This window comes from Phaethon aethereus (genome assembly GCF_964289735.1).
Source record: "Phaethon aethereus genome assembly, chromosome: Z".
Taxonomy (NCBI): Eukaryota; Metazoa; Chordata; class Aves; order Phaethontiformes; family Phaethontidae; genus Phaethon; species Phaethon aethereus.
In genome coordinates, this window is record NC_138577.1 from 25,891,642 (window position 1) to 26,468,357 (window position 576,716).

The window sequence follows — 576,716 nt, forward strand, 5'->3', positions numbered from 1 at the left end:
GGCACCTGGGGAGGTGAGGTGGGGAAGGAGGGGGTTTGCCTGCCACCCTGAGCATGGACGTGCCTCCATTCACTCCCTTCCTTTAAGGTACTGCCTTCAGCCTGGCAGGGGGTGGATACAGGACCCCATTGATCTTGTTTGTTTTGTGGCGGCTGTTCCTGCTTCTGTCTCAGGGAGGGCAGAGCACGGTTCCACGAATCCACCTCTTTCTCAGATTCTGATGCTCCCCCACATCCTTGTACCTCCTCTCGTAGCCCTGCCAGCTGGCTGAACCGACCGTCCACCCAGCCACACCTCACACAGCGGCTCTCGCTGCTGCCATCGGTTACCAGTGAGAGGCTCTGGCGCTGTCCGCGGCCTGACACCCGGATGGCCGCGTGTGTCTGTGGGAGCTCTGTCTGGGTTGCCACATCCATTCCAGTGGACATGGCTTTCCACCACGTGGCTACCAAGCCTAAGCTCCCGCTGAGAGCGTGATGACCACCAGCCACACTCACCTCTGGAGCTGCACACCCTTCAGCGCAAACTGCCGCCCCGCGCCCTGGCTGACGCGCCACGCCCTGTTTCCCCGCTCTGTTCCAGCGCTCCTGCCACTTGCACTCCCCAGGCGGCTTTTTATAGGCCTGGGGGCGGGCCGCCATCTCTCTGGCAAGGCCCAGGCCTCGTCAGCGTCTCCTGCGAGAGCTGCCAGCTCCTGGTGGGTCTCTCCGCTGCCCTGGTGTCTCCCTGCCTCAGGGAACACCTCTGTGCCGAGAGCTGCCACGCCACTGCAGGTCAAACCGGCTCCCGAGCGGCTCCCCTTGGCGACTAACATCCCCAAGACAGCTCTAAATTAGTGAGCTTGGGAAGTGCTAGCGATATTGCTAATCATCCAAGTACTTCTCTGATTTCAGAGGTGGGTTTTATATCCTTTGCTGAGCTCTCTGCTACAAGAACCCGAATTATCTGCTATAAAACTGATTTAGATGTGACTACACTATGTGGTAGTTACTGTGGGGCAGCCGTCCTCAAAACATCACTGCTTAGAGAAGCTTTTTAAACTGACGAACCTGAGAAATTGTTCCTCCTCTCAGGCTGTGTTTGCACAGTGAGGAAGCATCAATTCATTTATCTGCTCTAAGACCAACACTTCAGCTACCTTGAATTAATGCGTAGTTCATATTACTTTGTTATGCCAGTTTATGGTTAATAATGACATTTGTATAGGTTTGCCCTTGTTTGAAAGAACTATTCAGCAGTCCAACCACATATCCCAGCACACAGCCAGCAGGGACTGGCAGGACAGGGTATGTTTGTGGGAGTGTGATAACCAGCAATGGCAGCTGAGTTGTGGGAAGACGGAAGCAATTTTTCTAAAAATCTTCACAGAGTTGCAGCGATGGTCACTTGTATGAGAGCTCCTCTTCTCCAGCTGCAGCCACTACCTGGAAACATGCAGCTACCAGGAGCAGTCAGGTAATACTCAACAGTTTCTGTCTCACAGATCAGCTCCTGGGGTTATTCTGCTGTTAAAGGTGTGTTGCATCTCCACACATTCCCTTCCTACCTTTCAAGCATGCCATTCCCTCCTCCTTTTTAAGCCTACTCTTCCCCTTGAGTCACCCTTAGCACAGGTGTCCTGTAGCAAAGGCGGTATGTTTGAAGATGAAATTGCATTTTCTTTTTAGTGTGGGGTGGCCTAATGTGATTGTGTTTTGCACAAGCATTTTATACAACTCAGTGTTTAGATCCAGACTGGACTAGGGTTAGATATAGCAACTGCTGTCAAGGCAACAGAATTAAGATGATGAAACACTAAAGACAGATGAGACTGTGATCAGAGTCTACTTCAAAAGTCAGGATATTAGAAAATGCCATTACGAAATCAAGTTCAGGACAGAGAATGAGACAAAATGGGAATAAATCCTACCTGGAGTGCTTGGAAGTATTTAGGAGGAAGGAGCAAGAATCTGGAGCAACAATGAGTGGTGAACAGCACAGGAGCAGCTTCTAGTTGTTGGAGGCTCCTTCAAATACCCAACACCACAGTCAAATGCCCATCAGGTTCAGTAGTCAGCCCTTGGCTCTCCCCAGCTTGGTCAGATGAGGAAACCACTGCTCCTGCAGGGCTGGCTGGCAGAGCACAGAGGGGGCAAGGGCAGTGCCCATACAGCTGGACAGGCTGTAAATGGCCACAGAGCTTCAGAAGTGACCTGTTCAAAAAGACAGGGGTGAACTGGGGAGATGTGCAGTGCTACCATTCAGGGTCTTCCTACACGGCGTAGGAAGAGAAGGAAATAGCAGCCACTCTGGCAGTCTCAAGTACATTGCTTTGCTATATAAGTTCAGGCTAGAATTAAAAGCCTCTTTTTGCTCCAACTTCTTTCATATAATACTTACAAATCAGCATAAAGATAGCTGCAAAATTAGTTGCATTCTGTAGCAATTGTTAGAGGCGAGTACGCAATCATGCCTTAAAAGAGCCATGATTTCTGACACATCTCCATAGCCTGATTTAAGCCACTTATTTCTTGAAATCTCAACTTCAGGGAAGGTTGAGTGCACTCTCAAAGCTGTAAGTTAGGGTATCCTTTCTATCAGCCTTCTTTTAAAGCTTTCTGTACATGAAGGCAAAATGCACAATATGTATCTCTGTGCAGAGGTATAAAGATCTGATTGCATTTTATTTTTTAACACACTTGGTGCCAGCATTTTATAGTTGTATAGAGCCTGCTGAAGTGAGAAAGGACAGCAAGCTAAGAGTAACCCAGGAAGGAGCTAGTTGACAAGAGCAGGCAATGCCTGTGGGACTTCATAACACAGAGAAATTCAGTCAAGAAATTCCTATACCAGGTTTGTTGTGTGAAGGGACGTCAGTGACTTTCAAGCAGAGAGAAACTCTCAGCTCTGCCATACTTAGATTAGGACAACCCAGCCGATGCCCTTCCTTCCCTCCTTGTTTTGTAATATGATGTGTGACACTATCCTCCACAGCAGAGCTGGTGTGGTTGTTTTTATAGGGTTTTAGAACAGGATCCAGATCTCTGGAGCGTAAATTTTTTGATTCTTCAAAATGAGTCCCCTCCTGGTGAAATCCCATGAAACATTTGAAGCGAAAATTTGAGTTCGTGGGGGAAAAGGATTGAGTGTGATAAATTTTCCCATGTCTCTTCTCCTACCAATGCTGAATATGAAGTGCACAACAAAAGCCAGTCCTCTGTCAAGGAATATGGGGAGTCAAAATGGTCATACTGAAAGGGGCACTTCTAGCTGGCCACCATAATTAGATGGCTGACATCTAGTCAGAATAGCTCCACAACCTAGAATCAACCACATTAGAAATAACGTGAATGTAGACAAAGGACACTTTTCAAGTAAATTAACTACTACTGTAGCCTGGTGCCGTACCATGCAGACTGGCTTTGGTGATCTCACTGGCCCTGCCTAGCAAACAGAAGGAGAACTGTCCTTCTGTGTCTTAAAATTGTCTTTTCAAAATCATTGGTCCTAAGTGTTTTGTTGCAACAATCCTGTGTTGTTTTTCCTAAACAGTGGTTCTCCAGTCCCACATCCAGTGAGATTTTTTTTATATTTATTGCTACGTACGGAAGCTGTTAAGCAGTCTTTCCAAGATGTTACATCACCTGATCTCCAAATACTGCTCAGGTTAGGATGACATCGTAGTTATATCCTAGACCAACAGTTTGCGTCAGATAATCTAGTTCCATTTAATATGACTGCTTTTATTCCAGCAGCCCCTGCACTAAAAGGAAGCATCTCTCCAGCCCTGACATGGGATGTAGTATTTTCATCTGGATGAAAATGTACCTGTAAAATGCTAGCTAAAGCAAGTATCTAACTCATGCAGGTTTAAATGAAGAAATACCCTGTAGGGTGCCATGCTGCCTTTTTTCTTCAGTTCATGAGGTCTCTGCTCTCATTGATCTCAGGAAAAGGAAGGAAACTACACTGCATATAAGAACATTGATTGGTCTGATGATTTTTTTTATATTAAGAGCTGCTGATGTGCAAAAACTTTTTACTAGGTGTGTAAAAGATCAGGAAATAAATTGTCCCTGACCTCCAACATGGTCCAACAATTACCTCCAATAGCAAAAGCTGTAGGTTAATCACAGTATTTGCAAACTCAATCTCAATTGTTCGTATGCTGAATCTTTTACAGTAGAGTGTTATACATTGAAATTGGGAGTTTACAGGAAGTTCATTTGAGGCGGGCATTTCTTACTGGTAAGAATACTCTAATTATTATTTTCTAATTAAATTAGGCTTTTTAAAAAGGTTAACCATGGCATTTTAACAGCTTCAGCTCATATTGATATTCCAAGGACACACTTCAGCTCAGCCACTTGTGACTGAAAAGGATGTTTTTACAATTAAGAAATCTCTTTTTAAGGGCTTCTCCTAAATGACGCCTATTTTAAAGAGGGATGTGGACTAGAATATAATTTGTTTCCCTGGCTGCACAATCTCATAGTTCAGCAGGTAGCCCTTTCAAATAATTTTATTACAAAATTTTAACCTTAATGCCACAACAAGTTTATAGTGTCCCACACATAAAAATGAAGAATGCAAAAAATTATTATTAACTGTAAATTGTTGTCAATCCATGCAAATTTCTTTCTCATGCATCAGGGCAAATCTGAAGAAATAGAGAGAAAATTTATAGATATACTGGATTCATGAAGCAGTGTAGCTGATACTTCAAAATATTCCATGCAGTAAGTGTGGTGCTGCTGGACTACAGTTAGAGTTTTCTTTCATTCTCTCTTTACTCTACAAATTATACATGTAGATCCCTACATGGATTTGGACTTAATTTTGTTAAGTATTGCCTAGATAAAAAGAAAAAAACCAGGAGCCATCACAGGTAGCCTACAAATAAATACACATCAAAACTGTGTATGAATACAGACAGATGCGGGGGTAAAAAAACAGTAATGAAAAGATATTTGTGAGATTGATAGCCAATGATATCAACACAAAAAAAAGTCAAATAGTTCTTTCAATCTTTGAAAGTTTTCCAACAAGTTTGAAAAAGGAATCTGAACGAGAATGATTTGTTACTTCTGCTAAAGTGTCCAGTGAATTCCTATCAAGTACAAAAAACATAGAAGGAAGAAAACATTTAAAGGCTGGGAAGACAATGTGGGCCATTTGACGATGGGAACCACAATTCCTCAACACAGAATAGTGATAAAGTTGTGATTGTCCATGAGGGGCCTTAAAGATGAGGACAAATAGTTTATCTTTGCTGGAAAAGAGAAAATGTCTTGGAGAAATGCAGAGCAAGGAGCAATGTCAACAAGTATCAGACCAAAAAAAAAAAGATCTTGTTGCTGTATTTCTTTCTTCACTTGGTGATTAGTGTCAATTATCAGGCTAAAATTAAATTGAATAATATTGATTCCAAGCAAATTTTGAAAGGTCAAATTCAGAAAGAAGAATTTTAATTGCACTGAATGTTTCTGTCTAAAGCTCCATTTTGTTAGTTTAATATTGCAATACACGATGAAGATAGTTGCCATTACTGAAACTTGGTGGGACAAATCCCACAACTGGAGTGCAGCTATCAATGGCTACAGGCTGTTCAGAGGGACAGGTGAGGAAGGAGGGGCAGAGGCATTGCCCTCTATGTCAAGAAATGGATAGAGTGTGAAGAGCTGTCTCTGAAGAATAGCCATGAGGAGGTGGAAAGATTATGGATAAGAATCAGGGGACAAGACAACAAAGGGAACCTTGTGGTTGGTGCCTAGTACAGGCCTATTGATGAAGCCTTCTCATTCCAGCTACATGAGGCATCGTGCTCACAGGGTCTCGTCGTGCTGGGAGACTTCAACCACCTTGATGTCTGCTGGAAAAGTAGCAGGGCAAGATGCAGGCAATCCGTGAGACTCCTGGAGTGCATGCAGGATAACTTCCTGTGACAGGTATTAGACAGTGCTACCAGAGGGGATGCCACACTGGACCTGTTGGTCACCAACGCATGTGAGCTAATTGGTGGCGTCAAGATTGGAAGCAGCCTGGGCTGCACTGATCATGCACTGGTGGAATTCATAGCCCTGAGGGATATGGGGCAGGTGAAGAGTAAAGTCAGGACTCTGAAGTTTAGGAAAACAAACTCCAGCTCTTTAGGGAGTTGGTCAATAGGTCCCTGTGGGAAACTGCCCTCAGGGACAAGGGAGCAGAACAGAGCTGGCAGATCTTTAAGGACGCTTTCCAGAGAGCACAACAGCTCTTGATCCCCAGGTATAAGAAATCATGAAAGGAAGGCAAGAGGGCAGCATGGCTGAGTGGAGACCTGCTGGTCAAACTAAAGGGCAAGAAGGAAATACACTGCAGTGGAAGCAGGGACAGGCATCCTTGGGAAGAGTACAGGGATGTTGCCCAGTTGTGTGGGGATGGGGTCAGGAAGGCCAAGATTTGGCTGGAGTTGAACTTGCAAGGGATGCAAAGAATACTAAGAAGGGCTTCTACAGGTATGTCAGCCAGAAAAGGAAGGTGAAAGAATGCATAAGGCCACCAGGTTAGAGGCCTTATGGGCAAGACTGGCAGATGGTAACAACAGATGAAGACTGAGGTACTCAACAATTTCTTTGCCTCAGTCTTCACTGGCAATCTCTCTTCACACATGTCTTGAGTTGATGGAGAACAAGAAGGTAACTGGAGGAGCAAAGTCCCTCCCACTGGAAGAGAAGATCAGGTTTGAGACCACTTGAGGAAACTGAACATATCCAAGTCTATGGGACCCAATGAGATGCCTCCCAGACTCCTGAGAGAATTGGCTGATGTAGTCACCAAGCCACTCTCCATGATATCTGAAAAGTCATGGCAGTCAGGTAAGTCCCTGCAGACTGGAAAAAGGGAAACATTGCACCCTTTTTTAAAAAGGGTAACAAGAAGGACCCTGGGAACTACTGACCTGTCAGCATCCCCTCTCTGTGCCTGGGAAGATCATGGAACAGATTGTCCTAGAAGCTATGCTAAGGCACGTGGAGGGCAAGGAGGTGATTTGAGACAGACATCATGGCTTCACCAAGGGCAAGTCCTGCCTGACCAACCTGGTGGCCTTCTATGATGAAGTGAGCACATCAGTGGACAAGGGAATTCCATAAGGCCTTTGACACGGTCCGTTTTTTCCAAATTGGAGAGAGATGGATTTGATGGGTGAACTGTTGGGTGCATGAGGAACTGGTTGGATGGTCACGAGAGGGTAGTGGTCAATGCCTCAATGTCCAGATGGAGATTGTTGATGAGCGGTGTCCCTCAGGGCTCTGTATTGGGACCAATACTCTTTGATATCTTCATCAATGACAATAGTGGGCTCAAGTACACCCTCAGCAAGTTTGCAAATGAGACCAATCTGAGTGGTGTGGTTGACACACCTGAGGGATGGCACGTCATCCAGAGGGACCTGGACAAGCTTGAGGAATGAGCCTGTGTGAATCTCATGAGATTCAACATGGCTAAGTGCAGGGTCCTGCACCTGGGTTGAGGCTACTCCTGCTATCAGTATAGGTTGGAGGATGAAGGGATTGAGAGCAGCCCTGCTGAGAAGGACTTGGGGGTACTGGTGGATGAAAAGCTGGACAGGAGCCAGCAATGTGCACTCACAGCCCAGAAGGCCAACTGTATCCTGGGCTGCATCCAAAGCAGTGTGGCCAGCAGGCTGAGGGAAGTGATTCTGCCCCTCTGCTTTCAGGCGACCCCACCCAGAGTCCAGTGTCCAGCTCTGGAGCCCTCAACACAGGAAAGACCTGTTGGAGTAGGTCCAGAGGAGGTCCACCAAAATGATCAGAGCGATGAAACACCTCTCCTGTGAGGACAGGCTGAGAGAGTTGGGGTTGTTCACCCTGGAGAAGAGAAGGCTCCGGGGAAACCTTGCAGCCTTACAGTTCTTAAAGGGGGTTTCTGAAAAAGATGGGAACAGACTGTTTATCAGGGCCTCTTGTGATAGGACAAGGGGTAATAGTTTTAAACTAAAAGAGGGTAGATTCAGACTAGATATAAAGAAGAACCTTTTCACCATGAGGGAGGTGAACCACTTGCACGTCACCCAGAGAGGTGGTAGATGCCCCATCCCTTGACACATTCAAGTTCAGGTTACATGGGGCTCTGAGCAACCTGACCTAGTTGAAGATGTACCTGTTCATTACAGGGTGTAGTACTACATGATTTTTAATGGTCCCTTCCGATCCAAACTATCCTATGATACTATGATTTTTGTTTTACTAAACTAACTACAGTTACTGTTTGTTGTACTAACTACAGTGTAGTTCAGAGCAGCAAAAATGAATGTCAGCTTATGACTTAAGTTCCCTGTACAACATAAACAGCAGCCAGGTGAAAGCATCATCCTTACACTTACACAAGAAAACTCTGTTGTGGTTTAGCCCCAGCCAGCAAATAAGTCCCACGCAGCTGCCTGCTCACTCCCCCATGGTGGCACGGGGGAGAGAACTGGAAGAGTAAGAGTGAGAAAACTCGTGGGTTGAGATAAAGACAGTTTAGCAGGTAAGGCAAAAGCCGTGCACGCAAGCAGAGCAAAACAAGGAATTCATTCACCACTTCCCATGGGCAGGCAGGTGTTCAACCATCTCCAGGGAAGCAGGGCTCCATCATGCGTAATGCTTTCTTGGAAAGACAGATACCAGAACTCCCAACGTCCCTCCACACCCTCCTTCTTCTTCATCCCATCTTTATACGCTGAGCATGACATCATATGGTATGGAATACCCCTTTGGTCAGCCTGGGTCACCTGTCCCAGCTGTGCCCCCTCCCAGCTTCCCAGGCACCCTCAGCCTTCTTGCTGGCAGGCAAGCTGGACTGTCCATGACTACTTAGCAACAGCTCAAAACATCAGCATGTTATCAACATTTTCTCATCCAAAACATAGCCTCACGCTAGCTTCTGTGAAGAAAACCAACTCTATCCTGGCTGAAACCAGACAAACTCAAAGGACAGTGTCTTATCCTAGGACTAGGCAAAGGGCTTCCCTGTCTAAAATGGTACTCCAGAACAGACCTATAACGCACTACTAGAGAGTATGGAAAGCTTGGAGTGTGACTACCAAGGTTGTATACCTGTTGCTTGGGAAATTTTCATGAATGCTGCCTTTGGTAGGAAAAAACAAAGGGAGTAGGAAAGATAGGAAAGGTAGGAAAAACCAAAAAAACACTACACTTATATGAAGTACCCTAACTTAAGTATAAATGACAATGTAACTCTTAAGAACCATTTGTTTGTTTAACCAAGCTTAAAGAGAATGGATATTGGATGTGCAAACATGAGTTTTTCTTACATTTTAGAAGGTTTTGTATAACAAATTGTTCCATATTGAAATATTCTATGACACTAATGTACTTTGGAAGGAAATGTTTTGAGAGACATTAACTAGTACCAGGAACAACAAACCAGCTGAGGATTTTATTTCATTATATCTGTGTGTGATTTAACCAAATCACTGCTCAAACTGTGTTTGAGTAGAAAGGGAAGAGGAAGGAAAAACTCTTCGACAGGACAAAGGAGAAAGAAGTGCTGTCCAAAAATCTCCGTTAACCTAAAAAACATAAAGAGATCAGAATCATGAGATATGTGTTAGCTGACTTTAGAATCAGCAGTGGCTGGAGCTGATTATTTCTGGCTCTGTCAGAAGGTTTAGCTGTAGTGAACTGAATTACGGTAGATGGTTTCAAGGGATAAGGAAAGATAAATGAGCCAAACAAAAAAGGCCAGTAGAAAATTAAATGAAAACACAGACTATGTGTTCTAACACAAGATCACTGCTAAAACTGACTGCAAAGGAAATAATGAGTTTATTAGAACAAACACAGGGGCGTTAAATGTTATTGCATCCAAATAATGTTTGCATAATTTTCTTCTATAGAATAAAAAGAGGTGGTGACACCATACATACAAACTATGTTCCTGTTTCAACTTTGAAGGGTATTTAATCTTTTGTTCTGCTAATCAGACAAGATTCAAGCAATTGCACATTGTACTGCAAAGACAGTCATGCAATGATCTCTGAATTACGTAGTTGTTTATTACTTTATTTTCTGTAACAAGGGATGTTGATTTGCTTTCCTAAGTTGTGCTAACTAACAGAAAATCTCTAAGTACATATTCCTCTAAAGGATGGAAGTAATTTTGCTGAAAATACTGGTAATAAATGGCAGAAATTGCAAATCCAAGGCAATATATAAATGAAAAAATACTAGGAATAAAAGATTCACAAGCTCAAAATAAACTATTAAAATGGTAAAGAACACGTGAGCTAGAGAATGCAAAGCACATTATCTGGTATAAAATCCATATAAAAGGCTTGGAGGTCAAAATACTTGATGTAACTAAGCCTTCTGTAACTTCGTGGTATGAGATGAACAGTGAGAAGAGAGCCTGGTGACACCATGGTCTCTTAAATTAAAGTAATGTTTTTCTCATTTATTTTCAGTTGTGACACATGCAGTACATTATAATCTCCTTTTGTAGCTCACTATTTAGTCTAGCAGGCAGTTAGGCACCCCAAACTTTATAATGTATTCATTAACTTGCTTACCAATGGGTCAAGCTTTTATTGGCAATAAAAACATATATAAACATATTTATGAATTTTGCACTCTTTTTACTCAGTCCTCCTGCAGGGAGTTTGCCCCAGGGACTGAAGGGAAGGGGATGATTTTACAGGTAGCAGCAAGGTGATAGGAATAATCTATGGAGCTGAGCCCCTTTCCACCTCCCAGCTGGCTGATGCCCAGCTGTCTGCACTGTACAGAGGACACAGGGCAAAGATGATTTTAAGTTACATGAGACAGGAGGGATGAATAAGTGTATCTCCTTTTTCATAATTTTAAGTAATATGTAACAAAGAGATCTGTTGCCCCAAGAATGCTTTTTTTTCCTCTCTCCTGTTTCGTTGGCTTAAAGCAGCAAAAAACATGGGAATCCAACCCAGGACTTTGGACAAGATGACCCCAGAGGTGCCCTCCAACCCCTGCTGTTCTGGGAATCTGTGACTTTCTCTAGCAGGGAGGAACTGCAGCTTTGTGTTACGGTTCCAGGCAGAGGGATAGAAGAAAGGGAAAATGGCATGAGTGGGTGTCATGTCTGGTGAACTCTGATTCACTTCAGGTGCTGGTGGTACAGAAGTGTCTCAGGCCTGGGAGCTGTATAGCACTCATCTGCACCTACTCTACATCTCTTGCCAGCTTGATATAGCTGAACTAGATTGAGCAGTTAATCTCACGTAATAAATATATAATGAGAAATATATCCAGCATCAGAAAAGGTTTTGGAATTCGGGAGATGTGGGTGAAGAGAAGGAAAAGACAAATACAGAGAACAGATAAACTATTTTTCTCTCATAGTTTCTGCACCTACAAGAGTGCCTTTTCATTTCTTTTCAGAAACTGTGCCTTTATATTGCTGTGATTTAAAAGGCAAAATGGGCATAATTCTATTTGCTTATTGTTGTGGTATAACTCCAGCCAGCAACTAAATGCCACACAGCTGCTCATTGGACACTTATGCTAAGCCTAAGGAAAAGTAAAATTAATTGTCCAAACTGGCCACAGGCATCCTGTCTTCTACCAGGCATAAAGCAGTATCCTGCATTCAGCACGTTAACATACCGCTCTTTGTTTCTGTGAGCAAGTGAGGGAAGGAGGGATTAGGATCTCTTGGTGAAATTATGATGATGATAAATGATGATCACTTATTATGATGGGGTTTTCTGTGACCAGATCTATTAATGCTAATATGACTTCCCTCCATTTCCAGCAAAGGAAATCTATCTCTTTCTATCAAAAAGTCATCTGCTAATTTCCTGTATCAGGAGCCTAACAAGAGCCTCCTGTTTCTTTCCTTAGCGTATGTATAAGGGAGTTATTCTGACCCTTAATATTGCTCAGTTGATTAACTGGAAAATGAAAGAAGGGGGTAGACTCCTAAATGTCTAATTAGTTTATCCTCTTCAGCAATTTTGAACAAGTCTATTTGCAGCACATTTAGCTTACAGCAGATGTTGTTCAAGGATGTTTATTTGAATGTGTCAAACAAGTCATTCACTTGTTTTGTGATGTCATTTTTCTTGTGTTACCAGGATCTTTCAGCATTTGCATGATTCCCATTGTGGTGTTGGGGGTTATAGAAATCTCTCAGATAAAGACTTTTTATTTTTTTGTGAGCTGATTCTCCTGTATTATTTTCCTTTTTACCAAACCGATGTTTAAACTGAAGTAGATGAAGTAGCTGGAGGTGTGGGGAACAGCTGTAAGTTTGCTATTTGGAAATAAAGTTGTCTGTTCCTTTTTTCCAAATAAACAACAACTAAAGACACAAACACCTAAATAAAATAGACACCTTTCAGTGAATTAAATTCCATCTGAGATCATGTTTCTCCAGATTTAGGAATCATATCAGTTGAAGAAAAATTATTGGGGATTTGATTTTTGGAAAAGCTGAGCATTTCCAGGTCCAGAAGGAGACGGAATGGGATTTAGCAATACTGAGGTTGTCTGTAGCACTGAGCAGTTACATTAACTGGCTGCTGACTAGCTAAAAATCTGGCATTTCTGTGCAGAGTGACGATCTTAAGACAAGATGTTGTTGAAACTCCCTTCTTCTCCATTGCTCTGATGGGGAGTGAGGAAGGCACCACTGGTGTGGCTTGTTCCAGTTGTTGCTTTCTGTCAGGGCTGGTGGCTGTAGCTTGCTGTGGTAGTCAGAGTCAGATCAAATTTTAATCAGTCAGTGCAGGAGTGCTTCTCTGAACCTCAGGCTTGGTGTGCTGCCAGTTGGAAGCCAGATTCTTTCCCAGCCCTGATGGAACTGGTGACTCCAGAACGGGTCACATCTGGCATCTTTGGCCACATCTGCAGCCAGCAGACACCCACAGACCTTTTTGTGGTGCGGGGCAGATGTCCTTAAATTTCCTCTGTAAGAGATTTATCTCCCTGCTGTGTCAGAATTGTTGCACCTTCCTCATTTTGAGAAAGTCATTGCAAAAGGCTTCAAAGGGAGCTGGTGCATACCCTGAAAGAAAACAGTGGATAAGCTCCCTGGACATGACTTCCCGAAGGGACCTTACTGGTATAAGAAGGGAGTGTCAATGGCTGGGCATGCTTGGGCCTCTAAGGGAGGCTCAATAAGAGAGCTCAACAAACCACTTTGACACTGGTCTTGGGATTTCCTTCAAAGGCAGTGTAGACATATCTTGTCTTCCTAGAGACCTGTATTGAATTCTTGTGGACAAATGCCCTCAAAGTCCATTTGATTGTTTGTTGCTGTTTTAAAGTGTTGCAGAAAAGTATGTATCTTATCCCTACAATTTAGCAAGGTCATAAAAGTGCTGTAATCTCAGGGGATCTCCAACAATGAAAGAAACAAGAGCATGTTTATTAGATTTGCTAATGACACTAATCTGCAAGGGACTGTGAGTATATTGGAGGACAGGATTAGAATTTAAAGTGATCTTGACAAATTGAAGGTATGGTCTGAAATAAATAGGATGCTATTCACTGGGGATAGATATAAGGAACTGCATTTAGGCAGGAATAACCAGCTGCACAAATAAAAAAGGGGAAATACTATTTAAGTAGCAGATCCTTATTTGTAGGATTTATGGCTCACAAACTAAGTGCAAGTCACCAACATTGTGCACTGCCTTTCCCCCTCTACCAAACAAACCCAAGAACAGATATCCTGCAGTGAACAATGTAAACTTCATCCTGTGGGAGACTGCAAAGTTATACTCCTTTCCTTGGGGCCAGCAATGCCTTGGCTGGACTGCTGTATTCCACTGGAGTATTGTCTCAGTCCATGAAAATGGTGGAGTGAGGGTACAGATGATTCAAAAGGATTCAAACATTGGATATTCTACAAAATGTTACTTAAGAGGAAATAAGTTAAATTAATTGGGTTTAGTCTTCACATATGTCAGAAGCTGCTGTGTGGATTCCCCTAAAATTATTTGTGACAAGTAATTAAGATAAGCAAGCTGTGGTGTGTGGTTTCATTTGACTAGATCCTGCACCTGCAACCAGAAATGTCTAAAGGTATTTTTGCAGGAGAAAGTTTTAAAACCACCAAGTTAGAGACTGGAAGCTGTTTGTAATGGTTTGGAGCCATCTGCCTGGGAATGATGTGCAGTTTCTGTCTGGGGACATCTTTAAGGGCAGGTTAGATGAACATCTGCCAGGAATGACACAGACACAGATGTAGCTGATCTTTGTTCAGGTAGGGGGGTGATTTGGATGGTTTCCTGATGTCTCTTCAGCCCCAGCATGAGCAATGCCTTTGGGAGATGAAGGCAGGAGAAGAACTTAGATAACAAAGAGCAACTGAGCTGTTGGTTCTTGACATTGCTTCAGAATTACCCCCACTTTTGGAGGCCTTTCCTTCCCACTTTTCTTACACAGTTTCTTCTTCATCTTCCCTTTCCCTAAGTCTTTTTTCCTTGCCCTTTTTATCATTTCCACCTATGCCTTATGTCTTCCCTTTTTCTCTCCTCCCTCAATACACAGGAGCAAATGAGGTTATCCCTCAGCTGAGAACAAATTGAAAATGATGACTTCACTGCTGCTGTAGCAGGTATTGTATTGACCCTCACCTTGACCCTTCTCTAACTATCGGCTCTTCAGGGATGCCTCACCATGCTGCTCAGTGTGTTCCCACCTCATTGTTTGAGGAGATATGCAAATACTTTGGCTGCACAGGCAAATCAATCGGAGATTGATCGTAGATAAACCATTGTGACCTGATGCAGAATTTATCTGAATATTCAATTACAAAACACTGTCACTGTTAATAAAACACTACATACAGTTCAGGAAGACACAGGGTGAAGAACAACACTGTGCAGCTGCACACATGCAGCTCTTTTTGCCAGAGATTGAATTTTACACAAAAAAAATCAGAGTTGAGTTGAACACAAAATTGGAGTACAGGCAAGAGCAAACGCCCATTTAGACAAATTCATGCATTAGCACCTGGTGCAGAATCATGGCATTTCTTCAGAACAGACACCTTTCCCCTGCAATGTTACACAAGAAGAAGGCACGTCACTTAGCTAGGCCAGGGATCTTGAGTCAATTTGGAGCTTTAAGACTTAATTGATGTATGGCCTTGAGCAAATTGCTTCTTCACTTTGACCTTTCCAAACTTCTGTTTCTCTTATTTATGCTGCAAATGCTTTGACTTCGACAAAGCCCCATATTATTATATGCTTACACTGCATATATTGCAATGGAATCTCATTGATGCCAGCCCTGCTACACATAACTCTAATTGTACTGATGGGAAGAGAATTTGAGGTTTGATACCTTTTGCCAGCTCACTAATTATGGGGAAAAATGGTGTGCTTCAAAGGCAATAAATGTTTGCACAGAATGTTTCTCATAGAACATTTCTCTAGTTGCTAGTTTGGTCTGATATTTAGGACCCAGGAATTTTAGTGAGCTCACTGAAAGACGAAATCATTCTTTTAGGGGCATAACTTATATATAGCTGAAACATATACTAGTGACACATGTGCTTAGTATTATTTATGCATGTATATTTTGCAAAGAAAAACCCCATTTGACACAGCCTTAATTATGATGATTCAAATCTCTGTTTTTTTTAGCAATACTACTGCAAGCTGTATTAGCAGAAAATGCCACCTACAGCACCGGGGATTGTAGCCAGAAACAATATACTCCATCTTCATTTTATCTTTCAGCATCGAGTCCTTTTTAAATTATTCAGCTGTGCAAACTGTAGGCAAGAAAAGCAAAACCAACACCCGTCCTCTTGAGAAATAAACCCCAAACCCTCTAGGTAGGGATATAGCTGACATTTACCCAGATGGTGCATGGTAGCTCAAGATATTTCTTTTATTTATCTGCTGATGAAAAAACACAGCAAGGGGATTCCAGTGGGAAAAGTTCACCTTAATACGCAAAAATAATTTTAATAGATATTAATTTATAATAAAATGTGTAATTTCAGTACGTATAAACATGTAGGTGCCCTAAATGCATGCTCCCTTGAAGATGAAGAATAGATAGAAAAAATTCCAAGTCAGCAGCCACAACAGACAAACAGAAGTGGGATGCATTATTTAAACACACTAGTTGTGAGTACAAGTTGTACAGTGAGCTAATTAGATTTGAATGTTGAGCAATACTTTGAAGCTCATTTTCATAAACTTCCCGCTCTGATAAATATGGTGAAGAAAAAAATGCTGGTTAATTGCAGATTAGTCTAAAAATTAGTCTAATTTTTTAAAAAATTAATCTAAAAATTGGAAATTAATTTAATACTGTGCAGACAATGAGGAAAACCTGTACTTGAAGGGCTGGTGAACCTAGCTGGTCACTCAGAGCACTTTTCCCTCCAACATGCATTTTTTCCTGTTTATAGTTGTTTAGGAGAGATGTTAACTGAGCATGAATGAAGAGGTTTTTATTCTGCTAATATGCAGGGATTTCTTTACAGTACATCTGTGTTTGGAGTTCAGCCCCAGGTCTTTTTATGTAGTGTCCTTTGTTGCTGGCATAGATATCGAAATGTTTATGCTGCTTTAATGATGTGTCTGGCAGTCTTTGATCTGCTGTCTTCCTTATGGCCTCTCAATAGGTAGAGTAGAAGCATGGCTTGGAAACAGTCTGAAAAAATCAATGCAAAACCAAACCAAAATTGTCTGATGAGAGGGTTTATACAAATATTCAGCAAGCTACCAAGAGATTCTTTTGTGCATACTTAAGGCACGAGGATATGAGTACATTCATGTCTTCTCTGCACTCTGCTTTCAAGTTTTTTGCCAAGAAGAAAATTTTTTTTCTGGTGAAGTGTGAATTTGTGGGTGTTTGCTAAAATGAACCCTGGTAGTGACCTACATAATAAAGAGCTCTTTTCACTGATAGCTGACTCAGGTTATCATCAGCCCTGTGTCTCAGCTGATGCATAGCCTTTGATGAAGACAGAGCAGTCTAGTCTGCAATGCTATTAGTGCTACTGGTAACACAGATGATAGTGCTACACCTCTTGACATTCACAAGTGAAACAAAGTATTATGTCCTTCATTTATGACTGTGAGGACAATGAGTCTTAAAATAGGATGTGGAATGGTGCCAAAAATGGTTTAGCTGTCAGTACAGAGGAATTAGAGTTGATCTTGTACAGAAAGCTGCAAAATGCATAAATGTTGATCCACCTTGACTTAAAACTGCAATCTTTGCAACTAATAGACCTATTTATGCTGATGTCTAGAGATTCTTGCTGTGGTTAGTAAACAAGTGCTTAAAGCTTTGGGATGTGGGAAAGCTGTACAGATACTAGTATACTGACCCAAATTCCAGACCTTTAAAATAATAGACTGCTATTGTGAGAAAAGTCCTTGCGAACAGATCTAGAAAATTAATGTGTTGCTTGATGCATGAGGTTGTTAGAGATGGGGAAATGGTGATAAAATTAAATCACATAGGCTATTTCTACTTTGTGATAGCATGAGCTTTGGACTTTTCTACCTTTAGATATCCACAATGAAGACACTGACTTCTTGTGGGACACCTGTTTCTGTTTATAGGAAAGAGAGAGAAATAGGGGGTTTAAATCTTGATTCATCTGACTTAGTTTAGATGTCTACTTCAGGACTAGATGAGTCACGGCCTAGAAAAGCCTCTGGAGTGAGATGAATTGCAGTGTCAGTATTCTGTCCCAGTCCTCCAACTACATGTTTTTGTGAAAATGTAAGAAGTTAGATGCTTGTGACATTGGCTTTGGGGGATGGAACAGCTAGCTTCAAGAGACATAATGTATGGATTAAAATATATATATATATTTTTGAGGGCAAGTAAAGATATCTGCCACACACTAAATCCACAAATCTCTCATCCTAAAGTGCCACAGTTTAGTGGGCATGGTGGTGTTGAATTGATGGTTGGACTTGATGGTCTTATAGCCCTTTTCCAACCTTAATGATTCTGTGATTCTGTGAATGTTTATGTGGAGCACACTATCTTGAAGACAGTAGCTGAATGATAGTGTTCACAAAAGCATAAACATGATAATGCAACGTGTAATGAAACATAGATCAACAAGACGATATGCATTTTCTCTAATTTGTTAAAGTATTGTAACTGCTGACAATTACATCTTGACTAATCCTGGTCTGCACCTCATATAACTGATGGAGCTGTGACAAGTTGTTTGGTATGAATAATTGTTTACTAGAGAACATGTCAGAGAGCTCAATTACTTTTTTGTTTTACCTCATTTTGAGCCTCCAAAGCTTGAAGGTGGTGTCTGGAAACACTGCAGTGCTTTCCATCTGTTTTAACTGGGGAAAAAATCAGATTTTTCTATATTTTTAAAGTAATTTTGATAAATCTGTTGCAAATCTGTTACACTATGAAATTTTATTTATTAAAACCATATGTTGCCTCTCCAGTAGATCTTCCTCTCCTGCATTTATCCTGCTCATCCCATTTGCCTCCTTGGACTCTTGGCATGACATTATCTCTCTTTCAGTCTTCCAGAATTTCCTAGGTAGCCCAGGATTTAATATGTGTTAAATGAGACAAAGAGTTCCTCAAATGATGCTTTTAGGAATTAGATGCAAGTTTCCCAGCCTGTTCATTTAATTATTATTAAATGCAGTAGGTGTTGAACATCCTTTTTCACAAATACCCTAGAGAGTATCATGCAAGAATCATCATTCTGTGATCTTCATTTCAAATACGGCATGGAAATGTTTCATAAATACTTCTACTTCTGCACTGTTGTAGATAAATCTATCATCTCTGTTGAGCAATGAGCCTATATCATTGTCAAAATTCCACTTGTTCAAAATAGACTCCAAAGACAATTTTTTATTGGACTCAGTCCTGCCATCCACAGAGTCTTCTGTCATCGTAGGTTTCCTTATAATTTTTTAAAGATTTTAAACCTTTTCTTATATGTTGTTTGCTATCTATTTTTCTTTTCTTTCCTGATTTGCAATATTTTTTTCATTTCACAGAAGTTAAATCCTTTGCAGCTCAAACATCTCTGCTACTCATAGAGGCACACCAAGACACTGTTAAGTCTAGGGGAAAAAAAAAAAGTGAGGGTAGGCAACTCCTCTGTGGGAAGAGAATCACAATTTGTGAATTGCAATCCATTGCAAGGATTTCACACAGTCAAGCTTTGCATTTTGTTTTGCATCAATTACATGTCGTATTTTCAGTAAGCTATTAGTTGCATTTCCTTCAGTGACCGGAAAACAGTCTTTGTGGACCAAGGGCATGCACACATATTGTAATTTGGTTTTTGAAAGACTTTTGGCATTTTCCAATGACAATGTTACACGCTAGCTAAAGAAATGTCATGACTTGTGTGAATCTAGATCCAGAACTGGTTTGAAGACAATACTGAAAGAGTATTTATCAATGGGTCACTGTCAAAACAGAAGGATTCATAGAGTAACATCTGTTTCTAATCCATATGCTGTTTAATAGTTTCATTAATATCTGGGATGATGGAGTACAGCGCATGGTTATTAAATTTGCAGATGGAGCCAAGCTGGGGATGAATATACTGAGAATGGTATAACAATTTAAAGTGATCTTGACAAATTGGAGATACGATCTGAATATAATCAGATACTACTCAATGGGGACACATACATTAGGCAGAAGTTGTTTACTTTGTAGACAGGATGGATAAAAGTAATTTAAAGAGCAGTTCTGCAGGAAAGGACGTAGGGGTTAAAGCTGGCCATACAGTGGACTAGCTCAACATGATTCAACAGTGTCATATTGATGAAAAAAAAATCAAAGCTCTTTGGGACCAAATGGGATTTATAACCTCGAGTATAGCCTGCAAGACATGAAGGAATTCTTCCTATTGATTCAGCATTTAAAGGCTTCACTCAGAGCAATTTTCCAATTATATGTGGACCAGTTGGAGAGAATTCGGTAGAGAAAAATGAGAATGTTCAGGAGCCTAAAAATGTGACCTATGAAAAACGATTGAACAAATTGGGTTATTTAACCTGGAAAGGAGAGGACTGCAGGAACAAAACAATCATCAAATACATAAAAGGTGGTTGCAAAGAGAGGGAATAATCCATTCTTCATGTTCTATGCCTAGAAATAATGTGTATAAACTGCAGCTGAATCGGTAGGAGAGTGAAGCATTGGAATAAATTACCTAGAGAATTGGTGGAATCTCCATCTTTTAAAGTCCTTAAGAACCAACTAGTGAAATACCTGTCAGAAATGACACTGGTATAATTGTTCTTTCTGAAGCAAAGCAATAATACTTTTAATGACATCTTGAAGTTCCCTCCAGTCCTGTGCCTCCAGCAAGTTGTTGCATGTAAAATACATCTTGATGGAGGGAAATGAAAAATGCTACAGTTCTGATTTCAGTAACAAAAGTAACCAAAAACACAAGTCTACAAACTCTAATTCTAAGAGATGAATTTACACTAAACTTCCTGGTCCTCATTCTTAAATGTTGATTAACCTTTATGGTTTGTAGTTTATTCATTAATAATATGAAAAATAAAAATATGGAGGTAGTACTTAATAGCATAAAAAAACCTCCATTTGTAAAATTACTAAAAATCAAAGCCCTGCCATTTGTTGCAAAATATTTAAATACAGCATATAGTCATAATATTTTAACAGATTTCTAAGTAATACAAAAATATATTGTGAATTTGCTTAAATTAAGCAAAATTGAATGGTACACTTCATGTGATTTAGTGATGACAGGGTATTTTTCCCCCAAGAATAACATGCAGTGAAAAAAAAACCCAGGTAGAACAATCCCTCAATATGTTTTATCAATTTAGCCCAAAGAGGAATCTGCTTTGTGTAAACAGTTGAAGCAGTATGAAAAAGCGAGGTCTTGGCTATAAGGGAACAATCACGGAATTCAGCAGAGCTTTCTTAAGTAAAATGATGGTAAAATTTGAAACATTCGATCTCTTGCGCTTCAGTGTTTACAAGAATAAATGGATATAAAACAGAAAACAATTTGTAAGTGGTATAGATGGTTGTGAAAGAAGTTTATTCCATACTTGGGCAATCATGAGATAAAAAAGTCAATCAATCTGACTGGGTGAAGAATAGCTAATTCAAAGTGAGCAAAAGCACAAGGACAGGTTTCATTAAAATCAAGGTAGTGGAGCAGAGAAACAAAGCCTGATGGAATGGATACAGAGCAGAGTTGTCTACAATGGGCTTGTGTTTTCTGATAAGGAGAAACGACAGTTTTCTTAGCTAAGCCCAGCTACTCTGCAGGAATAGAAACATTTTCATTCAGGAAAAACCAACAAACAAACAATACCCCCTATAAATTTAAAGAATCTGCAGATCATATTCTTCAACAAGCGTTAAAATTCAGCAGCAGCAGAAATATGGTTACTTTTTAGTGATGTGTTATAAGATTTGGATTTTCCATTTTCCACACAGAAAAAAAAATACCCTTTTCCTGTTTATTTAGGCTAAAGAAATGTTTATGTTAAAGAGGTTTAGGTTATCAAGTTAGAATGGATCAATCTGTGGTTATTTAGCTTGAGTTCTACAGCGCAGGCTGTATGACTAAATAAACAAATTCTTGTTTAACTACAGTGCCTCTTCCAGAAAAACATTAAAACTTTAATTGAAAGTTGTCAGTGATAGGTCGTATCACATCACAATCTTTGCAGTCATTCCTTAATTAATAATTCCTTAACAATAATAACACTTTATTACCAGTTTGAACTGCCTCACTTCATTGTGCAGCTATTTGAACTTGTCATATATTTGATGGACTACCAAGCTATTATCCTATGGCTGTGGTACATATGAATACTTACACAGTACAATTAAGTTGCCCATGAGCCTACTCTGTGTTTTGTTAAAATGGATCAACACATTACAGTCTCTCAAAATAAGCCAAGTTTTTTAATATTTAATGCTTCTCATTGGCTCTTGGAACTCTCACTCAATTATTGGTACCCAAACCATATTTCTCTAGATATTGACACTTATGTTCTTTGGGTTTAGATATATTATTACATGCTTGCCAGGAGCAGCAGGAATATTCTCTATTACTGTACTACAAGTAAAGGCTCAATTAATTGGTGAGTGTCAACAGAATTTTTTCTTCTTATACAGATCCCTTGTAAAATGTGAAAATGCATTTCCTTGCATAGCTAACTCTTGAATCAACTTATAAACCTAGGTGGAAACACTGGAGCCATGTATTATGGTGTTAAGTACTGCAAAGTATGTATCATCACAGCCCAAGAAATTCAATGTCTGAGTATTCTGTGAGTATTCAGCAGATACCATGGAAATGTCCTTAGCTTCAGCCATGCTAAGGCAAGAGCTAATTCAAGTATTCATTTGTGAAATCCCTGATAGATGATTGAATTACAAGTATTGGAGATAGGACAGCCATCTCTGCTTATTCTAGGGACAGATTTTTCTCTCCTACTTTGTGTCTGGCAAACATTGTGACCTGATCACATGACAAGGGACTCTTGTTTTGTATGCTCCCAAAATCAACAGGTTAAGGAAACTAAAACTATAGGGAAAATATACACAATCAGCCTTGCTTTGAATAACTGATCATTTCAAATCCTAATTGAGTGGCCAGGCACTGATGTCTCCCAGCATGACCTTAGTGTGACCTGTTAATTACTGCCCCCAAATAAATCACTGCTTGAGTTCTTTCTAGCTGAGTAGCCTTGTATTCCAGTTTTGCATAAAGCCTTTTCACTTACTGAATCTATAGGACTTAGAAAACTTCTCTTCTGTCAGTCACACCTCCATAATTATATGGATGCAACTGGCTCAATACTGACGGCTGTTTGCAACCCAAAAATGATAGCAAGTAATCACATTGGGGTGCTAATGGGCACAGAGGAGGTCAATCATCAGTCATCACTTGGACACGGTGTGACTTTACATTTAGCTTTATTAAATGCTCTGTCTGTGCCTAGCTTCCAGGCATTAAAATTACATGAGGTTAAGGACCTGTTCTCTTATTTGGCCTTCCATCAGTCTTTGTGACCATTGAAAATGTTATCTGTAATGACTTTGGTTTTTTCCCAGTCATTGATCAAAAAATGTGACCTGTCCTAGGGCCATAGGTTCCCTGGGGAACTGCATTAGTAACTTGACTATTTGGTGATGGTTCGCCAGCTGCATGCTGAGAGACAGCCAAAAGCTCCGCACCTATCAATTATGATGGTCCGGACCTGGACAGGGATATGGATAGCCCAGCCCAAATGTTATACACTTGCTAAGTCTTCTGAGGCCGACAGGCTTTGAAAGTAATGTGCCCTAATGGCTCCAAACTTCTGGGGAATTGCTGCTCAGTCTACAATCCCCCCTGCTAATAATTTACCAGGCAACAGCAATACTTCAGTTACAGATATTGACACACTGCCATGTCAATCCTCCAGTGCCTCACCAGCCATCATGATTTATTTGTGATTGATGAAGCAGTGAAAGAAGAAGCTAGAGCACTATTGTCAAAAGATTACTGAGTTTGATAAATTTCGGCATAGAACATGTTTATTTTCCTGTGTGATGGCAATGAATAAAGGTGAAGAAGTCAAGCCTACAACAATATTTCTTCGATTGAAAATCCCTTGAGGCGCTTTTGAACACGAGGATATGGAGATAGGGAAAATACTTGTGAAAATGGTGGGAAAATGAAATGTGTCTCCATGTTTTTCATAAGAGAGGATGAAATGTGACATGTTGGGGCTGATCCTGAAAGAGGTGAAAAATAAGTCAGGTGGAGTTATTTGACTGAGGGAAGTGGTGAAAAGGCAGAAGCCAGCTTTTTAAACCCTTTCAAGCTCCCCAGCCATGAGGTTTTAAACACAAACAGCCAACATGTTGTCATTTAGGACCTGAAAGCATACTCTGGTTTAGGTTACTTATTCAACCTGCATTATTTTGTGTGGTGCAAGCTCCTGTGTTTTATATATTTACAGCACAAACCTATTAAGAGATGGTTATCAGTGTTGACAAACTCATACTGAAAAGCCAGAAAAGCCAGAATTAAGATTACTAGTGGGGAACATGGTGTGTGGTTGGATAATTAAAGAGTACATATGCCTTAGGAGACAAAAAGAATTTTGAATGAACAGCCATAATAATCAAATTTCTTTGGTTTTCTGCTAAATTAGATAACTTCTGTGTTAAACTGTATTTGTTTTTTGGTAGTTTTGTCAACAGTTCCTGAAAATGTACCATTCTGCTTTGAGGATAATTGACTAGGCCTAAAATGCTTATTTTAGTGGTAAATGTGCTGTGCAAATCATGTAATTTAATTCATATGTATGACAGATACATCAAGTGCCTTTTGAAATTATGATGAAAAAATCTAATAAAAAATATCTTTGTTAGTCAGATTCAGTTTTTGAATAAAATTTAATGTCAGATTTGATTGAAGCTTGTAGTAGAGAATTAAGAAAAGCATGCCTTATCCCCTGTTGCAAGGTTACTGTCCCCCTCAGCTCACTCAAACCGTGCTTTATGGTTTTGTCTTTAGACTCAGCTGTTGTTCCCAATCAGGGTTTTATTTAAGTTTTTGGCAAGAGTGGTGGAGTTTTCTGATACAAAGCACTTACTTGCCAATAGTCACACTTCAAACTACTAAAGTTATAATTCCTTCTCTTCCCACTATATTTTAGAAGTTACCTTTGCTTCCCATATCCAATAACATCGAATTAAAGTAAGTACATACTTAGTTCTCATCACCAGATACTGGTTATGTACTTTGAGTTTATGGTACTGCTGGTGGTTGTTAGTTGCTGTGTTTAGAGTAGCCCAAGCAAAACTGTACTGTGTGAAAGGATTAATTCCCACCTGCTCCGTAGTAACATAAGCTTGGTTAGAGGAAAGGAGAAAAAGTTTTCAAAGAAGGAAGAGTGAAGTCCTAAAAACATGTTTCTAGATATCCTGAAATTTTGTTCCTCTGGAACCAAATATTCCACAAAACTGTGGAAAGAGTACTACGATCCTTTTATCTGTCACGTTAGGCACAGCATTTTTGATTTACGGTGTTCAGGGATTTATTTCATTTTTAATGTTACATTTATCAAACCAGTGAACAATGAACTCCAAATGGGGTTTTTTACACTTAATTTACATCTGCACACTTTAAATCCCATCCTGGTAATTAGCCATGGATAGTCAGGTCTAAGGTACTTAAATTGTTCTGAGTGCTACTCTACTCTAAATGGCTTTGTGCATGTTTGAGTGTTTTATTAGTCAGGATCTGAGACAGCACCCATCTTTGGTCTTAGCTCCAGCAAAAACATACTATTGTTTGTTGTATTTGTAGCACCAAGTCATAGAATGATGGTTCCTGTACAAATGTAATCAGTGTCCCACTGAGCTTGCAGTCCAAAAAGACAAAATAAGAAGAGCTATTAAGGATACAGAATGGTAGGGTGGATTGTTAGGGTCTTTTTTAAGCAGGAGAATTAGTTAAATTCTCAGAGAAAAGTACAAAAAATAGAGCAAGACAAGGCTGGGGACAGAAGGGAATGGAGGGAAAGGGTTTGTTGGCAAACAGTATGGAGGCTGAGATGGGGAGGATGTTGCTGGCACCACTATTTCATGCAAAGAGCAAATCATAAAAAAAAAAAAACATGGTGAAATTTGCCACCACAGAAAGTTAACCAAGTTTTTGCAAGAGTCTGTAAGTATGAACTTGAACCAGAAACCTAACCAAACTGACTTCCTAAGGAAAAAAAAAGAGCTAATCTGCAAACCGAGCAAAACAAATTTTAGCCAACTTTCTTGTTTGAACAGAAATCTCTGAATACCCCAGAACTCGGCCCACCATGAGATTATGTGTTGGTGCACAAGTAGAGATATTTCAGTACCTGCAGGTGTGTGTGTGCACGCATCACATCAGTTTAAAAAAGTGGTTTGTATCAGTAGCTCCTCCTGCAGACTAGAAAATTTTCCGCTTTGGTATTCACTTTCAATTCAATTAAGCTAAAATTCTGTTTGTGTAGTTAGGTGACTTTTATTGCAGTCCAGTCTGTATTTCAGTCTCATCTTTCGCAGGGATCACAGCAAACCTACAGGCTCAGTGAGAGGCTGCTTTTGTATTTTTGTTGCTCCTAAAATGAGATCCCTGAAACTTGGATTGTTTGATCCAAATCTTTATCTGAAACTTTACACAGTTGGAAGAATAAATTAAACTTATAACTAGAGTTTTCCTATAACCACTTGAAAAATAAACTTTATTATTTATCTGAAAAAAGAATGCTAAAATAATCTTATAATAGATATTATGCAGAGGCAGAAACATCTGACTCCTAATGAAATAATAAAAACTTATCAGCATATGGTGCGGATTCATGTTCATGCCTCTGTAATTTCACCTGATTAAAAGTACTGAGAAACGTATTAATGAACCTGCCCTCTCTGCAATCAATTACACTTGGGTAAAGTGTATGTAAACTGCTATTATTCAGATTTGACAATGCTTTATCCCCATTTTGCTACTGTTTAAAAGATTACGCAAAGTACAAGACCATGTTTGGTCCCTGTGTGTTTAGGAGAAGAGGTCTCAGAGGGTCATTTCAGGGCAACTAACACCACAGGAAAAAGAGAGCTTCCATGCCTTCTCTGATCTCTTCAGGCAGGAATAATATTTAACATCTTCAATCCAGTCTGTTTTTTGGTACTTCTCCAAAAGATGTGTATCCATATTCTATCTCCATCCATTGCAGTATGATAAATACATTTTACATTCGGAAAGGGGAAGCACATATCTTCAACATGGGTTTTATTAAAAAGTTAAAGGCGGCGGTGAAAGAGCTGCTGGGTGAAAGAGCACAGAGTATGTCTCCTATGTCAGCTACATTGCAACTGCATCCAAATACCGTACAGCCTGCTTTTCAGCCAGCTTTTTCTTCTACTTAGGAAATGGATGGGGATACTGGGGAAGGGGGGAAAGCAGTTTCTCTCAAGTGAGATGCTTTATTTTTGACACCACAACTCTGTAAGTTGCTTGTTACAATTTAGGGGGTAGGGCAGCACCGGCAGGGTGCCACAGCCTGCTGGGCTATGCCCCATTTGCCTAACGAGCTTTGCAAGCTTTCATTAATGTTACATAGAACAGTGGATATGAAGCTGCTGTGGAGGGTCTGCCAGAGTTGGTGCATGCTTTGGGGGAAGTGATGGGTAAAACAAATTTTGTACAAGGGAGTCACGTTTGGGGCATCTTTCCTAATTCTTCAAATGCACTATGAAAAGTGCATATGTTTATGGTATTAGGTACTCCAGTGCTACAGCCTTCCTGTGTCAGAAGGAAGGGAGTGAAAAGAAGTCATGGTCTGTCTATATAGGCTCTTATGTTTGTGTAGGATTTTTAAAATAGAGGATAGTAGGTATGGCTTTATAGAAATGCTTGGCTGCAGGAGAAGTGAAAAACCTCCAAACTGGTCATTCAAGAGCAATAAAAATCTTTATTTCCTAATAGTGTGGATGCAGAAATTTGCAAATATTGAGCAAACAGCATAAAATGGAGGAACTGTAGTGCTTTGAATAAATGGCTAGGGACGTTTATACCAAACCCTTTTCTCTATGTCCAGTACAAACAAGTGCACAGTTGCTGTTTGCATTGGTCTTGCTCTTGGTGACTCCATGAAAATTTTTCGGGTTTTGAATGACACGAGCCTGTGTTTGCACATCAAAGGCCTCCACAACTCGCTGGATCTGTGGCTCTGTGGGAAGGAGCTGTGGCTGGCTGTTCTTGCATGTGTCCCACAGCTCTCAACACAGCAACTCTCTCTAGTCTCTCGAGATTAAAGTGGTCCAATGTCTGAGGCAGATTAGACCCCAGAGGAATGCAATGGTGAGGGAAGAGTGTCTGTTTAAGAGAACATATTTTTACATAATAACATTTGTCTGTTTTCTTTATTTGCTCCATTACCTGTGAGCACTCCTGTCATCCCCAGGCCACAGCAAGGCCGATCTCTACCATAGCCTTCTCTTTGGGCCTCTGACTTCATTTCCATACTGCCGGCTTTCAGTCTCGGGCCAGTCATGTTCGTACTGTATTTTGGCAGAAGCACAGCAGAGCTAGTAAGTTATCCCATCTGCCTCTGTGTCCCTCTATACCAAGCACTTCTTGCAAATAGGTCTACTCCAAGCCATTATGCATCATGCACAACCTGTGACTTTCCAGGATGAGCTATCAATAGAAAAGGCTTGCCTCTATTAAGTCAATTAGCATGTAGCACACTGAACTTGCTGGACAGCTGTGTTGCTTCCTTCTTGCTGCTGGTGAGATGCACAGAGTGTGAGAAGGCCCAAGAAAACAGGTGTAGATCTTCCTGTGCAAACTGTACCAGGTTGGGTACTCTGGAGGATGGAGGGTCAAGTGGTTCTTCTGTCCCTCCATTCGATCCTTGACACCAGAAGTGCTGCTGAGAGGTGGGACTCCAAACATACAGTGTATTACATATATCATGGTGGTTACATTTGACTGTGGTCACAGTCATATTGCTCTGTCTTTCAGGGATTTTCAGGACTGGAGAAGAGAGATCAGCACCTCTTCGTATGACTTCACTCACCATCCTCAGCATGTGGAGCAACCAGAAGGGGGTTCCTCCGGCAAAATTGTAGGGAAGAGATTGTACCCCTGTACTCGGCACTGGTGAGGCCGCACCTTGAACACTGTGTTCAGTTTTGGGCCCCTCACTACAAGAAGGATGTTGAAGTGCTAGAGTGTGTCCAGAGAAGGGCAACGAAGCTGGTGAGGGTTCTGGAGAACAAGTTTTATGAGGAGCGACTGAGGGAACTGGGGTTGTTCAGTCTGGAGAAGAGGAGGCTGAGGGGAGACCTTATCGCTCTCTACAACTACCTGAAAGGGGGTTGTGGCGACGAGCATGTTGATCTCTTCTCCCAAGTAACCAGTGATAGGACGAGAGGAAATGGCCTCAAGTTATGCCAGAAGAGGTTTAGATTGGATATTAGGAAAAATGTCTTCACCGAGAGGGTAGTCAAGCATTGGAACAGGCTGCTGAGGGAGGTGGTGGAGTCGCCATCTCTGGAAGTGTTCAAAAAACGTGTGGATGTGGCGCTTCAGGACATTGTTTAGGGAACATGGTGGTGCTGGATTAATGGTTGGACTTGATGATCTTGAAGGTCCTTTCCAACCTTAGTGATTCTGTGATTCTGTGATTCCTGCCACTCTGGAAGGTCAGGGGAAACCTCAGGTGCCAGGATTTTCAGTCTCCATGTCCCGGTTACACAGCAGGGACCAGGAAACTCAGAGGGATGAAGCTGGGGAATGAAGTATCATTCTTGTAGTCCTGTTGTGGTTATGTGTAGCTACTTCAAGTAACACTGACAATGTGACTTAACCAATACAATCCGTCACAGTGCCAGAGAGCCCTTAATCTTCCTTGTGATTACAGTCTGATGCACTGACACCTGTATTATTTTGCCTGGGCTGCTGCTGTATGGGTTTGCAAACACAGTTACAAAAGAAAAGCATTTAAAGATAGGTATAGCTGCAACCAGTGAATTAGTTTAGGAAACCGTCAGCTTAGTCCCCAGCTGTTAGGGATGACCTCTCCTAAATCAGCCTCAGTGTATGTCTTCTCTGTCCCTTTGTTAGCAATGGCTCCCTTTAGGGCTGTTGTGGTTTGCCTGCCCTCTCTCATCTCTCTTCATTAAACCTTCCTTCCTGTTCTTACTTGGTTTTATCTCTCTCCAGTCTAAACCTCCTTTCCCTCCTTGCTTCCAGAGCTAGATTTAGAAAGTGCAAGTGTCTGTAAGCAGCTTTGAATTCTTTCTTCCCTCTAACTTCCTTCTGCGCCCACTTCCACTGCATTTTTACTTTTCTTGTATTTTTCATGTTTTATAACAGTAAAATAGCGTGAAACTCTGAAGTACATAGAATTCATTGTCCTCAGCTGTGATCTTTGTGTATAGACTAAAGAATATCTATTACCAATACAAATGTGAACTTGTGCTCTGGCGTGGTTTAACACCACCTGGCAGCTCAGGCCCACACAGCTGCTCGCTCACTGCCCCCGCGGTGGGATGGGAGAGAGATTCGTAAAAGTGAGAAAACTCGTGGGTTGGAATAAAGACAGTTTAACAGGTAAAGCAAAAGACGCGCACACAAGCAAAGCAAAACAAGGAATGCATTCACCACTTCCCATCAGCAGGCAGGTGGTCAGCCATCTCCAGGAAAGCAGGGCTCCATCACACATAATGGTTACTTGGGAAAGCAAACACCATCATTCCTAGCATTCCCCCTTTCCTTCTTTTTCCCCCAGCTCTATATGCTGAGCATGATATTGTATGGTACAGAATATCCCTTTGGTCAGTTGGAGTCAGCTGTCCCAGCTGTGTTTCCTCCCAGCTTTTTGTGCACCCCTGGCCTACCCGTGGTGGGGTGGGGTGAGAAGCAGAAAAAGCCTTGACTCTGTGTAAGCACTGCTCAGCAGTAACTAAAACATCCCTGTGTTATCAACACTGTTTCCAGCACAAATCCAAAACATAGCCCCATACTAACTAATTACTATGAGGAAAATTAACCCTATCCCAGCCAAAACTAGCTGGTTACTAGTAAACTTCCAGGTTACTATTCTCTCTATCACATTCTCCCAGTGCTAGGGAACTGGGTGGCACAAGGGCTTCCCATCTTCTTTTTTTCCCTCCTGAAGCACAGCAACGTCCCCACTGGTCCTTGGTCACGGATCTTGCAGCAAGAGGATGAGGAGCTGGGGTATTGCACTGTGAAAGCAGGAAATATAGGGCTGCCTGGGCGACAATAATGCTTTAAAAACCTGTTGTGCTTTCCCTTGTCAGTTTGCAAGAAGTTTGTTCTGTGGATGAGTAAAAAGAATCGATCCCTATCAGAGGGTATAGGCAGTGTATAATTTTGAATAAGTAAGAGCTGTATCAGTGTCAAGAGTACCCTCTACACTCGGTGACCCAGCTGCAGCTGAGGGCCCCGTATATTCCCCTCCTTCCTTGCTGAGCCCCAGGGGCATCCTCAGTGCTCTCTAGAACACAGAAGTTACAGCCCTTGTCACAAGTGTTATTATTTAAAAATGGGTGTGCAACAGCACTTAATAAATCAGCCCTGCCTTTGTCTAAAAGGTCTCTTGCTATGAGAATTGATCAGCTATCTTGGGCAGTAATGAGTTTCCAACTACTGTCGAAGTTAGCAGGGCCCCCTCAGGGCTGGTAAGGTTTTTTGAGTACTGATTCCTTTTGCTTGGAATAGCCGGTCCAGTACTATACACATCCAAACTCCCCTCTGTCTATTCAAGGAGGATATCAATAGTTCTTAAAAACATCTCAGCTTTTTTCCTTCAAAACGTGCTTTTTTAAAAGTTAGCATTGGCTGGACAGTATCTCCTTGCTCCTGGGTACTGGTGCTTCAACATTTATTTTATCCCTGCTTTGGAACAAAGTAAGTACTACCAATTCATGTTGAGAAAAAAACAGAACAAAAAACCTCAAACAAAAGAAAGCCAATTTATTTTGCTTTTAAATAAGTTGATGGTCAAGTTCCTAGGCATCAGACCACCTGATACTATTATGAGAACTGAAATGAATGCCCATAATTTGAACACAGAGGTAATCTGTTCTCCTTAATAATATCCAATTAGTAGAATGTCACAATATTGGCTATCAAAGCTTTCACAATGCAAAAAGAAAAACAAAATATATTCTTAGTTATAAGTTAGGTGAATCAAAATAAAATAAATTTCAGTGCATCAATGTATATGATTCATTTTCCTCTAAAGCCTTTTCTAACGGCATTTAGCCTGAATAAGTAGAGTAAGGCCAGGTGCTCAGCTGTGCCATACTCTGGTAACTGAATTGTGGTAGGTGCTTGAGATCTGATTTTCAAGAGAAAAATGGCCTGGCTGAAAGGATAATTGCTATGCTAAATATTACTTCCCTTCCTATTTTCTGCAAACAAAGCTGGGTAGCAAAGTGATTGGTATATAAAATGTGTCTGCATACGAGAAGACAGAAGTGAAACACTGGTGATAGGTAGGCTTTGCGTTCAGTATGTAGCGTGAAAAGATATTAAAATATTGAAAATCGAAATGCTCAGTTAAGATGCCGTCTTATCCCTTCATGAAGAGCCATAGTATATTAGTCACCTCTGCAGAGAATTACAAATGTGATTTAAAAGTTACACACTTCATCAGTACATACGAAGGTTTAAAAGTTAAAATATAATTTCTTTTTTTCTTCCCATTTTACCATGAACTCCTTACATTGACAGGTTTCCTTCCCAAAACTTTCCAGTTGACATTTTTTAAGTTTAAACATTCTCCAGCTTTTATACGTGGGCTAGGAGGAATTGGCTCTGAGTTTGAAGAGTTTTCAGCATCGTTATTGCTTTGTTATGGATCAGCTGAGATGGATGAAAACTATGTTGGAATTACTTGTGAAGATCCAATACAGCTCACCCTGAAGAGAAGTCAGTGATCACCGGTAAGACAAGCATACACAGATGTTGGTGACTAATTCATCTGCCCAGGCTCATTAAGCCTCACAAGGATTGCAGATAGTTAGCAGGTTGTAGTATGATATTCAGAGTACCTGTCCTACTACAGAAGTGAGTCTGCGTTCAACTAACTGCCTGGCTGTGACATACAGCTAAGGCAGGCATCACTACAGGGGCAGTCAGGATCTCCAGCCTGAGGAAACAGAACAGGTCTGAACCCTGCAAATGTTATTAACTTCAGGATTCTCTGGAGTCACATAGGCATTCAGCAATCAAGCCCCACGTGACACATATTTTTCTTCCAGTTGCAGATAGCAGCACTGAAAGAAGCAGATGAGTCCAGTCTATTAATACATGGCTCCATGGCTGGTGTCACCACCACAATTTCAAGTTTATTGATAATGGGATGGCCTGCACAGCACCAGTCTTGCTGGCATCAGATGGGATTCACCTTTCTCAAAGGGGGATGAGGGTCTTTGCTCGCAAGCTCACAGGCCTTGTTGACAAGGCTTTAAACTAGACCCAAAGGAGACAGGGTATAACATCAAGCTTGCCAGTAACAAGCTGTGGGATAACACGAAATGCCTAGAGGGATGGGATGCTAGCGAGGGCCCTGAGCCGGTTGCACCAGCGAAAGACCTCAAAGGAACTAAGGGGTATTCCTGTATGAGGGTGACTTGGCCGACAGCCCAGCTGAAGTGCCTCTAAATCAATGCACGCAGCATGGGCAACAAACAGGAGGACTTGGGAGCCACTTGATAGAAAGCTAGGACCCAGCTGTCATTACTGAAAATTGGTGTCATGAATCCCATAATTGGAATGTGGATATCAATGGCTACAGGCTGTTCAGAAGGGACAGGCAAAGAAGGAGGGGCAGAGGCGTGGCCCTCTACATCAAGAAATGGATAGAGTGTGAAGGGCTGTCTCTGAAGAATAGCCACAAGCAGGTCAAATGCTTATGGGTAAGAATCAGGGACCGAGGCAACAAAGGGAACCTTGTGGTTGGTGCCCACTGCCGGCCACCGGATCAAGGAGAATCTATTGATGAAACCTTCTCACTCCAGCTACAGGAGACATCATGCTCGCAGAGTCTCGTCTTGCTGGGAGACTTCAACCACTCCAGCAGCTGCTGGAAAAGTAGCAGGGTGAGCTGTAGGCAATCCATGAGACTCCTGGAGTGCATGGAGGATAACCTCCTGTGACAGGTAATAGACAGCCCTACCAGAGGGGATGCCACACTGGACCTGTTGGTCACCAACGCATGTGAGCTAATTGGTGACGTCAAGACTACCAGTCAAGATTGCAAGCCTGGGCTGCAGTGATCATGCACTGGTGGAGTTCGCAGTCCTGAGGGATATGGGGCAGGCAAAGAGTAGTCAGAACCCAGAATTTGAGGAAAGCAAACTTCCAGCTCTTCAGGGAATTGGTCAACAGGACCCCCTGGGAAACGATCCTCAGGGACAAGGGAGCAGAACAGAGCTGGCAGATCCTTAAGGACACTTTGCAGAAAACACAACAACTCTCGATCCCCAGGTATAAGAAATCAGGAAAGGAAGGCAAGAGGCCAGCATGGCTGGGTGGAGACCTGCTGGTCAAACTCAAGGGCAAGAAGGAAATGCACAGGCAGTGGAAGCAGGGACAGGCATCCTGGGAAGAGTCCAGGGACACTGCCCGGTTGTGTAAGGATGGGGTCAGGAAGGCCAAGATGTGGCTGGAGTTGAACTTGTCAAGGGATGCAAAGAATACTAAGAAGGGCTTCTACAGGTGTGTCAGTCATAAAAGGAAGGTCAAAGAAAGCGTACCCCTCCTGAGGAGCAAGTCTGGCAGACTGGTAAAAACGGATAAGGGGAAGGCTGAGGTACTCAATGACTTCTTTGCCTTAATCTTCTCTGGCAGTCTCCATTCCCACACCTCTTGAGGGGATGGCCTGCAAGAAGGTGACTGGAGGAGCCAAGTCCCTCCCACTGGAAGAGAAGATCAGGTTCGAGACCACCTGAGGAACCTGAACATACCCAAGTCTATGGGACCTGATAAGATGCATCCCAGAGTCCTGAGGAAATTGGTTGATGTAGCTGCCAAGCCACTCTCCATGATATCTGAAAAGTCATGGCAGTCAGGTGAAGTCCCCACAGACTGGAAAAAGGGAAATATTGCACTCATTTTTAAAAAAGGGTAGCAAGGAGGACCCTGGGAACTACTGACCTGTCAGCCTCACCTCTGTGAAGGTGAGGATCATGATCATGAGGAAGATCATGGAACAGATCCTCCTAGAAGCTATGCTAAAGCACATGGAGGGCAGGGAGGTGATTCAAGACAGCCATCATGGCTTCACCAAGGGCAAGTCCTGCCTGACCAACCTAGTAGCCTTCTATGATGGGGTGAGCACATCAGTGGACAAGAAAAGAGCTACAGACCTCGTCTCTCTGGAATTCTGTAAGGCCTTTGACACAGTCCCTTCTCTCTAAATTGGAGAGAGATTAGTTTGATGGGTGTACTGTTGAGTGCATGAAGAACTGGTTGGATGGTTGTATCCAGCGGGGAGTGGTCAATGGTTCAATGCCCAGATAGAGACCAGAGATGAGTGGTGGCCCTCAGGGCTATGTATTGGGACCAGTAGTCTTTAATATCTTCATCAATGACATAGACAGTGGGCTCAAGTGCATCCTCAGGAAGTTTGCAGATGAGACCAATCTGAGTGGTGTGGTTGACACACCTGAGGGACAGGATGCCATCCAGAGGGACGTGGACAAGCTCGAGGAATGGGCCCGTGTGAATCTCATGAGGTTCAACAAGGCCAAGTGCAGGGCTCTGTGCCTAGGTTGGGGCAACCCCCAGTATCAACAGAGGCTGGGGGGATGAAGGGATTGAGAGCAGCCCTGTCAAGAAGGATTTGGGGGTACTTGTAGATGAAAAGCTGGACAGGAGCTGGCAATGTGTGCTTGTAACCCCAAAGGCCAACCGCATACTGGGCTGCATCCAAAGCAGCGTGGCCACCAGGCTGAGGAGAGTGATTCTGCCCCTCTACTCCACTCTGAGACCCCACCTGAGTCCTGCGTCCAGCTGTGGAGCCCTCAGCAAAGGAAAGACATGGACCTGTTGGAGTGGGTCCAGAGGAGGCCACAGCAATGATCCAGAGGGATGGGTCACCTCTCATGTGAGAACAGGCTGAGAGAGTTGGAGTTGTTCAGCCTGGAGAAGAGAAGACTCTGGGGAGACCTTATCACAGCCTTCCAGGCCTTAAAGGGGGTTTCTAAGAAAGATGAGGACAGACTTTTTAGCAGGGTCTGTTGCGATAGGACAAGGGTTAATGGTTTTAAGCTAAAAGAGTGTAGATTTAGACTAAATCTAAGAAAGAAATTTGTCATGGTGAGGGTAGTGAACCACTGGCACAGGTTACCCAGAGACGTGGCAGATGCCCCATCCCTGGAAACATTCCAGGTCAGGTTGCACGGGGCTCTGAGCGCCTGATCTGAGTCCCTGCTTATTGCAGGCAGATTGGACTAGATGGCCTTTGATGGTCCCTTCCATCCCAAACTATTCTACGATTCTATGATTTTGTGATATTTTATTTACTGGAGCAATATGTTAAGATTTTTGTAATTTATTGAAGCTCATCTGTAACTAAGCGTGTCGGCATAATAAAACCCTCCTGCAGTATGTTGTCAACATGCAGAAAAAAGCCTTTTAATATGTTATAGGTAATCTTTACCCATAGTGTCTCATGCTGTTGAAAATAACAGCTGGAACATGGATTAAATCATGCCAAAACTGACCCATGCATCTTGCAATTATTCATGAAGCATTTATGATACTGGGGAGAAAATGGTTACTGAATACTAGAGTCCAGTTTTGGGTAAGTCTATTCCACCAGGAGAAAAAGACTGTACAGCTGCTCAGATTTTTCATGCTTATCTCTACCTTTTCATGCCTTTCTTTCTGCCACACTGCTTTAAATACTACTGAGCAGATTCTGGCTGCTTATGTTTAATAAAGAGACAAGAATGCAGGGGACAGTTGGATTCCTGATGCTTGTGTTGTCCCAAAACACTTCCAAGCAACACTTTAGCCTGTTGATTCCAGGGTTAAAAAAGCGTTCTGCCAGCCTTTCCTCTACCATGCTTCCAGTCCCTGCTACCAGGGAAGTGCTTTTTTTCATATTTGCTCCAGAGAGGTGCAGTATAAGAACTGCCCCTTCATGCAGCTGACCCGTAATCTGATTTCCATAGTTTTGTTGGGGTTGATTACTACTTATCTTTGGGACCTTTCAAACAAAAAAGTTGGTTACATTTACTAAAAAAAAAATCTACACACAGTTGAGTTTTACAAGCAACCATGACTCTGCCTTAAATTGCTGCAGGGTGAGTCATTTTTCTTTGATGGTTTAGAGTTTCTGAGGTGCTTCCTTCCTTCTTTGCCTAATGTTTCATTTGAGTAATACGCATAATCAATGTTTGCTGATGTTTATGGTCTAATGCAGACTGACAGCAGGTGCAGAAAATGTAAATCCCCATCTGCATAAAAGTTTTGCTGAAATTCAGAAGCATGCTGTTTCACTGTAATTTTCATAGAATGGTGATTTTTCATTGTACCTCCAGAACATTCCTCCCAATTCCCTGCTGTTACCTCTTATTTTCCTACCTGCTGGTATCACAAGTTACAGCTTTGTTTGTAACCCTACGTGAAATGTCATTTTAAAGTATATCTATTTGTTTTGTTTGATGAAGTCTCCTTTGGATTCAGTTCAGGTATGTGTTTAGGTTCCATGGTTTGCATCGTGACTTAGTGTCCTGGTAGACAAGTGGTCTCCTTCAAAATGCACTTGCTGTTCACTGGAACAAGGGGATGTCATAACTAAAGCATTAAAACAGGGGTAGAGATCCTGCACCCTGGGGACCAGACCCTCTGACTAGTCAGAGGGATTCATCTGGTTACTAGCAAGACATGGTGATTGGTGTCAACTTTTGGAGAGAATTTTTAAATTTTTTTTATTGCTATTGCATGGCAGGATATTAAGGAGACATGGTTAGGCAAACTTCTCTATGCTACTGTCAAAAGCTTTTGTTCTAAAACTTGGGTCAGCGGTTTGAATATTAGGGACAAGCAAAAATTACAACAACTTGTTTCTGAAAAAGTGAAGTCTGTGTAGTTGCTTATTTTACTGGTTTTTAAGGGTCAGCATTACTCTCCTGTCCCTTTCAGTATACCCTCAGGAGGTGGGATGGCTTCCTTGCTTTGTTTTGCCTTACTTTTTGTCTGAGGAAACAGAAGATGACATGGTTTGTATGATCTAATTTATGATGACAAACTGCTAGAACACGTCTTAATCTTCCTGTTAAATTAGTATGAATAATTTGCGTTAGTTTTGTTAGACGTTGCCCAAGATCTAAGCTGCATTATACAAGCACATATTCTTCCCTCAAAATTTTGAACCTAAAAGAAAAAGAAAAAGAAGAAAAAGAAAAAGAAAAAGAAAAAGAAAAAGAAAAAGAAGAAAAAGAAAAAGAAAAAGAAAAAGAAAAAGAAAAAGAAAAAGAAAAAGAAAAAGAAAAAGAAAAAGAAGAAAAAGAAAAAGAAAAAGAAAAAGAAAAAGAAAAAGAAAAAGAAAAAGAAAAAGAAGAAAAAGAAAAAGAAAAAGAAGAAAAAGAAAAAGAAAAAGAAAAAAAAGAAAAAGAAAAAGAAAAAGAAAAAGAAAAAGAAAAAAAAGAAAAAGAAAAAGAAAAAGAAAAAGAAAAAGAAAAAGAAAAAGAAAAAGAAAAAGAAAAAGAAAAAGAAAAAGAAAAAGAAAAAGAAAAAGAAAAAGAAAAAGAAAAAGAAAAAGAAAAAGAAAAAGAAAAAGAAAAAGAAAAAGAAAAAGAAAAAGAAAAGGAAAAAGAAAAAAAAGGCACAGTCTTATCCATTGTGATAAAGCAGTACTGGAATCAGGAATAGAGAACTTGGTTCCTAACCAGGTAAAAAAATACACTGGACCATGTTATCACTTAAAAGTCTATTTTTTGTAATTAAATAATCTAACACATTTCAAGAAGGACCACAAAAATCAAAATATAAGAAGGTACAAAAAAATGGCTTAACAGGAAAGCTACATAGGGTCATACTTCCAGATTTAGTAAACAAAGTAATGTGGTATTGCAGCAGATGAGATATGGGGGAAAATGTCTATATAGAGCAGGAAAACTCCAAATTCCATGTTAAAAAAAACCCAACAAAACCAAACCAACAAAATGAACAAACCACCAAAACACAAAAACAATGACAAAATGGTACATTTCAAAACTAAATAGAATATGAGAAAGAACAATTACTGGTTAGGGGATTATTTTTGGTTGGCTGAAAGACTGTTTTTTTTTAATAGTATAACTGTGTAATTCTACATACAGTTTTGAAAATCTTGAGCTATTTTATCTGATTTTCAGGTAAAAAACTAGAGAAAATTAGATAAGTTGAACTACTGGTTCAAAGACATAAAATGAAAATCAGAAAATAATTGAACCAAGCCACGTGAGAATAATCTCAAAGCAAGTTGAACCTAAGCCAATAGTAACTCAGGCTCAGCTGTGCCTGTACAACAAAGGCAAAATGCAATACAGTGGGGAAAAGCTGTGGAAAGAAATGCATTAGAACATTATCCATTACAGTATGCCAGAGAAAAACGAGACCCTGTGCTACTAGGTTTCTCAGAAAAGCTTTTGGGTAAAAAACGGCAACCAGCAAAAACAAATGCCTTGCTATCATTATTCTGCAACTTTTTCAAAGACATTGGTAACTAGATGTCCACCAGAAATGTGGCATTGAATGCCAGCTGTGACTGAAGCTCCCCTTGTAAATTAACAGTCTTTGTCAGGACTCCAGTTAAAGAAAAGAAATGGAATGGTTATGTTATGTTGTTAAGCAAGCTAGAGAGAAGACATTGAATAGCTAGCGTTCTTTAAATGGTAAGAGAGTTGTCTCTGAGCACTCATAAAATCCTGGATAGTAATACATAGAAATTAAAGGAAACGTGAATATAAAGTGTTTTCAGTCCTTTTGCACAAGCAGCCAGAAAATTGTCCCACTTAGCATGAAAGCAGAGGTCTACAGAGAGTGAGAACAATCACTAAGCTGGCCAAAATTAGAATTAGACATATCTCTAAAAAATAACTATTATGAAAGATAGTAGGAGAAACAGATTGGCAAGACAAAATTACTGTTAATATTTGATCAGTCTGTTGATTATATCTCAAAATGTGGTGGACTTTCCGAAAGCCAAATAAACAAGACTGTTTGTTACACTACAGATAAATTTTGTAGTCTTAGCCAGGGAGCTAGAAGCCAGAATTTGTTTCAAAGAATATTAGTTTAAGAGTTCTACACAAGGTTTCATTTTTCTCATTTAACTTGCAAGGGAATGAAGTAATTTTTTATGATGAAAACTTACTCTATTCTAAACATCAGAGTTATAAAATCTTACTAATTATATGACACAGGTAATTTCCTGACACCAGTTGCCACTATTAAGGTAATTGTATGCATAAAACTCTGCAAAAAATTGGAAAATTAGAAATCAGAGGCATTCAGTATAGTTCTCTCCTTCAGCTTGTTTTTAATACAAGTAAATTTTAAGGGAAAAAGTCTCGCACAACTGAAAACATTACCTACATCTGTTACATCTAAACATTTAGTCTGAATAATTAATAAGTGGTATTTCTTTCAACATCTCCTGTTATTACCCTTGTTAGTTCCTCCTTTTTATCTTTTCTGTCAATATGTTGATGTTAAAAGCTGTCTTGGTCCCATTGTCATTATTCTGGAATCATTAAATATTATGTTTGTGATATGACTTTTCCACAGCAATCAACTGTGATGTCATAAAGCAAAAGTGTTATAATTTTGAATAAAGAATAAATGATAGGAAATTGAAAATTCGGGTTCCCTAAATAATGTAAGCTAAGAAGAATATTTTTTTAGCTGTGATATTTTTGTTTTTCTAAGTAATTTCCATTAAATTAAATGCCTATACTGGTGGCATATTATTCACACAGTCATTCTGGGAAAAATGTGACACTGCAGTGGGGGAGAAATATGAGGAAGAATTTCAGTTAAGCTGTTTGTAACTCAAAGCACAAAATGTGCCAGTACAGATGAAGAGATGCTATTTTGTTGTTTGATTCGCATTAAGAAAAAGTCTGACAGAGTCAATGCTTTTGCTAGAAGACACCCACTGAAATTCTCAAAAGGCCTGGCTTCAATACAGCAGCATGTAAGAAACTCTCTCTAGCGCAACTCTTGTAAGCTACAGGTTTTGAGATTTCAGCCTTGCAAAAGCATCCCTCTGAATGCGAACTGAAAATGTGTGCCCTTCGTCATGCCATAAGGCAGCCGGCACCTTGACCTTTCTCTGCAATCTCTTCTAATCTTCTGGATTGCTCCAGGTCACAGAACACTGGGGATCAATCACACGTGCTCCAGAAGAACTAGCTCCTCCAGGCACATGCATTTCTTCCTTTTAGGGTCTTGTAACCACACACAGGGGACCCACAAAAAACTTTCTCTGTTCATAAATATGACTTTATTTTAATAAGAAAAGAGCCTAAGAGAAAATGAGCTTGTTGAGTTAATTTAATAACTTTTCCTTTTATTGTCAGTCAGTATTGATCTTTAGCTATAAAGTCTGTATGTCTTGCATTTTATTTGTCTTTCATATCTGCTCGGTTGACCCTTCGGCACCATCTGTTAAAGGTGCTGAAATCTTCTTCTGCTGTGGTTTCTGAAGCTGGGTTAAACGAGTTTGGGTAGTTTAGCAGAATCAACCTGTGTTACACCAAAGCCATGGTACTGAATATTTTCTGATAGCCTGATACCCCTGCAATTGTTCCTTCCTGTCTTCATTTCCCGAAGAAATTACTTCAGCAGCTGAAGTATTTAGAATTAACATGGTAAACATCTTAGTAAAAATAAAATAGAATGCATATTATTTAATTATTATAAACTATTACAAACACCTTCTGTCACCTTCCCAAGAAATATTGTCAGAGTGAATTAACAGGGTATGGTTAATTTTGCTGCTTGCATTTAATTGCTCCCCAGAAAAAGCTATCAAAATGAGGAGTTAGAACTAACTTTACTAAGCTGTGGCTTCATTAGTGGGTACCACTGGTTGGTTTGTGTGCATGGAGTGGTCAGGGGGGAGGAGGAAGTACAGCCAGTTGTGCATTTGGGAATTCATAGTCACAGTCTGATACTGAAAATGCTGGAAGATGAGAAGTGGTAGGAAGTAGAACTTTTCAGGAGGAATTGCCTCTGACTTTGGCCATTCCTTTTTGACCCCCAGATATTTTTAACATGTTTCTCCAGTTACCACTGCTCTGTAATCGGTAACTTACTCAAGGCTTGTTTAGGGGTTCCTCACCTGTGTAGCGATAATGCAGTCAGTCCAACCTGTTTGACTTGAATAGATTATGTTTGTATATGAAAGACATGCATGACTGGTTGTGGTTATTTATACATATAAATTCAGTTCCTCTTATACCTAGTTTTAAGTGTAAATAATTCAATAAAACCTTGTCTACAGAAGGATCTTGCTCGAAAGTAGGTGCTGCTTGTGACCTAAATAAGACAACCAACATACATTTTCTTCCTCTTGGCTACAAAGCTGATAACTGAAAATATAACATGCTTAGGTTTCTTCAGTCCAGAAAACCCCAACATTTTTTGGTTCAAGAGTCTGGCATCAATTCTTTCCTAGTCCACACTTATTTAACTGTTTCCAGAAAAGTACTGAAATCAAGTAACAATGATCTATTATCAATCACACATAGTGTTGAAGTACCCACAAAAGGTCTTATATCTTTTTTGTTAAACATGATATACAAACATAGCATATCAACAGCACTTTAAATTCAAGGCTGATAAATCTAATCACATTCTGTTTCCAAAGGGCTGTAAATCGTGTTGAGGTGACTTTCAGAGAAGGCCGTGGAAAAATTTAGACCCTGACTATCCTTTACCATGCACCAGAGCAGCAATGTACTTGCAAGTGCCATCAAGGATCCCACTTGTCCTTGCGCACATGGCTCCTGGACTTTCCTGCCGTAAGCGTAGATTGGATTTGTTGGTGGCCTGATCTCAAGGTACCTTAATAGTAGGTGGATGCTGGTAGCTAAACCAGAGGCACTTTACAGAAGCAAGAGGTGTGTATTTGTATAGAGCCGAGCTGGCAAGGTGCCAGATTGTAGTCTGTTTCCTCAAGATACTGTATAAATATAACATGATCCAGTGAGCTTTCAGTCCAACTTTTTGATGCAAGATATCAGACAGACCAGGCAGGCAGTGCTGAGATAACTTCTGAGTGTGCAAGAGGGGGCCATGTATTCTTTTCTTTTAATACGTTGAAAACCTGACAGTGATGGGTTTTAATGTCTGTTGAACATAATGATAATTTCAGTTTGGTTCCTTGTGGCCAAAGCTATCAATCAGAATCAGCACTTTTGTTTGTAATTCCGGAAGTGAAACGGAGACCTAAAAGGAAATGACACTTTGGGGATTAGAGTTAAATAACATTCGTTCATCAGCTTGCACTTATGCTATATGTCTTGTGGATAGTGGCTACGTACTCTTTTGGATAGAGACAATCTAATGCAGTTAGCAAACATTAATTGAACAATTAATTGAACAACAAATTGAAGAATGTTGTTAAAGAATAAGGATCACATATTTACCCTGGGATAGTGCCAAAGATGTCGAGATTTGAAATGTAGGTGTTACAGTGTCCTGCTTCTTTCTCTTACTAAAGCCTGTTATACAGCACTAGTTTTAAAAGGAGAGGATGAAAAGGTACTGGTCGGTTTGGTGTTGAAAGACAAATACTCATGTGAAATATTGTGCACTGAAGCACAATCCGTTGCACCAATTGCACTAACCTGTGCTCTGCTCATTTAGATGTGTTGCTTTCCCATACGGTTACTAGTAAAGTAACGCACTTCCCATAAACACTTTCTAAGTGTAAAGGAAACTCAGTAAAGGTAGCCAGTAACTAGCTGATGACCCGGTATGTTTTCACCCTGTCTCTTCTCCAGATGTTGAGGAAGTAAGCAGGAAACTATTACCATTTGAGATCTACAGCCCAAGCTTCCCACAAGAAAGGGCCAGAGATGCAGAGCTGGCTTTCATCTTTCTAATCTGAGGCTTATATGTTTCTGTCACTCAGGAGAAGCCTCTTCTCTTGAAGGTCTGCCTCTATACAACAGAGCTAATGCCTAGGGCACTTCCCATGGAAGGAAGAAATTTGTATGCTAACTCTTGATTGGAGTCTAAGTTATGCCTGAAGATATTTTAAAGCAAAATGGCCACTGGAGTGGCCAAGAGCTACATCTTCCTTGTCTCAGTAGGGTGCTTTAAATACCTGGCTGTGGAGCTAGTCCTCTTCTTTCTCTTCCCCACTATCCTTGAGAGTCTTGAACTCCTTGTTGGTTAACAGCACAGCTTCAGCCATGGAGGTGAGCTGTGCCCTACTGACAGCAGGCAGAAGGAGACATTGTCAGGACATGTACAGTCTTCTCACATCTGATTGAGGTGGTAATCTTGCTTTCTTGATTCCTGAATGAATGCTTTAGCCTTCCAGCTGTTTTATCAAAGAATCAGGGAAGAGGAGAGGTACTGCTGCTACAGTTGGAAAGAAAGATGCAATAACCGTACTCTATGCGAGCCTGAGCTTACCTGCACTTTAAATAAGCTGAGAAAACATCTACCAAATTTGGCTCTCCAGGAGACAGAAGCTAGTTTCTAAATTCCAGTCAGGTTCATTTGAGAGAGGTGGAGGAACCAGGACTCCGGTAGAAACACTACATCCAAAAGCAAGATGCTTTGTCCACCTAAGCTCTTTATGCACTTTCCTAGTCAGCTCGGTGCCAAACTTCCCATTCTATAATACATGCTTAAAACTTGCTATGCAAAAGCTGCCGGCCACTTACAAGCAGCAAATTCATTAAAAAAATGTAATTAATTGTTAATAGTTGCTGTGCACCACTTTGTCTTGCAGAAAACTAAGATTGTTCTTGCACTCTATGGAACATGGATAATTTGTAATCTTGAGCTGCAGCTACTACCCACTGCAGGTATAATTCAGCCTGCCATGCATAAAGCAAGGAATTTGAATAATTATTGATCACACTTTATTTAAGGATTCAAATAGGCAGTGTAGGTACTATATATCACAGTGTTTCATTCCTACTAAAAACTGCATACTGTACCAGCTTTTCTAGTGCTGCATGATTCAATAGGCAAACCTAAGTGCACATTTCAAGGCAAACACCATCTCAATGCTTCTGGCACAATTTCTGATTAAAGAAGTATATGTGTATTACAGATGTGCATCTGGTGGGTGATACTTCATTTTCCACAGCGAAGATGTTATTTTGCCTAGCTGGGCTTCGGCTTCAGAAGAAATGAAACACTGCATGGAGAGGTAATGTACCTGGAAAAGACAGGGCCACATACCGCTCTCCGTCTCACGCAGTTAGCCTAGGAAAGGGCTTACCAACCTCTGCAGTTCCACACAGTCTCACACAGAGTAAAATTCAGCACTTTTTAGTGATGGCGTTGAATCAGCCTGCTCCAGTTATGCTTTGGTGTAAGTGTCAAACTATGAGAGAAGCCAAAAAGTTCCACATTTGTCACGGTTCTTTGGAGTTAACTATGAACAATTAGTTATGCCCCACAAGTCAGTAAGTATTCTAGTGACTGTGGTTTGTGGAAAGTGATTTCTGTAAATTCTTTGCATTCTTTCTGGAGAGACTGAATAACTTGGGATTTTGATTGTTGTTTCGTATTTTTGACAGTTTAAATGCTCCTTATAGAAGAGTTTACTTCCTTACAGTAGGTGCACCAAATACTATGTTTCCACTGAGCCTTCTGTGAGTCAAATTAAACTCTGTGCACTGCGTAGTCTGAACTAGTAACCTTCAGTGCTTAATCTTTACATGGTCCTTCAGTTCTTCTCAGCACAGAGGTTATTAAAGTGAAGGGCTACAAGTATTTTGCCCATTTGCATGATGACAGGTGTAAACAGCTAGTACAGTCAGTCATGAAATGTATGGATATTCATTTTCTGTCTGGAGAAGCATGTGGGCTTATGGTAACAAATTTTGAAATGCATTGTGGAAGAGAACCACTCTGCCCTCTTCCAGTTATCATGCTTTCTCACTAGCATTGTCAAAACACACAGATGACTTATTAGAGCTAAAAATTGCTTTCATAAATATAAAGTGAGCTAGAAAAACATGTGCACTACAATGACCTGATCAAATAGCTCAAAACGTTTTAGTATTTCACTTGTCCCACCTCTCTTGCCTGCCTTTGAAGCTTCTGATAGCTGTATTGCATTGTACAGGATGCCACTCATACTACAATAAAAGCATAATTTATGCCAGTAAAACTGGTGAAATTAATTACAGTAATGGAAATAAATCCAAAAATGCCATGAAATTATGTTAAAAAGTATACTTTTTAAGCTTAAACCAAAGATTTTTGGCCAAGGGTTTATCCCAAAAGCAGCCTACACCTCTGCTGCTCTACATGGTCTTTTTTATGAACAGCACTTATTTCTCAATGGTTTAAAGTCAAATAGCAGGAAAAATCCCTCATATTCTTCCTGCAGACTCAGATGTAAAGATACAAAAATAAAATCTTACTACTGTACTAAGCACTGATTTGGCCAGAATGCCTCTCTCTTAGCAAGTCAGTCATGTTCATACATCACAAAAATCTGCAAACTCAAAGCGTTTGTCAAAACATTTTTATTGGTTGCATCTGCTCATGTTGAAGAAAAAGAACATAAAATTCTATGAACCTCTGTAGAAAAAGGGGCTGTTTCTAAAATAAGAACACTGTGCAGAGTGTCTGACTTGTGTTTGGATGTAAATAAGTTTGACTCAGAAGCCCTTGCCTGGAAAGCTGTCATTACTGAAAGAGAATAGAAACTGGCAAGATTTGGGTGATAATCCTGGGTTTCTGTGGATAAAACTGTAGGACATATTTGGAAGACACAGACAATTTAGTGCTGTAAGTTTCTCAAAATATGAATGGCAACTTGCTGAAAGTAGTAAAATTTTATTATTTTCTTCCTCGGTGCTTGCTGCATGCTAAAAAGAGGCAAGGTGCTGCCACTGGTTAGAAATGCTGTTTTGCAAAGAAATGTTTTCTGATCTGCATGCCCTAGAGAAATCCTACTTGTTAAAAAAACAAACATTGCTGAAAAATAACTAACCTTCTTTTTCTGGACTCGCTGCTCTTCATTGCTCTAGGTTGGATGTGCAACTGCCTTTCACTCGAGGAGGAGTTTGCCATAGACAAGGTTCCTATGCTAAAATAGCACTCTAAAACTGAGATGTTGCTATGCAATTTTCAGTATGAAATAACATGACAACTGTGAGCCTTCACCCTTTGTTTTCTCTTAGTCATTAGTAGTGTTTAAGCTAGTAGTGCTTAAAATACTGCTTTGATACCACTGCAACTCCTAGCCTTTAGCTGAGGGCTGCTTGGGGGGTTAGGCTATGGTTTAAACCGTTATGTACTGTCTGTTACCACTCAGTCTGCCTCTAGGGTGCCTTGAGGTTGTGAAGTGCTAGCAGGAATCCCTTGTGCTCTTGCAAAGCAGCCTGTGGAAATGAGAAGCTGCATGGCTTAGGCCCGGTTCTGTGATACTTGGCTTTTATACCTTGGTTTTGCTTTTCAGACCTTCCAGAACTGTCACGGTTTAACGCCAGCCAGCAACCAAGCACCACGCAGCTGCTTGCTCACTCCTCCACAGTGGGATAGGAGAGGGAACTGAAAGGGTAAAAGTGAGAAAACTGATGGGTTGAGCTAAAGGCAGTTTAACAGGTAAGCAAAAGCCGCGCACACAAGCAGAGCAAAACAAGGAATTCATTCACCACTTCCCATCAGCAGGCAGGTGTTCAGCCATCTCCAGGGAAGTAGGGCTGCATCATGTGTAATGGTTACTTGGGAAGACAGACGCCATCACTCAGAACTTCCCAACTTACTTTCTTCTTCCCCCAGATTTGTATGCTGAACATGACATCATATAGTATGGAATATCCCTGTGGCCAGCCTGGGTCAGCTGTCCCAGCTGTGTCCCCTCTCAGCTTTTTGTGCACCCCCAGCCTGGCTGCTGATGGGGTGGGGTGAGAAGCAGAAAAGGCCTTGACTCTATGTAAGAACTGCTCAGCAATCAACAAAACATCCCCATGTTATCAACACTGTTTCCAGCACAAATCCAGAACATAGCCCCATACTAACTACTATGAAGAAAATGAACTCTATCCCAGCCAAATGCAGCACGAATTGTGATGTTAAGGCTATTGTGGGAGCTGACAGCAGTTCTCAGCTCCCAACTCCAGGTATGTGCCCTGGCTCTGTACCAGCTGTACGTTTGGGTGAGATCACTGTGTACACCCTTGTGTCTTCTACACCTCAGAAGCCTGTCATGAGTTATCCAAGTTCACAGACTGGATAGTTGGAGAACTGAGACCCTGAACCTGAAACTCAGCTTAGAAGTAGCTATTAGAAATGTAGAGAATAAATCCTGTCCTTCTCTGAGGCCTTGGGATCTGACAGCCAGCCAAAGAAAAGCGTGCTTGTTTCCAAGTGGTTGACTGCCTTGCAGTCCTCTGCTGGACTTAGGAACTTTAGCCTTTCATATTAAATTTTGTTTCTTTTTTTAAAACTCCTTAGTCAACTTGGGTTCTGTGGCAGAGCAAATTTGTTTGAGATTTCTGTTTTCAAGTCATAGTATTTATTAATGTGATATAGTGTTGCATATTTAAAAATCACTGCTCTAATAGATATATTTTACAGTATTCAAAACTGAATGTTGTCCCAAAATATATGTCAGTATTTAAATGTACATGTTCTCCATAAAACATAAAGAGAGACAAACAACAAGCTTAGTGCACATTCAGATCTCTTGGTTATATTTATGGGTTTTAAATATCACAGTGGCTCATTTAGATAGCCAAAATAGCTTGGCAAATCAAAATGAAACAATTATCTCAAGTTAGACAAATAGTAATTACATATATTTTAGCGTATTTACCCAACTACAGATCTGTATAAATACTGTGACTGACAAAAGAACATCTGTCACCCAAAAAATCATTGTTCCAATAGAATAAATTATTTCATAGATAAAAACACTAATTATTCATTGACAGTGTTTTGTTTTGTTTTCATAGACATGCATAAGTATTTCTATGAGCCTTCAGCAGTTTATGTTACTGCAAACAGCAAAGTCTGTTGCAGAAGGCATACCTACCTATGTACCTCACTTCCTCACCCTTGCAGGGAGACTTGTCAGAGAGGACAGAGGTGCTATGTCACAGCTGGCCAGCCTGAGTTCTTGCCGAAATCTTCCCACGGTACCAGCCCCCCGCACGCAGTCAGTGAAGGGCAGACACTCTCCACTTCTACCAACCTTCTGGTCCTCCATAACCTTTCTGACCTAATTTTCTGCATGTTAGAAAAGTTAAAGGATTACTTTAAATTACTTGTCTTTCTTACTTTAAATGTGTATTCATTTAATTAATTATGCTTTAGTTATACAACACTACAGCGTGTTGGCATTAACTGTGCTAGATAAAATATAATGGTGGGTTAATAGCAGGATAACTTCCCTATGGAAAATAATTACGGCTTTGACCCACCAGGAGTCAGACTAAAATGCTGCAGGGAAAAGAGAACTTATTATTGTTAATTCCCTAAATCCTACCATAACAGCTGAACTGAAAAATGGCTTAAGCGTTTTGGGTAAATTTTTCATCAACAACTTATCATGACACAGAGTTGAGAGATATCTACATATTATCCTTTCCAAGACTTCTTTAGCTTTTATGTCATTGACAATGGGGTTTGGATTTTTTTTTGACTGGATCAAGCATTTAATCATTTGATTTGTCTGGAATCTCATTTTAGAAATCATTACTAAATCCATAAGGAGCTAGAGCACTGTTAGAGTGATTTAATATCCTTATAAAGTTCCCCTATATTTGCCAGCAGTTCTAATTATCACATTATATGCACTGCAATGACAGAAAAAAATGTAACACATCAAAATGATGGTTTCAAAAACTTGAAAACACTCTTTTTGAAAGAAGAAAGTGTGACTGTTGAAAGAGCCTTTTAAACTGCTATTTAAGGAGTCATGGAAACCCTTTTTGCTCAATTGTTGATTGCATTATTGGAAATGATTGCTTATTTTCATTTTAAAGGGATGGCTACGACAGTTTACTCTGCATCTCACAAGTTTACTTCAGAATTTTTTGTGTTGTATACCTACCATATTAAAGGAACTTTAAAATTACTGAATAAGCTGAAGAACTTTGAATAGGCCAGAATCAAGTTTTCCTGGGTAATTGTACACAATCAATATCAGATGCGTTATTATAGTATTAAAAACCAGACTTGTGTAATAGGTTACCTGTCAAGTGCTCCTTGAAGCGGTATCTTTTTTATATTTATGTTCCCTTGCCTCATGGATGACCTCAGGCCTGACATACCTCATAAACTCCGGTCCTTATGATGAACATAGAATGATTAGTTTTTGCCTGGTGTTTTCTGTGACATTCATTGCTGTAATACAGGAGTGTTTTGTAAGTGAATTATTGCAACAGTACTGTGAGTGAAAGAAGTTTTATCTTTATTGAGGGTAAACAGGAGTTTCAACTGCTACAGACACACTGACTGGGTGAGCTTGGCTGAAGATGCAACAGGCAAAATTTTCAAAGTAAGGGTTATTTAAAAATTTCCAGTGGATTTTACCAATTCAATTTCTTTTTAACAGTTTTGATAGAAATTAAACTTTGTCTTTGAGAAAGCATAAAAAAAAAAAAAGCAAGAATATGCTTACATTTCTCCAGGACATTCTGATTCAATTTTTAATTTTGCCATTGTTTTGTTTCCAGGTATCTTTCTACAATTGTATTTGAATGGCTGTGAAACACCTTCATGTAGTAAAGCATAGTAATAAAGCAAAGCATAGATTTTTATTCTGGAAGTAACACAAAGCAGTAAAGGAACACAAAGCAAAATGTGTTCATATTTTAACTGCTGCTTGGGAATGCCTGTTCTTTCCCCCCCGGTTCGACTGCTGTTGTTCCCTGGCTCTAGCACTTTTGATGACAAAGCCTCGATGCCTTCCGGCTCGCTTTCCCGCGCGCGGCTTGGCAGCCCCGTGCCACTCAGGACACGCTTTCCAGCCACGACTGGGAGAAGAGGCACCTGCGCGACTGTCTCATCCCCCACCTCCACCCAGTTAACTCCCGGATTATCATCTGACGGTGCACTGCATGGGGCCAAGACTTTTTGGGAAGGCTGGGTGTTGGACACATCCTTAAAGATCACCGTAAAGCACACGCATGCTGGCAGAGGCAAGCTAAGGTTGCCAGGGAAACCTCATATTGGGTATTTCCTGAATTTGGGGTGCTTTCCTACGCAGCCACACTGCTGTCCCTCTACAGGTTGCATTACAGAAAGTGGGCCCAGCCTGCAGGCCCCAAACCCTTGCTTTCTCCCTTCTCAGTCTCCATCTCAATGGCTTCTGCAGAGCTAGTTTGCCCAGCTGCCAGGATCCACACTCACTTGCATTCATACAGTAACTAACGCCGGCAGGGTACTGGGTGTGGGTGCTGTGGGGCTGGCAGCGGGCGGCTGTGGGGCAGCCCCTTGAGGACAGGTGCCGGACGTGGTCGGTTGCAGCCGGCTTCACAGCAGACGGACAGCAGGACGCTGCTGACCATGTCGACCATGCTCCTGCGCTTCTGGGAAACGGTATCTAAGAAAGGGCAGGGAACACCATAAGGGCCTGTATCTTGACCCACGAGCTTTCTCACTCATCTCCTTGCCTGCCTGCACCCCCATCCTGCTGTGGGGAGGCCGGGAGTGGCTGGCGGGGGGTGGCTGCCGGCCGGGGCCAACTCGCCACGAGCATGAGCCTGTCGCCTGGTATGTGAACGAACCACCGTCAAGGAAGAAATGCGCTCCGTACCCAAAGGGTTCACCACAGCTCTTTGGTCTCAACTTGTAAGGTTTCACCCCAGCTGTTTGACAGAAGCATGAACAGGGAGCGCGAGATTCTGGGATCACCTGCAGGTGCCAGTGCAGGTTATGCCCCAGGGCGTATCGACTTTCCTGACTCCTATGGCCTGCAGCATTTTTGCCCCATACTCCTCTTTCTTCTTCCCCCAGATCCGGCTCCTCCTTCTTTCAACGATTTCTGCACATACTCATTGCACCTGCCACGCATTCACGATCTGGCTCCGACCCACCTTCTGCTCTTCTCCTCCTGTCCCTGGTGTCTAAACTCCGTTCTTCCCGTGCTCCTGTTTCTTCACTTCCCCCCACTTCAGATCTTCAGGCCCAGGTAGCAAACTACATGGATTCAGTAGCAGAGGCAATGGAAGCACAGGAAAGACAACCCACAAGAATTTTTAGCGTTTGGAAAAACGGTGTCATTAAAAGCCTCTCAGGCTTTGTTACTCTCTCTTATACATGCATGAGTATCAGGCTCATTTCAGACAAAATCTGAGAGATTTATCTGTTATACACAAAGATGTTTCTACTGGTCCTATGCAAACTAAGATAGGTCTATCATCAAATGAGGCCAGATTCTCATAAGGATGGTAGAATCACATCCCTGACAGCAAGGTGATCCTCCCACCAAATTTTCATTCTGGTTCTAAGGCATGAAAGCACAGGAGCTTTGCATTGAATGGCTGTGAGAATTTAATAGTGATTAAACAGTGAATTTCCTCTGATGTATTCTTGGAAATGGCTAAATTGTTTTGGTGAAAATCCTACAAATAATACAAAATAAAAGCAAAATAAATAGCCATAACAATAAGAACAGAATAAACATATGGTTGATCACAACCTCAACTAAATTCTCGTCACAGAGAACTCCAGCTTGAATGAATGCAATTTTTGCACAATTATAAGCTGCCCAAGACAGACGCTTATGATACTGAAAGCGTTGAGCGACGCCACTACAACATTTCAGTCTGGTACAAAAAGTACCATCCTTTTAGTACATGTCCCTAATTTTGATATACTTCTCAAATCGTTTCTGTTGTAAAGCTTAGGCTGGGACAGTGATTCATACAGGCAGCTTTTCTGTTAATGTGTACGATTATATTTTTCAATCTGAATATTTTTACTGTATCTCTGAGGTCTGGGAATCAGTGCATCCCCTGTCATACTCATTAGTTACAACAGAGAAAAGCTATCACTCGAGAAGCATCATCTCTCTACACTTAATAAATCAAGACAAGTTTGCTTAAGCACTTCAAGTTTATTACATTGTTGCCATAAACAAGCTAGAAAGATGACATGTCATATATGCAAAGATAATTTGGAGCACAAAACCCAATATTTAGAGAGAAATGCTTGGGAAAAAAGGTGAGAATAACATTGAGAAGGTGCAAATTTGCTCTGTGCTGTTGACATCAAAACTGCTGAATTATTAAATCAACTGTAGAAAACAGCATTTATACAGAAAAATCTTGCATTACTTCAAAATACTTTATTAATTCAAGGTCAGGTTGAATGGCGCTCTGAGCAACCTGGTCTAATGGAAGATGTCCCTGATGATTGCAGGGGGGTTGGACTGTATGACTTTTAAAGGTCCCTTCCAACCCAAACTCTTCTATGATTATATGATTATCATCAAAATACATTGTTATTATTAATGTTATTATTATCATAATTATTAACATCATTATCGTCATGATCATTATGATTTTGAGACTCTTACTCATTTTTGCCTGGGAGAAAAACTTGTTTCCATAATGCGTTTGACAGTTTGGGTGGGTTTCCAGAATCTGGAATGATCTCCTTGGCTCAGAAGCCATCTGGCAGTTGCCCTTAATCTTTTCCACAATTCATATTGGCCAGATGAGCGACGATATCTATTATTTTCACAACTAGCTGCCTCAAATTAGCTCCCTACATAAAATTAACCTGGTTTCAGATTTGTAAGTGGCCTTTGAGGATCCTTTGTACATGTTTGGGAATCTGAGTTTAGGCATTTACTTTCTAAAGTGTTGACCACTATTTCCAATCTGGAACATAAAAATGAAATGTTTGAATTTTAAACATGTAATGTTTTGATAAGTTGAGAGTTTTCTACATCCTTATTAAGTGGAGTTTTTCTTTTAAACTGGCAGTTGCTGGTATAAATAGCACTGAAATTTTGGCAGTAAGTGAATCTAAGAATATGGATTTGTCAACTTCAGCTCCCAAAACACTACTTTAAAATACTTATTTTTAGATCTAACTGTCCTAGTATGGAACTGCAATCAGACAAATACAACACAGAATAAAAGCTGAAAAATGTATGCTTTAGGTAATATTTTCAGCAAAGTATACCAATGGTCACAGGATAGTATTATTGATGTAATTAGTCTATAAAGCCACAGATGAAATAAAGATCAAATTTTGATGTAGAATCCACTGAGTTTGTACTTAAACCCTTATCTCATGCTATGCATAAAGCCTGGGCAAAGATATGCAAGATCTGGAGGCCAAGCATCCTTCTTGACAGGAGCAAGCTTCCAGTGGCGATAAAGTAAATGGAGAATTCAGTCATCTTTAGGAAACCTTCCTCTCCCATAGGTGCTTGTATCATAGTCAGGATGATGGCTACAACAATGAATTTCCTCCCTATTCACTCTCCTCCTGGAAATACAGAACTCAGTTTTGATACGTGGACACAAATACAGTCAACGAAAAATATGAATAATAAAATGAAGAAAACTAAATCCCTACATCATATGATTTTACTTTGAAAATGGGAAGTAGGTCAGAAAAGATGTAATTTTTGCTGTTGAAATCTTACAGGGGGGAAAAGAAAGTAAAGCAGTACTTTGGGAAAAACAAGACTGTTTTCGAATTCTGTAGACAAAGCAAGTAAACTCTGGCTTTCAAATATATCTCTGTACACATTAGGTATATGCATTAAAAACGGAATGCATCTTTTTAAGGTTATAATGTCTTCCTGGCTTTATAGTCATGACACTTTGAGTTTGGGAGAAGATTACTCTAGTTATTAATGGGAGAGGGATCATAACAGAGTGGAGCTCAGAATATTAATCCTATTTACATGTGCAACAGGGACTTAGCTTTTACTCTTTCTGTGAGCAAGAACGTATGCACAAACAAAACCACAGCGCATACCTACTGTGGCACCATTTTTGGGGCTCCCACACGATAGCTGATTTCTCAGAGAAAATCACAGCTTTTCCCAAACACTATGCCTGCTCTATTTAGGATCCGTGAGGCCTGGGATGAGGGCAGGCAAGGCTTACAGAAGCCTCGTGGGCTGCCTCAAACCTGTTTCTGCCTCAGTTGTTGCCATGGAGCTTTGGAGAGTTTGACAGTCAAGGGCAATCACTGGATCTCATATTTGCTCCCCATTTTCATGTTGTTTTTCAAAGAGGTTCTAGCTAACGTTTGCTGAGCAGGATTTCTCTCCACAAACTTGGCAGCCCATACTGTCAAACAGGGCCTTAACGTTTAAGGAAAGGATGCTGTGTAGACAATTGAGGGCATCTAAACTTGTCCAGGGAAGTTCACTACCCCCTGGAGCCTGGAAAAAACAGCATTTCTCAGGGTGCAGGTATAAATTAGGTTTACTTTCTCTCTGATGAGGTTAAAACATGGTTTGAGAATGCTATAAATAGCGGCCAGAATATACCACAGGATGCAGCCATGCAGGTCTAGATTATATTTCACAGTCCACAGCTGATTACGACTCTCAGTTAGACCACAAGGCTGGCTATGTAACCACAGTGCAGGAAAGGTTTCAGAGCTCCTCTCTTCTCCCCACTCCATCTGCAGCTGGAGCTTTGGTTGTCTCCACTTTCCACTCTGAGTCTGGACCATCTCTTCCTGTCTGTCTGTAAGAGCTCATAACCAGGCACTAGGATACTGCATGGTAAAATGAGAAATTATCATCTCCTTCCTACTTCTCCAGTTACAGCACTGTGATAACCTGTGTTAAAATGTGTTGTGAGAAGCAACAGTTCTTCCATAGTTTTGTAAGAGTCATAACATCGACTTTGAATTTTTTATAAAAAGCAAACCTCATAAAGCAGAAACCTGAATTTGGGAACAGAGCGCTCAGAATGAGTAACCTTCCTGTTGTATGCCAGTTGGTAACAGGCCTGTGCCAAGCTCACGCTGCTCTTACCTGCTGCCGGTGCATCGTTACACGTCGCCGATACACAGATGTTGTGAGGGTGTGGGAGAATCTGTGGAAGGCTCCTTGCTCAAGGGTTATCCATCAAGAAACCCAACCCCTCTGTAAGCAGACTTGTGCAAAAACTCTGCACAGTGTGCTGGCAGTGCACTCCTGTGTCTGGTATCACTTCTACTTGTCCCTGCCAGCACACAGCCTCACAACCTCCCTGAATCTGCCTGAAACTGAGGGCAAGGGCTTCTGATGTTTAGTCACAGTGGTGTAACCCCCACAGCAATGTCTTGAGGGGGTAAAAAAAAACCCTGAAAAGGGGATCAGTGGGTTATGCTTCCCCCTCTTCCTGTACAACCTCCTGATGCTCTGTGATATGTAAAGGCCTGAAGAGTGTTGAGCAGAATTCTTGTTTTTTACCCTGGAGGTATCAGAAATGTAAATGTCAGAGTGTAAACGTTTGCCAGAGGTTTCCTGTAAGCGTAATTTTCTGCAGTTCTCCTGACAGTGATGCATGTAGTGTTCATGCAGCTCCTCAAGTGCCAGTAATCAGGAAAAGTGTCTTTAGCAATTACACTGTTTAGTCCTGATCACATCCCTACCTGGAAAGATGGTGGCACTACTTGGACTTGATAAAAGCACCTGCAGCAGGTGGAGGACGACACTAGCTGTTTTTCCTCCCTTGCCAGAGACACCTTACATCTGGTAACATATTCAATTAATGGATGTTATATTTTTCTCAGGCTTATTACATGTTCCACTGACTTGAAAGGGATATTTCTGTTCACACATCTACCTGTTGTTGCTAAGATTTATAATGCAACTTGACCAGCCTTTTCATGCCTTTTGAGATGACCTGAAGCAGCTAATCAGTATGTTCAAATGCCCTTGCTTCATGCCCTGCAAGTGCTATGGAAAGTAAATTGTACTTCACATTCGTTGTCAAAAAAGCTCTTTAATGGTGAGAGAGAGTCTCAGAATTGATTCTCTTGGGAAGGAATGAAGTGGGTTCTGCTTACTCTGAAGTAAGGAATGCATCCTATCCTAAGGCCTAAGGAGACCCTCAGAGACAAGAAAGGACCTCCAAACCATGCTGTATGTTCGGTGGTGCCTGCCCCAGCCCAGAGATGAGAGTTGCCACTATGCATTATTCTACCCACTTGCAATCTACCACTGCAGTTGGCATTAGTGGGTGTTCCTGCCACTAACACCAATGGATTGTACCCCACCAAATAAAAGCTTTTGAATTCCTGATCTTGGGTATCGCTCGAGAGCGAGTGTAGAGATAAAGCACACCAGGTGAAAATTTAAGGTGGTCTTCATAGCACTGTAATACTTATTTTCAATAAATCTAGATTCCCAAGAAAAGAACTCTGATTCCAGAGCTTACTGCTGGAGCTGGGAGGTGCACTCAAAAGTACAAGTTCCTGTTTGCCCATTTTCTGCTAGTACTTCAGGTAGGCAGCTTTTTTTCCCAGAAGGCAGAAATATGAGTGAATGAGCCACCTCTTACAGAAAGGGGTATGCTAATGAAACATTTATACACCACCAGTGCAAAAGTCTGGAATTAAAAATTGGAAGGCCTATTCATATTACAATTTGCTTTCAGGATTGGCACTAATTGGCAATGCTGTTGGCAGTCTCAACAGGGAGGGCAAGAACTTAATAAGCAGGGAGACTTACTCATCCAAACAAGTGGTTCTTCCAGGTCAGGCTGAAGGCACATTTACTATGCAGAACAGCAAGCAGAGTGCTGTTGTTGCCGGTAGTCTAACTGTATTGTTTGGAGAGCTTTGCATTTGCCAGGTCTGTCAGTCTTGTCTAGCAATTTTCTCAGGTGCTAACCCCACTCTATCAGTGTGTTTTGAAAACTGCTTCTTACAGGTGTGGACTTTTGCCTAAATACGCAGAATCAAAGGGAAAGAAGAATATTCTAAGCAGTATAAAAGAGAATTTGATGGAATGCTGCCTAGTTCAAAAAGGCAATGATTTGAAGACAGCTGATGTCATAAGCCTGATGCAATAGCTACTACAAAACACTACTTTTTGCATGTGACCCATTAAAGCTATAAACATGGGACAGATGTTTGCCCTACTAAAACCCTTGTTACACCTCTTTTAATTTTGTCTTGAGTTGCATGCTCTTTCTTTCTGACTTTCCTCTGGTTTATTTAATATGCTGCTGCAATGTTCACTTTATTTGCCTGTCATTTTTACCATATATCTGCTCCTTTGACTCCTTGCTATCATTTCTCAGTAAAGAACCTGATCCCTATCTTCAAGGCATGATTACACAACCAACTATTATTTTCTTATGTGTCTCTTCATGCTGTCTGATGTATTTCTATGATCTACTGACCATTTTTCTACACCTCTTCATGCTTTTTTCCAGTGTTTCCCTTCTACCTGGCAACCTTGTGCCAAACTTGTCAATAGATCTGTTTGTTAGCCAGTCATTCTTCCAGTCCTTCAAGACAGCACAGAGTGTAAGCATTTCCCAAGCATTAACAACCGTGTATATAATCAGGGAGTTTTGAGATGCATTTATTTTTTTTCTTGTAATTTGTTTTCAGTCAGCTGACATAAGAACACTGAGTAGCGCACATAGTAATACAGCTGTACCAAAACATGGGGCTATTTTCCTTAATTCTAAATTATGCAAAGATTGTGTTTTACTTCAGATTTGTGCAGTGCTGCCCACAACTTGCGGGGAGGAGGTGTGATCCTGCTGGAAGGAAGGGGAGGAAAGGGACATTTCCTTGCCCGAGGTGCAGAGGCAGGAGAGGGAAAGAGCAGCAGAGGGGCAGGAGTAGCCTGCTGGGGCTGTGCGGTGCAGAGTGGGTGACTACTATCTGTACTGGGGGAGGACAGGAAGGGAAAGTTGAGCAGATCAGGGGATGGCTGCTTGCAAACATAGAGGCGGAAAAAAGCACATGAATGGGTGAACATTTCCAAAGCTGAGCCTGGGTCCTGCTGTAGCTGAGGTTGGATCATGCTGAGCTACATAGTTCTCTCCCTACTCTCCACCAAATTAATCCAATGCCTGACAAGAGGTGCTCAAAGGTTATTAAATATGGACATCTTCTTCAAAAATGTTTTCAAAATGAGCTTCTCGAGTCATGCCAGATTTCAGTGTTTTGCCACAAAGTACATCACTGATTTCTGACAGTGAAGTGCAAGGAACAGCACTTTTCCCAGGATGGAAAACAATGTAAACTTCTATCTTTGCTGCTTTTAGCTTTAGCTCCCTTTCAGCAACTACAGGCACCACAGCACCCCTCTTCTGTTTGTCCAAGATAATGTTAGCAGTGCATGTCATTCGGCATAGTCTATGGGCCAGAGCAGAACAATACTGTCACTTGTCTTGTATAACTCTGGGGTGATACAATAAATCTCGAGTGCCTTCTCAGATGGCATAAATTAGGGCACTTCAGTGAATATTCTAATATATGCCTTTCTGCCCTCAGATTACAGGGTCTGTTCTGGCAGCTGATAATAACTGAAATACAGAAGGGCTTTGGCTAAGCACTATTTTTTTCCAGTCTCATCTCAGGCAGTAAGAGAAAGAAAAGGAAGTGACAAAGATCTGCATTGTTGCTTTTCATCACCTGGCAATTTCCTTACACATTGCGAATTCCCAGGTAGGAAATTAAGCCAGTTGTTCTGTTATGAGAATGACACTAAACCAGAGGCAGAATCTGACTGGAGGAGGTTTGGTTTTAAAAACCAAGGACTCAGGAATTATGAGTAAATCCTGGTTTTGGAGATACAAGAGCTCATGTGCAGTACTGAGGAAAAACTCTCCTCTGATTGGTTAAAATTATTATAGTTTGGTTTGGAGTAGTATTATGTGTACAACTCATTTAGCCAACACTAGTTTTTGTGTTTCTGCATATATCTCATGTTTCCTTACCATTAAATGTTGGTATAGGCAAATTTCTGGGTCAAATTCTCTCCCTAGTGACTGTTATAATCCTCTTCCCCACTAAATTAATTTCTAGGCATTTTAAGGGCCTGATCTAACTACTGACAAGAAATGACACAGAACTATCAGGACTGTCAGTTACAACCTAATATCCAGCTTTAATAGCTTGTTCAAAGCCGAGGAGGACTGAGATTTGGAGAATTTTATATAGTTATTTTTCCTTGCCCTATTAATCTGATAATCCATATAGCATTATAACATTTATTAAAAAAAAGCTTTTTTCCATTTACCATCTGGGAATACTGGATAAACTGGTCAAATCACAAATCTGAAAAAGGGGAGACTTGCATTCTGGTTCCTACTTTCGTTATCTACATACTGTGTTAATTAGAGCACATCAATAAGTGATCTGTGCTCACATTTATTTTGCTATGAAATGGAGATGATATCTACTCTGTAGTGATGCTGTGGGACTTTATTCATTACCAAAGCGCTTAATCTGTTTTGATTCCACAGCTGGATTAGCCCAGGGGACCCAGGGCTGTACAGGGTCCAGAACAAATAAGGCTCTGCTGTATATAGGTATATTTTTATATATAATATTAGTACGTTAGATTAGATTAATATTATCGTAATAGACACCTCAGGACAAAAAAAAGGAGAATATTTTTAATATAATATTTTGAAAGAATATCTTAAAAATGTACAGGGCAATCACGTTTAAAAGCCACGTAAGTCCTTAAAGACGAATGAGGATTTGCAAAAGCTTTCGGGTGCCTCCCTCCTGCTTTGGTTCCAGCGCCCCTGAAAGCCTGGCCGCAAATCCCAACAGCAGCGCCCGCTCCGGAGCCGAACACCCGAAGGGGCTCTGCTGGGCGGCGGTAACTCGGCGTCCGCAGCCTTTCGCGAGCGATGCAGCCGGAGCGATAAACTGCCGATCGCTCCTTTTCAAAGCCAGCGAGGGGCGCAGGAAACACTACTGACCTGTGAAACCCCTGCCCCGGCTTAGCTCCGAGGCTTCGCCCCGCATCCGAGCGGAGCCGGGCACGCCGCCCCGACGAGGCGCGCCTTGCGTGCCGCCCGGCGGGGCTACCGCGGCCGGCCTCGGACTCCGGCAGACCCCGCTGCCCCCTCCGCACCGCGGGCTGCCGCCGCCCGCCTCCAGGGACCGCCAGCCCCGCGGCGTCGCGGCTTCGCCAGTACCTCCCGCCTCCGCTCGCAGCGACGTGAGGGATCCCCCGTCCCGCAGGCCAGCCCAGCAGGCTGCTTCCCGCGCCGCCCTAAAACCGCTCCGCCATCGGAGCCGCCGCGGGCCCCCGGCGGCCTCTTCGCTCCGCTTCGCCTGCCCGCCCCGTTACCTGCCTCCCTCCCGCAGCGCCCCGCTCCGCCGGGCCGGCGGGGCCCGCCCCCCCCGCGCCATTGGCTCCGCCCGGCCCAGCCCCGCCCCGCCCGCAGGCACCACCCGCCGCCCGGGATCACGGAGCCCGGCGCGGTCGGGGGAGTGGGGCTGGCTGCTGCGGCGTTGCGCTCCGCCGGGCGCGGGGGTCGCGGCTGCCGCGGCTGCCGGCGCCGGGGCGTGTGAGCCCCCGGATATGCCTGCGAAAGTTTCGGCGGCTCCGGAGCCGCCGCGGGGCACCGGCCACGTCGGTTCCTCTTGCTCCGGCTCCTCCTCCGGCTCGGAAACTCTCTCCGAGGAGGGGGAGCCCGGCGGCGGCGGGCTGGCGGCGGCCCCCGGCGTGGCGGCGGCGGCGGCCGGGCGGCGGCCGGGCGAGGAGGGGACGAGCTCCGGCGGCCGGGCTGAGGACGAGGCCTCGCTGGAGGAGCGGGATGAGGAGGTGCGCGGGACCGGCGCGGCGGAGCTTGCTTCTCCCGTCCGAGAGGCAGCGGGGCCGGGGTCGGGGTCGGAGGTGTTCCCCGCGGCGGGGAGCCGCTGCGTACCCGCCTGGGTGCAGCCCCTTCACGTCCTCTCCCCTGCGCAACTCGGGGCGTTCTTTTTTCTGCTCCCCCCCAGCCCCTTCTGGCTGTCGGTGTCGAGGGGTGGGGGGGTTTGTACGAAGGGGTAGTTTTTTGTTTTAAGAAACCTTGTTTTTTTTTTAGCGTGACACCCTTGTGTAGCGTTGCCCTAGAGCAAACTCTTCAATGTCAGACAGAAGTGATGGGCAAGCCCCTAAACTACACTAATCCTCTTGGGAGAGCTAATGACAGGCTGTGGATTATGGAGGAGCTCCGTGGGTGAGGGGTCTGCAGCGTGATGGGCGATACGCGTGTTTTCCCCTTCCCTCTCTTCCAGATCCAGCTGCAGTACCTTCTAACGGCTCTCTTAAAAAAACAACACCCCCACTGTGTTACAGTAAACTCACCGTTGTGTGCCTGAGACTGATTTTTTTTTTTTTTTTTTTTTTTTTTTTTTTGTTCCTTGTTGTTGCACGGTTCGCACTCCTTAGAGGCATTTCTCGACGCGACCCCCAAACCAAGCGCGTTGTTTTGCCCGGCTGCGGCGCTGCTTCACCTCTCTCCGTGGTCTTTCGTATGCCTCAGCCGAGTGGCTGACCTGCCTTCTGTTGTGGTCAACTTTTTAATTTGCTCTTAGATGGTGGTCCTTCTTTATTCTGTGCCTTTATGCGGCTGGATGTGCAAAGAGATTTTGGGGAAACCCTGGCACTTTTAAAAGGATGTCTGCGAAATGCTGGCTGAAGTTATTTGCAACTAGTTAAGCGGTGGTTGCCATGAATGTTTCCGTCCACAGTAATGGCTTGTTTATGTAGCTCCTGTTTTCCCGTTTGTTCCCTGATGCCTTTTCTGTTGAACTGATACATCTGTATGGCAGTATGGTGAATTGGATATAAATATAACTTCCTTTACACCCTCTCCACCCTCCCTTTTTTTTTTTTTCTGTTTTTAAATAATCAAAGTCGGACCAGGTTCGTGGTCTGTTTAAACTGCATGGGTCCACAAAGGCTGGAATGTTATTTACAGCAAAGTGCATTTATGATAGTAGTAGAATGAACGTGGAGATATGCACATCATTTATTTCTTTTAATAGAGATGTGAACTTGCTCTATCCACTGAACTGAGTAGGAGCTCTGTAGCTGCTGTTAGCATGGTGCTCACTGGTAGGTAACTAATATACCCTGCTTCTTGGCGGGTCTCGTATGTGTGAGCTGGGGGCTGTGCTTACCACAGCAATGTAGTGTCTAGTTGGTTTTGTGCTCGGTTGGTAAGCCTGCAGAATACTGTGTAGAAATACACAAAGGCTGTCTGTTCCCTTAGCTGAACTCACAGCCGCTGGCAGACCAGTTAACTTCTGGTTAAGGCTGGTTATTTCTGTGTGTGCTTTGGAGATGAATTACAGGCATCTTTTGAGTTGAAAGTACAGGGAAGGTAAGCCCAAAAAGAAGTCAACATTGCATTCATTGGAATTTGGAAATTCTACATAGGCAACCTGATTACCTCACTTGCAGTTAGTAATGCTAGAAGATACCAGCATAAACTCATTTTAATTTAGTGGGAAAGGTTGCTTAGAATATGCAGCTTTCTTCCCTCCCCTTTACTCCCCTCTGCCAGATTCTTTCGTTTTCTGAAACCAGTCTTTTTTTGTCTGTTTTCTGTGCTTTGGTTTTGCCCGTCCTTCGGTTTTGGTGTAGTCAGTGCTTGCAGCTGAATTTCTGCCTACCTGCAGAGCTGCCTGACACAAATCCACCTGTATAATCATCATTTTTTTGTGCAAGGACACCACAATGCATTAGAGTGCAGAAATAAATGAGTGCATGTTTATTTAAAACTGAGGGAGCATCTGTGTTACTTGCACACTGAAACCTTTAAGGGTAGTGGAAAAAGGCAAGACTAAAGTCCAAGATGAATGTACAGATGATTTCAGACTTTCTTTACATGCTACCTGCCAAAAGCGTAACATCGAGAGACGTGCTTGAAGATAACCATTTTTACATTGGCATGCCATCTAATTGCTGTCATATAAGGAAAATTATTATGTTCTCTGCAGTGTTCTGTTTCTGAGTTCTTTTGGTTTTATGGATCCCCAGCACCTGATTCTGCTCTTCCAGGTTTCGTTTTTCCTCTTGCCCTGTCACCAACATACAGCAGAACCGAATCTGTTGTCACAGCTGTTCAGGTATCCTTTAGACAGTAGTGAAACAGGTTGTCCCCATACCTCTCTTGCTGCTACTTTACCTGTCAGTAAATTGTTCAAAGCCAGGACATAAAAAATATTTTTAAACTGAATCTGTAAATGAGTAATTGGCAAACATGCATATTTTCTTAGACGTGTTACTACTGCATGTTGTGTTCCAGTGGAACTATTAATTCTCCTCTGGCATTGTATATGACATACTGTTTCTTCCTACATCTCTTCTTCAGACTAAACAATCCCGGTGCCTCTAATCTTCCCTTATAGAATGCATTTCCAGACATCTGATCGTTCTCACTGGTGCCTCGTGGACTCCTTCCAGCTGGTCACATCTGTCTTGAAGCATGATATCAGAAAACAGGATGCCATACTCAGATTTAGGTCTTGCCAGAGCCGACTAGAACAGAAAGATTATTTCAGAGGTCTCTCAAGTAGTGTTATTGTTTACATAGCCCAGACTGCTCTTTCACAGTTTGTGGTCCCTTACAAGTTCTATGTCTTTTTCTGAAGAATGATGTGAACATTTCTACTCTACGAAGAAGAATGGTTCGTCTCCCTAGCTCAGTGAAAGAAGCTTTATGCTGTCACTTAGAGTAGGGCTGCTTCTTTTATGCCCAGAAATTAAATAGTTGCACTGAAAGCTTAATAACTTGTCTTCTGAGTATCATATCTGAAAGATGTAATTCCTGGAGTCAAATGGGTAAGGGAGCATCAAGGTGGAAAGAGAAGGTACATAATTTTTTTTTTCTTTTTTTCTCCTTATTATAATTTCTTCATTGTACTGTTCCATAAACTTAATACTACCAAAAAAAAAAAAAAAATTGCAAAATAACCAAAGAAAAGCAGTCCCTCCTTCCATGTATGCAAGAACAAGTGATAGTTTACAACATTATGGCCATCAGTTGCTGAAGTGTTTTTGATGTCTTACTCTGAGATATTAGACACATGAGAATTAAACATGGCTTTAACTTCATGTGGGAAGTACTTTGCCTCTGGAACATCAGTGCATTGAAATGCTGTGGATAACAAACACCTGGAACTCACAGAAATTCAAGCAAATTACTTGCCTGTGCCCTTGTGAGGTGAGCGGCTAACTGCTGACAGAAGCAGGCGGGATGGGATTGCGTGATGAAGGGCACTCAAGGCAAACACTACGCAGAGGAGGGCTCACCGCTTTCCTAACGCAGCACAGTTGTTTAGTTTTTTAAGGATTTTTCTGTGTTCTTTTTAGACCTCTCTTCCTGTTGGAAAGAGTGTTTTCTGGACTGTCAAGGAGGGGAGTTGAGGCTGGGCAGCAGCATGTTTTCTGTTGTAATCTGTCTGCTTGTGCAGTCTGTGGGTAGTCAATACCAGACTGCGATTATGGGGAAAGGGATAAATGCAAAAACCACACAGGAGTTTCCAAATTTTCTTTTCTGTTGGGATTTGTATCTTCTCTACACTAGTCTTACTTTTGGCAAAAAAAAGGGCTGGGAGCAGGAAGCACATTTTATGAGGCTTAGAGGCAAATGGTGCCAAATGTCATTTGCTTCATTAGTTTCTCTCATTCAAAATTTTTTACAGTCTGTCAGCCCAGCATGGGATATGCTTTTTTTTTTGATGATGGCTTCCAAATCTTAGTGTTTTACAGGTCCAGGTGAGAGATCACTTGGGTTAATCTTGTTTCTTAAAAAGAGGATGAAGGCAAGGGATTCCTTGCCCACATCAGTAATGTCAAGGATCTGAAGGTTAAATATTGTGTCTCGAAGTTGTCCATCTTTTCTGTCTCTGTCAGCTGATCTGCTGAAAGAGCTTATCTTTCTACAGACATAGTCACAGTGACTGGGAATATACCCATTGCTTACCAGAGAAGAATAGCAAGCCAGGGAGGATCAGTAGTTTTTCAGAGAGAGTAATACCTTGTCATACAGCACAGCTGTCTTGGTCTGAAATGGATCTAAAAGCTTCTGATCCTGCCAGTGTCTTCTGAATTACCATAGTGAGTCCTCTTCGTTATTTTAGATGCTTTAAAAAACCCCAAAACCTCAAACAGAACCAGCCATGAAAAAAAGGGGGAAAATACGGGTTTTTGTTCTCAATTTTAGTTCTTGGTTTGTATATTAAATGTTTGGCACTGAAGTGGCTATCAGAGTTGGCAAGAGTTGATCCTGTGTTGAAAAGATGATGAGCAACATGAAGAGACAGGATTTCTCATGAAAAATGTCCACTGACCTTTGAAGTTGATTATGCTACAATTTCTCCTACTCTCTAGTTGATGTGTATCATGTGTTAAAAAAGATACTTCACTGCACAGAGTGAGAAGTGGCAAAAGCTCTTTCTGTGGCTTCTAACTCTTCACCGGAATCTGCCTTCTTGCTGTTTATGTTGCAGTCTGTTGTGGCTTCAGGAGGACTGTGTGGTGGGAATTAATTACTGGGAATCTAAGATTCTGTCATGAAAAAACTCATAGCAGGGTGAAGAGGGTGGTAAAGGAAGTATTGCTCGAAAAGCACATTTGTTCTTAAGCATATGCCTACTAGAGAGCGACAGTACCTTACAGATTTGTCTGCCAGGTCTTCACCCCAAGAAAACTGTAGTGTAGTTTGGGGGAGGGGTGGAAATCAAAATACTTAGGGATAAAGCAAAGAGTGTGGGAAGCGATGGCAATGTTTACATGTGCATCCATGTGTGATGGAGGTGGTGGTAGTTCTGTCCAAGTGTCACTGTGACCTAACTAGCAGTAATGTTTTTGCTACCTTTCTCTTTTCCCTCCCTGCTTGTCCTGCTGAAGTACTAACCATGCTTAGACCATGTGGGAGATGCTGTAGATAATTTTTTTTTTCTTTTAATTGTTTCAGACTTTCTTGTCTCTGACGGTGATGGATCATTCCCTGTTGTAGCACACCCTGAATGTTAACAGCTACGTAAAGATGAATTGCCTAATTGCCAGTGTGTGATCCTTAGATCATACTAAGGAATAGTAATGCAGTCATAAAATGTATACTTTTCAGGGTTAAAATGATTGCAGTGGGATTAAATAAACAGTCATCTAGCCTAGAGCAGCCACGAAACTGTTCTCATGTCACGTGAGACAGAGAAACAGCATTGCTTTTGTTTTTTAGATATGTTTGTGATGTTACCTATAAAGTTAAATACTCTTTAAGTCTGTAGTGCTGCCTCAGTGGTCACATAAAACACTTCCTTGATTTGCTTTTAATATGAAAAAATGTATGTTTGTCTCCTACTTTAAACTTTCTGCATGCAGGATAGGCTTTTAAGGCGCAGGCTTATACGCACCCTTATCTCAAAAATACACTGAGATGAGGAGAGACACATGGTTGAGGGCTTTATCTAATACAGCTGTGTGCTGGTACCTGAGGTTTTAGATTATCTGTGCAATAGTAATGTTTGCAGCTCTTTTGGAGCTTTTTTCCAAGACATTTGGTAGGTATAAATAAGCTTATAACTAGAGCATCTCCCTTCTCACTTGGAAGTGAGCTGAAGAAGCAGATTCATGCTTTGAGTTGCGTATCTGCTTTCATGTGCCAGAACTATTTAAATACTTCAAATCCTCATGGAAGCAGGTGGGTGAGGACCTGATAATGACAGTCTTCAAAACAAAATTTGAATGTGCTTGCAAAAATGGTTGAGTGAGCCTTTTGTGCCTTTTAAATTTTACAGGCAGGAAGGGCATAGTCCTGAGGCTAATCTTCATGATACTTTAGTATCTGTATGTACAACTGTGAAATCAACTGCAGAGGAACATTTTCTGAAAAGCGGTGGCTCTCTAGAAGAACAGCTGAAGTCCAGCATAGTCTGCTGCCTTGGACAGTGTTTTGGCTAGATGGGAGTTGCTTTGAACTCGATGTCAGTAAACGTAACAACGTGGTGCTATTCTTGTACTATGAGGAAGCTCCAGATGATGGGGCTGCTCTGCTAGCAGTAACAGCTTGTGTAAAGTTGAGTTTACACAAAGGGATAGAAGAGTCTTAAGTCTTGAGGCATAAAATCTGAGCACTGTCAAGTGCAGTGCAAATGCACTTGCTCCTTGAGCTAGCAAGCTGAGCAGCTAGATTGCCTGTTACTGCGACAATCTGTGTAATGGGGTACTTTCCTCTTGGTTTTGTTCCGTATTATACACTCTCTTCCCTTACACCCAAAGCACAACTGTGATCTCAGAGATTGCCATGCCGAAGCGTTAATGCATACGGATTAGTTTCGGATCTTGCGATTTGGGTTACCTGGAGCTGGCAAACACTAACCAGCAATGCTCCTCTGTACAAGGCATGAGAAGAAGATATTTACCCTTATTTTAGAGGCAAAAATCTGAAATGCAGAATTTGGGGACTTAGCAAAACGGGTGTGATGAGTCTGAGAAGATTAGTAGTGTGAACAAGTCTTTAAAATTTTCTATTAAAGCTTCCTTAGGCAGGATTGCTCTGACACCAGGCTGAAGGTTTTCTCTTAAGCCCAGCATGGTGAAGCAGATGCCTGCTATTAAGAACTTCAGTGAGGCAGGTACTGCCTTTGCTGCTGAGTTGGGAAATGGCCTGTTCAGGCTCTGACTCGAGAGAAATACCAGTATTTTTAATAGCTTGACAAGTGAAAGAGGAAGGGATAAAAAAAAATATTCATTGGGTGTTTTGTTTCTGTTTTTTTGTTATTGTTTTTGTATGGTACCAAGCACAGTGGCATTCTAGCTTGTGTTGGGAGCTTCTCAGTGTTATAGTACTGTGCATGCTATTGCTAAACCCCTTCAAAAACAGTGATGTGGGCTTAAAATACTCCACAGTCCAACACTCTCTCCCCCACCTCCTTTTTATCATTTGTTGCTTCAGCCTTCAGATTTGTGTTTTTCCAGCTCTTATCTTGCAGCTATGCAGTTAAGAATTCTTTTTGATACAAGGTTTTAGTAGTTGGGTGATGCTTGATTTTAAGATGTATGACTGATGAGAGATTTGTGCTTAAAATCGTGAAATGCTGGTAGCTCTTTGTTCCGTGGTAGAGGGGAAGGAAAAAAGATTCAGGTGCTTGAGGACAAGCTAGCTGAAAAGCTGAAAAATGTTGGGGAGTGGTGGCAAACAAACTCTGTTTTGAAATCAGCCTGGGAACCTGCCTTAGCTTTTGGTTTACTGAGCCAAGTGAAGTTTTACTTAACCTTGCCCTACCTGAAAGGGATGCTGTCATCAAACTTGCCAGCTGAAAGACTCTCCTGCTCCAGCTAGAGAAGAGTGGGATGAAAATCCTGCCCTCCTGTGCAAATATAACTAATCTGATGAATTTGCACTGTTCAGAGGTGAATTACAAGTATGTCAGGGGTTAAAGCTCAAGTGTTCTGCTGTATAAATAGCCTGGTAGCCCTTGCCACAGGTTTCTTTCCTGAGTGTCTCCACATTTAAAGTGGGAACCAGAGATGAATGCAATACTTTTTTCTTTCTTAACTGGTATCACCTACAGTCTTGAACTAGAAAAGGAGAAATTTTTTTTTTTGGTTTTCTGATCAAACAGCTCTGGAAGTGACATTCAGGAGAAGCAAAAAAAAAAAAGGGGGGGTGGGGAGGCAAAAAAAAAGCCATGTGCAAGCTACAAAAGCCTCTTCCAAAAGGATTAAGTGTGGATGAATATAACTGAATATAGGATGGAAACCTGTATAGCCAAGAAAGATGGATTCCCTGTTGCCTGGCAGAGAAACTTCTGTATTAGGTGCATTTTGCAGTGTATTGTGGTAACAACTGTATATCTCAATATATCCTTTTAATTTTTATTTATTTATTTTTAATTCCTAGAGGGTAGTGCTTATATACGCAGTGACAAACTTCCTTTCTGAGGCCATGCTGCCCTGCTACTGGGACTGTATAATTAATTGCACCTGGACTATTAATGATCCCATTGTTTTTAATAGCCTTGCAATCCTGAGGAAGAGAGCTGTGGGTGAATGGAGCAGATGAACTACTGCACTAAACTGCTAATTTGATTTTCATTGTTACCTCAGGAAACTTTTACTAGAATGTAATAATTCTGTAGCTACGGCTCAGTGCATGCTTTCATTGTAGAGCTGTTATTCGGGCCATATGACAAAAATGCTCAGATGTCTTTCATGCTGTGTTTCAGGTTTTGTGCATAGTACATGACAGGAAAGGGCAGGGCAAAATGTGCCTGATATATTTTTGTACTGAGCTAGCTAACAGAATAGATGGCTTACAAAAAGTCACAGCGAAAACCTTTAGCTCAGTTGGGCCTTTATGGTTTTGATAAGTAGATGGGCTAATGTAAACCTTCTGGATGTGTTTTAACCTGTTCTCAGTGGTTCCTTCCCCTTCCTGTTTGTTCAAATACTGGTAGTGTTAACTCCTTACACCACTGGAGGACATGTTCCAGAGTTAAAGATGCCATTGATTTTCTTGGAGCAGCTCTGCAGCAAGCAGACTATGGCATATTGAATTCGCTGTACATACTTTCAGGAAACGTGGCTCTCAGTTACAGACTGATTAGCTGAAACAGCAAGGAGGTAAACTTGGGTATATCACTTTGGTCATTGCAGGGTAGTGACAGTCATTGACTTTCCTGAGTTTCTCATTGAGTTCTGGAGTTTGCTGAACTGCAGATGATGTATTGGTTTTATAGTGTGGGCTCAGGGTTGCACTGAATTCTGCCGAGATCGCGTATATGCTCTCACACTGAGTACGTGTCAAGGGAGTTAGTTGCATGGCATCTGGTCTTCTAGAAAGAAGCTGTGAGTTAAAGAATATCAATAATGGTTTACAATGCTATCACTCTATGCTGACTATCGCCTTCGTTCCTGACACCTGCTCTTGTGGTCTCCCCTGGTTTGCTTCCATCCAAACTCAGCACGCTTAGTTTTAAATTCTCATCAGAGGTAATAACTAGTGGCTGAAAATTGAAGCAACTGAAACTTTGAGGGTTACATTCAGGCAGCAGTGGTCCTACAGTTAAAGTAGGAGAGTTGCAGGTAGGGTAAGGGCATGAAGGGGATGTTGCGGTTTAAACTCAGCTGGCATCCTTCCCTAGAAAGGGATCCCAGCTGCTTGGCTTCCCTGCCCTTTAATTCCTGGCTACTAGCCTTGTGATCCCAGCATCGGAGCAGACAGATGACAATGTGCTCACCTGTGTGACGACTGAAGTCTTTTTGCACATCTTGCAGCTCACTCAGGGTAGGGATCGGGTGGTTACCTCTGGTTCTGCCTCTTCCTCCTCCTGTTCTTGTGATGGCATGTCGTGGTTTAGCCCCAGCCTGAACTAAGCCCCACGCAGCCGCTCGCTCACTCCCCCACAGTGGGATGCGAGAGAGAATCGGAAGAGTAAAAGTGAGGAAACTCATGGTTTGAGATAAAGACAGTTCAACAGGTAAAGCAAACACCGGCGCACACAAGCAAAGCAAAACAAGGAATTCATTCACCACTCCCCACGGGCAGGCAGGTGTTCAGCCATCTCCAGGGAAGCAGGGCTGCATCATGCGTAATGGTTACTTGGGAAGACAAACGCCATCACTCCGAAAGTCCCTCCACCCCTTCCTTCTTCTTCGTCACAGCTTTATATAGGGAGCATGACGTCATATTGGATGGAATACCCCTTTGGCCATTCTGGGCCAGCTGTCCTGGCTGTGCCCCCTCCCAGCTCCCCGGACACCCCCAGCCTGCTCGCTGGCAGCCCAGCAGGAGAAGCTGGACTGTCCTTGACTGCTTAGCAACAACTGAAAACATCAGCACATTATCAACATTTTCTCATCCCAAATCCAAAACATAGCCTTACGCTAGCTTCTGTGAAGAAAATTAACTCTATTCTGGCTGAAACCAGGACATGGCCCTTCATCGTCCATTACTAAATGAGCTGACTTTTGCATCCATTTCTTCTCCTGTATAGGGGAACTGACAGGGGCCCAGGCTGGCTCTGCTTCATCTGCAGTGCCCGTCGCGGGGTGTTGAGTGGCCACGGTGTGCCCACATCTGCACTGAGCACTGGTAGCAGATGGGGTGGTATTTTTAAATAATTGTTAACTAAAACGAGACCTGGGACACATTCAGGGAGCAGGAGCAACAGGAACATGCTGGTTTGAACATCCTGAGCATATTAAGAATTCTTAAGAGCTATTTTAACTAGCCTGGAGGAGAAGGACAACGTGAAGGAAGGTGTCTCCTGCTGTAAATTTGCTTTCCGAGGAGAAAAGGTAAAAAGAGTAATTAATAGTTTCTGAGCGATAACTCCTGAAGTACAGAGACGATAGCAATGCTGAGTACAAATATCACATTAGGTTCATGACCAGCCATTTTATCATAAGTCACTGTTACAAAGTACAGCACCATGATAACCTTGACCTAGCACCCCAAGGTGATAAACAGCAAAATAGGGTGTTCCATAGCACAACCCAGAGAACAAGCACAACAACTTTAAGAGCAAATAAATCAACATTGTGAACAGTGACTATCAAACTAATATGGTGAATGCTTATAACAGATTTGTCGTAAAGTGTGCTGGTCAGATTTGTCATTATCTCAACCTGTCAGGACCGATGTTGGGCACCAAAAGGGACTGTCGTGGTTTAATCCCAGCCAGCAACTAAGCACCATGTAGCTGCTTGCTCATTTCTCCCCCCTGCAGTGGGATGGAGAGTAGAATTGGGGGCGGGGGTGTGTGTGTGTAAAATGCAAGGGCGGAAATAGAGACAGTTTAGTAGGACAGCAAGGGAAAATAGTAGTAATAGCCATCCAGAGGGACCTGGACAAGCTCGAGAAGTGGGGCTGTGTGAACCTCATGAGGTTCAATAAGGCCAAGTGCAGGGGCCTGAACCTGGGTCAGGGCAACCCTCAGTATCAGTACAGGCTGGGGGATGACGGGATTGAGAGCAGCCCTGCTGAGAAGGACTTGCGGGTACTGGTGGATGAAAAGCTGGACATGAGCTGGCAATGTGCGCTCCAGCCCAGAAGGCCAACCGTATCCTGGGCTGCATCCAAAGCAGCGTGGCCAGCAGGTTGAGGGAGATGATTCTGCCCCTCTACTCCGCTCTGGTGAGACCCCACCTGGAGGCCTGCGTCCAGCTCTGGAGCCCTCAGCACAGGAAAGGCATGGACCTGTTGGAGCAGGTCCAGAGGAGGGACACAGAAATGATCAGAGGGATGGAACACCTTTCCTGTGAGGACAGGCTGAGAGAGTTGGGGTTCTTCAGCCTGGAGAAGAGAAGGGAGACCTTGCTGCAGCCTTCCAGTCCTTAAAGGGGGCTTCTGAGAAAGATGGGGACAGAGTTTTTAGCAAGGTCTGTTGCAATAGGACAAGGGGTAATGGTTTTAAACTAAGAGAGAGTAGGTTCAGACTAGGTATAAGGAAGACATTTTTCACCGTGAGGGTGGTGAACCACTGGCATAGGTTGCCCAGAGAGGTGGTAGGTGCTCCATCCCTGGCACCATTCAAGGTCAGGTTGGACGGGGCTCTGTGTAATGTGATCTAGTTGAAGATGTCCTTGCTTACTGCAGGGGTGTTGGACTAGATGACTTAAAAGTCCCTTCCTATTCTATTATCATAGAATAGTTCTAAACTGTTATATGATAATGATAAAAGAATACAGAAAACAAGTGATGCACAATACAATTGCCATGCAATTGCTGTGGGAAGCTGAAAAGTCCTTGACTTCGTATGAACACTGTTTAGCAAGAGCTAAAATATTAGTGTACTATCAACATTATTCTTGTACTAAATCCAAAACACAGCACTATACCAGCTTCTAGAAAGAAAATTAACTCCATCCTGGCTGAAACCAGGACGAGGAGGAGGAGAGAGCTTTGGTTAAGGTAGAATGCGGTGCACCAGGGGAAAACCTTCATAGTGTTCAATGCTTTGAAGCATGTTACTCTTGGCATTGTGTTAACAGCGCCGTGAGACAGAAAATGAAGGAAGAAGTGTGTTAAAATCTGTAAAATCTTGAAATATGCCATCAAGCACTTTAGGTGTAAGTTTGTTTGAGGTTAAGGAAAAGAAGCACCTCTGAACTTCGGTATGTTGGTAGCCACTCAGACTGCTGGGCAGTGCAAGCCCTGCTGTTAAGCTCTGCATTACCTCACCTGCATGCGACCTAAGAGAGCAGCTGTGCCAGGAACTGCAGCATTGCATCTTGTGCACAGCAGAGGAATAGCCTCACAGCTATAGGTGCCCTGGTGACTTACAAGCAGGTAGAGACATGTTTCATAGCTGTAGGAGCTAAAGCACTTTCAGTCCAGGTCTGCTTTCCCAATATGACGCTCATAAGTAGTGGTTTTTGGCACAGTAATTAAATTAGGAGAAAAGTAACTTGCAGAAACTGCAGATGACAGTGTAGATATATTCAGTCATAGGTCTGTCACTGGAAAACAAAGACAGAATTTAAATTAGGAAACTAAACATCTCTGAGGACCTGGGCTCTAATCCAGGACAAGTGGGAACGTTTTTCAAAGTGTGTGTGTGTGCGCTAGTGTCTTGTCTGTAGCTCCTTGCATTTACTGAAATCTTGCATGCTTTTTGAATTCTTTGAAATGAACAAAACCCCCTGCTATTGTTATAAACAAATCACTTTAATGCTAGTGGTATACCTGTAATTACAGTAATGCCTTTAATTCTTTCCATATGGAAGCTGTAGTAGATTGTGTTGCAGAAAAGTTATTTTGACCCTTCTTGTGTGCAGCTTCTGGAAAAAGGAACCTACAGTTGTCTGATGATGAGCCTGATATGAAGAAAGTTTTCACAGAAGTGTTGTTCCTACAAAACAAACGAGGCAGCAGAAAGAGCCTTGCCTACATAAGCAAGTAGCACGATGCAAGGGCAATGGATTTGCAGGGTGAAATGTCCTGGTGTCGAGGACAGCATTCACATTGTATGCATTTCGGGGGAACCGACTTCAGATCCGCCCTAGTCCGATCCCAAGGGGTGATGACCTGGTACACAGGAGTTGGGTATGCTTCAGGGCTTGTCAGAAGGGCAGTGGGAGCCTTGCTGGCTTTGGCACTGATGGTGTTCTGACCAGATAGCTCAGCCCAGTTTAGCCACCTGAAAGTCTTGGTTTGTGCCTGGTCAGGTTTTTCTAGTATGTGCTGAGCTTCATGCAGCCGTTGATTCATTGTTTTTTCTGGATAAGCTTAAATTGAGTGTGTCTGCAAGAGCTGCAGTTGCAGCTTTGGTTATATTGTAAACATAACATCATGTCAGTTGAAATTTCTAGCTGGGTGTGGTGTTCTTCATTAGTCATTAATCCCTCTGTCTTCGTTGATTATTGTTGAGGTAATGTGCTTTCATGAGAGAATTAACAGGCAGTTGGTGTGTTAATCCTTTCTGTTTAGATTTGAGTTTTGTAATCCACCTCCTAGATGTCTTGCCTGTCGAAGGCTGTGATTTCTGTCTGCCTGAGATTTTTGAATAGAAACTTTCTTCCTACATGCAGTTAGTCTTTGGCAGCTTCTTCCCTGTATTTAGTACACAGTTATCTCTGCTACAACAAAGTTTAGTTTTCTCCTTAGTGTCACTTCACAGAATTACTATCACTAAGGTTGGAAAGGGCCTTCAAGATCATCAAGTCCAACCGTTAATCCAGTGCCACCATGTTCCCTAAACCATGTCCTGAAAAGTATTTAAGTGTAGTTGCCTCTAAACATATTTGCTTGTTTCCTAGGAGACAAAGCAATAAGCATTATTTTAATCCTTGAAGATGTTATGTGCACATAAATAAACATGGAAAAAATATGTAGTCTTCTCTATACTTTAGTGGGTGTGGACAAGTAGAATGGCTTGGCCCGTTTCCGTCTCTGATGGTACTGCTAACAGATGCCTCTTGCACTTTGGTATTGATAACTGCAATGTCTGTACTTGTTCAGATAGCATCCAAATAAAGTCAGTTAAACAGCTTAAATGAACCTGTGGGCAAAAGACATATCCATAACAATAGATATTTGTTTACTCTAAATAGAAAGTTAGGTCTCAAGATTTAAGGACTCCACTGAAACCATGCAGTTTTAGTGCATGTTTGTGGGAGATATTTGGTCTTGAGTGGGTTGATGATCCTTGTGTACTAGAAACCTTTCAGAAGAAGCTTCCTGAACTTGTTTTTGTTATTACAGAGTATATATTGACAGAAGTTGTATGTAAGAAATGTATAGCTGTATTAATTTCATTTAAGACAGTTAATGACTCTTTTTTTTTTTTTCCTGCAAGGTTTTTATAAGCATAAACAAACACTTTTTTTTTTTTAAGATCCAAATAGTGTAAGTAAAAGTGTGTGGGAATTAACTTTGAAGTCTTTTTCCTACAGACATTGCACTGAAAATAATTCTGGTAACTGCATTCGCAGGTGATATGGTAGAAGGCCTTCTGAAGGCTCTGAGAGGTGTCCTACCTGTTGCTGACCACTTCAGCACAGCTCCTGGGTGTTTGGAGTTGTAGCACAGCAGCTATACAACTAACCACTAAAGCACTGGAAGAGCTTTTATAATGAGGCTTCATCAAAACTACTGTTGTCTGCTTTACTATACTATACTCATGCATTGCTCGAGTGCTCTTACCCAGAGGTGATTATCCTCTAAGTGTTTTTATGTGGATGTGCAGACATGAAATGTAAGCCTGTGTAAAATGTCATGAGGCAGAACCGGTGTTGGATGCAGGTAACGCAGCTGAGTCAAGCCTTCATTGCTTGGCTCTTGGTTACATGTAGATCTAACGCTGGTGTTTTTGAGGCTTCCTTGAATCTGGCTGAAGTTGTCAAAAGAAATCAAGTTCTGTTTTTCCTCTCTGCTTCCCTGGCCTGGCCTGTTAGTGACTGAAGGGTGGCCTTGCAGAGTCCGGTCTTGATGGCTGCAGACCTGGCTTACTGTGAGTGTCTATATAAACAAAATCAAAAATCTGTCTCGCCTTGAGAAGTGGTGGCCTGCCTGCCTGCCTCAGCCCTGTAGAGCTGGAATCCAGGTTTGGTGCCTATGAAGACCTGTGTAAATCCATCGTATTTGGTGCAATTCAGTAAGCGTGTCTTCTTCGGTGACGTTCTTCTTGGATGTTCTTGTTTCCCTTCAGCCAGTGCAGTTGTGCTGGGCGTGGGTGGCCAGGCACGGGCAGTGAGAGTTGTCCTCTGCAGGGGTGCCCTGTGCCAGATGCAGCCAGTGGACCCACCACAAAGCACAGGTGAGCCCCTCAGGCACCTTGGGGAAAGTGCATTATAGGAAGGGCAAAATGCTGGATAGCAGTGCTGAATGTAGAGGAAAATGTGAGAAACAGCCTTGTGAACAGCAAGGTGAGAGGGTGCTCCAGGCGCCGGAGCAGAGATTCCCCTGGAGAAGACCACACCGGAGCAGATAGACGCTCTGCAGCCTGTGGAGGACTCTGCTCAGTTTGCAAGTGAGGTGTGTTGTTTTTTTTTTTTTTCCTTTCCTGAATGCAGCTCTATAAGCTCATGCTGAGTTTACAGTTACGTGCATTTAACACTTCAAACATCACCTCTGGTAACTAATGTTGGGCTCTTGGCTTCTTGGCTATAACCTTACTTTCTGCCTACGTGTGCCTGGTGGTCTTGCCATGTAACAATGCCTGGAAATTAATTTAAAATCGTCGTAATATCTGCATACCTTATGAGCAGTAAAGGTGAAAAAAGGTGTTGTCTTGTCTGCAGAGCTGTTGGAAGTGGCCATTGATGTTGATTTCCAAATGAAGCCAGCTCTCCCATCGGCATATGGAGTGGGTCCGTAAGTGTTTGGTTATTTTGCAATAGGTATGCAGTCATGTTGCTGCTCCTTTGGGAAGAGCTGTGCATGATTTCTTTATACAACAGTGTTTTTAGAAGGTCACTTAAGTTACGTGTAAAATGTTTTTCTAGCCTTTTTTTCCCCCTCTTGAAGTCCCTGAATGTATATAGGGAAGTGGGTACTGCTGCTGCTGAGGTCTGTAGAGCTGAGCATCAGTGTGTTCAGGTATGGAGCTTTAGCAGCTATCCCTGTAGCGCTACAGGGTATGTATATCTGTCAGTTGTCATTCATAAGAAGAAAAATCTGTCATCTGAAAACTAGTAAGTGTAAACAGTAACACTGATACTGGTTTCATAATATAAAATTACATTTGAACTGTGTGCGTCTCCAAAGTGGCTCTACTGTGTGGAAAGATAAGACGGTTTGATTTTATTTAGGGAGACAATAAAACAAGTTTATGCATAAGGTGGAATACTTAAATTTAAAAGAGAGATTGAAAAAGTTGGGTTATCTGACACTCTCCCACTTAGTACTGCAGCCTCACTGCTGCCTGTTTGTTCTTCTGGGTAGAGGCGTAGCTTCTTTTTCTGCTATAAGAGGACAAGATTAGGTTAGTAAATGAAGTCAGTTGAGAAGTCTTTAATAATCAAATAAGTATTTATGGTGTACCTTTTTATTTCAACAAATATTTTTGTAAAAATGTGTGGAATTTTGTCAGAGGTAGATGTTTTCAGTATCCTAAGAGTAGGAGTATGTGGCAGGGGAATGTAGCATTAATTAAAACTTTTGTAATAGTATTTTTAGCTTTATGAAGAAAGATTGCCAAGAAAAAGCCTTTAATAAGGTAGAAGTGGAAGGTTTGTCTGTTCTGACATGCTATTCACTGGTCTTCTAATTGCCAAGGTTTTTGAAACCTTTTGGTCATCTTAAATCAATTGTTGTTTTTAATGAATAGTTGAGTGTGAGTTTAGGTTTTGAGTTGCACGGCGGCTGGAATCATGCTGTTATTTTAAATGAAAGACTGAAAATTCCAGGACTAATGGGATTAAGGTGGTTGTTTTCCCCTAACAGGTGTGCTGTCAGGAAAGACACAAGAAACCCATTGCTTTTTCCATTGTTGTATTGATTATAAAATGGGCTGTCTGCACAGGGACAGGTTTGAAAGATAATTGCAGTGGTAAGCTAAGGGACCTGCAGTGCAAGGCTGGTGTTGAGGTGGTCTGTGGTGGTGTGCAGCATGCTGGCTGGAGGTTGTACAGTTTGATGGCTTGATTCCATGTTCACGTGGCATGACAAATATATGCGGCCATGCACCTGGAGTTGTGATTTGCTGCCTTCATTTTCTTACTCTGCGTGCGCCTGGCTTCAGTCTCGAGTGCTTGGTAGCATGGCTGATTTATCAGCTGTGTTATGTCCTTGATACAGGTTTAAGACTGCACAGAACTGGTTTTGTAGAGATGGCTTTTTTCCTCCCCTGTAATTTTAATTTATTTTCCCCAAACTAGTTGTTGATATTTCTTTTTCTTCTATGGGTGGTTGTTCTTGCCTTAGTTCAGCCGCCAACGCGTGTTGCTTTAGAATAATCATGTGAGGGCTTTTTAAGCAGTAAAGTTCTTGTGATGAGGCTTCTATTCTAAAGACGTGTGTTAAGTTGGATGCTAAAGTTGGATTTCTTTGTTTAAAAGATACTATGCAGGTGAAGAGGTTTTGCAAGTGAAGTGTGAGGTAGTCTGACTGCTTAAAAACAGAGAGGAAAATGAATAGTTGGCTTTATTTGCATGGGCCTAATTTAATGATTTTCAAGGAACACTGCTTACTTCATCTGCAATGTCAGTAGCACGTTCTTACAAAGATACCCATAAAGTAGATCTTTGAACAGAAAAGATGCTGGAGCTAGCACACATTTTGTGGGTGTACCAGCAACGTGAAAAAACAAAGCATGGGAGTCCGAAAAGGGTCGTGGGTTTTGCTTGTGTTGTTTGGGTTTGGGGGTTGGGTTGTTTTGGTTAATTTTTGGAGCTGTCTTGTGCACTGTGTAACTAATTTCCAGAATGCAGATTAGCATAACACCTTTATATTAGTCATTTCATCTGCTAAAGAGCTGCCATGTGTACCAGTCTTTTCTTAATGGCATTACACTTCTAGGGAGACCTTGTTCATTCTCCTGTAGTCTCAGTCTGGATCAAACCACTTTCCTCTTCCTGTCTAGCAGTGTTTTTGTGGTGTGTAGGACACGGCAGAATGCATTCATTATCTCTATTCAGTGGACTACAAGAGGATGATGGGTTTTGGATGAAAGTCACTCTAGTTTTAGTACACAGTAACAATACAGATATCGAAATCTATGCTGCAATTTTTTTTCCTCTGACAAGTTATGCTTTCATTGAAAATAGGGCATAGGAGAGCATAGGAAACTACTGATCAAAATTTGCTGACAGATGATAACTATTTTTCTTCAGTTGATGCAGTTGAGGAAGGCTCCTGAAGAAGGGTCCATTGATACTAATCTTCAAATGCAACATCCAAATTTTTTTGCATACCAGGTGGAGTAGCTGTCTTGTTACTGTAAGGACATAGTGTTCTCAAGAGTAAGAATGGCATATGATAAAAAAGCATGTGCACTAAAAGTCCACTGCATGAATGGCATTATGCTGACCCCAAATAGAGACACTAGTGGGCTGCTCCTGCAAGAACCTGAAGTTACTTTTGCTGCTGCTGAGTACCAGTACTCTGGTACTGTTGCTATTTTGGGTTTCTGTTACTTGGAGATTATTTACTCTTGTCACTGGTTTTTGACTGCAAGAGTTAAAAAGGGAAGAGGGAAAAAAATCCGTCCATTTTATGTGACCTAGCTGCAGGAATTCCCAAAATTCTCTTGCAAGGATTGTTGGCTGGTCATCCGCGCAGTGGCCTCAAGACTGTCACGAGGATGGGAAAGTAGTTTGATGCACAACTTCATCTGTTCAAGCTGTTTCTAGCCGAGGAGACACTTTGGTTATTTGAGACATTGAGCATCTGTCAAGCCAACAGCTGAACTGAAGATTTTTCCAGGAGCTTCTTTTTTGCATTGCAGAGGGAATACCAGTAAAAGAAGGCAGAAAAAAAAAGGCAGATTATAAAATTTCACGAGTCCTCAGCTTGATTACTGTGCAAAATTTAGTCTTACCTTCATTTGAGAAGGTATATTGATGCCCACTGACTGACTTTGAGCTTTTGGTTTTCTTCCTTGTATGACTGAAGGGTATTGTGTGGCTGTGTATGGAATGCATGTTTCACCGTCGCCGGTTATCTAACAAACGGTAAGTGTGCAAACTTCACAGTGGGGCCACACTGCTATTTGTGCAAACTGCTGCCACCTGTTCTACGCCTGGAGCTAACCTCTTTTCATAAAAGCACTTTTAGTGATGCACCTAAGCAGATAAAACAGCTTCATATGCATTCATACGCACGGCTGGCTAATGGAACAGTGATATTCCTGGAATGAAACTCTCTACTCCGTCTGCTTCTGGTGAAATGTGGAAAGCTGTCTCTTGCTTCACCACAGACAAGAACTGTTAAAATGAACGAATGTTAAAAAGCCTTGGGGCAAGTTCCTACCCCGTCATTACCTAAGAGAGAACTGAGCCAAATTGCAGTGTTGTGGATTTGTCTCACTCATCAGGCCACTTTATCTGAGACGTTGTGGTTCAGATTGTCTACCCCTTGGTGAGATACTGATTGACAAGAAAATTGAAGATGGCAGCATGTTTCCAAGGTGGATAGGGTAGTTAGATTCAGAAAGGGGGGTGGGGGGAAGGAATTTCCTTAATCTCTTCTGTCTTTACAAATGCTGCTTAGAAATTTAAGTTCAGGTTTTGGAGGGCTCGTGAATGCATGTGAAAATCATGGAGCTGGGAAACATGATTAATCTCTGCATGGCACCCCACTCTCGCTTTAAGATTTTTGCAGTGTATGTCTCAGTAGACAGAACCGCTGTGACAGAGCCTCTCCTGTACAGAGGAGGTTGAACTATGGACAGCGTGTCACTAATGTACCCCCTGACAGTAGCGGTGACGGCCCAGCATGTCCAGGCTGTGGCCAGTAGTTATAGCCTTAGAAGTGATAGTCACCACTGTATATTACATTTCGCTGCATATGTGTGTTGGAGGGGTGTGTGATAAACTTGCAGGCTCCCAGGCCTGCTTCCCTCTGACTTCCAGGATAGCCTTCCAAGTGAAGGCAGGAAATAGCTTAGCTTTAGCCTCCTACTGATGTTGTTCATCACAGCCTGCTACAGATACAGGCGTAGATTTGTGTTCACCGTTCAGGCTTCTAGCTGATTAGAGATGCCATGGTCAGAAACTTTATTGAGACTTGGTAGCATCTAAGTTCAGATGCAGGGATTTCAAGTCTGGACGGGAGCATCTTGACGGCATGCGTTGGGTCAGGTACAGACAGATTATGCAAGTGCAGGCGCTAGGCTGGTACTGGATCAATGAAGGAGAAACTGATTTTTTAAATGCTGTAACTGTATAGATGTGGCCGGAAGACTGTAAACGCACATAGACGTGGCTGCTGAAAAGACTTGGTCCCATGTGGCCCTGTGAAGCAATTTACGCTGACAAGATTTTAAAGCCATAATTACTTTCCTTTTATATTGGAGGAGAGGAGGGTCAAGAAAGCATAGTTAGAGTCCAATAATCTGGATTTTTTTGTTTAGACAAATGTTAGCAAAATAACTACTTTAATATTTATCCATCTTAATTGGAATGCCATAGAAAATTGTATGATGTGCTATTCTTAGTCTTCTGTGTCTGTTTTGACGATACACTACAGTAGATTGCTATTAAATATTCTTAGCCATTGTACTTGTTGTCATATTGCATCTGCCTATGAGGAATTTATTTGATCATTAAGTCACTGGGGGAGAAAGATACAGCTCTGCACGCCTTTTTTTTTTTTCCTGAAGTAAATAATTCTAAAGCTGAAGTCTTTTGAGGTATGCCGCTAGTGGCAGGCTCCTCAAACATAGCAGTGATGGCATTAAGATATTCTTCTTTTAAAGCCCTAAGAGCAAGCATCAGCAAGACTTCAGTCTTGCACCTTTAATTATTATTTTAAACCTCGCATTTACACAAATGCAGGAAACTCAGCATTTTTTGGCTTTTTCTCCCCTTGCAGTGTTACTGTTGCATATTGTATTGCTGCACGGTTTAAACTCGATGAAAAGTTTGCTAGATACTTTACTTGAGGATAAGTTGCTTGGGAAAAGATGATGTGTATTTTTGGGTAGGTTTTGGGTGCTGAGGAATGGTTTGGTCCAGAATCTGCACTATATATGGAATAATGCTGCAGGCAGCGTAACCAAACAGGATTTTTCTGGATTGCCTGCATGATCGATTATACTATATGAACACAGGCATGAGGTCTGGGAGTTAATGTTAACAGCAAATATTTAAACTGTATTTTTAAGATGTGCAAATTTTGAGCTGCAACACTTGAAAATTGGCTTCTCTTTGATCTGACAAGTTGAAGTTCATGCTTTGTTGGTCTCTCTGCAGCAGCACGTCACATCAGAAATGTCATGACCACTTTGTTAACACATTTATCTTCTTCAGTTAGAAAAAAACAAGGATAATTCTTGTGGTGCAGCCACACAAATGAGCTCCCTTTCTTGCTGATTAATGTCAAAAGATAACTCAGTTATCTCGTTTCTCTTTGCATTGTATATGAACTCTTAATAATTTGTTAGCTATTGTAATGTTAGAATTAATGATTAAATGTGTTGCACACATGCCTGATATTTGATGTTAGGAAATGCTTGGTGTATGTTTTGTATAAAACAAAGCCAAATCCACAAATAGAAAGCTGTGTGTATTCAAAGTTAGATTAGGAGATTGTTTCCCTGGTCTTGAAGTAGCATGTGGATATATGTTATGATTTTTCTTCTTTTGATGATGATTTGTTAATAATCATTATGTGTATTTGTCATTCTAATGATGGGAGGCTTAAGTGGGGAGAGAAGGCAATTGGAAAAACAGCACTACTGTTAAGAAAGAAACTTACTCAGTCTTACCATACTGAAGTCTCAATATCCAGAAGCAAGCAGAAGAAACATCAAAACACACAAATTTTTCTGTAAAGTAATGCAGTTTAGTGATCTTAGTGACTTCTAATTTCTTTTCTTTAGTCTGTGCTATTCCACAGGCATCTCTGTGCTTCACTGACCTGGTCGCTGCTCAATAGCAGTTAAATGCCACATGCATCTTTCTGTAGCCTGTTTATGAATGTACTGAAAAGTTAACCATTTAATTTTTAAGCAAGCTGCAGCTCTACCTTAACAAGCGTAGAGCTGTTTTAAATTGAGACATTCCAATACACTAGAAATGAATGGTTCCAAATACAGTAGAAAACTCTAATCTAGCAGTAGCTAGGAATAAGAGACTTCATTTAAAATTATATCCCCTTGACCACTATAAGAGAAAATACACTCACAACACAGAGATAGAGAAAATTACTGCGAACGCGTATATATTAGGCTGCAAGGCAACATTGGATCAGAAAACTTACAGAATGAGATCAAGTATAACGTGGCTAGGTAATATATAACATAGGTTTTCACGTATAGAATTGTATGTTATAAATAAGGTAAAGATGAATCTAGTCGAATAATTTACTCGGAGCCTTTTTGTGGGCTATGTAAGAATTTGGTTTGTGGGTTGGTTATTTTTCTTCCAATTTTTAAATAATCACATGTAAAAAGATAGTAGCAGAAACCAAAATTTTTACAGAAGTTTTGCACTGTCTTTGCTGCGGATCTGGAAGTGTAAATGGAAAATAAGCTCTGTAAGACCTCTAGGCTTTAAATTTATGTAGTCCAACTTGATTTGATTCTCCCCTTCCTCCCCAAGTGAATTGAGCGGCTGTTTAACCTGGGTCTTCATAATTGAGATGTGTTGTCCCACATGCCTTGCGTTGTTATTGTAGTAAAAATCTATTGGCACTTGATTACAGCGCTAGTGAAAGTCTTTGTCAGATAGCTTGTTTTACTTCCGCTTTTTAAAAAATTTTGAATTCTCACGTTGTGAAGTATTTCAGCATAAATCACTATTTTTACTATAATTTTTATAGGGCTTGAAGTCTGATCTATATTGAATGCTGCATTTAAGACACTGCTTTTGGACTAGTGTATCAACATTGCTTTTTAGATACTTTTAGGATATTCCATTAACACGCTTGCATGAGTTAAAGTAACCAGGAGTATCTGAATCTCTTAGCATAATACTCATGTGGTTCACGGTACTGCTCACATCAATTATAATTTGCTGTACGTGTTCCATACCAAGTGTCTCAAGTCTTCTTTAACACCTGAAGCCATTCCTTTAGTGTGTATCTTACTCCTGAACTTCATTTTGTTCTGTACTGTTCTTCAGACTGGCCCGCGCTTGGTGATCCAGGCTTCCATGGCACAGCACTCAGTGCTTTGGGTGCATAACCATCCATCTTTTCCTCCCTTGTTTTCAGTAAGGAGGTGGGATGAGGTAAGTGAGACATGTGGAGCTATTAGATGTCTCAAGTTTTCATCTGCTTGGTTGTGCTTGGGATTACGCTGATTGAATGGTATGTTTCTCTTCTCTCACGGAAAGATGTTGCTCTTGGATGCGAGCCTGATGTTTGGTAGTGCCTGTAATTTCTTGTCATAATACTAAACCATAAATGGCTATAAATGATGTTATGAATGCATCTTCCTGTTTATATCTTTTCTTAACATATTAGTATTGGAATACGGTATGGTGTTTTATCATAGAATAGTTCGGGTTGGAAGGGACCTTCAAAGGTCATCTAGTCCAACCCCCCTGCACTACACAGGGATCTCTTCAACTAGATCAGGTTGCTCAGAGCCCCGTCCAACCTGATCTGCAATGTTTCCAGGGATGGGGCATCTACCACCTCCCTAGGCAACCTGTGCCAGTGGTTCACCACACTCAGTGTGACAAATTTCTTCTACTATCTAGTCGAAATCTACCCTCTTTTAGTTTAAAACCATTACCCCTTGTCTTGGTATCTCATGTTCAAAACATGTGAATGTTTAGTCATTGGGATTAATGAAAGAATAAATATACAAAAAGGCTCATTTTGATGGCAGGGATAGTAAGAGCAAATCAACTGGCACTTTAATCTCTATTGCCTCCAACGAAGGGATTTGACAGTGTGGTCATCTGATTTAAAGATTTCTTAAATGCAGAATTTACACATGCACAGAAAAAGCCCACCCAACCTTGGAAATGTTGAAATACGACAGTTTGGTTGGGTGACTTGGCTAGAAGATGCCCTTTGTAAGGAGTGCATACTGTGATCTTGCAGAATTTCAGTTAGCAGTGTTGATACTGAATCTTGAACATCCTTAATGAAAGGAGTGCTGCAGGAATTACTCACTGGATTGGTGTGAACTAAATGAAAAAGGAATGATGCTAACTCCTGGCTATTATTTTGTGTAGGCCTTGTTGTACCTATGAAGCCTCCATGTTCTATTCTGGAGGCTTTTCCCAAACTGATATTCTGTTGAGAAATGAAGCTGAGATGTTTGCAGCAGCAGACTCTTAATAATACTGTTAATGAACAGGTATTTTTCTGATTCAGGGGAGAATCTCTTCTTCCAAAAAGCATCTGATGCAACTCTGCCCGTGCAGTAGACAAGCTCTGGGGTTTTGTGTGGTGTGGTTCTACATTGCTTTGCTTGCTTCAGACAAGAAACTGAAGTCCTGGGTGTTTGATGTAGTCTATGGGGCTGTCTCCCTATGCTGGGGGAAGGGACTGTAAGTGTTTTGCGGTGTGTTTGTAGCTGTTGGGTGTGCAACGTCCAGTTGAGCGGTCACTAAGCCAGACAGAGAGGGACTTCACGTAATCCGGTATTCTGAAGTGTTTTGTGCAAGCCTTCAAGGCCTTTAAATATGAAATGCAATCTTAGTACTGTTTTGAACATGTGAACTATCAGCCGAAATTATTCAGTGACTGGAAGTTTGTCGGTAAGATTGGGCAGCCTGGCAGGGCTGAGGCCGTAGTTTCTGAGAGGAGTCTCCCTGCCACTAGAAGGGAAGGAGTCTCTGACCAAGCTGCAAGTGAGAAATGCTGCGAGGGCGTTTTCTGGTAACGTGAAGGGCAAAGAAATCCTCCTTCCGAAGAAGCCGTGTGACTTGTGGCTCTGAGGGTGCAGTGTCAAATCGGAGCACGGGGCAACGCGGCCATTGCAGCAGGACCGCGGGTTGTGAATCCCCGCTTCACGACGCTGGCCTTCGCCATGCTGTTTCCAGGTAGTACACAGGCGGAAGCTGAACCCCCACATCTGCAGTGACTCAAAGCTGAGGTTTATAAACTAGCAAGTCTGTAGTTTACCTCTGCCAATATATGTGCTTGGATTAATTGTAATTTGTAAAAATTTTGTGTGTGCTTAGGAAGGCCCTCTCCTCCCCGCACTTTGACCACACACGAAGGTTTAGGAATGCTTTGGCTACTCTTTTTTTTCTATGTCGGAATATGATTGCTCAGTACTAAGTAATTGGGGTTGCTCAAAAGATTTCATCTATATAACCTGCTAATGCCTTGTTCTGCAGCTAACTTGTGTTTTATAAAAAAAAAAAACCCTTAACCCTTGGTAACATTCATAAATATATTCCTTCTAGCAAGCTGAATTGATCTGTGAACATGTCTCATAGCTCTTGCACAACTGAATTGTGCATACAGCTTAAAAGCTTATATAGAAAATTAACAGACGGAATTGTTTCACCTCAGAGGTAAGTTTTTTTTCTGATAATTATGGTGCAGGGCTAAACATTATCATGGCAATGCTTTAATCATATACTGCAGCTCTCACCTAGGTGTCTGTAAGTCCTAGTAACACTGGAAATACTGAGTAACTTGGGAAAGGCTGAAGAAACTTTTGTTTTTATATTCGTTATTTAAAAAGCTGAATGAAGTATATCATCTTATTGATGTAAACTTAAAAAAAAAAATTAAAAAAATCTTTTCCTCACTATGTTAACTTTCGGGCATCTTTAGTTCCCTCTTATACAATTCAATTCAGTTATCTTCCTTTTTAATCAAATGTTCTGCTTTCAGGCTAAAGGGATGAGATCAAGGGATTGTACCAGAATAGAACTGTAATCTAGTGATAAAAACTCATTGACGTTGTGGATGAAACTGAACTTCTGGACCTACTTCATACTGTACCTGATTTCTTGTCTCTAGCTCTTAATAATTTAGCCACAGGCATTCATGGGTAGAACAGTTTGTTCATGTAATATAACTCTTGGAAAAAAGTAATCTTTCTTAATTCCAAGACTGAAGCTAAGGCTGCGGAGGGGAGTAATTGGCAATTATTGTTAGTGCCATCATGGGGTTTCTGGTGCTGTCACTTCCTTGGATTAGGCAAATTAAAATCGTGTCAGGAAGCCAAGCGTTCAGTTCAGTTATGTCTGTGTCTTCCTTCTGTGAAAAACCCATGTACAAACAAATCTGATGGAGCTGGTCAGAAAATTGGTCTCTGGACCTCCATTTGGTTGTCCAGCCATTGCTGCAGACAAACTGTGTAAGTAATCTCCAGTTAGTTTCCCTTGCCCATCATCAGGATTGGAGCAGACTAAATTTTGTTAACCAGCCTTTTACATTTTCAATGAAGTAGATTGTATACAAAATCTAAATTTTAGATTTGTGTATGTTGTATTAAAGTTTGTATATGAAGTTTCTCAAGGAAGTAGTAAAAGCTGCCTTGGTAAACTTTATGCTGGTATTCAGAGCATTTTCAGGACAGTTGATGTCTCATCTATAGGACCTAATTAAAAAAACAAATCCTACTATGATTTAATGTTATACTTCCCTTCACAACAATGTGCTGAAGAAGTTGCCTTTGTAGAATGGGTATTACTTTCAGTTCTTTCTTGCTTTGCAGTGTTTGCATAGTGCATGGGAGATGAGGAATGGGAGAAAGAACAAATACTTTGCTGCAATGCAATGCTCTCCTGTCGTGCTTAAGGTGGAATAAGAGCAGAGATAGTGATTCGCATTATCAATGCAAATTATTTTCTAGCATTAAAGAGAAAACAAGCCCTGAAAATGTTTGGTGTTTCCTTTTTAAATGAATTCTGTCTTACTGTTAATGAAGTGAAAAAGATTTTGATTGCATCTCTTGGATAGACTTGTTAAAGAAGGCATGAAGAATTAAGTTTGTAGTAAATTCTTTTAATCTATTTATTGCTTAATGATTCTTTAAACAGATAGTAATGATTAAGCATTTCCCTGGAACTGAAAAAGTTCTGCTTTGATTCTTAAGTTGTAGTGTAGCTTTTACTGAAGTTCTAATTCAGATTAGCCCTTGGAAGCTCAACTACACCTAGAAATACTGGTCAAATTGTTTTGCTGTCTGTATCTGTAGTGATAAAATGGTTGCTATAGTAATAAAGATAGCTTCTTAATGCTGTGAATGTGTGAAAAGGCAAGCAGCAAAGCATAATGTATGTCCTTTTCAGTGACACTGAAAGGAGAGGCTGTTTTGAATGCCATCAATGGAAATATGGACTGTGCAAAATACTGCATGTTCTTTTGTGGACATGTAGGTGAGAAGGGGCCATGTTTTTATGAGATACAGCTATGTGAAAGGACCGTGAAAGTGTTACTAATTGTTAAGAGGTAGGCCTGGGCTGACCCTGTTAGCTTTGGTGCCTGTAGCTTCAAGGAGAAGGTTTGAACCTCATGACGTTCAACAAGGCCAAGCGCAGGGGCCTGCACCTGGGTCGGGGCTACCCCAGGCATCAATAGAGGCTGGGGGATGATGGAATTGAGAGCAGCCCTGCTGAGAAGGGCTTGGGAGTACTGGTGGATGAAAAGCTGGACATGAGACAGCAATGTGCACTCGCAGCCCAGAAGGCCGACCACCTTCTGGGCTGCATCCAAAGCAGTGTGGGCAGCAGGTTGAGGGAGATGATTCTGCCCCTCTACTCTGCTCTGGTGAGACCCCACCTGGAGTCCTGCATCCAACTGTGGAGCCCTCAGCACAGGAAAGACATGGACCTCTTGGAGCAGGTCCAGAGGAGGCCACAGAAATGATCAGAAGGATGGAATACCTCTCCTGTGAGGCAGGTTGAGAGAGCTGGGGTTGTTCAGCCTGGAGAAGAGAAGGCTCTGCGGAGACTTTATTGCAGCCTTTCATTACTTAAACGGGGATTATAAAAAAGATCATAGAATCATAGAACCTTTGTGTTGGAAGGGACCTTTAAAGGTCATATAGTCCAGCCTCCCTGCAGTGAGCAGGTACGTCTTCAACAGCTTCAGCCCTGTCCAACCTGACCTGGAATGTTTCCAGGGATGGGCCGTCTACTGCCTCTCTGGGCAACCTGTGCCAGTGTTTCACCACCCTCATCGTGAAAAATTTCTTCCTTAGATCTAGGCTGAATCTGCCCTCTTTTAGTTTAAAACCGACTACCCCTTGTCCTATCGTGGCAGGCCCTGCTAAATTGTACATAATTGAAGAGGAGAAGCACACGTCCAATATTAAATTTGGAAATGGAAGGTGTTTCTTTATGATGGCTTCTGCCAATGAATAATTTGTAAGATGAAGCAGTTGGTTCTGTATGAAGCTTTTAATGCTTTTCAGGACTCCTATGAATTTGAGTTATTCTTTATTAAATCACAGAATCATTGTTTGGAAAAGACCTTCAAGATCATCAAGTCCAACCATCAACCCAACACCACCATGCCTACTAAACCATGTCCTGAAGTGCCATGTCTCCAGGATTTTTGAATACTTCCAGTGATGGTGACTCCACCACCTCCCTGGGCAGCCTGTTCCAATGCTTGACCAGTCTCAGTAAAGAAATTTTTCCACATATCTAGTCTGAATCTCCCCTGGCGCAACTTGAGGCCATTTCTTCTCGTTGTTTTGCTAGTTACTTGGGAGAAGAGACCAACACCCACCTCACCACAATCCCCTTTCAGGTAGCTGTAGAGAGTGATAAGGTCTCCCCTCAGCCTCCTCTTCTCCACACTGAACAACCCCAGTTCCCTCAGCTGCTCCTCAGAGGACTTGTGCCCTAGACCCCTCACCAGCTTCGTTGCCCTTCTTTTGACATGTTCCAGCACCTTAATGTCCTTCTTGTAGTGAGGGGCCCAAAACTGAGCACAGGATTTGAGGTGCAGCCTCACCAGTGCCGATTACAGGGGTATGATCACTTCCCTACTCCTGCTGGCCACACTATCTCTGATACAGGCCAGGATGCTGTTGGCCCTCTTGGGCACACCTGGCACCTGGGCACACTGCTGGCTTATGTTCAGCCGGCTGTCAACCAGCACCCCCAGGTCCTCCAGCCACTCCTCCCCAAGCCTGGAGCGTTGCATGGGGTTGTTGCAACCCAAGTGCAGGACCTGGCACTTGGCCTTATTAAACCTCATACAGTTGACCTCAGGCCATCAACCCAGCCTGTCCAAATCAAAATACTTCAGTTTTTTACTTATTTCTATTTTATTTCAAAATAGCAGTCTTGTTTTAGGTGAATATGAGATGCTGGTTCTTGGCGTTGCATACTCTTTCAGTTTTGTCTTGTGTTCCAGCGCCCTGTTTGCTACAGAACTGTGTGTTAAATTTAGGTTACCAGTAAATTTGGTTACCAGTTATGTAATATGTGAGTTGTTGCTATGATTTTCTTCAGGTGTAGCAGATAAAAGATTTGACATGTTTTGTTGTTCAGACAAAGAAAACTGAGTGGTTTGTCTGCCCCTTTAGAAGGAATATTAGTAATACTAATAGCTGACATCAGTCTCCTGTGTATTTAGATGACTTACGATGTACGAAGGGTTGTCTGTGTCCTCTGCTCTTGCCATTCTTCTAGTGTGAAATAACTCTGATCCAAGCAAGTATTATCTGTTGAATAATTGGATTAATCTTGTAAAATAGGGGTGGGAAGGCTAAATGTACTCTTCTGAAACATCTTACATGGGAGCAGAAACACGGGAATGGAGTGGTTTGGAGAGCTGCTTATGTGCGATTTACAACTCCTGTCTGTTGCAGGAGTCTGATTTAAGTTCATGTGCTGCTTCAGATGGGGTCCCACCTGTCACCTGCCCCTCCCTCTATCCTTGAGATGAAGCTCTGGGTCCATGAGGCACAGACGGGCCGTTAGACTTCATGCAAGCAGAACAAGAAGGCGGCCAGCTGGTGAGCAGCTCCTGATGTAGGGAAGGGGAGCAGCCTTGCAGGTGTTCCTTGGGATGCTTCTCTTGAGCAGTGAGCAAAGACGACGACGGCGAGTGAAGAGAGGGAGGCTTTTAGTGCAGCAGTAGGTGGGGAAGAGAAGGGACCAAAGCTGAAAAGTGTAAACATCAAACTTGTGCTCTAATGGAAGAGGAGAGGAGGAAGGTGAGAGACCTGAAGGCTCATAAAGTCTAAATGAAGAAAATGTTCTCGAGAATGTTCCTGTGAGAGACAGGCACAGGTGTGCAAATAGGGATTTTTCTATATATTCCCTATACTGTCTAAACTGCAGAAAAGTGAGAACTTGCAAAAGAATTTTAAACATGTGCTTTGGTGCCTGTTTAGTTGGAGTAGATGGTAAATAAGATTGCTTCCTCCTTCAAATTGCAAATGTACCAACCCAGTAGCCTGGTACATCCCCCAGGTGGTACTGTGCCATACTGATTTGCTATACATTTGGCTTCGTTACTGTGAGAATTTCAGAAAGTTTGGAAATCCTTTACAAAAGGTTTGATGATGGGACTTTATTTTCTGTAATTAAGACACTGCTACAGGCAATGGGTGTATTTTAATGTTAAGAGTTGCTGAAGTGATGCAGTAAAAAAATAATGTGTTTGGTGTTTTTTCTTCCCCTGATAACCACTCCCTTTGGCTACTTTTATTTAACAGCAATTTTGGAATATCGGTCTTCAGACTGAGCATGTTTGTGTGTGTTTTAAGCAACTTGCTTTTTATGGGCTCTTACAGCTGATTAATTTCTTTTGTTATAGCCTCTTATTCCAGCACTGGCCATACTTTTTTTTCTTAAGTGATTGACTGAATAGATTTCTAAAACCTTCATGTTTTAATATAGCTAGCAAAAAATTAGTCCAAGTTGTAACTTCCTATTGAATCGAGCAAGACTATTTCTGTGATGCTTAGCTGGGCACAGGAGGTGCTCACATGCCAAAATACTCTTCAGTGCATGCTGAGCAGCAGTTAAATGTAACCTTTTGAATTTTCAGCACAGCTAAGTAACTTACAAGAAGTGCTTGGGGTAAATAATGCAGGATGCGGAATTTCTGTAGGAAGATGAAATCACAGGATGGTTATTGTGCTCAGTGAAAACATTCATCTGGTTTTTACCTGGAAGGCACAGTACTTGTTAAATCACTGGAACTGAAAAAAACATGCAGCATGTGTTTAGCGTTTTCTCCATGTATCCCTCAAGGCTTATAAAATTAAGACGAAAGGTACGTGAATGACCGATGTATAATCTATACATGATGACAGAGTTTCAGGAAAACATTTGATTGCAATTTTATAAAACAGTGATTCATGCTAGAAAATTATATACTGATTCATACATGTAGATGTCATTTTTTGGCTTTAAAATATATTTATGTACATACTCTAAGGATGGTTAACGAGGTTTCCTGGAGTTTTGCAGTTAAAGAGAAAATTGCAATGACCCCTTTGGAAATATTATCCTACATGAGCATTGTGAAGAGTGAAAATTGTAACTCCCCATCCCTTCTATATCTGGTATGTGATTGATGGTAGAAATTAGTCTGCATAAATTCTATTCTCAGTAAAGTATTAGTGCTGATTATAGCTGAATACAGAGTCTTTTCAAAAGCTTAGATATGGGAGTTTGGAGAATTTACCCTCAGAAGACTTCCTTTTTTCCTGTTTCTCAGAACTCTAGAAATCACATTCTAGATTTCTGACTGGAAAAAGTGGGAGATGTCTCCTGTGGAGTGGCCATGCTTTCCTCATATTTCCCTTCTCTTTCAAATTCAGAACTCTCCAGCAGAGTGACTTTTTACTGTCAAACATAATGTGACCTCTGTCTCTTTTGGATTGTAATCCAAAAATAGATTTTCTCCTGTACGGGAGGATGCATCCAGTCTGAAAGTCAAATGATGCTTCTCTAATTGAATTGCCAAAGTTCAGTTTGAAGTAGATGCAGTTTTAGAACATGGCCCTCTTCCTGAGGACACTGCACTGACTTTGTCCTGTCCCTTCCCTCCTCTCCCAGATTCATATGCTTTTGTGTTCTTCTGTGTCTGCAGAAGACCCTTAACAGGCATTGTCATGGACAGTGAAACGTGCCATTTTTTTTGAGGCAGGTGAACAGAGAACAGGCTTGTGTGAAAACCCCTTGAGGTGCTGTGCATGTGGGTATATATGTTCAGGTGGTTATTTTAAATATACGTGATACAGACGAAACGGTTGTCTCTTTTGATAAGTAACCTGGGAAAGGGATTTTTGTTCTGACCAGCAAGTGTCAAATGAGTGTCTTGCAACTTTGAGAAAAGTTCATGACTTTCTGAACTGTGTTGTTTGTTTAAATACTTTATCTTTAATTGGGAGACAGGGTAGTGACAGAACCCCCCACCTCTGAGACAGAACTGATGGGCCCTTATGAGAAATTGGCGGTATCTTCTGTGGGGCTGACCCACAGGCATATGCTGTATTTCCTCCTTCTGTCTGGCAGCTGAGACCATCTCCTGAGGACTGCAGCACGGGATCCTTGACTTGCATTTGCATGGCAGCGTTTCGCTGACGCTTGCAAGTCCTGTTCTGTGGCTTTGCTGAAGGATTCCACACACGCTTGGTCTCAGTGCTTCTGCTCCCGAGTGCACTACTGCATGTGTGTAGCTAACCAAGGCAAAAGTAGTTTGGGCAATCTTTGCAAGACTTAGTGCACAAGAATATATTGTAGAGTTATTTTATTGTTATTTTAGTACTGCAAGGAAGCTTGCTGTTTCTTTTAATGTGAGACAGATGTTCTACTTGACAAATCTGTATGAAATTTTTATGAAGTTTGGTTTGGCAACTTTTTTGGTATAGTTGCAGATTAAAGCATGAGAAAACGGTACCGCTTGACCTGATATGTAACAGGGAATACAGGGCTTTTCTTGAATGGTTTTCCTTTTGAGTAACAGTGCATTTTTCTTTTTTTAAAAACAAGGATTTACTTTTTCCAACTTGATTATGTGAAAAATTAAAATCCTGAAAGCTGGTGCTGGATTGGTGCAAAGCAGTTGTTTGTTTTTTGGTTTTTTTTCCTTAAGGAAAAAAAAGATCAATCGTAAATAGGCCACTAAATGCAGGCTGGCAATTTCTAGAAAGTAAATCTCATCAAAATGGTGGAAGAATCGGATTTTGGGTTCTTAATCAAATGAGTTGCTGTGTTTCTTCATTGACTAAAAAATGCTCTTCTAGCACAACCTGCCTGTGTCAGTGCTGTCTGGTGGGACATCAGTGGCTTGCACTCCTGCAAACTGTGTCTGAGCTCAACTAAAAAATAATTAGAAAAGATGTATCTAAGTATTCAACAATTTCCTGTTGCTTTAAGTAGAAGATGACGAACGTTCCTCAGAGGAAGTAGGAGAGGAAGAGGAATCTCCTCACAGGATACTTGCTGCTCAAGATAGGAAGCCAATTTAAAGTCTTAAACTTAGACATTCCAACACTTTATCTAATTAAAAATGTTTTCACTTGATGTACAGGAAGGCTGTGCTTTCCTTTCCCCTCCTAATCAGGAGAAGTCTTTTTATGAAATAGATGTGAGCATGGAGGATAACTTCTTCTGTGCCTGGGGTAGATGTTAGTCAAGCATGATTTCATGCCGTGCCTCCTGCCCAGACACTATCCGGTTGCTTCTTCTGCCTGGCAGTGGGTGTTTGCCGGGACTGCTGGCAGCTGCTTTGGTGCTTTGCCTCTGGTGCCCACCTGGACGGGCCGTGTGGTAGGCAGCTCTCGTAGCATGGTATGTTTGTAATGCTTTGGCTTAACATGGCCGCTCCCAAGCCTCTCTGGGAAACCAGGTTACTTTTCTGCATTAGCTGTTCCCTGCAAGGTTTTAGCTGTGTCTTCCTCTATGGAGCGATCTCTGCCTGCTTTGCTTCTGCTACTAGTCTTTTTTTTTTTTTTTTTTATGAATAGCTAGGAAAAGGCATCTTTGTGCTCACACTGTCACCTGGTACCAAGTGGCATACCTTCTTCTGTGGTGTGGTAGGCAGTGTTAACCAAGTGAACTGCTGAGGAACCGTAGAGGCAGTGGTGCTGCTGCTCAGGAAGCCGGAGTGATGCTCCAAGGCAGCGTGGCTGGTGAGGAGATGGACGCTAAGTTGATGAATATGCCTGGATCTCAGGTTTTCTTACCGTAAGTTTTGGACGTGCATTTGTTTGCCTGGGAGAATTGTCTTTCCAAAGAGTAAGAGAAATTCATACCTTTCTGGTAATCGGGAAAATTCTGACTGCTGAGGGTTAGGATATTGTTGGACCTATGGAACAGCCCTTTGGCGGCTAACGTCCTTTTTTGCAGGTTCTTCATGGACTTGTGCAATCTCAACTGAGGTGACCCTCACCCAGCAGAGCTGAGCTCTTATCCAGTGGACTTTAGATTTAAAAAAATAGAAGTAAAAAAAAAAAAAATTAAATGGTACCAGATGTACATTGGTCATTTGGCATTTTAGAGCTCAGCTCTGCAATGAAGGCTGGTGCATTTCTGAAACAAAGGCTGGCAGCTGCCCAAGTAGGATGTCTTTTCATCAGCATTTTTGGGTAAATGATGAGTGGCATACAAGATTTGGAATAAAATTGAGACCTTGTAATGCTGACTGCAGTTAATGTGATCATGCTGGTTACTGGGGTAATTAACCCTGTCTAAAGACAGGAAAGCTGAAAGAACTGGAGGCATCTCTCATGGTTTTGCCAGGATAGAGTTAATTTTCTTCCTAATAGCTGGTATAATGCCATGTTTTGGATTTAGTATGAGAATAATACTGATGTTTTTAGTTGTTGCTAAGTAGTTGTAGTGCTTGTTCTCAGTCAGTGACTTCTCAGCTCCCCATGCTCTGCCAGTGGGGAGCTGGACAAGAAGCCGGGAGGGGGCACAGCCAGGATAATGACCCAGACTGGCCAATGGGATATTCCCCACCTTGTGACCTCATGTTCAGTAGGTAAACTGGAGTTGGCTGGGGGCGAGAATTGCTGCTCGGGGACAGGCTGTTGATCACTGGGTGGTGAGCAATTGCTGCATTGTGCATCCCTTGTTTTTGTATATTCCGTTGTTGTTGTTATTATTTTCTTTGTCCTATTAAACTGTTTTTATCTGAGCCTGTGAGGCTTTCTGATTCTCTCCTCCTCCCACCTTGGGGGGCGAGCAAGCAGCTGCCTGGTGCTTAGTTGCCAGCTGGGGCTAAACCATGACAGTCCTTTTTGGTGCCCAACATGGGGCACAAAAGGTTTGAGATAACAACAGTTCAATCAGAGCATACTAAGGAATTTCTGTCTGTTAGCAGTTGCAGGTAATTGCAACTGTTTATTTGGTTTGCATCATATCAGGTTAAACTGATATCAGTTTATTTGTTTTTTATCAAGGTCTTATCTTTGCTGTACATGTTGAAGATTGGTGTTGGCTTTTGCAAACCACTGTACTCTGCAATGATTAGTAATGTTTTTCCTGGGAGATTTGTTTTTAGGACACTGACCTTGAGCTTAATGTGGTATCTGAGCTCTGTACTAAATCCGTTACTATATTTTGGGTACCATTTCATGGGACAATTAGCAAGTATACTTCCTCAGAGAGGTTGTTTGTGGAGGAAGTACGGAATGGCACCTTTGCTGCTTTATACTGTGATGTTTCCTGCTTCATTGCAGTAACTTCCAGATCTGGAACATCCTTGGGTAACTAAAATATTTCTATTGGTACTCCTTGGGAATATTGTTTTGGTTTTGTCTAAGATTAGCAAGCAATTTAAGAATATCATGCAGAGATCTGCCCTGAGGCTGGGTAGTTATGAATGGCAGGAACAGCATGGGCAAATGCCTGGGATGGTGGGCACCTCCAGTGTTTTGGAACTTAACCCTTGAACAAGAGCAGAATCCTGAAAAACTAGTAGAATATTTGGAAGAAGTGTGCTGTTGCCCTGACAGTTCCAAGGAGACACAAACCATTGCAATGTGCTGGGGCCTGGCCCATGCCTACCGAGCCCCGTTCAACACTATTCAGTACCTTCAAAGGGAAGAGAGGGTGTCTGGATCTGACAATAATGGGACGGGCACTGCAGCTACTCCAACCCTGTCGAGGCACTGCAGCTGAACTAGAGAACCAACCCATGTCAGTATCAGTTGCCCCCTATACGAAAGACGAAATCTTGGAAGCCGAAGTCATTTTATTTAGTAAGAGATGAAGAGTAAGAGAGCAGATGGAGGAAATGGAGGAGGGAGAAGAGTCCAGACAGTGCCATCACGAGAACGGAAGAGGGAAGAGAAGCGGCTACTACTCGAGGAGGAGGACAAGGAAGAACTCATAAATGAGGTGGGAACCACCGGACTGCTATCCCTGAGTGAGCTGCAAGATATGTGAAAGGATTTCAGCTGTTGTCCAGGTGAGCACATTGTCACCTGGCTGCTCCAATGCTTGGATAATGGGGCCAGTAGCCTGGAATTAGCGGATAAGGAAGCCAAGCAGCTGGGTTCCCTTTCTAGGGAAGGGGGCATTGACAAAGTGATTGGAAAAGGGGCACAAGACCTGAGCCTCTGCAGGTGACTCCTGTCAGGTGTGAAGGAAGGGTGTCCCTTCAAGGAAGATGTTATGTGTCACCCAGGAAAGTAGACCACCATGGAAAGAGGTATCCAGTAGCTGAGGGAATTAGCCGTGCTGGAGGTGCTTTACGGTGACTTGAACAACAAGCAGTTATCCAAAGACCCAGATGGAATCAAGTGCACACGACCCATGTCACAGAAGCCTGTATGGAGTGCACCATCATTGTATGCCAAGTCATTGGCAGTAATGACCTGGAAAGAGGAACAAATGGTGAATGAATTCAGCAATATGAAGAGTTTCTCGTCCTCCCTGCAGGCCTGTGTCACAGCTGTTGAGAAACTTCTGGACATTCTATCCAAGAAGCTATCTGAGAAACTATCCCAGGAGTTCCAGTGATTCAAAGAGGATATGTTCTGCACCCCACTTGCACGAACCAGTATCTTGGCTGTTAGGAATAAGCGTTCCTCTGCTGAAGAGGGAGGATATAGCAGGTACACGCCACAGGCCACCCTGTAGTTTTACCTGTGTGACCATGGAAAAGACATGAGGAAGCGGGGTGGAAAATCTACCCAGACCCTAGAAGCAGGGGTACGTGAGTTTGGAGGAAAAACAATCAGAAAAGGGGATTCAGGTTCTTCCAAGAAAAATGCTCTTCCACTTTTCAGCAGGCAGTTCCCCAGACAAAGTAGAAGGCCTGACCTTACTTCTGATGCTCTTGGAGGGACTTCTGGTTTGTATTTACAAGAAGTGAGTAACAGATGCTATGGCTGAGACTGGAGGGGCCCTGCCTCCAGCCAGCTGGAGGAGAGGGATAACCAGGTTTGTTGGACTCTGTGGATTCAATGGCCTGGCACATCAGACCTACCGGCTCTAGCAGACACCTGTGCACAATGTGCCCTAATGCCATCAAGCCATATAGGGGCAGAACCCGTCTGTATGTCTGGAGTGATGGGGGGGATCCCTGTACTGGAGGCTGAAGTGAGCCTAACTGGGAATGAGTGGCAGAAGCACCCCGCTGTGACTGGCCCAGAGGCTCCGTGCATCCTGGGCACAGACTACCTTAGGAGAGAGTGTTCCAGGACCCAAAAGGGTACTGGGCTTTTGGTATAGCTGCCTTCGAGACGGAGGAAATTTAAAGCAGCTGTCTGCATTCCCGGTCTCTTAGAGGAATGGGTGTCCATCGCCAGGGCAGCTGACCTAGACCTGGCCAGGAGGTTATTTGGTACCATAAAATGTCATGCTCCATATAGAAAAATGGAGTTGGCTGTCGATCACTGGGTGGTGAGCAGTTCTTGCATTGTGCATCACTCTTTTTTGTATATTCCTTTATTACTATTATTATTTCATCTTTCTTTGCCCTATTAAACTGTTTTTATATCAGCCTGCGAGGTTTTTTTTTTTTTCTGATATTCTTCTTCCATCCCACCTTGGGAGGGGGGGGCGAGTGAGCTGCTGCTTGGTGCTTAGTTGCTGGCTGGGGCTTGTCCTGCTTTCATCCAGGATAGAGCTGACCAGAGCAAACCATGACAGCATCTTGAGAACATAACAAGCAAAAATGTAGGAAAATAGTTGTCACTTGCTGTTCAAGGATGTGCTTGTGCAGACATCTGAAGTGCTTCATGCTGCTGGCTTTAAGTTGTTGCATTGATTGCTGTGTGGCTTCTTGGAGTATTTCCAACCGGTTCTTGTCTGTCTACTGGGTTAATGGGGAAACAGTTCTTGGCTGCATAGTTACACAGGTGAGCAGAGGTACCTTTAAAATGTTCTTGCTTACTCTTCAGCTTCTTAAATTCTTGTGCCTGTAGCCTTTCTAAAAATCTTTAACATTTCAGAGAAGGCGAGTCGTGTAATACTGTCATCCTCAAGCTGATTTCTGTAGGCTCCTTAGAGGAAACCTTCCAGCAGAACTTCAGGTAGATGGCAATAAAAAAAGCAACACGGGGAGAATTCTACAGAGTGTCTTGAAAAACATGAGTTTATCTTCCAGCTACATTGGGAGCCTTTTCTCTTTTCATTTTATATCCTGTTCTCAGGCATTGCTATTTAATAATTCACATGTACTACAGTTACCAATTAAAGAAAAATTGTATTTGAAACAGCAGTAGGTTCAATTAAATATATTTGGGAATCAGTTATTTCTTCTATTGCTCAGGAAGGGAGTTTAATTATTTAAGAAGTCCTTTATACATTTTTCTTTCACATGAGCAAAAAGTACCAATGGCTAATTACTATTCCTGAGGAATAAAACACTTTTAGGCTCTAAAACTTGGAATGTAAAACCAGAAGAAACCCAAGCCAATTCAAAATGAAATAAATGTTTCTTAGTTCATTTGAGTGCATGCATGAAGCTGATGACAATCCTAACAAAAATGCAGTCAAACATTCTTGGAAAGCAAATCTTTACCTTGAACCTGTGGTGTAGAATAGCATGTTAGATTGTGTATACAGCAGAACGAAGTAACTGGGTATAAATGGAGAGAGTTGAAATTCTTGTTCAGTCGCAAAGAATGGAAGGTGAATCTGTTCCTTCTATAGTGCCTTGATTTCCCACCCCCTTCCACGTGCCAGCAAGCACTCCTTACCACTTACACACAAGAAAGTATGCATGAAGATGAAAAGGTCCTTCATTACATGGTATGCATATTATTGGAATGGATTGGGTTTACTTTTTTCTATTGATTTGTGTTCCATAATTGGCTGCATTAGTATGCCATGTTAGTCACGTTACGGCTATTTGCCGTCAACTATAGGAAAAAGAAGATACTTGTTTCTAAATGGACACTTGCAGAATTTTCTGTTTTGGTGAGAAGATACATCATGTTAACATGCATTGGTTTTTCTGACAGGGTCCTCAAAAGGCAGTTGCTTCTTTTTCCAGAAAAGCTATACTAACCGGGGAGTAAACAGTATTAAAAATATTTTATCTGTTTGCTGTTAAAAGGAAATTAGTTCTCCCCTATGGTAATATCATACAACAAAACCACAAAGTTGGCTGTGTGAAAACAGCACAAGGAGAGATCCAAGTTAAACTATATTGATTCTTAGCGTGCTGTAGCAAGGTTGAGATGATTCTTGTTAGCTTTCTCACAAGTCTGACTTTCCTACTAGCAGGGACCTTTGACTTCTCCTTTCATGAACACAGCTTGATGCCAGCCTCATTGCGGGGTACCTTTCATAGCAAGAGCGATACTCTGAAGTGTTGCTGCTTGTACTGCAATGAACAGACTATAGCTGTCCAACAACAGAAGTCTGCTCGTTAGTCATGGCTTCCTTTATATTTTAAATAATCTTTGATGCTTCCAGTTAGAATGTTTGCTAATTGATTCTGTAGGTTGATGCAACTAGGTTGATGGCTTGAATAAATCTGTATGTGTCTGGCATGTGCCCCTTTGCTGTGGTTGGACTATTCTGGTTGGCAATTAGCCTTTTGAATGCCAATACTATATGTACAGCTATCTAACTGTCCTGTTAAGTTTCAGGCGGACTCTAAGTAGCCTTCTTCTCCCTTTCCCTTCCACAGAGCTTATAGATGGTGTTTGTCTGACTCAGTTGATTTGCATTCTTAGGCAAATAACTGCAGAAGTCCCTCAGGGCGAGTTGAGACATTTGCTCTCAATATTTAGTCATGTATAATAAACTTGCTCTTGAGGACCCAGAGTTTATGGACACTACAGTGTTGTAAAATCTAACTCAGGAATACTTCATTTTTTCAGTAATTAGTGTCTTGATTAATTTGCTAGGGCTTTTTTTAAGTAAAACATTAGAAGTATGTCTCCTGGTAAAAAAAAAAAAAAAAGATTCACAGAATCACTAGGTTGGAAAGGACCTTCAAGATCATCAAGTCCAACCATTTAATCTAACGCCACCATGTCCCCTAAACCATGTCCTAAAGCGCCACATCCACATGTTCTTTGAACACTTCCAGAGATGGCGACTCCACCACCTCCCTGGGCAGCCTGTTCCATTGCTTGACCACCCTCTCGGTGAAGAAGTTTTTCCTAATATCCAATCTAGACCTCCCCTGGTGCAACTTGAGGCCGTTTCCGTTTCCTCTCGTTGTATCGCTAGTTACTGGGGCGAAGAGACCAACACCCATGTTGCCACAAACCCCTTTCAGGCAGTTGTAGAGAGCGATAAGGTCTCCCCTCAGCCTCTTTTTCTCCAGACTAAACAGCCCCAGTTCCCTCAGCTGCTCCTCATAAGACTTGTGCTCCAGACCCCTCACCAGCTTCGTTGCCCTTCTCTGGACACGCTCCAGCACCTTAATGTCTGTCTTGTAGTGAGGGGCCCAAAACTGAACACAGGATTCAAGGTGCGGCCTCACCAGTGCCGAGTACAGGGGCACAATCCTTTCCCTACTCCTGCTGGCCACGCTATTTCTGATACAGGCCAGGATGCTGTTGGTCTTCTTGGCCACCTGGGCACACTGCTGGGTCATATTCAGCTGGCTGCCAGCCAGCACCCCCAGGCCCTTTTCTGCCACGCAGCTCTCCAGCCACTCCTCCCCAAACCTGTAGTGTTGCATGGCGTTGTTGTGACCCAAGTGCAGGACCCTGCACTTGGCCTTATTAAACCTCATACAGTTGACCTCTGCCCATCGATCCAGCCTGTCCAGATTCCTCTGCAGAGCCCTCCTACCCTCCAGCAGATCAACACTCCCACCCAACTTGGTGTCATCTGCAAACTTACTGAGGGAGCACTTGACCCCCTCATCTAGATCATCTATAAAGATATTGAATAAGACCGGCCCCAGAACCGAGCCCTGGGGAACACCACATGTGACTGGCCGGCAGCTGGATTTAATGCCATTCACCAGACTCTCTGAGCTCGGCCATCCAGCCAGTTCTTTACATAGCAAAGACTACACCTGTCTAAGCCACAAGCCACCAGTTTCTGTAGGAGAATGCTGTGGGAGACACTGCCAAAGGCTTTACTGAAGTCCAGGTAGACAACATCCACAGCCTTTTCCTCATCCACTAGGCGGGTCACCTGGTCATAGAAGGAGATCAGGTTGGTCAAGCAGGACCTGCCTTTCATGAACCCATGCTGGCTGGGCCTGATCGCTTGGTTGTCCTGCACATGCCTTGTGAGCACTCTCACGATGAACTGCTCCATGATCTTCCCTGGTACGGAGGTCAGGCTGACAGGCCTGTAGTTCCCAGGATCCTCCTTCCGGCCTTTCTTGTAGACGGGCGTCACACTGACAAGCCTCCAGTCTTCTGGGACCTCCCCTGTTAACCAGGACTGCTGATAAATGATGGAGAGTGGCTTGGCAAGCTCCTCCACCAGCTCCCTCAGTACTCTTGCATGGATCGCATCAGGTCCCATAGACTTGTGGGTGTCCAGGTGGCTTAACACGTCCTTAACTGCTTCCTCCTGGATTATGGGTGGGTTATTGTGCTCTCCATCCCCATCTTCCAGTTCAGGGGGCTGAATACCCTGCGGATACCTGGACTGGGTATTAAAGACTGAGGCAAAGAAGGCATTCAGTACCTCAACCGTGTCCTCATCCTTGGTGACAATGTTCCCTGCCATATCCAGTAAGGGATGGAGATTCTCCTTTGCTCTCTTTTTGTTGTTAATATATTTGTAAAAACATTTTGTATTATCCTTTACGACTGTGGCCAGACTGAGCTCTAGCTGGGCTTTTGACTTTCTAATTTTGTCCCTGCTTGACCTAACGAAATCCTTGTACTCTTCGTGAGTTGCCTTCCCCTTCTTCCAGAGGTGATAAACTCTCCTCTTTTCCCTGAGTCCCAGCAAAATCTCCCTGTTCAGCCAGGCCGGTCGCCTTCCCCACTAGCTTTTCTTATGGCACATGGGGACTGTTTGCTCCTGTGCCTTTAAGATTTCCTTCTTGAAAACTGTCCAGCCTTCCTGGACCCCTTTGTCCTTCAGGACTGTCTCCCAAGGGACTCTCTCAACTAGTGACCTGAACAGGCCAAAGTCTGCCCTCCGGAAGTCCATGGTAGCAGTTTTGCTGACCCCTGTCCTTACTTTGCTCACAACTGAGAATTCTATCATGTCATGGTTGCTAAGCCCAAGATGGCCTCCAACCACCACATGTCTCACCAGTCCTCCTCTGTTTGTAAACAGCAGGTCAAGCAAGGCACCTCCCCTGGTGGGCTCATTCACCAGCTGTGTCAGGAAGTTATCCTCCACACACTCCAGGAACCTCCCAGATTGTTTCCTCTCTGCCGTGTTATACTTCCAGCAGATGTCTGGTAGATTGAAGTCCCCCACAAGAACAAGGGCCAGCGAATGCAAGACTTCTGCCAGTCGCTTATAGAATGTTTCATCTGCCTCTTCGTCCTGGCTGGGTGGTCTGTAACAGACTCCCAGCAAGATATCTGCCTCATTGGCCTTCCCCCTCACCCTTACCCATAAGCATTTGACTTGGTCTTCACAATCATTGATTTCTATGCAATGAAAACACTCCCTAACATACAGAGCCACCCCACCACCTCTTCGTCCCTGCCTATCCCTTCGGAAGAGCTTGTAGCCATCCATTGCAGCACCCCAGTCATGAGAAGCATCCCACCATGTTTCTGTGATGGCAACTACATCATAGCTGTCCCGCTGCACAATGGCTTCCAGCTCCTCCTGTTTGGTGCCCGTGCTGTGTGCACTGATGTAGATGTACCTGAGCTGGGCTATCGATTTCAACTCTGGCATGCCACCCCTTGGCTCATCTCTAGTGAGCCTGGTTTTATCCCCTTCCCCCTTCAAATCTAGTTTAAAGCCCTCTTGATGAGGCCTGCGAGCTCATAAGCAAGAGTCCTTTTGCCCCTTGGAGACAGTTGCACTCCATCTGCTGTGACGAGGCCTGTTTTTTTGAGGAGATTGGGTAAATTCACACATGTAATTTTGAATATTTGAATTTTGCTGCATTGGTGGAAAGAAATACCAAATAAATCATTACATTGCTGGCAGTTTTTTCATTAAAGAAATAAGAAGCTGGCCTTCTGTGTTACAGTGTTGATGGGAAGTTGCAAGAGGGATCAGGAGATAACATCAGAGATTTTGGTTAAAAATTAAAAAAAAAAAGAAAGAAACTTTGCCCTGGAATAGTGACAGAGGACTTGTGCTTGAAATCAGTTTGACTCTTCAAAAGTTATGAGAGGGCAAATTAATTTTTGATATTGTGATACCTGCATTTCCATGCAGTTTTTCATGTAGTTAAATTGTTTTGCTACATGAAGGTGAATTAGTATTTTTGTAAAGCCAAACTTAGACTTTCTCAGGTCATTGCAGGAAGAATGAATTTCCCTGAGTATACTGCTGGCATCAAGCATTTAAGGGTAACTCCAAATGTGAAAACAAATTTGTAGCTTTTGTTTTCCCTGAAGATGAGTTAAATGTCATTCCTATCTGAACACACTTAAGAAGGGCGATCTTCTCTACATAAGAGTTTTACAGTTCTCTGTTGAAAGTATTTCTTCATCCCAGCTGAAGAATGAATCGCCTCTGTATGCTAGATCAACAGTGAAGTCAATAGTTTCATCTTGATGTGCTTTGCGTCCTTTGGACAACTGCAAAGCGATAGCTGTACGTTCATATCCCTATGGTAGCTGTCAAATTGTGTACTTGATTAAAAGCAAGTATCAGTTGGTTCACGTAGTGTTGATTTGAGATCTCTCAACGTAACTTTTAAGTTCTGATTTTGGCACAGCTTGTTAACAGGTTAGAGAACAAAAACTGCTTTTTTATTGTGACTGGAGCTCAGGTGACCCAGGAAGCTGCATCTGATAAATGTGCATCATTTATGTGAGATTTTAGTAGTAAATTCAAGGAGAAGTGTAGATTCTGCTACCCAGAGATGCAGACAGGCTAGTTGTCTTGTCTGGTAAATTAATGAAGTTACCTGTATGTTTTACAGTGTGCACAAGCCGAACTTTTTAGTTGTTGAAATTTAAGATTTTTTTCTCTTTAATTGATACACTCTGAGTCTATTAGGAATAAATTCACCTATAAAAGTGCAACTGGCTTCAGATTATTTTTATCACAGTAGGTGTTTTTTGTCTTGGCTGCAAACATGTCATGCGTTCTCTGTGTTAGTTAGACCTCTCTTTCCATCTCAGGTAACCTAGGTAACTAATATTGTAGTTTTTCTGGAGAAAGTAGTTACGTGTCTTCAAGTAACTGAATTAGCTGTCAGTAAGCATGATTGTTGATGGTTGTCTGTATGGAAAACTCTTCAATATTGCATGAAAGGGGAAAAATGAAATTATTGAACATAGCCACTGTTATCTTTGTACCAGCTTTGCTTAATTTTTAGTGAATTAGGGAGTAAAAGGGGGCTTGCAAAGTCTTTTCAAAGCCTTGATGATTCAACGTGGGCACACCGGTGTCTCGAAAAATGTATTTTTCTCATCACTTGCATTCTGCATCTCAGTGTTGTAAAATAAACAGATTACCTAAGGGTATGTAGTGGGTCACTAGCTAATGTCAAAAAGTAACATTCCTTATTATCCCGGAACAGCTTGTTGACAAGCAGTTGCTATTTCACTAAATAGTGTGTAACCAAAGAGCTTAAAAAGCCTTTAGCTGTAAGGTCATGGTAGCTTTTTTTGACCAAACTAGGGAGTTTTCATACTTGACATGCTGACCTTTGCTTTGCCTGTTTATTTGCTCCCTCTCCTCCCTCTGTGTCCCTTCAAAGGAGAAAAAAAAAAAAAAAAAAGGAAAGAAAAGCTGAGATTATTGAAGGCACCACTTGTTTGACAGTAGCCTGCTGTGAGAGGTAAGTAACTTAAGATGCTGCCGTAGCTGTTTTACAGGCCAACACGGTAAGAAGTTAATAATCAGCAGTTATGAAGAAGGTGTGCTTTCAGTTTCTGACATGAGGCAAATGCTGACATTTTTTAGTGGTTGTTTCAGATTTGTCATAAATGTGCATTTGGAAAAACTACTTCAAATTCTGAAACCATCACCATAAAGCAGTCAGGTATGGGGGAGCCTGGCTGGAGAAGGTGCTTCTCCATGGTGCCTCCTCTCAGTTAAACTCATAACACAAAGCATTCATTATGCTGTGGTTTCCTGGTCACCTGCAGACTTTCAGGATTATTTGAGCTTGGCCCAAGTCTCTGTGCTGAGCCGTGTTTCCCTGGGAGGAGGAGTGTGTGCCGGGTCTGGGTGCAGAGTAGGGTCCGTTGGTGCTCCCGAGAGCCCTGGGACGGTGGGCAGTGGCCGGAGAGCTGTGGTTGAGCAATGGTGGAGCTGGTGGGAGCAGGAGGCTGCTCTGGATGACCTGAGAGGTACCTTCCTGCCTGGTGCATTTTTTTCTTTGTCATTTTCTGTTTTCCTGCTGCTCCCACTGCTCTGCTGTCCTTGTGTCACATCAGCCATGCTGCCTTCACATTTCCTTGACACGGGCAGGAAACGCAGGTTTTCTTGTAAGTAATGGGAAGAGGGCAGAGCTGGGGCAAAGAAATAATCCACACAGAAAGGTTTTGGCCATCCCCTCCCGTCCGACTTTCCTCTTCTAAAGGTGGGGCAGGAAAAGATGGTATTTTCTGATAGACTTCATAATAACTAAAGTAGGACAGTCCTCACAATACACAAGAACACCTGATTATCCTGACCTGTAATACCTGATCACCATTCAGAAAATGGAAATAAATTCCCTTTAAGTAGTACAGCCATCATATGTAATGAATTATATTAATATGAATGTTAGTGCACAACAGCAAAACAGTTCTTTTTAAAACCTAACTGTAAATGTTACTATTTTGAAACTGTGGGAAGAAAAGATATAAATATCTCTGTCCAAGATATATTTATAGTTCTGGTATATACAGACTTCAGAAAACTGAAATGTAATTACATGTAAGGAAGACCTAATTACGTTCTTTGTGGCTGTCACTTAAAGTTGGATGTAAATGCAGTCCTGTTAGTTAATGATGCAGGTATTTGAAAATCAACCAACAGTTTGCATAAATGATCAAAATGATGTAGCAGGGCCTGTTGTGATAGAACAAGGGGTAATGGTTTTAAAGGAAAAGAAGGTAGATTCAGTCTAGCTATAACGAAGAAATTTTTCATACTGAGGGTGGTGAAATGCTGGCACAGGTTGCCCAGAGAGGTTGTAGATGCCCCATCCTTGGAAACATTCAAGGTCAGGCTGGATGGGGCTCTGAGCAGCCTGGTCTAGTGGAAGATGTCCCTGCTCATTGCGGGGGGGTGGACTGGATGACCTTTAAAGGTCCCTTCCAACCCAAACTATGCTATGATTCTATGAAAAGCAGTGCACTTCGTGCAAAACTGGATGTGCTCGTGGACATGCAAGGTGTGCTCTGCCACTTCTGTGTTTCGGTAGGGGCATGTAGGCTTACTGTGTATTGTGATTCTTCCGTAAAGCAGGGTTATGTTTCTAGGATTAAGCTACACAAACTTACTTAACACAACTCATTGTGGTACCTGCTTTGGCACCACCTGTGTGTTTTCACTCGGACTGGCCTTCCTGCTGCTTGGTACCCCATGCTGGATATCATTGGCTGGATTGCCCATGCTGCCTCTAGGAGAGGTAACACCAGGGTGAATATTCCTGCTTTTACTGAAGACCGGGGTCTCTATTTCCTTCCCTGTTTTCTGCTCAGCTCTGCAGCAAGCGTAGTAGTAGTTTAAAATGAGCTTTCTTCTCCCACAAGGTTGTCTTAAAACTATTTCCTTAGTAGCATTTATAATCTTTTTTTTTTTTTTCTTCTAGATGCTAGAGAAGACAGGATCTATACTGCAGCTCTCTATGACTGCTCTCTGGGGAATGAGAGGGAATGAGGATCTGCATGGAGTAGTTTTGGTTGGTTTTTAAAGGAACTGTCTCCTGTCTAAACAAAAAAGTCTCTTTTCCTCCCTTCCTGTTGCATTATGCGGCTTGTAACTTGTGACCCTGTGCTGGGAAAAAATCTCTCGTGACTGAGGATTGTCACGTCCCTTGTCAGCAGCATCTCTGGGAAGCGGGAGGGCTGCTGAGACCGCTTCTGCGACGCGGCCCTGGGCTCATTCTGGTGCTGGCTGCAGGGCCCTGGCGTGTTCCTGGTGTGCGGATCCCTGGGACAACGTCGCGGAGCGTTCCTGTGATCTCGTTCCCTCCTTTCCTTGGGCAAAAGAGTGATTGAGGCGATCAGCAGCTGGCAAATGGCTTCTAATGTGATCCCTTTTGGGAGTGCAGAGTAGAAAAGTGCCTTCTGTCAGTCACTGCTCCTGGTGTCCCTTTTGGCTTTGACCTTTTTTCCTGGGTATTTCAGGAGTTGCCAGAGTCACCGCTCCTTTGCGGTTTGGTACCTCCCCAGTTAAGCCCTGCACTGGCCTGGGTTTTGGCTGTCTTTAGGTTAAGTTCCTCCTCTGTGAGCCGGTGCTTTGGTTTCAGGCTGCCCCTGTGTCAGGCAACTCTGGAAAGTTCTTTTAGTACTTCATCTCCTTGTTTCTCTTAGGAGGCTCTGTTACTTCACATCCAACTTCTTCATGGAGAAGACTAATTTTATGAAGAGTAAACTTTTATCTGGGGAAAGAAGGGATTGGTTTGTTTTGGGTGATGAAGAAGTGACCAGTTTAGAACAAAATAGTGAAGGCTGTTCCTTTCCCTAGCATGTGTGTGGGTGTCCAGATGATAAAACGGAAAACTCAGCTCATATTTGGTAAACTTGTGTGTGGATTGATTATGTGGGCAGAAATAGAAATTGAGTATAAATAGGCAAAGACAACATCATAATCATTTGTCTGTTGTTGTGGAGCTGTTTCATGGTAGATGTTTATAGTGGTTTCATACTCCGCCAGTTAACCCTGGTGTCACCAATCTGGTCAGTGTTGCTGTGGCAGTTTTATCTTTCAGTGTATGGGCTGTTCTTGTAAGCAAATCTGAAAAGAGCCTTACTATGGTATTTGTGTTTTTTTCCTTTCCATGGTTACCAATCCAAGCATATGTGTTCCATTGATGATACCACAACTTTGATGCAACTACAGGACTACTTACTTATTTATTTAAAAAACAACATGGCAAGTGATTTTTTTGTTCTTCTCTCATTCTTCTGATTTCCAAGATTTTCCCTAAAAAAAGGAAAAATAAAGAATAGCCTTCTGTCCAGTCCTGCGGTCATCCAGCAAAGTTTTTGTATTTATCTTCTTAGAGAAACGTTTTTAGCCAGAGTATATTTGTTAATTTTCAATCTCTAGCTTTCTCTGCCGTCTTGCCTTATAGGTACTATGATCAAATCTTAAGTAGAAATAATAAATCATATATAGATTGCCCAAAAATCAGTCAACAAAAAAAGGCAGCTTTGTAAGTTCCCCCTCCATATTTTGGCTGAGTCACAGTTTAAATCTTTCAAAAGAAATGTTCAAAAATTCACTTTACATGATATAAATGTATATTTTCCATTCAGGAAACTGAGTTCATAGCATATTATCTGCAAAGCAGTAGATGTACTTCCAAGGTAACTGTTTAAAAAAACCTACACATTTGTTAGCTTTAGGCACTTCCACTGTATTTATGCTTAGTTGTCATTTTAAGGACATTAAAGAATGCCAGTATCAAGAGCAACCAATTTTATTCAGAGCAAACATTTCAGTCTTCCTTTCCTGTCATCATTAGCCAAGTCTTAATTTGTTTGAGAAGGGGCAAAATGGTCCTTATTAATTTGGTCAGTGCTCAGGGTCATGCTTATCAGCTGAATAAATATGAAAAGGACAATATATTTTATCTCCTGGTGGCTTTTCTTGGAATTTGACGGGATGCTGCACTACTCATTCCAGAGCAAAATAGGTCATTGCTTTTGAAGTATCCTTTTTTTCCCACAACTTCCATATTACTTACAAATTATGTGCCTGAAAATTGAATTAAGCACTGGATTTCCTATTAGTTGTACAACAAGCTTAAGTCTGTGAAAATGAAATAAGCTTTATCTTCTGAATTTGTCTTGTAATCAGGTACCACTGTTTCAGTTAATGAAAAGTTAAAACACTTCAAAGTAGTAAATTCCTGTGGCTTTTTAAATCTGATCTCACTTGCAGAAGTAAGTAAACCAAGAGATCAAAGAGAACTGTTGTACATTGATCTTTCTTTCTGAGGCTCTGCTTTTATAAATCCATGATGTTATGGAATGGCAAATGCAAAGCAATATGTGTCCCCTAGATGCACATTAGCTTCAATTGTGCTAGTAACAGCGGTTCGAAACCTGCTCTCTTACTGTGATTCATTGTCTTATGTGATCTGAAAAGGTGTGATTTTTTGAAAGTGGTTTTTTTCTTCCTCTTAACCCCTGCTTGCTCAATATGTGTAGATATGTATTTGAGGTGTATACATATATAATTGAAAGCTTCCCTGCTCCCTGCCTTGTTTACAGAAGAAGTAAAAAAAAATTTTTTTTTTTAAGGAAAAGCATCAGAGAAGTGAAGTCTGAACCTTTGTATTTTTTGTATGCTTGATGAATGTTTGTCTTCATGCAGGATACATATGTGAAGGAGTAGGTAATGGATGATTAACTGTAACTGGATTAATCTCCAATTGTGGCCATGTTTTCAAATAAACCGTTTCCATGATTAAAACTCAGAACAGGTGATGTAATAGGTAAAGATGTCTAAAGGTGCTTGAACCTCTTGCACAAAACTGGGTCATTTTTAGGGGGCTTATGATGTAAGTTTTTATTTTTCTTCAGTGTGTATGCAAATTAGCTGCTGCCAGGAGCTTGTGTTGCTTCTTTGACTTTGATCTGAAACAAGTAAATATTGATTAAAGTAGAAGAAAAATGTTTTATGAAACTTCTGTGCTTAGTATAATTCTGCTTTATGCTGTACATCAACAAGGTGTAGTAAGGATTTTTTGGAAGACTTTTTAATAATAGCATGGAAATTATTTAGCATGAAAATTAATCTCATTTCTATCTTTCAGTGTAAGACTTCAGAGTAATTTCACGAGCAAAAGATTGTTTTTGTAATTTTGGTAATGACGTGGGATTTTTTTGTTTGCTTGAGGCTTCAGTGTCAACTGGATTTTGAGTTTAAGGTTATATATTTGCAAGTGTTTAGATCTCTACCAGAATCCTTTCACCTTGGGCATTTAAGGTTTTGTACATTAGCTCATAAAGCTTTGAAGGACTAAACTCAAATTTTGAGTGATGGTCAAAGAACGCCAGTTCTTTGCAGCATGAAAGGAGAGGGGTTTTGGAGGATGGGAGAAAATTCTGTGTATGCAAGTTATAGTCTGATCTTTTTTCACTTTTCACTTTTTCGTCTGAAGTATTCCAGCCTCTTTTCTTGTAAGGAACGCTTCTTCTTTTCCTCTTTGATGCTCTATATGTGTGCTGGTGCTTGCCCTGCCTAATGTGGCTACACGTTTCAGTATGTGGCCTGTTAACACAGAAGCCTACAGAAGTAGGAGTCACCATTATAAATCACAAAACACCTTCATAACCCCAGCAATGCTGTCTAACCCAGTAACTCTTGCCCTAAGCTCAGGCACTTCCAGTGGACCTGTTGTCCAAGAACGGTAGCATAGATATTTGCTTGTCTGATTTTTTTAACCAAATAGGACTGAAGCCTAATGGGAGCACATGGGAAGAACTTTCCCTATGCTGCCAGTGAAGGTCCTAATAATAAATGGGTAGTCGTGTTTTGAGATACTGATGCTTTAATGGCCTTTTCTGAGAGCAGTCTCTGGGCACCATGTTGAATCATCTGCAGTATGATGCAGACTTTTAAATACAGGTTTTCTGAGCTCTGTGTCATCTGCATGATGTGGGCTTTCCTCTCAAGAATTTTGAGCAGGGGTTGATGTGAGCAAGTGACTTTCTGATTCACCTGGAAAGCAAACAGGTTAGGCCTGACTCATGAAAGAACTTTCAGTTCCTGTGCTTTACCTTCTAACAAGCTGCTATTAAAGGCAGGGTAGGAACTCAGGGAATGGGCTTTCTGTAATGCAAAAGAGGGAGCCGTGGAAACATTCCCCAGAAAGGTTTGAATCTGATGCATAAATGTAGTGCTTCAAGACTGTAAACAAGTGATCAAATAATTGCAAGGGAATGTTAAGTCTTGGTATTTATAGTTGATCTGTAAATTTTTTATGTTTGCACTTTACAAATACAAGGTGGCATACTTGTTTTCAGTTTTCCATGTCTGTGCCATGGCCTGCCAACTGTAACTTGTTCTATACTCCTATGCTAACTAACCTTTATTTCTGAATATGTGGGGATAAACCATTAGTACTACTTAAGCTTGTACAATAGTGGAACTAACACAAGGTCATGTTACTAGACCAGAACACTTGGATCAATAGAATTTTTCTTTTCTTGACTGTAATGGGAAAGTTGTAAAACCTCCTGAAGTCTACCATACTTTTTGGTTAGTCGTGTCACTGACAGTAAAGCCTGGTCTGTGCAGAAAGTTGTACTTTGTGTGCCTGATGGCAGATCTAAGATTGCTAGCTGGGCTAATTCTTAGTGAATGAAACCTTGAATATTGTGGTTTTGGAACTGGTGTGAACATAGGGGGGAGACTGACCCCAGAATATGCTGTCTAAATGCTAGGATGTCTTCAGCTAGCGGGGAGGGGAAAAGTGCAGTGGCTCCCCTTCCCTAGAGAAACTTTAGGGGAACTCTCATGGAAGTGGGTTGTGGATAGAAGGCAGGAGAAAAACTCATGTAGGAATAAAATTTAAAAAACAATTGTTTCTCCCAGCACCTTGCAGACTCTCCCCCGAGGTTTCTTTTGAGTTGGATTTAGGACTTCGGCAATGAAAGGAAGAAGGGAATACCTTCAAGATATGGGAAAGGAGCCTTGCTGAATTTTAAGGATCTTTTCATATTCCCAAGGGTACCAAAAACCCCTCATTTCTTTTGATATTATTCTTGAGTATTACCTTTCTCTTACTGTGATCGCTGGCTTTCCCTGATGCAATCTTTTGAAGACTCCTGGTGAGAACTCTAATGCTGAGGTAGGACCCAACAGCAATACAGGTGTGCCCCTTCTGTTTGCGCCACATGCCTTTTCTCTGGGAGGGATGTGGACAGGTCCTGCAAAGGTCTGGTGGAGCAGACGCTAATGTAGTCCAGAGGCTGGGGATGAGAATGTACCTCTCTTGATCTGGATTTTTGACAGGCAGCTTACAGTGTAGATTTCTCTTGAAGCCAAGTGTTGGCTTGAAATGAGAGGAGGAAGTGAGTGGATAGGTTGAGCGTTTTATCCTTTGTTTCTTTCATTCCTTCAATTCTTTGCATCTTGGGGGATGCAGCTGTACTATCTGGGCTGGGTTTCCTGCCCTGCTCTCAAAGAATTAGAAGGCAGGGAGGGGACTGCCCTTCTCCAGTAACCTCAATCCTGGTAGGCTGTTAAGTGACTTGGTGAACATGTACAGGTTGAACAACTAGTAAGATGCCACTTGTGTCCAATCTGCTGTTTTTCATGACTTTTGTCTAGAGAAGCTGGAATGCTTTCCTTCTCTAGAGTCAGAGCAAGACAGACACAACTGGAAGAGCATGCTGCTGTTTGTTTTTGTCTGTCTCTTAGACTCATCAGGCAGAGGGTAACTGTTGACTGAGATAGTCTCAGGACCCTGATTCAGCAAAAGTTTATTGCAGGCACTGATGATCAGGCACTTTGGAGATTTTCTGCCAACACTTCATCTCAACAGATGGTTGTTTTTGAGTGGACCGTCTGCTGACTTAGAGGACTGTTCTCTCAGCAGTGATGTTAACTCCTCTTACTGCTGTTGTGAAGACGTGTCCATTTGCTGGCTGACAGGGACTGCAGCCCCGCTGTGGTTCATGTTAAACATCTCAGAATATCTTTCAGCAGTCTGTTCCTGAGCGTTTTTAGAACTTTGAGCAGAATGGAAAAGAAATCTGCGATCAGATTTCTATTTTGTGCTTCATTATAAAAGTAAGTGGTTTACAGTCTGTGCATCAGGAGCTGCATACCCTGAGGTCATTGTTCTGGAGGTAAAACACCTGACAGTGCCAGTCGTCTTATGAGAGAGGTAAAAAGAAGCATATCTGCAATACAAACTAGAGAATAGTGAAGACTCAAATGGTAAGATGAAAGTGGAAAAATATATATTAAACGTTATGAGGTTTGCATTGCTTCATTCCTAGTTCTTCTTTGCCTAACACTGGCCTCAAGCTTCTTCCTTTCTTGTGCTTAGACCACTTCTAGTAAATTAATTTAATTTCTGCAGTCACAGAAAATAGCATCCTCCACGGAAGCACAGCAGGTACTTGTGAAGACATGCGCCAAAGAGTTTGGATGCAATAGAGGATCCTGACAGAAGCAGGGCTCCCTGAAAAGGGAGATAAACGGGCTCAAGTAAAGCAGGCTGGTAGGGAAAGAATTGCCTTTTCCTTCCCCTCATTGCTTCCTTTCTGCTTCCTGCAGGCACCTGTACTGTTTCTCCCCTCCCTGCCATTTTGGCGAAGGTATGAGTATGGGAACTCTGAACCAGGAGCTTGAGCTAAGGTGTTAGGAACTTCCAAAGGTTGCTATTTTTATGAAATGCTGCTACAGAGAAAACACTTGTGTTAGTTTTGGCTTGCTGTTGAGTCAGGATTTCTGACAGTGCTATATTTCTTAATGAGGCTCTAATGTGTGTTTGCAACGACAGCATGGTAGTAGCCTGGAAGAGATTTATATTCTTTCACGTTCTTCAGCAGTCATTCCTGGAGAGCCCATTGTTCCATTGTTATTCTTGTGTGACCTCCTGGTATGCTGCCATGTGAGACATGAAGCTGTAGAAAAGGCAGTTTAATTGACAGCCTTTGTACGGGGCATGAACAAATGCGCTGTGGCACGCTGCGTCTGGCTGCATGCGAACGATTCTACACCTCTGCATCTGCAAAAATAGCTGCAGCAGTAGTACTACTGGGGGGACCATGGCTTTGGGAATCCAGCCTGCCTGCCTAAGTATAAAGGACAATTTAGTTTAGTTACGTTTCTTATGAAATAGGTATGCTAATTGAACTAGTGCCTATATTGAACTAGTGCCTATATGCTTTTGTAAATAGAGAGCATGCATGCAAACTGCATTTCCTTTGTTGGAAAACCAACAAAGGAAAACCCTGTTGTCACAGGGAAGAGTTATGGATCCTATATTCCCTGGACAGGCAGGAGCTCTAAGCACTTTGAACATGGTAGTCCTGCAGAAGTAGATCCCTAAGTTTATGGGACTGTTGGGCTTTATAAAAGGGGCCTTGAAGTGTTTGGGATGGATTCCTTCCTGGGGAGGAATATGCTGCAGAAATGTTCTGTGGAGTTACTCCCTGCTGAGTAACGTTGGTAGGGTATGCTGCTGATCAGATAGATGCTGGTAGTCTTCGGGAAAACCAAATATTTGAGCTAAACTCTGCCAAGTCTTTATTCTATTGAAATTACATACTCAAACATTATTATTATTTTTTTAACATACAAAATATGGTCTTTCTTTCCCAATGGGCCTTATCTTGGAAACCGCTAACTAGTATGTGCAACTACGGAAACATTTAAGTCTTAGCTGAAGGAAGCTTACTGAATTACTGAAGTACAAATAATTGTGGTGTGGCTTTGTGACTAAAAGTTGTTTGCTCTCCTGTCCGTATGCTACTTACTGAGGCTGACTATTACCAATACTTTTCTGAAGCTGCTATGCAAATAAAAATGAGGTCACCAATTTGTGTGTTCCAGTTGCTCTGTTTTCCTTAAGAACTTTTGTTACATCTTTATGCTAAACTCCAAGAGGGGAGTGCATCTCTCTTCAGTGACACAAGCAATTCTGAAGAATCATTATGGCTACTAATTCTCTGTTGGAGGAGAGGATCCTGTTAGCCGATTTTACTCTTTTGGAAGTTTACTGGTAAAACATACAATACTGCTGGGGTCCTTCTGGGAAAATATGTTCTTGAACACTGAGTGTTGAAGGAAAAACATTTAGAAGCGTGTCGTCCTGTATTGGGAACGGGGTTTCTGAAAAACTGAGGGAAAAATCAGCAGATAAGTTTTGGAAAAATTGCTGTAAAAACCCTCTTGGTGGGTTGTGTTGGGGTGTGTTGCGTTTTTTTTTAGTAAATATTGATCCAATAGCCAAATGATAAAACTAGAACTTGAATTTCCTTGTTACTAGCCTTGTCTCTTTTACTTTCTTGTAAGATGAAGCGAGCTTAAATACTCTTCTTGATCCAAGTGAACAAGTAGGTTTCTGGAGGGATACACTGACTTCAGTGCTGCAGAGTTTTTCTTGAGGGTTAAACCTCGTCTTTGGCTTAAGATGATTCAGTGTTTTTTCTTTTCGTGAAATAGTTTTATTAAATAACTTTTACATTCAGTATTAAAAATGTCCAGTTAATAGAGCAGTTGAACATCACTAAAAAACTAGGTTAACTCCCACAGTGGTATGTAGTTACACAAGTTATAAATTTCAAAAGCTTTTAGCACTGCATGTTTTTCCTTGTGGAGTCTTCTTAGTATGGTGTAGCAAGATTGTTTAGTGTAGTTTAGGTTTATGGTTTCCTGGATTGTAGTCTGCCATCTATCAGAATAAAAGAAATAACTAAAATGAAGTGAAATTGTACTGTAGGCAATACAGATACATCCAAACAAGATGCTATTTGTATATATGGATGAAAGTAATGAAGTGTCCCTTATTTCATATTTCCAAACTGCTTCTCCCTATACTTGAGAGAGCCTGAAAAATTAGACTGTGTGGCTTAGGGAAGAAGTTGTCTTGGGCCTTTTTTGTGTGTATGACATACAGTTGATGCCAGGTTGTCAACTGTTTGAATGGCAAATGGTCGGCTTCCAGACAACTTTGACTCTGAATCTCATTATTTTATTGGATTTCTCATGCTTTACACTGGTTTTAAGTACTTTTGAATAAAATGTCAGTTTTCATATCTGTGCTGTTATGTCTGTTAGAGATGTTACATTTCTATAAACTGACAAATTTCTAAACCATAGAAAGGACAGTATCTTTGCCTCGTAATAGCTATAGTTTCTTTTCAGCTTTTGAAGTGGTAAAAATACTTCTCTATTTTGAAGCTACCAGTGTGGAATTACTCTAGTCCATAATCTCTGCCCATAACTGGGCACAGATGAAAGAACCATGTGCAATTTAAAGTTTTCAACGTTGACTTAGACAACTTCTTTTGTAAAACAAAAGATGTGGGGCCCCATTATTTTGAATAAGAAGATGTAACCCTGAGAATACAGTATGTATCATAGAATGTGATATGGTATGTTGCTTACTTTGAAATGAGGGCGCAAAGCTGATTTACAAGTTGGTTAAAAGGCCTACAGTCCATGCTGTCTTAAAGACATGAGGAAATCTAGTAGTCCACTAGTAGATCCTGATAATGGAGGGGGGTGTGTGGTGGTTGTCCTGCTTTCGATAGCTCTCCCCTTTCACTAGTGGAAAGTGGAAAAAAGTTGAAATAAGACCCTAACGGTGTGAAAAATAATGGGTAGAATCATACTTTATTTTTTAATAAATCATATTACTTTGGTAAAAATATTATTAGAAAAACCTTCTAATTGAGTGCTTCTGTGCTAAGTTCTACACTAGATATTTTAATGAAACTTGCATTAAATTACTTATACTCATGAGATTCATGGTGATATCAAAGTAATCAACTTCTACAGCTTGGTATACGACTAATCCTTGTAATTTAAAGAGTTCTAAGTCATACTGAGCTTTTAAGAAAGTGTGTATAAATCTTGGAGGTGATATGATGTATAAATAAAACTCTAAAAACCGTACGAGTAGATCTTCTTTTGTTGTTAATTTTAAGTTTTCTCAATGAGGGTGAAGAAACCAAAGCAGCTTTAAACTGTTTGTAAATGCAAACACAGTCGTCGTTTTGATTTGGATGCTTTTTACATGCCTGTCTAGTTTTTGGTGTTCTACACATACATACTAATGTCTGTTCTTTCAGATACAATGTGTGATACATTCTGCTGTCATTTCCCTGCCTAACAGGATTTAATATAGGATTATTTTAAATCGAAGTAGGGATCTTTCCTTCCCCACCCATCAGTGTCATTGTATTAAATAGCTACCCATTTAATTGGAAATGCCTGGATAAAAAGACCAGAATGAGTGAAGATTAGTGTACTTAATAAGTGCAGGTTTTACAATGAAGGTATTTAGCAAGTATGGGCAGTTACTTGCTTAGATTACACAAAGAATTAAATAGAGGGGTGGATGATTTAAAATCGTCCCTTATCACCTTTCCTGTTACACTCTCACATGGTCTTCATGGTTTTTCCTAATTGTAGTACTTCTTGAAATCTTCAGGCTGGGGACAAAAATAAGTCTTCCTTGAGCCAGGTAGTGTTAATAAATACTTCTGGTAATGATAGACCTGCGTAAATTGTCTGAGACTGACAAATGGCAGCTGACAGAAGATGTGAAACGCAGTGGCGGCACTTAAGATTGCGAACATGAACATGGTTCTTGATTATTGTCCTTAACTACAAATCCCTGCCAAATGCAGAGTGGGTTGTGCTCCCCACTTCCCCAGATACGCTTGCGCTTCTGGTATTTGTTTTTGATAATTGTGTTAGTGAGACTAAAAGAGAAGCATCCCAATCTCTTGAATTCTGTGTTAGACGTCTAGGGTAAAACTATAAAGCTGTCAAATGCCGTATTCTAGTTGACTTTCAAAACAGTTCAGGAAAAGGGTTTTTTTATGGCAGCTATTGTTCGATAACTGTGCGTGGTATCTTTCTCGGAACTGAACGGGAAGAAGGAGATCAAAAAGCCCTTGTCTGCAAGGTCTCTTGTGGCGAGGCTGCATTATTTAAAAACTTGGGAGCATGTTAAAGGCAAACTCAGGGAAAACCTGCATTTTCTGGAACTGTATATACTGCTTGTTAAGGTTAATTAAAAAATATGAGGAGATACACCTACTGGTAATTATTACTAATTTGTGCTCAAGTACACCCATGCACATCACTGGTACATTGATCAAGTAAAGCATTTCTTTTCTAAATCAGGCTGCAAATTAGCAATGCAACCCCTTCACATAAATAATCTTGCTTTCATCTTGCATTGATTTATGGATCAACTTCAGCTCCATTACATGCTGAGAACCTTTTACTCCAAGCTCATTTCATCATGGGTTTCTCTCTTTTGTTTTGTACCTGCCTTGCATAAATGTGTTGTGATTCTCTTTGATATGTTATTCCTAATGAAAGTGATGCTGGATTCAAAGCTTTATGTGGTGAAATGGATTATTTAATATTTTAATGTCCTAAATGAGGAATAATAAATTGAGATTTTTTTTTTTTTCTTATTGTGTGTAAAGATTATGTCTTCGATTCTTAAAATTGGGGTACTTGTAAGTTGCTGTAGCTGGAATGCCCGGTTACACTTAACAGTGCTTGTTAGAAAACTGCATTAGAAATGTGTTTTCCATTAGTCAGGGAAGTAAGTTAATGAATAGAAATTCTGTATGTTCCTGAGTGGGCACCTCAAATGCTACATTATGGTCAAGAAGCTCTTGCTGCGCCTGGAGCAGCGGTTGTTCAGAGTGGCTTGTTACAGGGAGCCGGTCAGGGGAACAAGGAATGTTTCACCTTGCGTTTTTATTTTTAATTTTGCTGTAACTGATGGAAAAGTGAGACCTAATTGAGCATGGATGGAGCAGATAGACTTGAATAAACAATTAGCTTTCTGAGGCCTCCGATGTGATAGAATAAATGAAACCTTTATAAGTAGTCTAGGAGCTCATTGGTGAATGTGGATGGAAATAGATTTTATAAAGGACTAAACTGCTTTCACCTCATTAGTATTCATGGTATAACAAAAAACCCCCACCCTCTTTCCAGAGACATATATTCTCCTCTGATTTTTTTTTTCGCAAAACGAATGATGATGGTGTCAACAGCTGATGAAGATGAATAGGCCTCTTTCTTATGTGTTTAATTTTTTTTTTTTTTTCAATTGAAAGTGACTTTGAAGGTTACTTTTACTAAATTTTCATCCTCCTAGTTAAAGAGCCAGGAAAAATCTTTCTTAAAAATCTGTGTATGAGCAGCAGCATTCGATGTTTGAAGTAAGGTGTGCATGTGGATGCTTGCACATACATGGATTATAAATACCTTTTTCTATGCATTTGTCATGGCTTTCTTGCGCTGTAAAAAGGATCATTAAAATAATTAAGGGTAAAAATTCTGCCTGTGGTGTCTAGAAGTATCAAAGCTCTTTTCCATTTGCTGTGTAGCTAATTTCTCCTTTCATTGAGAAATTAAAGAAATACTCGGTGTTGCTAGTTTGGTATTTTTTCTCTACAGCAGAGCATAGTGCATAGCATTGCTAATGCTGCTAATAGCTTTCCATATGATAGTAAGAAGATGAATACAGCCATAGAATATTAAAGAACAAAAATCTCCCAAAAAAAGAGGCTTTATGAAAGGGAAAGTAAGAAAATACAACTTTGCGTCATGTAATTTTTTTTTTTAATGCTGCACAATATCGTTAACTTTCATTTAAACTTGTTGACATTTGGTTTCTAGTGCCGGTGGTCTTTGTTCTCTTCTACTTCTTAGGAGTAGATAAATCTGTGAAAACAAAATACCTTCCCCTTCAAAGTGTGTGTGCGCTTTGCGTTAGGAAGATGTGATTTTTTTCAATTTTTTTTTTTTTTGCCGTGCCCTGCGACGTCATGGCTGTGTGGGGACACAGCAGGGGTCAGCCACCATTGCTCCTCAGCATCCATGGACCTACCTGCTGGAAGGAGCAGGACTGCTGAAACACCTGTGCTGATGCTTACGCCTTAAACTTGCCGTGTCTTCCTGAGATGTTGTGGTGTGTATGGGTGTTGTGTGGCCTTTGACATGGCAGGCATGCGGGTGTCCACTTGTTGTCCCTTTGCCCCTTCAGAGGTGTTTCTCGGACGCTGGCAGCTGCCTGGCTGGCGGTTGGGTTGTGTCCCTGGTTTCCTCCCTGACTGGAGCGGGGCTGTTTGAGCAGCTTTCTGCTGGTTGTCTCTTCCCGGCTTCTCACTGAGTCTCTGGCAGCAGGCAGATGTGGCAGTGGTCGCAGACAGCGAATTTCAGCGCTACGAAACGCTTTTTCCTGCCAAGATGGCCCGCAGCACGGGGGCAGGAAGGGAGTATCCTTCCTGCTGCGTAGCGGTGGCACGTACCGCTGCGCATCTGGGCAGTGGAGGGTGGCTTTTCTTTTGTTTTTTTCAATCTCCTTTTGCCAGATCCCTTTTAAAACTGTGGAAGCGAAGGTGAAACGCGAGTGTGCTTCCCGCCGCTCGGGCAGCGCTCGGAGCAGCTGTGCCCCTACAGAGGAGGGTACTTTTTCTTTAGGTGGTCCACTTAGAGCAGAGCTGAGCGGCTCGGACAGACCCCTCGGACCCTACACTTGCTGTTTTCATGCCTTTTTTTGGATTAAATGATCAAACAAATTTCCTTACGGACCCCGCTATGTTGAGTCTGCTCCCGCTGCGCGCTTCCCAGTAGGGCTAACCTGTGGAGCTGCTGCAGCTTCGCCCTGGCTAGCAGCCCGCGTGCCGTGCTGTAACCTCTCGTGCTTTTCGAGATCGTTGGCAGTTTTCCCTAGGCTGGAAATGAACGGTTTTGTGGGGTTTTTTTGTGTTTGCTTCTGACCATTTTGTACATCATGTGCGTTCCTGAGAAGATACCTGTATGACTGTCAGATTAAAAAGAAAGTCTTAATGCCACCAGAAAGTGAAGTGCCTGATGTGATGCCCTTTAACCACGAGTTGTGCTATATCTATCTATATTTAGAACTGTGTTCTGGTTTTTGGTTCTTGTTGTAGGGCCTTACAAAGAGATCTGCAGAACCTGCGATTTGTTAATCTCTTTCTCAATGTGAATCTCCTTCTTAAATATCTTTCTTAATAATATAATTAATATATATATAAATAATATAAATAAATTTCTTAATCTCTTTCTTAAAACTGGGTAAATAAATCCAAGGAGAATAGGGGCAGGCTGAGTTGTTAGAAGCAGTATCTTCTGTACAAATACTGTCGCTTCCTTTGTTCCCTGGAAAGGGAGCAGTCTGTCTGTCCTCTGTGTGTACAGAGCCAGCACACAGGAGGCTTTCAAGAACTGAAGGACTCAATCATGCTGTAACAAAACTGTTCCATCTTAACCAAGGTAAAGTAGTAATTGGCTCAGACAGTGGTGTGCATGCATATTTATAGGCCACTTCTTGGCCTTGTAGAATACTGTGAAGGCTATGCTTCATTTTCTGTGCAATCAGGTGTAAATATGTTTGTGAAAGTGTTGGATGCAAGCTGATTTTTTTTTTCTAACATAGCTGTAGCAGATTCTTCATATTCCTCTGAGTTTTATTTATTTATTATTAATTGACCCAGGTCAGATTTGTTTTCAAGAAAAATGCAACTGTTTTAAAGGCAAATTTACATTTTTAGATGGGTGTGAAGTGGGTAGCAAAATGATTGGAAATATCTCTATTGATCCTTAGCAGGATTCTTAAAATATTTCTGTACTGCCTACGATATGATAGGTAAGAACACGTGTTGTGGTTTAGCCCCAGCCGGCAGCTAAGCCCCACGGAACTGCTTGCTCGCTCCCCCATGGTGGGATGGGGGAGAGAATCGGAAGAGTAAGTGAGAAAACTCGTGGGTTGAGATAAAGACGGTTTAATCGGCAAAGCAAAAAGCCACGCACGCTAGCAGAGCAAAACAAGGAATTCATTCACCACTCCCCACGGGCAGGCAGGTGTTCAGCCATCTCCAGGGAAGCATGTGATGGTTTCTTGGGAAGACAAAACACCATCACTCCAAATGTCCCACTCTTCCTTCTTTTTCCTGCAGCTTTATATGCTGAGCATGATGTCATATGGTATGGAATATCCCTTTGGTCAGTTGGGATCAACTGTCCCAGTTGTGTTCCCTCCCAACTGTTTGTGCACCCCTGGCCTGCTCACTGGTGGGGTGGGGTGAGAAGCAGAAGAGGCCTTGACTCTGTGTAAGCACTGCTCAGCAGTAACTAAAACATCCCTGTGCTATCAATGCTGTTTTCAGCACAAGTTCAAAACATGACCCCATACTAGCTGCTCTGAAGAAAATTAACTCTATGCCAGCCAAAACCATCACAACATGCTATAGAAAAGCATCATGAACATTGTTTGCTGATTCTGTTTATTTTCTACTTCATCATAAACTCAACATAATACACTAGATAATTTTGAACAGTGACTTTAGTTTTAAGCACTGTGTTTGCCTGTATATGTAGGATGTAAAATAAAATAGTTCGAAGTGATGCTTTGTGAACGGCAGAGCTTTACAACAGGTCTATACTCTTTACCTTGGTTAAGGACATGTTTGCAGTGTCAGCTGCAGATTGTGTTCATATGTAAATTGAGAGTTGCTGTATGAATGATTAGCAAATATTAATCTGACTGTAAACAAGACCTTTTCTGCCTCTTAACTTTCAACAGGGTGCCTAGAATCTGACCTACTTTCTGTCTGTTTCAGTAGCTGTCAGGCTGGTGCCACTGTCCTAATGAGGAAGGTGGAAGTCATGGAGGGAAGTGAGGTAGACCCAGGCTTGAAGTCTGGAACAGGAGTGACAGATGCCATTCAGCTGGAGAACTAGCAGGGTCTCTCAGCCAAAGCAGACGGAGATCCTTCCTGTGCAGGGGGTGTGGAAAGGCAATGCTGAATTTAAGAAATGTGGGATGAATAGTCATCTTCCTACTTGACATATGGCAGGTGATGGTGGGGGAAAAAGGTCTCTGCTTGTTTTTGAGGAAGTGGGATAGGAAAAGGGGCAAGAAATGGAATCTCTTTTTGTCCAGTGAAATCCATGTGGCCTGGTGAGACTTCCTCTCTATCTACTTTTAGCTTTCATTAGCCTTTTCTTCTTGGATGTGGTGCTAGTTTTTGAAGAAGTGTTTCCTTTTATCTCCGTGCGGAATTAGGTTATTTGTGATTTTCTGTTCTGCAAAGCAGAGGCTGCTCTAAGAGCTGTGAATATTCAGAATAATTGCACAGTTCTCTAAACCCTACTCAAAACTGAAGTGGGTTAGTATTGCTTGTGGGCAAAGGGAATGTAGAATATTCAAACCATCAGCTGATTTAATTGGAACTGCTAATGATCTTGTTCAGCTGTTGGGTTTGATGCAGGTTTGTGGAGACTCCTGTGTACCCCAGATTCCTCAGATTGTAACCCCAACCAGGGTCTTTCAAAAGTTGATGTTGTTGCGACCAAAAGCAATGGAGCTGCTCCTCAGAGACATGAGTTACTGCAGGATACCTGCTGGAAATTTGTTTGTATCTGTGTTTGTGATGGTACTGTAGATAGACCTCTTGGGCATCTATATTACCCCATTGTGGTGTATCCTCTTCAAGTCTAATTTGGTTCTACAGAATTCTTGTCAATCATCTGGAGTAACTAAAGTGCACTATGTTCTTAATTGGCTAAAATGTCTTTTTAAACAAATTCTAAGATGCCTTTTGGCTTTTGGAATATATAACCCTATCCATTAATACGATCATATTCAGTGTTGCTGTGTCAATGCAGCTAATCAAAACTCATGTATCTGTGCCAAATTTAATTAGACTTAGGGAGAATATTTAAGAGATAAGAACATACTTCTTCTCCATACCCAGCTGAAGGAAGTTTGCATAGTTTGCCTCAAAAGAAGTGCTTTGCTGGCCTATTATGTTTCAGTATCTGTGCTTAAAATGCTTGCAAAGGAGCCAGATAGAGAGGCAGTGTGCTGTGAGGAACCCAGTGTAAATGATGTGAAGAAACAGATTGATATATGTTCCTAGCAGTCTGCTTCACTACAAAGGGTCAATCGATGTTGAACTAGCGGTGGGTCTTAACTGGCCTCAGAAGCGTGTTTGCTTCTGTCATGGCTCATGGCTGGAGATGCAACAGACAGGAGAGCTTTGTTAGGTTTGTGAAGCCGTGCTCCCCTTAAGCATTTAGCTTTATAAAGATGAGTTTTTATGGAAGAACTGAATATCTTTTCACTGCCAGGTAGTATCCTATACTTTTGTCTGTGTGGAACCGGAGCGTGATGCTTTCCATTCTTGCTTCTTTGAATATCTGAATAGGTATGATGCGATTTGGTGTATTTGGCGACAACATACGTATTAATAGAATTTTATTTTGGGACTTCTGGTTGATAATGAAAAAAACTAAGCAATGAAATGGTGGTGGGTATTTTCTGCTTTCGGTGCACTATATGTGAGAGTTTTCAGGTGATACTTCTCTTTTGGATTGATGGCTAACTGGGGGAGACTTAAAATGGGTGACAGCGCACAGCCTTTTTATGGAAACTTTAGGATTTAATGTGCATATACAACATGATCTGAGGTGGAGTGGAGTTGTGCAGCATTCAAGAGGAAGAAATTAAAATGCTTAATAGAACAACTTTGTTCATATTTTTAAAACTGAACTTGACCTGTATTTCCTAGTTTCTGTGGGAAGTAGGAATATTGCCTACGGAGCGATAAGGGGAGGTTGGGTGTGAAGTATTTTGGACAATAAAACCATAGTGGGTGTTTCAAGAGAAGATGGAGCTGAGCAGATTAGTTCAGTTCTCATTTAAATTTTATTTTTATTGGAAAAAAACACCCTGTATTGCAACAAATCTCAGTAGCTCAGAACAGCATATCTTCCTTATCCTGGTAACTGGTGTTATCAGTGTGATTGCATTATCTTAGCTTCATTCAGCTTGTTGTACCATGGATTTCCTCTTCTGAAAGCCATTATTTTCTTTCTGACTGCCTCACACCTCATTATGTACTTGGCTCGAATTGTACTTATAAACACTGATGCTAGGTCTTACTTTGAACCAGTTGTCATGTCCTTAATTTTCATAAGGACATTGGGCTGATGTACTTAATGTGACTATTTGATGATACAGTTATCAAGCAGAGAATTAATTCTATCTGTAGAATAAATACACGATGATAGACAGCTGGATTTAATGCAACTGAAGTTTTTAAAAACATGAAGGTAATCCTCTCTGAGTAGGTGAGCTATTAAAAGTCTATGGATAGTATAGTGCGAGAAGAGTTTTCTTCAGAGGAGTGTAGCTGATTCTATTCACACAGAAAATGGAATAGCTTCAAAATAGGAAGAAAAAAATTGTTTGAGGACAAATTGTTTCAGTCCTGATTCCCTGGAGAAATTCCTGTATAACTGGAGGAGACTCATTCAAATTCCGTCCATGTTTCTGTAGGATCTTTAAATCTACGTGTGGAAGCCTATGGTAAGGATATTTTGATGATTCTGTTCTATGTAATTTTTAGGCTGTTCGCCTCTAATGATACTGTCTCTTCCTTTTGTAAGATTTGGGGCGGGGGGGGTGGAAATAGGGTTTTGTGAAAGTCATTGTCTTCTAAATTTTACAGTGCTTCTCTAGAAATTCAGCATACCTACAACATAAACAGATTTTTTTTTGTTTTAAATGTATGGAAAAATGGATTTAAAGAAACTAATTTCATAGAACAGTACGTTCTGCGTAGCTTGGAGTTTATCTGCTTTCAGTCTTTCAAAGTGCCTTTGTTGGAAAGGAATTATTCAGTATTTAATGTTGGGGGAAGGAGTGTTTTTACATAAGTTAACTATCCATGCATTATGAATATTAACAGCAGAGCCTGGTGGCGAGATGTGTACTGATTAAAAATCCCTCCCTAAGCAGCCTGTATACACTCAATGGCTAGCTTAACTCCCTTTGTACTATAGATACAGGGCAATCAAATACACTTTTTTTCATGTGCTTTGTTGTGGCTCTTACAGGTCTTAGAAGTAGTGACTTTCTGAAGTAACTTCTCAAATTCTTTTATTCCCCTGCCCTGCAATTCCATCAAAATGGTAAAACTGCCCTCCGTTACCCCATTGCTGCTTAAGTCACTAACATTTCTTTAAAAAGGGCATGGAGAGAAGTGTGTTCTTTCAGCCTGAGTGCAGTAATAAGACAATGAGTAGAGAATGTGATAGTCAAAACCTCAAAGTATAACATGAATATCAGTTTGTTGGAAACTGCCTGCAGGGATACAGCTGTTCTATTTCTTGTGACTTGCTGTCAAGCAAGTTCCACCGAAGAAAAGGTGAACCAACCAAACGCTGGTTCTCTTCTTGTGTTTGTTCACCATCCAACATCAACTCATGCCCATATAGCTAAGTAAACGTGAATACTGATAGAGTGATGGTTGTGGCTGGGCAAAATTATTTGATGTGCTGAGCTAGAAGCAGCTTGAGTAAAATTATTTAAAATATCTCTGGTAGAATTTCAACAACCCTCATTCCTCAAGATACTTGCTTTGACGTTGTCTTGCAGACAGCAATGTCCAGTCTTTACCTGGTAAGACACACAACCTGAACTTTTCTAGTGTTCAGGTTTGCAGGAGGTCTTTCGAATAAGTACTGACAAGTTTGAGTAAGTCTTCCTATTATTCATTTAAAAGTGTCATAACCTTATTACTGAACGACTGTAGTGTTGTTTTGGCTGAATTAACCACTTCGTGTGATTTGAATAGGTGCCATGTTGTACCTCATCAGAATCAGCCGTATGTTCCAAGGAAGCAGGACCTAATAAAATGTTCTTAGTTGGTTTCACTTACTTGGACTTGAATACTCTGCTTGGCAGGAGGGGAAGGCTGTTTAGTTGAGGACAAAATGCCTCTTCATCTGCTGCATATACTTTTGGTTCAACTAAGGTCTGAACGGGGCTAGAGGGCCCCTCTGTGTCAAACTGGTTCATCTAGCTGTCTGTTCTTTAAGAGTAGCACAAGAAGTTGTTCAAGGAGAGCTTACAAGCCTGGCTGCTTTCTGCAGTCCATTTCCCTCGTATTTCCCCAGTATCCAGAGTTGTTATGTCAAGGCTGTTAAAGGGTATATCCTTGTCTACTCTTCTCTGCTTACTACAACAGCAATTACAACGTACAGAGTCCTTTCAAATACACACTGTATGTGCTGTAGGTCTTGTTTTGCCCTTTGGAAGCTAAAGTGAGCCTTTGAATAGCTTCCAGAAATGCTTTGTTGATATATGTGCAGTTATTTATGTAAAGCAGGAAGTTGGTCATGAATATGAAAATGTTAAATCTCTTATTCCCATATTGTTTCTTTGTAGTGCTAGACCATATAATGTCTTTTGGTATAGTTGCTTCAGGTGATGAGATGGTTCTCAACATCCAGCTGACAGATTTGTGTGTCATCTACTATATTGATTTGACTGTTCCTGTATTAAAATGAACTTCTGTCCCCAAGAAACATTTAGTGAAACCTAATATTGCTGTGATATTTTGGTCCTTAATTTGTCATATGCGAGAATGCTTATTTTTGTTTTGTCTCTCCATGTAATAGAATCATGTTCTCCTTCAACAGAATTGGAATTTCACCCTGTTATGTTTGGAAATGTAAAACTTTAATATTGCATTTCATTCCTGTGTTTCTCGTGTCAGAGGATTGCATATGAACTTTCAAATTGAGGACATCACATTGAAGAGTGGTGGTGGGAAGGATGTCTCTCCTCTTTCCCCTCCCTTTCTTTCTTCCCCACTCTGTTTCCAAGATCCTCCACATGTAGGACCTCCAGCATGGCCAGTTCACATGGGGTCAAAATTACTTCCTCCTTGCTGGTAGCTTCTGTCCCAGTGGCCAAGACCCCGGCTGCATGGGGTCTCCTCTGTTTCCATGCAAGTCCTTGAAGAAGTTTGTGGTATTGAGAACTTGTGTGTCAAAGTTGGTGCTAGAATTGTATCAAACAAATACAAGTTGTGATAGAGTCACTTAGCAACAAGGAGGTATCTTTGCAAGGAAATGATGGCAGGGTGTTCCTGTTAAAATGAAGAGATAATGGGGGTTGGTATTTAAACTGTCCTAGCTTTCAAAAATCATACTTTTCTGAAGCTGCCAGTTTGGACAGCAGAAAAGCGTCTTAAATATGAATTGAGTACCTGGAGCTGCTGCTCTGTACTATAGCCCCATCTTAAAGTTTCTTCTGAAACCCTGAAAGCTGTGGAAAAGGAGCACAGCTTAGTTGCGAATCATGAAATTTGTAATCCGACTGCATGTTGTGGAATGCACAAGTCTGTGCATTGCAGAAATGATTTGAGCAGCCGAAAAGGTTATATACCTGGTTATAAGGGGAAAAGGTGACAGAGGGGAAGATGCTGATTCTGTTGTGACTTAAGTGCCAATCTGCAGGAAGCTTACTGCATTTGTTGATTTTGTTGTTGTTTTTGTTCTAAGTTTTGATGAACATTGTGTCAGGAAAAAGAGATTTAATGTGGTTGGCTACTTTGAAATGTGAACCTCTTTTAAGAAAGCGCATGAATTTTTGACACTCACCTAAAGCCTTGATTGGATCATGTCATAGTCAGAAGCTTGGAGTAAATTGGAGTGCAGCATTGAGTGAAGGTTGCCGTCTATCAGTCAGTGAGCAGTTTGGCTATTTGCCTATAGACTTATGTGAAAGAGTCTCAAAATAATGTTTCTTAGAAGCCAGCCGTTGCCAGTCATTTCCTTTTTAACTGATCTGTTAATTCACCTTGTGAGGTATCTTAGCACTTGGCAATAGACATATTTGTGATATACCTGGGTTTGTAAAAGATAAATGGTGACAATGGTTAATTAAATACTCTTGTGACCCCAAAACCTTCCAATTGAGGAAATTGCTAAAGGCATGGGCTGCGAATTCATCAGTTATTTCTGTATCTGTCGTGAACATGAGTGAGTCTTAATATGCTGAAGAAGCAGATTCAGAAGCCACTGTGTTTCTTGATGCTGTAGAAGTGTGTATCTGCAAACCCTTCCAATAAGCTGCAGGTTTGATTAAAAAAACCCCAAAACACTAACTAACCTGAAATACTAAATACAGGAGAAACTCTAAACATGGGATTCAAAATGCGTTGTAGGGCATACAGTACTTTGCTGTGGGATTAACTGTAAGCAAAAATGGGCTTCACAGTGCGTCTTCATCGGTGGCTATGGTGACCTTGACTCCTTCCTTTCAGTGGACAGAGGATGAAGCAGTTGGGTATGCGGGTGATACATAGATTGTATGGCTGATAAGTCTCAGTACATGAACTGTAAAAATCTAAAAGACTCTGATGTGCTTGGCTTTCTAAAAAAAAATTATGGTAAGAATCAGGGTTTAAATGTTATAGAAAACCATTTGAGTGTTTTGCAAAATAGTGACACCATGCAACTGCACCAGTTTGAGGGGAAGCATGCTTGCAAAACTCTTCCTACTTTGCTTACTCGCATCTCTGGTCTTTCTTCCATTCCATTTGCTCACTTGCTTTTCGTTTGTTTTTTGTGAATTTAATCAAATATTGAGACATTAAATGTATTGTCAAAACCAGAGGACTAAGATACTGTGTAGGAATGATGACGGGAACAGAATTTGAAAAATTAGGATCTGTATTTACGCTTATTTCAAAGACAGTGTGAATGAATGTCTGTTTTATAAGCAGGGTAGTTTTTTTTTTAACAGAATGCCTGTTTTATAAACAGGGTAATTTTTTTTTTTTAACAGGCGTTGGTAAATCTGTCAGTGTTTCCCTAGACTGGGCAGTGGTTTGCATTTTGTTGATGGTACAGTGCCATCTAGTGACTGCTCCCATGAAGCTGGGGAGAAATTGCCAAGCAAAAATGTTGGCAAAAGCAGATGGCATCGATTGCAAGGTGAGATGGCTCACAGCTGCAAAAAGACTGCTTTATGGAAGGTCAAGTAAGCTGAAGTCTGATCCCTTGTACCTTGAGATGAGACCACTGCAAAAAATGCTCGTTGTGTGGCAGTGTGGTTGGAGGTGGTGTGAGCCATACAGGAGGAAGATGGCTTTCTTACACAGCCAGCTGCAAATGTGGCACTTGCAAAATTTTTGTTTTCGGTTAGCAATTTAATTACCTTAAAATTTTTGTAAACACTTCTTTTTTCATCCAAATGCTATCATAATCTTAGGTACAGGCAGCGTAGGTTTTTTTCCAATGAAATTAAGCATTTAAACAGTAGATATACTTTTTTTTCTCTGCTTCTTTGCAGCTTGATCACATATTGTCCCCACCACCTCTGTCTTTTCAAAAATTCAGCAGTCCTGAAGTCTCTTCTGGCCCTAGAAAGTCTTCTAAATTTAAGAGGCAGCTCAGTGAAGACGGGAGACACTTCAGAAGAGGAAGCCTTGGAGGAGCTCTGACTGGTGAGTTTGGGGTGTGTGTAATGTCATGGGAGGTTTAGCAGCTGCGGAGCTGATGGCACCTTGACCCCCCTGCCATGTGGCAGAACTCTTCCGGGGAGTTGTGAACTCCATCTGGAGTTTCCATAAAGTCTCTTCCACATGGGTTCCCTGATTGTCATGAGCTCCCCCATCCCCGATTGCGTGAGCTCATGTTTGAGGCTCTACCTCCATGGGGTGCTGATAGGTGGCCAAGCCCATCCTGAAAATAACCCATGCCTTGAAATTTTTAGGAATATGGCATTTATCTTTCTGACTTAATTTGGCAGCTTAAGGCCTGTTTCAGATGTACTCACATGCATTCATCCATGGGATCACATACATCTTGTTTTCTCAAGGAGCTGAAGTGCACGAATAGCGCCTTTAGACTTGATATCATTAAAGAAAAAGCAATTTGGCCTTGTTTATCTGGTGGAGTCCTCCCAGGGGAGGAGGGACATTACCAGCTCGCCACTGGCTGTGGATTGCAACTTCTCCTCTGTGAATCCATGCAGAGGTTGCAGGATGCTTGAGGAGGGCTCAGGCTCTCCCTGCCCTGGTAGTGTCTATGGAAGATGCCAGATGCAGAAATTGTGATTGTGTCCCGGGAGCTGTATGGCTGCGGCAGTCACTGACGAGTGATTGTTTTTGAGGGTGGAGTGAAATGAGTGTGAAAACATTGGGACAGGTTAACTGTCACTTCCTTTGTGTATTTCAATAAAAAGAATTTTTAGGTTCACTAGAATTTGGCAATTAAATGTATACCTGAAGTGCACATTTTTAACAGTTTGAAGAATTGGCTGTGAAGAACAGGATATTAAGTGCCTGGTGAGAGCAACAGTAGATTTCAGTGAATTTAGTGTAAAGGATAAATTTGAGATGCAACATCTTGTTTTATCTGTTCAGGTGATCTTGATTGATACCAAAATCAAACAGGTGAAATTCAGATGAGAGAAAGTTGAAATGGCATTTACTTGAGGTGTGACTATCTTCCATCTCTGAATTCTGTACATTGTTCAGAGGCGTTTTTGCTCAGGGATCAAAAACGGTGCCACAGTGGATAGAGCTGACTCTTCTGCCCTAAGCGTCTGGGAAGTGCTTTCAAAGAATTTGCTTTTCTCAATTCCTTCCCACCCCTGTTCCTGTCCTTATGCTGGAAGAAGCCCCAAGAAGCTACTGCAATACTTCTCTTTGTCTGTAATCAGCAGCTTAGAATCACCTACAGTGCTTCTAGTGAGTGACAAATAATTTTTTTTTTTTTTAACCTAAGTACCTTAAATTAAGTTGTCTCGTACTTTATGTGAAGGAAAGACAGATACTACTACAGGAACTTTTTATACCACATCAGCATGTAATTGTTGCTGTGATTTTTAGTGTCGCTAGAGTAAGATTTGCTGTTTCCCTTGCAGCTTCATTTTTATCAAGATTTGTATTATGAGTATTTCAGAAACAATATAAGCGTATTTGTGATCTGTATAGGATTTTGTGAAAAATAAGTGGCTTACAGCAGTCTGAAGCGTCAATTTTGCTAACCATATCGGTGAACTCTCTGGCTTCTCTGAAGTGCTACTACTTTAAAAACTTGAAGTGTAGATGAAACTAGTGTTTTACTGAGACTAAAAATTGTCAGCACACTACTTATTATTTCAGCAAGAGTTGGTGTGGGTTTTAAACTTTGTTTTTGTTTAACTTCAAAGTAGGGCAGTGGTCTTCTAAAGATTGAACTTTGCCTGTAAGCGCTCCAGATGGAGAAGGCAGCCTGAACAAAAATAAACAAAGCAAATGTGCTCTGCCGCTGTAGTCCCTAGTCTTTATCTCTATGCTTGAATTATTGCTTAAGGTCTTTATAATGACAAATGGATATGTGTTTTGTTTGCTTGCAATATGGTGTGCAGGGTTTCATGTCAGGATTTGGGAATACAGTGTGCAATGATGTTAAACTGCTTTATTACTAATGCACTTCAGATGAACCTGAATACCCTAAGGCTTTGGTGTCTTAAAATAGTTTAAGTATCTTAACAGGTTTCACGATACTGATTAAATTAATCAAAGTCATTCTGATGACAGAAGGTTCTTAATATTCCTTTGGGATTAAAAAAAAAAAAAAAAGCACTACAGATAGTTCTCTATTTCCTAGAATTGTTTCAAATAGTAATCTAAGTTAATCATTTTAGTGTTACCTTGGGCTTGTATTTACCTACCTTTTTTTACATACTTAAGTTTTCAGGTTGTTTTTTTATTAGTTTCTTCAATGCTTGAGAGTAGCTCACTCTTCTGGTTTGAAACTACAAGAATCACAATATCATTAAAAAATAAAAAAAGCAGGGGGTGTGTGTCAAGAAGGCCTTCCATTAAAGTAAGTGAGCTGACATGTCCTTGGTTTGGGTTTACTTCTATTCCTACCCCTCCCACCCCCATTTCTGTTTGAGTCTTAATGTTTCTGAAAAGATATTCAAGGTCCATAAGGGGGGGACGGGAAATATTAGGAGACCTGTCATTTGGAAAAGTACTCGATCATTAGTATCACTTCACACTGATCACTTCCTTCCTTTAGTCTTAGTTCTGTCTTGTTGCTTTTGATATTCTTTTAACTTAAGTTCTAGCTTAATATCAAGCCATTAGAAAGTAGTTCGGAAAGGTATTTTTAAAATTGTTTAAGGTACAGTCTCTAACTCTGTTGTTCAAAATGTTACCTTTGCTAAACTCCTTGAAATACGTTAAGTCAGAATAAGTAAAATGAGCGAGAAGACTCCTAACTTACAAATTTGCAGAGTATTCCTATGCTCATGCTTGTTGCTCACTCCAAACGTTAGAATATAAGGGAATTGTGTTTTGTGTGTTACTTTGACTTTCCCTTTGCTGATAAAAACACAATATTATTGAGCTGTAGAATGTAAGTAGTATTAATGATAAGAACAAAAATAAAAATTTAATTTGTTTATATGAAACCCACATAGTTCAAATCCTACAGGGCTGAATAGTAATAGAGGTAAATAGTAGGGTTTTTATCTGTGGGAATAGATCCCAAATAAATGAGTTTATTTGGCTTTACAAGAGGGAATAATGTTATGCATCACATATGAGAAGAAATAAAATCTATATTGTTGCAGCATATTGAATGAGACTTACAAAACCTGAAAGATTACAGTTACTGAGAACCTATTACTCTGAATTGGCTAAAGTAAATTACAAAACTCCTTATACAGGAATATGAGAAAAATTGAGAATGATGAACAAAGTCTTTCCAGTGGGAAATCAACACAAGGGAGAGGAGGTTTGGAAACTTGGAGAGGTGAGATAGAAACTGAACTCACATTCTACACAGCTTCAGGAAAACTGGAACACATTTTTTTTTCCTGAATTGCCTAGTTCTAAGTCATCCAGCAACCATGCATTTTCAGTGACAAAGAATGCTCTTTTGAGTTGAAGAAAATTAACAATGTTTTTGAGAATAAATCTGCTATTGCTTCCTGTTGAAAATCGCTAGGGAACCACTGATATTAAATAAAGTTTGGCCAATAAAAGAAATAAATACTGCTTCCTGGAGATACCGTGCTCTTCTATTCTTGAAAAGTCACTTCACTCTAACTGTTGTGACAGTATTGCTTTCCTTAATCTTCATACCCAAGGAGGGGGAGGAGGAAGACTTTTGGAGAAAGAGAGGCTGAATTTGTAATGAAAAGACTTTATTGGATGTGGCCTGCTATTAGTCTAGCAAATCTACTCTATTAGTTCTTGTTGTGAAGTGCTGGTAGTACTGCTTAATAGAAAGAAGGGATGAAAAATAGTGTTTCATAATGGGGGTTGCTAAACATAAGCATTCATGAGATAAAACAAGTTCAGAGTAAAAGTATTTGAGAGTAATTTATGACCTGTTCCTTTTAGTTTAAAACACTGTGTTTCCAAAGGGCTATGAAATTTTGGGCAGCAAAACCACTTACGCAATTATCAGCGTTCGCCTTTCGCCTCTTCTGCCGTTCCTGCATCGTAACTCCTGCTCCAGCTTCCCCCGTTCCCGTGTGCGTGCATTCCCGTAGTAGCGCTTGCGATGCCCTTTACCGGGGAAACCAAACGGAGCTGTAGGAGTCTGCTTGTGCCACAGGTGGTGTAAAGCAGAACCCTTGCACGGTGTGTTCAGCTGCGGAATAAGCCCTGCCGCAAGGCTGAGCTGTAGCTCCTTGCTCAACATCCCTAGGTCAGACACAGAGGGGAAGAAAGGTCATCGCCCCAGAAGGATGCTGGTGCCGTCGTGGGAGTGCTGGACAGACTGGGAGCAGAGCGTGGTCAGGTCAGGTCAGCCCTGTTCTTCTTGGGACAGTAGACTTGTGTGTGTGCGTACATGTGTGTTCAAGCGCCTCCTCCCATAGCCATAGGTTGCCTTCTTAAGGATTCCTAGCAGTGCACAGGCTGGGGCTTTAAAACTGGTTTCCAATCAGCAGAAAAGATGCTTAATTAAAAAGCTGCATTTCTGTAGTGGCTGGTTTTCTTGATCTCCTCAAACTCCAAAGGACTGTCTGCAGGTTTCAGCTTAAATTGTCTACAGATTTTAGTTTGCTGTGTTCAGAGATGCTTAAGTAGGATTCACGGCAAAAAGTAACGTGAGAGGCTGAGAAATTAAATGAGCTTTTACCACGGAGGTTGTTAACCTGGCAAATCACTTGAACAAGCAAACGAACTGGCCTCGACAGCAGGTCCCACTGCTGCTCCTCCCTTTTATGCTGTGGTGTGGGGTGCAGCTCTCTTCGGTGTCCTCGGCTGGTCTGGTGCAGCATCTGGAGATTGCCATCTCCCTTTCTGCTTCGGAGAGGTATGAGAACACATTGCTGGGAAGAGTTTGTATTTTGCAGAGCACTGCAGCTAGCTCGGTTGTCTCTATACTGCACTGATAAGCTCCGCAGTTAGATATAAAGAAGAAAAATACACTTTGTTACCCATAGTTCAACTTCTTATCTTGCCTGCTGTTATCTCATCAATAACTGCCTGGAAACAGACTTCCTGCTGGGCTAATTGTCTCTAATTGGGGTAGCGCTGTTATCTTGCTAACCTTAAATTGATCTTATACAAATACTGGTGACATAACACATACAGATTTCATTTTATAGCGTCTTTAATCCAAAGATCCTAAGGCACTTTACACGAATGAAGCTACCTCATGATCTAGTGAAGAGCTAAAAACTAAGAAATGTTAGGATGTATATTTTTTTTCGTCTCTAATATTCCTGCTTTGATCAGTTTTCCACTTCTAAGTCAATCAGTCATCCAGATACACTCAGCAATTATTGCTCTTCCCATATAACTAATCTGTGGTTGATATGAAATTAATTTGGGGATTCTCAGTTCGTCTTTTGCATCAGAGATTCATCACTCTAGTAACACTAATTAGCAGAAAGATCAACAGCTTTATGGGCCATGAAGAGCAAGCTGTTCTCTTATCCATGGGTCGGCATGTGCTGGCAGGACTTGGAAGGGGAGGTTCTCCCCATTCATACAAGGGAGCAGTTGGCAGTGGTAGAAATCCAGAGTTTTCACAAACATTATGCTGTATAATTTTTTTTTCATTAATATTGTTGAAAATGCAGATTAGATCACTAAGCCTTACAATGTCAAATATTGGGTACAATTTGGTGGATGGGGAGAGTTGGACATACGGACATACACAGGACTTGTACCTTGAAACCTCTGTGGAAAGAGCACCTTCCTGTTCTGTACATTGTAACTATGATGCGATTATTTTAGTGGCAGTACTTTTAAAAGATTATTTTTATTAATGATGGCCAATTGTTGCAGATAAGGGGAGGTGCTCCCTATTTCCTCTCTACAATATCAAAATTGTTTACTGACTTCCAGTTATGGAACTAATTAATTATGTATGCACCTCTCCATTAAAAGCCTTGTGATTTCATAGCTGTCTCTGGGGATGCAGTTTGGTGGGCCCATCATCGGCGCTGGAAGGCAGGGTGCTGCGAGAGGGGGAGGGGGGCTACCAGCACCGAAGCTCTAGGAAAAGGCAGATCTGATAAGAAATTTTACTTCCCACGTTTTCCTCCCCTTGCATATCAGAGCAGAATTACGTCTCAAAATTGCCTTCATCTTCGTGGTGCATGGCAGGACCGGATGTACTTAGTTTAGAAAAGCCTTTTCAGCCGCAGCGCCGTGAAGGGCTCTCCCCAGCAGCGGCGGAGGGGCGGGTAGCAGCCCAGTGCCTCCGTTCGGAGGTGCGAAAGGTGGGAATGTTCAACAGCCACGTGTGCATGAGGACAGGCTTCATTTGGTAGCGCTGCCTACCCTGGGGAGTAGGCTTCATGTCCTGGAGTCTTTTCACTGCCTTCCTCAAAGGCTTCTTTAAAGCACTGTACTGCTGTTAAACTTCTTCCAGAATTAGTAGATAGAGATAGGAGCGAGCTGTTCCATAATTACCCACCTGAGAAAAATTTATTTTTCAAAGCATGTGGTATAAAGCTGTCTTCTAGAGATGAAGTAAATACGTTCTGCTATGGAATATGCATTTTTAAATGAATCTTGGTGGACTGGTGGTTGAGATGACATTAGGTTATATTTGTCATTGTCAGTTACCTTCATCATTTAAGGCTTCAATCAACCTGCATGGCTGAGCTGATTTTTACCTCCCTGTGCGCCTAGTGAGATAATTTCCATATTCTGTGACATGTCTGGAGTCTGCATCATCTCTGCATGAGATGGGAACAGAAGATATTGTATTCCTGTCTCATTACTTTGCCTTTAACTCCTCAATTGCTGCTTAATCGTGCTTGTATCATCAGAACATGAGAAGTTGATTGTGGTTGAGATCAAAGCAAACTGTAGCACTAGACTGCCTAATGAGCAGACACATTTGCAAGTTGCCTGTTTTGAAGGATGGAGAAGTAGAGTTTAACCCTCTTTGGGAGGCTTATAAAATCAGCTTGGAAGTTGTTAAGAGTAATTTGTCATTGTGGAAAAATAAAATGTGGAGAAAATTAATATGCATATTAAGTTTCTGAAGTTTGAGTTGTAGCTCCTTAACAAATACCCCATGAGCTGTTGAAGTAGCTGGCTCAAGTATGCTTAGCGGTGTAACTGTAGAAACAGACATGAAAGAACTTGCCTGGACTTAGTTAAATGCTTGGGTTTAATCAGGTGATTACCTAAATCTGAGCTCTGTGAGGCTGCAATCCTATTGTTGCTAGTAACTGAGCTTGTTAGTGCAAACCTGTCTCTGCAGCTTATTTACAAATAAATTGTAACTGCACATCAAGACTGCATTATCCGTACTAGAGGCTTAAGTCTCCATTTTTCACCAAAGGACTCTCTTAAGTGGATGTCGTGAAGCCAATGGTCTGACCACACGTGGAGGGAAATTGTACCTACTTGTTCCGAGATGGATACTTCAATATAAGTTGAATGTACAGCTTGAGAAATGTTTGAGAAGAGGGAAAGCACTTTCTGTGCTTAATCCTTAGAATGATGGTTGAAGGCTTGAATGGAAAAGTTTTATAGATGTTTTTCAGTGAAAGCAGGGGCAGGCTTTTCTATTAGGAAACTTTTCACCTTTTGAAATAATTTATTTAATTGTGTGGTGTAGCAGTGTATACCTGAAACAAAAATAAGGGTCATCGTAGTAGGGACTGTAGAGAAAGTAGCGTGTTGACACATCACTTCATGATTGTCATTCGTAAAAGAGTTACTGGGCATTTTCTTTATAGTGCAATGGAAGCTGTTTATTTTGTATCTTATTATAATTTCTGTGAAGCAGGTAGCAGAAAACCAAATGTTGAGATGGTAGAGAGTTGGGAACCAAGCATGTTGGCAGCTGGCCGAAGTAGCGGTTCACGTAGTGGTTCAACTAAGCAATGTTGAATTTTCTGAAGTTCTTAAAATTAGAGCATGTGTATTCTAGGCACAACCTGGCTGCAAGTCTGCCAGAATTTAGAATTGCAGATAAGAGCTGTCTCTGAGCTCTTGGTGTGCAGGATTCTTGTTTTGCAAAATTGACTGCGTATCAGAAGGAGCGATACAACTGTCTCATCATCACTTACGTATAGGCTAGTTTAATGTGTTTTTGGTAGCATCATGCGTTCAGTCTGAACCTTAAATTTCTGTTTTTTCTCCTATTATCGGAATTTCAGAACTGGACCTTCAAATTTTTCTAGAACAGGTGTAAACTGGCAAAAACGGTAAAAGGGAAGCAGGAATATCTGTGTATTAAAGAGTGTTGTAGAATGGACTGCCAGTCTGTAAGTTTTGGAACTACGTGTTAGACGTATGGGAAGAAGGCTCTATTTGTTGGTAAGATAAAGAAAAGGAAGCAGCAGAATGTGCCTGTCTCTGGTCTCACTGATAAATAAGATATCGCCAACTAATTATTTTGCTGAGTTGTATTTCAGTAGAGTTGGGGAGTGGGGGAGCAGAGTTGTAAATGATAACTTCAGGCTGTAGGGTTTTTTTTACCATGTAGATATCAGTGTCACTGGCTGGCTAACACTGCTATTGTGGTAGACATGTTTGGCATGGAAAACTTTAAAAAAACAAACCAACCAAACAAAAAAGTCCCCAAACCAGCAACAACACCCCCCCAACTCAAACCAAAACCCCCAAAACCTAAATACCAAACATGACCCTCAACCCCCAAATCTAAAAAAAATTAGTTTTCCTGGTGATCCCAAATACCTTTTAAATATTTTATTGCTGCCACAGTACTTCAGTAATAGATTGGAAAAGATCAAAATATAAATGTAACTTCAGTGAGTATCTATTAGGAGAAGAACTTTGAGTAATTTCCATGTGAGCAAAACTCTGCGTTGTCTTTTCAGTGTCTTTCAGTGAGAGAAATTTGTTCCAAGCATGGAAATGATACTTAGTTCTGGGAGGAAAGCTAACTGTATATTATTCTTGATAATTGACTGTCTTGATTCTGAATCCCTTTATAGTTAAAGGAGGCTTGATGTTTTAATATATATTTTGGAGACAGATCTAAAGCTGCATCCTACTAGTTTCTGGTCCAAAAGTGGATGTGCCCATTTCTAATTCCTTTTTTTGCCAATATTGATGAAATTTTAAGACAGATCTATTGCTTTTTATTTTTAAGATCATACTCTCACCCCAAAGTTTTGTGTTTGTTGGGCCGCATTTATTTCATGCATGACCAGATACCGCTTCATCTAATTTTAGAAAGAGAAACCAAAATAGAGCATTTTAAGGAGACTTTGTAGTACATCAAAAAGTGAAAAATCTATAATGAGTGTAATTATAAGAAATTATAATTGAGTCAGTTGTAATTATAGGCTTAACTGAGTAATGTTATGTTTAGTGGACAGAACGGTTGAAAGAAAAATTTCACTTCTTGCATGAGACTGGGAAATTGGCATTGTCCATTAACTTCAACCATGTGCAGCTTAGTAGTATGCAAAACATGCTAATTTTCTTATGTTGTGAGCAATAAATGAGGCATGAATAAAGTGGTAGCTCTTTTTTGCCTGCTGGTAGTAATTTGAAATTTAAGTAAAGTTTGATGCAGCCATAGTAAAATAAGGCAAAATATTGAGAGGTTTCCTAATGATGGCTTTAAATCTGTCCACTATTTTTTTATATTCCAATTACTGCAAATGGGAATTATGGGCTTTAATTCCCCCCAACACTGATACGAGAATAGACCCTAAAATTTACAGCCTCCACATCATTTCCCACAGCTAGGCTTGTCTGCAAAAGTTAAATTTGAAGCAGTAAAGCAGAGTGCCCTAACCTGGTGGTAAAACACCCATGTGGGAGGCTCTTTGCCTTTCACCTGGCAAGTTTCTGTAGCTGTAGTGAGGCTTCTTGTATCTCTGGGAGTGGAAGCCACGGCATGTTACTTCCAGCTTGGGTTTCCACTTCTCGCTGCTCCCACTGCCCAGCCCGTTTGCATGTGGCTGTGGCCGCTCAGCGATGTGCTGGGGTTGCCACTGCTGCTGGGGAGCTGAGGTGGCAGGGGTTGGCCTCAGGTTAGTCTTCTGACGTGGATTATTCCTGTGGCTCGGAGGTAGCTCTTGCTCATGAGGCTCCCCAAAGAGAGGTGTGGAGTGAGCAACCCACTTGAAACTGTGCTTGACGAATCCAGCATGACCACAGAAGTCAGTTCATGAGGGAGGAGAATCTGGTTTTCTGAACTGTTTTTAAATAATCTGCAGTTATGTCATAAATTGATTTATCAGAACAATTAAGTGAAGTAAGTATTTCTTGGCCCTTGCCCTAAAGATGTCAGGATGGCAAGAGGCTATTTTGAAGGCTGCTATGCAGCCAACACAAACGCACTGATGCTTCGGTTCAGTCTGTGGTACATGCGGAATCACATGCACAGCTTCCACTTTGGACTGATTGTGTCCGTAGTTACTGTCAGCCCAAATCTAGACACTTCTATTTTAGCAAAGTACATACCTGTCTTCCATTTACAGTTGTATAATGGAGAACTGCTTTTAGTATTTTAATTAAAAAAAAAATGTCCATCAAAAATGCTCAAGGTGCTTCCTCTGTATTTATGTTTACATTTTGACTAATTACAAAACAGACTTTCCAGCAGTGCAATCTACACTGTCCTAAGTACTTCTGTAAAGGCAAAAACTTATTTAGATGCCAGAGATTTTCTCCATCATATGCAATTGTTAAAACACTAGACTGCTGAAGATTTGAGACAAATATTTCCTGAATTATAACTGAAAACGGAAGATTTATAGGTATTTAAGCTCATTTAGTAATTCTCGGCTGTCCCACTGGGATATGGATTTGAGAGGGAGAGAGGAAGGAGAGTAATACTTTAGCAGTAGGAAAGATTTTATAATTACAATAGTGCAAAGCCTTCTGTGACTGATCTTTGAGGAAGTGTATGTGTTGTTTTTTTAGTCTCTTCTGTCCTTACACAGCAAGGCATACAACAGGTAGGCACACAACTGGATGCAATACAAGTAAGAAGTAGCAAAGATTCCATTTGATCTTTTTGCAAATATCCATTATAAAGGAAGCTAGACATATGAGAGGCAAGTTCAAGGGGAAGATGACACTGAGCTCCAGTGATGTATTCCCTATGTCAACCAATGATTATGTAATACCATTAAATAAAGCCATGTTATTACCATTACATAATCAAGTTAAGTTGCCTTTCATCGAAATGTGTTTTGATAAATGTGCTGGACTAACGATGATTGCATTCAGATGTGGGAAGAGTTGCCACTGGTTACAGACAGTGTTGTGACATTAGGCTGTCTTGGTAGTTTCAGGCACAGGGAGGGCAGCAGAGGTGGCAGCAAAACCTGTGCAGAAGGCATGGGGGGAAGCCAGAGGCCGTCTGGGATTGAATGGGACAGCAGTAGGGGGTCTGTGTCAGTAGATGACTCATCTGTATCGTTAGCTGATGAGAGTAGTACGAAAATTAGTACCAGCGAGGCAATGGTCTGTTATTAGATGGAGATTACCCTGGACACTGGCAGTGTTTATGTCCTGTGTATGGGCCAAAATGCTGAATTAAGAAGGAAGGTATGGTGTGGAGTTGAGGTGAAGTCTTCCTCTCTGTCCCCCATGAGTCAGTTTATTCAAAAAGGAAAGTCACCCCTTGGAGTATTAAATTTGAAAGCAGAAATGAATGCAGTGTGAAAATCAATAATGCATTTCAGCTCAGGTTTCATGTGTAATACTGATACTTAAATCACGTAACAGTGAGGAAAGGTGTGGAAAAGTGTAAATTCAAGGAGTTACTAAAGCGAATGTAAAAGGGGGAAAATGCATGCAACTATGAGTGAAACTATAGCAGTGTCCTGGTTTCAGCCAGGGTAATTTTCTTCATAGAAGCTACTGTGAGGTTATGTTTTGGATTTGGGATGAGAAAATGTTGATAATGTGCTGATGTTCCCAGTTGTTGCTAAGCAGTCAAGGACAGTCCAGCTTCTCATGCTAGACTGCCAGCGAGCAGGCTGGGGGTGCACGGGAAGCTGGGAGGGGGCACAGCCAGAACAGCTGGCCCAGAATGGCCAAGGGGCTATTCCATGCCATATGACGTCATGCTCAGTATATAAAGCTGTGACGAAGAAGAAGGAAGGGGTGGAGGGATGTTCGGAGTGATGGCGTCTGTCTTCCCAGGAAACCATTACGCGTGATGCAGCCCTGCTTCCCTGGAGATGGCTGAACACCTGCCTGCCCGTGGGGAGTGATGAATAATTCCTTGTTTTGCTCTGCTTGCGTGTGCGGCTTTTGCTTTACCTATTAAACTGTCTTTATCTCAACCCATGAGTTTCTTCACTTTTACTCTTCTGATTCTCTCCCTGTCCCACTGTGGGGGAGTGAGCGAGTGGCTGCGTGGGGCTTAGTTCAGGCTGGGGCTAAACCACAACAAGTGGGAAAAAATATAGGAGTACTATAGAGGCAAGAAAAAGGAGGCGTGGCTAGTCTGAGGGGATTATTGATTTTTTTTTTTTTTTTTTTTTTTTTTTTTTTTTTTAAGTGGAGGAATCCAAGGAGAGTTACCGGCTAACTCGTTGTGGGCAGGGACTGTTTTACTGTGTGGTGGTTTAATGCAGTGGCACCCTAACCCTCAAAGAAAGCAGACTAAGCTTTGGAAGAAATTTTTTTTTTCTTCCATAAGAAACGTTGATGTTCCATTTGCTTTTGGAAATGGGAAAGCCTCGTTGCATTCCTGTAAAGTATGTCCAGCTTCTCCTATTTTAAGAAGCATAATATTAAAAGTACAGTTGTTATTTTCTGGATATTTTACTGCATTTGGCATTCTTGTTCGTAACTGCTTATCTCCTGGTAGTATGCCTCTTCATGAAGGTTAGTGTTATTCTCAGATAAGAGATTTATCTTTTACCATCTTTTTGCATAAACCATGGCTATTTTTGCTTCTATAGAAAGTGTAGCTATTATATGCCATTTCTGTGTTTAAAAGCATATATGGATGTACTATGAAAAGAAGAACTGGAGTTCTAGACAGTAGTCTGCTACGCTTGCCTTAATTTCAGTGTGTTGTGAAACCTGCAGTGCCCTCAAGGCTCCTCTTTGGGGTAAGGATGGGAGGAGAGATCATTCTAGCATCACACATGCTCACATTTTCATTAGCAATTTTGATCGTGTTGACTGCCCAATTAGCTACTCCACTAACGTTATTTTAAATATTTCTAGAGGTTAATCATGCAAGAGGAATAATGGAATATTAGAATTCTTACAGTACAGACACTGACCCTGATGCTGAGTTAATCTACTCTGCTTTCTTGTCAGTCAGGAAGAATCTTATGGATGAAGGAAGGGCTTAGGACAAGAGTTTGTTGTCATAAAGAGTAGAATTGCCTCTTCTCTAGCCTCTGTACCAAAATATCTTAGACTTTTGTTCAGATGTTTGAGAAAGATAAAAACTGAATAAAATACAGATGCCTGTTAAGGATAAACGATAAAGGTGGCTATTAGAGCTGTTCTGTGTCAGCATAGCTGTGCACATGGTAAGGTACGGAGTGCTCTACTCTGATGAGTGACTGACATGGATAGGAGTCACAGTATTAGGTCTGCAGGCTTTGGGTCTGGCTCCCATTTAAAACAAAAAGTAAGTACAAGGATGAACAGTAGCACTTATCTCTCATATGCCTTTCTCTTCCTAGACTTCATTGATTTCTTATTTAAACCTTTCTGGCTTGGGATCTAAACTAAACTAGGTTAATTTGTTGGCAAAATACAAATTATTAACTTCAGTTTTTTTCCTTGGGAAGCTCAATGCGATTCATCTGAAATGATGACATTGCATTTCATCTGAAATGCGGTCTGGGAAAGGCCTAGTGTCGGACAATGGAATTTGAGACTAGTTTCGAACCTCTACTAGAAAGTGCATTGGTTGACGAAAGAGTGATGCTCTTCCCCAGTTCTAGAACAAGCTTTATTAAAACAGAACTATTACTTGCTTGCATCCTCCTTTGTACTAAAGATAAGAGGAGAACTCTATCACTTTTCAGTATTGATTCCTAAAATGATGAAATGCATGAAGAGTATGCTACAGCCAATCAAGCTGCAAATTGTTTAACATATTTTTCCTGGTGACTTTTGGAGTGGGTTGATACAGAGTTTCTTAAGACTGCTTTGTGTAATATGTGTCCTGTTGTCCTGTTTGACGAAATAGGTGTTGCCAAAGCATTTTACTGGTGTTACCATCAGCGATATGATGTCTTGTTTGGAGCGGTCTTGACTTTGCTGGAGTTTTAGGAGCCTTCTTGTAGAGTTTTATTATAGTGTTTGTAGTCTACATTTTAGCCTCAGAGATTTTTGAAATTGGGGACCCAGCACTAGGAAATATCTGGTTTCATTCAGAGAGCCACGTCTCACTATTTACTCTCAAGAGAGGAGTCGAACAGCAGGTAAAGAAAATGCATAGGCCTATTTTGATGTGGAAAGCATTAAAGAAATAGAACAGACCTGTTTAAATGCAAGGTATGTGTAAACAATTTTTTCCACTCACTTTTTAATTCCTTTTTTCCTGTCTGGGTGAGAAAGAATCATCCTTTTGAGGTGATAGATACAAGCTGTAACTGACTGCATGTGTCACTGGCATATTCTAGGATTGACATCAATGGAGTATCAAAGGTGTGGACATTGCAATCAATGCCTTTAAGCTTTTTATGGCATCCTTTTCGTTGAGGATGGTGGGACTCTATGTAAAAAGGTAATGAGAATCTGATAGAAACAGGCAGAGAGAGCAGATGGGAAATTCAGTTTTTCCAGATCTGGAAAAATGTTATCCTGGATAATTGGGAAAGAATCCACAGCTTTTTTTGTACATTTTTTTACAGTCTTAGGCAAGCTGTTAGCAAATGGGGTGAAAAATGACCATGAGTTTCTCTTTACCAGTGTGACAAGGAGCACATTTTGAAGACTGGTTAGGAAGCATTAAAAAGGCTATCCTGTGCTGCTGCTTGGGAAGTCTGTAGCTCCCAAGACAGCTTCCAGAGACCTCAGCAACTCTGTGGATCTACTGTTAAAAATAAGATGATGAAGCTGAGGCCTTTGATTTCCTGGCAACTTGGTGCCCATCACCAGGCTGCAAATGTTGTGTCAATAGCCACGCATGTACCCACTCCATGGTTCTCTGAGGTGACAAGATCAACGAGGTGGGAATTAATAATTTCAGGAAACATGTTTAGGACATGTAGTTTGGTTTGGAAAATGGTTTTCATTTGAGCTGTTCAATCAAAATCTTGCATTTTTTGAACCTAGATTTGATTAAAAAAAAATCTCTTGAATTGTCACTTTGCATCAGCCTGTTGGTCTTCTAAGAGAAGTCAGTTGCTTTAGTAGTGTGATTTTCTGACTTTTGCATAGTTTTCAGAGGTAACTAAGAACTTGCGGTGGACTTATTTGCTAAGACCAGTATACAGTCTCGTGTCCTGTTTCCTGGCAGTGGCTGAAAGTAAGCGGAAAGGAACAGTATCATTACATGCTTGTCCTCTTAATATAATTCCCTGAGTATTCTCCCTGCTGCTGGTTTGCAGCTTGGGGACTTCCTGAGCCAGAGATGCTTTCTGACTAATTAGTACCTGTGGAGGGACGATCCAGACTGAGTGGCAGTGCTTTGATGGGGGGCGGGTCTGACCTTCTGTTGCACTGGGCCCGAGCTTGCCTGGGCCGTGGTGCAGCGATGCCGCTGGGCAGTAGGCACAGCAGCCCCTAAGGAGGTTCAACCTTGGTTGATACCGAGGAGGTATCAACTGTGCCCTGGCAGCTTCGCTGCTAGTGCTCCTGAGGAATGGCTGGCTGGCGCCTTGGTGGTCTCCTCTTACTTGGGATGCCAGGTTAAGGATACTTCCTTGGGAACTGAGTGATACCTGTTAGGCACACTGTAAGCAATTTTGGAGTAGAAGCAGAATAGTCCCCACTCAGAGGGTTGTCCACACAGTAAGTACCTTATTCCAATAAACCTCACTTTGTACCTCAGACTCAGAACCTTATTCCTTCAAGGGGTAGATAGCATATTTTGTTGTTGTTGTTGTTGTTGTTGTTGTTTTTTAATTATTTTTGGATGGCCTTAAGAATTTAAGTTTCTTTGGTTCAGACACACCATTCTGGATGTTTGCATTCTGTTGTTGCATTAATTGTATTTCTAGGTAGTAGAAAGGTACAGTTGTGAGAAGCTTGCAGGTGACACCAAGTTGCGTGGGAGTGTTGATCTGCTGGAGAGTATGTGGGCTCTGCAGAGGAATCTGGACAGGCTGGATTGATGGGCTGAGGTCAATTGTGTAAGGTGTAATAATGCCAAGTGCCGGGTCCTGCACTTGGGTCACCACAACCCCATACAACGCTACAGGCTTGGGGAGGAGTGGCTGGAGAGCTGCCTGGTGGAAAGGGACCTGGGGGTGCTGGCTGACAGCCAGCTGAATATGAGGCAGCAGTGTGCCCAGGTGGCCAAGAAGGCCAACAGTGTCCTGGCCTGTATCAGGAATAGTGTGGCCAGCAGGAGTAGGGAAGTGATTGTGCCCCTGTACTTGGCACTGGTGAGGCCGCACCTTGAATACAGTGTTCAATTTTGGGCGCCTTACTACAAGGAGGACATGGAGGTGCTGGAGCGTGTCCAGAGAATGGCAACGAAGCTGGTTGAGGGGTCTGGAGAACAAGTCTTATGAGGAGCGGCTGAGGGAACTGGGGTTGTTTAGTCTGGAGAAGAGGAGGCTGAGGGGAGACCTTATCACTCTCTACAACTACCTGAAAGGAGGTTGTGGTGAGATGGGTGTTGGTCTCTTCTCCCAAGTAACTAGTGATAGGGCGAGAGGAAATGGCCCCAAGTTGCACCAGGGGAGGTTTAGACTGGATACTAGGAAAAATTTCTTCACAGAGACAGTGGTCAAACACTGGAACAGGCTGTGCAGGGAGGTAGTGGAGTCACCATCACTGGAAGTATCAAAGAAACGTGTGAACGTGGCGCTTCGGAACATGGTTCAATAGGCATGGTGGTGTTGGGTTGATGGTTGGACTTGATGATCTTGGAGGTCTTTTCCAACCTTAGTGATTCTGTGATTCTGTGAATATTGAAAAAATTAATTTGCCTAAGAGAAACGCAGCTTGTGGAAGGGCGACATGAAGAGCTAGCAAGTGCATAATAGGAATTCTGTTTTGATGGCATCCCCTCTGGTCAGGGCTATAGTGAAAGAAAGAAACGTTTTAGAATGGTAAGAGTGTTATCTTTAGTAAACTCTATCCATTGCATTGTCTCATCTGCAGCATCTAATATTTTAACACACTCTTCTTTTAACTTGGCAGGCAAGTATCTGCTTCCCAATGCAACTGGACAACAGCTGTGGCAACCTGCAGAAACCTCTAACCTTGTTCGCATGCGCTACCAAGCACTTGGGAAGTCAGCACCTTCACTTACTGTTAGTTTGGTGAGTAATTTTTTTCAAAGCTAGGTATGTAAAAAAAAAAAATCTTTTGCATTTTCATATCTATTGGTTGAGGGGGTTGCGGATCAAACCAGAGTTTCTTTCCAGTTCAACCTCTCTTCCTCAACCTGCATTTTAAAAGTACCTAATGCATACCTGCATACAACATGACTTCCTGTGTTGAGTGCAGCTGAATAATGTTTGTGGTAGCAGTAACTCTGAATTGGGTTACTGGATTTTGCATAAAGTCTGACCTGAATGCTGCATTAATATAGCTGTTTGCATTTAAATGGTTTCCTTACTTAAAAAAAAAGTATGCTTTTAAAGATGGCAATAGAAGGTAACTCCTTTCTTCTGAGCATTCTTTTCTATTCTTTTCTTCAGTGTCTTTGTTTCCACTTTTTGCAGGACTCTGTCATCAGGAGAACATGGGTGTATAAAGCATGAGCTTAATTAAGTCTTTTGGATAAAATGATGAGCGAAGAGAAAGGGGAAGGGATGCCTCATACACGTGAACTTTCAGCTTTTTTTTTTTCAAGCATCCAGTACACTGCTTTGTGCTTTCGTATATTAAGATCTTAAGAAGTGCTGAAATTTAATGCAGGATCCCATATACTAGCCTATACTTTTCTTCAAAGAATTACTTTAATGAATATATTTCACATTGTATAAAAAAAACCAGAAGAGTTTTATTAATTCCCACCCAGCCTTTGGCTGGTTATTAAAACTTGCTGATGCATATCTACTTTCTAGGGGAAACTTGCTCTTTTTTTATACAATATTTAGGTAAAAGGCGGCTATGATCAGATAATGCTGAACAGATAGCACCATGCCAGTTTTTCATATTGGTATGTAGGTGGCTGGTTTCTTCATGAATCTATCTGAAATATTATTTCACTTCAAATGCAACAGATCTTTACTTACTAATGTAGTCATGGTTTCTGCTTAATGATGGCATTAATTGTTTGTGGCTCTTTGGGGCAGATGTGGTTTATTGGACTCCATGCTTGCTACAAACACTTGATTCTACTGGAGGTTCTATGCTTTGAATTAAGCATCGACCTATGTATTTTTGTTTTCTAGTTTGTTAAGAGAAACACAGTTAATTGTGAAGGAAGTATTCTGATTATGTATAGTTGAAATGAAAATGGAATTAGATGAATGGTCAGAAGTCAATTTAAATTGCATCAAAACTGTACATCTTTTCCTTATTTTCTGTAGCTGGGAATTAATTTTTTTTTTTAATGATCTAAATTAACTAAATGTAAGAAGTGCTGTTTTGTTTCTGTTTGCACAACTATTAGGTGTCGTGCTACTAGCAGCATTGTGCTTTTGTCTTGGTGTAGTGCTTAAACTATAGGAAGATTCAGCATCATTTTGACAGAATGTATTTTAAATGGTCATAAAACACCAGACTAATGAAAAATTGAGCGAGTCATGCTCTCTTAAGGGCCTTTCACTCATTGCCTATCAAGTTTTATGGTGTATTTGTCTGCCACAGAGTTCTTCCTTCCTGTCCCTCCACATCTTTTATCTCTGCCTGACTGCAGCTTCTTTCATGCCGGTGCAAAAGCAGGCCAGAGCCTTCCTTCTGTGCTGACTGGAGCAGATTGTGCACGGGGTGGAGATGCAGGTTCCTCAGAAGTATTTATTTCTTATCTGGGACTGCCGATCAGACTTGCCTCCTAAGGAGGTTATAGTTACATTATCACATAGGCAGAGCGCTTCTCGAGCCTCCTTTGACAAATACTTTGCTGTCAGACTTCTGAAAGACTCTGCCCTTTGCTTAAAAGGGGCCATAAGTTAGGGATCACTTCCCTCCCCCCTCCCTTTTTTGTCTCTCTTCAGTATTCTGACAGAGTTGAGTTTGGGAGGCCTGTTGTTGTGTTCTAGTAATGGGAGCTTCAAATCATATTTAGGAAAGAGTTTGACCTTATGTAGAAGAGATATATTGTATGAAGAATTTCTGTGTAGATGTTCACATCTGAGATGAAAAGATTTTAAACGTAATGTCTCTTGCTTATCTGAAAAATGATTAGGCCGTTATTAGTTCCTCTACTAGGACTGATGATTCTCACTGGTGTTGATACCCCACTGGTGTGGACCTGACTGTGAGCAGTGATCATGAGCCAGTGTAGACAAGAATGACAAGTGAGCAGCTCAAAGATACATACTAGTGTTTAGTGGAATTGCAAATATGGTACAAAAGACTTACTTTTACCTTTTTCTGTCACTTTGTAAAAGCATCCCTAGATTACTTACTGTATCACAGATGTAAATCTTTTCTGTGGGCAATTATAGATTTTTTAAAGTGAGTTATGGAATATTGATTAAAAATGGGCTGCAGGTGTTGCATTAGATAGAGTTCAATAGCTATGCATGATTCACTCCTGTAATATAGGTGGTTGGACTATAAATTAAAAATACAGTTTCCATATAGAACCATGTAAGTGGGTTAAAAATGTGGATGGGGAAGGCTGATTTTCAGATGAATGGGCAGTGTATTGGATTTGCTGGGGGCTCTTACTCAGAGGTAATTAAGTGGTAGTCGTGTTACTCTGCTACTTCTGGCAGGAACGTGTTGAGCTGTCCGCAACAGACAGATTCTGTGGTGGTCATGCAGACAACGGGAGTCTGCAGAGACTATTAAAGTGGGCTTAGAAACGTTAAGAAGATTATACACAATGTCTTCAACACTATGTAGAATGGTGAAGCTGAGGCGTGGAACAGTTCTGCTTTTGGATGTTCTTGCAGGTCAAGTGTCGGACGGATCTGTTTCTTACTCTCTATAGTCAGTGGAGAATAAATAATACATGCTCCTGGAAGGCAATTCAGAGCATGTGTATCGGTGCTGAGTTTTGTGAGAGTGTAGAGAAACTGTGGTAGAACTTCCTTATCTGACTCTCCTTGCCCTATAGGCTGACGGTCATCTTGCCTGATTTCAGGCATCTATTTCAGGGTAGGATGAATCAGCCCCTGAACTTGCTGCTTTTCTGCTGACGGGGTTTGGGTGTTCACTTAGAGCTGCTGCCTCTTCAGTGTCCAAAGTTTGGGAGTAGTTCTCCTGTCCTCCTTCAGCCCTGCTGCCACTCCACAAACGTTTACAAATACTATTACTACTTACTGTTTTGACTTGTCCATTTTTATTACTGCTAGCAGAATTTTTGGAAAATAGTTCAAAATAAACAAATAAAGCCACTTTTTGTTAATATTACATTGTAATAAGCTGATGTGCTTAAAATTATGATAATGAGTCTGAAACTGTCTGAGCAACTGCTTACTATTTTGTAGGCAGAAGTGTCATTCACTGTCTCTGAGTGGCATGGATGTGGCATGAAGTTCCTGATTTTAACTTTTTCTGGATAGCTGCATATGTAAAAACAGTAGAAACCTGAACATAAGTTGCCTTTACAATACATGATGATAAATGTGTAGGTAATAGGAAAAGAATTTGTCCAAATTAATTGGGTAAAACTTCCGTAGGTTTGCTTTGTCTTCACCATGGATTTAATAATCAAACTCCTGTTTTTGGAGGGCTGTTTTTGTCTATATTTTTTTTTAAATAAAAAAGTAATGCTCCTTTAAGGAGCATAAAATCTTTCATTTTGTTTATCTGTTTTATGTAAATAAAAAACCAAAACAAAACCAAAAAGCAAAAAACCAGAAGAACACAACAAAGACTCCTTACAGTCCAGAGAGCGTTTTAAGACAGCATATTTCATGACTACTGAATGGTAACTGGCTCTTTAAAATATCCACTTAAGAATATGCAGATAAAGTATATGTGTATGTGTATATATATAACTATAAACATGTATATGCATATATAAGTCTAAACAAGATCCTCAAATGAACCATGTACATTAATACACTTGGCTTTTAAGTTCAATCAAGACTGGTTTGTAACTTCAGTTTTATGGCAAGTACTAAGGCTTTTCCTTCAGTTGGGGACGATGAATATTCATGGTATGAAGTAAAGCAAACTCTGAAAGGTGTGTTGTTTCTTCATGGAAACTTGAAAGATGTCAGTAAAATGACTAAATTTTTACTTGGTTTAAATTGAACATCTTTGACTACTTGTAAATAGTATCTAGCAACTTATCAAAACTGGAAAAAGTGTAAAACTGACCTTTATGAATGGCTTATTCCCTTTCCTAGTGAGCAGTGAAGAGATGTTTTGTATAGGTATGACTAGAAGCATTTGCTACTTTTTAGCATACTATTTACCTCTTTATTTTTCTCAAGATTTACATCTTGACCTTTTTTACCCCAATTTCCCCCCCCCACACACACAGCCGCCTGCCCACCAAAATATTGTTGCCTTGCCCAAAAAAACAGAAGACTGAATTTGCAAGCATCTGTACTTTGGTATACTTGCTTTTTGTTGCAATTTTATCAGTATTAGTTTGTAAGAATGGTCTTAGGGAAGCTGCAGGGTGGTAATTACATGAAGTGCTGATTCATAGGATAGATTGCTAAAAGGAAACAAAATAAGAAATGTTCTGTGCTGGTTTTGGCTGGGATAGAGTTAATTTTCTTCCTGATATCAGGTATAGAGTTGTGTTTGGATTTGAGATGAAAATAATGTTGATAACATACTGAAGCTTTTAGTCGTTGCTGAGCAGTCACGGCCTTTTCTGCTTCTCACACCATCCCACCAGTGAGTAGGCTGGGGCTGCACAAAAAGCTGGGAGAGGACACAGCTGTCTTCAACTGGCCAAAGGGATATTCCATACCATATGATGTCATGCTCAGCAGTATAAAGCTGGGGGGAAGAAGAAGGAAGAGTAGGACATTTGGAGTGGTGATGTTTGTCTTCCCAAGTAACCATTACACATGATGCAGCCCTGTTTTCCTGGAGATGGCTGAACACCTGCCTGCCCATGGGGAGTGGTGAATGAATTCCTTGTTTTGCTTTGCTTGTGTGCGCAGCTTTTGCTTTACCTGTTGAACTGTCTTTACCTCAAACCATGAGTTTCCTCACTTCTACTCTTCCAGTTCTCTCCCCCGTCCCACCGTGGGGGAGTGAGCGAGCGGCTGCGTGGGGCTTAGTTGCCGGCTGGGGTTAAAACACGGTATGTTCAGTGTTTATGAAAAGCAGTTGTACTTCAGGAAGGGCTTTGCCTCCTTCTTTCTTTTAAGTAGTATAATACTGAAAATGAGTAAGTATGTCTTTGTTAAATATGCCATTAACTTCAGCTAAATTGACATAATGTTGACAGTTGTTATGAGAACTGTTTCAAAACTAATTATGCTAATTAGAACGTAACTACCAGTAATTGCATGTATTCAAACAGCATACCAACACCCTTTTGTGTGTTTTATTTCCCAGATGCAAGACAGCCATTTGTTGCCTGAGAAGCTGCAAAATTATAGCTTAGATAATAAATGATTGCAAACAAATAAAATACATTCTTGAGAAATGCTAATTGGTTAGATAAGTGAGTGATAGGATCAATTGTGCTTGGGCAAACCACATAATTAAAAAAAAGGCTTTTTATTTAAATGTTTTATTTTAGAATTGTAGGGATTTTTGAAAATCATTAGTTGTCTGTATTCAGTTTTATCTAATGAGTATCAGGCATAGCTGAATTTGTTTTTAAATAAACTTATTAGAGAGCAAGAGGAACCTGCATCTGAAACTTGGCTTGCTTTAAACTTCAGTTCTTTCTGTCCAGGAATTCAGGTCTTCAATGCCTAAGATTTTTGGTTGTGTCTGTGAGTAGCTATTTGCAAGTTAATAAGCATGTACAAGGATGGCACTTGTGAGATACACAAAGAAGTTATAACAAAAATTGCCTAAGTAGCTAATCTTGGATCTGTCTCTCAAATCTGCCCAAAATAGTTAGCTAGATTTCAGAAATACTGAGTCTCAACGGAGGAAGTTATTTGAATGCTAATCTAGTGTATAGATTTGAATGCCGTATTCTTGTTTGAGTTAAAATGGATGGCTATAAGCTCTTCCGAAGGGATAGAATGGGAAGGAGAGGCGGTGGGGTGGCTCTGTATGTTAGGGAGTGTTTTGATTGCATAGAAATTGAAGATTGTGAAGACCAAGTAGAGTGCTTGTGGGTAAGGATGAGGGGGAAGGCCAGTGAGGCAGACATCCTGCTGGGAGTCTGTTACAGGCCACCCAACCAGGATGAAGAGACGGATGAGACATTCTATAAGCGACTGGCGGAGGTCTCGCATTCGCTGGCCCTTGTTCTTGTGGGGGACTTCAACCTACCGGACATCTGCTGGAAGTATAACACGGCAGAGAGGAAACAGTCTAGGAGGTTCCTGGAGTGTGTGGAGGATAACTTCCTGACACAGCTGGTGAGTGAGCCCACGGGAGGTGCCTTGCTGGACCTGCTGTTTACAAACAGAGAAGGACTGGTGAGAGATGTGGTGGTCGGAGGCCGTCTTGGGCTTAGCGACCACGACATGATAGAATTCTCAATTGTGAGTGAAGTAAGGAGACGACTCAGCAAAACTGCTATCATGGACTTCCGGAGGGCAGACTTTGGCCTGTTCAGGTCACTGGTTGAGAGAGTCCCTTGGGAGACAGTCCTGAAGGACAAAGGGGTCCAGGAAGGCTGGACAGTCTTCAAGAAGGAAATCTTAAAGGCGCAGGAGCAGGCGGTCCCCATGTGCCGTAAGAAGAGCTGGCGGGGAAGGCGACCGGCCTGGCTGAACAGGGAGATTTTGCTGGGACTCAGGGAAAAGAGGAGAGTTTATCACCTCTGGAAGAAGGGACAGGCAACTCATGAAGAGTACAAAGATCTCGTTAGGTCAAGCAGGGACAAAATTAGAAAGGCAAAAGCCCAGCTAGAGCTCAGTCTGGCCACAGTCGTAAAGGATAATAAAAAATGTTTTTACAAATATATTAACAACAAGAAGAGAGGCAAGGAGAATCTCCATCCCCTACTGGATATGGCGGGGAACATTGCCTCCAAGGACGAGGACAAGGCTGAGGTACTTAATGCCTTCTTCGCCTCAGTCTTTAATAGCCACTCCAGGTATCCACAGGATATTCAGCCCCCTGAGCTGGAAGACGGGGATGGAGAGCACAATGTACTCCTCATAATCCAGGAGGAAGCAGTCAAGGACATGCTAAGCCACCTGGACATCCACAAGTCTATGGGGCCTGATGATCCACCCGAGAGTACTGAGAGAGCTGGCGGAGGAGCTTGCCAAGCCACTCTCCATCGTTTATCAGCAGTCCTGGTTAACAGGGGAGGTCCCAGAAGACTGGAGGCTTGCCAATGTGACGCCCGTCTACAAGAAAGGCCGGAAGGAGGATCCTGGGAACTACAGGCCTGTCAGCCTGACCTCTGTTCCAGGGAAGATTATGGAGCGGTTGGTTTTGAGAGTGCTCACAGGGCATCTGCAGAACAGCCAAAGGATCAGGCCCAGCCAGCATGGGTTCATGAAAGGCAGGTCCTGCTTGACCAACCTGATCTCCTTCTATGACCAGGTGACCCGCCTAGTGGATGAGGGAAAGGCTGTGGACGTTGTCTACCTGGACTTTAGTAAAGCCTTTGACAGCGTCTCCCACAGCATTCTCCTGGAGAAACTGGCGGCTCGAGGCTTAGACGGGTTTACTCTTCGCTGGGTGAGGAACTGGCTGGATGGCCGAGGCCAGAGAGTTGTGGTGAATGGCGTTAAATCCGGCTGGCGGCCGGTCACGAGTGGTGTTCCCCAGGGCTCGGTTCTGGGACCAGTCTTGTTCAATATCTTTATAGATGATCTAGATGAGGGAATCGAGTGCTCCCTCAGTAAGTTTGCAGATGACACCAAGCTGAGTGGGAGTGTTGATCTGCTGGAGGGTAGGAGGGCTCTGCAGAGGGATCTGGACAGGCTGGATCGATGGGCAGAGGCCAACTGTATGAGGTTTAATAAGGCCAAGTGCAGGGTCCTGCACTTTGGCCACAACAACCCCATGCAATGCTACAGGCTTGGGGAGGAGTGGCTGGAGAGCAGCCCGGCGGAAAGGGACCTGGGGGTGCTGGTTGACAGCCGGCTGAATATGAGCCGGCAGTGTGCCCAGGTGGCCAAGAAGGCCAACAGCGTCCTGGCCTGTATCAGGAATAGTGTGGCCAGCAGGAGCAGGGAAGTGATTGTGCCCCTGTACTCGGCACTGGTGAGGCCGCACCTTGAATACTGTGTTCAGTTTTGGGCCCCTCACTACAAGAAGGATGTTGAGGTGCTGGAGCGTGTCCAGAGAAGGGCAACGAAGCTGGTGAGGGGTCTGGAGCACATGTCATATGAGGAGCGGCTGAGGGAACTGGGGTTGTTTAGTCTGGAGAAGAGGAGGCTGAGGGGAGACCTTATCGCTCTCTACAACTACCTGAAAGGGCGATGAGGGTGTTGGTCTCTTCTCCCAAGTAACTAGTGATAGGACAAGAGGAAATGGCCTCAAGTTGCGCCAGGGGAGGTTTAGATTGGATATTAGGAAAAATTTCTTCACTGAGAGGGTGGTCAGGCATTGGAACAGGCTGCCCAGGGAGGTGGTGGAGTCGCCATCCCTGGAAGTGTTCAAAAAACGTGTGGATGTGGCGCTTCAGGACATGGTTTAGGGGACATGGTGGTTCTGGATTAATGGTTGGACTTGATGATCTTAAAGGTCCTTTCCAACCTAGTGATTCTGTGATTCTGTGATTCTGTGAAAATCAGCTCAACATTTAAGACTAATCACTGAGAAATTTTTTAAAATGGAAGGAATTTATTCCTATGAAATACTGAAATTGCCAAATAATGGTAGCAGGTTTTCCATGTTTCAATTCCTTCTAGCTTTTCAGACTAGAGTTGTTCTCCCTTGTGTATTTTATTTCAGTATCTCCTTATCCATGAATAGGTATTTGCATTCATATTTCTTTGTCCGTATTTGCCTTCTAACAAATTCTTAATTGCAGTTCTAATTCAGTAGCTAGCTCTAATTTAGTACTAGAGAGAGGGAAATGAATATCCATCTTCGTAAGCACTCCTTTATGTTTGTATACAGCAAAAGGCTGGAGTAGACCTGGTCCAGAGCCATGGAACTTTAATACTTCATAACAAACTGATGCAAGAAGTTGATGACTGGGCACTCTGTTTCACAAATACGGATATATTTCTATTTGTATACATCATTATTTTTAAAGTAGTCACTGCACACTTAGGTATAAAACACATTTGTAGATTCAGTTGCTTGACAGCGTTGTGGATGTTTGACTCCTTTCCTAAGTTGTCTGATTAAAACTAATGGCTTTATTAATTCTGGTGCTTTTCTTGCTCAGTCTTGGTGGATGAAATACAAAAGCGGTGATGGCCAGAGTTAACTCTCTTCCCATACAGAGCTTTCGACTTCTCAGAATTGAGAACATGTCTTGTGCTGCAGAGTATCATTAGTTAAAGAATAATGGTAAAATAATCTCTTGTGGCAGACTGACCTAAGTTTAAAAGTCTTGCAAGCATATACAACATATCTTCCAAATATACTCACTTTGTGGTGAAGTAAGTCTCCTCACATCAGCCTCAGTTAGCTTCCGGTTGACAGGATGTATTTGAGCATATTCTAGAACTGAAGGAAGGTGTTACTCTAAGTACTTTGCACAGTTTATTAGAGCTGAATGTAGGTATATCCTCTTCCGTATCCTATTAACGTTACAAAACCAGTAGAGATCAAATGTGTGTAGGAGCTAGCAATACATCCCTACTTTGCACGTGAACACCATGCTTCTGTTTTCCAGGCAACCCATATAATATTCTTCCTCCTCCAGAGAGACTTTCCCCAAACAATGAAAAAGCTGACTAGGACCAGCTTCTAATTCCAGATAATGAAGAGGCTAGGGCTGTTCTAACTATCTTACTTAGCCTGTGTTTTCAGCTGAGCATGCCCTATTCTTTTAGATTTTCATTTGGTCTGCAGCACCTGCAGAGTTGGGATCACAGTAACCTAGGTTAAATGTCGTGCTTCCCCCCTAGCACTGAAGGTTCTGACTCTGTCAGTGTGGTGTTAGTGATGGTTATCTTAAAATGTCATATAGAATTATGTTGCCAGTACCTCTTGGAAGGGAAAAAGTGGAATGTGTTACAAAAGTGAGGCCAGGAATTTTCATATTGGTAAAATTAGCCACATGACAAACAAGGGAGTAGTGGTAGTTTGGCGGTGCACTATACAAGCAGAAGAAATTGATGTGTAATCATTTACGTTGTTTGAAGTTTAGATGCTTTTTTGGGAATACAAGTTTTCTCAGCTTGTTGCTGGACTTTGCTGAGAAGATAACCGGATAAAATGTTATGATCTGTGATTAACAAGGAATAAGGCTCAGGAATATAATGATGGACTTTTCTGCCACAAGATCAAAAACTTCTGCAACCCCTTAAAGGATTTATAGGAGTAGAAATGAGGGGGATAAAGAAGGTAAAAAGGACATGGAGAGCAGGAAGAGGAGACTGGAAAAATGACTGGCATAGGGATGGATTTAGGAAAATTTAGATGTAATGCTGTCTTCCTGGTCAGAAGCAGAAGAAAACTTACTACTGTGATTTCATTGTCTAGCCAGCTAACATGTTAATTCAAACACTGATTCATGTATAGCTTTTAACATTTAATAAGGAAATACTTAATAAGAAGTTGCAAGGAGGTTCTCCTTTGCTTGAGAAGTCTGTGCTGATGTACAAATCTGTTGTTGATGGTCTGATTTCTACTCTCGAAAGTGTGTGATAAAATTTTAAACTAATGTCACTCACAGCTCTGACTTTAAAATAAGTGAGATAAAGTAAGCATGGGGGAATACCATTATAAGTGTAGGAAGATAGTTCTATATACTTCTGTCTGCTTTCAGGATCTGAGGGCATAGTAAGAGGTGCTGATAACCTCGAAGTGAGTGTTCCTGGTGTTGCCTGGGTGGGTAGCAGTAGGTTAGGGCATTATTTGGAGTTCTTACTGGGGTGATTACAACCTCTCTAACTATTCTTAGCAGTCTTAGGAATTTGGTACCTATGTGTAATTAGGATAAGATGATTAATTAAAAAAAATGCTGTAGAGGTACTGCTCCACTGATCTGAATTTTAATAGTGAAATTATATATTGTCAAGAAATTTCATCTTGAGCATTCTAAAAATTTTTTTCCTTATGCTGCTGGAGAGAATTATCACTGAAGAAAACTTGATTTCTGCTGTGGCAGTTTCAGTTAACAGAAATGCAACTAGTGAAACTTTTCGAACTTCCTAATGAGGTTTGGCCTAAAATGGTGGACTTTGATTGGAAGCTGATGAGGTCTGTTCCTTTCTGCTCATTTTTTTGCTGTGGGACAATACACTTATATTAAGGGATAACGAGATAGGGTATGTTTTTAAGTTGATGAAGTAACATGTTTGTTTTCTTCTCTATGTCAACATGTTCTCATGCCTATGGCACTTGCAAAGTGATAGCAATGTAGCAGAGGATGGAAGCAGACAGCATGGGAACAATAACTGTCATCCCTCAAGCTGAAGTACGCCCATGGTTATGATGATGGCTGTAACTCTTAAAACAAAAGAGACTTAAACTGAGTTGGATGACACAGCTGATTTACAGGCACTGGAGTGGGGAGGGGAAAAGTAGTTTATTAGTGTATTTATTATAGTGGGAATGGAAGTTCCTCCTTTTTGATTTTTCTTAGTTCTAAAGAAGCAAAGCTGTATAGCAAGGATTTTCCTGCAAGCATTTTTCAATTTGAGAACACACTGCAGAGCCTGCTTTTGTGTTGGATGATGCACTGCTACATCTAATCTTTTACGTTTCTAGGTTTAAAAGCAGATGCAGTTTTACTGACTTAAAACTTTTAAGTGGGTTGACTACCACAGTTTGGCCTTGGCAGATGCTGCTGGGTATTTGTACCTTTGGGTTTTAGTCAGACTTTCTTGTACATTCATGTGGAAACAGATGTCTTATTGTAAATTGTACTTCTGCCCTGTGGAAGCAGGTGGCAATGTGGACTTTGATTTATATGTTTTTTTTACACCTTACATTACTGTTAATATTCCTGCAAGCCTTCCCTTGGGCTAATATAACAGCACTTTAAATTGTTCTAACTTCACTAGTGAGACACAATCACCATGTTTGTTCCACTCTTCGTACGCTGTTGCAATGGACAACTCTGTTTTCATCTTAGTAAGCTAGAAAACTTCCTACTTGCTTTTTTCTTTTATCACAATATGCCTTATTGCGGTGCATATGTCTATATCCAGTTCCATCATATTTTTAGTAATGCAATAATACAGTAAGATCATTGCATCTATTAAGAATTTCCTTTCATCATGTTGTGGAGATTAAGAAACCTAGATAAGTGCTCAAGTCGGCCTAGTGTCACTTGAGTAAAAGATGTAAAAATCAGCAGGAGATTAATTAACTGCTACTCTCTCATGAATACATTTAACCTCTTGATCATTGCTGAATATCTGCAGTTATGTGGTGCAGTAGAAGATACTCAGTATGCAGTCAGTTAAATTTGGAAATAATGACTGGCTTTGTAATGCATGGAATAACTTGATAGTAATATACACTTGGCTGATCATGGATTCCTAATTCTCTGTGCTAGTTTATCTATTCAAAAAGAATGAAAGTTAGTAGTAAGAAACAAAGTTGAATTATGAGATTGCCTGCTGTAAATAAGGGAGGAAAGATAGTGAGCTCAAGTTAACTAAGAAGGGTAACCTACAATTAAAGTGGAGTTGGATCTCAGTGTATTTCCTTAATCTATGTGGCCAGTAGAGGCAGATCCTGAACAAATTTCTGTAGCATGATGCTGCTTTTCCAGAAACCTGTAATTGTGAATAAATGGGGTATTTTGTATGCTTGTAATACATGCTCTTCTTATCAAATATGGGACAAATTAAAACTAGTGATCAGTAGGAGAGCATTCCCTTTATTCCAGACTTCTGTAGTTTGTCTGGTTTATAATGGATCTTAGGCCCATGGGGAGTCAAGACTTTGGCAAGGTCAACTACCTTAATTTAGATTAATTTGAATGTTTAAATGCTTAACTGCTACTCTCTAAGGGTGCTCTTGTGAGGAAGAATGACCATGTAGTGGGAAGTGTTGAATCTTACAGTGGAAGGAACAGCCAAAACACATTAAGAAGGATACATTTTTAAGGGAAAGTACAGTAATGTGTTATCTCATTGAGAAAATACTGTAAATGTTGAAATTAAATGCTTCAAAAAATAAAAATGGGGCATCAAAATAAAGGAGACTAGATGCATTATTGTTTGGAGTGATTTAAAAATAAAACAAGAACTTAAACCCCTCCAAAGGTTAATAATTGTAGTGGAATGCAGCTTGCCTATTACTGTTGTCACAGAAGACCAAACTTCTAAGTATCTAGGAGGAATTATCCAGAATGTATTTGCTATTGTTCTTGTTTTGCCATGAGAACTTTTTAAGAACTCGCTTCCTTTTCCATATACAGAATCTAAAATAGTCTCTTGAGCTGATTGTTAGGAAATGCCTCAACTCAGGGGATTCTTTTTATTTGTTCTCTGAAAATGTAGCTAGGTATGTGGAACTGCAAACTTTCAGATTTAAAATGGCATAACTCCAGTGTTTTCGCTGTTTGGCATTCCTCAGGGAACTACTGAGACAAGTAGTTCAGCAACTTTTTTAAAAAGGAAGAACATTTTGATATGCATGTAATTTCTCAGTTCTTGTTGAAAAGACATCAATGAAAGAAAAGACTGTACTCATGATGTGCCTGTGCTTTCAGAAATTTCTTTTATGCTATTGTATAATTATGGAAAACTTGGAAAATAGGAGGGCTTGCTATCTTGGTTGGATTAGTGATTCATCTACGCTTTTTCTGCAGTAAGAAACACAATATATGATGCAAAAGGCAAAATCACTTAAGTTGAAAAGTCTGTAACCAGTGTTCTCCTGTATGTTCTGTCATTGAAACGGAGGTTGATTACTTATTTAAAAAATAAATTTGCTTCTGCACATATATTTATATTATATTTTATTTTCTTCTCATATTTTCATGACTGATTCATTACCTTTGTAAGCCCTCTGAATGGCTGAACCAGAAATGGGTCGGTGCAAGTAGGACTTTGTCCTGCAGGTGGCATGAAAACCCAGTGTGTACCTACGCCGTCCATGGAATGTGCATCCCTTTCGCATGGCTACTCTTACATATATAATTGAGACTGTTTGCAAGGTGTATGTGCTTTAGTATGAAAAATAAGTTTATTTTCAAGAATCTTAAGATATAACCAGAAAAACAATAGTATTTTCTTTTTTTAAGAAACAGCCACAGTCAACTGTACTTCTTTATGTGTAAGAACTTGTTGCACTCTTACACTGACTTGTGGCTTGCCACTTCTGTAGGTTTATCGACTCTAGAAGAAGAGAATTAAGAGTTCTACTTACTATGGAATCTCTAATTTCTCCCTGCTCGTGATGTATATTCTGGGTAATATACAATGGCTCAGAAGAATAGTAAGGTCTCTCTTAATGCATTGCTTGACCTAGTAGCTGGAGTGCGCTCTTGGATGCACAGCAAACCAGCCTGGCTTATCTGAACGTGTCTTTGTGTAATGTGGTGAAGGGGGACACAAACTGAATAGCACTCTATCAATCCATGCAGTGTATATTGCCTGAAAGCCTTTACTTCTGAAATAGAAAAGATATGTAAAAGGAGCAATGTGCTTTGCTCTGTGTGTGAGGATAGGGTTGTACTACTGAAGGGGGATATAGGAAAATACTGCTAAGAGCTCACAGTTTTGTTGTCAGGCCAGCAATGCTTTCTCAGTGCTGTAGCTAGGGACTCGTAGGGGGTAGTACCTTGAAAACATCTGGCTGGTGAAGCATGTCTATTTTGTTTTCTTGAGGGGTGCTGGTTGTGTTGAGCCCTGAAAGGGAGCTGTTGGTTTCACATGGAACATTTATTCCAGGCTTTTTCTAAGCCCTTAAAAGAGATGTTAGGTGTATGTATACAGGGGCAAAAATGGCTATGTAGATGAAATACTGAATATTAAAATGTGTATTGTTTACAGTGTCTAGAATGGTATATGAATTATTATGCCTTATTAGTATCTTATGGATGTTACTTGATTCTGTTAAATGAATTAGATTCATGTGCAATGTATGTTAATAATTATTAATGAATTGTCTTTATCAATCTTACAATTTTAAACAAGGCACCTCTAGCTCCTAACACTCTAAAATGGGAGAATTGCACTTCCTGTTTCCTGAAGTAATGTGCAAGTTCATATGATATCACTGCATAGCTTCTATGGGTAAATGAAATCTTGGAAAATAACTCATGAGAACCAAGCAGTGGATTTTCATTATCTTGTTCAGATGTCTGTGTTTTCTGTTTTGTTTTAAATCTGATGTTTGCCTTTACATTGCAAGGAGAGACGGACACTATTTCTTTGGATTGTTAGCAAGTTACAAGGAATACTACTGAATGTATTTCTTGGAGCTACAGTCTGAACTACTACTGGCAGCACCAAATACCCCTGAAGAATATAAAGCTTTTAGTTATCCTGTGTGCAGTGAGGAAGATGAAATGTTGGTCTACTGAAGCTTGGATATCAGGAATCTCTGCTACTTTTATGTGAGCCTTTGCATTTGTGGTGAGATGGAAACACATTTTGAACGGTCATCATGGCTATGCATTGTATAAACTGTGTTAACAATCTACGAGGATGTTTGCTTCACTCTGAGATCAGACTGAAAGTCTTTCGCTAAGAAGATGATCTCATTGAACTTGAAGGCTCTAGGTAGATGTGAACTTGATGCAGCCTTGGGATTTCAGTTTTAAAACAAAAAACATTTTTGCCATATACCAGTATTGTTCATACTCTGTTTCAGTTTTCCTTTTGTTAAATTCTGTAGCTACCCTTGTGCACTTTTTCTTTGCAACTTTTTTAACATGCTCATACTTTGCCCAATTAGGTTAAGCTTGTTGCACTGAGAAACTCAAAAAAGGGATGTATGGAAATGTATGTAAACTAAATATTTGAGAAGCATTTTTGAGTTACAAAGATCATCTTACGTAAGCTTTTTCATTCTAGAACCCAAAGTCGTCTTAAAAGGTATGAAAGCTTTGAAATTTGAAACAAGAATAAACTAGGCTGAGAGAAACAGTAGTTTGTTATATGAACTGCAATTGAGCCTTTTAGGACAGTAACCCTTAACACCCAGCAAAGCACCTCAGCTGGTAGCTGCTGTTTAGCGAAAGTAAACCAACAAAAAACTATGTGTTCGCAATTGTTTGGCTGTTGCCAAAGGAAGACAGTTGCTGCCTGGGAGTTGGCGGGATACCAGTTACAAGGAATATAAGCTGCTTTACTCTGATTTGGTCTCCTGTTCAGTGCTGTCAGTTGTATTTTTTGGTTTTTGTTGTTTTGTTTGGGTTTTTTGGGGGTGTGATGATGAAGAGAGAGCATTTTTCTCCCACCTTTGTTCAGCGCTGTACCTCAGTAATAACTTTTTAAAAAAGCTATCAGCTATATATTCTTTTTCTGTTAGTCATGTGTTAGTCTTATCCAGTATCACATGTAGCCACAATTCGGCTGGCAGGAGACCTATAGAAATTGGAAACTGGTTCTTAAAGCTTGAACTTGAATGATTAGAGTGATAAAATAGTAATTGTGGATTGACTTGTGGTGATGCAAAGATAACAATATGTGGAAAAGACATGTATGAAGATCTTTAACTCAGCTACAAAGGTTAGGTCTGGTTTGCATGAATTTTTGTGTATATGTGCGGCATGCACACAATGGCAAATTAATGTGCACTGCTTCTGTTTGCCATTTTCAAACATGCAAAAGCAGCTTTTACATGAGTTTGTTTCAAAACCATTATAACTACAACATCCAAAAGGACAGACTCTGGTATGCTCTAGTTATTTCTCTCTCCTGTAATGTGCTTAGAGGAAGGCTGCATAGGAATTGGTATTAAACACTTCCATATTTTTCCACTGCTGTACTTGTAAAACAGGTATCTGTAGTTAGTGTGTCCACTGACATGGATTTCTGAAAATATGGCACTTAAAATATTTTTTAATTTTTCTACTAACAGTAACTTATATAGCTTATCAGTGGACAAAAATACAATTAAAAGCTCCCTTTTTACTAGTGCTGGGGAAAAACAGTTCCTATTCTTTTGGACTGCAAGTTAGCAGAATGTAAGATAATTATTGCATTGCTTGTTATCTATTCTAAGCATTAGATTTTTCACATTTGGGAAGTAATTATTTTAAAATCTCAATGATGGTGATTTGATGCTGTAGAGTATTTAAGGTATAGGAAATAGCCCTGATGGAGGTAGATTTAGAGGGCAGAGTACGAGTTGTTCCATGGTGCATAATAAATATGACTTATCATATGCTGCCACCATGTGTAGTATGAAAGTGGCAGCCACACATGGGTTATGTGTATACATAAAATTAAACTGAAATTAAATCTGCATTGTAAAACTGTAGTTACATATTCATATATATTTTTCACATGCTCAGGTTTTTCTTTTAATTGGGTGGCTTCAGTAATCACAGTAATTTCTAATCTCTTAGAAAAGAGTATTGACTGGCAGAACTAAGTGAAGCAATATGATTAATGCAAAAAAATAACAGCTGAATAATTTGTGTAATTGTCCTGAAAACTGTCTGCTACTACATTTCTTTTCAGCATTACATAAACATGTACTTCAGGGTATGTATCTAAATTAATTCTGAAACATCCTTCATATTTAATCTGGTCAAATACTGCATTTATAGGGGAGAAAGGTTTGGAAAAAGTTGAGGTTATTTATTTGTTGGTCTTAAAATAATTTTTCCTTCCTTGATGGGGGGGAAAAAAAAAAGTTTCCTTCTTCATATTCTGAATTCATGTGCTATTTTGTAGTGGGTGTACCTGAAGTGTGACTTTGTGCTACAAGTGACGGGAAGGAATCTGTGAGGCAGTTTGCTGTATTTCATATGTATGTAAAGACAGTATTGTTGAAAAGTTCCGTGGTTATATTTAATGATTTCCCTTCTAAACCACAACTTTTCTCAATACTATGATCTTGTATACCATGGTTTTGGTAGTTATTATTACTGAAATAACAAGCTGAAAAGTAATGAAACCCTCCAGACGAAAATAGCAGACTTTATCCTATTTTAAACACATAGATGCACCTTTGGTAAATCTGAAAAGATTCATAGATTGGGAGAATCACAGAATCACAGAATCACTAGGTTGGAAAGGACCTTCAAGATCATCAAGTACAACCATTAATCGAGCACCACCATGTCCCCTAAACCATGTCCTGAAGCGCCACATCCACACGTTTTTTGAACGCTTCCAGAGATGGCGACTCCACCACCTCCCTGGGCAGCCTGTTCCAATGCCTGACCATTCTCTCAGTGAAGAAATGTTTCCTAATATCCAATCTAAACCTCCCCTGGCGCAACTTGAGGCCATTTCCTCTTGTCCTATCACTAGTTACTTGGGAGAAGAGACCAACACCCTCATCGCCACAACCCCCTTTCAGGTAGTTGTAGAGAGCGATAATGTCTCCTCTCAGCCTCCTCTTCTCCAGACTAAACAACCCCAGTTCCCTCAGCTGCTCCTCATAAGACTTGTGCTCCAGCCCCCTCACCAGCTTCATTGACCTTCTCTGGACACGCTCCAGCACCTCAACATCCTTCTTGTAGTGAGGGGCCCAAAACTGAACACAGTATTCAAGGTGCGGCCTCACCAGTGCCAAGTACAGGGGCACAATCCCTTCCCTACTCCTGCTGGCCACACTATTCCTGATACAGGCCAGGATGCTGTTGGCCTTCTTGGCCACCTGGGCACACTGCCGGCTCATGTTCAGCAGGCTGTCAACCAGCACCCCCAGGTCCCTTTCCGCCGGGCTGCTCTCCAGCCACTCCTCCCCAAGCCTGTAGCATTGCATGGGGTTGTTGTGGCCAAAGTGCAGGACCCTGCACTTGGCCTTATTAAACCTCATACAGTTGGCCTCTGCCCATCGATCCAGCCTGTCCAGATCCCTCTGCAGAGCCCACATACTCTCCAGCAGATCAACACTCCCGCCCAACTTGGTGTCATCTGCAAACTTACTGAGGGAGCACTCGATTCCCTCATCTAGATCATCTATAAAGATATTGAACAAGACCGGCCCCAGAACCGAGCCCTGGGGAACACTGCTTGTGACCAGCCGCCAGCCAGATTTAATGCCATTCACCACAACTCTCTGGGCTCGGCCATCCAGCCAGTTCCTCACCCAGGGAAGAGTAAACTTCTCTAAGCCACGAGCCGCCAGTTTCTCCAGGAGAATGCTGTGGGAGATGCTGTCAAACGCTTTACTAAAGTCCAAGTAGACAACGTCCACAGTCTTTCCCTCATCCACTAGGCGGGTCACCTGCTCATAGAAGGAGATCAGGTTGGTCAAGCAGGACTCGCCTTTCATGAACCCATGCTGGCTGGGCCTGATCGCTTGGTTGTCCTGCAGATGCCCTGTGAGCACTCTCAAGACCAACCGCTCCATAACCTTCCCTGGTACAGAGGTCAGGCTGACAGGCCTGTAGTTCCCAGGATCCTCCTTCCGGCCTTTCTTGTAGACAGGTGTCACATTGGCAAGCCTAATGTGAAAATTCAGTTGACGCATGCCTCATATTAGTTGCAAATCTCTGCTTTTCAGTACCTTCTGATATGCCTTTATAAATTGCAGGATAAGCTTAGGAAAATGCCACTTTTAGAATTGGCAATGAATACACTTTTCATTGAAGGGTGGTTTTGTACTTTTCTACTTAGGATTAATCTCATCTTCCACTGGAAGGCTGTCTTCTCTATTTCATTCTCCTGCCTTCCAGTATTATTTAGGTAGCCGTACCAATGATCTTTAGCTTCTTGCAAAACAAAGTAATGCTTGTACCCTGTTTGTCTGTAGTTGGAAAGTTTCTTCACGTAGGTGACCATCTTTGCTTTGCCTGCTTACAATTCTGTCTGTAAATTGTCCATGTATGCAATTGTAACTTCTGTGATGCCTGAGGTGGTTTATTAGGTGTGGACCTTTTGCATCTGTGCCTGTCAGTGACACATAACTAGGTAGTGTAACTTTTTTGTGCTATTGTTGTTCAAGTAATGAATTCATACAATTTTTCATGCCTTATAGACCTCTCAGCTACATGGGATAGAACTTCCAATTCATGCATCTACGTTACTCACATATATAGAGTTAGATGTGCTAAAATGACTGTTGGAACAAAACCGACTACACTTCAGTATTGTTTACTTTTAGAGGAACTGATAAATTGTGCATTGGGATGTTTTATATTTCAGTGATTAAAGTAAAACTTGTGTAAATATGTCTTTTGATTCAGTATATAAATGCAAACAGCCTTGCAGCTAGAACCTGTGGTGTGTCATGAGACACAAATGAGGCTTTGCCTCTCACCCTTGAAATTTGACAATATTTGGCTATTGCCCCAAATTCATTTTTGGTGTCCTCACTGGAAGCATAACAGCAGCATTTAAATTGTAGTGCATTTGCCTGCATCGTCTTGGGAAACAAATATAGAAAAGATAGGATGTGATGGCACATGGATGTGAATGATTGGGAGAAGTTTTGAAGTGTTAACAAATGAAAAACAAAAGATGACATTTTGAAGTGGAAGCGGGAGAAGAAGGTTATTGGGAGGTACCCACAGGAGACACCTGGATATTCTTCAAGTAACTCTGTTTTCCCTTTCTTTTGCAGAGGTGAGAGATCTAGTAAAGTCACTTTTCAGTTTGATTATGTGAAGTGAAAAAGTTTTCACTAGGTTCAGCAAGCTGTTTAAAGAGATGTTTGAATAAATGAGTTCGGCAGACTTGAGTAGCTTTTTTTACAGAGGAGGTCAGACTTGATGGTTGCAACACTCGCTTCTGGCCTATGAATCTATAAATCTATCAGTGCGTTTGATTTTCTTGTCTTACTTTTATGGAACTGGAGTTTTGGTCGGTACGAGCTTCTCCTTTCTTTCTGAACTGAAATACAGCTCTGACCCTGTAACTGTAATCAGTAATGGCTAAGTTTAGCCATTGACCTGATATTATGGATGCATTTGGAGCTGGATACATGGTGAGACAGGGTAGGGGGAATATGTCCAGTTAATGTCACTGTGTAACCCTGAGGAAAATTGGCTGTTTTTTAAAATAATATAGTTGGAGGTCTCAGAGAAATGTAGCTTAGTGAGAGTGCTGAAATTTTCTTTTTCTTTTGTTGTAAAAAGTATAAACCGATAATGTTAATGCTTTTCAGTCATATGAAGAAGAGTGTGTGTGAGGGGGAAATACAGCAGCTTTTTCTTTCTCTGTTCTTCAGATAAGCTGTTTCTGCTCAGCATTATCCTTTCAGCAATCCTTCATTTTTTGTTCTAAATGGTTTTGCCCCTGGCAGGTTTTACTGCTATGGAATGTACGTGGACGACTTCTCAAAATGATGCAATCTGACAGGAAATCAATATTTTTTCATACTAGATTTGAGGGTGTGATCATCATAATCCTCTTCTTAGACTGTTAATGGGTGAATACTAACCTTGATTTTTATGTCTATTTATATCCTTTAGTAAGAAATGTACTTTTCCTTCCTCTTGCTGCTCTCTAGGGGTTTGAGGTCCATTGTTTTAAGTGGAAAAAGAATATATATATATGTTAGAATTAGCTATCCGCAGGTATACGTGCATTTTGTAAGTAAAGCGTGGATATTCCTACAGATGGATTCTGCTGTTACATGATGTTTTGTTTTCCACAGAGTAAGACTTTTGAAATGGAAAAACTCCTTAAAGCCATCTAACCGGGATGTTAGCTCTAGGTAAAGAAACCACTCTGTTGTGGAAGTAGTAAGTTTAATTATACAGAGAAAAGCTGAAGTAGAATTGGTGTCATTTCTTAAATGTTTGCAGTAGGAATGCTAGTCCTCTGTGTGTTCAACGTTTGTTTACGGTTCCTGGCAGCCTGCTTTAGTTCTTATGCTTTTAGTATTGTAAAGAGGGAAGCATGCTTTGCCTTCAAATTTTATAGTCTGAAGACTTCCTAATTTTAAGTAAGATCAGATGAGGATTACTAGCTGGAAAATACATAGGCATATTTATGAGCCTGTTTTTCTTTATAGCTAGTATTTGACAAGACTTCCCCTTCTAAGTCTACAGATGTGTGCGGCGATTGCTTTTGAACATAAAATGTAATCAATTTTACTCAGTTACTGGGTTCTTACATCTCAAAATATAGTTTTAATGACGTAGCCTCATCAGTTGATAGCGTGGCTAATAGTGTGATGACAGCTTTTGGTAAAAAAAAAAACAAAACCACAAACACAATAATCAATGATTTGATTAACCAGCAGCTTGGGCAGATAGAAAAGTCCAGTACCTTTTTCTTCCTTAGAATCTGTGTTTTCAGATGTAAACTTTTCGGATTCAGCACCTAGTTTTTGATGGAGAGGAGTTCCTTGCTTCAGTCAGGCTAGCGGAGCGTGATGTGAGGCGCTTGGGCAAGGTGCCCAAGGTCACGGCCTGGCCTGGTGGCTGCGGTTTTCTGCGCCCCTGAGGCAGTCCGTCCTCTCCCCGCGGTTTTCTCAGTGGCTTCAAAACGGGAGATCCTGTAGCCGTCAATTCGCGTAAAGTGCTGTGCGAGTATGTTATTGCTCTCCCGTTTTGCAAGTAAAGGAAAACTTACTATTCATCTTTCGCCTGCCTTGAACTGAAAGAAGATGAGACGGGGAAAGGTAAACAAGCTGAAACGGACTGTGAAACTGCAGATGATGGGAACGCTGTTTTCTGACCGCTTATCCTGATGCCATAGGTTAACGCTCCACCTCATGATTGCATTTAAGCCATTTTTACCTCAACATGTTTTGATCCGGTGGTGACACCGCCGTGAGTGACAGCGGGCTGGCAGCCTGGAGGTGCCGGTGAGCGGGCCGGGCCCGGCGGCGGCGCGCTCCGGCCGTTTCTCCTCAGGGCCGGGCCGGACCTGGCCGCGCCGTGGGGCGGCCGGCGGGCCCGGCCCCCTCGGCCGAGGTGGGGTACCTCGGCCTCGCCGGGTGGACGGTGCCGGGCGAGGGCCGTGTCGTGGCGGGCCGGGCCGGCGGGTGCCGTCGTGTGTCCCGTCCCCCCCCGACCCCTCCGTCCCGGGCCCCGTGCGCGGGGACTGCCCCGTCGGCGCGCGCCGAAGTTGCCGGGCTGCACAACTCGCTGGGTCACGTGCCGCGGCGGCACCAATCGGCGCAGCCGTGATGTCAGCGTTCGGCAGCTGCGGGGATGCGGAGCGGCGCGCGGGGTCCGGGCAGTCCGGCATGGCCAGGCGCCGCGCGGCGTGAGGGCGGCGGAGCGGCGCCATGGACGAGCCGGGCATCCTGCGGAGACGGGGGCTGCAGGTAGGGGCGGGCGGGCGCTGCCCGCGGGGGCGGCCCCGCCTCCCCTCAGTTCCGAAGTTGCCCTCACCTGCCGTGAGGCGCAGAGGCGTGCCGGCGGGCCCGGCGGCGGGGGCGCACCTGTGGGCGGGAGGGGCGCGGCGGCGTCCGGCCTTCGGAACAGCGCGACCGTTGGCCGCAACGGGCAGGCGGCGGCAGCGGCCGCTGAGGAGTTGCCCGCTGCGCCCGGGCGCATCCCGGGGAGCCGGCGGGGCCGGAGCAGCGGTGGCGGTGCGGGCTTGTGCTCCCCGTTAGCAGTGCTGCAGGGAGGGGGAGCAGGCGGCCGAGACCTGGGGGAGAGAGTTTCGCCCGCGTGCGGCGTCCTGGGCATTTGCGGTGTACTTCGTAGAACGGCGAGACGGGAGCGTTGCCGTTCCTGTCGGCTTCTGGCATACTTTGCCGCCGGCGTTCATAAACTCAAGAAAATGACGTATCCCAAACAGAGCGTGGCTTATGGCGAAACGTTGGTACCGTGTCTTGCTTGAACTCTAGACTCGAGCGGTGTGGTCCTTCTGGATAATGCATTGAACATTAAAATAATTTAATTTTTTTTGGGGGGGGGGAAAGTGTATTAATAAAAAGCATGTGACAAAAATCGAGTATAGGGTGTAATTACTTTTTTTACTATCTCACCAAAATGGAGCACCACCTCAAACTACATCGTTCTGGCCCATTGTTTAGAAAGCCCCTTTGCTCAAGTCGCTCTCGGCGATGAATGTACTTCCTTTCTTTTGTTTTCCTTTACATCCGCAATGTTTCAATGGGAGGAGGGTGAAGAGGAAAACCTTACATTTGGGATCGTTATTCTGAAGTAACGCAAAACTGCTTATAACGTTTAAAATGCACTGAACTCACACAGTTGTGAACTTTTCAGAAAGATGCTCTTTGTGATCAGTGCTTTCAACTTGCTGCTGCTCAAGTGTGACAGTTTCTATCAGGCAGATGAAGACAAGTAGGATCTGTAACCCATGTTGTTGTGTAGCATAGAGAAGCCCTAAAACTCTGGGGCCTCTCAGTCTTTTAAGAATCTGTTAGCTTTCCTGTAACTTTTTGTCTGATAGCATTTGCCTGCGGGAAGTGTATAACTTTCATAAATAGAGATTTTATTTTGTCCTTAAATCCTAAACCTTTTCTATTAATTGATTGTAAAGTGGGAAGGAGGATTGCTGCTGCAGGTTGGGACTGCTGATGGCAGCTTTTAAAGGAGAGGATTTAAAAGTTTCAAGAGGTAGATCTTCACAGCAAAACCGGATTTCCTCCTGCTAAACCTGCTGTAATCCATTGAAGTAGTGTAAACCGGATTTCTGCCTTTTGACAAGAATTGAACAGCAGTCTGTTCTGATTAAGGGGTAACTTAAACCTTAATGTGAAATCCTATTGTTGAGTTCTGCAAATGTTTCTGAGGTGGGGTTTTTTGTGTGTTTTGTCTTCTGTAACTTTAACAAAGTCATTTTGAATGAATACAAAGAATATTTCACAGAATGCATTTTTACTCCTGCATATGCTTCCATGGTCACTTAAGAGTGTTAAAAGCTATACAGTGAATAATCCCAGTACCAGAAAGACCAATTCACACTTGCAGTGTGTGCAGTAATAAATTGTTTTTAAAGATGTGTATCTTATGACTGTCATTAGAATCTGGTCGTAGGGTGGAAAAAAGAAAAAACAGCCAATGGTGAAAAGTGTTCAAGTTGTCATACTATTGTCTTGAGAAGGATGGAGGAAGAGAAATCTGATTTACACTCAAGTTGCATTCATGTGACCCTTAACTGAATCTGTCTTCATATTGTCCTCTCACTTCCCTGTTGTCCATGCAGCTAGCCTAGAGGCTAGTACGATGAATTTGAGAGCGGGAGAGCAGATAATATGACATGTGATAAGGAGTTTAGCCTCTGTTTAATTCTTGTTAGGAAATACTGATTAGATGAAGTCTCTGAGCTGCCTGCTTGGCTGACATTTGCTTTTTATAATACATCCTGAAGTAATGAGTTGTTTTTTTATAGTACTAGTATATGTTCTGAACCTAAATAATTCCTCTGCCATTATGTTGTTCTGTGGGAGTAATCCATTTATCTCTTGTCCCCTCTTATTTTTCATATGTTATTGATACTTTGCTTTAGAGGCTATTGAGAATACTCTAAAAAGGGATTTTTTTAAAAAAAAAAAAAAAAGTAAAGATTCTGGATTAAGACTGTTCTGAAATACCTGTGATCTTCAATGAAGGGTCAGCTAACCTTACTTTATATAACTTTGTCAGTTCTTTTGGTTAGAAGTAGAAATGATAAAAGCAGGTAAATGTGCTTAAAAGCTGTGTGCTTTCTTAGGTGAAGGTGCATTTAAATTAAACTAGTCATATAATGGGAAAGAGCACATGCTTAAATTGGAAGAAAAATCTGTGCAACTGCTTGTTTTTTCTGTTTGTACATAATTTACTTCAAAGCTTCATTACCGGACACACAAACCATTTCGTTTTAGATGTGGATCTGATGTAGTTGTGTTTAATAGCATGCACCATCATGCTGTGTCTAAAAAAAAGCCAGGAAGCAGCTTGAATTGAATCTCAAAATATAAGCCTTAAGTAAATATGTAGACTTGGATAGATCTTGTTTTGGGTTGATATGTGGAAGGTTTTTCTGGTGGTCAGGCTTCTAAGAGAGAAACTGAAGCTTTAATTACAAATAACACTTTCTATTTATAAGAAACGTCAGGAGAAAATTGACCATTTCTTTCAACCTAAAAATGCTAAGTGTAATTTAGTGTGGACTGAAATAAGGATCTTTTGAAAATAAGTAAAAAACACCCCCCCCCCCCAAAGCAAAACCCCAAAACATGCTGCTAACAGCCTATGTTTCTTCTTTATTCCATGAATTTGCCTAATATGTGTTTGTCTGAGCAATGTGTTTTATACTGCCTTAAACCAGACTCCAAACCTGTGTGGTGGTGGGTATAGGTAGCACAGACTTCCTTCAATCTCTAAGAACGGTGTGGGAGTGTGGGAGGAATCTTACTGCCAGATGCAGCCAGCTTCAGTCATGCTTCCAGAGCTGATGAATCTTTCTCTTTGTTGAACAGATGTGCTGGATGCTTTGGGCCTTCCCTTTTCCTTTTGCTAATTTCAGTTTTGCCTCTAAGTGGCTGGTAAGCAGTGTCTTGTAAATCTTGGGGTAATTACATGAGCTTTTTAAATTAGACATGCAGAGGCATTGACCAACAGCAGAGAAATCGGCTAGACACTAAACCTCCCAAATGTCAAAGAAAATGCTGTGTTTATTTGTTTTCTTGTCTCTAGGTATATTTTGTGCAAGTGCTGGAAAATTTTGTCAGAGATCTAAGGCTTCTTTAAATTCAGGGCGACGGCATTTCATTAAGTTTGCAGAGAGATTATTATAGCCAACATAGAAAGTTCCAATTGAAAATCTTCTAATACTGTACCTCACGCATTGATTTGGTGGGGGATGAGGCAAAAAGAATTTAATCGCAAAGTTCAGACTCATTGCTGTAGAAATGGAAACAGGCAGTGTAAATGAAAATGTGGTGTAAGTGGATTGTTCCTATTTTGGCAGAACTGAGGAGTCAGTTTGTACTAATTCCCGGTATTTCTGGAAAAGATGTCAAGGGGCACAGTCATTACATAGCCTTAGTGCTCCTTTCCTCCACCTCCAGTACAGGAAAATTGTTGGCTTTCCTAGACAAACGTTTTTAAATTTGGTATATAGAGTGTCTGGACCTTTGTAAAAAGTAAAACCTTAGAGGTTTTTCCAAGTCCTTGTCTATTGACTCACTTAAAAATACATTCTGAGAAATCTAGACAGAAGGGAAGTAATTTCTGAGGAAAAATGGCCTTGTGACTCCTAAACAGGTGTGATTTCTTTGGGGTAGGAGGCTTCATGAAAATAATTCTTTCTGAAATACTGAAAATTGACATGTGAAGTAGAAGGGTCAGCTGTGAAGCCACACTCTGCAGGAGAGGAAGGGAAATAGGGAGACTATAACTGTGTCTTCTGTGGATGCAGTTCATGCTTGGGAATGTGTTCTTGGGGTGGTCTGCTGAGGAAAAACTGATGATAAAAGCTGGAGAATATTTATTCAGCTTTGGTCTCTGTTGCAAGCTGAAGAGAAAGGGTGGTAAAGTCAGTCTTACAGGTGAGGTTCTGGAAGGGTTCTTAACAATTTTCACTAATTTGAATGCTACAACAGTGTTGTCTCTGCCATGAGGCAAGAGAGACCTGATCCATTTTCTCTGCTGGTGTTTACTGGGGCAATGGATTTCCTCCTGCAATGAAAGAGGAGTTGTGTGGTTGTGACTCAGGTCTGATACGTGTCTCTGCCTCTTGGTGAGAGTGTGGAAGTAAAAGTCTGTGGTGAGCGTGGAACCAGAGAAGGATTAAAAACCAAAAAAATCTTTACAATTTACAGTTTCCAGTAGATTTGGATTAATTAATTGAGAAGACTGGATATACATCTTCCAGTGTTGTGCCAGAATAGCTGTGTGACTACATGCTGCATTCGTCCTTAGTAGTTGTGTCCCGTCCTGTCTAATACATTATTTCTTCAGGGGCAGCATCTACTAAGTAATGCTCAGAACTACTTAAATTGTGACACTTGCTCTTTCATTTTATGAGGTGTTTGCGTGAGCAGCATACATAGATGTAAAAGAAAAACCGAATTTTGTGAATTCTTGGTAAATTATTAGATTTTTTTCCTGACAGAGCCATCTTTATTTCTAAGTCATTCTAGGCACTGTTACAGGAGACAGGGCATTTTAGACCTATTTTTGTTGTAGGGGAGGGTTTTGCAGCTTACAGTAGACATTTTCTTTGCTTAAATAATGGTAGACAGTGATAGCAGCCTTTAGAAAGCAAAGGGCCATCTTTACTGATACGAAGAACAGTTTTCCTCTCCTCATTAGCTGTCACTTCTGCAGGCCTAATAGAGTGTGCAATCTCCTGATCAGTTAATTCACCTCTGTTTTCCAGGCATTCATGCATTGTTACATGTTTGTTAGGTCCTCTAAATGGCTTTGTGCCAGACACATATTTTGCTATTATTTGAACTGTGAAAGCTTCTCTGAAAGGGTTAACCGTTTCTTCTGTCTTTGCTTCTTTTGGTGTTATGGTCACTTTATTACAGGGTCTAAAATAAAAAATGAGAAGAAGAAAAAAAGCCCCCTGCTGCATTCAGAGCTAAAATATTTGGCACGTGGCCAAACTTGGTGTCTGTAGCCCATATCGCACTTCTCACTAATGCCTCCTGATAATTGCAGTAACATTTCTTGATAATGTCTACAATATGTCACACAACTGACTGACTGTTTTGTGTTAGGTTTGGAAGGCAAAGCATAAACTTAACGTTCCTTCATGTCAAATCCTTCAATGAGGTCAGTGGTGGAATCTGTAATGATTTGAACTGAGCTTGGTCAGTCATAAAGAAAACCAGCTTTGAAGTCCTCTGTGGACCAGTTAGCTCTTGTTTCTGAGCCACTTGGCTTATCCACAAAAGCTGTTTGTGGGTTTTTCTGGGATTACTAATAATAGGAATAATACCTGTGTGAAGGATTGTAACCTTTGCTTGAAACAGTTCGTGGGTTTTGGTTTTTTTTTCAGTTCCATGGGTAGTTCTTAGTTTGACAATTTTTTTGTCACAACTAATGAAAGTACTAGTTTCCCATGTTTTCTTTTTGAAATTTTTGTAAGGTGCTTAATTCGAGTTTGATGCAGGCTTGTGTGTGATGCCGCTTCACATGTCATATTTAACATAATGATTGGAGATTTGTTTTCACCTATTGATGCATTACATTTGCTTTAAAAGTCTTAACTTTTCCATTTCTTAAGTTAGGGATTTTATCAAAATTGCCCACAGGCTTTGAGATGCTATTAATTCTTTTTCCTATTAGAAGCAGTAAACATTTTTGCTTATAACAGTACCAATTACCCATCTAAATATTAAAAATACATAAAAATCCATAAATGATTGTTATGATCACAACTCAAAACACTCAAACCTGAAATGTCATGATTTGTTTTAATTCTGTTTTCTTGGCTTTAACTTTTTCCCCTTTACATATAGCACTAACTTGCTCCACAACCCTAACTACTCTCTAGATGATCCTTGCTTTATCTGATGTAAACTAGAACAACATTTTTGCCTGTCAACAACTCATGTCGTCTTTAACCTTATTCAATTACTTGGTCTCAGCTTCTATTCTTGTGTTCCTCATGGATTCCCCCCGCCTCTTCCTTCAAGTCCCCCTTGATTTTAATTCTCAGGTTTAGCCCTCGACAGTGGCATGTAGCAACTGGGATTAAGGATAGGAAGAATAATTGCAGTCAGTGTCTGTGCCCTTGAGAAGACACAAACTCTTCAGAGACTTCAGGTGCTAAACTCTTGAGTTTCTACAGAGCACATTATGTTTGGAATACTTTGTCCTGTTTGAAATTGCTTAGTTTTTTAAAATATAGTTGGCTTAGTTTCATAGGGATATTAAATAACAGTTGTGTGACACCTGGATATTCTCCCCAACCAAGACACTGTGTAAAAGCAAGGGAACAATTGCATTGAAAAATATTAAGAGATTGTTCTTTTAAGCTTTACTGTTGGAAATAGGAGATCCGATTTAGCAGCACTAGACAAAAAATGTCATCCTTGTATAGGTGCTGTAAAAGAAGCAATTTCAAGTGATAAAATTTCAAGAAAATATTTCAAGTGATCAAAACCACAGTCTTAAAGAAACTAATAGGGGGCCCTTAGTTAAAAGATGGGACTTGTGGAGTTGATACTAGTTAGCAACCGATAATTCCTGTTACCAAATAATTTGTGTTCCTGAATTTCATTTTCAGCTATCTGCAAACTGGTTGGATTTTAGAATACTTAGCTTGTACAATGTGATAAAGTGTGTATGTAGTGTGGAGATAAATGTCACAATTCTTCTGATAGTATTTTAGCCCTAGAAAGCTGTAACTTCAAGCGTGCATATGTTTTGTGTATTTGAATATTCCTGGTGTTCTCTCCAGGTAAACGATGCTCTATCAAATACAGAAACATATATGAAGATGCTTTTCAACTAATGCAGATTCCTCTCCTGTCCCACAATGTAATGTTCTCTTCCTGTGTGAAAAGCAAGGGACATATGCTAAAATGTGTATAAAGTGCATGCTTGCATTAACTTCTGTTTTGATTTCTTTTGATGTGAAAGGTTTTTTAATGTATTTTATCACTTTGCTTTAAAGTATGTCACAAGAAGGATAGCATTTCAGTTGCTCTAAAAAAGCCTAGTTGTACACAAATTCTGCAGGTACACAAGGGAATTTAGCAATCAGAATTTGTGTGCAGAAGAACCTGAAAATAATCCCTATCCTCTTATGTTTTCTGAATACAACACTCACGGGCACAGCTGGAAAATTTAGGTTATGAGTGGAAAATTGATTTTAGGACTCCAGTGCCCCTTGTGAACACAGTTTCCTAGTTTTAAATTACTTCCAATTTTTCAAGATTTTAGTAAATGTAGAGGAGTGCAGGAAAGGAAGGAGTAACATAAATGAAAAATTAGAAAGAGCAAATGTTTATGACCAGGGTAAAAGCTACATTTTATGGTACCTTGATTCTTTATTAGTTCATGTGCTGTTTCCTTTTTTGGTTCTTCAAGACATAGTAGTGTGTTTGCATTTAAACGTAAAGGATTATTGCAGGTTATTTGGTGCAAGCCGAGTAGTGATCAAGTGTGTTGTGTTGCTAGACTGTATCTGTGACTGTTAAATAGCAGATTTTATCATTCAAGCGTGAAACTGAATAGCATTTTATTATTTTGTCATTTTTGCGCTGAATATTTGCTCATGTCTGTAAGCTACAGTTCAAAATTGTTCTCGGGGACAAGGTGGCAAAAATCTAAGATTTTCTTGGATAGGTTTGCAACAAAGGGGATCTAATGTAAAGCACATCACTTTTATTGCTAAGTGGGGGATGTTACTGTGTTTGCATGCTTTGCTTTGCAGTAGGGTTAAGAGATTTAACTCTAACAAAGCTACTTCTATGAGATGGTTGCAGAGACCTTGTTGTGTTTCTCCCTGATCTTCTGAAGATAGCAGTCTTTACCTTAGTTTGAGAATGTGGCTGCTAAACTGGTGTAACGTCTTGGTTGACTGTTAGTTAACTTGGTTCAGTTTCACTTCTCAAATAGCACTTGGTTGACTTTCATGTCTGTGCTCTTAGGACCCTGCATAGTTCTTTGTCTTTCAGCATAGGTTTCTTTCACAAGCCTTTGGACTTTGGTTCATGTTGCTTGTTATTTGCTGTGTTGGTAATGCCAGCTTTGTTGCTCTGCTGTCTGTCTTTTGTGTTTCTTACATTCTCTTTAAGCTCACAGCAAAACCCTATTCTTCTTCAGATTGCAGCTGAGGACTTGCTGTTTGAGGTTTTAAAATAGAATTATGACAAAGCAACTACCTTTTTTGTGCATGCATTTTATTTTCTTCCCTTCCGCTCCCATGTATTTACTTGTGTGTTCTTAGGACTAATGTCTTTTTAAACGGTTTCTGTAGCACCTTATGCTCCTTGCTTTAACAGTAAGAATGGAGTGTTCTAGTTAGTTCTTTAGCACTGCTGCAAAACATGGTAGTGTGCTTTTTGATCACTTGTTCCCCCTCAAGACACCTTCAGTTATTTCAGTGTAATTTCTCTCTGATGTAGAGTCTATCTGACAAATCAATACTAAGCTCTTCCGATGCCGAACCCAGTAAAGCTGGTTAGGCTTATAGGTATATTAAGTGTGTGTTCCTGTCTTCAGGCTCTAAGGAAACACAGGAAGAAGATTCAGGCACTTTTAACTTGCTGTGTTTCTACGAAGGAGCAATTCTAGGAAAAAAGATTGTATTTAAAGCACATGTTTTTTGTGTGTATTCTCTCTAGTGAGGGAATGAAGTAATCAATGAGAATCCTGTCAGATACTAATTCTTGCCTTTTTCTCCTTCAAAATGCTCCAATATTCTTTGCCCAAATACCGTAACGATTATCTGTGATCAACAGGATGCAGTTGGGGAGAAGAAGGCAGTGCCATAAGTAGCAGTGCTAATGGGAGTCTATCTGGCACACTAATGCGTTAAACTGCCAAGCAATTTGACCAAACCTGTTAGTTACACATTTTTGTTATGCCAAATTTAACATCTATGGCTGTGCTGCAAGAATGGGATACAGGAAGTTACCTCAGATGAATTTTTCCTTTGCCTGTAGTTTCTGTTGATGGACAGATTAATTGGTGCAAGATAGAGTCCTGGCCTTTGATTTCTGTTCTTTTAGGGAGATAGCTTTCAAGGGTTTGTTTTCTTACTGTTTAAAATGGAAGCTACACATGTACATTGTTTTTTTCTTTTTTTTTTTTATTGACTTGATTTCTGACCTTGGCTATAAGGATTGCTGGACGCACTGTAACGTGATGTTCTTTGTCAGATGACTGACAACACATTATTTTTTTCTTTTTAAAAAATTCTATAACTAGATAGGGATCTTTCTTACTTACTATGCTTTGGGTGTGCTGCAAGATGGCTCTCTAACAGAAAGAGTTTTCCTGGTCAGCCTGTAGAGCTTGGTACAGAGCCTAGCTAAGTATTACACTGTGAAGACCTAAATTTAAGGCAGTGGAGATCAGTAATAAATTAACATCTTACTAGTTAAAAAGCCCCAAACTAACCAACCCTGCCCCCCCAGGAAACCCCAAAACATTTTACATTTGCTTGAATCTAAAGCTGAGAGGGAAGACACAGTATAGAATTTCTAACTTGGTCCTGCCTCCACATGTGGCACGCTGAATTGCTTACTGTCTGAAGAACTTGGTCAGTTTTACTACAGTAAGTGATTTGAATTCCGAGTACTTTGAAGTCATGGAGACTATGAGGAGGGAAGATACTACATTCTTACCTCTGACACCAGTGCAAGGCTTGCGTATATTTTTGTCTTACACCATATTGTCAGAATGGTAAGTTCCAAACTTCTGAACCTCTGCTAAAGTTGTCTGGCTCTGCCTAAATTAATCTTCTTAGTTTTGTTATCAATCTGTTACATTCTTGAATGTCACCTTGAGTAATTTGATTTTTCCACATTGTATAACCTTTAAGTGTTGGTGAGTTTTCTGTGTCATTTCATACAAGCAAAGCATGTTTTGCTATCTTTCTTTTTTTTTTTTTTTTTTAATTTATATCAATGTTGTTCTTTCATTCTTCCTTCTAGTTTTGTGAAATTTTTTTGGAAACAGCATCTCCCTCCCTCCCTGCACATCCTAGGTGTCTCTTTCTGCCTAGGTAGATCCAAATTGTTTTAATGCCGTAATCATAGTGTCAGAATCACTAAGGTTGGACAGACAAACTGTCAACCCAACAGCACCATGCGCACTAAACCATGTCCTGAAGTGTCACGTCTACATGGTTTTTGAACATCTCCAATGATGGTGACTCCACCACCTCCCTGGGCAGCCTGTTCCAATGTTTGACCACTCTCTCTGTAAAGAAATTTTTCCTAATATCCAACGTAAATCTCCCCAGCACAACTTTGAGGCCATTTCCTTGTCCTATCACTAAATTAAGCTTATTAACTTTAATAATTAATAATAATTAGCTTAAATTAAGCTTTATAGGAAAAGGTCTTCCAGTGCCTGTAAAGGCAATACTCCTTTTCCCCTTTTCATAGTAGTGAACAGCTGATTAACCAATGTGCAGCTGTAACACTGAAAATTTCAAACTAATTTACCTTTTGAGTCTTCCTAGATCTTTCTGTTTTACTTCTTCGCAGTGTCTTGTTACCATTTGAACAAGGATAGCATTTCATTATCTCTTTGGTACATTGAGGAACAGAGAAATTTATTTAAGACTGCAAGGCCACTGGTGACCTTGATTTCCTGGTTATCTCTCGTTAACCGTGAACTCGTAACCTTAAAACAGGCCGTTTTGTTTCTTATCAGCTATAACATCATACAGAGATGTCAAAGTTTTATCTTCTAATAAGAACAGCTTACAGTACTACTATGAAATGACTGTAATACCTGGACAGATCTTATCTAAGCAGCAATCGTCATCAAACATCTGTCTGATAGAGGTGGTCTTGGTAGTGTTCTGAGATTTGTTCAACAGGTAACCAATGCCAGGAAGCTGTGCATATGAAGAAATGCTATTGCATGCTGCCTTTCTGAATTGTGCCATATGATTAATAAAATCATAACTGGATAATAATAGTGAATTAGTGTTAATGATAATACTTAAGTTTTTAATAATGTGGAATGACTGGTTTCTGTATCCATCCCACAATATTTACTGTTTCCTTTGCTACATCCTTAAACTTCCAAGCTCTCAGAAGTTGAATGGTGTCCTTTGGTTATGGTGTCTTGGCCCCTGGGAGGCAATAGGGGGGAAAATCAGACCAAACATATCACATTCTAAACCAGGATTTTTGTTTCTAGGTTTCTTATTTGCTTTGTCCCTTTGTTTTCTCTGTACTCTCACAGCTATGTTTGTGCAGCTCTCCTAAAAAGATAAATGATGACAGAGTGGAAATTTAACTTTGTGAAGGATTTTGTCGTTTGACTTTTTATTACATTGGGATAAAAGGGAAAAGTTCATGAATCTTTGGAGCATTTAAAAATTATGCAGTATTGTAGTTTGATTTTTTTCCTTCCTTTTTTATATTTTGTCTCATTAGAGCTTTGTTTTTTTAAATATTATTTGTGCTTTAGCACAGTCACATGTTTCACTTAGAAAATGTTGAATGGCATTCTTCACAATTTTTTGGAACTGTTTCAAGATAAAGTTCCGGTAAAGTTGACTAATTTCACAACCCGTTTTTATTTTGATAGACTGACATATTCTATCAGTATGCTATTTCAGAACACTTCTGACTGGTTATTTTTAGCATGAATAATGAAGAACAAATCTTTTATCAGAGGGGGAAAAGAGGGAGAGTCTTTGTATTCACTAACTGTCTTGGAAAAATGAGACCTATGTTGTCATACAAAATCAAAGGAAAAAGCTTTCCCTTAAACTTGATTTTTTAAATTATTTTTAATGGAAAATTTGGGCAATTGTGTGTGACTGCAAAGTGCTAAGCTGAACTTTCTTTATGAAATGCTGTTATGATTCCCTATCTGTGTTTGATTTCTTCATAAAGTGTGTTCCCTTCAGCTACCTAGACTATCAGCATGGGTAACCACTTGTCAGGGCAGCTTGACAACCCTTTTGGTGAAGAAATTTTTCCCTAATATCCAATCTGAACCTCCCCTGGTGCAACTTGGGGCCATTTCCTCTCATCCTACCACTTGTTGCTTGGGAAGAGAGCCTGACACCCACCTTGCTACCACCTCCTCTCAGCTAGTTGTAGAGAGTGATAAGGTCTCCCCTCAGCCTCCTCTTCTCCAGACTAAACAACCCCAGTTCCCTCAGCCGCTCCTCACAGGACTTGTTCTCCAGATGCCTCACCAGCTTCGTTGCCCTTTTCTGGACATGCTCGAGCACCTTGATGTCCTTGTAGTGAGGAGCCCAAAACGGAACACAGGATTTGAGGCACAGCCTCACCAGTGCCAAGTACAGGGGCACAATCACTTCTCTACTCCTGCTGGCCACACTATTTCTGATACAAGCCAGGACGCTCTTGGCCTTCTTGGCCACCTGGGCACACTGCTGGCTCTTATTCAGCTGGCTGTCAGCCAGCACCCCCAGGTCCTTTTCCACCAGGCAGCTCTCCAGCCACTCCTCCCCAAGCCTGTAGTGTTGCATGGGGTTGTTGTGACCCCAAGTATAGGACCTGGCACTTGGATTTGTTGAACTTTCAGCCCATCAATCCAGCCTGTCCGGATCCCTCTGCAGACCCTTCCTACCATCAAAGAGATCAACACTCCAATCTGCGTGTCGTCTGCTAACTTACTGAGGGAGCACTTGATCCCTTTATCCAGATCATCAATAAAGATATTAAACAGAACTGGCCCCAGTACTGAGCCCTGGGGAACACCACTTGTGACCAGCCACCAACAGCATTTATCTCCATTCCATAACAACTCTTTGGGCCTGGCATTCCAGCCAGTTTTTTACCCAGTGAAGAATACACCTGTCCAAACCATGAGCAGCCAGTTTCTCCAGGAGAATGCTGTGGGAAACAGTCCTGACGGCTTTACTGTCGTCCAGGTAGACAACATTCACAGCCTTTCCCTCATTCACTAGGTGGGTCACCTTGTCATAGGAGACCAGGTTAGTCAAGCAGGACCTGTCTTTCATAAACCCATACTGACTGGGCCTGATCACCTGGTTGTCCTGTACATGCTGTGTGATGGCACTCAAGATGATCTGCTGTATAACCTTCCCTGGCACCAAGGTCAGGCTGACAGGCTTTGTAGTTCTCCAGATCCTCCTTCCAGCCCTTCTTATAGATATCATGACTGTTACTAGGAGGTAGCTAAATATAGTGATGAAGAATTCTGTTTCCACTCTGAAGGGTACATGTGTCATGGTTTTTTTTTTGAGAGCTGTGGGTCATGGAGAGTGATAGTGAAAGCACTAAGGCTCAAACTTCCAGAATAGAATACTTTTTTTCACATTTCTTTGCCTTACTGTCTAATTTAGTAGGATTGTAAAGATTTTTAGATTGTTATATATTTATTTTGTGTATATATAAAACAAAAAATTCTACATCATTTGGATATGTTCTGGTCTTTGTCATCAACAGAGCCAGCAATTCTACTTTGGTATTGGGAAGAGAAAACGTGAACTAGTTTAACTTGTGTTTCCCAATCTTCTTTTACCTATTTACCAGATGTGCCTCTAACACACTTAGATGATAGAGAAGGGTCTTAATTCTTGATCTGTGCTTTGAAATTAAGACTTCAGGTGCAGGTCTACAGCATTGTGTCATGCTGTCTTGTGCTGGATGCAGCATAGCATCGGGGCCTCTCACTGATTGTGATACTGCACTCCAAGCACTGTTGGTTAGGAAGTTGAGTGGAACAGTTGCATCTAGTATGAGACACTGTAGAGCAGGAGGTAAATCAAGGTGTGTACAACATTCAAGGCATGGTTTTAACAGTGACCAACAGGCCTTGACCATGAGGTTTGAAGCTTTTGCTGGATGCAAATACTGCGATCCTCAGGCTGGAGTGTAGGTCACTGAAGGGCGTGGCAGGGACTTGAATCTTGTGTGCAGACATATCTTGAGGACATAGCACAGGGCTAGTCTTGGAAGAGGAAGCATGCTTAAGACCATATTTGGGGGATATGTGAGGGGGTGTTCTTCAATATGACACTTAATGACATAAAAACATTGAAATAGACCTCTTGGCATTAGGATTTATCCAGCTTGATGTGGATGGAGTTGTTGCTTTGAATTTTTTTCTTCAGTGCTAAACACTTGCAGAGTTGCCGGGGACCAGCTGTGGTGTGTATTGGTAACTCATCTTCTTTGTATGGAATTACAGCCACTATTGCTTGTGATCTTGGTCTGGTAGCTAATAAGAACAGGAAAGAGAAAAAAAAAAAGAGGACAGTCACTGCTTCAATCTCAGTGTAGAAATCTCTTCAGATATGAGTGCATGCCTGTGTCACTTGATAGCCTCACATGCTTGTCTCTTGGTATTGCCGTTTTCAAGAGAATGACTATGCTGCTAATGGTAACTGCTCTTCTGTGGAAACTGCTTGTGGTATCAAACCTGTACGTTGTTGAATTAGCTACTGGCCAATGCAGCCAAAAACATTTTCTCCTCACAACTGCTTTCAGTCTTCTGTGCCTTCAGAAAGAAACTATGTAACATGTTCAATACCTGATGCCCTTCAACTGTGTGTGGTGGTGGTTGGGTTTTTGTGTGTATGGTGTGTGGGTTGGTGTTTTTTTTTTTTTTCTTTAGGGATGTCTGTTTTCCACAAGGGTGTTTCTTGGAGTACTGACCTGGGAAATGAAATTGGACTCTGACGCTTTCTGCTTGCCCTGGTTTCAGATGGGACAGATCCTTCTGTTTTTCCTTCAGCTGTTCTTGCTGACATGAATCATATTGGCCTTTGCAAGTGGCTGGTTTTCTGACTCTTACTTTATTATGTGGTCAGTTGCAACTGACCGATTCCTCTGGAAAGGACATTCACCCTGCGAGGGTATCATGAATCCACCGCGTGTGCTTTGCTGGTAATAACTGCAGTTTCTGTGAATGCATAGCCTTTTCAGTGTGTAGATCCCCCCCTCACCTCCTTTTCTTTTTAAATGAAAGATAGCTCTGCCCCTGAGACACTGACCCTAATCCTAGCCTTTTCTTTTTCTGTGGTTTGTCTGCCCTTATTAGATAGTCCTGTCTGGAAGAGTACATACAGCTGATATTTGCAGAAGGTTTTTTTTTTTTAATCAGCTGGAACGTAATACTAAGGGGCATAAGGTTATGATGTAATGAAAAACCTGTATGCATACAGTCTAATCTCTCTGCATAGTTCAAATGCTCTATGTTGAATTCTTCTATACTGAAAGAACGGGCTTCTCTTTATTCTCATCTTTATTCTTACTTCTAGTTAGAATTATGTTTTTTGCATGCGCTGTCCCAACAGCTTTTGTTAATATCCTGCTGATCTCAGTTGCACCTTCAAGGTAGCTCTCTTCATATGGTAACATGTCCCGATGATAAACTTCACCCCTACTTGGATTTGCCTACTAAGCTTTGCTGGCCGTTCCATCATAAAGACCTTTAGCAGTGGAGTGGCATACAATTTCCAGCTGTTCCCTTCAGTGATCCATTCCACAGCAGCACAGCTCTGAGTTCATCAGAAAGGCTGACAGTAGACTGGCTCTGACCATTCTGCTCCCACAGAAGCTGTGTTTAACTTGGATTGTTTCAGTGTTGGTGTTTACAGAACAGAACCACACACAAAGTACACGAGTAGTGAACTCCAGCTTTAGGGCAGGAATGAACTGGTGGGAGAGCTGGGGAGAGGAGCTCTTGAATCTGGTTACTGCTAAAGTCTTCAGGTGGGAAGCTGTGGTATGACTCACATCCAGACTTGTTCCTTGTCCAAGCAAGGAGGTGAAGCCTCTGGTACCAAGTGGTAGCAGCACAAAAGTGAGTGGAAATTATTTATGATTAAAAATAGAACTTAAATATCCTATGTTGTTCGCACAAGGGATAATGAATCTGTTAGCTGTCTTGAGTTTTACTACCTGTTAGTATCAAAACTGCTATGTGTTCTCTGCGATCCAGCAGTGTATCATGTATCTGCTGATGTTAACCTTGCCAAAATACAGTACTACATCAAGTATGTGATTATTTTGTGCTAATAAAATGAACTGTTAATATATTCTGATTCAGAATGTTGTGCTGGTGGTACATGATACCAGCATGGCTGGTATCCTTGGAGGCACAGCCTGCATAAGCATTTTAGTAGTCTGAAGACTCTTTCCTTTGTCATAGGAGTAATCACATCAATTTAGGTATGCTTTTATGCTTCTGAAATGGTATCTGTGCTGTACTGGGATATTTCCAGGTGTAAACTGTATCTATTGTAGCTCTTAACTGCTCCTGAAACGCATTCTGAAGGGGACACAGGAAGGAAAAAGAGTAAGTTGCCAATGACAGAGAATTCCCACCTTCTCAGTTTGGTACGGGATCTCATGTTACATGGCTTAATAACTTTAATAAGAGAGAAAGTAGGGCCTCTGAAGACCAGCACTCTTGCTAGCTAATGTCAAGACTAAGTTGACCCTACCATGGTTCCAAGCTGTGATAGAAAGTAGACCTTATTCAAACATCCATTTTTAAACTTTAAATATTAAATTAAATATTTAAATAAATATTAAAGTTTATGTTGAATGATAATGGGAAGGACATTGAGAAATTTAAAAAGAAATTATTAAAGGTTTTAAGAGTATCTCCAAAAAGGAGAAGTGATAAGGTCACCTAGCCGTAGTACTTACTGCTAATTTTAGTCAGTTACACCAGTAATTCAATGGAGCATTATTGAAAGACATTGCCATCATCAGCAAAGCCTTCTGAAGTTGTAACCAAATATTTAGCAGGTCTTAGATAACTAGTTTTTTTGTAATGCTGATTCTATTAATTCAGATTAGTTAGTTACTTCTAGTATCTTTGATTTGACGAATATGATGTAATCTTCCCAAGGTGGCTATAATCTTCATTTCCACCAAATCTTTCTGAGTTAGAGCTGGCTCTGCGTGGTGTCTTGCTGAGAGTAGAAGCCTTCTTGTTAAGGAGGGGTAAAAACTACTTTTTGAAAAACAGAGTATTGAGGTCTTGAGAAATATTTGCCAAGTTGAGTAGAATTGTATTTCAGTTAAAGAACTGTGTGCATATCTTTTCAGAAGTGTGAGCAAGTCTGTTTTGCATTTGTAAAATACTCTGATTTTTTTCGGAAAAGACTCCTAGGAAGAATTGTGTACTTGTTCTGAAAATGAGAAAGAAAGGAGAAACAGTCTCATGAATTTTCATCCTCTGCCTTGTGATTTGGAGCAGGCTCTCCATATCTTCTGCCCATCAGGTGCATACTTTAAATAGCAGATTGTAGAGTTTGTACTTGCTGCAGCAACGAGGGTCTGTACAAATTGGAATGTTTGTAGAGAGACTGAGACAGAATAGTTAAAGTATCTTGGGGAGGAAACTAAATGTAGGTCTTTTGTCTCCTTGGATGTTCAGCTGATAGGGACTTTTGAACCAGTAGCTCTCATATCCTGGAAAAATCTTTAACTGTTGCGCCATGTAGAATATGGACAGCTTTGGGTAAATACCTTTTGTCTTATTTTCTTCCTGGTTTTGATAACGGTGCTCGTGTTCCATATTAACTAAAACTGTGCTTTCCTCTGTATATACTTAAAAAGTGGTGAAGGGAGCACAAAGCCAGAAAAGAAACTCTTCAGGTTAATTCAAGTGCTTTGACCAGAAACAGCACTGTATTTTAAAACTAGCCTTAAAAAATGCAGTTACAGTCAAATCCAAGATTTACTTCAGTTTTGGCTTGTTGTCACAATTACTCAGACAACTTAGTGTTTGAGACTTCTTCCTGCACTACCTTGTTTTTTTTGTGTATGTTAGTAGAAAATGCTCTCACTGAATTCTAGCAGAAGCAGTGGTGTGTAGAAGTGTTACTGTTCACCTGGTTATCACTTGTTAAAGTATGGAGTTCTAAACATTTTATGGCACTGATGGAAGAAATGGAGGTCTTTTTTTTCTGGTGTGTTTTGTTCTTTGCTCTGACATATTTTAATATTAGTTATTAATGTGTGTTCTCCGTCACAGATTGGTTTAGCCATCTGCTTAAACCATCCTTGTTTCCTGTCTTCATAGTACTTCTGTACTACTGTTCAAAAGTAACACTGGCAAAAATAACGCATCTAAATGATCAGTTCTGTGATTTGGTAGCCTTTTGTGGTCTGAGAAGTAGACAATCTCTTAAAGGTGTCTGTTATTCCACATTCCATGCAAGTAAATATGCATATTTGGTCACAGGCCAGTTTAATTTTTATTCAACATGTATCGTTACATGTAGTAGAGTGAGTGTGTTGGAAGAAGTGATCAAGTAGTTCAGTAGAAGAATATTTGACTTTTAGTACTGACCATGATTTTTCATACATCTGTGTAAATGAATGTGATTTCTTTTCAAATATTTTTCTACAAAAGCTGTTAATGAAGAATTTAAATGCTAAAGACTCCATATTTCAATCTGTGCATCTGAAGTTACCTTTTAAAAATGGGCTCTTGAGTTGAAAAAAGGAAAGCGTTCACTGTTTAAGGCTTTTCACAGGCAGTGAAAAGCCTGAGTTGGGAAGTACTTGGCTATGTATGTTGAAGTCAGAGGAGCTGTGTGCATAGTTTTGCATGTGCTTAATTGGCTTGCATAACTGAGACTGTTCTGTATGACTTCTTCTGGATCAATTTATTCTCCAGAGGAGTTACCAAATAAGTAATGTTTTTGACATGGTTCTTTCTCCTGCTGCCTCAGGGCATTCCACAGGTTGAGTACAGTTCTATAAAGTTAATTTCAGAAAGCCATTCAAGTGTCAGTAAGCAGGCTAAGATGAGGTATTCACATGATTAATTCCAACAGGTCTGTTGCTATAAGACAACTGCATGAGGTAAAGTTATTCACAGCAGGCATGATGGAAGAGCATTTTATCGTTATTGCCAGAGACACTGTAATAGTTCTGGTTGGACACTGAGTGTGCAGGTGTGCTTCAAACCTATGCAGATATCTAGTCAAACCTAGATAATGCTCTATCAGTATCTGTCTTAGCCCCTTTTTTATTTTTGTTTCCTTACTGTTGCTCAGCAAAGCCAGTGATGCTCTCATATCCACCTGCACTTCTATTAGTACATAAGTAGGAACTGCTGCTAATGGTTTATTGAGTGTATAGGAATGAGTTTCTAGAAACTGATGACAGAAAAAGCAAAGCATTTCTTGACTGGCAGCCTTCCTAGCTGGTGTTCTGACCGATTCACTGCTCAGTTCTTGCCGCTTCTTCACTTAGTAGCTTGCAATGTTCTTGCTGCCTTTTTTTTTTTTTTTTTTGCTAGATACAGCTGTTTATTCACATGGAAAAATGTATTTCCTGAAGGCATTCATAGTTCATTGCATCCTATAGATTTTTCGAGCAACCTGCCTCTTTTTACAAAGCCTCTAAGTGCTGGTGATGGGCCTTTTTCCTGTTGCCAGAAAAAGAATGAGACCACCAGTCAAATTCCAGCAAAGTTGGTGATCATAGGGAAGCAAATCATTGAAGTTGCTAGTAATTTTGGTTTTGGCTTTTTTTTTTTTTTTCATATTAAGTTATTAAAGTTTTGTAATGACAAAATTTTGGTAAAGTCAGATAATAAATTGTGTTTAGGCTGATAGTGAAGGTTTCATTGCAAAGAGTGTTTATTTTTTATGAAAGTATATGTTTGTGAAGTTAATGAGCATGTTAATTGTTGTGGTTGCCCTAGAGTTTCTAGAAATGCTTAATCTTCAGTCCTGTCTGTGACAAATTATCTCCTGAAAATTCAAATGTCATATTTGGTAGAATTCATACAGAAAATTAACTGAAAAGTTTTCTTAATTTTGAAAGCAAACAGAGCAAATGCTATTGTTTCAGGTAGTTGAAGCATGGCAAGGCTGCTTAATTGAATGCATGTATTTAAGCTGTCAAGAAGTAGGGAATAAATTCAGTCAGTTTCCAGAAAAGCTGTTCATCCTTATACCTTAATTCAGATTATTTCTTACATGTACTAGAGTAGCATCTCTTCAATATGGCTTTATGATGGCCGAAGAGTAACAAGATAATTTCGGTAAAGGGGAAAGTGTGAATATGAAAGAGAAAACTTCTCCAATAAGCTGATCTGAAAGCCTGAGGCGCAGGAAGACCAGCAAAGGAAATATAAATCTGTAGTATTCTTTCCTTTCATTGTAGGAAAAGGAGATATAAACACTGATGCTGGTCTTTGGGTTAGCGTGTGAATTCAGCTGGGTGGGGTTGGGTTCTTTTGTGTGTAACTTCTTCAATTGATTCAGAAAATGTAAGGTAATGTATAGACTTGAGAAGAGTGAAGTTAATGGTTTTTCAACTTTAATGTGTGTATCTAGAAGTAAAGTAGGCATGTGTATGTGTGTATATGTGTATTTTTAGTAGACAGCATTATTAAATGCATATGAATGTTACATATATAAAAGCCTCATGAGGTTGCTTCTAGGAAAAGCTTCATTTTCTTTCTGATATTTGTATGGTGGTATTATTGAAGTTGATTTATTAAAGCTTTTACAAAGTTAGTGAAAATACAGTTCAGTTAAATACTCTCCCTTCTCCAACATCCTCCATTCCATCCCCTCCATGATCCATTTACCCTCTTTTCTCTGTCCTTCCTCCCCTTTCCCCATTCACTGTCAGGAAGGGGCGCCTCAGAAGAGTCATTTCAGCTCAGCACGCCACCGTCAGAGACTAGTGGAACCAGCAGCTGCAAAAGTGAGTGCCTTTATTGAAGGACCATTTTTAAAATGGAATGTTGTGTCAGCTAATATTTGTTACTGAAGAGAAGCTCTTCTCTGTGCTTGGTGGGAGATTTAGTTACTGTTAGTCATCTACAAGTGATGCAGCCACTGCCTCTAAGGGTGGACTTCAGCACTGGAGACATTCATATTCAAGTGCAGCTGTTGTACTTTCTTGAAAAAGTTGTGGTGACATTTTCTTTTTTGTATCTGCAGAGTGAAATAGAAACAGTATGAAGTGTTCTACTTCAGTTTTCTTTGTGTGTGTTACCTGTTTTCTTAAATGCGCACAATTCATTTGCATTATTCTTAAACAAAAGGCTTTCATTGAATTAAAACAGCAAGGATATGGAAAATAATCAAATAGTCTATTATCAAGCTGTGATTATGAAGTTTCAGAGTAAAAAAAAAGGCTTTTGCATCAAAAGTATTAGCAGATACAATAGCAGTACCAGTTTGTAAATTGTAGCACCTTTTTAGAAACATGTTTTCTGTTAACTGTACACAAAACAGTTTGAGATATTCAGTGAGCGTGAAGTTGTTATGGAACTTTTATTCTCTAGGTTAATAAAATGTACTATAATGCATATTTTAGAACATTAGTAACTGTTCAACTGTGTCTATTTTTTGCAACTTTTTGTGAGAGCCCAGCAAAAATGGAACTGTGTATCCATTACTGCCACCTCCCAGAAATCCCATTCTCTGCTTTCCTTTAGATTTAGATTACTTGCAGAATTGATTGCAATACTCCAATACAACCTTTGACACAAATTGAAGTAGATCAGCGTTAGTAGTCCTAGTCTTGAAAGAAAAGCCCTGGTTTTAAGAAAGAAAAAAAAGTGGGCACATATTGTCTTGTCTTGCATTCTAAATTATGATTCCAATCAGTATTGTCAGACCAATTCTTTCTGTTGCTAAATATGTTGACTCATTTAGTTGCGTTGACTTTTACTGTTGCCAGGTTGTATTATTTATTCCTTTTGGCCTGTATCAACATTGTCAATACTAAGGTATCCTTCTGGAGCACTGGGGAAGGGCATTTTGGGGGTTACAGAGTGAAATACATTGGTTTTTTTTAAGAACAATTGGTTAAGTAAGAACAGAAGTTAATTTTGAGTGAGTCTGTACTGTCTCTTAAGGAGCTCATTCTCTTAACAAGCCACTTTCTGTGTGCATTAATGTACAGTAGAATCACTCCAGGCAATTCCTCAGTGTGGAAAGCCAAATGAAAAATGTATACCAAAGTGCAGTTCTGTGGACGTCAGCTGTGCTAGCTTTTGCTCCCTCCTTTTATACAGTTTTCCAGCAGTTTTACACTATACCTCAGTGCCCTACTATACCCCTGGATGCACCTTGTTGAAAGTAGGTGTGCTGTCAAAAGTTTGATCTGGTAGCTGCCAAGCAGCTTTTGCAGTAGTTGCATTTCTGTTTTGTTTGGGACAGAAGGACCAGAAAGGGTCTTGATCGGTGTTTCCAGGGCCCTTAGCCTCTGCTCTTTAGTCAGTGTCTTTGCTGCTGGGAGGACATCCTGATGCACTGGGAGCATGTCAGTTGTCAGCTCAGTGCTGCTGGATACTAGCCCAGCATCTGGAGGGGGGCTGTTATCACTGACCACATCATACTCCACCTCTCCCCCTACAACCATTGTCAGCAGCTTCAGAACAACCATCTGCCTGGAAAAGACCCTTCAGCACACAGTAAGAACATAGGTCTGGTTGAGTCTTTTGTTTTGGTTAAAATGTGGCTGTAGGGAAGAGAAAGGAGGCAAACAAGAAGCACTGCTTCATTGCCAGTACTGTGTGACAGAAGAGAAAAACTGCAAGTACATAGTTCCCAGGGTCATGGACCAGCCTGCAGATCAGCCACTTGATCTTATTGCTCACTGTCCCTGTTGGGAACAGTAGCCTTCTGAGTCCTGTTCTTTGAGAACCTTCCACTAGGTGGGTAGTATTTCCACATGGCAATCCAATAAAAGTAATTCTGGCAGGCACCTGCACCCATCTGTGCTGGCAGCCACCCCTTCCCTTCCTCCTCTCCTTTACACACTTCTCAGTGAAGAATAGTTGCCATGCTTTATGTTCTAGACATATATGCCCTTTTTACTTGCCCACCACCTGTGTGACGTTCTTGAAATCAACTGCTACAGCTGAGAGGACTGTACTTTCCTGGTCTGATTGAGGTAACTTGAGGTAATAATTTCTGCATGTTTTCCTCTGCTTCCTGCATACCTTTTCCTTCTTTTGTGCTTGGATCATACTGAGGGGCTTGGGTTATGTGCTTTTGCCTTATACTTCTCTAGATCTCAAGTCTGGGAAATGTCATGTTTACCTATGATCAGACCACACTCAGGCTGATTCAGCTGGTGGAAGGTAGGATCTGGAACAGGCCTTGGCAGCTCAACAGCTGACCTTCAGCAGGAAGTTTTGGAGCAGGCATATTGGCTTGTGATTCTGGGACAAGGGGTGCATAGTTTGCTGCTTTGCATGGGACAGGCCCTGGAAGGAGACATGAGAGCAGTGAAGGGGTTTTGTTCAACACCTTTGCTCAGGACTGTTGGGACTGTACTGGACTACTATTCCATGGGCTGGGAGTGCTCAAGAGGAGGGATGAAGACAAACCTGTCCTGCAGTAGGTGCTACAGCTAGTTGTGTGCTGGTGGAAGCAGTAGCCCAAGATTACCAGAGCAGATCTGGCTGGGGAGAAGTGTGGCACATGGTGCTGCATAACAAGCAAAAGTGATACACCGTGTTCTTCAAAGGCCCATCTATGTTCCAAGGGCAGACTTCAGGCAGTGTGAGATTCTTGGTGTTTGCCATTCAGATGACTATGAAAGCAGAGTAGGGAAGTGCTCTTAGCACAGAGCCTCTGGAAGACAAACTGTCTTTCCCTTGTACTCCTGCTTGCACGTCCTGAACTGCCGTTTTCTGGCAGACTCACCTGTAGACTGTTGCAAGTCAGTGGGAATGTCATCAGAGTCCTGCCACCCTTCTTCCTTCCTTGTGTGGCATTAGGGGCCCTTACCAGTAGTTGCTCTGACAACCTGAGCAGCTGCTCTGCTTGAAGGAATCCATTTGCAGCTGTTGAAGAAGGCTGACAACTTTAAGAGAAAGTTGTGTATCCAGCTGGGAGAGTTGGACTCCAGTCATCTCAAATGGCAACAGCAATGCAGCCTGTCTCCAAGCCCTACCAAAGACTTAGCCTGCTTACTCTGTGTACCTCTGTAGACACGCCTGCCCTTGTGCCAGCCCCCTTCAACACTTGAACCTGCAGGACATTGATCATCCATTCTTGGGGCTTTGGGGACTAGAGAAGCTCTCCTGATGCAGATTAGGAAGACAGGGCTGAGAGGCAGCTGTGCAGGTAATGCCAGATGTAGGAGGCTGTAGAAAGGCAACAGGACTAGGAGACCTTCCCCAGCAGCTTGTTCTGTAACACTTTTTTCTGAATTTATTGCATCAAGAAGAGCTGCCAGTTGCTCCTGGTGGTAGGGGTAGTTGCACAGGAGCCATCAGTTTCATGGTCTTGTTGCCATCCTAAAACAAGAGCTACTTTGCCTGCTGCTTTTTGACTGAAGATGGCAAATTGCTATCAAAAAAGCTGACATGCCTGTCTTTAAGCTTGTTCATTCAGCTCTTTCTAGTTTAAAAACAAACACCACAACAAAAAACCCCAAACAACAAAAAAAACCCCAACCAAACCAAGTTGTTACTTTGAAATGGTATGTTGTCTCTTGGCTCTGTAAAGACTGGTGGGATTCCCTTTTATTCGTTTTGCCTTCCTGTATAGCAGCTGGTTTGCCCAGGTGGCAGGATGTTATGGAAGCTCAGGCTGCACAGCTTGCAAGAGACTGTTGCCTGTATGAAGGACACTGTCTGGGGGTGGGGGAAGACCGTCAAGGGTGGGTAAAGGTACTGGTTTTGTGCCTAGGAAAGCATCCTGGTGGGCTTGTGGGGTTATTTTGTTCTGCATGTCTGGTCCCTGGGTTTCCTGCATCTGGCTCCTAACCTCATGTGTAGGGGAGAACAACTTTATTTGGGAGACTTGGAAACAAGGCAGTGTATCTCATGAAAGCAGCAGCAGTGATTCAGAGGGCCCTGAGGTACAACTTGTCCAGAAGATCCTCCACCTATGGTCAGACAACTCCAGGTGATTCACCTGCATCTTGGCACACATTCTGCAGATTTTCCTGGACTCAGGTAAAGTGCATTGGTGGGTTAGTGTTTTGGGTGACCCACAGTGGCAAGGGACATGCTGTGTTGACTTCTGGTGTGGAGACTGATGTTTCCTGACGGGAGAGGATCTTGGCCTGTTCTGGCAAAAGGCAGTAGAGTTGTAAAGGTATGGTGCTGTGAACTTGGCCAACCATGAGCTCATGTCCAACCTTATGATTGATTGATTGAATTGGTGCAAGGGAAAGCTGGGCTTCAAATGATGATGAGTCTCTTCTCTATAGATTTCTCTTTGGATCTCAATTTTAGGGCCTACAGTGGTGGTTCTAGGTTCCTAGATTAGTCCCATCTGTGAAACCTTGTATCATCAGTCTTTTTTTGCATCAAATTTGGAAGTGGTTGAGACTGATCCCTGCATCTGAGAGAGGAAGTAATAAAAATGTTTTGAGACAAAGGACTCTGTTTTCTCCAGCTGTTGGAGGAAGTACTTCTTCATCCATTTGGTACTGATTTGTCTCCTGTCATGATTTGGGGGTGAAAGTTTGACAGCAGCATGAACAGCCACAGGCAGTGGTAGGATTATTTAGTATGCTTACCTAACTAGTGCTAAACAGCTGCTGAAGATGTGAATAGGAGCTTTATGTATTTGTTGGTGTAATCACAGGGCATGCAGAAAGGTAAAATCAAAGCATAGCCAGTAGGTTGAGGGAGGTGAACTCTTTAGTTGAGGGAGTTGAACACTCTGACACTTAAGAGATGCATCGGAAATGACTGCATCCAGATTTGGGCCCCTGGTACAAGAAAGATGCTGGAATTCATGATGTACAGGGAAGAGCTGAGGAGCTAGGTTTGTTCAGTGTTGTGAAGGATGAGATGGGATTTAATGGCTGTCTTTCACTACCTTAATAGATGGATATAGAGAGAAATATGGAGAGTCAGTCATGGAGGTGCACTGCAGAAAGATGAGAGGAAACACTCACAGGTTGCCAAAAGGGAAAATCTGAATAGACAAATTCTTCTTAGTTAAGGTGTTTAAGCATTGGAACAAATTACCCAGAGGTCTCCATCCTTGAAGATATTCAAAACTTGACAGGCAAAGGCCTTGAGCCACCTGATCTCACTCCGAAGTTAGCCGTGCTTTGAGTGGAGAGTTGGACCAGAAGGCCTCCAGAGGTCTTTTCCAGTCTTAATTACTCTATGATTGAAGGGTGTGGTACTTGCTGCATGCTAGCCTCTGCCTGCTCTGTAGTGATACAAAGGTCTCAAGTGGCCTTTTCAGCATAGCATCTTCTAGCTGATAAGCAGTATAGATGGTAGAAAAGATGCTGAAACATTGTGGATTCTAACCAGTACACTTTGACCCAGGGAGCAGGGTTTCTTCTCAGACATACATCAAAACAGTATAGATGTAGTCTTTACATACCTTTTGCTGTATGTATTATATTACTTGTTGATGCCTTGAAACAGAAGCTTAATTTAAAGGGTTGCTGAGTAATTTGTTTGCTAGAAGTTCTTTGCGGGTAACAAATATGAACACAGGTAGACAACGTTAAAGAAAGTGCTGCAGGAGTAATGATCTGAAGGATGAAGTAAAACACTCATTTATAATGCTGGGATAGGTAACAGTCAAATAAAAATCAATTTGGTATGGGAGCATGGAGACTGAGAAGGCATTACAAGGGAAAGCGTTCACAGAATCATTAAGGTTGGAAAAGACCTCTAAGATGACCAAGTCCAACCATCAGCCCAGCACCACCACGCCCACTAAACCATGTCCTGAAGTGCCACGTCCACACATTTTTTTTGAACACTTCAGTGATGGTGACTCCGCCACCTCCCTGCACAGCCGTTTCCAATGCTTGCCTACTCTCTCAGTAAAGAAATTTTTCCTAATATCTCATCTAAACCTGCCCTGGTGCAACTGGAGACCATTCAGACTATTTTCAATCTCTTGTTGTGTCAGCATATAGTAAGAATAAAGCTGTATTCCAGATAGGCTGCCAGTATAAATTGGGAACACTTGTAGGTAACAGTTATGAAGATTACTTTGAATTTTGTTAGCTTAGAAAAAACACTGAGAGTAGAATGAATCCAATGAAGAACTCCAAGCTGGTTGTGAAGAGAGGGAATGTTTCAGCAGAGATAGAGTTTGTTTGTTTTCAAGTTATTATGGTCAGAGCACCTTATCAATTAGTTACAGAGCATGGCAATCTTTCCTCAACTCATACTGAACAATTCTGCAGTATTTGTAAAAAAAAAGATTTAAAAAACCAGACTTTTCTTGCTTATGAAGTCACTTCTGGAGTTGTAGTAGTCACTATTGCACATATTCTACTTTCTAAGCTGATAAAAATTTTCTAGAACTGTTTTCTTCTCTGCCTACCTCTGACTTCTGACTTGTAATTGTGAAGAAATAGTTTGCTATTGACAACCATGTCTCCACCTGCTAAACCTAGAATGAAGGTCTTACATAGGTGGGACACCTCAGTAAAAATAATTGCTTACTTATGGCTATCAATAATAGATGCTAGATGGGTTGTATATCTTGCTAGGCTACATCTTAAGTATGTTTTAAACCCACATGTGTTAGAATTGCACTGCTTTTTGCTGTGAACTCAACACAAATTGAAGAATCTACCCCAAGAGCAGGTTATTACTGTAACTTGTTCATCACAAGATCTGCTTATTTAAAAAATAAATCCGGTAGGCAGGGTAGTGCAGAGAAAGAAGTACTATTCCCTAGCAGTCCTCTCTGGCAACAGCTGATAGAAATTTGATTTGATGGCCAATTGGTTGCTGGAAAGTTATGTTTACCAAAGGTTATAGAGTCTGGCAGATGTATAAATAGAAGCAGAAGGTAGTTTGCAGTTAGATGTTACAAATGGATCCTCTCTTTGGCAAGTTAAGGTTGTCTTCCTTATAATGTTCTTTGTAAAATTAATCTCCTGAACAAGTTAGTCTGTCAGTAGTATAATATTCATTGTATTAGATCAGTTTTATAACCTTCTATCCCAAAATGGAATAAAAATAAATACACAGTACTTCCTTTTCTCCTTGCTAAAACTTCAGTTTTGTAGAAGGTAATAGCAAGTTATAATTAGATGATTGCAGCTGTTACTTCAAATGTGTGGCCTCCATCCCAATGGTGCTTACATGCCTCCCAATTGATTAAAAATAGAAGTAGCTGTGATAGAAATAGTATTAGAAATTGTTTGGCTAACATAAATGCTAATATGTATACAAAAGAATATTACAGAAATGTAAAGTTAGTCTTAAGATGTGGTTAAATTAGTTGATGTACACTCCACACCTAAATGAGGTTATCTGCATAGTGTGGGCACAAAAAAAGGGGTGAAGTGGAACTGAATTGTGGGCTGGAATTTGAAACGTTTACAAAGAACTGGGCAGGGGGAAACTGGTGTTGGGAGGTATTTGAACCATACTGAGGTAAGATTTATGTCATCAAAAAGATACTTTTTTTTCTCCCTCCTGAGAACTACTTTGTTTTGCATGTACTTATCTTCACTAATGAAATTAACATGGAAAATACACGGGTGCTATCCCCTTCTTGAATATCTTGCTGACGTGACTGCAGGAAAGGTGAAAGCTGCTGGACTTAGCCTGCCAGATGACTCATATAAATCAGTCTAGGAACTAGGAGGAATTTTTTATACCATTCCCTATTGCAGACTCTGTTTAGGATTGGGTTGCCTCCTGCTGGCTTAAAAAACAGCTAGAAAGTGTAGAGAAGAAACTGTGGTTGGCTACTCTTTTAACTTCTGTTCCGTGACAAATAGATACATAACTGAAGGTGTTTGTTCAAGTCCTTTTTTATCTCTTTTTTTGAGGGTCTTTGAGACTAGTCACACAAGAAATCTCGGTGCATTTGGAAAGTTATTTCCATTAATTAGTAGATATTTCATGACAGAAACTTGCAGACAAACATACTAGATAGAGGTATGAATTCAAATTATCTTTACTTACCCTGTTAGACTTTATTAAGACAGTACAAACAGGATTATCAGTTAAAGGTAAAAGGGAATTTAAAAAATTTAATGCTTGTGCAAACTTAATACAGTTGCTGATGTGATTTACTGTAGTTTGACTTGGAACAATCCATCTGCCATATTGGACAAGGAGGGGGATGAAATTGGCTATAAAATGGCGATAAACTAAAAGATTATCTGGGTCCTAATCTCAATTTTCCTAGAATGTTAGTAGTCCAAACAAAAAATATAAAATATACCTGACTTTATTGCTAGCAGATATAGAGAGACCAAGTAATGATATAAATTGTGGAAAAGGATTTATCACTGTTACATTTTTGCTTTCTGTAGGTAAGAAGTATTGTCTGTCCACTGTAGGTTTTAGATGAAAACCTTGCCTAGGCTGAAACAGTAATTTATTTTATGTCAAGAGTGTACAGATTGTTATACACAGTGGTCCAGCACTGGTTTAGTAATTTGCATTGTTTTGTCAAGGATTTTTCCAGTGAAATAGTCAGTATTAAGAAGCTGGAGTTGTGCCTCAAGGTGGTCTTTGCTAGACATCAGCTTCCTGCCTGCATTGGAGATTTTAGAGCAGTGATTGATGCAGACTTTCAGATGAAAATAAAATAGCAGACTGCTAATGTTTGTGTTATGATCCCTTTCTGATAAGGAAAGAAATACTTAAAAAGAGCATTCAAATCCCCAAAGAAAAATTATCTTTCTCCTTCTTGTCTTCCCTGCAGTAGATACTCAAAATTGATATTACAGATAATTAGAGAAACTGGGTAACATTAGCAGAGAGCAGTGTAGTATTAATAAAGATCAGGGGATTTTGCCATATTGTCTTTGGAGAGATTGAGATCAATTTTTCTCGTTTTGGAGTGTTGACTAGTAATTGTATATTCATGTAACAGCTGGTAGTGGGGTGTCCTCTTGCCTAGGGTATAGGAGGAAGAGTAGCAACAGTAGCCTCTTGTATTTCAGTAGGAAGTGTGGCAAACAAGCAGGAGACAAAGTAGGAAACGTGTGGGAAGGCCCATGAAGAGCAATATTCAGGTTTGTAATAGTGGCAAAGGCTAAAGATCATGAGAATGTGGGTCCCTAAGCTAGAATGTGCTCTCCTTTCCTTTGAGAGTGGGAGATGTTAGTGTGGATCTTTCAAATTTTTCAGGGCATTTAAAGCCCCGTAGGAAATGATCGAATTTCAGTTTGAGAGAACCATGCAACTGTATTGTTGAAGTGAAAAAATAAAGTGTTCATTTTGACTAAGCTGTTCTCACAAATGGGGTTAATATTTATCTTGTTGATCTCCAGACAGTCTCAATTTTTCCAGTGTGACCCTTAACCTAGAACTTGAACTTTCACCCACATCAGTGGGGTATATTACCAGTAAGCTGTGGTTCAGTAAGCTGAACCAATCAAATTTGAATATATAAATACTGGTTAAAATGGCAATATTAAGCAAAATCTCTAATTTTGAGACTTTTAATTGCATAAGGGGCAGAAGATCTGGAATCATTAACAGAGCAAATATAAATTAGCCTTTTTACGCCAAAGATATTTCGGTTGTCTGCTGAAAGTGAAAAAGTAGTGTTTTGCCACTGCTGTTCCAGGTGATTTTTTGCGGGGGGGGGGAGAAGTTATTTGTGCCCTTTGTTCCCAGCCTGCCCAAAATCTTCTCTTTACCCTTGTGTGTGAAGAACAGCCACAGAGTTCAGCCCTATAGGTCTTAGAGTGGACACTATGGGCGCAAGAGTGCCTTGGCAAGACTCTTGTGACTCAATTCCTCTGATTAACATGGCTTAAAATTTAGTTTCAGTGTACTTTTTCCTTTCAACATACATGGTCTCTTCCAGCTGATGATTATGAATGTGCCAAGGTAGAGCAAGGCCTATGTTTTGCTAGTGGTAATCAGTCCTGGAAAAAAGAATAAATGTGTTTGGACTTTTTTTAGCCCCTTCTATCCTCTGCAAAATGAGTAACAAAAACTGTTGCAATCAAAGCCTGAATGTAGGCAAGTCTCTTTCATGCTGAAGGCAGGCTTAATCATTTTATCTTCTATTACTGATTTCAACAGCAGTTTAGCAGCAGCTGCTGATCATGCTCATTGTATAGTAAAAAACATTGTATAACACAAAACCTGATCTGCAGCTGGGAAAAGGAAGGCAACTAGATTCCTGTGGGCATAATGGTCTCCGGCAGCTATATTGTCAAGAAGTGTCGAAGCTGGCCTCTGTGTGCTGTGGGGTTGCTTTTTTCTTTTTCTTTTTATTGGTAGGCAAAATCCTGAATAGGGGTATGCCCATATAAAAACCAGTGCTTTCTGTTTGATGAAGGAATCTAGAGAATTAAACAGAACCTAGAGAAATCCTTGGCTTTAATCAAAGTGGATTCAGGGTTTTCCAATTATGGTAAGTTGTATCACTGTTTATATTTATTCAGCTGAACAGTTGTACCAGCAGCTGGCTTTTATGTCTTGTGTGATTTCCGCCCTCACTCCTTTTCCCTTAATATATGATAGCATTTTTAAACTCTGAAGATGGGAATATTCATGTGAACTTGGCAGCTGGAATCTTTTCCGTGTTCGTATTTCAAACACTTTGCAGTCCATGCATTTTCTCCAGTAGTCATGTGGTGATGTGGTACTTTGCCAAGGGGTGAAATAGACTGTACCACAGCAGGTCAGAATGGAGCATGGATTTCCGAACACTGCGTTAGATTAAATGATTTTGTGTACTTTGAGGTGGAAAGTTCATTCAGAATTTTCAAGCTTTTTCATCAAAGAAATATATTTATTGATTTTTAAAAAGTTGATCTAAGAATGCAACATGGTAGGCAACAAACAAAATCTAAAGTAATATTTTCCTACTATATTTTACTAGGAAGTATTTGAAAGATGTAAAGATTAGACTACTAGAAAATGAATATGAAGATTTACTGAGTTCATGTTGGCAACAGTCAAATTGTTCTCTTTCAATAGAGTTTGTCCTTAGCATTTTTACTAATTACAGAGGCTACTCTCCAAATCAGCTGCACTGTATTATTGTTGTAAGAAAGTGGAGCTGCTGTATTCTGCCACTGCTGCTTTCGGCTGAAAACTTGAGATGTAGCAGACATAATGTTGTAAAGTATAGTCTGAATAATTCTTAACTGCATTACTGTTTCTCATTTGATCAGTAGGCTACTAATACAGTGTTTGGGGTTTTTTTTTTGGTTGATTTGATACATCCCTGAAGTATTGAGTATTTGGTTGTGGGTGTAAATTAGACATGCCAATAACCAAGACTGGGTTTGTTTGGTTTTTTTAACTGGGCATTTCTCCCCCTTTTTCTCTGTGTTGATGAATTTTATTCTCATAAAGGCTATGTTTGTAGCACTTCTGATTTTTTTTTCCCCCCCCTGGCTGAGTCAGTTTGGTTATTTTTTACCTTTCCAAGGTAAATAAAGAAATTATACTCAAAACTTCTTGTGACTGACTCCTGTAGTATCCTCTCTTTTCAGAAAATATCTTGGACTACTAGGCATTAATTTAGATTCTTGCTATTGTCTCTGAAGAAACTGCTGTAGTACTTTGTCTACTTTAAAAAAACAAACACCACAAAACACTGAAAACAAGTTAAAGCCTATGCATTCTGGTGTAGGAGTTGTTCTTTGATTTCTGTTAATTTATTTTGAAATTTAGCTGAGTGTTATTTCTGTTGTATCTTTTAAACAATGTAATTCTTCCTGAGCAAGTTCTTTAGGTGCTAAATGATATTACTGAACCCGTAATTGGAAAGGGTTCAGGCTATATTTTCATAGGAGAATCCTTACTGTTAACGCATGACTCCACTGTGGAATGTTTCACCTTCTTCCATAGGGATTAATGTTTTTTAATGCTGTAAGAGAGTTTGTAGGTGAAAACTTGGCAAAGCAAAAAATGTTTAATTGCTGTTTACTTAGTTCAATCTAGTCTAATATAAATCTTAATGTTGTATCTGGTTTATCTATAGGAAAGTACAAATCTATTACTTAAATTGTGTCTGTATTGTAGATGATAAAGCAATTGATTTCTTTTTATTGTATGTTTTTTATATGTAGCTGCTTTGGCATTCTTTTTGATCCAGTTAATTTGCATTTAAATTGATAATGCCTAGCTTTAAGTAGGCATCTGGCTGTTCATTTTACATCACATTTCACAACGCGTCGAGCTGATGCACAGACATGTTTCTACTTTGAAAGGTACAGTCAGCAGTGCCTGTAACAAAATCAGGGAGGTTAACGGAGGAGATAAAAATGAATTCTACAGGACACAGAATATTGAATTAGACAAAATGTGACCTTTTCTGGTTAAATCTGAGCTTAAGTGCCTCTTTACTTCTACGGTGTATCCCCTGTTAAAATCTGCAGTAGTTGTTGCTAATTTGTGACTTCAAATTTATTATTTACAAGTTGGTTTTTTTAGTGTTTGGAGATGCGATGGGGGTAAGCTACCATGCAGAATAACATCTTTGTACATTGAAATGCACAGTTAAAAATATTTAAGAGAAGCCTTGTGTTCCCTTCCAAGGAATGTTCTGCAGGTGACATGGGAGAACTGTGCATGGAGTCTTCCCAGAGCAGCGGTAGCTAACTGCCTTCCAGTGCTTGCCCATGCAGAATTGGCAAGTTTCATTCATGAAAATGCCTGTGAAGAGATGACTGCTGATGCAATTGGTGAGGGTGCACACTAAGCAAAAACCCTGGTAAACTGGTGAATGTGTCTGGATGACAAGAAAGAAGATGAAAGCCTTCAGCTGAAAGGCAGAACATTAGACTTGACCCTAAGGCATTAATGATGCTCAGCTCCTTGGCAGCCAGTGTGGAAAGGGAAAAACAGTGATCTTGACTGCACATTACCAGTGAAGAAGGTATCAAGACAGTGTTCCTGAGAAAAGTGAATATAGAATTGCATATTGGATAAGGCAGTTCAGACTGCGATTGCTGAGAAAGAGGTGATCCAAACACTAACTCACTTGGGGCATCTGGAAGGGAGAACGATTTTATAGTTATACCCATTTTGTAAGAAATCAGATCTGAGTGAGAACACCTTGGCTGATGAAGAAAGAGGTGAACACCTTTCTGCGCCTTTTTGAAAATCCTGGCTTGAACTGTAAATTCTAAAGTCAATAGCCACTCCTAAGATTCAACCGTAGTGTTCATAGAAAACCATTTCTGAGGCTGAGGCTCCAAATTGGCACCAGGAAACATTGTAAGTTGTCACCAGAGCAAAAGACAGCTTTGACAGAGAAACAAAATTACAGAGGGAAAGACAGTAACACTTGGGGCCTTTGAGGTGGCTGGCCTGTCTCCACACTGATCCCCTTAGTAATGTGCACTCTGAATCTGAAGAACTGAATGTTAGCAAATCGGAAGCAATCAAATAAAAAGCATAGCCTGCTATTGCCTTGCTTAGAAGGTATTTAGAATGGATTAATACAATGGTTTGATATATTAACCTTATAGTGTTGAAGATCACCTTGTAAAAAGCTCTTGCACAGTGCAACCCTTTTCCCTAATAGATCAAATCAATCTTATACTGTGTTACTTGCTCTGCTTTTTTTTCCTTACTGCCACATCCAAGTGCAAGCTCTGCTGTCATCCCCCAACTTTTCTTCAGCAAAACGATAGTAATTGCTTAAAAAGAAAATCCTTCAAATTCATCCCCCTAAGCAGTAACTCCTGCTATCAGTGATTATGATCAGAGGGTGAATTGTGTGCCTTTGCTAATTTTTTTTCTTCCTACTGCTATTAATGCAGTGTTAATGTTACAGTGTTAACCTGTTCTTAATACAGTGTATTAAGATCTAACACATGTTACTAGAAGACCCTCAGATGTTTACAGCCTGTGAGAGATGGGTGGAGCAACAGTGTAAAAATAAAAAAAACCCCACGAACTCCACTCATATTAATCTTACCACATGCAACACTTCCCCAGCTGAAGAATGCATTACTGAAATTTGTCTTGAAAAGGTTCATTTTTCCAGACTCTGCAGGGACAACTGAAAACTTGGAACGATATTTTGAATATTTGAACATTCCAATTATTGTTGGAAGATGAAGCAAATTTACTGTGGTTCTAAAAATCAACCTGTATTGACAACATTAGCTGCGTCTTTAGCAGCTTATGAATGTGTCGGCTTTTTATTGATTCTTTAAAATTGAACTCAGTAACAAGCAATAAGATAATGGCATCTTTTCTTCCTCCCATATAGGGGAGGAAATGCAATATTTTAAATTTTCTGTAATTTGCTGGTATCATTTACAAGAAATGTGGTGAACTTAGTGTTTTCTAAGTTGCTTCTGTTGTTTAAACCTTTTTATGTACTTCTATTATTTAAACCATGTTTCTAGTTAGTGGGGTGAAAACTTTGATCCAGAATAGAGTCCAAGGTGCTTTGTTTGGTCAGTATGTTTTTCAAATAAGGCTGGATATATGCACTCTGGTGCATTGACTGAACTTGTCCATACTGAGGTGTCTTATAGATGTGTAGGACTAGAGAAACAATCATAATTGCTGAAATAATCAAAAAGCATGTGTGCTTGTAAAATCATGTTTTTGATAGTAAAATGCACAGAGAGTGGAGTCTGAACTGATTAATGATAGCTGCAATTAAATTCAGTACATATGGGTCTTAATGCAACATCACAGCAATTTGGCACAGACTTGCACAGATCTCTCAAACCTGAGGCAAGGTTTATTATGTTTTCAGACCATGATTTTTGAGACACAAAGAGCCTCAACGGCAAGAGTCTCCAGTCCATTAAGTCTGCTTAGTGTTAATTGCAGTGGAATGAAACAGCCCTAAAACCAGCCCAGCTCACACTGGCCAGAGGAGGATTCCATGGAGGGCGACAGCAAAATAACATAATATTGTTCTCTGGGGCAGATCTGGTGCCTGAGAACCAAGCAGAGTGGCAAGGATGGCATCTTTTTGTCTTTTTAATGCTCCAGGGCTTGCCTGCTAGGTATGTGATCTGAAGGTCTTGACACCGAGTTTTTACCTTCAGCAGTCCTTATATGTTGGATGCTGTGCAGCAGAACTAGGACCACCAGTCTTTTGAGTCTGTTTCATTGAGACTTTCAGAAAAGAAACGGTGTAGTGCCAGAAACTGCTGGCAGTGGGGTCCTTATATGTCATTAGCAGTGTAATGGACATCTGAGCTGGAGTATTGCAAGCCTGAAGAAGGTGATTGTCAGTATGGTATCATGCAGTGCTTCCTTGTTTCCAGTGGCTGTAAAACAGCTGGGAGAAATGGAGTAAAAATGGCATCTTTAGCTTTTGAATGGTATGGATGGTTTTTATGTACCTAGGAAAAAAATGATTTCTCTAATCTAAGCTACGGGCTAGCCCCTTGCAGAGCATGTTTACACTTTTCCCACCTGCTTTGTGTAGCCTCAGCTGTGGAGCTCTGCTGTAGTATTACAAAGCTAGTGTGATGTTGGTGAGCCTTGTCTGGAGTAAGAAAGTCTGTACTGCCACAGCTGACAATCTGATACAGTTTTTTCAGGCTGTGCAAAAGTCTTTGGGGCAGGGGAGTGCCTGAAAAACAAGCTTCAGTTCTTTGAGTTTTTGGTTTGTGTTTTTTTTGTCTTGGAGATACTTAGGCTGGAGAAGCATGAGAAAAGTGACCTTGCATTTTAACATCAATACTGAGCTATATAGGGAAAATGAGGGTATAGAAATTACCCAGAAAGGATATTTGTCTTATTTCATAACTTGTTTTGTTTGTTTATGTGTATACTTCTTTAAAATCCAGCCTTACAAATGCTTTACTTGAAATGTTTTGGAAATCCTCCTGTACGTGTTTCATTTTTTGCTTTGTATGGGGAGATCTTGGCAGTTCTTAACATCTTTACCAGCAAGTCATTACAGTGAATCATCTCTTCTGGAACCTTATTCTCTAGTCAAAAGTAGTGCTTCAGGATGGCATGCATGAGAATGGGCCAAGAGATTAATGTGACTTCAAGTGTCTACAGAAGGCAGTGTCTGTCATTTGCTGTGCTGTTACAATGATAAACTGTAACCAAAACACTCTGATTAAAAAAAAAAAAACAACCAAACAAAAAAACCCAACAAATGAAAAAAAAAAAAAGACCTGAATAATAAGAAATAGATTTAAAGTACATGTTGCAACTCTGTTAAATGGGATGCAAAACCAAGCATCATTCTTGCTCATACATTTTGGCAGTTTTTCCACAGTCATTGCTTGTTACCGTATGACAGTGCCTACAATTACAAGTAAAGTTTTATGTTAGAAATAGAACACAATGGCATTGTAAATATTAGATAAAAAACATACCAAGGGAAATACGTGGGTTCTAAATTGCAGTTACATTTTGTTCATGATGAATGTGACATTTTAAATTTAGGGGAACTACTCGGCTTCATAATGCAATATTGTATGCAGGTGTAACTGTTCTTTTGTATGTAAGCACACGTTATGCTAAAAGGTGTTGTTTTAAATTCCAAATTCTGAACAGTTGCGGGAACTTCCTAGGAAGTGCCAGAATTTGTTACCAAGGCCCCTAATTCTGCTCTCCTATGCCTTTGCGTTATGATCTCTAATTACATTGTTTCACACTATTTTTTCCTGCCTCATTCAGTGAACAGGATGGGCGGTGCTCAGGAATTGAGCAGCTAGTTGATATTTTAATCCTTATCATTCAGTTAGCAGCCTGGGCTTTATTTACTGCACACCATTTAAAAGTCTCTAAAGAATACATAATTATTCATTCCCTTATAGCCTTTTCTAAGGTGCCTGGCTGAACTATTTTTATCCATTCAATTGTATTTTCATGTGTATTTTCTGGTCAGTACCTATAACTTTATGTGCTATGTGAAATAAATGCATGTGTGCACACATACACAGCATGCATATATATATATTTATTTTTGAAAGATAATTTTGTTATCATTCCCTTTGATAACTTTTAGCATGGAATCTGAGTGTCTGTTACATACTTTGAAACAGCCTTTCATGAGGATATTGAGAGTAGTCACTCAGTGGCATTATTTTATGTTTAAAGACATCCGTCCACATAGTTTGAATCATTTTCATATGCAACCTTGCCTTTTGTGATGCTCTTCAACTTTAAATTTATCTGTCTCCGTATCCTCTAGGTCAGAGAAGTGGTCCCTTTGTTTCAGTGCAGGTGGTACTCGCTGCTGGACATGACTGCAAAGAAGACTTAATGAATGTCGCATTCACAATATAGGTTCTTGTGAGAAATGTAAAGAAGTGAGGGTAGTTGAAAACTGGAACAGATTGCCCAGAGAGGTTGTGGAGTCTCTATCTTTGCAAATGTTCAAAACCCAGCTGGATGTGGTCTTGAGTAACCTGCTGTAATTGGCCCTGCTTTGAGCAGGTTGGACCAGAGCATCTCCAGAGGGCCCTGCCTTCTAGCCTCAGCTATCCTGTGTTTTATACAGTAAAAGATAATACAGTACCCATATACTTGTGGGTATATGTAATATGCTCATTTCTAATGGGTGACACTTCATGGATCCTGTGACTTTCTTCTACATTACAATGCTAGTAAAATGTTTGTCTGCAATTTTCATTTGGCTAGCAGGCTATCTTATCAGTTCCATATACAGTAGTGTAACTGTTCTCAGCAAAAATGTTTGTACAATAGTGATTCTGTTGTTATGCTAGTACTTTGCAGATGATTGTACTCAATTACAATGATTTATAATTGACCAAACCGTTATGTACTTCATCTTTTTTGGGGTGAAGAACATTGTGTAGAAACCCTGGTGGCAATGGTCACCTATTTAGGTCTTGATCCTGTTGTTAACAACTTTTGCAAATGATGGATGCTTGGAAGAATGTTGTACGTCTTTGTCACTGACTCTTGCAAATTTTAATACTGTTACAAATGTATCATAGCTCTGACCCTAAAGCTTTTCTATAACATCTGTCTATTGTTTGAAATATTTTAATATTGCAGCTAATAAAAGGCATAGACTTCTCCCATTGCTAATGTTAATATTTCAAATAAGAGTGGAAGGCCACAAGTAAAAGATGGTGCATGTAAAATCTGTATCATCTGTTATTGTAGTCCAAGTATATCACTTCTCTCTGCTGCTAGTGGGTAGAAGGATTACTACAGCACTTGTCTTAAAAAGGCCATGTCCAAGTAAAATAACTTTTATTCCTAATATGGTGTAACTTTTTTCTATTGCAGAAGGAGTTGAGCCTTCCAAGAAGAGGAAGTTTGTAAGTATATGAAGCTTTTTGTATTGTGCTCACCAGTATAGTATGTATTTTTGACAGTTTTTGAGTAAGCTAGTCGTCTTTTCAGGGTAGTGAAAATGAAGGTTAAATGTGGCAGTTCATCTGCATTAAAATACATACAAAGAAATTAAGATTGTAAATCAAAACCTATGGGTTGTGGAGTGACCTTTTTTATGCCCATCCTCTCTTCTAGAAGAGCTATTGTGAGGGATTTCCAAAGTGACAAAAAGTTCTTCTGTTGAAGCTTTTTTTTGTATTGAAGATTTCTCTTGTTAAAAATCAAGGAAGAAATTCGATTTCTTCATGAATGATATAAATGAAACTTGACACATAAGTAAAACCTTTTTTCTTTACGAAATTCTGTGATCAGACCTGTGGATGAAGAGATAGGAACAAAGAATAGGTGAGTTTTACTAAATGTATAGGGTGGTTAAGCTACTACTTTGATCAGTGGAAGTAAAGACTGTCTATTCTTATGTAAATTGTTACCGAGTTAAGAGTAATATGAACTCAGATACTGTGGTTTAGTTGTGCTTTGCTGAGATTTCTGTAGTTTGGCTTTGTTTTTCTAGTGTTTTTGAGCTGTTCTGTTTGAAAGCTTGTATTTTTATTTGTATCTGGTTTATTTCGTGTTCTTTATTAGTTGTTTAGTGAGAAAATATTGGGATAAGAACATAGCAAAGTGTCTTGAGAACCAAGCTCTGTTCTCTTACTACTTTCTTTCAAAAAATACCTTAGGCCTATAAGGTTATTACTGTACTTGAATAAGCTTGTGTTAATGTAACAACATGTTATAAATAAAACCCTAAGCCCTTGCACAAAAGGCCAGTTTTTTTGGTTTGTTTTTCTATACTTGTTTTCAATTTCATAGTGCTCTGTAACTTTTGGTAGTAAGGTTATTTATGTTAATAACTGAAACTGTAATTGCTGGGGAAGTGCAGTTAAGTGCTCTGTTGTTCTGATTTAAATGGCATGGCAGAAGTCTGTCCTGTACTTTGTAGGACATCTGCTGACTTGGAAAAGACTTTACATGTTTTATGTTCTGATACCTGAAAAGTCTTATACTAAATAGTAAGCAAACCCATTATTTAAGAAAAGTCAAGAAAATAGCGAACTAATTCCACATCGAGTGTTTGATTATTGCAAGCATAGGAGAAAAACAGTTAAGGAAAATTATTTTTGGTGCCGCCTTTTGGTGCCCTTGGTGCTTTATATTAACCTGAAACTGTTGTGTGGGCAAAAGACTGTTTCTGTTGAAGTTAATGGCTAAACTCCTGTTGACTTCAGCCAGAGCAGAAAGTGGCTCTTGAGGCTTTTTTTTTTAATCTGTAGCCATGACCTTGCTTACTCTTGCTATGATGTTTGACACTGAATGTAATAAGATGTTTTTCTCCAAATTTGAAAAACAGCTGCAAATTCCAGCTTATTGCAATCATATACATATTTATATAGCTGATCACTGAGATCTAAGTGCACATTCTGTGATGCTGCTGAGACTTTATTAAAGTAGAGTAAAGGAATAGTCCCCTGTCAGCATAACCATATCTTGTTATTAATTATGTTACATTTTCTATGACAACATAAAAGAAGCTGCCAATTCTAAGTCCCAATGGGGTGGGATGTGGTAGATACAACATCGTTGTATGGAGAGGTGGGTATTTGGCAGGAAGCATACTGAGTAACAGATCATTTGAAGAGAAGTGGTATTTGACTGATACCAGTCAGTGTACCAGCCTTTCTCTACCTGTTCTGCTGAACCAGCCAGAGCTCTTGGACGTAGCTACATGCTCAACTTGATGCCATGACTGGTGATCAGTTTTCTTTTATTAAGTTGATCAGGTATGCAGTGAAAGAGGGCGATGATGACTCGCTGCCAGGAAAACCATAAGCAGAGGAGTTTACCTATGCTGTAGCTGTTATTCCAAGTTCGTTAGCTGTGTAATCCATTCCAACACATAGTGTTACCTGTTGCAAGTCGGCAATGCTTGCTTACTTGTTGAACCTCATCTGCCATTCATCTGCCAGGGGTACCCCGACTGTGCCATTGGGCACATACGTTCTTGCCACATGTGGAGTTATTCCACCAAGTAGCTGACCTTTTGATCTAGCTCTGTGGCTGTCAAGCTACAAGCCCAGCACTTCAGTTAAAAAACATACCCTCTGTTTTCACTGATGTATTTATATTACCAGTGCTCAGTCCAAATACAGAGACTTCTCTGGAAACTAACAGCTTCCCTGCTTTTTGCTACACAAGATTTGGCTGATGTAAGGGCAGGGTAGTATGAAACTCTTGTTTCCTGGTTTTGAAATAGAAGAATAAAGGTTAAGGGCATGGTGGTGGCAGAAGTTAAAAAAAGATCTGGAGAGGTTAGAAAAGGAGGCATGGGAAACGTAACGTGCTTTAGGGTGAGATGTGATAGGGAACTGAGGACATAAAATGAAGAAAACTTGGAGAGGGAGAGGGCTTAATTTTTCTACTTTTCCCCAGGTTGTCTGTGACTGTGGGGTCTCATTTTGGATCTCATGAAATAACTTAAGCTTTCTGTGGGCCTTCTGCAATTAAACTCAATTCTGCTTTTATACAGTTGTTATGTAATAACTCCTAAAGAAAGAACTGGAGATAAAAACACAGTGAAGGATTAAAATTAACTTCAGCATAGTTGGCATGAACTGAGATAAGGAGTGCTGATTGAGAAAGAAGTGAGTGTTTCCATCCTCAGAGCACTGTCTGCCTGTGCTGGCCCAAGTACTTGTGTGGACACAAGGCAGAACTGATCCAGGTTGCAACTAGCTTCATCATGTTCGACCGTCCAGCTGCACAGACACCTTGCTGGCAGCAGGGCATGGTGGCATGGAGACAGAATGAATGTCTGGGCGCTTTCTCTAGTGTATAAGCTTAATGTAATTGTAAACCTGCCTGGCTGTTACTATCCTGCTTTGCAACTCTATTAGAAAATTACATCAAAATGTATTTCTGCACACTGCCACTACAGGGATGGATGATTTATATGTTGTTATGAAATCTTTATTGATTTGTTATTTTCACCAAACACATGCAAATATAAAGGGAGACATTTGTGCTTAATGTTAAGCCACACCCAGAAATACAGATTTAATTTGATCACAGTTAAGTGCTGCTAACATCAGTGTATGAAACATGCAGATCCTCTGATGAGCCAGAGAATGCCTGACTGCATCTAAAAATCCCTATCCTTTACACATTCAGGGTGTATCTAGCTGGATTAGATAGCCAGAAAAAATCTCTCAGTTTATGTTGTGTGTTAACCAGGTGAGTTTCCATCACTGAATTTAAGGCATCAATATCCTCTTTGTTTCCTTCCCATACCCACAGAGTACAGCAAAATGAGAACTAGGGACAGGGCATGAAGTTACAGGTTGTGGCACAGAAGTTACCCTCAGCTTTAAGTGGGTACATTCTGGTTTAAGATGCTGTTCTGTTAAAAATGAATTAACAATGGACTTCTGTGAAGTGGAGAGGAGCCTTCAGGAACTGTAATACTTAACGAAGTAAGCGGGTAGGTAGATGAGGTTCCTCCTTTCTTCAGAGCTTCAGTGGTTAAAGCACCTGCCCTAGAAGTAAAATACCTGATTTTTCCAGGCTGAATCAGTTCTCTTTCCATTTTCTTTATTTAATTTGTCAATTTCAGTTTAATTCAAAGCTAGGTAACTTTTTTTTTTTTTGGCTGCATCTGTCCTTCTCTTGACATTTCTGAAACTAATTTCAGTAATTATAGAATATGGACTCTAGTTCAGTAGCAGCAATTATATAATCTACCTGCACCTGTGGAAATGTCAAAGTTGATCATAGAATTTTCATAAAATGCATTTATGCATTACAGTGAAGCAGCTGATATCCTTGGATAACAGCAACATAAAGAGTGTGATCAGACGAGAATTCCAGAGAAACACCAGTTAAAACCACTGCTTGCTTAGGGACTTAATTAAATAAGTTTCAAGAAAGTTAGTAACAGTTTTGTAAGAAAGTTTTTATCAATAACAAATATGGACTATCAGTTAACCTCAGGGAAAAAATAGGAATAAGAAATTGAGTGTGATGGAATTATGAAATCATGCCACCCATACGTCAAAAAATAATAATGAAAAAAAGCTCTGAGGCCAGTGTCATGTAGGTGGACGAAACTGGAATTTGATTCACAGTTTCTGTGTGGACATATATATGTATGCTTACAGATAGATATATCTATAAAAACATTGTCTCTGTAAATAGGTGACCTGTGATAAGGAAAAGTGTTTAGATCAGATGCTGGAGAACACAAAGGAAACCTCAAAAGTGAAATATATTGATTGTACAAGCCTAATTCTCCCAACAGCCTCTTTTGAGTTTTATCTCCCTAACTGCATAGGCTTCTTTGTGGGTTGAAGGACACAACTGCCAAAGACAGTCAAGGAAATTAATTTTGAGTAACTGTGAAGAATTGAAAAAATAACAAACAAAAGCCTCCAAGCACCCTAAAAAAAATCAAAGAAAGTTTGCTACTTCCTTTGTCTTATGTACGTATGTTTCAGGACTGGTGTGTATGCATGCAGTTTTGCAGCTTTTTTCATTGAATATATTTTTGCAGAAGGGCACTATTGTGCTGAAAGTGCTTGTGTCACAGTACATCATTTGCAAAATGCAGAAATTCAAATTTGATTCATTATAGCTGAAGACAGAAACTTCATTTAAGTTCTGGAAAATAGTGATTAGATCTAAACGATTCTAAACAGATCACTATAAATAATACTAGATTTTTGTGAAATAAAATATTTTCCATGTTAATTATAAAAGCTTAATATATAGCTTCATAAGTTATAAAAAGCTTCAAAATGCAGTCTTGAGATACTCAAGTTACTGAAAATTTGTATTCCTCATTTAAATAAAAACTCTGTTTCTCTGCTTATGTAAGTTTAGGGACTTGTTTGCATTTTTTTCTCTGAAAGTACACAGCCTCTGCAATCTCTCACTGAGAGAAAGTGAGTGGCTTAGGTTACAGCAATGTGCAATATCCCATTAAAATTATTACAGGAGAAAAACTAATACTTTGAGAGAAATTTCTGCAAGTCACATGAGCAATGAGTTCCTCATGCTGTGGAACAATGTTGAACTGGAAATTTGTATTGCTGTAGCCATCTTCTGTATATACTTTGCTGCTACTGCCATTTGTGTTTGTGTAGAGATGAAGTAAACAAGCTGACCTGAGGTGAATGTTTTGATAAGGACCATTGTTACACTGAAAGTATAGAGATTTATATCAGTTTGTTCTTTAGAGTGTTTGCCTCTCTATCTGTGGCTCACATACCTTCTGTTGGCAGGAATTTTTACTGCAAATTAGTGTGTGCTGATAGATGACTCCATCTGATGGCAGCTTAAGGAATGCAGTGTGCCTGGACAAGGGATGTGGAGCAAGGTTGCCCCCAGGAAAGTCCTTGTTGCATGTCTCTGTAGTGTTGTTGACCTTTGTGAGGAAGTGGAGGGGGCAGAATATGTAAATAAGAAGGCTTGTGAGCCAGGACCAGCAGGAGCTAGCTCTTTTTGTCTCCAGACTTGGATAGCTTGGGTAGTGCAGCCTATAGGGTGAGTACAGTTTATGCTTAGCTATGAATCCACCTATTCATAAAGTTCCACTTCCATTACATGTGCATCAGATGCTTTTATCATTCTTTGCCTGTATGTTAGCGCAATAGACTTAGTTTGCTGACCTAATTATATCTAAAAAACCCTAACTTTCTTCTGTTGGGTTAGTTGCAACCATGTTTAGGTTTTTTCAGGCATAGTAGGAAAAAAAAATTGGCTTTTTTGGTGTCACAGTCAAGAATAACTTTTGATATTAGCAAATAACACAGTATAGCTAAACTGTATGTTAAAGACAGAGGGCTTTGCTGGAAGGAGTAGAAGCTGTGGGTAGAGCTGAGATGGTCTTATACTTCAGAGCACTGAAAGTAGAACCAGCTGTTTTTTTCTTCCATTTAATTTTCATTTCCATTTTATACGCTCATTTTCTTCAGCTTCATCTGAGTTTAAAGTAAGCTGAAACTCCACTTTGGACTTTCAAATGATTGGGTCAAATATATTCATTTTATACCTTTGTAATAATAAAGAATTAATAAAGAAAAGGAAACCAGTCACTTTTTTGTCTTAAATTATTTGGGCGATTACAATTATCTTAAATTTGGAAAGTGGAGTAGATTAATTATTGTTGCCAGGTAATGAATCTCTCAATTCTAGTATGCATGGTTTGTGCTCAGATGGATGCTCTCCGCAGCCCACATTTCATTCTTAAGGTGTGTATGCTTTAGTGTTAAGCGTTACTAACACTATTTCTGTATGTGCTTCTCTGGTAAACGAGAACATGCTCATTTAGCTAGTTTTCATCCTGGTGGCAGTATCCTGTAGTTGGTATACCACATTTCTGTCTTTCTGACAAAATAGTAGATTGAAGTCCTTAACTTTCAGGGGTTTTCTACTGCTGTCATTGAGGGGAATTTTTTTTACTGCAAGTCTAATTTTGTGATGTTTTGCTTATGCTACAGGTAGATGTAAAAATCCTATCCTGCTTTTACAGTTCTGTGTTACTGTTTCTACTGGCACCTTGTCACAGCAACACACTGGGACCCCAACGTTATTTTTCTTAGTGGTGGCTTCCTAACTGCAACAGACACTCTTAAGTTTCTAGATGATTAACATTGCATTTGTCATTAAAGTGTGTATTTGTTTAAAGGAGCACAGATCACCAAGAGATCCAGATTGCTTTGTATGTGACAATGCTGTTGTCCTCAATGTTTGTAATTTCTTTAATGTTTCACCTTTGAACTTTCAGCAGTGGCTTTAAATCAAATTTCCTTATCGCAGATGAAAATGCTGAATAGCATCAAGCCAGACAATAAAATTTGATGAACTAAAAAAAACCAAAACAAAAAAAAACCAAGGAAAAAACCCATAACCCAAAACAAAACAACCACCCCCCCCCAAAAAACACCACCAAAAAAACCTCATTTGTGCAAAGGAGATTCCTCCACTGACAACTTTTTTTGAGATCTGTTAATGAACTCTAAATCTATTTTGTGTATGCTTTATTGAGATATTGATGCAAATTCTGCACAAGGAATTCAAATACTTCACAAAATTTACATGTTTGGGAAGGTCACTTGTGTATGACATGGGGGACACGGGCCACCAGCTGTTGAATCCTCATTGCATTGTCACGAGTGACAATGGAAAATTCAGTTTTGGACATATTTTTTGTATGCTTTGGAGCCAACAGTTACTGTAGCATGATCCTTTTCCCTCACAATCTTGCTTACTACAGCCTCCATAAATTTTATGCAAGTCTGCTGCCCATTGTCTGTGTTTCCGTGTTTTAAAGTTGTGTTAACGGGAAGAGTAACGGCACGTGCAGCGTGCTGTGTAGCCTTGTTGCCATCTTCCTGTTGTCAGTCGCAGGGTCTTCTGCGGATGAGTCCTTTGTGTTGTGGAGAGCACAGGCCTGATTTTGATGTAAACAACATATCCCTTGGTAATTTATGGCTCTTGGTTGTGTCCTTGCCTATCTGCATAGCCCATTCTGCCTAATCTTGTTCTGTTGTTTCTTTTGATGCTTTCACATGTACATTTGCATCCCTGCTTCATTTGTACCAGTATTAGTATTACTACATATCTGTGCATGTTGTCTTTTGACTCCTGTTTTGCTAGTGTATGTGTGGGTTTTACACAGTGACATCTTCTCTTTATGATTTATCACTTCACATTGTAGAGGAAGGAGCTATCTGTTTTAATGTAATTCATCATGTCCCTTCTCAGTGAAAGATGTACACACTGCCTGAGGATATTTTATAGCTTTGTGAAACCTTGTTACTGGTAAATTCATGCTCATCTATTTGTGTGTGCACACGCACGCAATCTTGATGTATACATACAAAAAAAGTCAGATAGTGATGACTTTTTTTTGTATTTTAAAGCTCCTCTTTGTTGTATTAATGGGACCATAGATATGTTTACAAGGCCCAGAACATCACAAAATTAATTGAAATAACAAGGCTACCTGGAGGACTGATGTCCAGAAAATGAGATGTTCAGCTTTTAAAGCTTAATTGTGCAACGTGATATTTATCTACTGTTGTTCTGTGAATGCTGTGGTGTCTAAGTGATGTAAATTATCACCTGACCTATGGTTGACCAGGTACCATGCTTCTCCACAGTCCTCTGTGTGTGCTATGCCCTGTTGGAATTTTGTTTTGGCTACTTGGGAAAGGACAGTACAGCATCAAGAATGACAAATAATCTTAAGTAATTCAGTATCAAATTTGTGATAAGATTAAGCCACAGGAAAAAAAGGAAAATGAAATCATCCTCTAGGGTCAAATCATGGTTTTATAGGAATGCTGCAGAATGTCAAGATGGGGGAATCACTTAATTCTTGGAGGGAGTAAAAAAAATCAAGTATCTGGGTGCCTCTATGCTTTGCCTAAATTAAAAAATATTTTTTGCAGTAGAACAGTTTATTTGAAATTTTAAACATTTAATATATTTGTTTACATGTAAATATTTTTTTTTTTATAGCACATGAGGTTCAGCCCAGTTTTTTGAGGCCTAGATCTCATGGCTAATGGATTGCTGGTGATATGAAGGCAGGTACCAAGGTGCTGACATAACTGAATCTCTACAAAGAAATAGCAGTAGAAGAGACCTCATCAGTTCACTACTAGAACTTGAATAGCAAACCTGACAAAATGAGGCAAAAAAGAGTAATGGGTTGGAGGTCTGGCAAACTGGCTAACCTACTGTTCCTGTTCTTCCCCTGTGACAGTCAGTCCCCTGAGCAGCCTTTTCAGTTTGCGGTCTTTTTCACTGAACTGCTCTGTTTCTGTTGGTTCTGCCGCTTGTACCCTGCATTACCTATTGAACTGGCAGTTTGTGGTGTCTGCAGTGTTTCTGTGTACATAGAAGCAGCAAAGCATATAGCAAGAGCAGAGAGAAAATGTTAGGGGAATTTAAATGGCTGGAAACGTGAGCTGCTGAGGCAGGGGACCAGTGATCTCTGAGGAACAGGCTGGGGTAACTTTGTGAATGCAATAATTATGTGACTAAATTCTGTAATAGATGCATGTTGAATAACAAATATTTTAGAAAGATACTTGCTGTAAGTGTTTTTAAATTAGCATTGGCCGTATTCTCGTTTTTCTCTGAACAGGAGTTGCACTGTGAGTGAGTAATGTTCTCTCTTCTATAATTGTTCTAGCAAAACTTCAAAATTGTATGGCATACACAAAAAGAACAAATGAACATATAACCAACCTGTTTTATTCTACTGCCTGGGAAAAGTACTTACTCTGTGAGAAAACTGGCGTAAGAACATCATGTGGGTAATCACTGCTAGTCAATGCAGCTTGAATTTCAAATAGTGAACCTTGAAAATCTGATATACTGAAACAGTTTCTTGTTCATTGTTTGTTTTTTTTCCCAGTGGCATTAATTTTGGGAAGTCCAGTTTTCTTCAGTTAAGGAAAATTCAGAGTTTGTAAAAAAGAATTGTTTGTCACAAAGGAGTCATAATGTCCTTGTGAATTGCGTGATCCAGGCTGCCCTGTGCTTTATTGATGAATTGATTTTTTTGCAGTGATGCTACAAAGATTTGAATAATCTCTTAATCTACAAAGAGAGCTTTCTGAGGCTGTGCAATTTCTAGCTTTAGCCTCTGTAGGATTGGGGTCATGGTAGGGGTCTGGAGAGATTACATGATTGTTTGATGAACCTGTGCTCTGCTTAAAGAATTCTAATGATAGATTTTTTTTTTTTGCCCCCCCCCCCCCTTTTTTTTTTTGGTGGAGGTTAAAGGTGAGGTATAACCTACAAATAAATGTTTGTTTTTATTTTAAGGAAGGAAGCACTCAGGTTTCTGCACAATGTATTTGTTCCTCTGGTAGCAATAATATCACCTGTATTATAAATATCTGCTTTCAGGTAAAAGAGACAGTTGCTGAACAGCAGGGATCTGCCTGCTGTGCATCTTCTGCCAGGCATGCTAGCATTACAGATTTTCCTCTTGAAATTTTCAGTATTATTGCCGTTCCATTGTGTAAAGTATAGGCTGACCTTCTAGAGGTGTCGGGATCATGAAATACCAACGAACAACTTATCTTTTGTCTTAGAGGAGGAGGGAAGTATTTTTTTCCCTCCCTCTTTCCTATGAAATGCAAATTTGAACACTTTTTATTACTGTCAGTATTCTAAACCAGTACTGTTTCTTATCATAATGAATATTCATGTATTTGTCATCTGCGGTTTCTTTGTCATTCAGCTGGACTACCACATTGCTATATGCCTTGACATAAAGCATTTGGGAAACTCCTGTTTATGCAGAATGCTTCAGCATCTTCTGAGGAGGAAGTGAAACCTGCTGCCATGTGCTGGCTTCCCCCAGAACTCCAAGTAAAGATCATCATCCTAGTTGCTGCATAGCTTGGGATGAAAATATTGGAAAGACCACCTGAAAAAGTAACATCTAGATACTTTCTAATATTAATCTTTTAGTTTGTAGTAGTGTACTACTACATTTTCTTATACTGTACTGTTCTGTTACATGCACCCTAGAGATGTATTTTGGATGAAGGCAAAAGGGACGATCCTCTGCAGGCTGTGAATCTGGTGTACTTCTACCCCTAATGGGGAAGCAGGGGACCAAACAGTGAGTGTGGACAGAGCACATGTGTACTGAGAAAATGCTCTCGGACCACTGACTTTGTGTAATGTTGATCTTGGGGAGAAATATGTGTCCACGGTCTGTAGACAGACTATTAAGTTCTAAAGCAGCCAGAGCACAGTGCTGACTGTCAGGGCCTCAGTTGTCCATGGCTGGGAGTGGTCCTGGCTCCATACTTAGGTCACACTGGCTGTTTCTTTTTCGTTAGTCCCCTGTGACCATACTGCATAATGTTTTTGGCCATGGCTGTTTTTGCCTCTACGACCACTTCAGTCTCTACCTAAAATTTCTGGGCTGTGTTACCTTTCCTGCATTCTAGTATCTGCCTCCCTCTTCCCATGGGAGTTAAGGGTCATGTTTACCCTCTTACCACGTTTTGTTGACTGAATGCAGTTCTTGACACACTTCCCTTTTTCTGGAGGTTTTCTGTCTGTTTGTATTTTCAGCCTTTGCCTAAAACTGAGAGCCTTCCTTGCAGGTGTGTTCTCTGGGATAGAGCAGTGGAGAGCTGGGATGGGGGTCCTGAGCCGGGTTTGGGCTTGCAGGACTTAGTCTGTGAATGTAGTTTTTTTATGGCAATAGGCATGCCGAGAACCTGTTTGCCAAGTGCTTTGTGACTGGGAGAGTGGGTTATGGCTCCTGGGACTAAAATGAGGGGCAGGGAGCGTGAGCCTGTGCTTGAGGACAGGTTGATGGCTCACTGTGAGACGAGAGGTTGCAGAAACTGAGTAGGTTGCTTCAGCCAAAAGCGTGGGCAGCGGGAAGGTGGGTGGCTTCTGTGGCAGGCTGAAAAGGAAAGGGGGGATGGATGGCAGCAGTACAGAGCTCTTCTCTTGCAGGTCTCTTGCTCTTCTGGAGCACAAGTCTTATGAGGAGCGGCTGAGGGAACTGGGGTTCTTTAGTCTGGAGAAGAGGAGGCTGAGAGGAGACATTATCGCTCTCTACAACTACCTGAAAGGGGGTTGTGGCGACGAGGGTGTTGGTCTCTTCTCCCAAGTAACTAGTGATAGGACGAGAGGAAATGGCCTCAAGTTGCGCCAGGGGAGGTTTAGATTGGATATTAGGAAAAATTTCTTCACTGAGAGGGTGGTCAGGCATTGGAACAGGCTGCCCAGGGAGGTGGTGGAGTCGCCATCTCTGGAAGTGTTCAAAAAACGTGTGGATGTGGTGCTTCAGGACATGGTTTAGGGGACATGGTGGTGCTGGATTAATGGTTGGACTTGATGATCTTAAAGGTCCTTTCCAACCTAGTGATTCTGTGATTCTGTGATTCTGTTTGGAGAATGAAAATGCTGCTTTGGTAGGATTTTCTGTTCTGCAAGGGCTAATCAGCCAGTTCTGCCTCTTTAATCTTTAACAAGTCTTTACTCCCTGAGTCAGGGCAGCAGCTAACCTGACATTAGCATACTTTCCTGCCATCCATGTGCTCTTCTTCTCTGCCATGTCTGTCTGTCTGTCTTGTCCTTTCTCCCAAATGTTGTGTTTCTGCCTCTGTGTCACATTTTTTCCTAGCAAGCCAGTCAAGCTTGGACCCATGAGGTTTACAAAGGTGTGTTGTGACAGCTCTCACATACATGTGAAAAGGTCAGAAAGAGTACTGGGGATAAGTGGATCCATAATATTGCCATGTTTGCCTGAAAGGCGTGGCAGATAACTGGCACGGGGGAGTGAGTGACAGTCTAAAAGGCTGACACAGGTTTTGGGAGCGTCTTACTTGATATTCATTGAGTGTTGGTTGCCACAGTGCAAAAAGCAGTGCCATTGCATATAATCACGTTTCCTCATATCCCAGTGGCTTCACTCATGAATGTTTAGTGTGGTCATGCCCCTAGGCAGTGAAGGCAAGCTTAGCATTTGAGACAAGCCTGCTATCCCAGGCATCCCTAACATGGGGCTGAGCATGCTGCTGGAAACAAACAAGTTCTTGCTGTTCCAGCCTGAATGGAGAAGCTCACCTGTGCCTTTGTAAAACTTGTGCAGGGAACGCAGATTTTGGGAATGCTTTTTTCCCCTCTGTTACATGGTACTGTTTTGCATTCAGGTGACTAGACACACACGCCACTTCAACACAGGATGTGATGGAAATGTGATTAAACCAGGCATGTTTCACATGTATGTGTGTGTATGGCCTTGAGACCCAGCCTCAACTATTCTGTAGTTCTTCTTAATATCATTGAGATGCTGCTGAAGATGATTTTTTTATAGATTATTGTCATACTTTGTGGATGCTTCTCTCCTAGATTCTGCTAGGAGACAATTAAAATGTTCTTAGTTACATTTAAAAATACAGCTGGTTTTATGGTTGAAATGAGTCTGTCAGAAGTACTGCTCTATAAATCTGAACTTTGTTTTGTTAATTTTAGACAAGTTTTACCAATAAGCCATATGGGAAAATCTGTCTTGAGGTGGGGAGGGAGGGTTTGGGGCAGGGATATTGTCACTTTTGAGAACCTCTTCCTATATTGCATGTTGGCTAGAAACACTAAGCAGGAAATTGGATGGGGCTGCAGGTGTAAGAAACCTGGATGACTGGCTTTACTCATGGTTTTTCATTAGTGACCTAGATTATGGAATAGATGGTATTTATTAAGTTTGCAGCAGACAACAAGCTGGGAAGAATGCAAGTGTATTGAAGAACAGTATGGGGTTTCAAAATCGTTCTGACAACCTGGCAAAAACATACGAAGTAAAACAGAACAAGTTGGAGACTTCTTATTTCAGCAGAAAATACTTAATGTTTCAGATGCAAGATACTTGGATAGGCATCAGTTTGCAGAAGAAGATCTGAGAGGCATAATGGTTCCACAGTGTGATGCTGTTCTGGGGAATAAAGATGATGGGAGAGGGTACATCATGCTGTGAAGCTAACGTTTTGAGCTGCAAGGCATGCTGCATTATTCTATGCCACACAGAATTTACAAGGCCTTGTGCTGGAGTGCTGCATTTAGATTTGACTGCTGTGTGTTGAGATGGATCAGCTGGAGAACAAATGACAGCTGTTGGCTGCTTTGAAAACGATCTATGGAAATATATTTACCATGTTGGGGTTATTTACTTCAGAGAAGGGAAGGCTGAGGGGTGATCGTGAAAGTCTTCAAGTGTGTGGAACATCAGTCATGAGTAAGAGGTAAGTGTTTTCTGTGTTATTGGGGTGTAAAGCAAGGCATAATGTGTTTAAATTGGAACAAGGGGGATTCAGCTTACACACCATTGAAACACTTACTGCCTCTACGCATAGTGAAGCAGAGTGGAGTACCTGGGAGTGTTGTGGAATCACTGTCAACTTTTAAGAACAAATGAGACAAACAGCTGGCTGGAGTGATAGGTATAATCAGGTAATAATCAGGTAATGGGGTGATATAGGTATAATGGACCTCTCTGGGGGAAGGAGAAGATAATCTCTTGACTTCCTTATTGTTCTCTTTATAATATGTCATTACTTTCATGGGATTAATTGCCAAAACTTTCTGCTGAAACTTGATGCCATATTTTAAGTATCTGCATTCATGGAAGAAAATAGCGGATCATAACAGACAATGTGATTCATTTGTGGTTGTCTGTAATTACAGAATTCCACATGGAGATGTGTATATGGCTTTATGTAAGCATAAGACAGATTGAAAAAAGGCAATGAACTTGGAAAGTTTTTGATTTTTTTTTTGTGTAAGACTGCTCTATTTCTGCTGCCCGCCTCCGTTCAGAGCGCTTGCCTAGCCCTGTTTGTCTAACGACTATCTAGAGAGAACCAAGGGGTGTACGTTTTTAAAAAACCCAAAGCATACACGTGGTAGCCTTACAAAGCTGCTGGGGAGAAGCTTCTGCAGGCATATATGTATTTGTGTGCATGATGGGTTGGACGGGGCTCTGAGCAACCTGATCTAGTTGAAGATGTCCCTGCTCATTGTAGGGGGTTGGACTAGATGACCTTAAAGTCTCTTCCAACTCAAAGATTCTATGGGGCCTTAATAAGGAATTGGTTATCAATCAATCAGCCAAAACAGAGCTTAGTAACTCTCTAGGCACATACTAGTTGTTGATAGATAGCTGTAGGGTGTTGGGAGAAGGGCTGCAGGCTGGATTATAGAATCATGAAATTTCTTATTTGTGCTTTACATCTTTGAAGGAGATACTCAGATACCATCAAGATCTGACAAGACTATTCAACAGAAGATTTTTTGGAATTATTTCAATGTATTTCTTTTGATGGAAAAAAAAATACAGGAAAGTCATCTATTAGCACTGAAATATAGCTTAAATAAAGAACAGATAAAGAAATGCTCATTAAAAGCCTGGGGTTTTAAATTCAAGGTTCTTGAATTAAAAAAAAAAAACAAACTGTATAGACCCTATGTAATGTAGAACTCTTCAAGAAGTAGACCTGTTCTTGCCTCTAATTTTTTAATGCTGTTTCTTTTGCATGGAAAGGCAATGCGGATTGAGACCATGATTATTATTAAAGCCTGATTTCTCAAGCTTTTTATAGTTTTGGCATTAGCTTGGTGTCTGTTGATGAGAGAGAGACTAAGAGACTTTATTAGTTGAGCTATTTTTATTGCTTTCTAATTTCAGATTAGCTTTTTTTAATTCTTATAGTACATAAATATGGTAGGGGGGGTGTCTAAATCTGCAGTAGCTACTCAGAGTTTCCAGAAGAAAAAATTTTGACAAAAGGTGTGCCATTGTATTGGCTAAAGTTTTGATTTTGTATGAAATGTTATTTTGGAGCTTTCACAGGCAGGTGCAAAATAATGCTGCCTCATAAAGGGAGATGGGAGATTGTGGTGGAATATGGGGAAGGATACATAAATGCATTGCATTAGATGGCACATCTTGCTGGTTTTTTTCTCTTGTCTATAATACTGATCCAAATGATATTTAGACAGAGTAGAGAGCTTCTCTTTCACTTTTCGGCCAGATACCTTCACTATTTTTATCTGTCTTCTGAGCTCTCAGTGTGGCAGGACCAGCCAGCATCAATCCCACTTTAACTTATAATCATCTGTTCCTGCATACGAGGAGGCTATTCTGGCTGCAGGGAAAATCTGAGAACTATCTGTTAAAATTTACTGTATAGGAGTGGGAGTAAGTGAGGTTGCAGAGATATTTTGCCAAATCTTGGCTGGTGCATGTGATTGATTCTTTTTGTCTGCAGTTTTGGGATCAGTGCTTTTAGGTAAGATGTTTAATGTGACAAGCAGTTGCTGGGTTAACTTACCAGAGGTCTACACAGGAGTCCTGTTATTTTTAATGGCTAATTAAAATTGTTAATAAACATGCTGTTTTGATCTATTCCTTTGTTTAGTAATATCAACAATACCATAGATCTGTCAGCAGAATATGCAACTCATTTATAAAAAGTTACTAAAAAAAATTTGAATTTAATAGAGTGCTTTTTAAAACTATAATTTAAAAACAAATCCCTTGCAAAATAGTAAGAATTACAGCTCTAAATAGGCTCTAGCAAAGTGTTTTTTAAGACCACCTGGACTTTTACTGCATATGCCAGTGACACGTTAATAAAATGCATTATTGTAAATTGCTTACCGGTGTGAGATTTATGGGTGTGCCTGTAAATGTCAATAGATCCATGATGTTGAGAATTACAGAAGTTAAGGCTGGAAGGGGTCGTCTAGTATGTCTTTCTCTCATGGGGTACCAAACAGTCATCCCCCTACCCTGTGAGCTGATGTGTATTGAACACAGGTAACCAAGTAACATGCAGGTTCTACCAAAGTCTAAACACTTCCCTGGGATTGTTTAGGAATTTATTTCAGCATGCCATGCTGAGGCTATTGTGCAAACTGAGCTCCTGGGTACGGGCAAAAATGCAAACACCTTCTGTCATTCTCACGCACTTCTCCTTCCTTCCCCAGGGAAACAAATGGAAGACAGCCCCTCTCCTCTTCCTCATATAACCTGACCAAGAAGAAAAATTCCTTGCCATTGCAAATTGGGCAATTAGTTTGAGTCTGAGCATGTGAGTGAGACATACCAGACAGGGTTCTAAGAAAATGTATTCATTTCACCATCTGGTATTGCTTCCTTAACTGTGGCCTCTCTCAAATACTTCTGGAGAAAGTACGTGGTGAAATAACAAAACAACCCAAAATAAAGTGGCCAATTACACATCAGTAAGAAAAATACTTCTTGACCCTTTCTGGCAGATAGCTGAAGCATGAGATTTGTTTTATACACATGGCATTGGTCAGTCTGTTGACTTCAGCCAGAGGTAACAAACTGGTGGATTGATATTTCAGACTTCTTTTGTGGCTACTTATTAATGTGCCCAGACATGCTGTGTTGGAAAGAATGCAAAGAATAGGTTGGGCTTGTTTTTTCACACCATTTCTTTAGTGCTGTGTTTTGCCTCTCACTAATGCCAAGAGGCAGTGTTGCACTCAACTGCTTCTGCATCGTTCCTGCTGGAACTTCTCCAGAAACTAAAGTGTTACCAGTGAAGCAGCTGTTGGGATTTTGAATATTCTCAGGTTTATAACTTCGCTTTCCACCTGCTAAAGAATTCTGCAGTGTCTCGGGTTTGAACATTGAATCAGATGGTAAAATTACTTACCTGCTCATCTGAGAGAATTTCACAAAGCTAAGTTCTGAATATAGCGGGAAAAGAAAGCCGACAGTTGAACAAGCAAGGGTGCTAGAAGCTGATCTGTTGAGACAGCTGCTGTGTGGCATCATGGTGAATTGCTGTTTATTTAACAGTATATCCTGATTTATCTTAAATTTTCCCATTGACGTGAGCAGATGCAAAGTTACCACATGCTGGAGACAGTACTGCCAAAAAACCCAAACATATACATCTCTATATACATATATATAGAAGTATGTCTATACATAGATATATATACACACATAATATTGCTAATGTTTTCTTATCCTTACAGGTTGTGCAGTACAACACTAAACTGAGGAAAAAATTGTCCCTGAGTAATGCTTCTCAGTTAGAAATCTGTAACTCTCATGCAGTGACTTGAATACCTAGTCACTTAGTGTATGCACCTGACTTTCACGCATGAGTGTTGCTAGTAATGGTGACACAGGTGCATTTCACTTAGAGATTACTTTATTGGGACTATGACTGCAATTCAGAACTACTAATCACAAGTGCTTGTCTGCTAGACCCTCTGGGAGGATGTACACTGGATATATGTTCACAGGGATAGAATTCAGTGTGCTCTTGAAAACTGGCAAGTAAAAGTTAACTTTTCTTTTTAAGCCTAAGAAAAGAACAACTTGACTTACATAGAAAATGTGGACAAAAGCATTTGTTTCTGTCATTATGACTTTTCATAGCTATTCGTAGGCCTTTCAATCACTTGTAGAATTACCAACTGCAGTATGAAGGCTGCAGTGAGCAAAATTAATCCTATCCCTAAAGTGTACTCATTTTTCTCCTCATGAGGAAGAAGGGACCAGAGACTGTAGTAGTGAGTGCCAGGATGAGGAAGGCACCACAATTTCCATTTTGAAAACCACGTTGTAAGACTTTTACAATCTAAAAATTGGAAAAATTAAGTCAAGATAAGAGCACACTAAATAAATTGTCATTCTGAAATTGTTTAGCCCATGCTAAGATTTGAAACCTTAGCATGGGTTAAAGTTTGAAATCTATTTAAAAAGTTCTAATAAATTCAGGCCTTTTCACTGCTTACTATCTCCAAAGCATGGTATGCAGATAAATCTCATAACATCCCCATAAGATATGTAGGTGTTGTCCTTAACTTGGAGGTTGAGAAACCAGACCAATAGAAAATCAGGGACAAATCATACATTGCTTTATTCTGGCATTGCAATTTTGGTAATCTTTAGTCTTGTATTCACTGGATTCTGATGACTCTTTTTAACGCACTTTTTTTTGTGTTACTATTTCAAAACAGGGCTGTTTGAAAGGGGGAAAAATTAATGCTGTGTGTCTTCATGAATGTTGCTGAACAGCCTGTGTTTGCTGGAGATGCATAACTGTCTGAACTGGTGTGCTAAGCATATCAGATGACAGACGTTCAGATTAAATGATCTTTGGTTTAAGGACTGTCATGGAAAGAATGTGTCCATTGTCATTGTTCTTTGAGAGCTGATTACTAACTCTTGAGTACCTTTGGAAAATATTAGCCAACAGTGCATGCAGAACCGAAGGATGTACTGACTTGCTTATTGTCTCGTGAAAGCCAGAGCACCTGTACTGTTAATGGTATTATTGTGTGTTACCATCATTTAAGGAAAAAGCAAGCATAGTCAACAGCTGTGGAAGAAGGGGGCCTTGAAAACATAGAATATTAAACTGCTTAACTGTGGTGTGGAAGAACAATATTTCAGGTTTCTGTTTCAAGGAAATAAAACATTCCACTGTGCTTCGCTGGTTTTGCTTGGTTTTAACCAGATACCTGAGATTACTAAACCAGAGAGACCTCAGTGAGGTTTTAAATTGCTAACTTGAGCCATGTATTCTTACATTTCACTTTTTAAATTTGGCTTTCATCTCTAGAACTGCCTAAGAGGAGCCCAGGGTTTATTTTCCTTGCAAAGGAATACAATTCTGAAAGCCCTTCAGTGCTGTTTGTGACTTTTTGAGATTCTTTCCAAATGAGAAATTTTCTGTGTAGAAGTTGTGTCTACAACAAGGCAAAACTTGTCAGTGCTTTCAGGTTAATCTAGATAAAAAGAATACTTTAAGTTGCTGCTTAGTGTTTGTGATATTAAAAGGGGCATGAACCAGAACAGAGGATACGTGGTGCTGCTGTGGGATTGGCATGTCTTTGTGGGTGGGGAGGGCGACAAAAGATGTTTCAAGGGTGTTCTTCAGGAGCTTAAAGTCCTGCTTGATCTAACTAGTTTCTCTCATGGAATAACATTTTCTTTGTTTTGTCATCTTCCTCAGCTGTGTATAGCATAAGTTACTCTTTGCTTGAATGTGATGTACAAACTTGAAATAGCAGCTGGGGTTTTTTTGTTTGGTTGTTTTTTGGTTTGTTTTTTGTTTTGTTTTGTTTTTTCATTTTGTGTACCAAAACTTTCTGTTATATCAAGAGTTGACTGTTTCTGGTGTGTCATATTGCTAGTAGAGGTATCCTTCTGGTGAAACAAAGCTACTTTTTAACAGGAAAGAGTGGAATTTCTTCCAGTAGCCATAATACAATAGAGCCCTGAAGTCAACATCCAAGCATTTTAGCTTGCAGGTGCTGCAGATTTCAATTTAAAATCTCATAAATGATAACTTAAACTTTTTTTCTTACCACAGATATTGCAGTACTTGTGGTAATTCAATCTTCTATGGTAATAATGCTGTGTTAAACTAATGGAATTGGTTTTATCAATAAAGCAGCACTCATGACACCTATTTTGGGGATGATGCCAAAGGTGAAGTAACCACTTAAATCACTACCTTTGAAACAGTGACCTTACTGTAGCCCTTTGCAAGTATAATGAATGTTATTTATCCTAGCAATAAACTACAGTTACTCTAAGTGAATGAATGAGATTTATGTTTTGTGGTACAAACTTACCACAAACCCACTTACTGTACTTAGGTTAAAAAGCCTGCTTTTTAACTTCCACTTGATTCATCAACTATATGTTGATGGGAAGATACCTAAGAGGTCTAAAATTAAGAGCAAACAATTGTTTTGATCAAAAGTCAGCTTTCATTTGCAAGACTTCATCTAATCAAATTGCTGCTATTTTTTTGCCCCCACATATGTGAAGCAGCTCCCATTTGCTCCTGCAAAAACTATAAGACTAATGATGAGCAGAATTTTATCTCCAGCTGTGTATTAATCTCTCTCTTTCAGTAAATCGTGATTTTTCAAACTTCTGTCTGGATCAGGCAAAATGCATAGAAGAAGAATTTTCAAAGTCAACCTAGAGTTCAGTCTCAGCTTAGAATAATACACCATTAATGTCACATGAAATGGCTGCATGAATTAGCTCAGGAAAGGGGTTGATTTATCATGGTCTCAAAATAGCCCTTACATGCTGTTGCTTATGTTTAAACTGCTGTGCCCAGTTGCTAGTCCAACTCATTCTCCTTCAGACAGGACAAGTCTTGTCCTCCTGCAGGTAAATGCACCTGCTGCCTAATTGTAATTTTTCATACTAAAGCAGTGTTTAGTGACAGACTATTCTTTGGCATGTTTTTTGTCATTGCACCATTTCAAGAACAGTGGAGAAAAAAACCCCACCTTAATTGTGGACTTGTCTCTTCTGTTCACCCCGGAATTAAAACTGGCCTTATGGAAGTAACGTGTAAGATTTGTACTGTGTTTTTGAAGGAAGCACACCTTCTCCTTCCCAGCTAGTCCTTTTGCTGGTTTGTATACTGAAATAATTGTAGTACAGTCGTGATTCAGCAGAGCTGGCAGTCCTCCTAGGGTTTTATGCTGTCCCCTACTCTTTCTGCCTTCAGTGAAAATTTAGCAGCTTTATACAACAAAAATTAAGTGCTTTAGAGTTACCTGTGTGTGCATATATGTACATAGATAACAGGATGAAGTACCTATCTAAAGGTTAGTACGCACAAGTTAAGACCTTTGAACATTATATAAGGGTTACATAAATGTGTATGTGCATGGTGTGTGTGCAGTCACAATTTACCTGTCAACATTTTCTGTCTCCATCAGAAACGGGACTTTTTAGTGACTGAAGAAGTCTTATGTACAGAAGAGATTTTGTCAGAGGAATTTGAAGGGAACAGAGCTTGGTTTGAAAGGTGCTGAGAAATGGGAATAAGGAGCCGCCTGTTCTTGGCAGCTACGGGAGAGCCAGGGACCTGTGACTGTAGTCATACTTTACACTCTGCTTCTCTGTTGTTAAAACTCATGAAAAAACCTGTGGGCATATACAGCCTCACCTGATAGTTTCGGTATTGGAGCTGTTTGACTGTTAGACAGTTGATTCTTGTACTTTTTTTTTTTTTTTAAGTTTGAGAGTATCTTGAAAAAATTGATGGTTTACTGTGTTCTGAGTGAAATCTGAAGAACATGTTTTGAAAGTACCAGTCCGAGTTGGGAACCTAACTGATCTGTGTCCCCTTGCAAATCTGTGAATTCACCCATAGTGGGTAGTGATCTTTAATTTCATCCCTTAGATGCAGTTCTTTCTCTTTGTTTTGGGAGGTGGAAGAATTTAGAACTTCCTGAGAAAGATTATTTGTAGGATACTTGCCCTAGTAATGCTTGCTGGGGCCTCAGTTTAGTAATCAGAATCCAGATGTCTGTTATGTTTTAGGAATTCAAATGTATAGTTCTGTGTTACCCTTCAGTTTTGTTTTCAACATCTATAAATGAAAGGTCCAGGTAATGTAATACACTGGTTAAACTTAAAATACTTTCCAATAGAAGTATGTAGAAGAAAGAGAGAGTTTAATGATTATTTTCTACTATGTGGCTAAAAGAGCAATCTCGTTCACTAAATCCAGTTCAGCAGTTTCCATAACCAGGGGGTTTCCCCTCTGTCTCTGAAACCCATGGCCCTGTACCTGTGAGCTCACTAATTTCTTCCAAAAATAAGCCAGGGACCCAAAAACCAGCAGCTTCATTTGGTCCTCTGCTTTGACTAGTCTGTAGAAGTTGTCCATGCCCAGAGCGGGGACAGAGCTCTGGCAAAAAATAAAATCATGTGGTTGACATTATCATATTGTGCAAGAGGTACAAATTAGGAATTGCACAGGAAAACTATGCAGTTGAGATAAAATATTCTAGCTCTTAAATTACTAAAAATAAGTGTTTGCACAGTGTCTTTGCTTTTCTGTGGTGTTTTGTAGAGTATTAAAAAAACCCGCTAGTCCTCATGGGACAATTCACAATATTTATTTACTAAAAGGATAATCTCAGGCTAAGAGAGAGAACATTAAAATAAGAGAATATAATTAAATTAAAACCAGCATACTACACAGCGGCACTGATCTAAAGCTGTCTTGGTAAACTGTTGTATACTGGTTTACTTTTAAATAAAGTTACCTTTAAACATGAAAGTGAAACATTTCTGTGCGATTTCTAGGTCTGGCTATCACCCTTAATAAAAATTCTAGCTTATTTTCCGTTAAAATTCAGGTGCAATCATGACAGAACAGAATGATAACTTTTCCTTTTGTATTAACCTTAGTGTTACAAGAGTACATTTGTTCTTCAAACGCCTTGGCCATTAATTCTCCCTGTTAAAGGAGAAGAGCCTGTTTTTTCATTCAGCGGTTTGCTGTTCCCTTAGTGCAGAAACTGCCTGTCTGTTTACCCAGGGAAGGGATAATGTGACTTAAACAAGATGGCTAAATCCTATTCGGCAGGATCAGAGGGGGTGGTGAATGTTTGACATTTGCCGAGAGAAACTGTCTTCAGCACAGAGGGGTTTTTTGCGCCGTGGGCTGGCGCAGCGAGGGGGACCTCTCCTTCCTGCGAGGCGCAACGTGCGTGCGCGCCTGTGTCGGCGCGGCGGCTGCCGCCGCGGAATAGCGGGGATGAATTACTTGACGTGCACGACCGAAGGCGCCGTTCGCTTCACAGAATCGGCGCGCGCTGCTGCTAACCTGAACCCGAGAGAGGCAGCCGGCAGCTCTTCGTGACAGCTAGAGGTGGAAGGACCCAAAGTTGCAGTCCTCCCCCCGCCCCCGAGAGATCGTTAGTCCATTCCTTCACATTTTGGCGCTCTGTCATCGCCAGAATGCTGCCAGTGAATGTGTGTCATGGTTACAATAGAGTGTGGTAACACGTAACAGCAATGAAAGCCCAGCGGGAAAGGCTACAAATTCCAGGGCTGACCTTGGAGTAAGTATTGCCTGTCTTTAATATTTTAATGGTTTCTGCATGATGCCGGCTTTCGTGCAACCAGGCGCTGCTTAACATAGGTTTGTGCTGACAGCCTGGGAGCACTGCAGCTCCAGGTTGAAGGAACACGTTTTAAATGCATTGCAGTTGGTTTCCGCAAATGTGCCAGCCCGGAGCCAGGATATTGCAGTACATTTGGAAGGAAAGCTTTTCTGCATATTTGAAGTTAGTGGATCTCAGTGCATGGAGCATCCTGTCAGCTCTTAGAGGAAGAATCTGTCAGTAGGCCATGGTGTCTGTCTTTCTCTCAAGATCTCTGTTACTGTTTATTTATCCCAGTGCTGCCTTTCAGAAAGGCCTCAATCTCTGCTGAATAATAGAGAGCACTGCAAGAGATTAAAGCGTTGTAGAACTGCTGTTCGTGAAAAGCCGTCAGGAACGAGCAGCATTTTACATATGTAACTACACTAATGAACTGGATTGACATTCTGGAGGCTTCCTGATAGTCTCTGCAGTAAGTATGTTTACCTAATTTAGCTGTATGTTTACTTGGGACTCGGCTAAAACCGATTAGCTCATGTGCGTGCTTTCAGCTATTTAGAGAGTAACTACATGAAAATACGTAATTTTAATGTATAGTGATAGCAAGTATAGTCTTTTATTCGTAAATGTCAGCGTATGTTTACCCAAGATTTGTTAGTCAAAGCCAAATACTTATTTCTGTACATACATACTTACAGTCTACGTTGACATGTCAGGCATGTATGTATGCATGTTATAGTCACCATGAGAACTTGCTGATTTTATCTAGGTAAATAGACACGGTTACGTCAGATCCTTTAGTATTCCCTGGGACTTCCCCATTCTTCTAGAGAAGAAAAAAACCTGAATGCCGCAGATGCCTGCAGTAAAGTTATTTAGCTTGAAAGGTATTATCTCTGACATCTGCCATGTTTTAAAGAGAAAGCTATAGGTAAGCGCGCAGTATAGCAAATAATTTATTCTAACGATCACATGAAGGTGACAGAGCACTTTATTCCAAGGAACAAGTGTAGTGTTATATTGGGTTCCCCCGAACCACGTTTGAGAAATGTCAGAGGGAAATTCTGCATTTCAGTCTGGCATCTTCTGCCAAGAGCAGTGTGTGTTAGCTGTGAGCATACTAAGCTGTAGATATTTTTCTGAAAAAAATTGCATTGCTAATTTCTCAGGAGTTTTGGAGGAGGAGTCTTATCAGGGAGCTCATTAAAATGGTTTCCATGAATAATTGATAATTATACTCCTTTTGAGATGTGGAAATTTAAATATTTTAAAATCAATCATCACTGAATTATGTAATCATCATATGAGAATAACATCACTAACTGCAAAGGACGAAAACCGATTCATGTTACTGTTTTTTCAACATATGTGTGTGTTTTTGTAATATGAGGTAATCATTTACTACTTCCTCCTTTTTCATGGTAACCTGATATAATTACACTTGCTTTGCCGTATTTTGATAATATATAATACTGATAAAATTAATAATTATATTTTAAATTCAGCATTGATCATTGTTTTTGCTAAAATGTTGTCTGGATACATTTAATTTTTTTTCATATATTAGACTTTCTTTTGCCATCACACTTGCTACTTTCTGAAATTAATTTACCTGTAGAGAAAATAAAGTATCATATTTTGGTTGCTGGCACTTAATGATTCCCATAGAGTCATTTTCGCACCATTTCAGCTGAGTCAATGCAGACTTAAGTAATGTCTCCCAAATGCTTATTTCCCATTTATAAAAGCACATATCTGGGGGGAAAAAAATCCAACTTATTCCTCAAAACATTCTTTGCACACTAACTCTCAGGAATTTCCTTTCAGTAAGTTTAAGTGTTGGGACTAGAATTTTGTTGCCTCTCTGAGAAATTAGTACAGTCTGTCTACTTTATATTCATTACTTTCAGAAAGCTCTTTCAAAGAATACTAAGGATCCAAAATGAAGCATTCCAAATTTAGTAAATGTAAGAATTAAGGCTGCCTGTCAGCCTTGTGCATATGCACTGTGATAATTTGTTTTAACAGTTTTTTGCATGTAACTTGTAGGTCTTAAAAAAGCAAAGCTGAAAAGCAAGTTCTATAGAAGAACTGGATTGACACTCCTGTGTCATCACGGAGTGAGAATTTATAGATCCATACAACAAATGCATCTGATACTGAGTGCCCCAAGAGTCTGCTCCATGGCAGAGACTCTGATGTGTTACAGTAATGAAAATGAGGAAGAATATGAGTAACTACTAGCAGGTGTAGGACTTCCACCTGCTGTGTATGTGTCACCCACTGGGAGGGAGGGAGATGTGCTTTGCCACTGGGTGTCACTAGAATTTGTTCACAGCAAAGTGATTTAGGAATCTCATTCTTGGTGTGAAGTTAATATATTCTTCTCATCGAATGCCAGACCTGTTTTTTCCCCCCTCCTTTTTACTACTCTGGCTTTAGTAGGTTCCTTGCCCCGAGTCATTTCCCAGCAGCAGTCCCCATGCTCTCTCCCTGCTACAGCCCTATGCCTCCCGGCCAGATGGTGCCAGTTCTTCTCCTTCCACCTGGATTCTCTCTTGATCAATGTCAGGCCCCCTCCCAGCTTCTGGCCCTGCTGAAGGTTGGTTGCTGTCTGCATCTCCTGCCTTCGTCTCTTCCCTTGCTGTACACACCTGGGAAGAGCCTGAGCGCTGGCGGTACAGCACAGGAGAATTTCCCAGCCAATCTCAGCGAGGGCCATACTGTCAGACAAACAAAAGGGGAATGCACAAGCAAACAAACAGGTATGAACTGCTGGCTCTGCTGCAGCAGACCTGCAGTGGAGAGCAAGAGGCAGTGCAAATAGAGCTTAAAAGTACAAAAGAACTTCTTACAAGCCTGTACTGATACACGCAAACAAAGACCTTTCCAGGGCATGTTGCAGGCCAGTGCAGTGCCACAGAGAGTGCCCCAGTGAAACAGCAGTTTTGCCCCAGTTAATCCACACCTTTTTCCATAGGCCTGCATGGGCTGACCGATGTGAGCCTGGGTTCAGTTTAGCCATTTTCGGAGTGATATATTGAGCCATCAGCTCTTACGGAGCTTATTAGCTCAGACATGCTGTTGTGCTAGTACAGCTAGTCTGCAACCGAAGTCAAGCCAGTTCATACCCAGTTGTTGGCTGTGTTGGCAGTGTGCATCTAGTTCAGGGATTATGCAGCCACAGCCAGCAACCAGAGGAACTTGCCCAAATGCAGCAGCCTCCTCAGAAAGTAACAGCAGGCCCACCCTTGAATCAGTGTGCATGTCCCTGCCAAACTTTGTGTCTTCTTCAAAGCTTCTCAAGAAGGAAAGGTTGCAAGAATGTACAATGTCAAAAAAATGCCATCCCTAATCTGTTTTAGAAGCAGTAGTACTACTCCTGTTGAAATGTTCAGAAAAAAATGAATCAGGTATTGAAAGGGAACATTTTAAAATCTAGCGAAGTGTCATGCAATTGAAAATGAGGGTTTAGAGTTGGAGCTTGCTGTGCTTAGCATACTGGCAGTCTGCGTTTCCACTGGGGACAGGACAGGAGTGCTGGCGTTGGCTGGCTGCAAAGGGTCCGTAGCAGAATAAATCTTGATGAAGGTGATCTGGAAAAAGTTCCCCGTAAGCTTGTACCTTCACTCAGTCTGCACAGAAGGCAGAGCTGTGTGGTGTTTTTGACAGATAACTTCAGCTAATTGCAATAAGAGGCCTGATATTAAACATGTTTTTTTAAAAAAGCTTTCTTGCAAGTTTTTTGGCGACAAGTGCATGTGACTGCATGAGTATATTTTAAAAGAGCATCTGTGAAATCTGTCCGTGGCCTACTGTTTTATTTAGAGACCTTTTGAATGGAGATGCACTTGAGGCTCAACTTCTTGAAGGCATCTTTGAAGCCAAATGGCCAAGTATGGGGTTTTTTTTATTAGTTGTTTATATCCATATTTGATTACGTAGATGAAGGACTTGATATTTGTGAGGGAATGTTTCACAGTGAGGTCAGTGGAAATTGATGCTACCTAGCTAGGGTACTTTCAATTTTTAGTAAGTGTGCAAATTTTAGGCTCTAAAATTGGAAATCTTTATTATGATTTTCTTATTGCTGATGAAAGCTCATCATCAATTTTAGTTTTCCTTTTGTTTTTAATGAATCTGATTTGCATATCAAAAACTTTTTTAAAAATAAGATTTTTTTTTTTAAAGAAAAAAATGTCCCAGTTACATATCCTGTTTCATACAGAATGCTTAGAATTCTGAAACAAGTTACCATTTTTTCCCTCCTCTCTGTGGAGTTTGTACACAAGTATTGTTCCTGGAGGGCATCTAACGTAGTCAAGTATATGCACCAGCACCAAATTTCATGTTTGTTTTTATTTAAATCAATTTCATCTTAAGTCAAAAACTGTGTGGCTACTGTCAGTCACTTCATTCAGGAGGACGGTAAACGGAAACTCCTTTCATAACTCCTACACTAAAACATGCAACTCTTGCTAAACCTTCTGTTCACTAGAGATGACATTATTTTAACTTGCAGTCTCACCCCAAGGAGCCTGAGCCCAACCCCAACAAGCCCCTGCAGTCCATGCAGTCCTCTGTTCGCTTTTCATTTTTGGAGGTAAGCGAGTAAACTTCCATTGTTGATGTTTTCTTCTGCATCCAAAACCTGACAATCAAAACATATTGCAAAGGGAAAATTGAAGAAAATTAAATATGTCTCTGCAATCCGAAATATGTTTTACTTGACCAGCTGTTGTTCTGAAGTTAAGTATGTTATGGAAAAAAATATAGGGTAATCCATATTCTGACACCTAGTACAGAGATTAAAGATACTGATGTATAACTGTGTTGCTCTGACTGTTTGCTTAGGAAGATACCTGCTATTGAAATTTTATAGTTTGCTTCCTGTGATTGTACCTCAGACTGTATTCTATCATGTCAGAAGTTTAAGGTGAGTTCAAAAATGAGGGTGATTCATGAAACACATGGGGTATTTTTGCTTACCTGAGAGGTAGTAGTATGCTTAGTGATATCAGATGTGAGGAGAGCTGCGTATCCAAGATCCATATCCGTTTAGAAGAATGTAAAGTCATGTATAGTAGTAAATCAGTAGGACTGTTTATTCTTCAGGACTAGGAGGATTTTATGCCCTATTTCTAATATGGTAATGTTTAGATAGCCCTAACAGTCACATACAATATCCTTCTCACTCTCTTCTTTCTCCTACTTCCAAGTTCATTCAGAAGAATAGTTTTTTTGGTACTTGTCAGAAAGGTAGTTATTTTTATGAGATCAGAAGATCATTAATTGGATAAAAAATACTATGTAACACTTGCTATCGTGGTAAAATTATCATAATAAATAATAATTGAAATATGTTTCTGATACAAGCCAGGGGTCTCATAGTTGTGAGTTACTGAGGTTCTGCTCCATAGGGAAAGTAGTTTTCAAAATCAGTTACTAATGAGTTACCGATGCCTCATTGATTAAAAAAAACCTTTTAATTTTTATCTAGGGTCTCACTTCACATTGTGAGTATGAAGGACTCATTGTTAAATGACATAATAAGGTGCATTTGTGCCTATTTGGTACTACCTCTTGCGTGTAGCACGGCAGAGAGAGAGTTGCTTGGATATGTTAATCTGATTCAGCGTATTTTAAAGTTAAAAACAAACTGATAACTTAAGAGTCCTTCTATCAAGGCTTCATGTGACACTGAAAAATGGAGCAATAACTTTGTTACTTGCTATGTGTTTCTGAAGAAATACTGCAATTTTTTTATATTTTGTATAAACATATATCTACTGTTTTGTTAGGGAAGAGATAGGATGAGAATCCCTAATCTGTGCATTTTCCAGTATAATTTAAGTAAATGTACTTTTTTTTTTCCTCAGCGAAAGCACTTTTATGACGTTTGTTTAATGAATTATCGGCAAAATCAGTATGTTCTATGGAGTTTTATCTTGTTGGTAGGGAATGCTTGGTAAAAACTAGCCATTTCAAGTCAGGTCTCTATTTTATACAGCCAGAAGAAATCACTTTCCCATGTGGGGGAAGAAGTGCTCTTTTCAAAATGTCAATTTTGTGAAATCAAAAAGGTGTTTATAAAGTTTCTAGTTAGTGTAACCTGCTGAACTGCATCTCCAGATGCGTGGATGTCCTGCCATGCAAACTGTGTTGTGGACACAGCCCTCTGGTTTTATGGTCTTTGGAATCAGGACCCTCAAGGCTTTTGTTTCCCCTTGCTGGGGCACAGAGGCTCCCACCAACACAGAGTTTGAGCCTCCTATGATGGAGCCTCCTCCTATAATGGAGGCTGCTGGGAGAAGACTTTTCAGACACGTTTTTTAAGGAACGGAGTGGAAATTATTGATACTGCTTTTAATGTAAAGCCTCCTCCACAGATTTTGCTGAAAACTGTCAAAATTCTTAGGGATTTTTCTTGGGTTGTTTTGTCCTGAAATGTATTTAAAGCTCTACAAGAATGGTTGATTTTGCCCTGGAATGGAAGTTTAAAAGGTTGCATTCATTCTGAATCTTCGTGCTACAGTATGTAGCTATAGCTGTAGAGGACTGCTGGTGTATTGAACAACAAATGGTTTAGTTCTTAGTTACCATTCAAGCTTGACCTAGGTTAACAGGGAAGAACATACGTGTTGGTTTTTAGGGTATATAAGTAATTAGCATTTCCTGTTCCATTAGCCCAGAGTACTCCTGTATGCGGGAGGAGAGGAATTATTTTAGTGCGACTACTTTCGCTCATATTCAGAAGTGTTAGCAGCATGGGAGCCTTACCAGAGTGGATGGATAGGAATTTCCTGTGGTTATCATCGCTCTCTAGCATGTTGGCTCATATCCCTCGTGGCCTTTGGCTTGCACAGCTGCTCCTTAGGTGGTTGTTTTCGTTGAAGTTCTGCTACAGCAGTTGTCGCATACAGTAGCAGTCTAAAGGGAACCTTTTGCCAGCTAGATGATGAAAATCTTTTCAAAATAAACAGTACCATCTGGTGAATAGAAGTACCTGTGGTAGCAGAGCCTCCTGGTACAGGGCGAAGCTATCCATATTTCACTGATACTTCTCAGAAAGCATGGGAGATGGAGAGGTTCTTCACATTTCAGGCAGCTAGGCACACATTTCGCATCAATTTTGTATCTGCTGTTTGGGTCATCTGAAAACTTTCAACTTTGAGGGAGGAAAGTATATACTATTTTAGTACTAATTAATATAAGCAGCAGATTTACAAGGAAAGAGAGAAGGTGAAGGTAATGTAAATAGCTGAGCACAGCTACTGAGAGATTTAAGATATTCATGCTTCTAACATAATTTTAGAGTGTGTTTTTTTATTTGCTTTGGATAATTTGGTGTCCTTTGTGATAGTAATAGGGAGTGGAGTGGTGAAAGTACTGGAAGACCAGAAGGAAACACTAAAGTGAGAGAAGTAGCTTCTAATAAAGTGGATAAAGGAAGTGGAAATGGTGAATTAAAAAATGTAGAACAGCATACGTTTGAGCTCAATTAGTAGAGATGATGATTGTCAATAAAAGAAACTTTTTGCTCAACCTTTTGCTTTACTGATGCCACTGTTACTGTACTGAGGAAAAAAAATGTAAGACTTGGACACCTAATAATGATAGTGGTTTCTGTTGCTGCCCGTGCGGAATGGTGGTCTCGGGAGAATTCACGTTTGCTGCCTTTGGGTGCTCTAGTTCTTGTTGATGACCAATACAGGGTACGTCCTGGCCAGTGTTTTCTGTCTGCTTGAGTTGTGCATGCTATGTTGGTTTAGTCTGTGATTCTTTCCTGCCTTTGTACATTTACAAAAATGCAAAGGAATTTTAATGCTTGCAGGCAGCATTGGAAGAAAGCCCTTCATACAGAGGGCTGATTTGAACTTCTGGTCATCCTCATTCTTAGGCAGAAGGTTTCAGCTGATACAGAGATCTTAGTTTCTCAAAAAAACAAAACCAACAAACAAACAAACACCAAATAAAACAAACAAAAAACCCAACACCAACTGTGGTGAAGTTTCCAGAAAGCCTTGACTGAGGAGCGTGAGGATTGCATGAGTGTCAAGTGCTGTGCAGACACAAGTATCACTGACCATCTCAGCCTGGTGAGGGGATTGAAAGGATTAATTCTGAAGCCTTGGAAAGTAGTGGCAAGTGGTGGCAAGTAAGAAGAGCCCAAATATTTCTTTATGGTTTTAATTTTTTTTTTAATAGGCAGTCCTGTTTCTTTAGGAAAATTCAGTTCAGCTCACCATATCTGAAACTGAGTTGGCAGGAAGGTAAATAAGGATTCTTAACTACACCTTTTGGTAGTGTAGTCTGTTCTCTTGGAAGGCTTGTGAGGGTGCAACAATAAAAAGGGCGTTTTACGTGGGGTCATGGTGTTAACTGATTACATGTATGTTACCAAAGGCAGCAATCAGAAGTATAACTGGCAGTGAATTGAAAGGAGGGGAAAAAACCAGACAGTGTCACAGGTAGCTTCTAGCCCTTTGCCACTTGCTGCTGTTTGGTATTAGGTTTTTGTATCTGGAACTTACAAAAATGTTGACACTCATATTTTTTATTAAATGTAACCTGAATATATAGTCATTACAAGCCCAAGGAAGACAAAATATTAGATTTATTAATTTATAAAAATAAAAAAATAAAATGTTTAATTTTACCTGGAACTATATTTAAGCTGTTTAAATCAATATAGTGAATTGTTGAATACAGAAATCATAACCTAATCTAGTCAGTGCCCCCCTGTTCTTCCACTTTCTCTGTCTGCATCTCTTTTTTTCCCCTGACGTTCCTACATCCCTGAATCAGATAAAGACACAAGGCGTAAAATAGCAACTTCCTAACAACTGTACTGGTCTATTTCCTGAAACCCTCAGTGAAATGGGTGAATCTTTTAGAAAAATGAGCAGGCAAGTTTCTAGTACTTGTTTTGTTATTGCTATTTTGAAAGTGAGCATGTTTAAAGAGCTTCTAAATGTTTGTATGATGCTGTGTGCTCATGCGAGCACATGCACCCATGTGAAAAATATAATAGACAGTGTTTATGTTGCTTCGTTTAGTGTTTAATTGCTTAGTTTGCCGTTTGGCTTTTACATGGCAGAAGGCAACAACATGGCTTTTGAACTTATCAGTGTTTTTAAACACCTCCTGCGTCCCAGCGGGGAGGAAGGTGGCATGGGGTGAGGCTGCGTGGGGCGAGACGGCTGGGCTGGGGCCCTCGGGGTGGCTGCAGAGTGGCAGTTGCCTGTGGCAGAACGGCCCTGGGTGCTCACACAGCCTAACTGATGATGGACACTCCTGTTGGTCCTGGCCTGGCACCCACGACCGCGCTCCTGCCCTCTTCCGTGTTATCCTGTGTGATGCTGTGGCTGCACCCTGGGTTGAATCTCCGCGGCGAGTGAGAACAGGCCTGTCTTGGAGGGGGGGGGAGCAGGGAGCAGCGGGACAGGTTTCAGCGTCCCGGGGGGCAGCAGGCTGGCACCCCACCAACGTGAGGGCATCTCCGTCGGCAGCGCTGCACTGGCCCTCCAACGGTTACCTGCTCAAACCTGAGTAACGGCCATGGCGACGGCCGTTGTACGCACTGGTCGGTGATGACATCTGGTGTGTGTATAGCTGAGGTAGACCAGAGAGTGAATAGGGTAGAAGAGGCAGTGTTAGTATTCCCTCTGTGGTGGGGAGGGACTTGTGCAGAGGCATGACATGGTGCCCTCAAGGTAGAGCAAAATTTTGGCAGAAGAGTTAGCAAGTAAATTTGGACCTTCCTGGTCTCGGGGTAGTTTCTTTACTTCTGTGTAATCTACTGTAGACCTGCTACTTCATGGATTAATTCAGTTTTATAAAGACACAGGAGGAGTGCAAGACAGAGGATCCCTCCTTTCCCTGTGTCTCAGTGCCACAGCTGCCATAGGCAGCGATGCTCAGGCAAAAATTTTTCTTTAAAATTTATTCCCACCTTTGCTTTCTGAGATCAGTACAGGGTACGTTGACCTTACGGTTATGCTGAAAGATTAAGTTGTTGACTTGTTACCCTGAAACAGGAAGGTCATCAGAAGGGCTGATGTGGATGAGGTAAGGAATCACTTGGCTCCATTTCTTTCCCAAGTTATTTTTGTTTAAAATGAGAAAAAATTGCTGTTTCATCTCTCAGAATAATCTGATTAGCATTCATGAACACCTACCATAAAGCACGAGTTCCTCAAGGTGAAATAAATTAATCCTTGGCTTCATCCTCCAAAAGTAGTTTGTCTGCTCTGAAGTTGTTATGTCCTAGCTGTTCTTTTTTAACTCTTTCTGGAAGCATGTATTTAAGCATACAAAACACATTTCCCTCAGCTGTTTCACATACTTTCCCATACTAAGACTTGTGACAAGTCAAAGGGAGAGCTGTTTCCATTGGGACTTCAGAAAATGGAAAATGAGAAACAACTTCATTGTGTGTATAAGATTTTTGTGGTGTAGAACAGGGTTTTGAGGAGTGATTACGTAAGAGCAGCCCCTTACTCAGCAAGTCTGATCTCTTCTGTACTTAAATGTGCTATAGCAACTTCAGGTTTTGAAATACTTTAAAACCTTTGAAGTTTTCTGAGCCCTGTAGAGCCACAGAAGAGAAGATTTTGGTTCTATTTTTGCTTTTGAGTCATCAGTATTTTATTGAGTGACAGTCAGTTGTATCTGTATAAGCCTGCCTAGTGTCTTAGTGGGGTTGCACAGGTGTAAATGAGGGTCCAGTTGAGAACTGCAGGGGTTGCACACCTGTCACATGTGAGCGTGGGTCCCCTGGAGGATCTTTAGTGTTGGTTTGCCACCCAAGAGGGATATGGGGATGTGAATTTCCGATGCCGTGTGTTCAGGTTTTTTGGTGCTGGTGCTGAAGAAAGCGCGGTTTTTACTTGCCGCACACTGATGTGGAATCGGAGAGGCTAAGCCTGTGTTGTTACAGAGGTATTTCGTGCAGCTTCTGGAGTAGAACAAAACTGAATTTGCTGATGTCGTAAAGATTCAGTTCTAAGTACATTTTTAAAAGCTTCCAGGAGAAAACTGCATTCGTGTGTATGCCTTTGAAAAGGTTATGTGGAATAAGGCAATTTGATTTGTGGCTTGTGCTACTTAATGTTGTTTAGAAGAAAGATTTATTTACATAGTTTTAAGACCAAGTAAAGCAAGAACGGCAGCCCCTTCTCTCTACAGCATATTCTGACTTAGAGGGACAGAAAACAGAATTTTAGAGAGCTTACCAGAAATACAGTTCTTTGCTGTAGTGCAAAAGAAAAAAAAAGTGCAGGTCTTTTTTTTTTTCTTTTTTTTTTTTTTTTTTCTCCTGTTGTGTGTAAGGTGCATCTTAGCAAATCAAGGAAAGATCTTGTGACAGTTATTTCCTGTGGTTGTCTGAAAAGTACTTTTTTCATTTGTGGGAGAGAGCTCGTCTGAAGCATTTTAAATGCCAATTTGTTGATCTTTTCTCCCTGAACTCTCATAAAAATCCTCTCAAAGCAGTTGTGTGCTAGTTTTATTAAATTTTTTGGCCCTTTAGGTTTTAGTTTGTATGTACTGTTGAACGTTACGTTTTGAAGTCAGTAGGTTGTGCTTTCTAAGCATTTTCAGGAGGTAATATGGATTTGAATTTGCAAATTACAGTAATTGTTCCCGTGCTATAACATAGGAACACTGGGTCTGGAGACAGTAAAGAGGGTTTCTTTTTAATTCAAAATCTTGTTTGAAAAAAGGTCTTTCTAACATCTTTGAAGGCTGCATAGTCATAGGAATGACACAAATGGAGATTTCTTGAACTGCTTTACTCCTTTTTAAAGCAGAGAATTAAAGTCTTCTAGAAGTATTTTCCGCTGAGATATACCCTCATAATGTTCATTTTCACTGTAATTTGATGCGCTGCTCAGATTACTTAGTTTTGAAGCCTAAAGTATTTATGTGTTCACTGGCTAATCCGTGAATGTTTTTGCTATGCAGCTCTTGAAGACAAATGACCTGGTATAGTCCCCTTTTGAAGCCAAAGCCTGGCATTACTTTTTGGACAGATTTTTGTTTACCTTTGAGTCAAATTTTGGTTTCTCTTGACTGTTGTAGGTGGTACCATAATAAAGAGCAGGTCCACGCTTTTAATCACATTCCCTATGTCTTACTTGAAAGAACGAAATGAAAGCAAGATGTGGAGAGAGAAGCTCTGTAGATATTTTTTTTTTGTATGTGTGTTTTCAATTAAAAAAAACAACAGTGAAAGTTGGTAATATCTACAAAAAATACGCCATACCTAAATCAGAAATTGGAGGAAGGGAGGGAGGACAGCATGGAGCTCTGCTTGTGGCCACGTAGAGACTAGGTGAGTTGGGTACTCTACACGTGGTGTTAAGAGATCACTCCAAGCCAAGCAGGTAGTTAAAATTTGAATAACTGATCCACACTGTATATGTGAAAATAATTCTAGACAGGGCTTGAAATATACTTGAAAGTGGACAGTCTGTCATACCACAGAGTTTCACGTGGTATTAATCACGTAGCAAATTACCTGCTGACAGCAATCATTAGTCACTGCAGTGACTGTACCTGGTGACCTAGAGGTTTTGCTTGTCAGACGGTGACATATCTATTAGTAATCACTGTAAATGTCCTGAGGCTCAGTCGTCTCCACCTGCATGTAAAATTCAGACTTCCGTAGTATGGCTTCGTAATTGGATTTATGATATAATAGGAGAAGGTTTAAAATGTCTTGAATTCAAGGTCCTTTTATTGTCCAAAGTGTGACTACTATCTGTAGTCTGTTGCCAATCAATTCTTGCAGATATGGAGAAACTGCTGGGTTAGCCTGCCATTCATCCTTTACTTTTCTTTGCAAGTTTGGTCTGATAGGGATGTCAGTAGCTCACTTCTTCCAGGAGGGGTATTTCCTGAGGTAATTCCATTCCTGTTATCCCAGACTCAGAAATTCTGCAGTCTTTGTGCAGCACAGTGACCAATTTCAGCTGGTCCTTGTATGAGTTGCCAGAGAAACAATCCTGCAGCTAAATTCTTGAGATGGAAATTCTCAACCTTGCCCCATGCCAACGCTGCAACATTTTGTTGCATCTGCATCATTTTATCGCACCTTGATAAAAACAGATGCAGAGCAGAAACTAGCGCTGCAGAAATCAGCCTTCCCTACAACACACAATTCCAGCAGAAGAAATGCTTTGAGACTCTCAAAGCTTTAAATGAGGAATGCAGAAGGAGGAGGTGTGTTTTGGAAAGGCACTGGCTGTCCCTGCAGTGACCTTTTTTGAGGTCTTCATTATTTCTGCTGTATTCAACACAGCTTGTTTGCACTCCTGTGCAGGCTAAATTGCTTTGCAATGAAAGTTGGTGATCCCATAGTTGGCATTAGCTTATTCTTGAAAACTATTAATGTGATAACTTCACAGCTGCAAGTTCTAAAAAAACCTTTTAAAATGACCGTTTTGCAAACATAGGAATGAAGAAGTACGAGACCCAGCCCTGCCCATGAGTAGACATCTTCTCAGTCTCCTTGTTTTTCGGATGACTTGTTGCTCCTTTCGCTTGCCACTTACCAGTTCAGAAGAAAAGCACAAGAGTAGGTTCCTAGGGGCAGTGCCTTGCAGCTGTAGAAACCTGAAGAATGTCAGCAAACTGCTATATTTAAGAATTGGCAGCCCTATCCCTGGTGTCAGTTTTGGCTAGTTTGTCATCTTGATCCATGAGATGTGTTAGTGGTTAGAGCAGGGTGGCCAGTGCTCCTGATCCGAAGAGCTATTCAGAATATAGTATCTTGGCTTTAAACAGGAGAGCAGTTTCCCAGCATGTTGAGGGGGGGAAGGACAGCTCGTGGCATGATTCAGGCACAAACTGATCAGCTCTCCCAGTGACTCCATCCTCTGCTAGGAGATGAGATGCCACTAGCCTGTTGTAAATGCGCAGTGGTCCCAGAGTCAGTGTAGTGAATGTAGTTCTGAGGAGGTGATTTCACCTACTGCTGAGACACCAGTTCCCTTAGAAGTACTTCGAAGCTAGTCCTGGGCTAGAGCATAGTGCTGGGAAGCAGGTGGTGTTGAGGAGCGTGATGTTGGAATGATACCAATGTCATTGTCTCCATCTCTAGTAGCCCTACTCTCAAACACTGGTGTGTTTGTCAGTACATGGTAACTGTTCTCTGTGGGTGTGTGACAACAATGTCAGTATTCATGTGATACTGTGTTGTCTAGGGTGTATGTTGTGATGAGCAATCTGACTTTCTGAGCTCGTACTAGAGCAGTCAGGTGCTCAAATCCACAGGGCAGTCTGTGGCAGACTGATGGTTAGCTTTGCAGACTGTGGGAGGGAATGACCCAGGCCTGCAAAATTCTTTCCTAGCAGTAAGAAAGCTGCTGTCATAGAGCAACAGCATGGCTTGTCCTCTCTTTATGTCAGGAGTGATGGAGGCTGCTTTTTCTGCTCTTCAGGACCTGCTGCTCAGAGGGATCAGCAAGGCCCTCTTTGGGCTAACAAAGAGGAGGTGGTTTGCAGTTAGTGCCTTGAGCACAGTAACACTTGCAGAGCAGAACCCATGGGAGTTTAGAGACTTAGGGATACCTAGTAAAAAGTTAGTGTTAGTTACAGCCAAAACATATACCTTGAAGGGGTTGAGGAGGATAGCTCCGAGAGAGGTTCTCAGATGGGAGATGACAGGATGCTGTTTGGCCAGGAAAGCAAATTTGCAGTTTGATAGAAGAGTAACCAGTGACCAGAAATGGCTCTAAAACTTTAACACAACAAAAAGTCTGTAAAAGAGATGTCTGTGGGACCCCAAAGTACAGCTGCAACAGTCTGGAAGGAGTTCTTACTGTATTTTAGAAGTTGTATTCTGATTATTGTAGTTTTATTGGCAAGTACACTCGAAAACATGCTGCTGAGTTTTGGGAAGTGATTAATGCTCTGTGAGCTCCTAGGCTGATAAAACCTGGAAATATCTCTAAAAATTGCTGTAGTACCTGAGAGGAGGGGATCAAAGTGCTGGTGTAGATAACGTATCAACTGAAGCCAGTCTCTTTCATTGTGAGCAGTCTGGTAGGTTCCTTCTTCACCTCCATACTACAGTTTCTTTGCCAGGAGAACATTTAGGCTCTCCATGTGTGGTCTGCCACTGGACTGATGAAGTCTTCTCCTCTTGTGAATACATAGAAGTGTGCAAGCGTGGGTGTTGAAGAGCAAAATAGAGAATAAGCTATACCTTTGGTGGAACATGTTGGGATAATCCTTTGTCAATATAAGCACGGTTTCTTATAAATTTTGCAGAATTGAAGTGTTGCATAATTTTTGAAAGAACCAGTCTCTCTACAAAAGTTCAAAATACTGAGATAAATGAGTATGGTGATTTGAGAGAAACAAACAGATAATTTTTACACACATAGATCAGACTCATTAAAATTAATGGTAAGCTGTGTCCAGACATGACTGGAGATGGTCAAAGGAGAGGCTGATTGAATGGTGAAGGGGTTTTGAGATTGTTTGGGGTTTTTAAAATTATTTTTATTGCTGGCATATGAAGAATGTATATTTGCAGTGATAAATGGTTTTAAGTACCTTTTGTATCAGGATATTGATATTTCCATAAACTAATGTCCTCTGCAGTTATATGAATGGAATAATCAGGTTGTCTGCTATCAGTGGAATTAGGGCTCTTAACGGTTTGAACTGCTATTTGAAAGCTGACCAGTTAATTCTCTCATTTCCACTATTTTCCAGGATGCTGGAGGTAGAAACAGCTAGCATAACGTGTAACAGTTGTGCTGATCCTGCACGCCTTGTTTTACATGGTTTTGACAGAGTGAGTGTTGGTGACAGTTGAGGTGCCGACTGTAGTTTGTATGTTAGAGAACAGTGACATGCACTCTCCGTCCTACAAAGCTAAAACAAAATGTGTCTGCTTGTCTTTGGGATGGAAGGTGGAAGTCTGTGACTTGTCACATTGTCCTCCCTGATTCTTGTCATTCTTCCTGATATGCATGACAGATTTAAGACTCTCTCTTAACTCATCTGAGTCCCTCTCAACTTCTGTTTGTACGGCCTTTACCTGTAGAGAGGAGGAGATTGTAGAAATCATTCAGTACCTCTGAACCCATGGAGTAGTCAGCCTGAAGATCTCCCTGCTATTATATACTCCTTTTCTTCTTCCCTTTTTAGTACCTGAGCATTTAATGCAAATGTTTCTGGAATTATCTTCACTGCATTCCCAAGAAGTAGTAGGGCATTATTATCTTTGCTTTTCAGGTGGAGAACTGAAGCACAGAGATTAAATGACTAGATAGCAGTAGATCTTAGACCCTGAGGCGCCTTAGCCGCCGTGAGATAATTTTTAGTATTTTGTCCTTCATTCTGAGGGGTTTCTCTCACGGTTTGACAAGCGTAACTAACTGAAATAATCTCTACCACTCTCATACTTCTAGATGCTTGGGTTTCCATTTTGTTTCTGTAAAATTACCTTCTTTCTGTGTAGTTAATTCTACTGTTTCTAGTGATGCTCTATTTGGCAACCGTATCACCTGTTCAGATTATTCAGCTGCAGCAACATGTGATGGACAGGGTAGTTACTTGTTCAGAAAACCGTGCAGATGTAAGAATATGAGCAGACTGCAGTTAGAGTTATTCAGAAATTCATATTTGATGTGTGAGGTGTGTGCTGAAACAACTATTATTATTTAGCCTTTTGAGTAGAGAGCATTAAGGGTGACGTGTAAAGAGATTTAAGGATGTTATCGACTTGCAGTGCTGTGTTCTCAGCTCATTGTTTGAAATTCCAAGGGTAATCCTAATGGGCAGTCCACATGATACTCTTTTAAGCATAACGTTTCTCCTTTTTAACTTCCTATGTCCCAGAGTTCTAATTTGCCAGCTTGCACTGCATGGGGTGCTCCATCTCACACTGTTCTGCTGACAACAGATCCATCACACAGATCAGCTGAAGCGTGAAGCCAGATGAGTGCAGGGAAAAGCTCAGGAAATGCAGCTACCTGGGTGTATCTATACTACAAAGCTCTGAATTCTTAGTGTCTGATTTTTATTCACTGTGATTTAAATCAGGATTTGAAAATAAATCATGTGTTTAAAATACCTGAAATAAACATGGTGCTTGCCACTGTTGGTGAGGAGTGTTTCATTTCCTTGCCTTCACTGAGACCTGTAATGGATTTGTAGCCACCAGTCTTGTGCTGATTGGGTGATTAATTTAGGACATTCATTGTGTAGGTATTACAGCTGATGAAGTTTTCTGTCTCACTGAAGACAGCATTTATACCAAATAACTGCTTTTAAGTTCAGCATCACCAGAATCGATCTACTTAGACTTTGACTGACAGGCTTGAGTGCTTCACTGTGCTGACCTCCTTTAAACCTCTCCCCCACCGCAAAAAGTGTTTTAAAAATAAAAAAGTTACAACTCATGACAACAGCTTTCCCAAACTTATCAGGGTTGAACGCTATCGAACAGGAATTGATTTTGACTTCTTTCCCTAGTTCATTTGACTTTTGCACAGAGAATCCCTTAAGTCTGTTACTCTAATTGCCGAGTACGGCAGTGGGGTGGCCAGCGGCAGAGCTGAACACAAGGAGATGGCTCTGTATAAGAGCAGTATTCCTCTCGTAGGAGCATGTTGTTTGGGATTCTCCAAACCAAAATTATGTGGTAGCATGACAAAATGTTCCACTTAACTGTCCTTCCCTCTGAAGGTAGTGGGTTTTGGATTTTCTTTTCAATGTGTTACCAAGTTATTAAAACAAAACCACACAAGATTTACAAATGCGAAACAGTCTTTTCTACAGATAGGTTTTAAACTATATTTTAAACAATACATTTCCTCTAGTAGAAGAAGTCTGACGTGAATATTTTAATCTTAAAAAGGTGCAGAAAGATTATATGCTAAGTGTAATGTTTATACAGTCTACCAGAATTACTTGGTTTTAAACTTTAAAGAACACAATTTTAAGTTAACAGTTTAAAAACCCAAAAACTTCTCTTAAAAAAAAAATTCAAAATTGAACTAAGGCTTTTTCTCAAAAAACACGGCTTAGTTGACTGCAGCTGTGATGCAGAATGTATAACAATAGCTAAGTACATACTCTTTTAGAAGAACAATTTTATCGACATTTTCTTAAGAAATTACTTAGGAATTTCATCTTGACCCTTAAAGATAATGCTATTTGCCATGTAGGCTATGGCTGTTGATTTTAAAAGGTGCATGGTAAAATATGTCTGGATGTGTGAGATCAGGACAAGGTCTAAGTATGTAGAGTCGTCTGGGCTGGTGCAATGGAGTAAGTCTCTTAAGTGTATGATTGCTCCACATGAATGCCCATGGAAAACTTCATTACGGCTCTTTACATACCTGTGGGAGAACACATCTACCTTTACATTTATACCAGTGGTACTGCAGCCACAAAAATGGTTAATTACTGATTTGAAAAAATGGTGTGATCCTCTTAGGATGCTGCAAAGTTCTGGCAAAAAGGCTCTTTGGAAAAAAAAAAAAATGCAGGATAGGTTCATACTAGCTATGTAATACCATATTTTTTTTTACCCTCTGGCATTTGTGATACTGAAATCATGATCCAAGTACCATGGAATCTGGAAAATTATGACATTTCTATCAGATGTTTTATGTCTTCTCTCCCTTTCTGGACTTACCACAGAAAGTAGAATTTCTGAACTGTAGTAATGCTTTCTCAACTTGCCAAGATAAACGTAAATTCAGTGATAAAAATGGGAAATGGCTCTTTTATACTTTCTCATTAGTCCGCCTGTTTACTAAATTAGCTCAGAAGGAGAAGCTAATATCTGGGATCAAAGTAAATCAGTAGCACAGTTGTTAGCATGGTTCTTTCACTCGGCTACAGATAGCAAAATGTTGGATTAAAAATGTTGCCTGATGCGATTTTTGATGCCTGATGCAGATGGCTACACAATATATTTAACTTCCAACTAATAATGTGCATCTATTTAGAACCTTTCAGAAATGGGAAGAGATGCTGGGACCATTGATTTTCCTAAATGTGTTTATATTAAATGAGCTATTATAAACCAGAGCAGTGAGAGGTTAATTTGAATTTTGCATATTACTGCAGAACTGGTTAGAGCAATAGTGTTTACGTGTATTTATAAACAGTTCTAAGTAAATTTAGAAATTTGGCAGATACACGTTGTACACCCACAAAATACTACGTTCCTTTCAGTGATTTCTTCAACATATTTTTACACTGCACATCCCACAGTGAAAATCCCAAGTCAGTAAAGTGATAAGCATCAACATTAACCGCTAGAGGGAGCAAGATTTCAATTATTGTAATCAAGAGTAATATGAAAATAATTATTAATTAGTACATTTTAAGGATGTAAGTAAGACCAATAAGATCTTCTAGTTTGACTTCCTATATAAAACAGGCTGTAGAACCTCATCTACCATTTTTTTATCCACCCTCTAACTCTTTTTTGAAATGTGATTATTTTTTTATGTAGAAAGGCATATAAAAGACTTAAAATGATGGGAAATCCATTGTGTTACAATGGGTAAGGCAAAAGAATTTAAAATTGCTTTTTCATCTGACTGCTGCAGTTTGAACCCCTAATTCTACTATATGTGAGGGAGGGACAGGGTGGAGTTCACTGTTCTTACAACCTGTCTCCTCCCAAAAATCTCTTCCTGCTAAGGATATACGTACTGAATGACCAAGGTACTCCTTTAGCCCTGGCTAAATGGAATAAATTAAGCTTTTTAAGCTGCACACTATAGTCCAGATGTCATTATATTATTTTTTTTTTCTTGAACTCCTCCTGACTTTTCTGCAACCTTTGGGAAATGCCACAACTAACTGTACTCGGAGCCCCTCAGTGCTCAGTTGTATCTCCTTATTTCCATGAGAGATTTTCCTGCTTGTAGATCTGAGGGATGTTTATTCTTTTAGCTATACCATCTTGTTAAGAGCTCCTGTTTAGCTATGACAGTATCTAAATTCTTTGCATTGTTCCTGCCTTCCAGAATCTTGCCGTATATTATGGCTGTGGGATTGTTTTTGTGCTTTGATATGACTTGATGTCTAGGAAGACTAGAATGCATGTTGTTCAAACACGGCTGCTTTATCCAATGATGAACTGTCTTGTTCCTGTTGTTATTTACCTCTTTCGTGTTTTTTGCTAGAAAGGCTGTAATTTTTTTTCCAGATCACTGATACCATATTGAATTGTATTAAACAAATAACATAACCCTGTATGATCCAATACAAACATTTGATGTGTGGTTACTTTTTCAAATCTATTGGTCAGTTTTAATGTTTCCTGTATCATGCATAAATTTTGGTATTGTGCCGTTAAATAAAGCATTGTGAGGAGATAGATTGAATGTTCTCCAAATGCCTCAATGTGTTTTCAATGGAGATGTTTTCTGACCAGACTTAAAATCTGTTTGGGCAGCCTGTTTTAATGTGTAAAACTGTGCTTAGTGACACTAAGTACATTAGCATACTTGAATTAATTCCTGACAGCAGCTAGTATCCTGTTTGTCCTTTTAAAGGAGTGCTATGGCATGACAGCTTAGTTTCACTGTTGTAGAACTTCCAGGTATTCCAACACACTTTGAAAATAGCAATAATTGAATGAGCAGCTTAGCCAGTTCCTTTGTTGCTCTTTGGATTATAATAATTGTCTGACTAAAAAGGCTAAACTAAACCAAACCAAACTCCTCTCAACCCATCTGCAAACTCAGTTCTAATCTAACATCTTTCCAAGCTGTTGATGGAATGAGAAGCCTTTCTTTGTTACTAAAAGACTTGATTACTTAATCTTCCTTTCCCATGAAAGTAGAAAAGATGCATTAAAGCAATCTCTTTTCTTTCATGGTTCACAAATTTACTCTTCTTATTCAGTATGAGGCCTATGCTATTAGGATTTTACTAGTCTTAGCATCTTTAAGGAACTCTTTATTATCTGTACTGTTGCTGGTGAACTGTATCCGGTGTACCTCTTGCTGCAAAATTGGTAAGGCTTGAGCAGTCTGTAAGGCTTTGAGACAATGACTCCAGAACATTTTCAGATATGTTTTGAAAAATGCCAATGTGTACTAATGTAATTATCAGTGTAAAGAATGTAGGTTAGATAACTTTTGCATTGGAATACTATGTGCAAAATATTGATTTTAATATTGGTATTGCATTTTGGTTTTAAAGGGACACTGTTCAATTTCCTAAGTATTTCACAGTGATATATAAAATCAGTAATCAGTGTTATATAACTAAAACGTTTCTGGGGAAGAATTTTTGTTGCTGTTAATTACTGGAAGTAAATGTTGACATTTTGAAGTCTTTTTTACTTGTGATGAGTGAGACTGTTCTAAGGATGCCTTTTATAAGTTTGCTTTTGGAAATGTAATATTCTTCAAAGCAAGGGTAGGTTAGTCACCTTTTCTGACTTGATTGATGTTTTTTCTCTTCAAGTGAATATAAAAGGGAAAATTTAATGATCCTTATCACTTGTTTTGTTATGTGCTACCTTATGTAATGCTTTGTGAGAAATAAAACTCATAATCCAGGTTACATAGTAAAGCATCTCCTAAGTGAAGAAATTGCCAGAGCTGCTTTCTGTTTTGGGAGTGGCTATATATCTGAGAACTTAAACAAGTGCTGTTGAAGACATGTTTGCAGGTTCTTAACTGTTGTAGTTTGTTTATTTTTGAAAACTACAGAAATCAGTGGTTTTAACTGGATACTGAGGGATAGATATTTACAGTAGCTGAACATATCAATAACATTTTGTTTCAGAGAAATATATCTAATTGTCAAGTATGCATTTCTCAGTATGCTGTAGATCTGTTCCTAATAACTTTGGGTTTACGTATTTTGGAACACTGTATCATCTGCGTTGTTCAGTTCTTTCTGTCTAGTTCTACATGTCAGAGGTGAGTAAATTGTGCTGGCTTACAAAACAAGACAAAATCTGGCTGTTGAGCCTGTGTTTGCGGAGGGTCAGCAGCACTATCAGTATTGACAGTGAGAGAGGCTCCAGTTTAAGGGATCATAGAATGTTTCCAGGGATGGGTCATCTACCACCTCTCTGGGCAACCTGTGCCAGTGGTTCTCCACCCTCATGGTGAAAAATTTCTTCCTTCTGTCTAGTTGAAATCTGTCCTCTTTTTGTTTAAAACCTTGGTCCTATCGCAACAGGCCCTGCTAAACAGTCTGTCCCCAGCTTGCTTTTCTTATAAGCCCCCTTTAAGTACTGGAAGGCTGCAATAAGGTCTCCCCAGAGCCTTCTCTTCTCCAGGCTGAAGAACCCCAACTCTCTCAGCCTGTCCTCCTAGGAGAGGTGTTCCAGCCCTCTGATCATTTCTGTGGCCCTCCTCTGGACCCGCTCCAATAGGTCCATGTCTTTCCTGTGCTGAGGGCTCCAGAGCTGGATGCAGGACTCCAGGTGGGGTCTCAGCAGAGCTGAGTAGAGGGGCAGAATCCAGTCCCTTGACCTGCTGGCCACGCTGCTTTGGATGCAGCCCAGGATACGGTTGGCCTTCTGGGCTGCGAGCGCACATTGCCGGCACCTGTCCAGCTTTTCATCCAGCAGTACCCCCAAGTTCTTCTCGGCAGGTCTGCTCTCCATCCCTTCATCCCCCAGCCTGTATTGAGCCTGTACTGGCACCGGGGGGTTACCCTGACCCAGGTGCAGGCCCCTGCACTTGTCCTTGTTGAACCTCATGAGATTCACACAGGCCCATTCCTCGAGCTTGTCCATATCTCTCTGGATGGCATCCCATCCCTCAGGTGTGTCAACCACACCACTCAGCTTGGTGTCATCTGCAAACTTGCTGAGGGTGCACTTGAGCCCACTGTCTATGTCATTGATGAAGATATTAAAGACTACTGGTCCCAGTACAGACCCCTGAGGGACACCACTCGTCACTGGTCTCCATCTGGACATTTCCATTTGGCAGCATAGCCGCTGCTAGAGAAGTGGTCCTCCTGCTCCTGCCTTTCTGCCTGCCCGTTTGTTCCATCTGCCTCCTTTGTACTGGCTCTGGTCGTGGGCTGCCCCTCATGGAGCTGATTCAGCTAACTAAATTGGGAGAGAAGGGTGGCAAGCAATTGCATTGTGCATCGCTTGTTTTGCATATCCTTTTATCGTTGTTATTACTATCTTTTTTCCCCTTTTCTGTCCTATTAAGCTGTCTTTATCTCAACCTGTGAATTTTACTTTTTTTTCCACGATTCTCTCCCCCATCCACTGGTGCAGGGAGGGGGGAATGAGCAAATGGCTGTGTGGTGTTTAGCTGCCTGCTGGGTTAAACCACAACACATATTAATTTGTATAAGGTTGTTGTGGGACTATGCTGGACTTCTCACAACTCTTGCCTTCATTTCCATGCCTTTGTCAAAGTCTCTGCAGTGCCTCAATATGTGTATGTCCACTAAGCACTTCAGAAACACAAGTACTCAAGTCTCCTTGCTTTTAAGCTTGCGTTAGAAAGCCTGACTAGTTAGCAGGACTGTGTGGGTATCTAACTGTCTGCAGAAAGCCAAGGTGAAGCTATGTTTGAATCCACAGGTCATGTAATTCAGGAAGCTATTACTTGTGAACAGTCTGTGCAGGGTCTAGAGATGGAATTGCAAGGGGTTTGACCATGAGAAGCCACAGTTTGAAGTGAATGACGTCCAGCATTGAATGTAGAACGACACTGTGATGGTATTATGATACCCTCTGTTGCTATATAAACGGACAGAAACTTCTACCTAGAATTTCTCCACTCCTTTCTGCTTTTGGAAAAATCAAACTTGTCAGATCATGAAATGTACGTTGCAGTAAGCCAGGTTTGTCTAACGGCTTTCGGTGTGATAATCTCTGTGTTTCTACATAGAAGGATTAAACTTCTTTTCCATCAGAATCTGTCTACTTGTCAGCAGCAATCTTTTTTCCGGTGGGTCTTTGCCCACAGTATGATAGACTAGCCTTGCTTCATTTTTGAAAGTTTTTAGGGTATTTTTCAGAATTGGAGGCTTCACAATGTTGTTGATAAAGTGGTAGAGATTTTCACAGATCATAAGTTGAATTACAGCCTGGCCTTGTAGGAAAAAAGATTGCTAATTTTGGGCCTTGATTTGAAATGGGTTTTGACCTCCATCTTCCATGATCACCCGACATGCTATGTGCTTGCCTGAGTTACGGAAACTGAACTGCTTTTGTTACTCAGAGAGGGAAGGTACTCCTTTAACTGCCTCTTAGGAGGGGTGAGCAGAGGGAAGAGCTTGCAGGGTCATGGGGATGCTGAAACTTTTCCTGCATGATCAGTGGAAGACTTTGTTGTGGTTCTTTAGCCAGTCCCGTTCACAACATCAGATAGGTAAAATTCCCTGGTTTTATGATTGTGTATGTTTTTTTCTCTAAACATGCTGATAACAGGTAAAAGGTTGTGTACAAAGCAGAGATGATGAGGTAGTGGAGTATGTGAAGGAGGAGATGTTTCTCAGTGCTTGGGTAGAAATTTGGGGATTTCCTTCTTAAGAAGTTTTAAGAAAGGAGGGTTGCCAGCCATGCCTACCTTCACATGAACCTTTAAAACTTTACACTCAGCATGGGCAAGCATGCGCCAAAGCAAAAAGAAGTGGATGAGAGGTTTTCCATTACTGGCTATAAGTAGATGTGAATACTACTACTCCGTCCTAATGGAGGGGTATAAAAAGAGCAGGCATGCAGGCTGTCTGGGAAGCACCTTCCTGCTGAGCCCTCGTGAGGGGTGCAGGCAGAGACTGGCCCAAGTACCAGCTTCTGCAGCCGTTTCAGCCTTACTCGTTAGAGAAAATCTGACCTGAGGCCTAGATGGGGCTGTTTTCCCTTCTTCTCATATGGAACTAGGTCTCTTCTAAAATTAAGGCATCTTTAGAGAAGTGTTAGATGATTGTTTTGTGTTTGATCACTGTTAAACTGACTTGTTTACAGTGGCGTGTCAGCAAATGGTGTCTGCTGGGGATTTGTACTAAGGCCTTTGGTGGTAACTGCTGTGTGAACACCTTAATGCCTGTCTAAACTCACTTCCTGAATAAGATCAAGTTTGTACCTGTGACTTGTAAGATTATCCCAAGAAAATGTTCCTCTGCACCCCAAAAATAAACATGTTTTAGTTTGGTAGAGGACAGTAGACCCTTCTTTGCAATGCGTGTTTCTGGAGGCTTTTCAAAACGAGGGCTAGCACTGTGACACTGTGTTCCGTGCTGAGCTGGTATCCCGAGAGCTGTCTCATCCTGAGTGTCATGTGAGCCCTTCCAGCGCTGCTCTGCAGCGTTCTGCGCCATGCGTTTTCTTTCACCCATGTGATAGACTAGACCGTATTTACATCATGTTTTTCTTTGTTTCCTGTGATTTTCCTCTTACTCTTCCAGGCAGCCTTGGGTGATGTAACTACAGGGCTACATGATTTCTCTCAAAGAGCGCAGTGCTGCCAGCTATCAGTTTTATGCGGGAATCTTGCTTTCGGTAAAATAAGTGAACAGTCTCAGCAGAAAACTTTGCCGCCTTCTTTCCATAGACCAAGTCCCTTAAATATGACCCTTAAAGCAATGAAAAGGCAAATGGAAATTTTAAGTATATTAAAACAAACCTCATAATTTTTTGAAGCCACAGTAAGTTTTTCTAGACCTGACCAGAGTTGCTTCTGATACCTCGAGCTTGGCGTTACTGAATGACAATACAGTATAGTAGTAATTTTAGAGACACTTTCATTGGTGTACTGCAGAGATGTGAGGAAAAACGCTCGTCTAGACAGAGCTGTGGGGGGAGAGAGGAGAGGGCTGGAGCGTCGTGCTGGAATTAGGAGTGAAAAGAGTGAGGACAGCAGCCCTTAAACATGGGGCTAAACTGAGAAGTAAAGCAAAAGGGGGATGGTTGGGGGGGCGGGGTGTCAAGACAGCACAGTGGCTGAGCTGGGAGGTGGCTGGGGAACGGTGAGGGGAGAAGCAAAAGAAGAAAGTTGGGAGGAGGAAATGACTCAAAGTACCGGAGGGATTAGGTCACTGTTTTGAGTGGCAAAGATACTCGAAGCCTTGCCGTGCCCTTCTTTTGCCAGCCCGTGTTTCAGGGCAGCCGGCTTTCTCAGGAGATAGCTGGTAATGGAGGCAGGTGTCCCAGCGGTCTGTGGCAAACGCCTGGTGGGAAATAGTAATTAAGTACCTGTGCTGTCAGTTTTCCTGGGATAGGCATGGAGTCATAGCAATGACAGACGTACGCTGTACGTTTAAGTAGAACGCCAGTGGTCCTTACAGGCTGTTTCCAGCGGAGTAACGCCTGCCAGCTGAGCGTCGCTGGCGGGCTCTGTTGCGGGCAGTTTAGCAGCGCTCTGCTGCCTGAACCTCCCGGGTTTCTGCGGCGCGGCCCGCGTCTGCCGCGGCTCTGGAGCGGGGCTGGGCCTGCGACGCTCGCACCTGGCGCCGCCGGTGGAGGGCGGCGGCAGCTGCCGGCCCGGCGGCGGCTCCTGGAGCGCCCGCTCCTCGCCCCGCCGCGCTAGGGTGGGGGGACGGCCTGCCCGCTGCTCTATCAGCCGCCGCCGGGCGGGGGGCGGGCGGGCAGGAAGCGCGGGAGCCGCTGGCGGCAAGCGAACGGAGGAGGGAGGGAGGCTGGGGCGGTGCGACCCCTGCGCGGGCGCGAATGGTCGCTGCCGGGGCGGGGCGGGGCGGGGCGGCACTTCGCCCTGCGGAGCAGCCGCACGGGAAAGTTGCTGTCGGTGCGAGCTGCTGTTCGCGCCCGGGCCCGTCCCCTTGCCGCCGCTGTTCCGCTCCCTTCTCCGCCCTCTCTGCCTCCTCGCTCGGGGGCGCTGTCCTTTCCTCCTCCTCCTTGTATGATGGCACCGAGCTTTTAGGGATTCGAACGCAGGGAAATGGATATGTCGGACCCAAATTTTTGGACGGTCCTTTCCAACTTCACGCTGCCCCATCTGAGGAGCGGCACCCGCCTGCGCCGGACGCAGAGGTAAGGCGGGCTGGGGGGCAGGTGCGCGGCGCTGGCTCGGCCGCCGGCTTCCTGCTCCCGGGCCGGCGGCGGCGGCAGGAGGCCCCGGGAAGGCTCCGGGGCTGCCGCCCTCTGCCTTCCCCCGGCCTGACAGTGCGAGAGCTGCGGTGCTCTCCTTGCGAGTCCCTTGGGGTTCTTCTAGTTCGGTGGCTTTTTTTAAGCCGAACGCTGCGTATTACTCTTCCTCCTTCTCTAAGATGTCTTGTTTCCTCCCGCCCTTCCACTCTCCTCCTCCCCCCCCCTCCCTTTTTTTAAAGACACTTTCAGCCTGCTCTCAAATATTTGACCTTTTATCCGGAGCAGATGTACTTTATATGGACAACTCGAGGTACCGAACAAAGTAGGCTATTCTTAAAGGGACAGGTTTGTGTGACTACTTTTTTAGACAGGCTAGCTGACGTTTGATAATACAGGAACGGCCTTTTTAGTTTTGTAGCATTTTCGTTATTGTCAGAAGGGAAAAAGGGTTTGGAAATAGTAAATGCTAAGTAAAAGTTAAAGGGTTGTGCCGTCAGTGGACAGAAGACTGACAGGCTTTCACGTCTTGGTCATTTTTTGTGCTATGGTATCTAAGTATATGCCTCCATCACAAGGAGTAGCAAAAGTTTATAGAAGTTTATAACTTTGTGCACTAGTACCCCGTATGCCATTTTGAGACGGACCGGTTGTGGTGTTAAATTACAGTATGCTTCTGTCTGTGAAACTACCTCAAATACTAGCTTATGTATTATTGTTGGAGAACGAGTGTGCAATGTGTCTTGTCCTGCTAGTTGAAAAGCTGGCGCAAAGCAAGCAGGAGAGAGGCTTAGCAGAGCTGGCCATTCCTAAGCCTTAAGTATTTATGTACTGATATTTTGTAAAAAGAAAAAAAAAAAATCTGTTGAATGGCAGAAAGTTAAAACAGGAGAATCAAGTGGCCTATTTCACATCAATGCAAAACTGTCCCTTCAGTGTATATCTATTCTTTATGTGTCTAAGTGAGGGTAGCTCTAAGTGCTGAGTTATAAATTAATTATTGTCCCGCCCCTATAAATAACTTTTTTACTCTTGCATAGCAACAGCTGAGTGTCCAAATAGACCTTATCCATTCTTCTGCTCCAGATGTATCTGTGTTTAAAGAGGGGCATGTGCTGTGGCTTTTTCAAATTGTCTTCACTTTTCTTACTCAAGTAGGCTTGTACCTATGGGAAGACCTGGAAATAATTTTTATAAAGTGTATGGCTGCATGGCATGCTGAGGAGAGAGACATAGTAGACTTCACAAGAAGCATGAAACACATGTGTACCACTTGTATTTGGATTTATTTTAGTATTTGGATGTCCTCCTGCTTTTCAAACACATTTAATACTCTAGTGGGTTTGTTGAAATATTTGAAAGAATTTTTAAAGCAGCATCAAATACTGTCTCAGCATAACACAAAAACAGCCTATCCGTACCCGCCATATATGCAGTTATGTTTTACGTATTACAGGGATATTGACTATTTAATGCCTTCTCTGTAGCAAAATCAGTATGTCACAGTATTGTGAAACTAAAAAGCTATCAGTGAAGTTTCAAGGCTGCTTATTCTTAACTGACCGAGATACTCTCCTTTCTCAATCCAGTTCTCTCATCTGGATGGGGAGTTCAGCATCTGCTGCGCTGCCCATCTCCAGGGGAAGGCGTTCCGGCCCACTTCTTCAGCTCCCTTGTTGAAGGTGGACCAGTCCTCTGCACCCTTAAAGTTGTAATTCATCTACTAATGTAGATGACAGATACCAGAGTGATAAAACCATCTGAAGAAATAAAAACAATAAGGACAGTGTGGGTTCTCCTAGTTGCTGCAGAAATAGGCTTGGGGTTAATTAAGGTACCAGCTGGGTCTGCATGTTCTGAGCTGTGTGTCGATCTGGACTATCTTCACAGGCTCACAGTCAGCCATAGACCCAACAGTTACATGAAAAGACTGGAAGGATAGCTGCTTACTTGGCACAGGACACCTACCCTTTCTAAAAGAATGCTGCTGGGTAGAGGTAGCCACTCACATTTTGTATAGGTTTCCAGGCATTTTAGAGGTCCAAAAAGTAGGCTGTGAGTAGGCTTGGAGGGAGTCTAGCTCCTGTGATCTGAGTCTCCTGGCTGTGCTTAAGTGAAAGATTCAGGTCCACTGATGGAGGGGAATTTTTTTCCGTAATGGTAACACTGCCTATGAAACTGTTGTCCAGCTAATGACAAGCCTTGGTGTGTCATGAAAACTTTACAAGGGATGTTCATTGTTCTTTCTGGTTGTATCCACAGTTGGCTTTGGGACTCCTTGCCAATGTGAAAGCATTAATTTTTTGTTTTGGTTGGGCATTTTTGCCTCTTGGGTATACTCCTTTTGCCTGTTCAATTACTTTTAGCTATCCTATCAGGATTCTTGTGGCCTACTAGGCCTCATCCTTTCGAAGAGTGCTATCCTACTTTCTTGATGCTTGGGATAATGAGAATTGTCTGCTGGTACTAAGAATTTTGTTTCTTTGTACAGATTTACTTTATATAAGCATTTATTTCTCTTTGTTGAGGCTCTAAGAAGTAAAGAATGAAAAGATAGTGTCTTTCCTTCATGTTGCAGTGTTGAGCATGGCAGCTAAGTTATAAAATGGACATAAAACCTAGTTTATGGTCTTATTTGCTGACTGAAGTCTTTCATTAACATTTTTTTACTTATATGTTACAACAGGAGACTTGAGCTGCTGCAATTGAAAGTCAGCTTTTCTGGAAGTGATACCTGAACAAGAAATATCCAAGCCTGACTTTCAAGTCATGGAGTGGGTTTTCAGGACTGGCGGGTAGAAAAATTCTCTTCAATTATAAATTGGAGGCATTTGTTATTCAAATCACCGAGCCTATAAGTGACATGGATTACACCATGTGATTTTACGGAGAAGAAACATGTATACCAGCATGTGTTAAACTTATTTTCCTATTGCTGTAGGTGTGTGGACCCTTCGTAGTACTAACTTCAGGTTCCCGCCTGAAATGGCACTGGCTGGAGTAAAGAACGAGAGAGAGAGAGGGTCTCTGTGTATATGTATACATTTATTTATATAGATAAATGGGTAGGTTTACATGTGGATAGATGTGCATGCACATACCTTTTTCATATGGAGAAATCACTAAATACTTTCTGCTTCATTCTGTGCTATGTGTTTAGTTATCTTCTTCCGCTTTCTCTCTTCTGTCTCTGATCTTCTCTGTGTATCTTTTACAAAACTGACAAGCCAGTGATTCTTTATGTGTGTGTGCTTTTCTCTTGCTTCTTTGTGGTAGTTGCACTGAAACAATGTTATTATAATTGTTCTTCCTTTGAGTCAGAGTTGTTTTTTTTCCCAAAGGCATGGAATTACGAATGCTTGCCCAATTGCTTCTCAGCCAAAGTGGACTCCTGGATGATTTGTGTTGAAACTTCATGTTACTGTGTACAGTCACTGAAGTGGTATTGAGAATTTCCTGATACGGGATTAAAATTTTCATCAATCATCAAGTAAATAATTCATACATTCTATCAGCTCATAACCATTTCTGAAACATTAAAAACAAAGGAGAATTATAGCTTCTATTGGAAACTCAGAGAATGGAGTTGTCAAACTTTTTTGTAGTTTTATTAGTTTTGGGACAGCATGCTTCCTGGAAAATATTGAACGGGCTTTTTGAACTTTTCTGAGTTGGTAGCTTGAGTAGGTGAAGTGATTTTAAAGTTATAGTGTAAAGTCTTGCTATTGGTTCTTACATAGATCTTGGTTTTTTTCTTTGTCAACATAGTACTATGTGTAAGTATACTATAAATGGATTGTTTTAGTTAATAATAGGTGTTAAAAGTGGTCCTGTTGGTGACACAAGAAAACCAAGCACACTTATTAACATAAAAGCAGCCACAGAAATGAAGTATAATTGTGTTGATGCCAGATGAATCTGTCAGTACTCCAACTTGAGTTATTTTACCTCTGTTACATAGGAGTAAACATCAGTTAGAAGTTAAGAAAGGATTGCTTTTTGCTCTATTTGTGTTCTTTTTAATGTATGTTTTGGAGTGTGGTGACTTGAAGAGCTTTACCTCTTCCTTACTTTCAACCCTCTTCATTCACCTTAATTCCTACATGCAAGAGCTATTATCCTAATAGACGTTGAATAGGTTTAGAGAGAAGATCATTACCCCAAAACTGGGGGGGAAATAAGAAATACCTCTGTACAGGCCATTTGTGTTTGCTAAAGATGTTGTCATTGAATACATTTTGTTAGAAGTTAATCTATTGGACTAACGATCCACTGCTTTCTGTGCTACATAGTCAAGTGTTAATGTATCTTGGTAATTGTATTTCCTTTCATCCACAATACGGGCTGTGTGTTGCCAGGATAGTCTTACAGTCTCACCGTCGAATGTTGGTTATATTCTGGTTGGTTTACTTGGCCAATCTTTTTGTGCAACCAATTAATGTATTTCAAGTTCTGCTTACAATCTGAATGCTGGCAAGAATCTGTTTTCTCCAGTGAGCCATCATTGTTTCTTAGCTTCAGCCAGACTAGTGAGGATTCATCTGGTCATACTCCTGTTTTTTTGCTTGGTTTTCACTCTGGAAAAAATCCTAAGAATTAAGTCGATCCTTAGGATTTGACCAAAGGATCTTACTGTAGAAAACTTGAGGAAAGCTGAAACAAGAGCAAATTAAAAAAAGCTTAGGAAAGTGCTAGAACATGCTGAAAGAAGCTCTAAATTTTTATTTTTATTTTTTCAGCATTGTGGTTAATGTCTGCTGTTACACAGTAGGAGACAACCCTTGTCTTTATTACCCAGGGAATGAAAAGAACAGTAGTCCAGATGTCCCTTCATGAGCTGTGGTTTTTGGAACACATCACATGACTACACAGAGATTCAGTCCTCCCACTCTGTGAATTTGGCTTAGATCTGCTATTGATGTATAGACCCATTACAGTTCTTGCTGTATTAGAAATTGACTGATCCTTCTCACATGCATTTTTTAAGCACACTGAAGCCCACTCATGCAGTGGTTAATAGTTGCCTCTTCTGATGCCCCTTCTGTCAGAGAGCTTCAAACTCCTAGTAGCAACAAGCGATGTACCTGCTTGTGTGGCTGCACTTAACTGATGGGCTTGCCTCTGGTAGTTCTTTGTCAAAGCTGGGGATGGTAGTCAGATAAGTGGATTTTAGGGTAGATTCCCCATGTATTTGTTACTCATGTCAACCTGCATGGCTTACAAAGCAAGAAACATCAGTGGTAATAGTTTAGTTAGTTAAGAGACATGAAATCATTCGATATTTTCAGCCACTGTATTTAGAATGTGAAGATACTGCTAAGTGATTTAGGTTGAACATTTTAATGATACATGTTAAATGTGTCTAACTAATTTAATAGCAGTGTAAAACTGTTTAATGTTGCATGCAGTTCTTCTGTGTATACTGCCACGTTATCTGTAGGCTGTAGACCTGGATCAGGATGTTGTGTTATATGTCACTACAAAAAGGTTTAGTAGGAGATAGGTTCATTGGAAGGAACACTGTGCAGGCAGCAGGACAGATGCATATGTGCTGGACTGTGTTTGCCAAACTGAGGAAAAACAGAAAGTTCACTTAGCTTTGATTCAGGTGTATTCAACAGGTGTGTTGCATTCAGTGACTGCTTCTAGATATTCTCTTGGGAACCTTTCAGAACATTTTTTCCTCTGAACCTTCGCAAGTTCACTGCAGTAGTTGTGAAATTTTAAATGCTCCCACAAGAACATACAGTATTAATACATAAAATTGTGTCTAGGCATAATATGCAAGTGTCATATATTGGACTCTGAATTTCATCTGATGTAGCAGTCTAGTGCATAACATTGTGATGGATTATGTGACTTAATTTTTCATGTGACTTAAATGGACACTGGTGGAGACATTTAAGGAGATCACTCATGCTTAATGTACTTGGCATTTTTCTGAGACTACATACTTCTCAGCACTAATGTTTCAGTCCTTTTTTTTTTTTTGTAGCAGTGCATATTCCATATGCTATTGATACAAATTAGCATGTTAGATCTACTTCAGTAGGCTCTTCCACCTGAATAAAGCTGAGATTAAAGAAAAACCCAACACTTCCAGTGCAGCCTTAACTCTCATGTTAGGTCAGTTCTGTGGTTTTATTCAAAATGCTCAAACCAAATTGAATAGTAGTGAACTAGAAAACTCCTTTTGGCATGGTTCCCAGTAAATATGAACGTATCTCAGAAGTACTGTAAACTGGAACAATTCCCAGATTGATCTACCTAATAGAGAGACTTCAGAACTACAAACTATGGGTTACTGGTATTCCTGGCACTGACAGATGAAAAAAAAATATTGGGGTCTTGCCAGAATAAATATATCAGCATTTTTGCCCTTTCTTTCAGTTAGCAATGATCTTCACTAATTAATTGTTTAGGAATAAGGAAAACCGTCATACTCTATTGTTCTTGAAAGATTATAATTATTATTGTAAGTAGAATCTGTTATTCCCATGAAATACTGGCATGTTCAGTTTGGTGATTAGAAAGTAAAAACTGCTGGAATTTCCTTATCCCACCCATTCTTTTTTCTGCATATGCAGTAATTATGTAGATGTTCTAGCATGTAATAGCCTGCTTTTGATCTCTATCATGTGGCTTTAACCTAGGTTTAAAATCATATGTTAAAGAAAAATTGTTAGAAGGCTACCTACTAGTGATTTTTTTTTTTTTTCCCCCATCATGAAATGTTGAAAATGATGTCAAAGGAGGCACTGCTTACTGGTAGGAAAATGGCTATTTATACATGATCAAAGTGTCTGTCTTTTCTAACTAGACTGGTTTAAAACATAGTTATTACCGTCCAAATAAATTACCAGGAAATCAAGGATACATAAATTCAGTTAAAAACAAAACAAAACAGTTTATGTAAGCATTTACATGTAAGCTATTTTAAAAATCTGTGTTAATGCTGGGTAGACTGAGGTAGTCCTGTGAAGTCAAGGGTGTTGATTATTGAAGAAATACCATTCCTAATTCTGCTTAATTTGCTGAAACAAATAATAATGCAAAGTGTTACGCATGAAATAGTTTTGTTTAATAGAAATTTATATACCCTCAGTCCTCTAGTGCTTGATTATAGTATTGTGTTGCAGAGTTTAAAAATCACTATTTCTCTCAAGGCAATAAAGTCGTCATAAATCAGACTTTCTTTTGTGTGGGAATACATCAGTCTGAACGTTTTTCACATGTCTGATAAAATTCCTATTTTTTGTTTTCAGGGGACTTGCATGAATGTTGAAGAGGAAATGTTGTCAGTATCTTTTGGTTTTTTTCATATATATAAGTATATATGTATACACCTGTACAGACTGTAAATAAATACACACAAGGGTGCACAGATGTTTGTCTACATAAATACTGAAGCAGTAGCTGTAAAATAATACTTGTTGAGAAGCTGAATGAGATTGATACTATGAGGTCAGTGCAAAAATTGGAAAAACTTATTTTTCTTACTTGTGCTTTATTCAAAGGCACATCTAGGCATAAACAGCATAGACACTTTTCCATCTATGAGGGTATTTATGCTCTTTATAGTGTGCATTTGAAAACTCCCAAAGTGGAGGCATTTATAATCTTGCTTCTGGGAAATGTGGCTTGTCTTTCAAATTGAACACGACTGTCAGCTATGTTCCACCACTGGAAAAAGCTAGTTTATTTCTTTGAATTTTTTGAACTTGAGTAATTCAAACCAAGTGTAGCATTTACATTGTGAAATACGGTGCTACCTTTTTTTTTTTTTTTTTGAGGTCATTCTATAGATATTAGTTTCATCTGGAGCTCAGCTTGAGAAGGCTAATAAATGAAAAGTTAGTTTCTGTGAAGGCTGGTACTTGCTAATCTGCAATTGTTTTAAATGGCACTCAAGATGTTCCTAACTGAAACAGTAGTGGAGGATAGACTTTTCTTTATTTTCCCCAGCTGTTTTCCTGCATGCATTTGGGGACACTGCGAAGCCAGTCTTCACTTTTCTGGGATGCTGGGCCCCCATCCTGTACGAGATTTGGCACAAGCTTCTGAATAGAATCCCACTTCTCACAAGAGATAGATTTGCACATGTGGAACAACTTGCAGTGCTTTTTTGACACTTCGGGTTTTTTTCATGCATACCTGGGATAGAGGACTTTATGTAATAATTATTTGAAGCTATTCCTGAGAGATGGCTTTCTATCAAAGCCCTTACTCTGTTTTTGAAATACATTTAAATATGATGCTTTTATGCATCAGTTTTAAATCCTAAAGTTGTTATAGGGAAGAGGGGTACAGCAATTTGAACTAGCAGAACTTCCTTTGACAAATCTGACTATAATGAATGAGCTTCTAATTTAAAATCTTATTATTCTTAAAATTCTTTTTGGGCAACTGGTATTATCACGTTTTGGATGAGTTACTGGAATTTTCGGGAATGGTATTCCTACATAAAAATATACAGAAACCTCAAAAATAGAAAACAAAAGAAAGGTAGTCCTAAGAATAGCATATTTTATAAGTATGTACTTCAACCCTGAAACCTCCCCTCAAACCCAAACTGAACTCTTAACGGAACATGAGAACTTGTTGGTGTGCCTGATGGATGCACAGAGGCCTCTGTAAGAGACCTGGGAGGCAGGATCTTCTTCCAGCTAAGAGGTGGTGGCATTCTGGCTAAATGTTCCAGAGATGGCATTGCAGTGGCTGCAAGAAGCATCTCTTTTACTCAGGATATCTGAACAAGTGAGGGAAGGTGTGACCCCAGAGGGAGTTTGGAGGGTGAATGGAACATGAGAGGTGAAAATTTTGTAGGAGGATTGTAGAAGATGTAGTGCTGTGATTCAGTGAGAGGACGTGAAACCATAGAAAATGGAACTTCCCTGGTTCTTCGTGTGACAAAATTATTTATAACAGATATGTGTAATTTAATTTAACAATATATAGCTTAGTATCAATCAGCCTAGCAATCTAGGGCAAAATTCTGCCTTCAGTCATGGACATTTCCTGTTGATTGCAGTTGACGCTGACTGAGAGAAGGCAAAAATCTCTACCAGAATTTTTAGTTGGTGAGTACATCTTTATAGATTTAACATAGTTCAAACATAAATGTAATAGTTCAGTCCTTGATGAAACAGAAGTTAGATACCAATGATAAGAATAAATTGGACTTATGTTTCTACCAACAGATGCCTTGGTGTTTACCGGAATTTGTCAGGACAGTTCTCATAATGTAAATCAACACACAGCTTTTTTTATTCCCTTTTATGGAAACTGGAAGAAGGATGCTTGAATGTTAACTCATTCATTTGACAATTCTGTTCAGTGAGAAGTCATAATTAATTAATATCCTTTTGATAACACTGTTAGCACTCTCAGACTTAACTCATGAAAAGTAGATTGTGTACATTTGTTTTACAAATTTGCTTTTTCATTGAGTCTAGGCTTGTCTAGCTTGTTCTTACGCGTGGGTATGTCAAGGGAATTTCCATAAGTGCTGTAATAGTAGAAGCAAAGGCAGTCAGACAAGTCCAATATGCTCTCTATTCACCTTGTCTACGAACACCCCACGCAAAAGGATGATTATGTCAGTTCACTGTACCATCAAGTCTTACCAGAGCATCTTCCTTTTCCTTCCCTCACATAATGGACAAAGAAAATACATAACATATTTTGTAAGTAAGCTTGTATTTTATTATTTTTTCTTACCTGAGGCTTGGTGGTTTGGCTTCTTCCCTGGCCCTTCTGCCATGTTTTGATGATCGAACTGTTGTGTTTGGAGGCACCTGCTCCCCATCTGTGACCTATGATTAATGAGAGAACATGAGTTCTGTTGGGAAATACACCTCTATCTAGTTTTTTTCCTTCCTGCTTGACTGTGTCTCACATGTGCTATTCTGTCTTGCCCAACGACTTTTGCAAGGCTATGATTTCTATAGGTGGGAAAAAAAATCAAAATAAAAAAATGAAACTTCCTGGGTTTTTTCAAGATTGAAAACTAAGTTTCTTCACATTTTTTCTTACGTGTCTTCCTCAAATCTTAGAACAGCAAACTGCTTCTTTTTCCTTTTCTGTAAAGGAAATGTTTCATAGGAAATACAAAACATACTAGAGTATATGAATATACTAGGTTATTTTACTAAATATGCAAATTGTTTGTGTAGGTCAGACCTAAGCATTCAGCATTATCTATAAATTAATACCTTTTAACCGTCATGTGTTTCCTTCTTCTGATTCATAAATTATAAGGCAAGAAGAAACCAGTAGGATCACCTACTCTGACAGTCTACAGGAAACAAGACACAGAGTAATAGTGTTGGAGATTTAGTAATTTGGCTCTTCCAGTCAAGGTAATGTGTTTGTTTAGTCACTGACAAGTTTGAGAAAATCTGAAAGGTTTGCCACTGTTACAGTCAGCTTTCTTTGACTCTTGTTTTTCCTTAAGTGAGCTGTGTTTCACCAGTACTTATTTATTGCTGATGCTATTGTCTCTCCCACTAGCCTTAGTAATGGCCTTGGAGACAGTGAGCCAGTCTTCTTATAAACATGAAAAAAACGTTACGCTCTGTACGTTCTTTGGGACTGTGACTGCCTAAATCCAGTCCAGGGATCAACAGATGGGTATTAATAGAAGGAAACAGACCGAAGAGAGGTCCAAAGGACTGTCTGCATTTTCTGCCTCAGTTGTATGGAAAAATGAATTTTCCTTTGAAGTCATACCGAGGGAACAATAATGTGTTTTCTAAAAGGCATCTGCCCCAGGAAACTGGCCTATGGGCCAATAGCATGGTGTAGCTTCTGTCCACGCTGGGAGCACTTGGCCTGGGTCCATGTGGGAGTGTTGCATGTGTGTAAGGACATGGGTGGGGGAGTCATGTGCTGCTTTTCTCTCTTGGGTGGGCCAGACTGTCTGAAAAGATGGAAGTGTGTGGGAGTTGTATGAAGGAACATGTCCTGTTGAGGTGCTGTTAGAAAACTGAAGTGCAGTAGGAGGCAAAAATGTCCCATTGGTCTTGTTCATGTAGACTCTAAGAAATCATGGGTAGAGCAGCTCCTGCATTTCAACTTTTAAATTAATAGTTGGATCATTCCAAAACACAGTACAGGAATGAAGTAAAGCGCATGAAGTACAGACAATCAGAAGACCAGGATCCAGGAGCGAGAACATCATATGTGACAGGAACACCTGGTTCATCCTAGAAATCCAGCACCTTAATGAAATGAGGTGTCACGGAACATATTTTAGTATGGGGCTACTGTATGCATGTAGAATACCTGCCAAGCTTTAGGTGACTAGAAGTTGCATTTTAAACATTTTTCTTTTTTTACACAAAGGTAAAAGTACATATATTAAACACAAATGTAACAGAAGATGGAAAATTATAGAAGTCAGTGTAATTACCCTATTTTATGGAAAAGCTCATATGAAAAAGCATTTTTTAGTTGTGGGCTTTGCTAATATCAGAGGAGGGATTAGAGTTTGAGAACTGGCTCAGTGTTCTGCATTACTCAGCAGCCTCTTTGAGGCACCGTAGCAATGCATGTAATGCCACACAACCAAAAGCAAGGACGGAGACACAGTTTTCTTTTTTTTTTTTTTTTGTACCCATTTACAGATATTTCACCTCAATAGTTTGTGCTGTCAAAAATAGTTTGTTTTTCCTCTCTGCAAACTTTGTGTTTTTACACAACCACTTTTCTGATAGATGCCAAGATTCCGTAAACATAAAACTCATAAACCATGCACTTATCACTAGACTATGGCCATCCTGAGGGCAAAGGCAGTAAATATTATCAACACAACTCTTCAAGATAAGTGAAGGCAAGTAAGTATAGGACTTCCACTTCAAATACAGTAAAAGTCCAAGTAGTTAAAATACAATTCTTTATAATACAAAGGAATGTGGTGCTTTATGTTCTTAGGATAAGAAGTGTGAAGTATCAGATTTTTTGTTTTTAAGGTATTTCTTTTTTAATTCTTATTACATTCTGAGAACAACTCCCATTAATCTACTGACTTCTGCATTTATTAGGCAATGGATTCTTATAAGTCCTGTCAAAAGTGAGGGTTACTGTTGCCTTATAAAAATCTTATAGAGCAAGGGGGACTGATGCCGAAGATAAATATGTGCCTGGCTTTGTGACTTGGCTACGACTATGAGAGGCTGAAGTAGATTTTGGACCAGTATCAATATTTTTATTTTTCTTGAATCCTCTGGTTTTCAGAAGGCATAAGACATTTTCCAAACAAAAGCAAAGACTGCAGAAGTGGTGGTTTTATTCTTTCTGCACACCACTTCTTCAGGCATACTTGTGCTGTGATGCAAATAGAAACCTTGGATTAGCTAATGGGCTAATGGGCCGGATGAGTAGTGTGATAGTTACTCTTCTTGACAGCCAAAAATTGTAGCACACCCTTTTCTGTCACCTTACTTCATCCACACCCTATTCTAACCTGTCGGAGATGTTTGTCTCATCTACGTGTTACGCCTGGGTTTTTGGACTCCGTAAGCTCTTTCCAGTAGAGGTTGTTGTTTGTGCTGTTTGTATGATGTCTAGAACAATGAGAACTTATAGCACTATTGCATATATAAGGAGTAATAATACTTCTCACCACTGGGCTCTTTTGCATGTTGGACCAAGTGGTTTTGTTCTTGAGAGTAGAGAATGTGGGATTTTCTCATTTATGACAGATCTTCCCTAAAAATAGTTTTTCTTTTCTTCAGTAGCTGCTGACCTACTCCAGTTTTCCAGAGTTCCTGCAAATTGACTCCATTGCAGCCTAAAGAAGGAACGCTACAGTCTGAAATCATTGTATAGTTTTGAATAACAAAAAAACAAACAAACAAAAAAACAACAACAAAAAATGCAGTCATTACTTAGTTTTAGATAAAAACTGGAGTAAGAACATCTGAAATAAATTATAATTTATTCCAAAGATGTTTTCAACCGAAAAGCACCATTGTATCTACCTGTAGTGGCGCAGCTGGTTTTTTTGGCTGACAGGAATACCACATGACTGTAGGGACATACATAGGAGTTCCTACAGTTTTCTGTTTTCATATGTCCTTCTAGAAGAAAAAAGATAAGTGAAAAGCAAAAGCTGCAAATTATTTTTTCACATACTTTCTGCATTTTTAATATTGGAATAGAAAATGTGCAATAGCATTGATGTACGTGGTGAGTTTAGTGGTTACTGAGATTTTCAAGCAAGTGCCTAATGTATAATGTATGATTAATTTCAATTGATACGATTTGTTTGAAGTAAGCTGGAAGGCACCTTGCTGTAACACTTTAAGACAATAGTTTTGCTTAAGGCTTATTGGATTAGTTTTTTCCTTCCACTTCCTTCCGGCACACTGAATTTATAAAATTACAATATTGGACTATACTGAGTACTTTTTCTATTGAAAATATTTGTATATATCTTGAGGTTATGATTTAGTTGCTTGAATGTGAAAATTTGACGTCTAATCTGTACTGTGGTTACACATCACCTGTTTACCTCAACAAAATCAGTGAACTTCCATGCTTTTCTTTGCATACTAAGTAGTGATAACCTTCTGAAGAGGTTATCAATATAATTTACCTACATTTTACACTTGGCCTGTGATTGGATAAGATTTTGATTTGTTAAACTTGATAATTACATATTGCTAAATTTAATTGCAAAACATCCTCACTGCACTTTATTGTCAGTGCTGCTAAGTTCTCTTGAATGGTAGAATTCTGTGTACATAGTATGTAACAGGTCTATTTTTGTTAGTTGGGGTAGTTTTCAGTAGCTTGATTCCGTCAAAAGACATGTTGGTTTTAAATGAAGCACTGGGAGAGAAAAGCTTAAGGTAACCAGGGGTTTGCTGAACACAAATATGCTGTCAAAATTATTGAACTTTTTCTTTAATTAGCTTGTTGAGATCTTGATGAGCCACTCAGGACTGAAGAAAACTGGTTCAGTTAATCTGGCTTTCTGAATGTTCGGTAGGTTTTTTCACAAGTGTGTGCTTGACTACCCTTATGCTAACCAAAAGTGATGATCTCTAATGATCTCACGTGGTTGGCAGCCCAGATGGATCTGCAAAACAGCACTGTGCCCTGCAGCACCATACTGGGGTGTGTGCTTCGCTCTGACTCAAAGATCATCATCATTTCCTGCAGCAGCTAGTTAGCCTAATGCCGCGTAGCTTGAGACGTGATGAAGTCGCAGCACGAGGCATTTGGACTGTTAAAGCTAGACTTCTAAAGGATATGACGTGTAGCTTTTTATCACATTGCAGCATGATTCCTGTCTCCACCAATGATGAATGACATGTTTCTACTTTTCTACAGTGATAAAGTGTGCTGGGAGACACGGATGAATAGGAAGACCAGAATCTGCCCTTTGGAGGGAGTGACTACATTATCTGTTTTAAAGATATGGCTAATACAACATACTGAATAGTCAGAATTTAAAAGCAGAATATTAATTTCTGGAATTACTACCGTAACTTGTTTTTAGAGCTCTGAATGGGTGGTGTTTCAGTGGCTATCTGCTGAACTGTGATATCAAACCTATGAGGATTAATAATGTAACGTTCAGTCCAGCTTCAGTCTTACAGAAACTCTTGGGAGTTTAGCAGATTGTTTGCAAAATAATACTATACCTCTCCTATGTTACATAGTTGTGAAGCTGCTATTCTTGAGTTTGAGTTTGTTTACTAGGGGGAAAAAAAAATCTTCATTTAGGAAAAATTAAAGAGAACAAGGTATGCTATTTTTCTAAGGAATATGAAGAAATAAAGGATCTGTGTCAATCAAATATGAAGAAATAAAGGATCTATGTCAATCAGTAAACAGACTCCACGATCTTGTGAAATCTAATGCAACACTTTGGAAGGAAGAGATGATCAGATTACACTTCTGTTTCACCAAATTGTGAGAGAAAATATTAATTGTTTGATGCCAATTTACCAGTTAGTCTTGGGGCTTTTTTTACTAGTCACTTTTTAAAATTTCATTGTCATTACTTTCCTGTATCAGCTAAATTTTTGCTAGTCACAATGAAGCAAGAGATTATATATCCCCATAAAAACAAGTCAGAGCTCTGTAATCAATTTAAGCTAGGATGAGAAAACAATCAGTCACTTTTTAATTGGTCACACACCCATATGTACATGAAACTAGCTGTTCAGCCCTTCTAAACTGTGTGCTACTATAACTTGCACAGCTTTCTTTAGGTTTTGAAAGACTGAAAAATCATTTTGATTTAATGTTTAGTTATGCGTTTGCAGAAGGGAGATTATTAAAAAGCATGTGATTATGTTAACATTAATTTATGTGAATGCTTTATCATTTAATTTAATTCTTCAAAGGTAAAATCTGTTTATATGGATAGTGGCAATTTTTGCAGTTATGATTTGAAGAAAGGATAATCCTGGTGAATGTCTCTACTCTTTTTTATTCAAGACATTTGGGAAAGTGGCTTTTGATGACATTATTTTTGTCTTTCAGATGTATGCCTACATTTGGCTTTCAAGCTGAACATAGTCTGTTTGAGGTCATTTGTAATGATTATTTGAAAAGCTGAGCTAGAGCTTATGTTAATAGAAAGTCTAATGTTTGATTAAACCATCAAACCAAATTAGAGGTTTGGGGCCTATATTTTGCAAAATCCAGGAAATGAAGAATTAATGTTCAAACTCTGAACCTGTTCTGCCTTGCTACTGACAAGGTTAGGAGATCACAGAATGCTGTGTGTCATAGTTCCACTTGAACCTGTCTCCATTACATCAAACAAAGAGTATGTGGAAGTTGTGCCAAAGCAAGTTTTCAGTGGAACAGAGTAGTTGTGTTAAAACTGCTGAATTCATCTTAAGCTGTAGATTCAACTTCCAGTTCTCTTCATCCACGCTGCTTAAGATAACTAGTAATCTGCAAGACCATTTTCTGTGGTGGAATCACTCATCTGAACCTCAGAATATTAATGATGGCAGTGTAACCTCATGGCAGTACAGCTTACAGAAATGTGTGGACAGTCTTGGTTTTAGCTTGTCTACATAGGAGTTAATTGCTAGCATACTTAGTATGCCTTAGAGAATTTGAGGAACATAATGTGATATGGTGGTACTTCAAGGCAGAGTTGAGGAAAGGGGGAAATTTGCTTATTATGGATCCCATTGTACTGTTTTAATGACAATTTGACTGTTCCTTAGGTCTATATCCAACGTAAGTCATAAGCACAAATTCTAATTCAAAACAGTTGTGATCCATGGAAGAAAAAAAATGTGAGATTTTTTCTAATTTTTCTTGTAAGTACATTGTTCGTGTCTGAGGTAACAGTTGTTGTGTAATTAACAGTTTATAAACAGTGAAGACTTATGTAAAATTGCTTTTTGTAGGAGAGTTCCAACTCTCCTTATTGACAACTTTGACACAAATTCCCTTTCAGATTTATTTTTTCTGCTATCATGTCTCTGCTGTCCTGGACATTACTGATCTAAGGTAGAATTTTAACTGAAGTTAAAAAGGCCAAACAGGATTATGAAGTTCATTCAGGATTATGAAGTCTTGAGATTTTTTAACTATGCAATACTTGCAGAAAGAGTATACACTGAATTGCACTGTTCAGCTTTGTTATATGAATCCAAGCCAGCATTCCTTTTTGATTTGGAATTCATTACTGCTGTATAGACTTTAGCACTTAATTTTCTAATGCGGAAGCGTTTGTGGACAGAAGCTCATTTTCGTCTGGTTTTTGATGTTTAGGATTCATGTTAAATCTGTCTTGTTGCCAAAATAGGGCTTAAAACATGAACTTCCAAGAAAATTGCCAAACCAACCCCAAAGCAAAAAACCAGAACTGCCTACCCTCAAACACTGAAAACTTGGAGTTCTCGAGTCATTGTACAAATCCAGAAGCTAGAATTTGAAAAATAACTGCATGTACTACATCGTACAGTTATAACAGTTGACAACACTCACTTTGGTTTCCTCTCCTTTAGTTTGCCTGCAGTCCTGCTTTTACAGGAGCAGATATTGTTTAAACAGTTCAGTTTTAATACAGACGTATGCCATCCTGCATTGTGTAGTTTAACAGGCAGTATTTCTTGTAGCATCTCAGGTTTGTTCTTCTGACTGCCAGCAACACTGCTAGATCTGGCACCTAAAGCTATTGCTGCTGTTGTGTCAGGAAAGTTGTAGGCTTTCATAGCTGTGGACAGTAAGTTAACTGTTGTGTTCAAAACTAAAATGTTAGGTATAATTATTGCTGCTTGCTTTTTTTGTCTCTTCAGTGGATGTTGCTTTACTAGTCATTTTATGTGATACCTCATTATTGACACACCAGGGTGAATTAAACAAATCTTCGTTGTGAAATTGTTTCTCTTCACAATATTAGCTCATAGCTATTTGCACACTATAAATCATATCCTTGCACTCATTTTCTTCCTTTTCTTTTTTCTTCTACACTGAGTCACTGGCACTTGCTTTCATGAATCCTCTGTGACCTACTTCTATTTGTGAGCAATTAGTACATTACCTTGGCAGTAAAATCCTCCTTTCCTGGTATGGATATTTTTACAGGGCAAAGTATATGCAAAATTTGTTTTCATAAATTGCTTGTGTACTCTGTGCTGTGTTTAAGATGGACTTAGTCTTTTCTCTGTATTCTTGTAGAATGCTGTATCATTGTACAGATTTGTCTAGTATAGAAAAGTATACTAGGGATAAAAGTTAATTTTAAATTGTTAATTTGCCTTCTTTCTGTGTTCGTGGATTTTCATGAGAAAGTAGGTTGTTATTGGCCACTGAAGGGATCAGGAGAACTATAAGTGAGAAATCAAGTTTACTTGGTCCTGAAAATTCCAAGTTTCTGTAAAACATTATTCACAGAAAGAAATGTAGATTAAAAATGCTGGATGTGTTTTGTGGACCAGATTAATTCCTGGAGGCACATAACATTTCATTAGAGTTCTACTTGGAGACTTGCGGTGTTGAATGTGTACTGGTTTTTTTTCCTAGGAAAATGCTACTGATTTTCCAGTTTCACTCAGTAGTTTTTCATTAGATGTAATCATGTGGATAAATTTAAGGTCAGATTGTGTTATAGTTGTGCTGGGTCACCAGCTGTGGGAAAGAGCTTGAAGTATACCATTGCAGAGAAGACACATTCCCTTCTCCCTGGCTAATGCGTCATCTCTTCTCAGAGCCTGTATGAGAGATTGTAACCTAGCACTGTTGTGTGTTTATCTCCAGAAAGCCTATCTTAGATAGGCTTAAGGGATTCAAAGTTGTACCATATTTCTGGTTCGGAGATTTGGATACTCGGATCATTAAAGGGGCATAGCATGTTGGGGCAAGGGAATATTTGGTGGCATAACATGAACGGTTTATCAGTACTTATTTGGGGCAGCCTAGATAATTTCTTTCTGACCTCACTGTTTGAGTAATCCAGCCAATTGAAACGCACACCACTGAAATTTTTTTAATACTGCACCATACTATTTTTAATAGTATAAATGTGCATGTATATGTCACTGCCAAGTCTGTGGCAGCAAACTGAAACATGTAAATCATCTGATCTTTACTGGCTTGTGTGATGCTTGATGATTAAGCATTACTAAAAAAAAATAAATAGAGCGAGTAGATGTCAGAAGCCTTGTGTTGTCATCCCTGCTGATGACTATGCCTGGAGCTGTTTGAATTGCTTCACTGGAGATTATTCAGACATTTCCAACTACCTCACCATGACTTTGCAGCAAAGCGGTGTGATCTGAATGTGTAATAGATTGCCTTCCTCAGTAGGTGTACTGCTGTGTAGAGCTGAAGTTTGCTCCCAGGCCTAGGCTACTCAGTAGGTTTTATACAGGGGTAATTATCTATTTTTTAGATAGCTATAGCCAGCTGGTTAATGTTGCTGACGTAGCTTTGTTAGTACACAACTAAAGTTGAAAAAGACAGTTTGTAGTCTCATAGTTCATTTTTATTTCCATCTGGGAAAATCTGAACCAGTAAAAGACTTTTACCCTGTGGTGTTACTCTGTCTGTAGAAAGGAGAATATGCTTGTGTGATTTTACTAGTATAGATCCACCGCTAACTCTTAAGTGTGGATACTGTATGTCTAATAAAAATTTGTGGTGCGAAGAAGCGATTCATGTCATTTCTGTAGTTGTGTAAATGGTGTCAGCTATGTGCCAGCACATATTTCATTTTTTTTCTGTTAAATTTCTCATGAAAAGTTAACAAAGTCACCTGTTACGTTATGAAATTTAACAAATAAAAATAATAATCAACAGTTATATCAGTTACATAAGCTCAATTTTCATGTGGAAAAAAGAAGGACCATACATACAGGTTATTTGTTGTTTTGTGATTAAAGGGATGTAGCTTGTTTAGGAACTCCAAGGGCAAAAAGACTCTGATTTGTTACAGCTCCATATGACTGATGGGGAAGGCCACCTTGCTGGCTGCACGTATGTGTCCAGTGATGTCTTAACACTGTGACCATGGAGTATTTGGTCGCTTACATTTCAGCATGACTTTGAAGATGGCCGGTTCCTACTGAACAAACAGCCTCTTCATGAAAGCTGCCATAGCTGGCATTAATTGATGCCTTCTTCGGCAGGCTCAGCAGACACCAACAGCTGAATGGGCACAATGAAAGGATATTCCCCCCCCCCCCCCGGGAAAAATTAAGCATTTCTAGATGCTTAATTATGATTTAATTAAAAAACTTTTGGTCAGCTGACGGTGGGAGGGAAGGAGAATGTGGGTGTCGGTAAAGAAAGGGGGTCTTTTGTTTGCAAACTAAATTTCTGAACTGCAGTCAGTGTGTGCACGCTCAAATGTGGGGCACTGATGGTCTTATGGGAACAGACATTTCTGGGTTGAATGCCTCCCGCTTAATTGTTCATAGTCAGACTCCTAACCAGGAAAGGTCATAGTTTTCAAACACCCATATTTTGTTCTAAATAGCGATTTAAATTTTTTTTTAAAAATGTTTCCTTTATTTCCTTAATTCTGGTGTATTAACTGCTTATCCACTGCTAACTACTTATGTCTAAGCAAAAGACAGGGCAGAATATTAATTGCAAAATGTTTATTACTTGTATGGAAGGTGTGATACTTCCATATATAATACTGCCTCTTGCCTTTTTTAAAAGTTCAGAAATAAAAATGAATAGGACAATTTTCCTGTTATTTGCATCAGTTCCTTTAAAGAAAGGATGCAGACTTGCTTCATATTGCTTAGTTTAAAATAGGGCATTTATTAAAAAATTTTTAGCAGCTCTCATATATGTGAGAGGAGAGGTAAACAACTGCAATTAATGACAAAGTGCCATAGAAGGGATGAAGCTCATCTTCCTCGCGTGTTCAGATGCTCAGTGGGCAGCTGTGCTACATCCCTGCCATGCTTTCCACTCTGTGGGGGTGTATCCTCACTTCTGGCTCTCAAGAGATTAAAGAATGGCAGTGCCCAGGACTTTCTACTCATACCGGGAGAGTGTGTCTGCTGGAGACCTCGCATCCCTGAATGCTTTTCCCTGTTCCCTTCCCCCAGCTGCAACAAAAGGAAGTCTGGTTTTGTTGTTGTTTCAGAAACTACTTTCAGAAACTTTCTGCTGAGTTAAGTTGCGTAAGGTGGTAGCTCGTGCAGCTGTACTATTTCACCATCATTCCATCTGTTTTTAAAGCTCGTGTGGTCCTGGCAGGTGGGCACATGGCGGGGGGTTGAAGATGCCCCTTCACCAGGAAGCACGCAGTGTTCCTACTTCTGCTTCAAAAATGTGTGACACATTTGCTTCTTAAGTGGTGATAGGCCTTATGCATTTAGGTGGGATTAACAGTGGTTTGGTGGATGCGGGTGAACCTTGCTTATGCGCGAGCATGTGCAGGGTGTCATCTCTTTGTGTTTCTCTTGAAGACGTGAAGCTTATAGGAAAGGGAGTTTTGGTACAGGAGGCATCAAGGTTTGCTGGGTTGGTATTTGTGAATCTTCTTACTCCATAAGTGATCTTTCAGGTGATGGGAGGCTGAGTCCTTCCAGCTCAGGGGTGCCCCAGGCCCGGCTGTGAAGTAGAGCTGGGCAGTTCCCCCATGCTGAAGAGCACTGGCGGCAATTCCCTGGCAGACAGCTCTCCTGCCACCTTGTGAGGAGTCCAGCAAGGTCTGGGCAATTTGGCTGCATCTGTGGGTGAATGTATGTGCTTCCTGCAAGATGTATTTCCTGGAAATACCCTGTGCCTAGTCTGCTTATGGCATCTTTTACAGGAGGGGCGAATGGCTTTTTCTAATACACAGGCTGCCATGTCTGCCAGTCAAGGTTAAGGTGTCACCAACCAAGTGTCTCCAAATAGAACAGCGGCATATGAGAGCTGGACTAGTGTCATGCCTTCCCAAAATGTTTGTGTTAAAAATTGCATGCACATCTTTCAGATCTAAAGCAAAGATCGTCCTCTGAGTAACACAATTTGAAACAAATCATAGTTGAGTCATTTGCTTAAACTTATTCTTAAGAAAAGAAAGGTGAGGTCAGGATATTTATGAGAGAAGACAAGGGAAAGGTTCTTTTTATTTTTTTCTTACTTTTTCTTATGAGTGAGTTTACAGACTTTTATTTTAATATCATGTTATTTCTTTCACATTTTTGTCTTATTAAACTCTAATTTGCTTTTCTGCTGTTTAAGTGCTGGTTGTGTAGTGCCATGAAAAAGTTGCATTGAAGTACTGAATAATCAAATGACACTCAGACAAAATTTTTCAAAAGCCTAGTTCAGTGTTCTTTTAAATTTTTTTGTTCTAGTATTCTCTTGTTGTAGACCACCTTCTGCCAGAAGATTAAAGTTATATATGTACAGGCACCCACACGCACCATACATGTATCTTGCTTTTTGGATGTGATTATTTACAAATGAGCTATAATCTTTATCTTTTGGGGGATAACTAAGAAGGTAAGTCTTACCAGTTTCAGAAGAATCATGAGTCTAGAAAAGGCAGAAGTCTACCAGGAATATGCATCAGCAAAGAGCTATGAATAATCAAAATATTTCAAGATCCAATATGAGCTATAGTTTACACAACTGCATTTTTAAAAAAGGCAAATGAAGACACAGGTGGGTTGTAAAAGTGTTCAGCAACTTTCTTAATGTTTCAAATCTTTTCTAGCAAGGGAGAGTAAGTTACTTAGCAGTTAGTCTGTAAGTATTTTACTCTTCAGTCAGAAAATAAACTTTGATATGAAAAAGTATCTTTTAGCTTTAGGTTCCTGCCCAAGTAGGCATAAAAAAAAATTCAGACTCTTTTTGTTGCTAGTAGGTTTGATCTGGGAATGTAGTTGTAATTCAGTTGGGTGCATTGCTCTGGCATTGTCTTAACCTATTCACTCCTTGAGTCTGTGGTAGTATTTGCTAAAGGTTTAAAGACAGCATATGTAATAGTCATGTGCTCCCTCATAGTTTTGAACGGTTGAGAGCTACCAAATTTAGCAAGGGAGGAAAGAAGCAGTCCTGTCTGGACTCACTACTCTTAGAGTAAAAATCAGTTGTTGCTATTTAATTATAAGAGAAAGGATTCAGATATAAATTATTTGAGGGATTAAACCAAAAGAGAACCACTGGATTTAAAAGTTAAACCATGTAAAATCTCTCTACTTCAGGCAGCTCCCAATTTCTTAACCTTGAATTTTAGGATATGATTAATTAAGTTGTACTTGTTCATGATTATTAGGGAAAAAGGGGAAGCGGGGCATAAAAAAAAAAGCTCAAAACTGTCCTAAGAATTGTGAAATAATGTAGGGAAAAATATTTCTAGGAGCTTGTCTTTTAGTGGCTTTTCTTATGGGGAGAGTCTCTGAAGTGCAGTGCAGAGCAGACAGTGTTTCATGTGATAAAGGGTACTGTGTAGACTTTTGTTTTAATAAGCCTCTGATTCTTTTTATGTGAAAGTAGCCTTGGCAGCATTAATTATTTTGACGGGTACAAACAAATTGAGGAGGCTGAAAGGAAGATGAAGCACAACTTCTGTAGTAAGAAACAGAGCAGACTAAATCATTTCTTCTTTCCTTCTCCCGACTGGAAATGGATCGGTCGTTTCTGAGGTGTCTCCTAGACATCTAGCGAGGCACCAGCCTTTCTAGGCTGGCCGCATATACAACCATGTGAAATTCAGACCATGGCAAACTTCACCCTTTGAGACTTCATCGAGTACTGACAACATGCGCACTCTTTTGGCCAAGAGAAGCACTTCCTAAAGCTACTCTCCGTGCTCTTTGGGGAATTATTTGAACGCTGTTTGTCTGTTTGTCTTATCATCTTGGCCCACTAATTCCATGATACACAGTGAGTTATGAACAGTAGTGCTCAGAGCTGTGGTTACTGGTAGCAACCATCAGCAAGCAAAAAGCAAAGACACACAAGAGGTGGTAGGTCTAGGTAGAAAACAGTGAGAAAGATGGGAGAAGGTGGACAGGGTTTCACTGTTGTAGGTATCTGGATAAACAGGTCTCTGTCTGTAGTTTGGAGACACTCCCGTGTTTTATCTTAATTCTGAACCATGCTGGCCTCAGTTTCAACCGGAGTTACAGAAACCTCAGGGTATGTGCTTGGCTCCCTTGCAGAACTCAAATGGCCTGGGGAACTGGCTGTGGTTAGTCCTTGAGTCTGGATGGATGTTGTTCAAAGGAAATATAGCTGGAACAGGACCCGTTTGTTTATTGGTTTTGTTTGGGTTTTTTTGAAGTGCCAAACTGGGTAAAAATTGCTAGTGGATGGGCTGCTCTATTCAGTCTAAGTGTGGAAAAGGCTCTTGCTCTATACCTTCAGCTGGGGTGGAAGGGTGAGGAGGAGATCCCCCCAGTTACCTCCTTGCCTGAGTCTGACTTCTTGGTGGTGTGAGCAGCAGCCATGGAGCACCAGCCCAGCTCCCAAACTGGGGACAGAGCCAGCGGCAAGCACTGCCTGGGACAACGTCTGTGCTACAGCCTGGCAGACAGCACTCCAGCCTGAGGTAGAGTGGAGAGACTGCAGAGAGCAGCAGCAGAGAATGGCATCCAGCAGCCCCGACTTGGCTCCCTCTGCTCCCCCCACTCTCTGAGTTGTTCCCAAGCTGTTAACAGCAAGCAAGGGGACAGAGCGAGAAACATCCTGCCCCAGCCTGACCACCACACATGGTTAAGAAATGACTGGCTGCACCCTCTTAGCCCAAGAGATGCACTGGGAGCTTGGAGTCTACAGCCAAAATCTGGAGTGATCTGTGTTAATGCAAAACTGCTGCGGATGGCCAAGAGCACACTGAGACCTGTGTTTTAAACCTTCTGTCTGCGCTGCAGCCTTGACAGGCATGCGCTCCAGTAAATGGGGTGTTTTCTGTCTAATAAAAATGGTTTCTGTGGGGTTATCTACTGTGCGAGTCAAGGCGCTCCATTTGGTTCACATCACCAAAGTACTGATGCTTTGATCGTCACAGGTGTGGTGTATGACACTTTTAATGATAGCACTTCACAGAATCATTAAGGTTGGAAAAGACCTTTGAGATCATCAAGTCCAACTGCCACCCCAGGACCACCATGCCTACTAAACCATATCCTGAAGCACCACATATACAGGTTTTTTGAACACTTCCAGTGATGGTTACTCCACTGCCTCCCTGGGCAGCCTGTTCCAATGTTTGACCACTCTCACAATAAAGAAATTTTTCCTGATATCTAGCCTAATACTCTCCTGGCGCAACTTGAGACTATTTCCCCTTGTCCTATTGCTAGTTACTTGGGAGAAGAGACCAACACCCACCTCACCACAACCCCCTTTCAGGTAGTTGCAGAGAGCAATAAGGTCTTCCCTCAGCCTCCTCTTCTCCAGACTGAAAAACCCCAGTTCCTCAGATGCTTCTCATAAGACTTGTTCTCTATAGCCCTCATCAGCTTCATTGCCCTTCTCTGGACATGCTCCAGCACCTCCATGTCCTTCTTGTAGTGAGGGGCCCAAAACTGAACATAGTATTCGAGGTGCGGCCTCACCAGCGCCGAGTACAGGGGCACAATCCCTTCCCTACTCCTGCTGGCCACACTATTCCTGATGCAGGCCAGGACGCTGTTGGCCTTCTTGGCCACCTGGGCACACTGCTGTGCTGGCTCATGTTCAGCTGGCTGTCAGCCAGCACCGCCAGGTCCTTTTCCACCAGGCAGCTCTCCAGCCACTCCTCCCCAAGCCTGTAGCGTTGCATGGGGTTGTTGTGACTGAAGTGCAGGACCCATCACTTGGCCTTATTAAACCTCATACAGTTGGCCTCTGCCCATCGATCCAGCCTGTCCAGATCCCTCTGCAGAGTCCTCCTACCCTCCAGCAGATCAACACTCCCACCCAACTTGGTGTCATCTGCAAACTTACTGAGGGAGCACTCGATCCCCTCATCCAGATCATCGATAAAGATATTGAACAAGACACTTCTTACATATTATAAACCCATCGCTGTGGCTCCTGACTTTTTTTCCCCAGTAAGGTGTTTCTCCCTTTTTTTGCATCTCCTGAATTATGTAGAATAAAGTGGATCATACTCAATGATTATTTAGGCCATCCCTGCATATTTTTCCTCTACTTTTGGTACTAGTTTGCTACTTACCTTTCTATTTTGAGCGAGTAATATTTGTGCATTGAGGAATTTAGTTAAATACCTCAGTATGATAGCAAATGTGCTGTTCACCTAATAACCTGGTTTATGTCCCTTCCCAGAACACAAATAAGATTAAAAAAGAAATTCAAGAAGCAGTGGGATTTAAATTATCCCATCAGTATGTTCTCAGTAAGTTGTGTGATATGAAGATGCAAAAACTGCATTTTGTGGATAATGAAGCAGAACTGCGCAGTGGGCTTGCTTATGATCCTGAGCATTCTTTTTGTCTGTTCTTCTCTGGCTGCCCACTTCGTGTGCATTACAGACTTACCTTGTATGCAGCTGTTTTATGAATATTGTGCAACCAGACTTAGTAGTTAGCTTAATACTCTTTTACATTGTTACATAATTAAATATTTATAACAAGTTAAAACTGACTCAAAGTTGTTTTAGGAAGGAACAGGACAGATAGGAATACAACATTTTAGTTCTGTGGAAGAAATGCAGTTTTCTTGAAACTACTGATTTTCTTAGAAGAAGAAAAATTAAGGATCAAAATTGCTTAGAGTAAAAGAGCAGTCGCTGCAGCTGAATACACTGAACACACATCTGACTAGCAAGTACAGTTGTGAAGGCTTAATGAAGGACCTGTTTATTTGTTTTGTAATACACTGGAGGGATGAATATTGAGAGGCCTTCTACAGTGTAATAAGTCTGTCTTTGTGACAGTCTTCCTCAGATCTGAACAGCAGAGATTTGGCAGATATTTTTGCAGTTCTGTGGTTTTTCTTGGCAGATATTTTTGCAATGATGCTGTCTTGCATGCATTTGAACCCTTCATGCAGTCCGTGCAGGTGACTATCATGCATCCAGTTGGTTATTTTAAGTTTTATTTTCCCTGTAGACTATTTTAGAATGATGAAGAAAAAGTGAGGTCTCCTCTTTTTGTATGGTTGAGGGAAGGTGAGGTTTTGGTGGCGTGCTGGTAGGTGGTAGTAATAGCAGGGAAAAACGTGTTGGACACAAATGTGTGAGCACCTGGAGAGGATCCTTAGCTTACTTTCCATGCATACCTGGCCAACAGACAAAACTGAAATGCTCACCGTAGTGTTGCGAAGATTCAGGACAAACTCTGCCATGTTATGGCTGCTGGCATCTGTGTACTTCATCTTAGTGTGCTGAGGTCATTATGTTTTGACAACGCACTCATTTCTTCGGACTAAAACTGGGCTTATTTAAGCTGGCTATACCTTAAACACAAAAGAGTAAAACCTGAATCCCTACATTACAACAGTTAAAATTTAAATCCGAAACCCCTTTTCTTTCCAGCTCATTAAAGACTGGTATGGAATAATTCCTCACAGAGAGTGGGATATATAATAAATAGAATGTTTGTATGTATGTGTAATGTTTTAAATATATGATTATCTATATATGTCTCTCTATATATGTAGAAGTATATATTTCATACATGTAAATATAAATTTATATATGTAGATGCTTATAGACTTAACTATAGGCATGCACCAAATTTGGAAAGTGTATATGCAGACATATAGTCTAGCAAAAATACATCAGAAAATAATGCTAGGTGATACTAAATGGGCATGAATGTGTAAGACTGAAAGCCATTAAAAGAACAAAAAAAAAATTCTGGGTGTTACTGATGGAACCTTTTACTCACATGCAGTTGGGTTACACATTTCTCTCAATGACTGTAGTGCCTTGAGAATTTACCTACTTCAGTCTAGGAAACATCTCTCAAAATCGTAAACCTTTGCTTCCTTATTCTTCAGTCTCTCTTAACTATAGGGTAGAAGAAAGCAGCAACAAATGGCATTGAATGGAGCCTGTGGATTTTGCTCATGTAACCCAAATTCCACAGTATTCAGAGAAGAACATTCTTGGTTGATTCAGTTTCTTTTATAAAGCGATCTAGGTGTGAAACTACCGTTAACTGCAGGCCATGTGTTACTTTTACTTTCTACATCAGGAGATGCTTCATCAAATACAACTTTAAAGGCTCCTTTTGACAAGGAAGCTGCTGCAGTATCAGTGTGCGTCACCTCTTCCTGGCAGCTGTTCTTTGCATTTGTTGGAGTTAATGTCCCACAGAACTTGTCTGGATTCTGGAGAGCTTGGAAATACTCACCAAACTGCTTCTTAAAGCAATAGGCTTCTTTAAAAACAGAAAAAAACGCAAAACAACCGAAATTCCTCACTTTAAATGTTTTAATTTTTTTAAGTCAGTGCTCTGTGCACTGTTGACTCTTCAGTGTTACTGTTCATGAAGATAATAACTAACTATGAAGTCATAGCTTAGCTAGTTTCATGACAAGTTAAATATAACTGAAATATAACCGAAATTTAACTTTCCTACAAAGTGGCCACATCTCAAGTCTTGTTAGGGACAGCATGTTCCTCCTGAGGTGTTCTTCAGCTATGCAATTCTAACACTAGAGAAATTTTAACCATCTTTTCTATGCCTAGAGCCTTTATGGGAGAGCTAGTCTTGCATTATTAGTTTCTTTTGTGTCTACATGGTCAGGCTTTGCATTCTGGTTATGGCAATAGCTTAATTTCTCTGCACTCTGCACTTGTATTAGCAAATAAAATATTTTGTTTGCAGCCTTCGCTAAAATAGAAGGAGTCCCGTTTTAAGTTTTACCTTCAGCGAAACCACTGTATTATACTGATACCAAAATTAAGAATTTTTGTTGTGGACTACTGCTGTGCTCAGCATAGCCAGTAAAAGGTAGTGAACTGTCTGTTGTAATAGCTTACAGTCTAAATCCATTTTCATTGCAAATGTAAATACTAATAAATGAGGGTGTTGAAATGAAATCATTATAAATGATTAAAGCAGATGCCAAATTTCCTATTTCATAGAATCACAGAATACTTTGGGTTGGAAGGGACCTTCAAAGGCCATCTAGTCCAACCCTCCCTGCAATGAGCAGGGACATCTTCAACTAGATCAGGTTGCTCAGAGCCTTGTCCAACCTGACCTGGAATGTGTTCAGGGATGGAGCATCTACACCTCTCTGGGCAACCTGTGCCAGTGGTTCTCCACCCTCATGGTGAAAAATGTCATCTTACCAATAGTCTGAATCTACCCTCTTTTAGTTTAAAATGATTGCCACTGTCCTATCACAACAGGCCCTCCTAAACAGTCTGTCCTCATCTTTCTTATAAGCCCCCTTTAAGGACTAGAAGGCTGCAGTAAGGTCTCCCCAGAGCCTTCTCTTCTCCAGGCTGAAGAACCCCAACTCTCTCAGCCTGTCCTCGTAGGAGAGCTGTTCCATCCCTCTGATCATTTCTGTGGCCCTCCTCTGGACCCTCTCCAACAGGTCTATGTCTTTCCTGTGCTGAGGGCTCCAGAACTGGACACAGGTCTCCAGGTAGGGTCTCAGCACAGTGGAGTCAAGGGGCAGAATCCCCTCCCTCAGCCTACTGGCCACACTTTCTTGGATGCAGCCCAGGATACAGTTGGCCTTATGGGCTGCGAGCGCACATTGCCAGCTCATGTCCCACTTTTCATCCAGGAGTACCCCCGAGTCCTTCTGCACAGGGCTGCTCTCAATCCCTTCACCCCCCCAGCCTGCATTGATACTGGGGGTTGCCCCGACTCAGTTTGTAGCTCTATTTTAATGTCCACACGAGCATTTCTGTATTGTGCTTGCTGGTTTCAGTGCAGCAGTTCCTATCATCTGCGCCCAAATGGCTTTTGCCTGATAATGTGAAGAATTGTGGCTATTTAAGGAGCAAGGTAATCAAGCTTCATGCAACTGGATTGCATCTTTCAGTGACTGTTGTTCACCCTTGCTTTCTGATTAATAAAGTTGAGCACAAAGCACTTCTTGTGTAGTACCTTCACTTTGTTTTATCATGAGTACTTCTCATGGGAAGTGTTGATCATCTGTAGCAGCTGGAGGAGAAGTGACTCAGAGGTTAATGTGTTGGGCCTGATATGGGAGCTGGAATGAAGGAGGAATTTTGCAGCAGTGAGACATGGTGAGAGGTCAGCATAGGAGGAGAGGTGTGAGTGGGCAGGAGCATCAGTGGCGGAGAGCAGGAGGTAAAGCAGAACCTGTCTGCGGGGTATTTGGAAACTGAATAGGAAATTGTGAATTGGATTCCAAGATAAGCAACAGTGCCAGTAGTCCAGGGCACTGCTGATACGGTGTAATACCAACTACTTCCAGACTGGTAGTTATCCAAGACTGCCACTTAAGTTGTGGGTAACAAACTAAAGTCCAGGAAGGATCTTTCTGGGGCAGAGAAGACAACAAAGGGCAAAAAATGTAAACTTTCTATTCTGCTAAAGTTTTCTGTGCACTCCAAAGTTTAATTATTGCTGAATATGACTGATTTTTTTTTTTCTTTTTTCTCCCCTACTTTCCTCTTCTCCTTGGAAAAAGATGTCTGTCTTTCTTCTTGTTTTCAGTGCCCTAAACCCTACGTAGTGTCTGCTGCCTGGCTTACTAGTCTCTTCTCTGTGCCACACAACCTGATCACAACATGAAATCCAGGGCTTAGAAAATTGCATATTGAGGGTGTAGCACTCTTGTGGTTTTCCAAAGTTTTTGTTTCCCTCGGTTACAATCCCTGTAGACTCTTCCTGCACTGCTAGAACTTTCCTGGAGACAAAGATTTTCTTTCAGGGCTGCCTCTTATCAGTTGGTTTATCTTGTCAGGTTTGAATGGGAGAAGAATAGCTTTATGAGACAATAGAAGGGGAAAGTAACTTGATGTGTTCAGAGATCTAGGAAAAACGATTTTGTCTGCAGAATGGCTTTAACTTCTGAGATTCTTTTGTATACGCAAGATTGCTGTTTCAAGGCTAAATATGGCTTAATAAGTAATGCTTTGATACTTCCTTAGTGTGACCCTGCTTCCCATTTGTGGTGTTTTAGCAGCTTAGATCATCTTTCAAGGTTCCCTGAAGACTTTTTTTTTTTCTTCACCCACAAAGAACCTCTTCTGTAATAGCATTATTCTGGGGAAGGACTTGTGTTTCACAGATTATACAGGATGGATAATACTGTTTCAAAATCTTTGTGGAACAGAACAAAAAACAAAGCTACAGTGAGAGCTCTAGGATGGATTTGTCCTTTCATGCAGTGATTTCCATCTCACCTTACTGGTAAGACAAATAGAGGAGACTTCATACTTTTTATTTTCTATTGGTCAATAGAGCATTTCATTTGAGTGTGATAAAAGATAAATTCTTCCTCCAGCTGCAGCCACGTCTAAGCAAATAGCAAAGAATTTTTTGAAATGACAGTTGAGGGAAAGTTTTCTCATTATATAAGATCTTGATATTGAACGTAATGCCATCATACTTACAGAAAATTATTCGTAAAAATAACTCCCCAAAACATCAAGAAAACTTGAATTAAATATCTTTGATAATGCTTTGTGAAAGGTGTTTCACAAACTTATGTGAAGAATGTGAAGTTTGAATTTTAATGTAAAACTGAATACAAGGCAGTTAATTTATTTATGTAGGAAATTCTAGCAAAAGTGAAACACTGAATTTCTACAGATTAAGGCAAATGATACTGATAAACCTGTACCAGGTTTATCATCTTCGTAGCAAAGATTCCAGTGAAGGGTGCCTGGAATGTGTTGAAAGTAATACTTGTTTTGCTGAGAACATATCCAGGGATTAGGTGCTTAAGAAGTATTCCTTCCTTGTGCCAGGAGATGTGGTGATCCTTTAGATAACAAACTTTAGCCATTCAAAGCTGCTTTAAAGTCACGTAATGAGGTCTCTCAAGCCCAGCCTGCACCAGAGATGCTTTAATGATACCAGCGAATCATAGAATAGTTTGCATTGGAAGGGACCTTTAGAGATCGTGAAGTCCAACCCCCCTACAGTGAGCCGGGACACTTCAACTAGATCAGGTTGCTCAGAGCCCCGTCCAACCTGACCTGGAATATTCTTAGTGATGGGGCATCTACCACCTCTCTGGGCAACCTGTGCCAGTGTTTCACCACCCTGAGAGTGAAAAATTTCTTCCTTATATCTCGTTGAAATCTGCCGTCTTTTTGTTTAAAACCATTACCCCTTGTACTGCTACAGGCCCTGCTAAACAGTCTGTCCCCATCTTTCTTATAAGCGCCCTTTACGTACTGGAAGGTCTGCAAGAAGGTCTCCCTATCATCATGGATAGATGCAATCTGTATGTCCTTTAATCAGTGTCTAATGAATACCAGAAGATTCTACTGGGTTCCCTTTCAGATTGGAGAATTGCAAAGGAACAGTTATTCAAGCTTTTAAAAATAAGCATAGCAAATAAAGTGACACTTGTCATAGTATGATAAAAGTCAGCAAAAATACAGTGACACTGCATGAAGCCAAAAGGAAGGATTTGGACCATTCTCAGATCAAAGAAGAATTGAATATGACTGTTCAGCTGGACAAAAATTAAAGATGGTGGGAAACAATGCAAGTTGGAAATTGTTGTCTAATGAAACATGGAATATTTGCACAAGTTCTAACATTTAAAAAGTAGATTAAGTGCTGAGTATGTTAAAAATAGTTGTGGAAGGCTGAGCTTAATCTAGACAGATGCCTAAAAACACATGTATATAATTTCACATTTTAAAAGTTTGCCCTGTTTGTTCAGCTTAGAAACCGCAGTGTATGTCTTAAATAAGTTTTGACTTATTTAAGTACTCTAATTGTGAATCCTGCAATCATTTTGTGCTTTTTTTCCTTACATAGATCTGCAGTAATGATAACTATATATTAATGAGTTAACTCGTTTAGTTGATGATAATAATTAAGTCATATGGCAATTCATTGTGCTATTCATGCAAATTAACTCTGTATTTACCTCATCAAACAGCTGGGAGTGGCACTGTTGCTGCTTCACAAAACATTTTTCAAGGGGAGACTGGTCTTAGTGTTCTGACTTTTTTGCATATTGCGGGTATCTTTGATACTGGTTTCATACTGAACATTTACTCTGCCTTTGTTTTTCTTATTTTCCTTGTCTTCAGTATTACTTTGGATTACTTTTGAATTGGTTTTACTCAGCTGTTTATCCTAGTAAACTCCATCCTTTCTTTTGCATTTTATTCAACTAACACCGTATCAAGACTGATCAGTCTTGCTTTCTGGCTGTTACATAGCGATCATAATGTTACAGAATTCACCTTTGGAGACATCTATAAATACAATCTGAGCCTGCTTCTGTTGGAACCTATTGTGTTAATGAAACAGTTTTATGAATTAATTTTTCCCCTTCTAGTTGTTTTGAATTTTTCTAAACCATTTAAAAAAAATACCTGTTTGCAGTGCTCTAAACATTAGCGTACGCACTAAAGTTTATACACAGTTACGGTCTCTTTGACTTCAAGATACTATTTTCCTTATGCATGAATGTTTGCAGTGTTGGGGATTTATGTTTGTGAGACTATTCATTATAGTAGAAAGAGGAAAAAAGAAAAACATTTCTGCCAACAAGTATTTAAAAGCTGTATGATGTATTTAAGAAAAATAGCTTCTTTCTCAAGTTTAATAGATGTGTTAATTTACTATTTATCTCGCCTAATGATCTTGTGATATGGGAAATTAGTGGCTTTGGAGATGAAAAATGTATGAGTAAAAAAATGCGTTCATCTTCTTAGGCATCATCTGTTCCATTGACAAAAGGCACAGATGTGAAATTTATCTCAATAATTACATTTATAATTATTGTATCATTCTCAGATTGATAAATTTGCTTTTCATGACATGCGATTTGGAGCTACAGTTCATGCAACAAAAATAGGTTTAATCATTGAATGGTGATTTTAAGCTTGAGACTGTTTTTCACATTATGCTTGTGTATTTTTATATATTATAAAACGTGTATGGAAGAGAAACAAGCTGCAGTCAGGGAAGAGCATTTTGTAAATGATTCTACAGGGGAATGCTGGTCTTTGCAGAGAACAGTAAACGTGCAAGCCTATAAAGTATCCATGGTACATTTCTTTGGAAACTGATGTCTTTGCCATTATCTAGTATGATCATAGACTTGTTGGACATGCCTACACAAACAGCAATAGCTCTGATTTTTAATAGGAGATGGGGGAGTGAAGGAACAAAGTGTCAGAATCTTTAAATGCCCACATGTGGTACCTGCTGTATTTCTGATGCTAACGACTTCTTCTCTTTTTGCCCACAGCTGTAGAACAAGCAACAGGAAGAGTTTGATGGGCAATGGCCAATCTTCAGCTCTGCCTCGGCCTCATTCACCGCTTTCAGCTCATGCAGGTGACTTTATATCTATGCTACTACTGCTCTTATTAGATTCTTAAAATGTCTATATGAGGAGGGGAAAACAGACAAATTCTCTATACCACTAACTCTTCTTTCCACTGTTTGTAATAGCAAAAAGTTGTATATCATTCCATCCAAATTTCTGTTGTGTTTAGATCCATAAACCCTATGTTATGGTGAGAAACAGTCCAGAAATACCTAACATGGGTCACATAGCTATATTTTATTTCCCCAACTTACATTCTGACATTCTGATGGATTTTCTCCCTGCTCCTCACCCTTCCCTTTCTGGGCCTAGTTCAGTGTAAAAAAGATATAAAATAGCTTGCATACATGGTAAAGGTAGTGGAGTCAGTGACTAGAGTATTACATTCCATTCCTAGTATTTTTGCTCCTTGGGTGTTAGGCATGTTGCTGGAAATTTCTGTGCTTCACTTTATGTGGCAATAAATTGATCATTTTGTTTTGTTTCTAAAGCACCTGAAGCAATTAAAGATTGAATGAAAGTCCATAAATAAATTTTATTGATAATGATTGTCTTCATTTTAAAAAGGAACATTTTTAGCATATCAAAACATATTTCCATGAAGTTTTATTGTCTCTTTTATGTGTTTGGTCATTGGTTGTAACTACACGCCAAAATGAAAGCCCCACACTAATCCTTGTCTAGGCAATGACACTGAGTACTTTGGACACCTGCTCTCAGAGGGAAGCTAAAAGAGAAGCTGCAGCATGTCAGTTGATTTCTCAAACAATAAAAAGGGAATAATATTGCTGATTTAACAACTGTTGACAAGTGGCTCTGAAGATGGAAAACTGATACTATAAGGCTTAAGACAGCTTAAGTGTAAGCTGTTCTTAAACTCAGCAGTATGTACTGTGTATTCAAAAACTTGTTATAGAAATTTGTCAACTTCTCCAGTTACCCAGGATACAGTAGGTTCTCTTAATGCTGACACGTTCGCCCAAGGTATGTGTGCCAAACACTTCAGCAGCACTAGTAAGTCTCATACATGTCATGGAAATTTGCATGTGTATGGCCAGCTCTGTTGTTAAGTTTGCCTCTATGTATAGTTAATTACAGTAAATATTCACACAACCGTTGACTCCTAGCCCAGCTGGCTAGTGTGCCTAGACTAGTCCCCTGAAGGAGCAATTTGAAGTTAAAGAGTGCTCAGCATCACCCATGACAGGTTTTCTGCTTTGTCTAGTGATCAATCACATACTGCCTGGAATTGACTTGGTAGGCAAATTTTTTTTGTTTTTAAATTTGTACTTTGTAAATGTCATCCTAATTCACTCAAAAAAAAAAAAAAGATGCAAATTTCATGGTTAATGGTACAGCAAAGCCAAGTAAGTTATGAATTTTCATCTACATACACAGTAGGAATTCAGTGCGTCAAGTGTTTAACATATATAAATCCCTGGTAACCTCGGTCTTAGGAGACATAGTGGATTTTGAGTGATGCTGTGTTCTTGTGTTGTCACAGCCACCAGGTCTTACCTGCACTGGCATCTGCACACTCAACTGGCCTCCCTGCTCTCTGTGGCCGCCTGTACGGGAGGCCTGGTTTCTTGCAAAGTGCAGCAGAGGGATGTGACAAGAGACAGCATGTGCTGTACAGCCTGCTGGGTTTATTCCTTATGGAAGCGCTTGGCTGGGAGGGGTTACTGCAAGTCAGAGAAACCTTCTTGAATCTGTTGAGAACCTGGTATATCTCCTGTCCAGGTAGATGATTTTAGGGTCTCTCTTGAATACATTGGGAAAGTAGCTGGGAATGATGGGATTCTGCTAGAGAAGTTCTGTAAATCGGAAGAGTTTATTGTGCAGCCTGCACAAGACCACCTGGCAGGAGCGTGTACTACAAGCTCCAAGTCTCAAAGAGGGATTGGAGATGACCCTCTTTAATACTTTCACATCTTTCTTACTAGTGTTTGCTGTTGGAGGAGGAAACAATAAAAGCACAAGAGGGAAAGGGAAAGGAAGTAGTTTCCAATCCTAGAGGAGGAGCAAGTTAAATGTGCAGCAAAGTATCAGTGCTTGCATTCACTGAAAACAGGTTTATTCACTAGACTGTCCTTGGCTGAAGCGTGGAAATAACATGCATTTTGGGCAAGTATGTCCTAGTAAGATTGTGCAGAATATGGAGGACGTTGGAGAGATTCTGCTCTAGAAAAGTTTTTCTTGTGTGTTGTTAAGAGTTCAGTTTCATGCAAGGAATCTGCCCAGGTGAGTGCAGCTGCAACAGATTAGTCTGCTTGGATGTTAACAACTAATCTAACTTTATGCGATATTGCACAGTTGTTTGGCACAGGGCTGTCAAAGGAAGAGACTGATGCTTGGATCTGCCTTTCAAGGGGCTGAGTCTTAATTGGTGATAGAGCTGGGAACTTGAGCCACTGAGGACTCTTTCAATCCAACACATCCTTAGAAACATTTAGCTCCTTCACATTGCACCTTTTGACGGGTTATTCTTTTCTCACTCAGTTCTGTGCAGCAGTCTCCTGACTGTAGGAGAAAGAGAGGTTGTAGCAAACCCAGGCTGTCAGCTTTCCTAGCTTCTTCAGTCCTGTTCGAACTTCCTAGCATCTTTATATATGCATTGAGAGCTATTCTCTTTACCCTTTTCTCTTCTTTGTTTCTATTGTCTTCATAGAAAGAATTGTCTTCAGTGGCTTCTTGTTGGTCTTCATTACCTTGCTTCCCCCTTCAGAAAAAGTCTAACATGCTTCTGAGAGTCTTTAAAAACTTCAAAACACTGATGAAGACATGGGGGCTCAGAGGGTTCCACTTTACTATGCTCTAGTCCCCTCTCTTAACCTTGCCCATTCCTTGGGGACCTCAAGGACCCTGTTCAAAACACAGAATTTTCTTCTGGTTCTGGAGAGAGGAGAGGTAGTGCTTTACAGGTCCTTTGTAGTACTTCAGTAGGAGGATGAGCTATTTTGAACATAGAGAGTCAGAACATGTTCATCTGTCAGCTAGCTGGTTCCTAGCTTAAGTAGAAGTCTGTCTTGTCGTTCTCTTTCAAATGTGATTGGAAATGCAAGTTTGGGACTTACTTTAATATGGTTGGACATAGTGATGTATACTTAACAGCATTTTAGGCTAAAAATTATGATACTTAGTTCATCTCTGTCCATATGCTGCAAGATTACATTTTATGGTCATTTCATGTGTTGGAAAGTTAACTGAAGTTGGGCTTGGTATGTCAGGCATGCATCAGATTGCCCTGCCACAGCCTATCTTCTGATCTAAGAACAATCATGTTAACATCAAGGTGAGAGATTGTAAAGGAGATCTTTAAGGCCCCTTTCAAGGTCTGGACATACTCTGAAGTCACTTTGCTTTTGTTTTGGAAAGGAAGTGCCCAGAGGTTCCTTATTGGGCACCTTCCTGATTCCATGAAACACGAAAATGAAGGACATAACCTGCTGTGGTTTGAGCAATTCAGATGGAAAGATGGGTAGATTATGTATGACCCTGATTGCTCAAACCATTTTGGCTTCTGTTTTCATACTATCAGTGCTTTTCTGCCAGATCTGTTTCTCTTAGCATACTATATCCCACTACTGTCAGAGTACTCCAGCCATCTCTGGGGAGATTCTGCTGTTGCCCTTACTGAAAATAGTTCCATTAGATGCTCTTATTTAAGTGGACTAGGCTCATGACTTCATGTTTGTACCATCTTAGCTGCTATTGCAGGTCCAGATCCCTTTATTATAGGCCATTCAAGATGAAGGGAATCAAGATTGTCAGACTTTCCAAAATCCACACAGGATCATTTTCTATTAGTTATCGTCTTCAGTGTTGTCATGGAATATCCTTCTTGTTTAGTCCTAATAAGATTGTTGGTGTTTCTTGGGAAGTCAGTGCTGCAGAGGTGTCTGAAGTCAGTATTTTCATCCCTTGTGAGGACACCCTTGAATCTACAAACAGCCTGTTCCCTTCTACATGAATTTGTTACTTCTTGGGACAACAGACAAAATACATACTTAGTTACCTTTGCTTGCATTTCATACCCAAGATGAACTTTATTTGGACCACTGGTTTTTTTTCCCTCAAGACCTCACATCTCTGAGGGCAAAAGTGCTATGCATCCTCTGTGTCAGCTGAAGCAAGGTGCGTGAAGGCATGTTGCGAATCTCAAGGTGGAGCTCTCTTAGTCAGAGTGCACTGTATTAGCACTCATGCCAATATCTGTGGCTTTGCTCAAGAATGTTTTCATCTTTGGTATCTGCAGAGCAGTCATTTAGAAATCTGGCTACACCTTTGGAAACAATGTGCCATTACTTCAGACCTCCTGAAGAGCTTGGGTTGCTACTAGGTGTATCAGCTTTCACTATGTAAAGTCTTTCTTTTTCTTATGAAAACAGAAAACAAATCCCATTTCTTTGGGTTCAGACCTTCATCGTTATTAGTAACTGTCTTAGGTTAGTTGTTTGGACATCCTTTGCCTTTAGTATCTAAGCTGGAAACCATTAAACCTGCTGAAAGATCCTTTTAATTTTTGCATGAACTGTGGGTACATTCAGAATTGTGGGAAGTGGAGGGTTGCAGCATCAGCTTGGGCAACATCTGGTGCCCTGGTCATTAATGGGCTTTTCTAGCTGACTGCCTGCTGCTGCGTAGGTAGGTCATGTGCACCACCCAGCCTGCAAAATGAATGATTATAATCTCAGCAAGTCAGGGCGTTCAGGTGTTCCCATCTCAGTAGTCACAAGGAGCTTGTTCCTGTGGGTGATACTAACCCCTAATGATTAATAGTAACATGTGTTGCTGTTTAATTATATCTGCTCTAGGAACAAGGTTTAGCTGTTAGGAGCAATGCTGTAAATCTTACTTGTCTGTATTTTAGTAAAATGTTCCATGTGGTGCCACTAAGATGACAGGTACTAGGACAAGAATTGCAAGATAGGTGGGAAATTGTTTAAGGGGGAGAAGACTAATGTGTTAAAATGAGAAATATTGTAAAGTGGCAGCGGAGGTTATCAATAGAGTCCTCAGGTTTTGGTTTTGTGGCCAAACCTTTTTAATCTTCTCATAAGTGCCATTGGCATAAAACCGCTGTAGCTGATGTAAACTTTGGAAGACATCCAGTATGAAACAGAATTGGGAAACTGTGTTGAAGTGACTGAATGATCTTGAGGACTGGAATAAAAAAGTATGAAATCACATAGCAACATGCAGCATTTTGTGCTGGATGACCTGTAACAGAAATGTCTGCTGTAAACTGTGGGCTCATCTATTGTAAGAGTTATAGGGAAGGACCTGACTGCATTTCCTGGATCAGACGATGTTTGCAAGGACCAGTCTAGTGTAGCTTTGAAAAGCAAATCTCTGAAGATGTATAAAGGAAGTAATTTTCAATTGAATTTGGGAAGATTTCTTGCCACTGTATAACTTCCTGGTTAGATTTCATCTGGAATACTGAGTGCTTTTGTGGTCATAGATGATCAGATGGGATCATGTGGGGAGAAAGGCTGGTAGGATGTGAGAATGTGAGAGCTTTTTATGTAAGACTGAAAGACTATTACTTGCTTGCCTTAGCAACAGAAGACTGAAAACCCTGTATTTTCTTCTAAATCAGACAGAGGTGTTTTCTTTATGGAATGGGAAGAGGTTCCTGAAGAATCATCCACTAAGTATGGTGAGGATGAACATGACCTTTCCTGTTGTATTTAATGTTTATGAATGGGTTTACCTGATGCAATTGCCTGAAGAAAAATTTAAGGCCAAGGAGGACTTCCACTTGTAATCCTTTTTCTAGGATTTTTTTTAGGTCTGGGCAGACACAGAGTAATGACTGTTAATATTCTGCTCTCACTACATTACGACTTATTGCTTGCATCAGATAATTTCATTTGATAGACGTACTTAACTAGCTATGTTGAAGTATAGTAATGAACAAAGCTGTTTGCACCATGTATTTTAGTTGTGTTAGGCTTTGAATCACACTGGAGGCAGCTGTGTGTATGCATCAAATTTAGAGTTAGTTTTCCTGGATTTTTAACTTTAGTCCTGTGGTTTTTGTCCAAGGTAGGTGATAATGGTTACTGGCTTACTATGTATTTGAAGCAAGGAAGAATTTATCTCATAGGCAGCTTCTGTGCTGTTCTGCTTTAGCTACAGTGTGCATTGAGTGGATTTTGGGGACAGGAAGATTAGGTTTGTAAATGAATGAAGCCTTAGTATGTTTCTATGGTGAAATACAGGAATGCTGATAGCTGAAGATTAAAGCAGGGTTCTGAATATAATTTTTTTTCAAAGAAAATTTATATTTACGGAAAGGAAAATAATACAATATTTCAATTATTCTGACTTGTCACGTGTAAAATAATAGAAATGATTTTGCTAAAATAAAACTTTTTATTTAGTCTTGCTTTTAGGCAAAGTGAAACTGTTATAGCAATTTCAGAGCATTTTCTACTAGTTTAGGAACAGGAGAGGAGAGTGTAAGTAGTAAGTTACATGCAGATACAACGGACTTTTAAATTAAATCCCATTAAAACATACCACTGACAGTATTTTAAGTAGTGCTCAGAACATGCAAAGCACCCTGGCAAATGCATTTAAGGAGCGTGCAAACCTTCTTTGCTGTTACTGGGAAAGTCATTTGCTGATGTGAAGCATAATTAATCCAGGTTTTGAAATAGCTTGAGCTCCTCACCTCTGAGTGGATCTCAGTGGAAAGCACCTGCAGAAGTATTCAAAATGATTCTGCTGCCCAGCTGTGTGTTCTGTTGACTGGCACCATTTCCTATGGTGTGAAAGTCAGACCTATAACAGTTGACGGATGGTTTCTTGTGTATTATTCACTTAGCAGTGTGAGTTCACCACCAAGTAAACTGTCATAGAGGAATGTATGACCCATTGTTATATTGTATTACTGTGGTGCTGATGTACTGTGATTCATTTTTAAAAGACTGTCAAATAGTGACAGCGGGACTTCAAGCTGGATTTGCCTTTGATCCATCAGGAATTTGGGATAACAATTATCATTAATCTGTTATTCCCTCAGTACTAACAGAAAGTCATTGCATCTGAAACTCTTTATTTTGTAAGTAGACAGTTATTAAATATATATTAATAATATACAGTGACTGTAACATATGCCTTTTTAAAAGATTTAAAACATCTTCCCTCTGTGGCAAAGACACGACTTCTTGAAGCTACTTACAAAACAATCACAATTCAGTTAGTCTTGATATAATTTTCTTAATAGTAGCTGCTTGCAAAATGAGCTACCCTTTGTGTTGTCATAGGTAGAGTATTGTTTTGGTATGTTCATTGCCTATTCATTGTGTCTCCCAGAGGATGCTGGAGTTAATTACTTACCTAATGCATGACCACCGGTCAGGTTTACTTTACCAGGTCAGAAACATCAGCAGTAATCCCAGCAGCATAGAGGTACCCTAGGACTAAAACATACAACAGCCAGCAAATCCCAAAGAACAGCAGGATTTGACTAATAAGAAAGCACTGCACATATGGACAGAGAATTAACTGGCACTTGTTTTTATTTGAAAGTCTCCCAGGTATTGACTTGCAGATGGGTGGATGAATGCCGTGATGGATGAAGGTCACATATAGGACTCTGCTTCTAACCTATCTTGCTTTTCTGGAACACCACACCCTAAACCCATAATAGCACTAGCTGTTTCTTCAGTCATTTGGGGTTTGGATTTTCATTCTCTGTTTCCAGGCTTGTCTGAGTTCTTAGGTTTCTAGATAAACCTGCAGGATTTGTTATCCAGGTATTATGTATATGGCTTTACCAGTTTTGTCATTTTAAAAGCTTGTTTGCTATTGGAAATAGTGCTTGCAAATCAATTTTTCCTAATTACAGGATCTGATGCTCTTCCTGAGTAAGACTTTTGACTTCTTCAGGTTTTGATCATAAGGAAGTGAGCTTTGTTGATTCTAGTGAGGTAGTTTGCAGCACTGTGTCTTCTCAAAACCACTGCAATAGCTGTAAAACTACTGCATTCTTCCACCATGTTTTTGCTTCTATTTGAAGTTTATGCATATTTTCTGACTAACTGATGGACAGTGAGGCATGTTGTTGATGTGTGTACAATATGTGTATGTATCCATACATAATTTTAAAATAGCTATCGGAGGAGAGGAATTTGTTTACAAACCCCCATATGCTGGTTCATCAAATTATTTCCTGTCAAAAGCTGTTTACGTCTCGCCGCATTAAGCCTAATTCTCTGCTTTTCTGCCAGAGTTTAAGGTAGCTTCTTTGTCTTTTTTTTCCTCTTATCCAAGTCCAAGACACGCTCCAAATTACAACTAATTTTTTATAGTGAAGTAGATGAAGTTTGTGACTGTGTTTTATCTGCACAGTGTTAAAATTTTATATTTTTTTTAGCTTATCTTTATTAAATAAACTCTGGTAGCAGCAAACAAAATCCAGTTAGCTGTTAAATTAAAGGGACTGTTGCTCTCATCTCAGTAATTTGGTGTTTGCAGTTCATGCAGGACAAGAATAAATTGTGTTGGTCCCCAAATAAAGATTGAAAACTGTGCTACATGTGCGGCTTCAGATTCCCTCTGCTTCCCTCCCCCTCCTCTCTTCAGGGACTGAAAATCCTTGCCAACTTGAAGTTATTGAGGTCCTCTGAAGTGTCTGAAGGGTAACGAAGAAGCTGGGGTCTTGAGGGGGAGGAGGGAATGTCAGAAGGACATAATTCAGCCATGATAGATAAACAGGCAAAAAAAAGGTGGAGGTATTGGCCAGCAAGAGCGGAATCCTTGTCTCTTGGGGCCATGGGAAGAACAGCTGTGAAGATGTGATTTAAGCACAGCTCAAAAAGCATTTTGCATCTTTTTTTAGCAGAAAAAAAAAGCAGGGGGGTGGATATTCATGTTCTATGTGTTTGCAACCTAATGGCTCCATGATTAGGCTTTCTGGTGTATACATATACACACACACACGAAAATATATAGTGCTACTTTAAATCACATCCTTTTACCTTGTGATTTTTTGTTGTTGTTGTTTGTTTGTTGGTTTTTTTTCCTCCAGGGGACATCTTTATTTCTTCTTCAGATACTGTGTCTCCTCTAGTTGTAGGTGCCGAGGGTTAGAGCTGTGAGGAGCAGCTCTCATATATATATATATAAAAAATGGTTTCTGTTAATGCAATGTTAATTCCAAAATTTGAGAAGAAATCAAGGCCTCTTGAAATCCTTTCAAGGGCTTACTCTATTGTACTGGCTTTTTCACATGTAGGCCGTAATTTTATCCTCAAAAATCAAATGCTGATTCTAACTGGGTACATAAGAGCCTTTTTTTTATCTGTTGCTTAATGTTATGGTCTCATTTATGTCCAAAAATTTTAAAACACTACAACAAATGTATTACTTTTCTTTAACGTATTGTTGCTGCAGCCTGTTCCCTATCTAAGGAAGGACTGACTTTTAGACGTCTGCCAGTGCTACTTTAAATCAAATCCTTCTAGCTTTTGATGTGTTCGGGTTTTGTTTGGTGTTTTCTCTGTTTTGGTTTGTTTTTTTCCAGGGGACATCTTTATTTCTTCTTCAGATACTGTGTCTCCTCTAGTTGTAGGTGCTGAGGGGCAGAGCTGGCAGGAGCAGCTCTCGGCAGCTGTCTTCTTTCTGCGCTCGCGCTGGTCAGCAGGAGGTTGGGTGCTTTAAGATGAAGCAGTAACAGACCCAAAAGTTACAACCTGTTCACAATGTGCAGTTCCTTCTTCTCATCACAGAGGGTGGTCACCTTTCCACACTTTGGTCTAACTAAACTAATGGAAAAAAAATAATTCAGTGTGTTGTGTCTGCTTGTTTGCTTCGGAGCTGAGGGGGGGAAGAAAAAATCACACTAAAGCTCCTGTGGAAATGCTGTAGAGACTGTGTAAGGGATAAATCGTGCTGATTGTGATTTTTCTATCTTTCAAGTGTTTTGTGTGATTTAGAAAAACCTGCCTTGTATGTTTCTTTCAAGCTAATATACTGGGGTTTTTTTAAACTTTAATTCTTGAATTAAAGGGCTAAATAGAGGGTTGCCTATGAGTAATAAAATCCAATAACTAAAAATCAAATATAAATGAAATATGTATTGAAATAAGATTCTATTTCAAAGTTTATTTGAAAATAAACTCACTGTGAAGAGAAGTTGTTCTGAAATTTGTTTCTAACTTGCCTGGAAATGCTTGGATTAGTATGTCTGAATGCTTTTTAGTGGGTTCTTTCCCCCTCCTCCCCACCCCTAATATTTTTTTCTGTCTCCCCCCACAGGAAACAGTCCTCAAGATAGCCCTCGGAATTTCTCTCCCAGTGCCTCAGCCCACTTTTCTTTTGCACGAAGGTAAGAGGTTGTTTGTAGTATGCAGCATGCATTTTGTATAGAGGAAACATTATTGGACCTAGATACAAGCTGATTGCAAATACACCTGTCAAGTCTATCACTTAGAATGACAAGTGTTATCTCGATTATGTAAACTCTCCTAAAACCTCAGTTGCAACAAAGCTGTACTGGATGATTGATACAATGCAATCCTACGTCTTTTTAATTAAAAAAAAAAAAAAAAATTGAAAGTAATGACTTAATTGTAATGGATCCAGTTCAGACACTATGTCCACATCCACTGAGATATGGGGAAATTTTAAGGTACATCTAGGGTTTTCTTCTTTTTTTTTCTTTTCCTAAAAATATAAGAAATGCATCGTTTATAAGAGCACTACTACAGAGGTCCTGAGTTCAGGGCCTGATTTTACTGGCAGCAGCAATACCGTCACCATACCTTTAATACCTGACCTTGACCTGTTTCGCTATCTGTACCACTGAGACAGTCAGCTCTGTCATAGGAGTGTTGTGAGGATTAATTAATGGTAGTAGAATTTTCAAAGATCTAAAGTGAATTTGAAGTGATCTATGAAGTAAATTATTACTAAATGAACCATAACCAATGTTGATAGCATATCATGAGAGACTGCCTGTTCGTGCTAGTGTGGTTCCCTGTCACTAAACACCTTGTCACCCTACCTCAAATAATATCTTCATTAACTCTAAGCCTGGGAGGGTAGGCAGAGTTTATATGTTGACCCAAGAGTAGATACACAAAAATGAAATCAGAATGCTGTGGCTTGCTTTGTCATTAATTAGTGCCAGGCGCATAACTCTTGCATTTTCACTGAGGCAGCACTTGCGGCTGTAGTTTTATTTCCTTTATTTTGGGAGTTCAGTAAAGTAGCACACACACAAGCTCTCAAAAGTAAGTGCAAGGAAATGGCTTAACTCTTTTTAAAAGCTGCAAAGGGGAGAAGAATTTAACTTGTGTATTCCTTTTATCTGAATCTAATTAATCTGTGACAGTGTCAATCTTTCTAATACCATATGATGTCACTTTTTTAATCAACACCTTAAGAAAGTTGAGTATTCTTTTCAATCTAGTTACTCTTGATAGTATCTTTAAAAAAAGGAAAGCTATCTCTGCATAGATCACATTTGTTTGTGAGCATATTTTTAGAAAAATTAATTCAATTCAGAAATAACTTACAATGGAAAAAGCAGATGGGAAAGACTGAGCGTTACTTAGAAATACAGCAGGCAGGAAGTAGTTTTACTTTCCCACCCGTAATCAACAGAAAGTTTAAATCATTATGTTTTTGCAAACCTTAGAATTCAGAAGGAAAAAATGAAATTGTTTACCAATGTTTTGTTTGCATTTTGACCATTTTTAGAGCCCTGTAATGGGCTATAAGTAAATTCCTCAATTAAAAGAATGCTAGCACAAGAAGTTTTTGTGATTTCAAAATATTTTACAACTTCAATGTGATTCAAGAAACTTTTTTAGAGCAATTTTCTATGGAAACTAATTTTGTTCCATGTTTATAGTGAAAATGCTAATGGCACTTAAGTTTAAAACAGTGTTAATGTAAAATTTTCTTGTGAATTTGGTATATGTGTTGTGGTTGTCTTCTTATAACCTGTGCATTTTGGTAGTAAAGTGTAACAGAGCTGTGGCTAGTGAAAGCAGTTCTCAGACTTCTCACTTTATGCCTTTTCTGTTACGTTTTGTAAATTTGATGATGATACAAAGGACAGAGCTTGTGTGTGAAAAAGCAGGTTGAAGGAGCGGAGGCGAGGTGCTGTAGGTGTATGGATATTCCTTTTCCATCCACTGCCCCCCAGACAGTGGGGATACCAAAAAGCTGAGGAAGTGTGAGGGAGGGAGGGGAAGGCAAAGGAAATCTTCTGGAAGCCTCCTGTGGGAAAGGAGGGCTTCCCAGTGTAGCCATTTCTTGTCAGCAGCAGCGGCAGCAGAGGGAGCGGCAGCGGGAAGGTGGCCCTCTGCCATGCTGCCAGCGGTGCGCCAGGCCAGCGGCAGCCTTCCCCAGGCCCCTTGGCAGCGAGCAGGGGTCTTACCTTCCTCTGCCCACATCTGGTGGGGTGATCAGTGCCTGGGAATGGCCTGTGCCTCTGGTAGCCACCCCTGAGGCCTCTTCTGCTGGTACGTGCAAGTCCAGCACCTACAAGCCCATGGATAGGTGAGTAGGACCACAGAGTAGGACAGGCACAAGGGGTGTATGAGGGTCCGTGGGGAGATGCTGTAGGAGCTTGATACCCTTCTCGCCCTTCTTCCCTTGTGTGCACTTGCTATTCTCCCACGTTTGCTTCCCAGATAATGTTCTGTGATACCCCATCCCCACTCTCGATGGCCCTTTTTGTGAGAATTGCTGTGTGATGCAGGAACCCTGTTCGATATGAGTTACTCGGTAAGGAAGTAGTTTCTGCCTCTTGGCTGCAGAATACCTGGGTCTCACCCGTGTTTAAATACCTTCCAAGTTCTTCTTCTTTCAACTGTGAACATATTTAGCTTGTGCAGCTGAGCCAAAATGAAGAGAAAACTCCTTTTGGAATTGTTAATTCACCTGGAGCTCATGCATACCTGCGGGAAGGGGAGAAGGGAGGAGAATTAATGAATTAAAAACAAAATTATGGAGGAGGAGGAAGTTTTTCCCAGAGTTCAGTCTTTGATACAGTCACCAGTCCCTCTAGCACATGTTGTGTTTATATTTTATGACTATTTATGTACTGTAGTTTCTTTTCTCACACTGTATGTATTCAAAGTCCCAGAGACTTGGGTTGTAGCTTCTGGATGGATAAACAGGAGTAGGAATAAGGCATTAGAATGGAGAAAAGCTAGTGGTTTTTTAGACAGTTAGCTTGAGGGGTAGGGAAGCTGCGTCAAGAGGTTTAAGGTTAATGATTTGGCATAACTTCAGTTCTTCTTTATGGAATTATGCTTTTTGCGTAAATCAGACTTGAGAGGAGATCTTTGTACTGGCCGTAAAACAGGTTCAATTGTCCCTTCTTCTTTCCCCCACTATCATACTGTTTGTTAATAAAAACTTGTCCTGTTTTGTTATTTATGTATTATTTTGCTTTTTTTAACATATTTGATACAATTGTACTCCAGTCATGGGCACCGAAATGACAGGTAAATGTTACCTCCTCAAAAATCCAAACACAGCTCCCATAGTTGTTTTTTGGTTTGTCACTTTGAATGTTCAAGTTCCATGTTGTCTGTGTGTAGCTCACCTCAAGTGGTGAAGAACAGAAATTTGTTTTGGTTATGATTTTTTATTATTATTATTTTGAGTGAGCATGATTTTTGCTGCAAAATATTTTTTCCTGAGTTATATAACATTTAACAAGTTTATTTTGACCTAATCATTCTTTGTAGTTACTTGACATTACCCTGCTAGTTTGCTGGTATCCTGTACTGATATCACTTAAGAAAGCCCTACCCTTGTATTGCAAGCAGACTGTGGTGGTTATTCTGTGGTTCAGAGAATTGTGGTTTGCATTTGTTCACAAGTTTTTAATTTGCTTCTCATTAATTTTCATCTGATGGACCTGAGAGTTGTGAAGACTCCCGGTGGTCCATTTCTATGTGTATTAGTAAGACACCAATTCTGTGGAGCTATTCATTCACTTTCTGATTGTTTCATCTCACAGATTAACTAGAAAAACACAACTAAAAAAAAAATCTGTAAGCTTAAGTGATCCTTACTGAATGCTTGTTTATTGTGGTCCCCTGTGAAAGTTTACTCTTTATTAAAAACCCTTTTTGTGTCATGCTTTTGGAATGCAGTTTTACACAGTGATACTTCCACAGATGTTTCTGTATTAGGACAGTGCAGTGTTCATTTGACTAACCTTGGTTTCACAACAGGACTGATGGTCGTCGCTGGTCTTTGGCTTCTCTCCCTTCTTCTGGCTATGGTACAAATACACCCAGCTCAACTGTTTCTGTAAGTATCCATTTTGCTGTGCTGATAGATTTCTATAACATGCTGTATCTTCTCAAACGTAGCTGGTTTCTCTTAGGAGAAGGCAATGTAGGTTTTGTTACTGTTGATAGACTTTGGATTAATATGTGGTACAAAACTGGTTTACTTTACTAAAATGGAATAAAGCTTTAGGCAATGTGTGATTTGCGTAGAGGTATTTTCTGGCAGTGAGTAGTGTTTAACTGCCCCCTTTTGATCTGTGAGGAAGTAGGCATGGGGAGACATACTGCCTTATTTTAACCATAGGGTAGTTAGGTATCAAGTCTTAGGTGAGGCTGCCTTCATAACCAAAAGAAAGAGAAATGACTCCATGACGTGATTCATCCATTCTAGGTTAGAATGCTATCTTATGCATTTGCCTGTCTTTTTTCTTTGACAATGGTGGATGTTAGTGCATGATAATAGGTTAGATATTTAGCATGTTAGATGGCTATAATTAGAACAGAAGAATCCTTTGGGATACATAACAGAATAAATATAAGTCTAATTTGCAAATTTTTTGCCTGTTAGAGCAATCTTTTTGATGTGATCTTGTATCAGCCCCCCTGCCATGCATGTACCATCTGACTCATGACATGAACCATGGCAGTGCATGAGATCCTGCTTCAATACTTAGGAGCTAAGCAGTGGGAGAAGTATGAAATGGTACTTTTGCACATCTTGCACACCTCTATACTGGAGAGGAAGTACTGGGTCATGTTACAATTTGGAACTAAGCTGTCTGTTGTAATAGTCACATCTAAGAGACTGGGGAGATAGAGCTGTGGAGGAAGCCTGCTTTGGAAATAGCAAATAGTTGGCATTTTGACAGTTACATTACATCTTCTGCAGTAAAGGACCTGGTCCTTTTAGATGAAACTATGACTGTTCAAAAATTGTTTTATGTCTTCAGCCTTGTTTTTTACCTTTAAGGTTGATTGATTAACAAAAATACTGTTTTATGAATGATACATATTACTGGACACCTGACACCTGATTTTTAAAAAAATGTTTCTTTTACAATTTAAGTAAGCTTTCTCTTCCCCTGGGTGTGTTCTGTTTCTCTTGTGAAATAGTTGAGTTCCACATCCTGTACACTGATGATACATGACCGTTTTATGTTATGATCAACTCTTACTTTATTTTTGTCCACAAAGGAATCTGGAAGGTCAAGTCAATTCTTGCTGACTTCAGACCAGATTGAGGGATTGCATATATCTTAAGAACTGTTCCTCAGCAGCACTGATTTTTTGACCTCTGCTTTCCTTCCTGTGTAGATCTTACTTTTGCCAAGCAAATTGCTTGGTTTCACATTAATTCCCTAACCACTTTCCATAATTCATGTTTGTACACCTCTCATTGGAACTAGATCAAATATGCTATGCTTTTCACTTAAAATATATTGATTTAAAGGGGATTATGTCAGATAATAAGTAATTGCCATAGCAACCCCATCATTGTTATAAGAAACAAGTTTGTGCTAGAAAGGAAATGAAAAGCGGTGTCAGAAACATCAACACAGTTTTAATTTTCAGTTCATACTCATATGCTTTTTCTCTGACATCTTCAATTTTAAAAGGGTAATTCTGGTTCATACACTTCTTTCCCACATAAGTTTACTAAATACTGTATACATGCTGGAATGTGGAGCAGTTTTACATCATTTTTGCACTTCTTATAAAAAAACACAGCACTGTCATTTACAGATTTAGATTTCTTAACTTCCATAATAGACTGTTGTTGAGTTCTCCCTTGATATTTCCTGGATAGACTACATTGTAAATATTAAAATGTCTTCCCTAGCATTGAAAAAACAGTTTCTGACTTGTGGAAAGAAACCTGTTTTTCCAATAAATAAATTTGAATTTTGTTGAAGAAACCAGCAGTAGAGAATCCCCTACTGCTCACGAGTCCCTACTGCAAAAGCACTGGGACAACCTCTGAATTTTAAATCTATCCACTCTTTCTTTGCTTCTTAGTAGAGATGCTTTTCACTTTCTTGTTTTACCCACTGCGTGATATATGTGAATCTGAAAATGAAAACTGGAAGTGTGCCCATCTAATTGGTTTCATGTACTTTTTCAGAATCTGAAACAGCTAGCACTGTGCAACCTCTCCTCTACATTCTTACAAATTCTTAGAGGCAACAAGAGACCACTTCACACAGAATAGCCTAAATGTACATACAGAATGCTCCCTTTTCAGTGCTGGATAAATAAGATTCACATTAATCCAGAGATGTATCAACTGGAGACCAGAAACAGTTTTTGCACGTCACAATAGAGCACAACTTTGAGCTTTACAAGCAACTGAAAGTCAGAGCAGGGGCAGAAGGGTCTGTGGTAATCACAGTTACACTCTGGTGAGTGTCGCTAACCATTTGTTGTTAGCCTGTTTTTTTTTTAATAAGTGAAGAGATTGATGGAATTGCAAATTTAATGGAAGCTCATGGGTTTGTAAGTGATGCAAATACTGCGTATACCAGTTCTCACAACAAAGTTTAAATTAAATGAAATTATCTCCTGCTAAGATTATTTGATTGAAAAGAAACTCTTGTTGTGTCATATTCTAGCAAAGTTTGATCAGATCTTGCCAGTTATGAGATGCAGTTGAGAATGTCTTCTAGAAGCCTATCTTTTTATAGAGCAAGCCTGTAAAAATGATTAAGTGAGAGAATACTCAGTTGCATATTTTTGCCAGTAGGTCATATTCTTGGAAGCTTATTTGGATGGGGAAATAGAGTAAGGAGATGAGGAAAGAGTCTGTGGTTACATTAGCTGGTACTGGCTGCAAATTTGCCTTTCTGTGTTGGAAGAACAATTTGCGTTGCCATGATGCACTGTGGTCGTGCATATTAAAAATATGTTAAATCTTGTGTGATTTTTGGAGCAGCTATTCAAGAATGCCAGGAGTGCTAATTTTTTTAAGAGTTTTGGAATGAGAATTTGGATTTGTACAGAGGTCAGAATTCAGACCTCCAAGAAAATGCACTTGGTGCCTCTGGCCCTGATACAACTGAGTTGTTAACGTAAGGAAGATTCTCACTTTAATCCTGTTGTATCTAGACTCTGTGACACCTTGTATAAGGAAAAGTGTGATACGGGTTATTGTCCTGATCTTCCAGAATCCCCTGAAGCTGAAGAGGTAGAGATTGATTTTATAGAAGTAGCCATCTGTGATGGTCTGTATTGGGAAATTTTCCTGTGCTACAGTATCTTCTATCTTATGGAGCATGGCTGTCGGAAAAACGCCTTGAGGTTAACTGCAGCTAGCTGCTGTAGTGTGAGATAAGAAGGAACTTGTCTCTACTGTGTGCTGAATTATGCATGGTAATGTGCTACGGCTGATTTTTGTAAATGAGTTACTGTGACTCGACAAGTTACTACCTATCATGTGAACTGTGGTAGATTCTTGGTGTACATGCTTCTTAGCCTGCATCAAAGCAAGGTAATGCAATCTTGCTAGCTTTAACTTGTCTTGATGTGATGCAGCCTTCCCACGTAGCCCAGTCCTGTATGAGTTAACCTTTCCTAGCAGTGGATTTTCTTCTTTTTCTGCTTTTAAGAGATGACTTCATACGATCTAGTGTGATAAGTAATCTTTTCTTGAGTTCCTAAGAATTAGGATATATTCAGCCTTTACCACACAAGTTGCCAGGAAATTATGAAGACTATCTAGTTTCTGTGCTTACCAGCCTGGATATTACCTGTGGACCTTAGCAATGTAGGGCAATGTTTGTACTGTCCGAAAGTTCATTGATTTCCCTCACTGAGGATGATATAGCAAAGAAGTTTTTACTGTGTTCGCCTTCAATAAAAGAGCAGCCAGGCAGGGGCCTTGGTGTCCTATATGAGAAGACAGATAAGAACAATAATGCACACATGAAGATTGACATACAGAAGAAACTAATTTTCTTGAAAAAGCCAGCTGGACACTGAATTGCTCCAGAAAAGATGTACAAATTTTTGGACTTCTTCTCTGAAGGTAAAATAAAGGGAACATCTGCATGCTACCAAGCAGCTTTGTGCAGTCATACAAGGATATTTGTGAACAAGCTATTTTGGAAACTAGTTTTGGTACCAGAAACAGTAGAGCATTTCTCTGTCTACACCTGTCAGTCCAGATTAGCAAGACTGGCTGTCAGTGCATTGAACTAGTACATGTTGTAAGGACATCAAATCCAGGCTCAGGGAAGCAGTTTCAAAGTTCTACCTCCAAAAATTTACTGTGTCTTAGGTAGATAACTGTGCTGCATAAAAGACAGTAAAATATGATAGTACGATCATCTGCACTGCTTTATGTAGTGTGGCTTTATACATGCAAATTTGCAAGGCTGGTTGTTGTGGTAGCACTTCCAATTCCGTACTTGCGTGTCTCTTCCAGTTTTATGCTAAGTGGATGGTTTGAATGTAATTCCTTTCACTTTTGTCATCCATAGAACCCATCTTGATAAATGTATTAAGTTCTTTCACTTCATTTTGAATGTACAGGGTTTTATAAGACAATAGCATATAAGTTTTTTCAGCAAGAATTCAGATTATATTTAATTTTTTTTAAAATCATTAACAATGTCTTAAATATGAATAATGAAGTAACTTCATTATGTAGATATACAATTTGTGTTGTGGCAGTAAGTTGTACTCTACAGTTATCATACTATACTGTCCTACTCCATTTTCAGCGGACCTCGTTTTAACTATTCTTATGTATCGGTGTGTGTTACTGACATTAGAAGTCATCTTTGCCTTAGAGGAAATTTGAACTTTTGAAACGCAATGGCTCTTTCTTCGGGGACTGAAGTATTTTTGTTATACTAACTCTATATTTAGCTTGTTAAATTGAGACTGATTACTTATTTTCTTCTTTAAAATGGTAGTCAGGCATGGGAAACAGTAACTATAATTTTTAAATTAAATGGCTTTATTCATGAGCACTGAATGTGGTCTTGAAAATGATTTTTCGCTCTGGTAAAAGCTTGTGTTCCGTTCTGCTTTTGTAGTCATCCTGCTCATCTCAAGAGAAGCTACACCAGTTACCGTACCAGCCAACACCTGATGAGCTACATTTTTTGTCTAAACATTTCTGTACCACTGAGAGCATTGCCAGTGATAACAGGTGCAGGACCACTGCAATGCGCCCTCGGTCCCGAAGTCTCAGGTGAGTTTGTCTATCTGGAAATAGGAATTGGATCTAAATTCACATATTCTGGAGCATTATTCTCAACATTTTCACTTACAGCTAACAGAGTTCTTGGTGAGGTCTTGCTGTTTTGATTGTATGTAACCTTCAAAGTGGCAGGTATAGCCATAAGAAACAGTTAAGTGTGTCTCTGTTGCCCTTCTGAGAAAAAGGTGATGTTCACAAGTGTTGCAAAACTGCCTGCATCCTTAAGTGTAGTTACAAACTAAGAAAATAACATAGTTAGCAGTTAGATGTCAAGCACATGAAATAATCTTTAGGGCCTGGTCAGAAATAGCAGAAAGGAACCAAGTGTATCACTGGTGAGAGAGTGTACCTTTCCAGTGAAGCCTACATTGACTTTTAGTTGCAAATGAAATAGAAAATAGAATAACTAATTGTAGTTCATGCTGAGACAAGTTTAAAGGGATAATTTGCTTTGCTTGCAGCCCTGGACGTTCTCCTGCCTGCTGTGACAATGAAATAATTATGATGAACCATGTCTACAAAGAAAGGTTCCCAAAGGTAAGGAATTATATTTAAGATATCCAGTATCTAAATTGATATGCTACACAGTTTTTAAGTAAGTGGTGTTTTTGTTATGGGAACTAACGATCCAACCCTGTAATAGCTTTCATAAAGCATCACCCAGTTCTTATTACGAAGATAAAATCACAATAAAGTAAATCCCTGCTGAGAACTGGACATTCATTTGGCAAAGCTGCTGAACTGGTTTTGAAATGAATCATGCTGGTAATATATTCTGCTGATTGGAAACCAACAGTACATTCGATTTCAATAGGTGGTGTGTACTTGGGGCAAATATATAGTGAATTAGTAAACAAAAAATAGTTTCTGTTGCGAAGTCTTGTGCAGCATATGCATATCTGCAGATGTCTTTCTTTAGTGGCATTTATTCCTTTTCCAAAACACTTATTATATACTTTTAATTGTGAAGGTCAGTACACTGTTCTGGGTGTTTGAGTATGAGATACCAAATGAGGACATATACTGCTGTCATGTCCTGAGGTCTGAGACACAAGTGAGTTCCTAGGTGCAGGTCTGTAGCTCAGAGCACTGCACTCTCAGTTGCTCCTAGGATTTCGATGACCCCTGGAAAATAAAGTAAAGTAAAGCTGATACTATTCTGAAAAATGCCTAAACAATAGAAGAAATTTCTTCATATTTCTTCATAGAAATACGAAGAGACATTTGCCAGGATTTGCAGAGCGATTGAGCAGCAATCTCAAGTGTGGAACATCCCACACATTTCAGTTTGTGAGATATGAATGAAGAGGTGTGGGATTACTTTTTAATAATAAAAATACCTATAAGGTTTTTTTTAAGCATCTGCGGTTTTGTGAGAAACAGACAGTTGATTTTGTAAAACAGACACATTTGTGGGGAGATGTCATCTGTCACTTTGCCTTTCTGTTTGCTTACTTTTTTGTTTCAGTCATTTCCTGCATCCCAGCTAGGTAACTTCTTAGGCAGTACAGAAATGCTGCAGGATCAGAAACAAGGTTTGAGGCTGTTAGTTTCATGTAAAGCTGAGTTAATGTATTGTGTATCTGTTCGTCTATAGGCCACAGCTCAGATGGAAGAAAGACTTCGGGACATTATAAGAAATCATTCTCCAGAGAACGTCCTTCCCTTGGCAGATGGAGTGCTCAGTTTTACCCACCATCAGATCACAGAACTAGCTCGAGATTGTTTGGATAAATCCCACCAGGGCCTCATCACATCACGATACTTTCTTGAATTACAGCAGAAATTAGACAAATTGCTGCAGGAGGTATGAGCCATGAGACTACTGTTATGTTTGCTTGAAAAATTGTTTAAATCTCTCTCTAAGAGGAGTTGTCTTGAAATAGTCATGACTGTTCACTCAAATAATTGTCAAAGTGGTATTCATAGCAGTTTTAGTCTATATAATGACCAAAGGCGATAAGGCATCCTAGTGTACTAGTCTGGAATAGATGGATTGTAAAGATTTCAGAAACAGCAGCATTTTGTCATGCAGTGCAAGTTATAAACTGCTTACAAAAGTGTGTGCATAAGCTCTAAATGAGGAGGCTTGCAATTCTGTTTACTGTGAATAAATGAGTAGACATACACTTTCCACTTTATCAACCCTACTAATTGCCTGCTGTGTTGAGAAAGCAGACAGCAACCTTTAGCTTTCAATTAGCTAGAGGTTATTTAATTATTTAAATATTTATAATATTCCTTTCATAATTAAGCTGTTTATTAACAGAAATAATGTAATTTCTAAAAGAGTTGAAACTTCCATTGAATAATCAGCTAAATGAATTAAGGAGAACTTGGAACTTGACAAAATAAATGTGCTATGACACAAGTCATTGCGGTTTATGTATGCATAATTTTTAAAACAATGAGTACAGCAAGTAATGTACTCATTTGTTTGTGTGGGATTTCATAGCACATTATGAACCAAAGTTAATGTGATAGACCAGCAAATTTTATATTTACTTGAAATTTTTGAACTGAAATGTTAAGACACCATGCCTGTCTTAATTTATGTCTTTCCGTCTGCTTTCTTTTGGATGCAGGAGCAGTTGCTAACGGTTTTGGTTGATTTTTTTTTTCCCTATGCTGCTTTTTTGTTAACTTCTATTCAGTAAATAGTTTTTCTGCAACTACTGTATTTTGAATTTTTTCTCTTCATAAAGCAATGCAAAACTTAAGACTATCAGTGATTTATTTCTGGATTATTGAAACTCTGTTTTTTAAACAGAGAAAATACATAGAGCTTGCTTAATAGTCAAAAGGAAGTTTGAACTAGTGAACTTCTTGTGAAATACTCATATTTTTATGATGCCAAAGTGCAGGCAGAGTTGGCCAGTTGACTGCAGATATCTGACAATGAATCATGTTATGCTAGTGATAATGTCAAAATACACGGAAATTATTTCTAAACCAGGATTTGCTGAACCACTGTTAACACTGTTAATCACTGTTAACAATATCTCTCTTAAAATGGCTACACAGTAAGTAGAGTTTAGAGTACACATTCACTCATTCATTAACCCCCCTGCAAAAGCCACTAAAAAAACCCACTCTAGCAAGTTTTCTTCCAATCTGCATATAAAGCAGTGCGTTATTAAAAAGCCACCAAAACACTCATTTTGTTATGGTGCTCATTCTTTAGTATGTAAAAATTTCCTTTTTTTTTTTTTTTTTTTTTTTTTAAGTAAAAAGAATAATGAAATCATTTTTATTTATAAAATCCTTTTTATTTATTAAAAAAATCCTTTAGGTAAAAAGGATAATACTTAAAAATACATTTTTTAATATCCTTTTAAAAGGATAATCCTTTCAAAAATATAATACCATAAAATACTCAGACATAACTTTTGAGTCAGCTGCTCAAGTGCATAATACCTGTTAATAGAATAATATGGCAGTAAGAAAACTTCCTTTTTGCACAACTTGGTTATGGGCACTCAGTTGTGCTTTGGATTCATTTGTTGTCAATTCCCAGCTGCGACGTTCAGTAGAAAGCTGCATCTCCTACCGCTACTTGGCATGTTGTGATTACTTTGCATAACCAGGGAAAGACTCTGGAGATTTGGGCAGCTTCGTTCAACCCACATTTTTATAATCCTAAGGTCACATGGACCTGAATGCTTTTCTGCTTCATCCTTCTTAAATGTGATATGTTTTGAGTCTTTTGTTCACATACACTCCTGAGTGTTCACAAAACAGGACAATAGTGCTTTAAGTTTTGCTGGTGATTAAAATAGGCAGATGTTTTGTTTACAAAAAGAGTTTTCTTTGGACTTGGTTGGTAGTGTGCAGAACACAAATGCTTGTGTACAGTTAAGATTCTTCCAAAACCTACTGCAGAGTGCTAGATAATATTTGTGCCTTTTCCTTTTTTCCTTCTTTAAAATTCACAGATTAATAATTCTCAGGTATTTGGTGTTTCTTAAAATTGTAGTGCTTATATTAAAAGCAATATGTAGCTTCATATTTTCATAGTTTTTTACTTCAAAAATGATATATATTATGTGCAAAGTATTTATTTGTCCATATCAATCACTTTTTAAATGTTACTTTCTTAATCCTCTTTGTGGTTTTGCATAAGCAAGAGATGATGAAAAACTTAAGTCTACAGTTTCAGCTATTTAGTACAAAGAAATGCTTTGATATTTGAGTGAAGGGCTAGTAGTATATTTTAATCAGGAGAATAATACGGTTTCTTTGCATTTATTAGCATCCTTTAATTATATAATTTGTTCTTAGAGGGGAACATTTGAAAGAAATTTGAAATGCAGTTGATACCATTGTGCAAATGTTACCAAACCTTCTAGAAGTATTTTTTTTGTATGTATTCTTTTGTAGCATTCCGCGCCCCCCACATTGTAATCTTTGTAGAACTCAATTTTTCATCATCTTCCTTTATACATGTATCTTTATATGGACCCTCTCTGCAAGTGTAGTTTTTATATATATATATACACACACATACATATATGTCACGGTCGTTTTAATGTGACATGTGGCCATAGGAAATCAGTATCAGTTTGGCATGGATGTTGCTTATGTTTATTAATATTACTTAGATCAGTTTTAATTTAATCCTAAAATTATTAACTAATTAAGACACAACTGTACATGTGGAGGGATGTATGTTATATTGAAAGGTGGTCCCTTGCACAAAACTGATGGTAATTATACTGTGTAATTTAAAACAAAAAGGTATGATGTCCATTGTAGGCACTTCTATTTTGCTGTTGCTGTTTTAGAATTGTACAAATGGGATTACTTCAACTTGAAATTACATTATCACTCGAACAATGATTACAACCTTGTTATTTTTGCTGGCATTGAAATTGATGTGCTATTTGTCTCACGTACATGCTTCAAACCCTCAAAAGTTTCCTACTTTCCGGAGCAGTGCGTTGGATACAGTTTATTATCACTTTATTTTTATCTTACAGGCTCAAGAGCGATCAGAGAGTGGGGAAATGGCATTTATTAAGCAACTTGTCCGAAAAATCCTGATAGTTATCGCTCGTCCTGCCCGCTTACTGGAATGCCTGGTAAGGTTGTGCTTTCTGTAAGTAGGTTTTTCACTTGTTAGTCTAGGAAGGTTTTTGGCTTAATATTCAAGGCCCTTTACAATTGTTTTTTGAAACATGTCAAACAATGGGGTAGAGCTTCATTGTTGGTACAGTCCTTTCTGCTTTTATTTTAGGAACATGGGACTGGCAGGGACCTCCTGCAGTTGTGTTGATTCACTGCAATTGCAAATACCATGTTACAAAATCCCTTTCATCAACTGAGGAAGCTACAGTTTGAAACCATTTGGATTTTTCTGTTTTGTTAGACTTTGCTATTCCGTGGGAAGACTGTTCCAGAATCATAACTGCTTGATGGTTTTCCCATTGCTGTTGTTCTTCTTACAAGTTTCATAATTTTACTTCACTCAACAGCTGCCAGAGCTATAAGCAGCTTGCATAGTTTCAGAATAGCAACTGCAGGGAAAGCCAGCGCAGCTCTCTTAGAGAGTTCTTATTTCAGATGGGATCTTTAGGAGATTTAAGTTGGAATGTAACAACTCTGCGCAGTATGTTTCTACAGAGACAGGTAGCTTGAGCAAGTTCAGGCATACTGTCACTGAGCTTGCAGTCAGCTCTGCAGTACCTGACCTGGGGGGAACAGCAGCAGAGGGATTAGGGTATCTGAATATACAGATAGTCGGAGTTATACTGGGGACTAGAAGAAGCAGAAGAGTTAACTTACTTATGCATGAGCATAGCACTGATGTTGCCAGACTGGGTTAGCTTGTGTAAGGCCACGTGGGCACGTTTCTGCTTTGCCTACCCGTGCTGTGAGAGCTGAAATGGCTCAGGTGTGGGAAGCTGCTCCTACACACAGAGCCAATGTGCTTCAGTTCAGTGGAACTAATAAACCCTCGCAGAACACAGTGTACTCAGGAGGACGATGTAGACACCCAAATACCATGTAAGAGCCAGCCGAGTCCAACAGTCCTGGCAGGCAGCCCGAGCTGACTTTGTTGAGCCACTCTGCTTGCCAATACCAGGATCACAGTGTTGATGCTGCATACAGCTATTTGAGGCTGGCAAGGCTTATGTGGGAGCCGCTAACCTGCTGCTAGACTCACGTTATGCCTGCAAGTGTCATAACTGTATTTGTATGGCACTGAATCCGAGCTAGTAAGTCTTTCCAGCCTGATTTTGGCTCTGTGCTGTGTCTCTTCATCTGTGGCACAGTTAATCCACAACCTGGCTCGTTCAACCATGGGCATTTTGAGAGCTGCCTCTGTTTTGTTTTGGAAACACCATGTCTCAGTGTTCCCAGTTGCAGTTTGTTCATGATTTGCAGTTCAGAAGGAATCTAAAATAAGGTATGTGCTCTGAATCAGCATGAAAGAGATGTTAAAAAGAAGCTTCAGAGGACGCCTTAGCATGTCGATCTGACATTGAATCCAAACTTGCTTTACTCCTGCACCTGAAGTGCTCATTCCATATTTGACCACTAGTTTATTCTCCCTAAATGCTAAGTTTTATGGCTAGCTAGTCCAAATCTTCATTCACTTAGTTCCCAGTTTCTGCCCCTGGGATTTTATCCTAGGCTACTTGTTCTGCCTTATGACACTTCAAGCAGAGCTGTTGTACATCCTGTATCGCTCCTTTTGCTGGGCCTGCTGGTGCGAATGGAAGGAGAGTGGTGTGAGGCCAGGAGATGACTGTGTCTCTTAGTTGCGAGTTTCAGAGCAGCAACTGCAGAGGAAGCCAGCGCAGCTCTCTTAGGGTGTTCTTATTTCAGATGGGATCTTTAGGAGATTTTAAGCTGTAATGTAACAACTCTGTGCAGTATGTTTCTACAGAGGCAGGTAACTTGAACAAATCTAGGCATACTGTCACAAAACAATACATTTCTCATTTAAGAAGGTGTTACGCCTGCTCCATACACATCACTGGAATCATGTAATCTTACAGAAACAGTTTTGTTTTTCCATATTATCCCTCTGGAAACTTATTAATAATATTGTCTGGTAGTTTAAAATGTCTGTCTGAAATAGATACTGGGTATGGAAAACTTCAGCCTCTGTAAGAAAGTTCATAACGTTGTAGGAAATAAATCCAGTACTTTTATCATGAGAAGTTTCAGATACCATGCAGTAATACTGTCAGTTTTCTGATGGTGATTTTGGCTCAGGTGTTCATGGTATGAGAATTCATATTTTTATTCACTTGATAATCCTATGAATAAAGCTTTTGCAGTTTCATGCATGCCAAGAGCTACTGACAAATATTGAAAGATTTTTCTCCATTTGTACATGGAAAATGAAACACAGAGTTGGAAGCAGAGATGAGAAAATAAATTTGTTGCTTCTACTTATTCATGTGTGTGTATGTATATAATGTGTGTGTATGTATATTTAGATAGATATATATGCACACACACATATTCATGTGATTAAAAGTATCTGCTTTGAGATTACCTGGACTTACTAGCAAGTGGAAAAGAAGCTGTCTATTTGCCACCACAGCAGGTAAGGAGATGATGATGTTTTCATGATGGACATAGATAGGAAGTCTTGGCACACATCATCATGTTGTTGTGTTCTTCAGTGCCAAGAAGTAACATGTGAGAGATACAGCTGGGGACAGCAAGTCAGATGAGGAGAGTAAGGCTAAAACAGCATGTAATGTTTAGTTACTCTATTCAGTTTTTAGGCAGTTTATCAGCATCTTGAGACTTTGAGCTAAGTAAGAGAGTTTGCACAGTTCATGGATTAGCGGTAAATCGTTTGGAGATGATGAAATTGTTTCATGACAAATGAAGAACTGAGGTTGTTTCCACAAGACTGAAAATTCGAAAGACATTTCATTTCAGATTCACTGCAACTCCTTCTGGTAGATGCAGCAGTTTGGATGCTTCCAAAATGAAGCATGATATCTAATTTCTCAAGCTGTCTTCCAGGTTGGGACATTGAGTTCCCAAGTCCTGGGTAGCCTGAAGAGCTAGGACAGGAGCCTTGTGACCCAGCACGCAGACCCGTGGAGTCATGGCAGGCCACAAAATGATCCGAGCTAGTTAGCAGGCAAGCTAGCTAGCTCAGCAGTCTGCCTGGCTTCCGCAGATACTTTTGACAAAATTGATTTACCCCAGAAAAAAGTCTGTTTTGTGACATAAATGTTTCATGACTCAGACTGGCTCTCACTCTATTAAACATTGTACCTGTTGTGATCTATGGTTGGCATGAACATCTTAAAGAATGTCATGGCTATGTGAGAGATGTTTTGGTATGAATCCATACCTGCTAGATAGATCAAGTCTATTTTAAAAAAAAAACTAAAACTTTTAATAAACTTCCGTGTTCCTCTGAGTTCTTTCCTATTTTTATCCTCTATGAAGGTAGTAAAATAAATATATTTCCAAGGGACTTGGGGATTAGACAGGGTTTTGAGTTTCTATTTTTTAGTTTCTCTCTGAGGCTTGCCTTTTAGGCATGGTATAAATGATAGTTTTGTAATATAGTTGGTTCCCAAAGGAGGATGTTTCATGTCTAGATTTGTAACAATTGGATCAATGAAGTTCAAATGTTGTTTTCAGCAACTTACAATTTTGGCTTCTTTCTAAAGTTAGTGATTTATTTAATTGTTTTTTCCATAAAACATAGTGCATATATATTGATTAAAAATACTTTAAAATTACATTTAGAAGTGGAGGCAATATATTTACATAGTTTCTTATTTCAGTAGCAGATTTTTATACGCAAGTGGCTGCAGGGAGATAATCTCTATGTGAACTCACTGCTTTATTTTTTTATTTATTTTTTATTATCACTGCTGGTTATAGGTCATTTCACTCTGAATATTATGGGAAGTTTTGAGGGCAAAGAACTTGCTATTCTTATAAAGTAGTCCTCTGAAATAATGGTGTGAATTTTTGTTGCTTACAGCATGTTACATTGTAAAAGCATCGTAGTAGAGTAGTATACTACTAGTAATAGAATAAAGAGATATTGTTTTTAATAAGGGAAATGTCAAATCCTTGCAACAGAAGAAGCAAAGTTTTTATATTGGGGTTTAAGACTTCAATTTCAACAGAGAGAATGATGGTGATTATTTTTCTTCTAGGAATTTGATCCTGAAGAATTTTACTATCTTTTGGAAGCAGCTGAAGGCCATGCTAAAGAGGGGCAAGGCATTAAAACAGACATCCCTCGATATATTATTAGCCAGCTGGGCTTAAATAAAGATCCTCTGGAAGGTAAGTGCATCTCCTGGTACATCTATAGGCTCTTACATTATTCCTTCTCAACATGTTTAGTCAATTCTGATAATCTGTGCATACATGAAAAGGTCAAAGTAAAGATGGTAGCAGAACAAGCATTCGCTAACCCTCACAACTCTCACAAGCTCAAAGACATTAAAAAGACCATCTGAGATTTTTTATTGTGAATATAATTCACAGATACACTGTGTTAATGATTCTCATAATCTTCTTCCAGCCTGGCAATGCAACTTCCTTATTTCAGCTGTAGCTGAAATTTACTGGTATAGTTTGATGGAGACTGTTATCCAACCAAAGGTACAAATGAAATTGAGCTGAGCTGTTAATTGACCCTTCAGTGTCCCCAGGCTCCTGCATCTTAGAGTTCCTGAGAAGAGTATCTCCCATCCCTATTAAAATGGGAAGGATTTATTTTGCTGGGTGATTTATATGTTCATGTTGAGGACTTCTGTAGTGAGAACTTGGATTCCAGTGGAGGTGTTGTCATTGCAGAATTTTTGTTTGCCTGCTTTTTCTTTTAAGGGCAGTGTTGGGAAAACTAAAATTAATTTTGTCTTCTAACCAGACCATCTTCTCTTCCATCCTGAGATCAGGTTCTATCTGGTGACAAATGGAAATTGATTCATTGTGTTCAGTGCTAGTCCTGAAATTTGGAAGAAATTGGCAGAAATGCCATCATGGAAAATGAGCCTAGCTAGTGCCAATTAGCTTGTCTTCTGTGTTATGACGCAGGACAAGGGGCATCTCTAGGAGAGCACTTGATAACACAAAAACAACAGCAAAAAACAATTACAAACTTCTTTTTTTAACCAGTTCTCATGATACAATACCGCATCTCCTAAATCAAAGGTGTAGTATATTGTGTGTTAAAAGAAAACTCATTTTTGTTCAACTTCAGTGGCTTGTAAAGTTCAGCACTGCCCAATGTTGTCAGGAATTTACTTAGATCCAATTCAATTAGATTGGCTATTATTATAGATGATATTCATGTTTAATGTTAACAGATTTAAAGGAAGTCAAGCCTGTTATTAGTCCGCTTCCTGTCTTCCTCATCCCAATTTAGTATTTTTTTAATCCAAGATATAGATTAAAGCAGCTTTAACACCTTTTGCTTGGATGCAGAGTGCAGCAAGGATGCCAGACACAAATTGGGAAAATATACATAAATATTCTTTTCCATGTGGTACTGGAAAAGATCAAGAAGTAAATTAATTCACTGCAAGATACAGAGGTGTCTGCTGGGTTTGGAGAGCTGTTGGTCTGGCCTAGACTGACAGTTCATAAATTCTTCACTGATCAAATATGCAGGATTTAATTGGAGTGTGGGTTGAGGGTTTAGTTTTATTGGCCCTGGTTCTGCCACTTGAACCTTATCTTACTGATTGACTCTTTCTGGCCGCTTGGATAAAAGCGTTCCTCAGCATGAAGCAAGAATCTGACACGACCTAAGTTTAATAATGTCTTCTAATTTCTTTAAATAGTGTATTGTGAGAAAGATCTAGAGACATGCTATATACAAATAAGAGGTACTATTTTCTTGGACTAAATACTTATTTTATGTGAGTGTACTTCATCTAGGACACATCTTATAATTACATTTCATAAACAGAATATTACTTAATATAACAAACTTTGAAGCATTATAGGATAATTGAAATGTGTGGGGTTTTTTCTGATGGAAAAAATGGGCTATGTGGTTTGTCAGTAAATACTGAGGAGTGTGTGATGTACGGATTACCGATCATTGGTTCAGTTGGAGATTTGGGTGATTTATTTATTTTGTGTATAATTTTAAAGGTTAATGTGTATGTAGATTTGTGATCAAATAATTCAGGCCATCTGATTTGTATTAATGCTTTCCTGTCTCCCTACAAAAAGTGATATTTATAAGCAGTATAAATCACTGTGCAATGACTTCTTAAATGATCTGGTTTCAGTTTTAAATTGGTGCCTGTATATACAAGGACATTTCCTAAATAAAAATAAAAGAATGGAACTATGGGTTTTTGCCCTGGCATTAATTGTTTACAAAGGGAGTTATTTGAAAACACTGTATTCATCGCTATAAAAAATATGATGTGAAGATCATGCTCCTGAGACAGCTTTATATTCCTAGTATGCAAAACCAGAAAATATTTAAAATACTTAAATAGGAGAAGAACCAAAACAAACACAAACAAACCTACCTCAGTAACATCACTTATCCTGAAACACAGAATTGTATTTTCAACTAAGCTGTTAAATTATGCCTGCAATGTTCACAAATGTTCATGCAAAGGATTGTACTTTCTCTGCAGAGAAAAGCAACCTACTTCTTTAGACCTTTTCTCTACTTACCTCCTTTGTTTGCTGCCATAGCTGTAGTGTCCCTTCTTCAAGTGAAATGATGCGTGCATTACTTGGAGATAATGCTAGATAAATTTATACTGTACTGAAAGCAATACCACAACAGATTCATCACTTAGCAGAGACTGGTGGCTGCATTTCTGAAGAGTTCCCCAGGGAGACATTTTTCCCCGTGGTTTTTAAATTACCATCTTTACCTTTTTGAATCATGAGTCTTCAGAAACGGTTTAAATCAATGAAAGAAAAAGGGCAGATGTTTAATGGTATTTAGATGAGTTTTAAAAATCTCTTCAGGCATTGCAAAATGGTTCCACAGCTCCCTGTCTCGAAAGCTGACTCTTCTTCCACTCCATTACTACCTACTGCTTGCAAATAGTGTGTATTCCTCAGATAATGATTATTTTGCAAAAATTCTGTTTAAAAATGACTTGGTTTAATTTGCTTCTTAAGAAAATAATTTCTGTTGAGAAGGCTATCAAAGTATATTATTCTGGCTTGTTCGGTTTCCACCCATACAATAAAGGCTTCATCAATACTTCTTGTATAAAAACCCCATGTTCACAAAACTGTGACTTTTGCCAGGGCAATCCACTCCAGTTTTGAGTTTAGCCTATATCATTTTAGCTTAGGCTCATTTTTTTTTAAGATTTGTTTGTTCTCAGCGGAGATATTTTTCACTGTTGATTGACTTCATATTCATATTCAGAATTTTTTGACTGTTTGTATTTTCTCTAACACTTTAAAGATCTGTTTGCTTTTTGAAGTGACATTTTCGTTACTTCTGATTCTTATACTTTACAAACATTGTGTTTTGTGTAGTGATTACAAATCAGAGTCCTTAAATCTTTAGCTGTTCCAACAGAAAATTATCTGTATGGTTAATGATTACAGTAAGTGTTGTGCAGAATTTCCCTTGTAATAGTTACTTATTATCATATAGAAAAATCCACTTCAGATATTCTGTGTGAATATTCAATTATTTGTCGTATTCGTAAGTTCAGTTAATGGTCCTGAGACAAAAATGCACCTCACAAATATCAACTGATGTTATCTCTGATCCCAGCACATGATTATGATAAAATACGCATCTTTGGCTATGTGGAGTATATAAGTAACTATGCATGTGATTGAAGTAATACTAACCTTCCCAGGGTCTTTAGGCTACCAGCTGTCCTGTGAAGTTTTTATTACCAAGATGAATTCCTTAGTTACAGGGCCCCTGCAGACCAAGACAGGCGTAGGAGCTCTGCAGGATAGGTTGACCCTGGGCAGGGACAACGAGGTCAAGTTGTAGACTCCCTAAAATCTTAGTTTCCCAGAGAAGTCATCTGTATTAGTGACTATATAAATGTTAAGCTTCCAAGAAAATGGCTTTTAGCTTATTCTGTTAGGCATATCAGCATTTCTGTGTAGAAGATGCAAAGCAGTTGGAGTCCATCTCTGTCTAAACAAGAAGCTTTTTGCTTTAACTGTGAAAGAGCCCAACAAGGATGGGGCCTGTTATTAACCCCTCAGGCTGAGATCCTCAGGAGTTTTATCAGATTAGTGCTGTCTTTCCCTTAATGCTCAGATCACACATGGATCTCAGAATTCCCACATCTCAGCAATGATAACAGTATCGCTCTTCATTGCTTCATGGCTGCTTGAATTCTTCAGTGGAAGACTACATAGGCATTGAATAGGAGGTCTTCATTTTCCTTGTGGGATTTTTTTAATATACGCTTGGAGATGCCACAGAAGTTATTTGCCAAGTACTACAGATCGAACAGCATGTTCATTAAGTATTTCAGAAAAGTGTCACTTATCAAGTTTTCTGTGCTTCATTTAGTTTTCTGTTTGCTGTAGTTTAAAATGAAGTTTCTAATCTTTGTTTCCAGAAATAGCTCAGCTAGCTAACTGTGACAGTGGGACAGCAGAAACTCTTGAAATGGATGAATCAATAAATGTAAGTTTTCCTGTTATGTTGCTGCTTTTGCTGAACCTGAGCACAGAAAAATAATTGTGTTCCCCCTGGCCCCACCCCATTATATTTTCTCCTGGTATGTGTAAACAGATTGAATAGAACAGTGGTTAGTCATCAGACTAACGCCATGGTGCTCAGCAGACAGAATGCTCACAAAAACGTTAGAGCAAAACTTTCAACCTATTTTCTTAGATGTTGCAGTATTCTCAGCTTCCGCAAAGTTAGTATTCACCAGGTGGCAATTGTTTTACCACAAAACCCACCACTGCTTCCTTTATTTCAGTTTAATGAATGTATTTATTTTTCTTTTAGAAGGACTTTTAAACAGTTTCATAAAAAATAATGTATTTTAAACAGATTTTAAAACAGTCCATTTACAGAGGCAGCTAGTGATCAGACTCTGAACAGATCCAGTGAAGAGCCAAGGAAGAAATGAGCAAGTTAGCAAATAGCCTGGATTCAGAAAGTTGGCTCACAACCTGGAAGATTGTGTCGTCTTCTTCTGAATCTGTGCTCAGAAATACTTGCCTACAATAATGGGTATCTTACAGTAATATTTTGTCAGATGCTTGTTCAGGTTGGCAGAAAAATGAGTTGGAGGAGTTGGTTGGGTTGAATATTGTGGGCTTAAATGCTCTGAATTTAAATTCTTAGTTTTAACAGTTGGTTCTTACACCTTGGATTTTAGTCAACAGAGTAGATGGAGTTCTAACAATTTAGTGTCAATTTTGCGTGCAAGTGGATATAAAAAGCAAGCGCAATTTTGGAGGATGCATAGGTACTTCAGCGGTACTTTACAAGGGCTTAAACATGTTAGTAGAGCTTAAAATACAGGCATGGGTTATCTGTTAATCTGCTTCTGATATGTTACAGAAAAGACATCATCTTCTGGTACATGTTTTATTATCTTGAGATAATTTCTGACTTTCTGGCAAAGTGTCACCTATAAAGGCTTCCAGAGTTGTGACATGAAGGGTGTTTCTTATTCTGCTGCTTTTGTTCATTTGCATTTAAAATACTGTATTAGACCCGAGCAATATTTAGTGAAGGGCACTTACAACAGAAAGAATAACTAGAAGACTTAAAGCAAGTGCTGAAGTGCTTAGGAGAATCTAGGGTGCAAACCGGCTTAGCAATAGCTAAGAAATTGCAATTGTAAAGTTATTTGTGTTGTGCAAATGTTGAAGAAATACAGGAAGGATAATGTAGTGTAATAAAGGAACCTAAGCAGGGGAGATGACAAAATGAAATCAGTAAAATTTGGAAATACTTTCTCAAAGCGCAGCTGTGGAATAAACACACATGGGAAGTGACAGGAAGTATAACTTAAAAGTAACGTACAGGACCATTCAAAATGATAATAAATATGCAATTAGGAAGAATCCTGTACTGGCAGGCAAGTGGGCTAAACAACCTAATAAATTGTCTCTCTCTGTTCCTGTGTAGTTCGTTAACATATTCACTAATCTTATTGCACTGAATTTTCTTGGGCAAGCTTTTAATTAAAAAGGTTCCAACCAGGTCTAGTTTCAAACTTAACTATTACCCAGCTGTCTGGATAGGGATCATAGAACTTCCTGGAGATTTGAAAAACGTCTTGAAAAGGATCTTGTGGGCTTGGAATACTGAATTTGGAGTCCCATGCCCTCATCATTCCACACACACCCCATTTCTAATTCACACTTACATCTTCAAAATTAACTAAAAAATAAAGGTAGAAAAAAGGTTGTGCAGTACTTGGGACAACTCAATTTTGAAAACATTCTGGCATACAAGTAGGTGCAAGTGACCTGTGTAATGGTAGAATTACTGTATTTTTTTCTTGCATATTTTTCTCTCTCATTTTGTGTCTCTTTTCACAGTCTGTGCTAAGTTATATCACATTCTATCCTAAAGTTAGTTCAAAATGTGCAAAAGTTTATTTGAATGACGAGAACTCATCTACATTTCGTTACTACCAGAATCAGATTTACTAAAATGGGAAGACAGTGGCCACCGAGTGCCTGGTGGGATTCATGGAAGTCTGTAACTCCAGATGGGAATTCCCAGCAACTCCTTTACCAGAAGCCTTCGTGCCTCTCTGCTATAGATAAGCAGACAGATAGCTGCGGTGTAACGGGTACCTTTTTGATGAAAAAGCAGCTTTTCTACAGGAGCCCTCTTGGTCCCTGTCTGTGCTCTGTGGCTGTGTGGCTAACCAGCCAGAGCTTTTAGCTGGTTCATCAGGGTGTGACAGCCCGGTGATAGTTGTTTTTTTTGGTTTTTTTTTTTTTTTATTTTTGCCTGATTTTGAAAAAAAAACTGTATTAACTTTATTCTTTCTCCTCTTTTACATTGAAGAGCTGTAATACCTCACTGAAGCTGCAGAGGAAACCTCGGGAAAGTGATTTTGAAACAATTAAACTGATTAGTAATGGAGCTTATGGGTGAGTAATCCATGAGTGCAATAGCTCTTTTGCATTTTTGCTTAACTTCCCGTTATTTCTTATTGCAGGGATGTTTATATGAAGGAGTTTGTTTGCACTGCTACTTTGTGCATTCTGCTTTTCTTTTTCATTGCTAATATTTGAAGTTCACAATAAAAACTTTTTGGAAAGCCTGCTAGGCAGGCTGCAGGCAGTAAGCTAGACAATATTGAATTACTGTGTGCTGCAGTACATTAAAATACTAAATATTACATCACAAAGATTTTTTCAGGTAGGTATCCTGTAATGCCAAAGATGAAATATGAATAAATCAAAAGGCAGATTTAAAGCCACCTTTATAATACTGGAAGCAGCCTGTGTTTATGCAGGTGTGGAACAGAATAAAACTGAATCTGTAGGGAGACAGGTTGTTAAAAATGAGTGCTTACTTGACCTAAAAATATTGAAGTAGAAACAAATTTCCTTAAGTGGGGCAGCACTGTTTTCTTGCTTCTCCATGGACACTCTTCTGTCCTCAAATTTTAACTGGTTAGCTTTTAAGGAATTGCTGTTACTTGGTTAGTTTCTGGGTGCTTGGAAAGTGCAGAGCTTACTGCCCAGTGGTATATAAGTCATCTGGAGATATCCTAGAGATATCTAGGACCAAGAGAAAATTATGTTAGCCTGGACCTTAAATGAACACAGCATGTTTTCTGGAAGTCCCATACAGGGATTGTGTCTATCAGAAGGCAGAAGTCTGTCTTCAGTTACCTTTTCTCATCAGATACTGTCTATTAGACCCTTGATTGGCTCCTCCTCTGCACTGAAATGTATCAAGGCAGGAACTGCCGGTCTATGTAACCTGCAGGACCAGGAGGGATGTATTGGTTCAAATAAGAGGGATTTGTGTCTTGGCATGAGGACCTCATTGCCAAATGAGACCATGTCACAGCCAAACAGTGGAGTGGGCTGTTACTCTCCAGCACATGCCCCATTAGACTGGCTGTACTCTGTGCTACCTCTGCTTGAGGTAGGAAGGAGCAGCAACCCGATAGTACTGAGCACTTTTTGAAGAGACCCTGGACATAGAAGAGAAAGCACCTGCAATCTACCCACTGGAGTTTTTCATGGCATTTTAATCCTGAGGCTGATGGGCACAGTAATACTCTGTGATTACATTTAGTTACAGGTAACCCTGAGCTCTGGGACAGGAGGCATTTAGAACTGCCCAGTATTGTTGGTTGTGATAGCTTGTGTGGAGCCTATTGTGTCCAGACCTGCTTACATACCTCAGCAAAAAGCCTGAAGGAAATAGCATAATTTGCATTAAAGTTATGTAAATATTCAAATACAACTTCTCACTAGTTAACCTCTGCACAACTCATTGTCTCAGAATTTTTCTGTAGGCAAACTCATTACTTACCGTATGCCAGTTTCTCCTGATTACCCCAGGACTTCAAAAGCATTTCTTTCAGCAGTTTGCAGTAGCTGCTGCTCCTCTCCCTGGCTGCATCCCTTTTTCCTTCCCTTGGCAGATGCTTAGTTGCCTTCATTTCTCCTTTCATCTCCTACTCAATTTCCTCTTTGTCTTCCTGGAGGAGGAGAAGAACAACCATGTGGGCTGGGTCCGCATTGGAGAAAAGGGTGTTGTGAGTCACTGGGCCTGCCCAGCTTCCCAGCAGTAGTTTCAGGATGCTGACGAACAGGAAGAAGAGGGAGCAGCTGCAGAAGGGCATGCTGCAACCAGCAGCGTGAGGCCGGCCACCTAAAGTCAAAGGTTCCGTAGTCTTGATGGCTCTTGCTCCATAGGTGTTACAGTCAGAAGGAGCCTTGATAAGCCATTAAGAAATACAGACTGGAGAGAACTGTCCATTTGAAACCAGAGACAAGTAAGGATCGGAAGGGCGGAAAAAGGAAGGATGAAAAGCCGTGGCTTTCTATAGGTTGTATGATGTACGCATGTAGGGTTGGGTTTTTTTCCCCTCATGTTTGTGGCAGGGAAAATCAATACTTATGAAACACCTTTTAAATGCTCATAATATGTGAAATTGGCAATAGAAATGTCATAAAAATTGGATGAGACTCTAATAATTGTGAGGAAAAGGAGAACTGATAGAGGGTGAACAGCTTGGAGTGTATCTGGATTCTGTATGAATCATTATTGTCTTTAGCAAATGTTAAAACCGGGGTAGATTGATGGGTTATGCTGTGGTAGTATAGAAGTGGAAATTGAAAATCTTTTCACTTTAGTAGAGTTCTATTATTTCCATCCTTAAGCAAACAACAAGAAAGTAGGTTTTGTTGGTTTGGATTTTTGTTTTAAATGGTTACTTCTTAGAAGAAAAATCAAGAACAAGAAAGAAAACAAAGGTACAGCCCCATACTAGTTAATGTAAAGGGAAAGAAACACACTCAGTGAACACTGAGACAATACATCTTTAAAAGTGTTTACTCACTTTTCAAAAAGTGATTTTAGCACTTAGTCACTTCTCCCCAACTACTGTAAGTTGATGAGGCTTATGCACCTAAATTCTCTAGGATATCACTTCTTCAAAACTCTCTGTGTGCTTGAAGATCTCCACTGTGGTGTGTCAGGTAAGTGGTACTGTAATATCAACAGACCATTATTTCATCTTTAAGGTTTTTTTCTGTTGGCGCCAGTATGATTGGTGGTTAATTTACTCGAAAGTTACGGTCGAGTTTGAAGGGGAGCACATCACAATAACCTAAATGCTCTTTAACCCATCTACAAAATGTAGTGTAATAAAGCAATAATACCTGTTCCATCTGTGAATACAAAGCAATAAACTGCCCCATAGGCATTTATTGCAGTTTATTTACAAGTATAAGCAGCTGAAATAAAAATTATTGTTGTTATGCTACAAGGATTATTTTTTTTCCCTTCCATGTTTTTCCAGGCCATTAATTTTTTGAAATAACCTAAGTATGTGTGAAATCTGCCTGTGCTTCATTGATTTATTCTCAAAAATACGTCAGTGGGCATATTTTATGCTCTGACTTATTAAAGATTCAGTATGCTATTGTATTAGTTATTTTGAGGCTATAATGAAGGGTTTAATTCTGAACCAATTTTTAAAAAAACATATATTTTGCTGTCTTTGATTTTGCTGTGGTGTTTTTGCCTTCATTAGTGAAATGGAAAGCTTTGACTGCTTGACAGGGTAATTGTTGGTCTTGGCATGCTGTAGCAGAGATTTGTCAGATATGTTAAACTTGATGAGCTTAAATATAAACTATTGGTTTTGTGAAGGTCTGAGTAAATATCTTAGCAGTTCTCTGCTTTTAATTGATCGGGTAAACTCATTTGTAGTGCAATTAAATGACTGTATAGTAGATGAGGTGTATCAAGCTTTTGGGAATGGCTAGGAATATACAAGAAGTTAAACAAGCTGTGAATCAGTAAAATGTAGGATGCTGGCCAAGTCATTAATGGATTTTCACCAGCTGTCTATCTGACTATTTTCAGCCAGACAAAACTTCCATACTTCCCAAATTTAAAACTCTTATACTGCAATCAGAGCACCATTTTTTTCATATTCCAGCTTGCAAGAGGTAGCAAGTGGAAGAAGTCCATGCCTTCAAGTTGGCATCAGCCTGGTTTCCTGAACCAGCTCAATAAAATAAAAATGACATTTGATTTCAGGGAAGTAAATGGTGTTACTTCAGTTGCTCTTCACTAATGCAGAACTGTATCTGCTTAAAGCAAATACATGTTACCACTTTTGCACCTGCCTGGAATGCTTTTACTTCTACAAAGATGGTAATGTCAATATGACGTAATACATGACATACTGGCTAACAGTGTTGCTTGATGAATTTAGGAGCTCTGAGGCAGTGTTGGTTTCACCAGCTGCTGCCCCTAACCTGTGAGTGCTCATTCCTGTTCCTTCTCCACTTGGTTGACAGTACTTGCTCCTATGTAGTTGCATTGGGAATGGGAAGAATGAGAAGGTTACCCAGCTGCAGAATAACTGTCAATCAGGTTAATTCATCATCAGCCTGGCAGCTAACAGTTCAGAGTTGAAGGGGATAGGGGGAAGTGTGGCTTTATAGGTTCATTTAAGTAGCACCACCTCTGAACGCACTACAGGTCTAATAAGCTGTATTCCTTTCCTTCTTTTCTGTTTACCCCTGTGAGTGACTGGACTATGCAGAGTAAGAGGCTTTGACTCCTAGAAGCCCATAGCTTTAAAGAGCATTTTAGAAAGGTTTAGAGTTTTTTACCCAGCTCAGAGGCTGGGAGTTTCTATGCTAGGGATCTTACATTCATCCTTCATTGTGGACCTGCTCAAAATGATGAACTCTGAACCCATGCACTTTATTATCCTTGAGCCTGCCTCCCTTCCCAGTACAGCAGAGCCCAAGTGCCTTATCTTTCTTCTGTAGCTGATACATGTGTGATGATCTAATATTGGCAGCTAATGCAATGCTCTCAGTGGTAGAGAAAGGTTGTTAACCGTGTTGAAAGTCTTGAATTCTATCCTTGCTGAATGTGCAGCATGCTACAAACTGGTGAGGAGCATAATTTCTCAAGTGTTTCTTTTGCGAACACAGCACAGTTTACCCATAGGAAATCTGGACAGCAGCTTCATCATTTTGCATGTGTGTTTACTAGCCGCCATAAAGACAGAAGTCACTGCTACTGTTAGGTATGGAGAGGTGGTTTTATTAGTCAAAATTTGTGACATATTGGAACAACCAGGGCTAATACCTGTTGCGAAAGAAGGATCACAGCCATTGTGTTCTCTTCAGATGGCAGCTTCTCATTTGCTTCTAGGTAGACTGGGATTAGTGTAAATATTGCTGAGAGGAGGCTGTGTGTATTGTCCCAGGGCTTGGAAGACCCACATCACACTGGGTGCTCACGTTAGGAGTGCTGGAGTGCTTTAGGCAGCATTTCCCCCTGCCCCCAAATAAATCCGATCTGGTCATGGGCATTCCCTCGCGAGGAGGTGGTGCAGTGCTGCTTGTAAATTCTGATCTTGAATACCTATCCCTAAACTTCACCGTATTGCCCTAACATGAATCACAGCCTCACAGGTGGCTCCTCTTCACTGGAGGCAACATCAGACATAATTCCAGGGTAGTACAGAATTTAGCAGTCTCTTCTCAGGATATTGCTCATGAAAATGAAACGGCTCCTTGTGAGCAACTGTAACTTTTAAGCAGCAAGCACAGTACTTGTGTTTCCACAAGGAGTTCAACATCCTTTAACAAAGTAGAGCATTGAGTCAAAGCAAGTGACACAGCTACATTAGCTTCAAGCACTAAATGTAGGCTAGGTTGTAAAATGGCTCCAAAAATTGAAGTTACTGAAGAGCTGTAAACGAGGCCTGAAGTAATTTAGAGGAAAAACAGGAATCTTGGTTCTAAGATTGGGGGGATAGATTGCATAATATTTAAGTTGGAGCAATTCAGGAATCCAGTTAAATGTTTTAGCATTTTTTTGGTTATCTTAACACATTTGTGCCTAGCTAACGATATTTTAGAGATACCTTTTCAAGCTGAGATCTATGTTGGAAGTGGAATAATGTAATGTTTGGACAATGCCAAAGTTTAGGAATTTTCTTATTTCTCTTGAAAAGTAAACTTTTCTTGCAATGTTGAAATACAGCATCAATAAAATACAGAGCACTTGTGTACCTGTTGAGATTCATACAGCGAAATCAGAGGGTGTTTTGGAAATCTTTTGTTGCCATGTTACGAAACAGAAAGGGCAGAGGTAGGAAAGCAAATTCTTCGTTTGAAACCATAGGAGGTTGCAACAACGCCACTCTGATTGTGGCTTTGCAGGCAGACGGGGCATACCACTGTCATTGAATGGATCAACAGGGCAATTGGATGGTCTGGATGTTCTTAATACATTGCTTTTGTGTCAAAGGAATCCTCAAATTTACGTTTGTATTTCTACTATACTGAAAATCATGAGCAGCATTTAATGAAAATGCCAAGAAACCAGGAGGTATTGTGCTCTCTCTTAAAAGGACATACAAAACAAAGAGAAACCTTTTTCTAGTGCTCCAGCTGTAGCATTCTGGAAAGTAAAGAATAGAGATAGATGTGGGAAGGGGGGGAAGGTGCCAGGTTTAGGAGAATGTAGCAAGTTGATAGCTTCAAGGAGAGTGAACAGAAACTAGAAGGCCATCACAATCTATGCAATAAGTTGTTATAGAAAGCAGCAGCATACTTCAAGGGAGGCAAATCAGGGTTCAGAATTACGCAAGACAAAGTCGGTATGTGCTAGAACTCATTGTGGCTTTTCCCATCATTTTACTTCCAAGTTTGCAGTTATGTCTCAGCAGATGTATGCTTGTCCAAGCTTTCCATTTAGATTAAGTTGAAGCCCCATTTAGTGCAAGAAACGTGGAAGAATTCCTGTTTCTTTTTTGTCTTCCCCTTTTTTTTTTTTAATTGTCAAGGCAATTTATACTTCTTTATTTTACTGTTACTCTTTGGCCTTTTTTTTTTTTTTCATTTTTATTTACTTTCCATTTTATTGATGTTTCAGCAAATTCTAATACACTCTTTTGAACTGTGGGAGCTGTGACACACAGGCCAGCTGCAATTGTTGCAGTGTGCTTAGTTTACTGTATCGGTAAGCTGAGGAAATGGCATCACTGCTGTGAACTGGGAGCATTCTGAGGAAGAAATGAGGTCTTCTACAGGAGTAACATGCTGCTGGCTAGAACCTAGTTTTCTTTGTAAAACATAAATGCTGTTTTCTGGGGTTACTGTGATAAGAGGATGTGAATAAGTGATGTTAGACATTTTAAAATGTTGAAGATCATTTAAAAGCACTTTATATGGCATGAACAGTGTATGCATGTGTAAACATGAGAGAGACAATTGCATTGCAGTTGTCTCGTGAGTCCGGTACACTTGAACTAAACAGTTTTCTTCTGAGAAATTGTAGGTAACTGAATCCTAGTGGAAAGTTATACAATTACCTGCCTGTGACTGTAAGACTGGAGAGCTTGGGGAAACATAGCCAGCATGTCCCAGATATTTACAGAACTTACTGGTTCTTGATCTTTAATTATGGTAGTAATGACCCTACAGTTCCACCTGCTTTGCAGAGGGGATTTATTAAGATGTTGTAATAATATGCTCTGGTTAATGTCTGTATTTCAAGAGTTCATCTTGGCATGCTGTCCAAATTAAAGCTCTGAGAAGGATCTGCATGCTGAGTCCTCAGGCAGTTCTCAGTTTGTTCATATGACTTTGGGGGTTTTTGAAGGATTGTGGCTTCGGCACCTGAAGGGCTCACTTTTCTACATGCCAGGAGTGCACAAGGGGACTGGAATGGGGAAAAGATGACATTACAGGAGATTAAGAAGCCAAGACAGACTGACAGGAGATAGCAACAAAAGAGAGAGGAAAACCAGAACATAAGGCAAGGAAAAGAGTTATAATGAAGGAGTAGAGAGAGAAGTGAGCATGAGGAGAGCTGTAGGAAGAGGTGCAGGAGGACAAAAGGCATGAAGCCAGCAGGGAGGAGTGCTGCAGCTGAACAACTTAGTCTTTATTCCAGCTTGGGAGAGGCAGAAGTGAGACTTAGTAGGAGGCACAAAGGGTGAGGTTTTCTTGTGTTTTGCCCAAGGTGGTTTTCCCCTACTTTCATAATGGTGTAATGTCTTTTACCTGCCCTGCTCTCAGACAAGAACAAGGGACTTGTGAAAGCTTTTGGAATCAATTCGAGAAATGTTCTTGTCTGGAAAAAGTTTTCCTCCACAAGAGAAACCAGAAACATGATTTTTTTCAGTGCCTGTAATTTTGGTAGCTGTGGGAAGATCTTCATAGAAATAGTAAGGCAAGAATTGCTTTTTGTGTTTCAATAAATAATTGTATGCTGATAATTAGACCTCATGGGGACAACAAATTGAATTTAAAACCTACATAATTGAATCCCATTTATTTCCTCCCCTCCCCCCATTTTCTCCTTTTAGTCCTTTCTTTTCATAAACAATCACTACTGTGGTAATTATATACTGGAGATGCTATAAGCATTAAATGTTACAAAGCAGATTTCAAGCAAGGCAAACACTTTCAAGATTTGCCTCAAGGGAGTTTGAGAAATGCAGCAGTAACGTCCTATGTCAGTGTTTCACAGCAGGCTGATTCCTTCTCCTGAGCCTTGACGAGAAAGAGGCTTGTCCATGTGAGGTTTTCTTTCACTTTGCTTCCCTCACTGCCTTGACCTTCTCTAACCAAGCTTACAGGAAGCTTTGTACCCAGTACCTCAGTGGAAATTCTGCATGTCAGGATACATCTTAATCCCACTTTACCATGTGGTTAACGCAGCGATCTTTGGTTCGGATTACCTACTGGTGACCTGCCCCTGATACAGATCAATGCTGATGTCAGGGACTGAACAAGAACAGAAGATTCTGCACCTGGCAATGAGGGAGCCACCCCATCGAGCAACTTCTGAGCAACCTGCATGAGAAACCAGTGACATGTTTTAAAATCCCCTGGACAGAGTCTAAGTCATAACTCTCTGACAGCACACTTACAGCATAAGCATTTGTCAGAATGATTTATAACACTGTGCCATAGCTTGGTTTTGTATATAATCTTTTGTTGATGGAAACACCCAACATCTACCTGAGCTGAGAGCATTTGCTGTATTGGGGGAGAGGGGTATGTATGTGCTACTATATCTTTTGTTTGCTTTGGAGGGTGGGGAGTTCTTTGGTTTTAGTTTCTGTACTAATTTGTGTTGACTGAGATTCATCCTGGTTATGAAACAAAATGAAGTTTGTAGGCATTCTGTAATGTGAAAGGCAGGTCAACTACATTAAACTAAACCCAGGCCTTTTATATAATACATACACAGTTTTTTAAAGATACATTTATTTATTTGTAAAAAAAGTATTTTAAAATATTTTTTAATAGTTATGCAGACTTTCTTCTTTTTCTCTCCCATTTGACCTTCTTCAGTGCGGTTTATTTTGTGAGACACAAAGAAACCAGACAAAGATTTGCCATGAAGAAAATTAATAAGCAGAATCTCATCCTCCGAAATCAGATACAACAGGCCTTTGTCGAGCGTGATATCCTGACATTTGCAGAAAATCCATTTGTTGTGAGCATGTATTGCTCCTTTGAAACAAGACGTCATTTATGCATGGTCATGGAATATGTAGAAGGTAAAATGTTTGTTCCGTTTTACAGAGCAAGAAGAGACTTTTCTTATACCAAGAAAGAAAAATAACCCGTATGGTACTTGCATTAGAAAGGCCCCTGTGATAACAGAATACAGATTTAGGATCTAAATCCAACAACAAGATGGCTTTTTTCCCAGTCATTATCTCTCTGTATGAGCTTGTAAAACACTTGTGCTCCAGCTATAATGGCAAGTAACTGCTCTTTGAATAACTTCCTCATAGACTGTAATCGTAAGTGTCCTAGCATTCAAAGTTCATGTGGAAATGCTGTTTGCTTTTCTGGAGCTCCATTTTTCATTAGTATGTGTTAGGGTATTTGTAATAGTTATTTTTATGAAGAAAGAGAGAAGAGGAAGTGATTTGAAAAGGTGCTGATACTGAAGGAGAACATTGGACACAGGCAGTGCAAGATGAGAAACCCAGGCCATAATTCTGTGGGCTTTTTTTTTGTGAGTAGTCCCCCCTCCCCCCGCTTTGTTTTTTTTAAAGTAGCAGCACAGGCTTTGTTGGTTTCCAGAGGAACCCTTGTACTGCTATCTCCCAGCTTCACGCTGTATTTCCAGCACGGTAGTTGGCCTGTGGTTACATGTTCAACTAAGCCATCTGACTGGAAGATGACTGCAATTTGTTTCTCCTTCTGCAGCATATATGGATTATACTGATAAGCCTCAGAATTTATATCATCATCTGGAGCATTTGTCATGTTTCCATAGGTGGAGACTGTGCTACTTTGATGAAGAATATGGGTCCCTTACCTGTAGACATGGCGAGGATGTACTTTGCAGAGACTGTTCTGGCCTTGGAATACCTTCATAATTATGGAATTGTACACAGGGATTTGAAACCAGACAAGTATGTATATAGAATATAACCAAAAGAGGACTTTCAATTTGTGAGACAAAATATGAAAGGTGTAGACTTGCTTTGAATGTTTTTGAAATTTTTTTTATTGTGAATATTACGTACAGTCACAATTTCTGCACAATATTTGAGTTTTCATTACGTGCAGTTACAGAAAACGCATTTTTTACAAAAGAGCTCTTTAAAATTTATGTCTTTAAGATGTAAGAGGGTATTGGAGTAGCTAAAAAAAAATGTACTTACTCTTCTGGCTGAAATGGAGATAAATGCATTTTGGTCATTAAGGAAAAGATTTTTCAAAGTATGGTTAAAACACTGTTTAATACAGAGTATCATCAACTTGATTCTCCTAGAAGCTATGCTAAGGCACATGGAGGACAGGGAGGTGATTCGAGACAGCCAGCATGGCTTCACCAAGGCCAAGTTGCCTGACCAACCTAGTGGCCTTCTATAATGGAGTGACCACAGCAGTGAACAAGGGAAGAGCTATGGATATTGTCTCTCTGTAAGGCCTTTGACACAGTCCCCCACAACATTATTTTCTCTAAATTGGAGAGAGATGGATTTGATGGGTGGACTGTTTGGTGGATGAGGAGTTGGTTGGATGGTCGCATCCAGAGGGGAGTGGTCAATGGCTCAATGTCGAGATGAAGATCAGTGGTGAGTGGCGTCCTTCAGCAGTCTGTGTTGGGACCAATGCTCTTCAATAGCTTTATCAATGACACAGAAGTGGGATCAAGTGCACCCTCAGCAATTGTGCAGATGACAGCAAGCTGAGTGGTGCAGTTGACATGCCTTAGGGATGGGATGCCATCCAGAGGGACCTGGACAAGCTTGAGGAATGGGCCCATGTGAACCTCATGAGGTTCAACAAGGCCAAGTTCAGGGTCCTGCACTTGGGTTGGGGTAACACCCAGTATCAAGAGAGGCTCAATACAGGCTGGGGGATACAGGGATCAAGAACAGCCCTGCCAAGGAGGACTTGGGGGATACTGGTGGATGAAAAGCTGGACAGGAGCCGGCAGTGTGCACTCACAACCCAAAAGGCCAACTATATCCTGGGCTGCATCCAAAGCAGCGTGGCCAGCAGGTTGAGGGATGGGATTCTGCCCCTCTCCTCAGCTCCTGCGTCCAGCTCTGGAGCCCTCAGCACAGGAAAGACATGGACCTGTTGGAGTGGGTCCAGAGGAGGCCACCAAAATGATCAGAGGGATGGAAGACCTCTCCTATGAGGACAGGCTGGGAGAATTGGGGTTGTTTAGCCTGGAGAAGAGAAGGCTCTGGGGACACCTTCCTGCAGCCTTCCAGTCATTAAAGAGGGGCTTCTAAGAAAGATGGGGATAGACTTTTTAGCAGGGCCTGTTGCAACAGGACAAAGGGTAATGTTTTTAAACTAGAAGAGTGCAGTTTGACTAGATTTGAGGAAGAAATTTTTTATGATGAGGGTGGTATAGCCCTGGCAGAGGTTGCCCAGAGGGGTGGTAGATGCCCCATCCCTGGAAACATTCCAGGTGAGGTTGGACGGGGCTCTGAGCAACCTGATCTAGTGGAAACTGTCCCTGCTCATTGCAGGGGGTTGGACTAGATGACTTTTTAAGTTCCCTTCCAACCCAAACTATTCCATGATTCTATATTTGCATATATGAAGACAAGACTGACCAGATTGGGAAATCTTTCCTGTTCCATGTTTTTTTGTGTTGTTTTTTTTAATGTCCGTTTAGTGGCAATACCTTCACAGTATGATACTTCAAGCCAGTGTAGTATTATTTAATAACTAACTTAATATGTGAGGTGTTTTGAAAAGAAGAACGCAGCTTGTTACAGACAGAAGATGCTCACCTCACTTCAAAAGCAGCATTTATTCTATTTTAGGTGTTTAAGATGATGAATGTTGCTTTTTCTTCAAAGCATCTAGCATTCGGCTTTCAACACTTGTATGGTTCTATAAGATGTTGTGCAATTGCATATAAGAAGTTTGTATGCATCCGATAATACTAGTAACAAATGTAAGACTCTCAGATTTTTAACCTGTTTATTTTGTACCTGGTTAGATTATTTTTTAAGATGTCTTTATATTTTTGCAGTGCTAATGAAACATTTTCTCCTAAGTATCGTTATAATAATAATAAGCACGTAATGTTGCACTATATCACAGTAACTTCAGATCGTTCTAATTTTCAGTTTATTGGTAACATCCATGGGCCATATAAAGCTTACAGACTTTGGCCTGTCAAAGGTGGGGCTAATGAGTTTGACTACCAATCTGTATGAGGGTCACATTGAGAAGGATGCCAGAGAATTCCTTGACAAACAAGTAAGACACAGCCTTTTTTATTTCTACTTTGAGTGTTCAAATGAAGTGATGTTTTGCCAGCAGAACGTACCATAACACTGTATAAATTGTAATTATTTCTGCATTGGTGTTCCAGTTGTGTAGGTCAGTTACTTTTACTGATGCCCTGCAGATTATTCTAGCTAGGCTTTTTTCTTCTTTCATTAGGATCTATTAGTAAGATGAACAACCTAATTGTGTGCAAGTGAATCTGTGAGAGAGACAAATGGAAAACTGTTTTTATAAGGAATTCAGAAGTCTCAGCAGAGTACTTGTGGAGCTCATGATGCATTGCACAAAGAAGGATGCTAAAATCCTTGCTATGGCCCATTTCCCTCTAAGCATGCCTCATTACCATTGTTCACAATCTGTTCACTGTAAAAGTTGCTTAAGATAAAACCATCACAACTTTCATGTAAAGATAGGGATATGTTTAAGTCAAATAAAATATTTGCTGTGATGGACTTGCATGTACAAAATGCAAACTGTTCTTTGCATGACAGGTACATAAATGTTCATTATGATGCCTGTAGGTATAGCTAAGTCATTCTAAAAACATTAGCTGTTATGCAAACTCAGCAGACTTAAAACCTACTGAATTCCATTTTTCCACTTTTCCATATTATTTTACATTTCAGGAATTACAGATGATGTGATGTAGCTCAATTAGACTTGTTTCACCATCATGCTTATTTTCTTTCTTTTAGGTCTGTGGTACACCTGAATATATAGCTCCTGAAGTGATACTGAGACAGGGTTATGGAAAACCAGTGGACTGGTGGGCTATGGGAATTATCCTTTATGAATTTCTTGTTGGGTGTGTGCCATTCTTTGGAGATACACCAGAAGAGCTATTTGGACAAGTAATCAGTGGTGAGGATCATCACAAAAAAAACCCAACTGATTTCTTAGCTTGCTGTGAAACATTTCAATTTCTGTTAATAGTAAAAAATATTTACAACTTTACTGATAGACTGGGTTTTCAAGCTAGTTTCGCTCAAAAAAACACCATTATTGTAATATTGTAATACGCAATTTGCTGTCACACCAATAAGAATAAATTTGGATTAAAAGCTGAGCTTACTGTATATTGTTGCTAAGTACAGCAATCCAGTAATGTAGAGTACAATGGTTAAGCTGCACTGTTTGAAAAAGAAAAATAGTAATAGTAGAAAAGTAGTGCCACTATGGCACAGTGATTTCAGTAAAGAAATTTCCGTGAAGATTTAGTAAAGACATTATATCAGAGAAGAAACAGTTAAAATACATTTGCATAAGTAGGAAAACGCCTCATGGCTCAATGGAGAAATTAACAAAGATGTAATAAACCCCTAAAACAAATGTCTCCCAAATAATAAATAATGAGAAAGAGAAGGAGACAAATTCAGTTCACAGATTGTTAATGATTTCATTGGTGATTGTTGTTGTGTAATGTTATTTCTGTAGCAGCTGTTCTTCTTCCATTTAAAATTCAATAATCTTTTAGATCTTAACCTGCAAGTTGACCCTAAGTATTGTTATGTGGCTTGTGGCAAAACTGAATGATAATTAAACAGAATTGTTTACTATCCTACCTGCTGTTTCCATAAATTTACCAGATGCATAGATGCAGAGGGCCTCTATTTATGCCAAAAGTTTAACAGAATGGCACCTCTGTTACCGAGTATTTCCCAGTCTGTTTTATGGTCTGTTTAAAAGGTCCAGTAGCTAAGACCAAAAAGAAAACAAAAAAAGAACCCAACAGAAACAAAACTAACCACAACTCTGGTTCCTTATTCTCTGAGAATGCAACAAATTCCCTTATGCACTTAAGGAGACACTCTGTCATCATCCCACTTTCCACCATCTCTGAAGCTGGAAGTCAGACTTGTTTGTAAACTGTAATGAAATGGATTTGTGAGTTGCCTCTAGTATATGACCTCTTTATACAACATCCTAGCTGTTCATAGATTTATAACCATGTTGTTTCCTGATAGCTGAGACCTGACTGGCAAGGAGAATCAACTGTTTAATTAACAGAAGCAGCAAATCCTGGCTTTGTTCTGGATGCCTTACAGCTGCAATGCATATTCACGCTTTTATTTTCCAAACCAGATTTAAACTGCAGTGGAAGCTGTATGCAGGCAAACATGGAAATAATTCATGTTTTTATTGCATTTCCAGACACATGCACGTGTTTTTATCCTTATGCTCTCTGACTGGGAGAAGGGGAGGCAGTAGTCTAAAATGACAAAATTTGAACTTTAGAATTTATTTTGTATGTGGCATTAATTTTACATTTTGTAAAACAAATTGTCATGTGTTACAGTCTAGCTGATACTCATGTGAATAACTTTATTTGTTTGAATGTGTGCATTTATCTTCCAGAAATTATCTGTAGAAGTTTTTTTGTAAACCTGATCTATTCCCACTCACTCTCCAAGACTGTTGATCAGCTTAAGTTTCTTGTTCTGATGTTAACTTGCCAGCTTCTTCTCTTTTATTTTAAATATCCTTACTTACTGAAATAATTCTTACTGTCAGTATCTGCAGGAGAACTCTTTTGTTGGATGTTTCCTGTGCTAAAACGTATGTTCCCCTTGTATTCAACTGTAAAACCCATGTTAAAGAACCCAAGTTATAGCCTACACTTTTATTCCAGTTTCTGGGGGTGAAGTATACATTCTATTTGAAAATCTACTTGAAGATCTTGCCCTCTCATTTTCCCTCACTCCTTCATTGTAGGTTGCTTTTCCTGCCCCTAAGTTGTATGAGTACATCTGTGGGACACCTTAGTGTAAACTTAGATGCCTAGAATGATTGGGGTTGAAAATAATGCTCCAGAAACAGGTTACATCTCATGCCTGTTTAAGTACCTTTCCTTAAACCTGAAATACAAAGATTAAACTTGCCTGTAGCTTCTGATGATTAGTTCTCCAATCATAATCATTTTGAAGGAAATTTTGGGTCATATAATGACAACAAAATCCTTAACAGCCTTCTGTATTTCCTGAGCTCCTAGCATTTTGTTTCTCTGATGCCAAAATCCTTGTAGCTCCCAAGAAACTTATTCAGAGTTTTGTCTAAACCTGCAATATATTACGTTTGTGGAGACAGCTTCTGCTAAAAATCAGACAAAACTTGCCGTGTAAGCTGTTACAAAATTCATGTTCATATTGAAACTAGCACAATTTTCCATTGTTATTTTAAATGAACATCTGGTAGAATTTTTATTCAGCCTTACCTGAATACTGAAGGGTTTAACATCTTGATTGCATGATTTAGGTCCAACTTGCTATGAAGTGCAACAAGCCTTAGTAGTATCAGAATCAGTAGAGTGAGGTGGTTTTTCCTCTGAAGTCTGAGACGGTTGGAAAAAAGCTCCATTGGCATTTATCTCTCCAGAGCAGAGTCTGATACCTTGGCCCTTAGTGATGGGAGTAATGACCTCAGTGAGTCTACTGGCATTAGAGAAGGATTACAGATGTGAGCAGTGACTGCTGGGTCAGGTCAGCTGTGTCCGTCTTAACAGCAGTTTCCATGGAAGAGAACTAAAATTTAAACCATTATCTTGAGGGGGCAGGGAGAAGGGACAGCATACAAGTTGTGCTAATATTTCGCAATAGTTTTTCATGAGCCAAGCATTCCTATATTCTGTTGTTAAGCACTATTTTGGCTTAAAGGATACTTGCAAGGCAAATGGAAACATAACAATATGTTTATGCAGTCTGTATAGAGTATAAAAATTGCAAGTAATTGGTATGCAACAGAGAGCAACTTGAAAAAATTGCCCTAGCTCCAACTTTACTGCTAGCCCACTATGAGAGCATTCACACAGTTTCTGATGAATGTTGGAATCAGACTTCTGTAAAAACAAACAACTTTTTGTTTTGCTAGATGAAATCAACTGGCCTGAAAAGGATGAAGCACCACCTCCAGATGCCCAGGATCTGATTACACTGCTGCTCAGACAGAATCCTTTGGAGAGACTGGGAACAGGTTAGGAGGCACTATTTTAAATCCTTAGTGTGCTAGAAATAGCTTCTCTATTTGGCATTGGGAGCTTTTGTTCACCTTTGTTTTGCCAGGGAAACATCTGTCAGGGCAAGTAGCATTACAACATGCCATTGTAGCAGAGGGTATTTTATAGATTTGGACCAGTAATACGAGCTTAACAAGATGATGACTGTCTTTTTTTTTTGGTGTGGCCATTCACATTTATTCTTCTCTCTAGTTTGATAAATAGAACAGGAATTTCTCAAAGACCCAGTTAGCCATTGGATGGGGTTCTTTCATGAATACAATATTAAACAACTAAACACAGAACTAGAGAAGGGCAATCATACACAGATAATGCTTCCTTTTTCAGAAATATCTTAGCCTAGCAAATTAGTTCCTCCAGGCTTTAGGATGGGTGATGAGTACTCAAACTAATTATTCAGAAATTACTGTCTGAGGTTATGTTGTGAAAGGTCTTGTCATTCTCATTCAGCAAGAACTACTGCCTTGCATGAAGAAGAATAAAACCAAAAGTCTGAATGTTAAAGAAGTAAATGGATATCAGTGAGAACACAAACTGACAGCTTATTCCACTGTGGTCATTCAGTGCTGTGCTCATTCCATTTTGAGAGAAGAACCTGGCACGTGGTATTAGAAGCAGTGAGCCTGCATAGGCTAATGAAAACACCGTGCATTTATGTCATGCCCCAGTCAGCTTCTCCACTTGCTACCTGCTTCATCTGCTGCAAAGGGCACCGCTGTCAAAGGCAAAACAAAGAGCCACAACTATAGTTCCATTCCTCTGTTTTAAGTATACTCCTTTCAGTCATTGTTGTTTCATTGCCAGGATGATTTTTCCTGGTAAACACAGTGTTAATTCAAGACTATCACCCTGTGAGAGGCTGGATCAGAAGCAGATTGCAAATTCTGCCTCTTTTGCTACAGTTGGTTTAGAAAGTGAACTGGCTAGAGAGAGGCTGGTTTAACTATTGTAATGGTCAGTGCCACCACATGGAGCATCTGTACAGCTCATTTATGGGCTGATATCTTTTGACTGTTCATAGTCTCTCAAGAGCTGGCAATCTGAAGGAGGAAATCAGGGAGCCATTTCTTTGAAGCACAGAGGGGTGTTCAGGAACCACAAAAAAGTTTTTTTTTAAGTGGCAGAAGCAACTCACAGAAATGGAGGCTGCAATGTGAGAGATCCCACAAGGGCGCTGGAAAACAGCATGGTTTATCCCAGGCTTCAGCATGCATTTCAAATGACAGCCCTATCTGTTTAATACGTATTAGCTAACTGCATAACACTCCATGAAAATCACGATTGTGTATTTGCTCAGGAGACCTGAGTGGCATAGTCAAGTTGAAGGAAGAGAGAAGGCTACTATACTTCTTTGGAAGAAGGAAGATGACAGAGAAAAGACCTGTTTGAAGTGTTTGAAGTGTCTAATACTGATAAAGAATTACATAATTCTGATGTAATATCCCATTACTGTGCTCAGAGAAATGTTCACTCCTTGGCTAGTGACTTGCAATGAGATGTGGGTTTTGGTTTCCTTTGGGAAAGTTTGGCCTTTATGAATTTTTCCCAGTGCAGTCAGAAAAGCAAAGAACCTAACCTAGAAACATTGACACTCTGACTTAGAGACCAGTCGTGGAGACATCACACTTTTTCTGTGGGTCTCTCCTGAGTTATCTTGGGCAAAAGGAAGTTGACATGCTGTATCAATGTGGTGGGTTGACCTTGTCTGGCCACCAGGTGCCCACTAAGCTTGCTCTATCACTCTACCTCCTCAGCTGGACAGGGGAAGAAAATATGATGAAGGTTTATGGGTCAAGATGAGGACAGGGAGATCACTCAGCCGTTACCATCATGGACAAAACAGACTCGTCTCAGGGAAATTAATTTAATTTATTACCAGTTAACGGCAGACTAGAATAATGAGAAATAAGAACAAATCTAAAAACACCTACCCCCACCCCCCAGCTTTTACCTGGGCTCAACTTCACTCCCAGTTTCTCTCACGCTGATCGGCGCAGGGGGACGGGGAATGGGGATTGCGGTCAGTTCATTACACATTGTCTCTGCTGCTCCTTCCTCCTCACGTTATTCCCTTGCTTCAGTGTGGGGTCCCACCCATGGGAGACAGTCCTCCATGAACTTCTCCAACATGAGTCCTTCCCATAAGCTACAGTTCTTCATGAGCTGCTCCAGCCTGGGTCCTTTCCACAGGGTGCAGTCCTTCAGGAACAGACTGCTCCGGCGTGGGGTCTTCCACAGGCTGGAGGTGGAGATCTGCTCCACCATGGACATCTGTGGGCTTCAGGGACACAGCCGGCCTTACCGTGGTCTTCACCATGGGCTGCAGGGGAATCTCTGCCCCAGTGCCTGGATCCTTCCGGCCCCTCCTTCACCGGCCTTGGTGTCTGCAGAACTGTCTCTCCCACATATTCTCACTCCTCTCTCCTGGCTGCTATCGTGCAGCAGTTTTTTACCCTTCTGTAAATGTTATCCCAGAGGCGCTACCAACATCGCTGATGGCCTTGGCCTTGGGCAGTGGTGGGTCCATCTTGGAGCCGGCTGGCATGGGCTCTATTGGACATGGGAGATGCTTCTGACATTTTCTCACAGAAGCCACCCCTGCAGCCCCCTGCTACCAAAACCGTGCCACACAACACCAGTGCAGTCAAATTGTCAGTAACTCTTGCTGCTGCAGGTTACCTGTTCAGTTTTTAGAATTGGATTTAGGCTTATTAATAACATCCTTGCCGACCTTCCCCAGGACAAAAATTCCCATATTTCGTTGTGTTTTTATAGTTTTTCTTAACTTGAAACTAGTGTAATTGTTTAACACACGTTATAACAAGTAGGCCATAATCGATGAGAAGATAAATAAGAAGGTGTTTCCAGTAGAATTGTGTATTACTTCCATGAAACACCAAAACGATCTCCTGATCAGCAATGGTATTTTTATTAGGCAACTATTAAGAATCATTCATCATTACTTTCTAACTTGTACTTACTCATCCAGTACACATATTTGTATTTTGATGACTACTACTCCTCCTACATCCAATGCTTGTGACTAATATATAGCTGACAGATAATAATTAGTATATCCAGAAAAATAGAAATGTTAAAAGGGGGAAGATGATAAAGCAATGCCACCACTGTTAAAGAAATGGCAACGACAAAACAGGAACGAGGAGGTGCTTTCACAAGTTTAGGAGATTCTGGTAGAAATGGATAGTAGATATTCCTGCCTACAGTGATGAATATACCTTTCTATGATAATTCGCATTTTTTGGCCAGGGGTTTTGTTTAATTAATGTCAGAGGATTTGGTGTAATTTACTCAATGTTTTTCTCTGGCTCCCCCAGGTGGTGCATATGAAGTAAAGCAACATGAGTTCTTCAGGAGCCTTGACTGGAATAGTCTGCTGAGGCAGAAAGCAGAATTTATTCCACAATTGGAGTCTGAAGATGACACCAGTTATTTTGACAGTAGGTGTTTGATGGTATTTAAAAAATGTGGTGAACACCTTGAAATCACTGCCTTTGACTATTGCTTACTGCTTTGAAAATCTCTTTTATCAGAACCACTGGCAGCTTTCAATTTCAGTGGTGGTTTGACATTTCAGCAGAAATAATCTTAAGAATAAAATTATGCTTTTGGTTAATATTAAAGCTTGGTACCCATTCTTCCTGATAAATTCAAATACTTTCTTTCCCTTGTCTGAAGCTCGTTCTGAGAAATACCACCATATGGAAACTGAGGAAGAAGATGATACCAATGATGAAGATTTTAATTTGGAGATAAGACAGTTTTCCTCATGCTCACACAGATTTTCAAAAGTAAGTAAAAATTGCTGTAATGTTCGTATGTATTGTATAAATAAATATTTTGCTACTTTTACAGAGATTGGAAATGTTAGATATGGAAGAGATGCATAAGACATTGTTTCTTCAAGAAATGTTAACTGAAATTGAGCAAGAATGAAACACATGCCATTAAATCAAAACATGGGAAGATTCTGTAGGAAAGTTATTTCTTGAATCCTTAAGAAAGGAATAGAAAATTATATAAATGGGTTGGTATTTTCTGTCAAAAATTCATGATAGCATAAGAGAAGGTTTAAGGAAACTGTTCTGTTAAATGCTAATTCAGGTTCCTGACATTGGTTTCCTTGCACATCATCTGCATGTTGCTCCAGTTGTACGCTGGGTATCTTGCAGGTGGTGGCATAACAAAGATTACAGTAGTAGCCTATAGTAGCTATTAATTAAATTACATTAGACCGAAAGGAAAAAGCAAAGCAGTGGTTAGCATGTGATTTGGTTAAGGAGAGTTGTGGATTTGAGGGAGTGATTTGAATGCTGTGAATTGAAGGTACAGATGACTGTCCAAAGGGTAGTATATAGTAGTTGAGATGAGAGCTGGACAAGAGACACCAGTAGGGGCAGAGTGGGCATGCTCAGGAAATACTGTGGAGGGTAAATTGGCAGGAAGTAGTGGAAATTGAATGCCTAATGCTGTGTCTTAACATAGCATCCAGCAGTGATTTTCAAAAGCTTTCTATTTAAAAAGTTTCTTTAACCTACTTCAGGAGGTATTTGTAAAGTCTGTGTTTATATCTTGTTTGTTCTGGGTCATGTTTTAAGGAATTGGTGGGTTCTATGCTGGCTCTGCAGTACCACATATGTATTGTATCTGTGATAGAATGGCATAGTAGACAGGAATCGTGGATGTAGTTATCCCCATTCTATGTAAACTCCTTATTTTAACTTGATGGTGCATTTCAAATTCAGATACTGGTAAATGACGCAGTCTCTTTGGAGTTAACCTGGACGAGAGGCAATGGGCACAGACTGAAACACAGGAAGTTGTCTGAAGACAAGGAAACACTTTTTTACTGTGATGGTGATCAAGCACTGGCACAGGTTGTCCAGAGAGGTTGTGGAGTCTCCATCCTTGGAAGTCTTCAAAAGCCATCTGGACATGGTCCTGAGCAACCAGCTCTAGGTGACCCTGCTTGTGCAGAGGTTGGACAGCATGACCTGCAGAGGTCCCTTCCAACCTAATTCTGTGATTCTGTGAACTTCTGTCCTTTGGCAAGATCTGTACCACAGTAATAGTTTGGTTTGTTAATGTCATTATGTCACTGCATTTCTAGCTGTGCATCTCAGGCTGTAGAATATACAGCTGGCGATTTTTGTGTGCTGTTTGTCAGCTAAGCAAACAACAGACTTCCAAGGATCAGAATTTATTTTTTCTGAATCCTTTATCCAAGTAATTTATTCTTAACTTAAAAGTCAATTCAGATTAATTTTTCTGCTTTCCACACCTGACTGGTAGATACCAAGTCAGTATCTTAGGGTCAGGTCTTTTTCAACTTGATAGTCTTTATGGTTGTGAATTAATCCAAGACATGCATTAATCCTGTGACTTAGAGACCCCAAGGCTACGGATTTTGTTTGTACTGTCTTGGTTCATGCAGTGAAATGGAGAGAAAGCTGATGAATTCGTAATGAGAAGAGACGTTATTCGTGACCTTATACGTGAGGATCCAAAAAAAGCAAAATAGAACAGCATTTTAAGAACACGAGCTCTTGGAAATTTAAAAAGGTTCAAAAAGTTTGAAGTTTGCACTCTGAAATACTGCATAAGCCTTTAGAACATGTAGAGTAGAACCTGAAATGTGCTTTCCTGCATACCTTTTTACATCAAACATGTCAGTGATGAGTTGGGTTTTTTGTGGGTTTTTTTGTCTGTAACAGGTTTTTAGTAGCATAGATCGAGTCACTCAAATGCAAGGTGAAGAAAAGGAAGATGGAGGAGACAAAACAAAAAGCGTAACATTGCCTTCCGTGGAATCTTTAAGCTGGAGTTCAGAATATTCTGAAATGTAAGTAGAAGGAGGTGCTGGAAGTGGTCCATGCCCTGCTTGCCAGGTAGCAGGCCTCCTCATCTCAATAACCACATGAGAGTTTGCTTATTTTTAATGCAGACAGCAAATATCTACGTCCAATTCCTCTGACACTGAGAGCAACAGGCAGCGACACGGTTCTGGTTTGCTTCCAAAGTTGGCTGTATCATCTGAAGGAGAACAGGATGATTCCACCAGCTTAGTGGGACCCCGGGAGGAGCAGGAAAAACCTGCATTTGTGACTGAGGAGATAGTGCAAGATGAACCTGAAGTAACCACTCCAGCAAGTACGATCAGCAGCTCCACGCTATCAGGTAATTCACAGTGGGTCTCTTGACTGATGACATTAGAACCAGTAATGGACCTTCTTTGTTTAGCAATAGCACTCCTGGATTTAGAAGTCCTGTATTTCAGAACTGCGTTTAAAAAAAGACATCGCAAGAGGGGTCTGGTTTGGGCTCAGGCTCAAGCTAATAAAATCTCATGAAAATACATGTGGGAATGTTTCAGTGTTTTTGGAAATGCCAAGACTGGTGTTGCCCTACTGATTCTGGAGGACTGCTAGGCAGCTGAATAAAACAGTGACTTGACCATAGAGCCTTTGCAGGATCCTTCTGTGGAGAAAGGAGTCTTTGATCCCTTGAGGACTTAAAGCACTATTTTGGTATCTTCCCTTGCTGAAGTTGGTGATCTTTTGATTGATCATCCTGGAGTCATTCCAACTGATCTGTGTTACTGTTTTCTAACACTGTGCTGCACCATTGTGTGTTTTTTTATTAAGACATCTCAATGATGTACACCTTTCAGAATTGGCAGGTTTGTCTCTGAGTTGTGGAAGTCACTTTTGTCATTAGGAATCTAGGAGGGATTGTTGTAAACCATTCCCTACTTAAATTATTTATTTCCTTTTTCATCCCTCTCGCAGCTCAAGTATTTGCATGCGTTTCAGTAGGATCCAGGGCCCTAGTATCGTAGTGGTTTTGTACTTTCAGAGGAGAGTTTTGTATAACTCTTGGACGACCTGATGCTTAATGCAGATCTAGGCCTATATCAGTCTCATGATTGTCCTTATATAGGTTCCAGTTACCTGGTCTACACATTTACCTGTCTTCAGCTTACTTGTCTTTTGTACCTCACTGAGTTTTCTCAGGATACCCCTTTCTGTTCCCATACCCCTGATTTCCCTTGTAGTCCACATTTTCTTCCCTCTTCCTCCTCTCCATTTCTAGGAAAATAAATTTTGTCAGGCTCATCCAGCTGTACAACCATTTCCATCTCCTTCCCTTGTCTAAAACCTTGACTGGGCTGTATCCCAAGTCTCGCTCACTCCCGCCAGCCCCATGTTATGATGTTGGCATTAGCACAACAGTCAGTTATAACTCAAAGTATCTTGTACTCTTCTGTCACTTATCAATTACACTTAAGAGCAATTTCATTTTTCTGTGGTCCATTAGCAACAGGATATTTAGTGACCTTAAAGGAATACTTGGAATTACTGCTATGTCTTTAAACAGGCAGCCTACCCTTGGTGCCGGTTTCATAAGGTCATACAACTTCCCTGTCACATCTTTGAATTTTTGAAGAAATCCCATGCACATTGTTCATGTGACACAAGACCTTTATAGGATTTTTTTCATTGTTTGAAACATTTTTGTCCTTCCTCCATTCAGTATTGTGGAAGTTCATTACCCATGATAGACTAATAGCAATGTGGTTGCAATACTGATTTTAGTGGTGCCGGGTATCTTTCTCCTGTGTTGTAGAAAACCACCCAAAGAATAATACCAAAAGATAATAATTGAAAATAAAATTATGTTTAGTGTTTTAATTATTTTTGAAAAGTTGTTATTCTGATAGCAATTTGGGATTGGAGCCTTTCATTTACTTTAGGAGGAGTTCACATGAAAAAAATGCATGATTAAGTTCTCTTAGGTGAATGCTGCATATTGAGATACTAGACTTGCTTCAGCTTTTGTCTCTTATTTTACTTTGGTCAATGACCACAAAAAACTGTTTCTTCAATTCATTCTGTTAACATTTATGCATTCTGTAAGTCTGGGAGAATTCCTCAGGTGTCTGTAATGTTGTTTTATGAACTTGTTAACAGAAAGAAAAATTCCTGTCTCATAATTGTACCATTTCCCCTCCCTGACCCCCAGTTTTCCCTCAATGTGTTTATCCCTTCTTTGTACAGTTGGCAGTTTTTCAGAGCACTTAGATCAGATAAATGGAAGAAGTGAGAGTGTGGACAGTACAGATAACTCCTCAAAGCCACACAGTGAAGTTGCATCTCACATGGCTCGTCAGCGATTAGAAAGCACAGAAAAAAAGAAGATCTCTGGAAAAGTCACAAAGTCCCTTTCTGCAAGTGCTTTGTCCCTCATGATTCCAGGAGGTAGAGATAAATTTTTTTGTTTGAAGTGTTATGATTTATGCATACTTGATGGTTTGTGATGTAAATGCATGATATTGGAGAGTCCAGAATGGATTCTGTGTCACACTTTTTTTTTCTCCTGTTGTTCACATGCATTATTAGATGGTGCGGTCTTGTCAGTGAGTTACAGTGGTCACATTACAGCTGAGGGACCTTCTCTGATGGGTTAGCAGTGACTTTGTATTTGACCGTGTGCATGCACAGCAGGATGCAGGCTTCAGTCCTTGACCTGTCCTGCAGCAGGGGTCTAGCTTAAGTTTTAAGTAGCTCACTTTATACAGCTCCAAGAATAGCTGTTTGTTAGAGCAGTGGATTCAGCCTGACTAATTCTCTCCCATTTCCCATAAGGAAAGGTGGTACGCCAGAGAGAAGTGTCACAGAAGTAGAAATAGCATGTAGGCTCCTGTTTGTACTACATTAGCTTACACGGAATGCTGAAAATTTGAAGCCGGAAATATTGCTATAAGTAAGTGGAAATATAACAGTAGTATTGAGTGTTTCCAGATGAAGCATTGGTGCCTTGCTTTTTAGTGGTTCAGAATCAAAGTCCAAATTTCCCAAACTTCAAAGAATTTTTTCCAAAAGTGGGATTACATCTCAGCTTTGCACACTGGCCACATGTTGCTTTTAGATCTTAGGCGTAATATTTAAGTATCTGCTGGTCTGATAACATAACCCTGCACTTGCTCCATATGTTCAAAGATGGCTTTGACAGTAACTTCAGCAGGTTGCTTTGAGTTTTCAGGCTAGTGGAGACTTGTACAGTGTTGAAGAGTTGGTTCTGGCTCTCCTCTTGGACTTGCCCTGTTTTTGGGTTGTAAAGCACATGTGCACTCTGTGCTCCTTAATACCTTGGTTAGCAAACACTGTGCTGTTGTGCCTGTGTTTTGGAGACCTTGGAGAGGTGAAAGGCCCATCTGATCCTTCTTACTGCAGGAATTTCTGCTTAGCCTCGTGTTTTCTACTGTTCTTCACCATACAGTTTAAAGAGCAGCATAAACTTCCTATGCAGCAGCTAACCATGAGTATTTTTTTAATGCAATAAGTCAAGAGGAACATGTTGAGTCTCAGTTAAAGAGGAGTATTTTGCCCCTGCTTGAATGAGGACAGCTAGGTGACGATGAAAAGACTACTTAGCATGTCTGTGATGCTGTCTGAATGCAAATGATCATTATCACAAAATGCATGAGAGGTCATTTTATTTTTACAACGAGAAAGATAGTGACCATGTGCTCAGCCTGCTCAGGGCCGTGTTGACACTGAAAATTACGAGTGGCTTGCAAACACTCTGGGCTTGTTCCTTGTGTAGACTCTTTCTTCCAAATAATATTTCTCTCCCAAATGTTGTAAGTCTTTTTTTGGTATACCCCTGTAACAGTAAGCACCACAGTTATTTTTTCTGCTTGTATAGGCCCTGTAGGGCATACTAATCATTGAGATTAGGTACCACAGGAGCATGATATGCACACAGGTAATTACACATCTGAAAATTTGAAGGTAACACTCAAGAGTTATTCATCAGTTTGTATTCTAATAGTTTTTTCACAGCTGTTGAGTAAGAATCATTAAGTTCAGAGATGACAGGCTGAGTTACTGTGCTTATTAAACTATGGTTTTCTTTCAGTTTAATCTCAGCATCCTTCTATACAATGCAAACTTAGCTTTGCCTGCGCCTAAAAATTATGTCATTATAACTACCAAAATCTTACATGTTAACTGTACCTAATACAGTCCAAAAAACCTGCCTTGTTCATGTTCATCTATAAAATAAACTACAGCAACAGATGGCCAGTGTTCCCGACCCGAGTCATGCACCTAAGAGTCATGGGACATGTCCCACACGCAGCAGAAAGCAGAGGGCAGGCAATCTGGGCACGTTTCAGACCCAAAGGGTGACAGTGACAGCTCCCTCGGGGCTTGGCTGTTATGTGGGATTTCAGCATTAACCCAGTGATACCAATCTCTGGGAGCCTCTGGTGACAAAGCATATCTGCCTTTGCATGACATGGCTTGGCATGGACACCAAACCTGGAATCTTTCTGGGCTGCATTCCTTTGCGAAGCTGTCACCCTGTTATAGTCACCGAAGTGTGTTTTATGCTGCGGCAATTTTGTTTACATTTGCACAAGCATGAGCACATAATGTTTTCAAAACAATGAAATAAAATGAAGATGTAATTGATACTGTTGCAAGAAATTCTTGTGGTCTTACACGATGTAGCAGCATGTAGAAAGGGAGGCTTGGTAGTTGCGCTTCGTAGCTTGGTCAAAAGTTGGCTTGGCAGAAGTGCTGAGTTACTGTCATATGTACTGACTAGATATAGTGGCTTAATTACAGTAGTTTGCGTATAACTGAAAAAAAACAACTCATGCTAGGGGGTTGGTTTTGTGTGTACTCACAACAACATCTGCTACCAAACTCTGATTTACTTTTCCCTGAGTGTTTGTTAGGAAGAGGCTGAGAATTGTTCTTTCAAAGTTAGCGATAACTGTGTTTCCTATGCAAAAGGAAAAAGCAGTCTACATCTAACAAGTTAACCCTTGCGTTAAAAACTACAGTTTACGCTACAGGGAAGGTAATATAGTTCTAAGATCTGGTTATTGGTTAAACTTCTGTCCTGGTTTCAGCTGGGATAGAGTTAATTTTTCTCCTAATATCTGGTATAGCGTATATATTCCTGATACCTAATCATTATCATTATTATTCTCTTTTTTTTTTTTTTTTCTTTTCCCTGTCCTGTTAAACTGTCTTTATCTCAACCCACTAGTTCTACCTTTTTTTCCCTATTCTCTCCCCCATCCTGCTGGGAGGATGTAGGGGTTGAGCAAAAGCTGTGTGGTTGTTTTAGCTATCTACTGGGTTAAACCACAACTTGTCATTCACTAAGACACATGCCAATGGAGAAGGAGAGAATGTTTATGCAAAGACAATGATAGATTTTGACACAAATGTATCATAAAACTCAGCAAATTCCCTGTTCGCTGTCTGTATTAGCGTGTGCTCAGAACGTACTTTTAATAGGCAGATTTCTTTTGTTCCAGATGTGTTTGGTGTTTCTCCTTTGGGAAGTCCTATGTCTCCTCACTCACTATCATCTGATCCTCCATCTTCCCGAGATTCATCTCCCAGCCGTGATTCATCAATTGCTGCTGCAAGTCCTCATCAACCAATAGTAATTCACAGTTCAGGAAAAAAGTACGGCTTCACCATCCGAGCAATCAGGGTTTACGTGGGTGACAGCGATATCTACACTGTGCACCATATTGTTTGGGTAAGATAATACAGGTTTTTTGCTTATATACAGCTACAGAAAGCTGCAATGATGTATTTGATTTTTATTTTTGTGCCTATTCTATCTATTTGTTGACAGTTACTGTGTATATCATGATGTTGCATCAAACAATTTTCTTAGAATGAAATTTGTGCCTGTATACAAGACCTGCGTTGGCTGTAGAGATGACACAAGCCACTTTTGGCGGAAGTGGTACATATATATGATGTTGACCTTCTGCATGGTTCACTTTCACTTTTGGCAAGTTTGGCAATTGTGAACAGCCAGTTCAGAGTACTGTGGCTTAGAAAACCAAAGGGTTGCTGCAACCCCTCTTTGATTGAGGTCAGGATCTGCAAAACTAGGAGATTATAAACAGAAATTGTTGAAATATACATGAAGTTTATTACACTGCATCAATTAAGGTGTTCATGAAAGTCACCAGTATTTTACCAGATGCAAGTAGGCTGATTTCAAGCACTGACTTGCTTTTGTGTAGAAATGTGCAAATCATTTGGAATTGTGAATACCTTTGAGGATTCTATGGCATAGGAAGAAGACTGACTGTCTTGAATAAATCATGTATTTTTCATCGTCTATTCACTAATGATTTGAACTAGGTGAGAGACAGGCTAAAGGAAAAGACAGCAGTTGTTGCATTTCATTGGTTGTCAACCTCCTTAATAGTAAGCTAAATAGATATTTATATAAACACATATGTGTTTATATTTATTTATAGTTAAGGTTTATAACAAATTACGTATTATGTATGACTTATATATTATACATATATAGAACCATAGAATCATTAAGATTGGAAAAGACCTTCAAGATCATTAAGTCCAACCACCAACCTGACACCACCATGCCCGCTAAACCATGTCCCGAAGTGCCACGCCCACACATTTTTTGAACAGTTCCAGTGATGGTGACTCCACCACCTCCCTGGGCAGCCTGTTCCAATGCTTGACCACTCTCTCTGTAAAGAAATTTTTCCTAATACCCAATCTAAACCTCCTCTGGTGCAACTTGAAGCCATTTCCTCTTGTCCTATCACTAGTTACTTGGGAGAAGAGACCAACATCCACCTCACCACAACCCCCTTTTAGGTACTTGTAGAGAGCGATAAGGTCTCCCCTCAGCCTCCTCTTCTCCACACTGAACAACCCCAGTTCCCTCAGCCGTTCCTCATAAGTCTTGTTCTCCAGACCCCTCACCAGCTTCATTGCTCTTCTCTGGACACGCTCCAGCACCTCAGCATCCTTCTTGTAATGAGGGGCCCAAAACTGAACACAATATTCAAGGTGCGGCCTCACCAGTGCCGAGTACAGGGGCACAATCCCTTCCCTACTCCTGCTGGCCACACCATTTCTGATACAGGCCAGGATGCTGTTGGCCTTCTTGGCCACCTGGGCACACTGCCGGCTCATGTTCAGCTGGCTGTCAGCCAGCACCCCCAGGTCCTTTTCCACCAGGCAGCTCTCCAGCCACTCCTCCCCAAGCCTGTAGCATTGCATGGGGTTGTTGTGACCCAAGTGCAGGACCCGGCACTTGGCCTTATTAAAACTCATACAGCTGATCTCGGCCCATCAATCCAGCCTGCCCAGATCCCTCTGCAGAGCCCACATACTCTCCAGCAGATCAACACTCCCGCCCAACTTGGTGTCATCTGCAAACTTACTGAGGGAGCACTCGAGCCCCTCATCCAGATCATCAGTAAAGATATTGAAGAAGACCGGCCCCAGAACCGAGCCCTGGGGGAACTCGACATGTGACTGGCTGCCAGCTGGATTTAACTCCATTCACCATGACTCTCTGAGCTTGGCCGTCCAGCCAGTTCTTTACCCAGCGAAGAGTACGCCTGTGTAAGCCATAAGCCACCAGTTTCTGTAGGAGAATGCTGTGGGAGACGCTGCCAAAGGCTTTACTAAAATCCAGGTAGACAACATCCACATTCCCTCATCCACTAGGTGGGTCACCTGGTCATAGAAGGAGATGGGGTTGGTCAAGCAGGACCTACCTTTCATGAACCTGTGCTGGCTGGGCCTGATCCCTTGGTTGTCCTGCACATGCCCTGTGAGCGCCCTCAAGATGAACCTCTCCATAACCTTCCCTGATACCAAGGTCAGGCTGACAGGCCTGTAGTTCCTGGGATGCTCCTTCCAGCCCTTCTTGTAGATGGGCATCACACTGGCAAGCCTCTAGTTGTCTGGGACCTTCCCTGTTAACCAGGACTGCTGATAAATGATGGAGAGTGGCTTGGCAAGCTCCTCCACCAGCTCCCTCAGTACTCTTGGGTGGATCCCATCAGGCCCCATGGACTTGTGGGTGTCCAGGTGGCATAGCAGGTCCTTAACTGCTTCCTGATGGATTATGGGGAGTTTCCTGTGCTCTCCATCCTTGTCTTCCAGCTCAGGGGGCTGAATACTCTGTGGATACCTGGACTGGCTATTAAAGACTGAGGCAAAGAAGGCATTAAGTACCTCAGCCTTTTCCTCGTCCTTGGTGACAATGTTCCCCCGCCTTGCAAAATATGAGTGTGTTTAATAAACATAAATATTGTGTGTATATAAACTAAAATATTTCAACTACCTTAAAATAATTTTGAAAAAATTGATTAGAAATAGATCAAAAGCTTCAAAATTTTCCACGGTGCTTTGTTTTAGACATTTATTGTAGGTTTTGAAGTAGCAATGCTGCTGATGTGGTAGTGTATTACTCATTTTTTGTTCATGTTGCTTACCTCTCAGACCTATTAATCCATCAAGAACACTGAATCTGGAGAATGGGGTACATCTGACTGATAATGGCATAAATAAAAAAATTGGATATCTTGCCACTGGTGTAGCATCACGTCAGTGAAAGGAAGGGAAATAAATGGTACATTGACGTAAAAGGGAAATCTTGGCTTTTTTTCAAAATACTGTAGGTTTGTTGGGTTTTTTTAGCTGTTTAAGCACTGTAGGCTTCAGTAGTGGCTAAACGACTTAAAGTTCTTCAAAAGCTCATTTTAAAATATAATTTTAAATTATTTAAGCCACCTTCAAAATAATTTGCAATTCTGTTTGGTTTGGTCCTTCATCACCTTTGTGCTGCACTGTTCCCTCTAACAGGAAGCCTGGTGAACTTGAACCAAATTAAAACAATCCTTAACTATATTGTGGAGTTAATTTTTGTCATGATTAGGGTACTGCATGTGACCAATGCCTTAATTACATCAGTGTTTCTCAGTGTTGGATGCTAAAAATCTTCATTCAATACTGAAATTTTGTCATGGGGAGTGAATTACCCCTTCTTTATCACATATGAAAACTGCCCTGCTACACAGAGCTTACTTAATATCAGTGGCAACAAGCAGTATTTTAGTGAGATTTGAAACCATTCCAGGCCCTCTGTAAGTATAAAGTTTGACTAAGTAGTTGATAGTGAAATGGCTGGTCTGATTTTTCTTCTTTTCTTCCTGTATATAACTTAATATCTGTAAGTTTTCTTCATTGCCAACTGGTTTTATAGAAAGAGTTCATTAAACAAAGACTACTCTTGAAAGTATGGAGGTTAAACAGGAGTCCATTTTATGTATGTTCTCTTTGTCTCTGATTTCCAGAATGTGGAAGAAGGAGGTGCAGCTTACCAAGCAGGTTTAAAAGCTGGAGACCTGATCACTCATATTAACGGAGAGCCGGTGCATGGTCTTGTTCATACAGAAGTCATTGAGTTGTTGTTAAAGGTAACTTTGGACAACTGGGATACAAAAGAGCTTGCTGTTTTCACCAAGGATTGACGGGTTAATGTTTGTTTCCTTCAGAGATCAGTTATCAGATTTTGTGGTTGTTCAAGTACAAACTCTAAGCTGCTACTGCACAGATCTGGAGAAACGTCAATGACTTCGTATATCCTGCTATGATTTTAGTTTCTCTGCAATAAACTGGCACTGCTGCAGAGATAGCTGAAGTACGTTTGAGGCACTGACACAGAGAGATGTCTTTGTCTCTCAAAAAAATTGACTTTTTCAAGCACTTTCTTGAATTCCACTATCTTCATCAGATAATTCAGGCTTTTGATGATGATGCTACTTCTCAATTTCTCCTTTTAAAGTGAAATCAATGAGGAAAATAGGAAACAAAGAATATGAAATATTTTCTTGCTTACTGTACAGGAACTTGCCTTTCATAATCGTAAGGCCCAAGAGGTTTTTGTCTCATATATAGCCAGCATGTCCCACAGAGCCTCTTTGCTTAATGAAGTTCTGTTCCTGCAGTTGAACTTTTATGAATAATATATCACATTTTTCTCTTGTGGAGTCTTCTGAGGTCTCTCCTATTAGAAAATCATAGTTTTTCTTTAAAAACAAACAAAGCTCAACTTTTTTTAATGAACAGTAGCATCTTAGCTTTTCACTGTAGCTTATCATATTGCAGTTTTTATGTAATCTATTCAGCACAGTCTAACATAGGTCAGAATTCTTTTAGACAGCTGTATATTTACTTCCTATATTATTAACAATTTATGGTGTTACATGCATTATGGTATTACATTACTCTCTTTGCCTGTCAAAGGGAGGGTCAGTTATAAAAGAGGATTTGAAATCAGTGAAGTAGCAGGAAGATGTAAAGAGCTGAGGAAAGATGCAAGATGTACTTTTTCTTAAGTCTTTAGTTTCTGTCTCCGAAACCAGGAGGAACTTCCAAGATTTCCAATTTCAAAAGGAATGTGTAAGAGAATATTCTGTAATTTTAGGCAGTTGGGCAGTTGTAGTTACTTTCTGTGTCAGATACAGAAAAAGAGAAACATGACAACCCTGCACCCTACTTAAAAGAGCAAACTCAAAACAAGATTGTTTATCCAAATGTGCTGTATCATAAATTAATCTGGGCTATTAGAATTCCTTTGAAAAGAAGTTCACTATAGTGGTATACAGCGCTGGGCAGGAGGTGTGGATTTTTAAAACATAATACAGGTGTTTCCATTTGGTTTTATTTATGGAGTCATCTGTTTGTGCAAACAGTCCTAAAAAGCTTAAGTTAATTATTTTTGTTATCTCTTAACAAGATAAAAGGATTGTTTGGATTAATAATGAAGATAAGTTTCCTCCTCCATTTCATCATTGTAACAGTTGGTATTCTGAGACATGAATGTCCAGTGAATGGACCACTGTGCAGTGACAGCTATTCTTTGTGGGAAAATGGAATGTTTCTGTAGATGCTCTCAACTTGAAAATTTCAGTCTTGGTCAATCCTTAGTCTAGTCCTGTCTAGCTGCAATTACTGGAATTTCTCCTTGTCCTGAAGCTGGAATGGAAGAAGTTTAGGAAATTTGGCAGAATTTGAGAATTTTCCAGTCATCTTTTGTCAGACATAAATTATACTGACAACACCTGCACAGGGCTTCGCACACTGCCAGTTCTTAGCCTGGTGCTAGAGTTCTGTCTCGTGGCATTCACGTTTGTGGTGTAGCTTCAATTTAAGGCAAAATCGTCTTGTATTACTCATACGTAAAGATTCCTCCTCCATTTTGGCAGAGTGGTAACAAAGTCTCGGTAACGACAACGCCTTTTGAAAACACTTCCATCAAGACAGGACCTGCCAGACGAAATAGCTACAGGAGCCAAATGGTCAGGCGCAGTAAGAAAACCAAGAAGAAAGAGAGTTTGGAGAGGTGAGTAATCCTTTTGTTTCATGGCAAATATGTTTCCTATGTGTGTATACATAACAATTAATTTAAAATATGAAGTTAATACAGTTCTCTCTCTTGTGTTCTACATCTTTGTACCTTCTATGAGATCCTGTAGTTGTAACATGTCCTTCCAATCTTGTTTTGCCTAAACTAGATCTGTTAAAATAACCCCTAAAAATTTTGCGTGGCATGCACATAGATGTGGGGAAGAAAGTGAATAACTAAGGTTGCATCTTAATTTGGTTTAAGTATCTTTTTGTACTTCTTTAATTAGACTTTGTAGTGTTGAGTTCATGGGCATTTCTAGTTTGATAAGTGTATGTGTATTTTGTAAATACGTTGCTAGTACTTTATAGATAACTCTGTCAGGTTTGGTGGGCTCTTAAGAAAATGAAGATTTATAAGGAGGCAACCATTACTCAGTGACTAAATTTTAGTACAAATAGATTTAGTTACAATATCTATCCCACCTATTAGCAAATCAGGATATTTTCTAAACTTCATGCTCTGCAGCGTGATTTGCTTTCATGTAAACATAGATTTAATATTTGCTTTTCTGAGGGTAATAGGAGAGGGAAGCAAAGTCAGCTTGCAAGAGTTTTGCCTGTGGTAAGAGTATCTTCCATGCATCTTAACTTCTGATTAATGCTGTCCTCTTCTCACGCTAGGAGAAGATCTCTCTTTAAAAAGCTGGCCAAGCAACCCTCTCCTCTTCTTCACACCAGCAGAAGTTTCTCCTGCCTGAACCGATCACTTTCATCAGGGGAGAGCTTGCCTGGGTCTCCAACCCACAGCTTATCTCCTAGATCACCTACCCCAAGCTACCGTTCTACTCCTGATTTTCCATCTGGTGAGTGTAAAGGAGCAGAGGGCAGAGGAAAAGAACTTGAAATCTATTCTTCTTGTGAGCCCCCTATATCTGTTACACTCTGCTAAGAGTAGTCAGCTCTGACAAGCATAATAATTGAACAGCTGGTTTCTGTGTGGGAAAGTAGGGAAGAAGATTCCTGATGCAAAATCAAAGGTGTTTTCATGATACAAAAGCACCTAAAAGGGGATTGTCTGCTAGGTTTGTCCCGGAGTTTAAATCCAAGTCCAATGGCTGTAGGTTGAGTAATGAGCAATCCAGTTTTGTAGTAAAAGGTAGAATCTTGCCTGGGAGAGGCTGATTGATAAAAGAATGAAACTGAGGAAAAGGTTGCTACATAATGGAACTAGCATGGGCACTCATGAGTGCAGATTTATTGTTGAAAAGATGGGCTCAGTGCTGAAATATGCATCTTTATGGCTCGTAAAAGCCTGCCCCTTTTTTTTGTTCTACTTCTGCCATGATTTTAGTGTGTACTAGAAGTGATTGCTCTTATACAACCCCTTAGCAAAGGTAAATTATTTGGAAAGCCTTAATCGTTGCTTTGAAGTGGCAGAAAACATTAGTTATTCTATTTAAATAGAAGGAAGCTGTAACTTTAAGGGGATGAAGGAACAGAGCAGCAAAGGGAGAAACAGCAATGTAATTGGAATGGTGAGATGTTTACAGCCCAATCACTCAAAACCTTCCAGATTTTGGAACATTGTGACAGCAGACGATATGTAGAACTTTTGGACTGGGGTGAACAAAAACATGAGCAAAAAGTTCTGTGTCTCACTGAGCATTTAGACAAGGTTCAAAAAATCTTGCTAAATGTTATATTTGTTTGTTTGTTTTGTTCTTTTTGTAGGTACTAACTCCTCCCAGAGTAGCTCCCCTAGTTCAAGTGCTCCCAATTCTCCAGCTGGTTCAGGACACATAAGACCCAGCACTCTTCATGGCTTGGGTCCAAAGCTTGGTGGGCAAAGATACAGATCGGGAAGACGCAAATCAGCTGGCAGCATTCCTCTGTCTCCTCTTGCACGGACACCTTCTCCCACCCCCCAGCCAACATCCCCTCAGCGGTCTCCATCACCATTGCTAGGACATTCGATTGGAAATACAAAAATAGCTCAATCTTTTCCTAGCAAAATGCACTCCCCTCCAACTATTGTAAGGCATATAGTTAGGCCAAAGAGTGCAGAGCCACCAAGATCTCCACTGCTAAAGAGAGTCCAATCTGAAGAGAAACTTGCACCCTCTTACGGCAGCGATAAGAAACACTTATGTTCACGAAAACACAGTCTGGAAGTGACCCAGGAAGAAGTGAATAGAGAATTGTTCCAAAGGGAGGTAACTCTTCAGAGCTTGGAGGAGAATGTGTGTGATGTGCCATCACTCACACGAGTCAGGCCTGCAGAGCAGGGCTGCTTGAAACGGCCCATCTCACGAAAATTAGGTAGGCAAGAATCCATCGATGAGCTAGACAGAGAGAAGCTGAAGGTCAAGATAGTTACTAAGAAGCAAGATCTTGCTGAAAAAGCAAATGCTGTTATACCTGAACCTAGCAGTGAATCAGAAAATCCAAATACTTTAAGACTGGAGGAAAGGGACAAAAAAGCATTCCAGAAGGTATTAGAAAGATCAAATCAGTTTGAAACAAAAATTGTTGCTTTGGAGACCCAGTCAGCTGGTGGCATACTCAGAGACACTCTTCAAAAGAATGCAAACTTGAGATCAAATGATGGTGTTGCTTTAGATGCACAGATGTTGTGTCATGGGCCTCCACCTAATGAAGTTAGTCATATTTCTTACGACTTCAAAAGAATTTCCCCTCCGTGTACACTGCAAGATGTGCTACCTCAATCCTCTGACAGGATGGCAAATGGAAAGGGAGAAAACACAGATAAAAATGTACCGACAAAAGAATTCATCAAATTCGAAAGATTAGATGGTAAACTTGCAAATATTGACTATCTTAGAAAGAAAATGTCCATTGAAGAAAAAGATGACAGTGTCTGTCCAGTGCTAAAACCCAAACTGACATCAAACGTTCATGAATGCCTTCAACTTAATACGGGCAGACCCATAAATATACAGCAGGACACCACTGCAGTTGCTGATGGTAGAGCATTTATTGGCAGTGCACATGCTACTCAGATTAACTCAGTTTCTTTTGTTCCTCTCAAGACCTTGAATGGCCGAGCGGACGTGAGTATGGAAAAATCAGCACTTATTTCCACTGAGGCTCCTGTCAGAAAAAGTCCCTCAGAATATAAACTTGATGGGAGGTCTGTTTCCTGTTTGAAGCCAATCGAGGGCACACTAGACATTGCCTTACTTTCTGGGCCACAGGCTTCAAAGACTGAATTGCCTTTGTGTGCGCTGTCAGAAGGACAGAGCACCAACAGTGATGGGGGATCTCCTAAACCTCTAGCACCACAGGGGAGTGGTGGGAAGGCAGAACCGGCCTGTCAGAAAGAGCAGTTGTTAAGCTATTCAAAGTCCATCAAAGTCAATGTATCTGAGCCTCAGGTTCTGCAAACAAGCAAGAGTTCTCCAAATCCACCAGTCATCCCTGTGGCTGCAGAAGTAGTGACAGAGAAAAAGGTTTCTAGTCCAGCTACTAAAGGCAATATTTCTGTTACAGAAGCTGTTCAAAAGAAAGACACCTCCCCTTCAAAACAGAAGGACAATCCAGTGGAGGCAAGGTCTTCTGTTACTCAAATTCAGAATATTAAAACTACTCAAACATACTCCAAACTGTCTGCTGTCCAAAGCACTCCTGAAAAAGCTGTAGGAAAAGAGAAGCAAATACAAAAGGAGTTGCCTGCCAAACAGCCTGTAGCCCAGAGTTGTGAGCCTATCCCTGCAAAGGTGGAGGTGATCAGGGAGTCATCTCTCAAGCTATCTGTCCCAGATGTCCTGATAGCAAGCTACTCCAAAAGCAGTGAAAAAAATTGTGCTGATTTTGCCATTCCACCTCAGATGCAAGGAAAAATGCAGGCAGCTGGCCCCAAAGCACAACCCAAGGGTGGCCAAGAATCTCTGAAACAGCTGCACAAAGATGACAGCAGTGTTGCTAGTAGTTTTGTGGAAGGGGACATAACCAAGCAGAAAGTTCTCAATGAGTCTAAGAAAGTTCTGGCAGAGTCAAAGAGTGAAGTTCTTCCATCCAAACGGCCCATGCAACCCTCAGTAGATTGCAATCCTAAAAATGAGGGTTCTGCACTGGTTTCCTCTGTGCAGAAGGACGATGCCAGAGATGTAGGAAACAAAGATAAGAAACAACTCACTGACATAAGGCTTCAAACTACTGAGAGAGAGCAGTGCAGCCAAGTTCCTCAGCAGCAACTTAACACTTCAGGCTCCCCTGCTGTGAGAGAGACTGTAAGCAGAAACTGTGCTGTAGATGTTCATGCAGGTGTTCAAGAACATGTGAAGCCTGCTGCCACCTATGTGGAAAGCAGCAGTAATAAACACAGACCAGTCTCTGATATGAGTTCCTCTAAGTCTAAGTACTTGGATAAACAGGCATTGTCACAAAAAACATATACTCCAACAGCAAAAGAAAAAGAAACTATTATTCAGGTGTCTACCAGCTCCCGGAAAGACGGGAAACATGCCAGTAAAAATGTGCTAGATCCCTCTTCTTCTGTTTCAGGCTCTTTGAGAAAAATGAGCAATGAACATGTGCAGGATGAAAGGCCTGTCAGTTTGGAGCATGGCTCAGTAGCCACTCCCCAAAACAGCAGCATCACACCTGATGCCAAACCCAAATCCTCTGCTGTCAGCCCCATACCAGCAGGCCCAGACAGTTCCAAGCAGATGCAGAGGCAAGAACCAGCAGGCTTGGGGGAATCTGCTGATCAAAAGCAACTTCACCCTGGTGAAAAACAAACCATGTCTCCGAAATTTTCCACTGTGAAAGGCTGTCTCTTGCTGAGCAAACAGGCAGACAGAAGTCCTGGTAACCAGATGATCTCTGCAGACAAAAGACCCGAAGGAAAAATATGCACTGACGCACTTTATGTTCAGCTTGACAGTGGGAAAGTAGAGCCTACCCTTTGCCTCGCAAACTGTGATGCCAGAGGGAAAGGAGCAGAAAAAGCGACCACAGGTAGCAAAAGCTCTCAAGATTCAAAAGGGAAAGAACAAGTTAATCAAAAACAGCCAGAGGATGCGAACAAGCAGATTGCAGTAAAACATTTGTCGGCTGCCAGCGGGCAGAGTTCTTGTCGCGTGGCTGCAGCACCAGGAAAGCCGCTGACTTCTTCAGCCAACTTCTCTGAATGTAAACAAGAAGCATTTGTTTTGTCTTCAGTGAAGAGTGATGCGTCTTCAGCAAAGGTTAAAGCAGGCTCACCTGAGCTTCCTGCAACCTGCAAGGAACTGAGTAAGAAAAGCACCTCTTCTTCAGGGAGCAGCAAGGCAGAAATGACTAAAAGTGTCTCACTGATGGCCTTGCACAGTGCTGCTGTTGTTGTAGAAGCTCACCACCCTGCTTCAAACCTTGAGGGGAAACCTGGAAATCAAGAAAAGTCTCTTTTTGGTAACACTGTGGATGTAAAGGGAAAAGATGCCGTTCAGGCTCAGCAGTCTGCTTCAAGAAAACAGAATGTAGGTAAAGATTCATCCAGGTTAGCAACCACACCTGACTGCCCGAACGCACTTTCTAATGACAAAGACTCAGCTCGGCAGCGGCGAGGAAAGGAACCTTCACGGAGCAGTCCTAACAAAAAAACCTGTTAACTGTAAGACATGGCAGGTGTGATTCAAGACTAGCTGAAACAATGCCAATATATTTGGACTGCCTTTGAACCAGCACTGTGTCGTGTCTTTGTGCAGCAAAGCTTTCATGTCACTGAAGAAAGAAGACAAGGGGATATGTAAAGAAACGACTTTTTTCCAAAATGCCTTCCCAATTGTAACCGGTAAAACTGTTACCATATAGTATTTGTACAAACATAGCTTTACAGCTGAGAGCTCTTGAAGAAAAGATTTCTTCTGTAAATACCTAGCGATGTGTTTGGGGTTTGAATGTAGCATATATACTTTACTGCTGACTGCGTTGTTTACTCTCCCCTTTTTTAAGATAGTTGCTTTGCTTCTTTTTTGCCATACTCAAATATGAAACCGACAAAAACAGGCCGCGTTTTTATTTACTAAAATCCTAGCTAGAGGTTAAAAAAAAAATAATAGTACAGAATAAGTATGGTGACTTATTGTGAGTTTTTACATGTATTTTTAATAATCTGATTTTGATAGTACTGTACCTGGCTGACTGCTTCACCAGATCTGACACAAGATCTAACTGCATCTCCCTACTGCACAAAGCCTGTCTTTTAGAGTAGGTGTCATTAAAACTACGGGATGACCACTTGGTTATTAGGTCATCCCAGCAACTGGTGAAGGGATTGTTCTTAACGTTGTCTATGGGGAGTATTTTCTGTGACCTTTACTTCAGACAAGGCTGAGACTCTGAAGCAGATGCTGTGTGCTTAGTTTTTGCTGCAATCCTCTCAAATTCCCTGAACTTTTTAAAATTCAGGCCCTTACAGTGTGATGCACAAGTATAAGCACATGACTTGCAGTAGTAGTATGTTCATCCCTTGTTATGGCATGCAGGTCTGCATAATTAGCTTCATACAGCCATAGCTTTTTTTCTATTTTATGACAAGTAAGATAAAAAGGAAAAAAAGCAGTTTCAGTATCATATCTTCAAAAAAGTTCAGGACATCTGATACATCTTAATACATAGCTGGGGCCTTATGTTGTAGACTTAACTTGCTGGGTTTAGCAAGTAATTCTGGGTTTCACATTCATTTCTAAATGCATTGAGTAGCTCCATACATTTCATAACATAATCTTTTTATTTGTATGCAAAAAAGATAAATACTGTAATAACAAAAGAAGCATTTTGTAACAAAGAAACCTGTTGGAGCTATTTGGTGCTAGAATGTGACTGTCTTTTTACTTTTGCTAAGCCTTACTTAAATTTTGTATACTGTGGAACATGTAGATTTTTATGATTTTAGCATGGAGGTTTCTAGTTTGTTCTGAAGGATGAAAGGTAAAATTTGAAACATACACAGAAGCACTACAAAGTACCCTTGGAGATGCGTGTTTTTTACTGATGGGGATCAATAGAATAGTGTTTTTGCTTATTTCTTTTATATGTACGCACAGTAGACTTAGGCCCCTACCCATTTCATCAGGGCTTATGGATTGTCTTTCTCTCTCTAAAGGTAGAAAATTGTTCATAAAAGCACAGTGTAATCTTGACTTGGAGTTTGTATGACAGCTGACAGGGTGCAGCATTTATTTCCCTCTGGTGAAAAATTACTATACTGGTTAGTTTTTCCCTCTGGTGAAAAACTATTACGCTGGTTAGTTGAGTTGGATTACAACAAACCTGTCATGCAAAGATAATAATACAAACAAGTCCTTCTGATTTTTCATGTGGCACTAGAACATTCATACTGCCTTTGATGCATTCACAGAGGAGCTAGTGAGCAATGGATATTTTTTGAGCAGTTTTAAAGATAAAATGGTCTCAACATTTACAGTTCATCTGTGCTTTGGCAGTTATTACAAATGAATGCTAATGCACTTCGAAATAACATTTCTGTCTGGGAGGTATTTCCTAGTTTACAGTCTTCTGCATTTTTTCAGCTGTTCTCTTGTTTCTTTTAAAGCACATCTAGCTATTTGTTTACACTATACCTTTATGTATATTTTGTATTGTTCATTATCACTTCTGACAAATAAGTTCTTTACATTTTGGAAGTGTAACAGTGCTTAAGCTTGTGTTTATGTAGTACCTGTTTGTTGGTGTTTACCTTATCAGTGAGTTGTTAGAGGTCCTCCTGCCTGTGTTCTACTTGGTCAGTCTTTATGTGATTGTAGGATCTGATGTGTTATTTTGTAGACTTACTGCTGTAGATTCCTCAGCTTACCAAAAAGAAAAAAAAAAAAGAAAAAAAATTGTTAGGGTCTGTGCAATAAAGTGTTTGCAGTCTTATTTTCTCTAAGAAACTCCTTATGGATGTCATAATTGTTGTATATTGAACACGATTATTTATACTTATGCGGTTGCATAATATGGAAATAAAAACTCAGCATGAAACGCTGTTGCGTTAGCATTTTTCCTTCAACTATCTTCACTCCTATAACTTAAGGCACGTCGCTGCTCTACTCAGAGGCGGGCAGTTGTGTTTTTTTTTCTCTGGGGGCAACTCAGTGCACCCTTTAAGGCACATGCTGGCCAAGGATTTTGCGTGAGGAAATGCAGTTCAGTCTGGAGATGGAGGAGGTCTGCATAGCCGAGTATTTTGTCTCAGGCAGTGGCTGGAACACTGCTCTGCTGTTGGGTGGGTAGGCGTGGGGTGACGATAGATGATGTATCCTGACTGGTAGCTAACAATGGCAGTAGGCTGTAACGTGACATTTACATCCTTCCTCCAAAACATGTATCGTCATTCATTACAATAGGTCAGTATGCTTTTTAGTACCTTCTCAAAATACACAATCTTTAAAAAATAAAGGGTTTTTTTTTTTAATTCACGCCAAATTTTCAGCCTTACACTCCTGGAACATTGCAAGTGCAATGTTTTTCTTCAGATCTGAAATCTCTACCCATCGAATGTCAAGTCTCCCTTTATTCTTTTTTTCCTCGTAATAGGAGACAAAACAGATGCAGTGAACCAGACAAGGGAGATGGAGCAGAGCACCTTAATATCCAGTGGCCTCTTTGATGAGGAAAAATCCTTTTAGCAGGAGGAGCAACAGGACAGGATTATTGCTCCCCTGATTTTCATCTTTCCACTTCTTGCAGAGGAGTGGCATCTATTAAAATACACATTTCTCTACTGTTCCATTGGTGATAGCTCTGCACAGCTGGCTGGCACATGCCAGCAACTGTTTGCCTGGCAGGAGGGAGTTACTTTTGTTCACATTTTACTATTGCATTGTTTTCTCTGTGGTTTTCCTTTGTACAAAACCAAGTGCAGCAGTGTTACTGCATCACTTTTGCTGTTTGAAACCAATAGGTGAGGGGAAGCTGAAGGTCACCCCCAACCTTTCCATTTTGCTGCAACCTGCCTAGTGGATGAGGGAAAGGCTGTGGGTGTTGTCTACCTGGACTTTAGTAAAAGCCTTTGACAGTGTCTCCCACAGCATTCTCCTACAGAAACTGGCGGCTAGTGGCTTGGACAGGTTTACTCTTTGCTGGGTAAAGAACTGGTTGGATGGCCGAGCTCAGAGAGTTGTGGTGAATGATGTTAAATCCGGCTGGTGGCCGGTCACAAGCGGTGTTCCCCAGGGCTCGGTTCTGGGGCCAGTCTTGTTCAACATCTTTATTGATGATCTGGATGAGGGGATGGAGTGCTCCTTCGGTGAGTTTGCAGATGACACCAAGCTGGGTGGGAGTGTTGATCTGCTGGAGGGTAGGAGGGCTCTGCAGAGGGATCTGGACAGGCTGGATCCATGGGCTGAGGTCAATTGTATGAGTTTTAATAAGGCCTAGTGCAGGGTCCTGCACTTGGGTCACAACAACCCCAGGCAACACTACAGGCTTGGGGAGGAGTGGCTGGAGAGCTGCCTGGCAGAAAAGGACCCGGGAGTGCTGGTTGACAGCCAGCTGAATATGACCCAGCAGTGTGCCCAGGTGGCCAAGAAGGCCAACAGCATCCTGGCCTGTATCAGAAATAGTGTGGCCAGCAGGAGTAGGGAAGGGGTTGTGACCGTGTACTCGGCACTGGTGAGGCCGCGCCTCGAATCCTGTGTTCAGTCTTGGGCCCTTCACTACAAGAAGGATGCTGAGGTGCTGGAGCATGTCCAGAGAAGGGCAACGAAGCTGGTGAGGGGTCTGGAGGAGCGGCTTAGGGAACTGGGTTTGTTTAGTCTGGAGAAGAGGAGGCTGAGGGGAGACCTTATCACTCTCTACAACTACCTGAAAGGGGGTTGTGGCGACGAGAGTGTTGGTCTCTTCTCCCAAGTAACCAGCAATAGGATGAGAGGAAATGGCTTCAAGTTGCGCCAGGGGAGGTTTAGATTGGATATTAGGAAAAAATTTCTTTACAGAGAGAGTGGTCAAACATTGGGACAGGCTGCCCGGGGAGGTGGTGGTGTCACCATCACTGGAACTGTTCAAAAAACGTGTGGGCGTGGTGCTTCAGGACATGGTTTAGTGGGCATGTTGAGTTAACGGTTGGACTTGATGATCTTGAAGGTCTTTTCCAACCTTAATGATTCTGTGGTTCTGTGAACCCAGCAGAAAGCAGATAGTCTGCAAAATCAGTCCACTGGCAGGTGGTGTGATAAGTCAAGGAGGGGAGAGCAGCTCAGGGAAAGGAAATTACTAGAGTTAAGGACTGACCCTGGATCTAACTGCTCTGCCTGCTGTGCTGTCTCTGGCTTTGGTGTGGTATCTGGCATGGCTTGTCATCCTCACTTCCACTGTTAGAAGCAGCGACTGCACCTCACCTGGGATGGGAATGCTTTCATGGTCTGAAAGTGAAAAGTGAGATCCTTTCTTCAGCACTGAACTCCCAGTTTGCTATGCTCCCTTAGACCCCACATTTTTCTCTGAGGTAGTTAGCAAGACTTAACAGGGATATCAAGCTTCAATTTGCGTGGTAGCTCAGATGGCAGCTTAGAAAGAATAAATCACAGGACAGGAAGATCCTAGAGGGTATATGGATGCATGTCCCAGTTCATAGCTTGGGTTAGTGACAGTTTTTCTTTCCACTGACTATAGTATAGTATTTGATAGCACTGACCAGCTCAGTCTCCCAGACATCTGCCAAAGATGGATTTGAATGAACTGAGGGTAGGAAGCGACACTAGAGTTTATGGTTCAAGCCGCAAAGAGTTGGGAGCATCAGGAAGAGTGGAAGAGTAAGGAGATGGTAACAACGTAGCTTGAGTTCCAGCACACAGCAAGCCCTTCAAAATGCAGGTGTGAATTAAACACATGCAAGAGGATGTCTGAGAGATTTGCTGGAGAAGGATGTTGTCTGCTGCTGGGGCAGAAGATCTTCCATTGTATTTGCTAGACGAGGAGGGTATGGTATGAATGAGTGGTTGGGAAGGGATCTCACCTGCTCTTCTTCCCTCTACAGACAAGACTAGTGAATGAGAGAAAGCTCTTAAAAGATGCATCATAGACATTAGGATTTTTTTTTTAAGTTATTAGAACTTGGCCTCTTCAACCATCCTGTTCAGAGTAAAATCCTCTTCCAAGAATTAGGTTGTGTCTTACTGATAGTATCTTGTTTAAGCACAGCTGGGGAAGGAAGGACTTGGTGCTGAGTTTTGGTTTGTCCAACGGAAGTAAAGGTCAGTTCTTAGAAGTCTCTGAAATGTGGCTCTGGCTAAGGTCTGTTCAAGTTTCTTCTCTGTGTAAATACTGATAAATTCTGTTTTGCACTTTTGTGTTGTACCATGGCTTTAGTGACATCTGTAGCCCAGCAGCCAGGATGCTGGTGAGTTCAATCCTGTTAGGCACCGTTAACCTCAGGTGGTTCCCTTGTTGTCTCTGTGTGCCAGCCCCCCAGTTGTATATGGAAAAAATAAGAGATAAAAGACCTGACTGGAAACTGAGGACTGCATCAGATCAGAGCTTGACTGGGTAAACAAATTCTATAAAGAAAAATAAATCTACTGTCTCTTTCCATTTATATCCTTGCTAAGTAATCCCAGAAGACTAAATCTTTGGACTTCAAAAAGTTTTAATATATAATCTGGACATTTTAGTGTATTATAGCCATATATAAATTTTCCTTCAGAATAATCAGCCTCTGTATTTAGTATTTGTGTATCCTGAAACATAACAGCGTGTGCTGCTTGGCAGTGTTGTTTAAATGATGTCCTACCCATGGTATTCTGCAGGCAAATAAGAAAGCAGAGATGACACTGTAAAGTAAATCAAACAGAAAATAAAACTGACACAGATGAAGATACAATCATCAAAAATAAGTTGTGTAGAGGGAAAGGGATGGGTCACAGGCAAGTCTGTACTTGATTCTGTGTGCAAATATATATTGCACAGGAACATGTTCACCATTTTGCCTTTTTAGCCATCTCTGAGTTTTAACCGACTGAAGTCTACGCATGAGTCTCCGTCAGGACACTGGGTTGCAGAAACTGGTGGTGTTTAAATCTTGCATTGTTCTCTCCAAATGAAGAGGCATTTCAGAAAGCATCAGCCCAACAGGTAGTTTCCCCCTCGAGTCGCTGACATTTGTGGATCTCCCACAGTTACTCTGTGACACTTGCAACAATTTGTTTTGCACCTACCCCAAGCTACGAACTGCATCATGCTCCCTTTTAACTTCACTATCTGTCTATCACTTCCCTGAACCCACACATTTAAGAGGGAAGCAATGGAAGAAGTGGGTCTGTCTTAGGTGGTGCAGACACTGGCATTTGTGCTGGACTGTTAGATCTAACGCAATTATCGTAAGTTGCTCATTTAACAAGTCTGATGTGCAGAGGGAGTGGAAAATGCGCCTTGAACGCTGGGCTGACTCCAGGAGCATCCCTGCCTTGCTCCCAAGGATGAGTCGGGGAGTCCTCGCCTCAGGCAGCGTGGCTTGCTCAGTGACATTGCTCTCCCTTAGGCCGGTCCTCAGGGAAGGGCTCGTCTGACGCAGGCAGGTCCTGCTGATGGGGTCGGGGGGAGGTTTCTGTGCAGACCGTGTCGGCAGCCACAGAGACAGGGAGTACGGATCAGCAATACCGAGAGTTGTGAGGAGAGGCAATGTCCTAGTACCCAAACTCTGGGACTGTTTATAGCCAACTGGAGAAGGAACATCAAATGTCTCTCCCTGCGTGCCTTTGGGCAGCGCACAGCTACAAAGGCAGGAGGAGGAGAAGCGGTGGGGTAAGGCAGGCGGTGTACGTGATGTGAAGGCATCTGAAAGCTGCAAGAAGCCACGTTCTGATCTGCTAACACAGAATAAAAGGGGATTTTCAAATGAGAGAGGTATTTCTTACTTGAGAAGACCAAGTGGGGATTCTTGTCAGCAGTGTTTTCAGAAATGAGCAAAAACTTTCCAGCCCAACAGGGATCTTTGAAATCTTAGCTGGTCAGCATGTTACGAAGGAAAATGTCCAGAGAAATGCCTTTGGGGCAGGAGGTGAAGCTGAATGTGGAGTCCCACATGGAAAGTGTTGAGAGAGCTTGCCTTCCGTGTCTTGGGGAGCAACCACAGCTCCCGGTCTAACACACGAGGGAGCCTTGCTGGGGCAGCGTGAGACTCCGTGTGGAGCATGCTCTGGCGTGGCAACAGAAGGCTCATACCGCCCGAGAAGGTCACGTCTCTATATCAGGCTTAGCCTGTTATTAAAGCACTAGTGCCATAAATCGTGCTATGGTAACACAGGGCAGGTGAGTAGGCATGGCAAGCTCCCATCAGACCCTTGGTCAAAGGCACATGCTCTGTCTTGCCGCTGGGTTTGTTCACATATGATGGCGGATAAAGGGATTTGGTTGTTTAGTAAAGTAAATAATAAGTCTGTCTTTTTCCTGCCTAGCTGTCAGAGTCTCTGACTTCATTCCAGGGATGCATGCCAGAAACAACGTGAAGTAGCTGTGGGCACCAGGAGCATCCATGGGATGAGGTTGCTGCTCCTCGCTGTGCCACCCTCTTTGCAATCTCTAGTTTTCTCTCCTGAGCTGCTGCTGGAGGGAAGAGTCCACTCCAGGCTGGTACAGGAAAGTCTCATAGCTGTTGGCAGTGGTTTTTTGCCCTGCGCAAGCAAGTGTAGTGCCAAGCACCCACAGATTCTTGACCAAACCTACAATTTTTATGGTTAAAGCTGAAATTGTTGCTAGTCCCTGCTTACTATGGATTCTAGTAAATAGTACAGGAGCAGGGCCTGCCCAGAGCACGAGACGAACTGACAGAGATTCAATGGCGAGGAACTTTCTAAGGATCAAAAATATTTTAAAGAAATTGGAGAGATGAGGCATGCTGTATCTGTCAGTCCTGCAGGAGTGGGTCTTACGTGATTATGAATGTTGTGCCTGTGCTTCACAGAAAGCTTTGTCTCTTTTTAGCTGAGCAAGGTACACTACTGCAAGCTCTTAACATTGTTTTTCAAGGACATTCAGTAGAAGTTGAGGGTTTGGTTGGTTTCAGTATTTTTTCATCGGGGTTGGTGGTGGTTTGGTTTTCTGGTTTTTAAAGAGAGCAAGGTTTGTATTTTGGCCCTTGGATCTTCCCTTTACAAGTGCATTACCTGTGGTAGCTGGGACACCAGGGCTAACATAGAGTTGAACTGGGACTTCTCTAGAAAAGAAGTTATTCATTTTCAAGGCTCAGGTCATAGTTTATTTTTCCAGTTCTCAAACAACATTTTTTCATTATTTTTCTAAAAGTTTTAATACAAATGGAAAGGGTATTAGAAAAGTTAAGAAAATATAGGTCACCAAAAAAACCAGTAAGTTGTCTTTCATCATAACACAATTGCTGTACATCTTTTCTATATCTGCATCATAAACTTATATTTGCTGGTAATTTTGCTTGAAATAACGAGCACCCCAAAAGAAGAGGGCAGCACAGGATAAAATAGCCAGGACAGCTGCAATGGTTCTTGCTGTGTTGATCCCACAGGAGAGCGAGATTGTGGCCAGCTCAGCCCCAGCTAACTGTTTGGGTTCAGAGCATGTTGTTCCTTCAGGGTCTTCAATTTTATCCAGATTCTGCTTGTACCAGGTGATTAAACCAATATTGGAGCAGGTGCAGTCCAGAGGGTTGTAACTTAAATTTATTATGCAGTGGCCAGCTAGGGACACTAGCTTGTCACGTGGTACAATACGGATCCTGTTGTGGGCAAAATTGAGATAGATGCTCTTGAGGTTTGAAAATACATCTGTGCTGAATGCAGTAAGTTTGTTGTGGCTCAGATCAACATGGCGTAACTTCTTGAGGTTCTGAAATGCTTGGCTGCCTATTGCTCTCAGTTCACAGGATGATAAAATTAGCATCTCTAAACTGGACAGCTCTTGGAACAGTTTGTCCTTTGGCATGATCCCCAACTCAAAGTTATTTTGACTAAGGTCCAAGAGCATCAGGTTTTCCAGGCCTTGAAAGAGATGCTGAATGCTAGTATTAATGTGGGAGGAGGAAAGATTCAGCACTTGCAAGTGATGCAAATTTCGGAAAGGACCCTGAGAAGCATTGATATGAAGAGGAGTGAAAGCTAGGTCCAGCAGCTCCAGGTTAGCACCATCCTTCAGGAGCACATCTTGGAGGTGGAGCTTTATGTTGCGGCTCAGATTCAGGTACCGAAGACTGCTCAGACCACTCAGTGCTTTGTTACAGCAGTCAGGGCTTTCAATACGACTCTTACTTAGATCAAGATGTTGAAGCTTTGCCAGTTTCTCCAAGCAGCCAGAGCCCAGCTGCAGGGCCTGCAAGTTCCCCTTGATGTGGAGGCGGGTGAGGGAGGGGAAGGCGTCCGAGCTGATGTTGCAGAGATGCTCAAAGGAGTTTGCGTTTAGAACTAACTCCGCTAGCGAGCTCATGCCACTGATGCCGGGGGGCAATGCACTGATGTGAGTTTGAGTTAGGTCCAGCTTTTGGAGCCTGGTCAAGCACTGAAACGTGTCGGCGTTTAGGTTTCTGAAGTGCCGTAGCTGCAGATAGAGATCCTTGACAGAGATATTACAGAGGCCTTGTAAAACATTTGGGCTTATGTAGGGCTCCTTTTCCACACCGTGAAAAGTTCCCAGCCAAAGGGTCTGGGCTGTGGAGTTCTGTATCCCTGCCAGCACCCGAGGGATGTCAGCGCAGCCCCCAAAGTCTAAACTGTAGAAATTGGACTGGAAAGCTCCAGGTTCAATGTATATAATGTTGTTGCCTTTAAAGATGAGAGTTATGTTGCTGGTCTTCTGCAGAACACGGACATCTTCTGCTGTGATTGCTCTTATGTTGTTCATTTGAAAGTCAAGGTATTTGAGGTTTAGAGTGGGAAAGTTGGGAGGAAGCTGCAGCGAAGAGATGTGGTTGCTGCCCAAGATGAGTGTATCTAAGCTGTCCAGATTTGCCATTGGAATAAAGGACATACTGGTTATTCCTGTCTGCGTTAAGACAAGCTGCTTCAGGGACCGTGGGCCAGCGAATGCTGTGTCAGACAGGAACATGAGCAGGTTTCCCGTCAGCACGATTGTCTTCAGCTGCTTGTTGCTATGAAAGGCACCATCATACACCCAGTTGATCTGACACCTTGAGAAAGCAACAGAAACCATCGTCAGCGGCCTGTCTCGCAAAACTCTCCCGGTATACATGGCAACCCAAACTGCACTTCATGTATCTAAGAACTCATGGTCAGTTGCCTTCACCAGGATAAAAGTGTCTGTCTTCTCCAGTGACCCTTGTCTGGTATTTGTAAGCTCACATTGAAATACAGGATCCTGGTGAGAAGAAAAACTTGCCCTGAAATGATGGGTCTTTGGAAGCATTTGTTGAAGTCAGGGAGAAGTGAGGTTTTAGTGTCCAGCTTACTAAAATGAAAATCTCTTTTCTTATAGAAAAAGCTGGGCATTTACAAGGACCAAACCTGCCTTTCCCCAGGGTTTAGGGAGCAGTCTCTTTTTAAAAAATGAATTAAAAAATTGGCTTAGTGACTTTGCTGTCACTACTGTCCTAGCAGCAGTCATATGTGGAAAACGGCTATTTCACCTACTGTTCTGCAAATGATTTTCACCAGAGGAGAAGCCTAAATACTGCCCAAATGTATCAATCTGCTTAGCAAAATACTTCTCAGTTGTCTGCAAGTGCTACGGGTGGTTTCCCTGTGAAGGCAGGGAGATGCTGCTCTGGTGTGCTCCAGAAGCTGGCTTTGGGCAGAGGGTTTGACCATGATGTGTAGAAGTGAGGACACTCTCCCGTACCTTGTTAAGTCCAAGTGCAGAAGAGACTTCAGCTCAGAGAAGGTTGAATTCTGGAGGGAAGAGAGCACGTTGAAGCTGAAGTCAAGGATTTCAGTTGTGACCGGCAGTTTTTCAGGAATCTCTCTCAGTCCTAAACCTTCGCAGCTATAGCTCTTATTTACGGTAATCTGTGGAAAATACATAGTGAAACTGCAAGAGGTATGTACTCCAAATATAAATAGGAAACTATGGCACTTACTTAAAAAAAAAAAAAAAAAAACAAACAGAATTTTGTATTATCTAAAATCAGAGCAGCCAGAACCCTAGGAAGCCTTAGCACAGGCTTGCAATGCACAACCCTGGGGTTCTGTGGAGTGTGTTTTTAAAACAAATGCCTTGAATCTCTCTTGTACTAATTTGAAGTGTGTCTCATCTGTAGTACTTTCTTGTTGAAGTTAGCGCATCTGAGGATTTTCTACTCTTCTGGATGAATTATTAATCCCTAAGAAAGAATCCCCACAAGGCAGTTCTAAATTCTGAATTTCATCATCCTTAAACAAAGCTTATTCTGAGAAGTCTTAGGAAAACCTTGCAGAGAGGAGGTAAAAAAGAGCAGATCTGGGAATGTTTCTAGAATGAACATGTCCAGATTAATTGGATCTGAACTGCAGTTACATGCTGCAGCGAGAGGATGGTGGGAAGGTTTAGCTCAGGCTAGACAAAGATCATACCTGATAACGCTGAGTCTTTAAAATTTCTGTGAAGGCTTTTCAGTTTAACTGAAAATAAATCGATCTATTACATAGAGAAGTCCACTCTGTGGATACCAGGGAAATTCATTAAACGTGCTTGACCTGCCCTTTACCTGGTGATTGCACAAAAGTCAACCAGCGCCTGGGACTAGAATAGTTCCGGAATAGCTGGAACACCCTGCCAGCCACTCAGGGCGATGGAGATGTTCAGAGCATCGCCCTTGTCCCAGCTGCCAAGCGGTGATGGGGAGCCCGGGCGCAGCCAGCACAATGCCACACTCTTCCTCGCCCAGCCCAGCTCCCGGAGAAAGCCCTGGGTGGTCACAGGGCCAGCTTGCAAGGGACAGGGTCCCCAGGGCCACATGGGAGCGGCAGCTTTGGCAATATCCTGCGAGGAAGCTCGGAGATGTTCTGCTTGCAGGGAAGTAGAAGTACGTATTGCACAGCTGGCTGATCTGAGCATTTTAATGAGATTCAAAGCTGTTCTTTCAGCCCAAAGAAAGCAAGCACGCACAGGCGGTGGGATGTCCAGTGAGAAATGCACTGGAGCCTGGAGACAGTGATGAGCCGAGAACAGCGCAGGTATGCGTCCTGCGGGGCTGGAGCGCATGGCGCACCAGGGTTTTGTTGAGGTGCTCATGCGTGGACCCTGGGGAATGGTGCATGAGGTTCAGGTGTTTCCGTCCGCGTGGAACCATGAGTGAGACCAAAGCACATCTCTGCCTGTCTGTGTCTTCGGAGAGGCAGGCGGGCAGCGGAGGCACTTGGTAACCTCGCTGGAGGGGGAAGAGCAGTATTTGCTGCCAGCCACAAGCTGGACACGGCGAACACTTTCTTCCTTTCCAGTAGGCACAAGCCCCGCACCGGCAGGGTGCCGGGGCGGCTGCGGGCGCAGCCCGGCGGGCAGGGGCAGAGAGACGCGGGCGGAGGCGTGGCGGAGACGGGAGGGAGTGGAAAGGGACTGTCACAACAAAATGCCCCGTGCGGTGGGGAGCGCAGTTCCTCCGCGTCCCTCTCCCCCTCGGCGTGCTGGGGCTCGGCTGGGGCTCGGCGCCGGCGGGCAGCACCAGGTCCAGCGGGGGCTGGGTGGGATGGGCCGGTGCTGCCCACGGCTGGGCACTTGGCACGACCTGAGGGGCAGCTAGCCAGCCCCACGCCTGCCCTAGCACGGGGACTCAGCTCCAGCCTAGAAGTGCTGAAATAATACAGAACTGGTGACTATAGAAATGGCAAAATATAGACCTAGAAAAGCAGATGTTTTCAATACTGATAAGCAAAGAACCCATGGAGCTGACTGCCGTGGTTTAGACAGGTAAAAAATGTTCAGCTGTCACTAGAAAGGAGAACAGTGTCTATGTTTTACCATTCAAACAAATCAGGGAATAAGCTCTCTCTGTATGCTTCGGGGCATGGAGCAGCTCCCAGAGGGAGCTGAGGAGCAACCATCCCCTGGGAGATCCTGGTGTGTGGCTCGGGGTGCTCAGCGATTTGTACATTTGATTCAGTGAGAAACTTGCTGTTGGCCCCAAATGTGCACGGTGTAGGGCTGGGTTTCCATGGTGCTTCGTCCTTGAATCAAAATCCTTACTTTTTTATGCCTTGCCTCCCACTTCAAAAAAATACAATCCAAATCTTATGGGTCAGCCTTTTTCCCCTACCCCTGGAAAAACCCTGGTAGTTTCTTCCTATTCTCATGTGGCATCGCACATTGACCAAATGACAAACAGAGACACCATCATCCCACCACTGTTTACAAATTCCTGTATGGAGAGCACAAGCAAAGGACAAACATCCTTATATCTGACCTCTGTCCAGCTCTGATATCTGCTTAAACACCCTGTGAAACTTTATCATCCTTCAAGTGCTCTGGGAGGTGAAGCACAGTACTGGTTTGACAGGCCCCCAAAGTCCCCAGCAACAGCAGGAGAGAGCGTGAGGATGCGCGGCTGCGAGGAGGAGGAGGGACAATGACTGATGTCCCTGAGCACATCTCAAGGCACCCGCCTTATTTCTCTGATAAAGGCCTTCAGATGCCCCTGGGAGAAACCCCTCGGGAACTGGAAACAGTCGGACATCAGCAGGCAAGTATTCGCCAGAGACTGATCCTCTACACGTGCGGCTCCCGTATCTCGAGAGGGACCGGCGGCTGTCACTCACCTCTCTGCACATCGTCTCTGCAGCGCTCGAGGCTTTGCAGCTAACACAGGCGAGCATTGTGAAAATCAAAAAGTAAAAATCACAGGCCATTACGGAGTGAGGCAGGTTGTTAAAATGGATGATCTTGAGCTACCTGCCCTTAACGAAGGCAAGACAGAGCAGCAAAGGTCAGACAAACTGGGCAAACTGGCTAGAAAGGAGGTCATAAGGAAAAGAAATGCTTGCTGAACTTCCCAGTGTGAGCAAAACAGCAGTTTTGGAGTGAAAGAGGAACTTCCCTGCTTTAAATATAGTCAAATGACTGGTACTTTTCTGGGGCAGAACAGATTTTTTTTTTTAAATTGAACGTGAGGGAAATTGGTCTTTACCCTTGTCTAGAGTGAAACGTCTCCATTACATACAGGGGAGTTAGTTCAGCGTGAAGAGGCAGAGCAAGAAAAGGGCAGATGCAACTGCAGCATCTCACCAAAGGGGAATTTAATGCAATGGAAAGTTTGAGTCAAACAAAATTTGGTGCGCCCATTGCTTGTGAAAGTCACAAGAACTTCTAAAACAACTGAAATATAGGCACAAAAGCCATGCCTATATTGCTGCAAAAAGGATCATGATGCTGAAACATGCTTCTCTCGTTAGAAACAGTAAAGCTGAAAAGCAGTAGTTCAATCTGAAAATGAACTCTTTTCCTCTTGTATTTAGATTACAGGTAATGATTAGTTTTCTGAAGGGGGACAGTATTTCTAACCATCTCTAAGATGGGCATGTGTCTGGCAGCTGCAGGCAGGAGCGTCCTCACTGCCCGAGACGGTGCTGAGCGCTGGCTCTAGCTGGCCAGCTCATCCTGGGGTTTTTTCCCTTTCTTAAATGGCTGAGTTATTAGCTGGATACCTTTGTTTCCAGCAGACTTAACTGGCATTCTTTCTTCACCACCTCGCAGAGAAAGGCATGATGAAAACATGCCGGGCTCGGCAAGCACGCCCCGAAACGGCGGGGAGAGGCTGGGTGGGCTGAACTGCGGAGCTGATCCAGCCCTGGTAACACCATCAGTAAAGCTTCACGCAATCAAGGTGCCACCTGGAGAGCATCAAGCGTGACACCCGGGAAGATGGAGACATCTGGACTTCTCTGGTGCAAAGGACACGTGCCAAACCAGCAGCTTTGGGTCTGACATAATGTATGAGGGCCACGGCTGCACCGATAGCTGACGTGTATGCCGCGTTTTACCTGAGCCGTGCCGTGCTTATCCCTGCAGGTGGATGGGGAGAGGGCAGCAGTCAATGTGGCAGGAGCAAAGCTTAAAAAGTGCAGAACTTAGCTGGTGGCTAAGCCTCTCGGGTGGGCTCTTGTGGCTGGTGGGCATGGAGAGGCCGTGGCCTGCTGCTGTTTTTGCCTGCTGCTAGGATGCTTCTGTGCTGATCTGATTCAGCTGGGGTGGTTTTTCTTTCCTCCTCCTTAATTTATAAAATTTAAAAGAAAACAACTTACTTGAATGATAAGCTGCAAAGCTCACTCTATGTCTCACTTACAGCTCTGCCTCTTTCCCAACCATCTCCGCGGTTGCTGGAAATCCTGCTCCCCCTGCAGCTGGTAGAAAAAATTTCAGAGGAATTTGTTGTTTGGGATGTTTGCTCCTTGTTTACTTGCTGTTTTCCATGCTGAGGGTCAAAGGCTAAGGCTTGGGGTGTCCCTGCCCTCCCCGCTGCACTCTCCCAGCTGGCAGCAGCTTGGACTTGCACTTGCACCCTGCGTCCTGGTTCTGGCAGGCACGGATGCTTCTGCAAACCATCTGTATCAGAAACCTGGAATTTAAGATTAATGTGTGTTTTGGAAGAAAAAACACATTTAAATCCTTTAAATCAAGAGGGGATATCCTGCCTCCTCCTGCAGTGCAAGTATATTGCTATGTGTTGTGGAATTTGTGTGTGACATAAAGGGCTATAAATAACTCCAGAGATGACTTTTTTGGGTGGGGGGGAGAGCTGTTTTTTGAGGAAACGGGAAGCTTTATGATGCAAATACTGAATTCCAAAGCCTGCCTCAATTTTGGGTAATGAAGAATCCAATATGAAATTGGTATCGGGTGACTGAAGATCCTCTTCTCATCCATGTGCACAAGCAATCGCTGGGCTTAGTAAAAATGACTAACGATTAGAGGAGTCTGAATTATTCATTACACGTGCCTATCTGATTAATTGAGTTCCTGTGCTCGTAAAGGAGTCAATAGAGGGGGGCAGGAGTTTATGGCAGTAGTTAATGGGAGGGGATTTCAGTGCTGGTGGGGGGCTGCAGGCTGCAGCCCCTCTGTGACCGTGGCTGCGGCACCCAGGGCCGTTGCAGGCTGATCCACCTCCCATGTTAAACATGGGGAGTGCTCCTTTTCTGCAGGCTTTCTGCTTTTAATGATGGTGTTCGCTGTTTCTTTCTGCATCACCGCATTCAGGGGGGCTGTCAGAGCACTAGGAGAGTGCCCTCGGGAGCATCTTTCTCTTCATGATATTACTTTCTATGTGCTCGGCCAAAATTCTTCCCACTCTGGTGACGGGAAATTTAAGAGCGTGCGAACAGCAGTGGCAATAACTGGCTTTAGTGCGATGGTGCTTGTTGCTGGGCGCTGGTGAGATGCTGGATGCCGCTGAGGGCCAAGTAATCTGCCCCCCCGGCACCGCGCCACCCCACAAACGGGTGGAGTCCCCCGGAGAGGGCTGTACATCCCCCCAGAAGTTCTCCATTTTAAACTGGTTTCTGAGCTAGATCAGAGGAGAAGCTCACAAGGCTCACCAAAATGTCATGAGTCGCCCACGGGTGGTGGCCCGTCCCCCACTTGCAAACCACCAAACTCGTAGTGCTGGTCCTCGCAGGGACCGCAACAGTGACGCGCTGGCGTGTTCCTCAGCCCAGCCAAGTGGGACGGAGGTGGGCATCACGCAGGCTGTTGGCACGATGCTGAAGCCATGGGATGCCAACTCCCACCCCCACCGCAGAAAGGTGGGTTCTGCAGCATTCTCTCCATCTGGGCAGGAGGTGGGCTGGTCGAGTCGAGGGGAAATCCTGTCTGGTATCAAATCCTCCCGGATGGCCCTGCGCCTGGCCTGTCCCTCATGTCATGAAAGGCTCCCAGACGAAGCACTGAGTGCAGCACCTCCAAAAAGCCTGGTTCCCAAGGGGTGCTGTGGATGGAATGAACCTGGGAAATTGCTTCTGTTCCAGGGGTGCCTTGGGAAAAAATGTGTAATGATTGTGGTGGTAAGTGGGAATCAACCTAACAAAATAAAAAGAAGCGCAATGAATTGTGTTTATACATTAAACAGGCCTTAGCAACCTCAGAATTTGTGTAGGATGTTAATGCTTCCTTATTTAAGAGCTGAGTCATGTCAGTCTCGGGGTCTTGGGTAGCTCTGAAGAAGAAGGGATTGGCAGCCCAACACAACAGGTTGTCTATACAGGATCAAAGGATTAAAATAATTTTCAATCATTTCCTTCCAGTATGGTTTTCAACATTATCCGTGTTTGTCGTTTTCTTTGGTATCACAAACAAGAGATAGGAACCCAAAGGAATGGTGGATGTCAAGAACCCAGACCGGGGCTTGCCTTGTGGCAGCAGGATTTGGGCTGTGACTGTTCCCCCACTGCGGCTGTGCAGTGCCCTGAGAGGAGAGACGGCAGCTGGGAAGGACCGGGGCTGCTTGCCCTGCCCTGCCACAAACCCCCATTTTCCAGCAGGAAAACCTCCATGAGCCCTGCTGCCGGTGCGGGAGGTGCTGAGGGCTCAGCCAGTGCTCCGAGGAAAAGCCTAAAGAAAGGTGGTGCAGCAAGAGCATAAATGACCTGCAGGGAGAAAAAACTGCCATAAAAAATGTCAGGCTTTACCAGGCTTTACGTGCAACCCCTCTGCTTCGTGCCGCAGCAATTGATCTTTCTGAAACCCTGAACAAGGGCAGGAGACGGCAGCCAGATGTGCTCTCCAGCCCACACTCTCTGCTGTCTGTGTGCGCGACCAATGTCTCCTCACCTGCCCGTAGGGTGGTGGGGACGCAAGAGGGACAGGAGCGGCAGGACGGTGCCTGCAATGCCCTCCCCAGCTGGGTGCCAGCCCCTCCGCTGCGTGTGTCCAGCAGCCTGGGGCCAGGCTTCAGCATCCCCCCCCCCAGAAGTTCCCCTTCCTCTGCTTTGCCACTGCTCCTCGGTGGAGGACCAAACCACCAGCTTCTGTCCTCGGGCACTGGTGGTTAAGGTTAATGCTGAAAGCACACCACAGCTTCAATCCGAAATTTCTATGACTTGAGCAAACCACCTGCACAGGTAACTACCTCGGTGTCCCTTGAGAAAGAGAGAAGGTGTGACCAGGGTCGTGATGCGAGCACTGCGTACAGAAATACCCAAGACAAATAAGGTGAGCGCTCCTCTGGTCACCTCTCCATGCGTGGCTTGTTCTCACATGGACTTTATTTGAGGCAGCTTTCAGAAGGATTGATGGCGAAGGTGCTCAGCCAGGGCGCTGCTGCTGCACTGGGTCCCGGAACTCCTGGGCTTTGGGAGGGCATTGGTGCTGTTTTTTTGGTAGGCGGGATGAAAAAACTTCCGGTTGATGATCACAGCTTGCTAGAGGCCAGGGGCACGCTGGGCTTCCCGGCCCCACGCCTGCATCCTGTGCCTGCCTGCTGGCCAGGAAGCTGGGCTGGCCTCGGCCAGGGCATGCGAAGCCGTGTGAAGTCCCACCAAACACAAACCAAAAATAGTCAGGACAAAGGTGCTATGTGGGAAGGAAATTGCTGGTGGGAATTAGGAACTGGTTAATTACCGGCGCCTGGTACATCCATGTTTCAGCTGCAAAGGGGGATGTCTCCTGTACTCTCCCTGCAGATACTGCTTCTGTATAACTACTGTTGTTGTGTTATCCTCCTTGAGTAGCTTGTGATTTTTCAAAAATTCAGAAGATGTTTTGAGGATCTCAGTGCTGGACGACCCTGTTACTCCATGAAACAGCTGTAAGATTTTTCCCTATCTCAAAAATGCAGCTTCTGTTTCCTGCTAAGCAAGCAAAATACCCAATATTCTCACTTCCTGTGCGTTGCATCAGTACCATGAAGCCAGATAAAATGCAGATTTCAATGATTAGTAACAAACCATTCTTCCTCTGTCCGAACAATATAGAACGTGACAAACCGGGCTGCGCAAGTCTCACATACTAGTTTTTAGACTGGTGAGAGAGCAATGTGGTTGTATCTTCAAGTCCGACTTGAGTAGCAAGCAAAACATCAGAATTAAAACCTGCCCGAGCTTCCCCTTTCCTCAGCTGGTCTCTGCGGGGTGTAGCTTGGCACGGCTTTGGGGAAAAGCAGCTTCCCAGCCCTTGCATGGAGAGGCTGCACTGATCCCTGGGAGCCGCGTTTTTCCTCAGTTTGGTTTGCTTTGGCTGGCTGCAGATATTAACCTTGCAATGGGAGGAAACTGGGCAGAGATAAAGAAAAAGAGCCAAACTGAGGGGGCCGGTGTGACTTCGGGTTATTTAAAGAACTTTTGGCACAGAGGCTTTGAAATGACAAAAGAGCATCTTGAAAGGAAGTGCTGTTGCTAAGCGACACTGCCTGCGGTGTACAGAGCTCCAGGAAGAGAGGAGAGGAACATCTCCCCCCCTTCCAAGTGAGCAATGCTGGCAAGGAGCACCCACGACCCAGGTGCCATAGCTGGGCCCAAGGTGGGTTGGAAGTGCACCGGCTGAGAGAGGGTTTCCATGACCCCTTAGTGTGGCGTGGCCACCGGTGAGACTGTGTGGGCAGCGGAGAGCCGCCTCTCCTCCTTCACCTGGGGGTTTGGAGAGTGATGAAACGCAGCCACAGGCGGCACCTCTGGTCAGGGTGGGGGAGAATGGTGAAACCCAAAGCTCCTGTGATGAGTAAAAAAACCCAACAAACGTAGGTCATGCTCAGCCAAGTGGCTTGGGAGCCTGAAATGATGTGTCTGCAGTTTTGACTGCTTCAACTCGCTTCTCACATTTCTTTCGTTTTTCTCCCCACTCGCATCGACAAATTCTTGTCTGCTTGTTTTGCACTGGTGGTCTTTGCCTGATGAGCATCCATGCAGCTGCCAGCTAATATCCTATGCTAGTTATGACTACCTGTGAGATAACAAGCTAAAATGCATGCTGCTGCAGTTGGGGGTATGTCGCTGCCCTAAGTATGTTTTGCCACAGGGTAACGTTTGTTCCTTTGTCCTCACCATGCTTCAGAGACGTGGCTCTGAAGTCCCTATCCTTGCAGTGACCTTGCCTTTCTTGCCAAGCGTGAATCCTTGACTGATCTGGTTTGCTGACAGGAGAAAAAATAACCTCACGGCTACAATTCAGGGTTGTGTTCCTAGTGCGACTGCTGGGAGCCAAGGCTGCAGCTGGGTGCTGATGATCAGCTGTTGCTATCGGATGGATTTGAAAGGGGAAGTTCTTACCACCCAGCCAGACTGATGATGCAGAAATGAGGCAAGCAGTCCTGCATGTGCCTCCTCTGCCCACTGGCCTCAGCACATACCAGAGCCACAGGTCGCTTCTTCCATCAGACACTCACTCCAGAAATCCCGCCTGCTCTAACATCTGCTTTCACGTGGTATTTTATATACACCGAATACCTAGCCCTCATTTGCAAAGGTATGTGCAAGGAGAAGAATTTGCCAAATGTTTAGATTTGATGAGTTTGTCAGATACAAGCTGCTTTACTCCTCAGCCCCCTGAAAGATCACCGGACGAATGTCCTACCATATTGCCAGGGGTAACTGCCTGCAGGTCAGCGATTAGTCTGTTGAAAGTGTTTCACTCGACAGCTCAGGCTTCGGCAAGGTTTCGTTGCCGTCAGAGAAAACACATCAGAGCTTCTCACTGCGGCTTGTCTTTAGTGATAATTCTTTGCATATTGCTATCCTTCCAAAATATCAATTGCTTTCGTATTAAAGCCATAAACAAGAAATAGCCTTCTCTCCCTTTTTGCAATAACTCTTTAAAAAGCAATAAAATGCTCAAAAGACCATACCCTGGTAGTCTACATTCTTCTGGGGCACCTGGGAGCAGCAGAACAGCCACCCCACTATTTGGCCTGCAGCAAGGAAGGCCTGGGATGGCTAATGTCCCTAGCCCAAGAGGAAGGGAGCCCAGTGGGTCACGCAGCTTGTTCCCGCAGCCGGGCTCCATCCTCCTGCCGGCGGTGATGATGAAGCCTCGCTGGGGTGGTGTTGGTTGATAGTCAGCGCTTCCTCTGGCACTGGGGCCCGTTGCCTAATCATTCTTGCTGTCAGTTACAGGCTTCTCCCTCTTGGCGTAGCTATATTTTCCTTGCTCTAATTTAACTCGTTGCTTCTTCTGCTGTGGATTTTTCAGAACGATTGACCCTTTCCTCCGCCTAAGGCAGACCCTGTCCCCTCCACTGCATTGCTCCGCCGCCTGTTCGGCTCCGGCTCACGGAGACAAGACCATGTGTGAAGAAGTGTTCCCAGCAGGAGCGCGAGCTCTAGTTTGCCACGCCGGGGTGCGGAACCGAGCTGCGCTGCCTGGGGGCAGAGATACACGTCTCTGTCAGTGCACCACGGGACGTCTGTTTTCCCTAGATCGCAGAAGAGGGGGTCCCAAAGAAACATGAAGGGGTGGGCACTGGCCCTACATTTTAACGAACAAAGAGGCAGTTCCTGAATTTGAGCTGGTGTGACAGAAATAGCAGTGTCTTTCAACATGCTGCTGTTTGTGAGCGGTGAGCCTGCCCTGGCCAGGGTTTGCACGGTGTGGTTAAACGACACAGGCTAGCGGGAGCAGTAGGACTGTACAAATGGGCTTTTTTACACATAAGGGGAAATAACTCTTTGGAGGAGAATAGAGGGGTGGACAGTGGCAGAAGGTGAAATTCCTGTGATCCCGATGAGATTTCCAAAACTCGCCTCCCATATTATCCTTTTATTTAGTTTTACCACTTGTCTCTTCTGGTTTTCAGCTGCCTAAGCAGCACAAACAGGAATGTGTAGTTTGCTACTGAATGAAATCCTGCATTATCTGGTGTGGAGGAGTCATGCCCAGCATTGCAGAGCGAGCAGAGACTCAGAAAGATTCTTGCCCAAAGAGAAGAGGACCGAGGGAAGGGGAAGAGGCTGGAGTTTGTAACAGATTTAGTGGGTTACCTATTGCCGGCGAAAAATCTGGCCATTTACTCTGGGGAATCTTCCTTCAACCATGACCGTGCCTGGACTTTCAGCGAACAGCATTTTCCATGGCCTTTCTTTTCTAGGTCCCATTTCTAGACTGCCATCAGCAGTGGCCAGTGCTATGGGATCTCTGCCGTGCGCGCTGCCGTGCCTTTCTGCTGGCATCTCCTGGGAGGGAGGTCCAGCTCTCGTGCCCATGTGCTGAGTGGGTGCCATTTGCTAAGGCACCCCTGAGCTTGCCAAGACAATGCAGAGCTCCCCTAGAGTCCAAGGCGTAGTCCATTGTTTTAGAGTTATTTATGCATTTGTGCACCTTGCAGGTGAGTGCAGCTTCACCCGAGGAGATTGTTGCATCCGTGTTCAGTGATCTGTGCTGGTGGCTTGTTGATGTCTTGCACAGTTCACGAGTTGTTTGTCAGACATCTTAAGCTTGAAAGATTTTGTATTTTCTTAAATGGTTCTAAGTGGTGGTGACAGTGCAAAACCAAGAGGACATGTCCGTGATGCTGAAATCCACTTCTTGTCTCCCCTGTCCCCCAGGGCATAGATTAAATAGACTTGCAAGATAAACTCTGCTATCAAAGGGTAAAACTGGATAAACAGAAGAATAAATCCAACAGTACATTGGAAAAGAGGGAGTAATTATTAATTTAAAATGTAACCTCATGGTTTTAATGCTGTGTACTTGCTTCACATTCATGATTGAAAGTGCTGCTTATCTAAACTGGAAACTCTTTCAAAGACAGGAATGTGTTTGAGCTCTGCAGCACAGATGTTCCCTCTGATTTACGAGCACACACACAGGGGTACAGACACTCCTGGAACAAGCTGCAAAACGAGAAGAGGAAAATAATATAGATGATAGAGACAAGAAAGAAATGCTGAGCAAAGTACAGACGCAGCTGTAAATTAACTGATGGAGGCAGGGAGTGACGGAGGGAGAAGGAGTCCCTCTGGGAGACGATCTGAGTGGAGCTCTGTGTGGCAGAGCTCGAAGCCACCACACAGCCTGAAACCTTCCTGTGAGCTCTGAGCATAATTATACAGTAACTGTGCAAATATTACAGTTATACATCAAAAGTCAGGTAAAATATACCATTTCTGTTGCTTTTGCACAAAGATATTTTTCTTTTTTTTTCAAACCTGCAGATCAGAGTGACACTCTGGGAGGGATGGGACTAGCGAAACCCCTGCAGATGGGAACCAAAGCCACTGCTGGCACATGCAGCCGAGGAGCGTGTTGCCCACATTTTCCGACAGCTTTTCTCCCGGGTCGTCGTTGTTTGCCCCCACTTCTGCTGCTGATTTCCACGAGATGGAGCTATTCGAACATGGCTTTGGTGGCAGCCCCTGGAGAACAGTATGCTGCCGCATATTTTATTTTATGTCCGTGACAATATTTCTGAAGTGGGTAGACTTTTATGAAAAATCATCGTCCAAAAAAAACCCCAACAGAAACCGCTGGAGCTCGATGTGCATTTTGCCAGGCTGCGTTGTCAAAAGCCTCCTTGCCAAAACTGCTCCCAGGGGACATAGGTGTGAGCAGAGCAGCTTTGCCCCACACTGGGGCGGCTGGTGGGGTGTACGTCCAGCTTCACCTCTCTGGAGGGCTTATTTTGCTGAGGCTATGGAAAACTCCAATGACCTCCGGGGGCCACCCTGCATGTACCGCATGGCCCTTTGACACCCACCAGCCCTCGTCCACAGGCCCCAGTCTGCACTCCTCAGCCCACTGGGGTCACTGCCTGCCTTGGCCGAGTTGTGATGTCCCCCCTCATGTGGCATTTCTGTCCTTTTTAATTTTTTTTTTTTAATCTAGTTTTGTCTGTTTCCATGTGCCACCTTCACCCAGCTGCAGCACCCGCTCGTTCCCTCTCCGCTTAGCCCCCGCCAGCCCCATTTCCCATTGAGTCACGCTGCAGGTGAAAAGTTGTGCAAATGCCGCTGTTCTGTGACGTATGTCTGCAAACCTCACGGCGTGACCTGGCCTTCAAGCGGGTCATGCCCACGGAGCCAAGCACCTCCTGCCCCTGCTGCTCAGGAACGCTTTCCCACCGCGGCCCCTCCGAACAGCAACAGGGAGAGGCTTTTCCCTGGTGCGTTTCTACAGGAGTTGTCAAAATTAGGGCCAGGTTTATACGCAGTATTTGTACTCCTTGAAAAGAGCGTATCCTGAAAACCTCTCGCTCGCTGCTTGCGTTGCGAGCTGTTCAAGGCTCTGCTGGCACTGTCGTGAGAAGCCAGCGTTCTCCGCCAGCACACAGCAGATAAGCGCTGTCGCCGTGACCAGGCGTCACCGGCAACGCATGCCAGCCCCGCGCACTGCCGTGCACGGAGCCGGTGGGCAGAGGTTGCCCTCCCGAGGAAATGCCCAGCGGCTGGGGCCAGTTCCCCCCCGTGCCTGCCACGGCAGAGAGCTGGCTGCCGCTCCGCAGCCGCACAGGGTCGGAAACCCTCGCTGCCGCGGGAGCCGGCTAAGTGGAGACCGCAGCAAGATAAATAGGGGCAGCTATATAGGTCAGGGGGCTGCCATTGCCAGGTCTGGTAACACTGCACCTGTCCAAATTCCCATGCGAAATCTTAATTTGTAAAGACTGGAGCGTAGATGCGTTTGGTGGTTGGTTTTTGCTGGGGTTTTTTTGGTTGGGTTTTTTTTCCCAGTATGGTTTGACATCTCTACTTCCCTGCTCCCAAGCCCGTGCTTGACAGTGGTGGGAGCTTTGGGGGAAATATGAAAACCTCTTGTGAGCCCCCAAGCAGAGAGCTGTCCTCCCTGCAGGCACCCCGGGGGCAGACCGAAACCTCCGACGCACTGTCGGCACACAGGTCCTTAAGCAAGCACCGAGCACTGTCTGTCTCTTGCTTTTGAAGACCAGGACAGAGACAGCGTCAGCATAATTTCAGTTTCTTTAACCTGATGACCACCCTTCATCAGCTGAGGAGCGCAGCCCGAGGCGCAGGCAGACGTCAGTGGGCCCCGCTGCCGAGGAGGGCCTGGCTGTGGTTCCCCCGGCTGAAGTTGGCTCGTCTTGTCTCCCCTCTCCAGCCTGCCAGCGTGACCTTCTTTGAAGTGATTCTGCTCCGGCCAACTCATTGCCTGTATCCCACTTGTCCTTTCATGGAGTCATTAAAATCCCCTAATACGGCTTGTTTAAGCGCAGCTTTAAAGGCCTGCTTCTCCTAAAGATGTGGGTCTGTTTTGCATGCCTAACATGTAATTACCACGCACCTCATGTGTGTGTGCCGTCGACGTGCTGGCCTGCCTGGCTCAGGTTTGCACATGCGACCGGCTGTGTGGGGGTGTGTTTGGACTTGCCATGTGCGTGTCCAAATACAAACGGGCATTTGCGCTCAGACAAGAAAACACGCGGTTTGCAATTGCCCGCGAGCGTTCGGGGGCGAAATCCTTGGGGGTGGCCGAGCGTCCATCGCTCTTGATGGATTCCACTGCCGTGCAAATTCCCTGAGACCAGCTGGTCCAGGCCCCAAGGCTCTTGACTTGCTCTGCCCCGGGAGGGCTGCCCCGATGGCGGAGGGTGCCGGCTGAGTGCAGCGCGTGAGAGCGCAGCACGGGCAATGGGAGGAGGGGAGAGTGAAAATCTGACGGGCCAAAGTCGACTATCGCCCTCGCGTGCGGGTCCCGGCTTTGGGCAGGCAGCTGAGGCGGAGCGCGGCGGAGAGGGAGCATCTCGCTTGCCAGCAAGACCACTGCCAAGAGCTGGGCAGAGCTGCAAGCAGCCGGCGAGGGGTGCCTGCTCACCGCCACAAGCTGTACGCAGAGCAGCGAGCGGTTCTCCTCCGTGCTTCTTCGCCAGAAAGAAGATGAGGCACGTGATAGCCCTTGCTAGAACGTCAGTGCCATGGGTATTTATTCCTTTTATGTGAGAAGAAAAAAATAGTAAAAGGACATAATAAACCACAACTTAAATATTACTGTTTGGAAGATCTGGGCTAGGGATTATTTGGACTTCCATGAGTTTCACATGGCAGGGGCGTGGGTGATTTAGGCTAGTGATTATTCAAGAAACAGGGTGTGATGGGACTTTTAGGATTTGAAAGGATTACACTTGCTTGAGAAGTGGGTGTTTAATTTCTCTTCAGTTTTAACTCATTCTTTGTAAATGTTAAAACTACAAATTATCACACCCTTGGTCTGTGGCACTGGACAAACTTTGCTAATTTTCTCCCACCTCAGCTCAGATTAACCACTTTTCTCCAGTGCTACTAATGCCATGAAAAACATGACTTTTTTAAGTAGTTCACACTGGTGTGTGCGCACACATACACGGGCAGGCATGAGTTTCGTAACAAGTTTTTGTGCTTGTGACTCAGAGCTGAACTATTAAACCATAACACATGGCTGACATCTGGAATTTACTCAGACATTTTCATCTTTTGAATATTGGTAGCCATGGTTTGCTACCCTTCTTTGCTCCAAATTGTAACTTTCTTTATTCTCAGCTCATAAAAACAGAAGTGAAAGATTTTACTGAGCCTGTTGATATCACTTGATCAAAATATATAAAATATTTTGTCCAAGCCTGCTTAAAATGCACATGTGTTCAGAGATTTTGGCAGACAGTTCTTTCTAAAGAAAAGCTTTACTTTGTCTTTAAAGTGATTGCTTACCATGAGAATATTCAGAAAATTGTTTATTTTTGCTCAGTAACAGTCTGTGCTTGCTTACAGAACAAGCAGTCACCTGTTAGCTAGCAAATTGGGGTAAGAATTGCAGATGGTTTGCCTTGGTGTTTGAATCTAATCAGTTACATTAATTCCTTCAAATGAATGTCTCTCATTCGGCTGATTTCAGAGCAAGATTAAAATATGCTGTTGTTTGCTATGATGTGGAACAGTTTGTCTTGCCTGTGTCTCACAGGCCTATTCCCAGGGCTGTTTGCTGTGGGCTGGTATCGTCCTGCGAAGATTAAGATTTTGCATTGTCCTTGAAAATATTGCGGGGATGCCAGAGTGTTGTAATTAAGGATGTGTCGAATCTCACATTGGTACTAAGGATTTAATGAAAACTGTTGACTCTCTGTGCTGTGATGAGCCTCAAGCAAAAGGGGTGAATCAGGGGAAGTATTTCTGGCTCTGTCCCAGAAAAGCATCTAAGCATGTTCTTCAACCCAGTCCTATAAGCACATCTTTAACTTTGGGGGCTGTCTGGTTTTCCTTGACTTTGAGAAGGATGTGTGCCTGCTTCCGTGCCGCTTCAGGAAGAAAGGAGGAGGTGCTGTTTGGATCCCGTGCTATCCAAAGAGACTCTCTTTGACAGTAAGTAAGCATAGCATGACTTCAGGGCATCTCCTTTGCCTGATGAGGGGCTGCAAAAGAAGGGTGACTTTGCTACTAGGTTAAAGAAGGTGATCACAAAGCTTTCTGAGACACGGGCATATGGAGGTTTGTTGCAGAGGCTTTCCAGTCTTTGGTTATTGGAGTAAAAAATGGCAGTGGTGGTACAGCACTGCGATGCCTTTGAGTGTCATAGCAGCGAGTTAACGCCACTTGATGCAGGATTTTTAATGTGGTTCAATGCAAAGGCCTCTCAGGTTCAGCAGAGGGGTCTTCACAAGCAGCACATGGTCTACAGCATAGACCTGCCACATATAGCTGACTCTGATGATCACTTGACTGTGTGCCTGAGTTGTCAGCTTTTCACAAATGTATTTTTTTGAAATTTTTTAAAGCAGTTGTCTTTCAGACGTAGTCACATGTCTTCTATTTATAGTAGTTGGGTAAAAAAACTCATGTCAGTGCTTCAGAAAATAATTTGTGCTCTGGAGTGTCTCACTGTTCTACTGTTTGGTAACCACATCGTGCCAAGGGGGTCTCATTGTGGCAGGCTGTGGTGCTCAAATGCATGACGGCTGGAAGAGCATCTTGCCCAGGGTCCTTCATCCTCATAGCCGCACTTCACCACTGGCTGGATGAGGTGGACACACATCGCCCCACTCACTGGTCAAGACTAAAGTGGAGTGCTTCAAACTCCTACAGACTGATTTCTTCATCAGAAAACCCCTGGCGCTGGACGTGGTCCCGAGCTGTACCCCATAACAAGGTTTTCAAGTGCATAGGTATGCTAATGTCACCCTGGTGGCAGTGCCCCTGAGTTTGGTGAGGGCGGGAGGTGCCCCTGGGCAGAGGTGACAATGGCCAGAGCAGTGCCGGCCCATCTGCAGCCCAGAGCAGGCAAGACTTCCCCCATCCATCTCCCTGAGCTGATGTGCGAACACGGATGTGTTTAGCTGCTGGCAGTTCTGCTAATTGATTATGTCGGTACACAAAAGTGCTGTGCTATAAACAGCAATTAAACCTATGCTGTCAGGCTGTCAAAATCAATATCTCAGTTTTGGATATGACCAGACATGCTACTTTTTTTTCTCATTATGAGGATTAGAGCTTCTGATTGTCAAATTCTGTTTTCAGTCACTTTGTAGCTTTTGATAAAGTGTGACCCTGTGAGTTGAGCGCTTCCTCGCCAGATTTCCAGGCCAAGCTGATTTCGCCAGGAAACTTCAGCCAAAAGGGCTTGGCCATTTTTAGGCATAAATTCTGCGCACATAAATCCCGGTGTACACCATCCCCAAGGGGAGCTGCATCCCTTGGGATGGCTTGGTGGGGCCACATGCCCTGGGACTTGCACCAGCCCGTCCCAGTGCCTCTGCCACTGACCAAGGCATGCGCTGTCCCCGTGGAGCCCAGCGCTGTGCTCCAGCTTGGGGATGGGTGATTTATGCTTCTCTGATCTGGGGTGGGATGGGAACGGGGGGAATGTCTTTGAGTCTAGTCCCCACTGAGGATCACAGTTTTGGCTTGCTTCTCGTAAAATGAAAATTACTACCTCCCACACCTCCTTACCCCTTGCCCATCTCCCCAGGCTGCTGTGAAAATTAACATGTTGTTTCCAAAGCACTCGCGTAGTGTAGTGGCATGGGAGAAAAACAGGCAGAAATTAATTAGTCTGTCTTCAGAGCAGGGTTTTGAGGATTATAGAAAATAAGCCTGTTAAACATTAAGGAGAAAGCAGAATGCTCTGTACTGGGTCCTCACTCACCCTGGGTACTTAATGACATGTTTTCACTGGAAAAAAAATGGTATGATCACGTTAATTAAAGGCTATGCCAGAATGCATATGTACAAGGGGGGTAATTGAAGGATGCTGAATGTCTGCCAATTTGACATTACCTAACTAGCTTGATTTTTCAACCATAGTAATATTCTTGTATTTGTTTATTTTTTGGGATGCCATATGAAAGAAAAATATTTTAGCAAAATAGCATACTGAGCAGAGTAAATTACAGCAGTAGGGTTTCTTGTTACTCTGTGCCTGATGGAGACAATGAAAAACAATAGTAAACAGAGCAGAGAAGCAATGGTGTGCTATCATACGTAAAATGGTACTGTAACAGCAGTGATCTGTCTGCCATAATAATGAAGTCAAGCATTTGGAATAACATGATTTCACAGCAAGAAGTGATAGTAGAGATCCGCTGAGTTGAATCCGTATTAGATGGTTGTGACTTATCCACATGAAACTACAGAAAAGGTTAAATCTTAATTTTATTAAATGGTGAGTCACAGCAGCAAGGGTCACCTTATGTTTTTTTCTAAATTCCTAGCTTTCCTTGTCTCCAGCTTGTTATTTATTAGAGTTCTGCAAAGCTCTGTGGACTCCATGCACTACTGGGCTTGCAAATTCATGGTGCTAGCCCTCTTCCCAAGGCTCCTGCCCTTACTCTTATACTCTTATACTTATACTTATACAAACTGCCATATTCGAAGACATCACTCTTGCTAATCTTCCTGTGTTCCCAATATACACCTCTGGTAGAAAAAATAGACAGTTCTGCCCTCCTTTTGCAGTTGGGAAGCCATGGCACAAGAGTGTGTTTCTTGCTCAGCAAAACGGGATTGGATTTGTATCCCCAGATCTCCAAGTACCTTAGATGACCAGCTCCTAATCTGACCTCCTCTGTGACTTTGTTCTCCTCTCTCCTTGGGCTGGCAACCTAAATGGACTAATTTCTCCACTCCTCCCTTGAATTCCCCCATACTGTTTTCAGACTTCCCTTTCTGAACTAGTTTGGCCTTTTACAGGTAGCTTCCACTCAGAATTACTTTGGCTGGGACACCTCTGAGGAAAGAGAAAAAGCTGATTAAAAATAGGAAAACCAAACCACACACAGTGTAATTAATCCTGAGCCTGTTGGAAGGTCAGCTGATTTTTAAGAAGATTTGTAACCATTAAATTGGGCAAGGGCAGATATGCATCATTACTTGATCTTATCTTCATTGCCCTGGTCGCCTTTGATCTCCATTTGTCCTTCCCCCATTTGTTTATGCTCTTTCATGCCTTGCTTCAAAGTATACTGTAAAGCCTTCGGGGCAAAGACCAGTGGTGCGGTGGTAAATGAGAAGGACAGACTGACTCCCTCATCTGCTGGCCCAGTCTTGACTGGGCAAAATGGGTGAACACGGCACTGCCGATGGTAAGGATGGGTAAATCCACCCTTGGAGTGGGGGAATTTACTCATGGCCAGGCCACGGGCAGGAACTGAGTTTGCCTGAGCAGCTTATCTGGATCACTTGGTGGCCAAGGTAGTAGCTGCTTGAGGCAACTGTGCAGCAGCCAGGAGCCAGCACTGTGACCTATTATTGACCAGAAATTTCAGCCAAAGGACACAGAAGAATCTGCTATTACAAAAAAAATTAAAAAATCATAGAAACATCAGATGTCTGTAGCTTTAGCTTTCATATTGTTTTCACTCCAAGGGTATGTTTGCAAAGAGTTTCAGTTATTCTTTGCGGAGGCATTGGTCTTCAAGACACTCTCAACTACAGATTTTACACAGACAAAAAGAATAATGTGAGGAAAAGCCAGAGATAAGACAGCCAATGGGAAAATATCAGAAGATTACCCTAGAAATATACATTGATCTTTTTAATGCTCTTAATTGTGTTTAATGCTTCAGGGAATAAACTGTGTGAAGAAGCTGTTGTAATGCTAAATTAGGGAGGAACAGTTGTGAGAGAGCCAGGTCTTAAACACCTGGCACAATGCAAAAGCCCAAGCCAAACCAGAAATGCTGCTTGCAATGCAAATATCAAACAACAGTGCGCCAGTAGCTCTATTTTCCCTAAAGACTAATCCCTAGACTTAGTTACAGTGGTGGGGGCTATCTTATCTCTTCTTGACCTTTTACTTTCCCCTTGCTTGATTTTTGTCTCCATTGCTTGCTGTAAGAAGGATCCCTCACACTCATACTCTGTGTGAGTACCTTAAGTGCTTGTTTTCTTAAAAGTATTAAAGATGAAATGTGCTAAACCCCTGAAAGTGTGTCAAAGCAGTGGCTACTGATCCATTTTAATGTGAGGTTTCTTCATTTGGGTTGTCAATTCCTTTGGCACAGGTCTTTGCAGCTCTTTCCAATTACGCATGATGGCTTATGTTTGAGAAAATATCATCCCTCATTAGTGTTATCTTTATTTCTAACTCTCTCACCAGAAGTAGATATGAAAGACTGGTCTGGGGTTTTATAATCAGAGGGGAGGTGTAGGTGAAATCATTAGCAACAAACTTGCCCTAATCAACAGAGAATCTGGAAAACTGGTGAATCAAAAGTGAAGGCCGTTGTGAGAGGTTCGGCTGAGGCTGGTTTTCGTATACCACTACTCAACATCTTCATAAAGTGGAGACAGATTATTAAATTTGCAGATGATCTCAAAATGGGAGTGCTGTGAGCACATTTCAGGAGGGATTTGAATCCTAAAGGATCTCAATTAATTAAATATTTTGGCTGAAAAAGGATAGCATAAGTCACAGAATCACAGAATCATTAAGGTTGGAAAAGACCTTTAAGATCATCAAGTCCAACCGTTAACCCAACACCACCATGCCCACTAAACCATGTCCCATGTCAATAAAGAAAAGTCCAAAGCTCTGCTTTCTCAGGAGAAATGAGATGAATGGGCACAGGTAGGGAAGGGCTAAACGGGCAGGAGTTTGGCAGAAAGGGATCTGAGTGGTGTAGTTAGTTAAAAGGTGAACATGAGGCAAAGTTATCCTCCACTTGCAGGGAGTTGGGGAAAACTGTCATTAGGGATAGCTGTATGAGCTGTAGGAGGATGCGTGAGCCTGTGACTGGACAAGCTAGTTCAAGAGGTGTGTCAACAGCAGAGAAGCTGGGCACCAACTGGAAGAAGTCCACAAAAGAGCAGTAAGAGTCCTCAGGAATGCAGCAAATATCTGGTGGTGAAAGACTGAGGGCTTTTCAGCCCAAAGAATGGAAGGCTAAGGAGGGAAGAGAGAAGCGTTTCGATACTGCAGCATTACTGCTGAGTAAGGGAGTGGCAGTTTGCAAATAGTAGTGAAGAAGTTTCTGGTTTGAAAATAGGAAACACTTTCTGATGGTAATGATGAACTGTAGGAATAGGACGCCAGTTTTCAAGAGCAATTGGGAAAAACATCTCCCAGTAACGACACTGTAGGAGCTGAATCTGCTTTGGGACACTGGTAAGCAGTCCATAGCTTTTCAAATCCTTTTGAGCTATACACTTCTGCAATTCTACAACACAAATATTTCAAAGCATTTTGCACTGAGCAAAATGAAAAAGGTAACTTGACTTCACATTTCTCTTGTTTGCTATGCTTAGTGTCAGGTGGTACAGCTTTACTTTTCACAGCAATAGTGTCTTGGCTCATCCTCAGTCATGGTGGTGTGAAATGAAAGAAAAAAATAAGAAGTTTGCATTCTGTGGAGGAGTTTCTTCTGCAATTAATTGTGGCTGCAGTCTGAACATTTGGAATCTCACCACTTCTAATGTGGCTTTATCATGAGCTCTGAATGTCACTGCTCCCCGTCGGCTCCCATTTTTGTGCATCTGTTGGCCAACGTAACACTAGACTTTGTAGTATGTAGCCTGGCTAAGCAAAGGTAACTATCAAATGCAACTTCTTGGGAACTTGGTTCAAGCTACAGCTTGGTTTGGCAATTAAATTCTGTAAGTCTGTTTTGTGGCAACATATGAACTGTGACTCCTACAGGGGAAACAAAAAGCTAAGAATAGTATAAGTAGGAATGTGGTTTTGGTGGTTTTTCTTAGTAAAGAGACAGATGAGCAAGACGTAGCCTGTAAAAAGGAAGGCGGGTGGGTATAGGGGAGAGAGATAATGAGCTTTGAAAATTCCAGGTGGGATCTAGTGGTTTGGGCATGTGGAAAAGTAGACTGGATTTGCTAGCTCTTAACTACCAAAACCAACTTTGTACTCTAGCTGAAGCAGAAATTACCTTCTCAGATAATTTTTTTTATCTGCTTTTCTTATATATGTGCTATAATTAAATTTTGAGCAATTATCTGGGGCTAAGTCAAATGTGTAAAATAAGCATCTGAAATATGATGCTTCCAGCCTTATTTCAATTCCTCTGGAGTTTCATGCCAACGAGTTTCAGACTTTTTTTGTGGGATGTGGAAACATCCAACTGGAAGAAGAAATTTCAACCATTTCCATTAAAATTGATGAGTTCTATGAAATTGGGTAGATTTTCCTCAAATTTCACAAAGAAAGGAAAATGGTAGAAGAGTTTAACATTTTTCTGGTAAGATACCTGAATTATTTTTAAACATTCCAACAAGATCCCCACTCTTCCCCCAACTGAACACTGAATATTGCAGTAAAATAAATGTAAGTCAGAATAATATTGAGATCCTTTGATTTCATTGATTACAGAATGTTTGGATGACTGGAAACCAAATGTTGCTGCAGAACCTGCCGTGTTCAAGAAGTGGTAACTTGAGGACCATGCTCCAGCCTGATGGGGTGAGACAGGTCTTGCACAGCTCTACTTGGAAGTTTCCTCACTTCATGGCAGAAGTGATTCTGCCTTCATTCCCCATCAAGCAGATCAAAGGAAAGAACCAAAGTTGTCCTAGCAAGCCATATCTTGAACCACATAGTTAGGAAACTAAGCCTAATGGTGAGAAGCTTCCCAAAGCCTCCACCAACTAGCTCCACCCAAGGAACGAGGTTCCACCCTCAGCTGCCCTCTGTTCCTCTGGCGCTGCCCTGGAACATCCTCACTGCCTGCAATTGCTCATTGAAAGTGGTCAGTAGAGGACTGCAACAGAGCTCCCCAAAATATTTCACCAGACACAGCATGGACCTCCGTTCTCACACGTCTGTTCCTGAAGTGGTAGAGTCTGCGTGATGCCGTTTCTCTGCTGTGTACAGAGCTTAATGCAGAAGAGCTGTGCACAGTTTCTGCTGCAGATGTTGCTCAGTAAATTGCCACGCTCTGCTCAAAGAGCACTTCCCCAGAGAAGTGATGGGATTACAGCAGGCTGCCAAACCTGAAAAAACCAGTCCCATAACAGAACAGGATTAGTTGGCAGTTGTGGCATGTGATTTCCACTTCTTCCTCATCTTTCAAACTGAACTGTTGATTTGCAACCACAAGCTCCTCCTTAAGAAGAATTTACAGCAAAGCTGGTAAAATAAAGCACCGTTCAGTTGATTCACCGGTTACACAGAACTGGCTCCAGCCCATAGATCCTCATCAGAGAGGAGCTGTGTGGAGCTGATGCAGTTACCGTTTCATCACATCACGCTTTTGAAGTAAGTACATCTAAATCCTAGAAGACAATGATCTAATTCTCCTGCACTGCTTCCTTCTTTAGTTGGGGATTGCAGCTTCCATTTTCTGGCAAATGATTGCTGAAGACATTAAAGAAGACAAAGGGGGTCCTCTGTTTGCCTCCAAGCACTGACACCAAGTTTAGGACGTAGCTTCATGTTATGTCTGCTACATTCCACTAAGCTTGCAGTCCTGACGATCAAGCAACTGCAGTGGTCTGACCAATTATTTCTTCATAAGCCTGTGCTGTCTGTTGCCCATATCTGTATTAATGGCTGAAAGTTTAATGCTGCTGCTATCTTCCCATTTCATAGAATCATTGGATCATAGAATAGTTTGGTGTGGAAGGGAAATTTGAAGGTCATCTAGTCCAACCCCTCTGCAATGAGCAGGGACATCTTCAACTAGACAAAGTTTCTCAGAGCCCCGTCCAACCAGACCTTGAAGGGTTCCAGGGATGGGGCATCTACCACCCCTCTGGGCAACCTCTGCCAAGGTTTCACCACCCTCATTGTAAAAAGGTTCTTCCTTATATCTAGTCGAAATCTGCCTCTTTTAGTTTAAAACTATTATCCCTTGTCCTATTGCAACAGGCCCTGCTAAAAAGTCTGTCCCCATCTTTCTTAGAAGCCCCCTTTAAGGACTGAAAGGCTGCAACAAGGTCTCCCCAGAGTCTTCTCTTCTCCAGGCTGAACAACCCCAACTCTCTCAGCCTGTCCTCACAGGAGAAGTGTTCCACCCCTCTGACCATTTTAGTGGCCCCCCTCTGGACCTTCTCCAACAGGTCCATGTCTTTCCTGTGCTCCAGAGCTGGACGCAGGACTCCAGGTGAGATCTCAGAAGAGTGGAGTAGAGGGGCAGAATCCCCTCCCTCGACCTGCTGGCCACATTTCTTTTGATGTAGCCCAGGGTATGGTTGACCTTCTGGGCTGTGAGTACACATTGCCAGCTCACGTCCAGCTTCTCATCCACCAGGACACCCAAGTCCTTCTGCACAGGGCTGTTCTCGATCCCTTTATCCCCCAGCTTGTACGGATACTGGGGGTTGCTCCGACCGGATGCAGGACCCTGCATTTGGCCTTGTTGAACCTCATGGGGTTCTTGAGCTTGTCCACTCCAGATAAAGCCAAAAACTCCAGAGGTCTTTGGCTGCCTGTGACAACCCAGGTTAACCGTAGCACCTTGCTTCAGGGAAGGCTGGCAGATTTGGAAGTCAACGTGCATCTCCTGGGGTGCTTACAGGTTCCCTGAGCAGGGCTGGGTATCATAAGGTCAGGTTATTCCCCAGGGGAAGGAACAGGGATGCTGTAGAGTAGGTCTACAGGCTGCAGCCTTGTTACATAGGAATGCATGAGGAAGAGCTGGGTGACTGCAAGCTGGAGCTGTAGGTTCCCATTGCAGCAGCACTTCCACCCTAGTTTCCCAGGTGTTCAAACACGGGAACTCATAACCACACACCCTGTACTGTGGACTACAATGCTCTAGCTGCTGCAGGCAAGAGGCAGGGCTTCTCTCTGTGGCAATTAGAGCTGGTCGACAGTTTATTGTTTGTTTTAGTGAAATCTTTTTCTTGAAAGAAAAAAAAAGTCTCTCATTCAAAGAATACCTGTTTGAAACTCTTCATCTCCATGAAGACTAAGAAAGATGATGGCTGAAAGATCGGTCCTTCAGTGTTCCCTATAACCTTGGCACCATACTTGCTGCAGAGCACCCTGAAACTTGGATCCCTCAACAGTAGCAGTTGCACCAGGGTTTCTTGTCTGCACATCAGAGTTTTCTTGCAAAGCCTGGAACTTGGTATGCTCGTGTCTCACTGGGCTCACTCAAGGTGTGAGAGATCTGTATTTCATACCCTTTTCTGAATGAGGCAGAAACAAGATTTAAACCTCAGCCTGTTGCCCTTCTGGTGATTATTTTAAGTGAAAGTTCAGACTGTAAAGGTTCTCCCTTCTCTGCTGCTCATATAAAGACCTGAGTCTCTGTTTGGCAAACCCAGAAGGTGGGAAGATGAAAGCATGCAGTGCCCTTTTGGAAGGGACCTATGTGGCTTGTAGTTCCTCTTGAAGACTGTCCCTTCTGAGACATTGCCGAGGATGCAGTTATCAGATAATGATAAGGACAAATGAGGCCATAGCTGATATTGGCTTACATAGAAAACATTATCAAGTGATCAAGTCATAAATCACATATGGAAATATATAAGTAAAATTTTATCAGTGCTCTCTTTCTTGATTTCTCTTCACTTTCCCCCACTGTTTGATAAAGCTGATTAGTAAAACGGATTTAATACGGTCCCTTGTTGTTGTCTCATATATTTGTTGAGGCTCATGTGATGACAAACCTACATCTTGGTTAGAAATGATAGCTGCTGTGAAAGTACTAACGTGGACAATAGTAGTAGTGGGAAAGGAATATGAAAGGCCTAAATAATGAAAGCTTGGACTGAACTATGTTTCACCTGCCAAATAGGGAAAAGAAAAGAAAAATGTAACAGGTTTGGATGTCCTTTTTTTTCCAGTGAAATGTAATAAAAAGGAAAATTTTACCTTGGAGCTGCAAGTGTGTTAGTTTTGTCTCAAATTAAATACTCTATTTTTTTACACTCTGAAAACCCTGAAACAATTTGTTTAAAAATCCTCTCCCATCTTTGTTCGGCTAACATTATTTGACTTGAATTACGAACAGTTGAATTTTGGTCATCTCTGAAACTGCGTGTTTTGTTGCAGCTCTATTCGTAACCACCCCTTGCACCCATTAGCTCTGTTTCTGTGGTCTCTGGAAAAAAAAAAAAAAAAGGCCAGAAATAAAAAAGCAATGGGACTGCCTACAGCAAGAGTGGTTGCAATTATTTACAATGCTGTTGAGGTTCCATTGTAGAAACAATATAAAGAGATATAGATTTTTCTTTGAGCCAGATAAGGCCTTGGTGTTGCTGTCATCCTGCTTCACTGTCCCAGGGAGGATTTATGGTCCTTGCTTCTTGGCAATGCCTTGGGTACTTCTACGGCAAACTGCCTGCCTGCTCCGGCTGTTTTTACAAAGCAAATCCTCTGTGTATAAGATGATAGTCAGCAACTGGGGTAAAACAGCAGGATTCCCTCTATGCTTCTGTAAAGATGGTCCAGTATCATTTAATGTGGAGAAATGCAATAGGACAGAGGACTGGGTTAAACAATAGCAAAACGAGTCACGCTTTAAATCGAAACAGCCCCCATGACACTGCAAGGAAAATGGTCTGGCAGTCGTAGTAAACTTTAAATCATCAATCCAATGTCTGGCATCCCTTAGAAAAGCACATGGGACACTGGGCTGCTCCACGGGTTTGACACCATGTCATACCCCTCCTGAGATGCAGCACCCGGCACCCAGCACTGCGCAGGACAGGGCAGGCTTTGCCCCGATGACGTGTGCTGTGCTCTTTTGCAGCTAGTTGGTAGCACCAGGTTAGGTTACTAGCAATCTGTGGTATGGTGGGTAACAAGAAAACTTACTTTTGAAGGCCTGCATTTTCTCTAGTTGTGTTCCTGGTGTTGACGCACGTTGTAGGTATTGGTGTTTAATGGTGAAGGAAAGCCTGCTTTGCGATGATGCTTCCTCTTCAAATCCAAGCTCAGGGTGTTTCTTTCCAAACAGGAATGGACAGGGTTGAGTGTGTCTGAAGAAAGAGGGTAAAATTGAGTGCCAAAACACAGAACTAAACTGGATGTGAAGCAAACACTGAAACTACAACTCATATAAGGTGTCTCCTCTCTGTCCGTCATTCAAGTCAGGTGGTTGTGACCATGGGTTGAGTCTGCAAAGAACTTGCCATAAATTTCTTTGAGCCTAAGAGGGCAAAACAGACAAAACCAGAGCTGGAGGGCAACTGAAGCTTGGTGCAGCTGCCTTTTCTCCCCAGTACACCTCTCAGCTCCATCATTTGGCTGTGATGGGAAAACTTCCTTGTCATGCTAAGGAGAAGCATCTCCTCTCCATCTTCAAGCTCTGCAGAGAGCCACATCTCTCTCCCACATGGATTTTGGTCACCAGCAAAAGCAATGTGTCCTTTTCCTTCAGTTTCTCTCCGGAGCAATTGTTTAGTTTAGCAATGGCAAATTACCAGGTATCAATGTCATGGTATCAGTGTTCCATTATTAGAAAAACACTCATTGCCTACAAAATCCTGAAGATGAGCCTCAGCTGGCCAGAGCACCAACTGCTAAATGCAGCAAAACTTATGCTCCAATCTTCCCTTCACCTTTCACGAAGCAGGAGGATGGTTGCATCTGCGGTAGCACTTCAGACACTTACTCTTCTTCCTGAGCTGAGTCTGAAGCATTTTTTCCCTCTGGAGGAGGATATGCCACTGACCATCGCAGCTGATAACATCTTAGAAAAATGAAGAATAAAAAATAGTGAGATCATATGATGCCTTCTGATTTTCCAAGAAGGCCCTGTGACTTAAAGACAGTTGGTAGTTCTATTTTCGATTTGGTTAACACTAGATATGTCCTTTTTTTTTAAAATGGCAAACTAAATTCTTGTGATCTGAACAGAGAAAGATGACTTTTAAGGTTCATTTGTGAAAAAAAAACCAGCTGTCAGCTATAAATCCTACCCGAGATATTGAGCTTTGCAAGTGTGACTGAGCACCAGGAACTTCAGGCCACTCTGCAATGACATTACGTCACTTGTTTTGGAAGCCAGCCTTCCCCTTCCATCAGGTTCTGGGATGTCATATAGCAGTAAACTTCTTGTGAAGAAATGATGGGTAAAGATTATGCCACGCAACTGAGCAGTCCACCTTTCACTCGGTATAGCTTTTCCCCTCCTCTTCCAGGGATGCCTGATAAGTAAAAAATTCATATTCCTGCATTCCCTTGGAACTTCAGATATTACTTCTGACTGTATCATGATTTTTTGATTTTGAGATGTTTCTTGCTACTGAAGAAGGATAGAAAGCACCATTCAGTATTGGATCTGGAGCAGCTCAATGCCAATGGCAAAAATTTTACTTTCCACGTGTTCAAACCCTACCACTCGCTACCTCCTCCCTTCCTTCTGTAATTAGTCATTCCCTGATCTGAAGGACACATACTTACACATTTCTAACAGACCAAGTATTTTCAAACTTTGTTACATGCAGATCTCTCTCTCAGCAAACAAGGGTTCAAAACCAGGCACAAACTCTCTTTCCCCACTCTTGTTTGTTTGCCTTCCAACTGTGGGAGCAGGTCTGGGCTACACTTTCATCATTTTTCCCTTCATATAGACTGCAAGAAAGAGAATGTGGAATGAGGCAGGGCAGCTGCACAGCCGGAACAATACTAATGCACTGGGTTTTGTCATGTCTCCAAGGGAGCATATGCTTTTCTTCATGTGCCACTGGCCCTTTCTCTCAGCGGGAAGAAAGCATTTCTTTCTCTCGGTGTACTTGAGACTGGCTATAGGGCTTTCATGCTCTTTGAAAGAAGTTGCTCTGTAGAGTGTGGCAACTTTTGTCAGCAGCTGGAAAAAACAATGTTGTCTCTTGTAAACCTCTTCTTCTTCAGAATTCTAAGACCCACATGGGGCCCCGTGGCTGTGCATTTTGCAGCAGCAACTCCTTAGAAGCTCCCAGCTCAGCCTTAGCACAAGCGAGGCACCAGTCTTTGCAGCCTCGCGAAGCCGGGCAACTTTGCTGATAAACATAGCTTCAACCACGGCTGCGAGCAAAGCCATGTGCTGTCCTGGACATGCTGTCGGGAAACCCCTCAGAGCCGGGGAACCTGGGCAGCACTCGCTCCTCTGCTGCTGGCGAGGTGTTCCAGGCAGGCAGGTTCCCAGCCCCAGCCGGGCTGGCCGTGGGAGGCTCTGCCCTGCCCGGCGCGGCTGCTTCCAGCTGGCTCTTGGCTGGTGCCCCCTTCCCCTGGCCAAACGCTGCGCTAGTCAACAGTCACCCTAATGCTTTATATTTCAAATATGCGTGAATAATCCACCAGCTCTCAGAATCCAGTTATTTTCTCAGATCTTCCGTGCTGCTGTGGGTCATGGTTCTCCCTCGGGATAACACATTTCCATTTCAGACCTGAGAAAAACCTTGCGTGCCGAAAGCTGGCGTTTTTTCCCAACTGTTTTAGTGGGTCTAATAAAAGATATCACTCTCTGCCCACAGACCTTGTTGCTTTACGTCCTTAGAGCGTTACGCCCCGCGGCTGCTAGCACCGCCGTTGACAAGCTGGGGTGACTGTTGTTCGCACTGTGAGCGAGAGCTCAGGCACGTCAGCCTGCTGGGGTTGTGGTTTTTCTGAAGCAGTCTTGAGGAAAGCAGCAGATCTAGTGCCCAAAGCGCCTCTTCGCTTTCCCCCCTTCTGGGCTTTGGGAACGGTGGCACATTTCTGAGGTCGTGCTGCCTCCTTTTCCAGGGCTCCTGGCCCCAGCTTGGACTGAGATGTTTGGTTTCTCCTACCTGGCTCTCCACACCTGCAAGGCTTGGAGGACTGGTGCTTGTTCCCTGTTTTGCAAGGGCTTTTGCTTCTTTTAGATAAAAGTCATGAGGTGCCAACCTGCATCTTGCTCTGTAATTCAGAGCATTTACCTATAAGCCAAAGACAGGTACTGTGGGTGCTTCCAGTGAGTGCTCTCCCATTTCAAAACCATTTTCCTTTATTCCATTAGGCTGGGGATAGTGGAGAAGAGCTACTGTGTGGACGCAGGGCAGTTGGATGTTGTGGTTAAGCCTCTTCTCCACTGCAGACCATCCAGCTCCAGAGTACCATGTGATATCAGTATTGCTAAGCTGGGTACACCAGGTTGCAAAGAAGAAGTGAATTCAATATTTATGTTCAAGTGTATTTTCTAGTAAAGCTATTTGTAGGGAAAAGACTCTTTATCTGTGTCACAATCTGCTGGGATTTTCCAGCCCCCATAATCAGATATATTTAAACTTTGTTCCAGGGTTCAACTTTTGCTATGCCACGAGTGTGGCTTCTTCCTCCGACTTGGCTGTATTTTTGACCTATGGGACCAGTGGTTTGAAAGTCCTGTCTTGCTGTTCATTTGAAGGTGATATAAAGCATCAGTGTTTCTCTTGGGCTTTTTTCATCCCTGACTGACCTCCTCGTTATGTCAGCTAAAGAAATAGCTTGGCTCCTCCGCGGCAGTGTGGGGCCAGCGGGCCTTGGGCACGCTGGGCCGTGGCATGGGTAGCTGAGGGACGGGGAAGGGGGTGGATGCTTGTTTTGGAGAAGTTGTCAGGGTACATGGGGGATGGCATGGGGGAGGCCAGGGAAGGAGGAGAGCAGGCAAGGAGGATGCCAGGCAAGAGGGGGAGGTAGGGTAAGGATGAGAAAATATTTGGAAACACTGACCCAGGGAAAATGTTAGTGCAGGACTTGATGGCTGAGATGGAGGATGAGCAGCGATCTCTGAGCATGAGCCCAGTTGACAGACCTTGCCACCGGGCATTTCCAAACCTGGGCTACATGGCCAGGCACCTGGACTGGGGGTAGATATGACCACAGTGGACATGTCACAGCACAGGGTCTTCCAACCCCCTCGTCCCTGTGCCACGTGCTGTGGGTCACCCCCACTAGCGTCCGTGCCCTTAGCCACAAAATGAGTGGATATATATTGCTGCTTTCCAAGTTTTGAAGTGGAATGAAAAAAGCAGAAGTGCAACACTGCCTGCATCTGGGCGCATGTGCCATCAGAGAGCACCGAGTGCAAATAAAAATAGTGAGGTGAGGGCTGGGGAGCTGGAGGTGGAGGTGTTGCAAGTGCTGCAAAATGTTCCTGCCACTGATGGCATTATTCGGAAATAACATCTTGGAACACTACTTTTAGATACTGTTTCATCCCGTTCTCCCTCTCTTTCCCTGTTTTAATTCCAGGATGGCTCTGGGCAGAGAAGATGAAGGCAGAACTGGAGGTGTGTAACATATTCTACATCTAAATTAAGCAACTATGAAAGCCTGAAGTGCGTTAAATGTTGAAAGGATCAATGTACTGCTTTAAGTTCCCGAACATGGTTGAGACTCAGAGGGGAGAAAATGGGGGAAAAACGGGCTGGGTGGTGCAAGGTCAGTTCACAGGGGTGAAGCTTGGCCCAGGGGAGCAAGAAAGATGTCTTGCTCCTCTTCGTGCAAGGTATCTTTCTTCACCAGCGAAGAAGTCCCTGGGTTGGCTCCGCAGCTGGGACCTGTGCTGGGGAAAGCCTCGCTCTGCTGCTGTCTCTTATGTACCTGCGGGGTGTGCGCCGTCAGCAGGGCTTTGTGTGGCTGGGCGATTAGCTGGTCACGGTGACCTGCCGGGCAGGCTGGTCGCTGCAAGCTGTGCCGCAGCTGGTGGCCTCATCCTGGCAAGGTAAATCGTGCACCGGGCTGGTGGTTTGCTCTCTCCTCACCAGGCACAGCAGGTAGCTTGAGGGTGCTGGATCACGCTTGCTGGAGTATGGGGTGGTCCCAAAGTGCATGTCTGCTGGGAAACATTTCTTACCAAAGCAGAATTATCTCCGGTGACTGCTGGCAGCTCTCATGCTGGGACAGTGCAGTGCCAGCAGCCCTGGACCCAGCAATGTGCCTCCTCTTTCCTGCTGGCTTAAGATGGCCTTTCTAGGGCAGAGAGGCTGAACCTTTCCTTTCTGCTTGTATTTATCCATTTTTTAAAAGAGAAGGATTTCTGCAAAAAAGCACATGGGCTCAAATGTGACCCTCCCGTGTTCCTCTGCCGCATGGACCTTCTTATTTCCTGGATGGCTTGCTCTGCACTCAAGTTAACTCACACCCTGGATTTTGTCCAAGTACATTTTGTTTCTTGATATGAGTCCAGGCTTTGCTGAGTTGTGGTGCCGTTTTCTTCTCCCTGCTCTCCTCCCTGCTTCGCTAGTATCATTCTCATTGCTGAGTGTTACTGGCACCCTGCAGCCAAAGGGGGGGAGCGAAGCCCAGCCCCATGCCTGCTTCTGACAACAGCTGAAGCGAGCTCTCTGAAGCTGCGGTGAACGCCTTCTTTAATGATCCGGTAGGTTGAGCTGTCCCGAGCTCGGCCCGGCACCGAAGGTATGTGTGAAACCAGCTGAAGCAGAAAACATTTGAACTCTACACCCTGCCAAATAGCTTCCAGATGTGTAAGATGTAGCCTCACTATGGACTCCGACTGTAGCTTTGCCAACATATGTCTGCACATTTCTGGTGCACAGGGAACATGAAAGTAGATCTTTTACAACATCTGCTGCCTTTTCCTAGTTCTCCCTCCCTGCTTCTTGTGGTCCTTTTCCTAAAAAAAAAAAAAAAAAAAAAAGAAAGGAAGAGGTACAAGTCCTTCTACTGATTTATTAAATCTTCCCTGCGTGTTTCATATCTTTTTGTGCTGGCAGTGTGGTAAAAATGGAAGGAAAGAGATGGACCTTGTTCTTCTGCCTAGGGATCGAGCCAGTGCCTGGGTCCTTTAATGAATTCTTTATTGATTCAGTGCTCAATTGTGTGCTCTTCTTACAGAATCAAATAATAAAATAGTATCAAATTCCATTGAAAAGGGGCTTTTGTAAAAAACAGAGATTTACCTTACTGTCACAATAAGAATTATTGTCTTAATTTTGCAGTCACCGGGGCCTGAGGGGTGTCAGAGCAGAGCTGGCCAGAACAGGGGAGGGAGAGAGCAAGGCTGCTGGGGATTAAGTTATATGAGAATGTGATAGTATCTCTTATTTGCAAATAAAGAAAATTATTGCTTTGTAAGGTCTTGCTTTTTAAGGTCTTGCTTTTAAAGTATGGTTTTGGTTGAGAAAAAAGACAATAGAAGCCTTCCTTTTCTGGTGTTCCCAAACAAAACAGGTTAGATAACCCCACGTCTTCAGCTTTGCTATGACTTCTTATCTCTGACTCCACAAGTGGTGGTTGTTTGCCGACCTTTGTTCCTACACCAATACTGTGTATTCTTCAAGAAATAATTATCTTTGGAGACCATGGCTGTGTCGGTCTCATGTGTTCTGGGAAGATAACCAGACCCAGGCCTGGGATATATTTTGATGAGAGACCACCTGGGAATCACAGAAGCCATCTACATACGCCAGGGAGTTGTGGTCAAACTCTTGGCACATCGTAGACCACAGGAATCTAATGAGTGGAAAGACTTCATTTGGCCCTATCATCACTGCTGAGTTGATTGATGGGGCTGAGATGCAGCCATAACTGACATACCTATTTCTGTCTTCCCGCTGTGATGAGCTGGGGCAGGGTGTGTGGTATATGAGAAGCCCGTCAGTCAACTTGTAGGACTTCTACAGATGAAAATGTCAAAGAAAGAGAGATGTTTGTGCAGTAGTGTGTGTTGCAGAGCTGGGGGAGGGAGACAGAGAGACACGGTGAGATGGAAAAAAAAGGTGCTTCCGAATCCAGTCTTCCTGTAGCATAGACTGCCGGCTTTTTGCCTTCCCTAGTTTGGTGCGGTCAGTGTGGTGATGTTCACCCATTGCTACAGTGTTTGCAATGAATCTGCCTGGGTGATACCTGGCCCTGAAGCAACTTAGAATTTTGTTGGGGCAACAGCTCCGAGAGCTGTAATTCTCACCAGCAGCTCCGTTTGGCCAGGTGTGCAAGCGTGTTCCTGATTTCAGGCACATAAAGGGTTTATCCAACGCGTTTCACATTAAGCACATGTGGAGGGACGTGCAAGACCACAGCCATCCTGGTCTGGCCGCTAACCTTGCAGGGGTGGTCTCTCTCTTGCAGGCTTTTGATGTATGTGGGTGTCCTTTCTTCCTTAAAGCCTTCTCTGTAGTGGAAGCCTCACCTGCTGCTGCTGATGTGAATGTATGGACCAGATCTTGTTATAAAGCACATTTAGTCTAGCCTGAATCAAAAGCTGTTGAGACTTTATTCCTTTTATCACTTTTTAATTGCTATGTTTTCTAGATAGTTTTCTTCTTAAGTTGGCTTTTCTTCTAATAGTTACGACAAAAGATTTTTATACCACAATTAAAAATGACTGGGGAAAGCCACGAGCAGGATATTGAGGAAAAAAGGTTTTAGGAACTAAAATAATGGTCTTAGTTAATCCCTCCCTACTTCTTCCTCGGGTGTAACAGATAGAGGAAGAAAGAGGCCCTGATATTGGCTGCTGCTTCACCTCTTGACATGATTTATGTAACTGTGTGTCAAAACTGAAACAATCTGGATGAAGCAGCTCTGCCTTTACAGAGACCCACTCCTTGGTGGTTTAAATCTTAGAGACAATTTAATGTTGTGAAGCGTCTGGAAGTCTCCTTGGCCCCTTTCCAGCTCAGTGTCCCATGGAACATTTTCCTCTGAGTGCCCCCAGTGAGCAACCTCCAACTCCATGCCTGCAGGACAAAGCAAAGCATCTCCGGTTCAAAGCTCCTGGGCTCCTCCTCTTGTAATCCCTGCCTAAGTATTATTTGAATGGGGAAAGAGAATAGGCGAGGAACAGCAGTGCCCTTTCAGTTGTAGAGCATACAGCTCAGTCTAATAAACAGCACCTCTGATATAATAATTCTGTGTGTTAACGCCACGATCTCCTCCAGTGCCCTACTTGTAATGTGTCTGAGATAATAATGGTAACTACTGTAAGCACAGTCCAGATTGAACAGAAGATAGCATAGGAAACCAGACTTGCTTCAGTCATTGTGTTTGTCTGCTCTTCCCTTTACTCAATTAGTTTTGGATCTGACTTTTTTCATTCACAAGTCGTCTCTTTGATCTACTGCCTCAAGTGCACCCTAAGCCACTTCTGTCTTTCTTCTCCAGTTTCTTCGGCTTATATTATTGCTCCCTGATGGCTCTGATCTCACATTTTGAGCTGCCCCAGGCCTTTCTGATATTCCCACTGAAACTATAGCAATCCCCTCTCTTCAATCATTCTTAGGTGTAAATTTGATTGCTACGTTATTCTGCCAGTTGACTTCTCTGGAGAATTCTATACCCCAGAGCTCTGAGTGAGTGTGCTGAGGCTGAACAGGGAGGTAATACAAAAATGGGAGAATACACCTCATTTAGATCTGAGGTGAAGCCTGTTTGCAAATGGAGAGCTTTCATGTGTTGCGTATGATGGTGAATAACTCCCACAGCAGACTTCATGTGTGAAGAGCTGGTGTCCTGGGAGCTCAAGAAGTTGGTAACGGTAATGGTGCAGGACAGCAGGCCTGGGACCCCTGACTCTTTGTCTTCTAGTAGCTATAAGAAGGTTTTAGACTGGCAGGAGAAGAGAAAACATTAACGTTAGTGGAAAGCAAAGCCTGCTCTAACCTCTCTGCTTTCTGCCTTTATCAGCCACTGACTGTTTCATGGACGGACTGGCCAGACTTCCTCTGTGAAGTCTCAGCAGGTAGCGCAGTTAACTACTTCTTCAGAGGGTGGACTGTGCGTGCCATTCATCTTCGTCATTGACATCATGGTCAGGTGGGGTCTGTGGTATAATGTCTGCTTCCTTAACGTGTAGCAGAAACCACTTAAAATTGAGTAAGTATTACCAATCAGAGGATTTTAGTGCAAATCTATGATAATGAATCCATATTCTTCGCATTATTTTTATACTATTATTCCGTGTTGTTTTTATGAATAATAATTTACATTAAAATCTATGTTACTTTTATGATCAGTGCAGGTTTTTGCGGTTCAGCTGTGGTGGCTGAGGCACTCACGAATAGTGATGCCGCTTCTTCAGTCCATACAAATCAGACTGAAAGTGGTTATTTTAGACAATGTGCTTTCTGTCTCTCCCGCTCTTTGCCAACAGCTGAGTGGGGTCCCCGGATCGCACTGGCTGTGGGACTGCCTGCAACAATTCCACCGAGACTGCGAAGACCAGGCAGTGGAAGGGGCCAGCAGGAGAAAAAACAGCTACAGGGACGGCATGCTTATGCACCCGGTGTGGATTGCTTCTCCCATGCAACTACCATACCTAGTCTTTCTAATTCTCATATTGCGTAGCCCCACAGAGAGTAATAAGAAACACAGTTTGAATATCTGTGAAAAATAAGGCACTTCAATACATGGCCAAATATTATTAATGAGCACAAATCTGTATCCTACCCATATGGAGGTTTATCATTTTACCTTGGCTTTTTCACGGCAAGGGGAGAGTTTCAGAATGAGAATGAGACACAGCCACTGCACGCAGCAAAGAGCTGACTCAGAACTTTTTTCTTTGGATGGAGTTGTTGTAACATTTTTCCTGACATGGTGGATGATTCCTTTTGGGAAGACGATGTTCTGGCACAGCAGGTGGAATTTATGACAGACGGATGACTGACACTACCTAGTCTGAACTTACCATATTTGTATATCAGGGCTTATGGATGTTCCTGTTCTATGTTTTGGACAGTTAACACATACAAAATGCTCAAGCAGTAAAAATCCTGCATATAAGAAGCAGTCAGCTAGAGGGCTCCTGAGGTTTATGGGCACCTACACCTTCAGCTGTTGATTTGGTTTATTATTTGGGGATCACATGTCTTTTAATGAGATGAGCTCTGTCAGCAGCTCCATAAATGTATTCAGCCTGATATAAAATATTGTCCACTTCATTATTATTATTGCACATATGGAATGGATTTAAAATCCAAGTTTTTACAAGTAAGTGCACAGACTACTGCTTGGTGATATTCAAAAGTGCAATGAGCACATGCCCAGAGGAGATCTGTTTAAGTCACACCTTTACATGATTAGGATATATTGAAAGCAGAAATACATATTTCCTGAAACAAAAAGAAGAAAGAATCCTTGATAACTACTTACCAGCTGTAACCACAGCAAATGAATAGTGCCCTCAGACAGGACTAGCATCTAATTTAAACCTGAGATGTTCTTATAAGCTCTTGAAGGGAATTTGATAGCATGTTCCAGTCCAAGAGCAGAGCAATGCAGCCCCTCAGGTAGGAAAAATAACACTCAGCTAAAAAGCATGGAAGGATTTAGTGGAAAAGGAAAAAAACCCTAGCTGCAAGGTGTCTTGTGGTCTTGAAAATAAACAGAAAAACCACTCCAAAATAGTCTCCACTTCATCCTCCAAGCCCTGAAATGCAAAATGCAAATGAAGATTCCACATCTTCAGCGGAATAATTTATAAATAGAAAAGCAGAGAGAGAATGAATTACAAGCTGTTTCAGAGTGGAACATGAAGGGTTTAGAGTGCAAATGAAAATAGCCAGGGAGACCTCACTTCATACATAATCTACATAAATTCTTGAAAAAAGTCAATTCAAAGAGAAAGGAGAAAGAACAGGCCATGATATTTTGTCTTCTGAGCCTTGAGGAGCAGGGAATAGGCAGAGAATGAAACAGCAAAGATGAGCAATTTCTTCAGATCAAAAGCATGGCTTTGTTTAAATCTTGATAATTTTTCTTTTTTTATTTTTAAGAGCTACATATTGCAGCAATGGGCCAGTACTGCTCCAGTGGAAGACAACTGAAAGGTGATGTTTATTCACCTGTTCCCATCCTTTTCCTCAGTTCCCAAGTGACACACAAGAGGTACTTTGCTAAATCTGCAAAGACCCGATCTAAAAGGTGGATTTGCTTTTCCTTAGTATTACTTGCATGCCCTACCAGAATATATTATTATATATAAATATATACCATGTATATATTTATGTATATTTTATCTGTAAATAGACTTTTTCTCCATCTCACTGAAGCTTTACTGTGCCTTCTCGTCCTCAAGGGTTTTTAATCTACCAGTTACTGGTAGACTCTTTTTCATTTTCTCTTCAGCTTTTAGGCTGGCCAGTGCCTGTTTTTAGAACGAGAACAGTCAGAAACAATAGCCTCTGGTATCCTGCAGGATTATAGCTGGGGTTTCTTTGTAGGGTAATTGTCACATTTTTCTGTAAATTCCTAGATGTGCTGGGCTTTTGTTTTGTGTAGAGTTGGAAAATCCAGTGAAATTCTTCAGAAATTTTGGAAACACTGAGAAAATACAACCTGTAAAATAGGAAATTAGGGTTATGAATCATGCATATGGAAACTGAGATCATGAATTGGGCTTATTGGTATTACCATCTCAGTTGATGAAAAATGTACTTTTTCTTTAACAAAATAGAGGAAGTACACACTGGGTACAGCTCTTCATATATCCAAAGACTGTAGCTACAAGCACCTATGCATTCAGAAAACCCCACCTCTCTCCAATTTCCTCTCCAAACCCTTTCACCTGACTTTGTGTCTCCAAAGTCCAAATACTGCAAAACTAATATTCCAGCCTCTTCTTTCACAACGAGTGGAAACTCTCAGGGGAAATGGCTTAGCCCTGACCTCTTTTGCAATTTAATGCCTTGTGAGGCAGCTCTAAAATGTTTTTTATTATATAGAAAGTGGTTTCATTGCTCCTTCAACTGAATCTAAAATGAGCATGGCAAATCCAGTGTTTTAATGAGGACTGTTATTGTCTTTGGTTTTGAAATTCCCCTTCTGGCAGCCATTAGGATCTTTCAGCAAAGCCTATCAAAATGGCATACTCTGCGTGTCTAAAAGCTTGGTCAGCAATCGCTGCATAAAATCTTGTATAGCCTCCAGGACATTGTTGCCTTTCCAGAAACTAAATTGGCAGAGACATGCTTGTCCAACTCGCTTGTGCTTAAAGACCTAAAAATGAGGTTTTCTCTGTAAACGAAGTTCCCTTTGACTGGAACAGAAAGGTTTTAGCTCTGCATGTCAGCTACCCATAAGCTATGAAACAAGCAGGTAGGGAACACATGTTTTGGAATACAATTTGTTCCTGACCTCTGCTGGAACAAATAAGTCCCCGTAATCTTTCAAATATGCTTTCAACTGTAAGGTATTTGCCTCCATATATTGGTGGACAAATTTCAGCTAAATCAAACTTATGTATTTTCCTAGAATTCAGGAATATGAGGTGTATTTCTGATATTTCCCAGAAGACTTTTTTTTCCAGCAAACCATTGAGAATATTACATGCCTCATTATGTAAGCTTTTTTTTTTCATTTACAATCGAGAGTGTATGGATAATTGTCATTTATTAAGAGATGCAAGAACATTTTGGGGTGGGCTATTGCTCTCAGATACATAGATTATTCCTGGTTTTGGATCAGGTGTTTCCTAGAATGCAGACTGGATGTATCTCCTTCAGGGCAGAAGAGATACTGAGCAGCAGGGGAGGAAAAAAGGTCCTCGGACCCATGGGGTTTTTTGTTTTTATTCCCTGTCCTCCCTCTCCTCCTCCTGCCCAAGGCTGGTAATGCTCAGCCACAGGATATGAGAAATGAAATCTGAATATACACTTACGTATGTTTATACGTCTGCCCATCATTTCCTAGACATGCACATGTTTCCTCAAGTCCTTCATCCAGAGAATTTTTAATTAGCCAAAGAGCACACATATCTCAGATCTACCCAAATATCATATATCTCCTGGATCTATGCTTTGTCTGGTTAAAAAGAAGGAAAAGGCTTATTCAGATTAGGAGGTCAGAGCCAAGTTCTGAAAAGTTAGTGAAAAAGAATTTCTTAAATCCTGTTCTGGACAGGAGGCCCTAACTCCCTTTTCCTCATTCACACAAACCACTGTGCATTTCAACTAATGAGCCTGATAGACAGATTAAAAAAAAAAAAAAGTAGATCCTGAAATGCTCTTGGTAGATTCAACTAAGAAACAGCAGCAGAAAGATATTTTGAAGTCACAGGCAATGGCTTTGTAAGATGGTTCTTATCTTCACCAGGGTATTTGGTAATCCTGGACTTGGGCAATGTTCTCCTTGGAGTCATATTCCCTGAACTGAGTTGTTTATACTAGGTTCCAGTCAGGTTTCCTTCACTGTGTGAAATTTTCAGGAGAAAAAGCTTCAATACCAGTTCTAGTCCAAATATATACCTCTTCAAAACCAGTGCTAGTTCAAATACATGCCTCTTTGGTGGACAGTCCTAACTAGTAATAATCACTTTAGTCCTTTGGCTGGGGCGTTAGAGTCTTTTGGGTTGAAGTTGGTGATTTGAGCCCATGTTGCTGCTAGGTGATGCCAGCAGGTGTGTAACAATCTAACACGTAGGCAAATATGTCACCTGGAAGAACAGGGTATTTCCTCACCCTTAGCCTTTGCTCTGCCTCAGTGATGGTATTGGACCTGTAGAGAAAGACCCAAGCATCCTTTTTTTGCAGTGTGCCTGCAGCTGGGCCAGCCCGCAGAAGCTCCCTGCACAGAGCACATACTATGCTTAGTTTTAGTACGTATTCTGGCTAACTCTCCAAGCAAGACTGAGACTTGACTCCAGCTTAATTTTTGCATTTTGAATTTACTGTAGATCTATGTTAGGTTTGCATCTTCCACTACATGTTATATGTGTCTTGCATAGCTTGAATTACATAGACTGCCACATAAGCATCCAGCCTGCCTCACATCCTTTTTACAGCAGCCAGGTGATAATCAAACTGTAAAGATGGTAGGAGGTTCTTGTGCAGGAATATCTGTCTTCCCTTAGATGTGCCTTTAGTCAGTTCCTGAAGAAGAAGCATTAAAACCTTTAATCTAACTAATTATGATGTTTGAGAGACTCGTTTCATACAAGCCATTCTGGAGGGCTTGTTGGGGAATCTGTGGGATATCTGATAAGTAACGACTTTTGGCAGAAGGCGAAAAACAAGAGAATTCTTAGAATTAATCTTCTTTCCTTTTAATGTTTAGTTGGCTTAATTACATGTCTGCATTATTTACAGTCTGTTATTCACTGTAAGATAATAGGGTAGTACAGATTCCTGAATTGCTAGCCCTGCAAAAGTGTAGCTCATTTACTTTAATAACTGCATCATCTAGCCAATTAACGGGATGGTCAGGCTCTTGTAATGCAGTGCATTAGCTCAAGCATCAGCAAGCAAGGGCTTTCACCTAAACACAAGTCTTTATCTAAAAAGTATCTGTGTTGTAACACTCCTGTTGAATGGTTGGGTGCCAACTGTTGCTGCGCTCACTGGTGACAGCCTTCCCTTCAGTAAAATGGGATTGGGATTTACTCAAATATTCTTTCATTGTATGTTTCTTTAGAAAGAAAAAAAAAACAAACAAAAAACCACCGCAGTTTGCATTAACAGCAATGAAAACAGCAAACATTGAGATAGAGCTGATACCCCCACACCCTGATTTGATTACTGTTGAGTCTAGAGGGCCTTTATTCTTCACCAATTTTGCATATCTGTGTGCTATTTTTTTGCCATAATGTGGGTACGAAAGTGCAGTGAAACAGGCCCAGAAGGTGAGTTCAGGTGAGACAAGATAAACTCGACTGAAACCTTCACTCAAGGGAACCAGATGACATGAGAGTAGGACTTGCCTAGCGCGTGCAAAGGGAATTACTGACTCAACCCTGCAGGTGACCACCCTGCTGGGATCCGGCCCCGAGGCTGAGCTTGGTGGAGCGAACTGCCATGGACCAGAGCAGGGCTGTGCTCGCAGGGGCGCTCCCTGCGCTGGACTACTTTTTGGATACACGGGATGAACGCTGGTTGAACTTCCTGCAAGCTGAAGTGCTTCCCACCCTGTTTGCTGTGTTCCTACCATGCACAGCCGGTGCCAAGGAATGGGGCCGGGGGCACAGCACCACTGGGTCAGCTGGGAAGTGGGGCGAAAAATTACCGACAGAGCAAACCATACAGCCATTGCAGAGCCGTGGGCTAGCTGCAGTACAGGTAAAGTTGTCAGAGGAATTTTTGTCAGAGCCTTGAGGCTTAAATATTAGAAATCTCCCCAGCATGGCATAAAGCATCCAAGTAGGTACAGGGCTTCTTAAAGACTAAGATGTTTGAAGGGTGGGCAACCCAGAAAAGTACAGTTTCTAAGAGTGTGACAGCGAGCTTTTCATTGGCAAACTAATCCAGGATGCAGCAAGCTGCCTTCACAAACCAAGGTGAAAGAGCAGATTACAGGAGAGGAGCCATGCGCAGGACACCAGCAGCGGGAGGAGGATCCCAGGCTCCAACCCATGGAGAGCTGGAGGCTGCAGAGGGATGTGAATACAACTGTAGTTTCCTCTCAGTAGGAAACAGGGAATTTAAAGACGTCTGCGACTCTCGTGCCCATCTGTCAGCAGGAAGCTCCTGCAGCCCGTGGGAGATACTGCGGAGCAGGCAGGGCTGCCCTCAGGCACTGGTCCTGCCAGGCGTTGTTGTCCGAGAGGCAGGGTACCACAGCAAGGGAAACCTCCCAGTGGGTTATGGGCTAGTTACGCTGAGAGGCAGCGAGCATGCTTAATGGTCCCTTTATAAATTTTTTTTTTTCCTGCTGTGAAATTTGCTGATGATTGCTGTGTTGAATTATACTTTTAGGCTGGAGACCTCCCAAGCCAAACTTCCCAATTTGGGGGTATAGGTAGCTACTACAGAGGAAAAGAATGTCTATAATATACCTTGCAATTCACACAGTCTTTCTGGAAAACATTGGAGAACTACCTTTATTCCTTCAGGCTCTACCTCCAAGATTTAAAATCTGTAGCACGTAGTCATGCCTTTGCTTTTCTTCATTCCTACGGAGCCTGGGGTATTTCATATGAATGCAACTGGGCTTAGAGAGCTAGCAAAAAATGTTATCCTGCATAATACTAGCTAGTTTAAAAAGAATATATGTGTATGCATGTATGAGAGGTGTGATACAACTGCGCTTCCTGGTTCTTGTTCTGAAGTCCGGACATCAGAACTAGTGAGTTTTCTTTATGCATCCCAAGAGAGCCCTTGTGCAGTGGTTGAGGTATTATGTGCTGAAAGACCTCATTAATGATGCAAACACTTCAGCTGTCACTGACTCATAAAAAAGCTCAGAAATAGGAAGGTCTGAAGGAAATTGATTTTCTTTAATTCCTTTGTGAAATGTCATATGGAATACTGATCACTTTGGTAGGAATGATTTAAACCTCCCTCAGGCGTCTACTGGAAAGCAAACAGGTTTTTATCCGAGGTTGTTTTTTTGTTGTTGTTGTTGAACCATAGTGCTTATCATTTGGATATTAAGATGTTTGGGACATTCACTAACCCAAAGGTGGCTGAACTACAGTTTCTCCTTGGAAGGAGGGGCTGCTTATGTTTAAGCTGCTGGAGAATTACTGTTTCATGTCACATTATGCCATATACAACTATTTTAATGGCTTTGCAGTGAATAACTACAGTGAATAACTACAAACACATTGTGGAAGTAGGAATATTACTCTAGATAGAGTATGCCCTATCTTTAGAGAAGGATCAAGGTGAATCAAGGCTCTGTTAGGATCAGTTTTATTAAGCCTCTTCACTACTAAAGAATATATTTTGCAACTAAAATTAGTGATGAGAAAAATGGTAGTGAAAAATCTCTGTGAAAAAAAGACTTAAAACCTGTCTATACTATATTTTTACAAGGAAGTTACAGTTCTGTGTCAGAGTTGAATTTTTCCAACATTTTTTCTCTCCTTGGGTCTCACAGGCAGTGAAGGTAAATTCATGTGTACATAAAGTGCTTGGTGGAAGATGGGATAGAACTGTAAAGCAGTTTATTTCCTTGGTATCCACAGGGAGTTATTACTTTGGTTCAACACATTATTAATGAGCATTTGGAAATTACACTGAATGATTCACTGGGAACGAAACAGTAGTAAATAATGCCTGTTTAGACCTGCTGTCCTGTGAGGAACATTTTGGCCAGAAGACAGGTAGAGATTTGCCTGAACTAACATGTATTTCTAGAAAAATTTTATCAAGGTCAACCAGTGTAATCATAAATCAGTAGACTGTGATAGTCACCTTCCCCGACTCCTGATAGCACTGGCATTTACATTACCTTGGTCTGCTAGCTTCATTACAACTCCTATCTTTGCAAGATTAATCTATTCTGCTATGTGCTGAAGCAATAGGCAATATTTGAAGAGCTTCTACTGCATGTATGTTATAAAACTGTGGCCGAGGAGAGTGCCTGGAGATTGCAGAGTAAGAGAGGGCAGAGGAGAAAAAGGGTCCAAGCTGAAGAACACTAGTCCTAGTGATGGGCTCAACTAGATCCAGTCCAGAGCTGTGATGCAAGTTCCTATCCCCTATGTGTGAAGAAAAGGCACATCCCCCAGCGAAATCTTTGGGAAGTTTGGCTGCAGATCTCATCTACATTCAGCACATTGAACTCTCTCAGCTCAGCAGTGCTATTAACCTTACTCATTATCGCTCTCTGACTTAATGATGGGTATCTGATCTGCATAGTGATCTTCTCTCCTTTGCCGTATTCATCATAACTTTAGCTAGGTTGTTAAGTAATAGAGGTGAAACGTACGATAATACCTTTCAAAATAAATGCCCATGCCAGTGTCAAAATATGATCCCAAGGTAGTTGCAATGAATCTGATCCACGGGAACCTGCCACTGCCGTGTTTCATCACCTGTCTGTGATCTTCCTGGGAGACCCTGCTTGGCCAAGCAGAGGGAGCAGGCAGGGCTCCATGGCAAGACCCTTCTCTGAGCAATATATTAGCAAGGGCATCCCAGCCAGCCCTGGACACTGTGTGGCTGCACTTGGACTCTTCCAAACCCTCATCCTTCTCTTCCGGTCCTGGTATTGAAATAGCACTTCAGTATAATCCAGGGTCTGCTGGAATGCAGAGACCGATGCTTCCATTCTCCAGGAAACTGATTTAACACGTCTCCTTCTGTCCTTCTGTGCGCGGCAGCTTACTGTGACGGGTGACAAGGTTTTGGAGGGGGTGCTCTGCAAACCAGTGAGATGAGGACAGCGAGAGGCACGTTTGGGAAGGTGCTCTCAGCAGTGCTGGCACCTACCAGCACCAACACCTCCGGTCCTGGCCTCTGGTCATACCCTTGCAGCACTGCCAGCACCGTGGGCAGGAGCCGAACCAGAGGCTTCTCCCCGTGGCGTGGCCACCAGCCTCGCGTGTCGAATTTGATGACTCCCATGGCTCTGTTCAGGGGACTGCTCCTGCTTATTTTCAGGGAGGATTTGCCCTTGAGAGGAGGAAGCGTGGTGCTGAGTACAGCAATGATCTGGCAAGTGTACAAAAAAGGGGAAATAAACCAGCTGGGGATTCCTGGCTGGAAATCTTGTGATGGCTGAATGACCTGCACTTTAACGATTAACACAAGATGTACTACTCGTCTGCGTCTATTCAGTTTAGCTTAACTGCACTTTGGGTATCAATCACCTCAATTTGTTGGGTTCAAAATGGCACAGTTACAGTTTGAAAATAGCCTGCTACTTTTTGCTTAGAGTTTAAATCCTGTTCAGTGATTTTCCTCTTACTCTTTGTTATTTGTAAGGATCTTAAGTTATTTTAAATTAATATTTCTCGGTTAACCTTAACACATACATACAGACACACACTACGCACAGAGTCTTGCTCTTGCAATAAAGCTGTGCTGAGTTTCTGAAGGCACTTATTCCTATAAAATAAGATTGAGTTCATAATATTTACAACTTTTCTACAGGTTCAAACAGAAGAAAGGAAACTGAGGAAGTAGGTGCAAAGCTCAGTTTCAAGTGCACGTCTAGCAGTAAAAAGCCTGTAAATAGTTCTTATAATAACAGGAATGTTCTCCCAACTATGCTACATCGACGTGAACTCCCCTGTTGTTCCTGTGTGATGGAGCACTCCTCTCTTTCTGCCTGTTGTTGTGGTGAGATGGTTCCGTTATCACCGTTCAGTTGCTGCTTACCTCCGTGGTGATACTGCTGTAATTCAGCATTGGTGGACAATTTCTTTGAGACAGTTTTTTTGAAGTTGTGAGGTCTGTTTTGCCACAGGCATAGCTGGGACCAAGTGTTCCAGGGTGCTGGCTGTGTTGGTAGGCCCTAGAGTAAGGTCCAGATGGCAAAGTGCTTGGGTGCAGAAACTCTGGTTGCGATGGTCCAAGCTCTAATTTTCCAGAGAGGGGCCTTCTCTCTGCCATGGGGTGAGGGGATGTGGCTGCTGGTTTCTGGCACCTGAGCTGCAGCAGACCTTTGGGACATCTGGTCCCAAAGGGGAGTGCTTCGCGCTTCAGGGCGATATGGTCCGTACGTGTGTGCACATGGGGGTTCAGCAGGCTTCAGCCTGGAAACCCCTGGTCCCACTTGCTACTCATCCAGCTGAAGATGCAAGTGTGGCACTCCTAGCCTCGTATTTTTCAACCTTCTCGTGTTTAGTTGAGGGCAACGAGTAACTCAGAAATCTGTGTAAACAAAGCACAAGTAAAAGAATGTGAGGGCTTTTGTTTAATCGAACTGAGGCTTTTGAGTGCTTGTCTCTGGTCCAGGTAAACTGTGTTCAGCATGGAAGGGAACTCTGGGGCCCGAGAAAGACAGTGAAGGTTTATAAAAACCCATGAATGGTGTAGAGAACATAACCAGGGAATGACTGTTTGCTGGAATCTCACAGTCTGAGACACCCAGTGGAAATACCAGGCAGCAGACTTAAAACAAAGAGGAGGAAGTCCTTCTCTGCACAATGCATGCTTAAATAGGGGAACTCATTGTCACAGGATGTTTGGGAGGCCAGAAGTATGAACAGGGTCACAAAAAGGGTTAGTCAAGCCCACGGCAGATAGGCAAATCTGAGAGCCTGGGCATGATCTCGGGCTCAGGAAGCGCTGACGCCAGCGGCTGCCGGCAGCCGAGGCTGTGCGCTGGAACGTGCTGCTCTCCACCTCGTCTGCCCCCCGCGCCCTGATGGTCCCTGGCGCGGGCCCGTGCTGCTCCTTGCAACCAGGTCAGGAAGGTGAGGAGTGCTTTACTTAATGCCGGTGTGGCTGCTGGATCCTGCAACTTATCCCTGTTAGCGATGAGGTCCAGAGCCTGGGGTCTTGCAGTGCTCCTGCAGGAGGGCGCTGGGGGGAAAAAAAACTGCAGTCTCGCTGTTTTGCAGTGATTATGCTCCAAGCTGGGAAACAGGGTTTCCAGTCACAACACGGATGCAGGTTTGCAAGTTTATCATGGCAGCTCCAGGTTATAAAAATAAGGGGGAAAGAGGAACAGAGGTAGCAAACAGCCTTTTGGACATGTTCTTCCCTGGTAGCCCTCCTGAATGATGAAATGGGTTGTAGAAAAGCATATGCATAGGTACTCTAGAAAGCCTGGGCTGCAGTTATTTCTGGCAGGAAATGTACTGAGAATTGTGGTATCCGGAGGTAGTTCGGTAATGAAATGTGAGAGGAAAAACAGCACAGTTGGTCACTTATCTGCCTCGCGGATCAGAGACCTTTGGGCCAGAATATAACAGCCTCGTTGCTGTGGAGAACAGCTAAAATTCTCACTTTGGCAAGGAAAAAGCAGTGAGGAGTGCTGTACATGAAGTCCTTTGCACTCATAAGTAGCTGCTAGCAGTGAGCCCCTCAGCCATGAGCCCCTCATCCACACCGTGGAAACCTAGAGACATAAATCACAGAAGGAAGTCTAAGAAACTGCTCTCCTTACATCAGTCATTTGTGTGGCACGCATATTTCTCAGACATCGCAGGACAATATTCTCCAGCTAGCCGTAGAAGTCCTTTAGATTGGAAATCTAACACAGCCTCACAGCTTGGGAAGCTCTTCTTGAATTCTGTTCTAAAAAGCAAAAAACTACAAATAGAGAGTTGAGGGAAATTATATTTTTGATGCTTAAGACAAGCAGGCCCGGTCTGTACCATCAAGCTCCGGCATGACATATCCCTCACCTATTTTTAGAGGATGCATCTTGTTTCCAAAAGAATTGTGTCTTATGGCCCAGACTCCACCTTTGTTACCTGGCAGACTTGTCAGATGCTCTCCTTTTCAAGGAAAGAGGGTCCAAAGGAGCTTTTTAGGACTTAGCCTGAGTTTTCCTCCAGTAAGATGCCTGCTGGTGTCTCAGAGCTTCCTGCTCAAGTAAAAAGGGCAATGTTGGGGCTTGGATGTCTTTGGAGGAAAGTAAAAAAACAATTTAACTAGACAGCTGTGAGTGAAATTTTGAAAAATATAGTACCAGGAACTGCTCAGAAGTAAACCTCTGTCCTAAGAACAATCCATGGCATAGTTCAGCCTTTCAAACATTCATTGGTGTCACTTTCTTTTTTTCCAAACTGAAGTGCTGGCAAGTAAAATGCTACTCCATTTAATCAGCTGAGCTCAAACGCTTTCTTTTGGCCACAAGGAGCTACTCCAATTAAAGGAAGAAAGAGCAGAAATAATGAGTCTGAGAGCATTTTTGTAAGGGATCACATCTAAACACAAAATGAGTTAAAACAGTGAACTGACGAGATCAATTGATCATATGACTCCTAAGCAAACGATGGCACCAGACTCTAAGGGACTTTCAGAAGGGCTGCAGAGGTCTGATCTCCAAAGTCGTGTTTGAAACAAAAGTCCTTAATAGCTCTTGTGAACAAAAAGCAAGGTTTTGTAGGCACAGGCATAAATTTTCCATGAAACCAGTTAACAGACTCTGTATGCAAAGTCTGCTGTTGACTCAGCACTTTCAACAGTTTTTAATGTGATTTCTTGGAGCACTTACTCTGTCCAAGCTGTTGAATTAGTTGATCTTCTGAGAAGTGCACATTTGCCCTCATTTTGAACTCTTCAGTCAAATTCTATGAAATGCTAACAGTATGCAGTGCAGAAGGCTTAAAAAAAGGCACTGTAACAGCTGTGGAGCTTGTATTTCTGCAAAATCTATTTCTTTTAAAATAGAGTTTTCCATGTTCAGGGTCCAAGAAAGATGGCCCAGCAATAACAAGGTTGTGAATAAAGCTGGAAAGAAAAGATCTGTGAGCCTGAGTTGGACAGAAAGGTCTGTAGCCTGCTGTTACAGCCTCTTATTCAATTATCTATTTTAGAGCAACTTGAATAGAAAGAGTTGAAGTGAAATGTGGCAGGAAAACATCTGTGCTACCATAATGATTATTCAGGGCATTTTTATTTGATTGTCAGTTTTCGCTTCCTGGCAAAATATAATTTACATGTAATTTCTCCAAACATCATTTGTACCATAATGAATTCTTTTCCTTATATTAAATCCAGATTAATCTATTTCCTTTCCAGAGGAACCCTGGATGTTAGTGAAACTCCTGTGACTTGAAAAAAGACAAATTTGGTATGCCATTGTTTTTATATTTCTTTAAAAAAGTTACATATCAAAGTGTCAGTTCCATGACTCATTAGTCTTTTGGGAATGAAAGCTAACGCTATAATTATAGCTTCGTTCCAAACCTTGATGGAAGTGGCAGTAGGTGTTTTCTAATAATTAAAGCTTGTTCAGCTGATTTGTGAACACCACGTTCATGATATTTTTACCTTTTTTTGGCTCATAATTTGTATGCGAGCAAGCTTCTCTCTCTCTGGTTCCTGTGCTGTGATTTCTGGAAGAGGCTGACATCAGCGGGGCACTTTCAGACCATGGGCTGCCTGTGCCTTGCTCGTCTTCCCTCCACAGCCTTTGTGGGGTGCGTGTGTGGCCAGTGAGCCTCAGTGCTGGGGTGCTGGGTGCTTGGAGGGTGGATGACCTGAACAGGACCCTGCCGAAGCGCAAAAACGTGCTCGCTAACAACAGGTAGCAAAGGCTTTCGGTAGCAAGAGAGAGATCCTCTCTTTGCATGCCAATGTGGGATTTTTGTTAAAAGGGCGCTGTTTTTTCCCCGAGACGTGCTTGAACAGACGCTGACAGGAGGTGTGCCGGGGTGGGAGCGAGTGGCCGGCCGGCCGGTGCAGGGAGCGCCCGTCGGCCCACAGCATGGGCCTACGGCCCGCGGCGACCAAGGCCAAGGCGAGGGAGCGGGGTGCACTGGCGTGTGCTGCCGCGCGTCAGCTGTTTCTCGCAGGCAGGCAACCGCCAGAGGTGCACCGACGTCCCCCAGCCTGGGCCGGCCCTGCGCGGGCACTGGGCCAGGCACCCCGCTGGCTCTGAACGCGCTTGTGGTGGCCTGCAGGTGCGTGGCAGGAAAAGGCCGCAGCCGCGCCTCCGCCTCGCGGCTGGGGGCGTAGGGTCTGCACGCAGGTTCGCCAGTGCGCAAAGGCGGTGTCAGCGGAGAAACAACCCCCCGTATCCCCAGCCAGTGCCTCAGTGACGAGCCAGCCTCAGTTTTGCAGGCGGAGGGAGCAGCTGTTTTGATCTCGTTTTCCAGAGAGAGCTGCTGCTGCGGGGCCTGCCGCAGGGGGGAAGGGCTCAAGGTAAGGGGAGCAAACCTGTGGGGAGGATGAGCGCAGAGAAGTTCCCTCATGGTTTGGCACAAGTTTCTGCCTCCTGCGTTTATTGAAGAAAAGCAAATAGTTTGAGATGCGCTTCTCCCTCTGAGCCGCCCAAACTCTCACTTTCTTTTTTTTTCTCTTTTCTTGACCCTTGCTTCACATACTGCCTGCCTATCCTGTTGTTCAGTGGAAAAATCCTATTAGAGCTGTACCAATTACCTAGAAATTAAGTCAGATACTGTCATGCTGCTACTTTTCCACCTCAATTATGCAGAATGGAATTAAAAGTACCTTAGAATAAGACCCTCACTGTTTTATGAACTTCAAACCACACCAAGAACATTCTACCCAGTGACCTTTATCTGCACATAATTACAGTCTAAGGCATTCTTAAATCATTTGCTAAGCTATTTCTAGTGTTATTCCATGGTAATCTTAAATACCTAGGGATTACCAAGGATTATTGCCCTGTTTTCAGGGCACAACAACTAGACCTATAAGTAATTCTCTGCTCTGATATTTCCAGCAAGCATTCTTATCTCTGATAAATCTGTTTTTTTAAATAAACATGAAAATTGCCTTGTTAGATGCTGTAGATAAAGATGTATAATTCCCCTTTAAAACTTCTAATAAATCAAGAAACATAACACAAATGTGTCTGTATGAAGAATCCATGCTCTCTCATGCTGAAGTTCACTGTGTATTTTAAGCAATTTCATGATCCTATTAAATGATCACACTTCTGGAGTAAACTTCTTAATGGAATTCAAACTCTGGACTTTTGCTGCATGTTATGAGCAAAAGAGGGTGAGTGGAAATAGTCACGTACATGCCGCAGGTCAGCACAGTGGTTTCATTCAGCAAATAATCTGTACAGCAAGTAACATTTCTAGGGCATTGGATGTTACTCTAGGAGCCTGAAATAATCTGCTTCTTACCTCTGGGTTATAAGCAGCTGAACATGCATAGAAATATTGGTGGATAAAATTACTAGCATGTGATACCTCTTTGTGAAGCAAGTCTGTGGCATTAGCCTTGTTTTTAAGGGTGTTTTGGGGGCTGGAGGTACTCTTTGCAAGCTAAGAGTAAAAAAGTATTTTCAGCTGAAGCTGACCTGAGCTAAGTGTGCCATGAGGGCTCCATTAATCACACCCTCCAGGTCCCAGCATGACCTACTGAATTTGGGATGCAGCTCCCAACCAAGTGGTTGTTGCATCTGGCTCATGACTTCAAGCTGATCAGAAGAAATTTGCCCCGGTCTTGTGCGGAGGTCCATCTGCCTAAGAATTAAGCTCCCAGCAAAACACAGGGAAAAGCATAGGAAATAGAAAAGCATCCCTAACAAACTGGGAAAAAGTACTCTGAAAAATTGAAACACTAAAACCCTTTCACGTTATTATAGAAATTAAACAAAATTAACCCTTCTTCTCCATATTGTGTGTACAAAAAATATAGGAGTTTTTTTTCCCTCTGTGCTCCAGCAACTGTTATGCAACTGCCTCAATTATTTTCACATCTAATAGCTGATGTGAAAGTATATAGTTTCTTTCTAGAACTGGTAAATGCAGTGGCATGTTGCAAGCCAAAGAAGTTTTACAGAAATAGTGTGAAAAAGCATTTGGGCTGTTTTTACAGTATTTATTGAGACCGTATCACATAGTTTCCTTGCTTTCTTTTCTTTTTTTTTTTTTTTGGTCAATTCTGAGCCAGAAGGGATGTGTGAGTTCCCCTTGGTCCTCAATATCTTTCAATATTGTTCAATATTGGTGCACTTTTTTTCTCTGTATAATCAAAGGAGTTTCTTTTTATTCTCTGAAAACCGGGTTCATTAATGGGGCATAAAACAGTTTTAATGCTATAATACACTCAGCTCTTCAGCTATCCCTCAGTAATCTCTATATCTCCACATGGATGAAGGAGGATGACTTCCTGTCATCCACAGTAATGTAATTAAATCCGGGAATATGCTGGTAAAAAGACCTTATTTAAAAGCCAACTGCCTCTTAGAGGCAGTGGTGATGTCTTTTCAGAGTTATTTTTGTCCCTTGATTATGCATCTGTCTGCACGTATATACGCTCCTTCTTTGGAAGCATCCAAACTGGCTCTGGACGTATTAGTCTGTACTTGGTTTTGCCTATGGGCTCTTAGATATGGCAGCAGTAATGACTCATTATATGATGTGGGTCATGGCTGGAAAACTCCAGAGGGCTATGAATGTCTTGAAAACAACCTTACAATCCCCAACGACGTGCGCAAGGAAATTTGACTGCTCCGTGAACTGTGCTCTATAATTTTCTACAAACAAATCAAGATACTTATATTGGAAAAACCTAAGTCCAAATGTGTTCCTCCAGTCAAATCCTTTAGATTCATAACAAAGTGATTGAGTGAACAGACATCTTTTAATTCTTCTTCACTTTCCTTCCTCTGTCTGTCCAGACTAAGAAATCGCCTTAAAGTCAAAATCCTGGCTGATAAGTGGATTAGGACTGGCAGATGTCTCTCTGCCACTCTTCTTTAACTCACTTACTAGAAGTCAGCAAAGCCCCTGTTTCATTCCACCTTCTAGCTGGCTGGCATTTTTTTACTGGGACTGCTGCAGGTCTACTGGCAGGTACTTACAGTAAGATGTAGCCAAGGTCTTTGGAAGTACAAAAGAAGAAGCAGCTTCACTGTGGTAGCTCTCACCTCTTTCAGGTTTCCTTATGATCTTAGGAATTTGTGTTCTCTTCTTTGATTAAGCCTGTCATTCTAATTTTTCAAACACTTGGCTTCCCTTGAATGTCTTCCTGTTTCCTCCTTGTATGTTGTAATCCTAAACCTAAACTTTCCTAACAAAATGAGTACCTTTTCTTCAAGAAAATGTGCAAGATGCCAGCAAACTAAATAATGTTATAGTAGCTGAGATGCACAGTATTTTTAAGTCCTAAGGTTTTGATCCAAAGTAAGCAGATATTTTTAATAGCGGTAGTAGTAATTATTATAATTATAATAAAACTCAAACAAAATGCAAATGTTACCTTTCTAACTTTCCAATACCTCTCAGTTAGGACAGGAGGGAATTGAGAGACCAGAAATGTATTTAAGTCAATACTTCATTTTCTCCTTTTTTTGTCGTGGCATTCCACCTTTTGGTGTACATTATCTGTTTCTCAAGATCTTTTGATTTTACACCCCCTTGTTAAGAGATGACAAATGTAAGACAGGAGGTGATTCCCACAACATGAACACTCAGCTGCTCACTGTTCATCTGCTCAAGTGATGTATAGGTCAACCGTGAACTCTCTGGCACAGGATATTGTAGATGCGCAAGTTCATGTGTGGAGACTGACTATGTTAATGACCGATAAATGCACTAGAGGTTACCCAATATACAGGAAGCATCCCCAACTCACTGTGGCCCTCAGCCACATGTTACCAGATGTTGGGACGTTAGTTGGTTAAAGCATCCTATTGATGCATCCCTATCAGCCACCCTTCCGTGGACATCTGCTTTTGGCCACCGTCAGAAGATACTGAGCCAGACAGACCTTTTTGTATGGCCCATTTCGCGTGGTCTCATACATTGTACTATGTAAGATAAATAGCAAGAGGTTGTCTTTTATCCTTTTACCTTTAGCAGGCAGCTTTCTCTGGGTTTGGACTCCAGAAAAAACACGGTGGGAAAGGTGTCTAGAGTCCACTGCAGTGGGTCTGAAAGGAAGGAAATGCTCTTGGTTTTAACTCGTTTGTTGTTGAGAAAACCCTGCTCTAGTACGAGAAAGGGATGGCTCAAAGTCTTGGGTGGTAGCACCACTGGAAGGCCACACCAACAAGCTGTTGGACGCACATCTGATGCTGTTTGTTAGGGGTCTGGGACCAGCACAGAACCCTTCAAACGGTACCCAGAGCTCTTGGGCAATAACTGTCAAACAGGGCCAAGGAATGGGCAGCTTTCCTGGAATGCCAGCAGCCTCCGCTAAAGTCACAAAGCACAGAATGATCCTGGGGATGCAGAAGCTGAAGTGCTCGCACACAGACACCTGCCATACTGTCCAGGTTTAACTTTTCAGAGAACAGTCCTTAAATAGAAAACATCTGGTATCATCTGTGCTGAAAGCCAGCTGAGATCCAGTCAGATAAAATAAACATCTGCTTGAAACAGGTTTCTGAAAACATGCATGCAAGAAAGGTCATTTTTATGCCTGCCTGACTGATCAGAATACAAAGAAGGGGATGAAATGTTCTATCCATGGCCTCAGTATAGTGTGATTAGTTTTTCATTTTTATTCAAGGCTCATGTATTGTGTTTCTCTGCCTCCCTTTCAGTGGCACATCATCCTCTATTTTTCTTTTTTACACTACTTTGAATTTGAATGGTATTTCTCATTCAAAGGGCGCTGCTCTGCCTTGGCTGTCATTTATCCTAGGAGACTTGGTTTGTTAGGGGCTGTGCAGAGGCAATGAGTTCACTTTGCATTTCCAATGTCAGCGAGCAGGAGGATTCAGGCGTTGTAGCAGTACTCATCAGTATTACCTGGTGTAATGTGTAGTGCGTGTCACGGGATGGGACGATGCTCCATGCTCAGATCCCTTGTCAGCATGATACAGGGAGCGCTTCACACTGCTGAAGTCCAGGAGCTTTGGAAATGCTACAAACGGTGCATTTATTAAGCAAGTTAAAGATGAAATCTTGTTAAACCATTGGGTTCATGTCCTGGAAGTACAGGACTTCTTTTCCTGTCATGATTTAATGCAGTTTTACAAGTTCACAGAAAAATCTGCAAGTCCCTAACACTTTGCTTTTCTTAATTATAGTGTATTTCTTGTAGTTAAAGTGCTTGAAACACTTCTTCATCACCCTAGTATGGACCTCACTAAGATATTATAGTGGCACTGTATCTGATCTGGTCACCCACCAGAACTTCTGCTTAAAAATCACTCCTTGTCAGGACGGTTTTGTTGTTCCTTTCTGGGCTCTATTTTAGCGAGACTCTTTTTGGAGAGGTGGTGGCCTGAGCTGGTGTTCAGAGATGTTTAAACCCAGCATGTTCATCCTCTCTGCCATGTTGTAAACTTAACATCTAACTTGTCAATAAATTATTCGCAGTCTGTGGGGCCCTGCAGAACAACTACAGCCATCTACTCTTGACCCACTTTGTATAGAGGCCATTTCATTTCTCCAGAAGAGGGTTAAAATATGCAAGTCCTCTAGAAAAGCATGGAATCTAATTTTAAAGACTAAGTGACTGGAAGTCTACTGATTCTTCCAATAATCACAGACTTACAGAATCACTAAGGTTGGAAAGGACCTTCAAGATCATCAAGTCCAACTGTTAACCCAGTGCCACTATGCCCACTAAACCATGTCCTGAAGTGCCACATCCACACATTTTTTGAACACTTCCAGAGATGGTGACTCCACCACTTCCCTGGTCAGCCTGTTCCAATGCTTGACAACGCTCTTGGTGAAGAAATTTTTCCTAATATCCGGTCTAAACCTCCCCTGGCGCCACTTGAGGCTGTTTCCTCTCGTCCTATCGCTGGTTACTTGGGAGAAGAGACCAACACCCATGTTGCCACAACCCCCTTTCAGGTAACTGTAGAGAGCGATAAGGTCTCCCCTCAGCCTCCTCTTCTCCAGACTAAACAACCCCAGTTCCCTCATTTGCTCCTCATAAGACTTGTGCTCCAGACCCCTCACCAGCTTCGTTGCCCTTCTTTGGACATGTAAATCCCCTCAACCTTTTAATTACCTTCACTGCTGTGAAGCAATATCTTATTGCAGGGTCACGCTTACCTATTTTCAGCTACCATCTGTGAATTTTAAGCCTAGGTAGACCCTTCTCCTTTGCCTTTTCTCTCTTCTTCCTGGAAGCTCCTAGCTGGGCACATAATTATCAGACCATCTCTCTCATAATTTTTTCTCTATGCAATGCAGTGCAATGCTATTCTTACATTGTATGAAGACCATTTAGTGAGGTAATTCAGATCAATCAAGGAGACCAACCTGGTCCTGTCATTTGCTGTCCCACCAGTCTTTCTGATGGCTGCATATTTACTTGGCAAGGATTTTATCCTGCTATTCTGGTCACCTGGATCACTGATAATATCAGCTAATGTCAGAACAAAGACATTTTCTTGGGAGTATCTCTTTTCTCATAGCCCTTCTTCTTGGTATCTTGTCATTAACATCATAGTTTGGAGAGTTGTCAGTGAGATACTCTCAGAACCCTAGAAAGTACTCACTAGTTCCAGACAATGCAAACTTTTTAGTCAAAATATTGTGTGATAGTAAGAAAATTATTTACATCAACACAGACTAGTTAAAATATATATTTTTTTAAAATAAAAGAACAAGTGTTTATAGAACCTGTTCTCCATGAAACCATGCTGACTGGTATTCATTGTACTTTTAGACTCTAACTCTTTTTTGATAAAATCCTGAAAAATCTCTGGCAACCTACTGTCAGATTGGAAAACTACTTTCTCTGTTTTGAAGCAATGGAATTACACTTAAATATATTCTACTTAAAAGCTAGAGTTTTTCTAATGTTTATTTAATAATCAGACTTACTGATACAAAGAGACCTTCCACTCTGGCTAAGGGATTTGGTCCAGCTGGTTTGAAAATTCATAGTGTGATTGGAATATCCATTGCTAGAGATGGGCTGTTTTTAAAAGATAGTTGGGTTAAGACTACCAGCGCTATAGCATAGATTTGTTCTGTTCACTTCCTCATTTTTCAGAGGTACGTATCTAACTGAACGCGATGCCTGAAAGAGCATCAGAAACACGGAGGCAACTTTATCTCAGTGGTAATGGGAAAACTAATGAGAAGAAACTATTTCTGAAAACAGTCTTTTCATCAAAGCTGTAGTCATCCAAGCACACCCTTACGCTAACCAGGCTTCCCAAGGAGATACAGCTCTGGAGGAGGTCAGCAAAAGGACACTTCAGCCACATCCAGCATGCCCTTCTCCCCAGGTTCCCTAAATAAGCTCACAAAAAAGCAGTATAAAATGTAAGTCTGAAAATGTAACTGGCAACTTGTCTTAAATGTCCCTGACATATCAGGAGGTTTTTAACCCAAAAGCACATCAATCTGCTCTCCTTTCACTGTGACAAAATAATTCCTGGGGAAGAGTGAGTCTGTGTAAGCAAGTGATTTGGGGGAGGAAGGGGGTCATAGAGGTTCATTGCCTAAACAAGAAAGAAAAAAAGAATCCAGACAGTTTAGCTTTGCATTTCAGAACTGGGTAATTTTTTTTTTTTTTCTCCTAATATCAGTCACATGAAAGTTAATGCCAAGCTGTAATACAACTGTGACAGTGAGCACTTTGCTTTTGAACAGCCACATGTTACACTCATTCTGTGGTGGCTGGTGGTCTGACATCCTCATCGTGTAGGGGTTCACCCCAGCAAAAGCACTTGCTCTGGTGGTGGCTCTGATTATGTCTGCTCCTAGGCTGAGAAAAACAACATTTTTGTGCCCAAAGATGGGTTTTGGGATCAAAATTTTTTTTTTTTTTACTGTTTTTTTTCCCCTGCTTTGTTGCAAGGATTTTTTTTTCACCAAGTAGGTTGAGCCTCTGCATGTTGCAATTAGATGGGCACCTCACTCGCAAGATTTTTTTAATTAAATGTAAAATAATAGGATTAGACTCCAATAACTTTATAGACTTTTAATCAGGAAGGAACTTGCAGTCTTCTGGGTTTCTGATGCAACCAGAATTCAGCAGCCCTGTTCCCTTTTAATTTCAGAGCTTTAATGCTCTTGATTAGGAGTCTGCTACAGCTAGTTTAGCAGTTAAGTGCATTAGCCAATGTAATGAATTATTGACCAGTGGGTGATAGTTTAAAAAATGATCAATATGCTAAAATATTAAAAAAAAAGTCCTAGGTTGAAAAGGTCTTCCTTTCTTAGTAGGGAGAGTGTTTAGGGCTATTTAGCATTTCTGTCCTTCACAATATGGAGGCCAGACAAATTCTTTAAGAATTGTATGTGCTTTACAATCATTAACTCCTTGAGCACATTTTGGACTTATGCCTTTACCTACCTTATACATTTCTGTAAGTATCATCACATACATCAGCTCTTGAATATGAATTTGACACTTTTTGTAGGTGGAGGTTACCTAATTTACAGTAAACCAGTAAATGTTTAAAGGAGGTTACCACCATTTACCTACATGAGTGTAACTCAAGTCTGCAGTAATGTTTTGCAAGTTTCACAGAAAAAGTAATTGACTACTTGATTTTCACAGAATCACAGAATCATTAAGGTTATTTTTTTTACTGTAGAGGCAAGAAATCCACTTAAGTTCACATTTCTGATGCAGTTCTAATGAGATAAAACCTTGGAACATTAATGAATTCCCAAGATGGGAGACATACATTTTATGAGCGTATTTGTAATTCTTCCTCTGCATTTGTGTTTATGTGTCCATCACAACGATTTAATCTAGAGGTTCATTTATTCACAAAAATGCTCTAAGAAGCACTTCAAGTCTACTGACAGGTAATATCGGGGAGCTGGACAGCAAAGCCTCTTCAGTCAGTTAAAGGAGACTGCAGGGGCAAAATTGCACCTTAGTGGAGATAGATGCTCAACTTTTTTTTCTGACGTGTTTGTTTGCTTTCTGTACTAAAATTTCTCTCTCCACCCACGGCAGATGGAGTCCATGCAGGTTTAGGAGACTGAACTGATTTCTCTTCCACCTTGAAGCACTATGGACATAACAGACCTAATGAATTTAACATTTTGCTTGATTTTTACCTATATATTTCTACAGATTGATTGCCTTCCATGTAAGTATAAAAAAGTCTCTCTCCATCTCTGTAAAGAATTCTTTTGTAAGGTATTTGATCATGATCAAACATGGGAGAAACAACATAAATGTAAATTTTATAAGATCATGTAGGTAGGTCGAATGTCTTTCAGCATAATTTGATCAACAGTAACAAAAATTGCATAATAATTTGGAAAAAAAAAAAACTTCTTTGGCACTTGCATAGCTAATAATGTCATGCTTAATATTCCATATTAGTTTCTTGGCATTACGTTAATTATTTCTTTTCTGCGGCCATCATTAAGTCATAACAAACAAGAAAATGTTGCTCCCCTGTGGGTGATTTGAAGACTCTAGAAGCACTGGGAAATGGCACAGGTTTTACTCTGTCAAAACCACTTTCCTGTTATTTTTGTTTTTAATTAACAGTTTTCTAGACTGTTCATACCATAATGCCACCAGGCAAAACACTAGGAAACGTTACCTGTTACGGTAACAAGAGCCAGGTTACACCAGAGTGAGAATTGCATGTGTAGCTGAAGCTCTCCCTCGGGACATCACGTAATGCTGTTAGAAACAGCTGGATATGTCACAATTAAATACTATATATTGCCATGTATTTCCATTCATGTGCTTAGTAAGTATGATTGTATATATATTTCTGCAACCCCTACAGATCTTTATCAAGTGTAAACACTGATGTAGGTTGCAGAAAGCCAATTGATTACATGTAGACTTACAAAATGGGGTAGGAATAGGTCAGGATGTGGAGCAATGAGGGACCTCATACCTCCTTCTCCCCCTGCTTGGGCACAGAGACGGTCTTGTGAATGTGCCATGGCCCACGGTCTGGGCAAAACACACAGCGACCATCCCACTCTCTGAGGAACCTGGACACCTCCACCGTGTGGAAAGACTGCACTTCATGTCCATAGCCATCTCTGCTAAAGATAGTAAGAGGACTATTTGATGCCAAATTTGCAGCCATAGCAGTATGCGCCTCCTATTCCCACTGGAAAGATAGGAAAGTGTTCCCCTGAAGATAGGACTGAGACATAAAATGAGGAATGAGGGGTTTCCACAGGATGCATGTGCTTCAAGGCAGAAATGTCAGCCAGTGTGTTCAGAAGAAGTACAACTGACTGCAGGGGAATCAGCTACAAGGATCTGAGATGACACTAAACTTCAGAGGTTCAAAATAAAAAGATGGATTAAGGCTGTACAGCATCCTCTTACTAAAAAAAAAAAAAAAGGGCTGGGGATACCCTGAGAAAGTCTTTAGGTTGATCAAAGGGAATGATAAAATAACTTCTTTACTAGTGCTGCTAGAAAGCAAAACATAGTACAAAAGTTAGGTTGGTAATATGCTTTGTGTTCTGGCTGCACTCCTCAGAGCAATACGGTTACCATCAAGGACTATCAGGGAAGAAAAGAGAAATCACACGAATAGATTGACATTTACTTTTCTGATGTCCCCTTCTACTGCAGATTTGATGAGTCCCGTGAGAGCTCTGCCCACAGTCCCTCACTGCTGTGCTGGTACCCAGTTTTTCCAGCATCATGGACTTCAGCTGTGCAGGTCATGTACATTGTAGGTGTCCTGTGGTGACCCAAGCATGCAAGAGGGACCAAGCTTTAGCCTTTTCCCATTTGAATTACAGCTTTTACGAGACTGGATATGACAGGAACAGTTTTACCACCTATGCCTACTTATTCTGGAGATCTTATCCCTGCCTGTATGTAAGAGAGCCTTCTATGAGTGAAAAGGAGGACAAACTAAAATTTATATATATGAAATCAACTGTATACATTTTTCTGACAAGCTTAGGTCTAAAGCTATGCTTTATGGAATAAGGAATTGGTATAATGTTGATGACAGAATTCCTTGCAAAACCAGATGTACGATAAAAATACTGTCTCAATCCTTGGTCTGTTGTAGTAGCAAAGTAAAACACTGCAATAAAACATAAACTTCTGGTTGAATTTCAAAAATGTTTGTCAAAATCACTCAAGAATGAAAATATTCAGAAGATTAGCAAGTTGAGATGAACCACTGTGTTTATTTTGTTACCCCAGGTTATTCTCCCAAGCCTTCCTGTCATTTGTGGTGTACTTCCTGCAAGCCTGCGAGCCTGGTGTTTGCTAGCAGATGTTTATATAAAGTTGGCTATAATTAAGAAAAGTTAAGATGTTTGACTAAACTCTCTGATTTAGATATTGAGTAATTAAGTAATGACTACTCTGTTTGACATGCTTGTGCTGTATAAAACCACGACAAAAGTGTTTGGGGTGCAATGAAGTGAGAAGTATGAGTGTCTGTAAAGAAGAAGGAGGCAGCCTGAGAGACAGAGGGAGACAATGTGGGCAGTGTTTTCAGCTGCTGCATGAATGTTCCGAAAACCTGCATTACAAGACTGATCTTACAGTCTGTCTGGACCTAACCCATCCCAGACCTTGCTTTTGGGAAGCCCTCCTGACCACTGAAGGGTAGATGCTGTGTGGATGGCTGTGTCGGTGAGAAATATGAACAAACTGGTGTTTCTTCCCTCTTTGATGGACAAGTTGTTAAGAATATCAGGGGTCGCAAAGAAGCCATCTACCATAGGCTTCATCAGGAATCAGCATTTTTTGATCTCTTTAGGGGCTGCTGGCCATTGAAAGGGGGAGAGGAAAACCAGGTCTTGCAGTTAATGGCAGAAGTCATTAAGCCAATTTACTCCGGGGAGTGACAATGGCAAGGAAGGGGAGAGAACCATGCGAAGAGGAACCTGGCCATACCTCTGCTCCCACAATAGCACTCTACATGTGATGCTGTGACTTGCTTGTACCCCTCAGAATGGAGCAGCCCTGCTCCTGCAGCTCCCTGGCCCAACCTGGGTGTCCAGTCATGCTCATGTTGTCCCTCCTTCCTGAGGAAGGTCTTGTCTCCACCCCTGTAACAAGTCTGGTTTTCTAAGCTTACAAATTTTTATATTATGGAAAGAAAAATATCGTGTTCTTTGGTGAATATTGGGAAATGGATGGACATAAGCTGATAAAATGAAGGAGAAAAGTGACCCTTGTAATTTATAGCAGTAATCTTTAACACATTTAATGACAGGTGGACTGTTGGGTGGATGAGGAATTGGTTGGATGGTCACATCCAGAGGGGAGTGGTCAATGGCTCAGTGTCAAGATGGAGATCGTTGATGAGCGGTGTCCCTCAGGGATCTGTACTGAGACCAGTGCTGTTTAATGTCTTCATCAATGACATAGGTAGTGGGATTGAGTGCACCCTCAGCAAGTTTGCAGATGACACCAAACTGAGTGGTGTGGTTGACATGCCTGAGGGACAGGATGCCATCCAGAGGGACCTGGACAAGCTTGAGGAATGAGCCCGTGTGAACTTCATGAGGTTTGACAAGGCCAAGTGCAGGGTCCTGCACCTGGGTTGGGGCAACCCCCAGTATCAGTACGGGCTCGGTGATGAAGGGATTGAGAGCAGCCCTGCGCAGAAGCACTTGGGGGTACTGGTGGACGAAAAGCTGGACATGAGCCAGCAATGTGTGCTCTCAGCCCAGAAGGCCAACTGTATCCTGGGCTGCATCAAAAGAAGCGTGGCCAGCAGGTTGAGGGAGGTGATTCTGCCCCTCTGTTCTGCTCTGGTGACACCCCACCCTGGAGCACCGCGTCCAGCTCTGGAGCCCTCAGCACAGGAAAGACATGGACCTGTTGGAGCAGGTCCAGAAGAGGGCCACCAAAATGATCAGAGGGATGGAACACCTCTCCTATGAGGACAGGCTGAGAGAGTTGGGGTTCAGCCTGGAGAAGAGAAGGCTCCAGGGAGACCTTCTTGCAGCCTTCCCATACTTAAAGGGGGCCTATAAGGAAGATGAGGACAGACTTTTTAGCAGGGCCTGTTGCAATAGGACAAGTGGTAAAGGTTTTAAACTGAAAGAGGACAGATTTAGGCTAGAGCTAAGGAAGAAATTTTTCACAGTGAGGGTGGTGAAACAGTGGTACAGGTTGCCCAGAGAGGTGGTAGATGCCCCATCCCTGGAAACATTCCAGGTCAGGTTGGACGGGGCTCTGAGCAACTTGTAGTTGGGGATGTCTCTCCTCACTGCAGGGGGGGTGGACTAAATGACCTTTAAAGGTCCCTTCCAACTGAAAGATTCTAAGATTCTATATGATTCTAGAATAAAATCAATGGTTCTTCTTTAGTCCCAGAGTAATTCTCTTAATTTTCCAGATCTACCTCCTGTAAATAATCTGGCTTTGTTTTTTTTGGAAAGCACAGTGCGTGATGACCGTTTGTTAGGGTCAAAATCAGTGGGCTGCTTCCTCTGCTCTGCAGAAGTGATTTTCTGGACAAAAAGGTCTGTGTTGTCTATGGGTATAGAGCCTTGATGACAAAGTGCAGGAAGGTTTGCAAAAGCTAGCAGTTGATTAAATGCTTTAATTTAAACTGTCATTTCTTTATTTAATACACCAGTAGAAGTTTACTGCAGTTCAGTGTGAATTGTTCTGTTAATAGTAATGGCAACAGATTTCACTTACGCTAAAATATAGCCTTCTTACCTCCTTTTTGTTACTTTTTTCTTTATGACTCTTTATAAAGGTTTTAAATGTAATTTAATAAAATGTCCTGGTAAAAAACATGACAGTCCTGAAAATAGTTTTAGCTGCTATAGTGTTGCCAGTGGAGAAAATGAATGAAATGTTCCTTTAGCTGTGAAAGAAACCAGTCTACCACTGCTGCTTTCAGGCCACCCCAGGCAATCCTGTTCATAGACAGTGACGATGATACTATTGCTGGTGGCAGATGCCTCTCCTTACCAGTGCTGAGGGCAGGGTGAGAGCTGGCTTCTCTGGGCTGGAACTTGTAAGTTTTGCACGGTGAAAAAACATCCTTGTAACCTTTAACATTAAACCAGTCCCTTTTATTTAAGCACTCACAATGCTTTACAAGGCTTAGCTAATGAAGCCTTACAACACCCTGCAGTGCACTGTAGGAAAGTGCTGTATGGGATTATTAGACTGAAGCGCTGCCAGCTGGCATGGAGCCCTGCAAGAGTCTTCGCACTGCTCTACCACTCACGAGAAAGACCTGCTTAGAGATCTTCCTGGCTACTCTTCATTATCAAAAGTAGGTAGGCAGATCTCTCTGAAGGTGTGAAGGGAACATATCAGTTGTGGCGTGTTTAATAATTACACTGAGATATGACTCCTTGTTTGTAAAATAAACTGACTGCTCATTAAGACAGTTATGAGATGTTGTAAGTGCACTTGGCGTTGCAGCCTGGCCCCCCATGCAGGCTCCTTGCACCTCCATTCAACTGCTCCTTCTTGCAACTTTTGCTTCTCCTTCTTCATTTTTTTGCAGGTTTCCAGAAGTGAAAAGGAGAGATTGATAAAAAGGTATTTCTTTAGTCTTTCCCCTTGTAAATGTGAAGTGTGCTCTGGGTTAGGGCAGTACGGTGGGCAATGAGAGTTTACCAGCATAACACAGGGCAGACCTGACAACACCGTGGTGTGAAACTGTAGTTGAGTAGTCAGCGTCAGCAGGGACCAGCAAACCACGCAGAAGGTAAGTACAACAAAAAAGGTAATAGTTTAGCTGAAAAGTACACATTGGTTGCTGAAAAATTCACTAGCCAGGCGTTTCAGTGGTAAAAAAAATGTGAATGTTTTAAACCTGTTACAAAAAGTAAGCAAGTTGGGGCATAAAAACACTTAGGACTGCCTATTGTTCCCGCAGGGCCCACATGCTGGGCCCACGCAGCAGCAGGGACACGCGAGCGCTGGCAGGCAGAGCACAAGGTACTGACCCCGCAGCAGCCTGCGGGAAAGCTCCAGAGCGGGCTGGCCAGAGGGGTGGCCTTGGGTCCAGCAAGCTTGGTCTGGCTCCTGTTACCCGCCCTGACAGCTGACTCAAAAGAGCAAAAAGAAAAGGAAAAAAGACACCAGCTGAGCCTCATTAAACTTGCCCAGCAGCCCTTGGCAATAACAAATTGAATAGCCCCAGTTCGAGGATGCTTCTGGGCGCCCGGTGCAGCTGGTTCAGTTCCAGGCTTATTTGAATTCTGCTTGTTAGGGACAGTGCTGGGGCCTGGCTGGGGCCTTGTCAGTGCTTTCAGCACCGATGCGGCGTCAGAGAGTGTGGCAGTGGTGACAGTGATGGTGGTGGCAGTGGCAGCTGGTGCTGGGGTGTAGCATGACTCCCCGTGCCTGGGGACCTCTGTGCCATGAGACCGTGGGTCTCGCACTCCTGTGCACAAAAACCTGTTGCCACTGCTGTTTTGTTGCCGTCATACATAACCCTCCAACCTGCTCCCAAGTCCTCTCCCCTTGGGTTCTCATGGCAGATTTGGCATGTGTTTTTGATCTGAATTTCCTGGCAGCGATGGGGAACCCCTGCAGCTAAACCCTGGACCCAGACTATGAAATGCAATCTCTCTCAAAACTCAGTTCAGAGTCATGGGTTTTGACGTGGACACATAGATGTGGGAGCCACCTGACCAGTTTGGATCTCGATGGAGATCTTCTCAGACTTTTTGGGGCAGGGCATCCCAACTTTAATAGACTGGTGGGCAAGTCCTTGCGCTCTGTTGTATTTTTCACAAGCTGCCTGGGCTTGCTTTAAATATAATAATGCTGATGGGTTTTTTGTAGCAAGCAGTGTGTGTTTGAGTCACACAGTGTGTTTTTCCCTTTCTTATTCAGGGTTTCAAATAGACATACTGTTTACAGCTATCATTAGAAGGAATAATCCTTTGGGCGTAATATAACATGCAATTTCTTTATACTCTCTGTGAGCCTGGAACATCACGATAAAATTCCAAAATGGTCATAAACTCTTGCTCATCTTATCATATTTATTTTATTAGGGCAGGACTCTCCGAAGAGCTTATTTTAAAATCTCTTCTTTTTTTGTGGTTTTCAGTGAACCACATTTTTGAGGACCAAGCCAATGAATTCAAACACTTGGGGGTTTTTATTATTACAGTTTTACAGATGACTCTGTAGTGTTTCAATGTAGTATCTAAATATAAATGTACTGTGTACTTTTTTGTAACAGCTCTTAAAAGGGCACTTTGCTTCAATGCTAACAGTGTTTTCCAAGTTCTACCTCTTTCTTATCTGTCTGTGTTTCCTATCTCCTTATTAATTACTGTACATTCTGTCTTCACTGCTGCTAGGCATACCTTTTAAGGCTCTTTTGTTCTAGACCTAATTTCTGTAGGAGGCCTTTCCTGCCTCTTAGCCATTCTCTTTGTTGCCTTCATCCCTTCTTCAGTGGGTGTCTATGACAAAACACGGTCTTTTGAGACTCAGTCATGATCCATAGATTTTGCAGGGATGAAACATGGTCTCCTGAGACTCAGTCACAATGAGTAGATTTTGCATGGCTTTGATTAAGCCCTATAGTTATGGACTATGACTATATTCAGACTAACATATCAAACAGCTCTCTCTGAAAAAGATCACCTTGATAATGTTTATGTCAGTGCCATTACTTACATTTTGCTCCATCTTAAAAGGGAAGCTGTGTTTTGGGGACAGGATGAGTAGTTTCCGATACGTGCATTGAAGGTGATGCACACCAGCTGCCGAGAAGCCATTGCAGCTGCCTCTTTGGGAGTGAAACTCCCGTGGGAGCTGGCTGTTGTGGCAGCCTGCATGGGTTTTTGCCTTCTGCATGGGCCACTGCTGCTAGCTGAGATGCTCAGCCACAGCCCCCTGTCCCTTTCTGCGAAATGGTGGCAGAACCACCTACTTGACCAAAATAGATTGCGTCTTCCCGCTGTGCTTGGTAGTCTCCTGATTGGAAGGGCTTGATTCCAGCAGAAATGGAAGGGAGAGTGATGTGGTTTCCTATGGCTTCCCTTGTGCTCTGTACGAAAAACCCAGTCATAATTGCACAGTTCGTCCTTGTAGAACTTTATAATTCATATGTTTGCAGAGGACAAATGGCATCTTGATTGTCTGTCTGGTAAAAACTCAGAAATACAGCTGACCGAAGAGGAATGTAACATTTGCATTGCTTTCTATGTTTGTGTCCCTTGCTGTCACAGCAGTCCTTGCTGTTCTTGTTTCTGTGACTAAAACATCTCTAAATGTGCCAAATGAGAGTGATTAGTTTGCAACCTAAATTGTCAAGCAAAGGCATCTTGAGGATCAGGCAGAGCAAAGTTGAGTTCTGCTATTTGCATCTGCTGGATACAACTTGGATCTGTGATTTCCGTTCACTTTCATCACTGTATTGAGATTGATTTAATATTCGTTTAGAAGCTGTGATACTGCTTCATATTAATCACTGCAAACCTCGTAGAATATGTCATTTTTTTTTTGACAGGAAGTGAAAGATACTGGTACTGAGGCATATCAGTGGAATGGATGTGCACACATCAGTTCTGAACACAGACCAGTTTTGCCAGCGTTGCACTGTGGAAGCTCTCCCTCTGGATTTAAGGTCTAGAGCAAGCCTGTGTAGGCATAACTTCAAGCTGCACTGGGTGAGGATGGCGGAAAGGAAGAGAGAGTGAGAGGCAAGCTGGGAAAATGAGGCTTTCATCATTCAGCATGCCACATACCCGCTTACAACCTGGGTCCAGACATTGGGGCTTCAGCAGTCACCACAGTGGGAGCTGAAATGCAAGGAGGGCTTTGTTAAACCTTGTTGAGGTGAAGAACACTGCTCCTTTCCAAACCAGTATCTGACAAGAAAAGGCTTCTAGTGGCTTCAGGAAACATTCCTCCTTAAAGAGAGCATCTAAAAGGAATTTCAAGGGTTGAAGGCAAGAAACTGAAAGCTGAAGAGGATCTAAGAGATTTATTAAGGGAGGTACATGTGAGGGGATTGTGTGTGAAGAAGTGTCACTTCACTACTGGAGAGATACCTAAACTAAAACATGCCCCAGGAAATCTCTAGATGAGACAGATATAAATGGCTTAATTGCAGGACTATACACAAGTTTGTGTTCATTATAATTTTAATTAGCAGCAACAGAAGAAAATCTTCTCAGTCACACAGTAAAACTCAGAGGAGATCCTGTGGAGATAGCTTTGAACACATAACTGAAAGCATTTTGAAATTAGTTACCATCAGTGCCTTGGATCTAAGTCTTTCCTTGCACATCTAAATTTAAATACTAACTGGTTCTCTAACTGGTTTTACTGCCTGACAAACCTCAGAGGAGGGCTTCTCTTTTCCAAACTAGGACAGGAGAAAGACAGACATCTGGGAGCAAAGAGGGGCTGCAGGCGTAGAATGAGTTTAGAGCCATAATGAACATACATCCTAACAGGGACACTTGGTGATATACACACAACGGCCTCTGATTCAGGGCCTGTGGTTATGACTGTCATTCAAATACCAATGGAAACAAACTCTGGAAATGCCTTGATTCCTAGGAAAATGAGGCTTCTGAACCCTACAGTTTGCAGGTGTCCTTGACTCTCTGCTTGAAGTGGATTTGTTTCCTGAATGACTGAACGTGAGTGAGCATGCACCCTGAGCCTCCCGTGTTGAGCTCAGTCAGGTGGATGTACTCAGGTGTTCAGCCAGAGTTATGTGCTTCCAGTTACCAGAAGCTCCTGAATTCAATGATGTGGTCACAATGGTTGCTGATTCTGAGAGGTGTGATCCTGGCTTCTCAGGGGTGTGAAGAGAGCAATGGACCCAGGAGGAATGGAGTACAGGTTACCTTCGTGCTTTCTCCAAAACACTGGTTCTCTGAACTTTTACAAATCTGCCAAATAGCTGGAAAGAAGACAGGCTTGTCCTGTCTACAGTGCAGGCCAGCATCTGCCACCCCTGCCATTCCTGCACGTGAATGTATTTTTGTTTGCCTGCCTAGGCTGGTGTAAAAGCATGTCCCTGATTTTGTTGTTCAACCCCTGTTAAAAATGACATTACTAGACGGCAGGTTCTTCTCTAAATCTGTAACAGGGCGGTGGAGATGCGATACCTTCCCGGAGGAGGTGCTGGAGGCCCAAGGGAGGCATGGCCTGGGTGCGCCGAGCTGGCAGGCTATGCACTGTCCCTGCCTGCGTCCATGTTGCCACACTGTGTGCCCGTGCGGGGACACTATGCCAGCTCCACCTTGTGGGCTTGGATGGATTCACCAGAGTTGCTGGCCAGAGGGGTGGCCAGAGGTGGTTCCGGTGGAGATCCCAAGCCTAAGTCAAGTTGTTAATGACCAGAGGCCTTTGACCTGTTTACAGTGGAAAACCTATGACCACACACCATGTTCACCAGCCAAGGGATTCAGAAAGAGTTAAAATAATGTAACTGGAGCGTGAAATCAGACAGAAGTGTCAGGACTGGAGAATGAAAACTCTGTGCTTATTAAACTGATAGAAATAAGCTTTTTTGTGTTTGTTGAGGAGAGACAAATAACTTGACTGGTAGGGGCTTGCCAGAAATACATTAACATTGGCTAACAGATTCTTGTTTGTTTTGAAAATCTTACACTGTCCCACTGCAAACACCTGCTGGTGGTACATCTCCCTGAAGGTCTATGTCTCCAATAGCAGCTCAGCTTCTTTAGGAAGTGCTGGAAGAACCACTGGAGAAAATACAGCTCATACTTACAGAAAAAGTAGCGGCCTACGATCTTAGTGTCAAGGGTATGTGCTTGTGGAGAGACTATGTAAAGATCAGAAACAAACTCTCCTGCTGAGCCATGGCAGCCAGTTTAGCGGCTGGGACTGGCTCCCTCTGCAGCCACACTCTTTCCCATAAAGTGACCACAGCAGAAAAAAAGCAAGGTTAGTCAAAGGAGTCAGTAAGAAAAAAAAATGTTTTACTTTCAAGCTGCAAGAAAGGTAGGAAAATTAGAAAAATGCCATGGTTGATGGGTTTCCTGAGAGGTGGGTAACAGTGTTGTGTGAGTGGGGGTTGAGGGTTGCCCAAGGCACCACTGGCAGAAGCACTTCCCTGCAACGTGTGAGCAAAGAGCTGCAGCCCACACCCTGACAAGCAGCTTGGGAAAGGTTCTGTATGCCGATATCACCCAGGGCAGGCAGAGCTGATATTGTCCTAACCCTGCTCCCTTGCTTGAGAACTGTAATGGCCGAAACGGTACTTGAGAACCAGGAGGCTTCAGGTGGGAGGAGAGAAGCTGAGGCTGAGCTTGAGAGAAGAATATGGACCTGGGAGAGGAGAAGGCAATGCACATTCATTTTTGGAATCATAGAATTGTTTGGGTTGGAAGGGACCTTTAAAGGTCATCTAGTCCAACCCCCCTGCAGTGAGCAGGGACATCTTCAACTAGATGAGGTTGCTCAGAGCCCCGTCCAACCTGACCTTGAATGGTTCCAGGGATGGGGCATCTACCACCTCTCTGGGTGACCTGTGCCAGTGTTTCACCACTCTCATCATTAAAAGTTTCTTCTTTACATCTAGTCTGAATCTACCCTCTTTTAGTTTAAATCCATTACTCCTTGTCCTATTGCAACAGGCCCTGCTAAAAAGTCTGTCCCCATCTTTCTTATAAGCCCCCTTTAAGTACTGGAAGACTGTAGTAAGGTCTCCCCAGAGCCTTCTCTTCTGATTGTTCTGGCTGAACAATCCCAACTCTCTCAGCCTGTCCTCACAGGAGAGGTGTTCCATCCCTCTGATCATTTTTGTGGCCTTCTTGTTCACTCATTTTTTCATCTGTTCTCCATTCTAGACCTATATACTACCAAGGTTGTGTTAGACTGCTCTACACACAGGCTCCATTGCTGATTGAGTTACTGATGCCCAAAGAAACAGCTAAAATGTCATTGATGTACGTATGGATTGTTTAAACAGGCTTATGTTTAAATATTGAACTAGGGTTGGGACTTATAAAAAAGAAGAACAAGAGGGAAACGATTCATTCTCAGAGGTGGGTTAGACCCTCAGAGAAAGTGGCAGTTAGAACCCAGTTCTCATGACTGACAAGGTGCTCTCATGTCTTCCTCAAAATATGGTTACGAAGTGGGAAATTAAGAGGTTTTAAAAAAAAACACCCAAACACAATAGGTGGATAAATAAAGGGGGAAAATTCCAGGGAAATCTGGCTCAAATTGAGATCCTGTAAGGAGAAGTCACGTGAGGGTTTCCCAGGAGTGGCTTTTGGGTAAATCCCAGGCTGGGGATAAAGCCAAGCTAGACCACTGCTGACAAAGACCTGCAATATTATATCTTTCCAGGATAAGGCATAAAATGGGCAGATGGCCATGGCTTACTTCCTTGTGGTCTGGCCTGGATCTGTGAAATATTAGTCTAGTAAAAACAGCTGCAGGGAAAGTTGGCTTCTGGGTCCCTTGGGCAAATAGATTCACTGAGGCCCATGGAGGAGAACCAGAGCCTAATCAATGAGGACAGAATGGGGTAACTGTGCAAGTTTTTCACCCCAGCCCCAAATTATTGGTGATTACTGCAAAAAATGAGATTCTCATAATTCTGTTTTGTCTGATCTGCCTCATATTATATTTTATAAACACCAGAACAGTATCCAGGGTCTAGCCTTCCATCTTAAAATGTTTTAATAGTTACTCTGTAAGACAAAACATGCATTATCCTCCTCACTGAGAATAAAAGAGCATAGCTAGCTCCTGGAGAAGAAACATCTCCCCTCTCTCTAGGGGAACCTTGGCTTGTGGGGTCATGACCCAGATGCCAATGTGTCAGATCTATCTGGCATCCACGGACTTGGCACAATACCCCTGCAGAGAGAGATGAGAAGAAGGTCTTGTATTTGAAATGGCTTACAGAGAGGTTTGGTCTACAGACTGGGAGTAGATGGCTTGTCTGGTAACACTCACCATATGTTTTTGCTTTCAGAATCCAAAGCCACTAGTTCAGGTATGGCCCAGGACCACCCACTTGCTGGTGGAGTGACAGAGCTGGTTTGCAAGGCTGTGGTCCTTAATGAGCTAAGTTAATTGGGGAAAATGGTGGCAGTTTCCACAACACATACCATCTTCAGGGAATACACATTATAACACCTACCCTACAAAAAGGTTCAAAGCAGAGCTTCATGCTTGATTGCTTCCTAGGGGAGCTGAAGTCTAATGCTACTCAGAGTACTGCTATACCTTTTAGCAATAGTTGCAGGGAAGAAGAAAGACTTGTTTTTTCAGCCTACGAGTGCTCTCCCCCTTTTCTTTCCTATGAGGAAATTGAGTCTTAGAGGATCAGGAGGCAGATTACTTCTGGTTCCCAGAAGTACTGTCTGTCCTGATGCGTATTTTTCAGGACATAAAGCAATCACTTGTCTGAAGCAAAAGTTAGAGCAGAACTGTTAGCTTAAAGCAATTCAGCCCAACCACAATATATGCAATCCTGCCAAAGTGTGGAAAGAGCTGGGAATAAATCTGAAACTGTTGCCCTTAGGAAGGAAAGCTTTGAAAGCATGGCCACAGATTTCATAGGACTGAGCAACACCGCTTTGGAAGGCATAGATAATTGTGCTGGCAGATGCTACTTGACATTATCATTGCCTGGTGCTGCCTCCAGGTAGGGCAGTGGCAGAGTGTCTGCTCTCTGTCAGGTCAGGTCTCCTTTGGGAGGTCCTCAGAGAACAGGCAGTTACTTCTCCATTTCCTTCTGTAGAGCTTTTGGGCAAAATGTGTGGGCATGCCCTTTGGGGCCTTCAGCATAGTTCTCAGGCAATGGAAAAATTTGAAAGGCTGATTAAAATGAGGTCGAGGGCTCAAACCACAGCCTCCATGGAGCTTGAGCAAATTATTAATTCTGACGGTATCCACAGCATAAGGCTGTCTGTTGTGCTGGCATGTGGTAGGAGAGATATAGGACCTGGGCTTGCTGAGAGATGGGTAAGAGAGAACATGCATGGAAAGGGGTATTGTGTGGGAGTGTGTTGCCTAAATGGAGCTTTTGGCATGTCCCCACCATCTGTAAGGTAGACTGGAAAGATCCTTCCACCTAGTTTATAGGCAGCTGGAGTATGTTACTTTGCTGGAACATACCGACCTCTGTCAAATGCATTTTGATTTTTTTATTGCAGAGTTCCTTAGGGACACTTTCATGAACATACTGATGGGCTTTGTTTAGAGGAAAAAGAAACAGTTCTTGGATGGTCTGTAAAAAACCAATGTATATAGAGTATCTGTATATACATATGTATGTATATATGCATAGTTCGTAGATTCAGCATATGGACTTAAGATGGAAAAAACTAATTTTGCATCTACCAGCCTTGAAAAGTTTTTCAAAGACATACTAATGCAGAGTCAAAACATGAGACTCTGACCTAGGTTGGTTTACACATATGAGCAAAAATATTTACTCAGCTAGTAAGTATTTGATTAACCTTTGTTTATTGCTTCAAGATGAGAGACAGTTAAAATACAGGAACTCATGGGTTATATTTTTGCTTTTTGGCTAATATTCATTTCCTCCACAGAAAAAAATATGGTGTAGTTAGGAAAAGAATGTATTTCTTTCTCATTTCAAAATCTGCATTTCAAAGTCCAGGGCTGAGCTCAGGAGAAATGTACCTATTCTTTTTTTTATTTACAATTAAAGCAGAAGACAGTTATGAGCAATGTGAGGCTATGCATGACATAACTCCCCCGATGCAGCAAACATGGAGATACAGGCAAAAGCGTGTCCAAAGCTTCTGAGACCTGGTTATTTTATTCGGAATCTAAAACTAAGCAATGTCAAACACTGAGACTTTTTAGGTACTTTCTGTTTCTAAAGCTTTACTTTACAAGATGTTTTACACTTTAAACTTGCTTATTTCAAAGGGAGAACACAACCCCCTTTTTATGATGTGCATTGCTGTTAACAATGTGCATTGCCACAACCATCTGCCTTCCTAGCTTGGGTCAACAGAGCGGTGCTGCCCCTCCATGCAGGGTCCCGGCATGTGCCCATTTGAAAGGTGCCATGAAATCACCCATTTTTTTCCTGCTATGTAATCCATATTAGAAATTCTTTTGTCCTGAATAATCTGATGGGAGCATGTTGCAATATGGAGAGGGCTGCCTGCTTCTGGCTGCCTGAGCCACAGAAGAAGAGGGTCAGGTGGAGGCTTGACCTGGCTGAGCTCTACTGGGAGCTATAGCTAATGTTGGTGAGGGATTAAGAAAAGTGGCAATTGCTATGTGACCTTGAAGGACTGGAACATTCTTTGTGACAAAGTAGAACAAGACCTTTCATATGGGTGGAAATGTAGCAGGGTGTAACCACCAAAACAAACCTCAGCAATTTAATTCATTTTTACGTGTTTTTTTTTGTTTTGGTGTTTGAGTTGTTTTTATTTAAACAAAATAATTGTGCTCAGTTGGGATAAACTGAATTAGGTGGTTTGCATGCTTTAACAATTTGTCACTTGAGAGTCACTTTTGAATCAGGATTGTCCAGGAAAGAGCACTCTGACACAGTCCCATATGCGCTGATCAGAAACAGGTTTTGTTGGTGTGAATCGTTTGGTACTTGGCGAAGGAAGAGTCTCTGTCTCAGAGACTCTTAGAGTCACAGGCTTCGCTTAGATTTAGTATCATACTAGGATGTGGAAATGTCCTAAGGCCTTCTTTTCTGCTTTTGCAGTGCAGCATTTGTAAAACAGCATCTGTTAGAAAGCGTTTCAGGCAAAAATGTGAACATAACCACAAGTAACAGGAGGGGATCGTTAATAGCAGCTGTGGTGACTTTTTGGGAGGAATATCCAAAGCCACGTGTCCATCCTTGATAAACTCCAAATCAACTGGCAATCACAAAGGTGACCACCCAAGCAGCATTTTGCAAAGTATCTGGCACTGGTGTTTCCACTGCGAGTGTTCAAGCCCAGCCAGGAGAGCAGCTCTGAAGACCCCTCCTAGCCAGATTCAGGCTGAGTAGAAAGCCATATGGTGCACAACACAGTTATTTAGCAAATGTCAGTCCTTTTGTTTTGTGGTAAACTCCTATCTTGAGTTTCCTGGCTCAAATGAACTCTTTAGCAAAATTGGATCTGTAGGTTTGTTTCATAAGCTGGCTCAGCTCCCCAGGCAGCATCAGAGCCCAGCCCTACGCACAGCCTCAGTCATGGAGGTGGAGGCCAGGCAGGACTGTCCATGGCCTCATGCTCCACTGTGCTGTGCGAAGGACAGTATCTCTTTCTTGTACCCAAGCCCAAGCTTGTTTCATTAACATGTGTCTTTGTTTTTCTCTCTGGGCACTTACACAATCAAGTCATTAATTAGACAGTCAAAAAAACCACCCATGGAACATAATTTCAATTTTGAGGGAGTGCTTCAAACCCTGTAAACTTTCAGAGTGATTATACCTGGTATGGTCCTCATTACCTGGAAAACCCAGTGCTTGGCAAAAGCAGGCATTTTTCAATAGCTCTACTTTGCAGGAGAGGGAACTGAAGCACAGAGAAATGCTGTGAATTATCCAACACTGCAAAGTGGTTTAATGGGAAGCCTTGGATTTCATTTTGATTTCTTTGATTCTCAGTCTGATTCTATGTCCACTGCCAAGGCAGCAAAATATTTCTACATTATCTGAGAGAAATGCATTGCTTTGGGCTGAGCAAAACCCCAGAACATGACGCTATTAGGACCCCTAGACTATATAATGGGGAAGCAAGTGTATTTTACTGTTAAATTTGCAATGAATAGTAGTAGTAGTAGTAGTAGTAGTAGTAGTAGTAGTAGTAGCAGCAGCAGCAGCAGTAGTAGTAGTCAACCTTATTTTGTTCCTTATTTTACTCCACTTGAATTTACTGTTTTAAAAGCTCTTGCTGATTTCAAAAGCAAGGTGGGGCCTGTGATGGGCTCACACAGCTCTGAGGAGGAAACACTAGGATGTGTGCTGGAGCTGAGTGGTGATGAACAGCTCAGAGAGGTGCTACTTCCAAGAAGTAAGTATTCAGCTAATGAATGTTTTCAAGTCCAACAGGGAAACAGGCTGCCCAAGAGAAACAGAAAATATGTATTTCTCCAGCATTTGCTGGGGCTTTGGCTCACCTCAGACTAAACATGTTTGAGGAACAGTGACCCTTCTTTCCATTACCATCTCTGGACATCCCTTGGTTAGACACTACAGAAGATTTCCCGTCCATGGGTGTGTCTGTAAGAGTGCTAAGTAGGGAGGGTGTATTCCAAAACGGACTTTGGTACCGTTCCCCCACTCCAGTGCACTCAAAACACAGTTTCAGTAGAGATTAAGGTTTTACTGAGTCCACCAAATTCAGTATATGCTGGATGAATGTTAAAAAATCCCTGTAAACCTGGTCTGGAAAAAGTTTTGTTGGTTTCTTGATGGAGAGAGGGCAGGGAGGAGCAGTATTGATGGATGGGAAGCATCCCAGCAAGAGAGTAGAAGTTTGAGAACCAGGTGGAACCTGGGTTCAAACCCAGTGCTACACACTGCTCCCTGGGAGACCCCTGGCAGGTCACTTGACCTCCCTGTGCTCTAATAAACCAAACTGTAAGTTTGTTTACAAACTGAAAACCAGATGCTGCATCTGGGAAGAGCTGGCTCAGGCAAAAATCCGTAACTGCCATTTACAAGGCTTGTGCATCCTTCTCTAAGCAATGCTGATCCGACCCCCAGTCACAGCAGATGAAATTAAAGTTATCTTTGGAAGTAAGTTTGACTTGGACTTTTTTCCTTATTTTTTCCTTATTAAATATTATTCTGATTGGCTTTGAAGGAGAGAATTATGGGCTGAATTACTGTCTTAACATAGACCAAAACTCCAAGGAGGAAACAAATTATTCATCTTGCAGAGAAAACTTTTAACACCTCAGTTGTAAGTCAGAGGATGGGACTGCAATAGTCAGACCCAGATGTCTGCAGAGAGGTTCCTGCAGAAACTTCTGCCCTCGATGGCAATTGCTAGGCCATATTTATCACCAGTAAAACCCCACAAGCAACAACAACAGGTCAGATTGTGCTTTTGGAAATAATTTGTCCTGTCAGTTTTTCTCCTTCTATCTAGATTTGGTATGTGGTGAGAAAAATCAGCTGCCTGCTTCTGATGCTTTAGTTCCTTTCCTCCTCCCACTGTATGTGTTTCTCAGCTTTCAGCCCACTTGGGTCAAATCACCTTTGGGATGCTGGTGGGCTGCAGATGGTGCCACAAGAAACTGCTGCAACCCCCCATTAGCTGTGGGCTATGCACAGGCGACCTGACAGGGAACAGGAACAAGCTCAGTCCTGAGAGGGGTGGTCTCCAAACCTACTCGTGCGCCAAGTGATGAGGTGTGTAAGCTGTGCTGCAAAAGAAGGTGCTGATACAGGGCTATTTCTGTGCTAGTGTATCTGTGACTGTATTCTTTTCATCATGATATTTTGGGCAAGTGTCAGGGGGAGCCTTAGACTATTTAATCTGTATGTACAAATCACATGAATGTGGTTTTTTCAGACCAGATGTTGATACTACACAGTGCTGAGAAAACCTCTCATGTCTGTTTTCTGTTTCACTTTCTGACTCTTGGGACAAATAAAGTGAAAATATGGTATTAGTCTGAATACAGAAATAACTTCCCACTCATGCTCTTTCTTCAACACTAAAGCTATGGAATTAACTAATTGACTGTATTATTAGCTAATTGTCATACTTAGGGGACATTTGTATAAGAGGTCTTTACTTCCTTTTAGTTGTCAAAAGAACCAGACAATTTTGAAAGAAAAAACTGCATTAAAAGTTTTAATTTGTCCTCAAATTTACTCATATTTTGGTCAAAATGAGGGAAAAAAGAATTTTCAAGCTTTTGTAAAGTTGGTAGAGAAGGAAATCTGTGCATGGCGGTGAACTGAACGATATGGCTGAAGTTAGTGGGGTCACAGTTGCATAGTTTGTGAGGGAATGTAATCAATCCCTTTATCTTTGGAATTCTTACAGCTCAGTGATTTATGGTGATTAAATACAAACCAAGTAAAGAAATAAATGTTTTGGACAGACAAACTTTATGGGAAGATTATGAGCTAAGCAAACATCACTGTAAAGCAGACTCTAAACTAGAATCATTGAAAATCCTGTGTAAAACTACATGATCTTTATTATTCTAATCCATCAAAATGTGATCATGGGAATACACTTTTACAAAACAAAGCAACTGCTACTCCTAACTAAGTGGGGATGTGCTTATCTTAAAAAAAAACAAAACCAAAAAACTGGTAGAAATAGAGCCTGCAGTAAAAAAAAAAGTTAGTTTTTATCAAAAACCAGGAGCTATTTAATTGTCATAATTATATCAATTTAAAACAAATTAGCAGGTGGTTTTGAAATTGCATACCCTTTTATTTACAGCAAAGCCAACATTGTGCCAGCCACTAATTTTTCATGCTGGGAAATGAATGTATTTTTTATCAGGTGGCAGCCATTGACTTTACTCAAACTAAATCTTGCCAGCTGGAGCCCAGCTGTTCCAGAACTATAATGAACAGTTGAAAAAATGTGGGCTGCCATTCAAAAGAAGGGTCTTTTCTTTGAGTATGATGGCTAACTAACTCATTCGTATTTTTCATCTTTTCCGATTTTAGACCCTGATCTAGGAACTCACTGGAGCATATACTGAAATCCAACCTGCACGTAAGAAAATATTTAAATGCTTATGGTACATTTTCCCAGGAAATACAGGCACTGCATTCAGTTCATTGGATGAACCACTGATTTCTCCAGTAGAGAGTATGTATGACAGTCAGTGCAAGGAGAAATGCTGAAGCATTACTTCCTTTCATGTGACTTAAACATGTGCTTAAATTTAAACACATTCTTAACTAACCTTTCTGCACAGAGATGCTTTCCTGAGTTATTAACTTAATTACAAGCATATTTTTGGCAGCTCTTTATGTTTCTGATGTGACTGAGTGCCTTTACTTTGCAGGAGTAACTTCTTCAAAGCGCAGCAAAATGGCACATAGGTATTTGTAAACACCAACTCCTCCAGTAGTGGAGGAGTGCCTTAGCAAAGCCACATATTTTGGTAGGAAGAAAATGTCCTGCTTGCAGAGTTTCAAAAATCTAATTCACCTCAAATACTGAGTAAGATTGGCTTCTTATGAAACAGTGCATTTGATGGTGCAATCATGAAACGATCAAACCGATTTATATAGGTCCATTTCATTTAATGGAAGGCAGTTTTAGCCAACTAAAACTCATCCTGAATTAATTGATCATTGGAGGCATTCTCATGCAAATTTTGCAAATAGTTAAGGTGTCAACTCCCTGAAACAGATGGAAAAGACTGCTTTTATTCAGATGATTTAAGAAAACCCTTCACAGTCTGGGCTACCAACAAAGAAAAGGTGAACTGTACCAGTGAAAGCAACAGCTCACCCACAATAAACTATTCAAATCTAATATGGTATAGACAGTGTCTGCACAGGTTTTGTAGTACTGCAACCATTTTGTCTTGCAAAGCTAGAGTCAGTTATTTGTGAATTATTACTATGATGATGCTGCAGTATATTGTACAATGTTTGGATTAACCCTTTATACATATACAGATTGCAAAGCACTGAAGCTGTAGGTATATTTCTCATTACCTCAGAGGGGTAAAGACCCTATCTAATCGCTGCTCCAAGTTAACTTCAAGATGGTATTAATTAGAGGGTTCCACAGGAAAGTAATCTCTGCATTTCCTGGTGCTTATGCTGAGTAATAGCGACTCGTTTCCCTTTCCAGGAAAATCTGTGAATTCGGTTGAAGCGAAAGGCTTATGCATAGCAGGTGTTGCTTTTAAAATAACATGTCTCACAGAAGTCACCGTGAGCTTGGAAGGACAGACTCTGTTTTTCTTCTCCTCCCTACCCCAGGTGGACAAAATAGCAGCGACGGTGCAAGAATCCGAGAGCTCTCTTTCCTCCCGGGCAGGGTCCGTTGCCTGAGTGTGGGTGGCTGCAGTGGACCTGCTCACTTGAGACTCCCTTTGTAATCAGCGGGCAGACACAGCACATCTTGCTCCGAAAAGGTTGTCTCAAGCAGATCAGCTGCCTGGTGCTCGGAAGGTGCAGAAGTGCCTTAACCCAGGGATACCCACTGCAAGGAAGTACTGTCAGGCCAAAAGCCAAAGAGTTTATTGGCCTAGCAGTGAGCTGCTGCATGAGCAGGAAACACCCTTGCACTGCTAACAATAATCCGTTTAAGAGTTATTGCGGGCTCTCCAGCGTTTGAATGAGATGGAGAAGTGACACAGGCACAGCTGAGGCACTGAGCACGCTGAACAACAATCTGAGGAAAGCCGACGCATGTTTTTGTCTCTCTCCCTGGTTTCAGCTCTGTCCTTTGTCACAGCAATATCCTTGCCTTAATATTCCATTTCTGTGCCTTTAATTCCTTTTCCCCGAGGCTAGAAGTGCTGGGCTGACATGCTGACCCCGTGCCCCAGTAGTTGTGAATACCTCCTGGTGCAGTGAAGGTCCTCTATCATCTCCTGGGTAGTCTTACCAGCTTGCCGTGACCATGATCTGGGTTGCTGCTATTGTCAGTTTGGGTCCCTTCAGCAGGGGAGGAAAACATTGCCCCTTCCGTGTCTGCCAGCTCCCTATTTTTTGTCAGGACACAGGTCCCCGTTGGGCGAGTTTGGTTGCTGAGCCAGCTCTGCTTTGGGGGGGGGCAGAGCCAGCACAGGAGCAACCATGGAAGCTGGGACAGGGGCCTGCGGGAAGCCCTCTGCCTGCACCGCCAGACGTGAGTTCTACCAGGTTCCTGGAAGTGGGTCACAGTTAGAAGGGCTCGGGTTGCCCCAGAGTAGGGAAATGGTTTTATGTTCCTTCAGGCCTCCAGAAGACATGGATGGTGCTCTCCAGGCAGAGACGCATGAATTGCCTGGCTGATTGCCGTGGAGCCTGCTGGGTGCACACCCACGTGGTCTCCTTGGTGGCTGATGGGACACGGTGCCCCTTCTCCACCTGTGGTCAGCTGGAAGCTCTTGGACTTCTATCTCTCCTTATTGCTTTAGTGGCAGGTTAGCTAACTCACAGATGTTTTTCAGTGGAGCTGGTTACATTTCAGCTCTTATCGGGCTACTTTGGGTTTTGACATGGAGTGAGATACAGCACAGCAAAATTTAAAACTATTTCTATTTCTGAGGCAATGGCTCTATTAATGGCAATGAATGCTGATCCTGTTATCACCGCCATGATGGCAGCTCCAGGATCCAGCTCTGCAGTGAGCAGCTTGTCAGCAGCTCGCTCTTGTCTGAGGGCTCAGAAGAAAAGCCTGTAATTGTGAGTAGCTTCATATTCTGTTGTCATGGCAGCCCTGGACTTCCATGTTGCTGGCACTGTGATTGTGCATACAGTGATTAAGCAGCTGACGGGGCAGTTTGGTCTTCTGGTTAAGCCCTAGACTGGAGGGTCATGTTGGTGTCTGCACCACTTGCAAGTCCTGTGACCTCAGGAAAGCCACTTACTGCCTACATCTCCATTTTTCCATGGAGAGTATTATTTTTACTTTACCTCACTGGGGTGTTGAGCATATTCTTTAAGCAGATGGCATTACAGCAATGCAAACGTGTTGGAGGATCTTTATGAATATGGATCTCATCACAGCTGTTTGGACTTCATCTCTTCTCTGTGGTGGGCTGACTCCAAAATAAAGTGTAGTTATTGTTCTTATTAAGCATTGCACCCTATCTGCTTTTTGTCTGGCACTGTATAAAAAGGCTTAGCAAGATGTAAACAACAGCAGGATTTTTTTCCCAAAGAGCTACATTCAAACAAAACAATAAGGTACTGAAATTTTAAGAAGAGAATGTTTATATTCCAGCTTAGGTGATAGCAAAGGGAATGGCTTTGCTTAAACAAAACAGCCTCAAAAAAACCCTTAAATTCCATGAGCCATTGCAGACGATATCTCTGGGTACTTCTGACAGGAATCCAGTGACCAGAGGTCTGAGGCAAATCTGTCAAGCCTTTCCCCTACAATGAGTTTCTTCAGGAAAACTGTAAGACTTTTAAGGTGAAAATTTAATTTGGGAATGTCTAGGCTTTTAAATAGAAGAAACTCAACGTGACTGGGGCAGACAGAACAGAAGGAAAACACAAGAAGACCAAATGGAAAGGTTTGTATGCAGTACCTGTTCCCAGATGGCTCAGTGGCTTTGCTAGTACCGGTCATTTTGGTTCAGTCCCACCATCCCCTGAGGCCCAGCTGGTGTTCCCTGTCCCCTGGCATTCCCTGTTCCTCACTGACACCTTCCCTCACCTGCTTCTGCCCTGTGGGGCTCTAGCTGCTACCGTAACCCAAATATTTTCCATGTTCTTCAGCTCTGTGCATGTGCAGTCCTTTCCCAGAGGTGTAGGACAGTCCTCCAGGATTTCCTTTAGTAAAGAGGTTTGGTTGGTTGGTTTGTTTGTTTTTTTAAAAAATTCCTTCATGTTGTGATTTCAATAGAGACAGAGCATAAACAAGTCTTGGCAGATATTCAACTAATCTAAGTAGCCAGAGCTCTTCTGATATTGGCGGACATGGACAAGTCACCACATCTGAAGACAAATACTGAAATCTCCATCCTGCTGACACAGAAGACAATGGCAAACCTCCCACTGACTTCATAAGAAGCAGGATCTGACATTTAGTGCAATATCTGGAGAGGTTTTCTTATGTGGACTCTGGAGAAATTACAATAACATACATTTCATTCTTTCCTATGTGTGTCCAAATGTGAGGTCACTTGTTCAATTACACCTCTATTGTTATTCTATTGAGTAATGAGGGAAAAACAAAAGAGCGTTTGCATTTGCTTATAACACTGGATTTTTCCCCAAAGCTAACACAATGGCATTAGGACGTTTTGATTTCAAGAAAATGTACCAAGCCAAGAGGAAAAAAAAAAGCCCCAAACTGAATAGTTGAAAAATGTTACTGACAGGATTCATAATGGGCTCCAAGGGGATTTATTGAATGGCTTTAGGAAAGTTTATTTCTTTAAAATAATTTTTGAGATGAAAGTGTATTTAATTATAGTTAATAGGGTTTAAAGGCCTCCTGTTACCAGCGTTATCCAGTGAAAAAGTCCTGTATTTTTCCAAATGTACCCCTGAATTCAAATCTTTTGCTGCAATTTGATTTCGAGAGAGATTTAATGCTGATTACTATTTCTATGAATCTCAAGCAAGTAAAAGAAGAATTTATTAGAAGAATTTTATTTTGATGATCTACCAGCTGCTAAAAAGCTTTAAATGACAGAGAGTGCAAAATGGTGTAATTAGGCTGAGTAAAAGTCTAAAGGCTGTCCTTCCAGGATCTCTGAATGTTGTACAAGTCTGATTGAAGCAGGATGTTGTCACAAATTTGTGGGAAGATGAGGTGGCTGGAGCATGCTGGAAAGACACAGGGAAGAGGGATGCAGAGGAGGGAGCCACACTGAGCTGTGAAGGAGCAGGGCACCAGGCTCCCTCACTTCTCTCTTTACCAGCACAACCAAATCCGGCTGGGTTCAGCTCTCACTTTCTGTCCTCTGCTCCCAATTCTGCAGTGTTTTGGTGCCATTCCACAGTCTGTCCTGTCCCATGTTATTTGTGGAGTTGCATAGCATGACACTTAAAATATGGCCCCAGGCTTATTAAATACAGGTGAGCAATGGATGGAGAAACACCTCTAAAGAATAAAGACCCAAATAGATTTGTTACTTCCCGCCTAAGAGCAGGCTTGCCTACCTGTCAGCCTTCATTTCTTTTGGCAAAAGCTAAATACCTCTGTTTTTCACGTCTTACACACTAACTGATCCCACCACTGGCGTACCACCAGTTCCAGTGGAAACAAAGTGTCTTGCAGGGGTTGCATACCTGTAATCTCACTTCATGAATATAAAAGGATTACTTTTCATTTATTACCTGGGATCCCTCAGGCCAGGACACAGCTGGGTTGTCTCAGCGATGTACCATAAGAAGGTTGTGGTGTAAGAAGGTTGCTGTAGCAAGCCCTTCGGCTAAATCTATAAATGCACAGGATACTCGTCTGGCTTTTGTAAGGGGGATTAGCATGTCTAATTGAGAAACATTACCTGTTGTTTAGTCTCAGGCTGCAGTCGCAGAGTCATTCCAGCATATGCTTGACTCCCCTTCTGATATTCACGTCTAAAGAAAACGGGCTGTTGCAAAATCCTACTGCAGGAGGTTCCCTTGCGCAAAAAAGAAGGATGGTTCCTTACAGGAATTGTCAAAAGACTGTATCCCAACCTCAAGTATGTTGTTGCCTTGGCTCGGCTTCTCTGCCCAGTTTAGCAGAGACTGACCCCGGAGATTTTCCACTGCAATTGCCAAACCAATTTGAGAGTGGAATATTTTTGCAAATGTTTTGTGACAATTTGAACTTTTTGTAAGAACAGCAACTAGTACTTTTTATTTGGATTAACGACTACTGTGCTTGTTGTATCTTTATTGCTAATTTAACTAGTTCCTTTGGAGTCCTTTGTGCTTACAAGATGTGTATATAATTTATTATTGTCACTGCCCAGAGGTAATTGCAGTGTATATCACATAAGTTACAACACAATGAGGACACAGTGAACAATGCAAAGCTAACATTATACAACATAATACTGTGTCTGTTGCTTCAGTCATAAGGTTTTTGTCAGTTTACACAGTTTGTCCTGTTAACCAAGAAATGGAAATGGAGTTGAGAAGACCAGTTGAAAGAAGCACATTCTGAGACATGGAACAAAAAGCACTTTTTAACATAGCTTTAATCTTTAAGCTTTTGTTCATTTGCGGCTAGTTTGCTGCTTGTTGGCTACAAGTTGTAACGTACCTAGGTCTCTCATCCACCTCATTTTATCCAGCTTCAACTATGTATTAAGGCCAGTTCCTGGGATGAGAAAATAATTTACCTTTATTCCTTTGACTGCACTAGTACATTTTATTTTCACTCCATTTTTTTGGCCAAACTAACTCAACCAAAGTGAGATGCCTTAGCCAAGTCTTGGGAAAACCAAAGAAAAATCTGAGGCTCACATCTTTTTCTCAGACTGTGTTTTTTCCCAAGCTGTTAAAGTCTTTCCTTTGTGCCTTGCAGATATATTTTCTGTTCCGCTGATATCAGGAAATGTGTCTGGACCTCCTCACGATTAGGGCAGATTGGGGCAGAGCAGTTACCGCATTAGTACTGTATATTACTGACAAAGCATCCTAGCTTTGACAGTGATATTTGACAGGAAATGCCATGTTAAGAAATTAATTAATTTCTGTCCCTGTTCCCAGTACAAAAGCTAGTTGTCAACTATATACAACACAAGTCCTGCCCGCCCTTACAAGTTCCTATTTTTCCATTTTTTTCCCCTCAAATCCTCTTACCATTTCAAAAGGTCTTTTGATTCACTTGTGAATACAATGGCCTTTTATTTGCCTACACCTTGATTATAATGGAGTTTGCTGGAGTTGTTAAAGGATTCCTCCCCAGGGCATTTGTCATTCCTGTGCTCCAGACAATGTTTACACAAGTTCCCTTTCATCCTCTTTCCCATTATTGGTGATTTCTGCAACACTGAGATCTCTTGCACAAGACTATCACTGGTACAAAAGCACCATGTATTATTTTGAAAGGCATTCCCTGTCATCTCCTAATTGCATGCTCATATTTGGGAAGGGCATTTTTGCTGGAAGCCAATACCCTCCCGCAGGGCTGGTACCATCCCTGGCATCAGTCTGAGGTTTCATCAGTGACTCTTTGCCATGTGCACAAGCACCTGCTTTCTGTGTGAGCATGCTTAATAGCACTGCTGAAACTTTTTAAAGGACATACTTATTTTACACAGTTTAATGTATGGTTCATTACATTAAAACAGTTCCTAGAGTCAGGGTACAAGACAGCTGTCAGAGCCTGAGGATTTGCCTGGGACATCCTTTGATCCCCAGCACTTTACAACCTGGAGATCTCCCTTACGGAGCTGATGCAATATGAGTTTAACATTCTCTTGTTGTTCTCCTGTTGTATGTCACCTTTTTATCCAATTTAATGCATTGCAAGTGGGCATTGCTCTCCCTTCATGTCTCAAGGAGGTTGTTGGGATGCTGAGCTGCATCCCCTCTAGGAGGAGGTTGTCCCTGAGGGCTGCGAGCTACATCCACGCAGCAGGACTGCAGCTCCTGCTGGACAGGCAGAGCTTGGCAGTGTAGCATGGCTTTGCTAACAGCCAAGTTTCCTGCTGTTCAAAAGGGCCAATTATTTCTTATTAAATTTGAAGTAAGAAGGCTGAAGGCTCCAGAAACAAAATCAGCTCCCAGAGCTGAATTGCTGTGTTACTAAACCTTGGGGTGTTGTGGAGGCATACTCTGATTCTCTGTAGAGCTAGACCTGCCTTGAGCCTCTGCCCACTAGTCGAACAGATCCCTAGGCACAGTAGTTTAAGGAAGAGGAGAAGGTCTTCTTTTAATAGCTTTTAATAGGGTATCATTCATGTAATCTGTGAAGAGAATTTTCCCAGTGAATAGATTCCAAAACTATTAAACTTTTTCTTCATTTCCTTGTCAGCTCTGCTAACCTGGATCTATCTGTCTCCTCTTCCCTGAAGCCTCTTTTTTTACTGCTGTAAAGTGATGAGTATTTCCATTCTGTTTTAGGTTTCTGATTTCAGCAAGTGTGTACTTGTGTGTAAACTGTCATTTTAGTGTGGATCTCTTATGGTGGTGCCATGCTCTCAGTATTTGGCATTTGAGTCAAAGGCTGTTCTCAGGTCATGGTCCGGGGTGCTCAGTGGTCAAGGAGAGCCCCAGTGCCAAACCCTATGGTAAGATGCTTTAGATGCTTGATGCTATCTGTTGTGAAATCTCACACTTAATATAAGGCAATGTTTGCATGCGAAGTAAAACTGTTTGGTTTAAAAAGAGAAGAAAGACTCTCACAACTGCATTATGTTCTGACCTGGCCTTGCACGCCCTGTTGTGCTCTGCAGGCCCGGGTTGGCATTGCCAGTGCTCTGGTGTTTCCCACGGCGTGGGGCTGCTCCACCTGAGTGGGGAGATGTGCCCCCCACCCGCCGGCCCCACCGCCTCTCCCTAGCAGAGCCCCAACAGGACTCACTCTGCTCAGGGCTGGCACAGACCTGTGTTGCTTCTTGGTGCCTTGGTGTTGTCATTTTATGGCCTTCAGTCTGTACTATAACATAATTTCACATGTCTCTGGCCCTTCAGAGATTTTCAGCTGTGCTGTGTGATAGTGGGTTTTAGGAACCAGTCTGTTTGCAGAAGTGCCTGTCTATGGAAGCAGAGGAGGGTTTCCTCTGGATGGCATGGACCATGTGGGAGGGACAGTGCATGCAGCCAATCTGCTGTACCTCAACAGCAGCAGGCAACTTCAGATGTAAGACTTTCAGATTTCCTTTCAAAAGACTAAGCTAAAAACCTCAAAAGAATATAAAACCTTTAAACATTCACCCACTTGTGGTTAAAAGCCGCTATAAGGGCATAACCCAGTGTTACTGTCTTGCTGTTGCATAGAATGCACTACTGCCATCCCGTCACAGCGTGTAGCACCTGCAAAGCACCGCAATGGGAATAAAGGCTTTGCAGCCCCAAGCAGCTTCCTGTGGAAGGCTGTAATTCAGCGGCATAGCAGCTGCAATACTGCAACCAGGGGGGGTAACTGGAGCTACAGGCTCCCAAAGGGCTTGCTCACAGCGGGGTCGTGCCATTGGCCTTATCCACACTGGCTGCAGTGGGCGAGCATCACACCAAAGCCAGCCAGGTGTTTTAAAATCGAGCCCTGGCATCTACTCCGCTTGAAAACTACATTTGGCTCTGTTGGTGGTGGAGGTGTATTTCCATGTTTCATGTCATTCACGGGTTTATTTAAAGCTGGTGATAAACACAGCTGAGTAAGAGAATCCCTCACAAGTGACAGAGGTTCTGGGAATATCAGGTCCTAACTCTTACACAGCCTAGTAAAAAGAGATAACAAGGTAAACTGAACAGTGTGTTTTATAGGTTGTAGCATACTAATTAAAATGTACAGGAGGGGAGTTTCTTAGCGTTGTTGGAATAGTAAAACACCACCATAAAACTTAGCAACTCTCCAAGTAGTCATTATAGTTAGTAGATGTTATATGTTTTCATACATCCTTCATTTAAATGACTTCTTGTATTTTCTTCAGGTGTTCTCTTCATGTATTTACTCAGGCTTCAAAAGCAGTGATTTTGCTATAAAAGACTCTAAAAAACATTTTTTTCTGTAGAACAATGACAACCCAGCAGAACTAAAGATGAGCAAGAACCCAGGATTTTGGGGTCCAGATAAGTGTAAGAACTGAACTTTACCACTGTCTGAGGCTGTCAGATGTGTGCTTTTGGTTTTGGCCTTTAGAGAAAAGCAGTGAAAGCCACAAAGTTTAAAGCTTCCTTTTTATATTCATAGGCTCAAAATATCAGATTGGTCATATAATTACATTATAGGCCAGCCACTGAACATATAAGAAATACAAGTTTTAATCAAAACTTGCCACCATGTAAAGGGAGACCACTGGGGTTTACTATCATATAGCTGTTTTTTCCATGAAATCTACAGAAAAGACTGGTGATTTTTGGTTTCAAATATTCTTCTGTAGTAACCTGAGATATTTTTAAAGAAAACCTGATTTTTTTAGGGAGTGTGGACAACTGCCTTCTGAAAACCAGAACTTTTATAAATGTTTTCTGTTGTGGTGAACACAGTAAATCTCTAGTTCCCTTTTAAAATCTCAACCAATGAAAAGAAAACAATCTTTAGCTTCATTCTGTTTTTCTTATATTATCCATGGACCAGATCCTGTTCCTGCTAACCTCTGTGTCAAAATGTCTGTGGATTTTTTGGCACTAAAAACAACCATTAATTTTGCAAGAGTTATCTGCAAGGCATCAGCATAATTTACAAAAATAAAGTGATTACTTCATGTGGTTTTTTTATCCCTGGCTCAGTATGTACCAATTTTGTTCTCTTGCCGTCTTTCTTTCCCCAATTGGTGTTCTGGAAGTATAGCTAAGCCATTTACAATAATTTTCTAATTCATCAGTCATTTATTCCATTGCTTTCCACCCTCTCCTGACCCCAGTGAGTTGCTTACTTCATACTTCTCTTTTGAAAAACTGCATTCTGCACAGTGAGACCAACCTCCATATCAGCATTGCTTCAAGAAAGCAAGTGCATCAAAATAAAATCTCAGGCTTATCTTCTCCAGTCCAGCTGCTGACCAAAGATTAGCAAATACTTTTCAGGCCTTTGAAGCCACCAGTTCATATACTTTTTCCAGCAATGGGAAATGGTTACCTATGAATAAGTATTTCATGGTAGCGCTATTATTCTGATGAAAGTTTAGTCCGTCCTTCTGGTGAACATATGTTAACTTTATTGTGGTATTTTTCTGGTAACAACAGATGAAGAGAAGGCCGAGGTACTCAATGACTTCTTTGCCACACTCTTCACTGGCAGTCTCTCTTCCCACACCTCTTGAGTGAATGGACTGCAAGACGGGGACTGGAGGAGCCCAGTCCCTCCCATTGGAAGAGAAGATCAGGTTCAAGACCACCTGAGGAACCTGAACATGCACAAGTCTATGGGACTTGATGAGATGCATCCCAGAGTCCTGAGGGAATTGGCTGATGTAGTTGCCAAGACACTCCCATGATATTTGAGAAGTCATGTCAGTCCGGTGAAGTCACCACAGACTGGAGAAAGGGACATACTGCACCCATTTTTAAAAAGGGTAGCAAGGAGGACCCTGGGAACTACCAACATGTCAGCCTCACCTCTGTGCCTGGGAAGATCATGGAACAGATCCTCTTAGGAGCTATACTAAGGCACATGGAGGACAGGGAGGTGATTTGAGACAGCCAGCATGGCTTCACCAAAGGCAAGTTCTACCTGACCAACCTAGTGGCCTTCTATGATGGAGTGACCACAGCAGTGGACAAGGAAAAGCTATGGATGTCATCTGACTGGACTTCTGTAAAGCCTTTGACACGGTCCCTCACAACATCCTTTTCACTAAATTGGAGAGATATGGATTTGATGGATGAGTTGTTGGGTGGATGAAGAATTGGTTGGATGGTCACGTCGAGAGGGTAGTGATCAATGGCTCAATGTCCAGATGAAGATCGGTGACAAGTGGTGTCCCTCAGTGGTCCATATTGGGACCAGTGCTCTTTAATGTCTTCATCAGTGACATAGACAGTGGGATCAAGTGCACCCTCAGCAAGTTTGCAGATGACACCAAGCTGAGTGGTGTGGTTGACACACCTGAGGGACAGGATGTCATCCCGAGGGACCTGGACAACCTCAAGGAATGGGGCCATGTGAACCTCATGACGTTCAACAAGACCAAGTGCAGGGTCCTGCACCTGGGTCGGCACAACCCCCAATATCAGTACAAGCTGGGGGAGGAAGGGATTGAGCGCAGCCCTGCCAAGAAGGACTTGGGTGTCCTGGTGGATGAGAAGCTGGACATGAGCTGGCAATGTGCATTCGCAGCCCAGAAGACCATCCTGGGCTGCATCCAAAGAAGCATGGCCAGCAGGTTGAATGAGGGGATTCTGCCCCTTTACTCTGCTCTGATGAGGACCTGGAGTCCTGCATCCAGCGGTGGAGGCCTCAGCACAGGAAAGACATGGACCTGTTGGAGCGGGTCCAGAGGAGGGCCACAACAATGATCAGAGGGGTGGAACACCTGTCCTTTGTGTCTTCATGGGCAGGCTGAGAGAGTTGGAATTGTTCAGCCTAGAGAAGAGAAGGTTCCAGGGAGACCTTCTTGCAGCTTTCCAGTCCTTAAAGGGAGCTTCTAAGAAAGATGGGGACAGACTGTTTAGCCGGGCCTGTAGCAGTAGGACAAGGGGTAATGGTTTTAAACTAAGAAGCTAGATTTAGACTAGATATAAAGCAGAAGCTTTTCACAACTAGGGTGGTGAAACACTGACACAAGTTGCCCAGAGAGGTGGTAGATGCCCCATCCCTGGAAACACTCAAGGTTAGGTTGGACGGGGCTCTCAATAACCTAATCTAGTGGAAGATATCCCTGCTCATTGCAGGGGGAATGGACTAGATGACTTTCAAAGTTCCCTTTCTAACCCAAAGATTCTATGATTTTAAGGCAGGCAAAAATGCTTGAGATCTTTTACCCTGGGAAACCAAAGTGGCAGACAGGAATCAGGGATCAGGCCCAGCCAGCATGGGTTCATGAAGGCAGGTCCTGCTTGACCAACCTGATCTCCTTCTATGACCAGGTGACTTGCCTAGTGGATGAGGGAAAGGCTGTGGATGTTGTCTACCTGGACTTTAGTAAAGCCTTTGACAGTGTCTCCCACAGCATTCTCCTGGAGAAACTGGTGTACTCTTTGCTGGGTAAAGAACTGACTGGATGGCCGAGCTCAGAGAATTGTGGTGAATGATGTTAAATCCAGCTGGTGGCCGGTCACAAGCGGTGTTCCCCAGGGCTCGGTTCTGGGGCTGGTCTTGTTCAACATCTTTATTGATGACCTGGATGAGGGCATTGAGTGCTCCCTCAGTAAGTTTGCAGACGACACCAAGCTGCGTGGGAGTGTTGATCTCTGGAGGGTAGGAGGGCTCTGCAGAGGGAACTGGACAGGCTGGATCCATGGGACGAGGTGAACTGTATGAAATTTGATAAGGTCAAGTGCTGGGTCCTGCACTTGGGTCACATCAACCCCATGCAATGTTACAGGCTTGGGGAGGAGTGGCTGGAGAGCTGCCGAGCTGCCTGGTGGAAAAGGACCTGGGGGTGCTGGCTGACAGCCAGCTGAATATGAGCCAGCAGTGTGCCCAGCAGGCCAAGAAGACCAACAGCATCCTGGCCTGTATCAGAAATAGCGTGGCCAGCAGGAGTACGGAAAGGATTGTGCCCCTGTACTTGGCACTGGTGAGGCCACACCTCGAATACTGTGTTCAATTTTGGGCCCCTCACTACAAGAAGGATGTTGAGGTGCTTGAGCATGTCCAGAGAAGGGCAACAAAGCTGGTGAAAAGTCTGGAGCACAAGACTTACAAGGAGTGGCTGAGGGAATCGGGGTTGTTCTGTCTGGAGAAGAGAAGGCTGAGAGGAGACCTTATCGCTCTCTACAACTACCTGAGAGGGGGTTGTGGTGAGGTGGGTGTTGGTCTCTTCTCCCAAGTAAATAGTGATGGAATGAGAGGACATGGCCTCAAGTTGCACCAGGGGAGGTTTATATTGAATGTTAGGAAAAATATCTTCACCGAGAGAGTGGTTGAACATTGGAACAAGCTGCCCAGGGAGGTGGCAGAGTCACCATCACTGGAAGTATTCAAAAAACATGTGGATGTGGCACTTCAGGACATGGTTCAGGGAGCATGGTGGTGTTGGGTTAACGGTTGGACTTGATGATCTCAAAGGTCCTTTCCAGCCTTAGTGATTCTGTGAATCTATGTTACATTTAAGTAACATCTTTCTATGGCCCCTTTTCTTTTCCCCTTTGGAGCAGCTCACAGCCTTTATTCTTTGCATCCTCCCAGGATCTGGGGCTGACAGCCATCAATAGCACTATGTTAGTCCAAAGGGAGAGTAATTGATTTGCCTAGGATCTGGGAAATATGGCAGATCAGGGAATGAAGGCCTAAAAAAGAAAAAAAACAAGCTGAACACCAGATCTGCAGGACAGGCTGTACTCAGTGCACCAAGAGGGGGATGCAGGAGCAGGTATAAATACAACTTGGTCAAATTGCTCTGGAGATGAAGAGCCCAGGGTAATCATGGAGGCAGAAGGAGCAGGGTGTTCAACAGGGAGAGCTGTGCTTGCATCCTCATCCAAACATCTCAGCCCTTGAGAGGGTGTGGGAGTTTAATGTTTATTTAGGAGATGAGCAAGGTTTAGTGTCTTGGGAAGACGTGGTTCCCCTTCAGCTGTCAGAAAGGAGAAGTGTGGAAATGACTAGCATGCCAGTGCCTGACAGCAGGGATTTAGGGAGCCATTAGTTATTGCTCTGACTTGCTGTTTTTTCCAAAGGCGCCCAACTGACACTTCAAGCACAGAGGAATATTGGCACTAGCCATTCCTTGTGAACGTGGTTTATATATTCCCTTTTCACATACTTCCTTTGTTCTCATGAGGTTTTGTATTAGTGAATGTTTTCATCTTTGTTCTTTGCAATGAACAACAGACGTGCCTGAGCTGAGGCACTACATGTAGGCTTTCCCATTTTGATCCTGTTTTCCACCGTCCCCCCTGGACCAAGGATTAAGGCTATTAACAAGATATCTACATTTAACTACTGCAGCTAACTGCTGCAAAACCTGCCTGCTAACTTGGTCAGGCCCTTTTCCTCTGTCAGCTGCCCCATGACCTATGCAAACTGATGGCATGAGCTTTTCATTGCCCACCTGCTTGTGTTTGCTGAGATTATCTCTGTATCTCCGAGATGAGAGAAGTCTGATCTGGGACATGAATTTATAAATCTGCTCCACTGCAAGGTCTGTTTCTCTCCATGTTACCAGTGGGATTCTTTGCCTGACTTAACCTGTATTTTTGATGCACACAACAATTTTTAACAGTTTCCTCAAACTTTTTCCTCTGAGGCAGCATGAAAGATCCCTGGCTTTTTTATTTTTTTTTTATTATTGTTGTTTTTAGCTTTGCCAGTCCTTAAAAGACCTCATTGGCTCTCCAAAACATTGCAGGAAGAAACAGAATGTAGTTCTGCTTTACAGATAAAAAGTTAAGTAGCAGCAAAGCTATCGGAGAGCAGTGGAGAGGTTCAAACCCTGTAAATCCTGAAAATCTCTATCCTAAAAAAAAATCATTAGCTAATACTGAGAGTCCTACCTCTCCTTTTAGCTTACTGGTAAAGACAAGAGAACTGTTATTTGTGTTGACTCTCATTCCACAGGAGGTTTCCACAAGCACTGGCAATCCCAGTCTAAGTCTGCTTGGGATTATGCAGGTTTCTTTGCTAAATCAGATTGAAATGATACGTCTGGACTTTGCTTCTCTGACTTCTGGACTTTGCTTCTGTCCAGAAAAGCAGTTACACTTTCTTAAAATTGTATCTGCTTTGCAGATTGGATGCTTGAAGTTGCAGAGAGGATCTGTGTTTTTTTGTAGAACAGGAGGATGTTTGTGAGGTCCCTTTTGGAAAATTGCAATCCTTGGTTTAAGATAGATCAGTTTCAGTTAATAAAAACTTTCCTTAAAAAAGGCATAACTGACTTTACACTAAAGCCCTTTTCTCTATTTTAGCCATCCTAGTGGTGGTTTTACTTGCCTGATGATTCCCTGAGAAAGCAAGCCCTTCAGTTTCTCCTTTTAAGACAGAGAAATAATTCTTGAGTCATGATGAGTAGAATGGCTAGGTTCCTTCAGCCCTAGCCTGTTTTTATTATGGGTTTCTTGACTCCCCTGTGCCCTCAAACTCTTCCTTAACTGCGCAGATGACCTGTTCTTCCTAGGGGTGTCAGCTTGATGAGATCCATGTGTGATCTGTTTCTAAAACAATGAGTATTTTAATATCTCTGCTACAATCCCTGGCTTCTTATTTTTGTAAATATTTGTAATAACTTTAGTTCTTATATTCCTCTAGTGAGGAGGAAGTGAGCATTACAAGTCCTCTATTTAATTTCTTTATCACCTCCTCTCGTTTACTCCAACAATATCTACAGTCCTCCTAAAGCTTGCACCCATCTTAAAGTGAAGATATTAGCTTGCAGACTGGTAGTCTAGTCACTTTTCTTCTGAGATGTTGCATGTTGCTCTTAAGAGAAAGCCTCTGGGCTTTTCTTCTCTTCACCTGTTGCACCTCCCCCTAGCACGATCCAGCTTTGCAAATTCAACATTTGTGACTTTGCATGGCTTTGGCTTCTTCGTTCCCACGCTGGCAGCTCATGCGTGGCATCCCTCTGGCCTTCTGAGGTCTTCTTTTTTGGCCTTGCCAGATCACTCTAACAATGCAGAGAAATCTTGCTTCTCCAAAACCTGGTAATATACCACTTTCTTGGCCACCGAAACTTGTAGTGCAAGTAATGGTATGTGAGAGAGTTACGTGTGAAATATGTTTTCTTAATATGTTCTAATGTTCTTCCTTTAGCAAAAAAGAGCATATTTGCAGTAGGTGAAGCAACAACTTTGGAATGAATGCATTAAACATAAAAAGTCACTGCAGGTTTTCTCTGTCAAAAGCAAAGCACAAAATTTACATGGGCTGTGTAAATATACAAAGCAAGACACTGCAGGCAAATGTTTACAAGATACATGTTTAGCCAGTATCATTGTATTCCAGCAGAAAGCAGAAATGCCAAATGAGAAATCCTAGGCGGTCATTTATTTTGTCAGATGCTCTGAGTCTGTGGAACAACATTAAGTGGGCAGTGTTTGTGCTGGCCTACTGTTGAAGACAGGCAATGCACCCATCAAAGACTTCAACAGCAGCTTTGTGGTTTACTTGTTAGCTGATGTCCATATTGTTACTCTTGCCTGAGATTTCGATGTCCACATAGTTATCTCTTGTGCACAAATCTATTTCACCAGTTACTACTTTAGGGAAGGCTGTTGCATCAGAACCAAAATCATTGCCATCCTCACTTAGCAGTGAAACCTTCTTGGCTCTGTTTGTCATGACTTCACGTGATCATTGCCATCACTCCCATCTGCACACTCCATATCAGGATCAGTGTCAGGATGGGGACTTATTCTAGTCACACAGAAGAAATTCAGGCCAGATGCTATTCCATGCTTTGCCTGCCATGCAGATTCAGTCTTCTATGGTTGCAGCCTTGACAAGGTTCTACAAGGTTTCTTTTCCTAGTAAAAATGTACCTGTAGCTCTTAAGATTTTTTAACATCTTTGGTGTATTCCTTAGGATCTTCTGACCTTGGTGAAAGTCAAGCAGTGTTTCCCACTGGGGCTTCCTCCAGAAATGGGTGTTTGTTTGAGTGATGTCATGGTGCAGCAAAGACTTGCAAGGGATGTTCTCCAGAAAATGAAGGGATTTTATCAGTGAACTTTTCTCCACTGTTGAGCTGTAGGTCCAGTAACAAATGAGCTAAAGAGGCAGGATGCCAAGTCTGGCCTTGCTCAGGGACAGGACAGTCCCATCAGTCTGTCTAAGAGCATGAAGACTTGGGACTATGGTAATCAGGATGTACAGCAAGTGGAAAGTGTCTCGAGCAGTAGTGCCTGCAAGAATGATCGTTTGGTGCTTTATGTCTCCTGTGTGGTTTAAGATGTCTCCAAGAGGTAATACATTGCAGACTAACTATAACCTCCAATATTAAATTCTGACTTATTTCACAGATCAATAGGCAGTTAGTGATATGGTTTTGCCTTGAAAGGTTAGAGATCTCTAAGATGGAGAGACTTTGGCCAAGACGTAGAAATCTCTATTTATTTACTCTTCCTGAATCTCTCAAAGTAGGTGTGGCTGTTCTTGACTCCACCCATCACAGCATCTGGGCGCAACAGTTCTTGGGAGAAGCAGGATGGTCATCTGAGAAGGTGTCCATGTTTGTAGCTTACCAAATGGAAATTACAGTCTTTGACTCAGCAGATGCTCCAATACTGTACAGCAGCTCTGAGGGAATGAGATTCATACAAGGGCTCTGACCGTCCCCCATTCCCTCTGCAAAAGTTTCTTCTCCATTTGAAATGCCAACCGAATATGATTGCAAAACAGAAGCTGCCTAAGTTGCTGCAGGTTTTATGGGAAAAGTACATGCAAGTGGGAGAGACCTCTGCCACTATCCAACCATGGAGGAAAAGGCAACAGATCCAACTGGTCTCATTCTGTACCTAGCTGGTCAGTGAGCTCCTGAGTGCTGTCAGGGGCCCAGGTCATAGGTGCTGCTCCTTCAGAAGAGCAACTGGAAGTGGAGGGAGTGAGGCATCTGTAGGAGAGGGCTTTGCAACATCTGCTGTGCATGGAGCAGCTGAGGCCCATCCCTGCAGGGTCTGCACATGCCACTGCTGCTGCAGAGCAGGGGGAGGTCTTTTACTAGGCTCTCTCTGTGCTCAACAAGGAGGGCAATTCAGCATCTGCTGCAAGTCCCTATTTCTCTCTGTTCCAATCTCATTTTACTGCAAAACATTCTAGGTGAAATGAGTCTGAACTTTGGCTATTAGGGTATCAAGCTGGAACCCTTCACACTGCAGAGAGGCATGTTCATGTCTCGCTGCCTGGAGAAGTGGTCATGGCACAACGGAAATGTGTCACCTCCTCTTCTGGGCAGATCTTTGATGGCAATGTTATCAGTTTGTAGTGACACCTGGGGACACGTCTTACATCACGTGTACTGATGCAGGCCCTCTGGGCTGCAGTGTCTCAGACCCAAGGCAGGTATTGGGCTGTAAGAGACATGAAATCTCAAAAACCTGGGGAAATTTACTGGTAAAAAAACAGGCACTCATTGGATTAGGTAAAGATTTGACGATTGTGTTCTGCCTAATTTCCACTCTAGGTGCTTATGTTCTCATGTGGACTCTCCTTGGAGTGCTTGAGTTTCAAGGGTAAATACAGAAGAAAGGAAGTTATGTGTCAAAGTCAGCTGGAGAAACTGACTGTTCCAACTTGGGTAATGTTGCACTGTCCTATGTGGCTTCCCTTCCCTCCTCTCCCCTGCTTTCCACATTTCTTACATCATGTCTTTCTTTACTGCAGCTATAACTGACAGAGATCTCTACTGAGGAAGAAATACCTTTTTTTCCATAGCCGTAGAAATAGTTTCCTTGGTTTTATTAGCAGCGCATGGATGTGAGTTCAGCCTCCTATCCAAAATAGACAATGAGCAGGAAGTACTCAATTTGGCAATGCATTTGGGGTTAGAAATATTGCTGCTTTCAAAACATTTCGCCAGAGTCATTAATTAAGTGCTAGAACAGAGAACTTCAACCAAACAAAACTAGGGGAAATTAGATTTCTCTTTCCTGACCTATATAAAAAGCATTTGTGCTTAAATCATATTGAAAGTTTTAAAGGGACCTCTCTCCCAGTGGAACAAGCAGAAAACATAAATGTGCTGTAATAGGATTGTTGCTTACTATAACTTAGTAGGATTTGGCTGTGTTTCCTCTTCTTTGCAAATGTTTAGTGAGAGTGTTTATGGGATCAGAGTCTAAGCAAGGATAGTGCAGATACGGAGTTTCATTTTTCAAATCCAAGAGCATGAACTAGGAAACTTTCTCCTAATGGGTAGGATTATCCCATCTGAGAACAAGGACAAATCCATCCCATTCCTGTTCAGTCCCAATTACTAGCGTCATGATTAACTCCAAAGCTTTGCTTGGATATACAGTCCAAATATACAAAATTAGTGGGGGAATAGCTTAAGATTTAGCAGAGCCTTAGAGAACTGAGTAAACAACAGATCAGAAGGCTGAAGTGTCAGAGTATTCCCTGTCTCTGTTATTGACTGTGATTCAATAATCACAGTCAGAGGAGAGATGGTCTGGCTTTCATTTAATCTGTAAATGGGCCATACCTATCCAAATAAGGGAAAAGTCTCAGCACGTTGTATCTCACAGTGAGGCACAACTGCTGCTCTATTCTAAGATCCGTGTGCATGTGCTGGCCTGTCCTGGCTCCATGTGGGTTCCCCTTATCGGGGAGACCAGCTTCATCTCCCCCCGGCGCTGGGTGTGTGCAGGAGAGGTGGGGTCCCCCGCTGCTGTGTTGCAGCCAGGGGAATGCACAGCAGCGGGGCTCCTTGGAGCAGGGGTGGGCGAAACGGTGCTGGAGCACATGGCTGCTTTCCTGGGGTCTGGGAAGGAGCTCCCTCTTAGTAATTCTGAGCTCTGTTCTCTGCAGTGACAGTTGACCACATGGATGTTCACGCTCTAAAATCCAAACACCCTGGCAACGTTTCTGCCACAAAATAGTGCATGTTCCCATCATTTCCAAATCCGCACTGTCTGATTGGCTTTATCCATGAGCCCAGAACAGGTGCACCTCTAGCTACCATCTGCAATAGGGTCTCTGCCTCCATCCCCTCCACAAGCTGCTGTGGATGTGCAAGGTGGGTCAGAGCACGTTCCTTAAAGAACTGACTGCCTTCTCCTCTGCCCACGGCCATTGCTGCAGCTGCTGTCAGTGATGTTAGTTCTTGAACAAATTGGGTCTGGGAACTGCTACTCTATATTGCTTTCTTCTATTACCCTTCGTTATTCTACTCCAACAAATTTTTCATTACTGCTTCTGTGTCCTAGACAGGTGATCTCAGGCAGCAGCTGACTTTCTCATACAAGACAATTTGTTCTTTCACTGTTTTCATTGATTACTCATCCCTTTATATAGCCTACTTCATGAGTCACTTTGCGTACCTACCTGCAACCAACATGGTGTGCTATGCATCAGTTCCTTGTTCGGCGGCAATTACCAGCCTTTTATTGCTGGATTTTTCTCTTAAGGACTCCGCCTAATGCCAGTGTACTTCATTAATTTCTAATTTTGCAAACCACAAATTGTGACATTTGCAGGAGCTGGAAATAGAACTACATACCCTCTCCTAGAAGTACGCATATGGGGTTGGAAGGGAACTAAGGCTGAAGTTGACAGCTAGTTCCTTATAATTGCTTTCCATGAACATTTGTTTATTTCAGAATTTTTCAAGTGGATTCAGTGGATGGCAGCTTGTTGTATAGATGGAGCAGGACATTGCTCAAGCTGGGAAAAGACTAAATTCTTGGAATTCTTAAGTCTTCTCACCACTGCCCTAGCACGGTGGCATGATGTCCCAGACATAAACTTGATCATGCTTTTATAGATTTCCCCACAATTTTGTCTGACCAGTCTAATTACAGGTTATTTTCTCACATGAATCTCTCTGAGAATTGAAGTGCTACTCCAAGGATTGGAAGTTAAAATGCTAAAATCTATTGCTAGCCTGTTACAGGCAATTTTATAAATATCCATATAAAAGATTAGTTTTGCTATTAACTCTGGGACAATGTTAACTTCAAATTAAATAACTAATAGTTGTGATTTGTGTGTCTTGGACTGAAAATACCTACAATTATCATTATTCTTTGAAAGTGGAATGAATACGAAGCAGGTCTGGGGCATAGGAATGGCCATGCAGGATTAATGATATGAACAGCATGTTTTGCAGCCCTGAAACGAAACTCAATATAATTTCAATTGACCTTTCTATCTCCTCATCTGAAGGAGACCAAGGGGGTTTGTTTGCTTCTGGCTTCCCCCTGGAGGTATTTTCATGATATTAGAAGAGAAAGTGCAAACTACTGTTTCCATGTCACTGTGATCCCAGCAGGGAAGGGTACACTCTGTGAAAAGATGATAAAGCCAGTCTTTGGCTATTCAACTAATCTATCTGGTATACCTTTGAACATAAATGGATGTTTTGCAAGCCAGTCAACACAACTCCATTCACAAATGAAATCAGGCCATTACATTCCTTGTACATAGGTCATGACTGTTGCAAATTGGAGCTGAGTTCAAGCCACCTACCCAAGACTGGGCAGCTGGGCACCCTGCACCGGGGACCCTTAGTGATCTGGTCTCTCTGGGCATTGGCATTAAGTAGTCACAAGTCCATGCTAGGGTGTCCAGAAGGTCTTTCTCATTTCCCCAGCCACTGGGCTATGAGTTATTTATCTGATCTTTCAGGACTTGTAAAGCCACCCATAGTGCTCCAGGAGATATTCTGTCTCTGGCATGTTCTATCATATTGGAAATGCCGGTTATTAAGAAGAGAAATAGCTGGGGCATTTTTATCATGAAAATCATAAAAAATCATGTCCTTTTTTGATCCTCTGCCATTCAGATTGCATGTAGATCTTTGTTCTCATCTAGATACAGTAACTATTGCCATCATTTTAGTATAATTTAGTATTTTTTTGGTTCTAGTATTTCTCAAGGATTGCAGTCTCATGAAGCCTTTATAAACAACCAACCAAAGAAAGGTCTTCCAAAATGTCCCGTACATTCAATTAAATGTTGATATGTCTTTTCTATTAATATGTACTTTCCATCCTGAAACACCATTGTATAAATCAATGCTTCAGCCAGCTGAAGTAAACGTGTGCCTTGGGACACAATTTCCAAGTAGTCCTCTCTGTACATTCCAGTCTTGATTTAATCCAGGTTTATCTCAGATTTGCATTAGCTGATTTGGAACAGGTTTAAGCTAAATTGGACAAAGGCACTCTTAAAATGGAGCAAGAGTGTTCATACAGAGTATCACATTAGCTAGCTTGAATGAGTGCAAAGTCTGTGTGTAGAAATCTTTTTTATTAATGTCTGTCTTTGACATCTTTTTTCCTCTTTACTGAGCCTCTCCTTGCTCCCATGTTTGTCTTCCTTCTGCTACCCCATGACTGTGGCAAAATTAATGTGACTGGGGTCTCAAACTTCAGAGAAAGCTATACATAGTTAAAATTTTAGTCCTTTTAACAGCAATGAAAACTTTTCAAAAGGAGGTTCTCTCCCTTGCCAAGAGAATGCATGATGACATCTTTATCCTTGTGCATCAGCAGAGGTGGCCATGGGGGCTTGCGCATTAGGTGTCTTCCAGCACCAAACAGAGGACAATCATAGAATCATAGACTCTTTGGATTGGAAGGGACCTTTTAAGGTCATCTAGCCCAACCCCCCTGCAATAAGCAGGGACATCTTCAACTTGTTCAACCTGACCTTGAGTGTTTCCAGGGATGGGGCATCTACCACCTCGCTGGGCAACCTGTTCCAGTGTTTCACCACTTTCATTGTGAAAAACTTCTTCCTTCTATCTGGTTGAAATTTGCCCTCTTTTGGTTTAAAACCATTACAATGCCCTGTTGAGATGGGGCTTTCAGACGTATTGGTACTCACCCCTCGCACAGACCAGTGATGTTGTCTGCACCATGGCACAACGGCAATGCAGTAAGCCCAGAACATGCTGGCTGCTCTCACCACCAGCTGCAGCCGGACCATTTCCCTGGTGGGAGAGGGGCCCTTCCCACTGGGAAGGAGGCATGCTGTGTTGCCTGTTGTTTGCTGAATTGGGCTGCTGCTCATGCTAGGCCACCCTCACTGGAAACAAAAACATGGGACATAATACAGGCCACCCAGAAAAGAAAGTCTGAATTTCATAAACAGTGGAAAAGGAATAAGAGGGCAGGCAGGGGTGGACTTAAAGCAAATATTCATGTTCACCCTTGGCAAAAGTAATAGCAGCATTTGAATGGGAGGCTGCATTGCTTTTTGTGAGCAGGGGTTTCATTTGTAGGAGTTAGTTACATTTCGTGGCGGGGTGGTAAAACATGGGTCTTCACTGTACCCATGAGAAAGCTGAGTTTTAGAAATGGAGGTATCAAGGCCTCGGTGAGCTGTGCATAGAATTTGCTGCGTGGGAAACTCTCTAGTGCCCTATTGCTTTTGGTACAGCAATAAGCTCTTGCTTCCTTCTTTGTGCGTTGTAAGAAGAGCTGCCCACAAGGTTCACTCAACAATTTTTGAGGGAAAAAAAAAAAATTTGCTGGGAATGTTGGGTTTTTCTTTGGAAAAAATCAACAAAACTTTGTTTTCACTTCTTTACTTCTCCCTCATTTCAGTTTTGCTTGTAGAAAGACAAAGTGAATTTGAAAAAAGCCCCAAAGCTGGTGAAAAAACTGACAGTATTTGGATAACGCTAAATAGAGTAACAAAATTTGCAAAAGTAAAAAAAAATAAAAGCAATCCTTTTGTTCTGAACTCCATCCCCATTTCCAGTTAATGCTGAATTATCACATTTCTTCGAGAATGTTTGTTCAAAGAAGAATTTTAGATTTCTTTCAATGGTGCTGTGGAGCAGGCAGTCCCAGTGCCAACGGGACTGCTCCAGTACAGGGGTGCATGCTCTGCCGCTCCTTGCTCCTTTGGGTTAAAAAGGCTGTGAACACAACTATGAGAAAATTAGCCTAGCTTACTGCCAAGTTTACTAGTGGGAACTAGTTCCTTACAGGGAACTAGTGACACAGGATCTGCAATTTATTATCAGTCTTCTGCGCTTTCCTGGATATTGCCCAGCAATTATATTTTATAACTAGGTCAAAAATATGCATGGGTAATTTAATAGTCACTTGGAATTTGCCAAATATATTAACTGATCTGTCCAGCACAGCAGTCCAGAATGGAGAGGCCAGCACCTCACCCTTGCAAAGAAGAGGGAGAAATACATCCGTAATGGGCGGTCAGGAAACAGCCAGCCAGCTGGGAAGCTTCTGATTAAACCCTGTTACCAAATACATAGTTGATGCTACAATATAGTCCTTTTTAAAAATTCCTGCCCCCCACCCCCCGATTCTTATGAAATAGTGTATTGTACAGTATTATTGTGAACTTTCTCATTATTCATGTATGTTTGAATCATATTAAATTGTTGACATCAGTGATATCTTCTGGTGATGCTTTCTGTGGGCTAATTAATGCTGGGCAATCTAGGATTCCTAGTATATGATGAGAATTATTATGCATTAATGATTAGGTGGATATTAATTACATTTAATAGCAAACATTTTTCTCAGAACTCTGTTGTGTATGTACGGTGCTAAATGCATGTTGGGTGATAATTTGCAGCAGCTCTCATTGCACTCCATTAATAGTCTGTCCACAGAAATGCTCCCTGTGTTAAAAATTTGCCCACTTAGCTGTGTATGTGGGAAAAGGCAATTTTAGGTGTGCTTTTTTGAAGGTCAGAGAATTGTTACTTGAAGAAGCAACAGTTACAAAACCCCTCCTTTGTTAGCAAAAGGAAAACTGTTTTCCTTTTAGTTACTGTGTTCTGCCTCTGTAAGAGAGTTGTTGCCGAGTTTGAAATGGACCCCACAGAAAGCTTCCCACCACTGCAGACAAGTGAGCTATAAGGAGTTACAGAGGCAGTGCCTTCTTTGTTTTTAAATCCTCTTTTAATATCTTGTTGTTACCATAAATGTTGGTTTGCTTTTTGAAGACCTACAAGCTCAGCGCAGTTTGGTTTGCAGAGAAAGCTGCATTAGAAGACCTTGAGGACAAGAGCAGGGTATGCCTGTAAAATGTTCTCTCGAAACAGGTAGGAAGTCCTGACATGCTCCAGCAATCAGTGAGAAGCCTGTTGACTATTTAAAAGCAACTTGACTGAACTGTGAAAAGCATGAGTCACAGATCACGATGACCGATGCATAACAGCCTTTTAATTATTTGAACATTAGCCTCCAGTTTGAAGTAAGTTGAAGAAACTGGATCACCCTGTTTATTTGGATAATGAAACCTTCCTGCTATCCCTTCCCCTGGCACCAGTGTTGCTTGGGTGAAAGTCTGGCTTCACTGAAGCAAACGACACAGTCCCTGCTCATTTAGATGGAAACAAGCCTGCACACCTCAGTATTTACTCTGGTTTGTTAATTCTCAGCTCCTTCTGCATTTTCAGAGCTCTTTTCTGGTTTCTCCTTGCATCATGTCCAGGACAAGCCCAGCACCTTGGTGTCTGTTTTGAAACACGCTCTGAATGAACCTTCTTCAAGAAATGAAGGCAAACCCCTGTGGCTTTCCTTGCTGGGTGAGGAGGTGTCTCTCCAGGGGGTGGGGGAGCTGCCAATGTGTGCTACCAGCTGCTCTTCAGTAAAGCCTTGAGCCGGAAAAGGCAAAAGCCAGCAGCTTTCTACCCCATGTGCCTGCCAGTGGCTGGAGCATGGTCCTCTCCTCCCAGGTGATGTTTTTGTATGGCAGAGAAAGGGCCAAGCAGCTGAGCCTGGCATCTGCTCAAGCTACAAGCTGACTTCAAGCACAGGGGACAGGGCTGAGAAGGAAGGAGAGGGAGCTCCAGGTCTCCCAGTCTGCCACCAGCTAACACAAGCCCTAGCTGGTTGGAATATCAGGTTTCTCAGATTTTGACAGGCGAAGTTGCCTTTCTGCACACTGGCTGACACCGGGCTGGATTGAGACATCATTGCTGGCCCTGGCTTAAGCGTACAAACTCCAAATTTTGTCCCAGAGCTTTCTATGTTCTTGGTCCCTTTAGCCTTTGGATGGGTTATATGGTAGTTGAAGTGACTCTGTCAGAACCTTTGTCAGCCATCGGTTGCCTGGGGGGGACTGGTATCCCCAGCCTTGGAGACACTCGAAGGCCCCTGGCAACTTGGTCCAGTGTCAAAGCTGGATCCAGCTTCAGAGCTGGCCCTACCCTGAGCAGAGGTTTGAGCTTAAGGACTCTGAATGGTTCTGTGAAAATAAATGTGTTTGCAGAAATTCCACCCTTGTTCTGTGAAAGCTGCAAGCAGTGGTGAGATGTTTTGTGTGCAAGTGCATTTTATTCACTCTGTGCAGGACAGTGCTGCCGACCTAGAACTTGTATTCAGCTCTGTTTTCAACTTGTATTCAGCTCTGTTTTCTCTGTTCACACAGGTTTCACAGGACTGTCAGCACTAGGGAACCTCAGATTGCTCATTCATTCAAAGAATGTTGTCTTTATGTGTTCAGACAATTTTGCTTTACTCAGACTGGAATTCAGTTGTTTTGTTTCATTAAACTAGATGAATTATTATTTTTTCTTACTTTTCTAGCCCACTCATTGGGTTTTTGTCCATTGCAGGCAAGGGAGGAATAGCTCTGTGGTTAAATATAGAAGGGAGGTGCGTGGGTGGGTTGGTGACATACTGCAGTGAGGTAGAGATGAGCCAGTTACCGAACCCAGATCATTAGGGAGCCTGTCACAACATCCCTAATGTTATTGCCCAGTTGTTCTTAGATTGCATGACCCATCTGTAGGTTGCAGAGTGAGGTTAGAGGAGCATTTACTCCCATCTTTACGAGTAACCTAAAAGTCACCTTTGTGCTGATATCACGCTGCTGCTGCTGCTTCAAGAAATGATCATCCTTCCCCCAGGTTGTCATTGCTTCTTTTCTTCTGCACTGTATTTGTAGCACTCCCTGTTGGACTGGATTTGAGACCCGGTTTGGTCGAAAATGAAGCCTTGGGTTCACTCCCAGTTACCTTTCTGACAGATCAGCTCCCTGCTCTGATTACCGGCATAGCCACAGGCTTGGTAGCTCTGGCACAAGGAGTTGGTGGGAGCATTGGGTCAGAACCACCCCTTTTTGCAGGAGCCAGGCCGTGTCAGCGCGGTGTCCCCAAGCACAGGAGGAGCGCTGGGCTGAGCTGGCAGAGCAGGGGCCACGCTACGGCTCTTCCGCCAGCCTCACTGCTGCCCCGACAGCCGCGCTGCCCTCGGCGCCCGCCCCCACGAGGGGACCCCTCCGCCTGCGCAGGCCCAGGCTGAAGAGGCAGCCCCTTGCCCCAGCACGGCGAGAGTGCCTACGGGAGGCACCAGCTGCGGGGAACGGCGCGCTGCCGGTCCCCGCTGAGCGCTGGCTCCCTGCTGGGGCAGAGCTAAGACATACCAGCCGGTGGGTGAGGGTACCTTGCGTGTTTTCTCTGATTGTCTTTTGCCTGTGCCTGCCACAGCCCTGGGTTTGCCTTATGCAGCATAAAGCATTGCAAAGGCTTTTTTTCTTTGCAGTCAGGACTTCGTGTGTGCCACCGTGACCGTAATTGCTCTACTGAACTCATGCATTGAAATGTGATCTTTAATTACATGGAAACCATTTACATTGGCAAATACCTGACACCTGTGAATTAATTTCTATGAGCTGAAAATTATTTAGAGGCTCATTGTGAATGTTGTGTCGTAGGTTTATATTACTTAAGCCTCTGGAGCATACTGAGTTCACAGCTGTGTTTTTACTTAAACCCATTTAGATAATGCCTCTTGTTCTTCAAAACGTGGAACTGAACATGAAATGCCCTGGGCAGCCGTCTTCATGGTATTTCTGTGCACACATGTTTGCAACAGATGCCCTCTTTATGACTGAATTCCCCCACCCTCCCCATGCTGTCCCACATCCCCTCCCCACACCGTGGATCCCGCTGCAGCGGCAGCCGTGGCAATAGCGTCCACGTGGAAAGCAAGAGGAAAGGAGCCACTGCAAACCCCCGTCTCCCCCACCAGCCCTGGGCAGGACATGCGAGCAGACTGAGCCCGAGCTGAGCACCCCACGGGGCACCCCAGGGTGTGGGGTGCAGGGTCCAGTGCCGGCTGGAGGGTCAAGGTTCTTTGCTTGGGAGGGCAGTGGAAACTTGTATTATGTATTCAGTATTTTGCGATCAAAAACAAATGTATTCCCACAGGATTAGCTTAGTACAAACTGTGCAGAAATGAACACTAATCTCTTTTAAAAACTGCTATTTGAAGTAGAGATGGGCCTCAGGGCACTGGAGAACCCTGCCTCCGGCTTGCAGGGAAACGTGATGTTTTTCATTACCTAATCAATACAGACGCCATCCCGTGCACCTTTTCAGGCATTTCCAGCAGAGGGTCTTTACCATCAAATAGATTGGATTATCCTATGAAAGGGAAAAATAAATCCCCCAAAATGGCATTATTACAAAAGAGATTTTTCAAGAAAGCTTTTAATTTCCTTTCTACGTAACCATAGGCCAAAATAAACATACACACATTTGCTATGCTTAAAGATGGGTAGGAAAGGGCTTGGAGGCTTTGGAACAGAGGCATAGCCCTGCAGGACAAAAAATAAAAAAGGAAAAATCCCAGGAGTATAGAACTTGTAGAATTCCAATATCAGGGGTTATTAGTTTTCATATCTTCCCATATCTTTCAAAACTAGATTTCAGGATTGAAAACATCTTTCATATGCAAAATCATCTAATAAGTTTCACCTGAAAATGTTACGACATTATTTATAATTTCTAGATAAGCAGCTAGAAACTACAGCTACCAGAACTTTTGAGGAAAGCTTATTAGGTGTTTAAATTGTAGGTTGTGAAAAAGCAATGCATGGAAAATTTAAGTGTTTTCCTCTCACCCTCTCTGCAAGCTGCCCCTTGTCCTTTCCCTTCACCCTTCATTTTGCCGTCTTTTCAGCTCTCAATCTCTGAGCTATACTTACCTTTCTTACAGCTGTGGGAGTTATGTCTTCCCTGAGATCATTAAGAAATAAAAAACTCCAATTGCCTATTTGTGTATTAATCCAACATTTGAAATTTAGACCAAAAGCATCAAAATGAGAAATCTGATTGTTTATACCTTTTTTTACCACTTTGCTTAGTATCAGTGAGCTAGGAACCATTATTTTATGATCTTGTTTTTTTAGTTTAGTCTTTTTATTGCTAGCTTAGTAAAAGTGTGAATTTATTCTAGTTCCTGATGATGAATATTAATCTGAAAATCATGCTCCCTTATGGTGGTGCCGTTCTGCGCCTCACTGTTCCTGTGAAGGATACATTACTGCCGCTGTTGATTTTATTTGTGGTTTTTTTGTAGTCTTCCAGTCAAGCCTGGAGAGCTGTGCTTTGCTCGTGGTCCTGTTGTGCAAGGACCGCACACACCTAGCTGACAGCTCCTGAAGCGCTGCGCCTGCTTCTGCTGCTTGTTGGCCTAACTGCAAAACTGGAGGGAAGGGAAGAGGGTTACTCACCGGGAGCTGGTCTGCAGGTGGGTTTTTCATACAAATCGAAACAAAAAGGTGACAATAAAGTCATGTCAAGTGAAGCAAACGTTTTGCTTTGCCTCAGCAGAAAATATTTCTTGTTTCTTTTCCTTTAACCATTTAAAAACTTAAATGTTAAATAAACACCTATACAAAGTATTTCTGTAAAGGCAAAGGAGTTCATTTACAGGATGTTGAAATGAAACATTTACTGCTCAAGAAAGAGTTGTCTGAGACAAAACAATTACATTAATTCAATCTATAGTTTTCTGAGTGTTTCATAGAGCATGATTATGTATTTATATCCTTCTTTCAAAAGTCCCTCCTCCTCTCCTCCTGTTTAATGGGAAGAAAATGGAAAATTATTTCACAGATGGAAGAGTATGGCAGAGAGAGAGTGGGCAACTAGAGGACCAGTTGCCAAGCCCCAGGGGGCTGGCAGAAGCAAGAATCCCCTTCAGCTCCCTGCTCAGGCCGGGACCATAACGCTGCTGAAGCAGTCTGGTTCTTTACCGGATGCGCAGGTGCAGTTCTGACCTCTGTGAAACCTTTGGGGATGCAGTTTATGGGTGATATGCTTTGCAAGGCCAGGGCATCTCCAGCACCGCTGGTGGCACAGTTGCAAATTTGTTGTCCAGGACAGGCTCACCCTTCATTTCTGCCTTGCTTCAGAGGGGAAACAATAGCTGTTACAGATGGCTGCTGGTGTGTCCCCCACCGCGTGCCTTCACCTCCAACCCCAAAGTTTAGAGGTTAGTAAAGCAGAGGGGAACAATTTGTAATTGATTCTGCCCTTTCTTTTTGCTTGTGATGGATCAAAGCTTGTGCTCTCGGTCTGGGGAGATCCCCTATGGAAATCAGTGGGGTGTTCACATAAGAACTTCAGGAGTCTAAGAGCAACCATCTGCCTCCAAACTAAAAAAAATAAATTCCAGGCGGCAGTTCAGAAAAGGGAGTTGAGGGTGAAATTCTGATGTCTGTGAAGTACGAATCGCGATGAAGGAGAAACAAATTATTCCTTATGTGCAGTTATGAATGTTTTTACCAGAAATGTGATTCTGCAAACAGTATCACAAACTGCCACCACACTGTCCAGTCAGCAGTAGCTCATGAAGTAGCCCAGAAAAGCCTACAACTTCTCCTTGAGTTGCCCCACGTCTTTGTTAGTACAGAGTCACCTCTAGGTTTAAAGACACTGCATGGCTTTTAAACATGAGGGTCTCATACAAAAAAAAGGCTTATAGAATGTGTGGTTTGGCATCCTGTGGCCTGGGTTGCCCCAAAGGTAAGCCTATGAACCTCTGTGTGTATACGTTTAAGGTATACAGATTTCTAATTGCTTATTTTTAAAATTTATAGATACATATGCATTTATAACTATATAATAGTAAAATATATCCTTTAGATTTATACTCAATGCGACTGCCTTGCACCTGGAATGCAAATTTTTCCAGATTAAAGTTTTTTTTACAAAAAAAACAAAAAAGTGGTGACACAGCCTCCACTCACTTGGTGTGCTAGCTCATTGGAAGCCATGTCCATGGATTTGTTTTTGTGCTCTGAGCAAAACTCCTTATGGGATCTCAAGAGGCAGCACGTTATTTGTGGTCCCTGGCAAAGATCCTATCTGAGATCAGTAGAAAGATTCCAGTGGGCTTCAGATCAGATTATCAAAAACCTCTCTGAGACACATTTTTAACCTCTCTCAGCTCTTAAGAAAGAGCTGGGTAGAAAAATCAGGCAAGGATAAAAAAGAAGGAGCTTGTGGAAAACGTAATGTTCTCATGAAAGGGACTGGGATGACTGCTGAGTATTGACAACAGCATGGGGTGATTCCTGAGCTCTGTTGTGTGGGGCATGTCCTGGTTTTGTGGGCTGTCCTGCAGCTGCATCCTACCATCCCTGTGCCTCACAAGATCTGCAAAAGATGCTGCTGCCAGGGTGCCCGACCTGGACAAAGAGAGAAAATGGGGAGAGGCAGCCTGTGTTTTGCCTGTGCCAGGATCTCACCCACCAGCCTTCCCTCTCACAAAATGTGGATTTGCCTCTTTTTCCCTTCTTCTATACTTTGGGCAGCAAAAATGGCTGTGGTATCTGCAAACAGACATTCTGGCCAGTGCCAAGGTTTTAGCAGGTTTCAGACCAAAGTCAAGCTTTAAGGCAGGATTCAAAGAAAGATGAGGAGATAATGCCATGGGTATTTAATTAGGGAAGTTATCTGCCAGAAAGGAAAATATGGAAGGAAAGGAAAAACTTTTGGTTTGAAAATGCCCACCTGGAGGCAGGAATCAGCAAGCAAGAGGTGAGTGAGACTTGGGATAGAGCGCAAGGGGCTGTAAAGCTGAGGTGAGGCACTTATCCTGGATTTGGCAGGCAAGGACTAGCCCATGAAGGTGACAACATAAATAAGCAACTGAGGAATGATTTTCACAGCAGTGTTACTAGTGCTGGAAGCTGGATATGGCTTTGTTTGACAATGCTGGAGAAAAAGACATTGTTGTCCTCAAGAGAGAAGCTGGCCAATGACATAGTTTGGTCATGCTGTGAGTGCCTGGATGACATAGGCAGTGTCTTAGGCAGGTGGTGCAGCCACCTACAAGATTTTTAAGTGCTCTGAACACATGGGCTGAGCAGTGTCTCTGGATTGAAGGTGTTGCTTTCAGCTACATAAGTCATCAAGCAGGACTGGAGCTGCTCTTCATGGTGACTACAGACAGACCTCAGAGACAGAGGACTTGAGGGGACATCTAATGCCCAGATTAAGCTTCAGCTGACCACTGCTTATCAATGGACAGAGATATAAACTGTCATGAGTCTCTTCCCAAGCCTCAAACAAACCAGCCATTGACTTTTATTGTTTCCTCTGCCTTTCCACTTCCTTGATTTTTGTGACACTCCAAATGGAAATGTCAAAGGGTGGTTTTCTAGCATTTCCAAGAGAGATAAAATCAGAAAAACTACCAAAATTAGCTTTTTTAATATTCTTGGCATGCGTTTCCAGATTGACTTCTAGACCAAAAAGTGATTTTGATCTAGATATTTGTATACCTTCCAAACATCTGGACTTCTTGAAGTCAGCTCAACTTTACTCCCTCTACTTTGGTTGTATTTCCTGTAGTGCTATTAAAAGAACCACAAAAATATTTAAGTGCCAGAAGAATGGGCTTATGGGGAAATTTTCCAGGAATTAAATACATGCACTTGGCTAGGTGTTATTAAAGAGAAGGTGTGATGAGGCTTGTCTTCTAGTCATCCTGTCCCCTCAGAAAGAAAGGGAAGCATCTTTGGGGCAAACCCAGTATGTAATTAGAAGTAATGGAGTCCTGCTAAGGATCGGGCTGTGGCTCCTGGTTCCACTCTGGTTTGTAAAGCATTTACTTGTGGTCTGCAGAGAGCTGGCAGGACACGTCTCTGACTTTTCTTTCCATGCATTCTATTTCTTGTCTGGGGAGATGAGCTGGAAATTGCTTTGTATGTTCATTATAAGCTGCAGCTACAGAGGAAGAAGATCAGCTAGATCAGCTGTGACTGCAACTTATAGTCATCAGTACTTCCTATGTGCCTAGTAATACTGGAGTAATTTCATAAGGAAGAGGAGACATAGGAGTGAGACAGTGTGTTGGAAGAAGCAGAGAGGGAGGGGCATGATCAGGAAACTGGGCATTATTATGTACTAGAAAAAAAAAATAGGAAGTGTGCAGAGAAGGGGGCACTAGGGGGCCTGAGGACTGCATCATGAGAAGGTGTTGGAGATGCTGAAATGCAGTATTTCAACCAGGTCTTATTGCCGGATCAAAGCACACCTTTTTTCTATGTTATTTCCAGTGTACCTTGAGTAAGCAGGAAATCCTCCTGATGTTACATAGCAGAAATGGAGAAAGGGTAGTGGGAAGCTGAGTAGCTGGAAAGACAAAGTGAGGACAAGAAAGATCAGGGCTCTAATCTGACCAGGTGACCACTGATCATGACACTAAAAATAAAGAATCTCCGGTGCAGCTGTGACTTCCCTCACTCTTGTGCACACTCTCGTTCATGTGTCCTTTTCTCAGGTGTCTATGGAGAAATCAATATTATTCTCCTCAGAGCAGGTGGTGGATCTCCCATGACCTATTGGTCAGATGTTGATAAACGGCTATGGTTGCAACACCAAGGAATTTCTTTCTGAATGGCTGTATGGACTCCTGAATGATTCCTGCTCTCCATAGTAAAGAACCATATTGAAGATCCTAAAACCCCTGACTGGCCAAAGCTGAATCTATACTTCTCTCTTTTCTAAACTCTCTGATCTAATAAAAACCTTAAAATAATCAGATATCAGAGAAGGTATTTGTAGTTGCTGTTCAGGAGATAACATGGCAGTGAAGCTTATGTAAAAACCAAAGAGAACATTTAATATAGTCTGCATGTGGAACCAGAACTTCTTCTGAAAAGGTAAAAGAAGGAATTAGAAAAATTCACAGTTCCTGTGGCCAGCAACTGTACTTGATTTTTTGCTACCTTGGTTTTTCACTGATTGTCTGAAGTACTTTGTGTCTGGTCCATGTGATGCTCCATTTATTTATGGTACTGCACAAATTCTGGGGACAAGGGCTCCTTTCTGTATGGGCAAATTATGTGTTCCTTTAATGTTGTAATTTGGACTTTGGCTTATTCTTTGGAACACTGTGTGCTTTGTGACTTGTTCTAATGCTTAGGTTTTTCCATTTTATAGTGATTGTAACTTCTGTAAGACTTTATTTGTGACCCAAGAAAAATAAGGGTCACACAGAATACTTTTTGTCTTTGATGATGTAATTATTCAATTGAAGCAGTGTTGCTCATGGTGTTCACATAGAAGTCTGCAACATCCCAAATGTTTCGAGAGTGCAGCTATGCAATTTGATAAATAGTAGTAAAGTGGATACAGGTGCTTTCTGCACTCCTTTAAGCTTGCAGCAAAACATTTTAGATCGTCAAAGGTAGCAGTCAGATCCACAATTTCAATAGAAGAGGGCAGGAAAATAACTTTATCCTTTTCTCTGTAAAGCAAGGAAAGAAAGGAAAGGAATTTAGGAGTACCAGGACACTGGTTTTGAGCACATATCCCCAGAGAGCACAAGAGTCTTTCTCAAGTTTTCAGGGAACTGGCAAATTTTGCATAAGGACACAGGGCAACTTCACATGCTTTGGGAATCAGAGGGCAGACTGCATTGCTGGTATAGGCATAGCCATATTCAGCATACTAATATGCTGAAGAGTGTGCTGAAACAGGTATGCGTTTACCTTTTAGATTTTAAATACTGCCCAATTGTAAATACAGATAGTCAGAATAGTCAGGAATTATCAGTAGACCAAGACTGCCAGGTAGAGTGGTGGAGGAGCAGAGATAAAGCAAGTATAGTGAAGATCAGAAAAATAAAATAAAGAAAATGAGATGCTGCTTACAATCTGTTAATTATCCAAGATGAGAAATATGCCTGAAATTGCATAGTTGAAAATTTATTATGAACTAGAAAAAATAATATGGTACTTATAATTTTCCATGACATTTTACCTCATTTTAAATATATTGACCCAACCTTCATCCAGTAGCTCTGACATCTTACATTACTTGAGAATTTGGTTTGTTAATTTAACTTGATTCTTTCATCATTCCAGAACTTGTTTTTTTTCTAGTTGGTGGTGAGAGGTGGGCTGGAAAATATGATGTGGTAGTATTTTTAACTCTTTCAGTCTGACAGTGGTCATGTATGCATATGTGTGCATGTATGTGTATGTGTTTGTATCTCCATATGTGTAAGTAAATGTATACTACTGCTATTTTGAAGTAATCAGCCACAATGCAACTGTGGTAGCACTGTCTTGAAAAACAGAGTGTGTTGAATGTTTGCTGCAGAATGTTTTTAATGTATGTGAGTCATGTAATGGATAAGCTGTAAGGGTTTTGAACTGCAGACAGGGAAATATTTAGATTTACAAAAAGCTTCACTTGTCAGCTCATATCTGTCTCTTTGGGCAGTGAAATTTCTTCTTAAAGTATTCTCTAAGCTTATCAGGTTGCTGTCTAATCCAGAGGTGCCCAGTATCCGTACACATCAAGGCTGACACCCATAATTTTTCCCATGTTCCTAACAGCTACATCCAGGCACAGATTTATGCACCTCATCTTGGACTTAAGCATAATTTATATATATATTCCCAAAACATTTTGAAATGCCCTGCTCACCTAAACTCCACTGGCATCTCACTTTTTAATGGAAGCTTTCCTAGATGTCTCATATTTCATTTCTCTTCATTCCCAATGTGCCTCAGCTTTGTCAGGGCAGAGGAATTTAAACCTGAACTGATACCCAAGCCTACTGGAACAAAGAACCAGGTGTCTTCGCAAACAGGAGAGCTCAGTCCAGAAAGCGTTCCCAGGGCACACCTAACTTGCATCAAAAGGATTAATGTTCTCATAAAAAAGAGTTACAGCAACGACTTATTCGAGAAAACAGTAGGCAAGTGGTGGAGGGAGGTGTGAAAAGGAAGGAAGGTATGGCTATCAGATGGGAGGGAAGACACTGGGGTCCTGATTCTGTTCCCAGAATTGTTTATGCATTTCAAATTGAATTAGTGGATGCAGTAGTGAGGTGGTGATGGATCATTGGCCTCACAGGTGAGTTATCCTAACTATGTGATCCCATGCACAGCTGTAAGGTACTTAGCATGTACTAGACCAGTGCTAAGTATGTTGAAATGAAAAAAGCTGCGAATAGAAATCTCAGATACCCTGAACTGAAATCCTAAGATTGACCTCATAAGAGCCAGGTATCCACACAGGTTCAAGAGCTCCAAAGGTTAGGAAGATCTTTCTGTGAAAACTGGTTTTGCTTCTTCCATTCTCAGCTATAGTCTTCTGAGAATAATGTCTGTAGCTTAAAGGACAAAATAATACTGGGGGAAAATTTCTGTGCATTTCAGCTATTCTGTAATATGATTTTAGCAGCTGGGGACAGGGAGGAAAGCCAGACTGATGTAATCAGCGAGCTCTCCTCAACGCAGCTAGCATTTACTGCCCACAGTTTAAGACTTACTGTCCTAGTTGATGATTCCTCTCCAAAGGGGCAAATGCAGAGCAAAGATGAATGATATGTATGTAACTTGCTGTAACTCATTAATGAAATAGTGCTGGGCATAGTCGCCAGAGATACCAAAGTTTGCAATGAGGATGGCTGCAGATTTATGCCTTCTTTTGATGTGATGTCCTCTACCACTGGGACAGGCAAAGAAACTTTTAAAAGATAAGTCATGATGACTGTAAATGGGTGCACTAATATGCACTTGGCAAAAGATGAACGTGGAAGGCTACTGGGTTTTCGTTTTTAATGTTTTGGGGTTTTTTTTTTCCCCAGTAGAATGATGCTGGTGTTTAAATGGTGATCACTCTTGGCCTGTCTTCAAACAATACAACAGTAAAGGCACTGCTGCATGGTGCTTCTTCAGGCTAAGCTGTAGGAAATGAGCAGGAAACTTCTTTCTGCCTGTATTGCCATGTAAAAATAAAGGTTTTGTGGCTAAAGAGATGAATAAAAAGTGCAGTTGCATACAAAGATCTAGCTAAATATTAACAACTAACTGCACTTTGGAGGCTCCTTTGGGCTTTGTCAAAAGTGTTTCCAGAGAGACACATGTGTCTTTTCGTCAAACTTGAAAGATTCTCAAAATTGACCTAGGGTCAGAATCAACCTAAAGGAACACATTCAGCTTCAGCAGCGCCATAGAGTAGTCTAAAACTGTCTGATGACCATTAAATGGTCTCTAGCAGCCTGCAAGCTAATCTCAAACAGAACCAGGTTGGTGGGAATACCAAACCTTTTGACCAAGTGACAGCTGGGTTTCTTTACAAAGGCCTTGGGAAAATGCAGTGAAAGAAATAGTTCATAGAAAAAAACACAGGCCAATTCGTTTGGGAAGATTTTTCCATATATGCATTTTGGTTCTCAGTATTTCTAAAATTACTTGGTTTAGAAACACAAGCTTTATTTTATACTGCTGGATTTACATAAAAACAGTTACTTTATTTGCTTCTTAGGGTGATAAACATGTAATTATCAAATCAAGACCTAACTCCAGATACATCAGAAGAAACAGGATGTCATGTGTCTTTCTTACATGCACAGTCAAAACTCATTTACAAGACTCATCAGCAAGAGGAAATGAATACTATCTGGAAGTCAGGAACAAAGGCAATTTTAAGTCACCTGGGACGTTCCTTGAGCATTTTGTGCAGCCTGAGCTTGTGTCTGGAACCTCAGACACCCAGGAATATATGGGTGCTGGCTACAGGCTCCGCTAAAGTGAACATCTCACCAGAGAGTAAAAGGTCCAGGTTTTCAAATTTACCTTGTTGTCTTTAAATGCAGAAAACATCTTCACTGAATTTTAAAAGCAACATAGCAGATGAGTGCCTTTAATCCTAAATCGCAGTCAGAATTAGCCTGCCACACTTGTAAGCTCCAGTAGATACTCTCTGCATCTTCAGACACCAAAATGCTTTTGAAAACCTGGCTTAGATTCTGCACAGCAGCTCCTGATTGTGAAGGCAGGCAGATCACTTAGGAACACTTGCAGGCATCTTGAATGTTAGGTGAATTTTATAAAAAAATTTGGCAAGTCTTGTTTTTGAGACTATTCTTGTTACTCCTGTTTTGCTATAGAGTACTATGAAAAGTGTCTTTTGCAGCTCCGAAAGTTTAAAAAGAGGAGATAAACTTTGGCTAATTCCTGCCCTCACTCATATAGACCATGAGTCAACCTTGCAACCTCAAATTGGTCTTTGAATTCTCCTCCAATCTTACCTTTAACATTAACAGGTGTCCTGGCTACAAATACATCAATGTTAATTTGTGGCCAGCAGGTTGAGGGAGGGGATTCTGCCCCTCTACTCCGCTCTGCTGAGACCCCACCTGGAGTCCTGCATCCAGCTCTGGAGCCCTCAGCACAGGAAAGACATGGACCTGTTGGAGTGGGTCCAGAAGAGGCCACAGAAATGATCAGAAGGATGGAACTCCTCTCCTGTGAGGACAGGTTGAGAAAGTTGGAGTTGTTCAACCTGGAGAAGAGAAGGCTCCTGGGAGACCTTATTGCAGCCTTCCAGTCCTTAAAGGGGGTTTATAAGAAAGATGAGGACAGACTTTTTAGCAGAACCTGTTGCCATAGGACAAGGGGTAATGTTTTTAAACTGAAATGGGGTAGATTTAGACTAGATAGAAAGAAGAAATCTTTCATAGTGAGGGTGGTGAACCACTGGCATAGAGTTTTTTTATGACTGAATTAAATTAAATTAAATTTAAAAAACTATTTTCCATTAAATCACTATACTACAGAAGGATTCCAGGGGATATAGGGGACTAGAAGTGTTGACAAAGTTACTTACAACAAATCCACCTACTAGTTTCACTAGATACTTCAGTTTTACAGCCTGACACCCACCACTCCAGCTCTTTTGGTGTGTTATCTCTCTGATTATTTCCCCTTGCCTTTCTGCACAAGCAGGATCCTCTCCGTCTTTGAATGTCCAGATTTCAGCCCCAGGTAGATATCATCTACTTGCTCTGCGTGTCTCATCCCTCTAACATTTTCCTCTCATTTTTCCAACAAGACTCAGAAGGAAGGCATCAGCTAAATGCCGGTCTAAATGCTGTCGTCTGTCCTGGGCTATCTGTGCTAGATAATTCCCTAAACGCCAGCCATGAATGGTGAACCCTCTTCTGGGCACTGTTGAGGAGGTGGGACTGCAGCTGAGGTCTACCACAGGGGCTCTGGAATTGGCACCACCATCACCAGCCTTGGTTGGGAGACTTGAAAGATGATAAGGAAGTAGCAGTAACATTAGAACTGGGAAAGTATTGTGTGTGAAGGAGGCACGTGATAAGGAGAGGATGAGACTGTGGCTTTGCGCCCTGGAAGTCTTTCAACTTTCCATGCTTCAGCAGGGCAGAGCGCCAAAACCCCACAGGTGTTTGCTTCACGCAACTGAAAATGTGGGGTCTGAGGAGCTCAGAGATCACTGGAGAGCTGTAAAAGAGCTTGGCCCCAATGTGCAGATTTGAATTATTATTATATTAATATTCTTTCTTAATATGGTCAGAAAAGCCAACATTTTTCCCATGAGAAATTCTGAATCTTTTCCTTTACTGAAATTTGGCCAGGGCTCCTGCTGACAGAAAGGTTAATAAAGGAAATGAGCTATCCAAAGGGCTCTGACAATGTTTATTATAATTCTTTTATCCACCACACAGACTTGCATTTTAACTTCCAGTGCCTCAGGAAATACTGATGCACCAGAAAATGGATGATCCTCGCCATAAGTTGCTGATGCCAATTTGGACATAAGTGAGAGTTGTGCAAAGGTTGCTTTAACTGAAATGTGGTTTTCAGATCATAATTTGGATGCAGAAAAGACACATTCAGGGCACTCTTTCCCTCTTAATCCATCTTTTGGTCTTTGTTTACTTGTTTATTTGAAGCACTTTTTTTCCCTTCCCTGTTGTTGGAGGATGCTGGGATTGCACAAGCAGAATTTCATATTTAAAGTAACAGAGTTGGACGAAAGGTTTCCCAGTTGAAGGCCCAAGCCCAGGCCCTGGGAATAAATCATAGAGCTTAACAGCAGTATTTCAGAGATTTTAAAGCTGAGAGTTTTAAACAAGATTTCATGGAATAGAGTTTTACCGGTTCATTGACTAATCTAAAATTAAATGGAACATTTCAAAAAAGAACTGCTACAGCAGCGAAATCCAGTAAGAAGAGGCAAAATATACAGTTTGAAGACAATTGCTATAACAAACATTTCTAGAGTTAATACTGCAGAATGCTGCAACTGTTTTGTGCTATCTCAGTGACTTCGAGCAGCCCTGAGCTCCCAAGTCTCGTCAGACATGGGACAGCATGGTAGGCATCCTTAAATCTCTAGCGTAGTTGGTCTAGGTCATAAGTCGGGATCCGAAATAGAACTCAAAATCTCATCTCTCATGATGTTTTGATTTTTAATTCTGAAAAATCCTATTTTAGAAATTGTCTTTGTCACAAAATTGGGTTTTGGGTTTTGGTTCAGGGTATTTAAGATTTTGGTTTGGTTTTGAACATACCCAGTTTTGAATCTCTGGTTCAAATTAATGGTCAGATTTCTACCTGCTGCTAATTTCTAAATAATTTTTTGGTTTCATAATGAAAGCAGCAGGATATTTCTGCTTTTATTGAAATCAAGCAGAAATCAGGTCTCTCAAGAAATTGATTTGTAGCTGAATAAGCTGATGCAAGAAGATGGAGAATCAGGCTGTGTTTTTTCCAGAGCGCTGATATCCACTTACCATATGCTTTCAAGACTCTGTAGTACCTAATTGTTTCTAAGGATTTCTCTGACATCTCCTCTTGCATTTGTCTTTCATGACATTTTTTACAGGGAACATGTCTTAACTATGCTTGGAAAGTGCTCTGTAAATTTACAGCACTATATAAATCCTTTCATAAGAATCACAATGTAAACTTCTACCAGCTACCACAACATGAGCGGAAAATTCTTTGTTCGTTTCTCAATGACTGACTAAATATTGTCTTTAGTACTATATTTATAGGACATTTCTTTGTATGTGCTTTACTGTAAATGCTATTCTTAGAGGTGGAGTTAGGAAAACCAGCAGTTCAATACAGATCTTTTACTTTTCTTGAGTGGTAAAGAACGTTTTTCCAGTTCCACTATGTCCCTCAGGCAGGCAGAAAGTAAGATGGTCACTTAATCCTATGTGGAACTGGAGCAATAGGAAGAATTTTTTTGGCCTGGGGTTTATAAATCCTACCTGGGAGGATTTCTTTTTTTGCAAATTATTTTCTAAACCCTTACACTTTTCAAGCCTCCTTCATTTGGCATTTTTCTCAGCATCTAATCTCCAATAATAGTTTCAATTGTAGACAAGGATAAGTTCATGCCAGAGCAGTCTGAGATGATTTAGCTGTGCTTTTTTTGAGAAATCAGAAAAAGTGCCGTTGGCTACTGTCTTTGTATGGCAGCCCTATGACTGTGCCTTCCCCTGGTTTATGTGGATGGATGCTGTGTTCAGCCCTGTGTAGCTCCAGATAGGAATGGCCAGATTTTACACTTCCTTTGCCCTCACTTTGCACATGCTTGTGCAAGGCATGAGGTAGTGGAAATTACATCCAATAAATCAAGCTAAATTCCTTTGCAAAACCTAGATGCAGGCATGCATCTCTTCCTGCTTTATTGCTGAGGTTCCTATTGAGGTTTCCTGCTTATAATTTATTTCATATAAGCTGATTAAAAAATCATTAGAAAACAATCAAATATCTCCACAGATAGAACAGGATTACAAAGATGGTGCAATTATTCTTTTGACGTGTTGCCGAGTTAATAGAACAGCTGCTGCCACCACTCTTTCAACACAGCTGATCATTCTTGCCCAAGTTTATCATCTCCACTGAAAATAAATGCTTTGGTTTTTATGTCAAGATAACTGACAGAGACTTCTAGAGACAAGATACAAAGTTTTTACTTTTCTGTACACATAAATTCATCAGAGCTTAGAAATATTGCTTGTCAGGGATCTCTGGAGATCACTCAGTTGAAACTCTTGCTCAAAATGGGAGTGTCATCCAATGCTAGATCAGGTCATCCACGGTCCTGCCTAGCCGAGCCTTGAAAGCCTACAAGGATGGAGGCTCAAGAGTTTCTCTGGGCAATCATTTCCAGCACGGTGGCATGTTCTTCCCGTAAAAGTTCATGGCGAATTCATGCATGCTCTTAGTTTTTGCCAGACTAACTATAATAGGAAAATGGCTAAAGGATCACATTTTATTGTGAGTTAGATATCCTGATACAAAAATGCAGTCTCTTTTGCACTGAAGACAGAGGTTGCCAGAGAATGGTCATTAAGCATCAGTATTATTACAAGAGCTGAAGATAATTTCATCAAGATACTGACCTGCCAAGCTGTTGATCATTTACCCTTTTAGACAAAGTGCAAGAGCCCGGGGTGGAAAACAGTAGTGCTCAGAGCAGATGAGACCATGTCAGGAAGTTGTTTCTGTCTTTTGAGGTCAGAGTACCAGCTGGAGTGTCACAGCAGAGGACCAGAAAGGGATGATATGACAATATGACTGTATTTAACAAATACAGGTACACTGAGGGAGAGGGAGAAAGAGAGTGAACACCTCGGTGCAGAAAAGAAGCTCCATTCATTTGTGAATGGCTGCATTATGCAGAGCATGCAAAATCTTTAAGCATATGTGGAAGTCCAAGGCAAATGTGAAACAAACTCGTTTTGCCACCTAAACATCTTGCCCCAATTACAAAAACATTAAACATTGGCAGAGGTGCATTATTGCCACCTTTCTACCCAATCTCTAGAGCTAGGATTACTTAGTGTCTTGAGTGCAACAGCACAAGCCTCTAGCAGGAGTGTTGTAAGTATCTTCCAAATGATCGGTTGCACCCACATGTTGTCTTTTCTTTTAACGGCAAGTTTTCTGCAGAAGAACTCCTTGCAGAAAATCATTTGAGAGGGCAGCATTGCGGGGGAAGCTGGACTGGTAAGCAACCAGGGAGGCTGCTCGCTCGCTCACTGGAGCGGAGGCAGCACGTGCTGCTGTACTGCTTAGGGTCCTTGGTCAGTGTAGCTGATGGGAAAGAAATGAAAGCTTCACTGCTCACCGCTGCCTCACACGGTAGTTGTTGTGGTTGTTCAAAGGGGAGAGGGATGTTCAGAGCGATTGCGTGTCCCTCCTCTTCTTTGCAACCAATAAACACAGATTTCTGGGGCTGGACTTGGGGCTTTCTGTGTGCTGGTTACTCGGGCTGCAGCACGACAAGGTCCCTCCCAGGCAGCTGTTCGCAGAGAGCTGCTACCTGAACAGGAGTCTCGGCGACACGCTTAGACCTCATTTCCGTGCATACCTCCTCACAGCCATGTCTGACAGCCCGTCTGAGGCCTCTGTGACCTCCTGCTGCGGACGCAAGGCTGAGCAGCACGTTCCTGAGCATGCCGGCTTTGTGCCCCATGCGGAGGGCTCAGCTCCGCCGGCCGCGCCGTGGGCAGGAGTCAGCTGGTATGGCATTGCTCCGGGGCTTGGCACCGGCACAAGGCGTAATGTGATAATCCCTGTGGGTCGAATCTGCACTGTACTCGGCCAGAAAGTTGTACTCGGAGGTAAACTTCTGACCTTGTGGCTTCCCCACTCCTCCCCCCCCCAAAAATGTTTTGGAAAGAAGTAACTGCTATCGTTTCATAAGCCGTTCCTCACTTGGAGGATTTGATTCTCCTGTGTGCTACTGTGGTTTTTAAAAGAAACAGAACTTTTCATACGGCCAAGACACTCCAGTACAAACAATCAAGGAGGCATGGCAACCGGGTTCTTCCAGAAAAGATCATTCTGTAAGGCCTGCAACTGTCAAGTTTCACTCACGCTTCAGCTCAGGACACGGGAAATGGTGCCTTGTGTCTCGCATATTCACTCTTTGAGTAATCTACTGAGCAAAAGGTATTTATCAAAGAAAAACGTAATTTTTGCACTTGAGACATGGTTTAGGGGACATGGTGGTGCTGGATTAATGGTTGGACTGGATGATCTTAAAGGTCCTTTCCAACCTAGTGATTCTGTGATTCTGTGATTATTGGTCTGGCAATGAATAAAAAATGGCATTTTTTGAGAGAGTTTTTAGGCGCTCTTTGGTTCAGTGCCGATCTGCGTAAGGTAAGTATCAACAAGTTGATACATGTGGTGCTTCACGCTTAACTTGTGGATTTCTCTAAGTACTTGAGGATACTATCTGCTGAAGGAACGTGTACAAAGGAAGAGCTTTAGCTGAGAGATAGTAATAGTCTGATAAATATTGTCTTTGGAGACAACCACAATTGCATTAAAAACAGGAAAAAAGTATAGTTAATTTTGTATAACAACGCAACATTTTTAGTTTGCACATTTACAGAGGAAAAAGTGCGAAGACAAAGAAAACTAGGTGTTATCCAGTATCTTAATGAGCTATAGTAACAGTTCCTACATGTCGGGATGAAGAGGATAGCAGACTTGGTTTACTGCCCCATTACAAAATGCTGCCTCCAATTTCTTAAGCATCTTTTACTTTGGTTTCTGTTTTGCATGTTATAATTTTAATACATCCACGGATTGGATCTGCAGCTCCTTGTGGATTCAAGTGAGACTACAGAGTCATCTACCAGTGTGATTTGCTGTAATCAAGTAATTGATCATTTGCAGACTATATCCTCATTTGCACCCAGTAATTGTCTTGAAAGTTATTTGCAAGTGCAGAAGTCTACAATTTAAGAGTCATGCACTGAAGGCACTTAAGAAAATCAAGAAGTTAAGAGCCGCGTGATTTGCATTTCAGAAAGGGATATCCATGTAGGTGTTAGAGGTAGAGAACCACGGCATTAAGGCAGCGTGGGCTGCCTTTTATCTCAGTTCTTACTGAGGGTGAAGCCCTAAGTGCTGAGGAGTGGGATGAGAGATGGGAGCCGTTTAGCCACATTGGCTGGTGTCCCCCTCCATTTAACCTCTTCTAGAGAGCCCTGGCCCTCTCCCCTCTCCTGCGGTGGTCAGTGGGGGTGACTTTGCTGCGCTGCCCAAAGCCCATCAGCGACAACATGCTATGAGCTGTATTTCCTATGCGAGCGCCCGTGCTGCTGTTCGGTATTGCCGCCCATGCCAGCCAGCAGAAGTGGTGGGGCCATTTGCAAATTATGGCTTTTCCTCACATTCTTTCAAGCAACCAAAGCAACCGTGCTGTCCATGCTGTGCTGGCACCAGCTGAGCACACAGACTGAGCTCTGGCTTTGGGCAGCGGGACCCCACCGGGGGCATCTCCAGGTTGGACCAGGCTCTTGGTCAGACCTGGCAGTTTGATGGGGAGCGTGGCAAATTTTCCGTGTATCTCAGGATCCAGCAGAGAAGAGACATCCAAACTCTCTGTCTTACAGTCCAAGCTCCCCTACAGAGCCCTTCCCCATGACTTGTAGAGGATCTGACAGAGGAATACATTAACCATCATTTCTCTATTACCTAGAATTTTTCAAGTGGGAAATTGCTAGCTACTAAATTTGCTGGGTATTATGTATTTCTAGGTCTTGACACGAGCATGTGAGAACATGTCCCAGGGCTGGGGTGCAGGTGTGTGCATTGGGTATCCTGTCACATGCAGAATTCCCTCTCTTCCCCTCCTCAACCTACTCCTTGGATTCCACATGGGAACTCAGGACATGAGCTTTGGGGACTGAGGCACATCCAGACGATGCGCTGCTCTGGGTGGTGGTTTCTGCCTTTGCAATATGGCATCAGGTATTTGCACGTGTCTGTTCATCTGCACAGGGACACAGCTGGGACTGGCCAAGCTTACCCCAGCTCTTATATATCCAGGGGCACAGATAAACAGCCTGGACTATTACTTACACTGCTGATAGTGTCTCGGGGACAGTCATCCTCTCACGCTGGTTGGAATGAAGAGCAAGTGCAGTGCACTGGCCAGCCCGACTGCCAGCCAAGAGGAGCAGCAGCCTGCAGCACATGCTTCTGCGAGCCATGTTCTCCCTCACCAACTGGCCCATTTTGGCCAGCACCCTCTGGACAGCCTCTCTCAGTGCAGTCAGTCCCCCTCCCTTTCCACACATGCAAGTCTGCAATATTTTTCACTTTTCTTCGATCCGTCTCTCCTTGCTGTTGGTGAACCAGCAACATCACAGGAGCTTAGGGTGGAGGAGTCTTCTCTTCAAGGCTATAACCCCGCTTCTTGGTGTCTACTATGCATACTCCTTACCTGGGCTTATGTACTATGTTTCCCACTTGGTTCTGTTAGCAGCGCTTTTTGATCCACAGCACATAAGTATCAGAATAAGTCATGCTTCAACACACTCCATCTCCCACAAGATAATACAGGCATTTCCTAGTTTATCACAAGCAGCTTTTGTGTAAATAAAAACAAAGCCCCAAATCTCCACAGGTATAAAACAGACGATCGGTAAACATGATCCTCCACAAAGATATGTTGTAAACTTTAAATAATGAGGTTCTAACACAGAAATTGGTAGCATTTTCATCTTCCAGGCAAAATCATGCCAGGAATTCACGTGGTGGCAGACCTCTGTCAGGGCATTGTGGGACACCAAGACACTGTGAGATTAAAGCTGAGCTGGAAACCTGGGCCTCCTCTATCCAGTGCTAGCCCACAAAGGGTTTCCACTGAGTGATCAGCCCAGCAGCACGGATGTTTACCAGCATATCAACACTACCCAAGACAGTAAGAGGAATGTGTTTGAATGTACCTCCTGCAGTTAGACTTAGGGATACATGTTGAACCTCAGCTGCATGCACTGCAACAGATTGGATACAATGACGGTACCCATCAATTTAGCTTGCCTGGCCTGGGTAGAAGCCAGGCAGAGCAGGACTCAGCTCTGCCACAGAGCAAGGATGATGCCATGATGGGAAACCTGGTTCCTCTGCACTGCCAGTACCATTCTGGGTCCATATGGTGGACTGAGACAAAGAGAGGATATGACTGTGCACCAAAGGAGGACCAGACAAATGTCGTTGGACAAATGTGCTGATTTAACCCCGTTTCCGCATTGAATGCAGCAAAGACATGGACTAGAGCATGCAGCTCCTCATAGTACCTGTGCTTTCCCACCAACCAGCTCAGAGTTAGCAAATCATCAGTAGGGGCTGTTGCCCAGGAGGCATAGATAGCTGTAAAATAGATATTTGGCCAAGCTGCACGATTTTCAGATAATCAGCAAGATGCAGATGTGTTTAATTAGCTGACACTCCCCAGATATACTGGGACAATAAGTGGCAAGATTATCCCAGTGCTTCGTGCTCTCCCTCAGTGGAGCAAAAATATCATTTTTCAGATTTTGAAGTAAAAATGTGCAGCGAGTCATGAAAGGAAAGTGTTTAAACCTGGGGCATAAGAACAAATAAACAAAATGGAACAAAAGGAACGTCAAACCCATTACAATGGTGTATGAAAACCTCAGCAGCCAGAGCATTGCAGAGGGACAAACACCCTGACTGCTCTGAAATAATCCCAAACTCTGGGTCTGAATCAACCTGTCTTCATGCCTCCACGTGCCTGTGAGGGAGTGAAATTGTTTGGCTGCCAGAAAGGCAAGCTGAAGAGGAAGACACAAGTGCAGCCAGGCTTCATGCAGCTGCAGAGGTCTGCTGAGCACTGCTTGCCATGCATGAGGAGAAGCCTTTTCACAGGGCTGGAGGATGTTTTGGGACTGCAGGTCTGCAGTGTACAGATAATATTGGCTCTATAGGACATGCAAGAAGAGCACATATGAGGGAAGAGATGGACGCTGGATAAGGAGACCATGAACTGGAGACTATGAGGCAAGACCGGCTATTTCTGCAACACTTTCAGGCAGGTGTCCATCCCTGTCCCATCCAGATAAATGTGACACGTTCCATGGGGCTCCTGGATCATGACTGCTGAGTGCTGCATGGGTCCTTCACCTACTGAGTACATCTTCATAACTCTTCTAGCTCCAGAGGGCATGTCTGGCCATCCTCTCTTCCTACCTCCCTGGGGCCCTATAAAGTCTCCCAGAGACTTGCATATCTTCTCCTTGTGCTGGAAGCAGTGCATTAGCTGCACACCATAGCTGTGGTTTCTGCAAAGCTGAAGGTGCTGCATCTTGCATATAACACGGGATTGCTGTGGGGTTTCTTTTTGTAGCTTAAGACTTAGAGTCCCAGATGTTCCTGAACTGACACCACCAGAGCTGCACATAGCAAGTAGCCAGAAGCATCTCCTTCAAAATAAGGTCATGACCCTGAAGAGAAGGGACCCTGCAGAGAAAGGCAGCATGGACTGAGGGTCCTGTGCAAGGCCTGGTGGACTGAGGCTAGAAGGGAGATACGGAACTGAGGGTGTCCTGGTGTCTGTTGTTCTAATATCCCTCAGGCACCCCTGACTCTAGACTATCTAACAAAAAAGTAGCTGAGTTACACGTTCTCAGCCCTGAGGATGGACCCTGCTGGGTACACAACAGTCCTGTTGGCTGAAGTTGAGGAATGAACCGACCGTTCACAAATGCAGGTGTGTAGGACCCTGCCATTTGGGGGACTGGAAGAGGAGTTCTGCAGCATTATTTGTGCTGAAAGTTGCAGTGCTTTTATCAGGGGAAGGCAAGCCACATGTGCAATGTGATCAGGCACTATTCTTGCTCATCTGTAGGAGGATGAGTGGGTATGAGTGAGCACAGACAGCCGCACGCTCTGGTCTGCGCTGCACATGTGCCTTCCTGCCTGCCTGCTGCTCACTTCCCTGCTAGGAACAAAAGCCATGTTAGACCCTGTTTTTTACTAACCTGTTTTTTTTGTTTGTTTTTTGTATATCAAGGGAGGTGGGAAGGGGACTGCTTTGCCATTGACCGGTAAGCAGCATAGCAGGCTGCAAGCAGGCATTGTATGTTCCTGGTGCTTGACTCATGCTCATGTCCTTGTACCAGTGGACCAGGTGATGAGCAATGCCAGGCTATGGTGGTGCCTGGAGGTGCAGCCCCTTTGTTGCTGGGGGCTGCCCTGGCCCAGGACACTCTGTCATGGTGCCATCCCCACTGCTGATGGCAGTGGCAGGCCACATCTCCAGGCCACCCTGTGCTTGTGACATGTCCCAACTTGCTTTTGGGGTCTAAGCAAGAATCCACAGGCACATATACACCAAAGAGTGTCTTACTTCCTCGTGCTAGTTGGGTCATTTTCAGTCTCCCTGTATCTTCAGGTCAAAGCTGTTGACACATGGGCACCACTGCAAAGCTGGAGCTCAGCATTCATGGAGTCCCCCTGCTTGTGTCAAAGACAGGAGGTTGTCTTGGCCCTGCAGTTGAAGCTGTTGTCTTGGCCCTGCAGTCCAAGCTGTTAGAGGCAGCGTTCCCTGTCTCTGGAAGTATCTAGGCAGACATGTGGCCTGGCTGTGGGAAAGTGCTCGTGGCACCTGTCTAGACTCCTGCTGTGCCTGGTGGAGAGAGGCAGGCTGCTGCAACCAGCAAGGGGACCTATAAGAAAAATGGGGACAAACATTTTAGCAGGTCCTGTTGCAATAGGGCAAGGGGTAATGGTTTTAAATTAAAAGAGGGTAGATTTTGGGGGAGATTCAGACTAGATTTAAGGAAACAATCTTTCACAGTGAGGGTGGTGAAACGCTGGCACAGGTTGCCCAGAGAGGTGGTAGATGCCCCACCTCTGGACACATTCAAGGTCAGGTTGGATGGGGCTCTGAGCAACCTGATCTAGTCGAAGATGTCCCTGCTCATTGCAGGGGGGTTGGACTAGATGACCTTTAAAGGTCCCTTCCAACCCAGACTATTCAATGATTTTATGATCTCAGCATGTCCCAATGAGGCAACTCACTCTCTGGCCACGAAACAACTAGCCTGGGTGTGTCCCTTGGCCAAAGCCAGGATGCAGCATGCTGAACTGGGAGCTACAGAGCTGGCTGGAGTTGCTGGGAAGGGGGATATGTCTGGCCTAGCACCTGCATGGCAGCTATGGGGTCAGTGCCTTTGCCAGACAGAAGGTTGGGCCTTTGCAGGACTGTGAAAGCTTGTGGTTAAAATTTGGGAACTGATCCTGGAGGAGATGAGATCAGGGAAAGGCTTCCTCCAGGGGATGGAGAAACAGTCAGAGGCAGGCAAGCAGAGCAGACAGACCTGCAGTTAAGGCAATGGGAACCATTTTAGGTCTAGTCCCATTCTGGTTTAGATTTAAATTGCAATGGACAGGCCTGTGGTGTTTATTTCTGGTTTATCATATGGTTGTGGCATTTTGAGCTAATTTTATTCTACCTTCTGTTAGCTTTTAATTACTTGTCCAAATATAAGACAGGGAAGGTAAGGTTAACCTAATGCTTTTCACATGCACAGTCTACAGCAATGATTCAGCAGCAGAGAAGAATTATTCTTATCACAGCAGAATGATTTCACCTCTTGTTCCTATTTTCCATGTCATGGTTAAAGACTTGTTTATGTTTCATAATGAATTTTCTTTTTCACAAAGTTTGAGCTTGGCTTCAGAATTTTGCTTGGGGCTGGAACTCTGTATATCAAATCTGAGCTTGGAAACAAATCGTCATTTGTACAAAACTGCAAAGAAATCCAGTTGGATGGAGGTTGGCAGTTATTTAAGAAAGTTGTGCTTCTGCTCTTTAAAAATATAATCTAAAGGTTGCTTATATATAGTCCATCATGTCTCCATAATTTAAGGGAAACAATTCACCTACCAATGAAAAGCAGCTGCTCTTGAGCTCCTTCACTGTACAGCAACTGCAGTTTATATGATAAAGTGGAAAAGAGTATTTTATGCTAATGTAATTGTTTCAGGCATTTTTAAACAACCCTCTCTCGCCCCTGAAGCATCCTAGATGTAGCTAACCTCTGAATTGCAGGTGTGTGCAGCAAAATGGCTAGTGCAGCTGAACTATATAGATATGAATGTTACTGTAATATAATCTAAATTACATCAACTAAATATCTCCTGAAAAAAATAAAATTAAAATTGGCTTCTCTTATTATTGGTTCCAGCAGAACTTTTTGTGCTTTTAGCGGTAAGCAAAAGCCAAAGCTCTTTGCTGGATTAGGTCTTGAATGTCATAGGATTTAAACTCCTCAGATGAGTGAAGAGGAGGGACTGAAATCGTTCAACACAGAGAGAGGCCAAGCATGGTCCAGGAGGTCTAGTGTGGCTCTTAATTTAATGTAGAAACAACTCCAACTCCACAGAATACAGTTTTGGCTGTTACAGTAATTTCTTGAGTACAGAGTAATTAAAAGTTAAAGAAAAGAAGTTATCTGGACTGCTGTGCTCATCATCTCACCAGTGTATAAATATACTGTACTGTATCACCCATTGCTGTTTATTACTTGAAACCCTGTATATGGATGACATGCAGCTCAGGCTAGCAGTGGTGGTGCTGCCTCCAGCTGATGGCCATGAGACAGCTCATAAGAAATGTCACAGTCTCCAATAAGTCTGCAGGGAATGGTCACCTCATCTGAAGGAGGATGAAGCTCCTGGATGACACGGGCGGCTCCCAGGTCCGACATTTCAATGCACAAGCCCTCCTCTGAGCTGGGGGGCTGTGTGGAGCCCAGGGGCATGTGCGGTTTCCAGCATTTCCCATTCCTTGGCACTGAGTTGTCCTCTGCCACGGGTGGCTCTGCCCCAGCCCAGCGTGGCACCCACATCACCACACCCCTTCCCATGGGGCTTGGTGCAGCAGGCACCCATGGGATGCTCTCCCTCAGCGAGCACGGGGGAAAGCACAGCTGCCCTTGTCACACCCAGCACTTGCTGGTGGCACCTGGAAAGAAGGGAGAGCTCGGGGCTCTCCTGCTGGAACCTGTGCCTCGGATGACAGGGACCTGGTGCACAGGCAGCATGGTGCTGTATGATACAGTGTTAGCAGGTGTGTGCAGGTGTTGGTGTTTGTCCGTGTCATCTTCTTCTTTTGATGCTCTTTTGGAGTAGCATGGAAGGAGGGGGAGATGACATGGGCATGGACAATGTCCTCTCTAATCTAGCAAATATATATTGACTCAAAGCAGAAGGGCTGCTTCCTCCCAAAGCGGGAGGAAGCCATGGCTCTCCTGAACACACTGGTGTGGGAGGACTCTTTGCAGGGAATTTTTGGGGTGAACCCCATCAAGCTGAGGAGGACCCAACCACTGTTTCTCTGGCTCTAAGCAAGTGCTCTATTTGGCTACTGAATAGCCAAGAAGCACATTTTCCTCCAGTTGATTGCTTTGAAAGGGCTTTTTTTATGCCCCCTTTTTTCTTTTATTTTCTAATGATTGTGTCATCTCAAGAGAACGCCTGGGGACAGCCCTGTGTGGAGGGAGAAGGTGACCAGCAGTCAAAAAAGCTTGCTGGGACTGGTACAATGCAAGGCATACTCTTGCTAGTTGTTTAGCTCTGTTTTTTAGATGCCTGACCCTCCCTGGGCACTCCCCAGGTGTAAAATTTGGGTAAAGATACATTCCTCATATTTTTTAGCATAGTCCATTCTGTCCTGTTCTCTCCCAGTGCCCCCCACTGGAGGCCCCTTGCCTGAGGGGAGTGAGGTGGTTGCAGGGACATTCACGGGAGCCCAAAAATAAGGGGAAGCTGCTGCGAAGGGTTGAGCACCTCTGGGGAAACCCGCCAGACCAACCTCTCCCCAAGGACGGGCAGGGGAAGCCGATAGCTGCCGGGAGGCTGCTGCCCTCCTCACCATGGACCCCAGGGTGAAGGGTACTTCAGCAGCAGGGCTATCGTGGGCTCCACTGTGTCCTGTGCAGGGGCCTTGTCAGGTCTGTTGCAGCTGGCTGTCTCCATGGGGAACTGCATGGGCGTCATTCAGCCCCAGGGGGACAAATTTTGCAAGGGAGATGGAGGAGCTTGTGTGGGTCTGTATTTACTTAGCACTTACAGGTGAGGGGCTGAGTGCTGGACACCGTTGGTAGCCCTGTGCTCAGGTTCTCGTTTTTCATGCCCTCTGTGTGTTAGGTTGCCGGCTGCAAAAAACAAATAATAAAACTGTCAGTTTGAGATTCCTGGTATTTATCAACTGGTCCCCAGCCAGAGTGCTCATGGCTGAGAATATTCCTTGGGAAGATAAAAGAATTTCACTTTATTTACAGAATAAGCCCTGTTCCTGCTCCCAAGTTTAAGACAGGCATTACAACTGTTGGCCTTCTACCAGCTCTGGGCTCCAGGTTTGCAGCCGGGAGAAGTTCAGTGCTTAAAGAGGCATCAGGCAGGTCCTCCCTCAGCTCAAACAGGAATTCAGGGAGCTAATTCTTCCCAGGAGGGGACTTAGCAATGAGGATGAGTGGAGCCAGGGCTGGCCAAAGGCCCCGTGGATCTACTTCACTGGCACACTTCAAGTTGTTTTCAACAGCACTAAGGGGATTTCACACACACTCCAAGAGCTCCTTCCCTCAGTTCTATTGTTGCACTCAGAAAATGGATGCAGCAGCAAATTTTCTCATTGAACCTATTTTTCCTTCCAGTGACACAGTCATGTGCGTATCACCCAGCCAGAGTCTCACGAGGCAGCGGTCAGCAGGACGTGTGCACTGTGATAGGTCTATGGGACTATCAAAAGCTCACAGGGTTGAGGGGTTTGGGCATTTGTACGCTGAACTTCCTTGAGACCTTTTCCATCTGTGAATATGCAGTCTTTTCCTCTGTCTTTGAATAATGCTTTGTAAACCAATATTCAGGATGGGAGCAAATGAATCTTTAGGCAGGTCTAGAGAATGCAACGCAAAAAACAATGGGCTGAACCAAATTTGTTTTCTCCTCCAAACCCTCTTGTGGCTTTTGATTGTCACTGCCTATTCTCTTACTGTTGCTTCTTTCTTTTGGAAGAAATTTGGTTTGTTAACCAGATTATCTTCTTTGTGAGATGATAAATGACTTCACCCCAGTTGCCAATAGTCCATGATGCCTGGAAAATAAATTCTGTGAGTTCAAGTTGTTCTAACAATTTCCTGATTTCTTTGGGGAAATATGAGCAAAATTAATATCATGCTTATGTAATCACTTACTAAAACCATGACTAATTTGCATCCTGGTGGCGATAAGAGGAGATAAGAAGATGAGGCATAAATTACACTCTTGTTTTTCTCCATCCATCTTTCTGGAGCCTGAGGGCACCTGTTGGCAGCTGCACAGGCATGCCTCTGAACTGAGCTGCAACACACCATCAGAGAGGTGCTGCAGCCAGGCTACTGAGTCCCGCCAGACCGTGCTGGCTTGTGCCGGGCCAGCCCTGCATCCCCATGCCCCTGGCCTCTCCCTTGCTGGGAGGCTGTTAGAAACGGCCAGCAGGAATTTCTCTGGACTTTTTCTGAAGCAGCTGCCAGAGACAACCCAGCCTTCCCTGGTCCGCTGCAGAAATCCTGTCCCAGCCTGGCAGGATTGACCTGGGCACTCGTAAATCATCCAGACTAAAACCTATCTTCTATATCAAGTCATGAATGACTTTAGAAGGTTGGCATCCTCCTTCGTCAGCCCCTGAACTTCTTTTGTTTTCTTTAAGGTTTCTGCACCAGTGCAGGTCCCCACAGAGCTGGGGCCCAGCTGCAGCAGCATGAAGACCAGCGACACAAAGCAGCCTGCGATGGTGGCCGGGGAACCAAATTGTCCCAACTTTGCTGCACCGTGCGAAAGCAATGTGAAAAATACAACTGCTTTTCAAGATACGTAGTGAAAAGTCCCTGCCTTTTAATGTTGCTATCTTGTGTGGTGCTATTGGATGCTGAAACATGTGTGGGAAGAGGGTTTGCTCAAAGGTCCCCACTTCTGCTCCCCAGGGCTGGCATTCACACTCCCTGTCCCGAGCTGTCCTGGTGCACTGCCAGCCTGGTATTCTGGGTCTCTCTCCCGTGCACCCTCCCCTCTCTCCAGCACTGGAGGTGAGCTCACACTGCAGCCCTTCCCTCACCAGGAGTATTCTTTTGGGTTTCCTTCCTTTTACGTAGCCACCTAATGCCATTACACATGTTGCCTCCATTGCTATCCAATTTATCTAGCAAGGAAGACAACAGGTTCAAAAAATTTTGAGAGGGATATGGGATTGACAGACATAAACACTGTTGTTGCAGAAGTTTAGTTTCCTTAGGAAGTTAGGCTAAAACCAAGGTTAGCATACTGTTTCACAGTATTGTCTGTATTCTGAAGGCATGTCTGTACAGGAGTGGCATGGTGCCTCGCTCCAACTGAACCTTCATGTCAATAACATAGTGGGTACGGAGGTAAGTTTGAATATTGGCAGCATGTCTTCTGTGTGGGACAGCTGTACTGTTTGAGGTTTGGGAGCCAGCTAATCCAGTGCTAGACTGAGGAGCTCTGCAGTACGTTGCATTGTGCAATGCAGACATACCCAAATAATTAATCTGAATAGCAGAATACCCTTGAAAGTTGCTCTCCAAGTGTGGATTAGAGGCCAAATTTCAGGTAATTTGAGCAAGGAACTCCTGAGATACAACCCCTTCTTAAAAAAGTCATATGCCATCCAAATGTTACTGCTGTTACAGTACTTCATTTATTGGTTGCACACATCCGGGTATGTCACTGTGGCTCTGATCCCCTCCAAGCTGTTATCAGGTCATCTACTTGGAGTATGGTGTTTGGTACGGTATAGTTGTTGACACCCAAGGACCCTTAAGGAGGTAATACTAGAAAAAGTAATGAGCATACAGATTGGATCTCTCTGGATTAAGGTGAGGAGGTAAAGGAAATCAGGGTTGTGCAGCAGGACATGGTTTATGGACAGTGAAGGGGCTGCTGGCAGCTCTGGCGCTATGAATTGCATCATTGCTAACTTTCCATCTGCAAGCCGCAAGGACTTCTTGTCACGCTTCAGCCCTGACAGCAAAGCTGTCGTTCTCAGAGCCAACGTTTCAACAGGCTCTGAAACCCACGCGCATGCTTGGTCTGTTGTGAAAGTTGCTATGCCTTAGCAGGGCCAAAGGATAAATTTAGGCCAGGGTCACTTGACACACACCATGTTCTGTGGACAGTGCCTGCCCCAAGTATGTATGCAGCTGCTTTTCATATCCAGACTGCTCTAAAATCTCCAACCTGCCCAACCCCAAGTTCAAATACTGATTTGCTGCAGTAGGCATGTTTGGTGGAGATAATGAGTCCTACTGTCAAAGGGCTCGTGAGGTGTGGACCACAGAAAGGGAGCTGCTTACAGCATTTGCCATACTCTCACAACTTTTACAGTGCATAGCAGGGAAAAAAAACAAGCAGCAAACCCTCCACAAATAATCTCTCTGACCTTGCACCGGTCTTCAAGTATGTCATGTTATCACATCCCAAATGCTTCACTGCCTCAGTCTGAAGAGACTTGACATCTGGCATTTCTTCAGAGACCCCTCGCTGAGGGACGTTGACCCAGCAGCGAACTCCCACGGGGCCCACCCGTGCCTGCAGCAGGTGCGGGCACGGTGCAGCACAGTCAGAGCCGTGCGCTGCGGGTCCCGGAGCAAGCTCAAACCTGGGGCTGCCCTTGGTTTGCCTCCCTGCCCCCTTCCCCAAAGCAAGCCTGCCCAGAACCGCTTGCGGGACCGAGTCTCGCCCTCTGGATGCACCGATCCTCCCCCCCGCAGAAGTTTGCTGTTGGCATCAGCGGCACCAAGGAGAGGTGCGAGTGAGGGAAGGGTGCACATGCGTGCAGGTTTCGGGCAGCTGCCCCGGGTGCCCATGGTGCCGTTTCCCCAGCTCGCTTCCTGCCACCGTTCACGTAGGCGGCACTGGGATGTGATGTCTGGTTTGATGGGAGCCGTCAGGCTGCACGAGAAAAGCAGCACTGCTGCCACGTGTTTGAAGCATCCGAAAAATGAATTGCTATAAGGTAAGAAGGTTAGTGGTTCCTGATGCATTCCAGAACGTGAAATCGGTGCTTAAAGACTTGAAGTATAATTAACTTAGACCTCTCAATACTGGGAAGTTTGAAATGCGCCTTCTGCAATACCACTTTCACAACAATCTTAACTCTTCCCCTGTATGAAATGCTCCTCTAGCCTCTGTGAGAGCTCGACAGACTGCCTCTGCCCCGAGCCTGTGGAGGACAATGTGGGAACATGCAGGAATCCTGTGAGGGAGGCAGGAAGGCCCTGCCTCACTCGGGGAAAAGGCTCGGTTTAAGTCAGACGTGATGAGCAGGAGCTAGCTCGGTCCTGTGTGTCCTCGCTCGCTGGTCCCACTCTGACGGAGCATGGGCAGGCCATAAGGACATGGAGGAGAACCTATGCCTCTTAATGTCTCTGTTCCTCACCAGGCAAACAGGTGAAGACGTTCCAAGTCACTTCCATTTGCTCCTGAAGCCTCTCAAACTCAGGGCGGCAGTGTTTAATTACAGCCATAAATCATTAAGTAATTAAGCATGCAAGCTATAAAAAACATGTGCAAACAAACCTTGTGGAGTGATGTGTACTTAGAGTTTGAGGTTAGAAAGCTAACACATCACTACTTTCCTACAAAAACATACCCAGCGCTGCACTGGCGATGAAGATAAACTGCGTGGGGAAATACTCCTCTTTATCCCATGAGCTATTGTTATTGGCCAGAAAAATACTCATTACCATAGTTATATGGAAGTTTGCAACCAGGGTAAAGTTCAGGCAGCCAAGTCTTAGAAATGCTGGCATGTTTTGTGAAGCAGGAATGCCAATTCCACCCCTGTTTATTCCAGTGTTTTTGTATTATAACCTAGAGGTCTTCATAATCTAAGAATTTTGCCAGTTCCTTTCACTTTTTCTTGCGTTTCCTGGGGAGGTCCCGGCGTTTCTCCTGTCAGGTCTTTGGCAGAGTATATGAGATCAGCCTGGCCTATTGGCAGAGTACCATGGCAGGAGCAAGCACCAAGGGCTATGGCAGCTGGCAGCAACCTGGGATCTGCTGGAGCATCTCTTCCAGCAATGGGATGTTCCTAGTTTGGATTTGCAGTTATTTTCCCCACACTGCAGTATCACAGAAGAACCAAGGGCAGATAGTGCTCTTTGATCTGAGCACTAGAGATAATTATAAACAGGCTGGCAGAAACCATTGTTAAACTGTACAAGTTTTTCAAAGCCCTGCAAAAAACATGAATGTGGGATTAAGATATACCCAAAATGAAATTGCTATGTTAGACCGGATGGATTTGGTTTGTGCCGAAGTCCTCCCCACCTCCCACCAGCAAGTAATATTGCCGGGTGGTAAGAGGTTGAAAATTTCTGGTCGTGTTTGTAGAAGGTATCACCTCACCAACTGCACTGATCTGCCCACAAACCTGAAGGCCCAAAGATCAAAGGCATGTTCACACCAGTGAATATAAGTCTTCTGCTAGTTACTGAACACCTTGGGCCTGTTTCCCCGCGTTGCAATGCATCGAGATATTTGGCACTGTCTAACGTCCGACTCAGGGCCATTCTGGGGATTCACTTTAAGAAAAGTAGATATCAAACTGAAAGGACATTTTCTATATACTGAACCACAGGGACAGCTCAAGGGAAGGCCGCAAGGGTTCAGTGCAAGAGAAAAGGTGTGTAACCCAGAGTGCCCTGGTGGGAGCAGTGCTGTTTTGTCATATCTCATTCCCATGGACATAACCCAGAGTGGCTCTCCCAAAGGTGGAGTAGCACAACAGTACAAAACCAGCTTGAACAGGGAGGCATTTAGGGCTCTAGTTGTCTGTAGATTAAAATGTCGTTTGCTGCAAGTACACAAGTCATTTAGTCCTTGAAGTTTCACTGTCTCATGTCTAAATGTCCACTTCCAGCCCTGAGACAGGGGTTTAGCGACATTGCCTTCAGTTGAATGATGCTAGCAAGATTAAATTTGACCACATGCATGTAAAACCTTAGTAAATTAAAGTCTGATATCCCACAGGCATGCAGTGTAGGGTGAAAATGTGTGACCCAGTTTTAGGGAAATGATCATTGCTTTTCTCTCCTTTCATGACTTAGTCTTTGGGGTAGATTATGCACCTCCACAGTAGAAGATTGCAGAGTCAGACAGGCCTGGGCACCACAAAGGGCTTTGAAATGAAGCAGAAAACACTGCAGGATCTAGTTAGGTCCAGGAAAAACAGAAAGGCTCTTTCTGACAAAGAGAGAGAAAATCTGGGTCTCTGTTAGTCTGGCTCTTCCCATCGCTGCTTCTGATGTTCTCACCAGGGCCTCTCTTGGGGAGGAGGGATCCAGCTCAGAAGTACCAGGGCACCCCCCTGGGATAAAGGCAGGTCTGCTGAGGACCATCTTCACTGAGGGGCATGCTCAGGTGTGAGCTCGCCAGAGGCACGCCAGGGAAAGGCGCATCCCAGCCAACATCTCATCGAGGAGAGCGCTAGTGCATCACTTCACCCAGCAAAATCCACCGCTAATTAAAGCTTCTAGGAGGGCAGAGCAACACAAGAAAGAGATTGTGGTAAAGATTTCAGAAGCTGTAAAAAATACATTAAAGGAGAGCCTTTCGCAGGCTGCGGGTCATGTCCGAGCAGCCCTGCACACCCTTGTCCCACTTGCACTGCCTGCTGCCAAGAGGCCAACATTCCCAGCCCACATACTTAGGAGGAGCACGCATAACTAAACACAAGTATACATACATATGCATGTCTGTAAGTTGAGGCTGTGCTCAGAGTTCTCTGGTAGCAAGGATTGCTATGTTACAACATAAAAACATTTAAGTAAAAAGTGATGGAGTTGGCATCGTTGCTGTTTAAAAAGTGCTGCAATTTTGCCAGACATCCCTGGCTGAACTTTAGCCTTGGATACAAACTTCCATACAACGATGATAATGAGTATTTTATAGGCCAGTAGCTCAGAGGATGAAAGCTACTTCCTTCCCCAGAGAGATGACCCCAGGCTACAGTACTAAGTGTGCTAACAAGGATGCTGTTGAATTGCATTCTGCCCTGCTTTTGCTGTTTTTCTATGTTTTTCTATGTATGACTTAATTTTCACTTTATCTTTTCACAGGCACAGGGAAGTTATTAAACATTTTTCCAACCAGAATTATCAAACATTTTGGCATTTTTCTCCCGCCTCAGCCTTGACCAAACCTGGGGTATCCCAGGGCCGCAGTGAGCTGGCAGGTCTGTTCTCACATGAAGACATCTAGATGTGACCTTCAGAGCACTCTCAGGATGCGCTCTTTTGGCGGGGAGCCTGGGTGTCTCGCTGGCCCCAGGGCCCCTGGGCTCCCAGGAGCTGAGGAGCGCAGCAGGGAGCCTGGCCATCTTTACCTTGGAGCCGTCAGCCCTGAAGCTTTTGACTGAGAAACACTGGGCACTTAGAAATCCATCTTACACCTTGGCAGAACATCTTCCATGTCTTTTATTGCAAACTGAACGTCAGTGAAGCCTTTTTTTTTTTTTACCTGGCCTACTATATATCTCTCCTTTGCTACAAATTCTGAATTAAGGACTCTACTTTGCAGCAGTGAAATTATTCCTCAAACCTGGCCCCAGCACAGAGAAAAGCTCTTTTTGCGAGGTGTTGTGGGCAGGTTACACCCAGCTAGGTTTGCTGCAGGGGCTGCGGTGCAGAAGGGCACTCATCCTCCTGCTGCTGATGGATAGATTAAGAGGACAAAGGACTGTCAACCCTGCAAAAGCTGCATGGAGAGTGAGCATCTAGACCATGTTCTTTGGAGGGGAGGTCTACCTTTCTAGTCCAGGCTGGCTTTCCTCTATTTTCAGTCTAATGTTAGGAGTTGCGCTTGTTTTAAGTGACTGAGAAACAGCTGTTAGTCCAGAAGGCAATTGCCGATTTTTCAGTGCCTGCTTTGTCAGATCACAATTAAAGGCAGCTGAAAAAAAGGACACTCCATCCTAGGTTTTGTTTCCTTAAAGTAAGCTTCTTCCCCAATTTGCTCTGTGAAAGTTTGTACTTTAATGGAAAAATAATTGAGAAGTTCTGAACTGGTATTGTCTTGACCTTGAACGGGCTGTCCACTGTGGTGTTGTTCTGGAAGAGGTGGGAACGATGACATTCACATCACTCAGCAGGGCTCAGAGCCCACAGTCCTGGGCTGGATCCGTAACTTGGGAAGCAGTGCACTGCCCCATGAATGGAAGCTGCTACCAACAGAGAAGGAGAGTATCACAGAGTTGCAGAATCATTAAGGTTGGAAAAGGCCTTTTAGATCAAGTCCAACCATCAACCCAACACCACCATGCCCACTAAACCATATCCTGAAGTGCCACATTTACACATTTTTTGAACACCTCCAGTGATGGTGACTCCACCACCTCCCTGGGCAGCCTGTTCCAATGTTTGACCGTAAAGAAATTTTTCCTGATATCCAATCTAAACCTCCTCTCGTGCAACTTGAGGTCATTTCCTCTCATCCTATCGCTAGTTACTTGGGAGAAGAGACCAACACCCACCTCACCACAACCCCCTTTCAGGTAGCTGTAGAGAGCGCTAAGGTCTCCCCTCAGCCTCCTCTTCTCCAGACTGAACAACCCCAGTTCCCTCAGCCACCCCTCATAAGTCTTGTTCTCCAGACCCCTCACCAGCTTCATTGCCCTTCTTTGGACATGCTCCAGCAACTCAATGTCCTTCTTGCAGTGAGAAGCCCAAAACTGAACACAGATAAAGTGACAATTTGCTGGAGTTAAGCTGTAAAAAAATAACTTGGAAAAGCAAGAATGCTGTAGAGAACTGGAGAAGATTCTAGAGAGGATGAAGTCTAAGTCAGAAGGACCTTCAAATGAAATGCAGATGAAAAGTGAGGCCATCTGACATGCTGCGGGAAATAAGAATTTAAACATACAGTGCTTGAACTCATGTACAGGTTGAGGAGGAGTATGTGCATGCAATGAATACGCTATATTCAATACAACTTTTCCAGCAATACTCACTTGAATGGAAGCATTTGCTGGAAGAGAGGCCAGAAAGGAGGCTGTCTGCATTTGCTGATGCAGACAGAACGATTCAGGGCAATGCTCAAATCAAAATAAACTCTCAGAAACATACCACATCAATACCTGCGAGAACATGAGAAAAACGGCTTCATTCTCCTGCTTGAGAGAGAAAGTAGCGAGTCTGTGGTGAGGCTGCTAAACTAGAAATATCTTCTTGATAGCAATCTAATCTGCTCAGGTTTCTCCTGCACCTTGCAGCTGTTTTGGCCCAGCTAAGAGATCTCCTGATGTAGTGAGTTCATGGCAAGATTACACCTTCGCAAGTGGTGGCAGGTTCAGACACATTAATTACGCCGTGGTGCTCAGGGTGATGGGGAGCCTGGGGCTGGGAGCCCGGACAGAGTCTGGCCTCCGTGCAGGCAGAGCTCCCGCTGACGTGGAAACAAAGTAGGCACGGCCTTGAAAACGAGGTGTCTGCATTAGTGTTTGATTATGGCTTCGGATCTGCAAGGGATGTTGCGGAGAAGCTGAATCATCACCTTTAGAAGCAGGTATAAAAAAAGACCCTATCAACACCAGCCCTAGTAGTAAGGCCGGTAGCAATTCACAGAGGATTTCCTGTCAAAAATTAAATCCTGGTGGAGGTAAAGTCTGTATTTGCCTTCAAATACTTTGTATTTTTCATATTCACTTATTGGTATATTGTCTAGAATGACATTTACATGTAATGAAGCTGTGGATCCTTGTATTTACGTTTTTTTTCCAATTGGTTGACTTCCCTCTTGCTGTTACAGTTGCTAATTGGGAGGTTTTGTTGCATCGTGAATCACAACAGGCTGCTAGAATATTTGCTTGCTTTTGGATTTCATCCTGGATTCCCTGGGAGCACTCAGCACAGCTGTGCAACAAGAAAAATGTCTACAGGTCAGGAAACAACGTCATCTTCATGAGCTGCCTGCAGCTGCCTATGTGTGAGCGCGATTTGGAGAAAGCTGTGGCCTTTGCCTGCACAATAATCTCAGCAGATGTGAGCACTCCAGAACTGATTTTTAACCGGAGTGATATTCTGGGTGAGATTCAACGTACTTGCTGTTGCTAAGAGGTCTCCACTCACTGTCTGTTTTCCTGTTCAGTAACTCTCACGTCCTTCTCTTCTAGACCTGGCAACCTGTCCTCAAAATAGTAGCATCATCACGAGTTAAAATAACAATGGTAATTATCAAAAAAATATTCTACTTGTAGAAAAATGATCATGAGCATCTTTTTCTACACAGCAACAACTAGCTCCAACAGTTATTTCATTTTTGAAGCCCTTCTGGCATGGTGTCCCTCCCTTTTATCATTCATCAGTTACTTGAGTGTAATGTCACTCATAGTAAATTAATAACTCAGAAGCGGAGGAGCAATCCCTGTAAGAACTGTTCCCAAGCCAGGACATTTCTCAAACTGAATCATCTTAAGCTTTCAAAAGGAAAGACTAATTGCAAACTTACTTTGGAAAACCAGAGTATGAAAATGGAAGTTTCCCCATTCTTTAGCTCTTTTGCTTCTCTGTCCTTTCACTGCCCTGTATCATGTAGGTGCTATAGACCCTTTACAACACTCAGTAAGAAACATGTTTTCTGGAACAGTATTTATTCTCAGTAAGTTTTTACATCAAGATATCTGTTGAAGTTTTTTTTCCTCACTTTACAATGAGGTGAAACTTAGAGAGGTGCTGCTTCTAAGTTTAGTAGTAAAGACTACCTCATGTGGGCCAACATGTCTGGATAGAAAGAACAACGGATAACGAGGAAAGGAATTGGGGGCTTCTGGTAATATCTCTAATGTTTGACACACAGGATAGTTCAACTGATAGTTTAAAAGATTGTATAAGACAAACTGCTTCTGTTAGTGTAATATAGACCCTTGTCCCTCCTGAGAAGTAGCTGCACAAGGTGGGAAGTAAAATGATCTGGATTATCTGGAAAAAGAAATTTGGTAACTTGTGCAGATCCAAGTTTCCACACATTCTATCTCAAAAATAAAAAAGAAAGAAAAAAAGAAGACATATTTATAACCACCTCCTTCATGATATTCCAGGCACATTCTTACAGCTAGTCATTCCTGGGCCTCGTAATAAATGTCCCTGGACTTGTGATGAACTGCTTTAATATTTAGCTTAACTTCACTCCCATCTTACTAATTTGTTTTAAAGGTCTGAACAAAGTAAGCATGCTCACACAGCATTGAAAAAGAAGTATGGTGCAAATCTTAATCATTCAACAGTATGAAGGTGTTCATAATGCCAGGTTGTAATGTCTGTATTTAATCTTCTGTAGGAAATGTGACCCTCCCACTAATGAGTCCTTAGGAGGAAATCCTGAGCCCCATTGAAGTCAGTGGCAAAACTCACAATGACATCAACATTTATGTATGATGGAAATAATTGAATCAGAGCAAAGCAGATCAATATTTCCATGTAAGCAAATTTTATGCAATGATTTTTTTATTCATTGATTATATGATGCAATGACATCTAAGTATTTTCAGTTTATTTGGTCCTTGTCAGCATAACTATTCAGTGGAAAACCTGTGGAAGACAATTCTAGCCCTCAAGATTGAAATTTTTTTTGAAAACTGGACTTAAAACTACCTGTGCAAGTCCAGTGTACAGATGTTAATTGTGAGCTACTTGCAATGGATACACACACAGTACTTTGGCCCTCTTTACTGTTTGCAGATTGCTTGTAAACATATTGTGAAGTCTTTGAATTTCAACCCTATTCTAAACCAGACATGAATTCCAACAAGAAATTTGTTTTGGGCTACAAATGATTTATAAATACTCACAGATCTCATGGGTGAGCATGTCACAGGATGTTCTTTCACTTAAGTGAAGGATTTGGATTTGTCCAACTTCATACGCAACTTAATTTATGTCATGCGCCACATGATGTTTGTACCTTCTTCTGTACAATGTGAACTTTTAACAGAACCTAAACCTGATGGGTGGATGGTGATGAAATTGAAAGGTTGTAGGCAAGTCAACAATTCACTGAGGTGGTTTTAGAGATTGCTTAGAAAAGCCTTATGGAAAAGCCTTTGTGAAAAATGGTAAGGAAATGTTTAGGAAGAAAAACTGAGTTCCTGCTCTGCCTGTTTATAGTGCTGAAATAAATATCCTCACATGCAGAAAGTGTCTACGATATGAAGTGGATTAAACCTAGCTGGGAATAGGAAGAAGATAATAGTCACAGAAAATGGAGAGTGTGCCTTAGGTAGTACCACTGTTTATAAATAAAATGTGGTTTACTAATTTTTTGATACATGTTTTTTCTCTAGGAACGAGTCTAGGGTAGCTATCCAAACATTTTGAAGTTGTCAAAGGAAAATATTTCCCTGCTGTTCCTTTCAGACTTTTCTCAGCACTGAAACACTGGTTCTGTGGATGTGTCCTGCAAAGGCACTGGTCAGGTCTGGTCTGCTCTGGCAACTGAAGCCCTCTGGTCATCTCTCCACGCGCTTGTTATTGTGCGTGTATTTGTCATTGTTTACATCCATTTCACATAGCTGTAAATGAGCCTTTGCTTCGGTTAGGGTATTTAGATGCGGTAAAATGACAAACAGCGTTCAGGTCTTTCAAACACCAGGCACACAAGGAGGAGTGTTTAATAGGGTCTAACAGGAAACAGCCTCCCTGGCAATAGAGGTTTATTTACAAACACATCAAACAAGAGAGGCCCTCAGCTTTGGAGGCATACAAAGGGTGCCTTTTATTCCATAAACATCCATTTGAACATCCCATGTCAGACTGCCAGCTGGGCTGGGGGTGAGTGGAGCTGGCCATAGAGTCCCCTTTGGGGTGGCTGGCTCGTGGTGGGTCTGGTGGTGATGCCGCTCCTGCCAGGGCGATGCTGGGGGCTCGCACTTTGCGCTTTGCCCATGGTACAGCTACGGGACACCAGTGGAGGGCTTTGCTGAACGGGTCCCAGGCATTATGGGGGATGCCTTTTGCTGTGCTTATGAAAAATATTCTATCTATCTATCTGGCCTTGACTCAATTTAGGTGGGCACTTGGTGGGGATGGATATTTCAGAAGGGGCATATATTTTAGTGGGATATCTCAAAAAAAGGAAGAGAAGAGGCTTAGTCCAGACCTGGGGTCCCATAACTTTGAACTTTGAAGAAGTCCCAGTCATTATCTGAGCTTTGCTGTTCCAGCAAAGCTGTGCTTGCAGGGCTGGGACTTTGCTGACTCCTTCTCCAGAAGCATGCAGAGGAGCGGAGGAGCACAGATGGTTTAGGAACAGAGTGACCACTCATCTGATGACCGGTCATCAGAAACTGCAAGATGACCAGAGGATAAGGGCATGCCAGGCTTGATGAAAAACATCCAGGCTAGACACAGCTAGCACACAGCTGATAAAAGAAAAGCCATAGTATTTCATCCTCTTCTGCCTCCCAGGGGGAAAATGGGAATGCACCCTTTTTTTTTGCTCTGTCCCAGAGCAGAGGGATGTCAGGCTTTGGGCCACTGGATGGCTGTGTGGGGAAGGCTCGCTGTGGCCAGTGTCTTCTGGGGGAAGGCTGGTCTCCGCTGCCTCCGCTATGCAGCAAGCCTCGAGGGTGCAAATACTCTCTGTGCGTAGCTAAACCTGTCCGCTTTTTTGTTTTGCCTTTTCATTGTGTTTTCCTGCTGTTGTTTCCCCGGGTGTTGACCGCAGCCAGGCCCAGATCGGGGAGGTGACTCAAGAGAACAGCTGAGCCGGGGAGAGCTCCGGCTGCCGCTGACTGCCGCAGCCTCCTCTGCCTGTTGCCAACATCAGCCTTCGGCTTCGCTGGGAGTGGTGCTGCGGGTCCCCTAACACACTCAAAAATCCCTTTCCACAGCCTCTTCCTCTGTGCATCAGCTGGAGTACCTGTTTACTCAACTCTTCGGGGCAATTGCTAAATCTGGTCATTTCTCAACAAGCTGTGGGAGCCACAGCTATTGCTGTAGGAGGTGATGGTTCCTGGCTCAACGTCTCTCCTTGCAAACCTCAACCTCTACCCAGCCATTGGCTGTGTGGAGAATTTTCCCTGGGTAAGGGCTGAATAACGACTCCACAGTTCGGACCTGCATGCAATATTCATCAGGCTGTGACAGCACAGGTTTGCAAGTGTTTTGACGGTCTTCCAAGAGCCTTTCAGTGTAACATAATCCAGTAATGAATTTCACATTGAGGTGCAAATGATGCAAATAGGCAACTCTGCACCTACCGCTACAGTCTATATTCATTAGAGAGACAGATAGCTCAGTGTCCACACAGCCATAGGAAAAAGGTAAAATGCAAGCAGGCAGGAAAGAAATTAAGGCAAGTAAAATAATTCTGTATTTTTCTCATCTAAAGAACAATCAAAATAACAGCATTGATCAGTGGTCTGCTGTTTTCAATTCTCACTAATTACTTCATTAAAATGGAGAAACTACTTGCAATTATGGTGTGTAGAAAATGGGGACGTCTCAAAGCTGCACGCCAAGCGAAGGGGGAGTGAGCCGGGGTGTGATTCCCAATTCACGCCGCATGCTGCCTGCGGGACCGATTGCCCGCTTCCCGCTGGCGTCCTGAAGGAGGACGGCTGTCCTGGCGCCTGCCCAGCGCTCAGGGACGCGCAGCGCCCGCCGGCGAGGGTGCAATGCCTCCTGGGTCGGCATCTGTGCTGGGCTGCATCTTGGCCTCCAGGTGCGAGTCGAGATCAGGTGTTACATCCGCTGGCATGACTGTCTCACAGGAGTGGTTTTCATTGAAAACCCATCATTTCTGGGAGTGATTTTTATTTTGCAGGTGAAAAATGTGAAATCTTTTTCACCAGATGGAAGGATCATGGGAGGACAGGGTGAGGATTTGTGATGAGGGTTAAAATGACTGACACATGAATGTTGCACATTCAAATTAAAAAGCTTTCAAAGGAATCTGTGAAAAAACCCCTACATATAGATTTGCACAATCTGGTCAACCAGAGTGACCTGATCTGGTGCTTTCAGCCATTATCTGCCATGGGATTAGCGGGTGATTGAACCATCATCATCCTGCCAAGACTAGTGAAGTATCGTTGTCAGGAGCTAGCGGCCATCTGTTGAGCAGAGATGTAGTAAAAAAGCATAAAGAAATTAAAATAGGGGAAAGCAGAATAAAAACACAACTCTTGGTTACTTCATATTTTGAACTTAAAACAATTACGTATTTATGATTTTTATAAGAAGATTTTTCCCAGACTACTTTAAAAGACAGTGGCATGAATAACCCTATTAAGAATTTCAGAAAAAGTGTTTTCTTTAGCCAATATATAATCTATATAAACAAATCACAGATAAAACATAGATGAGTCCTTTCAACATTTGATTTTTTCTGTTAAGAATGTGGAATTATCTATATTTTTGCCTCTCAAGAAAATTGTTTCTAGTCATGGTCCTGCTCAGACACAACTACTCAAACATCACTGTTAAGCACTCAGAAGAGCTGCTTAATGGTTTCCTAAAAACTAAATGCACTTTGAAGCAGCTTACCCATCCCAGTCCAACTCAAGGTACTTACCAAATTTCAAGCATATGATTTAAAATGTGTACTTGTAAAAGAGACGATTATAATGACACTTTAGTTATGAAATGGATGTCCCATCCAAAGCAAAACTTGTTTTGGTCCTTTCAGGTGAGTCAACTCACCTGAACTTTCATGATCAAAACAGAGGCCACAGTACCCTCGAATAAACATTATTTACATCTGAAGAGCAATATTCAGGAATGTCAGCAGTTCTAACTGACAATTAGGAAGGCACTGCCAAGCCTGGGTAACGAATCGGTTATTAGCGGAGGAGTCAGACGGTGCTAATCTCTTCACTAGCTAGTCAGCACTTTCAAACAGCCGGTGGAGATGGCAGATGCTGTTTACTTAGCACAGACGTCTCATCTACTCTTTTAGTGATGCTGGGACCCATCAGTGGCCAAGAAGCTGTGTTGGTCCTTCTGATCAAGAGAAATGTTCAAGCATTCCCCTGCTTCACAGCGTGCTTTTCTGTCTGTTTATGTTGTCTTTGTGAAGTTGCATCCTTTCAGATGTTGAGCAGATTCCTTTTTCTTCTTCATTCTCTTGGAAGATTTATTTAAAAAAAATAATCCCCAACTACCTGTCTCGTTGTCTTCCGGGGTGGAGAAAATGTTGCAATAATGTGGTTGGGATAGTGCAATCTCGCCAGGTCTGTACAGCGCGGCGAGCCCACACCCAGAACACCCTCAGGAGAGCCGCCCTGGACTTTAGATGTCGCTGCCGAGAGTGGGGACAGAGCATGGGGAAGCTGCTGGTGGAGGGGCATCCTGGCCAACACCTCGCCAGCTACTTGCAGATCCAGCCATTGTTTGCATCTGGAAATCAGTTCAGGTCACTAGTCTTCTCAGCACAGAGGCGCCAGGAGCTCCGGGAGGCAGGAGGGTGAGAGCAAGGCTGGGCAAGCACGCACAGCGGCAGCGCGGGGCTCCTTCATCAGGGGCAGGGCACACCTTCGCCTCGGGCCAGAGTTTGAAACACCAGCACAGCCTCAGCACCAGCAGGATGGCATTACCTGCCACATTGGCTCTGTTGTCTTTTCTCACCATGTTGATCTCTTTATAGCCAAGGATGTCTTGAGTGATCGGTCCCTTCCAACACAAACAATTCTATGATTCTGTGATTCTATGATTCTGTGATTTAGTCTTGACTTTTTGGACAATGCTCCCTTGACCAGAAAGGCAGGGTCAATTCCTGCCCATGGGGCTTCTCCTGAAATCAGCGTTGCACCAGCCTCCAGTGAGAGGGAGCGTGGGGACACGTGCACACACACTGCCCACCGCTCCCCCACTCACGAGCCAGGCATGGGTCTGGAAGGAGTGAGGAGGCACCCCTGCATATGGGGAGCTGAAGAAAAGCGTCTTCAGTTCGCACAGGCAGGGCGTGCAGGGAAGGCGTGCGGGCAGGGCGCAGTTCCCCCCACCCCCGGCACTAGGGTCTCAAGTGGCCATCGTCCTCCCAGAGGGGGCTCAGCCATGGTCACCACTCGGCTGAAAACCGTGGCCAGAAAGAATGCGGTGACACAGACAGAGCTCCCGCTCAAGCACGCGGCTGCCCAAGTACCCGGCTGCAGGCGGTGCCTGAGCCTGTCGCTTGTGCCGGAGACCAGTAGAGACACCACCTGCGTGCGGTGCAACCAGGTGAGCGACCTGCTCAGCCTGGGGCAGAGCTGAGAGAGGCCGTGGAGAGGCTGAGACGCATCAGGGAGTGTGAGAAATAGATTGGTGGAGCTGCACCTGGCCATCCCTGAAGCAGGGGCAGCTGGTGGAGGCTCCACAAGCAGCAGGGGATCCCCTGCCCTCTTGCTGCCGGGCAGAAGAAGGGGACCTAAGAGATGAGGGGAAATGGAAGCAGGTCCCTGCTCGGAGAGGTCGGCGAATCCCCTCCCGGCCTCCCTCACCATCCCAGCTGCCCTTACACAACAGGTATGGGGCTCTGGAACATGAGGGACAGGACCATGAGGACCCTGACGAAGTTCCATCCAAGGGGGTGCCTAGGGTGAGTCAGCCAGCCCCACGCATCAAGACATCCTCGGTTAAGAAAAAAAGGAGGGTTAATTGTCGTAGGCGACTCCCTTCCGAGGGGTATAGAGGGCCCAATATGTCGACCAGACCCAATTCACAGGGAAGTCTGCTGCCTCCCTGGGGCCCGGGTGAGAGACGTCACCAGGAAACTCCCTGGTCTGGTTCGGCCCACTGATTAGTACCCACTGTTGGTCATACAGGTTGGCAACAATGAAGTTGCACTAAGAAGCCCAAAGGCAGTCAAAAAGAACTTGAGAGCCCTGGGGCGAGTGGTCGACGGAGCAGGAGCACAGGTAGTGTTTTCATCAATCCCTTCAGTGACAGGGAAGAACACTGAAAAGAACAGGAAAGCACATCTGATCAACACATGGCTCAGGGGCTGGTGATGTTGTCAGAATTTTGATGTTTTTGACCACGGGGCGGTTTACCTGGCACCGGGCCTCCTCGCAGCTGATGGAGTGCAACTGTCTCCAAGGAGCAAAAGGATTCTTGCTTATGAGCTGGCAGGCCTCATCGAGAGGGCTTTACACTAGATTTGAAGGGGGAAGGGGTTAAAACCAGGCTCACTAGAGTTGAGCCGAGGGGTGGCATGCCAGAGTTGAAATCGATAGCCCAGCTCAGGTGCATCTACACCAATGCACGCAGCATGTGCGCCAAACAGGAGGAGCTGGAAGCCATTGTGCAGCGCGACAGCTATGATGTAGTCGCCATCACAGAAACATGGTGGGATGCTTCTCATGACTGGAGTGTTGCAATGGGTGGCTATAAGCTCTTCCGAAGGGATAGGCAGGGAAGGAGAGGTGGTGGGGTGGCTCTGTATGTTAGGGAGTGTTTTCATTGCATAGAAATCAATGATTGTGAAGACCAAGTCAAATGCTTATGGGTAAGGGTGAGGGGGAAGGCCAATGAGGCAGATATCTTGCTGGAGTCTGTTACAGACAACCCAACCAGGACAAAGAGACAGATGAGACATTCTATAAGTGACTGGCAGAAGTCTTGCATTCGTTGGCCCTTGTTCTTGTGGGGAACTTCAATCTACTGGACATCTGCTGGAAGTATAACATAGCAGAGAGGAAACAATCTGGGAGGTTCCTGGAGTGTATGGCGGATAAATTTCTGACACAGCTGGTGAGTGAGCCCCACCAGGGGAGGTGTCTTGCTGGACCTGCTGTTTACAAACAGAGAAGGACTGGTGAGAGATGTGGTGGTCAGAGGCCGTCTTGGGCTTAGCGACCGTGACATGATAGAATTCTCAGTTGTGAGCAAAGTAAGGAGAGGGGTCAGCAAAACTGCTACCATGGACTTCCGGAGGGCAGACTTTGGCCTGTTCAGGTCACTGGTTGAAAGAGTCCCTTGGGAGACAGTCCTGAAGGACAAAGGTGTCCACGAAGGCTGGACAGTCTTCAAGAAGGAAATCTTAAAGGCGCAGGAGCAAACGGTCCCCATGTGCCCTAAGAAGAGCTGGTGGGGAAGGCGACCGGCCTGGCTGAACAGGGAGATTTTGCTGGGACTCAGAGAAAAGAGGAGAGTTTATCACCTCTGGAAGAAGGGGCAGGCAACTCATGAAGAGTACAAGGATCTCGTTAGGTCAAGCAGGGACAAAATTAGAAAGGCAAAAGCCCAGCTAGAGCTCAGTCTGGCCATAGTCGTAAAGGATAATACAAAATGCTTCTACAAATATATTAACAACAAAAAGAGAGGCAAAGAGAATCTCCATCCCCTACTGGATATGGCGGGGAACATGGTCTCCAAGGACGAGGACAAGGTTGAGGTACTAAATGCCTTCTTTGCCTCAGTCTTTAATACCCAGTCCAGGTATCTGCAGGGTATTCAGCACCCTGAACTGGAAGATGGGGATGGAGAGCACAATAACCTGCCCATAATCCAGGAGGAAGCAGTTAAGGACCTGTTAAGCCACCTGGACACCCACAAGTCTATGGGACCTGATGGGATCCACCCGAGAGTACTAAGGGAGCTGATGGAAGAACTTGCCAAGGCACTCTCCATGATTTATCAGCAGTCCTGGTTAACAGGGGAGGTCCCAGAAGACTGGAGGCTTGTCAGTGTGACGCCCGTCTACAAGAAAGGCCGGAAGGAGGATCCTGGGAACTACAGGCCTGTCAGCCTGACCTCCGTACCAGGGAAGATCATGGAGCAGTTTGTCTTGAGAGTGCTCACAAGGCATGTGCAGGACAACCAAGGGATCAGGCCCAGCCAGCATGGGTTCATGAAAGGCAGATCCTGCTTGACCAACCTGATCTCCTTCTATGACCAGGTGACCCACCTAGTGGATGAGGGAAAGGCTGTGGACGTTGTCTACCTGGACTTTAGTAAAGCCTTTGGCAGCGTCCTCCACAGCATTCTCCTGGAGAACTGGCAGCTCGTGGCTTGGACGGGTTTACTCTTCACTGGGTGAGGAACTGGCTGGATGGCTGAGCCCAGAGAGTTGTGGTGAATGGCGTTAAATCCGGCTGGCAGCCGGTCACATGTGGTGTTCCCCAGGGCTCGGTTCTGGGGCCAGTCTTATTCAATATCTTTATTGATGACCTGGATGAGGGGATCGAGTGCTCCCTCAGTAAGTTTGCAGATGACACCAAGTTGGGTGGGAGTGTTGATCTGCTGGAGGGTAGGAGGGCTCTGCAGAGGGAACTGGACAGGCTGGATCGATGGGCAGAGGTCAACTGTATGAGGTTTAACAAGGCCAAAGTGCCGGGTCCTGCACTTTGGCCACAACAACCCCATGCAACGCTACAGGCTTGGGGAGGAGTGGCTGGAGAGCTGCCCGCTGGAAAGGGACCTGGGGGTGCTGGTTGACAGCCAGCTGAACATGAGCCAGCAGTGTGCCCAGGTGGCCAAGAAGGCTAACAGCGTCCTGGCCTGTATCAGAAATAGTGTGGCCAGCAGGAGTAGGGCAGTGATCGTGCCCCTGTACTCGGCACTGGTGAGGCTGCACCTCGAATACTGTGTTCAGTTTTGGGCCCCTCACTGCAAGAAGGATGTTGAGGTGCTGGAGCATGTCCAAAGAAAGGCAATGAAACTGGCGAGGGGTCTGGAGCACAAGTCTTATGGGGAGCAGCTGAGGGAACTGGGGTTGTTTAGTCTGGAGAAGAGGGGGCTGAGGGGAGACCTCATTGCTCTCTACAACTACCTGAAAGGGGGTTGTGGCGACGAAGGTGTTGGTCTCTTCTCCCAAGTAACCAGAGATAGGACGAGAGGAAATGGTCTCAAGTTGCGCCAGGGGAGGTTTAGACTGGATATTAGGAAAAATTTCTTTACCAACAGGGTGGTCAAGCATTGGAACAGGCTGCCCAGGAAGGTGGTGGAGTCGCCATCTCTGGAAATGTTCAAAAAACGTGTGGATGTGGTGCTTCAGGACACGGTTTAGAGAACATGGTGGCGTTGGATTAATGATTGGACTTGATGATCGTGAAGTTCCTTTCCAACCTTAGTGATTCTGTGATTCTGTGATTCTTTAGGGAGATAACAAAACCAGGAATTTCAACAAAATTGCTGCTTTATGTACATGCAAGTTGACAAGCTGTCAGCCCAGAAAAGTCCTCTCCTGGTCTCCTTGCACTCCCCAGGCAGTCTGTCCCATGGGCAAAGCTATGCAGGTGTGACAGACTAACTCTCTTGCTAGAGAAGCCCCAGTTTATTTCCTTGCATGTAGTTGTGTTGCAGCATCTGGCTACAGACAGAGGCCTTGCACTGCACATTCATTGCCCCTCATTGCTTAGAAGCAAAATAATTCCTTCTAATTTTTTATTATCTCTGGCATGAAATTTGTTGCTTGGGGTTTAATTCCCACTTGTATATGCTGTCCACTGCTGAGACCACTACCTGCTCTGTCAGACGCAGGGCTGGAGCAACATAGGAGCCACCGATGGGGACAAGTTGTCACCAAAGCTGTCTCAAGTAAACTTGACAACTTTCTGACAACACTTAGCAGGGCTGAAGCTGCTTCAATTACTTCCACCAGTTTTGAATCCATTATTTCTTTACCCATAGTACAGCTAAAGCAATTTCAGTGAATCTCCGCAGTTTCAAAACCACTTGTTTCATCCTTCAACTCCCTTTATTTTTCTTGGAGATTTGAATCAGCCACATGGGAGAGCTCAGAGACATGATGGGTCAAGTATGACTTAGCGGCAGGGTCAATCAGTAAAATATCATTACATAGTGATTACCTGCCTAAGAGTTCTGGAAACCCCTTTTCTGTCCAGCAAGGCACCTATTCTTCTGGTGTGGGACACAGCAGAGTCCCTCCAGGACTGGTTTGGGGTGGCATAGCTTACAGTGAGTCAACCCTAAAGGCTGTGAGTGGTGAAGGACACCCAACACAATCTGTTTGGCTTGGAGCTAACTGAACTTGCAAAATGCAATAAATACATGCATGTCTTTCCCCAGAGCAGCTTTGCTCAACATCACTCTGTTTCAGGGCTCTTTCAATTGAATTGAGCAGCTCTGGATTGTAGATAACAATGAAGCCTTGGGAGCTAAGGCCTTCAGCAACGTCAAATGCATGTACATTTAATTAAAAGTAATAACTGCTGCAAGCTTACTTATAAGAACACACAATATTCAATAACACATTATCTTCCAAATGTTCCCTGTGCATTCATTATTCTCATTTTAGCAGAGGGGTCCTTAATATTTGAAACTCAGGAAGAAATTTATTGGAATGCATATTTAAGACCTATATCAGCTGGGCTTTTCTTTTAATTGAAACCATATAAGCTCATGTGCATTAAAAGTATTATTAATTTTCCTCTCCAAAACAAGAAAAAAAACATAAACTTGAGGGATAGAGTAGTTTAGTTAATGGATTCAGATGGTAGCTGAGGCAAAGTTTTTTGTGATGCCAGTGTGGAAAATAATGTATATGTGTCATGTCCAAAAAGCTCTTTGTCCAAAAAAGCGTTTATCTCTCTGTGATAGAAGGCTAAACGGGCATAAACTGTTGCAGTGACCTTTTGCCCCATGATATTACTGAATTATGATGGAGTGGAGGTGGATTTAGGGATTTAGTAAATGGCAAACCTCTCTGACCTTAATTGCTCTAATGAGTCCTTTAATCCCATCAGAGCCATGCAAATGAAATGCATTTCCTGCATTTAGAATAAAGATTGCTCAGTCAGTTTTAAGCCGCAACCAGGGCATATAATGTTAAAAATGTAAGAGAAAGACATTCAGGCTGCCTGTTGGGCAGCCCTGCCTTGGGGTGACCTAGAGCTGTGCTGGGGGACTCCCATGGCTGGCCGCAGGAAAGGCAGCACGTGGCTGCTTCGTCTCTCCTGCCCGTTGCACTCACGGGGAGGATTCCCCTGGAGAGGCTGCCGGAGCAGAAGCTCGAACTCTGACTCCTTTGACGTACTCCCACACAAATATTGAGGACTAACCTACAAGCTAATAATGTGAAGGGCATATACATACATACATATAGATATGTGCGTGTGTGTGCATACCTGAAAGGCAAAGGCTATGAAGAGCTAAGGGTATTTGTAGCTACCAAGGAGCTGGAGCACAAATATTAAATTTGCTGTACTTTTGTATGTCTAGGACCTATAATGAATGTGTCATCCTACATGTGTCATTTTTTTATCCCCCTCCCCGCCCAAAACATATTCACTCAAAAATATACATACAAATTTCCTGAGGTATTGGGCTCTTGCAAATATTTCCATGGATGCCCAGAGACTCCTATGTCCCTCACATTTTCTTGAGTACCTCCTCAGGGTGCAGTAGCCCGGGCTCAGCCGTGCGGGTTGCTGGTGCTGACCCAGCTGTGCATGTAAGCCTGTGCTTAACTCCCAGCGGGTACCTAATCCTGCTGACTTCAGGATCAGCGTTACCAAGGGACAGGTCCACTTGTGCCAGCACTAGGAAGGGCTTCTGCCACCCCCATGCCCTGACATTTCTCCCATGCCTAACAAGAGCAACAGACTCACTGGCTCCTGCCACGTGCCTGCCATGTGCCAGGGACCTTCGGAGCATCAGCCTGCTGTGCTCTTTTTTTTTTATAACGGGTCTATGTCCACTTTCTTTCAGCAAGAGCTGATGTGACCCCGAGGACAGCTGTCAGGCAGACATGCTGCACTTCTGCTACAGTTCCTGTGCCCTTGGAAAAGGAAACATGGAAGCAGGTGAATGGCAGCAGCATTGCTCGCAGCACCCTGGGAACAATCACTTCATCGCGGGAGGATATCTGCAGAGCAGTAAATGTCTCACCTGTAGGTCAGGCACTTCTGTTTTACAGGCACCCTTTTTGCTTTTGACACACGTCACAAGAAGTGCAATTATGCAGAGTTTAACAAATGGGATATAACCTGCGATTTATCCCATTTTTAGCTGCTCTTCATGCCTGCAGCTTTACTGAATGCATTTGCTATTCAAAATCGGTTACAGAAGAAATCATATCTACAAAATATTATCCACCTGGTAATTGTGAACTGCTTGTTCCAAGCATTTGACATTCAAAGTTTATTAGTTACACTTAAGCAGACACAAAGTAATGCATAGAAATGTTTCTGCTGTCTTGCTGTGTATGTAGAATTCCTAAAATAAGATTTTGGCTACAAACAGGTACAATTATGGGCTTATAATTAACTTTAGGGAAAGTTCTGTCAGGATTAATCCAAATTCACTTCTCTTTGATAATGTGCTGCCATATTTACTGGAAAGTTTCTAGGAAGCAAATTCAACAAAGGCCTGAATGCAGACAACGTTCATTTTGCTTTACTGAGGTTAATTTTTGCAGGATTTACCAGGTATTACTCCAGTTCAATGATTATATTTAACTTTGAGAAGGACAGCAAAGAAAATCTGGGAAACAAACTCACTATTGAGCCTGACATGTATTGTTATCAAAGAAACCTACTGCATCAAATAAACGAAATGAAACAATGAAATGAAATGAAATGAAATGAAATGAAATGAAATGAAATGAAATGAAATGAAATGAAATGAAATGAAATAAAGCTATTAATGTTGACTACGTTTGGGCAAATGATACCAATTAGCCAAACAGCAGCATATACAGAGTTTTGCTACACTTCACAGCTGGTATATAACATCTGGATAAAGGTTCCATTCTTCTGAAAAAGATTAGTTTTCAGTGGATGATGTTTGAGATTAATTCAGTGGAAGCTCAGAAAGGAGTGACAAATCTGGGATTTGAGCAATGATACTTCGATCATATTAATAGAGGATGGCCAACATAGGTCTGAAGAAAGGGGTAGCAGTCCATGGCATGTAGCTATGGGCTATGGCACTGAACTGGAAAACCTATTAAGAAGTGTATGTTACTTCCCAAAGTTATACCTCACCATCAAGAAGTGTTGGCATCACAGAGACATCATTGAAAAACCAAACTGAGTAGAGCATCTGCAGCTGCAGAAAAACTGAGTGGCAGCTTAAAGCCACTGTGATCCTTCCACCCTCACTTCGGGATTCTGCTCGACACATCAGGTAGAGGTGTGATGGTGAAAACCAGCATAGAAGCAATGACACTAATCAGCGATGTCTGAAGCAGATTGCTTCTGGCAGAGCAGGAGAGTTTGCAGGCGTCACTTGGAGAATAAATCTGGTCAGACATACCTGGCTTGCTTGGACCAGGCAAAGCAACGGGAAAGCTCGGACACCATCAGACCTGGGGTCTCCCAGTCACTTGCGTTGCTGGAAATGGTGATGCCTGGCTGGCCTCATCACATGTGATGGGGTTATGGACATCCCTGGGGAAGTGCCAGTCACACGCGTGTTGAGAAGGCCAAGCACGCTGCGCCAAGCACCAGGGCTGTGCCAGCCGCAGCCATCCAGGACAAGCAGAGGTCTGCCCATCCATGGTCCAGGCTGTCTCTGTGGTTTGCTGTGGGGGACATTTCTCTACAACACTGCAAATACAGTGCCCTGTTCTGCCTGCTGCACCCGCGGCAGATGCGGCGGTACTTCTCATCAAAATGGGTCTTCCTATCCCCATCGCACTGCGCCATGCATTGGGTCGGAGCCTCGCTCCTTGGGTCGGGGGGAGGGAGAAATGCTGTGAGCATCGGCAGTCTGCTCTCCCTGGTGACGCTGAGACAGGAGTCACTGCTTCGCACCAGACCAGGTGCTGTGTGGGGCAGGATGTGGCGGTCCTCAGAATACAGGACTCCAAGACAGCAATGAAACGTGGCAGTGCGAGAGAGAACTCCGAATGGGGCAAAAGCAGGAACTGAGAGAGTTCAGCTTATTCAGAAAATGCTTATGCACTATATATTTATCCCCTTAAAGATACACAGAGCTCAGGTGAAGGGGTGTGTTTCACATTGGCTTATCCAGGACAAGACAGCAAAGAGCGATCGCCTTGTCCCGCTATCCAGGCGTGCTGATAGGGCAACTGGTGCAGGAGCAGGCTGTCAATGGAGACGTTCAGTGCCCTCTCATGTGAGAGTTTCAGTGGAAATAAAGCAAGAAATTCACTCAAACATTAACAGTGGCGCAAGAGGACATGAGAACAGCCTGGGGTCAGGGTGTATGTCCGGAGCAGCCTCCCTCGGCTGTGCTCCCTGCAAGTGAAAGCAGCTGGTGCCTGCTCGGCTGTGCAGGACTGGGAGCCGCACCGCGGCCATGCTGTTCCTTCGGGCGAGAGGCAGCAGGGGCTCCTGCAAGGAGCTCCCACCGGTGCCCAGGTGCACACGAGGTGTCTGTGTGCATGCTAGGAAGACGTGGAAAACAGAACCAGCACTTCATTTGCTGTCACTGCCGGTTTTCTTTGTATCATGGCAGAGAGAGATGCAAAGCAAGGTACAAAAGTGCCAAGAGGTGCCTGACCACCTGGCCACGGGGCAGTGCAAGGGCTATGGGCCTCTCCTGACTCTGCAGAGTGACAGCCCGCTGCTGATGGTCCTGCCTGGCATGGCTGTGTCCCCACCAGAGAGGAAGCTTGGGTGCAGCTGCAATGCAAGGCCCTGGGTTGCAGCCAGCCGTGCCCAGCCCAGCCCCATGCCTAGCCAGGGGTGGTCTCAGACACTGATGACTCTCTGTCTCAGGCCAGACCAGCTATTCCATGTGACTGTGCTCAGACCGGTATCTCGAGGCCAATCTGCTGTAGCAGCCTCTAGACATCGGCAGGCTGTTGCCCAGGGCAGCAGCTCCAGCCCCTGTCGCAGCAGCCTGCTGGCCCGGTGCCCTTTGGGGCCCTCCACGCCAAGCCCAGGCCTCTGAAGGGCACCGTCTGCACAGGCACACTGTCCCAAACCTGCCCTCCTGCCCACACCCCCGGGCAGCACAGCGTGGCCAATGCAGGAACGCACAGACCGTGCAAAGAGCTGCCGGAGCTGTTTACGTTTTGCATGCAGATGACACCTGTGAGACCCCAAAAACCCAACACAACCCCACGCACCCCTTCCCAGTTTGTTCTTCACCCCAGGAGGTACTAGCTGTGTGGGAAGGTGACAAAGCTGCTGCATTCGCTCACTTTCTCCTTCCTGTTTGGTCTTGCCTTCGTGTCACGTCTCAGCAGGTTTTGTCTTTTTATAACTTCCAGCCTCCTCTGAGGTCAATCTCAACATCTACCTATCAGATAATCAAGGGTTCTCTCTGCCTGCCTTTTGCTAGGTTAGCCATCAAGAGGCCAGACTTGAAAAACAATTTCTTATCTAGATGGCAGCAATTTCATTGTTCTGCTTAGAAAACAGACTGTTTATTTGTTAATTGTTTTTAATACCTTGTCGACCTGCAGGTGCTGGTCTTCGTTTCCTTCCTGCAGATGAATAAGGCAGTGAACGCTACCACTAGAAATATCAGAAAAACGCACATGCGCCAACTCATAGAGTGAAACCAAGTTTGGAAGCTGTATATATACCAGCTAGTAGCCAATTTTCAGAAAACCAAAGCCAAAAAAACTAATACTAGATAAATATCTTCAAGCATATTTAGATACAAAAGCAATTTTGCCTTCATCAGCAGTCACTGGGTGAACCCCTTAGCAGAAAGAGCTGCCTGATTTCACGGTGTTTCTGCTCATTTCCAATAAGACCACATCTGAACTGACAGATGACTCAACTCCAGTGATGCTGGTGACATCTGGCCTGAAGGTTTTTGAGTGTGACAAAGTGGGGAAGGCCTGTGAACCTTGGGTTTTCCAGTGTTGCTGCAAGTGGTTCAGTAAGCTCATCAGTTAACTCCTGTAAGACTCTATTTAGAACATACATATATAATCTATATTTATAGGTTTAAATTTGCATATAGCTTTGGATTCTCAAGCTTTTGTGCTGACCTATTTTTAGATTTTAAATGTCTTTCCCTCTGTTAAATCTACAGAAATCAAAGCCCTGGAAAGTCAATTTTTTTCTGTGGCTCTTGAGGCATCCATCAGAGTTCTCAAGCACTTTTGAAAATCCTCTGGGCGCCTAACTGATTTTTGAGCTGACTTTTGTTTTTCCAGTTCTTGCATCTAGTCAGTTATGAGCCCATCTAGAGTAGCTGCCTGACTCAGTCACCACAGCATCTCAAGTATTTTATCTTGAGAGGACAATGCATGATCTGACACTTTCTGTCTGTTCTCCAGGGCTACTGAAGCATGTCTCCTCCTCTGCCCAGCAGAGAGAAGCAGCTACTGCTTCTAAGCAAGGATGCATTCCTGTTGTGGCTTGCACCCAGGCCAGAACCAAAGGTTATGCTAGAATAAAGAGTCTCATCAATTTTAAAAATTCTCATTATTCCTAAGCCTGCATCTTGTCTTTCCTTGGATCAGTGGTGGAGCACCACTAGACTTCTTATTTATCAGTTGGCACCTAAAGCAGGTCTCCTGAAAACAGCCCATGGCCTTTTAAAAGTTGCATGTATTCCTTTGCCCATGGCTGTTTCAAATTCTGCAAAAGTCTGCATGGAGTCTGGAGAGCCACTGACCATGGTAACAGAGCAGTGACCACAGCTCAGCTTGCATCAGCACGTCTCCTCCTGCCATCTGAGTTTGTGTACTTAGTCCCTCCCTCCTTCCTTCCTTCGTGAACTTTTTTTCATCACAGAGTGAGAGAATTTAACCCTGAGAAAAATCCCTTTTAAGCCACACTTCCTAGTGAATGACCTAGCAGTGTGAAGTTATTGCTTTATTGGTCTAATGATGATCTTAACAGTAACCCTCTGGTTCTGCATAAACCTGAAAGAGAAAAAACTTGCAAAAATATCCCACCTAAGTGGCATGTAGGTGCCTGTGTGTAAAGGGTGTCTGTTTAGAGAAGGTGGATGACACATGGTCCGCGAGAAAATAACTTTTTATAAAAGCACTGCTTGCATAGCTGTTAACAAAGTGATGGAGGCCGTTGATAATGAGAACTGATGAAGCTGGTCGGTTCAGCTAGGCTATATAATGTTCTACTTTTAGAGTATTTATTTTTATTTTTTCTTGAAAGAAGTTAACAGGAATCTATATTTACCTGGCATCTGCCTCCGCATAAGCCCTCTTGCAAGCTCTCCCTCCTTCACAGTGTCCACCCTTGTTTGTGCTGTTCCACTCCCTGATTTCTTCGGCACTTTTAAGAGCTGATGTGGGGGTGTTGTTAAACCACATGTGAAAAGGAATCCAGTGAAATACTGTACAGCCTAAAAAATGGAGCACAGCCAAAGTCAGATGGTTTTAACCTGAAAAAAAAGTGCTTTGAAGCACAGTTTGCAAGTGGAGGAGAGGGATTCTCAGTCCCAACCCAATATATGCTGCAGGGGTTTGATTTTTTGCATGGTACCGATAGTTAGTCTACATGACATTCAGCTGACTTCTTACCCAAAGTTAGGCCTTTCCACAGACATAAAATAGCTAGATCTGTTCCTGTGACTTATTCTACCCTACGTGGAACCTGCAAAGATTTTAGAAACTCCATGCTGGGATACCCTTTGTCATTTAGAGAGCAGAGGGCTGTCTGAGGACTCTGCTGCCTTCTCTAGCAGTTGCTGAATTTGGGCACGATAGCAGCATTCAAGCTTCAACCTATGGTAGTGGTGCACTGCTCCTCAAGTCTGCTCAGATGGTGGAAAGCTGGTGGGAAACTAGCCAGTTGGGGAAACTGGCATGGAAACGAAACTTGGCACACAGCAAGGCTCAAATGCCACAGGGCATGCTGGTAAATCAACCAGCAAGAAGGGGGATCGAGCTGGATTGCTGCTGTTTTCAGATGGGGTCCCAACCCCATTGGTTTGGGTACCCCCACCATTCAGTGGGATATCAACCTTTTGGGCCGCAGCCAGATGGTTCCTTACACAATCGCCCCCAGCACTGCTGCCTAAAAACTAACCCTTTTGTAGCACTCTTCGAACCCAGAATCTATTGTACTGGAGATGGAAGAGAATCGGTACTGCAGGGGTTAGGAATATGTGAACTTGAAGGTAGCAAAAAGCCTGTTACCTTCAGAGCGGCATCCCACATTTGGAATTATGCATCTCTTGGACGTTAAAGCATCTTTCTGTAGAGTGTCCTCTTGTAGTCTACATCTATAGTGACCGTATTAAGATGCAAATAAAAGGAGAAAAATGTTTTTATGCCTGAATAGGCAGGACAAGAAAAATGTAGCAGTATGCAATAGCTTGTCTGAAGATACTGACTGACACTAACAGCAGGTACAGAATGGGGTTTTGAGCTAATGAAAATTGTAGAAAAATTTCAGTTGTAAGAGAAATCTGGAGGTCATTTTGTCTAACATCCTGCTCCAAGCAGGAGGGTCAAAGTTAGTGTCAGCAGACATAAATAATATCCCCCATTTATATGACAGAGCTTCATTTCTTAGGACTCGAGAATTTTACAGTGCATGCACATAAATGGCTACATGCACTACCAGAAATCCCTGGGGGTGAAATCCCTGGTACTGTTGGATTGAAATGCCATAACTCTTCAGCAGTGTGTAGAGAAACTTTCCGCAAATTTAACAGGTGCTAAAAAAGCGTGTAATTTCTCTTCTTCATAAACCATTAGTATCCCTCCAGTGTGTGCCATCTCATTGTTCATTATATCTAACTTGAATCATGAGGCTATCTTTTTCCCTGAAGAGCAGAGATAGTTAGCACTCTGAAAAAGGCCAATTTTCTAAGAAAATCCCTAGGAAAAACTGTTTGTTGCTCTAAATCCAGACTTTGCTTTCTTTTTGGAATGGGAGAGAAATGGGAAGGGAAAAAAAATCTCTACAATGTCTTCAAATGTAAGCCAGTACACATGGTCTTAGTATGTCTCAGCTATGGAAGAACATCAAAGGTCTCACTCTGCCCTTTAACGGGGCAATCAAAAACAGTTAAACAGAGTGATAATTATCTTCCCAGACCCATTTTTTTCACTGATTGTAATGCATTATCTAATTACAGTGTTCATTTGTGAATTCTCATTTGGCATACAGCCTGTCATTTCAGAGATGATATTCGGTAGCTTTGGCTTGCAGCAAAAATAGAATATACCCTTCTCTGCTGCGAAAAACTCATCTCACTTTTGTCAGTGGAGAGTGGCCCAGGCTGCCCAAGCACCAGCCCACTGCAAGGGGAAGGTATGTGGCCTGCATGGATTTGGCCAAGCCATAATTTGAGCAACCCAAGGAGCATGACGACTGGCAAAAAAGACCCAGAAGAGTTCAAAAACCCTCAGGGCTCAAAGGGAACAAAGCTATATTGAGGCATGTGCTCAATAGCCACAGAGTGGGAAGGCTTATCTGAGCACCTTCTGCTCAGAAAAGGAAATCTGCTTCTTGGATAATTCCTTAGTAAAGACAAAATCTGGGCAGTGATAGGAATGCTGCAAAAGCCAGTGTTGAAATTGGATGTAGTCACGTTTTCCTTTCCTCCAAAGAGAAATACCAGACAATTTCTTTTGAGTCACTGGGCGATGAACCAAAACGGCCAAATGAATGTTTTCTAGATATCATTATCAGTAACACATGACTGGTACTCCAACAAGTCCACACTCTCCTGGGCTGGGAGGCGGGAGCCCCCCGTGGGTGCGGAGGGCTGGGTGCCCCCCAGCACTGCCCGCAGTCGAATGTCGAGATTGTGAAAACAGGGAAGGCCAGTCCCATCTTGCTAGCTGGCACGGGGGACCATGGCGGAGATATGAGTAATTTTGCCTTCCAAGTACAAAATGATTGCTGGCAGTACACCGTGAACATGTCAAACTTAGGGGAATATATTAAGAAAAGGCCCATCAGTGGTTTTCTTTCTTTAAATGGTAGCCACTGAAAAGTTATGCAAACACTTCAGCTGTGGAATATATAATCTGACGTCTGGCAGGGCTCCTCTGTTGATCCAAGGAGTGAAGTATGCAGGGGATGGCTAGCAGTTGTTTCAGTGCTTATGCAAAATGATAAACTATATTAGATGTGTTTTCTCCCCCACCGCTTCTGCTCTAAATCGGTCACTCCCAGTAAATAAACCCAATGCCCTGGTTTTCTAACAACGAAACACTCTTTTAGCAGCCACGGGCCAGGGTAGAGGGAACTGCAAAAAGGAGCCAGCGAGGGAGCGTGAGCCTGTGGCTGCACATGAAAACGAGCCCAAACCAGAGCCAGCTATCTCAAACATGCACCCAGGCAAACATGGTTGGTTTTAATGAAACAGCTCCCTGATCCAAGCCACTTGAGTTAAGCAACTGGCCAAAGAGGTGTTACTAAATCAAAATCATTCCTGTTTCTGTCCATTTCTCATCAAAATGGAGACGGCTGATGGAAATCAGAGCCTGTTCGTGGAGCCTGCCCCTGTCGCCGCAAGCCTTGGGGTCCCGGTCTGACCTGCTCTGTGGGTTGATGTTGCAGCCTCCTTCCTCACGCTCTCCTCTGCTGGCTTTCTCCCCACAGCCACCAACATCTGCCTCTCCACCCAGCTTCAGTAAAAAAAAAGGGGGGAAAACTCATAGTTGTGTCTTAAGAAGTTACTCAGATTTTACTCACTGCCTGACGAGGTATAAAGGACAAAGAAACCACACTTCCCACAGAAGCCCCTGTAGCACCTGATACAACACTTGGTCTGTGCAGCTCCTGAGGAAATGAAACCATGCTGACTGTGTGTATTTCTTTTATTACCCTTTGAGGGGAAAATAAAAGGCCTGATTGAAATAAAATATTAGTTTAAGCTTTCCGATATGTTATCTTTCTTCTTGTATTTATATTCTGTGTGAATATTCACCTACTAGTTAATTTTAAAGAGTTTAACTCTTTCTAAATGAAATTAATCACAAGAATGAGAAAAAGTCACATGGCATCAAAAGCCTTACAGACCTTCTCTAAAATAAAAAGGGAGAATGCAGTCAAAAATGGGTGTTGATGATACTCAGTACACAAGATGAATATGAATTTATTGTCACGTATCATTTTTATAGGGATGACTTGCTGTGAGAAGACAGATGTTTAAATTAATTGAAAAATAAGAGGGAATTTGAACAGAATAGCTGCTTAGTCTGAGAAAGAAAATCAGTGACTGAAAAAATACGTGAAGACAACACTGCAAAATACTTTGATACCGCCGGAATACAACTACATGAACTTGAAGCCATTGAGGATTGTCATTTTCTGGTCAAAGCTGCACTTTTCTATTTCCTGTCATTTTCTGTTAGTTGAATTCCTGCTTGCCTGTACACCTGCTATTCAGCACAAATGAAACTGCTGTGGTTCAATGATGGGCATCTCTTTGAGCTAAGTATGTTTCTTGTAGGTTTGCATATTTCAGAGTTAGTAATAAAAATTATTCATGTAAATTCCACACTATTGTCATTCTGGATGCATGAGCAGGCTTAATTGCCTGCCAGTTCCCACCCAGACACTAGGAACCTGGGCTAAAATCCCAATTAACCTCTTTCTGTTGAAATTGGATCAGTAGCACAACACAGATCTCCTCTGAGCTTTCTCTTTGACTTTGGCTTTCTCAAGAATCCCAATGACCTTATTCTTGGTCTAAATATCCATGGCAGCTCCCTTTTCTCCTGCCTGGTGTTAGTGGGCACTACAGTCAGTACAGGAGCCTTGCTTTCCCTCAAGCAGGCCTATTTGTGCTCCACTGTTTCATGAAAATATAATTTTGTGGTTCCTCCCAAAAGCCTCTTTGAGATGATAGGGCTAATGTGTGAGATGGAAGCCTTGGGTCCCACTTAATGCACCAATTCGTGCTGTGTCCTCTCTTCTGATTTTCCTTTCTCATCCTAGAAATGGACTCACAGCCACACACATACACTTCACATCCTGCCACTGGGCTTTGATATACTGAGGAATATAAAATGTATGGTACCTTTGTGGTTGAAGAAACCTATGGAAATAAATCCAACCTAACCAGTGCATGGTGACTTTGTATGCAGTATTACCCAAACTAGTCCTGATGCTACATAGCATCTGCTGAATCAAAGAGAAATGAAGGAAGGAAGCCATCATTTAAAACATTTAAAGGAATAAAAGATGTTCAGGATCAGACTCTTTCTTTCGAGAATGAATTATGCTTCATGTTCCTTGAAGCATTCTTCACTCAAATACAGCAGCTATAACCAAGACATCTGGTCAAGGGCTGCAGCACTGGTGATATTTGCTCCACAAAGGAAAAGCCATGCATAATTCCATTAGCTTTGGTGGGGAAAAATTACTTTCTCAGTGTTTACCAACAACGAATTACTGGGTGATAAACTGCTATGATGAAATTTAATGTTAAAAAGAGCCTTTTGCATTATGCATGCAGGGAAAAACAACCATAACCTTACATACATATGGATAGACTCTAAATGAGCAAATGCCTCTCAAGAAGAAATCCAGGAAGACTGAAATCACAGGAGACAATTCTTCGCTAGCACCAGCTCCATACTAAGAAAGTTGGATGTGAGTATCTGTTAAAAGGAGTACTAAGCAAAAGAGAAAGCATCACATGCTGCCATGGAAAATGGAAACATACTTATTCCAGGAATATCATGTCCAGTACCCATTACCCCTGCTCAGAAAGGAAAAGGTTAAAACAAAGTGTGATAAAGAAGGTTCAGGAATACGACGTGGCTTCTCTGTAGAGAGAGTGATCAATGATAGGGCTCCCTGGCTTGTAAAGCAGGCAGCAGAAAGGTGATGCACCGGGCTACAAAACCCCCAGCCTGTACGAACTGCCGTCCGGCCCCAGCGGTCCTGCACCGCACAGGACGATGTGGAAAATTGGCCGAGTGGCATGCAAGGTTGCCGTCATGCCCAGGCAAGGCAGAGCCAAATAGGGAAGCATTGAAGCCCTCTCTCCTGCAGTGTTCACTGGGAGGACTGAGGCTCAGAGAGGGGAGAGAGTGAAAATGCACCACCTGGCCCGGCTGAGGGCTGGCGGGTGGCTGCTGGCAAGGGGAGCACACCCTGATTCCCCTCCGCCCCGCACCAGCGACGGCACCGGGCAACCCGCCGGTGGTGAGTGGCGCTTTGCAGGGCGGGTGACCGCTTGGTCCATGTGGCTTGTGGTTGGGGTGGGAGAGAAAGACCAGACCGCTTCTCAGCCCACCTCCACATGGGGCCAAAGAGTGACTTGGTGGAGATGGTCTGCCCTTCACGTGCTCTGACCTCTGCGATGCACTGCTGGTGCCAAGCTCTCCCCTCCTCTCCCACACCATGCAGCAAGGGCAGGTCAGCATCCTGTCAGGGTTTGGAGGCTTATCAGAAATGCATCAGAAGAAACACAGCCGCTCGAAAGCAGTCTGGAGATCCCACAAGAAAAGATTTATTGCGCTTCTTTCTTCCAGCTGGGCTGGAGTTGCTGTACGAACATTTTCCTTCTTTCTCTCTCCCTTTCGACATCTGACAGTTTGACTTCTGCCTGGAGCCTGGGAGCCTAGAGGTTGGTAAAAAGTAATCAAGAAGTAATTACCCTTTCAGAAATAATTCAGTTCAGGTTTGGATACAATTTTAGATGGAGGCTTGAGGGCAATGGAGAATTTTTATTATGTTGGAGTATTCTGGCTCTGCCTTCGGCAGTGTATGCAAGGCTGTGTTTCAGCTTGCTCATTAGGGCAGAAATAAGCTGGCTCTCAGGAGCCCATGGGAACTTGTGTTTGTAAAAAAGTTACTCTAAAAATCAGTGTTCATTAACCCTCCTCTCTGCAGTGTTGTGGTCTTTAAAGAGAACAGTCTGAGTTTCCAAGTCCTTGCTACTTTCCATGAACCCTTCATTTTTAGCGAAAGCATTTCCCTCTTTCATACCCATGTTTCATCAAAAAGCTATTTTATGTTGCAGAAAAGGAGGACTGGGGTCAATGGTCACGCTCACATGGTCAAAACAGGGCCTGGCTATTGCCCCACCACAGTCTAACACCAACCAGGGTGCTCACCCTACTTCTGTGGGACCATGCATGGGAGAAGGGGACCTCCAATGTCCTACCCCAATGCCATCTGTGTCCCAGCCACTTGCCCTACCAGGAGGAGGAGGGACTGCCTCGGCAGGCAGCGCCCGGCTGCTCGGCCACTGGCGGTGGTGCTGTGTGCTGGTGGGCACCATGTCCCTTCCCTCAGGCAGCAGCGGCTGGCTGACCCCCCGCCTGCTGCTGGCAGCAGACACTCTAGTTGTAAATGAAGCTCTGGAGGCTGAGTTCGGCAACAACTCTCTCTCTAGCACAGGTAAAACGCCTGCCTCACTTCCACTGCATGGACCTTCCGCCTCTCCCCATCTGTGGTGAAGGTCTCTGCTGCTCCAGGGATGCTCCTGATGGCCTACGCCAGGCAGGGGCTGTGGGGACGGGTCTCAGGGAAGGGCTGCGCCTCGAGGCTCCCGCATGGTGTGCTGGCGTCCCTGCCAGCTCCCAGGGCCAGCCTGCGCCGGCGGGAGGCTGGGCTGGGCATGGAGCTGCAGAGAAACATAGTTCAGACAGGAGCTGAATTATAACTCTGTCCCTAGCTTGTCCCGGGGAGTAAATTGCCCTTCGCTCTGGGCTAGAGGGTAAATCCACAGCCTAGTGCTCAGCCAGCCCAGAGAAGGGAGATAAAGCAAACCAGATGTGTGATTTCCTGAGTCTCTGGCATAAATCTCCCATGCAGAGGGGTTCCTCCTGGAGGCAGCTATTACGCTTATACCACTGTTGAGAACAATTATGTTTTCATCTTGATAGAGCTCAAATTCTGCTGCAGCACACAAGACACCACATAACGCAACATGCTGAAGCAGGAGTCGTGCGGTGGCTGCACCGGTGCGTGGATGGGGCCAGAGCGGGGAGGGATGGTTCGGCTGTGCAAGCTGGCCATAGCACTCTGCAGACAGCACTATCGTGCCCCAAGCATGGCTCTATAAACCATGCCATGGGCCAGCGTACATCTTTTCCAGCCACTCAGCTAGCTCTCCTCTCAGGGCAGTGTCCTAATCCTTGCAGGACTGCTCTTGGCAGGAGTGCTTGCTTCATGGAGATGTCAATTGCCAAGCTAATGGCATCTTGCTCATCAGGTACCCTGTGGATGTGGATGTGATATTTTTCTATAACCTCTTTTTACTTCTTAATTACGTTGTAAACTTGGTGGTCAGTCCTTCCGCCTGGACCTGCACCACTCCCAGCAGGACTCTGGTCTAGGACTGGTACATGTGTTTTGGGGGACGGGGTGGTGTTTTCTGAGATGCCCTCCCTCCAATTTCTACAGCCATCCATTTGGGAACTAGTCCAAACACCACCCTTTCTGCCACTTTATGGGTCTGGAGCAGAGGAATCTGGCTGTAAACCAGCACAGCAAGCAAGAATATGCTTGATTTTAGGTATGTGACAAGCACCAATGGAGCTGACAATGGGACTGCTCCCCTGTTCTGCCTCTCAGAGAGCTAGACAGAGCTTCATATCCTTGCATCTGCCTGTGTTCTCGGTATGATGTTTCACAAAGTCTCCAGAGGCAGCCTGTTCAGCAGGGCGCTTGCTGACTGAAGGCATAAGCCGTGCTGGAGCACTGTGCCTGAGGCCAACCGAAGGGTACTGAAAGAGGCATTGCTCCCTCATTCCAGTGGCATGTTCCCACCCACCTCAGCGTGAAAGAGAAGCTGGGAATATCAGAGGCCCCAGGATGGACAAGATAAACATCTCCATACTCCTCTGTCTTTCCCCTTCACCTTCCCCTACTCTCCTTTTATTTTACACAACTTTGCTAGGGCCCCAGGTCTGGGCTCTCAGCTCTCAGCCAAATCTAAATGAACAGCACCAAAACCAGTGCCACTCCCTGGCTTTACATCAGTGAAGAAGCAAAGGTCCCTTTTCCTGGACTTTGTAAGGTTGTCCCTCCTCTCCTCGCACCAGCTGTGCGAATGCGTGGTGCACAGCCCTCAGGGCCAGCTCACTGCACATGTGCAACCTGTACCACAGACCCTCCTCAGGGCCCTGTGCTGCGGGACAGCCCCAAAAATTCTCAGCTCCTTGGTGCGACTGAGGCCTCATTCCTACTAGCCTTGTCTGGCCTGTGGGGTTCAGCAGGTGGCAACAATCCCACAGATTTTCCCTTCCCGTTTCTTGCGTGCAGCCAGCTCATAGTGCTTTGCAATCTAGCATGCAATCATTTTAATGGCTAAAACCAGGTTGTTTGACATGCCGAGCAGCTTCAAGGCAAAAATGCTGGCATGTTCCAATGCGTCCCTGCAAGCTGATGAGCCATAGCTTTCCTCCCCATGTGTCACTGGGCCACACTAGCAGCCAGTTGTGAGGACCTGCATCCCACTGCTGCTTACTTATATCCCATTAGAGAGCTTGCAGTCTTTCCTTGGGCCAGACCTGCACTAATGGCAAAAGATTAAGTCCTGCGGGCTGTTCCTGGATATTCTAATTTTGTTTCCTGCATTCCTTTTCAGACAAAGATCCATTATATTGAAAGAGATTTTTGCAAACTTCACCTATAGTCAACAGGAGTTCACCTGACTAAAGACCTTTAAAGACAAGCCAAAGATAATTAAATATGTTTTGTATTGAGTGTAAACTCTTCAACATATTGGGAATTTTCCAGCTCTGCTAGTAATGAGATCCGCAAAAGAGCAAAGATAGGCAGATAGGCAATTTTTGAAACAGAAGACTTAATTCACTAGACAACCCCCTATTATTTGAAGATACCATCTTGAGCCTGGTCAAAGTATCAGCTAAACAGAGAAATGCACCATGGCTTGCTTGTTTGGTTTGGATTTAACTTGGTGGCATTATAAATCATTCACCATACAATTCCAAAGTGCAGTTATCAAAATTTATGGATGCATTTTATGTACTTGCACTTACTGCAACATATATGCTGCTACAGTATGGTGCAACTCGAGAATGACGCCACTTGGCAGCAAGCATCCTCATGCATTTGCAGGGCCCCTTGTGCTGTGGTTGTTCACAACACCTTTATTTCACAGGTTCAGAAACCGAGTTCTGTGGGAAAAAGAAAGGTTTTTTTCAGGTGAACCAAAATTTCAACTTTTATCATGGAATGAAACAGCCATATGGAGGTTTTCCTTCTAAGCTGTGTTTGCAGGCTACCAGCACTGTACCTGTGTACACAGTGTGGCCTTACAGTAAATTAATTCATCACTTCACTATACTCTCCTTGGAGATGACGTTTTTCTGCCCTCATTTCTTTAGCTTCCTGGAGTAATTCTGACCCTTGCACCTACATCCTTCACTGTTAATTGTTGGCCTTTATTAACTATAGCTCAGTAACAAAGTGATCATGAATAATTTTTGCTTATCTTGAAAGTTTCACGTATTTCAGCATGATGGATTAGCCACCAGAGACTTCTTATCAGAAGCATGTCGTTTGGATTTACTACCCATCACCTACCCTTCTCTCTTGAATATCTTCACTAGATGAGATGAATTAAAAGCCCATGTAACTGATCAGCAGAACAAAAATCATATGTAGGTGACAGAAAAGATGAACAATTCTTGGAGAATATTAACAAAATAATCACTTAAGATATTTTACAGTAGCCAATTTGGAGAACCCATGAACCACCAAGTTTTAGCCTGGAAAATCTGTTAGAAGTATAGTAAGATTTGACACCCACAACCTCTGTGGCTTTAGCCAGTGCTGGCTTCTTATGGCTGTGGTGCAAGCAACAAAACTCCTTGGTAGCATATTGTTGTACAGACATTTTACTAGACATGATGAGTACTTAAAGAGTAGCCATTTGTACTCTTTAAGAGAAAGATTTTCAGTAGATGTGCTTAAGTATGTTCACATCTATCATAAAATGATGCAGCACGTAAAGATAGATTGGGAGTACTGCAGAAAGAAACAGAAGAACTATACTTTGTAAAAAGTCATTTCTGCACATGTTAAAATCCCTACCTTTAAAAGGCCCCATGTGCTTAAAGCTGGGTCCTGTTTGAATTACTTGTGAATATGAGAAAAGCAGTGCAAAACAATTTATTTTGGACTTTAGGCCCCCTTCTCATTACCTTATCTCCAGACGCTAATGAAAAACTGTAAATGTTGTCTGGCTGGGTAATATGCTGTTACGGATTAGAAATTAGCCAAGGGTATGGCCCAATGGTTGTAAGTGATCAAATTGCTGCTTGCCTAGTTTTAGCCCACCATAGTCATGAAGCTAAACTTGTTATTTAAACCATGAAAGTGGCTGAAGCTCCAGGGTTTTATCTCCTACGAGAAGTGAAAAGGTAGTGTTTGGGAAGGGTCCCCGTCCCCTGGGGTGGGACAGGCCTGTGGCCAGGGAGCCAGGGGCAATGCAGCAGGGCAAAACAGAAAGCTCTGACCATGAGGAGAGAGGTTATCCATTGGCTTCATCAATACTGGGAGCAGCTGACAAGGGGAAGAGAAGACGACAGCACTATACCATGGGAAGAACGAGGGGGCTTTGCAGGGCATTTTGTTGATAGATGTGAATTTGCTCTGGTTTAAAACCACTCCTTTAGCCTGTCGTTTGTACATCAAGAACATCTCAGGAAGTGGAACATTTCAAGTAGAGACCAAACAGCCGTTGCTAGATGGATTTTCCCTAAGGGGTAGAACCCTGAGGCCTGTCACGTCTCATCCCAGAGCTGTGGCTCAGAGAAAACCAGGCACCCCGCTGCCTGCAATGCTGTGAGAGACAGTTGCAAACGAGTGGTTTAGGCTGCTTAAAGTATCAGTGCCAAAGATAATAGAAGGCAAATTATTTTATTAGGAATCTGCAAAAAGTGCGACAACAATTTGGTGGCAAGGTCCACTCTATTACTTATGGAAAAGCATACAGGTAGAAATCAAGTCAGAATTGGGTTGGAATGATTTACATATGGGTCAGGGAAAATAATTTATACAGGGTCGGGAAAATCAAATCAGGATTTGGTTGGTGTGATTTATATACGAATTAGGGAAAGAAGAGGAGGGAGAGTCACAAGATTCAGAGTGGACCTCCTTGCTTTCTAAACTCCCACTTAGAGGTATCTAGGGGTGGCTGAATCCACTCCTAGTCCCAGCCTTGGTCAACAGTTTATGATTAAAGGAATTAACTGCAGGGAAATTGGTGTGATGATTTAACATATGATTTTTTGTGTGTTTTGTGTAACTTTAAAATAGCAGCAATCTAATGTGGAAAAGCAGCAACTTAAAATTCACTAACTCTATTAAGATAAATGACAATGTTAGATTATATAGTTTTCTAATAAAGCTTAATAACACAACAACTTAGTTAAAAATTTAACAAGATTCTCTAATTACACACACACGCACAGAAACAAATATAGCCATAGAGATAGATAAAGATATAAGGATATATACAAAGGTATACCTGTTAAAAATTCCCCTTGAGTTCAGTGAAATACTCACGTCAAATGCCTTTGCATTTCTCAACAGGCAAGGATTGAGACTCAAGGAGTGGGGATTTCAGCCCAAGTCTCATTGCCAGTCTTCATCGGCGGTCCTCCAGACCTTGCCAACTTGAGAGCTCGTGAGCTCTGAGAGGCATCCCACTCAGAGGGTGATGCTGGTCACAGCATGCTGCAGGAAAGTTCAAAAGGGTCTCACTGAGAACCACTGTTTATAGGGTCGGGAGATGATTGAGTTTAGGCATCAGTAAATTTCCATTCTTGCCACAAATCTTTTGCCAGTAATTTCTAGAATTCTTGAAATTCCAGTTTCACTGTTACTGATCTGTCCAAGTCACAATCAGAAAAAATACATTCCAGGGTTGCCACAGGAGGATTAGTTACTCCCACAACTTATAGTCCTGAGATGGTCAGTCCCGTTCTCTAGCTATGCAGGAGTGTTTGGCATGGCCAAAGGGGTCTCAACTGCCAAACCCTCTGCTCCAAGGCCAAGATTTATTGAGAGCTCCAGGTGCAAGATGGGGGAAGAAATGCACTGCCACAGACCTCTTCAGACAGACCTTCCCAGTTACTCCACATGGGGTTCTCACATGGGAAGAACACCAGAGAAGAACAAATGACCACACTTCATCTCACCCCTGATGGCCACCATGTGACTGAACTTCACCAGTGGTAGATGGGACGTGAAACTCAACTTGCGTGACTCTGATTCTTCTAGCGTTTTGCTAAACTAGTTTAAATTACCTCCCTTGCACTGTGGGCTAAAAGGTGGATGTGTTGCTGGTTTTGAAATTAACTAAGTGCTCAGACATATCTCTCTGACTTTTATATTAACTCTAACCACTTAAGAAGAAAACCTAGGTGTGTAGTCAACTCCTAATGCTTCTAGATAGCATCTCATACTGATCATTGTCAGGTACAAAACACTAAACCATTTAGACCATTGTCTGATCCGGGTTTGATAATTTTTGCTCTGCTTAAAGCAAAAAACGTCCAGATAAACTTTTTCTGAGTGTTTCCATATTATGTTGAACTGTTCATGGAAAATTTTTGGGTGGCGATCTTATTTTTTAGTATTCATACTATTGTCTAGCAGTGAATGATGGCTAATTGCCAGTTCCATGTTCGTTACAGCTTCCACTTTTGCCACCACTACTTCTGATTCATTGCTCAAGTCTGTGTGTCAAGCCAGTGCAGAGCTTATCAGTTCACACATGGCAAAGGCATCAGTCGATAGCAGCTGGAAGTAGGTATGCAAAAGCACAGTATACTGAAGTGTCTTATAGCTTGCAAGTTTGCTAAATGAACATGCAATCTCTTATTTTGCAATGAACTCTGTATGGGTGTACCCATGTGCTGCCTTAGTTCAGCACGAGTCTTTGCTTAGGTCTGTTTCGGAGGATTGCATTTCAGAAATGTTGTGCTTGTAATTTGCACGCTTCCTGCAAAACTTGTCCTGTTCCATCCCATTTACAACAACCATTTGCCCACTTCCTGCCGTTCCTTTGTCATGGTTATTCTCAGTCACTAAAATGCATTAAACTCCTCACAAGGGTGAACCATGTAGAGGGAAGGATTTTTCATTTTGAACATAGCCAAAAAAATCTTTGGATTAAATCTAAATTAATAAATTTCTTCTTTGTGTGACATCATGTATAAACTGTTCTTCCAGATGTGCAATGACAAGCATTTAACAAAATGACGTGCCTGAAAAAAGACTTGGTGTGATTTTGCAAATGAATTCAATGGCAGTCTTTTTTCAACCTGCTTTAGCAGCAAGCAACAACAGAATGAAAGACTCTAGGTTTCAGCCAATATTCCCCCATGGAATCTTCCTTCAGGCCATTAAATGTTTGGTTATGACAGATATGTGCAGCCTGAAAATATTCTTCATCTTAAAGCCATTCTGTGTTGCCTTTTCTGCACGTTGCCATTGCCTGCAAAGCCTAATGAGCCATAATTTTCTTGAACTGCAGCTTGCCGCCTAAGGTCTGGTATTTCTATCTTTCCCTCTTTCCCTTGTTTTGGCTCCTTCTTTGATGGTTTCACTTTAGTCAGATTAGCAAAAAAGATAAAGCTGCATTTCTACTAATAAGCCTCCTGGAGTCCCAGCCAATTGGCTGAAGGGCTGAGGATGTTGAAAATACATATCCAATTATGATCTGGCTTCGGTCCCCATTTGGCTAATGTATCAAATGTCAGTTCCAACTGAAAAAAGCACACCCTGTCACTAATGTTGTTTTATACATAGCACAAAGTGTACTCTTGAGAAAGAGCCTCATCTTCTGATATATTGCAAAGCTTTGTCAAAAAGCAGGGAAGGATTATCTATCCAAAATACAAACCTAGACACACAGGAAAAGATTTATGCAAGGTTCTCCACCAAACTAGGTAATAGACAGACGCACATATTAAAAACCACGGTTATGTCCATGCCAGGGATTTTTCAAGATATGCAGCAACATGTGCCCAAATATCACAGATTAACATCAAAATCAACATCAAGAACTGTTTTCTGATTGCAGAAAAAGCACTAACAGCATACATGTGTTCTATGCACCAGGGAACAAGGCAGGAGTTCAAGAGTATATAACTATGGACTGGGGGAACCAAGGTTAAGGTAAGGAAGCTGTTCAGGGATTATGTATTATTTTATTCCTCTACCCTCAAGCCTTTCTGTTCCAAGCTGGGCTGTGGCACTGAATGCTGAAGAATCAAAGTCTTGTTCTCTCCCTTAAGATGCTGTGACTGTTTGCTTTTCTGTTGCCTGCCTGCATTTCTACTGGAAGATTTCTATAGCGCACTGGAGTTTTGTGTAAGAAAGAGTCAATGTTATTGTTTAGTTTTCAGTTGCTGGATGGGAAAGATCCTCCCCTCCATTTGTGGGCTGTGCTTAGCAAACATTTATTATTTTTTTTATGCCTTGGAAAGGAGGCAAGTGCTGTGGTTAAAAAAGGTTCTCTTTCCTTTGGTTGCTGGCAAAAAAATGATAAAACAACTATAAGCTGAGGCAGTAGAAACAAGAATTTGTGAAAGTGTTCCAATATTTTAGTCCCAAATCATTCATCTCTAAATAAATGCATTAAGTCTTCAGAGAGCTGGGCTCTGTACAATTTGTATATCTCATAAGCATAGTTTGCTTTTTGCAAACATTGTACTGTTATGTACTTTTCTGTTTGATATCCATTAATATTTGAGCACACAAAGTACTTGTACTTCCCCTTCATTCCACAGAGAAATATAGCACATTAACAACAGAAGAGTGCCACCACCTAAGAAGAAACACTTTCTGGCCTTAATAATCCCTATGCATACATTCATTCAAAAAAAAAAAAAACCCAACATTGATTAGCATCAAGCAATGGCAATGTCTTCCTCAGTCTTGAAAAGACATGTTATTCACTTAAGCCCAAATACTTTGTCACTTCCGAGTGGCATTTAGGACACATGCCTAAAAGATGTTGTAGGCCTGCATCCTGTATGGATTTCCATGCATAAAAAAACCAGCCATCGATAACATACAGCCCTTTAAAAGTCCTGGCTTTTGAAAATCAGTCCCTAGGCAAGCTGGACCCCCGGACAGCCCATGGGATGTGAAAGGCAGCAGTGGTGGTGGGTGCTGCTGAGAGGAGGGTGACCTGGGGGAAGGAACAGGCTGCAGGGTCACATCCAGAGGGACACTGGAGGAGAGCAGTGCTGTCTCCCAGCCATGCACTCGCACCACTTCTGAATCCTGGGGGCTTGTTTTCTTCCTTTTTGGTACCCAGTAGATAACTTCCAGGACATACAAAGGCAGATCCCAGAACGTACCACTGCCCCATCCTTCCGGGCAGCCCACCACAGGAGGAGAAGTGGCTGGAGGGTCTCACAGATTTACTTCTATCAACATTTCGCTGACTTCTGCTATGTCTTTTTAGAGCCATTGGCAATTCTTTCAGTACCAGGGGTTAGACCTGGCAAAGGCAGAGTTTTGTCACTCTAAAACAGTTTGAGGAGAGCTTAGCTAGCTAGTTATGGTTTCAATTTGTCTTTCTAAAACTAGGCCACTAGGGCCTGGCAAATGGCCTGGAGAAGTCTATATAGACCTCGTGCTGTCAGCTCAGTTTTACAGATCTCATTTCTGTCTGGCAGGTTTCAGGCTGCCCAGGGAAAAATTTGGCCAGTGGCTTGTTAGTGCAGAGGACATTTTCCAAGTGGGAATGAAGCCAAGTTATTGTGATCTTTACTAATGGAGGATAGAGCACATTGGCTGTGTGTTGGAGATGTTTTTCCAAAGGTGAAAACAAAATCCCAAGCATGCAAAAGGGAAAATGTTGCAATGGGCAGAGTGAGACCTAGACATGAATGCTTGTTCAGGCCATCAATGTGTTGCTGGCACTTTGTGCCCGTGAGAGGGAGGCTCATGCACCTTTTTTTGCTTCTGTTTCTCATCGAGTTGGCCGGGTAGGGTCTCTGCAAGCCCCAAGTGGTGGGAGGGGGCTTGGGTAGTGGCTCATCGTTTTGGAAGCCGGTGGCTCACCCTGCTGGGATGGGATGGGAACCAGCAGCAAGAGGCCAGGGCTGGCAGTCGCTGGGTAAGGGTCTTACCAGCGTAAGGTAAGGTAATTCAGAGACCTCCAAAGCCAGGTCTCAAGTGAGTGGCAGCCTGCCTCACAGGTTAGGAGCAGCTCCTTTCAGGAGCAGCTGTGCTCAGCTCTCCGCTCCTGAAAGAGTGGGCAATGAGACCTTACCTCCTTTCTGCATTTTTGCAGGCAGGTAGTTTTGCTTCCTTGTGGTGATAACACACTGTACTTGCTTAATTTTCCAGTGTACTGCTATAAATTTACAATGAATGTATTTGTAGTGGGTTGACCCTGGCTGGACACCAGGTGCTCACCAAAGCTGCTCTATCACTCCCCTCCTCAGGTGGACAGGGGAGAGAAAATATAACAAAGGGCTTGTGGATCAAGATAAAGACAGGGACATCACTGAGCAATTACCGTCATGGGCAAAACAGATTTTACTTGGGGAAATTAGTTTGTTATAAATCAAAATCAGAGTAGGATAATGAGAAAGAAAAACCAAATCTTAAAACACCCTCCCTCCACCCCTCCTTTCTTCCCAGGCTCAACTTCGCTCCCGAATTTCTACCTCCTCCCTGAGCAGCGCAGAGGGACGGGGAATGGGGGTTGTGGTCAGTTCATCACACGTCTCCGCCGCTCCTTCCTCCTCAGGGGAAGGACTCCTCACACTCTGCCCTGCTCCAGCCTGGGGTCCCTCCCATGGGAGACAGTCCTCCACGAACTTCTCCAACATGAGTCCTTCCCACAGGCTGCAGTTCTACATGAACTGCTCCAGCCTGGGTCCCCCCACGGGTGCCGTCCTTCAGGAACAGACGGCTCCAGTGTGGGTCCCCCACGGAGTCACAAGTCCTGCCAGCAAACCTACTCCAGCCGAGGTTCCTCTCCCCATGGGGCCACAGGTCCTGCCAGGACCCTGCTTCAGGGCAGACTTCCCACAGGGTCACAGCGTCCTTCAGGCATCCCTCTGCTCCAGCGTGGGGCCCTCCCCGGGCTGCAGGTGGAGATCTGCTCCCCCGTGGAGCTCCATGGGCTGCAGCAGGACAGCCGGCCTCACCAGGGTCTTCACCCTGGGCTGCCGGGAAATCTCTGCTCTGGCGCCTGGAGCCCCTCCTGCCCCTCCTGCTGCCCTGGCCTGGGGGGCTGCAGGGTTGTTTCTCTCACATGTTCTCTCTTCAGTTGCAGGTGCTGTTGTGCAGTTTTTTTCCCCTTCTTAAGTATGTTCTCTCAGAGGCACTACCACTGTTGCTGGTGGGCTTGGCCTTGGCCAGCAGCGGGTCCATCTTGGAGCCGGCTGGCATTGGCTCTGTTGGACACAGGGGAAGCTTCTAGCAGCTTCTCAGAGAAGCCACCCCTGCAGCCCCCTGCTACCAAAACCTTGCCACGCAAACCCCATACAGTATTATATTTTTCTTTGACAATTAGATGAAAAATATGTTGTGCGCATTAGTCACTGCAGTAAAAACTGCCTGTGTCCTCTTCTGAGCAACCAGCACATGTTGTAATGGAGCTGTACACATCCACGAGCTATACACGTCCATGCATGAATTATATGAGAAATTCTGAGGGCTGAGCACCAAGGGGAAAGCAGAACCTATGTGTGCAAATTGCCACTGGACGCGGTGTGTCTTCTACACAGGCCTGCCCACACAGTAATTGAAATATCTGTGACAGTAAAAAGGAATTCAACATCAAGCTAGAAGTCGAACAAACCCCCCACACTTCTTTAGTCTGGGATGACACAGATTTGGACTCTGAATTAATTCACAATCCATCATTAAATTTTTGACAAATGTGCTCTGGGGTAGCGCGGAACAAGAATTTGAAGTCCCATTACTGGGGGGGGGAAAAAAAAAAGAAGAAGAAACAGTTGTACAGTTTTGGCCTTTCTGGCTGCAAGTTATACATTTGGTACATCCCAGAGTCCTGCACGTCTCTCTTACTTAACAAGCAAACAAACACAAATGCAGGTCTTTGGAAAGATGTGAACTTCCTCATTCAGCTCCATGACTGCTCGTTGTTACTGCTATGCTGTTGTGAGAGCTATTAATGACCTGTTGAATTAGGTTATGTAATACTTCAAAGATAATATGTTTAAAGACTTTTTGAAGACATTCTGACATCTTTACTATTCTCAAAAGACCTTGAAAGCCTGTGGGTGAAAGAGCTACCTTTCATTTGTTGCATGAAATTCCTTTCAGGAGTTGTATAGAAAAAACCTGCTGCAATTCACTAGTACCTCCACTCTCACCTGTGTTCTCTGGGAAATAATGATAGATGTCTGTGAAAGCACATAAAGGAGGAGAAACAGTCACCACATTTGGATGATGTCCTGGGCCCTTATTCCTATGAATAACATTGTTGAGAATGGGAATGAGCCAAGAGGGTTCAACAGGACTGAAAAGGGGATGTTACAGAAAGGCCTCTGAGACACTTGCACTGTATTTTAATGCTGAGATACACAGAGTTCTGAAAATCTCCAATAGCATTTGCTAGGAAATTATATATGTGATATAAGAAGGATTATGGTTAGTTAAACAGTACTTCTGGAAAATTATTGGTTCCAATTACATTCTCCAGGGAACTTTATAACTGAGAAGGAGTCCCAGTATCCCCTCAGAAGGTCAAATCTGCTCACTGAACGTCAGCTGGGGCTGTATTTATATGAAGTATGTAAAAGTATATAAAAGACATTTCTCCATCCGCTTAGACTGAGAGCACAAAGGAAGGTATTGTGATGGTATGCTGATCAAGACAACAGTATGCCTGAATATTAGCAGTGTCTGTGATTCTGTCTGGTGTTCTAGGGTATATTTAAGCTCTGTGTACTATGTTCACATGCAATTTTATACATTTGAAGGCTATAATTGAATTTAAAAATAATGAAAAACTTATTTGAATTCAAATTAGATAGAAACCATGCCTTAGCCTTGAGCCTTTTCTTCCTGAGTTTTCCTGCTTTTGGGTTTTTGTTCTTGTTGTTGCTGTTTTAAAGAAAGAACAAAAAGACAGTGGAAAAACTCTACAACTATATTTTAATGGTAGCTTTTGCATTTCAAAAGGACATAGATGGGATGATGATGGTGTCAGAGGTGTGATGTCAGAGACACAGGAAGAAAGTTTTTAATATTTTCCTTCTTTAAAGACTGTTTCTCTGGAGAAGACGGACCCTCTAGCTGGGCAGGTGTCTGGGAAGTGGGAGAAAGAGTCTCACTCCTGACTCTGCCCCAGATTCCCCACTTGAGCTTGGATGCGTCACTCAGAACAGGAGCCCAGCACTTAGCTGAAGCCATCCTACAGATAGGTATCTCAGCTAAGCTAGTTATTTAGGTCTCCTCTATCATTCAGGCAGACAGACAGGCATCTCTGGAGTACGATTCAACCTATTTTAGGATAGTTGTCCAAGAAAGGAGGAATGAATCATGCTCTAGAGGTACCTGTCTTTCTTCACTGACTGTAGAGTGAGCCTAGATGACTGGCTCTGATTAGATGCCTGATTTTGGGGGTAGGTGAGGTGAGGCAAGCTTGATCCCACCGTTAGCCTTTCTGCACCTCCATTTGTATGTCTGTGAAACAGGCTTGGACTCTTCCCATGGGGACACATCCAGGAGAAGTGGTGGAAACATCAGATGTTTCTGGGGCCCCATGAGCCTCCCAGAGGGGTCTAGTGGGACATACCTCTGGTCCTTAAAATGGGGAACACCTTTTTAAAGAGTGAAAACATCCCAGGTGGGAGGAGTTGTGCAATGTGCAATGACTGTCTCTGGAGGAGGTATCTATTGGAAATGCATCTTGCACACATGGAGAGAAATGTCTCAGCCTTTGCACACAGCATTCATATTTCTGTCTGGCAGGTGACTGCTGCATTAGAAATAGAAAATATCTGAAGTAGCTTAGTAAATTACCTTCTGAGGAGGAAAGAGACCATATTCTGGAAATGGGAGAGGGGAGAAACAACTAACCACTCAAAAATATTCAGCCTGTAGTGGCCTGCAGGGAAACATTTAACAAGGGGTCCCACAACCAGGAGGAGAGGCAAAAGAAATGCCAGGGAGAAATGTTCATTACTAGTAATTAAGGAGGAAGTGAGGTGCTGCCCCATGCAAGTCATCCAGCATCACAATGAATTGCCATCCTTTGAAAAATCAACGAGCGGTCTGCACAGTGTTCCAGGATCTCAGCCTGTTACTTCCACAAGAGTTCTCAGGTGACAGCTGTGTTCCCAGCAGCAGGTAATGGGGATAAAAGATGCTGAGATGTGGTCTTGTACCTAGAGAAGACACATCTCTGTGTTTAAAGAGGCTGTGCCACAATGGATGCGGATGTGTCATGGGTCACAGTCACCCATGACAAGATACGCTTGTCACGTAACTCCATCCTCCTGCACACTGCCACTGTGTTGGAGGTGTGGTCACATGGACTTTAACACTTGCTATGCAGATCATAGAAGATCCGAAGCCACAGGACATCCCTGGTACTGCTGTGGACCTTGGGCTCCCTTGTACCGAGCACAACTAAAGCGTGTTAGTAGACAACCCTCCTTTCTTGTAATTGGGAGATGGAAGTTGCCCAGGTGGCAGAGCTGGCCAGGGAGTAATTTGGAAAGAGGCTTCCAAGTTTCATGATTGACAGCCTATATACTCATGCTGGAGAGCAGAATATTACCTCTCCTTAATGTGGACTCATGTTTTCACTCCAAATTATGGATCCCAGTTCTGGTGTAGAGTGTTCTGAAATAAGAAAGATCTATAAACTGTCGGCATGAATTAGTGTTTCTCTTGCTCAGGCTGACATGGATATTGAAGAGTTGTTTAATGTCTCACCAGTTCTGCATACCCTTTTTGCCAGGTTAGCAGGAATCAGATTTAAACCCTACAGTGGAAGTGCATAGTTCGCATTCACTTCCAGCACCTGGTGCAAGACAAGGCCCGTGCTAGCTGCAGCAGTTGTGTAGCAACAGCTATGACATTTCTGTCTGCATTGCTTCTAAAAGACAGCGAATCTGTACAGTTGGACTCCATTTGTAAAGTTTTACAAGGCATTGGGCACTTTTGTTGCAACAGACTCAATGCCAGCATGCAACTTGTTCATTTTATGCTCTGAACATAACATTGTCCACATGAGCTTCACAGTTGGTGGCCACCAGCAGCTGTTTTTCTTTATTCACCAGCTGGCATACTGAATTCAGTCAGCTGTAATTCACTTTTTCATTCCCAGCCATGAATACTGATGCTGCTTTAGAAGCTGAGTTTGCATTCAGAGTGCTAAGTTTTACTAGACCTTGCAAGAGGACGGGAAAGAAACACCATTTATTTCAGGATGGGTCCTATATGAAGCTGTCTTTTGCAAGACAATGACAGAAATGGTTTATAGCTACTTACACATACAACGTATGTAGGGCTGTGTTGTAAAAGCTTTGAAATTATGTACAAACTTGTCACTCCTGGGTGCAATTTAATCAAAAACCTATAGTATGTGTTTTTACATAAAAGTTCTGCCAGAATAATTCTTACTATATATGACAAATTGTGTCAACATGGGTGACCTTTTCAAGTGCTCTTTCCTATCTTATTTGCTTTTTTTCTTTTGCTGCCCGCCTTTTACCTTACTGCTCCTCCTTTTTCATTGACACTTCAATCTTACTGATGCCAGGGCTGACATATGATGCTTCTCAGTGCCACTGTTGCTCATACATTTGCTTTTCTGCTACAGTGATTTTATATGTTCCCAACACGTGTTACACTCATGCTCTTGACATATCAATGCCAGCAGGAGTCTGAAAGGACAATACTTCAAAAAAGACATTTCAAGCCGCCACGTGACCTAGATACTTGGAGTTTTAGGCAAAAGCTTCAGGTCAAAGATGAGCATTGTATGTTGTAAAGGTGAACATTGCATTTAGAGTCTCTACAATGCAAAAGGTTTCTATTTTCCTGATGGCAGGTTTCTGGTTTTGCATTGCAAGCCTGTAGAGTTGACATATGTGCACACTTTGCTTAGAGCTGTCCTGTATTCATGCCACAGTTGGAGCTTAGATCCTGTGACTTGGCAGACAGAAGTGGCATGTGATTTTCCAGAGAAGGGGGAGAGGATCTTACTTCTCATCCAAAACCAAGCTCCAGGCAAAGAATAGCCCAAACTCCATACAGCAATAGGGGAACAACCAAGGTGGCAAAGGAGAAGCCACGTGCATTCTTGGTATGTTTGCCTCGTACTAGACTTCATGTTTATCTCTTTTTGGAGTGTTACTTATCTGCATCCCTGGTTTTTGTTTGCTGAATATTCATTAAGCACAGTTCTCACAATACAACTTTTAGTTCCAAGATGGATAAATAAGCTCCAACAAAGAGAAAAGTCATATTCAAATACTTCAAATAACACTATGCAAAATTCTGTGTTTCAAATATGAAATGGTTATTTTGTATTTGATAAGAGATGAGACCTGTTGAACTATAGTGTAGTCATTGTTCAGGACTAAGATGCTCTTTATAGGGAAGGCACTAGGATTCCATTAAAATTACTGATTTTGCCCTTGTGAATCTGAAAAGAGTGCAACACACAAATGACAATATTAAGCAACTTCATGCCAATTGGCATTTCTGAAAAATTGTCTATTGTGTGTATGCCCCTGCCCAAAGATAATTTAGGCCTGTCTGATAACAGATTAATTTCCTCTTGTAATACCACAAGGAATTACAAGAATTACAGCAGGCACTATATGTTTTAGGACATTGTCTGTCTGTGTTAGAAAAATGCTGACTCAAAGAGGACAACATTGTTTCCTTTCCTTTTTTTTTCACTCGAGTATCTTCAGATGGATCAGGTTATTTCACATACAGCTTCTTTCTCAGAAGAACTAGTTTCTAATAAGCTGAGGTGAACTGATCCTGCTCACAGCCTGAAGTAAGATTAGCCAATCCAGATCACAGTGAAGTGCCATATGATTTTCATTATGTGTCTCGTCTCATATCCTGCACCTTGCTGAACTGAAAGATAAAGTGAGTTGTAGCCTGCAGCTGCTAAGGAGTAGCCAGAGCAGGCAAAGCACATCTGTGAGACTTCCAGCCATGTAGGCTTTGCAGGAACAAATGGAGTCTCCTTTTCGCTAGTGTCTGGTCCTGGAGAGGATTCAGGCTCAAACCAGGGAGCAGGTGGACTTTTCCTACAGTGCAGGCCATGAAACAGGTAGCAGTGAATTTCTTCAGTCTGATAAACAGCAGATAAATAGACAAGCTCCAGATGCAATCCTCAAAAAAACTGGTGTATCCCAATGTTTCACTTCTCCTGACTTCCCTTCCCTATCATCACTCACCACTCCTTCCCCATGATCTCGTTTGAAAGCCTCACATGTTGTAACTAAGAATAAAAAGGATATACATTGTCTAAATGTCATTAGCTGTTACCATGCCAACCAGTAGACTGCACTTAACAGCAGTCAAGATGCAGATTTGATTATAACAAATGTACCAAATTTTCGTCCCTCTCTAAACTAACCTGGACCTCCCCCTTTACATAGACACACAGCTCTTGTCTCACCAACCTAAGCAGACGGTGTAAAGCAGGGCAGCCGGAGAGAGCCTGATGGCAGCAGGAAAGGCTTTCCCGAGGGTGAGCGTCCCTCCCAGGAAAGCTACAGAGCAGCACAAACCGGCGGAGAGACCAGGAGGTGAGTGTGTCAGGACGGCCAACGGAGAAGTGACAGTGCTTCATGGAAGTACTGAGCATGCTGCTTACTCAGGGATTCTTTCACATTGCCAATGGTCCTTTTTCTCCTTAAACATGTGTGGAGGAGGACATAGAGATAAGCAAACACACAAGCTAACCAAATGCAGAATCCTGTTTCTGCTTACAACTCCAAGTCAGGTTTCTTCTGCTTCTGCAGCACTTGATCTAATAAGTGTTAAGTTAATAATTTCAGATCAGAACTGATTACTGTGCCAAAACTGGTACAGTTTTCTTCACACATTGAGAAGTTTGTAACAAGTGAATCCCATTTCACTCTGTTGTTTCATTCTTTAAATGGCAGAACTGCACGCACAGAGACACAAACGGACTCAAATGGGTCTTGATAGGTCATTTAGTCCTCCCCCCAGCCCAACAGGCAGAAGGAATTACACTTGCATCATTTCTGACAGATGCTTGTTTAACCTGTTCTTGGAAAGTTCTTACAGGTGGGACCTCACAACCTTCCTAGGCAATGCAGTGCCCTGCTTCCCTCTCCTTTACAGAGAGAAAAGAAGGTACCTCTCTCAACCTAAACCTCCTTTGCTGCAGTTTAAGCGTTTCACTTCCTGTGCTTTTTCTGATGGATCTGGAGGATGGTTTATTAGCAACTGCTATGCAGTAATCTTTTATAGAGTAGTTGGAGACAGTAATTCTGTGTTATCTGCAGCCTAAAGCAACTCTACATGAATCTTTAACACCATATTTATCCCTAGTGATGACCTCCTTTCTTATTTTCATATCTGACATCATAGGCAATTTACAGAATGGTACTCACAAAAAGTACAGAAAATGTACAGTGGGAAATTTATGAAGCACCTATACCTGGAGATGTCCTTGACATAGGTTTGTCCCTTGCTACCTCCCTAAGTAGAGACTGGCCTGGAAAACTCCTTAAGAAATACTTGGCCGTGAGAAGGGTGAGGCTTGGCTGCTGCTTTAGCAGTAGAGGATTCCTGAAAGACCAGTTCTTTGACTCAACAAGTCAGATGATCATTATATTGCTGCTTGGGCTAATAGTGTGTGTATAAGTGAAGAATTCTGCTCATTATCAAAAGACACAATCATGATACTGATTATTACTTGGTTATTGTGAAATATACCATGAGGCATTTTGTGGGAACTCCGTGGTGAATGGAGTGCATAAGACCTTTTGAAGAAGCAATAGAAATGTGTAGCACAAAGAGATTTCTTTGGAGCTGCTCTTTAAAGTGCAGCCAGGCAAGTGGGGCCAAGCTCTCTTCACACCTTAAAAGTAAAGGGTTGAGGAGCCCTGTAAGTATCCATTTTGTCCTTCATCTTGGAATCTGAGCCGGACTCCAAAAAAGAAAAAGACACCCTTAAAAAGTAACCTGCTTATTAAATACAACTGGGAAATAAAGATGGCATGTAAACAGCAATAAAGCAGAGCTGGGAAATGAGCTAAAAAAATCTACTGTAACTGGAAACATAAATCAAATGCAATGTAACAAAGGTTCTCTGCGAGAATTTGTTTATGGCTGCAGGCTCCAAAGAACCAAAGCCAGTGTGCGGTTGGCTCAGGGATACTCCACAGAAGTTTGTCAGCCTGTTTCAGTGCCTTGCTGGGAGACTGGCCCCAAGACTCACATACTTGAATCTTTCCATTTCGGGGGAAGGATGACAAAAGAAAAGTAGTTCAGCATGTATGAGGAAGGCACAGAGCACAGAAAAAAAAAAAAAAGGTAAATGCATGCTGCTGATGTTTCCTTCATTTCTTCTGGGTTTAAGAAAATAAAATGCTGACAGCAATGCCCACACCAGAGCCAAAATGCAGCATAGCTGTTCACCCACCAAAAAAACCAGTCTCAGCACTTGAGTCACCTTCCCTCCTCATTCTTGCTCCACCAATCTCTATTCACACTTTTCTGGTGTTCTTGAGATTTTGGGATTTTTAGTGGTCTGAAGTTCTGGCTGTTCAGACTATTTGTAATCTCTTGTGATTTTGAGCTAGGTTCCATAAAACTCAACCAAAACAGTAGAGAAAAGACCTGAAAACTGAGGTTACCCAGCCTCAGGCCTTGTGCTGATCTCAGCTGCGGTAGTGCTGCTATCCAGCTATCGCCTTTTGGCTAAGGTGGTACTTTGTAGATGGTGTGGGACTTGACAAGACTGCTCAAACTCTGTGTTTGGAGAAAGGGTAAAAAACTTGTTTCTTTATTCACGCTCCAAATAACCATGACCTCAAAACACGCAGATTCTGAGAAAAACAAAACTCTTTTGTTTGTATGAAGAACACAGAGTTTGGTACAAGTGTCCCTTATCAGCATTTCCCCCTGTAAATAACAACATAATCATTGCTGTGTACTTCTGCCATCTTTAAGTAGGAAATGAGATGACCAGTGCAGGGGACAATGGGAGAAAGAGGAAAAATCCCATCCCATCAAAGCAAGGAAGCCTGAAAAAGGAAAGCAGTGGGAGAGGTGGGATCTTTACAGGAGCAACACTGGTGGAGGAAAAAAAGCACACAGAAAATAAACATCAAATACATTTTGAAAGTGGAGATACCTCATTTTGCTTCTGTAGCAACCATGCCCATGTAAACCATGGACAAATAAGAGGTACAGAGCAGCAAGTGACAAGCTGTCTTTTACTGGTGTCTTGCAATTGTGATCATGGTATAAGAGAGCATAGATCCCTGATGAAAGTTGAAAAAACCCAACAGATTAACTAATGGGTTTGTCCTGGTTGAATTAGAGCATCTGGTCAGGTGCTGCCCAATGACATGAGTCTGTGTCTGCATGCAGAGGAATGCACAGATGTGTACCCACAACAGCTTTGCCAATCCTAATCAGTTTATTCAATTGCAGATGATGTTTTCTGCCTCTCTAGTCCTTTGCTGCAGTCAAAGCTGAGGTTGGGAACTAAAAGACAAAGCTTTTTATGTCTCCACATTGACTTGTACTTCTCTGTAGGAAAGAATGCTCACTATAACAGAGGATAAAACCCAGACCTCTGGAGGAGAGGCTAAACCAACCACTATTGCCTTGACAACCCCATGGCAAAGTCTATGCATCTTTGACAGCATCTTGTGAAGTTCACAGTTTTCTATTTATTGGCTTATATCAAATGAATTAACCATATATTTGCAGAGAAGGGAGCTTTCTCCAGGTTGCTCTGCTGTCAAGGGAGGAGGAGCTGTCACAGTCCTCACAACTTGTGGGTTTATTCTCTCTTTCTAACAATACTTGAGTCTCTCCTTTGGCTCTGCAGTATCTAGAGACATCTTTTAAAGAACAGATATGCTATTTTTCCAGAGGATATATTGTCTCAAGAGTGCACCTTGCACATTTTACAAAATTCAGTTGAAAGTGTTTTTTTACCTCTTAGCACAGCAGTAATTTATATAAAAACTTAAAACTATTTCCTTGCTTATGGCTATACAGATGGGATGCACTGAATCAAGAGCTTTAAAATCAAGTGATTATTTGGGCACAATGAGTGGGTCCAGTGTGGGAGACCTCTGGTAGTTTGGTTGATACAGAGGATTCCCTCTCCTCCCTCCACCCAGCAGAATGCAGTGACTTAAGGGCTAACGGGAAATGGTGACAAGTTCCTGCCCAGGGCAGCAGGAGCATTTTCTCCATGGCTACCCCGCCTTCCCAGGTGCCCTTGCATAATGGGTATGAGGCTCTGCAAGTGGAACCAAACAATGATGAGGATGATGGTTCATCTAGGTGGGAGGTGTTGCCAAGGTGAAGTCAGCCTATGCCCTGCATCAAAACCACTTCCATAAATTAAAAAAGTCATAGGAGAATCTCTTCCGGGGGGAATAGAAGGCCCAATATGCAGACTGGACCCACTTCTTAGGGAAGTCTGCTGCCTCCCTGAGGCCGAGGTTAAAGATGTGAAAAGAAAGTGTCCTACCATGGTAAGGCCCTCAGAAGTTGCAATGAGTCCAAGGGCAATCGAGAGACTTCAGGGCCTTGAGACAACTGGTTAAGGGATCAGGAGCACAAGTAATGCTCTCGCTTACCCTTCCAGTTGTAGGGAATGATGAGGGGAAAAAAAAGACCCAGCAGATCAAAACGGGGCTCCAAGACTGATGTCACTGGCAGAATTTTGGGGTTTTTGATCAGATACAGACTGAGTCAGTCTGTAAGGTCAGGTTCAAGACCACCTGAGGAACCCAAACACACACAGGTCTATGGGACCTGACGAGATGCATCCCAGAATCCTGAGGGAATTGGCTTATGTATTGCCAGGCCACTCTCCATGATATTTGAAAAGTCAGGTGAAGTCCCTGCAGATTGGAGAAAGAGAAACATTACACCCTTTTTTAAAAACGGTAGCAAAGACGGCCCTGGGAACTACTGACCTGCCAGCCTCACCTCTATGCCCGCAAAGATCATGGAACAGATCCTCCTAGAAGCTATGCTAAAGCACATGGAGGACAGGGAGGTGATTCAACACAGCCAGCATGGCTTCACCAAGGGCAAATCTTGCCTGACAACCTAGTGGCCTTCTATGATGGAGTGACCACAGCAGCGGACAAGGGAACAAGCTGCCGATGTCATCTCTCTGGGTTTCTGTAAGGCCTTTGATGCGGTCTCCCACAACATCCTTCTCTCTAAAGTGGAGAGAGGTGGCTTTGATGGGTGGACTGTTTGATGGATGAAGAATTGGTTGGATGGTCACATCCAGAGAGGAGTGATCAATGGCTCAATGTCCAGATGGAGTTCAGTGATGACTGGTGTCCCTCATGGGTCCATATTGGGACCAGTAGTCTTTAATATCTTCATCAGTGACATAGTAGGATCAACTGCACCCTCAGTAAGTTTGCAGATGATACCAAGCTGAGTGGTGTGATTGACACACCTGAGGGATGGGATGTCATCCCAAGGGACCTGGACAAGCTCGAAGAATGGGCCGGTGTGAACCTCATGAGGTTCAACAAGGCCAAGTGCAGGGCCCTGCACCTGGGTCAGGGCAACCCCCAGTATCAACACAGGCTGCGGGGATGAAAGGTTCAAGAGCAGACCTGTTGAGAAGGGCTTGGGTGTCCTGGTAGATGAGAAGCTGGTCATGAGCTGGCAATCTGCGCTCACAGCCCAGAAGGCCAACCATACCCTGGGCTGCATTCAAAGCAGCGTGGCCAGCAGGTTGAGGGAGGGGATTCTGCCTCTCTACTCCACTCTGGTGAGACCCCACCTGGAGTCCTGCATCCAGCTCTGGGGTCCTCAGCACAGGAAAGACATGGACCTGTTGGAGCGGGTCTAGAGGAGGGCCACAAAGTTGATCAGAGGGATGGGAACACCTCTCCTGTGAGAACAGGCTGAGAGAGCTGGGGTTGTTCAGCCTGGAGAAGAGAAGGCTCCAGGGAGACCTTATTGCACCCTTCCAGTCATTAAAGGGGGCTTCTAAGAAAGATGGGGACAGGTTTTTTAGCAGGGCCCGTTGCAATAAGACAAAGGATAATGGTTTTAAATTAAAAGTGGGTAGATTCTGACTAGGTATAAGGAAGAAATTTTCCACACTGAGGGTGGTGAAATCCTGGCACAGGTTGCCCAGAGGGGTGGTAGGTGCCCCATCCGTGGAACCATTCAAGCTCAGGTTGGATGGGGCTCTGAGCAACCTGATCTAGTGGAGTTGTCCCTGCTCATTGCAGGGGGGTTGGACTAGATGACCTTTGAAGGTCTCTTCCAACCCAAAGATTCTATAATTCTATGATACATGACAGGTGGGATATACCTGTCCTAAAGCCAGAAAAGGATCTTTGCACACCAGTTAGCAGGGCTCATTGAAAGAGCTTTAAACAAGATTTGGATATAGAAAGGAATAAAGTCAGGCTTGCCAGAGGTAAGCCAGGGTGAGGCAGGTCAATGTTTGAGGGACAGTATGCTAGCGAAGTCCTTTGGTCTGCTCCATGATGTGCTAAGTACACTGGAGCACATTTGAAATGTCTTTATACTAATGTGTACAACATGAGGAATAAACAAGAGCAGCTAGAAGCCTTGGCCCGGTGCCAGAGCTATGACATCATTGGCATAAGTGAAACGTGGTAGGATGAGTCCTGTGTTCTGGTGTGCCTTGATGGACAGTTATGGGTTTTTCAGTGGTGATAGGCAGGGCAGCAGTGGTGGGATGGTGTTATATGTAAGGGAGAGGCTATATTGCATGGCACTTACAGTTGGCAACAGCACAGCTGAGAGCCTGTAGGTAAGGATGAAGGGGAAAGCAAATAATGCGGATGTTGTTGTGAGAGTCTACTATTGACCACCCAGCCAGGATGATGACACCAATGAATTACTCTACACGGAATTAAGGGATATCTCCAGATCAACTATCTTTGTCCTTATGGGTGATTTTAACTTATCAGACATCAACTGGGAATATCATACAGAGGACACAAAGGTGTCCAGAAAATTTATGAAGCATGCTGAATATTACTTCTTGGTGCAGGTACTGAGGGAGCTGACTAGGAAAGGTGGCCTCCTAGATTGTTTTTGTAAATAGAGGGGGACTCATGGGTGAAGTGGTGATTGGTGGTTATCTTGGTCACAGTGACCATGAAGTAGTTGAGTTTCAAATTGTTGGCGATAGGAGAAAAACTGGATGTGGAACGCAGACTTTAGACTGCGGAAGGAGCAGGTCCCTTGGGAATCTGCTTTTTAAGGTATTGGGATCCATGAACACTGGTCACTTTTAAAAAGCCATCTCTTAAGAGTTCAGGAGCAAGCAGCTGCTTGCTCAAAGTGTCAAGTAAGTGGGGCACGTGGCTAGCTTGGCTGAACAGGAATCTTCTAGAACTCAGGTGAAAAAGGAAAGTGTACAGACATTGGAAGCAGGAACAGGTGACACGGAAGGAGACTACAGACATGCTGTTCACCACTGTAGGAAGAAAATCCACGTGGCCAAAGCTGAATTAGAGTTAAAGCTGGCCAGCACTGTGAAGGACAACAAAAAGGGCTTTTTTGAATATGTTAACAGCAAAAGGAGAATCAAAGATAACAATGGTCCATTGCTTGACAAGGTCAGTCAGCTCACAAATAGTGATGTATACAAAGCAGAGATGTTTAATGCCTTTTTTACCTCTGTCTTCCACATCAATGATGAGCCCTGGGACCCCCAGAGCCTTGTGTTGTAGGACTGTGACTGGGGGGTTTATAAACTCACAGCCGACCCTGAAGTTGTTCAAGACTTGCTGCTCCAGCTAGATGCACATAAATCTGTGGGGCCTGACGGGATTCATTCCAGGCTACTGAAAAAGCTGGCTCATGTTATCATGGGATCTCTTTCCATTATTTTTCAGTGTTCTTGGGAGTCCAGAGAGGTCCCAGTCAACTGGAAGCTGGCAAATGTCACAACTTTCAAGAAGGGTAAGAGGGAAGGCCCTGGTAATTACAGGCCCATCAGTCTTACTTCAGTGCCTGGTAAAATTATGGAGAAGGTTGTTCTGAGAGTTACGGAAAAACACTTGGGAGACATGCTGTCTTTAGTCATAGCCAGCATGGGTTCACAAGGGGAAAGTCCTGCTTAACTAACTTAATTTCCCTTTATGACAAGGCCACCCATCTAGTTGACCAAGGGGAGCCGGTAGCTGTGGTGGGTTTGGATTTTAGCAAAGCTTTTGGTACTGTCTCCCACAGCATCCTGCTGGACAGCATGTCCAGCACAGAGCTAGACCAGCCTGTAATACGTTGTGTGAGCAATTGGCTGCCGGGTGGGCCTCAAAGAGGTATGGCAAACAGGGTTGCATCAGGCTGCTGGCCAGTCCCCAGTGGGGTTCCCCGGGGCTCAGTTTTAGAGCCAGTGCTCTTTAACGTTTCTATAAATGATCTGGATGCAGAAATTGGATGTGCATTAAGTAAGTTCACCGATGATACTAAACGAAGAGGAGCTGCGGACTCCCTCGAGGGTCGAGTGGCCTCCCAGAGAAGTCTGGGTGGACTAGAGACTTGGGCAATCAACAACCATATGAAATTTAACACGGACAAGTGCCAGATTCTCCACCTGGGATGAGGTAATTCTGGTTATATGTACAAAGTGGGGGACAAGAGGCTGGAGAGCAGCTGTGCAGAAAGACATCCGGGGGTTTGGGTTGATGGCAAGTTGAATATGAAGCAACAGTGTGCCCTGGCAGCCAAAAGGGCCAACCATGTCCTGGG

At 42.1% G+C, this 576,716-nt stretch overlaps 2 protein-coding genes across 2 annotated transcripts; one reads left to right on the forward strand and one right to left on the reverse strand.

Annotated features, from left to right (window-relative positions):
- Nucleotides 1-61,213: 61,213 nt before the first annotated feature.
- Nucleotides 61,214-371,647, forward strand: MAST4 (microtubule associated serine/threonine kinase family member 4; the record flags this gene model as incomplete). Its single annotated transcript, XM_082013548.1, has 31 exons — nucleotides 61,214-61,456; nucleotides 132,174-132,327; nucleotides 149,590-149,711; nucleotides 193,957-194,031; nucleotides 212,423-212,454; nucleotides 296,799-296,887; nucleotides 307,155-307,224; nucleotides 310,340-310,360; nucleotides 311,099-311,177; nucleotides 316,195-316,352; nucleotides 316,823-316,898; nucleotides 317,959-318,168; nucleotides 321,341-321,442; nucleotides 325,514-325,646; nucleotides 329,894-329,961; nucleotides 332,320-332,405; nucleotides 341,346-341,554; nucleotides 342,286-342,424; nucleotides 344,615-344,747; nucleotides 345,473-345,638; nucleotides 348,642-348,743; nucleotides 352,125-352,247; nucleotides 352,486-352,598; nucleotides 354,522-354,649; nucleotides 354,752-354,984; nucleotides 356,865-357,065; nucleotides 360,146-360,375; nucleotides 363,980-364,102; nucleotides 365,894-366,030; nucleotides 366,717-366,898; nucleotides 367,767-371,647. The coding sequence occupies 31 exons, from the start codon at nucleotides 61,214-61,216 to the stop codon at nucleotides 371,645-371,647; spliced, it is 7,818 nt and encodes a 2,605-aa protein (XP_081869674.1).
- An 8,758-nt stretch (nucleotides 371,648-380,405) lies between these two features.
- On the reverse strand, nucleotides 380,406-386,642 carry CD180 (CD180 molecule; the record flags this gene model as incomplete). The annotated part of the gene is made up of 4 exons (XM_082013694.1): nucleotides 380,406-382,131; nucleotides 382,800-382,966; nucleotides 385,688-385,744; nucleotides 386,595-386,642. 4 exons carry the CDS (start codon nucleotides 386,640-386,642, stop codon nucleotides 380,406-380,408), a joined length of 1,998 nt encoding a protein of 665 aa, XP_081869820.1.
- Nucleotides 386,643-576,716: the final 190,074 nt, after the last annotated feature.